At 43.0% G+C, this 576,716-nt stretch overlaps 1 protein-coding gene, 1 long non-coding RNA gene and 1 other non-coding gene across 12 annotated transcripts; 1 reads left to right on the top strand and 2 right to left on the bottom strand.

Moving 5' to 3' along the window:
- Positions 1-28,832: 28,832 nt before the first annotated feature.
- On the bottom strand, positions 28,833-28,978 carry LOC125090089 (U4 spliceosomal RNA). Its single transcript, XR_007124187.1, has one exon. It is a non-coding gene; the product is annotated as a U4 spliceosomal RNA (small nuclear RNA).
- A 30,374-nt stretch (positions 28,979-59,352) lies between these two features.
- Positions 59,353-200,042, top strand: LOC125089739 (uncharacterized). Of its 3 annotated transcripts, none has more exons than XR_007124040.1 (10): positions 59,353-59,529; positions 116,602-116,678; positions 179,543-179,689; positions 188,323-188,510; positions 188,829-189,049; positions 193,438-193,536; positions 194,955-195,104; positions 195,588-195,683; positions 196,981-197,200; positions 199,361-200,042. It is a non-coding gene; the product is annotated as an uncharacterized LOC125089739 (long non-coding RNA). The 3 variants fall into 3 exon arrangements; XR_007124041.1 differs by lacking the exon at positions 199,361-200,042 and adding an exon at positions 199,105-199,235; XR_007124042.1 differs by lacking the exons at positions 194,955-195,104; positions 195,588-195,683; positions 196,981-197,200; positions 199,361-200,042 and adding an exon at positions 193,647-194,139 and having other exon boundaries at positions 59,358-59,529.
- On the bottom strand, positions 184,151-461,101 carry ZFHX3 (zinc finger homeobox 3). Of its 8 annotated transcripts, none has more exons than XM_047712135.1 (11): positions 421,530-422,441; positions 341,468-344,226; positions 336,155-336,651; positions 284,831-285,062; positions 233,182-233,289; positions 215,600-215,733; positions 215,251-215,451; positions 200,766-200,868; positions 194,037-199,478; positions 189,716-189,999; positions 184,151-189,466 (listed from the first exon to the last, which is right to left on the bottom strand). In XM_047712135.1, exons 2-11 carry the CDS (start codon positions 344,178-344,180, stop codon positions 188,324-188,326), a joined length of 10,857 nt encoding a protein of 3,618 aa, XP_047568091.1. In that variant the 5' UTR covers positions 344,181-344,226; positions 421,530-422,441; the 3' UTR covers positions 184,151-188,323. The 8 variants fall into 8 exon arrangements, with proteins under 8 accessions (XP_047568091.1, XP_047568089.1, XP_047568090.1 ...); XM_047712133.1 differs by lacking the exon at positions 421,530-422,441 and adding exons at positions 376,939-377,062; positions 379,207-379,333 and having other exon boundaries at positions 184,151-189,999; XM_047712134.1 differs by lacking the exon at positions 421,530-422,441 and adding an exon at positions 432,210-432,332 and having other exon boundaries at positions 184,151-189,999.
- Positions 461,102-576,716: the final 115,615 nt, after the last annotated feature.

The following is a 576,716-nucleotide window of genomic DNA, read 5'->3' on the forward strand; positions in this document are numbered from 1 at the left end:
AAAAAAAAAAAAAAAACAATACCAAAGAAACCTAACAACCCTGCTCCTCTACCTTTCCACAAAATTTCCAGTCCATAACCTCTGAAGCAAAAGTCCACATTTACTATCAGACTCAACTTCTACACTTCAGTTCTTAGTTTTTCATAGTTTAAACCCAAAGAATGGTCAATATCCATAAGATTTGTAGAGAAAGAAGCAATCAAAAAAGGTACTTTAAGTCCCAATTTCAGTTGCTTCTATGAGAATATATACAGAGATGCCACAAATTATGAATTAGTACTTTCACTATCCCCAGTGCTTAAGTCATTCCTGAGTAAAAAGTGAAAGGACACAGAAAGGTGCATTAACTCTTTCAAGTCACTTGGGAACTCTTTGATGTACAGCTATTGAAAGGCACTAAGTGTGCTCCTAAGTGCATGACTTACTATCTAAGGTCACTCAAGCACTAGGGAGAAAACACTCCATTGCTGTTTAACACTATATACTAGATTTTCCTGCTTTTTAAACTGGGTCTATGAAAGTTGTAGGAGTTGAAACTCAAATGGAAATATAAATCAAAGAAGTTACGAAGTCTCAGAAAATAATAAAACTATCAGGCAACCATGAAGCTCAAAATTGTATTACCTTGATAATGAAATCTTAGATGTTTGCATGTGAAATGAGACCATTTGTTTAAATTGATTGTGACACTAACTGTTTTTAAAACTGAAGAGGAGATATATCTATCTATATCTGACATACAGTATAATGTAGGAGAAATGGAATAAGTAAATATTTCATAAAGCATTGAGTGCATGTACAAATGTGATTAGAAGACACAGACTGTGAGATCAAATATCCATCTTAGAATTTCAGGGCTTTGGTGGTTAAAACAGTAAGAGAAAAACAACATTGTTTTGCTCTTAGAACCTGTTTCTAATCAACTGAGCTACTCCTATGGGGTCAAATAAAAATGATTAGCTTATTAAAAGCATAGCTTTGCTATTTAATAAGCAAAAATGATTGAAAATTCTGCTCCAGATCCTGATAATTTTAGTGTTTCTAGTTAAGCTTGCAAAATTGCATTCATTATTAGTGTCTAGATTCATTAACAATTCAATTTATAGATATTAATGCTTATAATGCATGCTTCACTTGCCAAAACTTGAAGAGAAATTGTTTCAATTAGCTTTCATGGATCATGAATCCTACCGGCTGGGTATTTTTAGACAAAAGATACAAACACATCCCCAAGCAATGCTAATGCACAGCTGGGACTCATGTGTAAGGTCACTTGAGCTAACAGTTTAAAAGGAAAAACAGTAAATGAGTTTTACTCAGATGAGCAAGATAGGAACACTCTTCTGTTTCCAACCAAATATTTGAAAGGCACATACACACCTTAAGGAAAATGGCAACAGAATTATTTGCTTATGCAATTTCTAGAAGATAAAATCACAAGATAGAAACTGGCAATCTAAACTCAGGAAGCAGTATTCAGCATAAGACAATGTGAGGACTCTCAGTGACAGATCTTATATTGTCCCTTTGTAGAAAAGAAAGGGGATTTCTTAGAAGTCTTAAGCTTAAGAGGAATGCAAATTCTATCACTTGCATAAAGGTCATGCTGTAGTGGTAGAAGAATAAAAAATAGACTGATGTCCCAGATCATCCAGATGACCAACCAGATTTACAGACAATTATTAATCTCCATTTCATTTTCCACTGCATAGAACTAGCTCAAAGTTGCTCTTTATTGTTAGTGGCAAAGGGTACTTTTGGGTAGAAGAGCTATTCTTTGGAGGATATCCATCTCTTTCAGGTACATTTTTCTCACACAAATCTTCATATAAACTGAGGACTGTAGCTCATTCTCACACTTTTCACTTAGTGCAGTGTATTTTAGCATAGAATAGTAAAGCATAGTATAGCATTGCATTTCCTTACCCAGTGTTCATAGGTTGGAATTTAGTGGCTTATCAAGAGAATTAGGTGATTTTTACCTTAAAACTAAGACATAATTTGTCTTCAGTAAAATGCTGGCAGTGTCACATACTCAAGAACAGAATGATAATTCTTGGTTGCCACCATTTCTACTCCTTCAAGGATCCTATGAGAGAATCTTAGACAATTTTAAAGTTAGTAGTATAAAATCAAAATAAAGTTTGAGAAGACCATAAGATTCTGGAAAGACATTAATGTCATAAAGGTACAATTGAAAAAGAGAGAGCATGAAGAGCATATAAAGTCTTCAGGAACACTTTAGATGAGGAAGTATGAGAAGATGTAAAATGTTACTTCTAAAACTAAAGTTTCAATTAAATCTTAGATATTAGTCAGAGGAACAACAAATACATGCCTTAAAAAACACTCATTTCATTATTGCTTTAGTAGTGGTGGGATAGCTCCCATTGATAACTAGGAGTCTATTATAAATCATAAGTGCTAAAAAAGGTATTTAACAAAACTCAGAAATATCAAGATTATAATCTTGATTTCTAAAAAAAAAAGAAATATGAACAAATAGAAATCTGATTGCCTTTAGAAGCTTACAAAAGTGACGCATGAGAATGAATTAAAACATGATGGGAGAAAAACGGAAAAAAAGTTTAGAGAGAAAAGTGAAAAATTCTCTTTTTGATATAATAATTTGAAGAAAGGTCTAAAAGACTGACAGAAAAAGGACTAGGCTAAAAGCTATATGTACATGAGACTAAACACAAAAATTAAAGATGTAACTTATTTGTTTACTCAGTCAGTATGACTACAGAGAAATATATACAGTGCATTTCTCACATTGCCAAATTCATGATGACCAAATAACTCTGGAAAAATGATAATTTATTTTTTCAGTCTTGTATGTTATTTAAAATGAAATCATCCCAACACACACACACACACACACACACACACACACACACACACACATATCTCCCTAAAAAGGAATGACAAGGGCCATGATCGCTGATGAAATCATTAGTACCACCACATTACTATTCAGGTCCATAATTCATTCTTTAGTACTAGAGTCCATAGGGGCCCAGTTTGCTTTGCTACACTGAAAATAGAGGACAGCGGGGATCCCTGCTATAAGAAGCTCATGTCCCCATTCTTTCATAAGCTTCCTTCAGCTTCTAAGTGCTCTGATTATTCTTTTGTCTCTGTGGCCAACCTATCACTTAAGGTACTTCTCCCTCCCTGCTCCTCCCATTCCTCTATAATAGATGTAAAGGTCAGTGAACCCCTCAGGAATAGTAGAATTTTCAGCAAGGGGTGTGGTGAGGTGGTCACGGGATTCCCATTACGGTTAACAGGAGTTGAGGTTATATTCCCTCACATAAAATCTAAACCACAGTTCTTATGATTCTGAGATCCAAAATAGTTTAAGTTATAACAAAGAATGTTTGGAGGGTGACAACATATAGCAATAAAATAACAGGGCATACAGATAACCAGAAATCCAAAGTGGCATATATTAACATTACAGAGCAGTTTGTGAAGTCGGCTAAGTGTACAGATGTGGAGCTAACTAGATCTCAGAGTTTTGAGGAAATGTTGGGTGGTAGGGGGATAGTCATATTATTTTACCCATAAGATAAACATCCCAGTGATTTTCCTATAATGACTTCCTAAAGGCACAAAAAAGAGAATTAGTTTGATACGGTATTATATAGAACAAATAATATTATAATCCCATAAAGACAAGCATACTGTCATACCATTATATGCCTATAGCCACTCTAAAATAATGCTATCACATAGTATGCCCTCAAATATTTGTTCAATTAATAGGTAAGTCATTTCTCACAAGGTGGGCTAAGGTTCTTCTTATGGAAAACAAAGTAACAGTGGCTTCCTTCAAGGGTTGTTTGTGAGAATTAAAAGAAAACAAGCAGTAATTTAAGATGATAACATGAGAAGAAAGTGAAATCTGGTATGGGATATAGAGCTTTTCTGTAAATCTAAACTTATTCCAAAATAAAAAGTTCATTTTCAAAATGGTATCAAAGCACTCACATGAGAATCTGATATGTGGCTGGTATAATCAACAAGTATTTCCTGACCATCCTCTCACAACATCACTCACAAACTCAGGACCTAAGGACACTAACCAGCTAACTGTAGTAAAGATTTGCTAGCCCCATTCCTAAAACTTGTAACTGCCCTAAATTATTTGGGATATTCTCACTGGATACCACCAAAGGACTCCACCACAAATACCCCTTATTTTCTCTCTTTTTCTCTTATACTTTTTTTTTACTTTGAAGTTTGTTGTCCTTCCAAATGGCACCCATTTACAGTTACTGTCATTTCTTGGTAATGACTCCCAACTTAACATATGGTCATTGAAGCTATTGCTTTTAGAAGAGGAGAATTTGACTTTATTTAAAATTTAACTGGTTCCCAAAAGTTTTCATGTCTTATGCTTAATATTCATGAATAAGATGCCTGCTTAGTTAAACTATAAAAGTATTAATTCTCTTGAATGGAAAGAAATATTTCCACAGATATTTTTCAATTAACAATGAAATAATTGTCAAATGTCTACATCTACCTAGGAGTATTTGTGAGATATTTATTCTTGTAACTGACAAGTGTATTTTTAAAGTTTTTTCTTTTTTATTCAGAAAAAAGGAATTGGGAATTCTTCCTAGAAAGAAATCTTTTATTTTCTTAGTATCAACCACTCGAAAAAAAGATTTAACCCAAAAGATCAATTATCTATTTCACTTTTGAAGAATACACAAAACAATTCTTGAAGGCTTAGAAACAAAACAAATATAAATACAATAATTCTCCCCATGACTTCCACTAAAAACTGGAAATGTGTTACCATTTAAAATAATTATTTTTTTAATATTTTATTTATTTGATAGAGAGAGATCATAAGTAGGCAGAGCAGCAGGCAGAGAGAGGGGGGAAGCAGGCTCCCTGCTGAGCAGAGAGCCCTATATGGGGCTCAATCCCAGGACCCTGAGACCATGACCTGAGATGAAGATAGAGGCTTAACCCACTGAGCCTCCCAGGTGCCCCTAAAATAATTATTTTTAAAAAGTATAATTTTTTTTAAAGATTTTTTTAATTTTTTACTTGACAGACAGAGATCACAAGTAGGCAGAGAGGCAGGCAGAGAGAGGGGGGGAGCAGATTCCCCAATGAGCAGAGAGCCCGATACGGGGCTCAATCCCAGGACCCTGGGATCATGACCTGAGCCAAAGGCAGAGGCTTTAACCCACTGAGTCACCCAGGTGGCCCTATTTCCTTAAAAATTAACTAAATTTTTAAAAAGAAAAATAAAAGGAGGGAATTGAAGTAAGATGGTGGAGGAGTAACAGACTGAAATGATATCAGGTCTGAGGAGTTCAGCTAGATAGTTATCAAACCAAACCAAACCAAACACCTACAAACTGAACAGGTGATAGAAGAGAAGAACAGCAATTCTAGGAATTGACCACTTTCTAGTAGGTAGGATGTGTGGAGAGGTGAATCTGAAATGATGGGAACATAGACCACGGGGGGAGGGGCCAGTTCTCAAAGTGGTTGAGCAGCAGAGCACAAAATCAGAACTTTTAGAAGTCTGCTCCACTGAGGGACATTGCTCCAGAGGCTAAGTGGGGGTGGAGTCCTCCTGGGGACTGTGTGGTATCAGGTCCCGCGGGGTCATGGAAAGACCAGGGGTGTCTGACTGTGGCAGAGTTCCCAGGTATTGGAGTGGGGAAGCCAACTACAGAGAGAGGGCCAAAGAGTGAGCTCTCATGTTGGAGTTACCTTAAATCATGATCCAAGGCACAGTTGGACCACTGCTCTTTGAGCAGGGACCCCACAAGTGGCAGATCCAGAGAGACCTCCTCCGTCCCCCATCGGGATGAGCGGCATGGGGACATGTCAGGAATCTGCTGGGTTTGGAGACTCCAAACGGAGCTGTGTGCCATTGAAAGGAGACAGAAAGGCTCGGTCAAAGGCTGAGTGAGTGCAGAGTGTGGCTGGAGACCAGGGACATGGGAGGGATTGACTGCTTTTCTCTGAGGGTGCACTGAGGAGTGGGGCCTTCAGCTATTAGCTCCTCTTGGCCAGAGAATGGGAGGCCGCCATTTTCATTCCCATCCTACAAAGCTGTATGGAAAGAGTGCAGGGAACAAAAGCTAACAAGAACAAACTGGAGCAGATTACTTAGCCTGGCTCCTGGCAAGGGCGATGTAATTCCACCTCGGGCAAAAACATGAGAATCACTGCAACAGGCCCCTCCCACATAAGATCAGCAAGAACACCCAGTCGAGAACAAGTTCACCAAAGAGAACTGCGGAACTCCGGAGCTAGGAGAAAGCAATGCATAGAATTCATGCCTTTTCCCCCATGATCCTTTAGTCTTGCAAAGTTAAATTTTTTAAATTTTATTTTTATATTTATTCTATTTTTATAACTTTTCCTCTTTCCTCTTTTAATGTTTTTTAAGTAATTTATCTTAACAATACCTTTAAAAAAAACCTTTCTAAATCTTCATTATTATAGTCATATATTATCCCTTCATTGTATTTAAACTTATTTTTTGTATACATATAGGGTTTTTTTCTTTAAAATTTTGGGATACAATTTCTTCTAATAGATCAAAATATACCCTAAGTCTAGCACATAGCTTTGTACTTGTCTCCAGCCTGATCATATTCTCTCCTTTTTTTCTCTTTCCAACTAATTTATCTTCTCAAATCCTTTTTTAGAATCTTTTCAAACTTTCATCTTTAAAGTCATATTCCATCCCTTCATTGAGTTTATTCTTATTTTTCTATATATATAAGCCTTTCTTTCTTTAAAATTTTGGGAGGTAGCCTCTTCTATGAGACCAGAATACACCCAAAATCAAGTTGAAGGCTCTGTTCTATGTACCAGTCTAATATAATATATATGTAAATATTTATTTTTTTAATATTTATTTCTTTATTTTTATTTCTTTTTCCCCCCTTCCATTTCCCCCAAGTTTTGGGTCTGTTCTGATTTGGTTGGCATATATTTTCTGGGGTTTTTGCCATCTTTTTAGTATTTTATTCTCTCGTCCATATTGTCTTATCTGGATAAAATGACAAGGCAGAAAAACTCACCAAAAAAAAAAAAAAAAAAACAAAAAAACAAGAAGCAGTATTGACAGCGAGGGACCTAATCAATACAAACATTGGTAATACGTTGGAACTACAGTTCAGAAGGACGATTATCAAGGTGCTAGCTGGGCTTGAAAAAGGCATGGGAGATATCAGAGATCCCCTTTCTGGAGAAATAAAAGAAATAAAGTCTAACCAAGTTGAAATAAAAAAAAGCTATTAATGAGGTGCAATAAAAAATGGAGGCTCTTTCTGTTAGGATAAATGAGGCAGAAGAGAGAATTGGTGATATAAAAGACCAAATGACAGAGAATAAAGAAGCTGAGCAAAAGAGAGACAAACAAGTACTGGACCACGAGGGGAGAATTCGAGAGATAAGTGATACCATATGATGAAACAATATTAGAATAATTGGGATCCCAGAAAAAGAAGAAAGAGAGAAAGGGGCAGGAGGTATATTGGAGAGTATTATAATAGAGAATTTACCTAATATGGCAGAGGGAACAAGCATCAAAATCCAGGAGGCACAGAGAACCCCCTCAAAAGCAATACAAATAGGTCCACATCTCGTCATCTAATAGCAAAACTTACAAGCCTTAGTGACAAAGAGAAAATCCTGAGAGCAACTAGGGACAAGAAGTCTGTAACATACAATGGTAAAAATATTAGATTGGCAGCAAACTTATCCACAGAGACCTGGCAGGCCAGAAAGAGCTGGAATGATATATTCAGAGCACTAAATGAGAAAAACATGCAGCCAAGAATACTATAACCAGCGAGGCTGCCATCGAAGGAGAGATGAAAAGCTTCCAGGACAAACAAAAACTAAAAGAATTTGTAAACACCAAACCAGCCTTACAGGAAATATTGAAAGGGGGTCCTCTAAGCAAAGAGAGAGCCTAAAAGTAACAGACCAAAAAGGAACAGAGACAATATACAGTAACAGTCACCTTAGGGCAATACAATGGCACTAAATTCATACCTCTCAATAGTTACCCTGAATGTAAATGGGCTAAATGTCCCAATCAAAAGACACAGGGTATCAGAATGGATAAAAAAACAAAACCCATCAATATGCTGTCTACAAGAAACGTATTTTAGACCCGAAGACACCTCCAGTGAGGGGGTGGAAAACAATTTACCATGCTAATGGACATCAAAAGAAAGCTGGGGTGGCAATCCTTATATCAGATCAATTAGATTCTAAGCCAAAGACTATAATAGGAGATAAGGACACTATATCATACTCAAAGGGTCTGTCCAACAAGAAGATCTAACAATTTTAAATATCTATGCGCCTAACATGGGAGCAGCCAACTATATAAACCAATTAATAACAAAACCAAAGAAATACATCGACAATAATACAATAATAGTAAAGGACTTTAACACTCCCCTCACTGATGGACAGATCATCCAAGCAAAAGATCAACAAGGAAATAGAGGCCTTAAATGACACACTGGACCATATGGACATCACAGATATATTCAGAACATTCCATCCGAAAGCAACAGAATTCACATTCCTCTCTAGTGCACATGGGACATTCTCCAGAATAGATCACATCCTGGGTCATAAAACAGGTCTCAACTGGTACCAAAAGATTGGGATCATTCCCTGCATATTTTCAGACCACAACGCTCTGAAGCTAGAACTCAATCACTAGAGGAAAGTTGGAAGGAACTCAAATACATGGAGGCTAAAGAGCATCCTACTAAAGAATGAATGGGTCAACCAGGAAATTAAAGAAGAATTGAAAAAAATTCATGGAAACAAATGAAAATAAACACAACTGGTCAAAATCTTTGGACATAGCAAAGACAGTCCTGAGAGGAAAGTATAAAGTGATACAAGCCTTTCTCAAGTGACAAGAAAGGTCTCAAGTATACAAACTAATCCTACACCTAAAGGAGCTGGAGAAAGAACAGCAAAGAAAGCCTAAACCCAGCAGGGGAAGAGAAATCATAAAGATCAGAGCAGAAATCAATGAAATAGAAACAAACAAACAAAAACCAATAGAAGAAATCAATGAAACTAGGAGCTGGCTCTTTGAAAGAATGAATAAGATTGACAAACCCTTGGCCAGACTTATCAAAAAGGAAAGAGAAAGGACCCAAATAAATAAAATCATGAATGAAAGAGGAGAGATCACAACCAACACCAAAGAAATACAAACAGTTATAAGAACATACTATGGGCAACTATAAGCCAGCAAATTTGACAATCTGGAAGAAATGGATACATTCCTAGAGAAGTATAAACTATCAAAACTGAACCAGGAAGAAACAGAAAACCTGAAAAGACCCATAACTGGTAAGGAGATTGAAGCAATGATCAAAAATCTCCCAACAAACAACAGCCCAGGGCCAGAGAGCTTTCCAGGGGAGTTCTACCGAACATTTAAAGAAGAATTAATACCTATTCTCCTGAAACTGTTCCAAAACATAGAAATGGAAGGAAAAGTTCCAAACTCATTTTATGAGGCCAGCATTACCTTGATCCCAAAACCAGACAAAGACCCCATCAAAAAGAATTACAAACCAATATTCTTGATGAACACAGATGCAAAAATTCTCATCAAAATACTTGCTAATAGGATCCAACAGTACATTAAAAGATTATTCACCAAGACCAAGTGGGATTTATCCCTGGGCTGCAAGGTTGGTTCAACAACTGCAAATCAATCAGTGTGATGCAATACATTAATAAAAGAAAGAAGAACCATATGATACTCTCAATAGAAGCTGAAAAACATTTGACACAGTACAGCATCCTTTCTTGATCAAAACTCTTCAAAGTGTAGAGATAGAGGATACATACCTCAATATCATCAAACCCATCTATGAAAAACCCACAACGAATATCATTCTCAATGGGGAAAAACTGAAAACTTTTCCCATAAGGTCAGGAACACAGCAGGGCTGTCCACTGTCACCACTGCTAATTGACATAGTACTAGAAGTCCTAGCCTCAGGAATCTGACAAAAAAAAAAAAAAAAAAAAAAAGAAATAAAAGGCATCTGAATCGGCAAAGAAGAATTCAAAATCTCACTCTTTGCAGATGATATAATACTTTATGTGGAAAATCCAAAAGATTCCACTCCAAATCTGTTAGAACTCATACAAAAATTAATTAATGTGTCAGGATATAAAAATCAATGCACAGAAATCAGCTACATTTCTATACAGCAAGACAGAAGAAAGTAAATTTAAGGACCATAAGATACCTTACATATCTTATGGTTACATAAGGTAAACATAAGATAACCTAGGAATAAACCAAACCAAAGAGGCAAAGAATCTGTACCCAGAAAACTATAAAGTACTCATGAAAGAAACTGAGGAAGACACAAAGAAATGGAAACATGTTCCATGCTCATGGATTAGAAGAATAAATACTGTGAAAATGGCTATGCTACCTAAAGCAATCTACACATTGAATGCAATCCATATCAAAATACCACCAATATTTTTCAAAGAAATGGAACAAATAATCCTAAAATTTATATGGAACCAGAAAAGACCTGAATAGCCAGAGGTATGTTGAAAAAGAAAGCCAAAGTTGCTGGTATCACAATTATAGACTTCAAGCTCTATTACAAAGTTGTCATCATCAAGACAGTATGGTACTGGCACAAAAACAGATACATAGATCAGTGGAACAGGAGAGAGTGCCCAGAAATAGACCCTCAGCTCTATGGTCAACTAATCTTCAACAAAGCAGTAGAGAATGTCCAATGGAAAAAAGACAGTCTCTTCAACAAATGTTTTTGGGAAAATTGGACAGCCACATGCAGCAGAATGAAACTAGACCATTTCCTTACACCACACACAGAAGTAGATTTAAAATGGATGAAAGACCTCATTGTGAGACAAGAATCCATCGAAATCCTAGTGGAGAACACAGGCATCAATCTCTTTGACCTCAGTCGCAGCAACTTCTTCCTAGAAACATCACCAAAGGCAAGGGAAGCAGGGGTAAGAATGAACTATTTGGACTTCATCAAGATCAAAAGCTTTTGCACAGCAAAGGAAACAGTCAACAAAACCAAAAGACAACTGGCAGAATGGGAGAAGATAATCGCAAATGACATATCAGATAAAGGGCTGGTATCCAAAATTTATAAAGAACTTCTCAAACTCAACACCCAAAGAACAAATAATCCAATCAAGAAATGGGCAGAAGACATAAACAGATATTTCTGCAAAGAAGTCATCTATATGGCCAACAGAATATGAAAAAGTGCTCAGCATCACTTGGCATCAAGGAATTATAAATCAGAACCACAATGAGACACCACCTCACACCAGTCAGAATGGCTAAAATTAACAAGTCAGGAAATGACAGATGCTGGCGAGGATGCAGAGAAAGGGGAATCCTCCTACACTGTTGGTGGGAATGCAAGCTGGTGCAGCCACTCTGGAATGAGGCATGAAGGTTCCCCAAAAAGCTGAAAATAGAGCTACCCTACAACCCAGCAATTGCACTACTGGGTATTTACCCTAAGATACAAATGTAGTGATCTGAAGGGGCATGTGCACCCGAATGTTTATAGAAGCAATGTCCACAATAGCCAAACTATGGAAAGAACCTAGATGTCCATCAACAGATGAATTGATAAAGAAGATGTGGTATATATATACAATGGAATACTATGCAGCCATCAAAAGAAACAAAATCTTGCCATTTGCAACAACATGGATAGAACTAGAGGGTATTATGCTGAGCGAAATAAGTCAATCAGAGAGAGACAATAATCATACGATCTCTCTGATATGAGGATTTTGAGAGGCAAAATGGGGGGCTTGAGGGGGTAGGGATGGAAAAAATGAAACAAGATGGGAATGGGAGGGAGACAAAGCATAAGAGACTCTTAATCTTACAAAACAAACCGAGGGTTGCTGGGGGGAGAGGAAGTAGGGAGGGTAATTGGGTTATGGACATTGGGGAGGGTATGTGATATGGTGAGTGGTGAAATCTGTAAGCCTGATGATTCACAGACCTGTACCCCTGGGGCAAATAATACATTATATGTTAATAAAAATAATTAATAAAAAAAGAAAAAGAAAACATTGACATACTCAAAATATACTTCTTTATTATAGCTTAAAATAGATAAAAATTACTAATTTCTGTCATAGGACCAAAAGATTTTTTTGATTTTTTCCATACTTTAATTATCTCCTTATAATTTTTCTTTTTTATAATTTTCCTCCTTACTCATTTTCCATTCCCAAACCAGGTCTTTACTTTATCTGAACTCATTGCAAAATTAAAAGAAAATAACAAGTAAAAATCAAACTGAAATAAAAAGCTATAAATATTTTTCTTTTTTTTTAAAAGATTTTATTTATTTATTTGACAGAGAGAGATCACAAGTAGGCAGAGAGGCAAGCAGAGAGAGAGAGAGAGAGGAGGAACCAGGCTCCCAGCGGAGCAGAGAGCCCGATGAGGGACTTGATCCCAGGACCCTGAGATCATGACCCAAGCCAAAGGCAGAGGCTCAACCCACTGAGCCACCCGGGTGCCCAAAAGCTATAAATATTTTTCATGGACATGATTGCAAAGATATAATTAAATGCCAGCTAAGTTAGGATAAAATAGTCTTTTACTTAGTCCATTGATACTCAGACTAAGTGGTCTCAAGTCTTCCTTTATGCTCTTAAAATTATGGAGAACTTCAAAGAGTTTGTTTATGTGTTAAAACAATATGTGCAATAATGGAGGAGTGCCTACATGGCTCAGTTTGTTAAGCATCTGAGTCTTGATTTCGGCACAAGTCATGATCTCAGGGTTGTAAGATTGAGAGCTGCATCAAGGCTCCATGCTGTGTGTCAAGCCTGGTTAAGCTTCTCTCTCCAAAAGGGGAACCCTCCTACACTGTTGGTGGGAATGCAAGCTGGTACAACCACTCTGGAAAACAGCATGGAGGTTCCTTAAAAAGTTGAAAATAGAGCTACCCTATGACCCAGCAATTGCACTACTGGGTATTTACCCTAAAGATACAAACGTAAGGATTCGGAGGGGCACGTGCACCCAAATGTTTATAGCAGCAATGTCCACAATAGCCAAATTGTGGAAAGAACCTAGATGTCCATCAACAGATGAATGGATAAAGAAGAGGTGGCATATATATACAATGGAATACTATGTAGCCATCAAAAGAAATGAAATCTTGCCATTTGTGATGACGTGGATGGAACTAGAGGGTATTATGCTGAGTGAAATAAGTCAATCGGAGATAGACAACTATCATATGATCTCCCTGATATGAGGAAGTGGAGATGCAACATGGGGGGTTTGAGGGGTAGGAAAAGAATAAATGAAACAAGATGGGATCAGGAGGGAGACAAACCATAAGAGACTCTTACTGTCACAAAACAAACTGAGGGGGGCCGGGGGAAGGGGGGTAGGGAGAGGATGGTGGGGTTATGGACATTGGGGAGGGTATGCGCTATGGTGAGTGCTATGAAGTGTGTAAACCTGGCGATTCACAGACCTGTACTCCTGGGGCTAATAATACATTATATGTTTATAAAAAAAATTAAAAAATTAAAAAAAAAGATTCTCGCTCTCCTTCCACCCCAACTCCTGCCTAAATAAATAAATAAATAAATGCAATAATGGAAATTAAAACAGGGAAAATATTAGAACATTTTCTAAATCCTTTTAAAATAGTAATAACTCATTATATATTAACAATACATTTTTATGAAAATTAATTAATTCCTAGCCTTTTCCCTTAGTTCAGAATATACCCTTGTTTCCATATGAAAATTAGGTTTTATATCATGAGCATGAAGGGGAAGTACTGCTTATTTCTTCAGGAAGAAGCGCCATGTGTATTCCCAGCTCAAGGGAGTGTCGTGTGGTAAAATGTACCAGATACCGGTATGACAAACACAGGATTTGAGAAAACAATTTTCTTACAGTTGAATATGATGTTTTATTTTTGGCAGCAGGTTTTCTAGTAAAATTTTATACTCCAGGAGACAAAATTGTCTAATTTCTTATTGTGATCAGAGTAACCATAGCATAGCTCTTATTCGCATGCATCAGTCCTGACTTAGAAGAACTCCATGTCATCTGTGGCCTCATAATTAAAACATTGCTTACCTTCCAGTCAGAGTTCTTGAGGTAGGTTGACCCTTTGGTAGGATATATTTGTTATTATATGTTTGAAAATATGGACTGGGGTTTCCTTCAAATTAACTAAACCTAAAGCTAATCCACAGTGTTCTTGGAGACTCTGGAGAAAAAGTGGGCCCTACAGACAGAAAAAAATACCTTTTATCTATTATCACCAATAACCTCACACAAAGATTCAGTCTACTGGCATCTGGGTATTTGATACCAGATATTACTGAAAGTACCAGGACTTTCACTTTGTAGGATACAGCTAGCAACTGGACATCAAAATAATTTTTTTTTTAAAACTTTGCAAGATACAACTAGCATACACCTCTACATAAAAGGCAAACTTTAAAGAAAGAAAGAATGATTTCTAGTCAGGGGGTAAAAGCTTCATGTCTATCAAGTAAAGTAGTATATACCAATCATACACATATTGATACTATGTACTATTGATTAACAAACTTTGACCAGATTCTCTATGGGTGGAGCCCAGAAATAAGAATTTATAGAAAACTTCACTGGTGTTTCTATTATAGCTTTTGGGTCTAAACAGTGCTGACTAGAGTTAATAGACATTGACTATAGCATAGATTTCTATATCAAAATGAGTTTTTCTTTTAAAAAAATTCTATTACAATAGCTAAACAAACATAACTGACAACCACTATGTGCCTTTTGACTTGTTTTTAGTGATTAAGTCAAGTTCATTCTTACATACTTGGTAAATGCTGTTGTCTCTGGCTGCCAATTCTTTTTCATCATACTCTCCCCTTTCCAGAGCTCACTCTTCCTCTCAGCCTAATGGTCTCAGGTCAGTCATTTCACTTTCTTAACCTTCCTTAAGGATCCCTTTCTCCTTATCTCCAACCTCCGTGTCTGTTTCCTTCATGCCACTGAATTGAATTGTATTTTTACTCACTGTTAGTCTCTCCCCACTAGACTTTGTCTTTCTTTTTGCTGCGATAATCCTACTGTCTAGAACATTTGGTAGAGAGTGGGCTGTATTAGTCAGGGATATTGAGGGCAACCAATAGACATAACCCCATTTAATTAAGCAGATAGCCTACCCAGTCAGAAAGAAAGCCCCAAGAAGCATGCAACAGAACCAGTCCAGTGAGAAAGCTACTGTCTTTGGCTCTGGATGTTTACACAGCTGACACCACCAAAATGGAGTTTAGTGATACAAAGGCTGCTGTGTCTGCAAAGTGGACGATTCTTTACTCGCTGTTTCTGCAGCCATAAACTATCATTAAAAAAAAAAAAAAAAGATTCTACTCCACTTACCAGACAAGTCTGATTCAAAATGTTGTCTGTCTGGCAGAACTCATGTTATGAGCCTACACTCCTTGCAAGGAGGTTGGAAATATAAGCAACTTGCATTTTCAGCTTCTACAGGGGCAGCTGAGCTTGACTTTATTCAGAGGACCCCAAATATAAGAAAAAGGTTTAACTTCTAGGTGGCCAAAATGAAAGATAAATGTGTCCATTTATAAAGACTCTCAAATACTTCTTGAATGAATAAATCATAAAATATTTTGAAAGATATTATTAGAGTAATTTTTAAGTAAGTATATGTAATGATAAATTTTCTAGTATTTAACTGCTATCAATTACTCTTTCTTCTAATTCTGGTTTCCTCCTTCCAGACCTGAATTAAAAAAAAAAATCTGTGCTTCCAAGAAGCTCTTGAATTTAACCATGATGTGAGAGACAATGTCAGGTACATTGAAGATTCTCCTCAGATAAAGGACTTGTTGGGTGGCTGCTGGGAAAGTGGTAGCCAGCATCTGACTTCTGTGGGTTAGACTTCTGTGGTCTCAGCTGCAGAGAACCACATTCCCCACGGTTAGACCCCCTTCTCAGGGTAGCCTGCATCCAATGGCTTATCAAAATGAGAATATAAAGACTTGAGCCCCTTGCCCTAGCTCCAGATAACTCTATAAAGTCAATCAATACCTGAAGTTCCCCATGGGGTCACTCCAGGCTGGCATTTGGCCTTCATGCAGCTTTACTTCTTCTGCTACCCAGTCCTGTTTTTTCCCCCTGCCTTCCACAAATGTTGACCCCAAGGGCAATCCTTAATAAACACTCTGCAAGCTAAACTCTCTTTCAGTCTATATCCTGGGGGATTCAGCCGGGGACAGCTAGTACCAGCAATGATCCAAGAAAGCAGACATTCACATGAGGTTTGGAACTGAAACACTCAACTCCTGGCTGAGAAGAAAGCGGCATAAGAGAGTTTATTGATGTGATATAAATATCCTATACTTAAATTGGGTTACTTTTCACATTTGTATATACTTAAAATTTCTGTTTAATAAAATAAATAATAATACTTTTAATTTAAAAAGTAATAAAATGAGTTTTTTAATAAAATGAAATACATTTTATTGTTTATAAATTATACCTCAATAATACATATATATAGAGAGAGAGAGTGGGAAGGCAGAAAAGAGTATTCTACTGACTAAGTGGCTTCTAGTTCCTTTCACACTGGACATTGACATATGATATAAAAAGATAGCAGATAAGGGACAAATAACAGCTAATAGCCAGTCAGTGATGCCTTCTGGTCTTCAATGGAAATATGTCAGTAATTTGGAAAGAAGACCTTTTGTGAGGCAGTTTCATGAATATATAATTGAGACAAAACCATGAAAGTTAAAGATAATTAGGTTCAACCAACAAATTGTTGAAATGAGATCATGTGTTAGTTGCCATATTCTACCAAAATAAGAAAATCAGGATCAAGATAGAACAGACAGAACAGGCTGATTACTAGGACATTTTAATTTTTTCCCTCAAGCTGAATAGCTTTTCAATATAAATAAAAATAGCAGGTACTGCTAGAGAAACTATTTAGTGTTCAGTATGCTTTTAATTTTGTTTTAAAATTCCAGCGAACAGGGGCGCCTGGGTGGCTCAGTGGGTTAAAGCCTCTGCCTTCGGCTCAGGTCATGGTCCCAGGGTCCTGGGATCGAGCCCCGCATCGGGCTCTCTGCTCAGCAGGGAGTCTGCTTCCACCTCTCTCTCTCTCTCTCTGCCTGCCTCTCTGCCTACTTGTGATCTCTGCCTGTCAAATAAATAAATAAAATCTTAAAAAAAAAAAAATTCCAGCGAACATAGACCAAATAATTAAATTTGAGGGTAATACATAACTAAGCCACAAATACTCTCACGGGTCAAAATTTGAACTCTTTGGTGCCTTTTATTTAAGAAATGCAAAGAAAGTGATGGAACATTCAATTTTTTCCAACCAAAAATTATGTAGAAACCTAGAAATATCACCCAGAACCCCCTTTGGTTTTATTTTTAAATGTTGCTACATAGGAGTCTGAATTACAAAAATTTTAAATTATGTTTTTAGGGGCACATGGGTGGCTCAGTGAGTTAAAGCCTCTGCCTTTGGATCGGGTCATGATCTCAGGGTCCTGGGATCGAGCCCTGCATCAGGCTTTCCTCAGCGGGGAGCCTGCTTACCCCCCTCTCTCTGCCTGCCTCTCTGCCTACTTCTGATCTCTCTGTCAAATAAATAAATAAAATCTTTAAATAAATAAATAAATAAATAAATTGTGTTTTTATTCTTTTTTTTCCAGAACCTTCTCCTTACCTCCAATGTCCTTGATTTTATATAAGCAGGATATAACACTGAAGTTATGTCATAGCTAATTATCAATTTCAGAGTAAATGTAGGAAAATGGAATTGAGAAATAGCTTGACCCTAGAACAGTTCAGGTTGTATAACACTAATCAACAAAAGCAGGAACTGTGAACTTTACTTTCCTACTAAAAGATTCCAGGCTGTACCCTGAAGAAAAAATAAGCACTTAAGAGTCCTGTGCTGAAAAATTACTTAGTTTAGAAAATAAGTTAAAACCCCTTCAGGCAAAAGCAGTTTTTTTTTTTTTTTTGGTGTGACCTGAAGTTAGTGAGAGGAAGGCACTCCCTTATTAAGACATATGCAACTATGGAAATAATGTGGAGCTACAAAATTATTAGCAGTTTTATTATTATCACACTGTAGAAATAAATTATGTTCCTTTGCTCTGTTACTAAATCTGTTAATTATACATGTAAAGTAAAGTTATTCCTCTCAACTCCAAAGCCAAAATTCTAACTTTAATACTGTTAGGATTAGAAAAGAGAAATATCTGCTAAAGGAAAAAAAAATGACCTGCATAATACATATGTTACACTTTACTGACTCAAAGAAATGTGATCTAACAACCTCTAACACCTAACACTCTAGTTTTTTTTTTCTTTCTTTCTTTTTTTTTTTTACTTTCTCTTGCTAATCAGACAACCTACATGATATGAGGCACAATGGCTTTGATCTGTAACAATGGCAGCATTCAAAATGCTAGACCAGGGACAGAAAGAATAAATTCGTAAAGTACTCCATGTGAAGCCTCCATGAGCATCATTATATTTGGGGGGTTTACTATGGCAATGAAACACAACCAACAATTTAACAGCACAACTGTACTATTACAATGACAATTGCAGAGATATCAAGCTGGATTAAAAAGAAAGAAGAGCCAGTTATCGCTCTCTACAGGAGATACACTTTAAATAGGTTGAAAGTAAAAGGACAGAGAAAGATATATCATTCACACAGCAACCATAAGAAAGCTAGAGTTGCTATATTAATACTAGACAAAATAGGTTTTAAAGTTAAAATGTTACTAGAGATGAATAGAAACATTTAATAATGGTAGAAAAGTCAATCCACTAGGAATATTTAACAATTATAAACATACATGCTCCTAATAATAGAGCCACAAAATACATGAGAAAAAAATGACAGAACTGAAGGAAGAAACAGACGATTAAAAAATAGTGTTTGGAGGGGCACCTGGGTGGCTCAGTGGGTTAAAGCCTCTGCCTTCGGCTCAGGTCATGATCCCAGGATCCTGGGATCGAGCCCCACATTGGGCTCTCTGCTTGGCAGGGAGTCTGCTTCCCTCTCTCTCTCTCTGCCTGCCTCTCTGCCTACTTGTGATCTCTCTGTCAAATAAATAAAATATTTAAAAAAAAATAGTGTTTGGAGACTTTAATATCTCATTTCAGTAATAGAGAGAACAACTACAAAGAACATTGACAAGGAAAAAGACCTGAACAACACTCAACTCACATGGCCTAACAGACATTTATAGAATACTCCACCCAACAGGAGCAGCATATGCATTATTCCCAAGTACACATGGAATGTGCTCCAGAACAGGCCACATATTAGAGCATGAAATAAGTTTCAATAATTTAAAATGACTGAAATTGTACAGAGCAGACTGAAATTAGAAATAAATAATAGAAATCCATTTTGAGAAATCCACAAATAAGTGAAAAATAACAACATAGCTAAACAGCCAATTAATCAAAGATGAAATAACAAAGGAAATTAGAAAATACTTTTAGATGAATGAAAATAAAAACAAAACATGGCAAATATGGAAAAATTATGGGATGTAGCTAAAGCAGCGCTAACAGAGAAATTTACAGCTCTGTGGAAGCAACCAAATGTCCATCAATAGATGAATGGATAAAGAAGACGTAGTATATATACACAATGGAATATTACTCAGTCATATAAAAGAACAAAGTCTTGTCATTTGCAACAACTTAGATGGACATAGAGGGTATTAGGCTAAGCAAAACAAGTCAAATAGAGAATGGCAAATACCATACGATTTCATTTTGTATGTGGAATCTAAAGAAACAAATAAATGAACAAACAAATGAAAACAGAACAGATTTATAAATATAGAGAACTGAAGGTTACCAGAGGGGTGGGAGTATGGTAGTGGGGAATATAGGTAGAGAGGATTTAAAGGTAAAAACTTCCAGTTGGAAAGTGAGTAAGTCAGGGGATGAGAAGTGCAGCATTGGGAATATAGTCAATAACACTGTAATAACTTTGTATGGTGACAGATGGTAATTACACTTATTGTGGTAAGCACTGTGTAACACATAGACTTGTTGAATCACTACATAGTACACCAGAAATTATTAGAACATTGTATGACAACTATGCTTCAGTATAAAAAGAAATTTGTAGCTGTAATGCCTATATTAAATAAGATCTTAAATCAATAGGTCAACTTTCTATATTAAAATTCTAGAAAAAGGAAGAGGAAACTAAATCTAGAGCCTGCAGAAAAAAGATTAGAGTAGAAAATAATAAAATAGAACATAGAAAGAGAAAAATCAACAAAACCAAAAGCAGGTTCTTTTGAAAAGATTAACAAAATTGTCAAATTTTTGGTTAGAATGATGAAGACAAAAAGAGAGAAGACTTGAATTACTACAACCGGGAATGAAAGAGGAGGTATCACCATTTAATGCACAGGAAAAAAAAAAAAAAAAAACAAAACCTAGAAGGAAATATTATTAACAATTGTATGCCAACAATTTATAAAATTTGGATGAAATGGACAAATTCCTAGAAAAGACATAAACTACTTCTTGAAACTGACTCAAGAAGAAACAGAAAATTTGAATAGCACTCTATAAGAGATTGAATTAGTAATTTAAAAACTTCCCACAGTCCCAGGCCTAGATGGTTCAGTAGTATAACAAAATTAATTCTATATCTTTACAAACTCTACCAAAATTCAGGAGCAGGGAATACTTTCACACTTGAGGCCAGTATTCTATGAGGCCAGTAACACCACAGCAACAAAACCAGACAAAGACATCATAAGAAAACTACAGACTCTTAGAATACCTCTTAGTAATATAGATGCAAGAATCCTTGACAAATACTAGCAAAATGAATCCAGATAAAAAATGAATCCACATAAAAAAAATTACACATGATCATCCAGTGATCTATATCCTATCAATGTAGGAATGGCTTGACATCCAAAAATCAATTTATGCAATACAGCTTATCAATAAAATAGAAGAAGAAAGAAGAAGAAGAAAAATCAAATAATTGTCTAAATAGAGAGAAAGAATTTGTTAAAACCCAACATCCTTTCATGATTAAAAAAAAATCATTCAACAAACGTGGAACAGACGAACTTGCTTCTACAGAAAAAGAGAATCTAAGAAAAATGCATAGTTCTTTCGTTCTTTCTTTTCTTTTGAAAATTTTTGTTTATTTATTTGAGAGAGAATGAGAGAGAGACGGTGGGGGGAGCATGAGATGGGGAGGGTCAGAAGGAGAAGCAGGCTCCCTGCTGAGCAGGTGGGATTCAATCCCGGGATTCCAGGATCATGACCTGAGCTGAAGGGAGTTGCACAACCAAATGAGCTATCCAGGCACCCAGAAAAATGCATAGTTAACATCATACATAATGAAATAAGAGATTGAACACATTCTTCCTTAAAAAACGTACAAGGATATCCACTCTAACTACTTTAACACTGTACTAGAAGCTCTAGCCAGCATAATTAGTCAAGAAAATAAAATAAGCACCCAGATTGAAAGTAAAAAAGTAAATCTATTCCAATTTGCAGATGACATGATCTTGTAGATCAAAAATTCTAAGGATCCATTAAAATCTCTTAGACCTAAAAAAAACCAGTTCAGGAGGATCAATATACAAAAATCTATTGTACTTCTAATATAAATGTGAAATGAATAGTCAAAAAAATGAAATTAATAACAAGATTCCATTTATAATACCAGCAAAAAGAATAAAATCCTTTGAAATAAAAAGAATATAAAACATACAGTTAAAGCATATAACCCTGTTGAAAAAAAATTAGAGAAGGCCTAATAAATGGAAACATCCCACATTAGTGGATCGAAGAACTTAATGTGAAGATGACAATTCTTCATAAATTGATTCAACTCATTCTGTATCAAAGTAACAGCTGCTTTTTCCCAGAAAATGAAAAGCTAGTTCAAACCTTCACATGGAAATGCAACGGACATTGAATAGACAAAAATACCTTTTTTTCTTCCTGAGATTTTGATAGGAATTGAGTTTCGTGGGGGGAAGGGCGAGAGGTGGGCAAAGGGAGAGGGGGAAAGAGAATCTTAAACAGGCTCCATGCCCAGTGTGGAGTCCAATGCAGGGCTCAATCTCAGGACCATGAGATCATGACCTGAGCTGAAATCCAGACTCTGACATTTAACCAACTGAGCCACCAGGCACCCCAACCAAAAATATCTTTGAAAAGAAGAATAAAATTAGAGGATTCATACCTCCAAATTTCACAACTTAATGTAAAGCTATGGTAATAAAGATAATGTGGTATCAGCATAGGATAGATATATAGATAGATTTATTGAATATAATTGAGTCCATAAATAAATTTTGACAAAGAATCAACAGACTTTTTTTTTTTTTCAAAGGCACCAAGACAATTCAGTGGGGGGTAATACAGTGTTTTCGACAAACAGTGCTGAAACAACTGGATATCCATATGCAGAAGTTTCCCTGATAGGACACCAAAAGTACATGGAACAAAAGAAAAAAACAGATATTTAGGGATTTATCAAAATTTAAAAATTTTATGCTTCAAAAGACACTATAAAGAAAGTGAGAAGACAATTCCATGGAAGGGATTATGCAAACCATATATCCAATATGGAACTTATATGCAGAATATAAAAAACTCTATGAACTCAAAATCATAGATAATTTTAAAAACTAGATCTGAGTGGACGTTCTTCCAAAGAAGATATGTAAATGCTAACAAGCACATAAAAAGATGATAACATTCTTAACCATCAGAGAAATGCAAATCTAATTCACCATAACACTTCAAATCCATTAGTACTAATATCACGAACTAGTATCCAAAAAAAAGGGGGGGGATAACAAATGTTGGCAAGAATGTGAGGTAATTGGAACCCTTATAAGTTGCTGGTGGGAATGTAAAATGGAGCAGCTGCTTTTGCAAACAGTCTGGCAGTTCCTCAAAGGATGTATGACTCAGCAATTGTACTCCTAAGTATATATCCAAGAGAAATGAAAAATTATGTCCAAACAAGTTCACATTTTACATGAAAGCACATAGCAGCATAATTAATAGCCAAAAAGTAGAAATCACCCAAATGTCCATGAATTGATGAATGGATAAATACAATGTGATATATGCATATGAGATATTATTTGATATTTATTTCTGTGAAGGGCATGATCAGACTGTCAAGCAGAAAGCTGTAGATCAAGAGAGAAGCTTGAAATAGAGTATCAGGACATAAGAGGTACAGGAAATAACTAAAATCTTGTACACATGGACCAGATTGCCCATAAAACATATAAAGCAGAAGCAGAGCCAGATAAAAACAATCTCAGAAATCTATAATTAGGAAGAGACAGAATAACTGGAATTCACAAAAGGAGTTTGAAGAGGGATTATAGGAGAAGAAATTAGAGAAAGTGACATCAAGGAAGTGTTGGAGGAGATAATCAAGAGGATGGGACTAGGGGCTGCCCCTTTAGTGGGACCTGGGCAATCAGATGGTCATTACCTCTTCTCCTGTCCTTGGAATGTACACACTGCCCACCATTCCTGCAGTGGAAGCTGTTCCAAGAACAAAGCCTTCAAAGAATTAGGTGTTGTTGAGACCATCTGGACTGAATATGTGACTGAACTCAGTTATGGTCTCCATATAACTTTAAGACTGGTGGACAGGTGTGGAGATCTACTCATCTTGTGGCTGCTCAAGCAAACCTCATAGGTCAGTTCCCTGCTTATTAAAACTGCCACCTACTAATCTGGTGTGGTCTGCTCTTTCTTTGGTTTCTTTCTACCCTCCTCTTAAGGTGGTCAGTTACAGATTACACCAGGAAAGCTCCAGAGTTTGTGAACCAACAGAAAGGAATTTTAAAAAAGGCAAAAAGGTATTCAAGAGGAGGCGCCTGGGTGGCTCACTAGCTTGAGTGTCAGGACTCTTGATCTCCACTCAGGTCATCATCTTAGGGTCCTGAGATCAAGCCCAATTTGGGCTCCAGGCTCAGCCACAGTCCTGATTGTCCCACTCCCTCTTCTCCCCCACACCCTCCTCATCATACTTGTGCTCTCTCTCTCTCTCTCCCCCTCTCAAATAAATAAATAAATGAGCAAATAAACAAATAAATAAATATTTTAAGGGGAAAAAAGGCATTTACTAGATTTGGCAAAAGTCTCGAGTGATTTTGGCAGAAGTGGTTTCAGTGGAGAAAGAGAGGTGAAAAGCCATACTGAGGTTGAAGAAGAGCAAATGAGAGATGGAGGACATGGAAACAGAAATCAAGAAGTTTGACCACCAGGGGAAGGATAATGGTTGGGTAGTAACTAGAGGATGATACAGGGTCAAAGCTAAACTTTGTATTATCTTTTTTTTTTTTAAATCAAGAACTCTCAATCATGCATATATTACTTAGAAAAGAAAATAGAGAAAGCTAAGAAGAAAAATGGGTATAAACTGATAAAGGCAATCGCTGAGAGATAAAAGGGATGAAAGCGCAGCTTCAGACAGGAAGGATAGATAAGAATATGATTTCAAAATGCAGTGGGAGCAATGAAAGAAGTTCTCATCCCACTGCCTTCATTTCTTGTAAAGTAAGAGGGTAACATCACAATAAAAGTAATATGGAAATAGGAAGAAAGAAGCCCTGAGGATAGTGCAAAGATTAAAAATAAATGTTGAAAGAATAGAAGAGGAAAGCTGACCTGGAAATACAGAGAAAACTGCCATGTGATATTAGGGGGTCCAAATGAGGCTGAAATCCAAGAATCTTCACTAAGTATAACAGTCTTCGAGATTATATGATTTATCCCTCCAGCTATACAGGATATAAGAGTAAAAGTTAAATAAAATGGAAGTGGAGAAGAAATAAGTATAAAAATTCATTAAGCTGTATCCTTCAGATTTATTTACATAACTGTAATTTATATCTTAATATCAATGTTAATTCATAAAAGAATTGTATTATATGTCTCATTTCAAGTGCCCTACACTCCCACCCCCAAATCAAGAGACTAAATAAAAAGGAACTCTAATGTCTGTTTAAAAACAATAGATATAAAAAAAAAAAAGACTGAAAATGAAAACAAACAGAAACCTGGGAAAAAAAACCTCTTTCTCCTCCAATGCATGTTTTTTATCTGGAGTAAATTACAGACCACCAAGTACAGTCTGACTTGGTTTATTCAGCACTAGTTCCCACATGAAAATTGTTATTGTTGGCTTTAGCACTTTAATCCAAAGAGGACACAAATTCTGCTCATGTTTGAATAACCCTTGCCAACAAATTGATCCCATAGCACCAGGGCTGTAGGGAGTAGTTTCAACGATTAAAAGGAAACATAATGGGGAGAAAAAACTCAGTGAATGTATTTCCTCCTACTTAGAACCTAGGATAGTTCACTTTAAAAAGAAAACAAACAAACAAACAAACAAAACTTTTCATCTTACCTCTTTTTCCAAATGTTCTCTAATGCCCTGTTGGGCTACATCTGTAATTTACATAAACGGGAGCAATGCCAAAGAAATGCAGATTCCCAGCTGTTAACCCAGGGGACAACTCAAATCAGGCAAATCTCTAAATAAGGTCTGAAAAGCAGATCCTCTGCTAGAGGGCAGCTAACTTCCAAAACCGGGAGTATAGAATGGGCACTAGAAATACTAATGTCTGCTTTTCTGGAAAGCTATCTTTGCCTTTATATGGACAAACCAGAATAACTGATAATTCCTTTGCCAATTAAGATATACCCAAAGATGACTAGAAATTTTGCCTTGCTATCCCTAACACATGAACATATGAAGAGATTTTCCTTGTCATTTTAAATCCTTATCTTCTTCATCTACTCAATATTACATGTTGGTTAATAATATTACCAGAGTAAAAGCTCCCAAACTGTACAATATCAAAGGTTAATGTACTTTTACAAACTCTCTAACAGAATAGGGCAGAGAACAAGATCCCCTGGATTCAAACTCAGCATCTCCATTTCCTGTGTTGCTTTGGGCAAGTTATTTTACTTTTACAGACCTCAGTTTCCCGTCTGTGAAATGAAGATAAAACTACCTCCTCATTCAGCTGTGAGGATTAGATAGTCAATATATTGATGCATATAGACGCAAATATTTCAGATACACTGTAAATGTTCCATAAGTTTTAGCTCCTGCTATTAAGTTCCTACCTTACCGATTTACATCAAATCCATCTCTTTACTATGACTTCCAAAATTTGCATGGCACCCAGCATTAACTGATGTAACTTATACCCTGTGAATGCCTGACAGGCAGAAAAGGGTCTCAGGCTGCAACATGATGAATTTGCTGGCCTTTTCACCAATAAAGAGCTAGCAAATATTAATGACTCCATTGTAAAAATAGATACATTCAGACTTAGGATTTGAAGGTTAAAGGCTCAATATACCAACTCCATTTCCCTTGACTAGTAGTCTTCCACATAATATATGTGTTTACTATAATGACTGACTAACTGCCTTTTGCGGAAACTGTCGATATTCTGCATGAACAGCATCTGAAAGGATTAAGCAGGACACCAGGGAATTAAAAAATACAATTAAGTGAAAATTAAGAAGGAAATAGTGAGATGTGTTTTAAATACCTAGAACAGAGTTTCATTAAGCTTTCATAATTTTTATCCCACCTTTTTTGTTAGACCATTAGTGGAATTTTGTCCCTTTAACTGTCAAATCGTTTTCCATGTTACAAGTAATCTTTCTTCACAGAGGAGTCTTTTAAAAGTTATAAATAAAATACCCCAAATATTTTCTTTTTCCCACAGATGAGAACATTAGAACCCTGACATTTTAATCTCTTCTGTACGAGAGTGAGTTGTGTCAACACAGTGCTCCCAGCTACAACACTGAAAAAAAACAAGTTTAATTAAAGACAGAGACGAAACTCTATGTGGAGCCTAAGCCATTGAGATACACAAAGAGTTGTCGTCTTCAGAGTCAGTTCTCTATGAACAAATCTCTTTGTCAGTGTCAGGAGAAAAAAAGACATAGGAAAGTGTAATGCTATAAAGGAAAAACATGGTGGTGTCAAATGTCAGTGCTCAGACTAAGAACTAAAAAATAGTATTTATGTAGTACTTACTTCCAGAGTCTAAACACTGCTCCTAACATCATAAAACATCTTGGGATATAAATAGATGCCTATTAACCTTATATATGTTGTAGAAGATAAAGCTGAAGCACAAAAAGGGAAAGAAGCTTAGCCAAGATCATAAGGTAAAAGTTTAGCAACAACAAATACTGCCCTTACTGGGTTTATTCCACATTACTGGTATATTCCTTCCTTAAATTTTAATTTGAAGGGAAAAGTAGCATCAACACAGTGCTATTTTCCAAAACTAAGCCCAGCTCTAACTATTTTCTAGCAATAGCTTGCTTGCCTATGCCCTGCTCTTCTACTACGGCACCATATCAACAGACAAGAGCACAGCACAATAAAAGAAAACAGGGCAGATGTGAAAGGTTCCAACCTCAGCTCTGCCACTTCCTAGCTCAGTAACTCCTGGGCAAATTACTTATTTTAGATTCTTTTTCTTCATCTATAAAACAGGAATGATAGTATCTACTCAATAGTGTTATTGCAAGACTTCAATGAGACAATATATGTACTCAGTTCATTTCTTGGCACATATAGATGCTTCATAAAAAATATTCTTTAAAACTTCTGATCTTGGGGCACCTGGGTGGCTCAGTGGGTTAAAGCCTCTGCGTTCAGCTCAGGTCACGATCCTGGGGTCCTGGAATTGAGCCCCGCATCAGACTCTCTACTCAGCAGGGAGCCTGCTTCCTCCTCTAAATAAATAAAATCTTTAAATAAAAAAAAAAAAAACTTCTGATCTTTATAACATGGACCACTCGCCAATTGTGGGTTATCATATTCCTTGTAACTATAACTTCTTTTCTTAACTGTAATATAGCCTAACTCCCCTTGGTGGGAAGCCTTAGTATTAAGCCTCAGTACCTGCTGGTCTGCTCAGATATACACAACTTGTATGTTTTTTGCAGCACATTATATACAGTTCTCAATATGGGCTCTTATGTCAAAAGTGCCTGCATTAGCTGGTTACATTTCAATTCTGGCATTGATACTTAAGAGCTGTACAACTTTTTAGAGAATTTTTTTTTTAAGATTTTATTTATTTATTTGACAGACAGAGATTACAAGTAGGCAGAGAGGCAGGCAGAGAGAGAGGAGGAATCAGGCTCCCTGCTGAGCAGAGAGCCCGATGTGGGGCTCCATCCCAGGACTCTGAGAACATGACCTGAGCCGAAGGCAGAGGCTTTAACTTACTGAGCCACCCAGGCGCCCCAAGAGCTGTACAACTTTTTGCAGGTTACTTATCTATGCCTCAATTTTCTCATTTGTAAAACAGGGAAATAAACTATTTTATATTTATAGGGCTGCTGGGAAGACTAAATACATTAAATACACATAAAACTATTAAAACACCTGGTCCAAGTATGAGCTCGAGAAACATTTGCTATTACCTAACAGATACATCTGCAAATGAACATTATTTTGTTTATTGTAACAGTGTTAAATATTACTTAGAATTTATAAAGTTGTAGAGAGGAAGTGAGGTGTTTTGTTGAACAGTCATAAACATTTAAAAACAATAGGAACATTCATTAAGGGAAAAAATTGTCAAACACGAGATAAGAAGTGAATAAGAATATAAGAAGGGATAGCACCATGAAGAAGATAGTACAAAGATTTACATAGATAAGGGAAAAAAAATCAGGTCATTCAATACAGTATTGGGAAAAGTTTTCAATTAGCAATAATCGTGTCTCGGATAAACCTCATTGGCTACGATACTGTCACTGCACAAAGCTTAGGTCATTCAATACAGTAAAAGACATGAGCAAAGGTATGAGAGAAATACAGAAAGCCCACTTCAAGACTGATAATAAACAGATTTGCCTACCTGGAACTGGGGATTTCTATAGGAAATAGTTGATCTGGTGCTCTCAATTTCTTTCCCACAGAGTTTAGCATGCACACATGCTAAGGTGCTCATTAAATAGTTATATAGAAGGAAGAATTCCAATTGTATCCAATCTCAAAAGCTAGATTTAACAGAGCTTCCTAACTGGTATGCCCACGCACACTGGTGTGCCCAGATTGGGCAACAGATAACTGAGATGGTGATACTCTAAGCTCTTGGAGTCCAAACCCTCCAGGCAGGGGATGACTTGCCAAAGTCACACTTACCCAAGTGTGTCAAAGAAATACCATCATTTTCTAAGTGTACCATGCCATAAGAAGTTAGGAAAAAATGGGCTAAGAATATATTAGGCAATATTCAATGGAATGAAGATAAAAGATGACTAAATAGAGAGGATATAATGTAAAAAGTCATTGCCTAGTTTGGTGTTACTGTGGAAGACAAGTAAAGAGGGAAAAGACAAGTGGCAAAAAGAGCAGTTCAAAAACTGCTATCATAGGTGAGGCACAAACAATACAAGCCTAAATTAGGGTAGTGGAAAAGAGATGCATTCAAAACAGGTTATGAAAGAGTAACTGCTTAGAACTCAATTTAGTTCAGCTCCACAAACATTTACTGCTGCCTATTATATGTCAGCCATTTGATAGGCATTAGGGATTTAAAAATTGAAGACATAATTCCAATCAAGAATTTTTTTAATTGTAGAAAAAAAATTCCAGATTTTCCTTAATGCCTCCTATTTCACATTAGCTCCTAGAAGAAAAGAAATAATTAAAAGATGTTAGGTATTACAGTATAAGCCAAAGTTTATGGGTAAGTTTTAACTTACCTATTAAAGCTTCCAAAAGTAACCCTTTTGGTTAAAAGCTTCAGTAGTAGGGGGCAGAGGGCCATGGAGCAAATTTTGTGAAACAGCCATCTAAACACTAGGTTTTTATCTGAGGAAGTACTGGAATGCATGCTTTTGGCAAACACCTTTAGCCTTTAAGAGATGGTAATAAAAGTAATGGGTCTCACTTATACCAAACATCGTGCCATTTTCCATATATTATCTAATTTTATTCTCCAAACAGCCCCAAAGTATAGGTATTATTATTATTCTCACTTCATTCATGAAAACCAAGAATATTAAGTCACCTGTTCAAGATGTATAATGGCAAAGCCAGAATTTAAACCCAGGCCCATCTAATTCTCAAGTCTATGTTCTTTTTAAATGTATTTTAACAGATAAGGTATTTAAGAAAGAGTTTTGAGGGAGGCATCCGAGATACAGAGAGGGAAGACTCACTGAGGCAAGACTCACGTACTGTGCTAGGAGAGAAAGTATTTGCTATCCAAGGCTCAATGACTAGATCCATACCCTGAAAACCCTAGGTTTGTGTATTAGTTTTCTACTGCTGGTAACCAATTACCACAAATTTAGTGGCTTAAAACAACACAAATTTATTATTTTTACATACAGTTTATGTCAGAAGTCTGACATGAGTCTCACTGGGGGACTCAAGGTACAGATCAAGGTATCACCAAGGCTGCATTCCATTCTGAAGGTTCTAGAGCAGTATCTACTTTCTTGCTTTTTCCAGCTGCTTGAGGCCACCAGCATTCTCTGGCTCATGGCTCCTTGCCACCATCTTTAAAGCCAGCAAGGCAGGTTGACTCCTCATGCTATAGTTTCTCTAGTTTTCCACAGTTTCAATTACCTTTCACCACAGAGTTTTCCTGATTATAAGAAAACTTGTAATCAGAATGGACCCACTAGATAATCTACTATAAATCACCCCATCTCAAGGACCTTAACTTAATCACATCTGAAAAGTTCCCGCTGCTATGCAAGGTAACAAGTTGTGCAGATTAGGGCATAGACATCACCGGGGGGCCATTATTCTGCCTACAGTCTATGAGAGAGTGGTGCCACTCAGTGCTTGAACCATGTAACTAGCTTCCTTGTTCTGGTTCCACATGCACAAGGCAATTTATCATAGTATTTTGGCTTGCCCTATAACTTACTCATAGGAAGAGAATGTGCTATTTAAGAGACACAGTGCTCAATCCCCTAGTTGAATATATTTTACATTATATTGAATAATTTGTTTTCTGAGTTATACATTAGTGTCTTGTGAGTGCTGTCAGAATGAGTCAGAATTTCTTAGTCCAAAAACTCTAGGACTCAGACAAAATCAATATTCTGAATCTTCAAGTTAAGGATCAGAGGGGGAGGGGGGTATATTTAACAGGTTGGTATCTATGATAAAAACAAAACTTTGGCTATCATGTTTAAGAAACTATATATAATAAGACATCGCTAAAAATGCAGTTTTATGTCACTCCTTTAGATTTACAAGACTTGTATCAACAAAGAGAATAGTCACATTTTTCTAATTATACTGGGGACTTCAAATCAACAACTTTAAAAACTTGGATTGCATAGATTAATGTTTCCCTAGGGCTGGGGGATTGGTGGAGGAATAGAGAGAGACTGCTAATAAGTATGGAGTTTCCTTTTGGGAAATAAATATTTTCTAAAATTGTTGTGATGGTTGTACAACTTTGGGAATAACAAAAAATTGCACTGTACATTTTAAATAGGTGAATTGTATAGCATGTGGATTATATCTTAATAACGTTGTTAGAAAAAACACTTGGGTCACAAAGAGAAGACAGTGAGAGGAGTATCCGATTAAACACTAGGATTAAATGGGAAGGGAGGTCTTATTCAATTTATCATCTTAATGAAGATCCTTCCTTAGTATCTACTACTTTCCTCTTTGTTCTTTACCTTTTTATAGCTTTAGTTCTTAGAAAACTCTCAACTTCCTACATTTTCCTTTCCTCTTTTGGAAGTTTATTTATCAATAATATACACATACAACATATATAACAAACTTATTTCATAAATCTGATGTTAACTCCCAAAGCTTTCTACTACTAACGAAGTATGGAGAGAGGAGACATTCCCATCCTGATCCTGTTTTAAATGCTTATGTTTTGTCACCCTCATTCTGTGTTGTGTGCCCATGATTCTCTAGCCCTAAATATCATTCCATGTATCACAACAGCTTGTGTGAGATTCATGCCTCCTTGTGTCAAGATTCTCTATTAAATTCAAAGAATTTTTGGTGTGGTGTGAATGTGCAAAGTTCATACTTTAGTCGACATCCTCCGTTTGCTCTGTTTTATAGTTATAACTATTAGAATGGCAAACGGTGACCTCCGCTGATCTGTACAATGCTACTGAATGACCTCTCTGCATTTCATTTTACCTGCATCCTATTTCTCAAGAGCAACAATACTCCCTTTATTCAAACACCAAGGCAGAGTAAAACCTGGCTGTCAGAGGTCACTACATAGTTATGCTTACAAATTAGAACACTGGACCAATTTTGCTTGGAGCTTTCTTGTAGATAATATGAAAATAATCAACTAAATCGTTCCTAATGCCTCCTTTGAATAAGTGATCAAGCCATTTCAAAGAAAACACTTCCCTGAAACTGATACATTAAAGCTGTTCAGATAAATTAATAAAATACCATTAACCCAGCCCATAATGGTAGATCCATTATCCACCTTGAGATAGAACACTTCCCTTCTAAGCGTTTAGACAAATGGCTTGGTTACTTTTCTTTTTTGAGTTGTAAGAGATCACTCTCCACTCTCAAAATAATAGAAATTACTGAGGTTGCAACCCAAATCCTTGGGTGTAACTATGCTTATACACTGTGTTATCCACTGAATCACATTCTGTCATATGATCCCATGCAACACAATTTATTCCCATATCATGGAATATACCTAATTGTATATGCAGAAAGAACGTGATGATCTGAGAAGATCGGTATATACAATCCACACTGTAGAGTGTATATAAATTCCTTGCTCTTAAATATGAATGAACTGACTTTGTAGAACAAACAGAGCATAAATTCAGTTCTTGATATAAAAACTACCTTTGTTAAATAGTTTATATCACTCACTTTGCCAGGTGTCTGCTAAGAGTGTTGCAGTTGAAACTGCAAATGTTTGATAAGATTGTGTTGTTGCTGTTGTTGTTTTAATGCACCCAGAAACTCAAGCCCATATTCCTGGGATCCTTTCAGACAATCAAAAGAAGAATTTTCCAAGTAGACAGCTGTAGTTCATTAGATCTTTCATGGACCGTGAAAGCCACTTGCCAATAGTGTCGAAAGACTATTACTCATTTCAATCTTTCCAAAGAGGACAGATCTTTCTTTGACAAAACATTAGTGAAAACCTCTGAGGTTGGGGCTTGACTAGAAAAGCTCAGCACACATGAATGGAAATTCAGTAGAGAAACTAAAAGTGGAGATGGCAGAATGAGGTTCTAGCTTTTTACCTTCACATACCAGAGCTTCCACCTAGATTCCAAGAAAAAAAAAAGACAAAAACCTACGAATAACAATGCACTTGCTGAATGCATGATAATCATACCACCTGACCTGACAGAATTGTCAGTCTGAATGGCAAATTCTCTGCATATGATTGAGTTTTGGAAGCTTAGCAGCTCAAAACAGAGAAACTTAAGGGGCCAATCAAATCAGTTTTGAATGTCAGTGACTGTCCAAGCAATGTAGTTAATCAGAAAAATCAGGGTCACACTCAGAAATTCTCCGAGTTCTTATTCAGCAATCACAAAGACAACCATGGAGACTCCAGACATTTAAAATTCTGTGGAATTAAACTGAATATTAGTATGTCCCGTCAGGATGACAAAAAATATATATAACTATGTGGATAATTTATGCAAATATTAAGTAATTGTGCTCTTCATAAGTTTTTAAATCTAGGTAACTACTTAATACTCAATTAAAATTTAGGTGGAGAAAAAAAATTTAGGTGGATAGATAGATTCTGATGTTCAGTTAGGTATTAGCACTAACAAGGATTCCAGGGTGCAGATTATATTCTATTGGTTGATCAAGTTGCTAGCTACAGAGGTACCATTAATTATAAAAATTCATTTAGCTGCACACTTACAGTAAGAATCTTTGTGATCAAAGAAACTTTGTGATCAAAAAGATATCATGTCCTCTAGTCAACTGCCCCATGAATTAAGTCTTCGAAAAAAACTATAGTATCAAATTCCCATTTGATCAAGATCATCTCAGCTTCACATGTACTTGTTTTTCAGCTTTTCAAGCTAAACCATTTAGTGAGAGACTCAAGTTAGACATGTTAGAGCAATAGAACGTGTTTTATTATATTTGGACCTTTTATCTCGTAACATAGCTTTTCATAATGACAAGTATTTCTATTCTAAAAACCTACAAAATATTTTTTAAATAGTCCTAATAATCAGGATATTTCATTGCTAAAAAGATCTACCAAACCACAAAATAGGCACATTATTCTTTAACAGTCACCAAGTAGTTTGTGAAAAATACACAAGATTGAGTACAATGTTTCAATGGTAAAGGGCACTCAAAATATGTGCTATTGATGGCAAAGGCAAACCAAGAGATAGACTAAGACACTGCTCAAAGTATTTATGAAAGGTCATGATGAGAAAATGATTGCGGCTCAAAGATGAATTCCAGTTTTGCAAAACACTATTAAAGATATATCTAAAAGCCTAAGAGATGCAAAAGCCTTAAAGCTACGGTGATTCAAAATTTATTAACTTGTTCTTTTTATAAGGTGTTATTATTGCTAGCATCAGCTTAGTCAACTGTATTCACAACTAGGAACCTTAAAGGATTCCATTCCCTTCTTATGAGCCTTACACAAATGTGGGATTAGAATGACAAGAGACCAAACAAATATACTTTAATTCCAAAAATTCACGTGTACAATTTTATACATGCCATAAAAACCTCAAAATTCTGATAGCTAGCACATGAGGCTGAGACAAACAGTAGTTGCCTTCATTTTTTCAAAACAAATTCACAGTTATTTCCTCTGTTTGTCTAAATTATTAAGAAGGTAAACATTGGGGCACCCAGGTGAGGCAGTTGGTTAAGTAGCCAACTCGTAGTTTCATTTCAGGTTGTGAGATCAAGCCCTGCATTGGGCAGTGTGCTCAGGGCAGAGTCTGCTTGAGACTCTTTCTCTGTCTCACTTTACCCCTCCCCCTACTCTCTCTCTCTTTCTAAAATCAATAAACAAAGTTAAAAAAAAAAAAGTCAAGAAAAAAAGGAAGGCAAACTGCACCTCAGATTGTCTAAAACACACAGAAATAATCTTATCAGTTACTATTTGTTTGTTAATAACACATCAAAAATTTAAAATCTGATTCAAGTAAAGAAGCATTCTTCTTCCAACATGAACAAAGTTTGCATAAGCCACTATAGCTTACAATTAATATAATGGGTCAAAATTCTGATAAAGAAAAATGGTTAAACTTGTCTTAACATTATGCCTAATATTAGTGGCATAACTGCTCATTTTTAACCACATTTTAAGAGTTAAGACTTTCAAAATGCATTTTTTAAAGATTTTATTTATTTATTTGACAGAGAGAGACAGCGAGACAGTGAGAGAGGGAACATAAGCAGTGGGAGAGAGAGAAAGCAGGCCTCCCACTGTGCAGGAAGCCAGATGCAGAGCGCAATCCCAGGACCCCAGGATCATGACCTGAGCCAAAGGCAACCACTTAGTGACTGAGCCACCCAGGCACCCCTTAAAATGTATTTTAGCAAATGAGCAGCATAAATAATCAGCCCAAATTTCAAGAGAGCTCCTCTTTAACATTAACCAGGATTTCAAAGGAATCTTCTATAGATTTTTTTTTAAAGATTTTATTTATTTATTCATCAGAAAAAGAGCACAAGCAGGGGTAGAGATAGGCAGAGGGAGAGGCAGACTCCCTACTGAGCAAGGAACACAACACAAACTTGATCCCAGACCATGGGATCATTACCTGAGCCAAAGGCAGATGCTAAACTGACTCAGCCACCCAGGTATCCCAGGAATCTTCTTTAGATTTAAATTAGTAGCCTACAACTTCCAAATAATCAAAAGTTGAATTGTTTACTTGATAGATTTTAATTTTTGTAGTTTTTGAATTAGACATTTTATCTCAATCTTATGAATTATTTACACATTTCAGGGTATGGGCATATTTTAGCTCAGGTAGCATCAATTTTTATATAACATGTTGGCTTTGTCAATCTGTTTTACAAGTAGTTCCGTTGGTTGTTTTTATTATTCACTACACGCTTAATGGCAGAAGATTCGTATGTAATCTTGATAACACTAAAACTCTTTATATTTATTATGTGCCATCATATTCTGTGTTAAAGTTCTTCCCAGGTTCAAAGAAGTTATATAACTTGGTTAAACAACAAGGAAGTTGTGGAGTTGGGACTCCAATACAGGTACTGTGACTCCCAACATCTGAAGCTCAGATGGAGTTAAGCACTTTGCCCATTGACACAGAATAAAGATCTGACAGAGCTGGCATTTGAAACAAGCTCTGTTTGACTTCAAAGTGTATTTTTCACTACAGTATCCTATTTATTTTTCCTCGGCCTGCTCATCACACCTCTTAATTGTTGTGTATTTAAAGATGATTTTTAGTAGACATTTTAAAATAGGAATTTATCTCATGATCTTCACTTATGATTTGGAGAGAAGCATATTGAAAAGACAGAGTAGGTAGTAGGGAACGTGACTTACTGTATGATCTCTGATTCTGGTCAGATGACATTGGATAGATTAGCTTTTTTGGGTCTTATTTATAAAATGAGGGCACTGGACTAGATGATTTTAGAGGTTTACTTGAAACTTAGTTTAACTATTAACTATTAGTTAAGCTATATGAAATTGCCATTGCTATAGGTAAACAACAGTTAAATCTTCGCAATTTCATGTGGCTTAACTTAATAACAGTTTTTTAGACAGTTCCAATTCTATTCTAGAAAAAAACAATACCAAAAAAATGTTTATATCATCTGCAAATACATGCAAAAAAGTGTTACCAAAGAAACAACTAAATGCAATTGTACAAGGAGAAATAAAAATAGTGGGTTTTATGAAAATGGGGGAAAAATCAGGTAGTTCAACAGGTTACTGAAATCCTGGTGGTGATCGATAAATCGACTTCTGCTTCACCTTTTATGAAGAGACTGTACTTAGCAAATCACTGTGTAAGCTGCCTCAATAACAGTACTCCTGCTATCAAGTTTACTTGCAATGATTCCAACAAAGAAATTAATTTCTTCGATGACAAGAAAAGTTTATCTGAAACAGGGAAATCACAGGAGACTGAGCTTTCTGCTAATAAAACAGACAAATATCAGTCTAAGCACTGAACTCAGAGCTGTTTTACGCCCTGAAAGATCTGAATTCCCTGTAGCCCAACTACTACCATTACTTTAGACACACACCTACATATACACATTCCCATGCAATATATCTAAATATACATACATATATACTTGCCCCTGTTTGCCTGTTAGGCAAGGCTCCTAGTTACAGCACTGAAAATTCCATGATCCAGAAACCCAATCCTGTGCAATCTGGGATTGTTGGTTACCCTAATCTATAGCTACACTTGCATGTGCATGGGCGTCTACTTACATACACATAAACTCTCACCCATCCACATCCCAAACTCCAAAGAGTACTTTCCTAAATAATGAACTTATTAACTCTTCAGAAAATAAGTAGTGCTATAAAAATTATCTAATAGCCTTAACTTGCTTTATAACTATATCAATAAAATATACACTGGCAGTGATCAAATCTGAGAACGTGGGATCTGCCATTCATCACAAATCATCAGACCTTTTCATTCCTAAAAGGTTTTATGTTTATATCATATTTATATAGATAAGTATTACCATTGGTATCCTCTTACAATTATTCTGTGTTGTAAATATGAGGGAAATCTCTGTGGCATTCACTCATCTAAATTCCAGCTTTATCACTTACCAATGATGTAACTTTAGGAGAAACTGCTTAACCTCATTAATTCTTTATTTCCCAGTGTGTAAAATAGGGATAATTGTACTTACCGCATACGGTTTTCATGAGTACTAAATGATGTAATGTATATAAAATCTTGGTATAGTACAGTAGTATAAAATTTTTCTCAATAAATGTTACTCTTATAGTTGCTAATAGTATTATTGTACAGGTAAGAACTTACAAGTGCTTTGAAGGTAGCGGTCACTTGTTCCTGTCTTCTCTGGTGGAAACATTTTCTACTAAAAATAATTTATTTCCTTTTATAATATTTAGATTTCCAGATTTACTATTTCTGACTGTAAAAACTATGAAAATCTTGAACAATTTAAAAGAAAGAGTGCTCTTATAATAAGATTAATTACTTCTATGGAATTTCTTTCCATTATTGAATTTCAACATCAGATGTAATAGTGCAAGTAAAGAATAAAAATCAAAGCCCTTGCCCCCTAACTTTAATAAAGTGTCATATTTAATGGGCTAAAATACAGATGATAAAGTTTTATGTGTGCTAAAAAGAACAAGTGTAAATATTAAATCAAAACAGAGTCAAATTAGATTTTAGAGTTTGAGGAAACCTCTAAAATCATCTAGTCCAGTGCCCTCATTTTATAAATAAGACCCAAAAAAGCTAATCTATCCAATGTCATCTGACCAGAATCAGAGATCATACAGTAAGTCACGTTCCCTACTACCTACTCTGTCTTTTCAATATGCTTCTCTCCAAATCATAAGTGAAGATCATGAGATAAATTCCTATTTTAAAATGTCTACTAAAAATCATCTTTAAATACACAACAATTAAGAGGTGTGATGAGCAGGCCGAGGAAAATAAATAGGATACTGTAGTGAAAAATACACTTTGAAGTCAAACAGAGCTTGTTTCAAATGCCAGCTCTGTCAGATCTTTATTCTGTGTCAATGGGCAAAGTGCTTAACTCCATCTGAGCTTCAGATGTTGGGAGTCACAGTACCTGTATTGGAGTCCCAACTCCACAACTTCCTTGTTGTTTAACCAAGTTATATAACTTCTTTGAACCTGGGAAGAACTTTAACACAGAATATGATGGCACATAATAAATATAAAGAGTTTTAGTGTTATCAAGATTACATACGAATCTTCTGCCATTAAGCGTGTAGTGAATAATAAAAACAACCAACGGAACTACTTGTAAAACAGATTGACAAAGCCAACATGTTATATAAAAATTGATGCTACCTGAGCTAAAATATGCCCATACCCTGAAATGTGTAAATAATTCATAAGATTGAGATAAAATGTCTAATTCAAAAACTACAAAAATTAAAATCTATCAAGTAAACAATCATTCTGTAGTGACATATTTAAGAAAATTGTGGTTTTCAGGGTTTTAGACATTCACAAGTTAGAAAATATAGTATAAAGTCAGAAGTTAGGTAACAGCAGGTTTACAAAGTATGAAATAAAGCTAAAATTATAGCAATGACACATTAGAAAATCTATAAAACATCGTGTATCGAAGAAACTGTCAGCTTTGGAATACTGTGTTTATGACGACATGGTTTTCATACACTACTAATCAAAAATATAATAAAAGAAAAAGAAACAGAGGAAATCCACATCTAACATATTACCATTTAAGAGAACCACTTCCCAGGTGATTAGAAAAGAGCTATGTGAACTTGATAAAAAAGCATGATTCCTAAATTCAAAGGGAAATTAAAACCACAAAGTTTAAACAAAATAGCATGAAAATAAAATACCTCACAAAATGAAAAGGAAAATTCAGTTTTCAGCTTTCTCTTTACAAAAGTTCTATTTTTAGATAAGATATAGTGGTTTAATAGGCTACCATGTCTTTAAGCTCCATTTGGTAGGGAAATACCTGTGTTGGCTTTGCTATTTCTAAAGGTAAATAGGAGGTTTTGCATTTGCACAATGTGGACTACTTCAGAGTAACCTCATGCCAAAATGGCACATTTCTGAGGGATGCAAAGGTATTCAATAAAAAGCTTTTAAAGGCATATTTTTAAACTTGCAGCAGGAAAGCTTTTCTGTGTCAAGACAGTAATTCTTTTAACAGCATTGATCAAAATGTCATTCTTTTATGAGTGTACAATACCTTTTAATGGCATACAACAAGCCATTAGGGTTATACACCTCTGTATAGCAGACAGCTTACTGGAAAAAAGGGAACACTGGCCAAGATACAGTCTGTAGGTTTTTTTTGCTTCTAATAAGGGATCTTTTTCCCCCTAACTGCTTCATTCTCAAGTCCCCAACTGAAATTATCCAAAGATTAAGTGTAAGCTCTCTTCTGTAATTTAGAAGCACTTTCACAGAGGCCCAAACTGCAAAGTCTTATCTTGGTAGATACCATAGGATGGCCCTGAAAACAGTTTCTCACCCAGGGCCAGTGAGAAATTATTCATGAAGATTAGAAAAGAAGGATGGTTTTATTTACTTTGGTAGTTTTGGGGAAAGAAGCAAGTCAATTTTAAAAAATGATAGGAGAAGATCACTTTTCAAATTTATTTACAAAGCCAAATACTAAAGGAATATTAAAGTTATGTATTATTCTAACACAAAGTGTCTCTTTTCATCAAAATAGTGATTACATAATCTTTCATAGAAGGAAACTATTTAAAAATCAACCTAAAACAGGTCCTTGTCTTTGGGGTATTCCTCCTTAAAGAAAGATAAACTCTGAAACTGTTTAGAAAACAAACAAGGGGCACCTGGGTGTCTCAAGCCAATGAGCATGTGACTCTTGATTTCTGCTCAGGTCATGATCTCACGGTCCTGGGATGGAGCCCCAGGTTGGGCTCCGTGCTCAGCAGGGAGCCTGCTTGAGATTCTCTCTCTTCCTCTCCCTCTGCCCCTCCTCCTGTTGGTGCTTGCTCTTTCTCAAATAAATCTTTTTTTTTTTTTAAGTATACAAATTTTAAAAAGTTTCTAAGTATACAAACTCATGAAAACTTCCATCAATTTACCAACTACTACCCAGGAAATGGAGAGGTAAGGGATTGTGCAAAAAATAGAAAGAGGGACTAGTCCTGCTTTTCAGATAACCCTTTACTTACTTTTCACTATTAAAACAAATATGATTTAAGTACAAGTAAATTCTTGGAATTACAGAAATGTCCTAGATAAATTGATTGTAGCATAAATCTTGACCTTTGGGAAACCATTCAAGGGCTTCATAGAGTCTAAAGAATATCAGCAATAATAATTACAATCCTGCATCAAAAAGGAAAATCAACTTAATAGACAATACCAGATGCATTTAAAAATCTTTTGCCTAAAAGCAAAGTTTAAAAAGTAGAAGAAACCGTCTCCTTTTAAAAGTGTGAATGTCTAGGTAGGAAAAGAAAAAATGAAACAAGATGGGATAGGGAGGGAGACAAACCATAAGACACTCGTAATCTCACAAAACAAACTGAGGGTTGCTGGGGGTCAAGGGGTCGGGAGAGGGTGGTGGGGTTATGGACATTGGGGAGGGTATGGGCCATGGTGAGTGCTGTGAAGTGTGTAAACCTGGCGATTCACAGACCTGTACCCCTGGGGCTAATAATACATTATATGTTTATTTAAAAAAAAAAAGTCATCAAAAAAAAAAAAAGTGTGAGTGTCTGGATGTGGGTGTGTGGTATTATAGTAGGAAAAAGATGGTACCCCAAAAAAGCAAGTTTCTATTAATGGCTTTCCAAATTTCAACATTGGCTTTCCAAATTTCAACAAACAGAAAGTTTATTTCAGGCAATATGGAAAACCAGAATATATACAACTCCATCACTGAAAACAACTAAAAATGCAAAGTAATATACAAAAATACCTTCTTGGGGGGCCTGGGTGGCTCAGTGGGTTAAGCCGCTGCCTTCGGCTCAGGTCATGATCTCAGGGTCCTGGGATCGAGCCCCGCATCGGGCTCTCTGCTCAGCAGGGAGCCTGCTTCCTCCTCTCTCTCTGCCTGCCTCTCTGCCTGCTTGTGATCTCTCTCTGTCAAATAAATAAATAAAATCTTTAAAAAAAAATACCTTCTTAAAAGCATCTTAGTTGATAAGAATAGTAAGAAGTTATCAACTCAAAGTTTCAGTGAAAGTGGAACTCAGAAGTCACAAGTACTGAATATGTTTTTGCTTTTAGGAATACTTCATCAACCATTTTGACCAAAGTAAAAACTTATCTAGATCTTATTTGGGATGAGGGTTAGAAAACAAAACTGAACACCACCTAAGAGTCTAACACGAGACTCTCCTCCCATGAAGCTGGGAACTCAAATTGTTATCACCTCAATGTAAAGGTGATCAGGAGTCCCTTAAGGGACCATATGGAAAGTTGCTGTGGCAATGAGCAAAGCAGGGAAAACATAAAACCACAAGGAGATGTAACCACAACCTTGGAACTCAAGAAAATATACATGCTAAATCCTTATCACCAGAATGGATCAAAAAATAAATAAATAAGTAAATAAACATAAACTGGTACACAACTGGTAGTGTCACAGAAGCCAGATCACAACAAACAAAAATGTTATCTGGTGGAACAAACTATTAAATACATAAGTAAAGAAGGCACCATGAAAGAGAACCAGCAAAAATGAACCTATGAGGATTTCACTTCTTGGAATTGTCAAAAACAGTTTATACACATTTAATATATTTAAAATAATTTTTAGATTGTAAACACATTTTGCAGAACAAAAAATTAATGACCTAGAATCTTGGGGTGCCTGGGTGGCTCAGTGGGTTAAAGCCTCTGCCTTCGGCTTAGGTCATGGTCCCGGGGTCCTGGGATCGAGCTCCGTGTCTGGCTCTCTGCTCAGCAAGGAGCCTGCTTCCCTTCCTCTCTCTCTGCCTGCCTCTCTGCCTGATTGTGATCTCTGTATGTCAAATAAATAAATAAATAAACTCTTTAAAAAAAAAATAAATGACCTAGAATCTTCAAAAGACATCTACACAAATACACAGTAGTTAAATTTAAAACTCAGTGGAGAGGATATGGCAGATTATCTCAAATGAGACTAACATTCCAATTAAAAGAACTAGAAAAACTACGTAAAATTTGGAAAACAACTATGGAAAGGCATGAGAAAGCTACCAAAACCAACCAAGAAGTACAAAAGAGAAGTATACAGAATGAAGTTCAGCTTTCAGCATCAGTTTTCTTAAGTCATTGCCAATACTTAATTAGGAGGATGAGAAGCTAAGTAGAACTGTTAGCAGTATCACAGGCCAGAGGGGAAATTTTTGAGGTTGGATACTACTAGTGGTAAATCAAAAACATATCACAAAAATGAAATCCAGCTATACATCAGCGAAGTATTCTACCTACTGTCAGAAGCAAAACAAAAACAAAATCTTTGGGGAAAGTTAGTATCATCCAGATCTTCCAAATACATACTCAATGTCTGACATTCCATTGATGATTACTAGGCATATCAAGAGACAAAACCACAATAAAATTTAAAAGAAAAGAAACAGACCTACAAAATATACAGGTACTAGAGTTATTAGATGTGTTATTAGCTATAGTTATTAGTTACTAGAGTTATTAGACTTTGTTTTATTTTACAATTTTTTTTTAGATTTTATTTATTTATTTGACAGAAAGAGAGATCACAAGTAGGCAGAGAGGCAGGCAGAGAGGCAGGCAGAGAGAGAGAGAGAGGGGAAAGCAAGCTCCCCACAGAGCAGAGAGCCTGATGTGGGGCTTGATCTCAGGACCCTGGAATCATGACCTGAGCCAAAGGCGGAGGCTTTCACCCACTGAGCCACCCAGGCACCCCTAGATGTGGACTTTAAAATATCTTCAATTAATATGTGAAAAATTGAAGAGGACCTCAGTTTCCCATAAAATAAGAACGCCCATCTAAATTCGATATCCCGGGGCGCCTGGGTGGCTCAGTGGGTTAAGCCGCTGCCTTCGGCTCAGGTCATGATCTCAGGGTCCTGGGATCGAGTCCCGCATCGTGCTCTCTGCTCAGCAGGGAGCCTGCTTCCTCCTCTCTCTCTCTGCTTGCCTCTCTGTCTACTTGTGATCTCTCTGTGTCAAATAAATAAATAAAAATCTTAAAAAAAAAAAAAGAAAAAAAAATAAATTCGATATCCCTACATAACCTTAACAAGACTATAAAAATAAAAAGGGAGTGGGGAAAAAAACCCTCAAAACTCGTATCTACAGCATAACTAAGAGACGAAAACTAGCATAACCCAGGAACCCATGCTTTTAAAAGAGAAATAAATGAAGATTGTGTAGAAAAGAGGAGAAGGTGACAAAATACAGATAAAATAAGCACCAGGAAGTGGGGAAATCCTTATAATGGGTCTAAGACCTATTAGATCAGAGCGCTAGTTACTGTGGAATCAAAAAGAAGATGTTGGCAATCACAAGAAAAGGAAGTGACCATCTTACAGAAGCACCACTTCCATAAGAGACTTAGAAGTGGTACTTCTTGGATGCTTGGTGGTAAAGAGAAAGAAGAAAACAGTAACGGTCCTAAAGATATAAAAGAGAAGCACAAAATTAGAGAGATCTCAAACCCTGTCATTCTCCAAAACAAATGCACCATAGATTCAAGATACCTCAGTTCATTATAGTAACAGAACAGACTGCTTTTGAACTAAGAAACTCTGTATTTTCACTACTAAACTATTATCGCTGGTCAAGGAAAATTAAATTTCTTAACTGATCATTGAATAGCTGGCAACAACTGTAAGTAGGTTTATAAAAGAATACAGAAAATTAGAACCAAAACGTTTCCACTGATGAGCACCCCTCTCTAAGGAGGGAGGGAAGGAAGGAAGGAAGGAAGGAAGGCAGGCACGCACAAAGGAAGGAAGAAAAGGCCATAAGGTAGAGATAACTTCAACAATATTTCAACCTGAATTATATAAACAGTATTTACAAATATGGGGGGGGCTTCAAATCAAATATTCTATAATTGAGAACAGAAATGGGCCCCAAATCTTCACATTAGGAAGATGTGACATGAGAGATACGTGGTCTAATGAAAGAAATTTAGCAAAGTTATTTTAGAAATGAAGAATAAATTATAAATTACTCAAGAGAAGATAGAATTGAATGAGAATACAGTAAGAGGTATTGAATGAAAGGATGACAATAGCAGAACAAAATGAAGAAAGACTTTAATGAGAATCAGGAAGAAAAGTGTTAATATACAAAAAAGAGAAAGAGGATCCAATACACATAAAATTGTAGAGCGAATATTTAAAATTTGAATACAAAAAAAGATAACCAGAAATAAGAGAAGACATGAGTCTATATGTTAAAAAGACCTATGAAAGATCTGGGAAACTGATATGGGAAGTATGTAATACATAATTGGGCTTTAAAGATAAAACTACAAACTCCTCCATACCCCACAATTTAGACATATGGCTCCTAGTTACTTCTGACTATAGTCACATAGCCCTTAGTTACTGTTAAAGAAACCTGTAAAATCGCCTTACGAAATAACAAAATTGTTTCCTGAAAAGTGTGTGGGATGCTGTTCTACTGACATAACAAATATATTGTACCATGTTTGCAAGAAAAAAATAGCAGTTCGCAGCTTAATAATAGTTACAGGATATAGAACATCTGCCTTTGTACTCTTTTTATTTTTTTAAGATGTTATTTATTTGACAAATGAGATCACAAGAATGCGGAGAAGCAGGCTCCCTGTGGAGCAGAGAGCCCGATGCGGGACTCAATCCCAGAACCCCAAGATCATGACCTGAGCCGAAGGCGAGGGTTTAACCCACTGAGCCACCCAGGCGCCTGGTGTTTTAATTCTGATAACAGACATGGTAGAACTGAGACCAAAAAGCATTACATAATGATGACCTAAAGACCATATTCAAAATAAACATATTAGTTATGAATATCTACACACCAAATAACATGGCAACTGCTTTGATGATGAGTCCAGGAGAAATAAAAATGCAAGAAAGAAACCAAACAGAAGACATCAATATACCAAAACTCAGTACAAAATGTACAAAAAATAAAAAATAAAACAAAACAAAAAACAACCATGGAAGTCATAAACTAAACAAAGCTCCATCAATATCTAGATTTTTAAACTCCCATAACAAATACTTTCCAAGTGTACATGAAACATTCACAAACATTATCACAAATATTATCACAAACATCACAAATACTATAAATCTCAAAGAAAACTTCAATATGTCCATAAAGTAGAAACAATAGTATATATATAAACAATATATAAAAACAATAGAAACAGTATATAAACAATATAAATAGTATTCTCTGATCCCATATAATAATAAGTAGAAAATTATAACAAAATTAAAAAGGTCTTCCACATGGTAATTTTAGAAATATCCAGCAAAGTTCTCAATGAAAGGGGAAATATAACCTGCCACACAAAACAAAACTGTCAAAATTACAGACAATACCAAGTGTGGGGAAGATGGGGAGCAACTAAAACTCTTCTACAATCTGGTAGGACTGTAAGTTGATACAACCACTTTAGAAAACTCTTCAGCAATTTCTACTAAACCTAAACACATCTCTGCTGTATGACCCAGGAATTCTCCTAGATAGACAAACAGACACATACAGATATACATATATATACACACAAAAAAGATGTGAGTGTATATCTCTGGAATGACATGTACAAGGATATTAAAAGCTTGATAGACAACCTCAATGTGCATGAACAAGAGAACTGTATATTCTAGTATATTCATATAGCACAATATTACACACAATGAAAAATAAAAGTGGCCTTGCACAACATAAATGGCATCATGTGTTATTTTAAGTAAAAGAAACCAGACACAAAAGACCACATACTTTTAAATGAAGTTCAAAAGAAAGTAAAACTAATTGATGTTAGCCAGATCATTTAGGTAAGAAAAATAAAAGACATCCTAATTAGAAAATACATAAAATTATCTCTGTTCACAGATCATGTGATATTTTTTTTAGAAAATCTTACAGATGCCACAAAGAAATTTTAGAATAAATGAATTCAGCCAGGAAATAGGGTACTATCAACATGTAAAGATTCATTACACACTATACATACTAGTATACATGCTATATATAACAGTAGCAATTAAAAATTATATAAAATTTTAAAATATATTTTATATATGTAATACAAATATGTGTGTGTGTATATGTGTGTGTATATATATATATATATATATACACATATATATGTATGTTAAAATCAGAGCCATAAAGTAGAATGGTAGTTGCCAGGAGATGGAGGAAAGAGGAAATGAGGAGTTATTGTTTAATGGGTATAGAATTTCAGTTTTATAAGAGGAAAAAATTATGAAGCTGGGTGGTGATGATGGTTGGAGAACATTATAAAGGTATTTGATATCACTAACTGCATACTTAAAAATGGGTAAGATGATAAATTTTATGTTATGAGTATTTTACCAGAATAAAAAACCTTGGAATAAAAATTCAATTGATGCTGGTAATAATAAGAATATTGTGCTTATCTCTAGGAAGATAGGATGGTACTAATCGGGAATGAACATAAGGACTTATGAGATGCGGAGAATGTTCAATATCTTGATCTGGATGTATATATAAATGTAGAAAACGATAAAAAAATTTTTCTGAACTGTACACTTAAGATTAGTCCCCGACACTCTACTACATGTCAAAAGTACAAAAACAGTTATAAACAAACACTTCATCAAAAAAAGAAATTCAAATGGTCAGAAAACTTAAGTATGCTCAGCCTCATTAGATACCAAGGAAATGCCAATTAAACCACTACTACTGTAAGGTCCTATTTAACCAGAGGCTTCCATTAAGGTTAAACAACAACCTTGTTGTTTAACCCTTAAACTGTTCTTGCTCCACTTCCCCCAGGGGACTGACTTAAAAACAAGTCCCAGAAACCAGCCCCAGGTAACAAAGCCCAGATACAAGGGTGGGTCAGGCCAGGTGGAGACATCCAATCAGTGGGGGTTTAGATATTGTCTCCCTAGCTACCAAGGAGTATGGGCCCCGCCCTTTGGGCTTTTGGGCGCCAATTCTAATCAAGGTGTAATAGGCTAGGTCAAATGTCTACTATAGGATAAATTGTAATTCAATTGGTCACCTAGCATGACTGCAGCTTTCTCTGTGTGTTACAATCTCATTGGCCACCTGTGCGTGGCCAGGCCCAACCGCATGGCCTTTGCCCTTAAAAGCTAGTCTGTGAAACAGAGAAGGGTCGCCCTCTCTGTAAGAGGCCCTGGCTGGTCGGTTTGATTCTTGACCGTTTGATTCTTGATGCTTGGCGCTAAATAAAGCTTTGCTTGACCTTCACTTTATATCAGTCTCACTCCTTTAATCACAGACCCATTGTGGGGGGGGCATAACACTACAACTGCTACAAGATTAATACACTATTTGATCAATCATCTCGACTGATTTGTGAGAGTGCAAACTGGTTTAACCATTTTGGAAAACTGTGATGTGCCTAGGAAGTTGAAATACACGATTGTCTCAAAAAATTGTCTGGCTTATGTATTTCATTTCAGTTAGGTCCTTAGTGTCCAGTAGCCACAGCTCTTTTCTAGACATGCTTAGGTTTTTTTATGTCTTTTTCTTTGACCCTGTAGATTCCATCTCTCTTCCTACTTATGAGTATCTTAGGCTTATCAAGAATCAGAGGCAGAGACTTTTCCATAAGATTGTGTTCTATAAAATTATAAACTGACTTATGTTGATAGCAAGCGTATTACCTTTCTTGGTAAACTTAAATCTTGTCTTGTTCCACAGACAAGGAATATTTCCAGATCTCATAGCACTAACTTATAAATTTTGTGTCATTGTTCACAAAAAGGAAAGTAGACATCACTGAATATCTCAAATAAAGACTTCTAAAAATCCGGGACGCCTGGGTGGCTCAGTTGGTTGGGCAGCTGCCTTCGGCTCAGGTCATGATCCCAGGGTCCTGGGATCGAGTCCCACATTGGGCTCCTTGCTTGGCGGGGAGCCTGCTTCTCCCTCTGCCTCTGCCTGCCATTCTGTCTGGCTGTGCTCGCTCGCTCTCCTCTCTCTCTGACAAATAAATAAAATCTTTAAAAAAAAAAAGATAAAAATCCTCTCTTTCATTGAAGAAATGAGAGCATCGACAAAACCTATTAAAATAAACCTTTTCAGAATGCTAGAAATTAACCAAAAGCTTGTAGGAATGCAGGGAATGATTATTCAAGAAAAACAGACAAATTGTAAGGGCCTATTCAGCCAGAGCGGCCCCACCCCGGTTGAACTGCCATTTTGTTGTTTATGCAGTAAAACTTAAATTGACCTTGCCCTCCTCCCAGAGGAACTTCCTTAAAAGCAAGTCCCAGAACCAGTCCCAGGTAACAAAGCCCAAATACAAGGGTGGGTCAGGTCAGGTGGAGACATTCAATCAGTGGGGGCACATACTGTCTCCTAGCTACCAAGGAGTGTGGGCCCCGCCCTTGGGGTGCCTTTTGGGTGCCCATTCTGACTAAGGTGATAAACTAGTTCAAATAGCTATTATAGGGTGAACTGTAGTTCAATTGGCCACCCATGTGTGACCTAGCATGACTGTGCAGCTTTCTCTGTGTATTGCAATCTCATTGGCCACCTGTGTGTGGCCAGGCTCAACCACAGGGCCTTTGCTCTATAAAAGTTAGTCTGTGAGGCAGGGAGGGGTCACGCTCTCTTTAAGAGGTGTGACCCCGGCCAGTTGGGTTGATTCTCGATGCTTGGCGTGAAATAAAGCTTTGCTTGACCTTCACTTTGTATCCGTCTCACTCCTTTAATCATGGACCCATTACTGGGGGACCCAACATTGGGGACCCAAGACAATCTCCATAAGAACAATGAGCTTTGCAGCATTTTAATTTGCCTTATACCCATCTGTCCACCCCCAGCCCCATATGATTCTCAAAAAACAACAGCTACAATCATGTCTGGCAATCCAAGAAGCTAGAATTCTTTCAAAGTCCCATTCCCAGAGAAAGGTCATTATTGGACATGAAAGATTCTACATGTAAGACTATTGTTATTTAAACTTACCAGAGCTCATCAGTACAAAAGGGATTTTCCCTGAGACCATTTGTTAAAACCAACCAGAGACAATTGTTGAACATAACTCTTAGACATAACCCTTAAAACTCAACAATAAGAAAATAAACAACCCTCTTAAAAAAGTGTGAAGAGATACCTCACCAAAGAAGATATACAGATGGCCAAAGGAAAAAAAAAGAGAGAGAGAGAGAGATGCTCATCATATAATGCATTAGGGAATTACAAATTAAAAAAAGTACACACTTCTCAGAATGCCAAAAATTCAAAACAATTACAATACCAAATGCCGGTGAAGCTGTGGAACAACAGGTACTCTCATTTATTGCTGGGGAAATGAAAAATGGTATAACCACTTTGGAAGAGAGTTTGGCAGGGTTTTTTGTTTGTTTTTTATCAAAACTAAATATACCCTTATCACATAATCCAGCAATCTGCTCCTCACTATTTACCCAAAAGAGTTGAAATGTTTGAAATGTTTATAGCACCATTATTCATAATTGCCAAAACTTAGAAGCAACCAAGACGTCTTTCAGTAGATGAATGAATAAAGTCTATAGGTTTACTGCATCCCCCCGCCAGCACCTCAGTTGCTTCTAGACCCTAGAGATTTCCCTTTAATAGGACACAGCTTTTGTTTTTGTTTTTTCATAAGTGAGGGCATTTTAGCTTATCTTTTCTTCCATAATGCAGGAACAAGAAATCTGAAAATTTACTAAAAAATAAGAACTTGGGATTTAAGATACTTTGGGATATATTTTATATTCCATATTACCTCATTTTAATTATAATTTTAATTATAATCTTAAATATCTAAGATTTTTTTGTTTTAGATAAAATTAGACTTACTTCCTACCATAAAAGGTGAAAAAGTTTTTGTTAACAATAATTTGACTTAATCTTCTTACTTTAACAAAAAATCTATATTCTTCCAGAAAAAAATATGATAAGGGAAATCTTTATGTACTTGAGACATTTTCAAGTTCCTGATACCTATTTCCTTGAAGGGAAATAAAATACCTACTTTTTAATATAATTAGTTTCTATGTATGCTCTTAGAAGTCTCATCATGGCTGATAGTTCTAATGGTTGTCTAACCTGAAGAAGATAGAATGAATTGTATAGGGGCTCCTGGGTGCCTCAGTAAATTAAGCCTCTGCCTTTGGCTCAGGTCATGATCTCAGGGTCCTGGGATCGAGACTCACATCAGGCTTTCTGCTCAGCAGGGAGCCTACTTTCCCCTCTCTCTGCTTGCTTCTCTGCCTACTTGTGATCTCTTTTTCTCAAATAAATAAAGAAAAAATTTTTAAAAAATGAATTGTATATATTGTTCCAGATATATCTTCATAGGTAGAGAACAAAAGTACATGCTACATAAGTTAAAACAAACAAACTGTCATTAATTTTTTTAAAGATTTTATTTATTTATTTGACAGAGAGAAATCACAAGTAGGCAGAGAGGCAGGCAGAGAGAGAGGAGGAAGCAGGCTCCCTGCTGAGCAGAAAGCCCGATGTGGGGCTCGAACCCAGGACCTGGGATCATGACCTGAGCCGAAGGCAGCGGCTTAACCCACTGAGCCACCCAGGCGCCCAAGTCATTAATTTTTTTATTTTTTTATTTTTTTTTTTTTAAAGATTTTATTTATTCATTTGACAGAGAGAGATCACAAGTAGGCAGAGAGGCAGGCAGAGAGAGAGGAAGAAGCAGGCTTCTGAGCAGAGAGCCTGATGCGGGGCTCGATCCCAGGACCCTGAGATCATGACCTGAGCCGAAGGCAGCGGCTCAACCCGCTGAGCCACCCAGGCGCCCCGAGTAATTAATTTTTTTAAAAGGTGACTGTAATAGTGTTATCTTTATAAAATGCCAGTTGAGAAATCATGCCTTTATTTCTACAGCAACTACAAGATACTTGTTGTATGAGTTTAACTCCAGACCACATAATTAAAATGTTTGCATTCACCCTTCCAATCTTAAACACATCTTAAGCTTAGAATCTCAGTTGTTAACCAGTACTATTCAATGCCTGAACTCCTGTTTTCCTTACTCTCTTGGGGAGGGTGATGTCTTTTTTTGAAATGTAGATTTGTTTTTTAATCAGTCAACTTTCTAGTGACCTCACTTCCTCATCTGTGAAAGAGGGATAATTGTTATCAATAAAGAAACAAATGAGATAACCATAAGATGAAAATGTTAGGTTAGCTGTTGCTTTGCTATTACTATTATTATTCCTGTTTACTATTTTTTCCCAGCAATGGTAACTGCTTTGAGATAAGGTCAAATACCTAGATAAGTTCCTCTAAGCAATCTTGAGGATTCCTCATAGAAACAAATGAGACCCCTATAGGGTACGTCTGTCATAAGCGGTCTATACACTACTACAGAAGCAGGTCTTAGGATTTTGTTTTATTCCTTCCTTCCCTAAATCTCAATCTTCTCCCTTCTCTATATAAGGATGCCTACCACTGGATTAGGGTCTAACCTAATTGAGAATGACCTTAACTTGGGTTACATCTGCAACAACCTCATTTCCCAATAAGGTCACATTCACAAATACCCAAGGTGAGGACATGAACATAACTTCTGGGGGATATCATTTGACCCAAAATAGAGAATATCATATTTAAGAAACTGTACAGAATTCATATAATCCCTGTCCATATTCTGCAGGCCCGGGTTTCTGGAAGTCTCTTGGGACTCCTGTTTTCCTCTTTTTATCACTGTGGGTAGCACTTTTTAAATGACCCTACCCTCTGAACTCACAGCTTCTACAAAGTCCTCTCTTTATAAAAAATTATCTTCCCAGGCAAAAGTCTTGATAGTACAGTTTTAACAAATTCCTTTCCTCGTTGTGGACAAGAATTGAATTTTTACAATTCCTTGATACTAGAATGGGGTCTGATATCAAAAACCTAGAAACCACTCATGTATCCTCTTGTTCCAACTGAATAATCTGTTTCTCAGGGTGCCTTCTAAGGAGGTGATTATCTTTTAACCAAGCTCCTATTCCATGTAAGGAAGATCTCATGCATGGCATTTCCTCATATCCCACATCTTTATGTTCTTATTCTGAGATTGGCTAAAATCTCCTAGAAGGCACTGATTTGACTTCTGAGAGTAGTACCACTTTGCCAAATTTTGCATTAGTTAAATTGCTTCCAGGTCATCTTGCTCTATATTTTGCTTGGTTTCCCAAAGGAAAATATAACCTTAGAAGAAGTTATATTATAACTTCATTTATGCAAATCAGTACTCCCTCAACATCCTTTTCTCAATTGGGTCTGATCTGTTTTCGATTCTACATTTAACATTGCTGCTCTTTTGTTAAAAAAAAAAATTACCTAACTTCGCCTTTCCAGGTGCTATGGTTCCATCTCCATTTTCCTGTCCTTTTTCTTATGCAAAATTATATAAATTGTTCTAAAAATAAAAAGAATTCTGTATACCTATCATATAGCTTAAAAAATAACACATTAACAGATATAGTTCAAGCACTGTATGCGTTCTTCCTTAGTACTACTTTTTCACTCTTCCCTGCTACAAGTACATATCACAAGTTAACCTCCACAACCAATTACTCTCTGGAAGCTGATGTTTGTAACCCCATGAATTTTTCTTTTTTAAACTAAATTATATAGTGTTCTATATATTTTTAAACTTTAATTCGGTATTATACCTGTTACAGATTCTTATGCAAACTATTTTTGCTCAGATTATGATCATGAGATTCATATTGATATATGTTTTTATTCATTAAAATTTTGATGAATTCATTATTTTAATAACTTCACTTTTTCATTCAAATTTTTCTTTTTCTTTTTTTTTTTACATTCTACTATTGATGGACATGGAGTTAGTTTCCATGTTTTGCACTTATAAACAACGCTGTTTGAACAGTCCATTAGCGGATCACAACTAGTTGGTTTTTTTCCTTTTTTTTTTTTTTTTTTTACAATTTATTTATTTATTTGAAAGAGAACGTGTGGAGGGAGGGGCAGAAGGAGAGGGAGTGAGAGAATCTCAAGTAGATTCCCTGCTAAGCGCAGAGCTGGACCCTAGGCTCAATTCCAGCACTCTGAGATCATGACAGGAGCCAAAAGCAATAGCTGGACGCTTCACCAACTTAGCCACTGAGTTGTCCCTCCCTCTTTTTAAAAAAATCTTCGGGGCACCTGGGTGGCTCAGTGGGTTAAAGCCTCTGCCTTCGGCCTGGGTCCTGATTCCGGCTTGGGTCCTGATCCCGGAGTCCTGGGATCGAGCCCCGCATCTGCTCAGCGGGGAGCCTGCTTCCTCCTCTTTCTCTGCCTGCCTCTCTGCCTACTTGTGATTTCTGTCTGTCAGATAAATAAATAAAATAAAATTAAATTAAATTTAAAAATCCTCATTTATATATAGTTCACATACCATAAAATTTGTCCTTTTAAAATACTACTTAGTAGTTTTTCAGAATATTCACAGAACTAAATTCAGCCATCACAAGTTCTAATTCCAGAATATTTTATCATCCTCCCCCAAAAAACCCCACTCCCACTCCCCTCTGCTTCTCTCAGTCCCTGGCAAACACTAATCTACATTCTATTTCTACAGATTTGCCTATTAGGACATTTTATATAGAATCAAACAATGTGTAACCTTTTATGATTATCTTCTTTCACACAATATAATGTTTTCAAGGTTCATTCATGCTGTAGCATGTGTATTAATTTGATTGTAGTGATGGGTATATACATATATCAAAACTTAAAACATGATTTAAATATATGCAACTTATTATATGTCAATATTACTTCAGTGAAGCTATATTTAAAAAATAGAGATTTTAATAGATGCTTCATCCAAAGAAGTTATACATAAAGCAAATAAATACACATTTAGATCATTAGTCATCAGAGGAATGCAATTAAAATTATGAGACATCTAATACACAGGTACTGGAACAGTTAAATTTAAACTACTAACACCATCAAAGAGCTGATATGAATGTACACTAATGAAAATGATCATAAGTTCCTGATAGGAAAACAGAAGGAATAGCCACTATGAAGAAAAGATTAGTAGTATTTTATAAAGTTAAATATATTTTTACCATATGACCCAGCAGTTTCAATCCTATGTAGTCACCTAGCAAAAATAAATATTTATAATCACACAAAGACCTATCGGCCAAAATATACAGCACTTTATTGCTAAAAGCCAAAACCTGCGAACAACCCAAAATGTCTACAAACTGGCAAATGGACAAATTTTGGTACATATATGTAATGGAATACTACTCAACACACATAAAAGGATAAGCTACTGATATATGCAACAACATGGATGAACCTTAAATGCATTATACTAACTGGAAGAAGCTGGACACAAAAAGCTGCATATGATTCCATTAACAAGATGTTTTCAAAATGCAAATCTATGAGTAGCAAATCTCAGATTAGTTTTGCTAGGGGCTGGGAGTGGAGGTGGAGAACTGATGATGATGGAGCATGAGGAAATTTTGTAGATTTACAGAAATACTTCATATTTTGATTATGGTAAAAGTTCACAACTGTTTACATTTGTCAAAATTCATGGAACTGTATTTCTAATAAGAGTGAGTTTTACTCTCTGTGAATTTCGCCTCAATAAAACTGACTTTAAAAATAAGAAGCAGGTGTGGGTGGCTCAGTTGGTCAGGCATCTGCCTTTGGCTCAGGTCATAATCCCAGGGTCCTGGGATCAAGCCCCAGGTCACTGGGCTCCCTACTCAGCTGAGAGTCTGCTTCTCCTTCTCCCACTGCCAGGTCCCCCAGCTTGTGTCCTCTTCCCCTTGCTCTGCTCACTCTCTCTCTCAAATAAGTTAAAAAATCTTAAAAAAAATTTTTATAAAAAGCAGACCAAAAAAAAGGACATTACATATGAGAACAAAATACAACTTCAAATATCTAACTAAAAACAATACAAGCATGAAGACAATACAAAAGTGCTAAAAACCAGAATCATATATACAGTATAAAAATATAACTTTCAAAATCAAAGATAAATAAAAACATTTTCAAGAAAACACTAATAGAATCCATGACCAACAAGCCACACTATAAGCAATGTTCAAGGAAGTTCTTCAGACTTAAGGGAAATGATACAAACTTAGACCAACAAGAAGCAAAGAGTGCCAGAAACAGTAAGGTGTAAGGAAGTAAACTTTGTTCTCATTTTTAAAATTTCATTAAAACCTTCTCACAAAGAAAATGCCAGGCCTAGAGAGATGCACTGATGCATTCTATTTAACAAAGAAGTAATACCAATTCCATACAAACTCTTTCAAGAAATAGAGGAGACTACATCTTACCTCACTTAAAGAAACCAGACAGCCTTGCCCTAATCCTAAAACTAGGCACAAGAAAGCAAAACCAAAGACTAATCTCTCTTAAGAACTCTCTAGAAGAAACAGAAATAAAATCACATTAAAAGACATAATAACAATCAGGATATAATATGTTCATGTTCAGGTAGTGTATCACAAAGATGATAATTCTTCCCAAAATAATCTGTATATTCAAAGTAATTACCATCAAACCCCCAAAAAGATTTCTCATGGCATTTGGTAAACTTATCATAAACTTAGTATGGAGGATCTAACAGCCAAGAGTAAGGTGAAAAACAACTTGGTATGAGGAATAAGGGCAGCAATTTAACTTACTGGATACTGTTTTATTTTAGAGCCTCAAAAATGATAACATTGTGTTATACATGCAGGGCTAGACACATGAGACAGACTAGAGAACTCAAAGACAAACAAATGGAAACTACATGGGACAAACATGATATTATCCATTTAGTGGCAAAAGAATGTCCTATAACAGCAGCTGGCAAACTTGTTCTGTAAAGGGATAGACAGTAAGATAATTAGGTTTTGAAGCCCATGTAGTCTCTGTCACAACTACTAAACTCTGACATAGTGGCACAAAAGTAGCCACAGACAAGTAAAGATGTGTCTGTGTTCCAACAATTTTATTTACCAAAATGGTGGGCCAGATTTGGCCCATGAACCATAGACTTCCAAACAGCAATAAAACAATGAAAAAATTTTTAGCTAAAGCCATTCTTCACATCATACACAAAATTAAGTTTCAGGTGAACTAAAATTCTAATGTGAAAAAATAATGCTTTAAATAGTTCAGAAGACAATGTATAATAGACATTTGGCGGAATTCCACAAAAAGTATTTCAATATAAACATTAAAAAAATTAAGGCATGTAAATTATTTTAACTCTAAGTGTCTGTCAAGAATTTTCCTACTTTTTATGTTAATTCAAAAAGATTCTGGGGGGGGCGCCTGGGTGGCTCAGTGGGTTAAGCCTCTGCCTTCGGCTCAGGTCATGGTCTCAGGGTCCTGGGATCGAGTCCCGCATTGGGCTCTCTGCTCAGCCGGGAGCCTGCCTCCTCCTCCTGTCTCTCTCTGCCTGCCTCTCTGCCTACTTGTGATCTCTCAAAGATCTGTGAAATAAATAAATAAAATCTTTAAAAAAAAAAAAGATTCTGGATACAAAATCTTGTCCACTTATTTTATTTTTTTTTTTAAGATTTTACTTATTTGACACACACACACACAGAGAAAGAGAGAGAGAGAGAGAGAGGGAACACAAGCAGGGAGAAGGGAAGAGGGAGAAGCAGGCTTCCTGCTGAGCAGGGAGCCCAACATGGGGCTCGATCCAGGCTGGAATCATGACCTAAGCCAAAGGCAGATGCTTAACTGACTGAGTCACCCAGGCGCCCCTTGTCCACTTATTTTTTGTATGCCTATGTGCCCATATACTACCCTCATCTGTGGTTGACTTTCCTATGACTTTAAGAAGCATTTCAGTGACTTCTCCAAAATTCTTAAATCAGTGCTCCTTTAAAAGTTTTGTTACTAATACAATTCTTTCTCAATCCCACTTGCTTCAGAACTGTGAGTTTCAAAACAACAGAAATTAAAAGACACTTTTTTTTTAAAGTAAAACACTTACCTGTTTTTGCTGCATAACTACTACTTTTTTAAACAATAGAAATAAACTTCTAGAACTGAACAGGGGCCCTATAGATATCCATACTTCAAAGTGGACCCTAAAACTCCCTGAAATTGATACAAAATTTTTGTATGTTATATTGTATACAAGATCTCCAAGACTTATCTTGGTTCTTAGAGGGGACTATGGACGCCACACCCCACAGTTAAGAACCTCTGTTCTAGAGGCTGGACATTTAGAAAATTACATTGAATTATCCAGTTAGAAAGAAAAAGAAGATTCTCATAGTCATAGACAGGAGATGTTTGGGAAACATCCTGAATCTCTGGTCCTGAATCTCAATTTGACATTTAAATACATTGCGGAGTGGAGGGAAATCAGGTCATACCAAGTAAGTTGAAATTTAGTGAAGAGGTTTCAATCAGCCGTTGCTTTTGTTTCAGATCAAGCCTGAGTTTGGATGTACTCCAAAATACAGGTGAAACGCATACATGAATAGGTCTGAGAAGGGAAAAAATAACCATGTTTTTGATATGAATCCGTCATCATTCAGAGCCAGCAACTGCACAATAGTAACTTACATTTTCGTGGTGCTTTACACAGAGCTTCCGATCTCCACGTGACCTTCACTACATCCCACTCGGGAAGATTAGGACAGCAGCATCCTCTTTCTTGATGAGGGACGTTCTTGATTCAGATTGTGAGGTGTGGGACGCTCACCAGTTGCTGCGGAGACATCTTTCCACAGTCAAGAGCAGATGTAAAGTTTCTAATAGTGCTGGTGAGGGGGAGGAGGATATAATTGTGAAAGACAGCGGTGGGCATAAAGTGCAGCTGGTGGGACGCGGAAGCGCGTCAGAGCTCGGGAGGGTTGTTTCTGTCTCTGAATCGCAGGGGAAAAGACGTGAGGAGGTGTGTGTAGGCGGACAGAAGTCCTGCCTCAGGCGAGTGAAGCAGTCTGGCTGAAGTCCCCCATCTCGCGGCGACCTCTTTGACTCAAGGCCCCTACACCTCCGGCCGCCCTTTTTGTCATTTTCCCCTCAAAGTCGCTCACCACAAGATTACTGGCTTCAGCAAAACGCCCAGCCCCATATCGCACCTTAAGAACTCAACGCGCCACAAATTCAAATACGAAGTGTGGAGTCGCACCGCCCCAAACGTCTCCTAGAGTGAGGGAGAGATGGACCAATCAAAGCCAGAATGGCTCCAGACGCTGAAGCTGGTGGGCGTGGCAAAGGAATGGAGGCGGGTCGATACGCTGTTGCTAAGACGACGGCTTCCGGGTGGGCGGGCCGAGGTGACTTCGGACCGGAAGACGAGACTCCGCGGGAAAAGCGTCCCTGTTAGTTGGACAAGGAGCTGTTTGGCTGAGGCAGTTTCCTCAAGAGTAAAGGCGGGCCTGTGCTAGGGTCACGCCATCGACCTCCGTTTTCTTTACCCTTCTCTGTCACCAAACGATATTCCTGTCCAGTTACAAAGTGCAAGTTTTTTCCCTCAGGTAAGCGTGTGGTAACCCTACCCACTCATTAAATAGGGGTTTATGGAAAGTCTAGTCCACTTTGTCACAGGAGGAGCAGGTACTGAAAAAAGAAAAAGGTGAAAATTCAGTATCTTCTTAGAGTGCGGATTTTTTTTTACTGCACTGTACACATTTTGTAGTTTTAAAACACCGGGGGCAATTCGACTTACTGTAAAATTTAAATTTTGTTGTTCTTAAATTTAAAATTTGGTTCTTCCTGACTGCCAAATTCCATCTTAACCGGTAGTGGAGAAAGACCTAAATTTTCAAATTTTCTGTTAACAGTATCAAAGATTCTCATACTTAAACTCTCAATCTCCCACAAATCTGAAGGTAGATGGTAAAAATGGCCAGGTGTTTTGAGCCTGAACCATTCCAAGAAATCAAACTAATTCAGCTGTCTCCTCTCTTTAGGAGAATCATTTTAATCTAAAATAATTGAAGCCAGGTGCTAAATATGGCGCCTTTGTTTCAAAGTGTATCTCATTTGAAGATGTTGGTCTCACATAAGTCTTATGAAAGTAAACATTGAAATGATAGAAGAGAAATCAGGCTCTTGAAAGACATAATTCTTCTAAAAAGATTTGCTGCTTTAAAACACACTTTTAAACAAACCACAAAAGTCATTGTTAAATTCTTGTCACCAGTGTCTTTAAGAAAACTTCAGCAAAACTTACCTGCTTATCAGGAAGAATTTAGTTCTCTAGAGTTAAGGCAAGGAAGCATTTTTGAAAGCTTAGATCTATCTGTGTTTAGGTTCCTGCCAACCTCTTAATACTCCATCTTCAGAACTCCCTGCTAATGAGCACTCTTCCAGCAGCTTGGATGAAACATTTTGAATAACTTCCCCAGCCTCTAGGTTAGAAATTTCATTAAATAAAAAATTAAATACATTAGAATGCTTAGGTATGAAACATTAATGAACTGTGTAATACATTCTGTAAAAGAGGAGGCTCTTAAGAAAACATAGGCCACCTGCATTGTGGAGCCATCTAATGTGATGAGATTTGATATATAGGCAAGAGATCAAAAAAATGGCCAGAATTTCAAAAGAGAATGTTCAATGAGCTGCTTAACTGCCCTCACAGACCATTTGAAAATAAAACTAAATCTCAGCAGAGACCCAGGAGACTTTAGAGATGAACCAGAGCATCCTTTGGATGTCAGTATTGTACTGAACAAAGTCAGTTGGACTCTTATTTATCTGGCAGGAAAAAAAAAATGCCTAAATTTTATAAGGACTTCGTCATTAGTACTGTATAGTGACTTAAGTTTGAGAAAAAACTTGAACTCCTTAGATGTACCTATAACGTGGAAAAAATGTGTTTATTCAAATAGAAGATATATTTGTTTTTGTACACTATTCCTCTCACCTAGATGTCCTTTCCTCTTTGGTTAGTTGACTCTTACTTATCCTTTCACACCTAGGCTAAATTCTAAATTTTTTGAGTTGTAGCCCATAATTAACTCTCACTCCAGACCACCTATAGAATTATAACATGCTCTTTATTTGGCATTTTTGCTTTAGACCTTGTGATGTTTCTCCTTTATATTGACAAATATATCTTACATATAGTTTGCCTCAACTACTAGCTTTTAAACTGCTTAGAATGGTATTTGCCAGTGTACCTGGCAAAATGACTTGAACATAGTAAACATGATTTTGATGTAAAAATGACTAAGGTTAAGTTAAATATAATTGGTAGCTATATTAGTTTGCTAGGACGACCTTAACAAAATGCTGTGGACTGGGTGGCTTAAGCAACAGCAATTTATTTTCTTATAATTCTAGAAGGTAGAAAGTCCAAGAGCAAGTTGTTAGCAGGGTTGATTTCATTGTGAGGCCTCTCTCCTTGGCGTATATAGATGGCCATGTTCTGACTTTGTCTTTGCATCGTCCCTCCTACGTGCATGTAAACTGTGTCTTAATTTTTTCTTAAAAGCATACCATTCATACTGGATTAAGGTCTACCCTAAAGACATTTTTTTTAAGCTTAATTATCTCTTCAGAGATCTTGTCTTTAAATATGGCTGCATTCTAAGAAGCTGGGGATTAGGACTTCAACAAAGAAATGTGGAGGTTTGGTGGGGGGTACACACAGTCCAGCGCTTACCAATAAATAGCTGGTGCTCAAAAAGCAGAAAAGGTTGGAAGCTGTTGTCTGTCACCAATAGAATTGTTCTGTTTAGACCATTTATATAGACATAAATATGTAATCAGATTAGTGTAAGATAATAGGAAGTAGTAGAGCCTGTGTTAAATCACAGAGTATCTGCCTAAGCAAAACATTTAAATTAAAATTTATAAACAAAACACATACCCTAATAATACTAGGCTATCCAAACAAAACAAAAAGACTAACTGGTTTTGGCTTACAAGGGATTGGTTTGCAAAAACTACCAGCATATTATTTAATTTGGAATCTGTAACCTTTTATGATAGATACTGGACATATTAAGCATGTTTTGGCATATCCAAAGGAATTTTCCCCAGATGTCATTGGTTCACACATAACTTTGTATTGAGTACCTGCCATTGTGAAGGAACTTTACTGAGTGTTGTGCTGTGCTGTGCTTAAAATCCACAAATGTGGCCTCATATATCCAAGAGTTACAGAGACATCCTATTTTTGAGATACTTTATTAAATGCATAACTATGTGTAATTTAGGTTTGTTTTAGTACAGCTTTATCCTGTAAATAAACTAGAACTCAAAAAATTCCTTTTCAGATTATTTGCCCTCATAAGGTCAAGGCTTTGCCCTGAAGTACAACTGTGGAAGACATGAGACATAAACAGAGGTAATTATAGTGCAAGATAAAATTGACACTTTAAGAGAATTATAGATAAAGTACTGTGGGAAATTAGAGGAGGAAAAGATTTTTTCCAGCTAGGTATTTACCAAAGGTATTTAACGAAGTTAGAATTAATCTTTCCTATGGTACCTGGTACTTCTAATATAGCATGAGTCAATGTGTTATATGGTAGCTATTTATATATATTCACATCTTTTCCAATACACTCTGAAACACGCAAGAATGTCTTAGTCTTTATATGCTCCAATCTAGTGTTCCCCCAAAGTATTAAGAGTCACCTGGGGAATTTTATTTTATTTTTTTAAATTTTATTTATTTATTTGACAGAGATGACAAGTAGGCGGAAAGGTAGGCAGAGAGAGAGAGGGGGAAGCAGGCTCCCTGCTGAGCAGAGAGCCCGATGTGGGGCTCAGTCCTAGGACCCTGGGACCATGACCTGAGCCGAAGGCAGAGGCTTTAACCCACTGATCGACCCAGGTGCCCCACCTGGGGAACTTTTTAAAAAAAAACTTCTCAACTCTCTTTCTAGAGATTCTTGGGGCACCTGGGTGGCTCAGTGGGTTAAGCCTCTGCCTTCGGCTCAGGTCATGGTCCCAGGGTCCTGGGATTCGGCTCTCTGCTCAACAGGGAGTTCGCTTTCCTCTCTGTGCCTCCCTCTCTGCCCACTTGTGATCTCTCTCTCTGTCAAATAAATAAATAAAATCTTAAAAAAAATTTGTTTAACTCTATTTCTAGAGATTTTAATTTAATAGGTCTGGAATGGTGATAGAGAATCTATTTTGAAAAGGCTTCTCACTTAATGACTGTGATTATCAGTCCCATTTGGAACCTCCTGCCCTAGAGCACCTAGTATATAGTATGCTCTCAATAAATTCTTGTCACATTAAATAAGCAGAGCTGTGACTTAGTAAGATTAATAATACTCCAGTGTGTAGGATGAATTAGAGTGGAAAATATCCTAGAGGCAAGGAAGTCCTATTACATATGTCCAGCTAAGAGATTAAACAGCCCTAAACTAGGGTTAAGTCCATAGAAAAGGAGAGAACCAAAGAGAAACATTGAAAAGGTTGACCTAGCTACAGAATTAGGTGATACTTGGTATAATGCACTAGTTTCCAAGCATAGTGTGCCTAAGACTTAGATGTGTTTGTTTAAAAGGCGGGTTGCAGGAATCTTGTGTGAAATCCTCATTAATCCAGGGTGAAGCACATGAATCTGCATTTTAAACAACCCTAACTCGTGATTTTGATTTAGGTTATTTAATCTTTTAATTTAAGACCTCAGTTTAAGAACACACTGATCTGCTGACCACTGTAAGAAAGAAGATTGAAAAATCTAAAGATTAAATCTTGAGTGACAGGGAGGATGATAAGCCATTAACAGATACGCAGTATATGGTTTAGAGGAAAATAAAGTTCATGAACTATTGTGGACATTGCTGCTATAAACCTTAGGGTGCATATGCCCCTTCAGATCATGATTTTTTTTTATCCTTTAGATAAATATGTAGTAGTGGGATTTTTTTTAAAGGTCTTTCCAGGGTAGTAAAGTAGTAAAGGAAATCAATAATAAGCTTAATTAAAAAGTCCCTTAAAAGAAGTAAAACAAAAGAATAGAAGGAATTTCTGGAACAGATTTTTTTAATATAGGCCTTAAAGAAGAAATTTTTTCAAGTAACAGCCTTTCTAGATTTATCAAGAAAATGGTTTTATAAACGTTATCTTATATGCCAACCTTATAAACTATCCCTAAGTACATAAGTAGTATAATAATTTATATAACAGACTTGGATTCAAAATTCAGGTCTACCTTTTAATAGATGAATATACAACCTTGGTTAAGATCCTGTTAAATAAAATGGAAATGAAATGATACAATGTTAAATATGTGTCTGACATATAATAAAGATTAAATAATAGTGACCTAATAATTGAGTAACCTTTTTAAAGTTACTTAATTGTTCTCAGTTTTTTTTAAAAAGATTTTATTTATTTATTTGACAGACAGAATTCACAAGTAGGCAGAGAGGCAGGGAGAGAGAGGGGCGGGGGGAAACGGGCTTCCTGCTGAGCAGAGAGCCCGACATAGGGCTCGATCCCAGGACCCTGGGACCATGACCTGAGCCAAAGGCAGAGGCTTAACCCACTGAGCCACCCAGGTGCCCCTGAATTTTTAAGTGTTCTCGTAAAATAATAATAGTTATATGGACAAAGACATCCATACAGGGAGGTAGGGTTACTAAGATTAGGTTATTAGAAAATTGGAATTATCAAAGGACTTTGCAATAATGTTTAGTACATAAAAACATTCAGTAGATGGCTAATGCTATTATTCAAAATTCTAAAAGTAATATCACTTATTTATCTCTGTTTTCACAGTCCTTGGAAATACATTCTTCATATAGTCTTTTCAATAGTATTGTGAGATTGTCCCTTTTACAGATGAGAGTCAGAAAACTTGAGTAACTTAGAGCCAAAAGAAGCAGCAAAGTTTTCTCACTCCTAGGCCAGTTCTGTTTTACATGGTACAATATTTGGCATTTAAGTCACAAACCTTATTTTTTTTACCTTTTTATTTTGAAATTTTAGATTCGTATGTAATTGCTAGTAATAGTATACAGTGGTTCCTTATACACCTTCACACAGTTTCATGCAATGGTAACTATATCTTGTATAATTACAGTATAACATCACAACCAAGAAATAGATAGCTATAGCCTTACTGAGATTTTACCAGTTTTACATACACTAATTTGTGTGCATGCGTGCATTCTATGCAATTGTATCTGTAGATTCATGTAACCACCTTTACAATCGAGATATATAACTGTGTTTTCACCATAGGATTTGTTATACTACATTTTTGATAGTCACAGATCTTCCACCTAGATCCCAGTTGCTAAGCCCTGGCAACCACTAATCTGTTCTACATGTCTATAATTTACTTACTTTGAGAATGTTGTGTAAATGCAATAACAGTTGTAACTTTTTGAGATAATTGAGTCTTACTGTTAATAAAATATATGTTTCATTTGTAGCAATTAAAAGTAAAGACATTTTTTCAAGTTTTTCAATTCCAGTTAACGTCCATTGTTATATTAGTTTAAGGTGTACAATATCATCATTCAGTAATTCCATACATCACCCAGTGCTCATCACAAGAAGTGTACTCCTTAATCCTCTTCACCTATTTAACTCACCCACCCACCCTCCTGCCCTCTGGTAACCATCAGATTGTTCTCTGTAATTAAGAATCTGTTTCTTGATTTGTCTCTCCTTTTTTTCCCCTTTGCTCATTTGTTCTGTTTCTTAAATTCTCCATATGTGTGAAATCATATTATACTTATCTCTCTCTGATTAACTTACTTCATTTAGCATTCTACTCTATAGCTCAACGCATGTTGTAGTAAATGGCAATATTTCATTCTTTTTTATGGCTGAATAATAATTCTACAGCATATGCAGATATATACCTCATCTTTATTCATTTTTCAGTCATTGGACACTTGGGCTGTGTCTGTAATTTGGCTATTGTAAATAATGCTGCTATAAACATGGGAGTGCATGTATCTTTTTGGATTAGTATTCTTGTGTTCTTTGGTTAAATACTATTTTTTTTAGATTTTATTTATTTATTTACTTGACAGCCAGAGATCACAAGTAGGCAGAGAGGCAGGCAAAGAGAGGGGAAAGCAGGCTCTCTGCCAAGCAGAGAGCCCGATGCGGGGCACGATCGCAGGACCCTAAGATCATGACCTGAGCTGAAGGCAGAGGCTTTAACCCACTGAGCCACCCAGGTGCCCCAAGGTTAAATACTATTTTTAACTTTTCAGGAACCTCCATACTGTTTTTCTCTTTGACTGCATCACTTGGCATTACTGCCAGCAGTACACAAGGGTTCTTTTTTCTCTACATCCTTGCCAACACCCGTTGTTTCTTGTGTTTCTTGTATCTTTGTGTTTCTTGTGATTTTAGCCATTCTGACTGGTATGAGGTAGTATCTCATTGAAGTTTGGATTTGCATTTCCCTGGTGATAAATGATGTTGAGCATTTGTTCATGTATCTGTTGGCCATCTGTAATTCTTTGGAAAAATGTCTTTTTTGGGTCTTCTGCCATTTTTTAATTGGTGTTATTTGTATTTCAGGTGTTGAGTTGTAGAAGTTCTTTATTTTGGATACTAACCCTTTATTGGATTTGAAATTGTAAATTCAAATAATTCCTATTTTGTAGTTTACCTTTTATTTTGTTTATTGTTTTCTTTACTGTGCAGAAGCCTTTTCTTTTGATGTAGTCCCAGTAGTTTATTTTTGCTTTTGTTTCCCTTGCCTCAGGAGACAAATCTAGAAAAAATAGTGGCCATGACTGATGTCGGAGAAGTTACTGCCCATGTTCTATTCTAGGATTTATATGGTTTCAGGTCTCACATTTAGGTCTTTAGTCCATTTTAAATTTATTTTTGTGTCTGATGTAAGAAAGTGGTCCAGTTGAAATCTTTTGCATGTTGCTGTCCAGTTTTCCCAACACCATTTGTGGTTTTTTTTTAATTTAAATATTTTTCTTTTTTAAAAGATTTTATTTATTTATTTGACAGAGATCACAAGTAGGCAGAGAGGCAGGCAGAGAGAGAGAGACGAGGATACAGGCTCCCATCTGAGCAGAGAGCCCGATGCAGGGCTTGATCCCAGGACCCTGGGATCATGACCTGAGCCGAAGGCAGAGGCTTTAACCCACTGAGCCACCCAGGGGCCCCTCCAACACCATTTTTTAAAGAGACTTTTACTCATTGCATATCCTTGCTTACTTTGTTGAAAATTAACCTGTAACTGTCTGTGTATTTCTGGGTTTTCTATTCTGTTTTATTGATCTATGTTTTTGTTTTTGTGCCAATACATACTATTTTGATTACTACTGCTTTGTAATATAACTTGAAGTCTGGAATTGAAGTATGTCCAGTGTGTTCTTCTTTTTCAAGAATGCTTTGGTTATTCAGGGTCTTCGATGGTTACATATAAATTTTAGAATTGTTTGCCCTAGTTCTGTGAAAAAAGCTGTTGGTATTTTGATAGGGATTGCATTGAATACGTAGATTGCTTCTGTAGTATGGACAGTTTCAAGATCTTCCAATCTATGAGCATTAAACGTTTTTCCATTTCTTTGAGTCATCTTTACTTTCTTTCATTAATGTTTCATAATTTTTAGAGTACAAGTCTTTCATATCTATGCTTAGATTTATTCCTCAGTACTTTATTATTTTTGGTGTAATTGTAAATGGGTTTGTTTTCTTAATTTCTCTTTCTGATGCTTCATTATTGGTGTATACAAGTGCAATAAATTTCTGTATACTGATTTTGTATCCTGCCACTATACTGAATTTGCCTGTCAGTTCTAACAGTTTTTTGGTGGAGTGTTTCATGTTTTCTATGTATGGTATTATGTCACCTGCAAATAGTGAAAATTTTATTTCTTCCTTACAGTTTGGTTGCCATTTATTCATTCATTCATTCTCTGCTGTGGCTAAAAGTACTTGAGAGTGGACATCCTTACCTTGTTCCTGAACATACAGAAAAAGCTCTCCCCCGCCATTAGACGTTATGTTAGCTGTGGGATTTTCCTGTATGGACTTTATTATGTTGATGTATGTTCCCTCTAAACCTACTTTGTTGAGAGTTTTTATCATGGATCTATGTTGTATGTTCTCAGAGCTTTTTCTCCATCTACTAAAATGATCATATAGGTTTTGTCTTTTATTGATGTGATGTATCATGGTGATTGATTTGCAGATATTGAAACACCCTTGCAATCCTAGAATAAAACGCACTTGATCACAGTGAATGATTTTTTAAATGTATTGTTGGATTTGATTTGACAGTCTTTTGTTGGGAGTTCTTGCATCTGTGTTTGTTAGTTATCGGCCTGCAGTTTGAGTTGGTTCATTCGTTCTTTCTTTCCTTCTTTCGCTGTGTTGTCATTTTCTGATATTAGTATCATGGTGATACTGGTCTCTCTTTTTTTTTTCTTTTTAAATTATTTTTATTTTTTTCTTTTTAAATTATTTTTAGTAATGTATTATTAGCCCCAGGGGTACAGCTCTGTGAAGCATCAGGCTTACACATTTCACAGCACTCACCATAGCACATACCCTCCCACTGTCCATAAACCAGCCACCCTCTTCCTACCTCCCCTCAGCCCAGCAGCCCTCAGTTTGTTTTGTGAGATTAAGTCTCTTATGGTTTGTCTCCCTCCTGATCCCATCTTGTTTCATTTTTTTTCTTTCCCGACCTCCCAAACCCCCCACACTGCCACTCAAATTCCTCATATCAGAGAGATCATAGGATAGATAATTGTCTTTCTCTGATTAACTTATTTCGCTCAGCATAATACCTTCTATTTCCATCCACGTCTTCGCAAATGGCAAGATTTCATTTCTTTTGATGGCTGCATAGTATTCCATTGTATATATACACCACATCTTCTTTATCCATTCATCTGTTGATGGACATCTAGGTTCTTTCCATAGTTTGGCTATTGTGGACTTTGCTGCTATAAACATTCGGGTGCATGTGCCCCTTTGGATCACTACATTTGTATCTTTAGGGTAAATACCCAGTAGTGCAATTGCTGGGTTGTAGGGTAGCTCTATTTTCAACTTTTTAAGGAACCTCCATGCTGTTTTCCAGAGTGGTTGCACCAGCTTGCATTCCCGCCAACAGTGTAGGAGGGTTCCCCTTTCTCCGCATCCTCGCCAGCATTTGTCATTTCCTGACTTGTTAATTTTAGCTATTCTGACCGGCGTGAGGTGGTATCTCATTGTGGTTTTGATTTGTATTTCCCTGATGCCGAGTGATGTGGAGCACTTTTTCATGTGTCTGTTGGCCATCTGGATGTCTTCTTTGCAGAAATGTCTGTTCATGTCTTCTGCCCATTTCTTGATTGGATTCATTGTTCTTTGGGTGTTGAGTTTGAGAAGTTCTTATAGATTTCGGAAACTGGCCCTTTATCTGATATGTCGTTTGCAAATATCTTCTCCCATTCTGTCAGTTGTCTTTTGGTTTTGTTAATGTTTCTTTTGCTGTGCAAAAGCTTTTGATCTTGATGAAGTCCAAATAGTTCATTCTTACCCTTGCTTCCCTTGCCTTTGGTGATGTTTCTAGGAAGAAGTTGCTGCAACTGAGGTCGAAGAGGTTGATGCCTGTGTTCTCGTCAAGGATTTTGATGGATTCCTGTCTCACATTGAAGTCTTTCAACCATTTAGGGTCTATTTTTGTGCATGTGGTGTGAGGAAATGGTCCAGTTTCATTCTTCTGCATGTGGCTGTCCAATTTTCCCAAAACCATTTGTTGAAGAGACTGTCTTTTTTCCATTGGACGTTCTTTACTGCTTTGTTGAAGATGAGTTGACCATATAGTTGAGGGTCTATTTCTGGGCGCTCTCTCCTGTTCCATTCATCTATGTGTCTGTTTTTGTGCCGGTACCATACTGTCTTGATGAGGATAACTTTGTAATAGAGCTTCAAGTCTGGAATTGTGATGCCACCAGCTTTGGCTTTCTTTTTCAATATTCCTCTGGCTATTTGGGGTCTTTTCTGATTCTATATGAATTTTAGGATTATTTGTTCCATTTCTTTGAAAAAAATTGATTGTATTTTTGAAAGGGATTGCATTAAATATGTAGAATGCTTTAGGTAGCATAGACATTTTCACAGTATTTATTCTTACAATCCATGAGCATGGAACATTTTTCCATTTCTTTGTCGTCTTCCTCAGTTTCTTTCATGAGTACTTTATGGTTTTCTGGTACAGATTCTTTGCCTCTTTGGTTTGGTTTATTCCTAGGTATCTTATGGTTTTTGGTGCATTTGTAAATGTACCAAATGTAAATCCTTAAACTCTCTTTCTTCTGTCTTGCTCTTGGTGTATAGAAATGCAACTGATTTCTGTGCATTGATTTTATATCCTGACATTTTACTGAATTCCTGTATGAGTTCTAGCAGATTTGGAGTGGAGTCTTTGGTACTTTTCTACATAAAGTATCATATCATCTGCAAAGAGTGAGATTTTGACTTCTCTTTGGTGATTCGGATGCCTTTCATTTCTTTTTGTTTGCCTGCTGAGGCTAGAACTTCTGGTACTATGTCGATTAGCAGTAGTGTCAGTGGACAACCCTGCTGTGTTCCTGACCTTAGGGGAAAAGCTGTCAGTTTTTCCCCATTGAGAATATTTGTTGTGGGTTTTTCATAGATGTCTTTGATGATATTGAGGTATATGCCCTCTATCCCTACACTTTGAAGAGTTTTGATCAAGAAAGGATGCTGTACTTTGTAAAATGCATTTTCAGCATCTATTGAGAGTTTCATATGGTTCTTGTTCTTTCTTTTATTAATGTGTTGTATCACATTGATTGATTTGCGGATGTTGAACCAACCTTGCAGCCCAGGAATAAATCCCACTTGGTCATGGTGAATAATCCTTTTAATGTACTGTCAGATCCTATTGGCTAGTGTTATGGTGAGTATTTTCGCATCCGTGTTCATCAAGGATATTGGTTTGTAATTCTACTTTTTGATGGGGTCTTTGTCTTGTTTTGGGATCAAGGTAATGCTGGCCTCATAAAATGAGTTTGGGAGTTTTCCTTCCATTTCTAAGTTTTGGAACAGTTTCAGGAGAATAGGTATTAATTCTTTAAATGTTTGGTAGAATTTCCCTGGGAAGCTCTCTGGCCCTGGGCTGTTGTTTGTTGGGAGATTTTTGATGACTGCTTCAATCTCCTTACTGGTTATGGGTCTTTTCAGGTTTTCTGTTTCTTCCTGGTTCAGTTTTGGTCGTTTATACGTCTCTGGAAATCCATCCATTTCTTCCGGATTGTTAAACTTGCTGGCTTATAGTTGCCCATAGTATGTTCTTATAATTGTTTGTATTTCTTTGGTGTTGGTTGTAATCTCTCCTCTTTCATTCATGATTTTATTTACTTGGGTCCTTTCTCTTTCCTTTTTCATAAGGTTGGCCAAGGGTTTATCAATTTTATTAATTCTTTCAAAGAACCAGCTCCTAGTTTCATTGATTTGTTCTACTGGTTTTTTTATTTGTTTGTTTGTTTCTATTTCATTGATTTCTGCTCTGATCTTTATGATTTCTCTTCCCCTGTTTGGTTTAGGCTTTCTTTGATGTTCTTTCTCCAGCTCCTTTAGGTGTAGGATTAGGTTGTGTACTTGAGATCTTTCTTGTCTCTTGAGAAAGGCTCGTATTGCTATATACTTTCCTCTCAGGACTGTCTTTCTGTGTCCCACAGATTTTGACCAGTTGTGTTTATTTTCATTTGTTTCCATGAATTTTTTAAAATTCTTCTTTAATTTCCTGGTTGACCCATTCATTCTTTAGTAGGATGCCCTTTAGCCTCCATGCATTTGAGTTCCTTACAACTTTCCTCTAGTGATTGAGTTCTAGCTTCAGGGCACTGTGGTCTGCAAATGTGCAGGGAATGATCCCAGTCGTTTGGTACTGGTTGAGACCTTTGTGACCAGGATATTACCTATTCTGGAGAATGATCCATGTGCACTAGAGAAGAATGTGTTCTGTTGCTTTGGGATGGAATGTTCTGAATATATCTGTGATGTCCATCTGGCCCAGTGTGTCATTTAGAGCCTTTATTTTCTTGTTGATCTTTTGCTTGGATGATCTGTTCATTTCAGTGAGGGGGGAGGTGTTAAAGTCCCCTACTATTATTATATTATTGTCAATGTGTTTCTTTGACTTTGTTATTAATTGGTTTATATAATTGAGTGCTCCCATGTTAGGAACATAGATATTTAAAATTGTTAGATCTTCTTGTTGGACAGACCCTTTGTGTATGATATAGTGTCCTTCCTCATCTCTTATTATAGTCTTTGGCTTAAAATCTAATTGATCTAAGGAGTGCCTCCCCAGCTTTCTTTTGATGTCCATTAGCATGGTAAATTGTTTTCCATCCCCTCACTTTAAGTCTGGAGGTGTCTTTGGCTCTAAAATGAGTTTCTTGTAGATAGCATATTGGTGGGTCTTGTTTTTTTAATCCATACCCTGTTTCTTTTGATTGGGGCATTTACCCCATTTACATTCAGGATAACTATTGAAAGATATGAATTTAGTGCCATTGTATTGCCTGTAAGGTGACTGTTACTGTATATTGTCTCTGTTCTTTTCTGGTCTGTTACTTTTAGGCTCTCTCTTTGCTCAGAGGACCCCTTTCAATATTTCCTGTAGGGCTGGCTTAATGTTTGCAAATTCTTTTAATTTTTGTCTGTCCTGGAAGCTTTTTATCTCTCCTTTGATGGCAGCCTAGGTGGATATAGTATTCTTGGCTGCATATTTTTCTCATTTAGTGCTCTGAATATATCATGCCAATTTTTTCTGGCCTGCCAGGTCTCTGGATAAGTCTGCTGCCAGTCTAATATCTCTGCCATTGTATGTTGCAGACTTCTTGTCCTGTGTTGCTCTCAGGATTTTCTCTTTGTCACTAAGTCTTGTAAGTTTTACTATTAGATGACGGGGTATGGTCCTATTTATATTGATTTTGAGGTGGTATTCTCTGTGCCTCCTGGATTTTGATGCTTGTTCCCTCTGCCATATTAGGGAAATTCTCTACTATAATCCTCTCCAATATGCCTTCTGCCCCTTTCTCTCTTTCTTCTTTTTCTGGGATCCCAATTATTCTAATATTGTTTAGTCTGATGGTATCACTTATCTTGTATTCTCCCCTCGTGGTCCAGTAGTTGTTTGTCTCTCTTTTTCTCAGCTTCTTTATTCTCTGTCATTTGGTCTTTTATATCACTAATTCTCTCTTCAACCTCATTTATCCTAGCTGAAAGAGCCTCCGTTTTTTGATTGCACCTCATTAATAGCTTTTTTAAATTTCAACTTTGTTAGATTTTAGTTCTTTTATTTCTCCAGAAAGCGCTTTTATTTCCCCATAAAGGGAATCTCTGATATCTCCCATGACTTTTTCAAGCCCAGCTAGCACCTTGATAATCATCATTCTGAACTGTAGTTCTGACATATTACCAATGTTCGTATCGATTACGTCCCTTGATGTCAGAACTGCCTCTTGTTCTTTTTATGGTGTGGTTTTTCTGCCTTGTTATTTTATCCAGATAAGAAAATGTGAATGAGAGAATAAAATAGTAAAAGGATGGCAGTTACCCCTGAAAAATATACCCTAACCAAATCAGAAGAGACCGAAATCGGGGGGAAAAGTAAGGGGGAGAAAAAGAAGTAAAAATAAAGAAAGAATGATACATATCATATATATTATTATATATGTATATTATGCTGGTGAATAGAATAGAGCCACCCGACTTGATTTTGCATGTATTCTGTTCTCATAGAAGAAACTACCTTCCAAAATTTTAAAGAAAGAAAAACTTAACATATATACGAAAATAAGGGTAAACACAGTAAAGGGATGGAATATGACTGTAAAGATGAAAATTTTAAAAAGATTCTAAAAAGGGAATTGATAAGATAAATTACTTGGAAAGAGAAAATAAAAAGGGGAGAGAATGTGATCAGGCTGGAGACTAGAACAAAGCCATGTGCTAGATTTAGGGTATATTTTGATGTATTAGAAGATAGTGTATTCCAAAATTTTAAAGAAAAAAACTTAAACTCTATATATGTACAAAAAAATAAGGTTAAATACAATGAAGGGATAAAGTATGGCTATAACAATAAAGATTTAGAAACTTTTTTTTACAAAAAGTATTGTTAAAGTAAACAAGTTAAACATTAAAAGAAGAGGAAAAGTTAAAAAAGAGTAACAATAAAATTTAAAAAATTTAATTTTGCAAAATTAAAGGATCATGGTGAAAAAGGCATGAATTCTATGCGTTGCTTTCTCCTAGCTCTGGAGTTCCGCAGTTCTCCATCTGTGAACTTGTTCTTGGCTGGGTGTTCTTGCTGATCTTCTGTGGGAGGGGCATGTTGCAGTGATTCTCATCTGTCTTTTCGGGAGGTGGAGTTACACCGCCCTTGTCAGGAACAAGGCTAAATAATCTGCTTGGGTTTGCTCTTGGTAGCTTTTGTTCCCTGCTCTCTTTCCATACAGCTTTGGAGGATGGCAATGAAAATGGCAGCCTCCCAATCTCTGCTCTGGAGGAGCCGAGAGCTTAAGGCCCCACTCCTCAGTACACCATCAGAGAAAAGCAGTCAATCCCTCCCCATTTCTCTGGTCTCTGGCCGTGCTTTGTGCTCACTGGCTTGTGACTGCCTGTTTATGTCTTTGGCTCACAGCCCCCATTTGGAAGCTCCAAGCCCAGCGGATACCTATCACACACCGCTGTGGTGCTCCTTTTGGAGGAGGAAGGAGGGGGTCTCTCTGGATCTGCTACCTGTGGGTTGCCTGCTTGAAGAGCAGTGGTTCAACTGTGCCATGGATCATGGTTTAAGGTAAATCTGAGCTGAGAGCTCACTCCTCTGCTCCATCTCTGTAGCCGGTTCCCCGCTCCAATACCTGGCAGCTCTGCTACAGACAGACACCCTTGGTCTTTCTGTGACCCTGGGGGTCTGAGACCACAGGCCCCCTGCGAGGGCTTTAGCTCTGCTTAGCCTCTGGAGCGATGTCCTCAGTGGCACAGACTTCTAAAAGTTCTGATTTTGTGCTCCACCGCTTGCCGGGTGCTAGCCCCTCTACCCCCCAGTTTATGTTCAGGTCACTTTGGATTCAGTTCTCCGCATGTCCTTCCTTACAGAAAGTGTTTAATTTTCTTTGCCTAGAATTGTTGCTCTTCTTCTCTTCCATCTCCTGTTGAGTTTGTAGGTGTTCAGAATGGTTTGATAACTATCTAGCTGAACTCCTGGGACCTAATGATATTTCAGTCTGCTACTGCTCTGCCATCTTGCTTCTTCCCCTCTTTTTCTTTTTCAGTTTTTTAGTAGAATTCACATGTGAGGCCATCTGGTCCTGGGATTTGTTGGTTGGGAATTTTTTGTTTATGGATTAAATTTCATGGCTGATTATCAGTCTCTTCTACTTTTCTGTTTCTTCCTATTTGTTTTGATAGTTTATATGTTTCTTGGAACTTATCCATTTCTTCTAGATTGTCCAATTTGTTGGCACATAACTTTTCATAATATTCTCTTATCATTGTATTTCTGTGGTGTTGGTTTTCATTTCAATTCTCTCACTTGTGATTTTATTTATTTGAGTCTTTTTTTTTCCTGGATAAGTTTGGTAGAAGTTTATCAATTTTTTAAGATTTTTTTAAAAAATAATTTGAGTCAGAGAGATAGAGAGCACACACATGAGCAGGAGGGAGAGGGAGAAGGAGAAGCAGATTTTGTATTGGGCTAGGAGCCTGATGTAGGAATTGATCTCAGGACCCAGAGATCAAGACCTGAGTGGAGCACAGACACTTAACCATCTGAGATGCCCAGGCACCCTGTGGTTTTTCAGTTTTTGAATTTTTTTCCTCAAAGACCCAGCTTCTGGTGTTACTGATCTATTGGTTTTTTGGTTTCTATATCATTTAGTCTGCTCTAATCTTTATTATTTCCTTCCTTCTGCTGGCTTTAGGTTTTGTTAGTTCTTTTTAGCTTATTTTAGGTGTTATGTTGCTTGAAATTTTTCTTTTTTCATAAAGTAGGCTTGTATTAATGTATATTTCCAAGAACCACTTTTCCTGCATCTCCAAGTTTTGGATCATTGTGTTTTCATTTTCGTTGCCATGCAATTTTTCTTTATTTCCTGGTTGGCCCATTCAGTATTTGGTAGCATGTTATTTAACCTCCATGTATTGTGGTATATACAGATTTTTTCTTGTGGTTGACTTCCAGTTTCATGGCATTGTGGTCAGGGAAGGTGCATGATATGATTTTGACCATATAGAATTTGTTGAAGCTTGTTTTGTGGCCTAATATGTGATCTGTTCTTGAGACTGTCCCATGTGCACTTGAAAAGAATGTGTACTTTGCTGTTTTAGGATGGAATGGTTATGAATATAGCTGCTAAACCCATTGGGTCTACTGTGCCATTCAAAGCTATTGTTTCCTTGTTGATTTTCTATTTAGAGAATCTGTCCATTGAGAAAGTGGGGTATTAAAGTTCCCTACTAATATTGTACTTTATTGATTTGATCCTTTACGTTTGTTATTAACTGTTATATGTATTTGGATGCTCCCATTTTGGGGACGTAAGTATTTGCAATTTTTATAACTTCTTTTTCGATTCTCCCCTTTATGTAGCATCTTTGTTTGTCTCTTGCTGCAGTTTTTGTCTGAAAGTATATTTTGTCTGATATAAATATTGCCACTCTTGGTTTCTCTTGCCATCCTTTTGCATGATGTTTATCTATCTCCTTACTTTCAATCTTCATGTGTCTTTAGGCCTAATATGAATCTCTCCAAAGTAGCATAAAGATGAGTCTTGGTTTTTTATCCATTCTGTCGCCCTGTATCTTTTGATTGGAGTGTTTAGTCCACTTATATTTTATACTCAAATTATTGATAGTTATTTATTTATTATCATTTTATTACTTTTTTTGTGGTTGCTTCTGAAGATTTCCTCTCCTCCTTACTTGTCTTTTGTGATTTTCTGGGGTTTTTTTTTAGTATATATATTGATTTCCTTCTTTACTCTTTCCATATTTATTTGTGGTTTCTGACTTGTGGTTACCATTATGTTTGTATATAATATCTATGTATAGCCGTCTATATTACTTTGACGGTCATTTAAGTTTGAACCCCTTCTTTTTTTTTTTTTCTTTTTTAAAGAATTATTTTAGGAAAAGAGACTACTTGACAGTACAGGGAGGCAGGGCAGAGGGAGAGGGAGAGCGAATCTCAAGCAGGCTCCATGGAGCCCAATGTGGGGCTTGATCTCATGACCCTGAAATCACAACCTGAGCTGAAATGAAGAGTTGGATGCTTAACTGACTGTGCCACCCACGTGCCCCAAGTTTGAACCCATTCTTGATTCTTCTCTTTCTTATGTTTTAGGCATATGGTGTCATATTTTACATGCTTTTATTTTGTCAGTTCCTTGACCACTTTTCTTTACAGAAATATTCATTTTACTGTTTTGGTGTTTCCTACCTTGGTACTGTCATTTTTGGTCTTTCCTTTCCACTCAAAGAGTCACCTTTAATATTTCTTGCAGGGCTGTTTATTTATGGATCATGAACTCTTTTAGTTTTTGTTTGTCTGGGAAACTCTTCCTCTCTCCTTCTGTTCTGAATGATAGCCTTGCTGGATACAGTATTCTTGGCTGCACATTTTTTTCATTCATCACTTTAAATATATCACGTTCCTTCCTTCTGGCTTGGGAAGTTTCTACTGAAAAATACCAGTAGTCTAATGGGGTTTCCCTTGTATGTTATTTTATTTTATTACTTTTTTTAAGATTTTATATATTTGTCAGAGAGAGAGAGTGGCAGGCACAGGGATAGGCAGACTCCCTACTGAGCAAAGGAGCCTGATGCCAGGACTCAGGCCCAGGACTCTTGGATCATAACCAGAGCTGAAGGCAGATACTTAACAGACTTAGCCACCCAGGCGTCCCTTTTCTTTTCTTTTCTTTTTATCTTGCTGCTTTTACACTTTTTAAAATCACACTATATTTTACCAGTTTAACTAAAATAGGTCTTGCTGTTAATCTGCTTTCATTGATATTGCTTGGGGTTCTTTGTGTGTCCTAGATCTGGATAGCTCTTTCCTGCTCCAGATTAGGGATGTTTTCAGTTATTATTTCTTCAAATATATTTCCTGTTCCCTTTTCTCTCTTCTTCTTCTTCTGGGACTCTTATAATACAAAAATTATTATGTTCGGTTGAGTCACTGAGTTGCCTAAGTCTGTTATTGTTTTGCATAGTTTTTTCTGTCTTTTGTTCAGCTCGATTACTTCCCATTGCTCTCTCTTCTAGCTCATTAATTTTTTTTCCTGCCTTCCAGCCTCCTGTTCATTCCGTTAAGCGTGTATTTCATGTCATTGAGTGCTTTATCTGTGCTATGTTATTCATTATCTCTGTGTTAAGGGACTCACTGATGCCTTCCACTTTTCCTAGGTCCAGTGAATGTATTTACGATTATTACTTTAAATATTCTATCAGCCATTTAAATTATATCTGTTTCACTTCATTCTCTAACTATGACTTTGCCCTATTCTTTCATTTGGGACAAATTCCTGTCTTCTCATGTTGTCTAAGTCTGTATGCCCATTTCTGTGTATTAGGAAAGTCAACTGTATCCCCTGTTCTTGAGGGTAATGGCCTTATGATGAGGAGGTCTTATAATACCTAGGTCCTATACTGCTATGTAGTATCCTCTATTCCCCAGAGCCTGACACTTCAAGAACTGTCTTTAACATGTACTGCATGTGCTCTGCTGTTATGCTCTGCCATTTTATCCTTCAGACCAGCCATCTGCAGAGGCTGTCTTTGCTTGTTGTGGGCAGTCTTTGGTCCCTGGCCCGATTATGGCATGTTTTAATTAGGTATTCTCCAGTCTGCTTGTGAAATGAGACCTCTTGTCACCACCACTGGAACTGAGACTCTGTAAATCTTCTGGATAGGGAGACATAGTGTGGCATGGATTTGGGCGGTGATGGGTGCTTCTGGGGGCAAGAACATGCTATGCTCAGAGACAGACAAGCTTACTAGAAAGGGGAGTCTCACCAGAGCATGGGGAGGTGGGGATTGGTGTAAGCAAGTTAGATAGGAAGTGTCTGCTCTATGCTGGTTTATACATGTGGCCCTGTGCTTATGCTGAGCGGCAGGGGAGGGAAAGGGCATTGCTAGTTCCTTTGTTCTCAGAGGGGTCTCTCCATGAATGGTGCCTCTCTGGGCCTCACTCTGAAATGAATACATCATGTCCCTACTGTGTACTTCAGGCACTCTTCAGATCACTGTTTCTGTGCTGTATGACCACAGGCTGTTTGCCCTGCCTTACCTCCACAAACAGCCCCACTGCACTTAGGGCTCTGTTCATGCAAAGCCCATTAATTCAAGGAATTAATTTCTGCTACTTTAAAAAACATGGCTCCCTCCCCACTGCAGCAGCCACGATCACTTTCTTTCCCAAGCCACGTCTCTACACTTACTACCTTCTTCACTGTGGCCTCTTCTCTACCTTTACTTGTGGAGTTTGTTATGCCAGTCTTCAGGTGATTTCTGGGGTACTTAGGATGACTCAATATTTACCTAATTGTATTTTTGGGATGAGGGGAGCCTAGGGTCCTCCTACTCCACTGCCATCTTCCCCTCAGCCCCCCTCATAGTAAAGACATTTAAAAAATAAAACATAAGCCTTCTGTCTAGTAGAGGAGTGGATCTCTTTCCATGTTCATGGCCTGTAGATAGTAAGGGAAGAATTGTTGGAATAAAACCACATGACAGCAATTAGCAATGGTAAAAAAAAAAAAAAAAACAACTCTTAATTTCAAGTCCTGGCACACATGGTTCTGGGTTTCTAGACAGCACCACTTTTTGTCTTTAAGGATGGTTCAATGGCCATTGCCTGTCTTTCCTTTGAGAATGTTTTCTTGTGGAAATTAACCTAGTTGTACATCTTGTGTGGATTCTTACTGTCATATCAGTGAATTAGGCAAAATTTATGAAGTGTATGATTTCATGAAAAATAATGGAATAGAAAGTTTTAAGGCTTGGTCTTCCCACCGAAATACCCACTAAAAGGGAAAAATTTCTCACAGTCAACCATTTTGGAACTCTGGAACCTGATCAGAAACTTAAAGAAACCAGAGGAGTGCATAATGAAAGGAGAGACTACTGAAATTTAGTAAAAGAGTGACGTGCATGAACCAGCTATTAACCGCCTTTCTTCTGCCCTGCCATGATTGTGGTGATAGTGTGCATTTCTGGAGTGGCTGGCTGATTTCAGTGCAGGCAGTAAGGACTTCATCCTCCATAATTTGGAGACTCATTTTAATCAGTCTGGTCACCCTCGACCAGCAAAGATGCTTACTCTTGTTTCTGCAGCTTCCATAGCTGTGACTACTATCAAAAAATTTAGAGATGTTTTCTTTTCCCTCTTTTGGATCCCAGCATTTGTGTAAACTCTGTTAGAATTCTGCATGACTGGGGGGATAATGGAAAAGAAACATCTGTGACCACGGATGGATAACTGTAGACATACTTAGCAATAAACTTAACCAAGAAGGCCCAAATTTGTGCACCAAAAACTGCAAAACATTGTTGAAAGTTATTAAAGAAGACCTAAGTAAATAGAAGGACATCCCATATACATGGATTGGGAAACTTAATATCATTAAGATGACAATACTAGCTAAAGCAATCTAGAGATTATATTCAATCCCTATGAAAAAATAATCCATATATAGAAGTTCAATATTTTATAATTCTAAAAGTTGTTTGATTTGTATAGACAGTAATTAGAGGTTGTCAGGAGTTAGGTGGGAGAGGGGCAAATAGGTTATTACTTTATGGATGCATAATTTCTGTTTGGGATGATTTGAAGTTCTGGGTATAGATAGTGGTGATGGGTGCACAACACTATGAATGTACTTAATAATTTAATTAATTTATGCCACGTAAATTTAAAAATGGCTATAGTGGTTAAGTTTTATATCCTATGTATATATGAATAAAATTTAATGTGGCTATTGTTTTTGAGAATTGCTGCTCTAACTTAAAAATTAATGAGAAAACCCTTTGGTTTTCTTTCTTTTTTTTTTAAGATTTATTTATTTGACAGGATGAGAAAGTTGGGGAGAGGGGAGAGGGAGAGAGAAACCCAAGCAGACTCCATGCAGAGCTCAGAGCCCGACCTGGGGTTTAATTTCACAACCCTGAGATCAGACCTAAGCTGAAGCCAAGAGTCACTTGCCTAACCAACTGTGCCACCAAAAACCCTTTGGTTTTCTTTGTGGTGTTTCTTTTTTTTTTTTTTTTTTTTTAAGATTTTATTTATTTATTTGACAGAGAGAGATCACAAGTAGACAGAGAGGCAGGCAGAGAGAGAGAGAGAGAGAGAGGGAAGCAGGCTCCCTGCCGAGCAGAGAGCCCGATGCGGGACTCGATCCCAGGACCCCGAGATCATGACCTGAGCCGAAGGCAGCGGCTCAACCCACTGAGCCACCCAGGCGCCCCATTTTGTGGTGTTTCTTAAGTTATCCTTTAATCTTTAATCATATTTAGGTTTTCTACATGAATTATAGATACAGCTTCTTCTAAAAAACTTTTTGTTTTTAAACAAAACAATTGTTTTTTTCTGGTTTTGATAAAATAACATTAAGTCAGTAGCTAAGAGCCCAACTTTGAACTAAAAAAGTTTTGAATTATAACTGCCATTTATTAGCTATGTGACTGTGGGTTATATAATTTAATTCTGTAGGACAAAGTTTTCTCTTTAGTTTTATGGGCATCATAATAGCTATCTCATACATTTATTGTATTAAATGAAATAATCCAGGTACAACATTTAGCACAGTCCCAGATACCTACTAGTTACACGTTAAGAGTAATTCTCATTGCAATGAAATTTTTAAACCTCAAAATTACTTAAAAATTTAGAAAATATACTCCCAAAGAAATTTTAAGATAGAACAGCTTCCACATTGGTCACTTCAGCTCCTCAGTGGCATGATCAGAATTCAGATCTTCTCCTTTTGCTACTCTGTTATCCTCAAAGTGTTAACCCTTATCTTCAGATTAGGTTTCCTCATGGTCATAAGATGACCACTCAATTTTTTGTCTTCAAATCCAGTCAACACAGCATCTAGCAAAAGAAAACACCATCTCTTTGTGCATTTCTTTTTTTTTTTTCCTTTTTCTTTTCTTTCTTTTTCTTTTCAGTGTAATGTGCGTGTTTCTTTTTAAGAACAAGGGAATCTTTTTTGGGAAAACTTCCAACACCCTTCCCTTCATGACTTATTGACTAAGTCATATCCTCACTTCCTAAATGATCACAGGTAAGGAGAGAGGGATTATGGATTACCTAGGGGTAGGTGGGCTTAGAAAAATCAAGATTTAACAAGCAGAAAAGAATATCCAATGGAAAACAGTCTCTTCAACAAATGGTGTTGGGAAAAATTGGATAGGAACATGCAGAAGAATAAACTGGACCACTTTCTTACACCATACACAAAAGTAAATTCAGAATGGATGAAAGACCTAAATGTGAGGCAGGACACCACTAAAAATCCTAGAGGACAACATAAGCCGCAGCTTCTTACTAGATATGTCTCCTGAAGCAAGGGAAACAAAAGCAAAAATAAACTATCGGGAGGGGTTGCCTGGTGGCTCATTCAGTTAAGTGTCTGACTCTCAGTTTCAGCTCAAGTTGTGATCTCTGGGTCGTAAGATGGAGTGTGCATTGGGCTCCACCTTCAGCATGGAGTCTGTTTGTCCCTCTCCCTCTGCTCCTACCTCTGCTTGCTCTCTCTCTAAAGTAAATAAATAAAATCTGTAAAAAAAGTATTGGTGAGAATGAAGAGAAAATACTGTTGGTGGGAATGCAAACTGGTATAGCCACTCTGGAAAACAGTAGGGAGGGTCCTCAAAATGTTAAGAAAAGAACTGCCCTATGATCCAGCAATTACACTACTAGATATTTATCCAAAGAATACAAAAATACTGATTTAAAGGGATACATACACCTTGTTGTTCTTAGCAGCATTATCAACAGTAGCCAAATTATGGAAAGAGCCCAAATGCCCATTAACTGATGAATGAATATAGAAGATACGGTATATATATAAAAAGGAATATTACTTAGCCATATAAAGATTTAAATCTTACCATTTGCAATGACATGGATGAAGCTAGCCAAATAAGTCAGAGAAAGACAAATACCATATGATTTCACTCATATGTGGAATTTAAGAAACAAATGAATAAGAGGAAATGAGAGAGAGACTCTTAACTATAGAGACCAAACTGATGGTTACCAGAGGGGATAGGTTAAATAGGTGATGGGGATTAAGGAATATGTTTTATGGAAGTATGGAATGACTATATTGTACACCTGAAAATAATACTACACTGTATGTTAACTAACTGGAATTTAAATAAACACTTAAAAAGAAACATCAAGATTTATCCCTGAGGTTTGGGTTGTGTCACTTATTAAAGAGTGGATGCTTAAACAAAATTGGTGTTGTATAACTTGGAGAAATGGGTACATACCATAGCTGTTAGTCTGCATTATGGAATATTTGCCATTTCTTTTTAATCCTCACATAAAGGAGATTCAGTTATCTAACTGCTTAGTTCCTTGCCAGTGTCATCCATCAGTTATTACACAATAATGCCAATTTCATTCTTTTTTCACTCTTAAAAAAAGTTGTTTCTTTCTGTTGTTCCTACTACTGCAGAAGGTTACTGAAGTGTCACAGCTAAGAATGGCAAGTACCTAGGAATATTAGGTTTCCCTGAAACAGTTAAAAAATGTGAATGCCATGATAACTATAGCTGCTTTCTTAAGGCGAATTTTACCTTGGGATGGAAGCAAATAATTAGTATTAGTGTACCTGAGTTATAAATACAAAATCTTGCTTTCCAAGCTATAAAAAATTGATTAGGAAGTTATTATTCTATTTACTTTCTATCTAAATTAGGTGATCTATTAGCAACACCCTGATGAGAACTAAACACAGTATTATAATATATGTGTGCAGGAATAAAAAAGAACAGTTTTCATTGTACCAAAGAGTTTATAAAGGATAGGGGTGTATTTATATAGTAATATATGTAGGAAATCCTTTAATTTTCCGGATTCCTTCTCCATACCTCCATTTATTTTTTATTTAAATTCAATTGAATTAACATATACTGTATTATTAGTTTCAGAGGTATAATTTAGTGATTCATCAGTTGTATACAACACCCAGTGTTTATTACTCCAAGTGTTCTTTTTTTTTTTTAAAGGTTTTATTTATTTATTTGACAGACAGCAATCACAAGTAGGTGGAGAGGCAGGCAGAGAGAGAGGAGGAAGCAGGCTCCCTGCTGAGCAGAGAGCCCGATGCGGGGCTCGATCCCAGGACCTTGGGAACATGACCTGAGCTGAAGGCAAAGGCTTTAACCCCCTGAGCCACCCAGGCACCCCTCCAAGTGTTCTTCTTAATGCCTATCACCCAATTACCCCATCCCCCCTACCTCCCCTCCAGCAACCCTCAGTTTGTTTCCTGTAGTTAAGATTCTCTTATGATTTTCGTCTTACTTTATTTTTTCCCTTCCCCTATGTTTATCCATTTTGTTTCTTAAATTCTACTTAAGAGTTAAATTATATGGTATTTGTTTTTCTCTGACTGACTTATTTCACTTAGCATAATACCCTCTAGTTCCATCCATGTCGTTGCAAATGCCAAGAGTTCATTCTTTTTGATGGCTTAGTAATATTCCTGTGTGTGTGTGTGTGTGTGTGTGTGTGTGTGTGTGTGTGTGTGTGTGTGTGTGTACACCATATCTTCTTTATCCCTTCATTTCTCAGTGGACATTTGGGTTCTTTCCATAGTTTGGCTCTTATGGACATTGCTGCTATAAATACTGTGGTGCAGGTACCCCTCCTTCAAATCACGATTTTTGTATCCTTTGGATAAATACCTAGTAGTGCAATTGCGGAGCTGTAGGGTAGCTCTCTTTTTAACTTTTGAGGAACCTCCATACTGTTTTCCAGAGTGGATGTGCCAGTTTGCATTCCCACCAAGAGTATAAGAATGTTCCCCTTTCTCTGCATCCTTGCCAACATCTGTTGTTTCCTAGGTTGTTAATTTTAGCCATTCTGACCAGTGTGAGGTGGATCTTACTGTGGCTTGGATTTGCATTTACTTGATGATGAGTGATATTGAGCATCTTTTCATATGTATGTTGATCATCTGTATATCTTCTTTGGAGAAATGCCTGTTTGTGTCTTCCGCCCATCTCTTGACGGGAGTTTTTTGTTTGTTGTGTGTTGAGCTTTATAAGTCTCTTTGTATGTTTTAGATACTGACCCTTTATCAGATATGTCATTTTCAAATATCTTCTCCCATTGTGTAGGTTGTCTTTTGGTTTGTTGATTGTTCCTTTGATATGTTAGAAGTTTCGATATAGTCTTAATAGTTTATTTTTTCTTTTATTTCCCTTGCCTCAGGATACATACCTGGAAAAAAAAAATTGCTCCAGCTGATGTCAGAGAAGTTAATGATTTCCTGTCTCACATTTAGGTCTTGAATCTGTTTTGAATTTACTTTTGTGTATGGTATAAAGAAGTGATCCAGTTTCACTATTTTGCAAGTAGCTGTCTGGTTTTCCCAATACTCTTTGTTGAAGATCTTTTTCCCATTGCATATTCTTGTCTCCTTTGTCAAAGATTAACCATATCATTCTGGGATTATTTCTGGTCGAACTATTGTCGAACTATATGTCTATTTTTGTGTCCGTATCCTACTGTTTTGGTTATTACAGCTTTGTAGTATCTCTCAAGTCTGGGATTTGATACCTCCAGTTTTGTTCTTCTTTTTCAAGATTACTTTGGCTATTTGGGGTCTTGGGTGGTTCCATACAAATTTAGGATTACTTTTTAGTTCTGTGAAAAATGCTATTGGTACTTTGATAAGGGTATGGTTACTAAGAAATTGCTGCTTACTGTATTGTATGCAGCTGTTTTTAGAAAAGCAGAAAATAAGATACTTCCTAGAATATGGAAAGAAGTAGGTAATATTTCAAAAATAATTCTGGAGTTTTACTATAACTGTGTAAAAGTATGGAATGTGAGGCATGAAAACATATTGCCTAGATTTCCTGCTGCAAGGAACATAATTCACTGATGGGCCCACCCGCTGCCTTTTAGACCCACTCTCAAGTTCATGCCAAGGCCATGAATCCCAAGTGATCCTTCCAGGCAGTGACTGCACATGATGGGCGTTGTAAGGCAGGTCCTTTACAATGAGATGCAGGATTCCTTTACTGGGATATTTTGGCTCAAGGACTTCCCATTAGTTGGGCCAAAACTTTCTTAGAGCTGTGCTACAGTCTCATACTCTTCCCACCCAGGCCTCTTTTCCTTCCCTTTTCCCATCACAATCTGAAGGCTCTCTTACCTTCCTTTCTCATCACTGATTATAAGCTAATCCCCATATCTTTTGCTTGTCTAATCCTTTTTGTCATATGCTTGTTAGAAGCCTCAAACCAGCACAGAAACACAGACCTACAGTACTGACAGAAAATGGACCAAAATGATGACTTAAAGAAAAAAAAAACATTCTTACAGAAAGATTCCTGATACTATATGTAGATACTCTGTCCTTTTTAGGAGCTAGGGTTTAATTCTTCTTTCCAATGTGGGATGGGCTTAGTGACTTGCTTCCAATGAACAGAGCAGTATCTGCCAGTAACCCCCTTTAAAATACCAATCCCTGCTCCACACAAACACAGGAACCTTTTTAGACATTTTTTCATAATGTCCCCAATTGAAGTTCTAAAGATTTCTTTTTTTTTTTTTTTAATTTATTTGACAGAGTTCACAAGTAGACAGAAAGACAGGCAGAGATAGAGGAAGAAGCAGGCTCCCCACTGAGCAGAGACCCCCCAATGCCTGGCTCTATCCCAGGACCCTGGGATCACGACCCAAGCCAGAGGCAGAGGCTTTAACCCACTGAGCCACCCAGGCGCCCCCCGCCCCCCCCCGTTGAAGTTTTTAATACTGTAAATATATTGTATATCTGTTTATCTACTATTTATATACCCATGTTTTATGCATAAGAAGAACTTAAATTTTTTTGCCCCTAGGAATGAATTTTTACTCCCTTAAGGGTGTTATAATAACTCCCACTGAGAATGCACAGAACAGAGTATGGAAAGGGAAAATTTCTATCTTGTTGTGGAGAAATCTGGCAGACACCACTTTAACAAAGTGATCACAGTTAACATAACCAGTGATAAATCCTGTTAATGCCACGTATACCCAGTATGATACAGTGAGAAGGGTAGTTTGCCTTTGTAGGAGTCTTCCCCAGAACACATAACCCATGTGTCATCACAAGAAAACATCTAACCAACCCAAATTGAGGGATAGTCTATTAAATATCTGGCCAGCACCCTTCAAAAGTATCAATGGAATAAAAAACAAGGCAAGACAGAAACTGTCCTAGATCATTCAAGACTAAGGAAACATGACTACTAAATGTAATGTGTTATTCTGGATCCTTGCACAGAAAAAGATCACTAGGAGAAAAATGGGTGGAATATGGTTGAAGTCTGTTGTTTAGTTAATAGTATTTTATCAGTGTTAATTTCTTACTTTTGACAAGTGTACCATGGTTTTTCAAGACAATATTAGGGAAAGCTGGAGGAAGGGTAAAAGAGAACTCACTCTGCTGTCTTTGTAACTTCTCTGTAAATCTAAAATTATTACAAAATTAAAAGTTAAAAAGAGTATTCAAAGAATAAAGATCATCTATATTCATTACATGAAAATAATGGTGCAGGTATTAAAAGAGAAGTAAATATATATAGATGGCTAGAATTATAAATATTAATCTAATCTGAAAATGTGAGTTTTGTAGATGTATTAGTAAATGAAAAAATATAGTAGGTGTAATATTTCTCAAATTAGTGAAGCTGTGATACAGTGTCTCATGACATCTGTGCACAATTAATTCAAATTGTCCTGGATATAAGCAGAGTCACATGTATTCAAAACTGGCTAGAGAACCATAAAAAATATTGATAAACCATAAGAGGAAATGTATCAAGTTGGGGAATATGTCTAGGTGCACCAAGAATCAGTGTTATGTCCTTATATAGCTGCTGCATTAATGATGTAGAAAAGGGAGTAAAAGCCATGTTAATGAAATTCACAGATTATATTAAATTGCAAATAGCAGTAAGGGCAGTAAAGCATTATAAAGGTACCTAGAGAACTTAGAAATATGGAGTAGAGTGGCACCTGGGTGGCTCAGTCAGTTACGTATCTGCCTTTGGCTTAGGTCATGATCCAGGGCCCTAGGATCCACTCCTACATTAAGCTCCCTGCTCTGTGGGGAGTCTGCTTCCCCTTCTTCCTCTGCTGCTTGCTCGCTGGCTCTCTCTTTTGCTCTCTCAAATAAATAAATCTTGGGAAAAAAAAAAGAAGGAAAGATGGAGTAGAGACAACAAAATGAGATTCTGCCCCTCCAACATAGAAATTACTACTGCATTAGGAGAAAAACAATAAAATGGAATAGGTATTCAAAGGGAGTGCAATCTGAAAGTCATCAAATGGTCAAAAAGACCTGAGGGGGAAAATGAATAACAAAGTAGATATGAATTTATGAAACAGTGCTTTTGAAGATTATGGCTACATATACTCTATACCATAAAGGAAGAATAGCATGTCTGTTCTTCAGACCTCTAGTAAAATGACATCTGGAAGACAGAATTTGTTTTGTGTCAGGGTGGTACCTAACCACCATCGACAAAACAGAAGTAGTAATGAAAATGATTAAGCCTTAGAACACTGCTGACAAGTATATTTATCTTCAGCAAATTACACTGAGCTTTTTTACCAGTCTTTACATTCATAACTGCTGATTCTAGTTCATATCCCACATAGGTGACCCTTCGTCAAACATACAACTTAAACTAAGCCTCAGAGCACATTACGTACCTCTTTTTAACCTTCTCCTTTGTCTCCCAGATTAAGTTTACAAGTGCTTTGTAATTTCTTATTTTCATTAAGATTAGTATAGCCTCTCTTGATTACTTACTAAAACTGAATGAAACTTATGTCACATCTGTATCCCAATGATGTAAGCTTTGTTTGCAAATACATGTGTATGTTGCTACCAGCAGGTATAGAACAAAGAGCATAAACTAGAGTAACATCTGAGAAGTGTGCTGCAGTTGAGACCTAACTGAATAACAACCATTAAAAAAAAAAAAACCCACACAGATCAGAATTCTAATAGCAGTTCAATGTTCCAGTGATCACAGCATATATCAGGAAACTCCAAGACATTATCACCTATTGGCAAGGAGTCATTCAGAATAATATATGAAGAAATCTCTTTTCTGGATGACTACATATACTTATTAAGTATTACATAATAGATGCTTTTAAGAAATTTTCTCAGTACAAAAAAAAAATCTATGAATTGTTATCTTTATGGTTTAAGAATATGCCTTCCTATAACTTCTGCATGGAAAATGTGTAATCCTGAGGGCATAAATAATACTTAGGCTCAGTAGGTTACAAGGAAAATATTTATGAGAATCAGTGAGTTAGAAGAAATATTTGAGATCTTGTCTCAACCCCCTCCTCTTAAGTATAAGGTCATGGAGGGCACCAAGATGAAGGAAGGAACACCCTCCATGGTTGGGGAAAGGGTATTAAATAATAAATTGATGTTATCTTTTTAAGAAACTGAGGAGAAGCCTACATTGGATGAGAGACTGGACCGAATGAATTCTAAGGTCCCTCTCCGTGTTTTGAAGATATTTTGTGTGAATTATTTGGCTGCTTGAGTGCCTATAGTGTACAAATGTGATATGTTTGTCTTAAAATCTTTATAAAACTAAACAATATCATCTATCCCCATATTTTCAACAAACTGCCCCACTATAGAGATAAAGCTCTTCAATATAAAATTGAGCAAGTATCATATATATACAACAAAAATGTATAAAGTACATCAAGAACTGCTCCCTCAGTTCAGGCTCTAGTTGCCTAGGTGTTATACTTGATTATTGAATTATTTACTATGGAAGAACTTGGCCTTAACTCTCATAAAATACAGAACTCTGAACATCAGAAGTGTAGGGAGGTTAAAAGGCTAGATGTAAGAAGCACGGTTATCATTAATTCTTTGAAAAACTTTGTGACAATAAATAAAAGGGGGAATGGTGCTTCTGTACCTGAAATAGTTTATACAGTTCAGTATTTTCTTAAGACATTTTTATAGTAAACTCCAAAAAGTTGCCTTCTTTATGTTCTTCGAGGTGACCCTGTCATAATTTTATCCTAACCCATCTGCAGAGGCATAGCTGTCATTTCTATAGTCATTTCAACAATAGATCGTAAAACTGATCACGTCCACTGACTTAACTCACAGAAGAATCTAATTTAATATTGATATTAAATATCTAATTTCACTCATCTAGGGCTTAATATTTTTAGAAAGGCACATATTTCTCAATATCCTTGTCACCCTTGATGCTATTTGTTACCATTTTTAAAATTTTTATTTAGGTCTTAACATCTGCATCTCCCTTAGAAGCTGAGACTAGATCCTTGAGCATGAATTCTTTGCTGCCTAGGATATATTTTATCTTTAAATCTTTTGCAGTGGTATAGCTAGCATATTGAGAACTATTTTGAATATTTCTGAGAAGGGCTCTTAATCATTTGGCAAATATTCTTCCATAAAAGCAATAGACATGACTTCTGGCCCTTGCCAACTTCCTGTATTTTCATCAAATGATTATTATAATAGATCACAAAACAGAGAAATAACCTGAGCAACAACAAAAAAAGTATTTGTTATAATCAAATGCAAACTTGATTAAATGGTAATGAGATTAAATTGTCTGGGTTTTTTTGTTTGTTTGCAGTAGCAAGATTTTACTCATTTCATTTTGCAAACTTGCAGATTTCTCTGGACTTGCCTTTAATGTTTATATCAGGATGGGTGATAGATTTCTCATGTTGGCTCTACTACCTAAAACATCTCTGAATCTAAGTGCCAAGTAGACTTCCTGATTCTTCAAATTTCATTCTAAGACCTGTTAACTTAGCCTATGACTGCTGACTCTCCCATAATAAACCAGTCAAAATCCACCCTCTAAGATATCCCCAGATTTCTCTGTTTCATTCATTCTGAAGCTAGTTATCATGGTCTTGCTTTACCCCAGCTGTTATCACCTGTGATGCATGTCTTTATATAGACATGAATTGAAGTACCCCATGTAACTCTGTAAATAAACTCTGTATTGCTAAATATTTTATATTTGTAAACTACAATCTATATATAACTTTTGGTTAAATGTAGCATATATTTATTTCTAACATGCTTACTACTGCCAAGATATAATAAGAGTTCTGGATTCTTTATAAAAATGGCAAAAAAGGGGAAACATTCTTCTTTTGCTCCTATAGTAATTCTGAAGATGTTCAGCAAAGTTGTAAAACTTGGGTCCTCACCACAGTTAGTCGTGAAAAGAACACATGCACACGCACACACAGACATGCACAAATACTTACATGTACATATATAATGTATAGGGTTTCGGGAAAAAAGAGCTGGTATGACTTACCTCAGGAAATTTGCTGCTAGACGTGGATTTTTTGGATTCTAATGTTGATTTTTAATGTCGATTTTGGTAGAATATGTTATTTTGTTCCATCCTGGGTATAATCAGTGCAATCATGGTAAGAATAAATATTCTTTATGACATAAGTACAAGAAGCATAAGACTTACCATATTTTTTAAACCTACAGCTCAACCAGCATGGTATTCAGCCTCCAAAAGTAATGCCAAATCTGGTTTTGTGGGGAAGAGTGGTTGTCTACCATACTTCAAATCTTAAAAAGTTTAACTTTCTGTGGATATGTCATTTATAAAATGTATAAATTTCTTCTGATTTACCAGGCTCTACTGCTTTTTAGGGTAAAGAATTACTTGTGTTTATCAAGAACTATCATTATTACATAAATTTATATTAACTTACTGTATAGGTTGACCTTAGATTCTTAAAGGGACCACTTGGAAGATGTTGGGGGATATTTTCTTGTTATTCCTATGAAAGTTAAGATTAGAATTATTGATTGCCTTCTTTTGTGTAGTTATTTCAGGAATTCATCATTTTAAAGATAGGATTACAATTTCACTTAAACAATGGGTAATTTATTCTGACTCTGGCTCCTTCACTTCTGTCTTTATCTTTTAAATTACTCAATTGTGCTCTCTCTTCAGAGAATATTCCTAAAAATATTTTTCCTAATTTCAGATTATTGTCTCTTATATTTCATACTTTCATTTAAACTAACAATATTAAAATAATTATAGAATGATCCTAATTATGGCACTAGATTTCCATATTTCCTATTTTATTTTATTTTATTTTATTTTTAAAGATTTTATTTATTTATTTGACAGAGATCACAAGTAGGCAGAGAGGCAGGCAGAGAGAGAGAGAGGAGGAAGCAGGCTCCCTGCAGAGCAGAGAGCCCGATGCGGGGCTCGATCCCAGGACCCTGGGATCATGACCTGAGCCGAAGGCAGAGGCTTTAACCCACTGAGCCACCCAGGCGCCCCCCTATTTTATTTTTGTTATTCACATATCCTAATCATGGAATGAGAGCTCTATATTTTTATTTTTTATCATTGTAATCTACTTCCTATACTATGTAGGAAAAAAAGCAGTCTGCTAAACCATAAATACAAAATGTACAACCATTTAGATCATTTGGAAAACTTCATCTCGTGTTTATCCTCTCTCATCTTTTCATCATAATTTGAATTCGTTGTTACTGTTACTTTCCTTTGCAGTGATGTTGACATTTATAGAGGTATTTATAATAGAATTTGCAGTATGTTTTAAATTGGTGACCCCATATAGATTTCTGAAGCATGCTTGAGTACTGGAAATATCTCTAAACACCACCTTAAAATGTTTTGTTTTTTCTTCCCAATTCCTTCCTTCCCCCATAGCTACTCTATCTTTTCACAAAATTTAGATAAGAATAATTAGAAGAATCACATCTTTTTCTTGTGCATAAAACCTGGGGGTAGGATATGTATTCCATTAACTTAAAACAAATGAGTTAATGTTTATTTTAGACACTGATAAAAAGAGAAAGTAATGTGGGGTTTAATTCTATTTATTATAGCTTTTCTATTATCCAGATCACTGTTCTTTATTCAGACTTACTATCAAATTCTAACATGTATGAGGAACTTTACATTCACTTTCTTTTGCACTGAATTCATCACAACTGTGTTTAGTCAGGCAGTATGTGATCAAAATGAAATAGATTGAAGTGTCACCTTTATAGACTCTGTCATATAGAAACCATACCATAATTTATTTTCTTAGAATTTATTTAGTGTTACAAGTTTTTAAAAATAATAATTAGGTATTAAAAATGCCTGATGATATCCAAATGTTCTTTTTTTAAAATTGAAACATAGTTGACATACAATATTATGTCACTCTCAGGTGTACAACGTAGTAATGTAACAAATCTGTACATTAAGAAATGTTCACTACAGTAAGTATAGTTACCATCTGTCACCATACAAAGTTCTTACATTATTGACTATAGTCCCTATGCCATATTTTTCTTTTTTTTTTTTTTAATATTTTATTTATTTATTTGACAGAGAGAGATCACAAGCAGACAGAGGCAGGCAGAGAGAGAGGAGGAAGCAGGCTCCCTGCCGAGCAGAGAGCCCGATGCGGGGCTCGATCCCAGGACCCTGAGATCATGACCTGAGCCGAAGGCAGCGGCTTAACCCACTGAGCCACCCAGGCACCCCCCCTATGCCATATTTTTCATTCCCATGACTTACTTTATAATTGAATTTTGTGTCTCTTAGTCCCCTTCACCTATCTTGCCTGTCTGCCCACCTTTTGCCCTCTAGCAGCCGCCAGTTTGTTCTCCTTATTTATGAGTTTGTTGTTCATTTGTTTTATATCTTAGATTCCACATATAAGTAAAATTATATGGTATATGCCTTTCTCTGCCTAACTTATTTCACTTAGCATAGTACCCTCTAGGTCCAACCATATTGTCGCAAATGTCAAGTTCTCATTCTTTTCTATGCTGAGTAATACTCCATTGTGTATATATATACTACATATTCTTTACCCATTTATCTGTCAATGGACACTTGGCTTGCTTCCGTATCTTGGCTGTTGCAAGGGGTGCTGCAGTAAACATAGGGGTACATATATCTTTTCAAGCTAGTGTTTTTGTTTTCTTTGGCTAAATACTCAGTAGAGGAATTATTGATCACATGGTATTAATATTTTTTAATTTTTTTTTTTTTTTTTTTTTTTTTGACAGAGAGATCACAAGCAGGCAGAGAGGCAGGCAGAGAGAGAGGAGGAAGCAGGCTCCCCGAGAGAGCAGAGAGCCCGATGCGGGGCTCGATCCCAGGACTCCGAGACCATGACCTGAGCCGAAGGCAGCGGCTCAACCCACTGAGCCACCCAGGCGCCCCAATATTTTTTAATTTTTTGAGGAACCTTTATGCTGTTTCCACAGTGGTTGTCCAATTTTCATTCCCACCAGCAGTACATGAGGGTACCTTTTTTCCTACATCCTTGTCAACACCTGCTATTCCTTGTCTTTTTGATTGTACCCATTCTAACAGGTGTAAAGTGATATCTTATTGTGGCTTTGATTTGCATTTCTTTGATGACTAGTGACATCGAACATCTTTTCATGCCTCTGTTTACCATCTTTATGTCTTCTTTGGAGACATGCATGTTCAGTTCTTCTCTCCATTTTTTACTTGGGTTATTGTTTTGTTGTTGGGTTAATTGAGTCATATATATACATATATATATATATTTTTTTTTTTAAGATTTTATTGATTTATTTGAGAGAGAGCTAGAGAGGGAACCCAAGCAGGGCAAGTGGGAGAGGGAGAAGCAGGCTCCCCGCTAAGCAGAGAGCTCTAGGTGGGGCTCAATCCCAGGACCCTGGGATCATGACCTGAGCCAAAGGGCAGATGCTTAACTGACTGAACCACGCAGGCCCCCCCCTTTTTATATATTTTAGATATTAACTCCACATTGGATATATAATTTGCAAATATTTCTCCCATTCAGTTGGTTGCCTTTTTGTTTTGTTGATGGTTTTTTTGTTATTGTTATTGTTGTTGTTGTTGTTGTTTTGTTGTGCAGAAGCTTTTTATTTTGATGTAGTCCCAATTGTTTATTTTTGCTTTTGTTTCCCTTGCCTGGAGAGATACCAAATATTCCTGCTCTTGCCATTCTAAATCATCATTATGAAGTAAATCCTAAATTTTATGCAAAGCCTATGTGGTTTATTTGATGTGGATTATTTAGGAAAAATTAGGATTGCTGGTAATCTGTTATCTTTCTCTTAGCTCTTTATATATGAATTGGTAGTGAGTTTATAGTTTTCATGGAGCTAGTGTAAGGCTGTATTAACACAAGGGTTCAAATTCTGCTATCTTGAAAATGTGAAGGTAGCATCCTTTTGTTTGTTAGTTTGTCTTTTGATAATGGGATTAACTCTGGACTCCAGGATCAGTTATGGGTGTTGCATAGTTTTTCATTCTTGAGACTAGTTCATACAAATCTGTAGATTTATTTGTTATTTATTTATTATTAAGTAAACTCTGCGCCAAATGTGGTTCGATCTCACAACCCCGAGATCAAGAGTCATATGCTCTACCAACTGAGCTAGCCAGATAGCCCTAAATCTTTAGATTTAAATATAATTTACAGGGGTGCCTGGCTGGCTCAGTCAGTCAAGAGTCCAACTCTTTTTTTTTTTTTAAAGATTTTATTTATTTGACAGATAAATAGAGACAGAGATCTCAAGTGGGCAGAGAGGCAGGCAGAGGGGGGTGGGGGAAGCAGGCACCCTGCTGAGCAGAGAGCGGGATGCAGGGCTCTATCCCAGGACCCGAGATCATGACCTGAGCCAAAGGCAGAGGCTTTAACCTGTGGAGCCCCTCAGGCACCCCAAGCGTCCAACTTTTGATTTTGGCTCAGGTCATGATCTCAGGGTCCTGAGATCAAGCCCCAAGTGGAGCTCTGTGCTGGGCTTGGAGCCTGCTTAGGATTCTCTCTTTCCCTCTTCCTCTGCCCCTCCTCCACCTGAAATCAGGCAAGGGTCTGTCTAAATAAATAAATAAATGAATATTGTTCTTTCCAATCTCTCTATTAACCCTTTAGGTTCATAGTTTTTTCTACTATTGGATTTACTTACTGGTATCTTATATAATGGTCTTACTCTTTTTATTATTGGCTTTTTCACAGTAAGTTAAGCAAAAGGGCTATTTAACATTCTACAAACTCTCATTTGTTGTGCATTATAGTCATCCTATCCCACTTCCATCTGAATCTATTTTTTTTTAAGATTTTATTTATTTATTTGACAGATATCACAAGTAGGCAGAGAGGCAGGCAGAGACAGAGAGGGAAGCACGCCCCCTGCCGAGCAGAGAGCCCAATGTGGGACTCCATCCCAGGACCCTGGGATCATGACCTGAGCTGAAGGCAGAGACTTAACCCACTGAGCCACCCAGGTGCCCCTTTCTGAGTCTATTTTTAATTCCTTCTGATTTTCTTTAATTCCTCTATTGGGCATTATTTCATTTTGCTTTCTTTGTCTCTTTCTTCCTTGATGGTTAGCCTATTATATCATTTCATTCTCCCATTTTTTAAAATAGTTGCTATACACTTCTTTCTTTTATTCATTTCTCATTTATTCATTTCATTTTTTTTTAAAGATTTATGTATTTTAGACAGAGAGCACCAGTGGGTGAGGCTGAGGGAGAGGGAGAGAGAATCTGAAGTAGACTCTGCACTGAGCATAGAGCCCCAGGCAGGGCTCGCTTCATACCACTATCTTATGACTCGGCATCATGACCTGTGCTGAAACCAAGGGTTGGGCACTTAACCAACTATGCCACCCAGTTTCATTTCATTTCACCCCATTCATTTCATTTCATTCATAATATTTTTCATTTTAATTGTTTTTCTTTTCAAAAATACAGCATTTCACTGTGTCTAGTTTAACTGCAACCCTCCTTTACATCATAGATTTGATTCATTTGTGGTTACAAACTCCCAAGTATTTTCCCACTTTGAATATGCTTTCATTTGTTTTTATAGGTTAAACACTCAAGATGAAAGACAAGCCCATGGGCAACTTATAAAAGGGAATTTATGGGATGCCTGGGTGGCTCAGTTGGTTAAGCAGCTGCCTTCGGCTCAGGTCATGATCCTGGCGTCCTGGGATCGAGTCCCACATCGGGCTCCTTGCTCATCAGGGAGCCTGCTTCTCCCTCTGCCTCTGCCTGCCATTCTGTCTGCCTGTGCTCGCTCTCTCTCCCTCTCTCTCTCTGACAAATAAATAAATAAAATCTTTAAAAAAAATAAAATAAAAATAAAAGGGAATTTATGCTAATTTGGGAGTGGCAGAAATTGAAATAGCATTATGGGTTCATCTTAGAGCTGCTTGGAGGACTTGGTTAAACTAAACAAAGTTATTCAGTGCATTGCTTAGGCTGACACTTACTTATGCCTGTGCTTTTTTATCAGAACTCCTGCTTTTAAAACAAGGTTGCTTTGGCTTGGATGCCCATTTTATATTCCTCTATAAACACATCTCAATTCTTAAAGATTACTTAAAAGGAGAAAGGGATAGATAAACTCTAGCCATGAAAATCAGTTCAGATCTGAAAGATAGACACATTTCAAAATGCCTTACTACTTTAGTGAAACATGTCTATGATCTCATTAGAGGTGGTTTCACCGAAGCAAAAATACTTAGGTTTTCATCTCTCCATTGTTTTAAGCTAATTCTGTAGACTTGTTATCACATTGTCAGTAATATTCTGCCCTTGAACCACAGCAAATTCTGCTTCAGAGTCACCCAGAAATATGTCCAGCTTTCTAGATATTCAAGTATCCTCTTACCTAATGGTTTACCTTGGGTGGGCTATATCATTTAATAAATCTTGTTTATTCTTACTATACGGGTTCACTTTCAGGATCTATAATTTTCAAATATAGAATAAAAGTTTCCATTTACACAAAAAGTGTATTTACCCAGGTATTTAAATGTATATTGATAATTGGGGCTTATTTTTCCAACAAGTAAGGATTCTTGAATAACATTTTGAGAGAATGAAAACTCAAGTTTTAGAATTGTATTTTTATATAATACCGCTCTCATAGATAGAGAGAGAGGGGAAGCAGAGTATGGGGAAGTGACAGAAAGAAAGAAAATAGCTTTTAAAAAAGTAAATGATAGAAAGTGAAGTCTGAAGAGAAGAAAAAAATCCAGAGTAGTAATTTCCACTACAGTTAATCTGAAGCCATGTAATTAAAACTGAGGACAGTAGATAGATAAGAATAAGACCAGAAGTAATGTTTTACAGTACGATTAGTTCACTTGGAGGGTACTTAGTGCTGGTGGAAAGTGTGAAGGGGGTGGAGGAAAGAAGTCTTAGTGAAAACACTAAATTATCTCACAGCCTTTCAGATTATTTCTGCAGATCCTATTATAGTAAAGTGGGTAGAAAAGGGGCTGCAGAACAAATCATAAGAATTTTTGTACCCAGCTGTCCACTAGTCACTAAATAAAAAGTGGCAGAGGCAGTAAAAGATGCTTTCATGTCCTGTTCATCACCATGCCATCCTCAGATGCAAATATTGTTTGGCACCTTTGCAAAGCTAAAATTTGGTGCAAATAAAGACATATTCTCTGATTTCACATATTTTCCCCTTCCAGTAATTCAGAATAACTCTGCCTTTTTCTCTTAATTTTCTGTGGAAAATCCATCTAATTCATTTTCTTTTACATAACTTACCAAATCTAGGGCTGAGTTTTTATTCTTGTATCAGAATTAATAGTGTATAGTATAATTTTCAAAAGACAGAACTATTCTTCTGTTCCATTGCTTCCTCTAGCTTCAGAATAAAGTATTACAATATCTTACACATGTTCTTTAAATGGGTTTTCTCTTATTCTTAATCTTTTTTGGGGGGAGCTGAGCAGAAAACAATAAATTTACAGAATGGCAGAATTGAATGTTAGCTTCAGTATAAAATATGCAGAGAGTGTGTATGCATGTGTGGGTGTGATTTTGAAGGAGAGAGACTGAATCATAAGCAGAAATCGTTAGATAATGAATCTAAGTATCAAAGTTGAGTAAGAACCCCATATCCAAATAACAAGTTGAGTTACTAAGTAAAAATCCTTTGGCATAATTAAGTAGAACAGAAGTATCTATGTACCACTATTTCCACTGAATTCAATGATATTGCTCCTCTATTTATACAATTAAAATTGAAATAACATTTTTGTTAAATGGATTTTTTTTCACCATTCATGGAATGCTCAAATCAAAATTTTAGGATTGAAAAAAGAGATGAGAAAAATGTCATTGAAACAGCCTCCATTCAACATGTGGACAAGACAGCAATTTTATTGCCTGTACCTCAAAAATAGTTTTTATAGAGCCCCTGAATTATTTAATCATTAAATGATTTCTCTCTCATCTTTGTAGTAAGTACTATCCCAAAAGCACAAAGTAAGAAAAGTAATTTCAGTATTTTATATTAAATAACATTCTATAAGATTAGCATACCTTCTAAAAGGTGTCTGTGACCTCTTTGAAGAAAACCTGTAACAAATGTATTATTTCATGATTTTTTTTTTTCTTTCTTCATTGTTGGCTTCTTCCTCATCCCCATTTTAATCTTTCCTTTATCTGGAAGAAGTATACATGCCTGTCAAAACTATAATTTTCAAACTTTTGTCATTTCTTTTCCATTATATTTCAGTTAATCTATTTGTAGTGACAATGTATGTTAGGCTGAAGACTATTGCATCCAGTTTGATGGCAGCAGGGAATGTAGGAGTCACAGAAGAGTAAAGCATTAGTTGTATTCATTGGTTGGTGATTCCTCCTGTGGAAAAGCAGAAATGTTTAAAGGCCTGCAGATTTCTGAAATGTTTTTGTGAGCTTATTAAATACAGTGGTTTCCAGTATTTGGAATGATCCATGTAAAATCCCTTTGAAAATACCATGTCAGGCTAAATGTTTACTAAAACTATCATGAAAGTTTGATGATTTGATAATTTCATTAAACTGGCCATTTAAAGCAGTCCTTGTATTTGAAACATGGGAGTTTTTTAAAGAAGTATTAGTGTGTCATTCCTTATTCTGTCCCTAAGTATTGAACCCCACATCCAAAATACAGAAAATAGACCAAATAGAAGAAATAAGCAATTATGAGATACATATGCTACTGCAATAAATCAAGTCATTCATGAAATGTTACAAAGTTTGTAGGACAAATTTTGAGCCTTAAGTTTCCTTCCTGCTTGTACTTAATTCATATACATGAAAAGGGACATTTCTACAATAGGATTCTGATTATGAGTCCTAATAGTTTGGTGGATTTGTGAACCTGAAAATGGCTATCAAATATTTCAGGATAAGCTATTTCAAAATCTTTTTGAATTTATGACTAAGTTAACAGAAAAGTAGGGAAAATTATTTTCCAGTAGCCTAAAATTAAGATGATAAATTGGGTGTGAGTTAATAACTGTAGCTGCCTGTAGGAATTTGCTAGTCTCAGTACCCAAGGGTCAGTGGTTTTAACTGCCATGTTAAAGCTGTGAAAGGCACAGAATTGTAGGTTTGTAGGTGAGATTCCAAGTCCTCCAAAAACTACATCTGAGGTGAAAGGGCAGAACTAAAAAAAAAAAAAAAAAGAAAAAGAAATCTTCCCAATGGGATAGTAAGAACTCAAGAAAACTTGTCTCATTAGCCCTGGGCTTTAGATTAAGGGGAGAAGGGATAAAGAGAGAGACGGAGACAGACAGAGAAACAGAGAGAAATGAAATAACTAGTTTCCTCTACATATTCATAGCCAGAGGCCTGTCTCCATTCCTGTTTGGGTTCAAATTTACCTTGTTTATGCAGTTCAGAAGTTGAAATAAAAATCATCCTGGGCTGCGAAAAAAACAAAAAAAACAAAAAACAAAAATCTGGCCTAGGAAGATCCATACACACCTATAAGAAGCAAAAGCTACAATTTTGGGGAGACATGACTTCATTCAAGGATTCCTACAATTATAACCTCAGTTAAAAATGAACTTATAATCCAAAATTAGGAAATAAAGCAATCCATCCAAAGAGTTAACAGACAAAAGATAGCAGTATTGATGCCCATGAGTTTTCGGTAATAGCATTATCAGATAAAGGCTGTAAAATAACTGTTATAAAATTTTAAAGGTATAAAAGAAATGGAAAACAAGAGAACAGGAAGTATCAAATATCCAGGCAGATTTTAAAAAAGAACTTACAGAAATGAAAAGTTTGTTGAAATCAAAAGATCCATTCTCAAATATAAAGATTCTGAAATTTCCCTAGAGACGAAAAAAAAAATATTTCCTTCTGAGTTGAACAGTGAGATTCCTTACAGATACTTTCTTTACCCAAACCACATGCCATTTCACCAGTGCCTTTTGGATCTTAACATGTGACTCTTATAACCTCTAAGAGCTAATTTATTGAGTTCTAGCAAGTCCCAAGCCAGTATGCCATGTGTTAGTTACACTGAATGGCCTCTTCAAAATAAACCACACAACACTGATGTTGATCCTGTTAGATTAAGACAAATTAAAAATCTAATACATAGTTTTGCTGTCAGGTCCTAAAGTTCAAAGGTCAATATGGTATATTGCAATAAGGCTATAGGTTACCCATACCCCAATATTTTATCATAATAAACCAAATAGGGATGAAACACCCAGCAGTAGCCCATAAATCTATTAGCAGTGAACTGTCAATGTCCTATATACCAGGGTAATTTGTTAATTCAGAGCTAGGTCTCTTTTTTCACTAGACCTTGTAAACTCCTTTCTAAAACATCAATAAACCATCTGCTTTGACTTGTTAATCAAATGACTTTATTCAGTCCAAAGCAATTTTTTCCTAATAAAAACAGAGTATTTATCTCCATGGCTATAAAAGAGGATTGTTTTCAACTGTTCACTTATAGTTAAGAAGCACATTTAGTTTGGATTGATTTCCAATGCTTCGGTCATATCTTGTCACTTTCCATTTCTTACACACAGCATCTCAGTTTAGCCATTTAAGAAAAGAAAAAACAGTCAAATTCTGAATGTGGTATGGGACCAGTGCACAAAAACTGAGGAATAAGTTTGAGGAAAGAACTCACCCAAATTACTGTAGATGAACATTCAATATCCTGATTTCCCTCTGTCTGGAAGTTATCTTTCTAGATAGAATGTTCATACTAGTACTGTCTCTGAACTGAGGTTTCCAGATGTTTGCCTTTTAGTCCGTATTGCTCTGTTCTGACTCCCAGGGCAGATAATGTTTATAATAGAAACTTTTTATCCTCTCTTAGGCTTTATTGTGTTAGTGTAAAATAAAGTCAGCTTCAGTGAGATGGAATCTTAGCATGTGAAGCTCTGCAAAGCTACCCCAGAAAATTGACCCCCTTTTCTCCAACCCACCAAACTGACATAAAATGCGTATTTCTGAGGTATCCGTGGGGCTATTCTCAATGCTTTGTGAATGAGCATCTTCAGGAATCGTCACGCTTCTTGCACCCTCTGTCCTTGGAGCTTACTGCCAGCTGGCAAATGGGAGCACAGCCTATGACCTCTGACCTTGACTCAGCTCCTCTTGGACTGTTAGAAAAATGATGTCTGGGGAGAGGTCTGAGCATTTGAGTTATTACTGGATTCTGCCCTCTTAGAAAACAAAGAAGAAACTCATAGGTGTCCTTAATGAGCAGAGGCTTCAATTGCAGCACAAATCATGGTGCATTCTGGGAATTGTTTCTCCGGGCACAGCTTCCTTTTCTACTGCAAGTCCCTGAACAAAGGAAAAAATATGCAGCAAACAAAAAGTATAATGAAAATGCCTAAAGTGTTTTTGCAGACTTTTTTGGATTCTTTTTATTCAGACATTATTTGGTGAGTTACCGTTTAGATTTTTTTATGTTTGAGGTGACATCGAAGGGGAAGGATGTCAAACAGTCCTGTTTCTCTCAATGTCCTTTTATCTACTCAGTTTTACAGAGAAGGGAAAAAAATTTCTGAGCCCTTAATTCAAGTCTTAGGCTCTTTGTTGAGCCTAAGAAAGAAAATAGGAAAAACACCTGAGATTTTATTGTTACAGCAATGGGTTTCTAATATTGTGGCAAGTTTTTTCTAACATTTTACTTTTATTGATTTTAACATTATTCTCATGAGATTTTTCTCTTAATATTTCCATAAGAAGTATGAACCAAATACATTAAAACTAACTGCCCCTCAGTCATGAAATTCTGCCAAATTAAATATTATTTTTTCACTTAGTACTAATGAATTCATTTTTTGACCCCCCCCCACCTTCACCTTGGCACTGTGTCTTCACACTATCCATAACTAGAAGAGATTACCAATCATGCACTCATTAATGTTCTCCACACTGTAGCTCTCCACATTGTAGTAGGTTATTTTCCTGAGGACAAAGAGAGCCTATTACTGGAAATCTTGATGAAAACAGTCCTTCAGATATGGTTGAGTAATATGATCTTTGCGTGAGAGGAGCTGATGGACAGATTTGCAGACTATAATGTTAAGGATAAATTGGACTGGAACAAGAATGGGAGAATCAGAAAGTAGAAGAAAATTATGTACATAATTTAAAATGTGTGTTATATTAAGCAACACAAATACATATTTTTAAGCTTACATTGTCATTATCAAACTGGTTGCTGTGGATTCCCAAAAGCTTCTTATTAAGGGTTGATTTATGCACTTGAGTAATATTTTGGGGGTAGAGAACAGAGCATGATACAATTATATTTAGAATTCAGAATCAAAAAGCCAATTCATACAGTTTATGCCAAACAAAATATGCTTAGCTTGAATAACTTGAATTGACTGTCAGTATGCTCCCCAAATCCCTGAATGGGTAGGTTCTCTTTTAACCTTGTTGATTTGCCTTTCTGGCTTTGTTTTTCCCTAGTAACATACAGTTTGGATTTGGGTTTTATAAAATATTTCACAGAAAGTTTTACTAAGACAGTCAGTTATGGGACAGGAAAAAGAAAAAAAAAAACCCACTGGTTTTAAGAGGCAGACTAAGTCAATGACTCAAAATACCATGAGGATTGGACAGCACAGTTGAATGTCATTTTTTTTTTTAATCAGATGTGAAGAATCTAAGAGGGTGAATAACGTGCTGGGAAACACTATGGTTAGATTAGGTTAAAAGATCAAAGACAGTGCAGAATATTTATGAAGTTGGCTAAGCAATATGTAGAAACAAATAATAGGGAAATAAAAAATTGATTAGAATGTCCTACCTGGCAAAGCAATAATCATATAAAAGCTAGTATATAGGGACGCCTGGGTGGCTCAGTTGGTTAGGCGGCTGCCTTCGGCTCAGGTCATGATCCCAGCGTCCTGGGATCGAGTCCCACATCAGCCTCCTTGTTCAGCGGGGAGCCTGCTTCTCCCTCTGCCTCTGCCTGCCACTCTGTCTGCCTGTGCTCATGCTCGCTCCACGAATATAATTAGGTAAAAGGAAAGACAAGGGGTGCCTAGGTAGCTCAGCTGGTTAAGTGTCTGTCTTCGGCTCAGGTCACAATGCTGGGGTCCCTGGGTCAAGCCCCACATCAGGCTCCCTGCTCAGCAGGGAGTCTCCTTTCCCATCTCTCGCTCTCCCTGCTTGTGCTTGCTTTTCTCTCAAATCAACAAAATCTTGGGAAAAAGAAAAAAAAACGAAAGACAACTATGAAACAAACTTCTAGTTTCAAAGTGATCTTTTTCAAATGGATATATTGGCAATATATTGGCAATTTTGCACATAAAAAACATTTATTAACTTCCTGATCTTTTATTTAAATATAACTGGGTTTTTTTCATTTGTTTATATTTAAGTAATCTCTATACCAAACGTGGGGCTCAAACTCACAACCCTGAGATCAAGAGTTGCATGTTCTTCTGACTGAGCCAGCCAGGCACCCATGTAAACTATTATTTTAAAACATTATTAGGAGATCAATATCTATATACATAAAATATGAAATGGAAAGTACCAAATCCAGAAAATGTCATCTTACTAATAAGATGAAGATGTATTATAATAGGAAATTTTCTAGTAAGAGAAGCTATTTTATCTTTTTTGTGCGAATTTGGAAGTCTTTTTTTTAGTGAATTGTTAGATCACAGAACTGTAAGATCAAGATAAATGATAAGAGTAAACATTATATAACACATTTAAAACTTAGCCTAATGAATCTTAGCTAAAATTTCTTAATGGTGAGTTAAAAATTCATATTTAGAAGGAAATGAGAAATAATTTTATTCTCCAACATACATAACCCCTAGTGGCATGTTAGATAGCTTATATTTATTCTTCAAATTTTAAATGTTTACGGCCCTTTTTCATTTTACAAAACCCAAATCTAGTTTTTGTTTAGCCAAGCCATACATATTAACTTCCATTAAACTTGACTGAGATGTTAGTCTCTTAATCCTTTAATGCCTAAACATATAGTCTTTTAATTTCTCTTTATTAAGATCTTCAAAATGCAACACAATTTTCTTGGGTAGTCCTACTAAAAGGAACAGAAATATATCACTGTATTCCTTTCATTTATATACTAGCTTTTTTTTTTTAAAGATTTTATTTATTTATTTGTTAGAGAGAGAGAGAGAGAGCGAGAGAGCGAGCAGTCGCTGAGCCACGCAGGCATCCCGATAGCTTATTTCTTTTTAGCACTGAATTATATTCCATCGTAAGGAATTACCAAAGTTTATTTATTCACTGACCTACCGAAAAAATTTTGACAATTATTAATAAGGCTGCTCTAAATATCCATGTTACAGATTTTTGTGTGGACATGAGTTTGTAAGTCCTTTCAATAAATACCAATGAATTTGGTTGCTGGGTCATATGGTAAGAGTATATTTAGTTTTGCAGGAACCTGCTAAACTATCTTCCAAAGTGGCTGTATCATTTTGCATTCCTACATAATGTATGAGAATTCTTGTTACTCTACATCCTCATCAGCATTCAGTTTTGCCACTGTCTTGGATTTTTGCCATTCTAGTAGGTGTATAGTGGTATCCAGAAGTTTTTTTACTTCAAAATATCACAATTTCTTTTGTTCCAAACTGGCAGTGCTTCTACTGATTGATCTGTCTTAAAAATTGCTAGGGATTTCATGTTTGATTCTAATCAACTCTGCATGCCAAAAACCACACCCCTGATTCTTTTTGGGACTTAAACCCTTCTATCTACACTTAAATTACAGATACTTGGGGTGTGTCACACTTTTGTGGGACTATGCCTTTTATGTTTCTAGAACTCCTCTTTTTTCCTTCTGTGAGTTGATATACAGGGCACCACCTTAATTCTTCCTGAGGTCTTAATAAAAGGCCTAATAACCATATCCTTCCATTTGGTCTTTACCCAGTGCCCTAGGTTTGGTATTTTCCCTGAAGCTGTTTCTTAATAGCCACTAGAGCTTTTATTAGATAAGAAAGTTTTATTTCCCAGTCCTGAAATGTCTGGGCAATTTATAATCTCTTTAATTTTACCTGCAAATGGACCACTTCTTTTCTGAAGTCATCTCTTTCTCATAGAATCTTACCAAATAAAGCAGTTTGTGCATTTAACATTTTCCCTCAAAATCTACTCCCCTAGTTCTATAAGTTTATTAAATAATTTTTTGCTAGATTCCATGCAACGTTTTTACCAAATATTTGACATATGAGTCATCACTTTTCTGATCTCCTCTGTTTCCTTGCCATTTTTCCAGCTTCCTATTAGAGTTCCCTCAATACCTGCTTCCTGGTTCCAAACTATTATATATTTTAGTTTTTTGCTATTGGAACATTCTGCTTTCAGCTTACCTCTTCTCTATCTGTTCACTTTTGCCACAGTAATGATCAGTAGCTTCAAACAAAATAATTTATTATTTTTCATGCATCGTGGGATGAACTGATCTAGGCTCCAAACTGGAGTTTAGGTCTAGGGCTACTCTTTTTCCTTGGCCTACCAATGTAGTTGGGGCACATTCTTATGATAATGTCAGAAGCATGGGCAAGTTTAGCTGAGCAAACAGATTTCAAGACTCTGTTTGCAGTACAGCTACTAAAACCTCATGGCAAAAATGTATAATGCGACTTAACCCAAAGTCAAAGCTCAGGAAGGTATTCTATCTCTTGAAGAAGGAACAGCAGTCACATGGCAAAGGACATCGATATGAAGGGGTGAAGAACTGCAGTCAATAATACAATCTACCAAGTCATTTAAACACTAACCAAAACACAGTATGAGAAAGCTCTACTCATATAAAGTCATTAAAAAATATTAGAGATAAATAGTGATGTTTCTTGAAAAAATAATTAATTTAGCTGTAAGCAAAAATAATTCTGAATATATATGTACCTGACAACATAGCCCCAAAATATAGAAAATAAAAATTTATAATACAAAAAGGAGAAATATGAAAATTAATAATCTTGGGAGATTTTAACACACCATTCTCAATGCCTTTTACAACAAGCAAACAGATATTTTTTTTTAAAAGATTTTATTTATTTGACAGACAGCGATCACAAGTAGGCAGAGAGGCAGGCAGAGAGAGAAAGGAGAAAGCAGGCTCCCTGCTGAGCAGAGAGCCCAACTCGGGGCTCGATCCCAGGACTCTGGGATCATGACCTGAGCTGAAGGCAGAGGCTTTAACCCACTGAGCCACCCAGGCGCCCCTAGCAAACAGATATTAAAAGAAGGAAACTTTTAACCCAATTAACAAGCTTGATTTATTTATCTTGTATGTAAACCTTCAGAATGCATATTAAAACTACTTGATACCCTTTACTATTGAGTGCACACAGAACATTTTAAAAATTTGGTTGTTGTGCGCCTGGGTGGCTCAGTTGTTAAGTGGCTGCCTTCATCTCAGGTCATGATGCCAGGGTCCTGGGATCTAGGCCCACATAAGGGCTCTCTGCTCAGCAAGGAGCTTGCTTCTCACTCTCCTGCTCCCCCTGCTTGTGTTCCCTCTCTCTCTGTGTCTCTCTGTCAATAAATAAAATCTTTTTTAAAATATTGGCTGTAGTCTAGGCATAAAGAAATTATCAAATTTCAAAGGATTGAAATCATACAGAGTGTTTTCTCAGGTCACCATGGAATTAGATTACAAATGAATAACAAAGATAATTAGAGAAGCCCCATATATTTGTAAATTTAAAAATACACCATTAAATATCTCATGCCTCAAGCAAAAAAAAAAAATTCACAATGGAAAAATAGAAAAAAATTTAAGCAAATAATAATGAAAATACTACATATCAAAACTTGTAGGTATTTAGCTAAAGCATGCTTACAGGAAAAGTTTTGGATTTAGATGCATATGTTAGAAAAGAGGAAAAGCTGAAAACTCAGTGATGTGCATATCCATCTGAGGAAGGAAGAAAAAACAAATTGAAATGAAAAGAAACTAGAAGGAAAAGAATAAAGATAAGAATAGAAATTAGTGGGACGCCTGGGTGGCTCAGTTGGTTAAGCAGCTGCCTTCGGCTCGGGTCATGATCCCGGCGTCCTGGGATCGAGTCCCACATCGGGCTCCTTGCTCATCAGGGAGCCTGCTTCTCCCTCTGCCTCTGCCTGCCATTCTGTCTGCCTGTGCTTGCTCTCTCTCCCTCTCTCTCTCTGACAAATAAATAAATAAAATCTTTAAAAAAATAAAAATTAAAAAAAATAAAAATTAGTGAAATAGTAAACATCCAACAAATCAACAAAGCCAAAAGTTGTTTCTTCGAAAAAAGAAAATTGATACTTATTCCTAGGCAAGACTCATCATTAAAAAAAAAAAAAAAAGAAGAAGAAGAAGAAAGCATAACTAACTAAATTCAGGAATTAAAAAGTTGGGAAACATTACTATATATACAAATTCACCATTTGGCAACACATAATATTAACAATTCTACATTGTGGCATAATTTTTTAATATGTGATGCTGATGTATATAATTTAGAAAAACAGATACCAAAGTAAAATATTGTCCCAATACTTAGGAAAAAATATTGCTCAATCCTAGGTGCACACGGGAATCACCAAGGATGCGCTCTTTAAATACTGATGCCTGGGCCCCCTTGGAGAATTATTTAATTCAGAATTTCTAGTTGTGTCCTTGCATTGGTATATTTTAAAAATTGCCACATTGATTCTAATATTTAGTTGCATTTGTGAACAACTGATAGAGAAAATAACATTTTAATGTCCTTCAAGCCTTTTTTGCATGCATAAACACATACTGTATAATTTTTATATATTCTTACTAAGCACACAATTTTGGTTTTAAATTCACCAACATGTTGTAAATGTCTTTCTATACCAGTAAATACGCTTCTACCACTGCATTTTTTAATAGTTACATAGTATTCCATAATGTGAATTTATTATCATTTATGTAACTAATACACTGTTATTGTCCATTTGAATATTCGGTAGTATAAACAATGCTAAGAGAATATCTTCATAAAAGTACTCTTCCCATATCTATAAAAAACACTTGTTAAAAAATCACTTATTCCGGGACGCCTGAGTGGCTCAGTGGGTTAGGGCCGCTGCCTTCGGCTCAGGTCATGATCCCAGGGTCCTGGGATCGAGCCCCGCATCGGGCTCCCTGCTCAGCGGGGAGCCTGCTTCCTCCTCTCTCTCTGCCTACCTCTCTGCCTACTTGTGATCTCTGTCTGTCAGATGAGTAAATAAAATCTTTAAAAAAAAAAAATCACTTATTCAAATATATTCTTACTGGATTAATGCAAATAGTTTATGTGACAGTTGGTAACTGAGTTTTTATCTTAGATGCTTGCTCAGGAATCATGTAGGCTATTAAGATAGAAAGAGATATATTAATATATGTTTGGCTCACCATATTATCCCTAAGACAGCTGTGCATGATGTACAGAAGGCATACAAAAATATTTGTTGGATAAGTGAATGAATTTAATTCCTTGGAACCAACTTCAATTTCTAGAGATGTGGAGCAGTCACATTCAAAAGAAAGATAGTATAACCTTGGAAGCAAACCTAGTATGAGAAGCCAAATTTGGAATCTGTGAACTAAAATCTTTGACTTTCGAATTAATGATTAAGAACCAAGAGAATTATTGAGATTTATGTACACCTAGACTTTAAAATATGGTCATTTTGGCATGTGGATTTTAAGTTACTATTTATTGAGTGTTTTATGTCCATTATCTCATTGAACCTTCACAACAACCTCACATAGTGTATATTATTATCTCATTTGAAAGGTGAGGTTCAGAGAGGTGAGGTAATATGCTCAACGTCATAGAACCAGCAGAAGACAGGAGACAGGAATTCAACACTTGTTTGTCTGGCAGGAAAGAAAAAAAAATACCCACCTTATTAACCACTGTGCCTCCCATGTATTTTGTTTTCTGCTGCACTGGAGCAGAATAATTTTTGATAGTGCAATAAAAGATAATATTCCTATAACCAATAGATAATAATGGAAACATATTAGACAATTCAGATAAGCAAAAAAGAATACAAATTATACCTATGATTCTACTCTCCTTTGGGGGAACAGTACTTTTTATCTAACTGAAAGAAGTATTTCTTACCTCTGAAATTATTATAATCCCTGTCATTCATTTTTGTTCTTTGTGTCTAATCTTATTTTGAAATTTGGGTACTTGTACCTCATTGAAGAAGCAGTACAAAGTATATATTTTAAACTGACCATTCACTTTTTTTTTTCCATAGCATTTATTCATTCTTTTATAATTATAAATATTTGTTATGTTTATGTCCTGTTTTGTTCCATGCATTCTGCTTCTTTTGCAAATATAGCGGTTCTCAAAAACAGATATGGTCCTTGCCCTCATGGAGCTGTCAGTCAATCTGAAGAGAGTTTTATGAATAAAAAATGACAAAAAAGCCAAAAGTAATTAGCACTGTGAAAGAAAGCAATGTGAGTTTGTACAAGGAGAATTTGACCTGATCAGAAAAGGCTTTTCTGATGAAGTAATAAGTAAGCTGATATTTGAAGGAAGGTCAAACTAGGGAAAGAGAAGCCTTACAAGGAAAGGTAATAACCTGACAAAACCTGAGACAAGAGAGACCTTGAGAATGAGGGAGATAGAAATAAGGCTGGCATGGCTAAGGCTAGAGAAACTAGCTGGAGACTCTCATGCAACGTGGGGCTGGAGAAAAAGGTAGGGACCAAAGTGTGCAAAGGCCCTGAGGCAAGATCATACCAAGTACCCTCGGCAGCAAAGATTCCAACATGGCTAAAGTGGCAGAAGCAAGGCGAGAAAAGTGGAAAATGAGGTTAGGGAAGGCAACAAGGTGCCAAATAGTATTGCAGTGCTCTCCAGTAGCACTTTCTGCAGTCACGAAAATTCTTGTTTTTGTCTGCTGTTCACTATGTTAACCACTACTCACTTGAAATTGAACACTCAAAATATGACTAGTATAATTGAGGAACTGAATGTTTAGTTGTGCTTAATTTTAATTTTAATAGTCTTTAGCTTTGGTGTTCAATATGGTGGCTTTTGAACTCTTAAAGTGTGGCTGTTGTAGCTAAGGAATATAAATTTTAATTAATTGAAATTGAGGTTGCCATGTGTGGCTAGTGTTTGTTATATTAAACAGTGCAGGTATAGGTTGTGGCCTTTGGCTTTTATACTAGAGTAATTGAACTTGAATTACTTCAGGCTTATAGCCAAATTGGTGTTTTGCTTTACTTTTAAGCAAAGTAACAAGAACTTAAAAATACACATAATTTCCTGTCATTTTAAACTGATACCTTAAGACATATTTCAGAAGGTGAAATGTAGTTGGTTAGAGCACATGTATTTTTTTCTCTCCTGTCTCAGCTTAAATGTCTTTTGGTCATTAAAGCCATCCCTGATTTCCTCTAGATGAAGTAGTTCCTCCAAGTTAATGTTCTTGTAGAACACTCCATTTTCTCTTCTTGTCTCTTGTCATACACTAAGCTATGTTGATATTGTGTAATTATTTAATATTTTCACAACCCCCAGCCATATATAAGATTATTATTTAGGGAAGGGACAGCGTCTTACTAACAGTCAGTCTATAGAACATGGAATTATAGTAGGCCCTTAGTGAATATTTGACTCCTGAATAAAAGGATAAAGAACTAAATGACTATATAGCAGTCTCATTTCCACTATACTCATCTGTCTGCTTATCTATCCATTCTGATTCTCATCTACCCACCTCAGGCCATTAAGGACTTCTCTTAATCTTCTATTCAGCCCCAGTTGCTTAAAACTATTGATAAACATAAAGCTCGATACTGTCCTTAATACATTAAGCAGTCTTTATTGAGAGACCTTTTCCCACCCACAAAAAAGGGATTTAACGATCTTAAAATGAGATCTGAATGAACTAGTAAAAAGGTAGTTTGGTGACATCTGTAGCTCAGAACTGAATTACCCCACAGTGACAACATACTTTGTCCCTTAAGACTTCTCAGCTTTCATAGAAGTCATGAGTCTTACCTCATTTTAAATGAATTGCCCATTTTAAGAGAAAGTAATGATGGTGTGTGACAAATGGCAGTTGTGTCATGGCCTTTCACTTAGCTGGCTTTACACAATCCAGTCATCCTTAGGATACTTAAGGATGTATATACTTATATGTTGAGTTTGTCTTTGGGACATTCTAAGAACCCTCTGTTCTTGTGAACATGTGACAACATGTGACAGTGACTTCGATTTATTTTGGTCCAAAATGGGAGTACTTTCATCAGAGAGTTGGAGGACTGTCAGAGTATCTTCATACAATTTGTATGAAATATATAGTGGCAGAACCAAAGTGAGCATCCATTGACCTGGGCTTCAGTCTTTGCCTGGCCCCCAGCTCAGTGTGTCACCTTCAATGTACGTAACCATTTTGTACTTCAAGTTAGAGTCTGCAAAGAGAAGCTCTCTTACCCTCTACCTCTTTCAGTGATATTAGAAGTAGTAAAATAATCCACTTTTGTGAAGCATACTAAAGTCCTTCTAAAAACAAGTTCTATGCAAAGATTACTGTGTGTGTTTGTGCAGAATTGCTGATGTTTCAAGTCAGATAGAACAGTAGCACCTAGTCAAGTCACCACCACAGGGGACCTCTTAAAAGTAGGTTCACTCTCCACTATATGATAGGATCGTTGTTGGTATATATTTCTCTTTTCCTGCCTAAAAAAAAGCCTTGAGTCTAGAAGGAGGAATTAAAAGTAGTAGTATCTGAGAAAACTAGTGAACTGTGTATATGTCAATTTGTTTTTGAAGAAGGTCTGGCAGTTACCTTGAAATACTAGGCCTTCATATTTTTTCTACGTTTTTTTTCTTTATGCTTTACTACTCCTGATGAAAGAAACAAAACAGTAAAAAGAAAAGCTATAGGTTACTCTGAAAAGATGCCAAGTTTCTTAGGGGAGTGGTTGTCTTAGGTGGCGCTCTGACTATAGCACTGAGAGCCACACAGGTCCGATGAGTAAAGCCTGACCTTTTTGGATCATGATATGCTATACATTTCTATTCCTACTGCTGCTCCCAGAATTTCTTATCTCCTGCCCTAGCAAATCATAACACACACACACCCCCATCTCTGTCCAGTGCACCCAGTAGGGGGGAGGGGGCAGAAAAGACAAAGTCATTTATATAATGTGTCTCCCTGCTGAGCCCCTAATGGCCAAAGCTTTTGTTCTGCATTCAGTGGCTGCGTGTGATGGGCCGGAAGCTGCAGTCTCTCTTTGTTCCATGGCCTTATTCAGCAATTTAGATCCATCATAAAAATCAAATATGCATGTTGCAATCGCCTTGCCTACAACAGCTTCAATTTTCACCTTTCTTTAATTTGAACTCCACAGGGGAAAAAAGAGAATGAAGGGAAAAAGGGAGAATGGGGAGAGGAAAAAAATTGCTTTGTATTTTTGCTTAGTGGACTAATGAAAATAGGCAGTAATGAAAAATATATTTTTAATTTCCTAGATGCATCCTATTCAAAACAGCACATACCACCAAACCAGGCCAATAGAATCCCTTCTGGAAATGCCCTCAAACCATTCTGGTTAATTGAGGCTCCAAAACTGGATGCAAAGTGAGGGGATAAGAGGAAAGTATGAGAGCATTACAAAGGGTGGAAAGAGGAAGACTGTGTTTTGGGCTTTGAGAAGTCCTCCTTTTCAGAGAGATGATATCTACACCACTTCTAATTATGACCAAAAAAGATTATTTTCTGTTCAGCTGACTGTCATGAGTTTCTTTTGTAGAATAAATAATTTGGGAAAAGGGTTCACAGATGGAATGAAAGAGGGATTACATTTAAAAATAAATATTTCCTCTCCAAATAAAAATGAACACATTGACAGAGATGTTTTTGTCCACTTATTGATTTGTACACCATATTTAAAATTTTCCCAGAACTTCAAAGGATGTGTTCCCTGGGGTTCAAATAAATTTGCATCAGCGGCTTTGGTATTGATTATTAAGAAAAATACAGAAACCCTTTACCTAATCCATTATTAGACTTGAGCAAGGACTTTACAGAGGAGTTCATGCCCTAAATATAAACAATATGGCCAATATTTATTTGATTTATTAAAAAAATAAAAGATCTGAAGAACTTTGTCTCTTCATGCCTGGTTTTACTTACTATTATAGATTTTGAAGGCTCAAGCTAAAGTTGAAGCTGAACAGTTTGAAGATCCTTTGCCTGTTCTTATAAATGGAGCTTGGGTAATTCCAGGGAGATTTGCTGTAGACAACATTAGTTAGACACCCGCTGAACATAATGTAGGTTGGATGCAAACTGAAAGAGTGATCTTGGGGATCATTCAAGGTTGAAAAGCCTTTGATTGTCTTGAGTGGAACTTCTCCTGGAAGATGTACTGAGTGAGTCTGGGATCAAAACCAATTTCACAAGTTTGATCCAGTTGTAATATGGAAATCCACCAGATTCTGCTATGACTAATTAGAGATGTGCGAAGAGCATTTCTCTTTTCTAACATTATTGATTTTTCTTTCAAACCCCCCAGTCTCGCAGAGAAAATCTCTGGCATTTAGAAGTGTTCAATTTAGTACAGTTCACTGATGCATGTAATCTTTGCTAACTGCATCCCATTTTCTCTGAACTTGGTTTTTCAGGCCCTCATATGTTCTGGGTATATTTTAGGTTTACTTTCAGTTTTAAGTGAAATTAAGGATGCACCCAGAACATATGAGCACAGAGAGGATAAATTTAATATTTGGGGGTGGGGGTTTGGTTGCAATTTTTCCCTTCCTTCTGTTGGAAATAGAAGAAATTATGCATGCCCAGAAAAGGTATAATTTTTAAAAGTGTAGTCCACAATTTAAATTTCCATCTGAGTCAAGGGATTTGTTTATCTCTTGAATCTCAACTGGAAAATGTGAGAAAATTAAGATGGTAATAGTGCCTGGAAATTTACAACATTGGAGAACATCTGTGATTGTATAACGTAACTCAGGCAAAAGCTATGGCTGTATGCCACCTAAGTTCCTTCTTTCCACCCCTTCATTTAATACTGTCCAAGGTCTCTTGGACTCTTGTGGACAAATATCAGACCCTCTAACTTTTCGTTAAAGTCAGGGCCATATGCTGGCATTTTACGTTTTCAGCTTCTCTTCTATGAAAAAAATGCTGGACAGATGGATCAGATGGGAAATGTTGCATATGGGAGAGTGAAGCCTTTTCTCTTTGAATGTAAGATAATTTAATGTGTAAGGGTTTATCTTTGATTGAACATTTTCCTCTCCCATATCAAATGGGAACTTTTCTTTGTCTTCAGTTCTGTCTTCTCAAGAAATAAATTGTAGAAAGCGTAGAGGAAAAATTGTTCAGGTATTTTCTTGACCAGGCTTCCTTTTCAGGCCACCTGGTTTATACTTCCAGTCATTCCCCTTACTTCCATGATTGTTACTTATGATTTAAACAAAATACGGGTTTCTTTCCCTTAATATCTCAGTGTCTCTCAGAGTGCCTCTTTCTCTTCAGTATTAAATACATGTTGAGCTAATGATAAGTCTCAGTTACTGAAGCTTTTCCTTCTATACAAAATGTAGTTGTTGAGTGTAGGCTCCAGAATTAGTCTCAGTTCAAATTCTGTTTCCATCCTTAAACCAAGCTCTGTGGTCAAGTTAAGCATTAGTGTCTTCATTTGTAAAATGAGTATTTTTTTAAAGATTTTATTTACTTATTTGACAGAGGGCGATCACAGGCAAGCAGAGAGGCAAGCAGAGAGAGAGGGGAAACAGGTTCCCTGCTGAGCAGAGAGCCCGATGTGGGGCTCCATCCCAGGACCCTGAGATCATGACCTGAGCCGAAGGCAGAGGCTTACCCACTGAGCCACCCAGTCACCCCATAAAATTTATTTAAGGATAATAGCACCTAATTCATATGATGGTGAGAGTTACATGAGATTATATAACATGTAACTGCAGGTTGAGTTACTAGGGAGGCAGACTCTAAGGTGGAGATTAACATTTAGAATGTTTATCATTTTTTATTAGGGAGTGCTCTTCAGATCAATACCTCTGGAAAATGAGCTTCAGTGCATTCCCAGCAAAGACTTCAGCCAATCCCACAGGTGAGTTTTTCAACTGAGAGCTTATAAGTGAGGGCCATCTTCTTTCATGTCTCCCATCAGGTGGTAAAATAAATCCTTCATTTCTGAAGGAGGATTTCAGTGGCATATCCCAGGTTCCACCAGAAGTGTTTAGTAACTGCTCAATAAATCTTAGCTCTGGAGTATTGCCAGTGTGTATTTACCTGTGAGACTATTCTTTTTTTTTTTTTTTTAAAGATTTTATTTATTTATTTGTCAGAGAGAGAGAGATCACAAGTAGGCAGAGAGGCAGGCAGAGAGAGGAAGGGAAGCAGGCTCCCCGCTGAGCAGAGAGCCCGACGTGGGGCTCGATCCCAGGACCCTGAGATCATGACCTGAGCCAAAGGCAGAGGCTTTAACCCACTGAGCCACCCAGGCGCCCCTCCTGTGAGACTATTCTTATCAGTACTGGAAACATTTGCTCCCATTATATTTTTTAACTACAAGGGGAAGCATAATGTTGTGTTAAGAGCACAGCTCTGGAACTGGACCTCATGAGTTTGAGTCCCAGTTCCCCAGTTAACAACTAAATGAACCTAGATAAATTAGGATCATGTGCCTTGGTTTCCTCACCTGTGAAGTGGGAATAACAATGGCACCTATTTTCACAGGTTTATATTAAGGATTAAATATGTTAATACTGAACACTTTGTACAGTGCCCGGCATGTAATATGTTCTCTTATCGTGCCTATTGTTGTAATTCTCTTTCTTCTCTCAAGTTAAACACAAAGTCAAAAAGAACTTCAGGATCAGACAATTTAGAGTTCAAAATCCCAGCTCTGTCACTTAACTATTTTGATTATGTTATTTAACCTGTGATACTCAAGTTTTCTCATCTGTTAGAGACATTGATGTCCCTTATAGAATACAGCAAGAATTTGAAGGTATTATACACCCATGTTTTAGTTCCTTTTCTGAAATAGGGGAATAATCCTACCCTTAGGATGTCATGAAGATTACATGAGTCCATATATGAAAAGAATATAGAATGATACCTGATGCAAAGTACACATTAAGTGTTAGCTAATAGGATGAAGATGATGATGGCATCAACAGTGCATGTATAAAGTGCTGTACACAGTGCCTTGCGTATATTAAGCAAATCTTATTTTTTGAAGCCCATTATGGATCTGTTTTCTTTATTCTCTCTTTTTAGCCTTTATTTCCTATTTAATCTGGCCTGCTGATCCTTTATTCTTGATTATTCCTTTCCTCTTGCTTCATTGGCTTCAGGTTTTTGAATGTTAGGTGTGGATCAATGTTAAATCACATCCTCTGACATCTTTAAAAAATTTTTTTATTTCATTTTTGGAGATAATAAGGCTGATGACTGATTGATTATATATTATCTTCAAGTACAGGAAGGCTCTCGCTGTAGAAAGAATAGTTGTCAGTTCTCTATCTTTAGGACATAAGAAGAAAAATAGACTTAAGTGTAACATAAACCCAATGTGGATGACCAAAGTGGATGGTAGAATCTCCAACTCTAAGAGAGGCTAAAAAACAAAGAATGTTCTTGGGCGCCTGGGTGGCTCAGTGGGTTAATGCCTCTGCCTTCTGCTCAGGTCGTGATCCCGGGGTCCTGGGATCGAGTCCTGCGTTGGGCTCTCTGCTCAGCAGGGAGCCTGCTTCCTCCCCACCCTCTCTCTGTCTGCCTCTCTGCCTGCTTGTGATCTTTGTATGTCAAAATAAATAAATGAAAAAAAAAACAACAAAGAATGTTCTTAATTTAATTAGATTAAGTATGTACATATGTTCCCACCCAAATGGAAGAGAAAATTCTAATGAATCCCTTTTGACCCCCACAATTTTCTGATTCTGCTATCCCAAAATATCTTACCTATAAATATTATCTGCTAGCATGTATCTTGCTTGTGCTATGTTACTCTGTTGTCATGCTATCTTTCTGGGTTTTGTAATAGCTGCTGCCTTTATAAATTCATCAGAGAAGGATCTTGGTGTGGCACAATTACTTGCTATTTATAATAGCTTGTAAACTATTTCTCTCTGAATAGTATATGGTAATAATCAATGATAGCCAAAACTTTCTTTTACATTGCAGAGGAAATAAATAGCCTGCTTAAATTTACCTCATTCTCACAGAGTTTTTATATTGTTTTAGATTTAAATGTTGGCAAGTATTAACCTTAAATTGTTACTTGGACAGAAATTTGATAGTATAATCATGGCCTTTATAATTGTGTAGAAAATCATTTAATTAAACAAACAAAAACTGAAGGAAAAAGAACATTTTGATTGAGTTTATTCCATAAGAATAAGAGGAAGATTGGCTCAAAATAGAAGCAGACATCTGTGGAAATAAAGAAGAAAAATCTGTAGTTCTTAAAAACCTAGACTTCTCTTTTAAGGATATTATCATATAGAGATCTAGGAAATAGCATAGCTTCAAACATATCCCTTAATAGATAGAGTAAAGCTGCATTTTTGATGGCAGACAAAGCTATCATCTTTGTTCAGACTTTGAACTACTCCTGTAGCATCTTCTGCCCAGGAATCTCGAATTCCCACAAATTCTATACATAGTACTTATTATTACATGTTAAATATATAAAGCATGAAATTTCTCTTCCTGCAAGTCCCTGAGAGTGTATAAATTAAATCTCATTGTCTTTAGAACTTTTTCTTTGGGTTCCTCCTGATTATCCCAACTGAAGAGAGACCTGTGCCCTGTTAGTATATCTTTTTTTTTTTTTAAATATTTTATTTATTCATTTTACAGACAGAGATCACAAGTAGGCAGAGAGGCAGGCAGAGAGAGAGAGGAGGAAGCAGGCTCCCTGCTGAGCAGAGAGCCCGACGTGGGGCTCGATCCCAGGACCCTGGGACCATGACCCGAGCCGAAGGCAGAGGCTTTAACCCACTGAGCCACCCAGGCGCCCCCCTGTTAGTATATCTTTTAGAGACTTATAGCACAGGAGAATTTTCTATTATATTTTCTCTTTAAGAGATCTTGTTTCCCTAGAAAATATGAAGGGGCTAAGTGGATTTTGTGAGTGTGTGTAAAATACACTAGAAAGTTAGTTTTGTTTTGTTTTGGTTTGGTTTGTTTTTTTCATAACTCTGTGCTTGGCATGGAGTGGGTATCTAATAAGTAGTAATGGTTGAATGGGTCCATAAAATCTGTTGTTAATTTAAAAGTGATTCTTTGGGCGCCTGGGTGGCTCGGTGGGTTAAGCCTCTGCCTTCAGCTCAGGTCATGATCTCAGGGTCCTGGGATCGAGTCCCACATCGGGCTCTCTGCTCAGCAGAGAAGGAGGGAGCCTGCTTCCCCCTCCCTCTGCCTGCCTCCCTGCCTATTTGTGATCTCTCTCTCTCTGTGTCAAATAAATAAATAAATTTTTTTAAAAAAAATAAATAAATAAAAGTGATTCTTTTGTGTTGCTATGTATTTATTGTATCAATGTCCACACCAGTTCTGGAATTGCTTTCAGAGTTCGGAGCCTTTGGTATAGTCTTTTGAATATGTTGACGTTTTTATATCAGTTAACATTTACTGAATGGCTATAGTACATGTTTTTAAATATCATGATTTCACCCATCAGTAGTTCATTTCTTTTCTTTTTTTTTTTAGTTGAAGTATAGTTGACACACAATGTTGCATTAGTTTCAGGTGTACAGCATAGTGATATGACCAGTCTATATGTTATAATATGCGTACTGCAAGCATAGATACCATATGTTGCCATACTGAGCTACAACAATACCATAGACTATATGGTATTTCTCTATGCTGTATATACTGTACCTTTGATTTATTCATTCCGTAACTGGAAGCCTGTATCTCCCATTCCCTTTTGCCTTTATTGCCCATCTACCCCTCCCCCACTCCTTTCTGACAATGATAAGTTTGCTCTCTGTATTTATGGGTTTATTTCTGCTTTTTGTTTAGTTGTTCATTTGTTTTGTTTTTCAGATTCCACATATAAATGAAATAATATGGTATATTTCTATCTCAGTCTGACTTATTTCACTTAGCATAGTACCCACTAGGTCTATCTATATTGTCTCAAATGGCAATATCTCATTTTTTATGGCTGAATAATATTCCATTGTGTATATTTACCACATATTCTTTTATCTTTTTATTTATTTGTCTATTTATTTAAAGATTTTATTTATTTTAGAGCAAGAGAGAGTGAAAACACAAGTGGGGGGAGGGAGAGGCAGAGAATACCAAGTAGACTCAACACAAAGCTCGGACCCCAAACTGGAGCTTGAGCTCATGATTCTGACATCATGATGTGAGCTGAAACCAAGAGTCAGCCACTTAATCGACTGAGCTACCCGGTCGCCCCATATATACCACATTTTTTTTACCCATTTATCCATAGATGGATACTTAGGTTGTTTTCCTATTGTCTATTATAAATAGACAGTATTTGTATTTTTGTCTATTATAAATAATGCTACAGTAAATATAGGGGTGCATAAAGCTTTTTGAATCAGTGTTTTTGTTTTCTTTGGTTAAATACCCAGAAGTGGAATTACTGGATCATATGCCATTTCCATTTTTAATTTTGTGAGGAAACTCCATACTGTTTTCCAGAATGGTTGCACAGTTTATGTTCCCACCAATAGTACACAGGGTTCCTTTCTCTCCACATCCTCACCAACATTTGTTATTTCTTGTCTTCTTATTTTAGCCACTCTACAGGTATAAGGTGATAGATACCTCATCGTGGTTTTGATTTTCATTTCCCTGATGATTAGTGATATTGAGCATCTTTTCATTCATCTGATGACCATTTGTGTATCTTCTTTGGAAAAATGTCTATTTAGATCCTCTCCCCATTTTTTAACTGGATTATTTGTTGGAGGGTTTTTTTTTTTTGGTGCTGAGTCATATAAGTTTTCTGTGTATTTTGGACATTAACCCTTTATTGAATATATAATTTTCAAGTTTCTCCCATTCAGTGGACTGTATTTTGTATTGTTGATGGTTTCCTTTGCTGTGTAAAAGCTTTTTTATTCTGGTGCAGTCCCAATAGTTTATTGTTGCTTTTGTTTTCCTTGCCTGCCGAGACATGTCTAGAAAAATGTTGTTAAGACTAATAAGGAGTTTATTGTCTATGTTTTCCTTTAGGAGTGTAATGGTTTCAGGTATTACATTTAGATTTTCTTTTTTTAAGATTTTATTTATTTATTTGTCAGAGAGAGAGAGCAAGTGAGCAAGCATAGGCAGACAGAGTGGCAGGCAGAGGCAGAGGGAGAAGCAGGCTCCCTGCTGAGCAAGGATCCCGATGTGGGACTCGATCCCAGGATGCTGGGATCATGACCTGAGCCGAAGGCAGCCGCTTAACCAACTGAGCCACCCAGGCGTCCCTACATTTAGATTTTTAATCCATCTTGACTTTATTTTTCCGTATGGTATAAGAAAGTGGTCCAGTTTTATCATTTTGCATGTAGCTGTCCAGTTTTTCCAGAATTTATTGAAGAGATTATCTTTTTAAATTTTATTTTATTTTATTTTATTTATTTATTTTAAAAGATTTTATTTATTTATTTGACAGAGATCACAAGTAGGCAGAGAGGCAGGCAGAGAGAGGGGGAAGCAGGCTCCCCACCAAGCAAAGAGCCCAATGCGGGGCTTGATCCCAGGACCCTGGGATCATGACCTGAACCCAAGACAGAGGCTTTAACCCACTGAGCCACCCAAGTGCCCCTATTGAAGAGATTATCTTATCCCCATTGTATAGTCTTGCCTCTTTTGTTGTAGATTAAGTGGCCTTATAAATGTGGGTTTATTTATGGATTCTCTGTTCTGTTCCACTTATCTTTGTGTCTCTTTTTGTGCCAGTACCATACTGTTCTGATTACTATAGCTTTGTAGTATCTGGGAGTATCTGGCTTTGTTCTTTTTCAAGATTGCTTTGGATAGTAGTTCATTTATTTTCAGTTATAGCAATTGCCTGCAACTCTACCTGAATGCTGAAGAGGGACAGTGAAAAATAAGAAATTGTTTTCTTCCTCCAGAGTCAACATTTAGAAATGTATGTACAAACTAATACAGTAGAGAATACAGTGTTTTAATAGAAGCCTACAGTGATGTAGAGGAGGTATATGGGTAAGCTTCATGGAGGAGGTGGTATATCAGATGGATCTTGATGGGTATGGATAGGAAAATATGGGAGAATGTTATAGCAGGCACAAAAAAAAAAAAAAAGAAAAGAAAAGAAAAAGAAAAATTGTAAATGAAGACCCAAAAGCGGAAATGCACTTGATTTAATTAGCAAATGATGAATAATAAGTAAAGTGGGAAAAGAAACAGGGAGATAGGACTCTGGCTTGAAAGTTCTATACCAGTCAGTACTAGTATAAATCTCAGCACTGACACATATTAACTGTCCTTTGACAAGTGACTTGAACTCTGTGTCTTAGTTCCTCATCTTTAAAATGGGAATAATATTTTTATCTCCTTCCCTGGGTTGACATGAAACATAAGATACCGTATGTAATGCACCTAGAACAGCGCCCAGCACATAGCAAGCACTATGTAAGTGTTAGAAAGCAGGAGAGTGGAGAATCTTTCCTGGAAGCCACTGAAAGTTTTTGAGTAAGGGGACAAAGACATAAGAGCTGTGCTTTGATAGGATGATCCTGACAGTACTGTGCATAACTGAGCATGAGAGAGACTTTAGCTGAAAGAGATCTGGGAAGGGGAATTGAGGGATAGAATTGGGGTAGTGTCTGTGGGAATGACAAGGAAGAGATATATGTAAGAGATACTGCACAGTCCCCAAGACATGCACATATTCACTTTTAAAGTTTTTGAATGAGAATATCTTTGTTCTTGAAACAATCAGAAGTCATTTAGAAATAAGTCTAGTGACCAAGGTGGGAGATTTTTGGTTATAAAACAAAAAATAGATGGATTTAAAAAGTAATGAGGTGTTTGTTTTGTGACTTCTTAAACTGATACTAAAAAGGCAATTCCCAAAGAGATACTAGAAAGCAAAAAAATAGAATACATTTATCAGTAGTCTTGGTTGTATTAATGTTAGTGTACATATTTAATCATCAGTAATATTGCATGTACTACCTTTTTAGTGAAAAAAATCAATAAAGTTTAAAAATAAGTCCTAATTTGTAATGGTACTTCCTTGAATACTGTCTTAATAGAAGGAGGAAAAAACATACTTGAATGATAAACATGAGAGTTTGGTCTTTCATTTATTTTACTTATGATGTCCTGCTGATGAGTATAGCTTTTGGATGCTGCCGCATCTTGATTTTCTTTCTTTCTTTCTGTTACTGTTTGTTTTTATATTCTATTAAAATAGGAAGGAGGATGGGAAAGCCAGGATTTGTTAACTTTAGGTACTGCTAAACTAGGGAGGGGACTTACATTATATTTGAGTAGTCTGAAAGGCTTTGGATAGCTGTTTGAAGATGTATTTATACACTACCATTTTCTATATTCTGTTTGGTTTATTAAGGGTCTTCTTACCATATTGTAGACCTATGTGCAGTTCACTGAATATTGCCCTATATGCTAATCTGATCAGCTTTCATTTATCACCTTGTACCTGCTCTGGGATGGTGATAAAAGGCCTTTAGCACCAACTTCTCCTAGAAAAATTTATGATGCATTGAACTTAGTATTTTACTTAAAATATCCTTTTCAAGCAAATGAGCCACAATGCAAATTTGTAAGGTGGAACTGCTAGATATGTTTCCAAGATAAACATACTATTTATAGGCATAAATTGTTTTTTTTAACAGGAAACTTACTGTATTATTTTTAAAATTTTTTCTTATTTGAGTATAGTTTTCAGATACTGTTGCATTAGTTTCACATCTACAACATAGTGATTCAGCTTCTACATATGTTACGCTGTGCTCACCACAAGTGTAGCTACCATCTGTCACCATATAATGGTATTATAATATCATTGACTATATTCCTTATGCTGTGCCTTTTAGTCCCATGACTTGTTCATTCCATAACTAGAAGCTTGTATTTCTCACTCCACCCCTTTTGCCCATTCCCTAATCCCTTTTCCTTCTGGCAACCATTGGTTTGTTCTTTGTATTTATGGACTTATTTCTGCTTTTTGTTTATTTGTTCATTCATTCATTTTATTTGTTTAGATTCCCCATCTAAGTGAAATCATATGGTATTTGTCTTTCTTTGTCTGACTTATTTCAACTTGTATTATGCCCTCTAGATCCTTCCATGTTGTCTAAAATGGCAAGATCACATTCTTTTTATGGCTGGTTAATATATGTGTGTGTGTGTGTGTGTGTGTGTGTGTGTGTGTATGTATGTGTATACACTACATTTTTTTTTTAATTTTATTTTTTTTATAAACATATATTTTTATCCCCAGGGGTACAGGTCTGCGATTCGCCAGGTTTACACACTTCACAGCACTCACCATAGCACATACCCTCCCCAATATCCATAACCCCACCCCCCCTCTCCCACCCCCCCCTCCCCCCATCAACCCTCAGTTTGTTTTGTGAGATTACACTACATATTTTAAAAAGACTTTATTTATTACTTGAGAGAGAGCAAGAGCACAAGCAAGGGGGAGGAGTAGAAAGAGAAGCAGACTCCTTGTTGAGCAGGGAGCCTGATGTGGGACTCAATCCCAGGACCCTGGGATCATGACCTGACCTGAAGGCAGATGTTTAACAACTGAGCCACTCAGGCGCTCTACAGTACTTTTTTTTTTTTTTGTCTACTTGTCTATCAGTTGACTGGTTGCTTCTAGATCGTGTCTATTTTATTTTATTTTATTTTATTTTTTTAAAGATTTTATTTATTTATTTGACAGAGAGAGATCACAAGTAGACAGAGAGGCAGGCAGAGAGAGAGAGAGAGGGAAGCAGGCTCCCCACCGAGCAGAGAGCCCGATGCGGGACTCGATCCCAGGACCCTGAGATCATGACCTGAGCCAAAGGCAGCGGCTTAACCCACTGAGCCACCTAGGCGCCCCTAGATCGTGTCTATTTTAAATAATGCTGGGGTAAACATAAGGCTACATTTATGTTTTTGAATTACTGTTTTTGTTTTCTTTGGGTAAATACAGTAGTGGAATTGATGGATCATACGGTATTTCTATTTTTAATTTTTTTTAGGAGCCTCTATACTATTTTCCACAGTGGCTGCACCAGTTTACATTCCACCCAACAGTACATTAGTTCCTTTTTTCTCCACATCCTCACCAACACTTGTTTTTTCTTGAAGACATAAATCTTTAAAAATTATCAATTAATGAATATATAACAGGATATACATTTGTACAATAATAACACCACAAAAATAGGATGAGTACTATTTTCATTCTGTGAAGAGGGACTCGGGGGCTCTTTTCTGCAAGGTATGTCCAAGGAACCAGACATCTGTTTTCACTTCCCATATGGAAAGAAGGTTTGAAACTTTTTGTGATATCCCGAAAATGAAATAGAACTCCATGATGAATTAAGGGCAAAACCTGAATGGAAGTCATTATGAAAGTAGTCTCTGCCTCTTGTTGAAAAGACAAGACTCAGTAGGAAAAACCTTTAGTCATCAGTTTAGTAAAAGTCAAGACTTAGACTGTAGATATGGGAAGAAACTGGGATCTCTCTGTTAATTCCAATATAGGGTTTTGTATTGATACATGTTTTCAGAGCCTCATTTTGCAAATGAAAGCGAACAATCATTTGGCAATGAGGATGTCAGTAATTTAGTGTTTTTGAAATGCAATTAGTGCCCAGGTTAGAATCTGCTACCTGTACCTTCTACCAAATTCAAGTATCTTGGTTCCTAACAACCTCTCTAGTGGACTGAGTGGCAGGAAATAGATTCAGTCTGTTGATTCTTCAGTGTAACATCAACCCAATGGACTAGCAATAGGATGGAACTCATTAGGGGCATTTCGTAATTCCTAATAAACCAGCAAAGGCAATGTATGAACATTCAAGAGTATGAGATTAAATTCTCAGCTCTAGATGCTATTCTTCCGCTAACACCCAGAAAATTTCAAAATAGCTCACGATTATAAACAAAAAGTTACCTGCTTTGATTTGCAGTTTTTCATTTGTTAACTGTGGTGTCTTCATCTGTTCAGGCTGCTATAACAAAATACCAGACGAGGTGGCTTACAAACACCAGAAATTTCTTGAAATTTTGGAGGCTAGGAAGTCCAAAATCAAGATACCAGCAGATTTATTATCTGGCGAGAGCCTGCTTCCTGGCTCATAGATAACCATCTTCTCTGTCTTCACAATGTAGGGTGGGTAGGGATCTCTCTGGGGTCTCTTTTATAAGTACACTATCCCATTCATGAGGGCTCGGCTCCCATGACCTAATCACCTTGAAAGGCACACCTCCAAATACCACCCCACTAAGGAAACAGATTTCAGCATGTGAATTTTGGGGAGACATAGATACTTAGTCTATAATGTTGATTCTAGCTATTCAGAGCAGCATAATTTGTACTAGTAAGAGAAGCAGAAATAAAAATCTGTGTTTATAGGGACATTTACAGCAAATGAAAGCAAGAATTACTGTTTGTTGGGAATAGCAATAAAATCTTCAAAACTCATCAAAATAACACATTTTGTTGTGTGTGGGTTGGTTTTTTTTTTTTTTTTTTTTTTTTTTTTTTTTTTTTTTTTTGCCACTATCAATGCTGTGAAAGGAGTTTGGAGAATAACTGGGTCATGCAGCTATGCCAATAATTTAAATCAACCCGAGAGCCTTCATGCAGATAAGACTCCTATTAGCAAACAGAATTCTCTAATTTGTCAGTGTTTTTGTTTGTTTGTTTTTGTTTTTTCAAGATTTTATTTATTTGACAAGTAGGCAGAGCAGCAGACAGAGAGAGATGGGGATGCAGGCTCCCTGCTGAGCAGAGAGGGTGATGCAGGGCTCTATCCCGGGACCCTGAGGTCATGACCACAGCCAAAGGCAGAGGTTTAACCCACTGAGCCACTCAGGAGCCCCTGATTTGTCAGTGTTTTTGATGTGATGAATTGATAGGCAGATCAACCACCAGTGGGATATTGACTATTGAAGTATACATTACCACCTTATAAATTGTGAAGCATTATGAAATGTATCTCTTAAGATTGTCCTATTCCTATTGCCTGGTAACAGTCATTCTGCAAGTATTTACCAAGTGCATACTATCTACCAACTACTCATCTAAGTACCAGAAAAATAATAATGAGTAAAACATGACATTTCACTTATAAACATATAAATGAAACAAAAATACATAAAATAAAACAAAATTAATAAAGAACTTAAGATAGTGACAAGTACAGTGAAGAGGGAAAAAACAGGCTATTGAGATAGAGGGTGAAGAAGAGAGTGGATCGTAGGCAGGGAAGAAGGAGAAATATTTTAAATAGGTTAGTCCAGAAGGTCAGTTTGAAGGTCTGACAGCTGACGAGAGACATGGCTACTGAGAATAAGTCAGCTATAAATTCTAGGTAGGGGGACAAGAATTGCAAAGACACCCTGTGATAGGAATAAGTTTGGCTTATTCAAGGAATGGCAAGAAGGCCAGGTTGATATAAATAAAGCTGAGTGGGACTTGTAATCTTAGAGGCACAAACAGCAAATGAGTGATGGAAGAGACACAATAAAATATCTGTACTCGCAAATTTTTCTTTTTGCATGGGTTTGTTCTTAGCTAAAGAGACAAGATGAACAATTTTAAAGAACAGAATTTGTTGACTGTTTTACCCTTTTTCCCCTAGTGTCCTAAGAAAGCTTTACCTTTGAATACCATGTCCCTGTTCTTCCTCCTCTGAGTATCCAGAAATATTCTCTCCATTTATTAACTTCTTGATAAAATTTATGGAGGAAATCAAGATCAGATGTATCTGCCTTTTAATCACAACTCTTATCAAAGGAAATGGAGGAAAGGAAAATGCTGAATAAATATGTATTACAGTAATTCTTTTGATGCAAAGTCTGCCTTTGTCATTATAGATTCACATCATTGTGTTCCATTAGGTCCATACCACTTAATAGGTAAATTTGGACAGGTTAATTAGCCTCTTTTCAAACTCCATTTTTTCATCTGTAATATGTGGAGGTGACTACTCTTTATCTTAGAGGTTTGTGAGGATCACATGAGATCATGCATATGAAGTGTTCAGCACAGTGCTTGGCATACAGTCAGAATAGAAAATGTTTATGGAGCACTTCCTGTTAGGTTATGAATGTCTTCATTCCTTCCAGTCACCTTCCAGTAAACCTTTCTGCAAACTTTTTCAGTAGCCCTAATAAACTTTTATTTTGGCTTTTCCCCCAGGTTGTGTCACTGATCAAATATCTTTTTCTCCAATGTCCAGCTGAAAGAAACTGTATATTTATGAGACCATCTTTTGGTAACAAAAATGCCACGAGTCAGTGGTCTCTTAAAAACCTAGTATTAATTTAGGCTCCTCTCAAGCTCCTGACAAAGCCTGGATGTACTATGTAGCTATACCAAGGCTTCCAGAGCATAGGTGAAAATATGTGAGTATGTAGCCCTTGATCTCCTGAGCTGCATTTGGCAAGTATCCAGTCACTCATTTTTATCTAATTAATGACATTCCTGGCACATGGGGATCATATAACACAGAATCTGTTCATACTCTATGTGCAAAAACCACTTTGTTCTCCTACCTGGAAAAAAAAAAAAAAATTGGCCACCTCTGCTATTCATTTCTTTCTTTTCTTTTTTTTTTTTTTTTGCTATTCATTTCTTTATTGTGTCATTTTGAATGTATATTTTGAATTCTCCCTCCGTCCCCTTGCCTCCCTCCTCCTTCCCTCCCCTTCCCTTCCCTCCCTCCTTACTTTTTCTTCCCTCTCCTCTCCCACTCCCTCCTGCCTTCCCCTATGTCCCATTCTCCTCCCTCCCTTCATGTCTGTCTCTCTTTTCTACTGAAGGGAAGAGAAGCATCTTGGGGGAGGGGTAAAATAGGAAACTAACATCATCAACTGAACTGATTGTAGAAGTTTTCTTGAAACTCAAGGATGGTTTACTTGAGTATTGCTAACAATATCATGGTCCTCAGAGAAGACCATGACCATTCACACTGCCCCATTTTAGCTTCTACTATTTTACTTGCTTAGAATATTTTTTCCTTTTCTTCCATCTTTCAAGACTAATCTTAAATCTCTCTTCTTTCAGTAATGTTACTAACTCTGGTATTAATGGATCTTTTTTCTTCCCCTCACTATACTTTTTATTTATAAAAAAGTATATACTTTTTATTTATAAAAAAGTATATACTTTTTATTTATAAAAAAGTATATACTTTTTATTTATAAAAAAGTATATACTTTTTATTTATAAAAAAGTTTTTTTTATTTATAAAAAGTATATACTTTTATATACTTTTTTATTTATAAAAAGTATATACTTTTTATTTATAAAAAGTATATACTTTTTATTTATAAAAAAGGATATATTTTTTATACTTTTGTTTTTTACTTTTATACTTTTGTTATTTTTTGTTTTATACTTTTGTTATTTAATTCATATTATTGAACCCTTTGTACATAACTTTAAAGGTTTATTTTCCCACTTAGATTTTTTTTTTCAGAACAATGACCAGGTCATATACATTTTTAGTTTCTTACTGTTACCATCGCTCCCCACCCTAGCCCTCATCATGCTTTTAAACACCTGGGCATTACATCTTCTTTCAGGGAAGAGAGCATGTTGGCAAATTTTATATCTTTTGAACAGAATCTAAGACCACTGTGTATTTTATAACATTATAGATACTGCCCAGGGCAACCCTTAGCTCTTATTGTGAGAAGCCTACCTACAGTAACAGATAGGCCAATTTGAATGCCTCATGGCCTACCTCCATATCTTGTTTCATCCCAAATTTTTAAGAGATTTTAGAATGTCTGAGTCTCACCATCCAAGTCAAATCTGGAGAAGTCAGGCCAACCCCCAAATAAATTAAAAATCCCCGAGGAAAAATTAGGCTTTTTGTTTCTCCTTTTATATACTTTTGGTTCATTTAGCCTCTCATATGTATCACCACCAGAAAGAAGATTAAGAATGGATGCCCATCATTCAAGTGTTTAAATTTTTGTTGATAGCTTCAGTAATTTGCTTAGAGAAGTTAAGGAAAAGTCTGGACTAAGAAGAAATTTAGAGACTGTGGTTTTCATTTACCCACTCCTTCATTTTGTCAGTTAATGACAAACCATAAAAACAGATTAACATATAAAGGGAAGATCACTATATATCCGCAGAAGAAAACAATGCATGTTGAAGTTAAAAAATTTTAGATATTTGAAAGTAGGGAGGATGGTAGCTAATGAGCTCTGTTATATAAATTAAAGAATATCACTGAGATCCTGGATAAACAGGTCATCTAGCAGAGGAAGATATCTGTACTTGGTAACTACATCCTGCTATGTAAGTTTAAAAGGGAGGAAGAGAAGACAGTGCTAAGCAAGGAGCCATGTATACCTCGATGTGCTCTATTAAAAGAGGTGCTTGATTGCTCAGTAATTGCAGAGCTAGGCTCTTGGGGAGGCCTTTGTCATCCCTCCTTGGCTGACACCAGACGATAGTGTGGCTCTGTGATAAGAAACAGAGGACCAGTGTCTCCATGGTAACTCACTGAGCTCTATATATTACACTCATTACAAATGAAGATAGATAGTAAAAAAAACATAATGTATTAACACAGAGAGGGAATATATATATGTGAGTGTATATATGTATCTTGTCTTCCATCTAGAAAGTGAATAAAATAAAATAAAAATGTGATTGCGCTGAATGGGCAAGGTTGATAGGCCTTTTTCCCCATTGGTGCAGGTAAATATTTCATTTTTCAGCTCCTCTGATGGTTTTTGTTCTGAACCCACCCAGCTGTAGCTTGAAAGATTAATAATGGGCAGCAAAAGAACCTGAGAAGAGGCAATGAATGAATAGAAACCAGCACAAGAGAAGAAAGAGTTCTGCCTGGCCTTTGGGACAAATAAATAAGGATTTACTAAGTCTGCTAGTTTCATCCCCATAGCAGGAAAGCCTGGAACCTATTAGAATGGAAACCTGGACATTTTTATAATGTAATAATTCCCAGAGTTCCAAACTCATGCAGACTAGTGACAGGAAAAAGAAGAAAGATGGAAGGAAAATCAGTTTCCTTTCTAATTTTCCCTTCTGTAGGTATTGATTGTACTTTAACACAACTAACTTTACAATGTCTCTCCTCACATAAGACCATTACACCTATGTGTAGATCTTTATAAGGTTAAACACATTTTCTGAAAGCTCAGTCTGCCTATGTCATGCATTTTAAAGAAAAAGACCAAATTAACGAAGTCATCAGTGAAGAAACCATTAACACTAGAAATTAAAAGTTTTGATTCAAGACACAGAATGCAAATATTTGGTCAGAGAACAAAGACCCAGGAGCTTTTTGCAACTGTTACATTAGTTTTGACATATTAGTCTATCTGCTCTTAAATGAAAGACTTTACACTCTGAAAGAAGGACCCTTGGTACCCCAGCAGGGATTTTTGCTGATCCTTCAGGTTGGTTTCTGTGTTTCTTTCTCAGTCACTCCAATTTCTAAGCAAGTATTTGGGTCATTGCTAGGAAGGGTATATAAATGTATTTTTAAAACAAAATAGCTATTTCAGCTAATCTGAGAAACATAATTGTCTGCCTTTCATTTTTTCTTATTGAAGTCTTGCTCTTCTACAAGTCTTGTGAAAACTCTTATTAGAATCTTCCAAGGTAGGGATGAAAAAAAAAAGGAGGAATATTGTAGCTATATACCGAAGAGGAATGAAAATATGTGTCCCACACAAAAACTTGTACACAAATTTCATAGCAGCATTATTAATAATAGTCATAAAGTAGAAACAACACAAATGTCCATGAGCTGATGAATGAATAAAATCATGTGGTATAAGCATACAGTGTAATGTTATTTGGCAATAAAAAGGAATGGAGCACTGCTACATGCTACAACATGGATGAACCTCGCAATCATTATGCTAAGTGAAAGAAGCAAATCTTAAAAGACCAGATATTGCATGAGTCCATTTATAAGAAATTAGAAGAAAGGGACATGGGGAGATGAGGGTAACTGCTAAAGAATATAGGGTTTCTTTTGGGGATAATGAAAATATTTTAAAATTGATTGTGATGATGGTTGCAAAACTTTATGAATATGCTAAAGAACATTGAATTGGACATTTTATTTTATTTTTTTAAGATTTTTATATTTATTTATTTGACCACTAGAGAGAGAGAGAGAGACAGAGCACAAGCAGGGGAAGTGGCAGGCAGAAGGAGAGGGAGAAGCAGACTCCCCACTGAGCAAGGAGCCTCATGTGGGGCTTGATCCCAGGACCCTGGGATCATGACCTGAGAGCTAAAGGCAGACACTTAATTGACTGAGACACTCAGGCTTAATTGACTGAGCCACACTGAGCCACTTAATCGAGTGAGCCACTCAAATGAATTGGACATTTTTCTTTGAAATGGATGAATTACATGGTGTGAAAATTATATCTCCATAAAGTGGTTACAATAATAAATAAAGAACTTAGGTAGAGATGAACACGATAGTCTATAAGAGAACCATATGTCCTGATTTGGTCAGAATTTTGCCAGTTTTTGCCAGTTGGGCCAATCAATTATTAATAGCTCTGCTTTCACTTTCAAAAGTGTCCTATTTGGACAATAAACTATATGGTTGCCATGTATATAATCAGGAGTACTATGACTTTCTGAAGTGTATTCTAAAGTTACCTAATGAAAATACCACTTGGGATTCCTATTGATAGTGAAAATTCCGTGTCCCTCCCTTGGATTCTAATTTAGTAGGTAAGAAGTAGAAACTGGTGTTTCATTTTTTTGATAATTATTTAGTGAATACTCTGAATGCCAAAATGAATGTAATGAACACCAAAAATTCGATGTTTTACTTGTTTATAAAAAAGAGGTGACTTAATGACCTTTTGGGGCAAAGAGAATTCCAGGGAGGTATGAGAAGACTACAGGAAATGACCAGTCATGGGAGGCCAGAAAACAAATTCTGAATGTGATGAGGATCGAAAGAACAATGGAAATAACATTCAGCACAAGGGATGCTGGTGCTGTTTTTTCTTTGTTTTTTAGGTTGTCTGATTTATTCTTTTAGTCTTCGTATTTTTATTTAAATTCTAGTTAGCTAACATACAGTACAATATTAGCTTCAGGGGCAGAATTCAGTGGTTGATCGCTTACACATGGCACCCAGTGCTCATCTCAACAAGTGTCCTCCTTAATGCCCATCACCCATCCAGCCCATTGCCCACCCACCTCCCTCTATCAGTCCTCAGTTTGTTCTCTATCATTAAGAGTCTCTTATGGTTTGTTTCCCTCTCTCTCTCTCTTTTTTTTTAAATCCCCCCCTCCTATGTTTATCTGTTTTGTTTCTTAAATTCCACATATAAATGAAATCATATGATATTTATCTTTCTCTGATTGACTGTTTTGCTTAGCATAATACACTCTAGCTCTGTCCACATTGTTGCAGATGGCAAGATTTCATTTCTTTTTGATGACCAAGTAATACTCCATTGTATGTGTGTATGCGTGCACATGTGTGTGTATATATGTATGTATGTATACACACATACATACACACCTACACTACATCATCCTTATCTATTCATCAGTTGTTCGACACTTCAGTTCTTTCCATGGTTGGCTATTGTTGATAATGCTGCTATAAATTGTCAGGGGGCATGTACCTTTTGAATCTGTATTTTTGGGTAAATACCTAGTAGTGCAATTGCTGGATCATAGGGTAGTTATATTGTTAACTTTTTGAGGAACCTCCGTACTGTTTTACAGAGTGGCTGTACCAGTTTGCATTCCCAGCAGCACTGCAAGAGGGGTCCCCTTTCTCTGCATCACCAACATATGTTGTTTCCTGGGTTGTTAATTTTTGCCATTCTGACATGTGTGAGGTGGTATCTCATCATGGTTTTGATTTGTATTTCCCTGATGAGGAGTGATGTTGAGCAACTTTTCATGTGTCTGTTAGCCATCTGGATGTCTTCTTTGGAAAAATATCTATTCATGTCTTCTGTCCATTTCTTAACTGGATTATTTGTTTTTTGGCTGTTGAGTTTGGTAAGTTCTTTCTGGAATTTGGATACTAACTCTTTATCAAATATGTTGTTTACCAGTGTTTTCTCCCATTCTGTAAGCTGCTTTTTAGTTTTGTTATTTTCTTCACTGTGCAGAAGCTTTTAATCTTGATGAAGTCCCAGTAGTTCATTTTTGCTTTTGTTTCCCTTGCTTCCAGGAACGTGTGTGGTAAGAAGTTGCTATGGCCAAGGCCAAAGAGGTTGCTGCTTGTGTTCTCTAGGATATTGATGGTTCCTGTCTCACATTTAGGCCTTACATCGATTTTGAATTTATTTTTGTGTATGGTGTAAGAAAGTGGTCCAGTTTCATTCTTCTACATGTTGCTGTCCAGTTTTCCTAACACCGTTTTTTGAAGACACTGTCTTTTTTCCATTGGATATTCTTCCCTGCTTTGTTAAAGATTAGTTGACCATATAGTTGTGGGTGCTTCTAAAAATATATTTTTCTTCTTCCTTTCTAGAAGAAAACAGATCTATTAACTATTATTTTGTAAGAATGAGTGGGGGCAAAACTGGTAATTGTCCAGCTGGAAGTTTTTTTCTCCAGAGTGGCTCAAAGTAGAGGAAGGAGTGTTCTGGGATATCCCTGGCTATTACAGTCCTACCTCAGAGCCTGATATCCATTGCATTCACCCAGATTTTTCTGGCTGGTTCCATCCCACAGCCCCTGAATCAGACTTTTATTATTGAGAACTTAACAACACCCATGTTTGGAAACAAGTAGAACCCTCTGCTGAGGTAGAGTAGTCTCATAAATATGAGAAAATGCGAGAAGCTTGAGCATAAGGACAATTTTTTTTTAACAACAGCCATAGACTGAAGGTTTGTGTCTCCCAAGATTTATATTTTGAAACATAATCTCCAGCGTGATGCTGTTTGAAGGTGGAACCTTTGAGATGCGGTAAGGTATGAGGCCTCTGGAATGGAATTAGTGCTTTTAAAAATGAGACCCCAGAGAGATCCTTCACCACTTCTGTCATGTGAGAACACAATGAAAATATTGCTGCTTATCAGTCAGGAACTGGGTCCTCACCCAGACACTATATCAGCCTGTGCCTTCATCGTGGACTTCCTAGCTTTCAGAATTTTTAGAAATAAATTTCTAGGGCACATTGGTGGCTCAGTTAAGCGTCTGCTTTTGGCTCAGGTCACATGAGTCCCACATTGGACTCCCTGCTCAGTGGGGAGTGTGCTTCTCTCTCTCCCTCTATCCCACCCCCTTGCTTGTGCTCTCTCTCTCTCTCTCTCTCTCTCAAATAAATAAAATCTTAAAAAAAAAAAAAGAAATTTCTATAGTTTATAAGCTCTCCTGTCTATGGCATTTATTATAGCAGCCTGAGCAAACTGAGACAACTACAAAAAGGAGCAAAGGAAATTGGGCCATAGTTTCTTAAAATGAATTATGAGCAATGGGGCATATACCACAATATGAGCAAAACTTTGATAAGAAACAATCCTTCATAATCTTCATATGTAAAAATATGTATGTTATTAAATATTTGAAATTATTTGTGACTTACTTGAAGCAACATTCTGTTTAAAATATTTAGTCTTCGTTGCTCGTTGCTCATATTGAATAGCTCTTCACAGTCTCAGAGTCTGAATCTGAAATGAGAATTGTGGTGAAGAAGCCTATATTTTCCCACATGTGCAGAATTGTCATAAAACGATTTGAGGAGGAAAAAGTCATTACAAACCTGTTCTCTCATTTGGCCAGATTGCTTTAATTCTCAGCACCCCTCCTTTTTTTTTGCTTCTTTAATCAATCAAGAAAATGCTCTCCTGCAGATTCATGGCTCAGAAGTATACTCTTCCTTGCTCTTGTCCATGCCCAAGCCTCTTGATCTCCAGGGAAAAAGTTGACATCTGGGGAGATTTCCTCGTTTCACTTTGTTCCAGCAAACTGTTTGAAATATTCTGGCTTTTTATTGAAATTTGAGTCGTCTTTCTTTTAGGTATTGTCTAAAAGTTTTCAGTGTCTTAAAAAGGATTCCTAAAATGTTTTTAAAGGGATTCCCAATTAGTTGAGGGAATGCCGCCCAGGGGTGACTATTACTATTACTAAATAATAGTACAGATTGAGCTTTTATGGTATCTAAGCTGCCAATTTTTAATGGAGCATTTCACATATGCCTTTTAGGTTCCAATACGATAGTAGTAAGACAGGTTAACTCAACAAGTCAGTGTGGCGATATTAATTATCTCAAGAATATTTAGATCTCCAGATTTGGTGCTTCTGGCAATTGCACTGGCAATGAAAGCAGTTTAACATTGCCTAAAAGACAAAGATTTGGCAAAGCTTTAAAAAATTTTGATTGCAAGGATTACAAATTTTAGTGTCATGATTCAGATTTACTGGATTCTAGTAAACAACAGGAGTAAAAAACATTTTCTAGAAGAAAAACCCTGGGATGAATTCCAGGTAACTGATTTCAGATGAGATTCTTTTATTTTTATTTTTATTTTTTTAATTTTTTTTTAAATTTCTTTTCAGTGCTCAGAATTCATCATTTTAGGGGCGCCTGGGTGGCTCAGTGGGTTAAAGCCTCTGCCTTTGGCTCAGGTCATGATCCCAGGGTCCTGGGATCGAGCCCCACATTGGGCTCTCTGCTCAGCAGGGAGCCTGCTTCCCCCTCTCTCTCTGCCTACTTCTCTGCCTACTTGTGATCTCTCTCTCTGTCAAATAAATAAATAAAATCTTAAAAAAAAAAAAGAATTCATCGTTTATATACCACACCCAGTGCTCCATGCAGTACGTGCCCGCCATAATACCCACCACCCTGTTCACCCAACCTCCCACCTTCCTCCCCTCCAAAATCCTCAGTTTCTCAGAGTCCACAGTCTCTCATGGTTCTTCTCCCCCTCCAATTTTCCCTAACTCACTTCTCCACTCCATCTCCCCATGTCCTCTGTGTTATTTATTATGCTCCGCAAATAAGCAAAACCATATGATAATTGACTCCCTCTGCTTGACTTATTTTGTTCAGCATAATCTCTTCCAGTCCTGTCCATGTTGATATAAAAGTTAAGCATTCATCCTTTCTGATGGAGGCATAATACTCCATAGTGTATATGGACCATATATTCTTTATCCATTCATCCATTGAAGGGCATCTTAGTTCTTTCCACAGTTTGGCGACTGTGGCCATTGCTGCTATGAACATTGGGGTACAGATGGCCCTTCTTTTTACTACATCTGTATCTTTGGAGTAAACACCCAGTAGTGCAATTGCAGGGTCATAGGGAAGATGAGATTCTTAAGTAACAGAATATCAGTAGATTTAGTAGACTCACAAACATGAGGCTGCACAGGACTCTAAGATAATAGACCAAAGACACCAGAAACTAAATACTGGGCAAGACCACGGCTTTGATTTTTGATAATAGGCAGGAAGTGAGGACATTCTGAACAATGAGGATACAATCCAAAGAAATGGTAGCAAAGCAAACCAATTTAAAAAAGAATAACTCTGAAGTATATTGGGAGGGACTTATTGAACTTGAAATCAAAAAATAATAGCCTCTAAGATCTTATTTGTTGCTTCTCCTGATCCTGATCCAGTATTTCAGTTCTAGGCTTCCTTTAAGATGGAAATAGGCCCCAACAATTAACCAAAGGCCAGGTTATGATAGGGTTTCCATTTTGAACAAATTCAAATATATTTAAAGTATTGGTGTGTTTGTGGACTAGGTGGGTTATACTGTTAGAGCAGGGTAGCAGTAAAGAGCAAAGGCTGACCGTGGACAGACTACCTTCCTACACTTCCTTTCTATATGACTTTGGGAGGGGCTATGATTTAAACTGTATGACCTTTGATAGGCTTAAGTGAGCTTTGGCAGATACTGCCTGTCTTCTAATGTGGTTTTACTTACACCCCACCAGCAGTGTATTAGAGTTCCAGTTTCTCCACATCCTCACCAACATTCTGGCGAATAAATGAAGACTTATCATTGTGATTTTTATTTGCATTTCTTTGTTGACTAATGATATTTAGCACATTTTCATATGTTTACGGGACTCTTGGATATCCTAATTTGTGAAATGCCTGTTCCAGTCTCTTGCCTGTTTCTTAAAACTGAATTTTTGTTTTGTTTTGTTTTACTCATCTGTAATTAAAAAAAATTCATTCTGGTTATGAGTCCATTATTGGATATGCATATTGCAAATATATTCTCCCATTCTATGGCTTGCCATTTTACTCTTAATGGGGTCTTTGTCGAGCAATAGTTTTTCATTTTAATGTGAAATTTATCCATTTTTTTCCCTTTATGTTTACCACTTTCTGTGTTCTTTGTAAGAAATCTTTCTAATACTTAGTGGCTTCATTTTAAAGTTTAAAACTTTAATTCAGCAAGAATTTATTTTAGTAAAGATATGAGGTAGGGATCCAAATTATTTCTTTTCCAGATGTTCTTTCAGTTACCCAAAAACTTTTAAAAATAATTCATATCTTAAATGCCACCTTTAGGGAATTTCCATCACAGTGACTTCACGATTTTATGATATGAAACACTCTAACACTAAGCAATGTTCAATAAAATATTAAAACACCGAAAGACACAGGTAAACTGAGACGCAGATAAATGTCTCTGTGGACCAAGTATAGAACTTTTAGAAAAGCAAAATAGTGGAGCTCAAGTCAGTGGCATTCCTTGTTGTGAGTTTGAAAAAAAAAAATGGCAGGGGAACCTGTGGGGGGCAGTCAGTTAAGCATCCAACTCTTAGTTTCAGCTCAGGTGAGGATCTGACGGGTCATGAGATCCATCCCCATATTGGGCTCACACTGAGATTCTCTCTTCCTCTCCCTCTGCCCCTCATGCTTTGTGCTCGCATGCTCTCTTTCCTTCTCAAATAAATAAATCTTTAAAAACAAAAACAAAAAAACCCCAAAGGGCAATATTATTTAGCTTCTGTGAGATAAGGAGTACTTTAAGTGCTACCTTATGAATCAGGAATATACATACCTCATTACCACATGAATTCAAGGGGTGTGGTAAGGGACCATCTCATGAAAGAAGACTGGTGAAAAAAAGAGTTTCTGGTCACCATGTTGGTCTGAGACTTCCAGAAAACTTCAGGATACATTTGAAGGAAGATAAATTCTCACAACCAAAGTAGAACTAAGCTGCTTGTGAACTTTGTGACACCATCAGGGATATCCCCCATGTCTACTTGGGACAGGAATCCTAAAATGCCATTATCAGACCTCATTCTGGATTGGGGAATCATGATTTGGATGGAGATTAACATAAAACTACCTGACTAGGGGTTGGGTTGAACACTGGAGAACAGAAAGAGGCAGGGGGGAAATAAGCCTCAAAATAGGTCAAAATTCCAGAGAAACAAGTTTAATTATCTGAGAGAAACCAACCAAATTAACAATCAGAGTATGAATTTACTCCAGACAGAATCAATTTCCTGGAAGTTTCAAGTAAATAAATTTAGATTGTTAAAGGAGATAAATAAGGAATGCCTTCAATTAAAAAAAAAAAGAATGAAGAAGTTACTTCTAGAATGAAGACCACAAAGAATGCAAGAATACAATGAAGTGATGGTAGAATGGCAGGAGGAAATCAAGCATTAGCTGTAATTATTTGGAAAGAGGTAGAAGAAACTAATAGGATGAAGAGAACCTTGAACACAGAGTAAGTATTCAAAAAAGCCAACAGAAGATAGAAATGAGAAAATTGAACAACATTAAATAAAAATGAATAATTAGTTGAAAAGCATTTTTGGGAGGAAAAAAATACTCAAGACAAACAAGTTCTAAAACATGCATAACTATAGTCTAAGAAGAGAGCAAAAAGAAAATAGAACAAATATTTGGAGATACAATTCAAGAAACACTCCCAAAGTGAAAGCTCTGGATTTATACATACCGAAAAGGCTACACACTGAATGTTGAACAAAACTGACCCCAAATAGTCAAAACAAATTTTATAGTTAAGTTACAAAATTCCAAAAAATAATGAATTCTTCATTCAGGCAAAAAGATTGTGTCACTTATAATGAAACAAAGTATCAGGCTTACCTCAGTAACTTTTGGTTGAGTTCTCTAGGAAGTGGTCAGTGAGGTAGATTTAGGAGTGCAAATAACATCTTTGAAAGAAAAGGAAGAAGCTCAGTTGTGCTAGAAGAGGGATTAGTCCATAATTCCAGCCTAAATCAATCTTTGTCAGCCCAATGAGCTCCAGAGCAAAGATCCCCTATAAGAAGAGTCCTGCATTTGTCAAGCATTAGCTAGGCCCTAGTATTGCCACCTGGTTTGGTCATTGCTGGGACTGTCCTAAGAAGAAAGTGCTTTCAGCTACTGCTCCTTGGCTCAGTCATCCCCCAGCTTCTGCACTGATAAAATCATGACCTTGATTCAAAAGCTGAATCAGACCCTGCTGACACTAATAGCTGGGGGTTGTCAGCTTTCCATACTGCTCAGACCTGGGCAGCAAATCCTTTCCTAAAGGGGGATCTGAGCAGTATATCTTCATGTCTGCCACAGTTCAGCCCTCACAGGATGCAGATCTACTCCATACCCATGAGGGTAGCAGCTCCTCTAGGACTCTGGTGGGTCTCTATTCCAGAGGGCAAACTTAGAATAAGGAAAATTCACAGGATGAACTACAACTTCACTCTTCCAGGTTTGTCTCAGACCACAGCAGTTACTCATTGTCTCTACATCTTCCATTTTATTCTAAATTCTTCTCACTCTTAGCTACCACTTTGTTTGTCTCAGTTAGACTCTCATTGCTGAGGGCAGTCACAATTCAGTGACAATTGGCCAAGAAACTACTAAGAGACGTCCAGTTCTGTCATCTCAATTTCACACATATTCCTTTCTGCCCCACTATGTAGCAGAAACCCTAGTTTCTTCTGCTATCTGTGGTTTTATCCCTTGATAAGGTGGTGACTCCTCTTAGAAGTAGCCCAGAGTACTCAAGTGGCAGCTATCTCCTATAGTTCAAAAATACCAGTTTGAAGGACTTACTGCTTTATCTCCTTGTGAGTGTATTCCCTCTTTGAGGACCAGGACCTCTAACTTTGTAGAGCCCAGTATTGTGGGAAACAAGAAATACCTTGATAAGTCATTGGAAGTGATGGTAAGTGGAACCCTGTCCTACTTTTATGTGGTTTCCTTCTGAGGAGACTAGCACCACATAAAGGTCTTGGATTCATTGTGCATACCATGAGCTGGGGATGGCTCCCCATCCTTGAGGGGTTTTGCCTCTGAGCCAATACTTTAGCTCTACCTTCAGCAGTCTATTCCAGTGCTCAACATGTTAGATCAGCAATTTCTAGATGATTCAATAGGTGAACCCCATGGGCCCATGTCTACACTCTCTTTATTGTAAAGTGACTGGATGCTATGTTGTGTGGAATTCCTTACCTCTGGATCAGGTATTCCTTAACCCCCTAGAGAGTAGTCCTGGCTGAGGCCCTGAGACAAAGAAGGGCAAATCCATCTCTGCAATCGACATCAATTCCTGTAATAAAAAACTGCTGGCCTTTCTGTGATGAAAGGAATTGTATATCAACTTTGAATCCCATGGTTTGTTGCCATATTCAAAGTTTAGCACTGGTGTCTTTTGGAGGCAAACTGGATGCTTACAGATAATGGGAGCGAGATCAGCCTTGGTTAGTCGGAGTCTGTGGTGCTGGGCTCGTGTATCCCCTTTGTCTGCAACTCTGGTCACTTCATTTAGATATCCATTGTTTTGCATGGCAATGACAGAATAGGCTAATAGTAATCATCAAATCATTTTGTTTAATTGCTTATTTAACACCCCTTCCATGATAGATGTTTCCTGGAATGCATAAATGTGTGATATAAAGATCTTCACACTTGATGCTTTCATTCTCACAGACCTTTCCACTTACCTTTGCCCCAGATCTTCTTATCTCCAATCTTTCAACCTTTTTGCTTTTTTTTTTTTTTAAACCTTTCAGGTCCCTGACGAGTAGGCTAAGCCTACTGTCCATGAGTCCAGGCATATTTTTTACCACAAGCCACTTCAATACAGAAGGGATAACCACTGCTTGAAGCTCTGACTGTTGGGAAGATTTTCTGTTACTACCGTCTTTCAAGGCCACTCCTGAGTAAGGCTGTAACCCAGTTACCATCCACTTTTGGCTTGAGTCTAACCCATTCATTCCATCAAAATTTAAAATGTATTTACTTCCTTCGTATGATCTACATAAGGTATATTATATATGGATATACTGTATATAGGTGTATTGTACATATCTCACAGGTATGAGCTGAAGGATAAGCTCATGTTAACAATAGTGGATGATATAATGCTCTGGTCTACCTGTTCATAACAGCTTCTGTGTACCCTCTGGTCCTCCTCATGATTATCCTATATGTACTATTTCTATCTTATAATGGATTACTGGTAGGCCTACTTAATTTTATGACTTGAGTTCAGTAGTTCTGAACATACAGTCACTAGGTGTCCTGTGGTCAAATGTTTGATCTGTCATGTCCCAGTGTTATCCCAGAAGCTGGTTGATTGGTTGGTTGGTTGGTTGGTTGGTTTTAGAATTATATCATTTATTAAAATTTATTATCATATATTATCATTTATTAAAATTTTAATTCAAATATAATGGACGTACAATATTTTATTAGTTCTAGGTATACAACATGGTGATTCAAGGTTTATATACATTACAAAACACCACAATAAGTACAGTTACCATCTGTCACCCTACAAAGTCATTACAGTATTATTGACTATATTTCCTATGCCATACTTTTCATTCCTGTGACTTAATTATTCTGTAGTGGTTGTTTGTTCCTCTTAATCCTTTTAACCCATTTCACCTGTCCCCCAAAACCTCTCTGGGAACTATGAGTTTGTTCTCTGTATTTATGAGTCTGTTCTCTGTATTTATGAATCTGTTTTTGTTTTTTGTTGTTTTGTTTTCTTTTAATTCCACATATAAGAGAAATCATTGTATTTATCTTTCCTTGATAAATAGCTTAATGTCCTCTAGGTCCATCCATGTTGTTGCAAATGGCAAGATCTCTTTTTTTTAATGGCTGATTAATATTCCATTATGTGTGTGTATCACATTTTCTATATCCATTCACCTCTTTTTTTTTTTTTAAGATTTTATTTATTTATTTGAGAGAGAGACAGTGAGAGAGAGCATGAGCTAGGAGAAGGTCAGAGAGAGAAGCAGACTCCCCGTGGAGCTGGGAGCCCGATGCGGGACTCGATCCCGGGACTCCAGGATCATGACCTGAGCCGAAGGCAGTCGTCCAACCAACTGAGCCACCCAGGTGTCCCTCCATTCACCTCTTGATGGACACTTATGTTGCTTCCATATTTTGGTTATGGTAAATAGTACTGCAGTAAACATAAAGGTGTGGGTATCTTTTTGAATTCGTGTTTCCATTTTCTTAGGAAAATACCCAAAATTGGAATTATAGATTGTACAGTATTTATATTTTTAATTTTTTGAGAACCCTTCATACTGTTTTCCATAGTGGCTGCACCAATTTACATTCCCACCAACAATGCTCAAGGGTTCACTTTTCTCTATGTTCTTGGCAATACTTCTTATTTCATTTCCTTGTTGATAGTAATATTGAGCATCTTATGTGTCTTTTAGCTGTCTTTATGCCTTTCTTGGAAAAATGTCTATTTAGGTTCTCTCCCCACTTTTAAATTGAGTTTTTTAATTTGTTTGTTTTTTCTTTTTGGTGTTGAGTTGTAGGAGTTTTTCTTTTTTTTTTTTTAAGATGTTATTTATTTTAGAGCAAGAGTGTGTGTGAGTGGCGGTGGGGCAGAGGGAGAGGGAGAGAAAGAATCTCAAGCAGACTCTATGCTGAGTGTGGAGCCTGATGCAGGGGTCAATCCCATGACCCTGAGATCATGACCTGAGCCAAAATCAAGAGTCAGACACTTAACAACTGATCCACCAAGGTGCCCCTATGAGTTCTTTATATATTTTGAATATTAACCCTGTATTGGATATATCATTTGCAAATACCTTCTCCTATTCAGTGGATTGCCTTTTTGTTTCGTTGGTTTCCTTTACTGTGCAAAAGCTCTTTATTTTGGTGTAGTTTCAATAGTTTAGTTTTGCTTTGGTTTAATGTGCCTGAGGAGACGTCCTTAGAAAAATTTTGCTATAACTGATGTCTGAGTTTACTGCCTATGTTTTCCTTTACGAATTTTATGGTTTCAGAGCTCACATTTAGGTCTTTTTGTTGTTGTTGTTGTTATTTTATTTATTTATTTATTTGTCAGAGAGAGAGAGAGAGAGGGCATGCACACACAAGCAGGCAGAGGCAGAGAGAGAAGCAGGCTCCCTGCCGAGCAAGGAGCCTGATGCGGGACTCGATCCCAGGACCCTGGGATCATGACCTGAGCCGAAGGCAGTGGCTTAACCAACTGAGCCACCCAGGCATCCCCATTTAGGTCTTTAATACATTTTGAGTTTATTTTTGTGTATAGTCTAAGAAAGTGGCCCAGTTTTATTCTTTTGCAATTAGCTCTCCAGTTTTCCCGGAACCATTTATTGAAGAGATTGAAGAGATACCACATTGTGTATTCTTGCCTTCCATGTCATAGATTAACTAACCATTTAAACATGTTTTTTTTTTTTTCTGGACTCTCTATTCTATTACATTGATCTATGTGTCTGTTTATCTATATTTATCTATATTATCTATGTGTCTATTTATGCTTCATTTGTCTGAGAAACTCTTTATCTGTCCTTCAAATCTGAATGGTAACCTTGCTGGGAAGAGTATTCTTGGTTTAGGTTTTTTAACTTTTAGCACTCTGAATATATCATGTCACTCCTATCTGGCCTAAAAAGTTTGTGCTGAAAAATCAGCTGATAGTTTTTGCAGTTTCCATTGTCTGTAACTAGTTACTTTTCTCTTGCTGCTGTTAAGATTATCTCTTTATGGTGTGCTCGATGCAGGGCTTGATCCTCTCACTCCTGTGATATTCCTCATGTTTGTGAGTCACCACTAACAGGAATTTGGTTCCCAACTCCATCTCTCTCCTCCCTGTCCTACTTTATGTGGCTTTTTCTTTATATATTTAGCTATGGAAGAGCTGTGTTGCTGCTTTTCAGGTTGTCTCAGTTATGAAAAGTGAACTACTATAAACTTCTGGCTGTTTTTCCAGTTTTCAGGTTGTTTCAGTTATGGAAAGTGAACTACTCAAAACATTTTGAATTGGGGAAAGGAAGCTCTTTGGCAGTTAAGAAAAAAGAGGTGGGTAGGGGGGTGGGGTAACTTGGTGATGGGCAATAGGGAGGGCACATGAAGTGATGAGCACCAGGTGTTATATGCATTGAACATTATAGCAAAAACTAATGATGTACTGTACATTGACTAGTTGAATTTAAATTAAAAAAAAAGAAAATGCTTTTATCTACATAGAAAAATTGTTTTTTTCTGTGGCACTTAGTTAATATTTGCTCTCTGCTCTTTTTTTTAATTTATAAATTGAGAAGTTATTTTTTTACTTTTTAAATTTTTTTATAAACATATAATGTATTATTAGCCCCAGGGGTACAGGTCTATGAATCACCAGGTTTACACACTTCACAGCACTCACCATAGCACATACCCTCCCCAATGTCCATAACCCCACCACCCTCTCCCTACCCCCCTCCCCTCAGCCGCCCTCAGTTTGTTTTGTGACAGTAAGAGTATCTTATGGTTTGTCTTCCTCCCGATCCCATCTTGTTTCATTTATTCTTTTCCTATCCCCCAGACCCCCCATGTTGCATCTCCACTTCCTCATATCAGGGAGATCATATGATAGTTGTCTTTCTCCGATTGACTTATTTCACTCAGCATAATACCCTCTGGTTCCATCCATGTCATCACAAATGGCAAGATTTCATTTCTTTTGATGGCTGCATAGTATCCCATTGTGTATATATACCACCTCTTCTTTATCCATTCATCTTGTTGATGGACATCTAGGTTCTTTCCATAGTTTGGCTATTGTGGACATTGCTGCTATGAACATTTGGGTGCACGTACCCCTTCAGATCACTACGTTTGTATCTTTAGGGTAAATACCGAGTAGTGCAATTGCTGGGTCGTAGGGCAGCTCTATTTTCAACTTTTTGAGGAACCTCCATGCTGTTTTCCAGAGTGGTAGCACCAGCTCGCATTCCCACCAACAGTGTAGGAGGGTTCCCCTTTCTCCGCATCCTCGCCAGCATCTGTCATTTCCTCACTTGTTAATTTTTTGCTCTCTCCTCTTAAAGCACATTTTTATGATTTATATTTTCCTAAAACACTATTCATTTCAATAATATTCTCAATACATAGAATTAAACACAGTAATCTGTTACAATTTTATATGTCCCCATTTCTTTCAGTTTTATTGTTATAACTGATGTACAACACTGTATAAGTTCAAGGTGCACAGTGTATTGACCATTACAAAATGTTATTTCCTCATTTTTTTTTATATTTATATTTTCTACCTTTTTGTTGTTGTTGTTGTTTAGACTAACTTGTTAGCTAAATGGTATGTTGGCACTCCAGTTTCTTGAACTGGGAACTTAAACTTTTATGTGAAGAAATTATTAAGTTTATGTATTTTTGTCTGAGCACTGTGGTTATCCTGTATGGTCATACATATGCTCTTCTGTTGTCTTTTTTTTTTTTTTTTTTAAAGAATCGTGTAAACTTGGTTTTGATTTCCTTTTTTTGTTACAAAAGTTGTTAAGAAAGTTGTAAAAAAAAATTTCTAGGGTGCTTTTCCCTATTTAATCAGAATTTCATCGGTACTGCTTCTACATCTTGGAATTGATTGATTGTTTTAGAGGGGTACTATATGATTAACTTTTGTGAATGTTCCCAAATTCTTAAAAAGATGACACATTATGTACATATTTATGTGAATATAAAATGTATATTAGATACATATAAATATTACTAATTGTCAGGTCTTCATTATGTGTTTATTAGTTACCTATTGCAATAACCAATTACCACTGAATTTAGCAGCATTAAGCATCATTTATTATTTCATAGTTTCTGTGTATCAGGAATCCAGACACAGTATATACGTGTTCTCCAGGTTTCTTGCAAGGTGGCAGTTAAGGTGTCAGCCAGGATTGGAGTTACCTTAAGGCTCAAGGGGAGGATCTGTTTGTAGCTTACTTACCTGGCTCTGAGGAGGCCTCAAGTTCTCACTGCCTTTTGGCTAGACATATCGTCTCCTTCTCAGGTGTGCCTCTCCATGGGGCACCTTACAACATGGTAGTTGGTGTCCCTCAGAGTGAGTGAGGGAGAAAGCAAGAGAGCAATCAAGATGGAAGCTACAGTCCTTTTGTAACTTAATCTCAGAAATGACATGTCTTAACTTTGGTACAGTCTTTTTGGTTAGAAGAGAGTCACTAGGGACAGCCTACACTCAAGGAGAGGATTTTAAAAGGATATAAACACAAGAAAGCAGGGATCAGGGCACCTGGGTGACTCATTTGTTAAGTGTCTGCTTTCAGCCTAGGTCACGATCCCAGAGTCCTGGGATTGAGGCTCACATCGGGCTCCCTGCTCAGCGAGGAGTTTGCCTCTCCCTCTACAGCTCCCCCCACTCATATGTATGCTCGCTTGCTCTCTCTCTCCCTTTCTCTCTCTCACACAAAAATAAATAAATAAAATTTTTTAAAAAAGAAAAAAGCAGGGATCGTTTGGGACTCTTTTAGAGGCTCTTTATTATAGTCTTCATTATGTCCTCAATAACTCCTGTCCCTGGTATATACAAAATACACTCATCTCCCCTCCCAAATCCTCCGAAGTCTCACCCAGTGTACAGCATCAGGTCACAGTTCACAACCTCATCATATAAAATCACATTCAGTCGTAGATGAGGGTCCTCAGGTATAGTTTCTTCAATACAACTCTTAGCAGTGCTTTTCCTTCTATAAAACTTTTCTCTACCCACACAAATGTAGAATAGTGAGGAAGGCATAGGATAACTACTACAGACACCTTTGTTCAAAAAGAGGGTATATGGGAGACACAAACAAGTCCTTGTTCCATTGCAATCCTGAAATCCAGTTGGGCCAAAGTTAGAAGTTCCTTAACTAGGTCTCAGGAACTAGGAATGATTCTTCATGAGTTTTGGGTCTGCTCTCTGGGCCTCTGGTTTTACCCTCAGAGTTGTTCTTTCCTTTTTAAGAAAAGTTATCACGTTAGTGTCCAGAAGGTGTTTCAGCCTGCCTTTTTTGTCAGTAGAATTTGAGCGAGTCTCTCGGCTTAAAAATTTTTTTTAAATATTTTATTATTTTTTTTTTACTGTACTTTTCATTTGGTCCCTTTCAGTTCAAGCTGGCAGAGTTCTTGCTGATAAAATTCTTGAAAAAATCTGTGGGCCCCCTGTGAATCTCATTAGGGTCCACTCCATTATATAAAAGTCACAACCAGCCCGCCCGCCCTCCCTCTCCAGAAAAAAAGAAAAAAAAAAAAAGTCACAACCAGAAAACTATTCTAGATGAGTCCTTCTTTATCTTAGGCTCCTAGAAGTCAGTAGGATAAAGCTCTTGAGCTTCTTAGAGACCCTATTGTTTGAGAGAATCTGTAAGGCACACCCTTAATCTTTTAAAAAAGGCCCTTTGTGTGATTTAGCAGTACTTTGAAGGTAGCACCTTTTATCTTTCATAGTGTAACAAGTTTTTAGTCATATCCTTGGTTTCACCTTTAGATCAGGGTTCCCCTGGCAGTGCTACTATATGAACTTTCCTTAGAAGTTATTTCTTAATGTTAGCATCTTTTAAATTTGGAGAGGCTGCATATTTTCAAAAATTACCAAGTTCTGAATTCCTTCAAAAAAAATTTTTTTTAGTTCTAAAATACACTTTCTAAAATACACTTAGCAAAATACCATAGACTGGGTGGCTTAAACAGAAGAGATTTTTCTTCTCACAATTCTAGAAGCTGGAAATCCCAGATCAGGGTGCCTGCATAGTTGGCTTCTAGTGAGAGTTGTCTTCCCTGGCTTGCAAACTTCCTGCCTCCTTGCTACATCCTAACACCGCAGAGAAAGAGCTCTGGTCTCTCTTCCTTTTCTTTTAAGAGTGCAAATTCTAACTAATCAGGGCTCATGACCTCGTTTAACCTTAATCACATCCTTAAAGGATTGACAATATGATTTATTTACAATAAAATCATATGGACAGTTAGGGCTTCAACATTGAATGGAGGGGGAATGACACAGTTAAGTCCCTGGTGACCATGCATCTGGGGGTTTCCTTCTGGACTCTTCATTCCATTGGTCTATATGCCTGTCTTCATGCCATTACCATACTGTTTTGTAGTAGCTTTATAGTAAATTCTGAAATGGTTAGTGTGTATAATTGGTTATACAGCAATAGGTAACTAATACCATAATATTCTACTTTTCCAAAATATTTTTGGCTATTCTCGGCCCTATGAGGTTCCATATTGTAGGATTTTCCATACTTTTAGGATTGATTTTTTAAAAAATTTATGCAAAAAGTCATTGGGTTTTTGCTAGGGATTGCATTGGATCTGAAGATCGTTTTGGGTAGTATAACATCTTAACAGTGTCTTTTGATCCATGAGCATGGGTTATGTTTCCATTTTTTTAATGTCTTCTTTGATTTCTCAGGCTTTTTTAGAGGTAGTTGACATATAACATCGTGTAAGTTTACAGTATACAGTGATGTGTGTATATGTTGTGTAGTGATAACCACAATAAGGTGGTAAACACACCCATCATCCTACATGTTTACCATTTTGAGTGTGTGTGTGTGTGTGTGTTTAATAAGAACTTTTAAGATGTACGCTCTTAGCAACCTCTAAGGATACAGTACAGTACTGTGAACTATGTTCACCATGCTGTATTTAATCCCCAGGACTTATTCATCTCATAACTGGAAGTTTATTCCCTTTGACCACCTTCACCCATTTACCCTGCTCCTGGCAACCACCAATCTGCTCTGTTTCTATGAGTTTGATTTTCTTAGATTCCACATACAAGTGAGATCATACAGTATTTGTCTTTCTCTCTCTGACTTACTTCACTTAGCATAATATCCTCAAAGTTCCTGTGTGTTGTATGCCAGGATTTTCTTCTTTTCAATGTATCAATGAATGAGTAATATTCTATAGTGCGTGTGTGTGTGTGTGTGCGCGTGCATATACTTATACCACATTTTCTTTATTCTTTCATTTGTTCCTAGACACTTAGGTTGTTTCCATGTCTTGGCTACTGTAAATAATGCTGCAGTAAGCATTGGGGTGCATATATCTCTTCAAGATAGTGATTTCATTTCCTTCAGATAAATACCCAGAAGTAGGATTGCAGGATCATATGGTAGTTCTATTTTTAATTTTTTGAGGAACCTCCTTACTATGATTTCCATAATAGCTGTACCAATTTACATTCCCAACAATGTGTGAGGGTTCACTTGTCTCACAGCCTTGCCAACATTTGCTATCTCTTGTCTTTTTGATAACAGCCATTCAACGGTGTGAAGTTTGTATTAACTTGATGGTTACTTAAGTACTGAAGTTCAAATCATTCTTAAAAAGACACACACAGAAAAAAAAAAAACCTTTTCCCCCTTCTCTTCCCTTTTTAATCCTTCCTCCATGTGTGAGATATATGTTGTTATATATCTTTTTATTAATAATTTTCTTATTTCTAATCATGGCCATTTTCTTTACACTAAAAGAAGTCCCTTTAACATTTATTGTAAGGCTGGTTTAGTGTGCTAAACTCCTTTATCTTTTGTTGGGGAAACTCCTTATCTTTCCTTCATATCTGAATGATAGCCTTGCTAGGTAGAGTATTCTTGTTTGTAGGTTTTTTACTTTTAGCACTTTGAATATATCATGCCACTCTATTCTGACCTGAAGAGTTGCTGCTGAAAATCAGTTCATAGTTTTATGGGCTTTCCCTTGTAGGTAACTTTTTCTTTGTCTCTTGTTTGTAATTCTGTGCTTCTTGGACTTGGGTGTCTTTTTCCTCCTCAAGGTTAGGAAAATTTCAGCTATTACTCCTTCAAATAAGTTTTCTCTACCTTTCTCTCTCTTCCTCATTCTGGGACCATTATAATTATAATGAATGTTTGTTGACTTGGTATTTTCCAAGATGTCTCTTAATCATTCTCATTTTTTAAAAATTCTGTTTTCTTTTTGCTGTTCAGCTTGTGTGCTTTCCATTACCTTGTGTTCCAGATCACTTATTCCCTCTTTTTTTAAGTTTAATACATTCATTTGAGAGAGGGAGAGCACATGATAGGGGAGGGGAGAATGGGGAGAGGGAGAAGCAGACTCCCCACTGAGCATGGAGCCTGACGTGGGACTCAATCCCAGGACCCTAGATCATGACCTGAGCCTAAGTCAGACACTTAATATACTGAGCCACCCAGGCACCCCAAATACCTTCTTCTTTATTGAAGAGGATTCTTCTCATTATTGAAGGTCTCACCGAGTTCTTCCACTCTTTTAGTGGATAGTTACCATCCAGGTAACTATCTTTATTATCATTACTTAAGTTCTTTTCTCTGTTTCATTTAGTTCTTTTTCTGATGTTTTTGCTGTTCTTTCTTTTGAAGCATATTCCTCTATTTTGCTTGACTTTCTATGTTTCTATGGATTAGTGGAATGATTACTCCTCCTAAACTTAAAGGAATAGTCTTGTGTATGGTGTCCTCTATGTAGGTTGTGTATGCTTGGTGACTTTTGCTGGCTGACTAGAGTTGTGGCTCTATATGCTAATTACTCTTTTAAACTGTGGCATGTCTTCATCTCTCTTGTTGTTCTCTGTCTTTAGTTCAGAAGCTCTTTAGTCAGCCCTCAGTTCTTCAGGAAGAAGTGTTCTATAAATAGGTATAATTTGGTGTGTTCCATGGATGAAGTGAGTTCAGGGTCTTTCTGTCTGTGTCCTGATGTTGGACCGGAACTTTGTCTTTGGATTTTGACAGTTTGATTATAGTATTTCTTGGTTTTGGCTTCTTTGAGTTCATCCGACTTGGATATTAATTGCTTTCATCAAATTTTAGTCATTGTTTCTTCAGTGAATCTTCTCATAACTTTCTTCCCCTTTCTCTGTATTTTCTCCTTCTGGAACTTCTGTGATGTTTATGTTTTTCCACTTGATGGTGTCTCAAATGTACCTTAAGCCCAGTTCACTTTTCTTTAGTCTCTTTTCTTTCTGTTCATCAGAGTTGATAATTTCAATTATCCTTTCTTCAAGTTCACTAATTCTTTGTTCCGCCAGTTCTAATCTGCTTTCAAATCTCTCTAGTGGATTTTTTTCATTTCTGTTGATGTACTTTCCAGCCCACAATTTATTTTTGTTTGTTTTTATGTTATCTATTTGTTCACTGGTATTTCCACTATGTTCATAGATCATTTCCTTGACTTTCACTATATCTTCCTATAGATCTTTTAGCATCTTTAAGACAATTGTTATAAAATCTTTGGTTAGTCTGCCATCTGATCTTTATCAGAGATAGTTTCTGTTGATTCAATAGATAGTTCTATTGATTCAATTAAATAGATTTTCTTTGTTTCCTAAGGTTTGCTTTTTTAAAAAAAAAATTTCCATTATAGGCTCTCTCTGTGCCAACAGTCAGCCTGGGGTATAAACTTAAGGTCAACTCAGGTCTTTTCTGAGCCTGTACCTTTCATTGTGTATTGTATAGTGACTTTCTAAATTCCCCTGTATATGTGGTTGCTTTTGCATATCATCATCTTAAATGATGGGGAAACAAGGGGAAAAAGAGAAAAATGAAGTGGGGGGGATGTACACAAACTTTAAATCTCCTACAGATGGCTTCAGTTGGAGGGAGTGAGCTTTCAGCAGTGGCAGTGAGGATTCCAACGCTGGCTGCCTATCCTTATGTCTGTATCTTGTCTGAAACACCAATCAGTATAATTTCACTCATATGGAATTTAAGAAACAAAAATGAGCAAAGGTGGGGAAAGAGAAGAGAGAAGCAAACCAAGAAACAGACTCTTAACTACAGAGAATCAACTGATGATTATTAGGGGAAGTGGGTGGTGGGGATGGGTTAAATTGGTGGAGGGGATTAAGGAAGACACTTGTTGTGTTGAGCTCCTGATGATATATGAAGTATTGAATCACTATACTGTACCCTGATACTAATATAACACTGTGTATGATACTAATATAACACTGTGTATTAACTAACTGGAATTCAAATAAAAACTTAAAAAAAAAAAGAAGAAGCAGCAATCAGTGATCATAGAGCCTCAGTATTTGGAGGACAGACACTAACCCTGGTGTCAAGCTGCATGTAAGCTGCTCCTGGAACTGTACATGGATGCCTGTCACCCACCTAGGGAGTGGACAATGGGTAATTGCTACCGAGCTAACAGTTGACATTGACCTAAATTAATTTATTGTCCAAGATTTCCCTGAGAAGTTGCAAACTTTTGAATAGACTTCAGAGTTCCAAAATTATTAGATTTTGCCTAACAAATAGGGAAATAAATTCCTGGTGCTTTCTGCTCCACCATCTTAATTCCTTAAATACTGATTCCTTTTTATTTAAACATTCTTCCTTTTACTTTATTATAAACAACAAGAAGAAAACAGTAACTCTAGCACTTTGTTTGGGAATCTTCAGCTAGATCACCCAGTTCTTTCAACATATATTCTGCTTTCTATGTTACTCAAGTCAGTAAATAGTGTTGCTAAACTTTCTGCCACTGTGTAACTAGGGTCTCCCTTCTACTTTCCACTAACATCTTCACTTCCTTTTGTGCCTTTAATGGCAGTGTCCTCAAAGTCCAGATTTCCATTTATTACTCTGTTCAGGGAGTTTAAAATGACCATTTTCTAAAATGCCCTTCAAAGTCCTTTCAGCTTCTGTCTGCTGCCTGGTTCAAAGCCAAGGCAGAACCCCACTTCTGGATATGAAAATCTGTATTAGTTGTCTATTGTTCTGTAACAAATTGTCCCGGATCTTAGTGCCTTCAAACAACAAACATATATCACAGTTTTTGTGGGTCAGGAATCAGGCATGGCTGAACTGGTCCTTAGGCTCTGAGTCTGACAAGGCTGCAGATTGTTGGCTGGCTTTAGACATCTTAAGGCTCAACTGTGGGAAAATCCACTTCCAAGCTCACTCACTCCGTGTTGGTCAGCCTCAGGTCTTCACTAGGTAATTGGCTAGAGATACCAGCTCTTGCCAAATGGGCCTCTCCCAAGATAGCTTACAGTGCAGCAGTTGGTGTCTCTCAGAGTTAGTAAGAGAAAAAGCAAGGAAGAGAGCAAGATGGAAGCTAGAGTCCTTTTTAAACTAAATCTTGAAAATAACATCTCATCACTTTTGCCATATTTTGTTGGTTAGAAGAGAGTCAGTAGGTCCAGCTCACATTCAAGGGGAGAGGATTACATAAAGCCATCAATACCAGGAAGCAGGGATTATTGGGAGCTATTTTAGAGCCTGTTTACCACAGTGGGGTATACCTTTTATTATTATTATTATTATTATACAGTACTTATTTTACTTTGGACTACTGCTTTTTTGCCCTGAATGTCTGTTTCCTGCAGTCTTTACTAATAAGGTATATTAGCAAGCTATAGATGTAATATGTCAAGTTTTTAATTTCTTTTAAGAGATTTTGAATGTGTTTCCTATATTTGAAAGTCATTAGTAACTTATTTTCTGTGAAGGCTCTTTCATATTTTGGGGCACTTTTCTCTTGTATTACTGGTTTTTAAATTTATTATTTTAGGGGGTTTTTTTGTATTATATGAGGAAATTAGCCCCTTGTCTGTCATATGTGTGGTTGATATTTCTCTCATTCTTTTATCTTTTGATGGTTTTCACAATGTTTATGCCAACTAGACTTTTAAAAGTTTTCATGTTGTTACAGAAATCAAATCTGCATATTAACTGACATATACCCTTTGGTATCATTACACTGGTGAAATCATTCTTTGCTAATCCTTTGTTAGAAGTCAGTATCAGGCAGTTAGGGAATTAGAAGACTAGAAGGTTTGGATCAAGGAAATGATAACACTATCATAAAATTGAAGGAGGAAGAGGAGAAGAGCTAGAACAAGAGATTAATGTTAGCTGAGATTATCATTGAAAAGCCACTTGTGATGAGCTAAGTCTGCTCTCTATGACTATGATATAGAGTCAGTCAAGAACCTTTTCAGGACCAGACAGGGATACGTGGCAAATGAACATCCCAGAAGAAGAAAATGAAAAGAGAATGGTATGAAATAAGGAAACACAGAAAAAGAGCAGGCTGGGCTGTAGTTTGTGGCAGAAATTTAATGAGGCTTAAAGCCTGTGATTGTTAAAATAAAACAGTCAAATACCAATGCAGGGGGTAAAGGGCAAAAGATACAGTCCTGGCAAAATGGACCCTGGGCTCCTATTTCAGGCACCTGGTTCCCATTAATCTCTCATCCTTATAGACTCTTACAGAGCCTCCTGCATCCCTAACCTCGTCTTGAGATGGTATGTAAATTAAACCAGTAGCTTTAGTCTTTATAACATTATAGCAGAAGAAACAAAGATAGTAAAAGTTGTAGATGGAGCCAGAGTCCATAGGATGCAAATATGTAGTAGCAGAATGCCCCAAGTGGAGAACAGGGACAAGAGAAAGAACTACCATAAAACCAGATTATATTTCCTTCTTTGAACCCCTATCTTTCCTTTACCCCTTTATAAAATATGCATACATAGGTTGGGTTAAGAAAACCCTTTCCAGTTGGCCTTTTTCCAAGACAAGGGTACAGCTGGGCCGAAGGGCCACATGTTGAAGTTATTAATATGCCTATGCCCTTCTCCCCCACTGAGTTCACTGATCAAAGGCCCTGCCAGAGCAGCAATGGATAGCCTCGCATAATGGGAACTGAAATTCTACTTAAGAAACCAGCTTTGCCAAAACACACTACCTTTTTAAGTGAAACATTCCATGCACATATTAACCTGATTACAAAAAGGAAGGGAGATCTTTTTTCCTTCTGTACCCTGCTAATAATTTTCTGTCAAGTCTGATTTGGCTTTAGCTGTGCTCCCAAGTTCTTGTGATGTGCCCCGATCACCAGTAAACTAAAAACAGAAGGTGTAGCACAAACTCTGACAGGATACTCTGTCCATGGATATAGACACTGCAGAATTCAGTTCCTAGCCAGCAGGGAAGTCCAGTGAATTTTCCAGTCTCTGACAACCAGCAGCCTGCCTCTGATTCACACAATCAGTGAGGGAAACACATGGAGAAAATGGTGGAAATAATTAAGGGTTCTTAGAGTTAGCAGAAGCATTGACTCTTCACAAGGCCCCTGCCTCAGAAGGGAGTAAATCAGTGCGCTTATTAGAAAACTTAAACAGTAACAAAGCATTTTGAAGTCCCAGTCAGTTCTAGACCCAAGTTGGAGAGCTAGGTTGAAGACTTGGTTAGGTAAGAGGAAAAGGAAATAAACCAGACTTAAAAAAACAGTATCATTTTGCTCACAAAGAAAATTTTATGGTATATTTCACTGTATTCCAGGATAACTTGGTTCCTATATAGCTGACAAAATTTTGTCATCAGACAGGGTATCAAGATCTAGATAGTATGCAGTTATCCAAATAGAATACCAGTTTATGAAGAGTCTGAATATGATTGTCAGCTTTCCTCCTAGACACATCAGAGGGCAGTTTTTGTTGGAGTATAGTCAGATGTGCTATGTCTTCTTTGAGAGCCTCATGCACTGGGCTGTAGCACATTGCAAACTCTTTTTTTTTTTTTTTTAAAGATTTTATTTATTTATTTGAGAGAGAGACAGTGAGAGAGAGCATGAGCGAGGAGAAGGTCACAGAGAGAAGCAGACTCCCCGTGGAGCCAGGAGCCCGATGCGGGACTCGATCCCGGGACTCCAGGATCATGACCTGAGCCGAAGGCAGTCGTCCAACCAACTGAGCCACCCAGGCGTCCCTGCAAACTCTTTGTTAAGTTTTATAGTCTCTCTAATTCAAAGCCCCTTTGCCTATGATTATAAACAGAGCTGAGCAGTTGATATATCCCAGAAAAAGTCCAAAATGCCCCAAACAAAAAGTAAACAAAAGTCAGCAAGGTCTAAATAAGCCTTTTTCTGTTCGTATTTGACAGTTATTAAAACTGCTTGTTGGGGCGCCTGGGTGGCTCAGTGGGTCAGGCCTCTGCCTTCGGCTTGGGTCATGATCTCAAGGTCCTGGGATCGAGTCCCGCGTCAGGCTCTCTGCTTGGCGGGAAGCCTGCTTCCCCTTTCTCTCTCTCTCTCTGCCTCTCTACCTACTTGTGATCTCTGGCTGTCAAATAAATAAAATCTTTAAAAAAGGCAAAACAAAAACTGCTTGTTAACAAGGACCAGGAAAGATTTTTTTTTCAAGTGATGTCCTGCAAGACTTCAGATAAGTGTCCTGTCAAAACACATTAAGAACTCAAAGAAGTTTTTACCTGAAGAAGGTAGGCAACTAGATACCGCTAGCAAAGCTACCACGTAATTAGACACAATATTCCATTATCCTTAGTATATCTGCTGGCTTGTTTTTTTTTTCTCTTTTTAAAAATACTTCAATTATGAGAGCTATCAGATTAACCCAGAGTGGATGTCCTAGATGTCCTGGACTAGATGCCCTGCATGGTACTCCTATTGACATCCCTCCAGCTGTCTTTCCTAGACTAATCAAAGACTCATTGCTTTGCAGATTAGAATATCTTATTGACACCGGGGTTTACATTCTTGTCATCTTGGGTAATCAGAGAAGGTTATATTCTAGATTGACACTGTTTACAGTTTCTCATAGTTATGGTAAAGAAGATAAGGAAAGGTGGTTATTTACAAAAATACACTTGGCCTTTCAATCTTTCTTGTCACTAAATGAGGAATGACCATTGCTGGATTTACAACTGTATCAGCCAAGAATCTTCAATGATTCACTTCTTGGCATTCAGTAAAGAAGACTGTGGCTTTAAAGTGCTGAGTCCAAACCTAAAACTGAATAAACTAGGATGCTTTGCTCTTGAGTGATTACCTTTATAAATTTTAGTTGTAATGGCTGCGTTTAGATATCAAAATGTAGGAAATAGTTTGTAAACTCTTGCCAGAGAATCATAATTTCTTGTGTATTAATATAGCCAGTCTTTATATCCAATGGACCTTTAAATTTAAAAAAAATCTATGACATAAGTTATTCTTTAAAGTGAGGTTGCAGAAAATATTTCGTTCCCTGTAGTAAATGTCTTTTCATTATCTTTTCTGTACTGTTTATACTATGTTTTACCAAAAGAATGTTTCAGCAAGGTAAAAGAGGGTTAAGCAACGTGACTATTTTATGTGAACATTCTGACTGTGAAAATACGTAGAAGAGGAAAAGATGTCCTGTAATTTCCTCAGTCTACTGTATGGAAGGGCATTTATAATCAGTCTGTGGAAATGGGATCCCAAACCACATACATGAGGGAAGAAAGGAAGGAGTGAAGAAAGGGAGCGGGAGGGGAGAGAAGGAGAAGGAAAGCAAAAAGCAACCAAATAAGCTGAAGAGTATGTACATGTATCCTCATTCTAAAAAGGATTTGAGACAGCAAGCTGAAGAGTAAGTAGGTAGGCAAGACACTAGAACCTAGTGATGACCTAGTGATCAAAACAAAAGATACACAAATGGGCCTTAGGAAAGAGGATTCAGTGAAATATTCTTTGCTGAATGAGATTTAACTATTGCATAGAATTTTCTTTTTGTGTTCTATTCCTAGCACTGAAATATTGCTGAAATTACCAAAATTTTGCAAAATTACAAAACACATTACTGAATAAAAGCTCTCTTTTCATTGTCTCGTTTTTTCCTCCTTGTGAGTATTATCATCAAGAAGGGGTTTTTTTTTTTTTTTTGAGTGTTTAAGAAGCACATGGTCATTTATTTACAGCCTCTCAAAAGAACAGAACATTTCTAGAAAAATCTTAACACTGTTTATTATGTGCTAGCCACCTCATGATTCTGGGCATTTGTTTTAGTAGGTTTGTTTTGCCATTATATTCAAGTCATGTGGATAGGAGTAAATCTTCAGGTTGATGAGAGAGAAATGTCTTCATTCACAAGTGACACACATTTAAACCTTGTCAAGTTACCTGTTTCTCTTATTCCTAGAACAAAAGTGACTTTTTAATCACTAGTGTCTAAAACTGTACTGTGGTGGTACTATATAAAAACACTTAAAACTAGGGATGTTTCTTCGTTCCAAACGTAACCCAAAGAGGTAAGCTGTGGGTATAGTAAGCAGCATTTGTTTTCTGGGGTTTTGTTGTTGTTGTTGTTGTTGTTGTTGTTGTTATTTCTTTTAGACTTTTTTTTAATTAACATATAATGTATTATTTGCCCCAGAGGTACAGGTCTGTGAATTGTCAGGCTTACACACTTCATAGCACTCACCATAGCACATACCCTCCCCAATGTCCATAAACCAACCACCTTCTCCCTACTCCCCTCCCCCTGACTACCCTCAGTTTGTTTTGTAAGACTAAGAGTCTCTTATGGTTTGTCTCCTTCCTGATGCCATTTTGTTTCACTTTTTCCTTCCCTACTCCCCAACCCCTCAACTTTGCCTCTCAGTTCCTCATATCAGGGAGATCATATGATAATTGTCTTTCTCTGATGGACTTATTTCACTCAGCATAATACCCTCTAGTTCCATCCAAGTCGTTGCAAATGGCAAGATCTCATTTCTTTTGATGGCTACATAGTATTCCATTGTGTGTGTGTGTGTGTGTGTGTGTGTATATATATATATATATATATTATATATATATATATATAATATATATATATATAGTGTGTATATATATATCACATCTTCTTTATCCTTTCATCTGCTGATGGACATCTAGGTACTTTCCATAATTTGGCTATTGTGGACATTGCTGCTATAAACATTTGAGTGCACGTGCCCCTTCAGATCACTACATTTGTATCTTTAGGGTAAATACCCAGTAGTGCGATTGCTGGGTTGTAGGGTAGCTCTATTTTCAACTTTTTGAGGAACCTCCATGCTGTTTTCCAGAGTTGCTGCACCAGTTTGCATTCCCACCAACAGCGTAGGAGGGTTCCCCTTTCTCCACATCCTTGCCAGCATCTGTCGTTTCCTGACTTGTTAATTTTAGCCATTCTGACTGGCATGAGGTGGTATCTCATTGTAGTTTTGACTTGTGTTTCTCTGATGCCAAGTGATGTGGAGCACTTTTTCATGTGTCTGTTGGCCATCTGGATGTCTTCTTTGCAGAAATGTCTGTTCATGTTTTCTGCCCATTTCTTGATTGGATTATTTGTTCTTTGGGTGTTGAGTTTGCTAAGTTCTTTATAGATTTCGGATACTAGCCCTTTATCTGATATGTTGTTTGCAAATATCTTCTCCCATTCTGTCAGTTGTCTTTTGGTTTTGTTGACTGTTTCCTTTGCTGTGCAAAAGCTTTTGATCTTGATGAAGTCCAAATAGTTCATTTTTGCCCTTGCTTCCCTTGCCTTTGACGATGTTTCTAGGAAGAAGTTGCTGCGGCTGAGGTCGAAGAGGTTGCTGCCTGTGTTCTCCTCAAGGATTTTGATGGATTCCTGTCTCACATTGAGGTCTTTCATCCACTTTGAGTCTATTTTGTGTGTGGTGTAAGAAAATGGTCCAGTTTCATTTTTCTGCATGTGGCTGTCCAATTTTCCCAACACCATTTTTGAAGAGACTGTCTCTTTTCCATTGGACATTCTTTCCTGCTTTGTTAAAGATTAGTTGGCCATAGAGTTGAGGGTCTATTTCTGAGTTCTCTATTCTGTTCCATTGATCTATGTGTCTGTTTTTGTGCCAGTACCATACTGTCTTGATGATGACAGCTTTGTAATAGAGCTTGAAATCTGGAATTGTGATGCCAGCAACTTTGGCTTTCTTTTTCAACATTCCTCTGGCTATTCAAGGTCTTTTCTGGTTCCATATAAATTTTTGGATTATTTGTTCCATTTATTTGAAAAAAGTTGAGAGTATTTTGATAGAGATTGCATTAAACATGTAGATTGCTTTAGGTAGCACAGACATTTTCACAATATTCGTTCTTCCAATCCATGAGCATGGAACATTTTTCCATTTCTTTATCATCTTCCTCAATTTCTTTCATGAGTACTTTATAGTTTTCTGAGTACAGATTCTTTGCCTCTTTGGTTAGGTTTATTCCTAGGTATCTTATAGTTTTGGGTGCAGTTGTAAATGGGATCAACTCCTTAATTTCTCTTTCTTCTATCTTGTTGTTGGTGTATAGAAATGCAACTGATTTCTGTGCACTGATTTTATATCCTGACACTTTACTGAATTCCTGTACAAGTTCTAGCAGATTTGGAGTAGAGTCTTTTGGATTTTCCAAATAAAGTATCATATCATCTACAAAGAGTGATAGTTTGACGACTTCTTTGCTGATTTGGATGCCTTTAATATTTTTTGTTGTTGTTGTCTGATTGCTGAGGCTGGGACTTCTAGCACTATATTGAATAGCAGTGGTGATAATGGACATCCCTGCCATGTTCCTGACCTTAGTGGACAGGCTCTCAGTTTTTCTCCATTAAGAATGGAAACTGTGTTTTCTTCATAGATGGGTTTGATGATATTGAGGTATGTACCATCTATCCGTACATTTTGAAGAGTTTTGATCATGAAAGCATGCTGTACTTTGTCAAATGCTTTTTCATCTTCTATTGAGAGTATCATATGGTGCTTGTTCTTTCTTTTATTAATGTATTGCATCACAGTGATTGATTTGCAGATGTTGAACCAACCTTACAGCCCTGGAATAAATCCTACTCAGTCGTGGTGAATAATCTTTTAATGTACTGTCGGGTCCTATCAGCTAGTATTTTGGTGAGAATTTTCATATCTGTGTTCATCAAGGATATTGGTTTGTAATTCTCCTTTTTGATGGGGTCTTTGTCTGGTTTTAGGATCAAGGTAATGCTGGTTTCATAAAATGAGTTTGGAAGTTTTCCCTCCATTTCTATGTTTTGGAACAGTTTCAGGAGAATAGGTATTAATTTGTCCTTAAAAGGTAGAATTTCCTGGGAAGTTCTCTGGCCCTGGGCTGCTGTTTGTTGGGAGACTTTTGATGACTGGTTCAATCTCCTTACTGGTTATGGGTCTGTTCAGGTTTTCTGTTTCTTCCTGGTGCAGTTTTGGTAGTTTATACATCTCTAGGAATGCATCCATTTCTTCCAGATTGTCAAATTTGCTGGCAAATAGTTGCTTGTAATATGTTCTTATAATTGTTTGTATTTCTTTGGTGTTGGTTGTGATCTCTCTTCTTTCATTCATGATTTTATTTGAGTCCTTTCTCTTTTCTTTTTGATAAGTCTGGCCAGTGGTTTATCAATCTTATTAATTCTTTCAAAGAACCAGCTCCTAGTTTCATTGATTTGTTCTACTATTTTTGTTTGTTTGTTTCTATTACATTTATTTCTGCTCTGATCTTTATTATTTGTCTTTTCCTGCTGGGTTTAGGCTTTCTTTGCTGTTCTTTCTCCATCTCCTTTAGGTGTATGGTTAGATTGTATACTTGAGACCTTTCTTGTTTTTTGAGAAAGGCTTTAATTGCTATATACTTTCCTCTTAGGACCGCCTTTGCTGTGTTCTACAGATTTTGAGCAATTGTGTTTTCATTATCATTTGTTTCCATGAATTTTTTCAATTCTTCTTTAATATCCTGGTTGACCCATTCATTCTTTAGTAGGATGCTCTTTAGCCTCCATGTATTTGAGTTCTTTCCAACTTTCCTCTTGTGATAGAATTCTAGCTTCAGAGCTCTGTGGTCTGAAAATAGGGAAGCAGTATTTGTATCTAAATCTTTTCTTCTTTTGACAAATCTGAGATAGACACTCTTTTTTTTTTTTTTTTTTTGTCCCACTGTAATGTTAGGCTCATGTGGTATGACATGTAATTTTTGTTTACATCTTGTAAAAGTAATATACTTGGTATAAAGTTCAAACAGCAGAAAGGGAATATAATGAAAATTAAGTCTCACTTCCACCCTTGGCCCCCAGGTCTTCAAAAGGAACCACTGTTACTAGTGCCTTGTGAATCCATCAGACAAACACACACACATACATGTACACTTCTTTATAAATAAAACATGTTTGTTATATATTTCTATATACAAATGCTAGCATACTATGCAACCTGTTCTACCTCTTATTATTTTTTATTGTGGCAATATTATTTTATTGTGGCAAACCCACATATACAGAAAAGAGCTTAAAAGTATAGTTTAACTAAGTTATATAAAGGAAATACAATCACCTATGTTAATAAATAGAACCCCGCATCTCCAGAAGCACCTTCCTATATCCACATGCCCCTTTCTAATCACCATCCTTAGAGCAGAGGTAACCACTGTCCTGGCTTTTATGGAAATTAAATTCTTTTCTTTAAAGCTTCATTATGTAAGTATTTATTAATAAATATAGAAGTTTTCGGTTTGGGGCTTTTACAAAAAGTGCTGGTAGGAAGGGCATTTTTATATTGCATGCAAGTACCTGTTGCTGAATTTCTCTAGGGTATATAAGTAAGGGTAGTATTGCTGGGACATACAGCTTCACTGTATATTGCCCGAGTGTAGTTCTCATTTACATTCCCACCATTGGTTTACAAGAGTGCTTGCTGCTCTAAATCTATGGTAACACTTGGTATCATCAGATTTTTTAGCTAATCTGGTATATATGTAATAGTGTCACATTGAGCTTTTAATTTGTATTTCGTAATTTCTGATAAGATTGAGCATCTTTTCACATGTTAATTGGCATTTTGAATGTCTTCTTTTGTGACGTGCCTGTTCAAGTTTTTGCCCATTTATCTGCTTGCCTCTTGTTTTCTTAATGACTTGTAGGAGTTCTTTGAATACCCTGAACACTAGTGCTTTGCTTAGGTACATATGTTGCAAATGCTTTCTCCTACTCTGTGGCTTTCATTTCATATTCTTTCATTTTATTCTTCATATTCTGCTTTTGATGTGTTGAAATTCTTAATATAGTCACAGTTATCAGCATTTTCCTTTCTCAAAATGACTTTTTGTTTTAAAGATTTTATGTATTTGACAGAAAGAGAGAAAGCACATGCAGGGGGAGTGACAGAGGGAAAGGGAGAAGCAGACTCCCTACTGTGTGGGGAGCCCCACACAGGGCTCAATCCCAGGACCCTAGGATTATGACCTGAACTGAAGGCAGATGTTTAACTGACTGAGCCACCCAGGTGCCCCCAAAGTAGCTTTTTAAGAATGAATTTCTTGTGTCTTCTAAAATACTTATTGTTTTGCTAAGAGATTTTAGGTCTATAATCCACGTGAGACTGATGCTACATAAGGGTCCAGTTTCATACTTTTTCATATCTAGTTTCTCAGTTTTTCTAATACCTTTTACTGAAAGGACCGTTCTTTCTGCTCTGAATTGCAATCTTTATCATAAAGTAATTATCCATATATATGTCGCATGCATTTTAGGGCTGTCTGTTGTGTCTCTATTCTATTTGTCCATCTCTGTATCTATTCACACTGTTTTAATTACTGTAGCCTTATATTGAGTCTTGATATCTGGTAGAATGTGATATTCCACCTTCTTTCTTTCTCAAGAACACTGTGGTTCTTCTTGATCTTTTGTATTTCCGTATGTCTTAGTCAGTTAGGGCTGCTATCACAATATACTACAGACAGGGTAGCTTACAAACAGCTGGAATTTATCCCACTTCTGGATTCTAAAAATCTGAGATTAGGGTGCCAACATAGTTGTATGAGGGCTCTCTTCTGGATTTCAGACTTCTCACTGTACCCTCACATGGTGTGGGAGTGAGCTAGCTCTCTGGGGCCTCTTTTATAAGAACACAAGTCCCTAAGGGCTCTGCCCTTAAGACCTAATCACTTCCCAAAGGCCCCATCTCCTAATACCATCACCTTAGATATTAGGTTTTCAACACATGAATTGGGGGGTGGGCACAAACTTTTAGACCATAGCAACATACAAATTTTAGAATTAGCTTGTTGAGTGCTGCAGTAAAGCCTAATGAGTTTTTGGTTGTTAAGACACTGAATCTTCTACATCAAATTATAAGGAGGTGACAGTTTGGAAAAAAGAAGAACAAAGCTTAGGGGACTAGTAGTACCTGATTTCAACACTTACTCTGAAGCTACAGTAATCAAGGCAGTGTGGTGTTGATTTGGATAGATATAGAAATCAATGTTACAGAATAGAGTGTCCAAAAATAGTACCACACACGTATGGTCAATTGATTTTCAACAAAGATGCCAAGGTAATTCAATGGAGAAATGATAGTCTTTTCAATAAATGGTACTGGAACAATTGGACACCTATATGCCAAAAAATGAACCCTAGTCCCTGCTTCACATACTATACCAAAAAAAAAAAAAGAATCTCAAAATGAATCATAGACTTAACTGTGAAACCTGAAATTATAATACTTCTACAAGAAAAGATAGGAGAAAGTCTTTGTGACTTTAGATTAGCATAGATTTCCTAAGTCACAGAAAGTATATAACACAGAAGAATTCACAAATTTGACTTAAAATTTAAAGCTTCTGCTCTTCAATATAAAATCTTTTTTTAAAAATCTTCAAGTGTTTTTTATCTTTTTTTTAAAGAGTTTATTTATTTATTCGACAGGCAGAGATCACAAGTAGTCAGAGAGGCAGGCGGGGCGGAGGGGGTGGGGAGCAGGCTCCCTGTTGAGCAGAGAGCCCAACATGGGGCTTCATACCAGGATCCTGAGATTATGACCTGAGCCGAAGGCAGAGGCTTAATCTACTGAGCCACTCAGGTGCCCCAATATAAAATCTTTTGTTTTTAAAGATTATACTTATTAGAGCACAAGGGTGGGTAGAAGATAGAGGAAGAGGAAGAAGCAGACCCCCAACTGAGCAGGGAGCCCAACGTGGGATTTGATCCCAGGACTCTGGGATCATGATCAGAGCTGAAGACAAATGCTTAACTGACAGAGCCTCCCAGGGGCCCTCTTCAATATAAAATCTTAATGAAATGAAAATAGGCATGGCAAATAAGCACATGAATATATAGTCCAATTTATCAGTCACACGGGAAAACACAAAATCACAATGAAGTACCAGTAGACATATATTTTGATATTGTTAAAATTTATAAAAACTGACACTACCAAGTACAGTGGGTGCTCAAAGTAGCTGGAACTTTCATTATGCTGCTGGAAATGTAAAATGGTATAATCATTTTAGAAAACAGTGTATTAGTTATCAAATGCTACAAACAAATTATATACATTTAACAGCTGAAAACAGTACACATATATTATCTCAGTTTCTATGAGTCAGGATTCTGGGCAGGGCTTTCCTGGGTCCTTTTCTGTTCAGAGTCTGCAACAAAGTCTGCAGTCAATGTGTCAGTCATGATTGGAGTTGCATATGAGGCTTAAATGGAGACAGATCTGTTTTTAAGCTCATGTCATTGTTGACAGAATGACAACGTTCCTTGTGGGCTATGAGATTGAGAGCCTCAGTTCATTGCTGGCTATTGTTTGTTCTCACTTTCTTGCTAATGGACCATTCCATATAGCCATTTATTTTATCAAAATCAAGGAGGAAGAGAATATATAGAGAAAGTCTGCTAGCAAGACAAAAATTAAAATTTTATGTAACATTATCATGGAAGTGACATCCTTATCACCTTTGCTATTTAGTAAAAAATTACTAAATAATACTTCAATTACTTTTAATTACTTTAAAGTAATAAATTCTTTACTATTTAGAGGCAGATTCTGCCCATACTTGAGGGAAGGAATATTATAAGATGGCATAGATACCAGGAGGCTGGGATAATTGAGGGCCACCTTAGAGTCTCTCCACCACAGTCATCTTTTTAACTAAGTTATATGTTAAATTTACCATATGACCCAGAAATCCCATGCCTAGATATTTGCTCAAGAGAAAAAATATGTGTCCACACTAAGATCTGTACACAGAAATTTATAGCAGCTTTATTAAAAATTGTCCCAAACTGGAAACAACCTAAATATGTATCAACTGGTGAATGGATAACTAAATTATGGTATATCCAGGCAATGGAACAGTATTCCAAAATAAAAAAGAACTACTGATAAAATAACTAATACTGATTAAAATAATTAATACTGATAAAATACTAATAACATGGATGAATCTCCAAAGCCTTAAGCTTAGTGGAAGAAGCCAGACATAAAGGACTGGCACAAAAGGAAAGTTACATACTGTATAATTCTATTTATATTATATTCTATAAAAGGCATAGCTATAAGGGAAAGAAAACAAATCAGTGGTGCCTTGGCTGGAGATTGGGAGAGGACTGACAACAAAGAAGGGGGAGATTTTAGAAGGTAATAATATATAATTATGTATATTGATTTTGGTGTTGTTTATACAATATATACATTTGTCAAAACTCATAAGACTGTACACCTAAAAGGATGATTTTTTTTCTGGGTGTATGATTACACCTCAGTAGGTCTGACTTAAAGATAAGTCTTTAGTACTCAAGAAATTTTTTTTTTTTAAGATTTTTTTTTTTTTAATTTATTTGACAGATCACAAGTAGGCAGAGAGGCAGGCAGAGAGAGACAGGAGGAGGAGGCAGGCTCCCGGCTGAGCAGAGAGCCCAATGCGGGACTCGATCCCAGGACCCTGAGATCATGACCTGAGCCGAAGGCAGAGGCTTTAACCACTGAGCCACCCAGGCGCCCCCTCAAGAATTTTTTTTAAAGGTAGTAGAGTTTGCGGTTTAGATAGTAGATAAATTCTGTTTTGCTAATCTTGAAAGTTAAAAACTTAAATGTTTGTCTTTTTTATGGAATGCTGATTTCTTCTCTATAGCAGAAATGTCTCCTCAATTAATAGAACACGTACTGAACTGAGAGAATATTGAACTCAACATTTGCCTTCTAATTTTGAGTATTGAATACAAATGTATAAATGCATAAAACTTTAAAAAAGACGTTTAAACCGTCATTCTTAACATATAAAACCTAAATGGTAATCAGTACTTCTATTTCCTTCCTGGATAATACAAGATCTTTAAAAGCTTTTAACTCTGTTTACTCTCTTCTAATCTAAATGCTAATGTTGAATATTTTAATTCCATATATTTTTTAAAACTTCACAATTATTGGGGCGCCTGGGTGGCTCAGTGGGTTAAAGCCTCTGCTTTCGGCTCAGGTCATGATCCCAAGGTTTTGGGATCGAGCCCCACATCAGGCTCTCTGCTCAGCGGGGAGCCTGCTTTCCTTCCTCTTTCTCTGCCTGCCTCTCTGCCTACTTGTGATCTGTCAAATAAATAAACAAAATCTTTAAAAAAAAAAACTTCACAATTATTATTTTATATATTTATGTACTTCTTATTTCTATTATTATTTCTATTTTATATATTTTTATTATTGAAATGTATTTGGCATGTAACACTATATTAGTTTTAGGTGTTCAACTTAGTGATTGGGCATGTGATCTATTGCAAAATGTTTACCACAATAAATTTAGTTAAAACATTAATCACCACACAAGGTTATAATTTTTTTTCTTGTGAGGAGAACTTTTAGTATTTACTGTTTTGGCAACTTTCAAAAATACTTTGTTAACTATAACTGGAAGTTTGTATCTTTTGATCACTTTCCCCCATTTCACCCATATCCCAATCTGGCAGTCACAAGTCTGTTCTTTTTAAGCTTTTTGTTTGTTTTGTTTTGGAGTCCACATATAAGTGAGATCATATAGTATTTGTCTTTCTCTGTCTTATTTCACTTAGCATAATGCCTTCAAGTTTCATTCATGTTGTCACAAATGGCCAGTTTTCCTTCATTTTAGGAATGAATACCTTTCCAGTGTGTGTGTATGTGTCCTTACACCAAAATAAATACTAAGTGATGAACATTTAGGTTGTTTCCATGTCTTGGCTCTTGTAAATATAGAATGCTTTGGGTAGTATGGACATTTTAAAAATAATAATTCTTACAATCCGTGAGCATGGCTGCTGTGAATATGGGGATGCATGTATCTCTTCAAGATAGTGGTTTTATTTCATTCAGATAAATACCCCAAAATGGAATTGCTGGACTAAATGGTTGTTCTGTTCTTAATTTTTTGGAGAAAACTTGATACTCTTTTTCATGGTGGCTACATCAGTTTACATTCCTTCCGACAGTACACAAGCTTTCCCTTTTCTCCACATCTTCTTATTTGTTGTCTTTTTTGATATTAGCCATTCTAACAGATAAGAGGTGACATCTCATTGTGATTTCAGTTTGCATTTCTTGGATGATCACTGATGTTGAGCATGTTTTCTTGTACCTGTTTGCCATCTTTGTCTTTGGAAAAATGTTTAGTTTCTCTGTCCACTTAAATCTGATTTTTTTTTCGTGAGTTTTATGTGTTCTTTATATATTTTAGATGTTAATCCTTTATCAGACATGCAGTTTGTAAATATTTTTTCCCATTTAGTGGGTTGCCTTTTTATTTTGTTGGTTTCCTTTGCACCTTTTTAGTTTCATGTAATCCCACCTGTTTATTTTTGCTTTTTTGCCTTTGGTTTTTTGGAGTCCCATTAAGTCAGATGGGATTTGGTGTCCCATTAAATCAAATGGGATTTTAAAAAGATCATTGCTAAGGCTGATGTCAAGGAGAGGAAGCTTACACCCTATATTTTCTTGTAGGAGTTTTATGGTTTAAGGCCTTACACACAACTCTTTAATCCATTTTGAGTTCATTTTTGTAAATGATGTGAAATAGTGGTCTAGTTTCATTCCTTTACATGTAGCTGTCTAGTTTTCCCAGCACCATTTTAAAAAAATACTATTCTTTCTCCATTCTATATTCTTGCCTCCTTTATTGTAAATTAGTTGACGATTATAAGCATGGGTTTATTTCTGGGCTCTCTATTCTGTTCCATTGATCTGTGTGTCTCTTTTTCTGCCAATACCATATAGTTTTAATTAGTATATATTTGTAATATAGTTTGAAATTAGGGAGCATAGTGCCTCTAGCTTTCTTCTTTCTCAGGATTATTTTGACTCTTTGGGGGTTTTTTTGGTGATTCTATACAAAGTTTAGGATTGTTTGTGAAAATGCAATTGAAATTTTGATAGGGATTGCATTGAATCTATAGAATGCTTTGAGTAGTATGGACATTTTAACAATATTAATTCTTCTAATCCATGAGCATGGCATAGTTTCCATTTATTTGTGTCTTCTTTGAGTCTTTCATCAGTATCTTATAGTTACCAGTGTACAGGTATTTCACCTTCTTGGTTCAATTTGTTCCTAGGTATTTTATTCTTTTTGGTAAGTTAAAAAATGGAATTTAAAAAATTTCTCCGATAGCTCATTATTAGCATATAGAAATGCAGAAGAGTTTTGTGTATTGATTTTGTGTCCTGCAACTTCACTGAATTGATTTATTCTAACAGTTTTTAGGTGGAGTCTTAAGGGTATTCCATATATAACATGATACCATCTGCAATAGTTACAGTTTTATATCTTTTTTGTCTTTCCAATTTGCTTTTTATTTTTTCTTCTTCTTCTTCTTTTTCTTCTTCTTCTTCTATTGTTGAATAAAAAAATCCTTGTTTTGTTTCTGATATTAGAGGAAAAGCTTTGTTTTTCACCATTCAATATAATAGCTGTGGACTTGTCATATATGACCCTTATTATGTTGAGGTACACTCCCTCTCTACCGACTTTGTTGAGAATTTTTATTGTGAATGGATGTTGACTTCTGTTAAATGCTTTTTCTCTGTCTACTGAGCTGGTCATGTAATTTTTTTTCCCTTTATTTTGTTAATAAGGTATATCATATTGACTGACTTGATGTTGAACCGTCCTTGCATCCCTGAATACATTTCATTTCTCATGGTATATGATCCTTTTAATGTATTGTTGAGTTTAGTTTGCTAATATTTTGTTGAGCATTTTGCATCTGTGTTCATCAGCAGTATTGGCCTATAATTTTCTTTTCTGTGGTGTCTTTGTCTAAGACAGACAATGCTGGCCTTGTAAAATGAGTTTGGAAGTGTTCCTTCCTCCACTGTTTTTTTGGCAGAATTTGAGAAGGCTTGGTATTATTTCTTCTTTGAATGTTTGGTAGAATTCACCAGTGAAGCCATCTGGTCTTGGACTTTTGTTTGTTGAGAAGTTTTGGTTATTGATTCAATCTCTTAATTAGTAGTGTATCTGTTCATATTTTATATTTTCATGATTCAGTCTTAGTAGGCTGTATATTTTTAAGAATTTATCCATTTTTTTAGGTTGTCCAATTTTTGGTATATAATTGTTTGTAGTAGTCTCATGATTCTTTATATTTTTGTGGTATCAGTAATATCTCCTCTTCATTTCTCATTTTATTTATTTTAGTCTTCTCTTTTCTTGGTGAGTCCAGCTAAAGGTTTGTCTTTTTAAAAAAACATACCTTATTTCATATATCTTTTTTGTTGCCTTTTTAGTCTCTATTTATTTACACTCTGATCTTTGTTAGAATCTTTCCTCTACTAAGTTTAGGTGTCATTTGTTCTTTTTCTAATTCATTGAGGCATAAAGTTAGGTTGTTTGAGATTTTTTTTATAAGATTTTTTATTTATTTGACAGAGAGATCACAAGTAGGCAGAGAGGCAAGCAGAGAGAGAGGGAGAAGCAGGCTCCCTGCTGCACAGAGAGCCCAATGTGGGGCTCAATCCCAGGACCCTGAGACCGGGACCTGAGCCAAAGGCAGAGGCTTAACCCACTGAGCCACCCATGTGCCTGTTTGAGATTTTTTTAAACACTTTTTTAAAGATTTATTAATTTGAGAGAAAGTGTGTGTGTGCAAGCATGGAGAGAGGGAGAAGGAGAGGGAGACAGACAGACCTGCTGAGTGGGGAGCCTGATGCAGGGCATGATCCCAGGACCCTGAGATCATGACTTGAGCCAAAATTGAGAGCAGGACACTCAACTGACTGAGCCACACGGGAGCCCTAGATTGTTTGAGATTTTTCTTGTTTCTTCAAGTAGGCATATATTGCTGACAACTTCTCTCTTAGAACCACTTTTGCTGCATAAGTTTCATAATTTTTTATATATTGCACTTCCATTTTCATGTGTCTCTAAGTATATTTTGATTTCTTCTTTGGCTGTGTGGGGTAACTGTGGCTCTTACCAATCCAGAAAACCAAGTTTAAAGTTTTCGTGGGCTTCTTAGGGAATTTGAACCTAGACTGTAAGTCTGTGAGAGGTCTGTTCCACCTCTGGATTACCCAAACCCTAAGGCTGTAGTCTCTTGTGGTCTTAGTTTATTATAAACAGTGTCTCCCATTAGAATCTTCTTTTGGGAAGTCCTGATCTTTAATTTCTATACAACTTTCCCGTTAATGATGGTTTCTTAATATTATGAAATTTGTAGTCATGAACAAATTTCTAATTCTCTCAAATATCATAATTTAAAAAATAATATGGGGGCGCCTGGATGGTTCAGTGGGCTGAGCCTCTGCCTTCGGCTCAGGTCGTGATCTCAGGGTCCTGGGATCGAGCCCCGCATCTGGCTTTCTCCTCAGCGGGGAGCCTGCTTCCCACCCACGCCCCCGCCTGCCTCTCTGCCTGCTTGTGATCTCTCTCTCTCTCTCTCTTTCTGTCAAATAAATAAATAAAATCTTTAAAAAATAATAATAATAATATGAATGAGGGTCCACATAAATCCATGTTGCCACTTTGTTTTTAATGTATCTTTAGGTATCTTTAAATGCATAGATACTTTTGTTTCCAACTCCTTCACTCTCCGTGCAATTTATTTGATAAGGAACTATTTGATCTAGAGAGATTCCCATAGTCTACTTTTTGTTTATTGCATCTCTGTGCTATAGTTTAGTGTGTACCTCTCTTCTCCGCATACCTTGTGCATTAGTTTGTGCAGGCTGTACCAAACACCACAGACTGGGGGACTTAAACAACAAATTTGTTTCTTCACAGTTATGGAGGCTAGAAGTCCAAGATCAAGATACTTGCAGGATTGGTTTCTTCTAGGGTCTCTCTTCCTGACATGTAGATGGCCCTCATTGTCCATTGTCTTTACCTGGTGTTCCTTCTGTATGTTTGTGTGTCCTAATCTTCTATTCTTATAAGGACACCAGTCATATTGGAATACGGCCCACTCCTATGACCTCATTTATCTTCAGTTTGGACTTCATCTCCAAATACAGTCACATTCTGAGGTGCTGGAGGTTAGGACTTCAATATAAGAATTGTAGGGGCACATGAGTAAGAATTAACACTGGGAGAACTGGTTGCATCTAGAGACTTGATCATTTCTTTTCATTTTTTAATCAAAGTAACTTCACGAATGATGTTATACTCTTCCACTTATAAGTCATCACAAAATGTTTGTTTTCTTGGTGGTATAGAATAGTAGGGAGTAAGGTAAGTTGTATTTTTATCTAGAAATGGGCATGCCTTTTCTCTCTTGGGGATTGAGTGGAACGAAGAGTTGACTGGTTCACCCTGAAGTTCAAATTCCTTTAATTGTATGCTGCTGTTGCCCTGTGTTTAGGTCAGTGCTGTGGGTTTCAGAGAGTTTTTACCAGTGTTTTATCTCTTCCCTTAGACTTTTAGCTGCTCCTTTATGTCTGCACCAGAAAGAGAGTCTTTCTAAAGAAAGACTCCGAATGTTGATCATCACTTGATGATAGGTTCATGGTGGGAGCAGTGAGGGATTTTCTGTTGTCTATGTTCAGCCTCAGTTTTAGGGAGTCCTTGCATATCTTGGAAGGGGCTTTTTCAGCAGTTTTACTCTTTCTTCTTTTTCCTTTTGGCAGACAAACTCTGCCTTATCTTATATATTTGGCTCTGGGCAATTTTCTGCTCCCTCCTCAGTGATAGCATATATCTGCTTAATGTAGGATTCTAGGCCCAAGATATTTTCCTGCCCTCGCCCCAGGGATGTAGGGTTTTTTCCTTTATACCTCCTTCTCCAGCCACCAAGTGTCTTTTACCAGTGACTTGGAGCAGAAGTCCTCTTTGATGCTTTTACTTGGAGAAGAGAAGGGTTCGGGGAAGCAGGCAATGCTTAGTGCTTATTTCCCAGCAGCCCCTGATTACCTCCCACAGGTCTGTACTAGTTTCTTCAGAGCACCTGGTAGAGCCCTGTGTTAAGAGTTACAAGTGAATGCTGTCACTTGGCCATTAACATTCTGTTAAATTTGTAGTTGGTTTCTTTCTCCTGTGCTCTGCTTAATGTGAGAAACTCATGAGTCCTCTCTGTCCTTGGAAGGGCTTGTTCTCTTTGGAACCCAGATTACTTCATTATTATCTAACCTCAGCTCTCTAGTGTATTCAAGAAAAATAATTATATATATATATATATATATATATACACACATATATATACATATGTATATATACACACATATATATACATATGTATATATATATATTTTTTTTTTAAGTGGGAATGGGAATCTGCAGCTTTCTACATTTTAGTGAGAAGCAGAGGAAAAACCCCTCTTTATATCTTTTTAAATCTTAAAATTTTCTTTTTCAGTTTCTACTTTTCTTGAAGGATTTTTTTTTTAAAAGATTTTATTTATTTATTTGACAGAGATCACAAGTAGGCAGAGAGGCAGGCAGAGAGAGGAGGAAGCAGGCTCCCTGCTGAGCAGAGAGCCCGATGCAGGACTCGATCCCAGGACCCTGGGATCATGACCTGAGCCGAAAGCAGAGGCTTTAACCCACTGAGTGACCCAGGCGCCCGAAGGATTTTTTTTTTTACTATCCATTTTTAAGAATTTTATTTCTAATCTTATCCCAAGTTATCTGAATTCTGATTATTCTAATTCTAAACTTTTTAAAAAAGATTTTATTTATTTGACAGAGAGGGGGAAGCAGTTTCCCTGCTGATCAGAGAGCCCAATGCAGGGCTTGATCCCAGGACCCCGAGATCATGACCTGAGCCGAAGGCAGAGGCTTAACCCATTGAGCCACCCAGGCACCCTGATTATTCGAATTCTAATGTTTTATAGCTAATATCTTTTCAAAAGTTCCCTTTTGGCTCGTTTTGAAACATTAAGCTACATAATGTTCATCTATTAATGGGTGTGTCCTTTTTTTTTTTTAATTACTTTTTATGGGATTCAACCACCATCCTATCCTGTTAATAATTTTTATGTGAAATTAGTTTTTCTGAACTTGTAGGAATAGATGAATTGGGATAACATTTTTAGTTTCCTGGATCTAGCGATCCCATTACATTATTTTCATGAAGTGTTCAAAAATATGGTCTCATACTAGGAGAATTCTTGGCGTCTTCTCCCTCCTCAATTTTATCTTGTGCTCCTGTTTGCTTGCATACTAGCTCTCTCACATGTCCTTTCTTTCTCCTTCTTCCCCTCCCCATCCTTTCCCCCTTCCTATTATCCCTGCCTTGCTAAATTTGAAATATCTTTATCATCATCATTGTGGTATTTTGTTTATCATCATTGGGGTATTTTGTCTAAAAGGGAACTGAAATTCTAATCGTTTCAGATCTTACCTTGCCTTGCTCCCCATAATCACAGCATGCAGAACCTATCCAAGTTTCAGCTATTCTCATGAGCACCTATTGGCTATTTTAAGGTTTCTCTTTACTCAAGCTCATCTGACACTTCTCAGACACTTGTTAATGCCATGCAGCACATGTAGCTTTGGTGGTTTTTTCCTTTCTACTCATATTTTGGGGTTTGTGAAGGTATCTTAACACCAATTTTTTTCTTTGATCTTGTTTGTGGATTTTGGTTTTGTTACTCTGGTCATTCTATTTTCCTGGGGACAATTATGAAAGATATTAAATGTTAACTTCTATTATAATTTCCCCAGAATGTCCTTAACCTCTCTTGAATGATAGTTTACCTGGATATAGAAATCTACATTGCTATTTCTTTTCTCTCTGCACCTCATGGCTCTTAGTCTGTAGTCTCCCACCTCTGTTCTTGCTGATTAAAAAAAAAAAAAAAAAACCTGCTCACTGGCTAATTTCTTTATCTTTGCCAAATATTAAATGTAAAAATTGTTAAAGCCACCAAGGAGAAAAATAGCTAACCCATTTCCTATAATGTTACTGGAGTGTGTCTCAGTGTGGAATTACTTAACTCATCCTCAATACTCAAATATTATATGTACTTTAAATCTGAAAAGTATTTTTCCATTCTGGAAAAATGACTATGTCATTTTTTTTCTCTCTGATTATAACTTATTATTCAGTTTCTATATTTTCTTATATAGTACTTTTATTTTCTTTAGTTACACCTGTTTGCTTTTGTTTCATAATTAGTAGTTGTTAATGGATCACAGGCCATTAGATTTTAAGTAAATCCATCTACTGACTATTAAGTTCTTGGTTATCTTGGTAACATTTTTTCATGTGATTTGGAATTTCTATTTGGGGACTTAAGTAAAAGTTTCCCGCCCCCCCTCATATCTCCCAATATTTACCTATCCCTCAGTAGTGGCTTTGCAGTTGCCTCAGCATTGGGCCTTAAAAGGTTTGGTGAAAGTTACTCATGAAATATTATGGGCATGCTGCTTTTGGGGGGACAGAAGGGGCTATTACTTACATAGCTCTTTGACAGCAACAAATTTTTTTATTTTTATTTTTTTAAAGATTTTATTTATTTATTTGACAGGCAGAGATCACAAGTAGGCGGAGAGGCAGGCAGAGAGAGAGGAGGTGACCAGAGAGCCCGACACGGGGCTCGATCCCAGGACCCTGGGATCATGACCCGAGCCGAAGGCAGAGGCTTTAACCCACTGAGCCACCCAGGCGCCCCAGCAACAAATGTTTTAAAGTTATAGGGTATGCCCTGTAAGTCCGACCCATTTAAGCTGAGCTCTGAAAGTCTGCATCTTTTTTTCTGTACTTCATTCTATTGCATTTTTAGATAACCTATGGAAATATCTTCATTGGTATGAGATTTTACAGATAGAAAATCATAAAAATATTCCACATATATTTTTTTCTAATGAGGCAACCAAAGAAACCAAGTGGTAAAAACTGAAGGCAAATTTCAGACTTAATAATTACTTAATTATCTCTATTAGGAGTTATATTCTGATGTTCATTCTAGGTTTGTCGTGAGGCCTGGCTTTCAAATGTTCTACAAACATTTCCATTTTGATTAGAAAAACATATCCATGTAGCTCTTTTCAAATAACTTATTAATATGGTCCTTCAATTTGGTGAAAGCTACAAAGTGTTTCAACTGATAACTTCTAAATTCCTAAGCTGTTTTTTATTGCAATTATTTTTTATCCTAAAAAGCAGACTTTTGGCTTCTATAGTTTTTAATCCTGTCCCATTTGATTTTTTTTTCATTGATTTCTATTTTCCTTTACTATCTGCTGAAAAACATTTTCCCTTACTTAGAGGTTTGGGACTGAAAATTTTTAATGTGTTTTAGCCAAATTGTATATAATTTGATCTATACTCACTCATTTAAGACCTCTGTTCCTATTAAAAAGCATAAAAATGAATGTGACTGCCCTTTATTTATTCTTTGATTTACTCATTCAAACATTAAATATAAATGTAGGGGGGCGCCTGGGTGGCTCAGTGGGTTAAAGCCTCTGCCTTCGGCTCAGGTCATGATCTCAGGGTCCTGGGATCAAGCCCCACGTCGGGCTCTCTGCTCAGCGGGGAGCCTGCTTCCCTATCTCTCTCTGCCTGCCTCTCTGCCTACTTATGAGCTGTCTGTCAAATAAATAAATAAAATCTTTAAAAATATATATATAAATGTAGGATAGCAGGTGATCTAAGGATAAAACACAAACATGTATTATTGCCAAAAAGACATTATGTGTACTACAGTAAGGGGTCAGAAAAGGGCCTGGGAAAATGTGATGAGAGGTCATAGAATAAATGACATTTCTAAACCTTTAAATGTAGAGGGTAAAGTACAGGGTGTGTTTGGAAGGTAGGCTAGTTTTAGTGGAATAGATAATTTGCAGATTAAGTAGAGTGGGAAAGGTACCCTGGAACAAATCTTGAGTCTTGAAAGCAAGTAATTAGTTAACACCTTAAGAATGTCATGTATTATGGATGTATTATATGCCCAGTTTAATTAGAAGTAAATGTTTGCCAAAATAATAAACATACAAAAACAAACAAACAAACAAAAAAACCCAAAGCCCATGATTTGAGTTTAGCCAGAATAACTAGTTCAGTGTTGGGGCCTGATTTTTATTATTCCTCTGTATTAGTGCAGTAAGTTCATCTCTGAGTGTGAGGCACACTTCCAAATTAATGGATCTCCTTGAGCCACATGTAGGAGTCCTAGAAACTGATCTGAGTGAAGCAAGACAGTGAAATGGAAGTATTTTGTTTTGTTTTTATATTTAAGACTTAAATAACTTGATGAATAGTGATAGCCCTTATAGTTAAGGGGAAAGACCTAATACAGTGTTTTACCATCAGAAATACCTCTGATGCCATGAAATGGTTTTTGCATTTACCTACCCTTCTTCCACCTGATTATTATGACTAAGCAAAAGGATCAGTTAGTTACAATCTTTATCCAAAGAGTGAATCAGTACCATGTCATGTTCAGAGAAGTCTGCTCAGAAAAGACTTCTGTGTTAATTCAGACCTTTTGGGAAATTTCCTCAGTGAAGGTAGCACTGTAGAAAGGTATATAAGACTTAACTTGCATATATCTAAAAACTAAATTTGACTTTTGCTTCCAGCTGAGGTGGAGTAACAGAGGCCAGACTTAACCTTCCCAGCTGAAACAACTAAAAAAACAAGAAAAAATACATGAAAGAATGGTTCTCCAGCCACTGAACATCACACAGTGAAAGACCGTGATTGCTGAGAGATGAGAAACAAGCAAGGTAAGCCCTACAACTATTCCATCTTACTTGTTGAGAGAGTTTCCAGGCCACAGGAACCTATGTGGAACCCAGCAGACTCTGTGATGTAAGGAGACAAAGCTGAGTCTGGGGAAATCGAGGCAGCTGGAATTTGTAGGACACAGTACCAGAAAAGAGAGACCTCTGGAGATCTTTACAGAGTCCCCCCACAAGTAGTCATAAAAGTGCTGACTAGTGCTTGCATGTTAGGAAACTATGTGAGGCTGGGAAAGAACTAGCCCAAAGGATAAGAGGGAGCAGCATCTGATGTTCACACAGATTGGTAAAGTTCATGGGACATTTTTTTTTCCCATGAGACATTTGAGTAGAGTTCTCAGAAGGGTCCTTTGAAGTAGTAGGGGATAATTAGCCCTTAACTAATTTAGTGTTTTCATCCTACCCAACAAAATTTAAAAACAAGACCCACAGGGGGACGCCTGGGTGGCTCAGTTGGTTAAGCAGCTGCCTTCGGCTCAGGTCATGATCCCAGCGTCCTGGGATCGAGTCCCACATCGGGCTCCTTGCTCATCAGGGAGCCTGCTTCTCCCTCTGCCTGCCATTCTGTCTGCCTGTGCTTGCTCTCTCTCCCTCTCTCTCTCTGACAAATAAATAAATAAAATCTTTAAAAAAAAAAAAAAAAAAAAGACCCACAGGGATCAAACTGTTTTCAGATCACTTAATAAGTTCATCACATAACAAATGGGGCATTTATGGGGAATACAAAACTATCTATCCAACAAAGCAAATTCACAATTACTAGGATTTAATCAAAGATCACCAGACATCCAAAGAGGCAGGAAAACACAACTCATAATGAGAAAAATCACTTAATCGAACCACTGCAAAACTTATGTAGATATTAGAAGAGGCAGTAGGCAATTATTGTAACTATTTTTATGTTCAAAAGTTACAGAGACAGGGAAGATATAAAAAACTCTCAAACTTCTAGAGGTGAAAAATATATGAGACGAAAAAATACACTCGATGAGATTCACAGCACATAAGAAGAAAAGATAAGTGGTCTTAAAGGCACAGCATTGGAAACTATGGAAAATGAAGCCCACAGAGAAAGGATTAACTCCCTGCCCTCTCCCCAGCTCCCTCCTCCAATGAAACCAGAGCATCAGCAAGCTACAGGTTAACCTCAGATGGCCTAACACATATATAATTGGGAGTCCCTGCAAAGGGGGGCGGCGGGAAGGAGGGGAGAGAGAAAAATATATTTGAAGAAACAATGGCTGAAGAATTTCCATTTTTGATGAAAAGTAATATCCCAGAGATCTAAGATGTTCAGCAAACCCCAAGCATAAGAAACAGAAGTAAAACTACTGCAAGGTATATTATAATCAAAACATGATGTGATAAAACTAGTGATAAAGGACTGAATCTTAAAAGCAACTAGAGGGCAAAAAAATTAAAAAATAAAGATGACAGCAAATTTCTTGTTGCAAACAATTCAGATGAGGCATCAGTGCAGCAACAGCTTTACAGTTTTGAAAAAAACAAATCAGCTGAATACAAATCAGATTTTGGAAATTATTCACTGTCAAACTTAGAACCATATAACCAAATGTAGACACCCCATGATGAAATCCTATCTATAGGCAATATGTCAAACTACATTTTTATTGGTTATTATCTTCAGAGAAAAGGAAAAATCACCCACTAGTCATCCTCCATAGCTTTTACTAGTCCTCTCACACCAGTGTCTGCACTCTTATTTCCAGTACCATCACTGTTTTTAAAATGGGGAAAATTCACACTATAGCCACCTAAAGCTTATATTACAGATGCATTCTAATATGCTGAGGCAATCATGGAAACATTCTATTCAAACCTTTTCTCTGTGCTAATTTTTTTCACTTGTTCCCATGCTTCTTCCAGATGTTTACTTAGTAGGTTACGAGAATAATAGTAAAAGAAATATTTGGCATTACACAGAGGCAGAGAATATTCACTGATGCCTTCTTCAGTTGCTACTCTCAGCTGCTGCTTTGTACTCATTTCTTAGCCTGAAGAATTTGGCCCAAGAGTAAAACTGTTGATCTGAAAGTTCTTATTCCCATGTTAAGGGATTCATAAATTGGATTACATAGTCTTTTTGTTCCATATAGGATAAGAAATGAAACAGTCATAAGGGATCAAGAACAAATTTATTTTTGCACCTATAATTTAAACACTCAAGAAGATAGACTGAGAGGAATCTAAACTAATTGGCTAAGACATCTTAAAAATATGTGCCTTTAATTTTAAAAAGGGATTAAAGAAAGAGGAAGGGAGGAAAGAAGGGAGAAAGGAAAAAAGGAAAGAAAATACCCACCTTTGCTGTGAAGTAAAAAGTAATGGAAAGCTGCCTCTACTTTAATGGCCTTGAGAGCACTAATTTCTTTACAAGTTTTGCCACAGCCTTGGCTGGTCCACCCCCAGCAGTAATGTACAGAGACTGAGTGAGCACATGTGTCCTGCTGTAATTAAGGCTGCAGAGCAGAGCAGCAGGTGCAAACTTCTCATCCTTCAACTTGACTCTTAAACTGCTTGTGTTGTTGTAACTTAAAGTCTAAACTTGTTAAAAGCGAGGTTTGGAAGATCATTAGTCTATAACAGGAGCTAGGCACTACAGACATTTCTTTAAAGCAAAATTAGAAACAGCTACCTAAAACGTATCAGCTGTTTTAAGATGTTGCCATTTCACATTTTCCAGGGGGGAAAAACTATTAATTCCAAGGAGATTAGTATCCACATGAGCATGATATTGAAGCCAGATTGGAAGCTGCCTTTTCCCCCCAAAAAAAAGCTTTTCTAGTAACAGAGTCCCTTGCCCAACCCTCTTTCAGTGTAATTCAGGCGCTTAGAGATTTTCTGATACAAAGGGCTCAACCATCACTGAGGTTTGGTCTTATTTTCTTGTTAAAAATTTATCTGTAGAAGAATTTGAATTGTAGTCACCTTCCTCTAAAGAGCTGAGGCAGCAAAACCTCTCTGCAAAATAGTTCCATTTAAAATGTTTCAGTGTGATCCTGCCATATCCTAAAATAATTATAGCTTAGAAAGGCAGACATGGCTTTGGGTCTGAACAATTTCTATCCTGTACCTTTTCGTGGGATCAGAAGAAAGATCAGTGACCTAACTCTTTGCCAAGAAAACATACTGACATAGAACCCATGTGCTTCTGTGTGAACACCCAAAAGAAAGGTACAGTGTCTGCAGAAAACAAGGGTTTTATTAGGGTTAGTATTAAGAACACTACTTGTTTGGCATAGAGGTTCTAGTATTGGCAAGGGAACCAGTGTTTCCTTTCTAAGCACTAGCGGTTCCTGTGCCGGCTGTAGAATTCTTTGAAATTTTTAGCTAATAGGGTCACTGCTTCTTCTTGAATGCCTGGTCCAGGAACTAAGAAGACTTAGTTGACAATGGCTGTCAGAACCAATAGAAGAGGATTTCATAGCTTAACTCTGAGTAGTAAAGACCCCTGTTGGCCAAGGGCAGATCTCACAGACCTTGCAGGGACACAGCTAGCCTGCAATGCTGTCCAAGCCCATCTCCTAGAGTTTTGTAAATTATTTATCAGCTGTGGCTATAAATTAGAGATGAATGGAAGGCCTTTGGGCCTGATCTTGGATGTACTCCTTATTAATGAATTTCAGGGATTTTGTGCTGTAAGACTTTTTTTATGAGGACTGAGTATTCTCTTATATGTAGTCATGCCTGATGCTATTACTATTTTGCAGACTGTTCTTATCTCAAATTCTGCTCTTAAAGGGGTTTAGAAAAGTCCTTTGGTAGGAAAGGTAAATGTAGCGAATCACCCACTTAATTCAACTTACCTTTTATATCCTTCTGCCATAAAGAGTGGATCCAATTCCCATCTCAGGAAGGTTTAACTTACCTCTCTTCCGGCTATCAGCAAAACTTACTTGCTCATGGTTGTGCCAAGTGTCCACAATTCTCATGGAAACATTTGGAGGAAAAAAAAAAAATACAGGTACTATTAGGGCTCTTGAGGGTCAAATATTATCCAAGTTGTCAGGCTTACCCTTCTAAAAGAAATAAGCTAGTCAGCACCATAACCAAAACTTGTTGCATTTCCATGAACGCCAAGAGATGGGAAATACATGGACACTTAGAAATACTGTAAGAGCCGTGTACCCGGAATAAGTACATGCAACCTCAAGATATTGTTCAAATTTAAACTTTGCCAGGCATCAGTCTTTTTCTCTCTCACACATGCACACACACAAAATCTGATGGCGTAAGACAAGAACTTTTGCTCATATTTTTTTAATGTATCACAATGAGCAGGAAACATACTTGATGAAATATTTTCAAAGGAGTATATTCAATTACCATCTACAATCAACTTAACTATGACAACAAAGTTTTGTGACAAATTTTTTTTTTTCAGTTTGAAAGTTCCATGTGGTTCTGTTTGTTAGTCTCCATGTATTTTGGTACAGTTCGAGATCAGCATTGTTACAGTAACAAAAAAGCTAACAAGACTACATTATAGAAAAACACCAAGAACATCATTTTTGGTTTCACTTGCTCTATTTTTTTTTTTGTTTTTTTTGTTGTTTTTTTGTTTTGTTTTTTGTTTTTTGTACATTGCAAAGGCTGTTCATATACCTCTTCACCTCAGGGTCACGTTCATTTATGCTTTCTTTCCTACCCAAACTTGCCCCCCTCCCCCCAGCCCAAGAAAGTAAACAAACCAAAAAAAAACTAGTCAAAGCTTTGTTTCACAGTGGGCAGTATCTCAGCGCCAACAACCAACCAACTCAATTTATGCTTCTATTTAAAATGTTTTAATTTAATTTATTTAAAAAAAATATATGTCCATGAACATCAAGTGCACTGGCTTGGGTCACTGCCTCTCTCTCCTGCAACTTCCTGCCATGCCTGATAAACTCAGGTTTAAACACATGCCGTCTGTTTTACTTTATTTTCAATCATGTAAAACTTTGGCCACATTCATCTCTTTAAATAGCTTTTAATTAAAAAAAAAAAAAACAACTTCCTAGATTTATTAAACTTTTCCGTGTGAGTGTGTGTGTTTTTCCTTCTTAAGTTTTTGTTTGGAAGGATGGAAGAATGATGGTTGAAATAAGTTCCATTTGGTGGGTTCATATGGTGCCATGACTGACCGGTGTCAAGCGCCAACCCATACTTTGGAGTATTTGAAAAAAGAAAAACAAAAAAACCAACAACAACCAATCAAAATATGAAGTGTCAATAGAGGTGAAGAACTAATTTAAAAAGTGAGTTGAGATATCCTACTCAGCTTCTTACTATGCAAGACAGGAGTTAAATTCTAGTGAGACCAATCTAAACAGTTGAGCACTGTAGTGAATTCATGCTTTGTAAAGGATACCAGTCATAGCCATAGTGGATGTCAACCCACAACCATCTAACTAGCTCATGTTTGACCTCTAATTGTCACCATCACTGACTGCTTTGCTACTTCTGAGTTAATGCTGAGAATTATTTTTTCTTTTTTGAATGAACATATATGTGGGTGGTAGAGCTGTAGAGGAAAGCATCAAATGTGCAACCCACTCCAGGATGAAACAATCACATAACCCCTCTGAGAAACACAGGTGGGTGGAAGCATGCTTAGCCAATCTACCCAGCCACCTTGCTGTTGCCAAATACACCCACAGGTCAAGGCATGGCATAACAAAACACTGACAGTCACTCTGCCTCACAGAGGGAGGATGGCATAGTAGCTCAAAACCAACCAACAAACAAAAAACACCATTGTGGAGGGGGTGGCTAAATTACAAGGAAATGAACTTAAAGTTGAGGGAGGGAGGGAAAGGGATAGAAATTGCACTATTACCAAGCAATATCATTTTTTAAAACAAAGTTTTCAGAAAAAACCTAGTAGAATTTGATAGGTAAAGCTAGTGTTAAATTGTTAATTGGTATCACATAGAGAACCAAAAACAAAAACATTTTTTTTCTATATGGTACAGACACAGAGTAACATACAACAGTTAAATGGCAAAAAATATATATATATTTCATAGAGTTACAAACAAGATAAAATAATGGAAAACAAAAAAAAACTGTACAACTTTAAAATTTAAAAATGTTCATCTCAAACACAGGGAGAAATACAAGAATTCTTGTTAAAAGAAAATAGCTTGTTAAAACAGCAAATGTTTTTGTGTACTCGTTTTTGACACCTTATGCTACAACTGGATACTGGTATGAATAGTTAGATGGTACTCTTTAGTATTTCTACTTAAAAAAATTTAAAAAAGGAATTTGCACTGTGCATCAGCCTAGTTAGAAATATATACAACAGTTCAGGGTCTACTCTTTCATTAAACCAAAAACAAATTCATAAAAATAAAACAGTCCCGGCTAAAAAAGAAGAGGAAAAAAAAAAAGAAATCCATTTTCAGATCTTGGAATGCTCCAGTCTTTTGCAAAGTCGTTGAGTGGCTTCAGCACTGGGGAAAGAAGCCCGAAAGATGACCAATGGAACCTGCATTCACAGTCTTCAAAGTTCCCTTTTGAAACATAAAGAAGAGAATGAAAGGGAGAAGGATTTCACACTTTGGGGGCAAGGGGAGATTGTTTCTGTTGATGTTTGGCTATGAAAAGTGAAACAGCAAAGCATCTACTTGTCTCCAAAATCTACGTTTTAGCAGCACAAAGTTTTCCTTTCAAAGTTCAGACCGTTGTTTTAAGATGAGAAAGGGAGTATGTTGCATTGTGTTACGTGGTACAGGAATACAGATATTAACATAAATACAAGTGCCTCACATACGGTTCCTTTTTTGCTCTCTGTCCATTGCTACCTGCTTCTCTGTTGGCCGCGCTCTGGATCACTCGCCGCTCAGACTGCCTAACACAAGGACAAAACTTTGAAGTAAAAAATGTGTCTTTTGGTATATGGAATTGTCATTAACAGTTGCCTCTCTGCTTGCAGAAGAAGCACATAACAACCTGGGAATCTTTTGTTTATTCTTTCTTTTATTAAACTAAGTCTTGTTTGTTTAAATCAGAAACAAATTCTCAAGTAACAAGAACCCTTTCCCTTTTTTCTGCATCAGCAGTGAAAGGGTGTGTCTTTGGATTTTATTTAAAGCATGAAATTTCTTTTTCTGAGAGGAAAGAAAACAAAAACAAAACCCCTAACCAAAAACTTTTTTAGAAAGAAAAGCACACAGTCCAATTACACAAACCGAAACAAATGCTTTAGTTTAGGAAAAGAATATTTGAAGCATCCACCAAACAAGGAAGAAAAGAAGGGAAAAAAAAGTTAAAGGAAAGATAAATAAAAATTAAATGGCACAAGGCTTACAGACATAGGTAACTAGAATTATATGCCTTTAAAAAGTTTCAACTCCCCAACCAAAAATAATCTGTGAGGATCCTAATGACCCCTAGAACCTTTTGAAATTCTTTCTTTAGTTTTATAAAATAATTCTGCAGCTACCCTCTAAGAAATGAAGGCAGCTACCTTAAGTGGGAGATTATAGGGTGGGAGGAGGAAGGAGAAAGTGGAATTAAGGGACAAAGGGGAGAAAAGCTTAGGCGAATCAACGGATTGCAATCTATTTGCTAGGAATGAACAAGACAACATCAAATGAGGAGCTGTCAGCTGGACCATACAAAAAGCTAAATGTACACAAAAGGTTTTTTTTTTTTCCTTTAAATCTACCATACTGCTTCAGTTCATTTCCAATGCAACAATCTACTCAACACCAAAAATGGTCATATCTATCATAAATACAGAAAGTCAGTTTTTAAAACTTATTTTTTTTTAAGCTACAAGTCCTCAACACTCTGTGTGTGGGTTTTTCTTTTTTTCTTTTTTTTTCTGAAAATGGGAGTGCTTAACTTTTCCCCTTGAAATTGGCTTCAGCAGAAAAGCTATCCCTTAAATCCCCAGAAAGCTAAAGCAGTTCACATTGTTTTTCTCGAATACTTTCTGCCCGTTTTTTAAATTAACGAAATAAAAAATCTTTTCTGGAACAAAACAAAAAAACAAAACAAAACAAAAAAAAAAACAAAACTGAAAATATATTATAAAACAATGATTCTGAAAACAGAACAAAGTGTGAGCGATTGACCTGAGAATAAAAAGACATTACATTTCTTTTTTTCTTTTAGCAAGCCATTGGTATCTGAATGCTAAGATAGCAAGAAATTTAAAACTGTAACAAGGTGGACTGCTTTCCCATACAGTGCATGCCGGGCTCCTCTGTGCTATCAACGTGGGGGTGTTTATTGAAAAGGGGCAAATATACAAGGGGTTTAAGCTCCAAAGACATTAGGGAGGCCCTGCGGACTTCTGTTTCCCAGACCAATAGTACCTTCAAAAGGACACGATGTAACAGGGTTAAGGTTTTTTTTTTTTTCTTTTTTAATATTAAAAGAAAAAAAGAAAAGACGAGAATGTAAAATCACCGGCATAGATAGGTATATGGGAAAACAACCCACGCTTTTTCTTTTTTTTCCTTTTTTTCTTTTTTTTTCTTTTTTTTCTTTTTTTTTTTTTTTTTGGTTAGAAGCTTTGGAATTGCAGTTAGTCTATTTGTGAAATTGGTTTGTTATTAATCTTTTTATTTAAATTCATTTGTTTGTATTGTTCATCTTCAAAGCTTACAATCTGAAGGTGTCCGTTCCTACACTGGTCAGACCACTGTCCTTGGGGCAGCTGGGGTCTTTGGGACCCTCCACCGGGCTCGCCGGTCCGTCGGACTTTTGGCTGAGATCCGTGTCAGACTCCTCCGAATAGTCGTCTGTTGGCATCGAGGGCTGAACCCCTGAGGTGCTGCATGAACTTGAGGTAACCGTTGAAGATGAGGAGAGAGGAGGAAAAGAAGGGGGCTTCGCGGCTGAAGCCCGGGAGACCACTTGCGGCCAAGACTTCCTGGAGGCGTGGGGGGAAGCGGAGGACGAGGAGGGGGCGGCGGCCGACGGGGGAGGGGGGCTGTCGTTTGAGTGAGCGGCAGACTGCGAGGTAGATGCGGTGCTAGGATCGGGGAAGCAGGCAGAGTGAGGTAATAAACTAGGGTGCTCTTTGGCGTTTCTTGCTGCTCTCGTGATTGTTCTGTGTTTGTGCAAGGCCGACTCGAGATGTTGACTCAGAGCTTCCTCCCCACAGAGCGCGCTCTCGCACGCCAGGCAGTGGTACGAGCCGCCGCCACTACCGCCGCTGCCGCCGCCGCCGCCGCCGCCGCCACTGCCGCCGCCGCCCGTGGGGACGTGAAGCACCATCTCTTGCAGGTTCACCACAGACTGGCCGAAGAAGCAGAGGGACTTCAGGTGGCTCCTCGCCGCCTCCTCGTCACCGAAGCCCGCCTGGCACTTGCGGCAGACCAACTTGTACTGCACCTTTGGAACAATGAAGGGGTCATAGAGGGAGTCCGCACTTTTGCTTTCCGCTTCTGGCTCTTCGGGGGGTTTCGGCAGGAGGGGGGACACCTCACGGGGTGCGTTTTTCTGCTCTTCTGGTTTGGGGGATTCTTTGGCAGGGTCTTTGTCTGGGGAAGCAGCCCCCTGGGGGACTGGGGTTTGGCTTACTTTGGGCTGCTGCTGCACTTTTTGCTGCTGCTGCTGTAGTTGCCGCTGCTGCTGCTGCTGGATCGCCTCCTGCAGACTCTGCTGGTATTGCTGGTACTGCTGCAGTAGGGAGCCCGGGGACAGCCCCATCAGGGCCTGCGACAGCGCTGGGCTGTAGGGGAACAGGCCTTCCATGCCATACATAGGCTGCAGGTACCCGCTCTGCAGGGCGCCAGGGATCTGGGGGGCATAATAAGGAGAGAAGCCTGGTACAAAGTAAGGAAGGAACTGGCTCGTGAGCAACGCCGTGGGGTCTGAAGTCAAGGCTGCCTGCAGGGCCTGCAGCTGTGCAGGGTCCACTGCGTACTCCATGGCGGGCAGTGGGGCCGAGATCGTGGCTGTGGCCGCTGCGGGGGCCTCTCCTTTCTCCTTCTTGGGGACAGGGAGGGGCTCCCCTTTCCCTTTGTGTGCCTTTTCCTTCTCCTTTACCTTCTCGCTGTCTTTGTCCTTGCGTTGCTGTTGCTGCTGTTGTGGTGGGAGCTGTGGCGTCGGGGGTGGCTGAGTTGTGGGCGGCGGCGGCTGCACCTGTGGCTGCTGCTGCTGCTGGGGTTGGGGGGGTTGCTGAGGGGCCATCGCCATGGTGGCTTGTGCTGGGGTCGGGGAGCTCAGCGATGCTGAGGACGGTTTATTTGGTAACCCAGATGTGGGGAGGCCAGGGGAAGGAACTGTTGTGCTGGGCAGACCCATCAAGTTCGCTTTAGGAGATGTTAAAGCTGAAAGAAATGAAGACAGAGAGAAAAAAACATAGGTCAGTCTGGGGTGGTGAGGCCGAAGCTCAAGATGTTTGACTTGTGTCACTGGCATTTAGTCTGAGATCTCAAGGTTTCAAGTTCAAAGACCCTCTCAAAACCACCATTTTCAATAGCAGGTTCTCACCAGGCTCAGGGTTGGATAGCCTTGTATTCTAATCAGTGCCCAATCCTGGGGCAGCTCCCCTACTTCTCCTTTCAGTTAAACAACTGTTAACCTTCCTGCCACACATGCCACACCCACTGATTCATATGTTCTTTGCCCAGTTCCCTAACCTAGCTGTTCCAGCTGGGACATTTGAACCAAAGGCCTTCATCAAAGCTCCACAGAAAGAGTGTAGCTAAGGGGCCCCACCAGAAGTTGTAGAAGAGTGAGGTAACAGGAGACAAGAGCAAAAATGCAAGAAACCTGGCCCAGCCCCAAGATTGTGTGAACAAGGGGCGCCTGGGTGGCTCAGTGGGTTAAGCCGCTGCTTTCAGCTCAGGTCATGATCTCAGGGTCCTGGGATCGAGTCCCGCATCGGGCTCTCTGCTCAGCAGGGAGCCTGCTTCCCTCTCTCTCTCTCTCTCTGCCTGCCTTTCTGTCTACTTGTGATCTCTCTCTGTCAAATAAATAAATAAAATCTTTAAAAAAAAAAAAAAAAAGATTGTGTGAACAAACAAATGTGCCTCTCTGGCCTCCACTGCTACGACTGAATGGATGTGTTAAGAGGGCAGAGAGGAGGAGGAGCAATGGGAAGAAACCCAAACAATCCATTCAGGGAAAACTGTCCCATTGCTTGGCTCAGCCGATCTGTTTTAACCAATCTGCTGAAAACTGTAACCATCTAGGAAGACGACTGTGAACTTTACTGGCGAAATGAGCATTTTCTCTTCCTACACATTTGAATGACATACAGAAAGGCTGCAGATGCTTGATAAAGCACCCCCAGGAAGAGGAGAAGAGCGGTATCAGAAGTGTTGGTACCACCGCTTTCTAAGACTTCGCAATCTACTCATACTTATGGGTAGCAACTGTCTTTGACCAAGTTACTGGGTCCACATGGGGTACAACCCCATCTGCAGTCACACTCTGCCTATAAGGCCTTCACCCAGTCCAGAGCCCAACATCCTATTTCTTTCCTGGTTTGAGTCTTTTGTTCCAGGGTGATGGAAGACAGCATTGCTCCTTATACAGCAAGCTGCAGGTGCATTAAGACTAGCAAGGTGGTGGTGGTGGCGGTGGAGGAGAGCAAAGTGGGGCAGGGAGAAAAGATGTGCTAAATGATGAGATGCTGAGAATTCCACAGGCAGCAGACCTCGGATCATTCCATTCACCACACTTAAGACACTAGACCATATTCATCCCTTCTCTTCAAAGGGCACCAAAATGTAAAATAAAAAATCCCACAGCTCACTATTTCATCTGGACCACCTTGTGCCAGAAAGCTGGGGATGAGGGGGTTCTATAACATTGATGCTGTCCTTGTGAGGAAAAAACGGAGAAGCCCAGACCTGGGGGAAGACAATGCTGGCTTCATACTGGTGCAGCATGTAAAAACCTTCAACCTTCAGATGAAGAGAATAAGGCTGCCTCGAGGTGCCAATCCCAGAAAAATATCCACTAATGTTTGGAAAGCCAAGGAGAATGCTTTCCTTGGCTTTATATAGCAGCATTAATTTGCTCTTTCAAAACAGCACAGGGACCACTGAGATGAAGTCATCCAATTTCCTCAGTGCACAGAAGGAACTGAAACCAGAAAGAAGTATCTGACTCTGAAAAATGCCAGTAAAGGTTCACTGGTTAAACTGGCATGTACAAGATGGAGGGTGAATGGATGAGGAATTTGACAACTTAGGACATGGTTCTTTCTGTCTACTTCTACACAGCAGGCCTGTTCCAAGTTGCAGGTTGGAGCCAGAGCCAAAAGATCAGCGAGGCAAGGGAAAAACATCTAGTGATTTCTCCATCTCTGTGGCATCAGGCTTTCAGGAGAAAGATCTGGGTCAGGAGGTCTTAAACTGACTTCTGTATCTTGAAGAGAAAGAAATTTTAAGGATCATTTACAGAATCCTAGCTGTATTTACCAAGCTCTGTACTAACCATGTTTGACGTAGTAGCTCAGTATATTCTCAAAATAATTCTGTGGCCTCAGTTTTCTCATCAGCAAGATTAGAACCAAGTAAGGCATTTCATCGCCCTGATACCGGTCATGCACCTCTGGAGTCAGACTGAGGCAGTGTGGACTGCGTGCTGCTATGTGGCCTTAGGGCCACTGACTGCTTGGAACCTCAACTTTCTACGATACATGGTTGTAGTGAATAAATGAAAGGTCATATGGAAAGAGCTTACCATTGGACCTAACATACTTAATACAAGTTCCTTCCCCCATTCCAGATCCAGTGTTCCTGTGAGCTGTGGTATAGTCAGGTGGTGGTAACTGGGACACACTGGTAACCCTGGTTGCCTCTAATAATTAAGAGCATACCTTTCTATCTTGAGTCCACTCTTAGTGGTCAGAACCTGAGTAGCTCTAAACATATACCTGTTGACTGACTGGCTCATATTGGGTGTTGTGGAAGGAGCACATAGCACTGGGAGCCTGGAGGCCTGGGTGGGAGCTCTGGCTCCTACCCTAGCTTGCTGAATGGTCTTGACCTCTCTGGCCCTCAGTTTTCTCATCTGTAAAACAAGGGGAATAGATCAGACATTCTGGTTTATTTTTTTTTCCCACATTATTATGAAATTTGGGGCCATCCCAAGCCCTTCTGTCAAGGTCCTGGGCTGCAAGGGTAATTCAGGGCCTAGACACTTTCCATAGCTTGATTCTTGGCTTTTGTCTAGTTGGCTTTATCGTGATTCTGTGACCTTACTTGCCAACAACTATAAGCAATGACTTATATATCTCAATGCCTTTACCACTTCAATCCCTGGGAACAGAGACCCATTTTGAAGGCAAGGAAGCACTCTGAAGGGCTCTCCTTTGGTAAAGGTGCACTGGTCAGTGCAGGCCTGGGGTGGGACTGGGTTGGTTGGGGGGATCTTGCTGACTTGCACCTCAACTTCACAGGATCCTGGAGGTTCAATTTAGGAAAGACAGCTGGCTGTGGAGAAGACAGGTGAGGGCAGAGGAGGAGGAACAAGAACGGGACACAGGAAGAACTATCAAACTCCCTATTAATAATAGAAAAATAAGAGTACCAAGTATATGACTGAATTAGGGGACTGGGGGGATCAGAGAGAGAGAGAGACGGGTGAAAGGAAATGAAGGGGTGATGAAGACTCCTAAAAATGAGCATTAATGTTTTTTGTCTGCAGATTCAGTACTGTACTGCTCAACACAAGAGTCCTGGTCAGTGCATTCAAGTACAAAGGTAGTCTCAATATAATGGAATTAGTATAACCACTGTTGTTCTGTCTAGGTAAGAAGCCCAGGAGTAAGGATCCATTTATGAGAGCTTCTTCTCGATAGCAGTTCTGCCAGAACAGCTCTCTAAAAAAAATACAGGCGGGGACCACAGGTAAGGACAAAGACTGACTTGATTTAAGTTCTCTGGAACCAGTTTCCATAAAGCACAATCCAGAATTAGCTACAGTAATCAAAGGTCTTCTATTTTCAACAACTATCTAGATGGGACTGGCAATTTCACAAAGACTGACTGGAAGGATCTATGCTGGAAACCTTGTTCCTGAAAATAATCCAGGACTTAGGATGCCAGGACCCTCAAGTTCTTCCTGTAGCATACACCCTGGTAGTGTTACTGCACACAGGGCAAGAGAATCATTTCAGAGCAGACTGTTCAAACCAGAGGGCCCTATCCCTGAGACTGGGAAGTCATAGAACCACAGCACTAGGGAGACTTAGTGGAAGGCACCGGAAGTTCTGTTGCTATTAGAAAGCTAGAAAGGGAAGCTTCTGCTTATCTGTCCAACATTCAGAGGGCCTGGGTAGTAGCCCCAGAACAAAGTACTGTTTGGGCAACTATTTAATGCTGTAAGCATCACCTCGAGCAGAACCCACCTGTGTTGGATGGAGTAAAGCCCGGCAAGGAAGGGCTGTTGAGGCCGGGGAGCAACACAGGAGGAATGCCCTGGAGCGCTGGATATGCTGTAGGAAGGTTAAGAGCCTGAAGAGGGGCATTGTCAAACATCCCTTGCTGCTGAGCTGCCAGTCCGAGGACCTCATTGGCCTTTTTAATCCGGTCCAACTCTTGTTGAGCCATCAACTGACGTACAGTGGCTGGGTCAAAGTATTCTTTCTCCTTGTCCAACTGGCTTCCAATGGTGTCCTTAACTTTGGAGATATGCTGCTGGGAAAAGATATGGTCACGTACAGACAGCCGAGCGCTGTACTTGATGCCACACAAAGTGCACTCTGTTTTCGGTCCCTCGTAACTTGTTTGGTTTATACCAAAATGCTTGGCCATGCTTAACTTGGACTTCTTTTCTTTTGCCCGGGCATTCTGGAACCAGACCTGAACAACTCTCTTTGGCAGTCCAATATCATTGCCCAGGACCTCACACTCTAGCATGGTGGGCGTCCTATAGTCATTAAAGCACGACTTGAGGACTTTCAGCTGCAGATTGGTCATTTGAGTGCGAAAACGTTTCTGCCCTGGCCGATCCCCACTGTCTCCAGATTTGCCTGCTGACCCACTTGCACCAGGACTCGGGGAGCAGGGGTCTGCAAGGCTCGAGGTTTCACTGTAGTCCACTGTACCTTCATTGTCATATTCCTTGCTGTAAAAGCTTGGGGCTGGGCTGACCAGACCAGATGACAACCGATCTTCATACTCAGACATTGCCATCATGGCTGCTTTGGTCAACCCTTCACTGGGTGCAGAAGAGGATTTGGTTTCAGTTGCTATTCCCGTCGCACTGTCATTATCTGCATTGCCCTCATCTCCAGTAGTGGTATCTGTGATTGCTGTGTTGACAGAGGAACAGTCATCATTGTCCAGCTTAGTTTGGTCAAAGTTCAGATTAACTGAGGACATGGAGGGGCTTTCAAAGTCTTCAATCCCTTCCACCTTGATGGAAGAAGGACTAAGAAGAGTTCGGGGAGACAACTCCATGGTTTTACTCACAGGTGAGAGGGGGACACCTTGGCCATCACTACTGCTTGGGGTTAGGTGGGAAAAGCTGGCTCCATCAAAAATGTCCCCTTTCATCTGGAGTCCCCCATCGCAGTCTAAGAGCATTGCAGACAGAGTTAGGTTGTAGCCTGCTCTCTTGGCTTCATGCCAATGACGGGACCGGATATGAGCCTCGAGGGCAGTCTTGGCTTTGAAGAGTGCTCTGCAAAAAGGGCATCTTCTGTGGGCCTGCGCTGGGCCCACAGCCCGGAACTGTCCTTTCCGTTCCCGGGCTCGGGTATTCTGAAACCAGACTTGTACCACACGTTTCTTCAAGCCCACCTCGTGCGCAATATGATCCAACATCTTTCGAGTTGGATTGGAGTCTAATAGATACTTTTGGTACAGAATCTCTAGCTGTTCTGGTGTAATGGTTGTCCTCAAACGCTTGTCTCTCTGAGGTTCTTCTCCTCCCGTGCCACTGTCATTTTCTCCAGGGCTTGCACTGGCCTTTTCCTCCAGCTTCCTCTTCAGAGTGTTCATTGTGGAGGTTGGAGTCGAAGGAGACGTGGCCGAGCTGGCTGGAATCTGAGGTATAGCCCCAGAGAGCAGCTGGCTCGCCAGGAGTGGGTTACTAGGGTCAAAGAGCATGAAAGGCATATCCAGTGACCTGTCCAAAAACTGGGGGTGGATGAACTGGTTCTGTGCACTCAGGAAATGAAGCTGCTGATGCTCCTGCCAGTGCTCAAACGACGGAAATGCCAACTTACACTGATCACACTGGTAGGGGATTAACTGAGGAGGTAGGTTTGCCAACTGTTGAGGAGTTGACGTGTGGAGGGGCTTGAGGGGCAGGTGGGAGAGCTGGGAAGGACTGGGGCTCGACTGGGGTAAGGGGCACTGAGGCGGGGGTGCTTGTGGAGGAGGCTGTGGTAACGAAGTGGGGGAAGTGAGCTGTGGCAGCTTTTGCTGGGCCGCGTTTGTCTTCTGCTCAGGCTGGTCTTGCTGCAGCTCTGCCTTTGGTTGTCCTTGCTTTTCTTGGGTTTGGTTTGGCTGTGCACTGGGAGGTTCAGCCTGCTTTGGCTTCTCATCATTTGCCTCTGTTTTTGAACTGAAAGTGGCCAGTTCGTCGGCCTCCGCTGTGAGCTGTAAGAAGGCGGAGGAAGCTGTGTTGGCTGATGGTGCTGGGGCGCTGTAAGCCTGTGCGGGCATTGGGGTGCTGCAGGAGGAGCTGGTGGGTGTCAGGATTTCCATGGCATCCATAGAATCCTCATTTTGGCTGTCATCCTGCCCCTCCTCATCCTCATCCTTATAACACAGCTTCTTCTGATGCTTGATGAGATCAAAGATGCGCTGAAACACCAGGCTACATTTTTTGCACTGGTAGTTCAGGTTGCTTGTTCGAATATACCTATCATTTGTAAGCTCACGCCGCTCTCCATCTTTACCCTCCCCCTGATTCTCATAATTTTTCCTGGCCTTTTGTCGGGCATTTTGAAACCACACCACTATGACTCGGGTTGGAAGGTTGAGTAAATTAGAGAGTTGCTCAAATTCGTCATCCTTTGGATAAGCATTGGCATCAAAGAAGTCCTGTAGGACCCTCAGCTGGTAGTCAGTAAACCTTGTTCTCGAAGACCTCTTGCTTCCCCAGTACTCCTGCTTCTGAGGTTCCGGCGAAGGGGGCCGGGAGTCGAGCTTGAGCTCCTCCAGGCTGGTGATAGGAGGATTGCTAAAGTTGTAAGGGGAATCCTTGTTCCGCTGACGCTCTTTGAAGAGGGTGTTTCTGAACCAGTGCTTGATCACTTTCTGGGGCAACCCAGACTTGTCTGCCATTTCTTTGATCTGCTCTTCACTGGGGGAGTTGTTAATGTCAAAATACTGGCGCAGGACCCGGAGCTGGTCGTCGGTGATCCTGGTGCGAGGCCTCTTGTTCTGCTGTTGGAGCAGGCTGGGATTGAGCTGATGCTGGTACAGCTGAGCCAGGTCCGCAGGCAGAGGCTCCACAGGTCCAAGCTGAGGGGGCAGCTGAGCCGGCAAGGTCTGCAGTGGCATCGTCTGCATCATCAGTGGTGAGAAGATGGGCAGCTCCATGGGCATGGAGAGTTGGGTGAGTGGCACGGATGGCTGGGTGGGTGCAATCGTGGGTGAGGTGATGGGTGGTGCTGACGCAGGGATGGCTGGTGTGGAAGCGGGCTGAGGCGGTGCTGCAGGAAGAGGGGGTGGAGGAGGTGGGGGGGGAGGTGGTGGCGGTGGCTCTGGGGTCTGGGGCCTCAGGGGGTACAGTTTGTCGTAGTGCTCTCGGTACTGTTTAGCAAATCTCTCTAGCTGTTTAAAGGGAAAATAGTTTTGATGAACATGCTCTTGATGACTCTTTAAAATCAAGATGTTAGAAAACAACTTGCCACAGGAGTCACACTCAAGCTTTTCCAGATTCTCTCCCTGCTCAGTCTTCCCATTCTTCTTCTGCACCTTCTGCTTGTTCTCATTGTACTGAATGACCAGCTCAAAGCCAAAGTTCTCCAGCAGGGCCTTGGTGGCGTTCCCTCTTGCATCTGAGGCAATGCGTGGAGGGAGCATGGAAGGCTCAGAACTAGCTGCTGGTGCCAGCTCTTTCTTCTCTTTAGCCTTCAAGGCATCTGGCAGCGATTCCTTGGGTCCCGGGTTGCCCTCTCCCACCTCGGCACTGTCCCTCTCTCTCTGGCTTTCTTTTTCCTTTTCTTTGATGATCGGTTTGTTTTTCTTTTCGGAGTGCTGGCTGGGTTGTAGCAGGGCAGAGTGAGTCTGGGACAGAGAGAGCTGGCTTTGCTGTTGCTGCTGCAGGATCTGCTGGTGGCTCTGTGGTGGGATCTGAACCTGAGCCTTCAGATCGTCTAGCAGGCCCGCGCCTGTCCCCGTCAGTGTCAGCGCCCCGCTGGTCACTGGCAAGCTCACCTCGGGGTTGAGCTGGAACTCGGCGCTGGGGATATAGAAGGGGAAGAGGAGATGCTGCTGTTGCTGCAGTTGCAGCAGGGTCTCTGTGGTCATGGGGAAGTGAGGAAGCAGGGTGGGGTTAAACAGCTGGGACTGGATCAGGGCAGCCTGCTGCTGCAGCTCCTGCTGCAAGTGAGCTTGAACTTGGGCCTGGGCCTGGGCCAGTGTCTGTGCTTGCTGCTGCTGCTGCTGCTGCTGCTGCTGCTGCTGCTGCTGCCTGGATGCAATCATATCCGCCAGCTTCTTCCGATTGGCCTCCTTGGGCTCTGAAGGGGAAGTGATGGTGGCACTGATGGGATTCCCCAGGGGCGGCATCCCTACACTTTCAGTGGTCACTTGGCTCAGTAAATTGGCGCTCGGAGTGATGCCAGCGCTGCTTGGATTGGTGGTGGTAAAGGTGTTACTGCCACTGGTGCTCACAGGACTTGGGGTGGAAGAGCTCAGGGAGACACTGCTGTTGTTCCCCGTCCCGTTGCTACCGCCACTTGCAGCTTCCAGCTTGGCTGCTCGGGCCTTGGTTTGATGCAACACAGACCGCATGTGGATCTCCAAAGTGGAACTCTGGCTATAGGCCACGTTACAAGTGTTACACTTGAAAGGTTTGTTGTCTGGGCTGCTGGTGGGTTCTGGCTGACCAGTTGCCGATTCCTGAAGGGCTCTCTTTAACTTATGCAGGTGGGAGACAGAATTGTAGTGCACTAGTAGGATGTTCTTTTGAGTGAAAGATTCCTTGCAGACTGTACACTTGTAAGGGCGAGAAGGGTCTAGAAATTTTTCCATGGTGAAGTTGGGGCCTTTTCTGAAAGGTAGAGCTCTCTTTGGCTCTGAGCCTGAATCTTCTTGTACTGACCCAGAGTCGCTGCCCGTTGGGCTCTGTTTGTCTTCTAAGTCACTCTCTTCCTCCTTGTCTTCCTCAACAATTATGGTGTGGTCCTCTGCCAGGGTAGGGTCTCCCATAGCCAGGAGGTCCCCATTGGCCAGAAGACCTCCATAAAGCTGTTGGATGTCAGCCTCACTCAGCTCCAGGTGGCTTGTCTCAAGGTGTTTTTTCAGAGCCTGAAAAGTTCGGAAACTACGCTGACAAAGACAGCACATTGTGGCAGCTCTGATCACGTGGTACTGAGAATGGAGCTGCAGCTTTTCAATGGTCTTGAAAGCCAGGCTGCACTGATTACAGCGATACTTGTACACATGGCGATCTGACACAGGCAGCTGAGGCCTCTTGGCATGAACCTCATTGAAGTGCGTCTGAAGAGTGGCAGAAGTTTTGAAAACCTGATTGCACCCCTTCTTCCAGCATAGGAAGCCGGAATCTTCTCTCACAGAGCCTGGGTCAGCAGAAGAGGGCTTCAGATCTCCACTGTGCTCTGCGCTTACAGAGGGCAAGATGTTCTTTCCCAGATCCTCTGAGGTTTCTGTAATTAAAAAAGAAAAAGAAAAAAAAAGAAAAAAAAAGCCAAGCCCAGTGATAAAGAAGGCTTTGTTTCAAGGATGGCACCCACAGCTATCTACCTAGCGAGTCCTTGTGAACACTGAATCTTATAGTAAGGGAAATACCCAATTGGAACACAGAGTCTTTCCACACAGCCCCTGAAAAGAGTATATACTATAAGCAAGTGCACATGAACAGAGGGGACTAAAAGGAAATAAAGTTGCATGCATAATAGGTCTGTATCCTATCTTGGATCTGTTTTTACATGCCATTCAGTTGCTTGACTCGGAATCTTGAGTTTCTCAAGAACTGGTTTGAAGGTTACTGGTCTTAGACTGGATTCCCCTTTTGCGTGGACCTGAACTAAAAAATATGTGAATTAATGCTATCCTAAATTGTGTTTTAAATTAATTAAGATAACTGTTGTCCATTGCAATATAAGAAATTTTGGAATATGTTTTTTAGCATAATTTGTTAAAACTTTTGACTGACCTCTCTGTTCCATAAGAAATGAACATTCAACTGGCCATTAAATTATATAAAAATTTTCTACAGTGATGTCATCACACCCATATTCTGACCCTTTTAAAGTCAGCTGTTTACCTTCTAATATGGAAAAATTACAGGGTGGGGGAGTTGGGGCAGTAGTGGGGCTGAAGTCTTCCCAACTGAAATCTTAGCTGCTGACAAAAGGTCAAAGATGGAGGGCAGCCTCCTCTAAGTGGAGGTCTAATGACCCATCTAGCTAGGAACCACTGTGGGGCACCAGCACATGTCTAAAACAATGTTCTTTCTAAATGTACCTCTCTGTAAAGTCCTAAGGCGATCCCAGAAGACTCAAGGAAGAACTCTGTGCAGAGGAAAGTTAGAGAGACAGCTAACCCAGTGCTCTGAATTCCTTCGCACGCTCCAAACGTCCCTAATAATTAAGTCCTAAGAGATTGTTTAACAGCTGAGAATGGGGAGTCACGGGTCTACTGACAATCTCTGGTTCTTCACTCCCTAAAAGTATAATCTAAGGGGAAATGTGTCCACCAAAATCCCGCTGGTTCTCACCGTATTTTCTTTCCACTTTAAACCATATGAATGGTATATAAATACATGCCAAGAGCCAGAGTATAAGGCAGGTGACAAAAGTGCCCCCACATCTCTTGATCAGTTACATTCACCTTAGGAGGACTGTAAGAATTCTTGGCACTACTGCTCAGTGAAAATTTTGGCCCAATATTTCACTTCATTCCCATGTGTAGGGATCAAGAATGACACTAACCAGGCTGCTTTCCTGCCTCCTCCAAAGTGGAGTTCCCATCTCGGTCTGGAACAGCTGCTGGCAGGAACATACTGCTGGGCATCACCATCTCAGGGGTGGTCACCTGAGGAGTAAGAGGCAGAGAAATGAGGAGGGTCAAATGGACAGGAAAGAGACACGAAATAGGGAAGTGTGTAAAAATTATTTAATAAGCAAAATTAGCCTTCACCAGTGTAAAGCTGGAAGTGTCACTTTTCATAGCTCAGTGAAGATTCATGTTTATTAGACAAAGCTCACATCAGTCAAAAGTGTTTCTACGGTTACATTCTGGACATAATTAGCAGTGCACACTTGAAGAATAATCTTATTATTAATATTTTTCCTTTATGCAGAATTTTGACTTTGATCACTGACAATGTTTTGTCATGGGCTGTGAAACTTCTTGTGCAACCAATTAGGTAGATAAGTTGAAAGGCCCACCTTAAGCTGCTGAAAACATAATAAGGGCCCTAATTAAATCATACCTAGTAAAGTACACTGTAATCTTGAAGCAGGGAGCATTGTAGTACTGTTTTCAAAATGTATTCAGGCAAGAAGAGGAGGGGAATAAGAGCGAAGGAAAGGGTAAGAAGAAAAGAAGAGAACAAAGAGAAGGCCTTAGCCTTCACAGACACACTGCAGACACACTGGCAGATTCTCCAGGAAACAACATTTTGTAACCCTTTAGAAGCTAGATCAAGTGCAAACGAGCATTTCTTACGACTCACTTCAGCCAGGATTTCTGCTAGAGTCTTTGCTTCAGATGCCCACCATCAGAGGGAGCATCTGGCCAGTGTCCCAACCACACAGGGTAGGTACCCTACACAGCATTCTACACCAGGGTAGCCTCACCTTGACCATGGCTATTTTTGCTAATATAGCAATTATAGCAATTCCAGAATCAGCCTGGATCAAGTTAGATCCTCAGACATTTTTCTCCAGGCTTCTGACATCTGGCCAGAAGTTTGCCTGAAGAAGTTATCATTTGCCCCACATTAACATGATAAACAGCCCTCAAATTCAACAGAACGATAAAAGGTTGTTCATTTAAAAAGAAATAACATTCCGGGGCACCTGGGTGGCTCAGTGGGTTAAAGCCTCTGCCTTCGGCTCAGGTCATGATCCCAGGGTCCTGGGATCGAGCCCCGCATCGGGCTCTCTGCTCAGCGGGGAGCCTGCCTCCTCCTCTCTCTGCCTGCCTCTCTGCCTACTTGTGATCTCTGTCTGTCAAATAAATAAATAAAATCTTTAAAAAAAAAAAAAAAAAGAAGTAACATTCCTTTGCCTGCTATAGGGTAGAAAGGCAGTAGGCATGATCTTGCGAAATGAATTAGAAATGGTCTCCTGTTTGATGACAGCCTGAGAAATGAACTGAAGAGGAAGTACAGTCACAACACTAACCTTTCTACATGGCTTCCAGCCGTACCCGAAGGAATTTTTTCCCATGAAACTCAGGTATAATATCTGTACTTGCTGGTACGGAGACTGGAACACCTACTTTACTATTCAAAAATTAAATAGTTTAAATAAATTACTATTAATTTTTAATGTTTTTAAGATCCTGGACTTGCTTAGAATAGCTGAGGACATGGTCCCTAGAAACACTGGTTGGCAGGCTGCATTGCTAGGGGAAACCCAGACAACGGTCTCTGTAAACACCAAAGCGATAACTCCTCAATACTTTTAGGGGTATTCGAATCATCTCAGCAACTCACACGCTTATAGGTGTAAAAATTAAGCAACAGGCACTACGGAGAAGGATTCTGCGAAAGCTAGTGTTTATGAAGAGCAGGTGCAGGGCAGGTGAATGTACGTGACACAGAATTGCCGCTCAGAGACATCTGCACCCTCACACAAAGCTCGTCAGCAGCTGGTTAAGGCTAGCTGTTGATGAATCGTTAGGAATGGAGCAGAGATTGCCAAACTCATTCCATCCATTTTCTTTTTAATAGAAAGCATTTCTGACCAGTATGGTTGGGGAGTCCAGCGGGAATCCAAGAAGTGAAAGGTCACCGATTAATTTATAGTCCTCAGCCAAGGGGGAGCACGAGGTTGGGGGCAAGAGGGGGAGAAAGGGAAAGGAAAAAAGACTCCCCCCCACCTCCTTTCTCGGTTGTAGCTGCAGGATCAGTCCTTTCCAGGGATCTTTAGGAATTATGAAAAATGAATCATGAAAAATAAAAAAAAAAACCCTACAGAGTAAAAAAGAATAAAATTATCTAACACCTCAGCTGCACATCATTATAGAAAACTGTGGGCTTTTTATACGCATTACAGTAAGGCAGACATCCCCTCTAACAGACTCAGTACGACGGATCAGTAATTGTTTTCATACACTTTAATTAGAAAAACTCAGATGGCTATGAATAATAATGGAAAAGAGAGACTTTTGCACTTGAAAGGTTGAAGTCAATCAAGTGTGAATGACGGCAAAAAAGAAAAAAAAAAGACACCAATTCATCAGCCCTCTGTTGTCTCACCGCGACTTTAATCATAATTCCTGATTGGGATTCAAGAAGGCAGTAAGCAGAGGTTCTTTGTCTGCCTTCACCTTCCATCAATTAACTCTTCCCGAAATATAATCATCAACCTCACATGCTCCTCTGCATCTTAATCTGGGCCTCCAAACCTGTAAGTCTTGCCCCATATGTGTTTAAGTAATTACTTTTATCTACCTGCATCCTCTCATCTGTAGTGTACCCAAATTCTCTCTGGAGGGAAAGAAAAGGTTTGGTATATAAAATTTTGATGTGCATGAAACTCTAAGGAGGCAAAGAGGAAGATCTGGAAAGGGCATCGTGAGGATCTAGATATTCTGGCGGGGCCGACCTGCGCTGGCTCTCAACAGAGAGGGGTTGAGAACGGAAGCCTCCTTCCTGCACAGGGCCCCACAGCGGCTCTCAAGACACTGAAGTTCTCGTGCCCGTGTCCATTCCTTCCTCTCCTACTAGCTTTCACGGGTTCTCACTCAAACTTTGGATGTTTTGTAAAGAGCCATATAGTCCTTCCAACAGCTCGTGAAGGGGGGGTCCCTCGTGAGGAAAAGGAGAGTTGGCCAGCATTCCTTCAACACTGGCCTTGGCATCCCCCTTGTTTTCCAGTCCTATCTGGCTACCAGATGGTGTGGAAGGTTCAGACTGTTTTAGCCACAGCATCTGATGGATAGCTCAAAGTCATGGGAGCGGCAGTCACTCCCGTATGCTGAGCACAAGTTCTATGAAGACCTTCCCTTTCCCTAGGTGCACTGCAGCGTCCAGGCTATGAAAGGACACGGCCTGACTGCGGCGTAACCAGCGCCATCCCAGATGCGTCCAGACCTCAGCAGCCCTCAAACACCTGGATGGCACCGCATCCCCTGCAGAGAAAAACACGCATGCAAACAGTCTTTCCTCCCTCCCGCCTCTCTCCCTCTTCCCACTTCTCCATCCCAGGCTCAGAAACCAAAGAGAAAGTTACAGGTTTGGAGAGGTGACAGTACACAGTCAATAAAACAGGTACACTTTCTACATTTCACTATACCACCCTATAGATTTCTTCTAATAATCTGTACACCCACGGACATTCAGTATGTTAAATTTATGTCCCCAGTACTCGGTGTATCGAGGGGACCCAAGACTGTTAAAACAGACTTTTGGGGCACCTGCCTGGCACAGCCAGTTGTGCAACAGACTTTTGGTTTGGGCTCAGGTCACGATTTCAGGGTCATGGGATTGAGTCTCGCGTTGGGCTCAGTGCACAGTCTGCTTGGGATTCTCTCTCCCTCTCCCATGTCCCCACCCCGCCTACGTGCACACACACTCTCTCTCTCAAATCTTTAAAAACAAAAATAGACTTTTAACCTAACGTATAACAAAGCTTGCTCTAGTAAGAAAATTCAATTGATTAGAGCCGTTGTTTCCTCGGAATTTGGGTCTTCCAAGATTGGCCTTGGCAGTCAAAGGGCAATTCTGTGATAATCTTCTAGATACCATATATGATTCCCCCCCGAGTATGCAGGGCTGATGGGCATGTAGGAAAAAACATTCATCTGATCTGGGGTGCTGAGAGTCAGGGAACAGTAGCTCTGCTATCTTCCTAACAAGTAAAGAGATCTCGTATATACAAGAAAAATGTGAAGTTCTGTTCTGATGCTAGAAATCTTCAAGTTTAAGCAGTTCTCATAAATAACAATAGAAATAAAACGTTCCACACTGCTACTGAAGGTCTTAAAGCTTAAGCAATTTCAAAATATCTTCGTGCTGAGAAGGGTGGGCCTCAAGTGACTCTGCTCACCCATCCATTTGACCACCATTCACTATATATCGTACAGGATCCCTGTACTGCACACTTGCAAGATACAGTGAGACACAGTCCTTCTGCCCAAGAAGCTCACAAGACAGAATATTAACCTTTCAGAGATTATAGCCTCAGAAAATCTGATGAAGGCTACAGATGCCTAAAGAAATAGTTTCACACAGAGACTACTGCAGAGAATTTCAGGAAATCACAAGCTCCCCTGGGGGAAAATCCATGGACTCAAGTTAACTATCTTTAGATAGTCACCCAGAGGTGACCTGGGTTCATAAACACTTAGGTTCCTACCTCTGTTGGGTTCACCATTGTTCTGGATTATGATTTGATGCCTTTAAAGCGTCTATCAGGTGAGCTGGGCCCGAAAGCCCTAAGGACACGCCTTATGAACCCAGAGGCTTGGATGTGGGTCTGGTCCCTATTACGGTATTTGGGAGCGGATGCTGGTATTTATTCTTTCTTGGTGAAAGAGGCGGGAGTTATCAGGGCCTTCCTCACTTCTTGTTTGCCGCAGGCCACAGATGTGGAGTGGTCAAACACAGCGCCTCGAGCAGCCAAGGGGTATAGCCTGTTAAGTTCTCATGGGACTGTCCGTGCAAATTCACCTCTCAAAGCCACCTTGTCTGAGGTTAGACTGATACAACCAATGTGTTCCACATGCTGGAAAGCAAAGACATTTTCTTAGAATATGAGTTGAATCTAGTTTCCCTGAGACCCTCATCCCTACAGCCTTAGTTGGCACCGCTCACCTAACTAGGGTATCTTTCTGAAAGGCTCCTTATTACAAGTGAAAAAATACATTCACCCAAAACCTAGACTCCCAAGGAAGGCTCAAATCCTTCACTTTTCAATGAAAATCAATAGAATGAAGAACCTCAAGTGGAAGGAAAAAGAGGAAAAGCCTCAGACACAGGTCTTCCTGATGCAGATCTGGCCAGTCTCTACCTCCTTGTGAATAAGGAATTGGTTAGGTTCAAAAAATGAAGTTAAAACCCACTGCTTCCAAAGCTAAGCATTTGAGCTAGTGGTGCATCTGAAGGCTACAGCGGAAGTCGGGTTGCTCCCTTCTGCACCTAGTCAGCCACTAGGCCTGCCAGCGGGTCTCTGGACTTCTGCAGCCAGCAAACCAGACGACCTCTTGGCAGCAGGGCCTCGGCCATTTTCTCTTGCTTTACTACCTTGCAAATGTGCCAGCCTGGGCACTGGACCACAAGAGGTTAGATGGCCTAGTTCCTCGCTCTTGTTTCCTTCCTAACATCCTTTTTTCTTTCTTTCTTTCTCTTTTAAATGTAAAACTCATGAGGAAAAACTTCAGGGCCACGTTCACATTCTTGTGGGCCAGAAACCAACATATTCCTAACCTGAGTTTAAAAACTAAGAATGAGAAAGACCCAAGAAAGGAGGTGAGTGAGAGAATGGGAAACACAAGAACAGTTAACACACACACACACACACACACACACACACACACACACACAGGGCAACAGCAAAGAGAGTGGGGAAGTAGAATGGATTGGAGAGAAAAGCTTCATTAGACTCAGAGAGGCAAGCAGTGGCAGTATACCAAGGTCACTTCTAATTTAGACCATCTAATTGGCAAACAGGCTCCAAATGGCTATCATCTCACAGGGTTTGGAATTAATGAAGCCCGATTATTTTCATTACCTTCCTCTGAGATAGAGACAAAGTGAGAGAGCTGGTACTCACGCAGGTGCAAAAGCCCCAGGGCTGGTGGTCACCCGCTGCCCCAGTTAGGGGGGGCCAGCCAGCCAGCCTGTCCCAGAAACTCAGAGACGCAGAGGCACAGGAGCACAGGGAGACACAGACAATGACAGAAAGAAATCACAGGAGACAAACTATTGCTTCTGAGTGGGGGCAGGGCAAGGGAGAGAGATGGATGGAGAGAGGGAGAAGAAAGCCGCAGCCAGTGCAGGGTGCAGGGCCAAGAGCAGAGAAGGGAAATCTGTGCATGTACAACAAATAAGGGATAATTAAGAACTAACAAAGGGAGAAAAGATGAAGGGCTAGAGAAAAAGGTGTTCCTGGGCTGCTGAGGACCCCACCTCCATCTCCAGTATGAGGTTATATTTTGTTAAGTGACCGAGGAACAAAAACAATTTCCTCCTATTAATGCTCCAAGAGCCCAGTGGTGTGTCCTGTCACTTAGAAGGACAGTGATCAATTAGAATAATTTAAGAGTATTGAAATGCTTGGTAGGTGGCCCTTCCCATTCTCATGTAGAGGCCAGAAACCAGCCCCCCCCCCACCGCTACCCACCCTCACCCCTTCTTCCCCACAAGAATGGGAATATGAAGGCACAGAAAAGCAGCTCCTACATCCCTACCACCAGCTTAAAATCTGTTAACTTCTCTGTAAGTAGGCAAGAGTTCTATGGAGCCGACACTGGGGGCAGCCTGCTCGGGCAGGTCTGGAGGGGCACTTGTCTTAGGCTTTATAGATTTCCTTCTTTCATATGACGTGTATAAAGACACTCTTTGGAGGTCTGTTTCCAATAGGCCAAGCAGAATGAAGTGCTGTGGGTGCAGTTTCCACAGTGGAGGACCAGAGCTGCAACTGTTCCCAGTGGAGAGTATTTTTCAAGCCCCTTCATCGGTAAAGAGAAGGGGGCCCATGGAAGACACAGATATGAGATGCAGAGCATAAGCAAGCAGCTGTTACCATAGCAACAGACATATTAGACACTGCAGGTTCCTGAAAGCTGTCTGATAAGGTATTATTAAATGAAGCCTCCTCAAAACACTCTCCATTTACAACTGAACGGAAAGACATTGTGTAGAAAGTAATCTATTTCCATTTATCAGGGCGAAATTTACTTTTAGAAGGACTGAAACCCAATTCAAGCCAAATCCTGCGACCTTGGACCCAGACAGCAGCAAATGTTTATCAGAATTTATAGCTTTCAATACCCTGGACATATCCGACGTCTACCAAGAATTGTCTATTGGGTGGATTTTGCTGGCTTTTCCGATTCTGCAGCCGACCGCAGCTGACAGTCAAACCATTTGGCAAGGAAGGAGAGTCACTCCTCTCACTGCCATTCATCCTGGCCACTCAGGGATGAAGCAGATGCAACTTTCTCCTCTTGGAGGATGAATGACCGTACACTGGCTATTCCTTAATGATATGTTTTTAAAAATGGAGCTCTGATTTGAGGGGCATTTTGCATCATGCAGTTTTCAGAGTTTCCTGCTCCAGTTAACCAGGAACAAACAGATATATAGTCAGAAAGCCCAACCAATACTTTCCTATGGCCAATTTTCTAATAAAATTACAGTTAAAATACCCTCCAGAGGCATGATTTTTAACCACAGGATTACTATAATCACTTAGTTGTAAAACAGTTGGAAATTCCACTTTAATACCAAACTTTCCAAAAGAACATTGGCAAATGTTTTGATTCACAGGGCAAATGCCAACCCTAAGCTACAGCCACAAATTCCCCTCCAAACCTGGTTGCTCATCTTTTCCCACAGAACTAAAGGATCAAGGTGGAAATGTTTCATCATCTCAAGGAAAACCGTCCTCATAGCTTGAAAAACCAATTCAATACTGACAGCCATGCAGTAACTCCCATCTTCTCACGTACAAAGTACCAAATCATCCTTACATATACTTTTAAGTAAAGAGTGAAACCCTTATATGATTACATTTCTCATAACTTTCAACTTTGTTTCTGAATCCATTAACTTCCTCTTGTTGCTAGCAAAGTGACTTCCAATACTCAATACATTTCCCACAATTTGCTCACTTTTCAGAAACACCTACATTTCTAATTACGAAAGCAATCCCATTTACAATTGCACCAAAAATAATTAAGTACCCCAGAAATAAACTTAACCACAGAGGTGAAAGGCCTGTACTCAGAAAACTATAAAACACTGATAGGATGCCTGGGTGGCTCAGTCGATTAAGCATCTGCCTTTGGCTTGAGTCATGATTCCAGGGTCCCAGGATCATGGTCCCGGGGAGCCCCACATTGGGCTCCTTGCTCAGCAGGAAGCCTGCTTTTTCCTGTGTCTGCTGCTCTCCCTGCTTGTATTCTCTAACAAATAAATTAAAAAAAAAAAATCTTAAAAAAAAAAACCAAAAACCAATGATAAAAGAATTGAAGACAACACAAAGAAATGAAAAGACATTCCATGCTCATGAAATGGAAGAACAAAACTTTTAAAATATCTACATGACTCAAAGTTACCTACACATTTAATGCAATCCCTATCAACATACCAACAGAATTTTCCACAAAACTAGAAACAAAAAATCCTAAAATTTGTATGGAACCATAGAAAACCCTGAATTGTCAAAGCAATTTTGAAAAATAAGTACTGGAGGTATCTTAATTCCAGACTTCAAGTTATACAACAAAGTTGTAGTAATCAAAACGGTATGGTACTGGCACACACACAAAAAGACACATCAATGAGAAAGAACAGAAAACCCAGAAATGAACCCATGATTATATGGTCAATTAATCTTTGACAAAGCAAGGAAGAATACATAAAGGGAAAAAGACAGTCTTCAACAAATGGTGTTGGGAAAACTGGAGAGCAATATGCAAAAGAATGAACCTAGACCACTTCCTTATATCATACACAAAAATAAAGTCAAAAGAGATGAAAATAAATAAGTCTGAGACCCGAAACCATAAAAATCCTATAAAACAGGGGCATCTGGGTGGCTAAGCTGATTAAGTGTCCAACACTGATTTTGGCTTGGGTCTTGATCTCAGAGTCATGGCTCAAGCCCCATGCTCAGTGGGGAGTCTGCTTGAGATTCTCTCCCTCCATCTCTCTCTGCCCCTCCCCACCTGTGCTCTCTCTCACTCTAAAATCAATCTTTTTTTCTTTTTTTTTTTTTAAATCCTGTAAGAGAGCACAGGCAGTAATTTCTCTGACATTGGGTATAGCAACATTTTTCTAGATATGTCTCTTGAGGCAAGGGAAATAAAAGAAAAAATAAACTATTAGGATTACATCAAAATAAAAAGCTTCTAACATAGCAAACAATCAGCAAAAGACAACCTACTGAATGGGAGAAGATATCTGCAAATGATATATCCAATAAAGGGTTAGTACCCAAAATATATAAAGAACAACTCAAATCCCCTCCCCCCCCCCAAAAAATAAGTCAGTTAAAAAATGGGCAGTTCATGTCTTCTGCCCATTTTTTGACTTGATTGTTTTTTGGGTATTGAGTTTGAGTTCTTTATAGATCTTGGATACCAGCTCTTTATATGTAGGGTCATTTGCAATTATCTTCTCCCATTCTGTGGGTTGCCTCTTTGTTTTGTTGACTGTTTCCTTTGCTGTGCAGAAGCTTTTTATCTTGAGAAAGACCCAAAAGTTCATTTTTGCTTTTCTTTCCTTTGCCTTTGGAGACGTGTCTTGAAAGAAGTTGCTGTGGCCAGGTTACTGCCTATGTTCTCCTCTAGGATTTTGATGGATTCCTGTCTCACACTGAGGTCTTTCATCCATTTAGAGTTTATTTTTTTGTATGGTGTTAAGAGAATGGTCGAGTTTCATTCTTCTGTATATTAGGTGTCCAGTTTTCCCAGCACCATTTATTGAAGAGACTGTCTTTTTTTTCCACTGGATATTTTTTCCTGATTTGTTGAAGATTAGTTGACCACAGAGTTGAGGGTCCATATCTGGGCTCTCTATTCTGTTCCATTGATCTATGTGTTTTTGTGCCAACACCATGCTGTCTTGGTGATCACAGCTTTGTAATATAGCTTGAAATCAGGAAACGTGAAGCCCTCAGCTTTTTCTTTTTCAACATTTCCTTGGCGATTTGGGGTCTTTTCTGGTTCCATACAAATTTTGGGACTGTCTGCTCCAGCACTTTGAAAAATGCCATTGGTACTTTGATCAGGATGGCGCTGAAAGTATAGATTGCTCTGGGCAGCAGAGACATCTTAACAATATTTATTCTTCTGATCCGTAAGCATGGAATGTTTTTCCATCTTTTTGTGTCTTCTTCAATTTCTTTCTTAAGTGTTCTGTAGTTTCTAGAGTATAGATCCTTTACCTCTTTGGTTAGGTTTATTCAAAAGTATCTTAAGGTTTTGGGTGCTATTTTAAATTAAATTGATTTCCTAATTTCTCTTTCTACAGTTACATTGTTAGTGTAGAGGAAAGCAATTGATTTTGTATCCCGCCACATTACTGAATTGTTGTATAATTTCTAGTAATTTGGGGGTGGAGTCTTGTGGGTTTTCCACATAAAGTATCATGTCATCTGTGAAGAGAGTTTGACCTCTTCTTTGCCAATTTGAATACTTTTTATTTCTTTTTCTTGTCTGATTGCTGTTGCTAGGACTTCTAGTACTATGCTGAACAATAGTGGCGAGAGTGGGCATCCTTGCTGTGTTCCAGACACTTCTCCAAAGAAGACATACAAATAAATGGCTAATAGACACATGAAAAAATGTTCATCATTAGCCATCAGGGAAATTCAAATCAAAACCACACTGAGATACCATACCTTATACCAGTTAGAATGGCAAAAATTGACAAGGCAAGAAACAACAAATGTTGGAGAGGTTGTGGAGAAAGGGGGACTCTCTTACACTGGTGGTAGGAATGCAAGTTGGTACAGCCACTTTGGAAAACAGCGTAGATTCCTCAAAAAGTTAAAAATAGAGCTACCCTATGACCCAGCAATTGCACCACTGGGTATTTACCACAAAGATACAGAGGTAGTGAAAAGAAGGGCCACACACACCCAAATGTTCATACCAGCGGTGTCCATGTCAGCCAAACTGTGGAAGGAGCCAAGATGCCCTTCAACAGACAAATGGATAAAGAGGTGGTTCATATATACAATGGAATATTACTCAGCCATCAGAAAGGACAGATACCCAACATTTGCTTCAATATGGATGAAAATGGAGGAGATTATGCTGAGTGAAATAAGTAAGCAGAGAAAGACAATTATCATATGGTTTCACTTATTTGTGGAACATAAGGAATAGCAGGGAGGACATTAGGAGAAGGAAGGGAAAAATGAAGGGGGAAAGATCAAGAGTGGGAGACAAACCATGAAAGACTAGGGACTCTGGGAAACACACTGGGGTTTTAGAGGTGAGAGTGGTGGGGGTTTGTGTTACCCTGGTGATGGGTATTAAGGAGGGCATGTATTGCATGGAGCACTGGGTGTTATAAGCAAACAATGAATCATGGAACGCTGCATCAAAAACTAATGATGTACTGTATGGTGACTAACATAATAAAAAATTTTGTTTCAATCTTTAAAAATAAAAAGTGGGCAGAAGGCCTACACAGACATTTCTCCAAAGACATACAGATGGCCAACAGACATATGAAAAGATGCTCAACGTCACTCATCATCAGGAAAACGTGAATCAGAACCACAATGAGATACCATCTCACACTTGTCAGTCACCAAAAACATAAGAAAAAGCAAGGGTTTGTGAGGATGTGAAGAAAAGGAACCCTTGTGCACTGTTGGTGGGAATGCAAACTGGTACAGCCAAAGTGGAAAACAGTACGGAGGTTCCTCAAAAAGTTAAAAATACAACTACCCTCTGATCCAGCAATCCCACTGCTAGGTGTTTGCCCAAAGAGTACAAAAACGCCAATTTGAAAGGCTACATATACGCACCCCTCTGTTTACTGAAGCATTATTCAGAATAGTCAGACTATGGAAGCAGCCCAAGCGTCCATCAATAGACGAATGGATAAAGATGATGTGGTAGGGCATAGATACACAACGGAGTGTTATTCAGCCAAAAAAAAAAAAAAAAAAGGATGAAATCTTGCCACTTGCAGCAACATGGATGGATCTGGACAGTGTAATGCTTAAGTGAAATAAGTCAGAGAAAGACAAAATACCATATGATTTCACACATATGTGGAATTTAAGAAACAGAACAGATGAACAAAGGCGGGAAAAAGAGAGGGATGCAATCCAAGAAAAAGACCCTTAACTATAGAGACCAAAATAATGGTTACCAGAGGGGAGGTGGTGGAGGGATGGGGGAAATAGGTGGAGGGGACCAGGAATACACTTCTCATGATGAGCACCGAGTAACTTATAGAATTGTTGGACCGCTGTATTGTACACCTGAAACTAATATAACACTGTTAACTCTACCGGAATTAAAATTAAAAACTTTTCAAAAAAAGATCTCCATTTCTGTAGACAACATCTCCATTATCTGCTGTGGGTATATCGGGGGCACAGGATTTTCAGTACAAGATGCCAAGTGCAACCCCTTTAGGGATCTCATTCCCCCTGCATAATTATGTTGTCAGGAAGAGGGTTTATTACCCTGGTTTCATTTATGAATTTTCCAGTCTTCTTATGCTCCCTGGCATTGTACACAGTTTTGTATGCGCAGAATCCTCTGGTAATCTTAACAGTGGGTGTCCTACTGTGCATAGAATAACCCAGTAAGGCTATGGAATCACTTTCATCTGAGTCTGCAAAAAGGTTAAGAATCACTACTTGAAAAGATGCTAGTGAGTGACATCCAGAAAACCTAGGGATTGGTTCCCCAGAAGCACAGTAGTACCATCTTGTCCTTTAAGACTCTGTTGGTAAATGAAGATTCATAATGACCACCTGATTCACTACTTGAAATGTACCTTACTTTTGCTGCTCTAAAAACATGACAAACAATGGATATTTGAAATATAATTTATATTCGAGTCCCTAGTGATATATAAATGAAACCTACTGTTTAATGTAAACTGGTCATACAGATTACTATAGCTCACATTTCGTAAACCAGATTCGTCTTAAACAGGAGAAATAACCAGCTGAACAAAAGAAAATGTCATTAAGTCTTAAAAATGTTTTCCCACATCTCCTTCTGTTCCTTCAGGCTCCTATGGTTCCACGCCATCAGTGGGAAGGGTGATGAGGCCTGAGAAATTCCCCTTGTTATTTCCAAGGTTGGTAAGAATGCCAATATCTGTAACACAGAAACCCACCCATTCCAAGAAGATGGGTCTTTTCACAATGTTCACCAGTTTATCTGAAAATACCCATGGAAAGTGAATTTATACTTGAAAGATCTCTGAAATGAAACTTATGCTAGGTCACCTTCAGGTTCCCTATTGCCTGCTAAAGTTCTCTTGATGCATTATCAATTATACGTTCCTCACGACTAAACATCACTTAGAACGTTATGCATCCACCTTGCATAACCAAATGGGATAGGAAATGCCGAGAGGTTATATGCCTGTGACCTGCACATTATAACGTCAAATTCTCTAGGAAGAATACCTCTCTGGGACTCTTCAGACAGAAAGGCAATCAAATTAACTTCTTGTTACTCCACTACTGAAATATGTTAGAGGTGAGAATAATTCTCTTTGGTTTTTCCTCTAGCGATCGGGAAAGGGCTCGCACAGCAGTCCCACCACAGAGAGAAAAGCAGGATATTAGTATGATCTGTAGTATTTTGAAAAATTTTCACATTACAATTGGATTTAAATCTTTACACTGAACTTTTGGGCCATGTTACAGTAGGTCACTCAGAGCCAGGCTTTTAACCCTGTAGCTGCAGCAACACCACGTTCAAAATGCAAAGCTCTCGTCCATGAATCAACACGTGGCCATCTTCCTGTTCTGAGCATCAAAGCAGCCACTTGAGAAACTCCATCACAGGGTCACATTTGTAGCGTTGGAAAATACGGGCTCAAGTTCCAACTCTGCCACTTACAAGTGGCATCAAGTCGGCTAACTTTTCTGAGTGTCCTGTGCTGTTAACGTAAACACGTCAGACTCTTACTCTTTGGAACAAGGCTGCTGTGAGGGTGAAATGAGCCTAAGAGCAACCTAGAACGTGACCGACTTACTAAAGGTTTGGAGAGTCGTAAGAACAATTTCTTCATGGGAACGGTTAATTCACCTAGACCTCTGCACCAGCCCGGGAGGGGTGCTGACAAGGGAAGGCGGAGAACACAAACACCTTCAGTGCTCTGGGCCACAGTCACCCCGTGGTCACGCCAAGCCGCAGGCAGGGACAGGAGAACCAAGGTCGGAGAACTAGGGTCATTTTTGACATTTCCAACGCTACGCTGGCTTTCTCATCCAACAACATCTCATCCAATCTTGTCCAAGTTCCTACATCACCTTTGCCCTCTGGGGAAAGCGACGCCCCAGGTCTCGCTGCCTTCTGCCTTACCGTCATGATGAGCTTCTCCACGCAGTCAGGCGCCACGCTGTGGAGGTGGGTGAGGTGCAGCTGGAGGTGGATCTTGTTGTTGAGCATGTCCTGGCACAGGGGGCAGCGCAGCATGGGCTGCACGGAGTGCTGCGTCATGGCGTGCACCCGGAGCCGGTTGACGTCGGCGTTGCTGTACTTGCAGTAGGGGCACTGGTACATCTGTGGGGGAACACGCCCACCCCTCTGGCTGAATATCCGGTTCCCACCAGTGCCTGGGTCTGCCCCAAGCCCGCCCACCCGAGAGTGTGCTCCCCCGCTGGTGTCTAAAACGCCCCCCCCCTCCCCGCAGAGCCCCTTCCAGTCTCACCTGCTCTGGTTTGGTCTCCTCTGACGTTTTAGGTCGCTTTGAAGAGAGAGGAGATTCCGAGCTACCTGTGAAGGAGATGCGTTTGGAGGTTGCAGGAGAATCTGTCAGCTCCTTCTCTGCTTGGCTGGACGACGCTGGAAGAAAAAGCAGAAGACACGATATAGCAGCCAGACCAGGCCAGCTCCCAGAGGGTTGGTGCTGGGTGAAAATCAACATTCATTTATAGCACAGGATTTTCTCGAAACACCAAAATTCAAGTAGGATGAGCATCCGGACTGACTTATCAAGCACGCTGGAAAAGAAGCAAGTGTTCCTTTTCCCCCATGAATTTCTGTCACTACTTTAACAACTGAACACTAAGGAAAAAAGATAAAGAAATGGACTGAAATGCTCGGAAGTGGATTAAGCTAAATTCAGAGTACTGACTTCCCCCAATCAGGACACACTCAGCTGGCCGATGGGGGGCCTAAGTGGCGGGGAGAGTCTGACCAGTTGCTTTGCCAACTACCACACAACTCCAGAACCGACACATTCTGCTTCCACAGATGTAATCAACTCTGTGCTCCCAACCTGACTGTCCCAGGGCTTGGAATCACGGCACAGCATGTCATAGGAGACAAAATAAGTGTGACCTGAGAAAGGTTCACGTGGATCTACATACAAATACTTGGGGAAAAAGTCAAGTTTGGGTTTAGCAACCTGCTTTCAGGGGAAAAAGTAATTGAAGAATGGAGTTAGGGCATGAATCCAACTTAAAATCTAGCCAATGCTCCAGGCATAAGCATTTATTCAGAGTGGGCGGTAAGGAGGAAAGTCCCCTATCTGCTTGCCCAAACCACACCCCATTCTACCAAAAAAACCTCAACAAAAACAAAAACCAACCAACCAACAAACAAAAAAGAAACGTAATGAGGAGAGTCACATGAGACTTAAGTAGTGAAGAGTGTGGGTAGGAGGAGTCCTCTGAAGCATGGAAAAGGATCTGGAAGATTTTGTCAAGAAAACCACTGGGTAAAGGGTTTAACGGAGGGTGGCGGGCGGAGGGGGGGGGGGTCTCTCCATTGTAAACACAAATCCCAACATGGTTGGATTTGGTCATTCCAAAACCTAGTCAGTATTCAAAGGTTGGTTCTCTCGTGTGTTTTGGACACACAACTTCATTTTTCATAATTTTGCTAAAAATGATTACTAAAATCCGGAAGATGGTAGTGAGAAATCCATGCCCATCCCCTCGATGAAAAATAATTTGACAAGGTACTGAGGTCACTGGTTTAGAAAGCTTTAGAAAGCCTAATTTTTGCTCTTTCATAAAACTGCTGCCTGTCTCAGCCGGTCTAGTTACCTAGACTGTGTTTCCACTTTATGCTCAGCTTTGAAATCTGTTCTGACATGGATACCAAGATGCTGTCATTATAGATGTGTGCTTTAATAAACAATTTTAGAAAATCAATTTTATTCATTAAAATCATAAGGCCACAAATAATTTTGAAAAAAAAATTGCTAAATGCAGGAAATATTCCAGGAAGTTGATGCTCTTCCCAGAATGCACATATTGTGACCTTTACACCCCAGTATCTTGGTAACCTGGTCTACATAAGTTTGAAGGGCATCTATTATTTAAAAAGTACAAGGACAAGCATTTTATACACAGACCCCTCCTCCTCCCAACACACACATTCATAACAGTACTTTAATCTGTCTCGAATCGACTTCAAACCCATTTTGCTCTTAATGGGAGTTATTCATTTTCACTTGAAAGGTAATACATGACGGCTGGATATTTAATGTGATGGACTCGCCGCCGATTAACTTGGTGCTGTAGCGTTCCAGACCGGTTCCCCCACGGCCCACTTCCCATCTCCCGGCCCCTCAAGGAACCCCGTATCACAGGTTTCCGACCGCCCAGTGTGACGGGCTCCTACCTGAACACTCCCAACAGGAGTCCTCAACTAATGGCTCAGGGTCTCAAGTGCCTCCCGACTCTTTATTCTCCATCATTTTCCATTTCTGCTTCCTGGTTACCCTCTCTGTATTAACAGTTCACATGCGTTCTGCAGATGGGGTGAGTGGAGGCGCGACGTGATACTTACAGATGCTTACTTGGTATGGCCATCCCTTCCCCATTCCCACCTCCGACCCGCAGCCACTGGCCGGGTTCTGTGCTTAGTTAGGAAAGAGCCGCTCTCTGCTCCACCTTCCGCTAGAGGCAAACCAAGACGCAGATGCCGCTGCAAACACCCATTCCCCGTCTTTTTGTTAGTCCGCCTGACCTGAAAACAACACTCTCTTCTCCACGACCACGCACTCTCTTGGAAATGCTCTCAGTCTGCCACTAACCCCCTTGTAGAAAGGTTGTCAGTTGCGCCACTGCACGGCCGCGTGAGGGGATGAGCACACAGGGCAAGGCCACCCGACTCGTCTCTCTCACTGGGAACCGAGAGGCAAACACAGAGTGGCCCATGAGGCGTTAGCGTCCTCGTCTGACCACAGTCCTCCCTCTCCCTTCAGTGCGGAACACATGGTGAATTGTAACGAGGTTGCAGAGGTGACAACTCTGGTTTCAGAAGCCACTATTCTCTCCCTTTGCGTGGAGCAGGGAACTTTTATTACTCCCCCCCCCCCAAACAAACTGCTCTGGAATTCTAAAACTTCCTTTGTGAGCTCAAGCTAAGGAGTCCTATAAAGTGTTTTGTTTTGTTTTTCAAATAAAATCAGCATGTTCCCCCTTGTTCCTCTTTCTCCCCAGTGACACAGCAGCCCTGCTCGAATATGAAATAGTGCACCCGCTGCTGTAAAAAAAACTTCGGGAGCTCATCTCCCTTCTATCCCGGTCAGCCTGCATGTTTATTAGACCTGATCTGGTTAGAAGTGGACATTAGCCACCTGCAGCTCGCGAGCTCGTTCCCTGAAGATAAAGCTGTGCCATTCTCATAACAGATTCTATTAACACCCAGTTACAATCCCATTGTGTTTCCCCGGGTGATGTGGGGACGGCTCCTGAGAGAGAGGTTCAGTAGGCCGACAGCCCCCTCCTAGCTTGACCCCAGTCATTACAATGTCAATCTCTATCAAGACATGGCATCGAGGTCTTTATATAATTTCTGTGGACATGCAAACAGTTTCGCAAGTTCTCTGTCAGCATGCTGGAAGAGGGCTGACTACAGGCCACAGACAGTCTGAGGTTTCCTCAAGCTGCTTCTCTCTGAATGACGTCAAAAGGGCCAGAGTCTCAAAATCAATTTCTATTTCAGTTCTGTCCCAGCACACATTGGAGGCCTAAGTAAATGAGGCTGTACGAATACAAAGAGAAAGTACCTTGAGTTTCTGCTTTGAAGACTTTTCTAAACTTTAAGGAGAGATGTCACAGTCTAGGAAACATTATTTAAAAAATCAATTACTGGTCACTTTAAGGCCACTATGACATCACAGTAATTAATTGGAAATACATGCACTTCAGAGACGAGCCTTAGTTTAAACAGTGCCTGGAACCTTTGGTTTATGCTGGCAACAAAAAGCCAAACAACTTGAAGGGTTACTACCTGTAGTGGCTTTTATACTAATGACAAAATGAACTGGAAACAATCTAGGTCTCTTATAACAGGGGATGGTCAAGTAAAGAATGGTATTAAAGGACATTACAAATGAAAGCTGTGAATCAATGTAGAAAGTTCTTGAGAATGCTAAGAAGAAAAATATGTACTACACCATGATACTACTACGGAAAAAAATAGGTACTAGAAAAGAAGAGTAGGGTGCCTGGGTGGTTCACTCAGTTGAGCATCTGCCTTTGGCTCAGGTCATGATCCCAGGGCCCTCAGATCAAGTCCTGCATCAGGCTCCCTGCTCAGTGGGAAACCTGTTTCTCCCTCTTTGCCTCTCTCTGTGTCTCTCATGAATAAATAAATAAAAATCTTTTAAAAAAAGAAAAAAGAAAACTAGAAGAAAATGTTGTATTTTGGTAATGGAATCATGGACCACTTTCCCATTTTCTAAGATTATCAAGTAGTTGTATTATTTTTAATATTACAATTTAAATAGCTCAGCATTTAAATTCAACTGTCCATAAAAATGTTGATATTTGGATCTATACTGTGCAAAACATCAGGTGTTTTTTTTTTTGTCTTTTTTTTTTTTTTTACTTTGCTGGTTAAAGCCATTTTCTCTTTTTGGCAGCTATGTCATATAAAAATATGTGTTAAATCTCAGCGAATCTTCCACAGGCAACATGCTGGGCTCCTGGCACTTGGAAGGGGATAGAAATGTGGCAAGCACCCACGTGAGTGCGTGCGCTACAGATTACATACTCTCTCGAGCTAGGCAGATGGTATAGTGACAATGGGATGGTGGGTCCCAAGCCCTACCACAGACTGACCGGATGTAAGCTGTGCATTCCTTGCCACACAGACTTTCCAAGGAGTGAAAAAGCACTTGCCCGTCAGGAGTTAAGGTTGTCCTACCCAACTTGTCCCTGTCCTTCTTATAGGGTATGAAAAATTCCAAGTTGCCTTTCTGGGCCAAAAGCCATGCCACCGTTTCCTCCCTTAAACTGTGATGGGTTGGTCACCACCACCAAAAAAGACAAATACTAAGAGAGGCAGACCTGATTCATGACTCTCTGTCTTATTCTCTACCCAGAAGGCAAAATAATTTTATCCCAAAAGGAAACCTAGCAGTCAACACATGGCTTCCATACGGGGGGGCAAATAATTTCTGCACCGAGACATCAACTTCCATTAACTGTGCTTTTAACCTATTGGGGAAGTATTTAACTTCTAAAAATAATTAATTCAAAAGGTACCCCTCTTGTCATACTTAATTAGAGGGGATGGGAGAAAAGGGGCACTAACCTCAAATCATGCAAGTTTTGCTTGTGATTTTCAAGAAATAGTCTTAGTTTCTAGGCACAAAAAATAATTAAAACAAGCCATGTAAAGTTTCATGTAGGAAGTGACTGACTTTAAAAAAGAGGGAAGAAGAGTACAAACTTAGGGGGCTTATAGAATGACCAAGTATGGTTGAAAACAGCCTCTGGAACTTCACCTGTTAGAACCAGTCTTCCAATTCCAGTCCTCACTAATGAATTAAAACCTGAGTCACTGAAATTTTGGCCACAGGAAACTTAAAAGATGTACTCGCAATGCCACAGACCACCCATGGAGTTAAGGCCCCATGTGTCACCTGCTGCTGTGCTCTGTACTACTCTGAAACCTGGCAAGGCATGGAGTTGCTGCCTCATGAAGAAGAAAGCTTAAGAAAAATTGGAAATGAAGTTTTTTGCTTCCTCCAACTACCAGCCAAGACATCAAAAAAAATCCAAAGTACGTAAAAGTAGTTTCTCTATTTCACGAGCAAAATTCATCTCGTGACTCAACACACCAATGGAGTTGCTGGCATGGCGGATACTCTGTGCCAAAGGCTAGCCTCCCTTTGGCCTGGGACCTCCCTCAGGGAGATCTGGCCATGCACTGCACTGTTCACGTTGCTGGGAAGTTTCTTCTGCGTTTCTTCTCCTCATGGTGGGGTGGCAAGGGATCCTCTTCCTTATGGGGGCTCCAAGGTGAGCCCACTGAGGGCCTAGGCTGCTGCCCAGGAGAAGCCAAAGGCAGCCGCCACCTCCACGTCTCAACCGTCAGACTCTTAGCTAAAGTACCACTGACAGCCCCTCCATCTCCCAAACCAGCGACATAATGGAGGAGCCAATTAGATGATTATTAATTCATGCTACTTTCCGTAAGCCAGGGGTTCTCATCGCCTTGCGTTCCGTAAACCAGCTTGCCACCTGCCCCAGAAATTTACAGCAATCTTTCATCTATCTCCATCGACGAGGGGGAAAAAACCTCACACGACTCCGTCTAACGTTGGAGTTGGGGTAACTACCCCAGCACACTAGACTCAGAAGCATCACTAGATCTGCAAATGGTCATTTCAGCTCATAATTACGACGAAATGGAAGGTACGGTGTGCTCTTTCCATAGCTCTTCTCCTTCAGCGTCAGACTTCCTCTAGACAGCAGAAATGCAGCGTTATCACAGGGTAATCTGTGCTTCTGGACTTTGTGACCTTAGACTGTCGCTCAAAGTGCAGCTGCTCTTGGTGTTTGCTTGCGATTCCTTTCCCGGAGGACAGGCTAGGATTTCATACTCCCATCTTCTATGCAACGACTGCTCTTGACAAGTGGCCAGAGATCTGGCTAAATTCTCTTCCTCCCCTAATGCAGACAACAGCAATTCCTCTAAAGGATTTGCTTTGCTGCCAACTTGGTCTTTTAAATGCACAGGCTCATTCTGCCTTACAGCACTCAAAGATGTTTCCAAGAGAAATCCGAGGCATGCACTGGTCATACACACCACACACACCGAGGGGGTGGTCTCCGGGCTGCGGCTGAGGAAGAGCAGGGCGGGGGGGCTCCTCTCCCATTGCTGCCCAGAGGTGTGGGACAGGTCTCAAACTCCAGCCTGGTGGGGTTAAGAACCTTCTCTTCAGACACAGTCTCATTCTCTGTAGGTGCAAGCTACACGGCTTGTGTTCGTCCCTAGAAAGCATTTTAGAGACGTTTAGCCACCTACTCAAGAGGTACGAGAATATGCCTAGATGGAGAGAGTACGACATCCTGGTATCCTTGACTTCTCAGACACATCTTTCTCTTTCTATAAAGGGTTTCAAAGAAAATCTGAGTAATAATACTACAGATGGGTGTAACTTGTACTCAGGGAACCGCTGATTATTTTTCTCTTCCAAGTCAGATGTGAACTAGATGGGCCAACACTTTGGAAATGCAGAAGATCTTAGGTATTGCTGTTACTATTATTATTATTATTTTGCTTTTTATTTGGAAAGAACTACAGATTCCCAGGAGGTTGCACCCACTGTGCAGAGAGGCCCAGTGTCCCTATCCCTTGTGTTACCTGTAGCCAGTGTTCAGGCAAAAATTTCTAGGCCTTCATTCACTCTTCATGGTGACACCCTGTCTCTCCGACCAGACCGCTCTCTCACTTCCAACCCTGCCATCTGAGAGGATACCTGCCAAGACTCAGGGCTTGGCCTTTTCTAGGCACTACTGCCTTTCGGGAAAGCTCAGTATCTACTGCACCCAGCGGGGGCTCAGGACGTGCCATTCAGTTGAAGGAGAAATAGTTCTCGAAACCCCATGCATGTCACGAGATCACATCCCCAAGGTTCTCAGACTCAAGTGTGAGTCAGAAATCCCTGGGAGGTCTTGTTAAAATGCAGATAGCAGGCCACGCCCCCCCAAATCGGTCTGATTCAGAGAATTTGCATTTCTAGGGAGTTCTTGAGTGATGCCCTGAACTTTCAGAACTGCCCTCAGTCAGTCAGTGCATCCCGGAGCTGGTGGGGACCACAGTTACAAGCAGGGGCCTGGCAGGTGTAGGTGGATCTGCCCGTCCACCTCCAAATGACCGCTGCCAAAGAGACACTCATCTCTCCGCTCCCGGAGGGCAGCTAGGCCTGGTCTCCAAGCTACGTGTTTTCCCCCTCAGGCCAAAGGTCAAGACTAAATGTGGCCACCCCTCAGGGACCCTGCCTGCTCTAGAACAAATGGAGACACATTTCCCAAGCCAGAAATTCGGAGGACTAGCCTCCATGTGCTCTGTTATCCTGTTGTATAACCCAAAATAACCACAGACCACCTTGCCTATGAAGTCTTGTTCTTTCTTTGTGTCCTGGAGAACCTCTGTGAAAGGAGGGCAGACAGCCGTGGGCTCTTCCCGCTCTGCAGAAGGAGGAAGCACCTTTTCAATGCTGGGTTGCCTGGTCCTGGCACCAGCAGGCCTCACTGACCCCAGGTCCCCTCTGCTTTGGCGCTGAGGCGGATGCAGAGATCCACACGGGCTCCTGCGCGCCCACGTCAGCAGGCTGGGAGAGGAGGATCACGCTGTTTGCTGCAGGGCCTCTGTTTCCCCAGTAAGCAGCCTCACGGTGGACTGGTGGGCCTGGGCAGACTGGTGGCTGCTTGCTCTGCTCTTGCTCTGCATCTCTGGGAGGAAACAGGGCTGAGCCCTACATCAGAGGCGTCAATCTGCTACACTAATGCCTTGCTGAGATATGCCTCAGGCTGCTTAACTATACTGACTTGAGCTCGCGAAAGGCCACCCCACAATTCAGTCTGGAGACACCTTGCTCCCTGTGCAGCAGGTATGAGAAGGGAACACCTTTACAGAACAGAGCCACCAGCTACCACCTTTTAGACCAACAGTGGCTGTCAGTTTATTTAATAATTTCAAGCACTGGGCTGCCATCATGTGTTTGGCTTGTGTGCTGGAGGCTGGGGGGTCCGGGGGCCAAGCCATGTCTCTTCACTTTGAGGTCTTTGTCAGCCTGTCAGCTCCCCCCTCCCCCAGGTATCCTGGCTTCCTCTGGCATAGCCTCCTGAGGTGCCCACAGGTGCCGTCTGCAGCCCTGGTCACTATGTCTCTGAGGATGGAGGGCCACAGCGGGGGGTGAGGGAGGGGCTGCCCTATCACTGTGTCCCCTGGATGAAGTACAGGGATTTGGAGAAAACCTGGGCAGAAAGGACCTCAGAGACCCTTGCACTGACAGAACACAAGTCCAGAAGTGTAAGATGTAGGTCAAAACAAGGGGGCAATGTGGGTCATTCAGAGACTAGGCCAAAGTTAATTAACAGAGGTTCACCGAGTCCCCATCAAATCCAACATTAATTAGGCGAGTTAGGGTCCCTGGGCCCCAGCACAGCACAGAGTCCCAGAGATGGGAATAAAACAATACTTTTCCAGTTTTTCCTCTGTCTCAAACCTATCTTCCTAAAATACTCATGAAATTTTCAGAATGAAAGCGAACTTGTGAAAATGAACACATCAAATCCATGTCCAAGCATAGTGACAGGCACCAAGAGCTCTGAAGTGAACTTCCCAGCACCCTTTCAAATCAACTTCCCCCATGATCCGCCCAGGGATGTTTTTTGTTGTTGTTGTTGTTTGGTTTTTGTTTTTGTTTTGTTTTGTTTTGTTCTGTTTTGTTTGGCTAATTCAGGTTCGGCAGGATGGTATGAGAATCTGTACTTGGGGAAGAAAGACAACATCACTCATGCCCCCTGCAAGGGGGGGAAAATGGCAACGATTCTCTCTTCCCATGTGGGTTTAAAGGACCAAGAGACTGGAAAGGTCTCATCTTGGTATTTGGCACGGTACAGAGAAAGGGGAACCCCAGCCGTATTTGCATCCCTACTTTTCTCCATACCCGCTGAGTCCCAGGTGTGGTTGGCTCAGAGCATTCCGAAGGGCTGGGAAAGCCACCTGTGGGGTGGGGCTGGGGCTTCAGTACACCTTCGGGGACTCCCCCAGAACTGATGTTTCCCACCTGCTGTTTTCCTAGGACCGAGCTCCCTTTATACAAAGGCCTCAGGCCCCCTCGCTGGGTGACAAAGCGCAGCGGTTCGCAGCACTGACCACGCACTGGCTCCCAGCCTGGCTGTGTGACCTCCAGCACGGGGCCCGACTACGCTGAGCTCACAGTTCCCTCATCTGTCAGTGGGATCCCGGTGTCTGCTCCTAGGGTTTCTGTGACGCTGGCGAGACAGCGGGCATACAAAGCCTACCACAGAGTCCAGCACAGAGCGAGGGCTTGAACACCGCTTGCTGTGTGATCATTTTTAGCAATATCTCGGGAAAGGATACCGGTCCATGAGACGCCTGGTTTTTAAAGAAGCACAGATACCCTACATTTGTCATTTCCCCATATTAACATGGAGCAATCGTACTGACCCACAGGTTTGCCATCTAAAAAGCAGAAAGCAGAATGCCTTGGATTTGAAAATGTTAATGGTCACGTTATTTCACCAAACTGGTTGTTAATGAAACATTCAAACGGTATCAAGCACTCTCTAAGTGCTAGAGATTACAGAAAAGAACGGATGCCACGTTGAGGGGAGATGAAGAGGCAGATCTCAGAAGACTCTGAGGGCAGTGGAAATATGTAACGTGATATAATGATGGATATATGTCAGTATATTTTTGTTCAAACCCACAGCACATACAATACTAAGACTGAATCCTAAGATAAACTATGACTTTGGGTGATTTCTAAGGTGTTAGTGGTTCATCACTGGTTTAAAAAAAAGTTCCCCTTTCTCTGTACTGTGCCGAATACCAAGATGAGACCTGGTGAGCGATGTTGATTATTGGGGGGGGGGGGGGGGGGAACTATGTATGTATGACTATGTGGGCGCAAAGGGTACATGGGAAATCTCTCTACCTCCCTGTCAGTTCTATTGTAAACTTAAAACTGCTCTAAAAAAGGGAAGTCTTATTAAGCAAACAAACAAAAATGATGGAATGCCACAAAGTTCAAATCATAAAGTCACAATCCTCTCTGACAGCTAGAGAAACAGGATTGTCAAGTCTTCTCCTCCAATCTTCACATAATAAGAGAAAGCTACCACGTTCTGTGTTTTTTAGCTTTATGATGTGGGGAGGATCTATCCCTTATGACCCACAAAGCAAACTGAGGTTTGAGCACCAATCTGGCACCCAGGTGTTCACTATCTATGGGTCATACTTCTCTAGTCTGCAAAACAGAGAGAATGCTGGGTCAGGAAGAATGTTACAGCCTAATGAAAATTGCTCCAATATCCCTGAGAACGTCACTATGGTGCGTTTTGTTGTTGTTGTTGTTGTTGTTGTTGTTTTAAATCATGATCATGATTCTAATAACAGAAGTGCTTCTCCCGTCAGCACGAAAGCTCGGACTGAAACAAAGGCAAGATTCACTTGGCCCCTTTGCAGGAGTGCTATGCAAATCTGTAAGGTATCTTCTACAGCAATGAAAAATGATTTGCTCCTTAATCTACATTTCCACTGCCCTCTATCTATACCTTGATGAGCAGCTCATCACACTACCACAGTTACGTGATTACATCTGCTGTGCCTTCTAGAAAGTGAGTTCCTTACTTTTTTGCATATCCTGAATCTGTCTTAGATTATCTCCGCTAATTTTGTTACTGCATGCAAAAATATTTGCTCAACTGATGTGGTCCCTTTCCCTCTCTTCCAATTTACAATATAAATTCTCAAAGCCAAGACCTCTGAATTACTGGAATTCAGGCGAGTGCAGATATACACCACACCCTATGTCTATTTTTGCTTCCCAACATAAAAATAGTTTCAATGGTTTGTTTCCAATTGTGAGGCAGAATTCTGCCTGCAGTCACTTTAAACAGCCAAGTTCTACTGAAAGAGGCCTGGAAAAAAAGGAGGGTGGGGAATGGAGGTGGGGGAGGGGAACAGAGGACTCTGGAAAAGCCCACAGAGCTGCACAATTCCCATCCGTGTGTGAAACGTAAAACCGAAAACGGTTTCCGTTGGCAGGAATGCGAACCACAAAGGAGCCATGCGAGCCAGGCTCCCAGCATTCCCTCGCACACACCCTACTGCAAAGACAAATCTACTTTTGGGTGAGGTAGAAAAATGGAACCAAATGCCAGAAGGACACAGACTTGGGCTGAAGTGATTTCTACAGAGGTATGGTGGTGGTGGTGGTGGTGGAGAGCCTGGTTTCTAGCCAGAAACAGAGCCGGGATGGGCAGCAACTCAAAGGCAGCCCCATCAATCTCCAGGGGCTCCTCCCCCGCTATCCTCAGGACATGGGTCTCTGACAACAGCGCAAAGCACCCAGTCACATAGGACCAAGTGAGAGTGTGTGGGGCTCTGATGCCCCACCAAGAAAGGCGGCCTGGGACTGTCCCACTGTCCCGGAGAAAGCCGAAGGGACCTATCTGAACCCTTGGTGCAGCTCCTGACCCACGCCATCTCAGCTGGTGGGAGACTAGGGAGATCCTGGCAAGCGACCAGCATTCCAACCTTAGAGATTCTTCTTCTCCGAGATGCTCCTGTACAGCTCTTCCTCCCCCAATCACACTTTTTTAAGGAATTCCAGAACTGCCAGAACCTCCTTAGTCCAAACCTGCCATTCTACAGATTTTCAAACTGAGGACCCCAGACCTAAGGCCACGCGGCTCATCTCAGCCGCAGAACCAGGCCTCGAGCCCAGGGGCTTCTGACTCCTAGCAGGCCAATGCTTCTGCGAACCCAGAATGCGCCTTCTCCATCGACACTGTCTTTTGCCTTAATGGACTCAATTTGGGGGGCGGGGGGGGTATTCTTGCCGCCCCTTTCCGTTCTCTGTCCACAGATCACACCGTAGGCACGAAGTTCCCACCCGACGGCACCCTTATTTATACGAAGCTGTAAACAACAGGGAGAAGGGGGGGGGGGCTGGTAATAGATTTCCACCAGGATGTGCCTGACCTGCTTTTTTTCAAGCTCGGTAATTAGAAAGGCAGTGGGTCTGCAGGAATTATTCATATGCCGCAAGAGCCGAACACTATACATTTATGTTAAACATGTCAAACCCGATTGAAATCATGCCTGCCAGCACCATATTCCATAAACACACTTTTCCCCACACAGCCGCCCAGACCTTGCCGGCCCGTTAATACCTCCTCTAATAGCAGTCTTCCATAGATTCAAATCAGGGACGCTCCATTGCACTAATTGCTTGGTGTTAGGTGAGCACCGTGGGTTTAAAAAAAAAAATTAATAAAATAAAACCCCTTTGGACCATTCCCCTAGAAAAACAACACTCAAACTATAATTGTGACTCAAAATTTTCCAAAAATACAGGCACGGACATCAGTGAGGGACCTCTGAAGCATTATCATGTTGGTACGGCCCCATCTTTGTGTTTGAAAGCACCAACACCCCCTGGTCATCTTGTCTCAAATTAGGTTAACTAGACCCGGTTTAGTGCTCTGTGGCTGGAAACCATGGCGGCTACAGGATTTAAATAACCATCTTGCTATGATTCTTTGCCAAGAGTTCAATTTTTCCCCCTAATTATTGGTGATAAAGCATCACATTAATTGTATATCACTTAATTTATAGCAATTAACGGTTGATTGGATAATCACTGCATTAATTATTGTTCAGTTGCCGACACTGGGGCCTCTTCAATCTAGAACACACACTTTTAAATCCACACTGCTAAAAGAGAACAAGGGATCATTTTCATGTTTCACAAGAGAAAAACCACAGAGTTGGATGGTGGAAACTGCTGTGCATTAGGAAAGAGACTTAGCTTCAAAGAACCTTCCTGCACCCTCTGTTGGCCCACAAGAGTACATCAAGCTCTCCCCGAATAGATGGGATCTCTGAAGGGTTTACCACGGGCCACCCCCTGCCATCATGGAGCCCTCAAGAGCCCTCATGATGGAACCCGGGGGGTGGTGGTGGGAGTCACCCGTCCATGTATAACAGATGAGATGCCCAAGGCTCCAAGAGGCCGACGCCATTCACTGAGTGGTCCACTTCACCAACCTGCTTCCAGATGGAGCAAGGCATGGACTTTCTACGAGGGACAATCCCCTCATCTGTGTACGTCTAGCTGGCTGTCATGTTACTGTCACTGCTGTACAACTTTGGGAGAATGCTAGTCTCCACACTCTGAATGGAGACGAAAGCCAGACTGAATGATTCTGTGGAAAAAAAAATCCCATTCCTGGAGAGACACTGGCCCGGTATGAGCGCGGGCTCCGTCCTAAGCAGCAGGGCTGGTGTGCAAATCTGAACCTCGCTGAGTGCCTTTTGGCAACCTACACAAGCTCAGCTGTCCCAGGCTCAGTTTACTTCTCTGCACAATGGCGGGGGCCCAGGGGTGAGGGGTGCTGTTACAGCATCTGTCTCACAGAGGGGCGGGAACCCAATGAAATAACATGGGTCAAGCAGAGCTTCCCAACTCTCTTTCCCATCGTGGCGCTCACAGAATACGATGGCAAGATGAAGCCAACCGACCCCAGCTTTGGCAGCTCCTAGCACCCCTGCCCCCCTCCTCCTGCCCCACGGGCCAACTCAAGGGCTATAGAGTTGCACCTGTGCACCTGTGCACCATTCCTGGCACGCCTGCTGGGAAGGACCGGGCACGGTGCACGAGAGCAGTGCCTGGCCCCCAGGTAGAGCCGAGCACAGCCTTAGGAAGAACTGGGAAGGCAGCAGAGCTGGGATGCATCCTTTCAGGAGCAGCGCTGCTCCCCCTGAGTATCCAGAGCTACACTGTCCAGATTTAAAGAGCCACATTTCAACAAATTACAATGAAATAAAATAGGAAATTCTGTTCTTCAGGGGTACTGGCCACACATCAAGGGCTTAAGAGCCACCGTGGCTAGTGGCTACTGGATAACTGCACAGGGTAGCGGCGAAACCTCTCCATCAGCCCAGGGAGGCCTGTGGGACGGCACTGATCTATAGCCACGCTGTCCTGAGGATGACAGCTCTTCCCGAAAGCTCAGGGGACTGCTACATCCCCCAAAAGCAAGGCCTATCACCTCATGGAACCTGTGATTGGGGGAACTGTGCCCAGCGCCCTGCACGAGGTAGCGACCCAGTCTCTGACCATGGGGCGGACACTGCTGGGATTCAAACCATGGTCCTGCCCGCCCTGCTGTCGCTTGAGGTCAAAGACCTGACACCTACAATAAAAGAAGCCCAGAGAGGGTGGCCCACAGACACCAGAAAGGACACCCGGAGTCCCCTTCCAACATAAAAATAAACGACTAAAAATTTTTTAGTGACGATTATCCATTCCAGCACAAACCCCAAACTACATAATCAATAGCTGAGAAAATGCCAATTATCCAGGCTCATTTGAAATATTATTAATCTGCACCATGAGCGGCCACTAATCAACAGTACAAATTGTGAAATCACTATTTATTTATTTGCTGGGAGGAAGCACTCCCCATCACATTTAATCAGATAGGAACAGCTCAATTTAGGGCATAAATGGAACAAACGTAATTTTTTTGTTTGTTGTTGCTGTTTTTTATAAAAGAGTAAGGATCCCAAAGAAAACTGCGAAGAGGCTGCTGCTACCCATATCGATTCCAAGATCAAAACGTCTCAAGTACCTTAATAAAGCCTGTCATTACACACTCAGACAACATAGACAAAATTATGCTTCAGGTCAAAAGAGGACGGTTCGCAGGAGTCAGGGAAGAATTTTCCCTTCTCTCTTTACTACTATGGGACTGGTAAGGGGCACCTCTGAGTCACTCTTCCATGGTCTCTGTCTCATCTCTGTCTTCTGGAGAGGAGGTACAGCCTGCTGCTTGAACGAACGAACGAATGAATGGACGAATGAGAAAGTGGGGCTTTATTAAAGACGCTCGTTTTCATGGGGCTCCTGGTGGCCTGGCACGTCCGCCAGCTCTTGCGAGGACACACGCCCACTGAATTTGAAACACCCGGAAGGCTGTTTAGTTGAACCACCCTCAGCAAAGCTTGCCCTGAACTGATTCAAGAACGAGAGGAGCCCAGGAGAGGGGCCTGGTACAGGGCCTGGCGCACAGGAGGAATTTCGCAAACGGCAGTCCCGTCGTGTCACTGACTCGGTGTCCTTAGCGCACACAGCGCGGGCCACGCCCCGCACAAGCTGCAAGCACGATCCAGTAGGTTCTGACGGGCTGCTCCCCCTCCACTTCTCAAAATTCCTTGAAGCCACAGGTTGCCCTGAGACAGTTTCACCTTCACAGGAAAGGACCCAAAGAAAAACTGCTACTAGTTGTCCTCATCTTATTTAACCAAATTATTGAAACAACACAACAAAAACCTTGCTAATACAGAGCCTCCTGTAGGCCAGGCACTGTTCTAAGAGTCTCATATTCAAATAATCGTCACAGGGATCCTCTGAAAGTAGGTACTATTTTTTAATCCCCACCTCTGGTGAGAAACAGAGGCCCGGAGACGTGAAGTCACATAACTAGGAAGTGGCAGGGCCGGGATCGGCACCTGAGGACCCAAACTCTGAAAACAAAGGACAGACGGCCTAGAAGGTTGCTTGGCCTTCTAATGGTGCGTGTGAAATCCTCTTGCCCGTGTCACCTCTGTCTGCAGTTCTGCATCCACGTCGCCTTGACAGTAGGGCAGAAAGCAGGATCTCGGTCAGTGTCAAGCAACAACAGCGTGATCCTCCCCATGATGAAGGGCTCTGAGGAGAGACATCTGCTTCCTACCTCCCGGCCTGCCCTTGCTTCCCTTCCCGGGGTGCTTGGCACCCCCATCCCTGAGTGTCTCTCAAGTGTGGGCCTCTGGCCACCACAGTTAGAAAGGGAACAGTTTTGTTCACCCGGCTGCGGGGACACCCTGTCTCTGTGTCCCAGGAAACACCGAACAGACGCCTTGCCTACTCCGCCCCATCCCTCCTGAAATTTGGAAGCTGTTAAGCTGCCTCTCAAATTTCTCTTTTACAGACTGAATAGCCTCAATCTCTTCAGCCTCTTTTCAGAGGCAATATTTCTCAGCCTTCAGTGATTTTCATTGCTCTCCCCTGGCCTCTCTCCAAGATTCTGTATCTTGTTTAAATAGTGAAGGCCAACACTGAACATGATTTAAGAACAGTCGTGCCTGGAAAAGTAACAAAGGCCCAACCAATACAGACTCTAGAAGGTAAATATTTTCTTGAAAAAACACAAAGTATTACAATATTAATAATGGGAAGGCAGTAAGAATTAGGTTGACCAAATAAAATAATTTCTGTTGCTTGTCATATCATTTCCTCTAATAACTGTGGTGGTTTCTGGGAGACTTCCCTGTCCCGAGAAGTCTTCTCAGAAACAACTTTGCTCCTCCTCAACACAACCTCAACTTTTCTTCTCAGCCTTGGCTCTTCTTTCCTCAGATACAGCAATCCTATCATCACGAGAGGTGGCTATTCCCCTTCTCACGACACCAAGTTTTCCAGAAGCAGCACTTCCTTCCCTGACTTCAACGACTTCTGCTTTTGTTAACACGTCCTGCTGCGCTGCCTGCCCCTCTCTGGACGCGCTTCGGGGTGTGGGCACTCGCCCTGGGGGCCAGGTAGGACACACAACGTGTGGCATGAAGCCCACCCTTCACTGCGGACGCCTTGGAGATGCCGGGGTGACCCCAATCGACGTGTACAGGGCAAGCCCCTCCACTGGGCCTGGGGGCGGGGGGTGGGGGCAGACGACTGGACTGTCACTGGAGGAAGAGTCGCATCAAGGGCGACGCACGCAAGGAGGAGCCACGGAACAAATGTGGAGAACACGGAAGCCCTTGACACAGAGCTAGACACTTGGATGCTCCATAAACAAGCTGGTCTGGCGGCCATTTTAGGAAACGCTTTAAAAATTCTTGACTATAACCTAAGAGATGGAGAATGAAGCAGACCACTCAAAAAACCCAAATTCGGGCATCTGAGTGGCACAGTCGGTTAAGCGGCTGCCTTCGGCTCAGGTCATGATCCCAGGGTCCTGGGATCGAGTCCCACATCGGGCTCCCTGCTCAGCATGGAGCCTGCTTCTCCCTCTCCCTCCGCCGGCTGCTCTGCCTACTTGTCTTCTCTCTCCATCTCTCTAATAAAGTCTTTAAAAAAAATTTTAAAAAACAACAACAAAAAAAACCCAAATCCTTCTCCCTGCTGCACAGAACTGACAGTCTTTCTGGGTACATGAAGGACGCATGTGCTCCCTGACCAGCCGGCCTCAGGGTCCCAGGGGAGACATGCCGGGGGTCTGGGGGCCGCACGCACGCTACCTGTCCACTTGCTCTGGTCCTTCTCGACTCCCCCCTCCTGGTCTTTAGCGAGCTCCTCTGGGTCAGCAGCCGTGTCACTGGGGCCTTCAACATCTTCCACGGCTTCTTCTGAAAGAGAAGAAAAACAAAACGTCAAAGATCAGAAGTGGGACAGAAGATGAAGGACTCTTGGCTCTTGGCTCCTGCTCCAAAGAATTATCCACGACCACAGCACACAGATGCCAGTGACTGCCCCCCCCCAACGTGGTCCCCGAAAGGCTGACTGTACTTCGGCTATGCCGAGGTCTAGATAAGCCGCGGGGCCTTCCCGTCCCTGCTAACTGGGATGAGACTGACTCGCTTGAGACGTGTGGACGTGAGGTATTTCCAGATGGATTCTGAATGCCTCATTGGAGCTTTTAATATTGGAAAGCCAATCTTGCTGAAGAAATAACTCCATCTAAATTCCTGAAGTTGGGGCACCTGGGTGGCTCAGTGGGTTAAGCCGCTGCCTTCGGCTCAGGTCATGATCTCAGGGTCCTGGGATCGAGTCCCGCATCGGGCTCTCTGCTCAGCAGGGAGCCTGCTTCCCTCTCTCTCTCTCTCTCTCTGCCTGCCTCTCTGTCTGCTTGTGATCTCTCTCTGTCAAATAAATAAATAAAATCTTTAAAAAAAAAAGAATAAATAAATAAATAAATAAGTAAATAAATTCCTGAAGTTGCATGCAAGTGTTTTGCACTTGAAAAATGCAAAAAAGGAGCCCCAAGTCGGCTCCTGCCTAGCCCCAACCGCAGCACGTCCTGGACCGGGCCCAGACCAGACCCTGTCGCTGACCCTTCAGAGGCCTGGCAGTGCGGGTACACGTGGCAGACGGTGACAGGAGGTGTTGTTGGTTTTTTGTGTGTTTTTTTTTTAACAGTCGCTCACAGTCTCAAGGATCACAGAATATCAGTGATAGGATTTCATTAATGTGAAGAGTTCTAGAAAACAAACAACATCTGTATAAACAACATCTGTAGGCATGCCAGGTGTCAGTGGCGAGAAGCTAGATTTGTAGAAAAGGGAAAAAATGTGCAAGAGAACCATGTATTTTCCTTTTGAAGTCAGTCCACTCTTTACCGACCCCTGGTTTAAAACTAGTCATGGAAATTCTCTCCAGCTCAACACATAATGCTTTGGGTGAAGACAGAAGAATGGTCACTTCCAACACGAGCCTACTCCTGAAGTAAAACACGACCTGCCCAAGCGGAAAGGCAGAGGCTAAGATACGCTACAGATGCTGAGGGAAAGGAGGTGAGACATTTCTCTCCTGCTCTCTGGCCCTCTGGATCATCATCCAAAACACTCATTAAGGATGGATTAAATAAATGAGTAAGACAGGCTAACCGAGGTGGCTTCATGACGACATTATCCGCAGACTTTGAAGAGCACAGCTTCCTGGGATGAGAACCTGGATGCCCACATCCATTGCCTGGGGCTGCCACCAGCCCGGATGCACAGGGACCAGTGCTGGCCTTGGGGCTCTGACCAATGTCACCCTAGGTCTCTGGAGCCACCACCCTGCCTTTCAATGTTTCAAGGTGTTATCCTTCCCAACCCTGCAGAAAATAGCTTCTAAATGTCATCACACAAAGGAAGTAAAAGCAGTTCAGAGTAAAATGACCTCAGAGGGTTTATAAAACACTTGAGGAAGAAAGTATCTATTTAGAGTCTGATTTTCCTAAATTTTTCCCAGAAAGACAATGCAAGTCCAAGGACTAGAAAATCAAACTTGGGGTCGGGGAACATTCTTACTTCATTCCCACCAAGAGAGGATTTGTGAGGCAGTCACAGGAACCAGATGAAATCAAAGAGTGCTTATTTTCATCCCCAAGTAAGAGGCCTCCACATCTACTCTGTGTATTTCCCTTTTGTCTTACTGCGTAGTAAAGTTAACAGCAAGTCTCCCATACCCACCTCAGTTCAGAGAAAACTCAGGCAACCACGGTTTGAAGTCAATCTGATATACAGTGCCATATTAATACTATACATCGTCAAGTAGAGAAAAAAACGTTCTATTCAAGTGTCAGTCAAGAATAACAACCAAGACACATGGTGTGACACATATGCGGTCTTCGTTATGTCCGGGCAGGGTGTTCAATGCACATTTCTAACACTTTTGATAAAACTGTTCAACGCTATAACTACAAAATCCATCTCTGAACGGTGATACCAGAATTCAGTCCATCAGTATTAAACTGGGTCTACCCAAAGGAGCTAGAACTCTTAAAATACAGTCCTTTGTCCCAGTCCATCGTGCGACTCAAACTCTCCATAGCAAGGTAGGTATTAATCGTATTTGATTATACAGAGATGGCTGAAACGGCCCCTCCTCTCCACCTCACTCACACACACACTCACACACACACACAGAGTCACCTTAGATGGAGACAATCCTACACCTACAAAACAGACAAGACCCTGATGTGCTACACGGCATCTGAGGGGCTGCTCTGCAGAGGAGGGAAGGGACTGACCCACGGGGAGGCCTCCTCTAAGGCCAGCACCGCTCTCCTCCACAGCATGTGGGCCGCAGCCTTCGGAGCACAGAGTGAAGAGCTCACGGTCGCTCTGGCACAGACCCCAGTCCTCTGAGCCTTTCCAAACAAACCTTATTCAGAAGATACAGAGAGTGAAGAATAAGCACATTATGGATACGACAAGCAAGGAAACCGCACAGTGCTTTGTGAATATTCCCGGAGCCCTCACCCGACAAGCCTCATGGGTTCTCTGCTTTCTTCCCTCCCTGCCCTACTACAGGCAGAAAAGTGAAGGCAGCTCAGTTCCAAGGAGAGGATAGAGGACAGGGGTGAATTCAGGAACTTTTTTGTTTCTCCCCTTTCTTATTTTTAAGACTTAAATATCAAATCCTCTTCTTTTTCAGTTCCTAGGTCTAACGTTATCATTTGTCACTCATTCACCGAAAGGCTGTTATATGGCTGGTGGGAGGAGAAATGATCAAGAAACTCCTGGACAGCTTTCTTTACAAGGGGGTCAGAGTCCTCACCCCCAACTAAAAGCCAGGTCCAATCAGCTGAGCAGGCACTTCCCTGCAGTTCCACCTTTGACCTACAGGTGTCGCCCTCTGCATGGCGAGGCCTGGAAGGGCAGCTAGCGGCAGGAAGCAGACACTGTCTGGGCCGCCCAACCTGAGCATGTGGAAATAATATACGTCTTCAAGTGAACTGTCTGGTCCTGGGGAAATAAAATAGGACATTCATAAGCAGTTACACCATCTGTCTTTATACCATCATCATCAACAGCAAGAGGAAAAATCGCTCTTTAAAATGGATGAAAGCCCAGGCTGACAGTAACCAGAAAACTGAGCTCTGAATACCATAAACGTAGAGAAATGATGAAAAAACAGAGATACAAACTATGAATTTGTCTGGACGGCTCAGATCCACAATGCTTTGCGGGCAGGGTATGTTTTGTTGGTCCCCCAAACCTAAAGAAATGCCCACTCACTAAGACCCAGGCTTCGGGCACCCAAGGAAGGGCCTGGTCTCCCCACACTGGAACCACGTGGGGACCCGGGGAGCAAAGCCATCCACACTCCGACCTCCTGGGGCTGGTTATCTAGGCCTTCTTCCCTTTAGGAATGTATATTTGACACCCATGAGCTGATCAAGCAAGGAGGGGGTTGGATAATTTCTCCCAGATCACGGATTGCATTTTCTACCCGTGAAGTCAGTGGCAACTGGCTGGGGGTCATTGTGGAAGTCGATTCTTCCCCCCTAAATAATACCGGCTATTGACAGTGGGAACAAGTAAAGACTTGATGGACCGACGATCCGGTTCTATGTGGAAAATCCTGTCTTTCCCTCAGTTGACGAAGTCGCTTCCCTTCCCTAAGATACACAGCAGCAACTGCGCCACTTTTAAGGCTGGAATAGACAAACCAAAACCATCTTTTCCCCAGGAGTTTAATACTATCTCAGAACCAAGCAAAACACACCAGGATTGTTTTCTCAAGGGCAAAGCCAGGACCGGGATGAGGCAGTCATCTCTGCTCCCTAGGCCCTGCCTGTGCCTGGCAGGGGGCAGCAGGCCTAGCACAAGCAGGTAAGAAGGTCAGCTTTTTAGAAGACTCCAGAGACCACTACCCACCCCTACAGCAAAAGGCGACTTTGATGGGTACACCCCACAGTGGCCCTCAAGTGAGGGCACCCCTTCTATTTGAATGTATTTTCCTGTTGAAGGGCTAGAGAACCAGCAGCAAATCTTGAGTAACTGTGAGGTCTTCCTGATATCCCTTCTGCCTTCGACCTCCACATGAAACAGTGGCTGCAGGTATTTAAAAAAATCTCTTTCCATCCCTGTCTCCTTTTTACAACTGCTTCTCCCAGACAGCACTTACTAGCTCTCGGGCCAAACCCAGCCTCCTCACGCCTGTCTCCTGGCTGAGCGCACAGCTCTCGGGTGGAAGGATTGTGGCAGACAAATATATTCTAAAAGGGCAGGGTTCCTGGGGCACCTTAGGTTTTTGAGGTGATGGTACCACAGCTACGGAAAATTTCCCTTCGGTCAGGGTGGTTTTGTTCACCACAAATGCAAACTGTTCTCTGAACCTACCTTATGCTTAGCATGCTGGCGAGGGGGACTGCCTAAATCCCCAGCGTGTGGTGAGATCTGCTCCCGAAGGAGGTGTGTGTGCCAACTGGCAGCCCTGTGGTGATTAGCAACAATTTCATGACCAACCTGGAAACCGGTGTATGAGCGGAGCCCCGGGCAGTAGCGAGAACAGAGGTGGTATCATGGTCAAGTCGGTGCTCACCACCACCGCACTCATCCCGCCCCCCACCAGTGTGTTCCCCAAGAGACCTGCGGAGTGGGGGACCCAGTCCTGCTCCCCGAGTACCTGGGGCCCAGGGCCACGCCCATCGGGGGTCCTTCACAAACCACTTTCAGACTTGTAGGAAGGGGAGTCAGTCAATGACTACGATGAGTCCCTCTGTTCCTAACTCTTAACAGGATGACGCGAATCAATTCAAACCTTCCCCCAAACCCGACAAAGCCCCAGGAGTGCCTCGATGTGACAGAAATTTGGAAATTCTCCTAAGAATCAGGGTGTCTGTACCCCAGGCTCACAGGCGATCATGTTACTTAAATACTACAACGATCCGGGATCCCTGAAGAATGAAATTATTCTTTCCTTTTCCTTTGGGGTGAGCCATGTTTGAGGGTGGGGGCGGAATAAAGTACGTTCGCCTGTCGGCAGGCTCAAGAGCTGAGAAACATTAGCTGTCATGAACCACAATCAAATCAGGTTTGAAATATTTAGCAGTGGCTTGGAAAATGCGGTGGTGCAGCTCTGACAGGCGAGATGTGCACAGACACCCACTTTCCATTATAATGGAAATATCAGGCCTGTTCTGAATATGTATAACCCAGAAAAATGTATTGATTTTTCATTCGGCATTAAAAAAAATGAAATAGCCTGCAGCTGTCAAAAGCCTTTTGTTAAAAGCTCATCTTTCCTGGAATGAGGTTTACCAGAAACAAGTTTTAATTGTATGTAGGACCTCTTCTTTGAAAAACAAAATAACCAATCTGCCTACTTTGAAGATAGGGTTAAAGCTTTTCCGTTCTCCATTTTCAACCTAATTAACCAAGGACAACCACAGAAGCGAAAGAAAAAGGCCTACAACAGGAGGACCATCAGGAGTACCACGGAGGGTGGCGGCCAGTGACGCCGGGGTCTCAGGGTGGGTAGCAGGTGGGACGCTAGGATGTTCCTGTAAGTCATGGGCAGGGGCTGCGCTCTGTAGCTATAGATTCAGCAGAGGACACTGTGGCCAGTGTGCCGTCCTTTTGAAATGGTGGTTGGCACAACTGGAAAACAAGGGCAGAACGTGTGCTCGATCCTGTGGGCCTTGAGTTATCCACAGGAAACCTCTCAGAGCTGTACTTCTTCTACGGAATACGCATGCTTTATTTTGCAAATACAGGTCAAATCAAATGCTACCCTATAAAAAATGACTGTTAAGGTTGAGACCACTTGCTTCTAATAAGATCCAGTGTTTTAACTCTGCTACAACAGAAACTTGTAGCGGGATATGAGCGACAATGCTGATGGACAGGCAACACTACTGCTCCCAGCTCTTCAACCCTAGTCTTGTCCTCCCTCTCCAAGCCAGGGAGGAAAAGGAAGACGGTAGGATACTTGTGACCAACTATGTGACCGACTATGTTCTCCCTCCAAGACATTTTGGTAAGCATGATCTCACTGAATGGTGACCACGGGGCCAACAGTGGGAGACTCTCCATGTGCCCTGGGCTTCTTCCCAACTGCACAGTAACCCCCAGATCCACGATGTGACAATCCACTCCACGACATCCCCAAACACATTTTCTCAAACATTCCCTCCAGGGTTTTATTCCAATGGGGTCTCTTGTCAGTCCTGGCCATGTGGCTGGAGACTGTGTAAGACATAGTTTCAAGCAATTAGGTTTTCTGGTTGACGATACTGCAGTCCCAGAAATTGTCCCTTAAGTGAAGGTGGGCTGACTTACCACAAATGTGTTAAGCATTCTCTTAACACACCTTATCCTTTGCATCTTGGTGAAGGTGACCATATGTTTTCATGCTGACACATGTAACAGGAAACTTAAACTCTCCCCCCAAAAGTTCCTTGTGCGTAATCACCTGAATATTACTTTTAATTGCAGGCAAAACTGGTCCATTCTACTTTCTACATCTTAACAGGGTAGAGATTAATTGTGGGAAATGCCAAATCACAAGACGAAAGGCCCGGGAATCCCAACTAACACTGGCCAGGGGAACATTCTGGAATCCAGCTATCCCAGTCCATGCTGGAAACCTTAAGAAGCAAAGGATGAGGGCTGGGGGGGCAGGGGGGGGTGCTGGGGGGTAGGCGGCGTGAAGCAGGCAGGGGCTCCAAGGCTTTAAGCCTGGAGCACTCATTTAATTCACTGTAAGTGTAATATTCTCCCACCTTCTCGGGATAAGATACCATCTCTTTTCCAACAGACATGAGGACACACAGAGACGACAGACAAGCTGGCCCCGCAATCCTGCTTGTCTAGGCCTCTCTCTCCGAAGTCCCTCTCTTGCTTGGGATCTAGGGGACAGAGCAAGGGGGAGGCAGAGGGAGGCCTCCCCTTCAGATGGGCCCTGGTCGTCGGCCCTGTTCATTTTCTTACCAACCTAAGCTCTGCCAGGCCAGGCCAGCCAGCCGAGGCCCCTTCTCTGTCAGCTGCGGAGAACAGCCCAGGGGGTCTGGCCCGGGGCCGCGGCGGATAATTTTCCCACCCTGGTCACTTTTCAAAAAATAATGTGGCCAAGGTGATAACTAGTCGTTTTAAACAAAACCGCCTTGTCGAAGGTGATGTTTCTACATCAGTCCTCTGAGAGAAAAGGGGACGAGATCAGGAGAGGAAGTGGGGGTCGCGCTTGGATGGAGACACACACTCTTCCTCCAGGATGAGCTCTCCTGCACGCGGATCCTTTAAGGGATCATTTTACCACAAGACGTCTTCTGACCAAGAGGTGTTCATTTACCAAATACACCTGGGGCCACAGTGCCTGGCATTTCTGAATGCCAGCCTGAAAAGGTGAGTGGAGAGCCTGAAAGGTGGTAGAGGCCTGCCAGCCCTCGGAGACGGCCTTCGGGAAAAGCTCTGCAGGAAAACCCAGAGCTGAAGGACCTCGGCCTCCTCGCTCCTCCACCCTGACCTTGTTTCCTGGCCCTCACCCCAGTGATCCTGCCTTTTGGCACCAGACTTCGAGAATCAACACGCCGAAGGCAACTCCGGGTATTATTAAAATGAATAATTGGAGAATAGAAACCATTTATGCTTTTGTATATTTGAAGATCGTGCCACTGTTTATAGAAACAAGAAAAATGGGGCTCATGTGGCAGGAGGGAGCCTGAGAAGGCCGGGCGTGCTGCAGCCTGTGTTCGTAGCCCCTCCTGGGTGAGGCAAGGTCTGCCCCAACCACAACACGAGCCTGGGGCGGGGGTGGGGTGGGAGATGGCGGGGGTGTAGGGTGGTGTGCTGGGGCGGGGTGGGGGGGGGGAGTCTCTCCCTTTGCTTTGTGCTTAGCTTCACCTCTGCCTTGAGCATTGACGAGAGGGAGCATCTTACAGGTTGATCCAAAGTGGCCACGGCCTATGGAAGCCCCCAGAGAAAACGTCCCCTCCTGGGGCTGCCCTCCCAAGTGAACAGCACAGAAGGCCGCAGCTCCCAGTGCGAACTGCTGCTGTTGGGCAGGGAGGGTGGGTCCTGCCACCTTCTCTCTTCCGGGCAAGGCCACTTGGTCCATCTGAACAGTCTGTCAAAACCCCGCTAAAATTAAGGGGGTGGGTGGGGGTCAGGGGAGGAGAGAAAGGGAGGAACCGCCTAGAGCCAGGATCGCAACAAGTTCCATTTATCTGTGTTCTCAGCAAAAGCACCTGGGCTGCCCCCTGCAGAAACGCAGAAAGGATGAAAGCAAATGTGCAGTGACAAAGCACAGGGAACTAAATATGTCCGCAGACTCGCCTGGTGGCTGTTCGCAGGGAGAGTTGGTGCTCGCTCACTCTTTTTTTTTTTTTTTTTAAATAACTGAAAGATGTGAGTTCCAGTGTGTAAAACACACACCTAGCCCTGAGACGGCTGTTGGAATCCACCCCGAGCCAGAAACCCAGCTCTGTCCCAGAACGTGGAAAGAAGCTGGATGCAGCACGGATTAGCTCCCTTGGATTTCCACAGGGCCAGGACTGCGGCTCTGCTTTCACACATGATATGGAAAAAGGCAAATTCCCCGAGCATGTTTGTAGCGGAGCGTGATGTGATTGTGTTGTCATTTATGGGAAATAATCGCAGACCCATCTCTCCCCGTTTCCCCCCCCTCCATTTTCCAGTCCAAATAACCATGAAAAATTACACTTCAATGTCAGGGCGACGACAAAGGAGGCGCGCTCTCTGGGAGCTCGGCGGATTTGCAGGGGTTTTTCCTTTCTTTGGACAAAAACTACCTTCAATTGTACTTCATTTAAAACGTGATCTAACAAATGCATTTTGACAAGTTCCTTTCTCTTTTGCTCCTTTCTTTCAAACAGTATTTTGCACAGTTTAACCTCACACCAAAGTGGAATGTTCTGGAAAGAAGAGGCATGCAAAATAGAAGGCCCCTGAAACCAAGAAGGGTGTTTTATTTCCCTCTCTGGTAAAAACAAAGTAGTGGAGGAAAATAACGATTCTAACTCAGTATGCTGCTGAGAATGCACGGACAAGGGGAAGAAGTCAGTCACAGGGCCTTCACAACAGAGTGTCTGATGGACAAAGGTGAGAAAAGCCAAGGTTAGAAGACAGACAGCCTCGATGGAGGAAGAAGGGGCTTCATATGCTTGCTCAGTACAACAGACCATTCCATGGCTTTGGAAGCACAGACTAAGGTGTCTGGGAGTACAGTCAGAATTGGGGGCTCATGCCCACATGGGATGAGGAAGGGAAGCCTCTTGGTGGGGTCCCATTTCCCTGCTAGTCTCCCTCCTCCACAGAAAAGGAGATCTTTCACCCAAACAGATCTGCCTGAAAGCTTTTTAATGTTCCAGGTGTGAGGCCTAAGCAGTCCCTACAGTCATCTGTCTTTCAGTAACGCTCTGCTTGAAATAAACACTGCCAGGCTTCCCTGGTTGGAGGGGAGAAGACAGGACAGATAAACACACATGAGTGATAGAAAGAGTGTAAATAAAAAAAAAAAATTACAGTTTCCATTAAAAAGGTATCGTCCTTCTGGGTCAAAACAGACTTGGCGTGTCAGGGAGAGAGCTTATGCTTAATGCAAAAATAAATAAATAAATAAATAAAATAAATCCCATTTATTTTTAATTTGAAAATGTTGGAAACACATGGGTGAAAAGAGTCGAGGAAAGCCTGTAAGTGTACTTAAGCATCTATATACAAATGAAGGTGTTTGGGAAATGAGCAGGATGTACCAGAAGTGATATTAGATGGTGGTGATTAGAACCTAATGGGTCTAAGTGAGACCTTGCGGGATGGCTCTTGTAACGGGACTGTCCAACACTGATGGATGCAATCTATACAGGAATGACAGCATGGGGACAAAAGGTGGAAGGGAGGCTGGACAACCCAAGGCCTTTACAACACCGGGGAGACAGGAGGTGACGACGCCCAAGGGAATGATGGACTGTGTGGGCTGAGGGTATGCAAAAAAGCAAGCTGAAAGAGAAACAGGTGAGCATTTGGTTGCTGACTATCAAAACAAACAGCACCCAACCCAGAAAAATAAAGCCAGAGACTCCAGAAGTCTAAGTCACAGGTTGGCACAAACGAGGGGCTGGAATTCCCAGCCTGTTTGTGGCCTGTCTTATGCCCACAGTGTCCGAAGGGTCTGGACCCTAATAAGAAATCAGCTTGTCCCCGGGAAGCGCAGGGCACGTGGAGAAATCCGGGACTACTCCCACCAGTGGGCAGCAGCACTGACGGCCTGCCTGTCAGCGAGGCTCCTTCTGCACTCATCAGCCACTTACCGGCCAAATGTGGGCCAACAGTGGGCCCAGAAAAGCACCAGCTAAACCTGTTCTCTGGCCAGACACGCATAGGCAAGACGACCGAGGACCCCCGCAGATGTGATGGCACCGGGAACTGCAGACACCCACGCTAGAGATACATGTGAACCCTGGAGACGGCCCAGGACGGGGTCTGACGCCTCCAGGGGTGCGGGCCTACCACGCGTTCACTGCCTGGTGCAGGCGGAGAAGAGCCCGCCTCCGCCAGAAGCATTTACGGTCACACCAGAGATATTTAAGGACGAGTCTACACGGGGAAAGTAAAAACCTGGGCCATTCTCCAAAACCATCAAGTCCCCCAGCACACTTCAGCCTGGAAACCCAGGCGGCGGCAGCAGCGGCGTGTTTCAGCTGACATTTCCTAGGAAATTGTGAAAAAAGCGAAGCAGGAAGCCGAGGGACTGAGAAAATCCAAAGGTTTATGTTCCAGGGCTTTCCTGCATCCACATGAGGAAAAGCAGATGGGGCTGCGAAGTTGCTGTCATTTTTAACATGCACCTTGTATAGCTCTTTGGTGCCCAAAGGGAAAAAAGAAAATTCTTGGGTCTTCTTCCTCCCTTTGAGAAACTTCCAAAGTTATGCCCGTGGTCAAATACAAAGCCTCTAGATTTTTAAAATTTGGATCCCGTTCCATGAAACGTTCTTTTTCTGGGGTTTGACAAAAGACCACCACCACCACCACACCTGCCCTTTCACGATGATTTTCGCTCAAGTGACCCGTCCCCACATCTCCCGCAGCTACTAACTGTATTTTATGCTCAGCCTCAGGACTGGGTGCCACCTGCTGTGCCTCTCCTCCCATGAGAGCTTTCTTCCACCTAAGCACAGGCTAGAATCCCTAGAAAGGTAATGCAGTCCATCACAGGTCCCCAAAGTGACACTGTAATGCATCTTAAAGCACAAAACACAATCACAACCCTCAAGGCGGACAACTCAAAAAAGAACTTAAATTCTAGACTCTTACCCACACTCATCCACGGAAGGTACATTTGACAACAACTAACACACAAAACCAAAGGGAAAGAAGATGTCGTCAAGACACGAGAAGGTCACCGAAGATCTGGGCAGAAAGTGCAAATTCGGCGACGAAGAGTCGGACAGTTAGGAGTAAGGGAACCTGTGGCCATTGACAGCACACGGTCCTACTTTCCAGAAGGGAACAGTGGGCGCTGACGCTCTCCCGTGCGCATGCGGCACCAGGAGAAAGGACCAGGAGCTGCCGGCAGGGAATGCCTTAAGTCAGGTTGCTCCCTAAACTTGCGAAAGCAGACAACTCTTCTGACGGGAATACAGATCCTGGCGCAGAAAGAGAAGATGGAAATGAAACCTGCAACACGTCAGCGGTTTTGCTTCGCTCTGGAGGCGAACAGTTATGGCAAGGAAGGGAGGGGATAAAGCAAGCCATGGTGTGAGTGAAAAGCAGACAAAATGCAATGCCGTCTTGAAGAGGAGATCGTCCAATGACTGGGAAGAAAAAAGTGAATGATTTCTCACTTCCCAAGCAACGATTTTAAATATCATAAGGAGGAAGAGGAGGTGGACTAAGAGGACTTAGACAGTAACCGACAAGCAACTTTCCCAAAAAAACCCCACTGTATCTTTAAACTCAATATAAACAATGGCGGGGGGGGGGGGGGGAAGGTCCATTTCTGTGTGAAAAGTCTACGAATTGACCCAATTCCTGGAAGATGCTGGTGACAAGTCGGATGAAGAGAAAACTGGGCTTTCAAGAGAAAGGCAGGAGTAAAGAGATTTAGGAGGAAGAGCTACCGGCTGTTTGCAGAAATGTGGTCATCACAGGAATCTGCCTTTGTTTGGAGGGGTTTGGGGGAGCTGATGGAAAGCGCCTCCATTTTCCAGACCCGGAGACTGGGACATGGAGGGGGTGGGGCTCGAAGCCCAAGGGTCACGAAATCCAAAGGAGGACGAAGGGAACAGGTGGTCAGAGGAGCAAAGGAAGAAGCAAAGGCCCGTGGACGAGCTGGAAGGCTCTGGCAGGTGGATCCCGAGAGCGGTACCAGAGGCGTTCCAAGCAGCAGCTAGCTGTTCCTTACATTCTGAGACAAAAGGCATAATATTAATGATAAAAATGGGTTCGCCAAGACCAAAAGCCATCCCCTAAGAACCAGATATCCTTGTGTTTAGGCAAAGAGTAGCCTGTTAACTTCCCACCCTGTGGCAACGTGGTACCCAGAATAAAACCATCACGTTTAAAGACAGAACAAACCAGGGGCACCTGGGTGGCTCAGTGGGTTGAGCCTCTGCCTTTGGCTCAGGTCATGATCCCAGGGTCCTGGGATCAAGTCCCACATCGGGCTCTCTGCTCATCAGGGAGCCTGCTTCCCTCTCTCTCTTTCTCTGCCTGCCTCTCTGCCTACTTGTGATCTCTGTCAAATAAATGAATAAAATCTTCAAAAAATTTTGGAAAAAAAAAAAAAAGAAAGAACAAGCCATAGTTCTCACCCCCCTCCCCCGCCACCTTGCTCTTTCCTACTTTCTCTCTCTCTTCCTGTCTCTCTCGTTCCTGCTTTGTCCCTCTCTCCCCCCTTCATGCTCTTTCTGGAAGGGGGCTGTCCCAGAACTACTGCTCCCAAACGGCTCAGGGCAGAGCCTGTCAGAGACCTTCTGGACCCAGGGTGAGGTCCAAGGGGCTGGTGCGGCCCCCAATCCCTGCTGCGGAGAACTAGCCGAAGCCAAGTAATTGCTTTTTCCCCTTCCACTAATAAGCTTTTCAGCAGAGGAAGAATTCAGCTTCCTGTAGTCAACAGACCCTTTTTTCCCTGCCTCTCCTCGCTCCAAATAATCTAAAGTGACTGCAATTTCAGTCCTGGCTGTCTAGCATTCAGCTGCACCGGCCGAGGTCAGAGGGTGTCAAGTGAGGGCTCTCCATTTCCTTTCGGCTCTGCCTTTGCGCCACCCATGCGTCTTTGTAACTGAGGCAACGCACCTCCCCAGCCCAGCCGTTCCGTGTATCACCAGCCCACGGCACACACGGACTTCAGTCAGGATTCCAGGAAATGTTTTTAAGGCTTAGAAAACACTGGGGGAGAGGGAAACAAACAAAAAAAAAATCTCTTTGCTGTAAACAACTGATTAGTAATGACCAACTTCAGACGCGAGGGTGACCTGAGCCTTTCGTTTCCTGGTCTGGAGCAAATACATCGCGCTACGACATTTCTGTGTGTTGGTGGTTAAACCATGTGGCTGGTTGTGTGGTTTTCGGTTTAGCTGAATGCAAATGACTTCGGTTGCTGAATTTGCTTCTTACGACGTTGCGACGCACTCATGGTGCTGGTATCTTCGAGACGGGCTTCGTGTCTGTGGGCCCAGCTGCAAGGGGGGCTGCTTGGGGAAAAGTGCCCCATCCCCTCCCCTGCCTCCTTTCCCAGATGAATGAAATGGGATTTCAATTAAGAAGGGCAGCACCAGCACCTCCCCCTCCTCTGTCCTCATGGAGATCTAAGGAGGAGCACAGAGTGCCGAGCGAACAAACAAATGGACAAAGGGAGATAGATTGCGTGAGAGGAAGAACAGGTGTGTGTAGGGACAGAGGGAGGCCCCGCAGGTGTCTGTCCCACGGGGAGCGTGAACAGAGGGTCAGATCCAAGTGCACAAGGCCTGTTATTGGAAAAGCAGCTCCAAGCAGGGGAAACAGAGGCAGGTCTGCAAAGAGGGTGCTCACTGGGCCTGCAGCCAATGCCCGTGGGCTTCTGGAAGGGAAGGAGAGAAGGGGAGATGTATCTAGGGAAGACGTGAACACCTGCACACACAGCCCCACCGCCACCACACACCCAGAGGAGGTGGACGCTTACTCCTGGCTGCAGCCAGGCCTGTGATGGGAATTTATTTCCCTCAATTATGTGCTCTTGTCCCCAGTCTCAGTTCATCAGCACAGTGCAGCCAAGTCAATGAAAGGCTCCATAATGAAGTAATCACATGCACGGGGATGGCCCCACACCTGCCCGCTGGGCCCTGAATCAGGCTGACATCAGCTCTCCAGTCCCCCCAACCCCATGTGCTCCCACGCTCCTTGTCAGGTCACCCCCATCCTGCCCCAGGAGGCTCCGGCCCGGCTGCCATTTTCTTGGCCCCATCACAAATGCCCTGGTTGCAAAGAGAAGAGGAAGGGACTAGCAAAGGGGGACTGATGAGTACAAAAGGTTTCATACTTCCCTTTTCTCCTACCTGGGAAATCCTTCACTGCGAAGACCCTGGTCCTAAAAAGCCAGTACCATGTGCCAAGAAAGACTCTCTTTGTTCAAGTCATTAGTATCTAATGACAATAGGAATGGGGGACTACAACTGTCACACAGCTGAAATAGATACTATCATTACTCCCATTTCACAGGGGGAGAAACTGAGGCTCGTGGAGGTTAGATTAGCGGCAAAGGTCATACAGTTCAGAGGTAACGGACTGAAGCGAAGGCCCACGCTCTTCATGACGACCTTGAGAGCTGCTACGGGGCCTTCCCAAGAGAACTTAAACTTCTGCTCGTGCTCATGCTGTGTCCATCCATCCATCCATCCACCCACCCACCGCATGTTCATGGAGCACCTCTTCTAGGCACGGACAACACAGCTGGGAACAAGACAGGAAGACTCCCTGCGCTTGAAGGGCAAGGGGCAGAAAAGAAGGTGGGGGAGTAAGACAGACAAGAAGCTGCCCAGCACACTTCAAGTCAGCTGCTGATGGGGGGCGACGGAAAAGTAGGAACACGGGACAAAAGCAATCCCAGGGGTCACTTCCTACTGGCAGCTCAGAAAGGGCGACATTGGAACACAGACCTGAAGGACACAAGGGTGCCAGCCACAAGGGCCATCCAGGCAGAGAGGAACCGCAGGTGCGAAGGCCCAAAGTGGGAGCAGAGAGGGAGAGGAGGACCAGGAGAGGAGTCAGACAGGTCGTGGGGGTGACTTCCTGTAGGCCTTGTTGGCTGTGGTCAGGCCAGAGGTACCACCACGCAAGGGACTTCTACGAAAACGAGAACAAGGGGCTCCTCTTCAGCATCCCCTCCTCTGCGCAGACGCGGCCCCAGACTCTCCACCCTGCTTGGTAAGTAGAACCGGGGATGGTTTCCTCCCCTTAGCCGAGAGCTGCATGGGCGAGATCCTGCCCAGCCTCACACAGCCGCACCGGTAGGGCTTTCCAGTACACAGACTAAAGGTATTTCCCCAAATACATGTATGCGTAATATACACGATCTCCGTGAGCCTTTCCCTTTCCTGGGGGGTGGGGGGATGGGCAGGGGCTGACTGTGAGTGGAACAAATGCTAAGAGGGGATGTGGGAGCCGGACTATCCTCTGCCACAGGCCACATTGCAGCAGGTAGGCAGTGTGGACACCCACTCACCAAAGCACCTTCCTGAGAAGCTGACGAGTCAGCACCGGGACTGGGCCGACAGGCTTGAGGCTCCTGAGAGCTGTAGCTCCAAGCTAGGAAGGCCGACCACTCCGCACGTCCCTTCTCTGAAACCGGACTGCCCTTTCACATACGTGAATTTCAACGCACTTTGCAAACTTAATAATCCTACAGAGCTTCGCGAGTCCGGCAGAGCTTCTCAATGTCGGCCCTCCCTCGCACAAGATCCATGTGGAGCGCAGGGGAGAGGCCGCTGTGGGGAAAATGTCTGCTCTGCTCACCACAACGTAAGAGGTGTCTCCCCCTAGTGAGACACACACACACACACACACACACACACACACACACGCACGGGGCAGCGGCAGCAACAGCAGCAGCAACAGCAGCAGCAACAGCAGCACACCCTCCTCTGCTGTCTTGGGGCTAGATGGGCAGCTAGGTCAAGGTCGACAGGCATCACCTATCTCCTCCGGCTGCACGTGGCCATGATCCTCAAACCAGCCATCTCTAAGCACTCTGGGACCTCCAAGACAGAAAAGTTGGAAAGCCCTCAAGTGTTCTGGGTGCTGCTGTTAAACATGTTGAACCCGGAGTACCTATGGGGCAGCTGGTCTGTGCGCTGTTTCTCCGGCCCGGAGACCAGAGGGGCTGGATCTTAGCCGGAAGGGAGAGAGGGAGAGGCCTCCAGAAAACACAAGAAGTTGGGATGGGAAAGGATGGGGGGGGAACCAGCCAGAGGAGCCCCTTCTGGGCTTGCTGGGGATCCATGGGGGCAGCCAGGACTGCCCAGGAAGCCGAGGCCAAAAGCCAGAGAGAAACAAGAAGACACCAAGTGGGGGAGTGGAGGTGTTACACGAAGAGACAAATCCACAAAACTGGGTGCCGTGTGGAACACGATGCCTCGTGGGCCAGACCCATCGCAGCTTAAGGCGCACATTAATTTGGGTTTCTGCTGTGACCAGAAGCCTGAGGAGCCATAGCCCCTTCTCCAGTTCATTCCATTCCAGTCGTCAGAAGAACTGTGTTTTGGGGAAGGGGCCAGAACAATTACTGCAGCCTTAACTTGGATGCTGCTGCCTTTTACAGTCCGCTTCCCAGAACAAATGGCCCCAAGACTTCATCCATCACCAAAAAAGGCAACTGTGAAAACACTCCTGCCGGCCCCTTCCCTCACACCAGCAGTTACCCTCCCCTCCACTGGTGGGGGTGGGGGCAGCTGGGTTGGGGGAGCCCGGGGGGGGGGGGGGGAGTCGAGGGGGAGGCAGCTCGGCCCGTACTAATTGCTCTTGCGGATGCTGTGTGGTGTGGGGGCCGTTCCCAGCGATGAGCAGTTAGGAACTTCCCAAATCATTAACCTTTCTCGGAGTGCATTGTACTGGGAGGTGCTCCCTCTGCAGCCTATTCAGGAGCCCTATTGATCTGCCGCACACTCGGTGCCTTCAAAGTTGTTTATGATCAATATGCAAATTGCCCATGGCATTGATCTAGTATTAATTTTCAATTAGGGAATCCACAAGGGGTCTCTGAGGGTCAATACCTAACAATGCGAAGGAAACTCTGCTGAGGAGTATCGGCCTGATGCTGATAAAAGCTTCCCTAAGCCTCCTTCTCAATAGTTCCAGGCCCTCCGGGCTGTCACCTTCACTTTGGCTCATCTGGTTCCCTCCTAAGTCAGACCCCTTCGGTCAGCAGCCTCCCAGGGCTGGATCGGGGCCGCTGCCCTGAACTCCCCCCGCACAACAACCACCACCCCACCCCACCCCCGCCCGGTGCCACAGGGACACTCCCTGGCCTGCCAGTGCCTTCCCCGACACCCGACCTCTTGATCGGATGCCCCAGGACATGCCTCTACATCTCCCCATGCCACACCCAGCCCCGGGACCACTCTCTCCCCCAGCTCCCCAACCAAACATACCTTCTTCCTCCCTCTCTCCCTCTCCCTCGTTTCTGCTTAGTCATGGAACGTCACCTTGGCACGCTGCCACGGCTGGAGCTGGCGAGCTGCACGGTCCCCAGAAATCTCAGGCAGTCAGGCCGAGCCGCCAGGCTGCCAGGTTATGCTTGGCAAACAACCCACTGATGTCATTTCAAAAAAAACAGCAGGGGGAAGGAAAAAGGCACAGCTTCAAATCATCTGTTTCTCCTTCTTTCTTTCTTCTAACAAAATGTTTCTTCCTAAATGAAACATGGGGCAGGGGGCTGGAGGGATATTAATGACTTTACCACTCGTTCACGGTTCCCAGAAGAGGCCTCGGCCCGCCCTCCAGGAGTGCACAGGGCAGTGCGTGTGAGCCAAGGAAGGGGGTGTCCCCGGGGAGAGCGTGCCCAGCTGGGACTGGAGTGACCCGGGGACTCAGTCATTCCATTACAGCCCCTAACAGCCCCTGAGAGACATGCGTGGGAAAGCTGGGCGGGCAGGAGTTGGAAAAGTGTCCCGCTCCCCTCCCAGCAGGTGTGGGGGACGAGCAGGGCACAGCTGCGCTCCCGCCTGGGGCCCAGCAAGGACTCCGTTTGCCTTCTCTGTCTGCCAGGGGCTCTGCGTGCTCCACGTTTTCTGCACATTCTCCAGTTGGAACAAACCCTCCAGAGTTTCAGGCTCTGTCATACCCCATGAAACCGCCTGAACACCCAACTCCACGCCATATGGGTGAGCGCCTGCCCACTTTCGGCAATGCCACTCACCATGCAAACGGGTGCGTTAGCTAGCCAGGCTAATTGGTTTATGGATAACATTAATTACCATGTTGCTCATTAATGGATGAAATCTTTATTGGTGCCATTGATCAGCAGACTTGTTAGCTGGCCTCCTAACCAATGGCGGATCTAACAAGCTCTCTTATTGGCATATCAATTAATGCAATCAATTCCTGGCCAGAGGCTGCCATTCGCTTCCCTGGTTGTTCAGGGGTAGGAGACAGAACCATGTCAAGCATGCCTTTCCTTAGAGTTCCCACTTCTCAACTGACTTCCAGGTGGTTCCTCGGCCACTTGGGGCTCCCCTATCCAAAAAAAAAAAAAAAAAAAAAAAAAAAAAAATCACACCTACCCTTCCATGTGAAAAATCACCTTCCATCTTCCACTAGTGACAAAGTTGCTACTCTGTCAGGATACGTAAGCTAGAAAGAAAATGGGAAGGACCTGGGACTGTTAAAGTAAACAGGAGGGCTGGAGGAATCTGGAGAGGTTTCTAGATTAGACACTAATGGAAATGATTTAGTCCCCAGACCAGCCTCTGGACAACGATCACATAAGCTTGAAAACACAAACCATAGGCATCAACCCTCTGCCCACCCAGGGAAGCCTTCCCAGACCTCCCAACCTCCTCCACACACCATCACGTCTGCTGACCGCACCTGACGGCACCCGTCTCACTCAGAGCCTCCGACTGATGGATCCTGCAGGAAAACTTCACCCGCTCACCTCGAATCCCAAGCTTTGGTACCGAAAAGGACTTTTCCCATCAGGGACCACCACATCATGCCTGGTAAATCTGTGCATACAGGGGCACTCTAATGTTTGTTGAAATGCACAGAATAAATCTCTTCGATAGCATTTATACCCCTATAAAGTCACAGCTGGGGAAAAACTTCTCTAGGCGGCAACACGTCTTTAGTTGTTTTAGAAAAGGCTCAGGGTCTGGGTGTGGGTGGATTCCAGGCCCAGGGATTTACAGCTGGACTTTACTGAGGACCAGCGAACACCAGGGCATTGGTGCCATAGCAAAGGGCCATGGCCGACAGACCATGGCTTTGGGAAGGTAAGTGGGGAACGCCTGACCCCCCAAGGTGGGCTTTAAAAGGATCACCTGCAGTTTGCCCCCAAAGGGAGAAGCTTGAAATATTATTCTAGATTTGTTTCTAAAAGCCAAAAATAAATTACATGTAAAAAGGGAAGAAAATCACTACTCTACTTGGCGGTGCCAATGCTATTAATAAACTTTGCAAGCACAAACATTTAATTCAAGGCGAGAGGGTAGAAGCAGCAAGAATTGGTAAAAAGCAGACAGGGTGGGAAAGCAAGCTGCTTTGGGCAGAGCGGCGACAGAGAGCGCGGGAGGGTGGCCGAGGCCACAGCTCAGGGACACCATCCTTAGCATTTGGGAGCACAGCTCAAGGTTTCTAGGATAAACAGTAGAAATACTTCCTCTGATTTATAAATAGAAAGTGACCTCTCTCCCCATGGACCATCAGTACCTTCCACATTCACGGGGCAGAGGCAAGTCCTGAACAGACCAAGGCACGGGCCTCAGGGAGATGATCCAGCCAGGGGTCACCCTCTGTACCCGGGTGCAGACTGACAGCAGAGAGGGGAGGGGCAAGAGGCCTCAGAGAAGAGAGCAACACCTCCTTAACCTGCAAAGTCCTTCTCCATGGAGCAGAAGGCTGCACAATCTGCGCCATGGTCACCCGACACAGGTGACGGGGAGACACCCATGGCCAACCACTCAACACCACAGTGATCCTTGCCGTAAGAGCAGCCCTGGGGTTTTCCAACACCAGGAGTCTCCAAGCGCCTTTAAGGCGGAGCTTGCAGAGTTCGAAGGTATCCGAAGAGCTCGCTGGGGACCCCCGGAATGCTAGCAGGAGTTCTGCAAAGTTTGGCCCAATTTTAAGTTGTTTATTGAATGACTGGCTCTTACTAAATGTTGTGATAAGAAAACCTACTCAAATATGGTGTTTGCCAAAATCTAACACACTGGAGGACAGGCCATGAACTCTGGCCAAGCTAGAGTTTGTGTGGACCTCAGGGTAATATGTCTGCCCTCCCTACTTAATTGGAGAGTCTCCTGAGGTGACAAGACACGATGCTTAAAAAAAAAAAAAAAGTTAATGTTTGGAACTACTTCCCCATGAGCAAGGATCTGCACAAAAATGAAACCAAAATGAAAGCCATGAACAAAATAGAAGCTTAATTGATCCTATTAAACTATACCTTCCATAGTGCTTAATTTTGATCAAAATGTTGATCACTTTCTGCTTTATTCCCATTTTATAAAGCTTTCCTAGAAACATTATTTATACGCTGGGTGAAAATCAGATTTCATTGTTTAGAGAAAAGAGCTCTACTTAATGAAAGTTTACAAAGCACTGTTTTGTCTGAGGAATTGCTCTAGATGCAACTTAGTGTACTCTTCAGGGAGCCTCTCTTCGAAGCGACATGGATCATTTATTCATTTATCTAGAACAGTGATAATTTAAAGTTTCGAGAAAGAATGTAAAAACTCAAAGTCTTAGGCTGACTAAAGCATGCTCACACACACCCCTCATTCACGCTCAACACTATGCGGGCACATCAGAGAGCATGTGCCCAAATGGAGAGAGGTATGAATGCCATGGGATGATGAAAGCGGACTTCCAAGTTATGCCGCATATTTGCTTTACAGTAAAAAGTCAAGAGGGAACATGATCTCTTCATGATCTACAATGGAAGCAAAACTCAAGTCCCCTTAAGAAAGAGTTGCCCGATTGCTCTGTAAAGGTGGGCGCGGAAAACAGCAGTTGTCCTCGTCTTTATACTCTAACGACACAGAAACCCTCCATGGTTGTCTTCTCTCCCAAAGACAGGAGCTTAGAAGTTCTCTCTTCAAGACAGAAGAGAGGGGTTGTCTAATTTGCTCACTGATTTATTCACCAAGTCATTAAACATCTCTCTGAGTGTACACCGACTAGGTTCTAGGCACTGTGGATCCAATGGGACCACAGCGGATCCCACTTTGGGGGACAGAAAATGGCTGAGTTACATCCAGTCTCACCACTGAACCATCATGTCGACACGCACTTGGACAAGAACGTCACCTTTTTTTTTTTTTTACTAGGTCTCTGCTCCCCTGACGGACAGATAGCAAAGTTGGCCTTTGCTGTTCTAAGAGAGCTACCATGCTAGGGTTCTATGTTGGCCATATTGAATACTATCCAGGAACAGCAGGAATCATTATGGAATTAAACCCCATCTACTCTAAAAAGGCTCTTCATTCCCAAGATGCTGGCCCATGCTTCCCTGAATCGTCACCTGGGTGATTACATATAAGGTTGTTCCACACCAAACATGATAATAAATCAAATTTATCAGAATTGAGCTATAAATCTGTGAAGACTCCAATAATTTCTAGCCAAGGGAATAACACCACAAAAGTACTTTTTAAACTAATTACTCGGATTCCGAAGCACGGCCCTAATGAGCCTTCTTTCTGCCCAGAACTTACTAAGAGGAAAGGACTACGTTCTGGTGCAGTAATTACCGCTTTCCCCTTCAAACTTCTAACTGGAGATCGATGCTGCATTTTAAGACCCATTGATTTACAATTAGCCTGGCTTTCCTGCTAAAGTGTTTTTTAAGCAGAGTTTACTTTTATTTTATTTTGAAATCTCTGAGATCTGGTTCTTGGATTTTATACCCTCATGAGAGGGGACTGGAAATCTCCAAGAGGAAGATACTCATCAGAGCAGAGAGGCAGAGAGCCATGAAAATCAGAATCAGGAGGGTGGGTAACGGGGAAAGGGAACTTAGTTTCTTCACAGGATCCACGAGGAAACAAAATTTGAAAAAAAAAAAAAAAATTAAAGCCAAGACTTGTGCCGAAAGGGGAAGGAATGAGGAAATCTAAAGAGAGGAAGCAGGAGGCAGGGTGGTGAGGCGAGAGCACTGGGCTGGCGGCCTCATTGAGTGTAGCTGCTGTCCTGGCCGGCGGGAGTAGCTCTTTATTGCCTCGGATCTTTATTAGCATCCACGGGAAGGGGGAAAAAAAGAAAAGAAAAGAAAAGGAAAAGCTTTGTGCATCTTTGCAAAACAAAGCACTAGTTAAAAATAGTGTGTGCAGCAGGGACAGTGTGCTAACATGAGGGTCCTGGCAGCTCCAGCATCTTGCACAATCTGTCCCATGAGGAGAGCAGAAGTAAGCGAAGCAATTAAGAATTTCATGCTGATTGCTTCGAGCATGTTTTTCTATGCCATAAAGATAATAGCATAAAGGATACAGCCTTGCCTCCCTCCCCCTCCCCTGCCTGGCAACTTCTGTTTCTGTCTTTGGGACTCTTTCTCTTCTTTGCCTCCCCTGGTTGAGGACTGAGGTGCTGGGTAGCTGGCCTGGCACCACCTGATGGAATCACTCCCCTGCCTGGAGGAAGAGACAGGGCTCGCTCTCGGGAGCCGGGCCCTCCCTGGCCCAGGGCAAACCCAGGAAAGGAGCCAAATAAGCTGGGCTGCGTTATCGAAGCCCCAGAGATGGAAGGACCTGAAAACGGGGAGATGGCCTCTGAGGCCAGTGGCCCCTCCTGCCACTGCTGCTCTGGGCCTGTCCCGAGTGCCAGCTCCCGAGAGGGATGGGAGAAAAATGGACCTGGAGAGTGAAAAATAAAATCTCCCCAATGACTCGAAAGGGGGGAGGGGACAAAAGCCACTAACTTTCTGTTTTTTTTTTTTAATGTTATTTTATAGCAAGATCGTATAGGCCAATTTCAAAGACTAATACAAAAAAAGTGCAATTAAATCCTTGAAAAACTGACAGATCAGCAAAACAAAACCACCCGGAGGAGAGCCCGATTGAGCCTCATTAAGAAGGAGTTCAGCCTGTTTTTAAAACCCTTCTTAACCCTTATCTGGGTACCTCCCAGCAGTGAGGGCTCCCAATGTGGCTGGCATAATTAGTGTCAGAATGGAAAGGGGGGAAAAAATCAACCTAGGAAATAGAAATTAAAACACAAATTTAAGGGGGGGGGTTGGTGTTTCAAATGGAAAAACCATTCCAAATTCAAACAAACTCCCGTCAGTCCATCGGAGAGCAATGGGGCAACAATAAAACGCTCCACCATACCCAGAGACAAATATGTTCCAATTAAACAGAGGGCTGGGGCCGAGCGACAAGATTTACGCCGCAATGCGCCATTGCCAACCTCTCCCCCTTCCCCCCAAAATATATTCCACATTGTGGTCACATCAACTCCAGGAGACTGAGTAAATGGCAGACGGACGGCAAATTGCACTGACCTCTACATCAATTATAACCATCACGTCTGACAATGGGGAAAATGAGATCTGGTGACAAATTTCCGCACCTCCAGCCCCCAGGATCCCCCAAAGCCGGCATGTATGCACATGTGTGAAACAGCATGTGCGTGAGGGCCAGCGAGCACATCGCATGTGAAGCCACTGGCGTGTAATAAGGAGATGCGGTGCTGGGCTCTATTATAGGAGAGCCCGCTGCTACGGAGGGAATACTCTGGAGATAGGGAAGATGGCAGAGAGATGAAGCCATTTTATTAAATCAGGCAAATTCTAATTTATTCTGCAGAGACTGAGGAAAGAAAATGGATTCATTCCCAGTCTATCTCCTGAGGCCGCTCCGATCACCTCAGCAGAGGAAGGAGGGGAACCAAAGGTGTCAATGGCTCACCTGGAAATCACAGGACGGTTTCCCCCCTTTAAAAGGCAGACATGAAAATAGGTCTATTTCAACTCTTGCACCAGGAATTTGGGAGAAACTTGGGGGTTCTCCTCTGGCTTCCGTTTTACTCCAGCAGGTGAAGGAGCTTACGAATTTGATTCACTGCAATATGAAATCAGAAAGCTGACCGCAGCCAAGAGAAGAAGCTGGCAAGGAGGGACAACAGGAATCGGGGGACATTTCCCCCACCGGCAAGAAACACCCCCTGCCCAACAGCGGGCACGGAAATGGTGGTTTCCAGGAAGGTTGGAAAAAACGGAAAAAAAGAGCACCATGCACAGACACTGCCCTTCATCGACAAAAGGCACTGGTGTCTAGACTGCAATGAGAAAACCAAGGTTTTAATTAAACATTCCATGAGGGTAGTTTGGCTCCCTACATGGGCCAACATTTCACTTGCGTCTCAGGATTAGCTTGGCCATGAGCTCCAGCTGGTATGAAGGGAAGGGAACTGTGACAGAGGATGTGTTAACTGCAAAGCTGGCCACTCTACCTGTCTGTGGATCCTCCGCCACCTTCAAGAATGGAGGAGAAGCCAGTGAGACTGCCACAAGCACCGGCGCCGTGGTCAGACCGTAAGCTGCCAGTGACACTGGACTACTCGTGGCTGGGAACATAAGATGCTATTCTACTGTTCTGTCAAACTGTGGGGGGCGGGGGGCAGCACAGGGAGCTTCCTGTGGCCCCAAGTGAAGAACTGCTTCTCTATCAAAGCATCGGCCAGGGGTTGCCAGCTCCCGGAGAGCCCCTTCTCACTAAGAGGAATTCACAGCAGCTGGGATATCTTCAAGCTCCCAAAACTATGGGAGGGGGAAAAAGCAATCTCCTTCTTCACCTGCTTTTACAATGCCCAGGCAGTGGGCAGACGAGAGACACCCATGGATTCCCAGGGAAGAATTACAGAGCAACGCTTCCGAGGCACAGAAGAAACTCTTCTGAGACTAGGCACCATCAACCCTCTCCCTTCTCAAGAGCTGTGAACGGAAACGAAACTCGTCATATCGGCAACCGTGTCAGCCGTGATGGAAAGAAGGCAGCCACCTTCTGCTGGACCCTGTGGAACCGACAGCTCGGGCCATCGTCACCCCCAGGTCAAGTCGACTTTGCCAAGTGCATGGGGTGTGGCTTATAGGAACAGACAGGCAGGGTGACCACTTTTCATTCCAAGTGTCCCAAGGGCAATCCACCCCCGGGACAGTCAACCTGGAGATCTCCCCACGGATACCTGCAGGCTCTGCTTCCGACTGTACTTCCTCCCCAGGAGCTAAGTGCAGCTTTGGCCACCATAACCCCACACCCCCCTACATGGTTTTCAAACGCTTCCGACTCCGAAAACAGCCATGTCAAATGCCAAGGAATCCAAGATGGCCAGTCAGCTAATACACATGCCTAGCACTGAGCTCTCTTCCAAGGCATTTCTAATCAAATCTCTGAAAAGAAAGCCTGTAACAGAGCACATTAGTTGGCAAGATGCTCTATTCTGTGTAAGACCCAAGGCTTACCAAATTACAGGGTAATCAATATACTTTCGGTTTTATAGGGCACCCACACCATTTTGGTTTTTCAAGAACAGGAAAATCTTCAGAATATGTGACAACGGAAAAATCAGAACAACAACACAGACTAAATAAAACTTCATTTGAGGTTTAAAAATGCAGTGGAGTCCTCTTGCCCCATCTTCACGCTGCTGCCCTGCTAGGTCTGTAACGAACTGGGAAGTCTCTTGATGGCCCTGAAGACTGAGTAACTCATTCATTCCATCAGAGGGGAAAGGCCAAGTTGCCTTCCCCACCAGAACCCTTCATCTCCCAGACAAAGAAATGTTTTTCTTGCCCTTTCCACCACTTGATCGTGTGAACTGCCTACAAGAGCAAGGAAAGGGGATGGCAGCTCCTCAGCCTGAATGCGAGGCAGCCAATCAGAACTAATCTCTGCGCTGGAAGTAAATTCAGTCTGTTCTATGATCTGGTACCCAGGAGGGCTCAGGCGGCGGAGAGTGGGGTGGGCTCGCTTCCCTGGGTATCCCCCACTCCAGACCCCAAAAACTAACCAGGGACTTTCTGGGCAATGCCTTTCCACCACAGTCCAGCCATGGAAGAAATTATTTGACATCAAGCCCAAAACTAAGTCCATAGCAACGAGTTTGACTTTATGACTTATTTATTTATTTCTTCCTTCGCGGACAGAAGGTTAATATAAGAGCAACTCCTTGCCAAACCTTTAAGGGTAATTCAAGCGACACTGATGTGAATCAATGTTCTCTTTGTGAACACATTACTTGGCAGAAACTGGCTTTTTGTAACCCCCTTAAACCTAGCCGGCAAAACAAAAAGAAGGGGGAAAATGTCCTTCAAACAAAAGGATGAGGTGAAAATAAAGAGAGGGTCGACTGCACTTTATTCTCTTTCATAGAAGCAAATGGATCTAGTGCTTTTATACATTAATCAATCAATATCACTGACTGTACATCAGCAGGGTAGCCAAGTTATGAATGACCTTTCTGGCAAAGAGGACACTTTTAATGCTCATAAGACTGCTCATAGCTTAGCAACTTTCCGAATTTATGCCTGCATGATTACCCCTTAGAGGCGAGTGGCCGTTAGCGCTGCACTAAATATGGCAAGGTTAGTCATTTCCAATTTGTGCAGAGGGAAGGAGGGATGTGGACATGCTGCCCCATTTCTGCATGGGCTGCCACAACCTGGATGAGGTAGGAGGGCAGAGGGCCTGGGAGGCACAGTCTCCGCCCCACCAGCAGACTGGTTTCCCTTCGGAAAGCTGGCCGGGCCTCTTGTTTAGCTCCAGGCCAATCCAAACAGGGAAGTTTCAGGGAGCTAATCTCGAAAGCTATGCCCAGCTCGGACTTCAGCTCCTGCTGCTTCTCACACTGCACTGCTGTGGCCGCCGAGCTGGCAGGCGGGCCGGGCTGGCCTCAGCAGGGGCATTCCCAGGCTGCCTCCGCATCCTCTCCCTGCCGGCTCCTGTCCATGTCTGCAAGCCCTCCCCATGTAGATTGGACTTCTCCAACTGGGCAACACAGCTCCACGTTTCCAAAAAGAGAACAGAGCTTCCATCTTTCGGTTGTTTTTCTTTTTTGAAGAAATCCACAGAAGGGCATTTCTACCAAAAAGATGATGTTGACTTACTCTTTCTAGAAATAACCAGCTCAGATAAATAAACAGTTAAGACAATTCTCTTTCTTTCCCCCCTCTTACCAGCTCAGCCATTCTCTTCATGTCCAGAAGGCAGGAAAGTTCTCTGGATTCCATTTTTTGTGGGTGGAAAGGGGTCAAAGGGCTGTCTGTGGGTGTGGATTTCTGTAACAACCATTATCATCTCAGTGAGGTTGAAGAGAGGCAAGAGACAAAACCCTATTCCCCATCACCACCTCAGCTTTCTTCTCCAGCTTCCTTGTCCTAAAAAGCTCTGGAAAAATCTGTTGGTTCATCCACAAGATCCCACTTATTTCTGTTTCCCACAGAGGGAGAAAAAAATACATCTGGGAACTTAAAACATGGCTTTAAATTCCTCCACATTACAACAGAAGAAACCCTAGGCTCAAGCTCATGGTCTTCACTAGGATTCAGGTGGAGATCAGGGCAGACAGGAGCTATGCCAGCACCATCGTCTGATCTGCAAACACTTGCCCATGATGCAAGATCACGGCAGGGCGCCGGTTAAGCGAAATCCAACAGTTTGGTTGTGGCCACTTCTGGTTATGGACATAAGGACACCTCTGTCTGGCTGCTCCCGGTTCATATTCCTGAAGTCCGTGGAGTTTGTTTAGGGAGGACCCAACTCCAACAGTATTCTCAACAGAAAGAGAGCCGCCAGGCTACAAGATCCTGAGTCCAGTTCCCAGAAACGGGTGATCAACAACAACAAAATCAGGGAGAAGAGGAGCTTGTTTCCAGGGCTATGGCTGGGACATCTCTGAAGGGGTGGAAAGTTCTTCCCGCGGTGCTTGTCGGGGTGATGGATGTTTGCGGCTCCTGGCATGGCAGGGAGGCAATGCCCCCCAGCAGCTGCAGCCCCACATTCCCTTCCCTGTGGGCGGAGGCCACCCTCCCAGGGGCCGTCCTCAAATACCTAACGCTGCTCTCATCGCCAGTTTTTTTCAATACATTTGGATTCCCATCCAGGAAATCTACTTTCTGTTTAGGGCAGGGAGGAAAACACAGAGCCCGTTCTAGTAGGTCACCCCTGAAGGAGTGGGTCTGGGCCGGGGCAGAGACATCCTCTTTCCTGTTTCATCAGGAATCATCCCGAGCCTCTCCATTTTCCCGTGGGAAGCTGCCAATCCGCATACTTTAACAGCTATTAAAAAACAGACCTGCTAACATACAGTGTTTTCCTCTTTTCATCATTTAACAAATATTGAAAACTTGTCCCTCTCTGCCTCTTTCATAATTTACAGACTTCTAGGTCACCTTTGGAACTGCCGTCCTGTGTCCATCCCTCCTGTGGAGGGCAAGGATTTGGTGAAACCCTCCATCACCCGTCCTTTCCAGATTTTGACCCAAGCCTGGCTGTAGCCCTGCCATCTCTTGAAAATTCACCCCGTATCTCACAACTAAAGATTGTGGAATTTTTTTAGAGGGGGATCAAACTGACTTTATAGGCTCTCAGAGTTTCCCCATATTACAAACATGATTTTCACCACTTTCCCTCTTCTTGCTGTCCTCCCTGGCCGACAGCAACTAGTCCGCTGATGCCTTCCCCTTGTACCTTCTCCTTCACCATCCTACCCGCTGGCCGGCAGGCAGGCAGACATGTCCTCTTCCGTAGGCCTAGACTTCTCTTCTGGAAGCCCCTTGGTACCTAAGATTCCCTACAGCCACAGGGCTGTCTTGTTTCAGATGTCACACAGTGTGTCCCCCTTCTGTATAGTGAAATTTCTCTATGAAGAATAATATCAGCAAGGATAAAGGGGCATTAGATCTTTCCTCCAGGCATTTGCTGGAAACTCTCACAGTAGTCATGGCGCAGAGTAAACCTAACCCCTAGGATGAGGGGAGACAGCAACTCGGATCAGGACAGGCCACCCCATTTTACGCGAGCACCACACGGGCATCCCTGTGGCCCCAGATGTGTGAGAACTAGTTCCACCTTGGATCTTAGACGAGTCCTCAAAATCCGTAGAAAGAAAATATTTTCCCACTTGCACACATATTTCACTACACCAAGGACTCCGTTACCCTCAGGAATTTCAGTCCTTTGAGATCAAGAGAACAATCCAGCACCCCTAAGGAAGCTCCAAAGGTTTCCCTGCAAACCAGAGTCCGGGACTGGAAGAAGATATCATAGAAGATTCTATCGGAAAAACTGAAATCAGCAAGATGCCAAAGATTCAAGAACATGAAGTACTTATGATTGAAAGACTTCACACAAGGAACAGATTTTCTGTCTCATTTTCGATGTCCCCCACTTCCTGAGACAGAAGTCTCTATGTGCACAGGAATGTGTGACAGATGTAAACTATGTCACCTACAGCTGAGTCCAACTATGTCAGGCCTCTCTTAAACTTCTCGTCTTAGAGCATTCAAGCCCCCAGCTCTGGGCCCCACTTACAGAGGTGTGGCTAGTGATCTATGTTACCTGCCTCCTCTTCTCCAGGACACACCAACCCCACTGGCCTTCCTACTGCCCCAGGGCCTTTGCACCAGCGAAGCCCTCAGTCTGTCACCCATGTTTACTACCATGCCTGCAAGGTTTTGAAGATGCCTGACACAGAGGAAGCTTCATGAAATACAAATTAGAAAACATACAGGCACATGTACACACACAACTCCATCAATTATTTAGTAGAAACTCAAAGTACTATGTGCCCATGTATTTGTACATGGTTGTGAGGGGGTGCTTACCCCACATCTTAGGAAGATAAAGAGTATTCCCATGCCACTTCAACAATTTAAACATTCGATTTTAGAAACAGGTTGTCATGTATCAAAAGACACACACATACAACTTTGAAAGCTTCCTATAAACTTGTGAATGAAGTGCCAAGCCTCTCAAGGTGGCCCATGTTCCCCTGAGCCTCTCCTCACAGCCACCCATGCTCCCAAGTCACACTGGGGATGCACACCATGGCTACCCATTCCAGCTCCTACTGTGGCCTCAGTCAGAATCTGTATCAAGAATGAAAGCCATCAATCATCCCCACGGCAAGCTGTTTGGAAACATCCAGATGTTACAGTTTGAAGATGGAGTCTATGGCCATCTAATGGAAGTCGTTCAGCTTCTGAGTCATGATGATGCGGACTGAAAGTGGACAGTGGTATCCTGGAGGACATGAGGGAAGTTGGGGGTGGGGGTGGTCAGTATATCTCCAGCCAGGAGAGCCTGAGCAGGTGCTAGGTGAGAAGAACATCTGCCGGTTACCTACCAGAATGTTCCAAAAAGTGGATCTACATTCTTTCCTACCCTCAAGCTAGTGATGGACAGCTCAACTATCTCTATGAACTATTTTACATAGAAAATGGAACAATATCCTAAGAGCCTAAAAAGAGTTTTTTACATTCTCAAAATGAACCGGTGACTTAAGGACTACAGCCACCATGTGTCCAGGGACTGCCATGTAGCCAGACGGAGCTGGAATTAAATGACAAGACCAAGGACCAGGCTGTGGACCAGGTGGGCCACAAGGGAAGGAGGGAGGCCAATGGGAGAAGGCGTTTATGCAAGACCTCACCACAGTCCATCACTGTCATCCAGGCGGGCGGGTTCCCACTTCACAAACAAGCAAACTGGGTCCTGAGTTAGGTGATGGGTGTGTCATATGAACCTTCCCCCTTGAAGGTAGCTCCATCCTGGGTCATGTCAGGCACCTGGGCTGTGACAAACCTTTATTATTAGCACTAGTGCTCCGAATGTTCTCTAGTGAGCGTCAAAAATGAACTCAAACCTTGTCTCCACCCAATGTGTCAACCTAAGGGCAGGAGTCAAGACCCACAGTCTACAGAGTGAGGTACAGGAAACAGAAAGAGAGACAGGCTTCTTGTGGCTGAGATGGAAGGGGCCTCTCATTGCCTACGACTGGCCAAGGAGGCAAGTCACCATTGCGCTCAGGGTTACCTCCAACCCACAACGAAGTCCTCCATCATTGAGGCCGGTTCCTCCCAAAGCCACCACTGATGAAGGCCCTGGTATCTTACAGGAAGGCCCTCCGTGGGACTGTGTGTCCTGTGGGCCAAGGACATGCTTATGCTATGTGTACTTGTCTGAAGCATGAAATGTGGAGCAGGGCTTCCCGTGCCCCCAAGGATAGAGGAAATGCCACCTTGAAGATTCCACACAACTCCCGGGCAGTCCTAAGTGGGAGAAGAGGACCCAGGTCTCCCCCAAGCTCCACCAACACTAGACCCCTCCCACAGGAAGGAAATGGGTGTACTGGAGCTCAGACCAGAAAGATAATGCGAGGCTTCCGGCCATGAGGAGCCCCAAGTGGAGGGAGGAAAAAAAGGAACAAAGAAATCATTGTGGGGCAGATAAAATGAAAATCTGGCAGGGCTCTGTCCTAACCAATGATCCAAGAATGAAATGAGACTAACTTTTCTCCCTTGGCAAATGTACTGTAGGTCAAGGCGCTGTGCTTGGAAAAGAGATCAGGAGAGGGAGAGATATGGGACAAACTGAGGATCAGAAAGAATGTGCCAGGCTTCATGCTAAGTAAGGCACTCTGATGTACATTCTCTCACTTAATGGTCATATGGGAATTAATGAGACAGACCCCCAAATGCACACGGCCATCCCCTTTTACAGATAAAAGAACTGATGTTTTAGAGATGTGCAGTTGGGAGCCTCAAGTAAACATGAGAAATTTTTGTTTGCCTTCATTTTTCTTGAGTGAAGGATCATTTCATTCATCAGATCACCTGAAAAGGTCACAAATCTCTGGGTTAGGTAACTTGACCAAGGTTGGCCAGTTCAGAAAAGCAGGGATCAAAACTCCCATGTAACTTTGAAAAGCTCTTCCCACCCAGGTCTGATGTGAGAGTCTCCAAAGTTCGCTGTATAAGAAAGGAAGGAAAAGAACCACAGAAGGGTTTCCTCAGAGTTGAGGAACTACAGAGGGAAATAGGGTGGCCTCTGGGTCATAGAAGAATGAAGACATTCACAGCCCCTTCCAGCCTATGCTAGAGGGTCTTCCAAGCAGTGTCACCTTTTGAACACATTCAGTGTCGCCAGAGTGCCATTTTTTCATGGAACCCAACCAGAATGCCCTATCCATCATGGACCCAGGCCAAATCCACTACCCAACAGCGGCTGCTTTACCTGATTTCAAAAAATGACCTGGCAATGAGAGAAAAAGCAATAAAAAGCCACATGCCCTAAATTATAGGCTTCCTGGAAGGAAGTTCTGCAAAATATGAAAGTTCATTATCTTTGAAGAGATGGAAGTCTTATCCTCATGGGCTCTGTGTTTTTCGAACCCCTCATACACACATGGCACTTGAAGACATAATAACCACATACTGCTTTCTCTGTTTTGGGGGGGAGCTGCATACACAGTAATTAAAAATGCATCTCAGTGACATGAATGTTTCCCAGCAATGGGCTGATCAAAAATGACCTGCAGGGTCCAGTGCTGAGTCTCACTAACCCAGCATGAAACCATCCATTGGCCTTCTCACCACCAGCCTCGAACATACCAGAAACCTCCCATCTGTGACCTTGCTGAGAGAACACTCCCTTAATTCTGCTCCACAAAGTGAAAGATGGTGGAGGGAGTGTATAATGTGATTATCCTGACTAGTCACACAAAATTCAGAAAAACCAGCACTTTATAAGCCAGGTCCCGAATGGCATCATGCAGTAACAGAACCCTGGAAATGCGCACCTTATCCAGTGAAGAGATGTACCTTGTACCACTCAGAGTAGGAAGATAAGTACTGTTTCTTAATTGTGCCCCCCCCAACCTCACAACCCTGCTCTGACCTCTTCTATCCAGAGGAGAGAAAGAGACATAAAACACCTTTTGGAACATAAAACAAGCCCAAATCTGGAGCAACACCATGATCCTTCGAGCTAGTGCCCTCTGGGGTCAACGAGCAGCTGGACTCTTCTTCCCTTTACTGTGGACGGCAGCTCACACCTCAAATCCACATGTATTTGCTTGGATTATCTGGTTTTTGCTCATGTAGTCATTTACTGTCAATTTTCTGGCCAAGGTAAAAAGTAACACACCCAGGAAGAGGATGAGCTTTTGCAGAAACAGAAGAGAAGTGATGCTGTATAGGATTTGGCACGCTCTTCGCAAGGCAGCAGCCTTCCTCTCATAATGATAATCCTGGTCCATGCACCAACTTTTCAGGTGGTTTTTCTGGGCTGGTTCTCACTGATCATCAAAAGGGCTGAACATGGAGCAGGACAAAGACAACAAGAGCAAAGAGGACACGACAGAGTGAGTGTGTTGGACAGGGCATCAGCGTGTGCTCAGAGCCCATTGCAGGACCCACAGGAATCTAGCAAGATGGCACCCAAAGAAGCATGGCCTTGGCTGAGCTATGAATCAATGGGATAGATCCTGGATCGGGGGCTACTGACCAAAGCAACACAAGAAACAGTCCCTGCTCCACAAAGGTTTAAGATTTTAGGGATTAACAGTAAGAAGATATTACATAGCCAAAGTTGTCAAACCTTTCTGGAACAATAGGAGATAAACAGCACATAATTATAATTATGGGTAAGACTCTGTGGTACTGATTAAGAGATACAGTTCCTTGGAAAAGTGGGAATGAGGGGAGAATATGTGGTTTCAAAGATAACATCCTTTCCATGCTTCTTTCTTCCCCATATGGGCTTCTCAATTTACTCTCTCCCAATGAGAGCATCAGGACCCACCTTGGTATCCATGTCAGACACCTTGCAATCATCCTTGGCTACTTTCTCCCTATTTCTTCCTGATGGGACCACCTAAACAGCAGGAAGTATCTCCTTTTTTTTTTTTTTTTTTTTTTAAGATTTTACATATTTATTTGACACAGAGAGAGAGCGCATGAGTGCACAAGCAGGGGGAGCAGCAGAGGGAGAGGGAGAAGCAGCCTCACTGATGAGCAGGGAGCCCGATGTGGGACTCGATCCCAGGTCCCTGGGACCCCAGGAACACGACCTGAACTGAAGGCAGACACTTAACTGACTAAGCTACCAAGGGGCCCCAAAGTGTCTAACTCTTAAATCCCCATTCCACTAGTCCAGATCCTTCCTCATCTTTTACCTTATAGGAGCATCACTGTCAACTATCAAATATCACCATAACTAAGTAATTGACAGAGAGAGAAATCAGTATCATGTCCCTCAATCACAGGATCCTCGAGAAAGAACGCAATGTCCTTTTTTTGGAATTTCTACCAAAACACAAATGCTGATTCTAATCAGAAGGAAACACCGGACAAACCCAAACTGTAGGACATTCTACAAAATAATGTACCTGTACTCATCAAATATTTTGAGATTATAAAAGAAAAAGGAAAGACTGAGATTCCATTCCAGATTAAAGGGCATTAGAGAGGACAGCTGAATACAACAAGTGATCTAGGATTTTCTTTTCATGGAAAGAAAGGGCATTACTGGGAAAAGCTGACCAAGATCTGTAGATTACCAAGAAGTTTTGTCTCAATGCTATTTTCGATCTGAGTAATCTCTGAGTAATCTCTATGTGGTTATTTCAGATTGTGTCCCTGTTCTTGGGAAACATACCCTAACATATGTGGAGATCAAAAGGAACAATGGCTGAAACGTACCCTGAAATGGTACAGAACAGTAACAATGCATGACCGTATACATATTTTACATGTGATGTAGTGGGTGAGAGGTTGTGAAACAGAGAGCTCGGTAAAGCAAATGAAGTAAAAGTTTAAGATATGGGGAATCTGGATAAAGGTATATAAGAATTCTTTTGATTCTTTACTTTTCTGTAAGTCTAAAACTACAACAAAATCAAGTTTTTAAATAAGTATAAGTTTAAAATGAAAAACTTTGAGATTCCTAACACCTCTAGTGCAATTATATAATTTTTCTATTGTTAAGTATTCATAATTATGCACATTACCGCATAAACATTGCAGATTGTTTAGAAATTTCATTTACTGTTTATTGTTTTCAAGTTACTAATGAAAAAGTTAAATAAAAACAGAGCTCTCACCAGCACTTGGAGTTCCCCCACACACACAAAGAGCCCAGAAATCAATACAGTATTCCTATTTATTAGTATTTTAGTCAGGGTTCAATACAGGTAAAGGTTTAACACATGTGAAAATTTCTCTTTAGGCTCTGAATTTGATTAGATTATGGGAAACAGAGGCGTTTCCATGTGTTTGTTTTTAATAAATCTATGATACGCTTGTAATCGTATTTGTCTTTCAAAAAAGCAGATTGTGTGGTGGAGGGGAAAAGAGAGGAAGCTAGACACAAAAGATGGAAGAAAATGTGACTGCAATTGTTGATCCTGGCTCAATATCCTCTTTCTAGCTAGAATGACCTGCTCACCAGCCCCTGAACTCCTCATCCAAACTCCTGAACTTCCTCCCACACCCCTGTGTCCTCTTCCTCCGCCTGCTCCTACCCATCCATTCTGCCTGTAACAGATTAGCCTGCTCCTTGGAGCTTCCCCAGTCATTCAGCTCAAGAATTCCTCACACCTTGGAAAGTCCAGGATATTTATCGTCCCACCTTACTAGACGGTAATTACAGTGGGTCATCCTGAACCCTGTTACTCGTGTGTGTCTCATGTCCCCCCAAAAGATCATAGGCAGGGATCATTTCTTCTACTCTTTTATAATCTCTCAGAGAAACTAGCATTTATAACTAACAGGTGCATGAGAAACAGCTGCAAAACTCCATATATCCCAGAGTTTCCAGTGCAAGAATGGGGGAAAGAGTTACCACTGAGTAACCTTGAGAAACAATTGCTTAGAGAAAGGGGTGAATGTTTCTGAAGTACATTTAGAGTCCCCAGAATGTAAGTTTGCCTTTGTATAATACAACTTCCCTTTTCAATGAGAATTCACGTACATTATTTCATTTCATCTTATTAGTATGATGGGATTTGTTCTTGATGAGTCCACAGCACTACGGTTACTCATCATCATCCCATTATCATTACATGTTTATAGATTTTCCCCTTTATTACTCATTTTATTTTTTCCATCAAGTATATTTCAAATACGAAGTAGTAATTACCAAGTTCTCTACTGCTTACACTTAGTTTGTCATCCCCCCCCCTCATAAAAACAGTAAATGCCTATTGTTGATAATCTTGAAAATTTAAAAAAAGGTATGAAGGAAATAAAAATCACCTATAATCATCTCAATATATTTATATATGTTTTAAAGGAAACTAGGACAATTACACGGGTTTTTGTGTCTTGCGTTGTCTATTGAGCTTCTTCTATATTCTTAAATATTAATCAAGAACATTCCTAATGGCTATCCAGATTTCCACCACATAATCATAACAGTTTACTTAATCCCCTCCTTATCCTTTAAAAGATGCATGGCAGAGATTCCTAATTGCCTTCATAAAACTGCTCCTCCTCGTGAACAGAACACTCATTCTATCCGGGACAGCAGTACCCCGCGGTTAAGAACGGCATCTCCTGGTCTCTACTGGACCGCAAGATTCACGTGACCAACTTCCAGCCAATGAAATGGAAGAGGAAGCAAGTGGGTGTGGCTTTGCGGCAAGCTCTTTACAGAGCAGGCTGGAGCAGCCCAAGGCTGTCTGGGGAGACCGAAGGAAGGTGGGTCCCTACTGATCCTGGGGGGGGCCTTCACACCTGCGCCTGACTGCCCTCCTCTCGAGTCAGTTTTGTCAAAGAAAATGAAAATTCTAATTCATTTTAATCCACTGTTGGAGTGTTTCTGTAAGTCACAGCTGAAGGCTATGATAAAATAATATTTTTGTCTGCTTGCCCCCCCCACCTTCTATTATCTTCATAGTCTATATAACTTCAAAAACTACAGGACCAAGCCCTCCTGTACAAACCAGATGTTCTGTGATCAACCTGGGACAGAAGTCCAGCACAGGGCACTGGCACTGAGCGTTGCCTAACCTGTGGATAACAAGCCCGAATCAAGAAGCCCGCAGGGAATAATATGGGCGTTTATTCATTTCTACTGTTCCTGTAACTCCAGCTGAGAGTGACCAAGAAAGCTGCCCTTCTACTGGTTCAAGTAACTCCCATAAAAAAATTCCAAAGTTGCTGGCTGCTAGACTGCTTGGCACAGTCTTCCATCTGGAACACAGCCAGCTGGGCGTGGCAGATGCCTGTAAGCCTGGAACGGTGTCTGGGCTCTGTGTCTCTTGAGAGGAGAAACCCAGCTGGGTCTGAACACAGCCCTGCAGGGAAGCCTTCCACCCAATACAGCTCCTCATGGAAGCCCCAGCACTGCCAGGCATAGCCCAGAAGCCCGGTGGGTCTCCAGACCCCAAGGGAACTTTGATGGACCACATGACTGATGGCCCCACCTGCCAGGGGCCAGGACGCTCACCCAGCAGCTGGGCTGAAGCCCCCAATGCAGTTTCTACTTGGTTCAAGGAACTGGAATCATAGCTGCTGTCCCTACAAAAAGCTGCTTCTCTGCTGATGAACAAACCACTTCCCCCATAAAAAATAGCAGACAAAGTACTGAAAAGCCCAAAGTAGACCAAACTTCAAGACTGGTATATATTAGGGCTCAGTGAACTACCTGCTTAAGTCAGGTTTAAAGAGATGACAAGGCTTTAATCCTGCTGCTTTAAAAAACGGCTGAAGCGTGCGAATCAAGCTTCCAGCCTTCATGAGAACAGAACAGCGAATGCGATTTCATCATTCTCAGGAGACGCCATGGCCTGGCGGGTCTCGGCACCAGGATTCCAAACACTCGTGCTCCTGCCGAGTTTCAGAGCCTCGGAGGACAGGAAGACGGCGCTGGGCCCGTGGTGCCTCCAGTCCACACCCAGGTGATGCCAGACAAATGCATTCACTTTGAAACAAGCCTACTTTACTGCCCGAAAGGGAAAATGAGCCGGGAGGCCTGCAAAACTAGGGTCCTACGTATGCTGTTGTACCATAATTTATGGGACAGTTTCCTACTCAGAAAGTCAAGACTACAAATGTTTCATAAAACACAGGCACACAACGTCAGAGGTTTGGGCCGAAAGCAAGTCTTCAGATGATCTGGGTGCAGATATTTCATTGTTATGGGAAGGGCTTAGAAGAGTCTGACAGAAGCAAATTCTCTAGTTCTCTGTGAATTTAGACTTCTTCAGCTAGAAATGGCTTAGGGATCCGGGCACTTGAGAACGAAAGGAGAATAAAACAATAGTGGGCGCTTGCTTTCTGTTTAATGAAAGCCCTGAGCTCCCCGCAGTAAGCATGTGCTGGAGGTGGACGGGGAGCTTCTGAGCTGCCAGCCACATTTCCGTGTTGTCACAGCACGCCCTGGTCAGCCTGCTGTCGTCCCCAGCCTTCCAGCCACTTCCTCCCCACGTGGTGCCGCCCATTAGAGTTTTATTAACCAAATGCTTGAGGGTTTGTGTATATTTATGTTACCTCCTCTTCTCTCCCTTCTGTTCTACCCAGGCACGTCGGGGAAAGAAAAAAAGTTATGATAAACTTTAATAAAAACAAAATTAAAATGATTAAACCTTTCATATCCTTTAGAGATAATCTGTCTTCTGCTGGCTGGTCAAATCTGGAAGAAAACAAATGCAAACCAGGGGTTGCTGCTGCTCTTCCCAGCCACTCCCCCCCCCCACAAAGAAACAAACAGAAAAGGTTGCCTGTGGCCAGATTTTTAAAATAAATTTGTCCTCACACACGGCAGCCAGGTGTGGCTAAAAAATTCTTTCCAAATATCCGTGATATATACCAACATCCTTCCTTCCCTCCAGGGGTCTTTCAACATAAGCCTGACAATCCCAAGGGGAGAGGGACCCTAAAACAGTTACTAAAAAAGAGTCACTATTTCCCAATTAGCCATGTAAAACTTGTCTTACAAAAGGGACCCAAAGCCCTGTGTCTGCATACCATGTACTAGAAACACATACACACGCAGACCAGTCTACATTCCTGATTAAAGCAAAGCCCAGAGAAAACAGTACAGTATGGCACAAATCTCCGAGGTCTTATGTGTTCTAAGGAAGCCTTCAGATCCGCCTGGGGTCAGGGCACATGTCCGTGGAGAATAAAATGGCTGCGGAATTAGATCAGGCCTGTCTGTCAAAGGCTGGCTAGACACGCACATCAGAGCTGGGTCACTGGCCCTTCCAGAGTGGGATAATGACCTCTGGGCACGCAGCAGCGGGGACACTAAGAGAACAAAGGTGCTGGGGCACTGAGCCCTTTTTGGATTACAGTAGCAGGCAGTGAAATGAAATTCCTAGAAACGCACATCGCAATCTGATACACCAAGTTCTGTGGAATAGCACGCCCATCGGAAAGAAGGTGGAGGGGAAGAGAAGATGAAAGGTTGCACCTTGGTCATCCTCACACCTACCCTGCCCAGAGACAGTGTCTCATTCTTGTGCGTGGTGTTTACATTGTAGTAGAGACAACGCATCCTCAAGTCAAAAGGAGGAGTCTTTCCTGTGCTTCACACTTAGGCGATGAGTCACCAGTTAAGGATTTTGTTTTTGGAGAAAAAAACTGCTGACCCCTGGGCTAAAGCAGAGGATTCCAAAGTGCTCGGCTGAGCCGTGGCAGCAGCCTCTAAACATTCAGGGTCAGTGGCGCCCTTTCTACTTGCAGTCACCCCTCTCCTCTCGGCCCGGCGGGGTGATGGGGAGGAACACGACTCCCTTCTGAACTATGGGACACATAGATTTCCATAGCAACCCGACTAGTGACGGTCACACCGTCACCCTCGCCTTGCTCAGACCTTGCCAAGGACTCCCCATGTTGATGCGAGCAGACTTCAAATCCCCACACCCTGCCAGGGCCCAAGGGATTGGGCTGCCCAAACGGCAGCTCCCAGCCCTCGGCCACCCAGCCAGCCTTCTGCCCTGCCCGCCCCCCTGCTCTGACCCCAGCCACCCCAGCCGAGGGGCTCTGTGCTTGCTGGGCCCCTGCCAGGACCACTCTCACGTGTATCCTCCCACGCAGCTCCAACGTGACCTCCCCAGAGAGACTTCTTCCGGGGTACCTTCTATTAGACAACTCCACCGTCTCACTCGGCCCTGCCTGGCTCGATTTTTATAGCACCTCGTACACCTGACATTCTGAATTTGTTTATTTGGTGTCTGTCTCCCTCCTGTACCCTACTCTCCTCGATGAGAGGGAGAAGTCAGACTCTACACTATCTTCCTGCTGGCAGACTCCCCAGAGCCTGGCCATACTAAGGACACGTCCCTGTTTGCAGGGCTAGCGAACTCCACTTCCGGACTCAAATCAGTCCCCTCTTCACCGGCTATAGTTCTTCTCTAAAACCAAGAAAGGTCAAATCTTGTCTTTTCCCCACCTGTGCCTTATCTTTGCCTCTTCATTTCCCAAGTCTTCAGCACTCGCCCATCCCTCCTGTACCTTTCCTTTCCCACCCTTTTTCAAGAACTGTGGCCCAGTTTTTATTCTGTTCTGAGTTTTACTGCCAACATAGCCTTTGCTGTTGTTTTGTTAAACATTCAAGACCCACCAAGCCAAATTCCAGCTAATGTCTATTGCAAAATTCCAGTTATGGCCATAAAAATGCCCAGGGTGGACACAGGTCTGCATGGCCAAGGGCGGGGCCACCTCCTCCTCACATCAGGGCCTCACAAGGCTCCTGTACCGGTGTCAGGCTGGAACCACTTGAGCAAAGACCCCTGCCCCAGCTGCCAGGATCAGAGCTGCCCTCTCCACTCCTTGGGGTTTCTCAATGCTTTGGGAGCTGACTCACACAAGAAAAGCACAAAGGACTCTGAAAGTTAGGAAAAGGACATAAATCAGGGCCAAGCATCCGAGAAGACCCAGGCTTGCACTCCAATGAACGCAGAGTCACAAAGAACTGAGCAATGGACCACATTCCTTTCTAGGTATGAAAAACCCTGTCCCTGGGGCAAAGCGCTTGACTTATTCCTTGGATGAGTCAGTCAGCCCACAGCAAGGAGGGAAGACAGAGCGGGCAGAGCATTGCCCTGCGCCTCGGCTCCGACGCCCAGCTTAGCTGCTGTCTGGAGCCACGCTGTCCATGAGAACTTTCTGCAGGGAAAGAAATGTCCGCTCTCTGCAGTGTCCAATATGGCAGTCACTAGTCACAGGAGGCACTGAGCACAGACAGCCCGGAACACAGGGCCTCTAGAGACTTGAGGCAGCCACACTGGGCTGTGAAGGGGTGAACAGCTGCTGCTTTATACCGCTGCAGGAAAGGAAGGCCCTTCCGGAGGCCGGCTTTGAAGCCTGCATCCCTGGTTCACATTTGCAAAGATCAGAACTGGGAATGAGGATGTGCCCACCCTGCGGACAAATGGGGACAGGCCCTGAATGAAAGTTATTAAGGGTGAAAACCTCTGCACTGGGATCATTATATAATGTCAAGCATGGAGTACTTAATGTGGAGTAAGGTAAAAGCAAAGAATAACGAGCCCTTCAGGTACTTCCAGCACTCCAAATCCTTTGGATGGAAGCCCAACCAATTCACACCATACAGAATTGTCTGCTCTACAGGTCAGAGAATATGGCAAGGCCCCGGGGACATTTACCCCAACCAGAGCAAAACAAAACAAAAAAAGTACCAGGGCAACACTATCCACAAATCCCATGAGCTCTGCTTGCCCCTGGAAGCACCAGGGGGCAACAGTAAGGAGTCGACGTGGGTGTAAATCCCTCCCGCACCAACCTTCCACACAAGCAGCTTGCTGGAGTGCCCAACAAGGGCGAGTTCTGTTGATACTGAGACTGTCAGGTTTCCCAGGCAAGAGAATATCGCTGCACAAGACTGACTGGGGGCTCCCCGGGGTCCTCCCCCCCAGGAGGAGGTCTGAGTGGAGGCTGTGTCAGGACTCAGCCTCAGTGGGAACCGTGCTCCGAGCACACCCCAGACCTGACAAGTCTCCTCTAGCACCTCTGCTTCCCTCTGGTGTCCCCTTCGGAGGAGCTGGCTCTGTTTCTTCACATGCCAGGGGCCTCAACGAGGATGGAGGCTGGACGCTGTGGGGTTGCTGGCGGGGCCTGACGCCCAGCATCTCTCCGACTTCCCTTCCACCCCCACATCCACCTCCATTCCCACCCTCCCTCCACATCGAAAACGACCATTGAAAAAGGAACATGAAACAGGCCTTGGATGTCCTCAGAAAGCCCAAGTTACAGACTGAGCTGTGTCCTCCCCCCAAATTCTTATGTTGAACCCTTAGCCCTCCAGTTGCTCAGATCGGAGTGTCTTTGGAGCGGAGGCCTTTGCAAGGGTGATCAAGTCAAAGAAGGCTGTTCAGGTGGGCCCTGAAGCAGTCGGACTGGTGTCCCTATAAGACACACAGACACCAGGAAGAGGCACGTGGAGGAAAGGCCATGTGAGAACAGGAGGTGGCCGCCTACAAGCCGAGGACAGAGGCCTCGAGGGGAACCAAACCTGCCAATAACTAGATCTTGGACTTCCAGCCTCCAGAACTTCAAGAAAACAACTTTCTCTTAGTGAAGCCACTCAGTCCGTGGTATTTTGTTGAGGCAGCCTGAAGCAGACGAAGGCAGTCCAGAAGGAAAAACTCTGTCCTAAGCTTAGGATTTTAAACCAATGAAAACAGTGGAAGAAAAGAGCACAGATTCCTTTTTTGACTTCATGAGAAGATGACAGTTTGGGATATAATTTTAAGTTAAAACAACAGGTCTGTTCCAAGAAAAATCACATACTGTCCAATTTTTAATATTCTAATTGGAGCAAAGGTCAAGGATCTTTTAAAAGCAATCAATAGCTCCTTTTGTTAACATAATACACCAAAGGTCTCAAGACAGTCTTGAGGTACGGACTATAAAAAGCCCTTCAACATGCACTCTGAAAGACACATCTTTAGAAAGCCCAGTCAAACTCCCTCAACCCTGCTAAGAGGCTTAGATGTCTCTGTGAAACATACTGCTCCCATACTGGGAAAAGGAAGCAGAGAGAGAGAGACGGAAAAGCAATAAAGAATATGCCCATTCAGGCTGGCAGAAAGCAGGTAGCCGATGGGCACCATGTTCTTTAAAATGGAAGCCAAAGAACGTTCTAGAAAATGCAGCTCAAAGCCAGCCTGGGCCTGCCTGAAGTCTGGGGGATCCCAGGGAGGTTCCCAGCACTGTTCAAAAGAAATTTCTCAACTATTCTATAAATCTGTACTGTCCACCAAGGTAGCCATGAGCCACATTAAGCACTTGAAATCTGGCTAGTATGACAGAGAAAGTGAATTTTAAGTTTTTTATTTGACTTCAATTAATGTAAGCCTAAACAGCCCCAGGTGGCCATAGCTGCCATATTGGACAAGCAAGCAACGTATCTGGAGAAGTTCCCTTGCTGCTCTCAAGGGACCCAGAGACCCCACAAACAGGGAACTATGGGCAGTGCTTACACTGATTTGGAAGGACATAAAACTTTTTCACTTCTAGTCAGTGTTTAAAAAAAAAAGCATATGTGGCTATAATTCTCATAATTGGGTCACAGTTTGAAGGGGGTTCCTTAACATCTCTAAGTCTGAGAAGCCTTTGAGCTATTTCTGTAAGCAAAGGGATGCATGTTCTATTTTCCTCCCTGGCCCCCAACCAAGGTCAGGAACAAGTTTAATATAGAACCTAAGTAGCTCAAGAAATGGATTTTTTTTGCACATTTCTAAAGGCAAAACAAATACAAGTCATTATTTCTCTTGAAAAATACATTGGGGCGACACAAGAGGTATGAAGGGCAGAGGCTGGGACAAGGGCTCTGCACACAGGACAGGGCTGCTGGTTCCTGAGACAGTGGTCATCGCAAGGCCCCTCCCCTCAATCCAGGCACAGAAATCCAGCCCCCAACCCAGCAAAAACACCCACCCACTGGCTAACCATCCTTGCTCACCTAAAGGACAAGGTGCACACTTTCAAGTTCCTTGGATGCCCCTTTTCAGAGGTGAGATGGCATAAAGCTTTCACTAAAGTAACACTTGGTGTGATGACATGACTAAGTCTCCCCTGTGTGTGTGCAGGGCGGGGGGTTCCTGTGTTTTGGGGCTCTTTGGCATGCCCTTCGAAAGGGCACTGGCCAATGCTGATCTCAAAATGCACACACACACGTACTCTCTCCTAACTCCAATAACCACCAGCAAGTGCCTTTTCTCTTTCCCTTTTTTTTTTTTTTTTTTGCAGCGCCCAGGGAGTGGCCGTGATGTTGCTGCCTCTCAGAGTGGGCCATACTGGGTGGCCATAAGGGCACACACTACTACCTATCCAAGAGGAGAGGATGGAGGACAACCGAAAGCCACCGACCAGGAGCAAGGCTAACTGGCCCAGCAGTGTGTAGCCATATGGACAGCCCCTGTACAGGGCAATGTATGCTCCAGTGTTATTTACTGAAATAAAACAAACAAACAAATCCCTAGCAGCTCTGATCATTCCATAAAAAGAAATCAACTAGTGAATACCCAATCCAGAATATGAAAGGGAAAATGATTAAGAATCACTGAATTTGACCTACTGCAGCCAGGTTTTGAATAATTTCTAAAAGGTCAACATCTTGGTGTGGATGTTGGTGTCTCCTGGAGAACACAGAGAGGAAACAGATTATATAGGAGGTCGGAGACTCCAGACCCACTGCCCAAGGGATGACTATGGTGATGTCCCATCCTCTTTGGAGAGACCCTTCCAGAACAGGAACACAGGGCAGCAGTGAAACTGTGCTTTGCACGTGTCCACCTTCCAACAGACCAGATCGTTAGCATATTTTGCAGAGAGCAAACAGAAAAGTTTAATTGCCCTTAATTACCCAGTTCAAGAAGGCTCCTAGATAATGGCTCTCAGATTTCTTGCCTGGTATCAATGTAATTTCCCTGACTCTGGCTTCATTATATTTCTAACTTAGAAGCAACAGCCTCTTGAAGATGCCTTTCCCTAACAGACGCTGAAGTTCGAAAGCAGGCTGGGCCGTCACCGCAAAGGTTTCTTGTCTCAAGAGTCAGATCCTCAGCTTCCACACTGGTCTGGCGGGTTTGGGGGTGGTGGGGCTTGGGGGAAGGGGGAGGGGAGGACACACTAGCATATACTTAGAAGAAGGACTAAGACAAGGAATATGTAATCAGAAGCCATCACAATTACAAATGTAAATGAACAGGCAATTGGCGCTGACCTTTGTAGATTGTTAGAGGACTAATTAAGGCAAATCAGGAACTCTGTTCCAACAGAAAAACAAGACAGTGTACACCCTAAGAACTACTACTCCTGTCCTCTCCATATAGATGCAAAATGTGAGAGAATCAGATAGTAATCAAACTATGGACGCCTTCCAGTGACAAATACCAAACCATCTCCATGAACAAAAGACAACCACGACTCATTCCTTGGTGTACTGTTAGCAACTGCACGGGTGTCTCTATCTACAAGCACCAGGAAAATGTGAGCTCTTGCCATGTGCCTGATGCTCTATCAGACTCCACGCAAGCAGATTCCACCCAGGAGGCAGCCACAGACCTCAATTATAAACTTCTGGTTATTTTAAAGCTTTAAAAGCTTTAAGAAAAATACTTTTCAAAAACAGAGTTGAAGTAATCAAACCAACAGAACCCAATCACGTTCCATAAACTCCATTTTTCCCTTTAACGATAGCATACTCTCTTTCGTGCTGATCTGTAGTGATCTCTCTTCATCTGTGCATTGTAAAGCATCTTTCCCAAAAGCACACTGAAGTTTACAATCCTATTGTCCATATAGTCCTTATCAGGGAATGTATTTAAGACAGATAAAGTCACATTTCCTGCACTCCTCCACGAGTGCTTTAAATTTCACTCACTCCAATGTGTTTGATGTGCTTTTACATGCAATGTCTTTAGTTAGAAATATGCTGTCCCTATGCCTTCCTTAAGTCCCATGAATAAGACGTAGTAAAAAGGAAGAAACAATGTTGCTATTTGGTTTACAAAAACAATGCCTCAGAATTTTGGACATGGCTACAGCAAATGTCAGTGCTATGTGAAAAATCACACTGAAATTGCATATAATTTAGCTACTTATGAAAAAAAAGATGTACTTCATACTTTGTATGAAGGGCAGCCTTATGCGAATTCTGAAAAATAAAAACAGAACAAAGTGAGAAAGCTGAAGAGAGAACGTTTTCTTATTCTCTCAAGCTGCAGGAGTTCAGCAAAACTCCCTGAAAGTTGGTTTGAAAAAATAATCCATCAAGCAAACCCAGTGAGTGTTTCAGTACGGGTCGTCACCGAATCCACATCATCACTTGGCCGGCCCCTGCCTCCCGACCCCAGGAATTCACTACCTCGAGCGCCAAAGATGTGTCAGTAAAGGGGGATGCCAGCTTCCGCTCCAAGCAAAATATGCTCTTAGACTCCAAACAGTTGTGTCCTTTGTAAACTGAGTCATCATCTGATTGCCTCGAATGCCTGGGCTGGCGTATGGACCAGGGAATCCACATGAAGAGATGAGAGGAGACGTCAGCAGTGTCCCCCAACTCACACAAAGCCTTGAATGCAGTCGGGACGCGATCGAGAACTGTTCGATTTTATCTGTGCGAAGTTTGGAGATCTAGGACTATGTGAAAGAAAAAGTAGTGAAGGCAAGGGTAAGATAGAAAAAAAAAAAGAGGAGGAAGAGAAGGCAGGCAGACAGGAGGAGTACAAAGGGCCTCTTGTCTCCTCCAAGCTCAGGGCACTGATAGAGTGAAATTAACTACAGTTTCGCCTGGGAGCCAGAAATGCCTTTTTAATAAGCAAAGAGGAAAGCTGATCCTACACATGACCCACCTACGAGAGCTTTCCATCTTTCAGGAGCTTCTGGTCAACTAAGGGGAAGTAAACAGCCAGTGCCAACAACTGAGAGACATAACCCAGCGTGTCAGCATATAGCAATGGGCTTTCTCTACCTCTACCTGGTTGTAAGCATGAAATGAAAAGACCAAATCCCAACAAAGTCCAGAGATCACTTGGTCTTGCAGAACATACACTCAAGTCAATAACCAAACCAGGCCAGGGGAGACTGGGAGGTGGGGGGAGATCTCACCTGTTTAAGTTACTCCCCTTTCTCTGAGCTGTGTATTTCCACAATTTCCTTAAAAGCGAAGGCTCACTGTGTGTGTGTGTCTGTCTGTCTGCTTGTCTATTATAGGGGTAAGGGCAGCAAGCGTAAGCACAAAACTTTCACACTGGGTTAGAGATGATATGATACAGGACATGGCTTGCCCACTGACGTAAGGGTAAAGCTTGACCCCAGGCAGGACCACATGGGGGACAGTAGCCTAATTGCTAGAGCGCCTCCAAACAACAGAGACTTGGCCCGTTGGCAGGGCAGGAACTAAATGGTTTACGTCTGGCCAGGAGGCCTCTCCGGAGGGGGGTTACATGATGGATGACAGAGTTGAACCCTGACCAGGACGACAAAGTGGTGGAGGGCAGTGGAGACCTTCAGTGTTTCCTTCTCTGTATTTCCAAATTCACCTGGGTTGGCAGACTACGTGGTAAGCTGGACTGACCAGAAAACATACTGACTTAAGGGAACAGGTAAAATCTGAAAGGCTATGTTCGTCCACCACAGGGAAGAAACTCTTCGAGAGTTCTCTCCACCAGCGGCTAAAAGGGAAGTCTGGGTACCTGCAGAAGGGGACAGGAGACTGAGCTCAGAGAAGAAAAGAAAGGGATTTCTCCTATAAAACTTTCTGGTGCATGGACAGCAGAGGAGAAAAGGAGGGAAGAAAGACCACCGTCCTTTAAGGAGATGTTGACAGGAGGCCAGTATAGAAAACCCAAGACAGCACACCAATTACATGGAGCTCACAGTCAGAACAAGCAGAGTTCCCAAAAGGTGCTCACAGATTCCCTGAGGCTTCCTCACGCTACATGAATGACGTTTCCGGCTGAAGACTGATGTCCTGACCCTTATGTGAGAGAAAAGAAAATTGGGAATATAGGATCAAGTCTCTGTTGATAAATTCGAAGCTGATGACCTTCGGGGTCTTCGTTCTGAGAGGTCTATAATGTCCCTTTTTTGACCTTTCTTTTTAAAAGATTTTAATTATTCATTTAAGAGAGAGAGAGAGAGAGCACATGCAGGGGGAGATGCAGAGGGAGAGGGAGAAGCAGGCTCTCCACTGAGCCAGGAGCCCAATGCGGGCTCGATCCCAGAACCCTGAGATGATGACCCGAGTCAAAGGCAGACGCTTAACCATCTGAGCCACCCAGGTGCCCCCAACAATGTCCCTTTTCTTAAAAAGCATTATTTCAAGAAGTTAAAAGCCAATCCCTGGGGGGAGGGAGGATATATTTAAGATGAGTTGTCATAAAGGGGTTTCTGAAAAGGCACCCAGTTACTTTTAATGTCAGTGTGAATATTACCTAATAATTTGTCCTTTTGTCATGAGTGAGGAGTAGGGACGTAGCCAGGCGTGAGTGGGAGGAGGGCACAGGGCGGGGAGGGAGGAGGGTGGAGAGCAAAAACATGACTTCAAGCCAAAGACAATACAAAAGGATTTTGAAATACAGAAAGGAAGTCTATCATCTAGACTAAAGTTGCTCATACACTTCAGGGGGAAAAATAACTCCTAATACGCATTAAATGAGAGAAACCCAGAAGGCAATGGTGTAAGAAAGCAATTCCAGAGCGGACTGCATAAATAGAAGTATTACATTATAAAACAGGGAACTGTTTGTTCCAGTCCATAGACCCCGGGTGAAATGGCAGCTGTACACTATTTAGTTTGGGGCACCTCATTAATAAAAAGGGAATTCTGAGTAGAGTGAAAGAATGGAAAGGCGAAAGGGACCAGCTTTTAATGGAAGATTAAAACAATGACGTGTGCAGAGCTGGCCCCCCCAACCCAAAAACAGAAAGAAAAAGAAAAAAAAATTAAACAACAACAACAACAAAAACAAACCCTGAAATAAATAGGTCTACACTTATGGATGGAGGAAGGAGAATCCTGTAAAGTGACTTCACAGCAAAATAATAGGAATGATAGGATCACAGAGAGGCCAAAATGTGGAGGACAGGGACCCCCACAGCCAGATGGCAGGAGGGGACAGATGGGTCTTGTGGGCGCCGGCCTCGTCCCTCGCTCCCGAGTGCACACACCAAGCAGAGCAGAAGCCCTGGAGATTACGGCGTGTGAACTTTAACCAGAAGAGGCATTTGAAAAACATGCAGGAAAGGACAGTTTTGCAGTGACCCAGAGGTGACCAAAATTATCCTGGTACCCAAGAAATGATCCTGGTTCCCAAAGAAGTGATTCACCCAGCCTGCCAGGAGGATTGGCCTTTCCACAGTGATAATGAAACCTCAGCTACTCCGGCAGAGAGGACACATTCTCCCACTTCAGGATATCTGGTCATTTCATTTATGTGGGAAAAAAAGAGCAAAGGAACAGCTGGGGGATAGGGGCAGGGCACGGGGTACTCGGAGGGGTCTGCGAGGGCTCAGGAGGGACACCTCCAGGAGAGAACGAAACAGAGAGCAACTGATCTGGCGGGGCTTTCGGAGATTAGGAAATGTCTACTCTGGCAGAGGGCTAGCCATGAATTAATCATAGGTACCTAGAAAACCAGGGAAAATAAAAAGTTGTACAAGAAGGTAGATGAAATTATAAAACTCTACATGGCTCAGCTGTGATTAATATTTATAGAGTAGAATAACGAAAACACTGAATATTAATATAACCCCAAATTATTATTTAATCATCATGGAAGATGGAGGGAGGGAAGACTGGGTATGCAGGGGGCTGGGGAGGGTGGTGTAGGGGGTAGAGAGATGGCGTGTATGTGTGTGTGGAGTTTGAGGTTTCTGCGTGTCAGTCTGTGGGTGTGTGTGAGGAGGAGTGTGTGGTTTGCAGGATGGTGGACTAGTGAAATCGTCATCTTTCAGAGTAGGAAGCCAATAGAGAACATCTGAAATAGAAAAAACATCAAGAAACAGTAGTAGAAGCACATTGAGAAATATGGAAATAATAAGAGTAACCAAAGAAACAACTGAAAGTTGAAAGATACTGCTCTGGGCAATGGGATGGGGGAGAGGGATTGTCATGCCATTTTTTCATTAGGTTTCTATAACTTGTTGCCCTTAAAAACTACAAAAATGTGAAATTTGGTAAAATTAAGATTAAGAACCCCACTGGGCCACTACAGCTTCAGTGGCGAAGAGTGCTGCGGGTGATGGCCTGATCAAGGACGGTCCTGAGTCTCCAGTGTGGCCAGCTGGTGTGACGGCGTGCCACCAAGACAGGGAACAGTTGTGAGCTCAGAGTCTACGATGTGGCACCAGCAAGAAATCCAGAGAGCTGTTTGATGTGCATGTGGGAATGCCAGGAGAGCAAAGCTTTCAAAGGCCGGGAGCCAAGGGCCAGGGCCTAATGCCTGGCAGATGTCAGCATGGGAGTGAGGGGGAGGGCAGACTGCGGGACCATGAGCCAGGGACAGGCATGGAAGGATGCTCATGAAAAGCAGGAGGACATGAGAGAAACACATGCTGGGAGCCCAGGATGAGACTGTGCAATACTTCCAGAAACTTCCAGAGACCACAGGAGGAAAAGGCAGCCTGGCAGATAGCTATTGGATTGGGTAAATCCAAGGTCAGTGGTGACCTCTCAAGGGTAGGTTGATGATGCGAGAGACCGGCTACGGTAAGCTGAGGCATGGACTGGACCGAGGTGCCTGAGATAGGAGCACAGGACAGTAATGGGGGCAGAAAGCAGCAAGGTCCCCTGGAAGGTCCCAACTCTTTGAGGAGAAGCAGACGGCGTGGGGCCCCGACTTGCAGAACCACCCTCAGACCCAGTGAAAACGTTTACAGCAAGCCCTGTTTGGATCCTCTCTGAAGTTCATTCTTCCAAACCGCACTTGAGGCCACAAACCGCCCGCTCTTACCACGGAGCAAGACATCCTTATGCCTTTGCTTTATGTCCCTCTGAAGCAACAAACTGCATGTGGAGTCTAGAACCGGAGGAATCTGGGGACAGGAGACAAAACATCTCCAGGTGTCCGGCTCCCTGGGCAGTGGTCCGTGACACCTGAAGAAAAGCGGTGCTGAGTTCCTTTAGCTTAACACCAACAACAAAAAAGACAAGAATGCTCACCACGTTCCCTGCAGAACACAAGGGTCCCCCGTGAGGTCGGTGACAGACGCGCGAGCCGGCAGCAGCCAGCCACAGCCCCCAGAGAGGTCCTCCCGGCCCGCGAGACCACTCACCTGGCTCGGTGGAGGGGCACCTGCGGATGGTGAAGATCTGCCCCAGGTCCTCGTCCTCCTCCGGGAGGCCCTTCTGCAGCCGCTGCAGCTTCCGCAGGCTCTCGCTGCGCTGGTGCTTCATGGAGCGCACGTGCTGGATGAGGTTGAGCTTGGCCTTGGTGGAATAGCTGCACAGGACGCAGTGGTAGTAGCAGCTCTCGCCCTCCACTCCGCTCTCGTGCTGCTGCAGGTGCTGTGAGGGCAGAGGACAGGGACACGCTGTGGGTAAGCTACTCGGAGCCCGCCACCGCCACGCGCCCACTCCCGACCAGCCGCAGCCCCGTGCGGAGACCCCTCAGAGGGGTGGTTCTGTCTCCTCCGATGGACCTTCCTCCAGCAGCTCTTCGAGGACCAGCAGCCGGCGGACTCTCATTCCCATCTCCCCTGAACGTCCCCTCCCCTGTGACTTTTCAAAGGGTTGCCGCTGTGGGATCAGACCCTCCCCATGTCAGCCGGGTCTTCCTGGCACGATAATCAAAGGATCCCCCTCTCACACTCCAGAGTGTCCTGCTTTATTTAGATCGGGGCTGGCAAACAACAGCCCGCAGGCCAAATTCAACCTGCTGCCTTTCTGTAAATAAAGTTCCAACAGAACACAGCCCCAGCCATGGAGCTGCGTTGTCTTGATGGCTGCTTTCAAAGCACCAGAGTCTGGGGTCACTGCAACAGAGGAAACATGGCCCACAAAGCTTCAACGGTTACTATCGGGCCCTTCCCCGAAAAAGTTAGCCACACCCTGCTTTAGGTGGACGCCAAAGGGTCACCCTCCCTGTACCGAATCCGAGGTCACTAACACAAAGCCAAAGCTGCTGTCTGGCTTTTTCACAGGAATGACAGGTCAAGTTTTTATATTTAGAACCACAGTCTATTAAGAGAACCTAAAATTAGATTTTCCTTTGGATTAAAAAAATGACAAAAAAATAAACTTCTCCAGACTGGTTCCCTGTCAACATCTGAAGGTCATTTGGCTTAGTGCATCAGATGGTCAAAATTATACTCTTCGTTGTGTTTGTGTAGACACAGTACTGATTCCAGAACCAGGAGGTCCTACAGCTGGCAGAGAATAGGGCAGACACGGGATTAAAATGAGGGGAGCAAGAACAGGAGAGGTCACAGAAACAGCGGACCCCAGACTTCCGTGTGTAGGAAAAGACTCAGAGATTATCCAAGGACAAAATTCACAAACGTCTTGTGCCTCTCTGAGAATATGATGAAAGCCATGGGCCCGTTTCACTAACTGCTGGGGAAGTGACATGCTCCTGGTACAGAAAGGCTATCCCTTCCTTACAAATGACCCATTTGAGGAGAAGAGGGTATTTTTCTATTGGCTGCATATAAAGCAGGGGAAACAATTCCAAAAAACTTGAGTCAATGACCCTAAGTAACCCAGCTTATTAGTAGGAGAGAGAGAGAACAAGAACCAGGGTCTCCTATCCCCCAGGATCCTTGTGAAGGAAGAAACTCACATCATGTACCTTCTGTGTTTATGGTATTACCCTCTTTCTCTGTACCCACATCCCCGGACCCCAGAGCCGGGCCCCAGGAGCTACACACAAGACACAACAGGTGCCTTGGAAATAATTTGTGTTGTTCTTCTCCTTTCTGACCTGCACTTGTCCCATTCAGGGCCCATGCTTTGAAAACTGCTGTTCACCCTGCTTGGAAAGCCTTCTTGTCCAGATTATAATTTGAGACCCGGAGAAGGCAGAGGAGTTAGAATGCCCTGTACTCCACCTAATATTAAAAATACCGAGTGGCCCTACCAGCACTTCCTATCAAATGACACAGCTCTGAGGCTCAGGTGCTCACAGGTACACATTTTGTTCACTGGAAAAGTATGAAAATTCTAGAAGCACGTTTGAGCCTTACTGGAGGAGGAGAAATGAATGCATCAATGGAGTGTTGCAGAAAAATCACTGAGGGGGAGGCCCAGGTTCTCAATCATGTAGACTGTCTAAACCAGTCCATAATAACCCGTGCTTTGAGGCCAAGGTATAGGTAAAAATGTGAAGGGCTTCACGGGCACCAACATGAGAACAATCCCTTCTTTCACCCAAAATGGGTGATGTGACACACACAGGAGCAGAACTTTGCAACAATGTGATACCCCAACCAGAAACAGCCCTCCTACAGCAACGTCACAACTGGAAGGGATCTGAAGAACCAGTGAGCTCAGTGTTAACTGGTAAGGCAACTCCAATGACTGGTGATAAAAAGCTACCTTTCCTGAAATAAATTTGAGTTGATTTTTTAAAAAATGGTTTATCCTCAGTTTGCCTGGTCTGAGACAAGGGTCCTCGCAGAGGATTTCAAGGGGATGGAATACACCAAAGCCCTGTTTTCCGAAGGCTCCAACCCTGGGGAGAAGGACGGTGTAGTGGGCTAGATTTGAAGGAGAAGGATGAGCTTCCCCACGTTCATTCTCCCTGACTTCTCCACAAGGTTCTCCCCTAAAAAGCCAAAAAGTCGACTAAGATATTCCTGGGAGCAAGGGTTTGGCTTGCGATTAAGAAGCAGGAAACTTTACAAGAGCCCATACAAGGAAATGTATACCATTGTGTTGGGTCACTGAGACCAAAAAAATTACATTTATTAGAGTTTCAACAACAACTGATGAAATAAAAGATAAGAGAGAAAACAGCCATGGAATCCAAAGCAATAAGTATTATCAAGGGATTTCAGTAATACTATCAACTATGAAATCAGAACAGGAATCACTAAAGCCTTACCCCCAAATTCCCATTACCTTCCTGTGAGACAGGATTTCCTTGCAATAAGGCACTGAATCTTAAACATAAAATTTTAATAGGGATATGAAGGTTCCTTTCCAAATGGCTGGAATTTCCAATCTCTGAGCCAGAAGAGAAGATAACATGGCCAAGAAGAGTTGGATGGGAGATGAAATGTCAAATGTCTTTTGTCCTCAAAACCATGGGGTCTTGGGTAAGAGAACTATATAAATCCTGAATTGACATGAACATCATACTGGGGACTCCTGATTTAAAAATAGGATGAAAACGTTCCAAAACCACCCTAAACCTGAACTCATAGTTGTCAGTGGCAATCTCTCGAGCCATGAAGAGTTCTTCTGTCCGCCATCTGAGAGCCACTCTGGAAGGGAAGTGGACACATGCTACAAATGGTATAGGGAAAGGAGGTGGACAGAGCCAAGGCCTCCCCCCAGATCAGATCCTGGTCTAGGGAATATTTAGTGTCTTCTCTTAGAGGTTTGCACCAAAGCTCAATTCAAAATTCCAAGCTGGCTTTTGAACTCCAGGCTACCACACTTGAAAGAAAGAAAGAAAGAAAGAAAGAAAGAAAGAAAGAAAGAAAGAGGAAAAAATCCAGAATAAACTATTTCTGGGTTGTGTCAGGAAACACCTGCTCATAGAGATTACACTCCAACCCAAACTTGGGCTCACAACCTGAGTCTATCCACATGTCAAAGATCCTGTTCTTAACCAAATTTTACAAGTTCTCACTCAGTCCTTCTCAAGCTGTCCAACCTAGAGTAAACAGGGACCCAAAGCTAGCAGATAGGGTCCTGCCCTCTGTGACCTTCTCCACACCATCTGGTCATTTCCCGGGTCTTGAGAGGGTCAATGCCCCAACCTGCTGGACAGACACCCTCTCCCTCCCAAGTGGCACTGGCTCTATCCCCAGGATTTCACCCCTGGAACCTGCCTCATCAGAAGCAGCAGGAGGGGTGAGGCTGGAGAGACCAGTGAGGGCTCCACCAGGACAGGTCAGTCAGCTTAGGACATGCTTTCCCTGCAGGAGAGAGGAGAGGTTTTCATTTGGAGAAGGAGAGAGTATAATTTGTTCCTGACCCAGCTAATTAGAATACCCTCAATTGGGATCCCCATGTATTTAATTAAATTCACTGTAATATATGAAGAATCCACCAAGGCACAAGTCCCAGGGGAACACTCAATAAAGGAGCTGCCTCCTTTCAGAGTTCTTGCTCTGCTCGCCAGGCAGGAAATTTTTCTCCTACACAAATCTTCAACTCTCCAACCCTCTCCCCATCTACCATGGAGCGCCCCCCCCCATCCTTGGGGAGGGGGACCCAGTTACTTTACTTTTTTCACTTCTCTTTACTCTGCATTCAAGATTCTTAGCTGCTTACCTCGATCAGGCTGGGTGTACAGTTTAAAAACGGAAGCAAAGCAACAACTTCAACTGTGCCCTAGTGTGCTGTCAGGCGTGCATGGCTCACACGGACCCCAAGAAAACCGGCTGCTATGCCCACTGGGCAAGGTTTGGTTCTGATCCCTTTCTAAGTGTCTGCAACATGTCCCACGCTGTCCTAACACACACACAGAACACGCCCTACCCCAGGGCCTTAACCTGCAGATGATTAAGACTGTGACACTGGTGGCTTGGAGGACATGCCATGGGGATATGAGGAGGGCATCCCTTTGGCTTCAAAATCCTTGTTCAGACTATGCCAGCTAGACCCGTGAAAATCACTGGCTTGCTCAAGAAAAACTGCCATCTATCCACAAACTAATAATGACGAAGAAGCATGACCAACTAATAAATCAAGAAAGAAAAATCGACTTAGCTAAAGAATAGTGGCAACTGAGGTCTACCCCAACACACTGGGGCCATTGACCTATGACCCTTGAACCTGCCCAAGGGTTCCCCTGATTTTCCTCAATATCACAGGCTGGTTTAAAAACTACTTGCAAAACACTGGGGGATATGAAGGCAAACGTGTGGTCCTTTCCAAAGAAAGAAGACTTCCACACTTGGCAAAATGATTTACTTTCTGAAGGCGCAAAGAAGTACACTGACCTCTAAGAAGGAAGTAAGTATCCAGTTTGACTCATTCATAGAAGGAGAAGAGCCCAACCATCTCCAACTTCTCCAAATTACCACTGGGCAGCAGGTCTCAGACTGTCCTCATTGCGAGCAATTCGGAACTTGACTTACACACACTGGTGCCCAGTACTTTATACCGAAAACAAGGGAGTGTGGGCTCACTGGTACTGCTCAGGGACCTTGTCCCAAACCTCTTTCTGATCTTGCTGGAGTATTTTTTTTTACACTTGATCTTAGCCAAAAGGCCGAGAAGGGATTGGAGTATTTTTTTTTTTTAAAGATTTTATTTATTTGACAGACAGAGATCACAAGTAGGCAGAGAAGCAGGCAGAGAGAGAGGAGGAAGCAAGCTCCCTGGTGAGCAGAGAGCCCGATGTGGGGCTCGATCCCAGGACCCTGGGATCATGACCTGAGCCGAAGGCAGAGGCTTTAACCCACTGAGCCACCCAGGCACCCCTTGCTGGAGTATTTTTAAAATGCTCGTTCCATCTCGGTTTAGCTGGAAGGTGACACTGCTGTACTCAGACATGGAAACATCTAATGCTGCCAATCATCACTTCTGGGTCTAGCATGCTGGGGGTGGGGGAGAAGATCTCAGAAAGGGAAAGCCCGCACTGTTTTAAGAAGCACCTCTGATAATGAGCCTGGCACATAAATCCAAGCGCAAAAAGCAAATTAATAATTAAAAAAGAAAGGAGAGCAGAGAAGCCAGCCTACGTTACTTTGTGGGATTCGACCCCATTAATATGTTGCGCTCGTTCACCCTGGCCAACAACTGGAAGTCAAAGGGAGGAAAAGAGGGCTCTTGTTAGAAAATAATTCATCGTGAAAATCAAAAAAATGTGTTCCTGTTACTTGTTTCCCAGGAAAACTAACCAACTTCTGTCAGAGAACATTGATTTCTGTAAATCTGGCGGGGCCCCGCTCCTTCCCCCTCCCCAGTGATAGAAACTTCTAACATCTGGTTCTTCATGCATGGAATGCAAAATATTGATTAGGTTTTGTCAAAGCTTTCCCTTTAAAGTAGAAATGGACAAAGTACATTCACACACACACACATACACATTCACCAATGAAAACACACCGGACGCATAATGAAGCTTCCTCAGGGGAGGAACACCTGTTACTACAAACACACCCTCACCCACCCTCACACGCTTTCCCAGGCGCGCAACGCAGCTCGACTCCCTGGGCAAAGGAAGCTCTGTGATGCGTGGGGCGAAGCGGCTCTCAGGCACCCCACAGAGCAAAGGGGCTGCCCTAGGGGTACCAGCTGCCTCCTGTTGAGCAGAGAATCCCCACAGCGGGCATGCAGAACGAGCCCCAAGGCACCTGCTGACGGGCACGTGAAGTGCACCCAGGCAAGGAAGGGCAGGTGGAAGGGGTCCCCCGATCTATAAAACGGAGGTCCCGGATGGAGCCGGCCACTGTTAAATCGGGCCTCTGGAGGGGAAACTACGGAACCGCAACCTGCCGGGGCTCCAGCTTCTGCCCTCTGGGCAAGGACTCTGACAATCACTAGCACCTGCCGTGAGAAGTAACAAGAAGATGACGGTCCCGAGTTAGTTAACGAATTCCCCACATCGTAAGATGAAATAAGGAAGGTCTAAGTGGGTGCTGTGCCCGTTCACAACATTCACCGCTGAGAAGACACCCACAGCAACTTGTGACCTTCTCCCTGTAGCCCACCCCATAAGGTGGGTAGCCTTTGGCTCCTGTCCTTGGAGAAACCCACAACTCAGAGAGATCATGTGACTCCCCTCAAGGTCTCACAGAGTATGGAAGAAACAGGACTGGAAGGTAGGGCTTGATGCCAAGTCCACAGCCGTCTCGCTACACGGCACTGACCGCAGGGGCATTCTGGAACATGAGATCCCCCATGCCTGGGTATTGACCTTGACTGCTTAAAAAAATAAATCGCTGCAGGTGCGAAGTGACTGGGAATGGGGGCAGTTAATTTTTTAATCACTGGTTGTGTTACAGTTTCAAACTTAACGTCACATTCTTAGGAAAGCTTCCAGAAGGTCAACCTAAATATATATGTATTTTCTGTTTAATGTTGGCTTTTCACCCACTCATGCCCTCATCCTTGGCACATGCTAATTTAGTCCTATTTCACTGTCGGAGCCCTGCAGACACCATAAGATACAAGCCCCAACCATGATTTATAAGAGAAAGTGAAAGGAAGTAAAAATGTTCCCTTAGATCAATCCATTTAACGTTACTCTGACCTATTTTCTGGTTTCTAGGCCAGACTCCTTTTGCCCTGGACGAGCCATGAGTGTTCATTCTCTGTATCTGAGCTCCAAGGCCGAAGGCGAGACTTCCCATCCCTGCGTCTTCCCCGCTTCCTGAATGACATCTCCTGATTCAGAAGTCTCAGTGCCAGCATTTCCTTGAGAGACATAGAGCACATTCCCAAAGGAAACTGAAGACAAGAAACCCCAATATGGTCTCTTGCAGGATGCTGATGCCTTCACATACTAGATTTCATTTCCCTCTGTTAGGGAAACTCCAGAAAGGAGAGGAAACTTATCAGGTATGTAGGGGTTCTCCCAAAGGAAGGAGCCCATCAGAGCATGAGGTCATAAACCAAATGAGGGCTAGTTTCCCCGAGGGTCAAATGAGCATCTATACACAGAGCTCGGAAGCTGAAAGAGGTATGTGGTGGGTGAAATCACAGTGTGGGTCCCACAAAGCTAACATCAAACTGACCATCCTCCAGAATCTACCAAAAACTCCTAGGATCTGAAAATTACCCCTTTACTAGGATAATACACCGGTTACAGTAACCTTCCCTATTCATTAAGCTGCTCTTCTTTGCTAGCACTACTTCCCAGCTTTCAAAGATGTCAACTCCCAAACAAAAATAAAGGCCGCCATCTGCACGCTACTCTAGCGTGTCGTCCTTCAACTCCGTGCCAAAACGTTGCTAATAGGTTTAAGGTGCACTCTGGACTGAGGCAGCCTGGGGGAAAACCTTAACTCTGCGCTACCTTGGGCAAGTTATATACACTGTGGGGTCGCAGTTTACTCCCATGCAATACTGGGACAGTAAACTTCTGCAGAGCACTTCAGGGGGGATTCAATGGGATAACTCACAGGAAGTGCTTAATTCAGCACCTGATGCATGGTTAGCCTTTACCATAAAGCTATTATTATCATTACTTTTCAAATGAGTTAAGGTTTGCAATTAGTAATAGAAATGAAGGTCTACTGAATTTACCTATTTGACATTTCTCTCCTTAAAACCAACCCTGCCTGCCGCACACTCCGTGGGACCACGCCCCCCCAACCCCAAAAAGAAATCCCTAGCGGACAGTAAAGAAAACTGTGACATCTAGAAATTACAACATGGAGGGGATACTGAACACACACAGGACCAACTTCTTCCTTGTAAGAGCTGCTTCATTTTTATCTTAAGTCACTTGCCCAAAGTCACGATGCTGCTGCAGGCACAGCCAGGACCTACAGCTCAACCTCATGTCCTTGCCCCAGAACCCTATCTGTTGCCTGGGCCTCTTTGCCCATCAGGGTGCCAGCGGAATGAAAATCCAGAACCATGTTCTTTATCATGTCTGCCAACATCCCCGGGGAAGGCCAGCTGAAGGAAGGAGAGCCCAGCTGGAATGGCTGACAGACACCTCCCTGCTGCCCTCAATCTGCTCCAAAGGATTTGTTTCTTTTGATGTCCAAATCCCAGGACAGTCAACACAGCAGAGACAACATGTGCCCAAGGGGTGGTCAAAACAGGTGCATTACTTCATCTGTAAAATGGAGATGTTTGTACTTCCCCGTCTTTCTCGGGGATGATTTTCAAAATCACATGAGAAAACAAATGTGCAAATCCTTCGGAGGACGTGAAGGACTTCCCAAGTATTCGGCCCAGCCATCACTGTTCTACCCTGGGCCCCGGTTCTGCGTCCTCACTCCTGATTGGCAGGTACAACGCTGCAGGCGTGGTTGTTAATGATGCGGACAGTGTTCTACCTCAGTGGTTCTCTAACTGGAGCGCACACCAGAAGCACCTGAGGGTGCGTTATGCCAGGATGGGGGTGGCATAAACCCAGGGGTTTCTGATTCACCTGGTCTGGGGGGGAGACCAAGAATTTGCATTTCTAACAATCTCCAGGGAGACGCTGAGGCTGCTCACTGGGACCACACTCCGAGAGCCGCTGTTCTGGACAGCAACGGCCACAGAACAGGGACCCTGTAAGAAGAAAAATTTCCAGAGTCTCAACGCCTTTCCCCAAAGAGTCCTTCAGAGTCTAGCAAACCGCACGAGCGAGATCACGCGATTCTGGCACACAAGAAGTCGCCTCTTTAATGAAAAAGTCACACGGAAGCAGCTGCCCGCTACTGGCCTGCTCCAGATACTTCATAAAAGTAGGAATTGGCCCTATTCATCTCTCGCGCGCCTTCTGCACCTGCACTCTGAAATTTCCTGGGGCTGTGGCTGAAAGCGCAACTCTTGATGGCGAAGCATGAGGCATCACTTTTTCCTCGTGAGCTCTACGTCCTGCTGAGTGCACCTGTCCAGATGTCATGCTGGAACGGAGCCCACAAAAGAATTGCAACCAAGTATGAGAAAAATAAAAAGGTCTTTAAAATTCCTCCCACGCTCTTGAACTTTCTAGCTGTTGCTGCTGAGAGCATGAATCTGGCACTCAAGCCAGGAGGCTTGTCTTGAGCTCCCATGATTTGCTGACAAGTACCCTCATCACCTTCATCACGAGAGAAGACAACAGGCAGCCCGCATGACGTGGAGCTGGGGGTTGCGGGGGACAGTGAGCACACATGGGCTGACTTCCGTGTAAGAGGTGCTTCATTTCTTACTTCATTTTCCCTTTAAAAGAGAAAATGGGAAGGTGACAAGGCAGGGGACACAAATTCCCTCTAAACAAATGCTTCTGACGTTGATCATCGTGGCTGCTAAGGCATCTGACCCTTTCTCCTTAAGTTCCATGGATTCTGCTGAAGGCTAAAGAAGATGGTGACCCTGGCACAAGGGGGACAAGGGACCAAGAAAGGGAAAAGAGAAAAATGGTTCTGTGAGGAAGTCGAGCTGAGTCTGAGTCGAGAGGCCGGGAGATGACTGGCTGCAGAGGGGACAGCCACGTGGCCAAACGGGATAGAGTTTTGCGAACGATGACATGGCTAGTTTCTCTGCCCTGCTTTTGGGTTCCCCCCATAAATAACCCAGACAAACACCCGGTGCACGGGGTTTTGCTCGCCTTCCCCCCCTTTTTAGGTCTCATTAAAAGCCGATATTGTTCGGCCTCAAGATGGAGAGCTCAGCATGGATTTTACTGAACGTTAAATCAACCAGCAAGCGTAGCCAGCAAACTCTGTGGCACTTTAACTTTAAATAATGCAATAATTATTGAATTTCCTTTTTATAACTGAAGTGCTGGAATGTAAACAATGGGGCTGTAATTGCAGGAAGGGGGGATCAATAGAGGCAATCGTTTTCAGCCATGTTAATTGTAAATACAATTGCTCCAAGATGTCAGCCTTGTTCTTCTTGCTCCCAGAATCATCCTAACAGATGACAGAGTCCAACTTTCCCATTACAGCTGTTCGTTCCTTTAAGAGGTTCTCAATCAGGTCTGATCAATCTGTCAAGATAATGCATGGAGTAAGTAAGACTCTTCCAAACACAGGCTCCCAATCAATAGCCTGGACCAGCTTAATGAGGTGGGGCTAAAGCCCAGAGGGAGGTAACAGCCCCCAGCTTGTGCCTAGGTTTGGCAGACCGGCTTCCTCGCATGGCCCTGATACACAGATCGGCCCTTAACGAGGACATTAGTTATGCATGCTTCAGCAAGCAGCAAGGCATCCGTCCCTTGGGACAGACGGACAGAAAACAAAATAGATTAACAGAAAACAATATGGTGCCAAATTAGGTCTAACTGAAGACTTTTCCCTCCTTCTTCTGCTTTCCTTAATTGTCCAGCAGAGTGGAGGACATCAATTAATCATTCCAATGGGCTGGGAGCACTCCTTGGGCTAGAGTACCTCTGGGTATCTGCTGGCCTCCCTTAGTTGTCATTGAGTATTAGCACCCTCATCTCCTCAATTTCCAGAACACAAGGTGGGGGTTCTCTCACAGAAGGGCCCCAACACCAACCAGCTGGAGAGAATGAAGACATGGCTGAATCCTGAAGTCTGACAATCATACTGGAGAGGCCAGGAACTGAAGACAGACAAGAACAAAGCCGCTATTCCTCTCAGGTGACATTCGTGTCTGAGATCAAGTCTTGGTCTTCAGAATGGTTGTTCCCTCACAGAAGAAGGGGTGGGAAGTCAAGAGTCTGGAATCCCATTTCACATGGCCCAGCACCCTCTGCGAATAGCACAGGCACTGTGGGAGTTTGAGTTCTGAAAAGGATCATCTGGAGGGCTCCACAGGGTGCTGAAAAGCTGTCTTCCCTCCCTCAGAAGCCACCTTGCGGCCCCACATTTGTTCTGACTAGTTGTGAAGAGTGTCCCCTGCGGAAGTCCTTGAGAAAGGCCACACTATGGGAATGTCTCACCCAGAATACAGCAGTTCCTTTTCCCAGTGGCTGGCTTTCCCAGAAGGGGTTCTCAAAAGTGTAGCCCCTGGACCAAGAGCATCAGTACTACCCTAAAAAACCCCTTCAGATCCCATCTAGACCTATAGGAGTCTGGGTGGGCCCAGAAATCTGGGTTTTAGTAAGCTCTCCAGATGATTCCCACACAAGCCCATTTGAGGGTCACTCTCTTAGAGGGTAAGTTAGGCAAGGTAGCTTCAAGCAGGGATGACCTACAAAATTGCAGAGAACTAACAAGCTGGTCTTTTCTGGATCAGTAACAGTTCAGTGTCTAAGATGTAGCTAGAAACCTACACTTTCCCTGAGGTTTGGCTCAGAGCCCACCACCCACCTGCTCCAGAATGCAATGCCCCTGGGACTAATGACACCAAAGGAATGAGGCCCTTGTGAAAAGTCCATTTTATTAGTGCGGAAAGATTGTGGAGTGGGTCTTACCACTGAACTGCAAAAGTCAACAGTCTCATAGTATGAATGACGTAAAATGGGAATAAACCAGGTCTTTATAAAGATACCAGGATGAGCAGTAGAAAAGAAAATACATAGCTGGAGAAATCTAAGCCCTCTCTTTCATGCAAAGGCCCAGGTCACAGGCCACTCCCTCTCTGAAGCCTTCCCTAATGCCCCAATTCCACTTCTCCCAGTCTGGGCCCCCAGCCCACTGATAGCAACTTCCATGTTCTTCTTATCTTACTGGGTTACAAACCACCCCTTGCTTCTCTGTTGCCCCATGAGCAGCAACTCACAGGCTGGGAGACCAAGCTACATCTTTCTGTCGCAGCCGACCTCCTGATCTGAAAATTATTGGCTGAAAGTCGAACAAATGAGAAAAATCCTCTAATGCTTCATGGTTACTCCTGCTCTTGAGCTTGCTGACCTTTCTAATCTAGTCCAGACTCCCTCCCTCCACTTCAGCCTTTCAATCCTCCACTCCATTCCACACCTGACATAAAATTAGCCTCCTGGCACTTCCCACCTTACCCGCCCCCCCAAACTTACTCTTTCAGGTCTCTGGTTTCGGTGGCTTTTCCTGACTGGAAACCCTTCCAAACCACCCCTTCTGCCTGCTGAAATCTGCCCAGCTGTGCAGGTGAGATGAGGGCACCCCTACCTGGACATCTTTCCCCATCACACTCAAGCTAGAACTCTTGTCTCCACACCTCCAGGGTCCTATAGCAGGAGGGGACTGGTACCCACGTGTACCTCTAATCACTTCCGGGCACGGAGTTTACATGGTTTCTATTCCTTGATGACGGAGACGGGAGGTTGGGACTGAAATGAATAAGCATGTTTGCTAATACTTACCGCTTGCTTGAGTAAGACTTTATGGCAGGATATAATTACTGTAAATGGTTGTACTCAGTGACTTAATTTTTCAGTGTATGAATGGAAGTGCTTCTACTCCCTCGCTCAGAATCCACCAAAATGTCCCCAGCCGGAGGACAACTTAGCTGGTCACCATCATCCTATCCCTCCACTGTGTCTCCGTATTTACACGGCATTAATACCAACAGGCTCTTTCACGAGAGGTCGCTTGCAATTGAACTGACAGCGGCCGGACTTGGGGCTGCTGAGGATTGTCTAGAAGCAGATCACAGAGAACAGGGACAGAGAGCCAACTCCACGGATGCCTCCTAGGGCTGGGGAGGAACTCAAGCTGTCGGGACCCCACAGATGAGTTGGCCTCATCCGCCACACCTCTGCACATAAAAACAAATTAGCAAGTATTTGAGTTCGGAATGTGCAATGTCTCCGAGAGTCGGCGGCGCGGTGGGACTGTGTGCAGACCCCTGAAAGGAGACGGCTGCCTGGGCTGAATGGGCGCTCCTGGGACACACGCCGAGCAGCTGGACTGTCTCCAGCTTGGGAAAGTCGGGACGAGGACTTTTGTTTTTTTTTTTTAAACACAGACACACGGGCTCGTCTTTAATTTCTTCCCCAACTCCCCGTCCTCGTCTCCAACTGACTGTGCTGAGAACGGCTCCCGCATGGCCCCTCGATCCTCGCCACTCCCTCAAAGAACCGGTTACACCTACTTCCACGTATTTCTGAATTCCGAGACCTGGGACGAAGGGAACGTTCTCTGTCTGGGCTTAGATGGGCTGCTTTCCTCTTCTGGTTTAGGCCCAAACTCCGGGCTCCCCAGCCTGCTCACGGCTGCCAGCCCAGCTGACCAAAGACCCTCCCCAGAGACATTCCGAGCAAATCATGTTTTGGTGGCGGAAGACGCCCCCTCCCGGTTCTGCTCTCAAGCTCCCACTGGAATGTGGCTTTGAGGCCAGTGAGTTTTTGTTTTTTTGTTTTTTTTTTTTTTAAGCTTATTTTAAATGGTAAAATATGGGAGGTTTTTCATCAGCCAGTCCACATTGACCAAAACATCCTCCCCTTAGAGTCACCAGCTTCATTCTGTTTCAGGAGGCCCGACAACCAGTGAGGAGATGGGAAAGACCCCAATAAAAGACTTGCTGGGGACGACAATTTTATTTCAGGGGGACGATGGTTTACAAATCCTGCTAGAGAACCAGGTGGTATTAAAATTCAAGTTCCAGAAAACTGTGTTTAAAACACCAGCAACTGGGAACATTTCTTTGAGCAAAATGGCAGGGTTTAGAGAAGGCTGGAGGTTAAGGTAAGCAAGAAGACTGCTAAGATTCCCAGCTCGGGGCACTGGGATGCTACGTCGGGCATTACGCACATCAGTGCTCTCTGTGCTTCTCGGGCATGCTGACGTCTGGACCCAAGCCTGCCAGTGCTTTCTTCCTGGGGAGATGGTATTCAGAGGAAGCCAACTGACCACCCCAACTGGCAGGTGACGTCTTTGGAATCTCAAACCCAGTAACTGGCTCTGCAAGTATGAATACAGACTACGATACTTTTTAGAGGGTATTTTAAAGGCTTAAGTCTTAAAACATCAATTTCTTGATGACCTTTCCAGATTACGTTATAATGGCATAAAGCCAAAGGAACCAACAGTCAGTCCCAGTTTCTGGTAAAACCTGTATTTTTATGGTCGTTAGTGGTCTTTCTTTCAGCTTTGGATTCATTCATTCCCCATCTGTCTGTCCACGTTCCTGTTTCTGGTTTCCTCAAATAACGATGATTGGTCTCTAAACATTATTTTCATCGTCCTCCGTAGATAAGAACAGTCATCCACTGCAGTGCTTTTCACCCCCCACTCCCTTGTATCACCCTTGTCTCCTCCGTCCCTCAGTGGTCTCTCTCGTGTGTGTGTGTGTGTGTGTGTGTGTGTGTGTGTGTGTGTATGGGGGAGGGTTGGTTCCTGCCATTCCATCCTGTTCATACTTCCATTCCAGCTCAGCCAAATCCTGCTCCCCTTTCTGAATATCCCATCTCCCACTCTGTTTCTGTCTACAGTGATCCTTTCTCCTCTGAACTCAGACTTAATCTCTCAGCACATCTTTTCCCACGGACACCTCAGACACGGGTTATCAGCATAATGCACGTGGCCTATTCTCCAATGAGACTGGAAGGTTCCTGAAGACAGAGACTACGTACCCTCCTACCGGACATGTAAGAGTCAGGTTATTCCATAGCAAGGACATAGGCGTAAGGCAGGAGCCTTACAGAGAAGGGGGCTCTGACACTAAGTTCTCTCTTCGATTGTGAAATGGAGTAAGACCACCTCACAATGAGGGGCTGTGAGACTCCAGGGAGTGAATCACTGCGAATGGACTTCAAAAGAGGCCAAGCAAGAGAAAAAAATGTTTTTTAAAAAGTGGTCAGGAGAGAGAAAGAACTGGTGGGAAGGGGCACCTGAAGACTTCAGCAAGCCTTTCTCACCAGCTGATTTCATTGGGGTCCGAAGTCTACACAAAGATGAATTAATTACTTGATGGCCCGTTCACTTACCTCGCTAATGAAATCATGGGATTTTCAGGGGAAGAACGTGTTAGGAGGACTGGCTTGCCTCTGGGTGTGAGTGCTGCTGGTGCCAGCTGCATTCCCCAGCGCCAACATGACTCATGAGATGACACAAATTGCTGGTGGGCTTTGTTATTATGTGACCTTCAGCAAGTCACCCTTCCTTCCTGCTTCAGTGATAAAATCTGGATGGCAATACTAAGAAACTACTTCATGGCATTATCGTGAGGAATGACGACGGAGCACAGCTAATAATGACCAGGAAGCACTTTGTCTTTGTAGAGAGCTATATTACTTAACATTTAGAATAATACCCACTGTTTCAGGTTGAGAAAGCATTCAGATTTTAGCTAAACTGAAGGCTGAACATAACCACTAATGAGCAGTGTCCTTCCCATAGAAACGTTGAAAGCTACTCAGTCTACTGAATAAAATGACTAGGAGTACATTAGCGAGAAGCTGAGGCAGGTTTAGTTACCATGAAACCAGGGTCACTGCATTCAACATCTAATAAGCAAATTCTTAGGATCACAGAAATAAACCAGAGCCAAGAGAGCTGACAACAACTACATTGGGAGAGAATGATTTCTTAGTCCATGGCTTCCCCTGATTTTGGAAACATACACGCTCTTAAAAGACAAGTTTCTATCATCTAGACCAGCAGGCTGTAAGTATCTGGATGGTAACTATTTTAGGCCTGAAGGGCCATATGGCCTCTGCTGCAACTGCTGAACCCCACTCTCACAGCACAAAAGTGGTGATGGGCAACAGGACAAAAGACATGTACGGCTGTGTTCCAATAAAACTTTATTTATAAAAATCAGTGGCTGGCTGGATTCCCTCCTCTGGCAGTAATGTGCTGACCCCTGATGAAAAACACTATGAAAAATTTACTCATTTGGAACATGAAAGAAGAGGGGAGAGGATACACACACACACTCACACACACACACTTGGTTGAGCAAAATAAGTTCCTTGCAACTTTGTCAAAACACAGTAAGAGCAAGGCTTGCAAACTTGATATTAAAATAAGCAATTCCAAACCAAAGATCAACAGTAACTCAAGTACCATTTAACTGGGAATTATGAAATGGCTCCAGAACAATTAAACTTCACCCCTTGTTTTCACGCTTTCGAACGTAAGAACTTGCGTGTAAGTATGTTCTCTATCCGCGGCACTCCTTCTCAAATTCTGCATCTCATTCTATAAACACAGTGAATAATGCCGCATGAGTAAGTGAGGGTTATCCATTTATTCAGAACTCAACAATACCTGTAATTGAGTCAACTTTTAACTAACCTAATGATGGAGTTACTAACCACAACAAAAGGGTAGTAGCCTTCTTCTTTGTACCCTCTAGTAGCTGAAAATAAGGCAGGTTTGAAAAGCCAGGGAGCGAAACGGAAGGGGGAGAAAAATTAGGTCACTCTCATCCCTGTGTACGTTCCTGCACATCCTGCCCTTACTTCCTGAGCATCTCTGGAAAGGAGAACGCTAGCAATGATCTTGACATTCAACAGTGAGCGGTCAGGAAGTCTGGATTAAGAAAAATAAAATATTTAAGTGTTTTCTCAATAACACCATCTCCACGTATCTAGCCCTGCACAGATTTCAAAGGGTCCGGCCTTTCGTCAGCTCAAGTGCTTCTCACCACTGCCCTGTGAGATTCAGGGAAGACAGATGCCTTTCTTTGCCTTGGACGGAGAACAGAGTTAAATCAGAGAAAGCAAACGGTAACTGGGGGAGCCCGAAGGTACGGGCTATGTAACTCTAAGAGTTTTTAAAAAATTCTTCATTAACAGTTAACACTTTAAAAATCTGTGCATTTCCCATACAACTGAGGGGTTTTTTTTTAGCTCTTTAAAAAAAAAAAAAAAAAAAAAGACAAAGGAGTATCTGGCTGTACTGGTTCCACATTCCCTCGACTTGACAATTATCTGGTTAAGATGGGACAGGCACTTTGCAAGCCGGCACTGGCCCCCGTTTACAACACACGCCTGGCCCCTGCAGGCACCTGGGCTGTGCCACACGGACCAGAGAGGGTGACTTGGGCAGGAGGGCCAGGGAAGCCGGCCCCAGGCCTTCTGGTCCTGGTTCGGTGCCGGTTGCACTGTACTTGCTACCCTCTGACCAACTGAGTACAAAGATGGCCCTGAAGAATGGTGCCTGCTCGAGAGGCGTGCGCCCAGGACACCCCGTGAGAGCTGGGCTGCGCCAGGCCTGCGCCGTGAGGGAGTTCAGGATGAATGTGGCTTCAAAAGGGAAGCCAACTTAATTCTGCCAAGGAGTTAATATTTGCTAATTGGTAGGAAAAGGTAAAATTAATGAGGACATTAACATAGCTATTTAAAAACAGCTCCATGTTTCTCCCATTGTAACACATGGAACTATCAGGAAGTAATTGAGGGAAAAGGACACTGTCAATTCTCAATTATCTGCATGAATGAAGCGCTCAGTGACACGGATAATCCAAGTCATTTACATTTGGATTTAGAAAGTAACATCTTCTTCCTTCGGAAAACTCACCTTCCTAATTACAGCTTGCCGAATGTGAGGGTGCAATCAGTTTACCTTCTCTGCTGAAGAGGAAAAGTTGCTACAGAAGGTACGGACACCGGCAGGGGTTCCACACCTGCCACGGACCACCCACTGCAGGTAAGAGACCACCAATGGTGGTGGTCCAGCGTGGGAGCCCTCTGCCACGGGTGACTCTATTTAAATGAAAGAGGATTAAATAAAAGGAGAAGTTCAGGGACACCTGGGTGGCTCAGTTGGTTAAGCAGCTGCCTTCAGCTCAGGTCATGATCCCAGCGTCCTGGGATCGAGTCCCACATCGGGCTCCTTGTTTGGCGGAGAGCCTGCTTCTCCCTCTGCCTCTGCCTGCCATTCTGTCTGCCTGTGCTCGCTCGCTCTCCTCTCTCTCTGACAAATAAATAAAATCTTTAAAAAAAAAAAAAAAAGGAGAAGTTCAGGGACACAAGCCCCGTTTCAGGGGTTCCATGAACTCAAGCGACTCAGTGGCTGTCATGTAGGCCGGCAGACACAGAACGTTTCCATCATCATAGAGAGTTCTAGTGGGCGGCAGTGACTTTGAGGTCCAGGATCACTGCTAGTTCCCCGGACTGAGGAGACAGTGGTGTGCAGGGTCGGGGACAGGGGAATGCAGAAGAAGCTCTGCTGTCACTTTCCCAGAGGCGAAAGGGAATGGGAACACCTGACTGTCTCTGCTCGTTTAATTTTTTTTTTTTAAGATTTTTATTTATTTATTTGACAGAGAGATCACAAGTAGGCAGAGAGGCAGGCAGAGAGAAAGGAGGAAGCAGGCTCCCTGCCGAGCAGAGAGCCCAATGCGGGGCTCGATCCCAGGACTCTGAGATCATGACCTGAGCCGAAGGCAGCGGCTTAACCCACTGAGCCACCCAGGCGCCCCTGCTCATTTAATTTCTGGCCCTGCAATGTCGTCTCTGTCTAGGGAATAGCACCAGAAATAAGCATTCCATTCTAAGTAAAATGAGGCTTTTTTAATTAACAAAACAGAAAACGAGCGGATAAAAGGCAAGGCAGGAAAGCTGGATCCTAAGCAAACATTGGCCATGGTGCCCCTGCCTTGTGTGGCCGTGCAGCCCGGGGCTGCAGGTAAACAAGGGGGAGAAGGCAGCCTCGAGGGGCCCGTGCACCAGGGGCCCGCTCAGGTGCCATTGGGAGCCGTGTCAGGCTCAGCGCCACTTCACATCCTCATTAATTATCTTGAAAGGAGAGGGCTAGTAAACAGCAAGTTAATTAAATTCTCAGATGATGCTAATTTGGGAGGCTTTAGAAAGATTGGGAGGCTTTAGAAAGACTGGCAAGGGCAGAGGCAATATAAATGGGACCTGGATGGGTTAGAAGCAGGAGCGGAAAATAAAATTAAGCACGGGCTAAACAAACAGCACTTTCAGTCAGTCTTATGGAAGAGCCAAAATATGCCCCAAAAGGAGTTTATTTGGAAAATAGTTGTACTAAAATGAGAAGTTTTGCAATGTCTGAGCACATAATCAGAAGGGGAGTTTTGTTGTTGTTTTTTTAACGGCTTTTTAAGATTTTTAATGAAAGTACTTATATGCACTTAGAAAAAGGTCTGGAAGGTACACCAACTGTCAGAAGTCGTTGCCTTGGAGAGGCAGGATCACAGACAAGGGGACCCATCTCTGTCCGTGGGAACCTTCATCACTCAGGGAAGGAGGGCCCCTTCCTGCCAGGCTCCTCCACCAGCAAGTTACCGCGCCTGCCATTCCGGACTGTTTTCGTTAGAAGCGGATCACTAAGGCCGGCCCACACTCAAGAGGAGGGGAATGAAGTTCCCGCTTCTCTTACTACGGCCTTCAATAAAATGAAAATATCTCTAAGCACAGATAAGTTTCTCCAGGCCAAAAAGAAGTATCTAGTGAAAATGTCTACCAAGAAAGTCAGAGAACTGCCGTCACTGTTTTGAATCCTTGGGTTTTCAGTGACAGAGAAGAATATAGGGCCACAGCTGCAGAGTCCTCGCCATGGGCCAGGCACGGTTCAGCCTGCTTACATCTATCATTTCATTTAATCCTTACAGGAGGATAGCTGCAACATTACAACGATCAACTCCGAATCACAGATGGGGGAAATGTGGCACAAAAGGTTTAATTTACCTGCTGTTAACACAGTTACCACGTGATGGGGGCGGGATTCAAACTCAGGCTTCCTGGCTCTGGAGATGATGCTGTCTAGAAAGCTCTGTGCTCTCCTGCTTCTCCACATATAATTCCAAAATTTCAAGCTACTCAAATGGAGCAGTAAAACATAACTGAGAGAGGAGGGACGTGCGGTAAGATGTCAAGAACCAAACGGGACAGAGGCTTCTCCGGAGAGAAGCGTATTCATCGTGGTGTTCGGGGGTAAACAAAACTGACACGCTCTGAGGGGGTCTCCAACAGAAGGCAGCGGTCCTATTCCTTCATAGTGTGACAAGGAATACAGAGCACCTGAGCTGGTCGAAGGGACTCCCCCCCACCCCCACACCAATCAACAGGCATGCAAGATGCTCCACATCAAAGGGCACGATGCTCACGGATACCCCGGCCCCTGTCTGTCATAGACACAAAGCCAGGAACGTCTCCTCCAGTAACATTTACTGCTGCTACTCTTCTGAGGTGCACTGAGACAGAGAGGCAATAAAGCAGAGGTCAGGGTTGGAGCAAGTCTGGTTGTGGAGAGAGAGGATGCCAAGACAGAAAGAAACAACAGCCCAGACAGAAGGGAGAAACTTAGCCCGGGACTCCCCAGATCTAAAACATGGGCTTGTTTAATCCCAACTGTTAACGATTTCATATTCCGACATCGAAAAGAAACAAAGAAATGAGCTGCTTCTAGGAAAATAGGGAAGTGTGGATAAAAGTCACTACTTTCTCCCAAGTACCCACATTATTCAATTCCCACATTGATCTTGACTGTTATCCTTCGCCACACGGAAAAAAACGATGAAGAAACAAGGAGGAAGCAACAAATGCCCCCTTCGTGGATGTCCACCCCACACTGTCTTCTCCAAATATCTGGCATTCATTTCTCCTCCACCTGCTCCTTGCTTCATTCTCTGTTTCAACTGCAAAAACCTGCCTGTAAAAATGGCACCAACAAAGGAGCGTATCATACCAATTACTCTCACAACACACTGGTCCCACCTCACGAGGGGGCAGAGAGCAGGTCACCCATGAACACCTGATGTCACAGAACAGGAGGAAATCAGGAATGGCCCATGGCTCTCATCTCGATGGGAGCGTCCCAGTCAGCACGCCCGGCCTCTGGTTAAACACGCCCACCGAGCTAGATCCTAAGGAAGACAGAACTGCCTCCTCTCCAGACAGAGTCTCAGAATTTTACAAGCCTTATACTCATTTTATTAAATGCAGAGGAGAGTTGCTATCAGCAGCTGATATCTGAGTGCTTACTACGTGCCAGGCACGGTTCTGTCCAAGGGCTGTTCGAAAAAAAAAAAACAGACACATTACCCACCACCCTAGAGGGAACTCCTTGACCCGTCAGTGGATTCTCCACCAGGCACGACTTCAGTGTTTTACATCATCCAGACAAAATACAATAGCATTCAAGAGGGACGCATTTCCTGATTTTCAGTGGCGCCAAAACCTGAGAATTATGGCCTGGAGCATTATCTGTGGCAAAAATCTGAAGTCTTTGAGCAGGCATTTGTAAGCACCTCGAAAAGCAATGAATCACTAGAAGTAAACACGAGTTCACCAAGTACAGAACAAGAAACTAACTTCTTTCCTCAACACTCTCCCCCTGACTTTCCCCCCAAAATAATATCCCTACTGCTGTTATTACTAATACTGAACTGGTCGATCAGGGGACTGTCAGAGGGGGGCCTCCTGACATAGAACGCTGTCCCTCGTGGTATCCCTGCGAACAATCTGTAAACAGGAGGATGGGATTCCAGGATGCCAAGGTGTCTCTCCACTTCAGGATGCTGACCCAAAGAACAGTGATCATGTGTCAAAGTCAACCTGAAGGGAAAGGTCTATCAGGGAGCATCATTACCAACTGGATTTCTCTTATTTAACATTTCTTTTTTTTTTTTTTTTTTAAAGATTATTTATTTATTTATTTGAGAGAGAGACAGTGAGAGAGAGCATGAGAGAGGAGAAGGTCAGAGAGAGAAGCAGACTCCCCATGGAGCTGGAAGACTGATGTGGACTCGATCCTGGGACTCTGGGACCATGACCTGAGCTGAAGGCTGTCGCCCAACCAACTGAGCCACCCAGATGCCCTCTTGTCTAACATTTCTAATGAGATGTGCATAGAGACAGGAGTCATGCCCAATAACAACCAAAAAGACTCTAAAAGCCACAAAAAGGAACGGGTAAATTAGGAAACATTTTAAAAAGGAAACTGAGGAGAATTATTATACTTTAACACCAGGCAGTACAAAGCTAAAATAACTAAGTTCCGTATGGTCCCAAGTCAAGGCAAATTAATGGAACAAGAGAAAGTCTAGGACCAGATCCAAATACGAATTTAGCATGTGATATGGTGGCATTTTCTAAACACTGCAGGAAAGGATGGGTGGATTGCTTAGTAAATGGGATTGGGATGGACAACTAATTGAGGGAAAAAAATAAACATGGGAGAATCCTTGCCTCACAATATATACCAAACAAACTCCAGATGGATTACGGAGTTTAGTGTCAAAACATTACACCATAAAATAACTAAATGGGGATATAAGTGAACCTGATCTTGGCAGGGTAAATGGATTTCTTAGCTTAACAAAAAGTGAAGGAAGCAGAAATGAAAAGATCCAATGAGATAAACATTTTAAACTCTGGAATCTCAAAACCTAGGATGAACAGTCAAATGTAATAATGAGTGGGAGAGGCCTTGAAACTCACAGGGAACACACACATTTCACATCTTTGGTATCAAAAGAGCACTTTTAACTTATTTGTTTATATTATTTACTAAAAGTTTCTTTTTAATAGCGGAAAATTGGGGGGAAAAAAAACCCTGAAAACCAAATGCGGGAGCTAAAGAAATCAGAGCAACTTCACACAAGAGTGTACAGTGTGGCTAGTGAAAACTCATGTGGTAGGAAAATATTAAGTGATATCCAAAAAACTCCAACACTGTGAAGTTCCTAAGAGCCATTTACAGGATATACACATAGCATCACTTACATTCTCCTAAATAATACCACATCTATACAGAAAGTGTTTAAAATTAGAACCATCTTTGCAGAGTGAGATTAGGGATGATTCTCTCTTTTGTGGTTCTCCACATTTCCGTGAGTTGTTTTTTTTGTTTTGTTTTGTTTTACAAGGGACAAGGAATATCTTTGAACTCAAAAATTAAAAAATAAAAATAAATGGATAAATATACATAAATAGGACATCTTTTCAGTCATATTTCCAGATAGGATACATTTGAATGGGCAGTCAGCTAATGCACTGAAACAGTGCAGTCAACAGGATGAACGAAACCAGCAATTTACATTCAGTCCTGTTCTTTGGTCTAGGGGACAGTGAGACCTGGTTTAATTGTCAGTTCTACGAAAATGAAGAAATGAACCAAACCTTGACCATTTCAGGGGACCACAAGTTCTACTGGATCCCAGGGTCTGATTTGGCTTCTTAGTAAAAGAATAAAAACTTAATGATTGTCTTTATCAAGGAAGAAGAAAGATCCTCTGTAATTAAACAGTGAGGTCTCACGAAGAACACCACACATCCTGTAATGAGCATTGTCACCCAGGAGATATGCAATTCAGGGTTAGGTGATAGGAATGGTTAAGGAGTTTGGAAGCTACTTCGTGCCAAGAATCTGGTATAGATGCTAGGGATATGTACTCAGTAGAATGGAGAAGGTGTCTACACAGGAATCACTGACAGACGAAGGGTACCTCGTGAAATGAGCTATGGGATCTTCACCCCTGGGGACACAGTGCAACTGTTAAAAATCATGTGGTATAGGTGTAAAAACATTTACCAACATCCAGAAAAGCACACACAGCAAAGTTTAAAGAAGCTAGTTGCAAAAGCAAAGGGTACATACGGTATCATTTACATTCTACCAAATAATACCATCATCAGGAAGACTGTGTTCCCAGAGAGGAAAGACCATCTCTACCTCTGCGGGGAAAGAAACAGACTGCAACTCAACAGAAAGGATTTTTACCAATTAGAAGTATCCCTAGATTCACTAATGTAAAGAAAGTAGAAACATTCAAAGAAAGCTAAAGTTCATTGTTTCAAAGTATTTCTACAGGACAGTCCTTCATCAGGGCCAAAATTTCCTAAGTGCCCTTCAAGAACCAGGTGAGTCAGGAGCTTGCTAGAAACACAGATCCCTTGTATGTCCCCAGCCCAGATTCATAGAATCAAATCACGGGCAGAACCCCAGAATCTGTACCTGATTCTGATGCACAATCAGATTTGGAAACCCTTGGGAAAGTGATGTATTTTTATAGATTTTAAGAAATGGTATCTGAGTTTCTTTTTTTTTTTTTAAGGCAATACAGAAAGGAATAAAAAAGGTAACAAATCAAATTCTATCACTGAGATAAATGTTCTTGGCCAATACCCATCTTGGCATCTTTAATGTATGCATACAATATATCACTATTTTACATAAATGGAATAATCTGTATATATAACATTTTTATACTACATTAAAGCCATCTTTCCAACTAAAAAATACATATGCACCATCATTTTTAATCACTGCAGAGTAATCCACGGCAAGGACATGCTATGATTTTACCCCATCCAACTGACCACTTGACCAACTTAAAATAATAATAACAAAACAGAAATAACACTCTGATAAAGAGCATTTCAGACACATTAATGCCTGGAAGTCAGAGACAGCCTCATCAAAGAGCAAGCCCATTCTACATCTGGATAGGCACTGGCAAAACCTGACACTAAGCTCCGTGTTCACCAACGGGACACATGAACGAGCCTCTGGATTCCCCTGTGATTAGGAATATAATCATGTAACATAAGCATCTCGGGAGGAACATGCTGGTCTATGTGTAAGCTGCAGAGCAGTTTCCCTGAAGGAAGAGGACAACTCACTTATGTTGGAAAGCAAATCCAAGAGAATTCAGAGAAAAGTCCTTGCAGAACACCCCAGCCTTCTTTTGCCTCTTAACGGCAGAGCGCAGCTGTGAATTCTAGTCCTTGCTATCCCTCTCCTGTCACACACCCCCGCCCACTGTCCTCAGACAGCAAGAAGGCAACAGGACAAGAGAGGAGCAAAGCTTCTGGGAGACGCGGCTGCTAGAGACCTCGACCAAGTTTTTCATGGAAATGAGACCGTGGTAACTTCCTTCCAGAACCCCATGGCCAAAAATACATCCAGCTTTTCCCCTCTTTTTAAAAGGCATGAGGCACTGCTTGGGAAGCCAGAGACCCCCGGGGCTCTGGCAGGAGACCACGCAGGTAGTTGAGAGGACAGAAAACTGAAAAGGACTCTGGTCTGCTCAGGGGGAGACCTGACAAAGGCCCTAGGGAAAAACAAAATTAGAGGGGATCTACTTATCAACTGGATTATGGGCTACCCCCAGCCCCTAATAAAGCTGTCTGACCACCAAGAGGATAGGCAAGACCGAGACGGTGGACACCACAGGGCTTCCCCGGAATGCTTCCATGTGGCCAACGGCCCCTGACCATGCAGAAAGGAGTCCAGGTGTCCGGAGGGAGAGGCCCGGGGCAGAGAGCAAAAAGGGAGGTGGCCGGAGCATTTGGCTCCGCTCTTGTGTGCGTGTGACGCTGGCTGGTTCCAGGCCCCAGGAAGCTGGCTGGGGCCTTGTCCTGAGCAAGAGGACAGGCCTCTGCCAGTCTCCTAGCAACCCCCACAGGCAGTATCCGAGGCAAGGCCATCTAGGGAAAATTTTAAACAGCCACATGCACAGAGGCCAACATTACAGCAGGCCTGACTCCCACTTGGGAAGCAGCTCCAAAGCCAAGCTCCACTGAAAAGGCATTTTGGGGGACGGACGACCAAGGTTCTTGTACCTGCTTCTCCGCAGCTCTGCAGCCCTCACAGAGCATGGCCACACTTGTGAACCTGTGCCCTGCACCCCGGGAGAGACACAGCACACTGGTTCTCACACTTCAAGGGCTCCATAACCCCAAGGACACGCCTGATGGTCCTTCTTGTGAGAACTCCGAGCCGGGCAGTGATGCCAAGCACTCGATCTGAACTACTCTCTCCACACCCAAATTCTTCTCTCCGCGGTTCCTTCAACCAGCCCTCTCCTGCCCGTATCCCCTGCTTCTCAACGGGTGTTAGGTCTCCATCATCTCCCAACTAGTCCAGTAGGACAGCGAGGCCCACCCCATGTTGCCAGCTCAGCCCCACCTGTTCCAGACACATGACCTTCCCTTTGGCCACCGTCACTTGTTCCTTCTCAGACTCAGTTCATCCCATTCTATTCAATCCACGATGCCAATGATGCCACGTGGGAGGTGACAAGTGAGAAGAGAACCCTGCCTTACCCCACAGCACACAGCGAAAAGGAGCAACATCGAGGCCGGCCTTAGAGTCACAGCAAGGAGATCCATGGGATTGGCTGCCTTCAACACAGGGAGGGGAGTAAAACCGAGCACCAGACACATTGGTGTGTGGCCAAGCACATTTTCTGTCCACACCAGGCACTCTCCCACTACCTGGATTTCATCTATGAGATTGTCTTATGGGATCAGATATTCCTCATAGGATATTTACTTTTGATGACTGTGCTGGACAGACAGGGTTCCTAGCTCCTTCACCTCCGTCGGGATACCCAATGCTCTTCACTCCGGGAGCCAGAGCTCCGTTTTACAGATGACATTAAGGCACGTGTTCAGGGTCTGGGGCTGGTATGTGTCAGAGCTCAGAACACAACAGAACCCCGCCCTCCAATCTGTCTTCCTGCTCGGTCCAAACCAGGGTCCTTAGTGCATTACCTGTGGGAGATAAAGCCACTAAGAGGGCTGATGACACTAGCAGTATCTTACGGTCTAAGACACTGCACCGTATATAAAATGACAGCTGATACACATACACACATCTACGGATATGTATGTGTATTTATATGTATATGTGTGTTTATGAAAGGCACAGATACTGTTTACACATACATGAGCTGGCATCTATCCATCTGAATGTCAAAGATAAAAGCTCTAGAGAGATAGAGGTACTCATATCTTCGATACATCACAACTCCTCACTTCATTTATAAAACTAAAATATTATGTTACTGATTTTCCAGGATCCCAATTTCTAGGGCCCCGATTTAGGCCAGGCAGGTGGTCTCCACGGCCGCTGCAGACACACCACAAAAAAAAAGCCCAGGCACACCCCAGAATTAAAATGATTGCACAGCCAGCAACACCACTTCCCAGGTCTCTGTCCTGACCTCATCAATCTCAAGTCTCATCTCCTCGGTAGAAGATGAAGTGGGAGCTAATGAAAAAGCTAAGGAAATCAGCACCACTAAGAAAATGCCAATACTCATTCGAAATCAACATAAACAGTTGACTGTTTTTTATCCTACTCTGAATTGCTTTCGTCCTTCCTGAAGGGCCTTCTGGGCAGGATCACGTCTCCACGTTCTGTGTAACACCTGCCTCACAACGCTGGGTCCTCGTGAAGTGTCAAAATAATAATTATCCCAGATGGAGAATGCACAAGGGGGTCAGTCATCGGCCATAACGGGGCTCGCTCACACTTGCCCCGGGCACGAAAGTTCAGCCATCAAAATATCCTAAAACAGACTATTCTTTTTTCCGGTTATTTATTTTTCTAGCATCAAGGGGAGGTGCCCGCTTTCTCTCTCAGAGCGAGCTTCTAGAGGTTAAGCCTCTTGGAGGTCACATAAAACAATTTTCACTTTGTAGTTCCTCACGAAAGCGAGAAGGACTTTAGATGTGACCAAGCTATACTCCACACTCCTTCTTCCCTCCGACCCGCTGCACCTCTTCAGGATGGCCCCTCGGGAGCAAACACTGTGGTAGCTTCCCAGGAATGCTTCGGGACCCCCCGCTTACCTGTAAGGAAAACTATGGCGGAGGTAAGCATGTAAGAGAGCCCAAGGGTTCCTAACCAATGCTTCTTATCCCTGACTCTGTGCCACGGCTTAGAGATTTTGACCCAAGTGGTTTCGAGCCAGCCAAGGGATGTCGCTCCGTTCCTCGGGCACAAAGAGGGTGGGGTGACACTGATGCGGCAGCCTGTGGGCTGGGGGTGTAAAGACAACGCCAGCCTGAAAAAGCCAACAGGCTGTTGAATGCCAAGCCAGCACTATTAATTTGCATATGACATTAATTTTGCTGTCAGTGTGTTAATGTGTGATTAATTCTGTCATGGGTTGGAGCAAGGAGAATTAGTTAATTGTCAGAAACCCTTCTCATTCACTCTCTCATTCATTCCCCCTCCTCCACCTGCCTCTAACTTCGCTCGGTTTTTCTTTTCTTATTAAATGAACCTCCTGGGTCTTCTTCCTCAGGGTACTTCTCTCCTGTGAGATTTTAATCCCATCTCCTCCGACCCTTTATACAAATCCATTTTCAGACCCCAGAAGTGAGAACACAGATAGGTCAGGCCCCACCCCCCCAACACACACAGACACACACACACACACACGCACACACACCAGCAAGACTGAACTCCAGGCAGTCACAGGGTGGTTTGGGAAGGTCTTACAACAAGGACACACAGGTCCCATTCAGATCCGTGGTCCACTGCCAATGCCGGCGATACCTGCGTGCATTGTACAATCCGCTGTTTGTGTGCTATGCAAATAGCTGTGCGGCTGGGACAAGCTGGAATGTGTGGTTAACACAAAGCCATTGCTGTGCTATAGAAATGGGGCAGTCGGCTGCCCATTTCCCCCCGCTGCCCATAATCTAGCTGCCTTCGTCCTTCTGAACAGGCCTTGGCCACCAGTGATGCAGTTTCGTGTTCAGCCCGGCCACCGCGAGTCCGGTGCGCTTTTACTGTGACATTATTTCCCCACCTAGCTGGCTAGCTCTGCTGATTTTAATAAAGTCCAACAGAAGAATCTCAGGACCCCTAATTCTATAAAGGGCAAGCGAATTCCAAAGCCCCCTGAGTGTCAGAAAGCTTCAGGGAGGATGAACATGTCATAGATCAGAGTAAACACCAGATCAGAGTAAACACCCCCAAACAAGGCAGCCGACTTCAGATACACACGCCACTGGTGGAGGACGGGTGATTCTGAGGATGACATCCCCCCCGCTGGGCCAAAACACAGACCATGCCAGTAGCACCCACCCCATTCCTGTGTCTCTTCATTACCTTTCATTACACACTGAGTTGCCTTTATTTTTATTTTTAATGTTTTATTTCTTTAATCTCTACACCCAACACTCATGACCTCCAGATCGAGAGTTGTGTGCTCTACCGACTGAGCCAGCCAGGTGCCCCTGAGCTGCCTTTCTTTTTGAAGGAATAAGGTTGAAGAAGAAGGAAGAAAGGAATGAAAGCAAATTCACTGATTCCCCCCCCCCACCTTCAACGCTACCATCATCCAGAATTCTTCTCATTTATGGGGCTGAGAAACCAAGTGTCACCCTCTGACCACGTGCCCAGGGGGGCTGGAATGGGGGCCAGCCAAGCGCAGCAGTGACCACAAGTTTTACAGCCTCTGGTAGACACGAATGAAAAGCACACAGCCTGCTCGTGCCCACTCCTTAGCAAGTTATAGAAATACATTTCAATTTATTGAAAGGGACCCTAAATTTGTCTGAAAGCATGTTTCCAACAGTTAACTTATATTTACTACAGAAACGAGGAATTAGGTAACTGAGGTCTACATTCATGTTGTAAAAACATTTTATGATTTTTTTTTTTTTAACAAAGCACAGGCCTCCTTTTCTATAGGCAGCCAATGCTTGTTTTAATTTGGAAAGACATACATATCAATTGGAACTTTTTTTTTAGTTAACAAAGAGTAACGTTCTTATGAGCCTCAACTGTTTTAATGTCTCATCATTTTATTTCATGTGTCCTCTAGCAACCAAATTCGAACTAGATGCTGAAGAGAAACCAAGTGCAATTTCTCATAGTAGCCAACTAAGCAGCCTCCTGAGCTGGGTGTGTTCTCTCTCTCCTTCTCTCTCTGTCCCTCTGTCTCTGTCTCATTTGGTCCCACTGTCCCGCTCACTTCCTTTCCCCCAAGAACTAAAAGCCAGATAAATCCACAGAAGAGACAAAGAAGAGTCTTCCGCAGCAACCCCACTTTTCACACATACTTGTCTGGATCACCGCTTTTCGGAGAACTTTTTCAAGCTTTCATGGAAGTACCGGAGAGATCAATGAGCTAGAAGCGTCTCTGACCAACAGGAATCTGGGTCCCTTCCTCCTTTTCAGATGATGTGTCACTCCAATTGCTTTAATCTGGGCATTATTCACACATGAAACTGGAATTACTCAGCACATGGGAAAGAGGTCTTGACCACCCATGGCCATTAGAGATCCCATGACATTTTTCTAAGTCAGCCAAATTCCAACACAGACAGTAGGCCCAGCAGTTGCTGTACTCCGAAGGGGGAAGAGTGTGGACCCCTTTTGTACAAAGCAGAAACCAACCTTCCTACATCTGGTCCATTCTTAAAAAGTGTCTACTGATGATGTCGTTCTGGCCAAGCTCGTCTGGGCACAACACATCAAGTCTCAAACTGGGTAATTCTAACTTTTTAGACAACTGACATTCTGCACACAAAGGATCACCAGGAAGTTGGCTCCTCCACGGTTATTCATTTTAAAGGAAAGTTTTAAATGAGGAGAGCAGAAGCCAGGAAATAGGGTCCTGGGGACAGGGAGCTAGAGGAGGGTCCTAGGACAGGGGTTTCTCCATTTTCACCGGAGAACTGCCTCCTAAAATCTACTTTGAAATCTCCTCCCTTGAATTTCACTTTGAGAACTGGAACATGCAACAACTTCAAGGTTCCACTCTTTCTCTCCTGCACAAATACCAAACCGTCCTTTCTCCTCCATATATTTTACCCATCCTTACTCTGCACCGTTGTCCTTCCTCAACTTCACAATCTGCACCCATCCATCACAGCCTACAGAATCCTTTCCCATCCATTCTCCCAAGGGGATGGCCAACCCCTGGGGAAGGAAACACCTGCTCCAAGGTAATGCTCCCTTGGCCTCCAGGCTTGCTTTGGAATCTAGAAGCAGTGGATTGTGCTCCAGCTGCTGGTGAAGGGAGAGGTGACATCATGCCCGACAGCAGGAGGAACAGAGCTGCACAGCGACTTTGGGGAAACGCTCCGCTGTCCATGCATCCAGTAAAAATATCCGGTGACTTGGTCCCAAAGGTGGTGGACTGGCCAGGGCCCCAGGGTGGGACAGGAAGGTGAACAGCTCAGCGCTGGGGCTCGCAGCAGGCCCCTTGCAAGGCCGGCTCGCCCTCGCAGCCACACTGGGTAACTGTAAGAGGCTTTCCACGCCAGGCACACTCCCAGCATTGTGTGCTCTCCAGCGCTCTCTTCCCCACCAAAAACCCCGAGGCCTCCGGAGTGTACGCTAACCACAAGCCTTTGAGTGGCTCATGTATTTACAAACTGAGGCATGTCGAAATCAAAGGGGATACCACATGACATAATTCGCATTAAAATGTCAACAGGCTGACAATTTATAGAGTCAATCCACGGAAGGTGGGGAGGACTAAGACTTAGTAATTGTTTAATTCCTGCTGAAACCCACGGCCGCTGTGCCTTCGGGAAGCTGGGATGCGCTAGGGGCCTCCAGCCTGCACAGCGCCCCACGGGGCTGGCACTGTGCCAAAGCCAGGCACTAGGTTTAACCGTTTAGGGCACTCCATGTTGAGAGAGAGAAGGAAGAAAAAGAAAGAGCTTAACTGAACATGGCAGGAGAGGGGGACAGGGCGTGTAAGAGTGTGTCTGTCCACAAGTCTGGATGTGGCTGACAAAATGGCTCAGGTGGGCCCAGAGAAGGAAAGGTCTCCTTTGTTGTACCTCTGCTATTCCCTTTCTTGTTCACACATCCAGAGGCTAGAGATTTGAATACATGCAAAAGGCCTGCCCAGCCCTGGTTTCCTGGCTACCCTAAGGAGGTCTAAGAAGAGGGGGCAGGATCTGCACCTCAATTTTGATGGCCTCTAACCCCAAAGGAGCAAGAGCAAAGTCAGGACCCAAAACAGAATCCCCTTCATGCAAATCTACCCCAGAAGTTTCTTCTAGCTCTTCAACTATCCCTAACAACAGCACTGCTCTAACCCATGTTATATGGGCAATATGTTTTTCTTAGTGCCTATTTCAGACTCCCGGTATTACCCACACCGGGCTATGGCTCCTCTTGGACTTCCACAACTGGATTCTCTCACACTGCTTAAAATGCTCTGAAGCTTCCTCTGGAGGGCTCCCCCTAGGGGTTGTGCTGGTGGAAGGCGGGCAGAACCAAGAAAAGCTTCTGGTGGAAGGTGGGCCAAGTCCCTCAGCTGCACCCCCAGCTCTGAGCCATGTTAGAGTCTCTTACTGACAGCACAGGACAGATGCATCGAGGAAAGAGAAATGGTATTAATAAGACTATTTGGCAAAGCTTATGGGTAATAACCATTATCTGCATTAGCCCTGAAAAACCCATGTTCCGAAAAGGTGGCTTCGCTCTGTGGGACTTGCCCCTGAGGACACCCAGGGCCACGTGGGCTGTGGCAGGGCTCTCTGCACAAGCTCACTGTCTGTGTGTAAACAGTAACACCTCGTTCTCCCTTCTACCTCATTAACTGAAACACATTAAAACAAGTGTGCACTGGGAGCAGAAAATGAGACTGTTAAACCAAGCTGATATAATCCTCATCAGCTGTGGGAAATGAGACCACATCAATTATGCCGAATCAAGAGCAATCACAGGGATGCTGGGCTCCCAGGCCCCTGACACGAGAAGGGGGAAGAAGAAAGGAAACCTGCACTGTAAAAAGTAGACATAGAGCCTACTCCACCCATACGCCCCACTCCTGCTAAAAACAGCTTCCTGCCCATTCTTTCTATCACCCCAAGGTAACAGAGGAGAGGCGTCTGAGAAAAACTTCAAGATTCTTCTGCATATAAAGAGTCTCTGACCCTCTATTTGGAGTTAGAGGGGGGAAAGGAAAAATGAAAGTAAACTTCTAAAAAATAAAATGTGGAGAGGGTAGGGGCAGAAGATATGACATTTGTGTGATCTACTCTGACAGGTTTTCTAAGTCCGGAGTGCGCTGGGGCCAATAAAAGTCCTTTATCCTAGTGCCCACAATGACCGGGACACAAGGTGCACAGGGACTAGCACGAACAGCGTGGAACCTAGACAGCCGCGAAGACACCAGGAATTCAAGCTACATGACAATGAAACCAGACGACCCCCGCCTTCACCTGTCACTGCCCAATATACGCAGCAGCGCAAAATCGACATGTTTAGAAATACCCATAAAACTGACTACGGAAGAAAATAAATATCATGTCAGTACCTTGCTAAAATAAGGAATATTAGGATACTGACAGAAAATGGCAGAATCATTACCTTCATCTGAATTATGAGGAATGCAAAAGACATGCATATGAGAATTGTAAAATTTTGCCCATGGAGTAGTCGCAATGGTAGGACATAAGGATGTCCCAGATCCTGGACATTAAAATATCCTATTTGGTAGTAATAATTACCGCATGTGAAATGAGTGTTGCCATGCAAAGCTTTCTTTTTTGCATTTTCTCATTTGGGTTCAAATTTGCAATCTTAGCATGTTATTGCCATTGATTTGCATCGCATTTCATAGGTGTTTCCAAACATAAGCCATGGACGCCATCCTTACATACCCCTTGACACCAGCATGAAACTCACGTTGCCAAAACTCAGTCCTTAGAGTGGCCTTTAAATTCACCATTCAAACGACAAAGAGCGGCTCTGTTTCTCAAGAATACTTTCCAGATCCGCTCATGCTGATCTAATCATCAGGCAGGCAATGAACTTGGTGAGATTTTTCTGTTGCACATACTTTGCACATCATTTCAGATGTTAAAGATTGTTTCGCATTAAGTTTTGCTTCTCTCAAATCAAGGAGGGAGGCATCTCCTCCCACTTATTGACTCAGAGCTGTAATCAGAGAGCCTGGATTTAGCCATTTATTTCATTAAAGAAAAAAAAAGGGGAAGGAAAAATGGAAAAAAAAATATCAGCTTTCAAAAGAGATGGGGTAGGGAGAAAACATACAGAACTTGAGTAGCCAAGGAGATTAACTTGCTGCATACAAAATAAGGGAAGAAGAGGAATGAATGCACAGTTTAAAGAAAAAAAAAAAAACACAACAAAACTTTCAGCTGAAGAAAAATTTTGGAATATTTTAAATTAATGGATAACAAAGGGTTGCCATGGAAACAGCTTTGCATACTTGACTGCAGGTGTTTGCTACAGTGAATGGGGACTGGGACAGGACAGCCACGAGCAGGGACACAAATGTCAACACTAAAGGAGGACTCCTAAGGCAATGTTAAGTCAACCACATCACCAACACTGTGGTTCTCAATTGGAATGAACTAACTTGGGGAAGTGGGTATGGGAGATCTGCGGCGCTAGTTAACACCTCCTTTGTGTTCAGAGGCTGCTCCCCCTTCATCATCCTCTGTGGTATTGCCAAAGTGACAAAACGGAAACAGACACAAACACAAAACATAAAGAGACACCGGAGCCAAATGCACTCTAGGTTAACTTGAATGTAACTTTCACTTTTCAGTCGTTGCCCTCCATGCTGTGCATTTTTGGATTATAATTTCTTTGGGGGAGGTGAATATGCATTAGCTTTAATCAGAAATAAATACTTCTGAAATATAAGAAAATATTTTTTAAAAGTTCTCTGAGTGTGCTGTGTACTTTGCTCCAGCTTCCAAGCCTACATTCTTACCTAAATACAGCTTATTTTCATCACATAAGGGAAAGATATGTGTGCTGGTGGCTTGCAGGGAAGTCCTGCTTTTAAAATAAATAAAAAAAATATATATATATATCTCAAATAGTGAAGTCCCTAGGTTCGGCAGGGAAATATTATAAACTTATGTCAGTAAAAGTAACTTCATGGCTCTCTCTTCTCACAACTGAAGACCACTTAGGCTCGGAAAAAGGGTCAAAGAAGTAGTAGCAAAAATAAAGCTAGACTTGGGTTACTTTCTAGCTCTCCCAAGAACTTCACTAGACCGGCTCCAGCTCCATTATTTAAGAGAAGAGACTGAAGTATTCCCTTAAAAACAAAACATTAAAGTCCTATGAATACACTCAGGGCTTGAAGGCAACTCAGTGATCACTACAAGCCCCCCATTCTTGAGATCAGACCATGACTGACTGGCCCAGGTTAATGACCTTCCTAAGCTCAGTTTCCCACACATTGGTCATGTTTCTCTCAATGGTATTCCTTTCTCCCTCCTCCAGATCAAAAAACCCAACCAATCGACCAACCAATACTAGCCTTGCTGTCTTCCAAACCCAAAGTGTGTCAAGTTCAAAGCTAAAGAAAACCAAATTATAAAATGACTTTGATTACGTGGTCTGCTTAAGACGATGAGAAAACTAATGCAGAAAAACAGTATTCATAAAGACATACATTGTGTGGCACCATATGCTGACTACACTGTAGACACAGTCCATGTATTATCTCATTTAACTCACTCAACAGCATGCTCAGGCATGTGGTTTTAGTAGCTCATCTTACAGTGAAGGACACCAAGGAAATAAGCTACGTGTCCAAGCCACTCGATTCAAACCCAGGCAGCCTGACATCAGAAAGACTTTCTCTCCTTGAAACTCCAAAAACCACCCGGCTTCTCTTAACACATCTGGACATCTTGTCTTGAAGTTTTCAAGTTTTCAGTGCCTGGCATCTGGTGGGCATCTGAAATTTCTGGAATAACCAAGAACCTGGTGGGATGCCCACCACCTCTCCTGCAGTGGTTTGAGGGCTCTCAACCGGCCATGATCCTGCCTCCAGTGAAATGCATGCCCTGGCCTGGAAAAAAACAGAAATAACTCGCCTGAGCCCTGTCTTCAGAGATACAACAGCACCCCAGTATTATTCTCCCTATGGCCAGGGAAGGCGAAGAAGAAGACAGTGAGAGTGGAGAAGAGGACTCACATCAAACACAAAGCTTCTACATGGTTGATCATGGCTGAGCCAAAGACCATATTAAAAATTTTGCCCCCACACTGTATTATGAACACTGACAGTTACAGAGAAGTACTGGAAAAAAGTCACTAGACACCTATATGTCCACCACCCGGATGCTAAAACTAATCTCTTGCTGCATGGCTATCCATTCTTTTATCCGTCCATCAATGCAGCTTCCCTCTGTAAGGCATTGTGAAGTAAACCGCGGACTGTAGATACTTCAGTGAGGAAAGGCTTAACTGGAGTTCAGTATTTGTGTATGGGGTATTTTTTTTTCAAATTTTTATTATTGCAACAGATCATGTGAAGCAGAGAACACTAAAAAGGCCCCAATTCCAGTGAGTTTTTAGTATGAAATATTCAGCCCATAGCTGATTTTCTTTGAAGAGGTATAGTAACCACAAGAGAGTGAGAGGAAACACTAGTTCCTAAAATCAGGTTAGTAATATGGCCTCAGGTTTGATGGGGAGAAAAGAATCTGCCCTTGTCCAGCTTGCCTATCTCTGTAAGTGCTCTCTTTTCAAATCTTGCCCAAAGTCCAGCAGCCCTCTCTTTGAGGTCGTCTCCTCTGATCTAACCAAGTGGAAGCGATTTCTCCCTCCCCGAACCTCCCTGCAGGCAGGGAGAACTCCGTGTCCACGTTTGACTCTTCTTACTGAACTCCAGCTCCCCTTTCTACCTGACGTGGCACTATTTTCCAAATCGTGGTTTGCGAGCCATCGCTGCAATGGTTTTCAACCCAGGGCTACACAGGAGAAGCCCGCAGAGCACAAAATCAGAACCTCCATGGGCTGGGTCGCGCCAGGCCTGCCCATCTGTTTTTTTAAAACTAGCTGGGCTGAGTGCCACTGCCTGGGCGGGTCTTCAAACCCATGCAGGGGGTAGAACCAGGACTTGGGTAAAACAACAGGAAAGAACAGTAAATAGCAATATGAGGTCCATGTTTAAAGGATAAAATTGAATTACAAAACTTTTATTTCAGTGATATACACAAAATCTCTCTCTATTATGTATGAGCTGAGTTACCGAAGTAAAATGTGTCTCTTTTTGAATCACAGTTAACCCAATGGACACAGTTTAGGACCACAGCCCCGAAGAAGCTGGAACACAGTTCTGCTCAGAGAACGTGCTCAAAGCTGTGTGGTGTGAACATGGGAGCAGAGGACAGAAGCCGACTGGGGGCCTCTCTTACTGGGAATGTATTCTGCTACCAGACTCATGGATCTCTTGGGGACAACCAGATCCGGGACTAATTAGCATCATTCGGACATGGATATTTGCCCAGGGAGAGCGGGAGTCAACAGAGCAGGGGAGATTCTGAAGAAGAGCAGGCTCTTCAGGGCTGGACCTGATCTTCATATTTCTATGTTTAAGATTCCATCCTTGCATACTAAATCTTCAGCTGACACTTAGTCTATCTAACATCGTTAAGACACGGGGAAGGACACAAAGGTGGATGAAAATCAACAGATCCTGCTGTTGAGGGTCTTATAACTGAGTGGAGGAGGAAGACTACTATAAAAATGGACCACAATATGAAGTAAAAGGGACAAAGCACCATTAATTCTTCTACCGTGACATCAATCTCTAGGACCCCTGAGTAGAAAGAGTTGTGATATGGATTGGCAGAATTCTGGAATACCAGGCCAAATCCAGCGGCACGTGGGAATTTTCGCAATACTTGAATACAGGCTGCACAACGGGACCAGAACCCGTTTCTCAGTGGGTCAGTATGGAGGTAGAGCTCTGCACAAAGCTGACGGGAAGTGACATGGCTATGAACAGCTTTGCAATGCCCTCGGTTTACTCCAACACATGCTTCTGGACTCTCAACTGCAGGCGCCAAGCTGCTCACACAGGGCTGCTATACCGCCTTCTGGGGTTAGGGAGAAACCACAGGTGCGTTCTGCTAGTACTTCTGTCACTCCAATAAACGCTTCCTAGGCTGGTGATCGATACTCTTCAAAAAACCAAGGGTAAAGCCATGAAGATGACAACCACAGTCCTTGATCTTTTGGGAGACAAATACATGAACAAGCAAGAAAATGGGTAATAACTGCCTATGCAAACAAGTAAACTTGGGTAAAGTGAAGAGATGGTAACTTGAGAGCAGGCAGTCAGGAAAACCCTCTCAGAGGACCACACATTTAAATGAGAGCTGAATGCCAAGGTCAGAAGAGCACATTCTGGGCAGTGGAGCCACAGGTGCAAAGGCCCCGTGGCACACTGAATGGAGAGAAAGGAGGCCAGTGTGGCTGTAGTGTAGTGGGCAAAGGGAAGGATGTTCCAAGATGAAGTTGGAATGGAGCAGGGATTAGAGAGGAGTTTCTAAGCCAGAGTCATGAGTCTGGCTTTTATTTTATGTGGGATGGAGAGCCACTGCTGGGTCAATGCAGGGGACTGCTCTGACCTGATTTTCCTCTTCATAAAATTGCCATATACTGTGGGTTGCGAGGGCCAAAAGCAGAAGCGGGGGGAAGAACTGACACTGTGAGTGGCAATGGGGTGGGTGGTAAAAACACAGAAGGTAGAGCCAATAGGACTTACTGATGGTTGGGCTGGAGGGAGTGAAAGGAAAGGGGGCCCACACACCAGGACTAGTTTGAGCTTACTGGTTTGAGCTAATGGTAGACTGTCAGTGGCCCTCGGCAAAATGCGGGAGCCTAAAGGAGAAAGGTTATTTGGGGGTTATAGTCATCAAGCCCTGTCTCTAGGCCATGCTGAGTTTGAGGAGTTGATGCTCAGATACTCAGATGGAAACATCCTACAGGGAAGGAAATAAAGAGAGAACTCAGGGCTCACGATGCACACTCACGTGCCACCAGAAGGTAGAGCTGTAAGGGCGCTGGAGTAAGACACTAGGGAAGAGCTACACACAGAAAAAAGGAGGGCACCTGGGCCAAGCCCTGGAAGCCAAGTATTTACCATTAGTGACAGAAGAGAAGCCAAGATCGGGACCATGGGGAAGGCAAAGACAAACCACTGGCCTGGCATCACAGAAGGCATAGGGGGAAGGGAAAGGGTGACAGGGCTGCTGAAAAGTCACATGGGGATCAAACATGGCCATCGGGTTTGGCCACATGGGAGCCATTGGTGACGTGTCACAGCAGTGGTGAAATAGGTCACTTCCAGATCCAGGGACTGAGAGGGGACACTATGAGTTCACTCAGAGGATGGGCATGCCACAGCACAAGGGGTTGTTGGCACCAGGACGTAGTCAGCGTGGCCCTGGGCGGGCACCACCACCCCCACTAGGAACCAGTCAGCTTCTGCTGGCACAGGCTGCTGGCTGGAGCCCCATGGCCACCAGTGACACCCCCCAGCCTCTCCGAAGCCACCTGCATTCTGTCATCCTGTCTGTTCCATGCCTAACGCTGAAGGGGGCGGGAATGAAGACACCGCCTCCCTCTTGCTTCCTGACACCCCTCCTTCACCTCCAAGAACCCTCTTTGTGTCCCGCATAGGCGCTGTATGATTCGCCAACGAAATCATGGGTGCTCTGTACTATTTAACCATCTGACAGCACCAGGGCTCCTTTCAAATACTCTTTGGCTATTCTCACTGCAAACAAACCTGCTTTCAGGAAAGACAATGAGGTGAAGGGAAAGAAATCCGTCCCCTCTCCCGGTGTCTACTTGTCTTGCCTCGTGCTGCCTTCCTGAGAGATACCCGCGACGGCAGAGGCAGCTCCTGTGTTGTGGAGCCTTACAGACTATTGGGGAAACAAACTAACACGTGGTCAAACTAACACACAGATCAGCTCGGTGCCAAATGGCATGACACCATCTGTGGCTGGAGGAGCAGGAGAGAGCTTTCTGGAAAAGCAGGGCCATGTCACTAGAGCACAAAGGTAGGGCAGGAAAGATACTCATCCTTAAAAGTCCAAGTCCGATTAAAAAAAAAAAAAAAAAAAAAGACATTTTGCAACAGGCCAAAGCCCAGGTCAGCCTTGTGGAATGTATGCATCCACATTCTAAAGAAAGGAGCACTTGCCATGACATCTGTTGGATTAATTAGCTGTGTAATTAGTCACCCCTCGGTGGAGTTGGGCTTTGTCGCTGCTGAGACGTCTTCAGGTAAAATTTTGTTCCAAATGCCACACTTCAAGAGGAATAAAGAAGAGGCCTGGCAAAGAAGACAAGCACACAACTGTGTTTGTGGAAGGCACTGAGAAGGCAGAAGGAGCATCAAGGGGACTTTTGGGGCCCTCTGGGAGCTACAACGCCAGAGAGGGAGAAGTCTGAACTCTGGATAAACTCCAAGCACCAAAGGCTCAGACGTGCACATTAGGGGAGAGATCGTGGAGATGAAGGGAGCGGCATGTGGATATGACGCAGGACACATTAGTGGACAAAGTACAGATTTCTTGTCCCCAGAGAAGCCATGAGACCTTGCTATCCTGGCAGCTGTGGCCATCACTAATGGGAACCAGTCTGGGCAAAAATAATAACAATGTTGAGACCCTAATCTGAGAACCAGAAAGCCAACAAACACGGAGGCAGATGCATCCCGCCACTGGGCTCCCCACAGCACTTCTTCAACCACAGCTGGCCGCAGTCACACTTGCTGACTAACATCTAGGGCGCCAAGGAAATGGCAGTCCCAGGACCCATGCCTCTTGGCTTGGCTGACTGGAAGAGCCTCAGAAAGTTCCCCCAGCTTCTTTAGTCTTCAAGCATTTTCAAAAATAAGAGACGTGGTAGGAGAAGGCAATACAGAAAAATGAAGGCCCAGCAGAGACGGGAAGATGATGCTGAAAACCACCTTGGTGAGGGGGACACCAGAGCAGAAGGGGAACCTCTGGGGGTGGTCCTGTCTCCCCTCACAAGTACACACAAAGTACCCTAAATGCAGGAAAAGCACATGCCACTGCTCAGAGAACCTTCCTGGCCCATGGTAGTCGCTGGTTCATTGAGAGTCTGGGGCGTGAAGCATTGAGCTCATAGGAGTCCTAGTTTAAATCAGCAATATGAGTTCTAAGACTAGACAGGGTCATCCTACTAGGGCAGTGTCAGCCATAGATGAAATCAGAGCCCTTCCTAGATCTTCAGGAGCCCAGACATTTTGTCTGTGCCATGCACTCCCTCCCATGGCCCTTGCAAGGGCCACAGGGAACCAAGGAACCAACACAAAACCCCAACATTATCGTTCCCACTGTCCCAAAGTCCCCAAAGATGCATGTACGTAAGAGCCAGGAATGAGCTGGGTGACCTTTACGTGTGTGCACCAACACCACTCAGTCAACGACCAGCCTGGTGATGCTGGCGCTCCCCTGACAGGAACGGGCCACAGAATTCTGTGAGAAAAGCCGTGAGGTCATTCTGGGTTCTGTCTTCCTCAGTTGTCAAAGCAGCACAGGTATCACCAGGCTGTGGTGGGTTGTATCATCTGTCCTGCTTTGGGGGGTTGAAGAAGACAGAAAGGAATAAGAATGTATCAGGAAAACATTCCGGCCCCACACAGACTGGACTTGTCTGCCCCAAGTTTCCAGAAGAATAATCTTCTCCTAGTTCAGAACTATGCGTGGTCTCTGCTCACATCCCCCTGGCTTAGCCCAAGGACAAAATGCAGACTGGGAAGCCAGAGCAACAATAATGGCTCACCGAAATGAGGAGAGACCATGGCGGTCGCCACCACAGAGCGCAGACACTGGCACAAGACACGCTCCAGGCACACGCCACTCACAAAGAGCTCCCCACACAAAACAGATTTTTCAGGGGGAAAACAACGTGTTAAAGATTCATTAGCCTGAGTCCACACAAAATCCTCTCCAGAGCTCAGCACGAAATTGGCACTCAACAATGTGTTGACCCAGAGGGAGAATTTCTCTTCCCGTTCATCTGTGTCCCAGAGACCGCACAGGGGAATGCCGGAGTCTGACCCAGCAAGAGGAAAGCCAGTGAACACGACAGGTACGGGGACACCCGCCATCAGAGAACTACCGGGGCCTGTGCCCAGTCTTTGGCCTCGTTCCAAGGGACAAGGAAACGAGGACAGCCTGCTACAATATGTCGGCTCAGGTGTGGTTACAAAGGCCCAACGATCCTCAAGAAGGAGCTTGTCACCAGAGAGCAAGACTCAACAGGCACAGCAAGTGGAGGAGAAATTCTTTCCGCAAGCCCGATGCACAGGCCGTCCCGGGCCGACGAGAGGACGGTTACAACTGTTGACCTAAGAGACCAGAAATGCTTTGGAGGCCCTCGTTCTGGGTCTGAGAACCTGCCCTGCTAATTAACAGGTTACAAACCAAACACTCTCTGTAGATAAACATTTCTAACCTTCTAACTAGTTTGCCTTTTAGAGGATGAGGACGTGGACCCTAGAGAAAGTTCCCTGATTATTCTTGATGATTAATCCCAGTTCAAATCTACTCTCGGCAATTCCTATTAGCATCCTATATATGATAAGCACTCGGGGTCTTCTGTGTACAACAGCCAGGGCTCAAGCACTGGGAATTTCTCTTACCTACATGTAAATAACAGGTGCACACGGAGGCCAGAGGGGCCTGAGCATGAGCAGGGAGAGCTGAATCATCTGGCACAGTGGCGGGGGGATTTGACGGGGCACCGTCTCACTGCGTGACATGAAAGCACTTCAGGACAAGGAAATAATGAAAACATTGTTGAAAAGCAAATTTTAACAAATAGCTCTGAAGAAAATTTCAGATTTCGTTATAGGAAAAGCACTTTATTTAATGCAGAAAATGTGAAAATCTAATATGACAGTTTTCTATAAATAACAAAAATTGGAAATCATCATTAGGGGCCTTTGTAATTTTCCTCTTTTGTTGAGAATCACTGGGAAAAAAAGAAAAAAGGAGGTTTACCAACAAGGAAGCCGCTTATCTCTCTTTAAGCTCCTGTAGAGCCTGTTGGCAGGCGCTATGAAAGAGTTTCTTCACCATCCAGAGGAAGGGTCGCCAGATAAAACACAGGATGCCCAGATAACATGTGAATTTCACTAAGTATATGAAATGACAGCGTATGGGATATGCTTATAGCTAAGACATTATTTGTTGTTTGCAATTCACATGTAACTAGGTAGTCTGCATTTTTCTTTGCTGAATTTGGGGACTCTGCCTGGAGGTTTCTGCTGTGGTGGGTTCGGTTCTCCTCGGGGTCACCACCCTTAAGTCCCTCCCTAGTTTCAATAACCTCCAACATTTCTGTGAGCAATAGATTTTCTGTCCAACATTTTTACATTTCACCCTATAGGCTGATTACTTTTTTTTTTTTTGAACAAGTGCAGGAAACCTAATTTTATTAAATATTAAAGTAAAAAAATGACTCACTGCTAAGTGTTCGTGGTAACAGCCTTGCCCACCCCACACTTAAAGGGCATTTGTAGTTTCAAGTTATGTCCAAAACAGAATTAAGACTATGGTTGAGTGCTTAATTGTTCCTTTACCATTTCCCTTTCAAAACAACAAACAAACAAAACTCCAGAGACACCTGTTGGGAGTAAATGGATTCAAATCTGCCCTTTTGGTCCAGGTCCTCAGCAAATTAGAAGGACTGGAAATTGGGTTTGCATCTTTGTCCCATTCCATGGTGCTGCTTTTCTGCTAGACTAGGCTTACCTCGAACGATGGAAACACATGGAATTATCCTGGAATGTGGAGGCCATGGAATACTCGCAGAAAATTCCCCTCAGGGCTACAGAGCACCCCTAGGGCAGCAGATGGCATTCCTACAAAGCATTGCCCAAGTGTGACTTTTTCCTCTACATAGCTGGAGGGAACCGACAGAGATTTTCCTCTCAAGGAAGATCTAGGGCTTTCGGCTTAAGGACTGGGAGGGTGGAGGCTTTCAAGTATTTTGACAATGTGGTAGTTATGAGATTATCTGAAGGGAGACCTCCATGCTCCTCTGCCTGAATCAGGAGCTCAGCACACCTCTGGAATCCAAAAGGAGACTTATCACCAGTAGCTGAAAACAGTTTATACTGGAACTATGTGGTCGGAGTCAGGCTGTCTCCTAGTTATCTGAATACGAACTTCAGAAAAGAGATCTTCAGTTTCAGTATTTGTTCTCTCTCTCTCTCTCTCTCTCTCTCTCTCTCTCTCTGATACTTGGTGAGCGCAGTTTCCGTGAAGGAACAATAAGCAACTCAGCCCCTCTCCCAAACCCTGGTCGCTCCTGGAGAGTCCTTGGTTCTAGTGAATTTGATAAAGGTAATTAATCCAAGAAATTTCACCCTGGGGAAGAAGCTGGAGAGAAAAAAGGAAAGGTCGGAGGACGAAATTTCATCCACAGGACTTCACATATCTTGAAAAGAGAACTGTCTCTGTCTGTTCCCCCTTCTCCTTCCACAGCACTTTGGACAAACAATACTCTGTAAATATGTTCAGACTGATCTAAATTGGCTCTGTAAGACTTAGAGAGAAGGGAACGATAAATACGGCTTTTTACATCAGCTAGGAAAGGATGGTTATTTAAGGAATTGTTGGACAATCAACCATCCACTTTGAAAGAAAATACAGTCTAAATCACACAATACAGAAAAAGAGTCATTACAGTGCACCATACACAGAATAGATTCCTCAGGGATTAAAGACTGAAGCGGAGGGAGAACGTATGGAAGAAAATATCGGTCAAGTTAGTGCCAACCTGCATGGGTTTGAACCCTCATTCCAACAGCCCTCACTAGCTTTGACTTGTAACCTCTCTCTGCCTTGGTTTCCCCACTTGGAAACAGGCTCATCGACAGTCGATGAATTGATCAGTATATGTAAAGCTTGTGTGACAGGACCTGGGTCGTAATGAATGTTCTAGGGGGTGGCTGTTCTTTTATATTATTTCCTAAGACTGCCAAGGGAGAGCCTCCTTGGGAAAAGAGAAAAGCTAGAAACAGAGAGAAAAGGATGCACAGATCGGACATCATACAAACGAAAGTTTTTGATATGTTAAAATGCGTCATAAACCAAGGCAAAGATGAACAAAGGACCAGGAGAAACTACGGCAATGTCCACGGCACAGCACAGCGGAGACTGTTAGCCCCATATGCCAGGAGCTCTTGCTGATCAACCAGAAAAAAAAAAACCCAGAAAAACAAAGGGCAAAGGCTATGAACAGGAAGACTGCCACAGAACTGCAAACAGCCAACAAACCCGTGAAAGAGTGTTCACCCTATGTAAGAATTAAGGAAATCCACGTTTTAGCCATTTTGCCAACCTGAGGAAAGCAGAAAAGGAACAGTATGCTGGTCACTGCGTGAGGCTTCGAGCATCACCCAACAGGGAGGGGAAAAAAATGTTCACCTTCTTTCGGAAGAGGCAGTAAAAAATACCTGCTGGCATTACATCCCGGGATCCAGCAACCTCACTTCTTGGGACAGCATAGGTCTAGACAGATGTATGCACACACCTGTTCCCTACCTCACTGTCTACAGCATCGGAACACGGCAGATAACCTCCCTGTACATCTGTGAGACTGTTAGTCTTTTATTGTTTCTCTTCTTTTTTGTACAACATCAACTCTGTACTGAATTTTTCCAAAATGTTGGGGTTTTTTCTCTTTTTTTTTAATGATTCCTAAACTGTAGAGATCTGATGATTTCTGGGAAACCTGTAGCAAAGGAACTGAAGAGTATCATGCTGGTAAGCCTTCATGCCAGCCTATGCATGGAATACTATGTAGCCTTAAAAAAAGAGGGAACTAAGAAAAAAAAAAAAAAAGGAGGGAACTAGGGGCGTCTGGATGGCTCAGTGGGTTAAAGCCTCTGCCTTCAGCTCAGGTCATGGTCTCAGGGTCCTGGGATTGAGCCCTGCACCGGTTTCTCTGCTTAGCGGGGATCCTGCTTCCCCCTCTCTCTCTGCCTGCCTTTCTGCCTACTTGTGATCTGTCAAATAAATAAAATCTTAAAAAAAAAAAAAAAAAAAAAAAAGAGGGAACTAGATCTCTATGTACTGACCTGAAATGATTTTCAGGATCAAAAGTCACATGAAAAAAAAAGCTGAGAGCACAACCTGTGTCTATAAAGGTTTTTTAATGGAATAGTATGTATGTGTATGCATTTCTACCAGTGTAAGCATAGGAAAAAAGCTTAAAAGGATATAATCTAAACCTACTAGCTAACTGGTGGTCAGAAATACCACCAGAGCCAACTCAGGCTCTCTGGGAATGACCACAGGGCCCGTGTGCAGTCTCCCAGCCCTGCTCCAGGAGACCCATATCTATGAGCCCAGGAATCAAGGGAGGGGCATGAACTTCAGACGCTGAGCTGCTCTTAGAGACGGAGGGCATGGAGAATAACTGGGCTAAAATTTACCAGAACATCTGGCTTTTCACACCTTCTAAATAAACCACGAAAACAGTCCCCTCCTTTCATTTTTGAATGAAGGCACCAAGGTATGGGAAGAAGAAGGCAAAAATATAAACTTTTTTAAAAAAAGTTAACCTAATGAGAAAGCAAGGCTTTAGGAAACTGATTCTAGAATGACAATGTAAACCAGATGATACTTGCACTGGTGCCTTAAACATGTCACAGCACCAGGGAGGAGAGGATGGGGATGGAGGCAAGGGTCACCAGTGGATTTATGCTTTCTTTGCCAAGCAAGATAAAGGCTCCCAGGCACCACCTGTAGGCATGGAACATGCAGCTGTCTTCCTAAGCCAGCCCACCCCGCAAGTGTAACCATAAAGGAGCACGCAGAATGCAGACTGTCAATGAAATCTTTGTCATATTTGTTCTCTGTCTTCTGATCGGCCCTGCTGGGAGAGAGCCCCAATGAGTTCATGAGTCAGGGAAAAAACGGAGAAGATGGGATCTCAAGTCATGCTGAGTCTGATGGAGGGTTTCCTACTACCTCTCACTTTGCAGAATCCCAGTAGGGTGGCAAGTGTTCAAGTCCACTATGTGGAGAGTGTAGGTGTGTGTTTTGAGCCAAGTGGTGCCATGGTCTACCTCCTACCTTACAGCAAGCAGAGCTGCTGCCTCACGCTCTGGTGGCTGGCCCAAGGCAGCTCACGCAGGGCCCAGACACAACTCCATGGGAGATGACCCCCTTTGTGTATAATTTAAGATAACTAGGAAACCTTCAGGCTTGGCCTGATCATGGGGAATGACCTCCTTTGTATATAATTTAACATGAATATGAAAGCTTCAGTATCGGCCCAATCAAAGGCATCTCAGTTGGGAACTTTTTGAGTAACAGATTCTGGTGGGGTCTTTATTAAATTTCCAGTCCAATGACTCTCAGGTGAAGAAAAATATCAAAGGGAAAACCAGATTCTAACAGTTGGCAGGTGTGCACTGATCTCCAACTGTCCCTTCTGTACTCTTTCCCCAAGCAAAAGACACTACGAATTTCAGAGTTCACCATGGACATCACATAACGGGGAGGTCGAGAGAGACAGACACCTAAGGGCCCAGGCTAGCTCTCAATCCACACACCAGGGACTCAGAACCTGCAGGAGAATGGAGAAGAACACAGGGCAGGCATCTGTCAGGACCTGTTGCTCCCCTGCTGGAGGTAAGCAAGTGCACCTCACGTCTCTATGGCTGGAGGGAGAGGGAGAGTAGGCAGGTCCTCCAAGAGGGGAGAGATCCATTTACATGGGGAAGGAGAAAGGTATGGAATTCACATTCTGGACCTCAAGCCCCAAGGGGAGAGAGGTACCTTTCTCTCCCACAACATGCTTCCATTCTGACCCAGAAGGATCACTGCAGACACAAACCAAGAACCCAGCCTCTAAGCTAGACTGGGGCTACTGGCCTTCCCACAGGACCGATCAGTCACAGTGCCCAACAGCAGCAGGTATGAGGATATGGGCAGAGGACCACTAAGAGCTGGACCAGAGCCCACCACTCTTGAAGTCACACAAATAAACCACTTAAGGAATTCGATCATGAATGTTTCACAGAGCAACCTGGAAGCCCGGAGAAAAGTAAACAGCTTCCATCTGATGCCTGGGGCTCTCCAGCCCACCCTATACACACACACACACACACACACACACACACACACTCCCCTCCACTTCCAGGAAACAGGCAGGAAGAATTCACTGAAGGAGAATCTTGATTGAAAAACTGCTCTCACACAATCAAAACTTGACAATTCCATGCAAGGGAGAGAATATCACCAGCGTTCTTTGTTTCTGTTCTCTGGGGAGGTGGGATGGGGTAGTGGATTAACAAAACCCTTTCTCAGTCCGGATTAGAAATTAGCTCGTGCTTTCAGACAGCTCAGTCTTAATACAGCAACGTCTGTCCCAGCATTTACGACACCAAGAGAAGGGACTCTGGACTGGTGAGGTCAAATGTCACACCAGAGAGCTACGCCTCTGCTTGCATCTCCTGAGACGGCTGTTCTGTCTCCTCCAGCATGAAAAAGGAAGAGGAGGGAATAAAGACCTCAGTTGAAAGCGAGGGTTGGGAGACCCATTAGGAAGTCCCCTCCATCGTGGCTCCTGGAGCAGGTGCAGCAGAAAGCAAATTTGGAAGTTTCCCTGACCAATAATGAATACTTTGCCAAGGAACCAGGATAGGGCAGGGTGGGGACCAGGATGGGTTTGTGGGGGTGGGCAGTGAGGACGGGACTTGGGGAAGGGGTGAGTAAGGAGGGCTGTGTGTGGGAAGCCTGGTGCCCTCCCCAGGTCAGCAGCATCTGGAGTGGTTTCTCTAGCAGACAGTAAAGAACTCGATTACATCCAGTTAACTGTGCTCTAAACTGATTATGCATGTGCTGGGCTAATGGATTACATTAGCAAGAGGAAAAATAACATGCAATCAATCTCCATTTACTACAGGCCACACCAGGGCCTAGAGAAAAACTGACTCAACCACCTCCAGTCCCCACCCCAAATCTACAGACTCATGACACCCTAGGACAGGGAGCCCCCTCAGTGGCAGGAGAAGTCTGTCTTAGTCACACCGCTGGACCGGAAGGCTTGGCACGCGCACTGGAAGAAACCCATCTCTGTGTCATTCAGGAGTGGCTGAGAGCTCCCTGCCCCCACAGCAGAGCCACAGCAAGCCAAGGGACATTCATTACCCAAGGACTAATGAGACCAGACTAATGACCCACGGCTCCTGACACAGGGAATTCTGCTCTGAATGTGGGCAGGGGCGTGTTCACCCCTGGGGTTGTGCCAGCCAAGTGCACATTTTGGGGACTTCTCCTTCGGGCGCTGGTTCCCAAATTCTATCCTGCACCCCAATATCGACGGCCCCCCCACCATCACTGCCTTTTTTAAGTCGGAGTTTTCTCCATCTTTTGAATTAAAGAGAGAGAGAGAGAGAAATAAGGCCAGGGAGTTAAAGTGTCCATAGTTCAGCAAAACCTAGATGGAAACTCCCGTCTCCTCCCTGACATCCCCCCTGGAAACTGCCTCAACCTGACTCGCTAGGTGTGACCAGTGAAGGTGGTTTGGAGACCTGCGATCATCTCAGGGAATCAATCCTCCAGGTTCCAGGCCCTTCAGAAGCAAAGCCAAGGGTGTGGTATACTCTCACTGGAGGGTGTAGCGTGGAGAGCGAATCACCACCATGCACATTTTATCATCCAAAGGGTGTTTTTCCCCCCCTCAGATGGAAAAGGCTGGCTTCTTGCCACTTCTAAACAACCCTCATCAAAGTTGCATATAATCTTCCTTGGCCACGCGCAGTACTTTGAACTAATCTTGCTCAGTCAGGTCCTTTGAAAAGTTTCTTTCTATAGGTTTTCCGTCAGGTTTTCTGACCACATCAGCACCACCACCCCTTATGGCTGCCTGAGACCTCTAACTTAAACTGACCCCAAAGAGCCTTTTCTTTCAATGGTGGTCTAAAACTAAACCATCCAGTGAGGTTCCTGCTCACTTAGAATAAGGGGGCTGGCTGCTTGGTGTTCAGACCTTCCCCACTGCACCATGCCAGCCCATCCATGCTGGGGTCGGCAGTCAATTCCAGAACCTTCTAGTCCCACCACCTCATTTCTGTCTTCTCCTCCTTCCCCTAAAGTGGCTTCTTATCCACACTACACAGGCTCCTGCCAAGCTGAAGACGAGCAATTATAAAATGAATCACAGTTACAGATCTCGGCAGAGACTGACACAGGGAAAGGACCAGAAGCCTTACTTGGAGTCTCCCTTTAAAATCACCTGGGGTAGTGAGGGGATTAAACTCCCTCGGGGTCAACAGAAAGGCTCCCTCGCCCAAAGACTGCCCAAAGACGCCCAAAGACAAGAGAGAACGGGTGTGAAAGCCAAGGGGGGCGTGGGGGGGGGGAGAGGCTGATGATAAAAGGGAGAAAATGCAAAGAGAAGAGGGTGTGGAAGGCATGTGGGAGGAGGCTGGGCAGATTTATGGCGATTTGTACCTGATTGTTCATACTAAAGCCATTATGGGATGATTAGAGAAAAAGGTGAGGCTTTAAGTCCAGTGAAAATCAATAGAAACGTCTGGAGCAATTCTGCCTAGCAAGTGAAAGGACTATTTACAGTATGTGAGCACCTCCTCCTCACCGTTAAGGTCTATGGACTGAGAGAGAGACTGGAGGGGGTGGGGAGGGGCAGGGAGGGCCAGGGAGGAAGGAAGGAAGAGAAGACAGAGGGAGAGGAGGAGGAGGATGGGAGAAGCCCAGGGGAAGAGAGGGGAAATGTAAATACGAGGAAGAGAAAGGGGGCACGGGATAAGGAAGCAAAGGGAGAAAGAACAAAGGAGCCCCCCCTTCATGGACCCTAAAATTTCCCCATAGCATGTGCCACCTTGTAGTCAACTATGTAAGTTATTCATTGTGTTTATCACCCATCTCCCTGCAAGAGAATGGAAGCACTATGAGGGCAGGGACTTTTTTTGTTTTCGTCTATTTTGTACATGGAGGGAGGCGTGTGTCCAGAACAGGACCTGGTATACAGTAGGTGCTCAATATCTATCTGTGAATGAATGAACAAATCAATGAATCCATGAACAAATGAACTATGTACTCCAGGGATCTCCAGGAGAGAAGAGATCAAAGGGGGAGAAGGGTGGGACGAGACGGAGAAGGAGAGAGTGATGAATGCAGAGGAATGGAGCAACACAGGAACACAAAGGTATGTAAAAGCCGTAACAAACAACTATAAGGGAGAAAAGGCCAGTTGTCCAGAGTCGAGAGTAAGTATCGGGCTGCTGTCCATAAAACCTGCCCTCTAAAATGGGGCAGCCTCAAAGAGAACCTTTGGTTACCAGAAGCCACCAGCATGCAGCAGCTTCACGAGGAAGCAGATGCCAACACCCCCTCCAACACCAACTGGTTACCGACCCCATTGTGACACAGACTGTCACCAGTCCGCAGCCATCAGGCCCCAACCCCCAGTGATCCCATGCACGCCTTCCAGAAGGAGTCCGGGTCCTACCTTATACAGCTTCAGGCTGGCCTCGTGCCTGGAGTTGACCGTGTGCAGCCGCAGCTTCTCCAAGCTGTTGGTGTAGTAGTCACACGCGTTGCACTTGAGGTGGACGGGGTTGCCAATGGCCACGCACTTGAGCCGCCACTCGTTGGCTTTGCCGCCCTCTTTGATGTGGGCCACCAGTTGGTACTTCTGCACGTGCTTGTCCGTCTTGCAGTGCAGCTGGAAGTTGGCCTTGAGCTGGGTGTTGTAGCGGCAGAGCTTGCACTGGTACGAGTCCCCCATCACGGCCTTCCACTCATCCTCCGGGAGGCTGCGCTCCACGTTCATGTGCAGCCCCAGCATGTCCAGGTTATCCGTGGTGAACTTGTTGCAGACGGCACATTGGAAGAGCTTCAGTGACGGGTCGTTGGTCTGGATGAAGCTCTCGCCCAGGTTCATCAGCTCCTCGGACACCAGCTGCCCACCCCCGAGGCGCATGTCTAGGGGGATCTCACCGCCCACTGCAGAGAAGGAGAGGGGAGAGCATCAGAGGCCAGTTTCGCATCTACGGCCCCAGTGGAGGCACCCCCAGACTCCTCCACCCTCAACCCAGGGTGGCGGAGAAAAAAAAAAAAAAAATCACATTGAAAGTGTTGCAAGGCACTATTAACTGGGAATGCCCACCCCCTCAAAAAATCAACTTTATCTGTTTGGATCTTTCCCACGGACGTTCTGAAATTTGCAGAAGGTTTTATTTTTATTTTATTTTTTGCTTTTGGGAAAGAAGATCTAGAACCATAACATCTTGAATATTTCGATTCAGTTCTTTATGTAGATCTAAGAAAAGATAGGAATAAACATCATTCGCTGGACATAACAGAATCTGAAACTCCAGACCCTTAAAAGCTGGAAGTTAGTTACAGCTGCATTCTAAGATACGCAGCCTTCGCGGTAAATCAGAACTGGGCCCAGAATTTATCTACAGCAGCATGGCCCCAACAGAACTTCCTGCACTGTCCGACGGGCTAGTCACCAGCCACGGCTAAGCTGCAACCAAGGAACTGAATTTTTAGTTTTATTTCTTTTTAATTCATTTAAGTTTAGATCGCCACATGTGGCTGGTGGCTACTGCAGCGGTGGGTGCAGCTCTCCATCTGAGATTTGGGCAACGGTCTTCCTAATTCCTCAGCACACCCCACAGGTCAATATTCTGCCTGCCTGTCAGTGGTGCCAGCTCCTCCCACATGTCCCCAAGAATACAGTCACTCCCCTTTTCTGAGCCCCCACTAAGCATGAAATGTAGGTGTGCTACAGGACACGTCACATTCTCCATTTTCATCAGCCACACGCAGAGGCCTGTGTCCCCATCCCTCTGTAGGGCAGAGGTCCAGACTTCTCACTGAACCTCTAGAGAGTGCCCAGCCCCCCACACAGATGTTGTGCAGGACAAGTTTAAAAGGGAACCAAAATGTTACAGGTTCAGGAAGTGGATCAAGATGGGTAATGGCACGCAAAGGTCAGCTCGCAGTTCCCAAAAAGAGTCTGCTCCTCCCTCTCCACCCCTGTTATTTCTCAGCTCATCACTGCCCTACATAAACCGGGGATGGGCTCTCATTCACTGGGATATTAGAACTGCAAACTCTTATTTCTATCATGAAAAGGCCCTCCATTCCCGAGCAGCATACAGTCGAGCAGAACACTGAGCACTGGCTTCTGTGATTTACCTCTCCCCCAAACACATGCACATGGGAGCTACCATGTCCTCCCCTGCCCCTCCCCAAATAATACTCAGATCTGACCTTTTACTTATGGCTGGGCTGAGGTTACTTTTTTTTTTTTTAATGACTGATTACAATCCAAGTTAGCGGCTAATCAAGTAAAAGATTTCTTTTTTAATGATTTTCTTATTTACGCTACATGAGGCAACTCTAATGAGAAGATCAGTTACAGGTTCTACCGAGCAGTCTGGCTGTGTTTGAAGCCTGTGGACAATGTACCAAGCCACAGAAATCTTTTGCAACGTGCATTCCAGAAGGCTCAAGAAGCTTTTTGCTTGTCTCCTCCCTTGCCATCTCTGCTGGTGAGAGGAGCCATAACTAAGACATTCTTTTTAGGACAAGAAAAAAAAAAAAAAGAGGAGAAAAAAAGCCTAAAAGCTCCATCCCTTAATGGGGACGAAGGCCAGATAGCATCCATGAAACACAAGCGGCGTTCAGTCAAAGCAGAAACTGCCCAGAGGATAAGACAAGGAGCAAACATATATTTGTTTCTGATGCCAACCACCTGAAGCATCAGATTTTCCCCACTTTTTAAATTTAACCTCAGCACATCAATACTGCTCTAAGGAGAAATTCAGCTGTCACTTGCTGGATGCCTGAGTAAAAATGAGAAATCCTCCAAACGCACAGAGGACGTAAGTCCCTATTCCCATTCCAAGCTCTTGAAATGCAAATCAAAGACAGACACTGAGAAGCAGTGAAATGAAGGCGACAGGCAAGCCAAAACTCCAAAGGAGAACCGTACTTTGGAGGAACAAACCCAAGGCTTAGAATCCTACAAATCTGTAGAACAAGATAGAACCAGTTCAGCCCAGGCAAGAAGTACAGGAACCTCACCCAGGGCGGAAAGAAGTTAGGAAGAGCGCCCCCTGGAAGTGAAAACTCAGCAGGGGTTTTACTCTTGAGCAAGGGGGCACCCATGTCTAACGCTAGAATTTATACTCTGCTATACTCTGCGTCTGAGAGGCACATGGATTAAAGACAGCTTCTAGACTCAAAGACAGAAGCAGAGGATCTACTAAAATCTCAGCCAGGTGTCCTATAGCCAGTCGGCTCCCTGGGGAAAACACAGACACCTCGGCAAGCTACCTGATTCTCGGGGCTGGGCTAAACTTTATCATCTAAGGGGATGCCTGGAAGGATCTCTGCAGATGGCCTCCAGCCTAGTATCTTATCTACAAATGGCAGCACACCCTACCAGACCAGACCCAAGGGTGCCCACCCTCTCCTCCCAGCCCTCCAGGAAGAAAGCACCCCTGGAATCAGCATCTGCTTGGTATCACAAAAGAGAAGGTTCTGTCAAAGGAAGGAATAACTTGGTAAGTAAGAGTGGATTTCACAAAAATGTTTCTCCCCCTGCAGAATCCAGGAATACCTAGTAACACCTACAGCCTTCTCACAAGTGGCCTCGTGAAGGATCCGAGGGCTGCAGACAGAACTGAACGTTATGGCCCTTTCACATTTGCATGTGTTGGCCTCTGCCGAGGTCATAGCACTTACACCTAAGTCCTTCACGCATGCGCTCTCGTACCCACACCCCCATTCAGGCTGCCAGGATAAAGCACTTGTGACTCTCACTCTATCTCAGCAGCTCTTGGGGCCTAAGGCGGGCATAGGAGGTTTCCAGAGACACACCTTGGCTGATAAGCAGTAACCCTGAAAATTCAAGGGCCTATGCTTGGCTGACCTGGAGAAGGTCCTTAGAAGGAAAATCTCTGTTCTCTTTTAAAAAAATAAATGAAGTATGGGTCTGCTATGTACATCCAGAACACAGGGATCCATTCTTCTGTCTCTTTTGCACCTGCCGTATGCCCATAATGCATGGTGCCCCTCGGACTCACAGAGAGCTTGTATAAAAAGCACAGTATTTTTCTACTGCTTCATTCAAGCCTTAGTCAGAATTACTGGTTTTCGAGGTAATTAAAAAGATCTCACTTTGACCCAGTATGAACCCATCCATTTTCTGTGCCTTCATTCCATTTACATCAGATTTGATTTACTCCAAGATCTGCCTCCCCAAGATTTTAAATCTCCAGATGAGAAAACCCCAATTCCCACAGGCTTTAAAAAAAAAAAAAAAAAAAAAAAAAGAAGTCTTATAGTACGAGGCCATCCCTTGGTGTGTATCCCCTATGGTTCACTCGGGGGACAAATAAGATGATTGATCCCTATGCATCCATTATTAACCAGTTGGTGAAACATTCTTCAAATCGTTTGGTAATAAAGGATCCACAGGTCAATATTCCAAAATAGAAAACAAGATTAAAGTAGCAAGGATCCAAATTTAAGTGCATAGCAGGAAAAACAAATTAAATGCTATGAAATATAACTCATCAGCAGCAATTAGGACTAAAACACCACACAAAGACATGCCAACTGGGATTAACCTAAACCACCAGAATAAAGGTACTTGCTCACACTCTGTTGCAGAGAACAACTTATTCTCATGTCAGGAAGGGACTACTACTTCAGTCAGGCCACCACCACTTGTCCCAGGAGATTAGCAGGGTCGGGGGATGGAGACCAGGCAGTGCCCATCTGAGGCAAAGGTAGGTGGGGGAGGAACGGCCCAACCATCACACTGGTCCTCGTGGAACTGATTCGCACGTTTTCTTGCTACAGAGACTCTCCCCCAAAGGTGCTCATGATCCTTTTCATGGAAAGACTCATGGTTTTTGGCATCCCAATCCTATCCTCTTGACTCCATTCTAGAGCTATGCAGCCGGTTGGTAAGACGGGCTGTCCGGACACAGCCAGCTCACGTTCTCTAACATGGGTTGTTTTTTCATGGTAACAAAGGCTCTTCCAACAGATATTAAAACTTTGCTCTTTCTGATGTACGATTTTAGAATTTATTCATTGTTCATCTAGCACACCACTCTTTACGGTTGCCCCAGGGCAACTGAATTCCCAACTATACTTATCCCTGACAACTCACGCAAGACAGTAAAGAAAGGCAACGGGTCTCTTGCATCGAGATCCTCCTCATGAATACACTGGAGAAGTTTGCAGAACATTTCTGGAAGGCTCCCCGCTCCGCACAGAACCAGCCTTTGGTTATGTGAATAAGGTACGTTATGGTTTCGAGCTGCTCTTAATGGAGAGGACTGTCCCTATTTAAAACCTGAGCTGCAAGTTTCCCCTAAGTCACAGCAAACATTTAACAGACCCCGAAAGTTTCGGATGAATTGTGGCGATTTTTCAAACTGCGAAAGGGTCGAAGAAAGAGAAGACGGGAAGAGAGAGAGGGAAGTCGACCAGAAGCCCAACACTAGAGGCAACACTGAAATTTTCATCCCGGCCCACGGAGCCAGAACCGAGTCGTGTGGCTGCTGAACGGATACGATCCTCCATACGCACACCAGAAGGGTCCTCGAGAGAAACAGCTGATCGTCAGACACTCAGGTGCACACAAAACCAAGTCTTGCAAAAAGAACCATCAGAGCCGAATCCGCAGGATGTGACAGAACGAACCAAATCCACGGGACCTCGGTCTATCCTCACTGCTCCCCCGTTCACCTCAAGTCACGAGAACACACGCGCGCGCGCTCAGCCTCACCTAGAGCAGGCGTCATGGCGGCCATGGGCCCGGCGGGGTCCAGCTGGAATCCGCTCATCATGAACTGCGCGTCCGAGGCGGTGCTGTCCATCTTCAGGTTGGGCAGGTTCATGTTCTGGGCCAGGTAGTACTGGTAGAGCTCGGCCTCGGCGGGCGACGGCAGGCTGCCGAGGCCCAGGTGGCGGTTGTGCTGGATCTGGGTCATGTTCTGCTGCAGGAGCATCATGTTGTGCATGTGCTTCTCGCTGGTCATGTGGATGCGCAGGTTTCTGGCCACGTTGGTCTCGTAGTCGCACACCTCGCACCGCCAGGTGGGCTTGGTTTTTGGTTTGGTGGGCGAGGGGGCCCCACAGGAGCTGCCAATGTTGGCCGCTGCGGCCGCCGCCGCGGCCGCCGCAGCTGCCGCCCCGGCCGAGTGGCTGAACACCTGCTCCCCCCCTCCGTTCTGCAGGTTCTGCATGTTGTTGAGATGCTTGTCGGACTGCATATGAATACTGAGGTTGCCTTTGGTAGTTGTGGAGTAGTTACACACCTCACAGCGGAAGGGCTTGTAACCACAAGTGTAGCTCTCGCCTCGAGCCAACCGAGGGTGGGGCTGCCCGCTTTTGCAGTAGACACAGGAGCCCCCCGGCTCCGGGTGCTTCTCCTTCATGTGTGCCTCCAGGGTCTGCTGGTACTTATAGTGCCAGTTGCACTTGGGGCACTTAAGTGTCTTACATGAGTTACGAGAATGCATCATGGTCATGTGGCCGCCCAGCGAGCGGGAGGAGCCCAGGACCGTGTCGCATTTGGGACACTCCACGCCGCTCCCCGAGGGGCATTCCCCAACCCCAAGCTCGCAGAGGGAGCCAGCGTGCTGGTGATGGGGGACAAAGCCCCCATCGTCGCCCTCTGTGCTTTCATTTGGTTCTGGTGCTGTGGCATTGTCTTTATTGGCACTTTCGTCAGCAAAGTCCAGCCTCCTGCCGCCCTCTGCCACATTGGCCCTGACGCCCTCACTGTTAAAGCTTAAACGATTCCTCCTGTTCGCACCATCAAAGACAACAAAGGAAGAAGCAGAATTAGAACTAGTAGAAGCTGCGCCCCTCGACAGGGTCTGGAGCACATTAGGCATTAAGGGGGAGTTAGAAATGCTTTGGTTTGAGAGAGCAAGGTCCTTTTTGCTGCTGCTACCTGCCGCGGCCCCAGACTCCTCATGGGGCCTGTCCTCCAGTTCGTCGTCCAACTCGCTTGGAAAGAGTCCTTTGCAACCCTCGTCTTCCTCCTCCTCCTCTTCCTCCTCCTCCTCTTCCTCCTCCTCCTCCGCCTCTTCTTCCTCCTCTTCCTCCTCCGCCTCCTCCTCGGCTGGCTCTGCTTTCTCAGAGAAGCAATCAGGATCGCCCACTTCTTGCTTCTCTCCTTCTGCTGCCCCAGAGTCCTTGCCCTCTGAGGATTTGGTAGGACTGGAGGCCAGAGGCCCCAGGGGGACTGAGGTAATGGGGGTCTTCAGGACCGAGCTGGTGAGCCCGCCAAGGTTCAAGAGGGTGCTGGGGGTCAAGATACCAGCCTGGGGCTGCTCGGGGCCCGCAGCAGAGCCGGCTGGGAGAGCCTCCTCCCCTTCCATTCGAATGCCACTAAATTTCCCATAAAAACTGTGTCCGGGGCCTATGAGGTTAGCTGTGGAAACTAAAGGGTGTTGAAAGTTTTTGTTTTTTGGTTCCAAAAAACTTACAAGGGGTTCCTTGTCTTTGCCAATCCCTTGGATGATAGCGGAGATGTTCTTATTGCTAAGAATTTTCCGCTCGTCTTCACTCAGGGTCATTCGATGGTCGTGCACCGCGTGGGTCACAAACGAACGGACGTACCCGAAGGACAGTTTGCACAAGAAACACATCAGGATGGGCTTCCTCTTGCCGTAGAGCACAAAGCCATCGAATTTGGACAGGTCCACATTGTTGGGAACATCTTTGGATACGCAGGAGCTTTTGGCAGAGCCGTCGCTGTTCAGGTAATCCTTGTTGCTTTTGTGTCGCACGTCAAAAACGCGGAAGCTGTGCAGGACGGGGCTGAGCCCCGTCAGGGCTGAGGTATTCGGGAAAGCCTGGTCTGGGCCCTCAAACCATTTCCCGAAGGATGAGGCTATGTGGAAAGTGTTGATGATCTGTGGGTAGACTGGTGCAGCACAAGAAGGGTCCCCTTGTTTGCCCCCCGCCCCGGGGAGAGAGTTCAGGAAGAGCGAAGGGAGAGGCCCGCTGCCGCTGCCACAGGCGCCACCGCTTTGGGTCAGCTGGCTCAGGCTCTCGACAATGTAGGCTGAGCCATCCGGCTGGTAGACGATCTCCCCAGCCAGGTTCTCCACATCACTCTCCTCGTCCCCCTCCTCACTGGTGTCGCTCCCGCTCTCCTCTCTCAGGGGGAGCGGGGGGCGCGCGCTGGGGCAGTGGTGCTCCATGTAGGTCTGTAGGCTGGCGAAGGAGGCCGAGCACTCGTTGCAGCTGACCTCCTTGCCGGCGGGCTCGGCAGCGGGGCCAGCCGGGGCAGTGCTCTCCGCGAGGCGTTCATTGAAGGGGGCCCTCAGGCTCTCCAGGGGCCCGTGGTTCTCGCTTGCGGACTGCTCCATGCTACTGGGTTTGTCGGGGAGGTGGGTGCTGTTGAGTTCAGTCCATTGCTGGTGCTGAGGGATACTGCACCCATTGTCCTTCCCCGAGACGACAGGCGAGTCACAGCCTTCCATGGTAAGGCCTGCGTGGAGCTTTCATTGCACCCAGTACGGATCGGACCTGAAGAGCAGAGGCAAGGGGGGAGAGGAGGGAGAGAGGGGGAAGAGAGAGAGAAAGGAAAGAGGTTAGGAGGGCCGAGGCTAGGTCCCGCACTGAGCACTCTAACAGGCTTCTGTCCACACCCACAACAGAGACCGCAAGGGCAGCAGGGACCCCAGCGATCGCCCCACGCCGTCCAACGAACGTGCAGAAGGCAGCTGGCACCGGGTCTTTATGGCCAGGGTCTGTGGCAAGAGTGGGGAGCATAGGGAAGGGGGCACACAGGAGACCCCCTCTTTGTCTTCAGACTGTTGGCTGCTCTACCCCCTGGAAACCAGTTCGAATTTCCGTTCTTTGCAAGCACCGCGTTAGAGTCGGGGCCAGGCTACGGCCACAGAAGAGGACAGTCGCATCACCTCGCCGGGTCCCACCGAGGACGCACAATGGCGGCCCTACTGCATACAGATGGCCGACGCCAAGTCCTTGTTGGCTGACCGCATTGTCTGTGGGCCAAGGGAACACCAGGGAGGGACTGACGAGAGGACGAAGATTTTGTACCCCCAGACAAAGGACGGTAAACCTGTGGGGACACGCTCGCTGATTTGGAGGTGAAGTTGCTGCCGTTGCTCTTACTGGCCAAATGTCTAGTTCGGAGCTCAAAGGAAAATGACTGAAGGATGCACAGCTCAGAGAGCAAGTCTGCGGGGCCCGGACGTGCTCTGTCAGCCCTTGACAGGGCCCGTGGCTACGTTCATCCTCTCCGGCTCTGGGAAGCACCATCCCATTTGACAAGCAGTACAACTGAGGCGCTAAATGTAAAAACAGGCCCAGTGCCACCCTGACACTGTGAACCAGACGGCAGATCTCCCAGATCCCACCTCCTCCCCCCAACCCACAGAACACCCTTGCTTGTGAGTGAGCTGGCTTCAGACCACGACTGTGAGGGCACGAAATCTCAGCTCAACATGGCTGGGAAGCCTCTCGACTGGCCGGCTCCCCGTCCAGCAGCATCGACCTTGCCCTTGTCTGGACAGGGCCCAGTCACCCCTGGTGTGGTGGTTTCTGTTGTCAGGGATCTTAGTGGCAAGCCGAGACAGGAGCTGGGCTCGGCTGGCCCCCCATTCCACACCTGCCTCGGAGTTACTAGTAGCTACGCAAGCAGCTGCCCTTCAGCCCTGGGGCTTTTCCGTTTTGGACTCCAAAGTGCCATTGAGCTGAATCTGCCCTCTGAGACTTGGCCTCCCTGGGGAGGGAGGCATCGGGCCACCCACCACCTCTCTTGCACCTGTGGTCACATCATCACAGGGGCGTCTCTTCCGTCCCTGCATGGATCCTACAGGCAACTCAGCCTCTTGCACAGCCCTGATGGTTCGCCTGCAAATCCCAGGCCACCCTCCCCCCTACGCCTCCTTCCTGGAGAGCACTTGGCTGCTTCTCTACCCGTCTCATTCATACACATCGGATGAAGGTTTTGGCTAGGTTCGGTCCCTCTCGTCCCCCACCCCACCCCCATCTTCCCATTCTTTTTTCATTTTCTTGACTGCACAGTGAGCCAACAGCTCCCCCTCGGGAAAAATTGGGAAAGGCAGGTTTACCAGAAGTCTCTGGAGAAGTAACTTTTTGGAAGAATGTGTCCTCTATTTTGTTCAAAAAACACATGCACGCTTGCACGCACGCACACGCGCGCACACACACACACACACACACACACACCCCACCTCTCAAGCATGTAACCTCAAACTCCATTACAACCAAGTTCTGTGTGCCTTAGAAAAGACACAGTGATTTTAAACAACGATGACTACACTAAGCCAAACCAAACAGTAAATGCAATGGGACTTCAGAAGGCTTAGCTGGCACACAGGTGAGAATCCAGGGGGCTCTTCTTATGGAGGTGCCTGATTGGCTGGATGACATCTGATTGACAGCTCGGGCCAAAAAGGTTGGCAGGCCTGAAGGGGCGGGAGGGTTAACAGCCCGATTGTAAAATCAATGTCATAAATGCTTGGTAAGTTACAGGAACATGCTGGAAGGGGAGGCCACGATTGATAAAGGAGAACAGCTTTGATGCTTCACTAGGGACTTGAGTATCGACAGCAAAGCCAATCTCCTCTCCAGCCTGGGCTAGGCCAGAGAAACCTGCAAGCGTTTACCAATTAATTGGTGGGCTTTTCTTGCTCTGCTCTCTCCTACCTCCTCCTCCACAAGCCATTCGGCTAAATGACTGGGACTTTTAGAAACTCACCTAACTTTGTTTTCTATAGCCAAGCAAAAGGTGTCAAGAAAGGATAATGCTGTGGCCACCTCTGAAAGACAGATGGCGCCCATGGTGGTGACACGTCTCCCCTGAGAGAGGCCACGTGGGATACCACTTATTCACAAGGAGTGACGAAAGCCCATGAAGACACCAGTGGCCAAGAAGGATCCCACGTCACGATCTATGCACTAGGCTTCCTTTCAATCCACACTGGCCACAACAAGCAGAACCATTTATAACCTTGCTAAACAAAGTGTGACTCAGGGACAAGTAGCACCGTTTTTCACCAGGGAGCCTGTATAATGCAGAACCACAGGCCCCACTCCAGATCAGAATCTGCATTTTAACATGATCCTCTGGATACAGGCCCTAAAGCTTGAACCACTCTCTGCTTCATGATGTCTTCACCAGATTGCCATCTTTTCCAGGCTCCGTGCCTGGACTGCCAGGTAACCAGGTGGGGTCAGTCTTGGATTCCCCCACAGGTCCCAGAGAGGTGTAGGGACGGGGTGGACGAGAAAGGACCTAAGGACAGAGATGAAGCAATCTCTTAAACCTGCCTGATCCTTCAGCTCAAGGACCTCAGGCTCTCCAGAACTCTCCCACCCAGCCGGCTGTCCCTCTCACTCTGTTTATCAGCCAGTCAATAAGAAAAAGGTAGTTCTTACTTAAGGAGGCAGAAGTCAACTCGGCAGGTCGATCAGCACTCTGTCTGTAAACATGGTTTCCCGTAAAATCAATGATCTTCAGTTATAGAGGGCAGCCTGGGAACCCAGCGGGTCCCCACGCTCTCACACACAGCCCCACCAGCAGCTCTGCTCAGACCCCACCCCCTACCCCTGGCTCTGCACCCCTTTCCTCGTCCTTCACTCACGCCAGGGCCAGCTCACACATCACAAACCCACAACTTCTGCAGCCTGCTTCTCTTCTGCAGCTTATGACCCCAAATTCCCTTATAAACACAGACACATTCTATTCATGACCACCCCCCCCCAACCCCCGGGCAACATTGTGCTCAACATGGTTTTTGCAGTTATGTGCAGGGTTTGGAAAATTCAGTTAAATTTCAGAAGAACACATCTTCCCAGTACGACCGTCAAAGGGAAGATACAGGAGTGATCCAGTTCTCTCCAATTCATGCTCTCTGCTTGGAGTTTAAATCTGCCGTTTGAGAACTCATCTTGTACAGAAAAGTTCCAGTACCTTCCTCAAGAGCCCCCACCCTTGCTCCTCACAAGTAACAATTCCTTTGGAACCTACCTCTAAAGCCCCCTGCACCTTTCTAACAGCAGTCTTTATTTTCCAAAGATTGTTTAAAATGATAAAACTCCATATTAAGCTGGGCCACTAACAAAGTCATTTATCTCCCTCTTTCAACTAAGAAGATGTGAAAGGACAGTTTTGTTACATTCCGTTAAGGAGACGGGACTGGGTCTAATGCAACAGTTACTGGGAAGCTGGTGGGGCGGCGGGGGTGGGGGGCAGTGGTGGAAGGCAGGATATAGTTATTAGGGAGGGGAGGGGGTTCCTGCTCTTCTCCAGCTTCCAGAGAATTAAACACGAACAGTCACACTGTGTAATTTTAAATTGTTAATTAGCACAGGGTTAATTAGGCGGTCCTTTCACAAGAGGCTGTTTGGCAGAAAACCAAGAAAAGAAACAAAGGGAAAGAAAAGAAAAACAGAGAATCCAGACTGGGAGAAACTGTTGCCTCCGCAAGTAACCCACGTGGCATCGCCAGAGAGAGGAGACCCAGCAGGCGGGCCATTCTCCAGAAGCAGCCTGCTTTGCTGGAGCGGAAGCCAGGCGAGCACCATCTCCCTGAGCCCATCCAGCAAGAGCCTCAAAAAACGCACATGCCCTTTGACTCAGCAATTCCCCTACTCGAGGAAATCACCCAAGATACGCACAGAGATACAGTACTATTCATTATGACATTTTAACAGGAAAAAAAAAAGATGGAAATAATCTGGCAAAACAAGGGAGTCTCCAAATAAATTATAGCGCACAGACATTATAAAACATCACTGTTTAAACAAACCACTTGTAGGCGTGGGAAAACGGTCGTGCGGGATGCTAAGTGAGTGAAGCATATACAGGTCTGCATATGGAGATACACAAGATTTGTATCAGAACTTTTATAGTGGTAATTGCTAGGGGATGAGGTTATGAGCGACTTCGTTTCCTAAATGCCAAAATCCTAATTTGACTGTGCAGCCTGTGGTCTGAGCCGCTCTAAGACATTCTTTTTTTTTCCCTTTTTTAAAGATCTTATTTTTTTATTTGACACACACAGAGAGAAAGTGAGCACAAGCAGGGGGAACGGCAGGCAGAGGCAGAGCGAGAAGCAGGCTCCCCACTGAGCAGAGAGCCCAACATGGGACTCAACCCCAGGACCCAGAGATCATGACCTGAGCCGAAGGCAGACAGTTAACCAACTGAGCCATTCAGGCACCTGACATTTTTCTTTAATGTCTATTTCTCTAAGAGAACTCCAGAATGTCCTTATATCCAACATTCAGATTCAATCTTAATGGACCTGGGGACCATTCTAAGATCCTGGGAATCCAGGACTGCTATGTAAAAACCACGTGCCCATTTACAAACACTACCCTTTTTTGGAATAGTCCGAGGAGGAGAGTTACCTGGAGGTCTTCACACAGAGAAGGGGTAATGAGAGTGGTGGGAGGCGTTCAAGGAGTTGAATGGCAAGCGCATTATCCTTTTTTCTTTATCTTTTTTTTTTTTTTAAAGAAAACGAGGTAGATTCCAGAGGCCATAAACCAAAAAATGTATTCATTCACTCATCCATTCCATATTTACTGTGTACCTACTATGTGTCCGATGCTACGGAATCAACGATAAACAGATCTCAGTGTGTATTCCTGCCAGGCAGAGACCACAAAGAGAATGTTAAGTGATGAAAAGCACTCAGAAATAATATAAAGCAAAAGAAAGGGGAAGAATTATGTGTGTGTACATCCTTTTGGATAAAGTAATGATACTAGATTTTAAAAGGTGTGTTGGTAGATTGTACAGTGCAAGTTCCCCCACAGTTTTAGAAAAGAGCTGATGGCTACTGAACAGCATCCAGGGAAAAATTAGAAAGAAAATTTTTAAAAAAGGAGGTCCTGGGGCGCCTGGGTGGCTCAGTGGGTTAAAGCCTCTGCCTTCGGCTCGGGTCATGATCCCAGGGTTCTGGGATCGAGCCCCGCATCGGACTCTCTGCTCAGCAGGGAGCCTGCTTCCTCCTCTCTCTCTCTCTGCCTGCTTCTCTGCCTACTTGTGATCTCTGTCTGTCAAATAAATAAATAAAATCTAAAAAAAAAAAAAAAGGAAGTCCTGAGAAATTAGCAATTAGCTGTAGATTCAGTAAGAACATTCACATAAAATAAACTGAAAAATAGCTTCACTTAGATTCAATGATCTGAGAAATGCATGAGAGAGGACTTTTTGATTTTAATAAGGTATCCCAAAGTTTATCATCTCCTCGTATCCAGGATGGCAAAATGTCTTTGAGATAATAAAGTTTAGCTGATTTTGTGGCTAGATAATAAAGTTTAGCTGATTTAATTGCCTAAATTACCCACTCAAATGTCAGTGTGTCTAGTGGCATGCCTTGACCTTCTGTCTGGTCCTGGGTTCCCTTCATTTGCACCAACAATTTAAGGGACAAGACCAAGCACACACAACAGTATGTCATGTACAGAAAGCTAAGAGGGCTGACCAATTCCTGGGCCAGATGGTGGCATGGAGAGACAAGATAAGATCTCAGCTGGTGGGAACGACAGGCCCAACCAAACACAGTAAGTTCTGAAAGACTGGGTATGAACCCCTATATTTAAAGCTCAAGCAATTGGTAAACCGACAGAGAATGGAAGAGACTTGGGATAACAGGAGTTCACACAAAGACTCCCTGGGGGTGCTACTTTACTACCAGGCACAATGTTGATGTGGTAGCCAAAAAGAGAAAGGGGACCTCCGGCTACAGGGACACACCAGAGCTGTGAAACTCAGCAGGGTTCATATCCCTATCCTTTTCTCTGTATGAGGAATGTCATGATTCACCCAGGAAAGACCTGTAAGAGCCTGGTCTCACAGAGCAGAGCATGGTCCAATGGCTGCCCAAGAGCAGCCTGGGAGACAGAAGAGACAACTCCCAGCGTAGGGCAAGGCAAGCACACGACCCCCAAGCACACCCGCACGGACACAGGGGACTAGTCACAGGCGGTTGCCCAAGCTTCAGGGCTTAACCATGAGTCATGGGGGGAACTGAAGAGGAAATTCGAGTTCGGTTTCAAAGAAAGGAAAGCCTCTCTCAAGATTATCAAAGCTCTCAGACGGAATGTGGACTCAATGAGATACTGCACTCCCCAGTTTCAGGAATGGAGGAGGGGATTTTGCCAGAAGGTTCCATCAGGCAGCCTCTCAATCCCGTGAAAGGTGAAGACGCCTGGGTTATCAAGTGGGTTCCTTAGTCAACTTTAACCTCCTTCTCTGTGATCCCATGGTAGCACTTTGCATACGGAAACACACTGCGATTCTGCGGTTATCACACTGCTGTAATTATCCATTGGCTGGTCTATCTCTGCCACTAAGTTGTTCCATGTCCCTTTCATCTCTGTCTTCTCCATCTCCAAAATGTAATAAGTGCTTAATAAAACTGTAGGGAAAAGGTACGGGGAGGAATGAGAATACTTGAGGAGGGGGTAAAAAAAGATGATCTCTGAAGATGTTCTGTGTTTGTTTGTTTCCTCTCTTGAAGAAACGGCCTTCTCCACTAAATGGAACTAGGATCCCTTGAAGAAATGGCCAGTTCTTGGGCTGGGAGGCAGAGAGAGTGCAAGAGGAGCCTGAAGCATCTCTCTGAGCCAGAACATAAGGAAATGCTCGAAGCATGAAGAGAGTGTGCCAAAAAGACACCGGAACTGGCTGCAGTGGCCCCGCACTTGCTCAAACTGGGACAATGCAAGCAAGAAAATGACATGAGAGTAAAAGTTTACAACCCAACGTATAAAATAAGAATCCACAATTGCATACTTTTCAAAAATTTAGGGGGGAAAATGTGGGATTGGGGAAAGTTCTTCCTTCGAATAGAAATCCACCTAATAAATGCAGAGGGAATTATGGAGTTAGAAAATTACCATTTGGGAACCATCATCCCATTCAGGCAAGAATCAATGGATACTAAAACTGGTGGATGAAAGTTCGAATAGTAACAGGATATTTATACAGCCTCAAAGTATCTCCCCACAAGACGCTTATTAATTACAGAGGGAAAAACAATAACTTTACAGTGGAGGAACCTGGCAGACCCTACCTGCACCACATGATCAAAGCTAACATCACCAGGAATAGACAAACGGACATCATGTGCCTCCTGAGAGGATACACTGAGAAGAACACAACATCCCTTCCCTGACAGTCCTGCCAAAAATGCAAAACCTGAATCTAATCAGGAGGGAACATCAGACAAAGCCAAATCGAGGACAGTCTACAAAATGTCCTCTGCTCTTCAGATATGTCAGTGTCATCCAACAGAAAGACTGAAGGATGGTTTCAGATTAAAGGAGATTAAAGAGACATGACAAATGAACACAACACGTAATTTGGGTTGTTTTTCCCCCCCATCAAGAGCATAATTAGGGCAACTGGCAAAATCTGAATCAGGTCCGTAGGTCAGATAATTGTCCTAGCTGACTGTTAATTTTCTAGTTTTGATAACGGTGGTGTGATACACAAAAATGTCTTTTTTCAGGAAAAATACACTGATTTATTTAGAGATGATGTTTCAATTTTCAAGTGGCTTAGGAAAAATCAGAGCGTATGTGTGTATAAGCACATATGCATACATATGGATAGAATATGAGATAACGATAACATGAGATCTGACTGAAGGGTATATACGAGAATCCTCTGTTCTATTATTACAACTCCCTTATACATCTAAACTTATGTCAAAACAAGGAGAAAAAAAGTAACTGTCCAGGGCAAGACTCCATATAGAACCATCCAAAGTACACGTGAACAGCCAACCCACCCTGATCCCCATATCATTATTTTCTTGTGAAATTCATTGTTGGCACAGCTTCCGGAAAGAAACAGGCTGTAATGCTGGACAGGGAGGTGTAGACAGACAGACACAGAAAACTGGGCCTCTCTGCCCCTAAATGAGAGGTTCTAGACAGAGCTCTCTAGTTGAAGACAAATGAGCATTCTAACTTGGGCAGAATTTCAAGTAACACAATTATCAAAAGACATTTACCCAAGATATCCACACGATCCTGGATCAGGGCAGATTTCCCTAACTTGGTGAATACAGTTCTAAATAAGGACAGGGGCAGGAACCATAAAAAAGAACCCCAGCACCCTATGGACGGTGAGCACTGCTACCTCTAGACTAAAACATATTACAGAGAAAAACATATGGCAATGAATAAACCATCCCCACATCTCCCAGCCCCCTCCAAACCCCCAAAGGCAACCCAGATTCTGAGATATGTAGGAAATTCATCCAAGGAGCAAAGACACCACACCCTCATCTGTTTAGCTTAGAATCCACTGAAGAACCATATCCAATCCCATCCTATGCTTTCTACAAGAACTACATTTATATATTACTACTGCGTTCAAGTCAGTAAGTGTGAAACCACAGAAAGGGGAGATCCCATTGGCTTGGTAGCAACTCCCCAGTAGTCTTAAGAATTATGCTGTAACTATATCGAGGTCAGAGAACACACACATGCTTGAACAGGTCCCTCCTGTTGCAGGGGGCCCACTGCCTGGAAGGCCCTGAGAGCTGTCCAGGCCCTGGGCTTCGTGTCTTGCTAATGAGTGCATCTGTGCTCTCTCCAGAGTGAACATAAATCAACCTGGAAGTGAAAACTGCTAGCTCAGTCTATTCTGCAGGGAATCCACAACTACCGCGATATTCTGGTTACTGTGAGTCGTGGAGGGGAGGAAGAAGGCGTCACAAGATCCGGAGCAAAGCCGGGCGTGGAACCCAGTCTGTGTGTGTCGGAAAAAATGAGCTGATATATGAGGAACACAATTTCTTACCAACCATGTGAATACACGCACAGTTCGGCAAGGACCAAAGCCATGAACACAGTAAAATAAGGCAAAACTACCCAACTATTACCCTGGCTTGTTCTGTTCAGAAGTATCTGGGGGCAGTTCAACCAGTTCTTCACTAACAGTATCCCAGCACTGAGCTACCAATCTAAGTGCCCACCCAGCCTGCAGCTTTCCGCCACATCCTGAAGACAGACGACCAGCATCTTTGGCCACCACTGGCCTGCATGGATCTCTCCTGATCTAGATTTAAACCATGAAACACTGAGCCTCCTCCCAGACGTAAAGCAGCACGTCCTTTCACCCAACACAGCAGCTACCCTACTCTCCTACACCATCAGCCGTCCCTCCTACCTGGCAGGTGCTCAGCTCACCCTGCCCTCCCTTCCCCACCCCCTGCCATCTTCCCAACTAAATGGGCTACCTTCCCACAATGACAGCAACCAAGCACCCAGAACTTCCCATCTCCTCCCCATTTCCTCAAAATCCCTCTCAAAAGATCCTATTTCTGATCTCTCCATTCCTGCTGCTGGGCTGCTAAGTAAAATCTAGCAGAGGATGTAAAAATGTGCCATCTGGGCCCGTTACGGTTTCAATCTGGCATCTCATGATGTTAAATTTATTTTCAATAATTTCTCCTGATTAAAGTAGTAGGAGTTCATTATCAAAAAAAAAAAAATGGGTATGTGCAGGAAGACTCACTAGCTAAAATAAAAGTCACTCACTAGCTAAAATAAAAGTCACCTATAAGTCCACCAGCCAGAGTGACTGGCAGGCAAGATGGTTTTCAGGGATATTTTTTTTCTCGTTCTGCATGTCTAGAGACACAGATCTTCTTCACCAACCTCAGATCACACCACTCCTTAGGTAAGCTGCCCTTTTAACTTCATCTAGCATGGAAGTTTTCCACGACATTAAATATTCTTCATAAGTCAGAATTAATGGCTACACAGATACTGCATCCTTCGGACATAGCATAATTCCACTAAATTCTATCACTGGACCCTTAGGCAATTCCTAATATTATTCCTAATAATATAATTCCTAATATTTTCCTAATAATTCCTAATATTCCTAATGCTGTAATATACTCTTGAAAATCTTTGTATCTACGTTAACAAAATAACTAACACAAATAAGTAGAGCTCCAATGCTACCTGCTTAGTAGGGATAGGCATGGTTCTAAGCACATTTTAAAATATGGATCATTTCGGGACACCTGGGTGGCTCAGTTGGTTAAGCCGCTGCCTTCGGCTCAGGTCATGATCCCAGGGTACTGGAATCGAATCCCACATCGGGCTCTCTGCTCAGCAGGGAGCTTGCTTCTCTCTCTGCCTCTGCCTGCCACTCTGCCTGCTTGTGCACTCACTCGCTCTCTCTCTCGCTCTCTGACAAATAAATAAATAAATAAAATCTTTAAAACATGTATCATTTCATTTGATCCTTGTAACAATCCATTTTACAGATGAGGGAGCTGAGGCTTAGGTTAAGTAGTTTGTGTAAGTCAAATATTAGCTAATAATTAACTAGGTAATAAGCCTTCCTTCCTGCCATAAAATCTGGCATCTTACCCCAGACCTTACATCTCTCTTTCCTTAGGATGTACTTCTGGAAGTGGAATTGCTGGCCTAAAAGGTAACAAATCATGGGTAAGGCTCTCTGGCATATGCCAATCTAACCTCTAGGAAAGCCCTTCCAACTCATGCTCAATGACATGTGAGCATCGACTGCCCTGCCCCTTCATCAATAGCGGGTATTATCTTGTTTAAACAAAAATAAAAACAAAAACAAACAAAAACCAGTGAATCTGACAGGCAAGAAATGACACCTCATTTTAACTTAGATTTTTTTCTTGCTAATAAGACAGAGGCCATATGTAAAAACTTATTGGCAATTTGTATTCCTTTTGTGAAATGCCTGTTAGGTCTACCACAGGGGTGTACTGTCCTTTCCTTGATGATGAGTAAGAGGGCTCTGTAGGATTTTACTGATGATATCTCCTGCTCGACCCTCTGCCACATTGCACGACCCACAAGCTCCTGGATCAGAGTCTGACCCACTTGCATTGCCAGTTCAGACAACACTCTGCCCTTCCTTCCACAGTCTCTCCTTGGCTCCTTCAAAGAACTGGGCTCTGCCCTCTGCTTCACCTGCCCAGCACCCATCTTCTAGAGCCAGGTGAGTTTCTCCTCCTCTGTGAGTTTACAGAGAGGCAGACTGCATTTCTCCAGTTCCGAGGTGCAGCTGAAGCAACTGTGGGGCTTAGTGATGATCCACGCATATGCCAGGGCCCCTCCCAGAAGGCAGCATCACAGGCTCCCTGGTGGGTCAGATGGCCCTTATGGCTCCAAGATTCCACCCCTCTCTCCAAGGTCACCAATGCCTTCCTCAGAGCAGCCCGTGGCTGCTTCTACTTTCAACGTCTTCAATCTCTCCTGCATTCAGAACTGCCAACCACCACACCTTGAGACGTCCCCTTCATTTCCCTGGCAAGCTTCTCGGGCTCTCCTCCTACCTCTCTGATCTCTTCCTTGCCTGCTCCTCTTTCTGTTCCCACAGCTCTCCACGGATGCCCTTTCGCACTTATTTGGTAAGACTCCCTAAGACTTTAACCCACAGAAACCTCTCCTCCCTCGTGTCCTCCAGTACTTAACCATCATACTCCCCAACCCCTGCCACCTCCACCCCACCCCCGCTGACTCTCTGCTCTTATCTCTGTACATGAGCTACCTTAACTACTTCTACGGTTTCAATTACTGAAATTATGTGTTGACTCCCAAAACAAGAATATCCATTCCTGACTTATCGCTTGTATATGGGCCTCATACTTTCAGCAGACCACAAGATGTCTGTAAGTGGCCAGCCGTCCATCACTCAACACTCAGCAGGGTTCAACACCATGAATGGAAGTTCCCCTCACCAACCAGTCTGGTCTCTCTGGATGGAACGCCTGGTACCATCTTTGATTCCACAAAGCGAAAGGAAAGATTGCTCTAGCCTTCCCAATGTCATATTCATGCAGTGCCTTTCCTCTGCAAGAGCCAAATGCCAAAATAATCAAACCTTACACTCTCCACACTGGTTTTAAAATGGTCTAGAATCTACCCCCTTGCAAATACTCAATCATCACTCTTGCTTCCCTCCAAGAGAAGGGTCTCTCCCCATCATCTCCACAGTTTTATGCATTCTTAACACTGTCCCTACAGTCCCAAGCCCTTTGGAGGTCCCTTCTCTTCCGCAACACTTACCCAAACCTTGGACGTCCTTTAAGAAGCTCAAGTTCCACCACATGGGCTACAAAACCCCCTCCGATCACTCAAGCCCATGAAGATCTGTCTCCTCTCTGTACTACCACAGTAATCACCACACCGCCTCTAAACTGTTGCTTCTTGGGTCACGTGGGTCGCTTTTAGCTCTACAACTTGACAATAAGCTGCTTGAGGGCAAAAATCAGCTTGTACTTCCCCTCATCTCTTAGCGCAATGCTGAGCGGGCGGTATGGACGAAAAGCTGATGAGCAGCATACCTTCTTCTCTTTCCAGGAAACACCGCAGGTAACAGCGGGAGTATGTTGATGTCAACATTACGGGGAATTAATCACCAAAGACCCAATCATCCTAATTCTGAGGCTCAAGTATGATACTCGGAGCACTTCGGTGTTTTGTGTTTTATAGTGTCGATTTCGTTTTCCAAAATTACAGAAGGTCTGAGATCTACGGACGCAGCCTCTTATTTGCCACCTTAAACAGAGGGTCAGGGAAACAGAGATCCGGGAAGCCAAGCAAATCCCGAAGTACAATTCTGTTTGGGGCACGGGGGCTGGGGGGAGTCAGGCATCTACTGTATACAAGGTTTGCGACCTTGTGTGCAACTGCGCACAAGGTTTCGGCCTCATGGACAGTGTTACCATTTAACAGGATGAGGAATCTACTAGGGTTCTTGAATTCTTACTAGGGAATTTCTGTAGAACATTTAATGTGAACAGCAGGAGTACCTATTGTAGTTCAAGGCGGCACAGACCCGAGAGAACCCAAACTTGGGCAGATTCTCTATTGCACTTGCTGTTTCCCAAAGGAATACAGGTAGAAGCGGCCCCAGGCCTTGAGCCTTTTACACAGATCTGATCTACGTGGGAACAGATGAGTACCATAGCACAGCTGCTTTTCTCTGGTCTGTGGCAGCACCTGGAAAACCCCATCCGACTTTCCTGGAGAGAGGAATCCATGCTCTCCAATAACTCCGCCACCTGTCATACCAGGGATAACCAGGAAGGCCGGCACAAGTGAGGCAAGCGATGGCCTTGGGGAAGCAAAGTCTCCCTCAACTGGCATCTCTGGAATGACTCTCAGAAAGGAGTGTCTTTCCCTCTTGGCAGGAAGAAGGCCACACGGTGGGCTCACCAGTGGCAGTGCACTCTGGCCCAAGGTTCTGGAATTGGCGCCACGACAAAACAAACAAGGCCTGCCCTTTGAAGGCTCATGAATGGGGACACACACACACACACAGCCTCTCACCAAGGCCAGCACGGCAAGTTCTTCAGATCTTCCCTGGCTCATCAGCATAAACAGCCTTTTCAGCAGCAGGGAGCAAGACCCACCACTAACCAGAGCAGGAATGGAAGCTGGAAAGTTCAGCACCTGCCGGAGGCATGAAGACGGGTCTCCACACAAAGGTGAAACCACCGCAAAGGATGCCTCGGGAAGGGTGTGTCTTGGCTGGATGCCCTCCGATTCCCCTCCGGGTTGTGTTCACCCAGCGCTCCCCCAATTCGCATTCGGAAGACACACATGGACAGTGATTCTGCCACAGAACTCCCCCTCAACGGCTTCATCTCACAACTGAAGATAGCGGACGCGCACATTTCCTGACGGGTAGTCCTTAAATCCTGATGGCCTCAGGAGTGATTTCAAATTTCACTTCCCTTCCTCTGGCTTAGTTCAAGAACGGCAGGAATGGTCATCGGGGCCTTGGAGGACTTCAAGATAGACTGAAGAGGGGTACAGTTTGTTTGCCCTTTGAGTATGCTTGAAGCACTTCCAAATTCCAAAGCTTAAAACACAGTTGGGTGGGGATGAAACCAACTGACATGTCCTAGTCTCCACAGCCCCTTCTCCATCCCACGTGGTATTTAGGAAATCCATTATGCGCACTGTTACTTTTAATCAAGAAAAACAGATTGAGACATATTTACCAGTGGCCACTTCAAAGAGCGGCCCTGGGAATTCGGCAAAACAACAAAGGAAAATTTCTTCTTCAAGTCCAAGGGTCCACGAGTTCACACTTCCTTAACCCTCCGGAAACCACCCCAAGAACTAAGAGACTGTGGGTAATAATTACACCCTCTCAAACTCAGAGGGAAAAAAAAATTATCAAAGGCCAGATGGTCTTTCTCCTCTCGCTGCTCCAAATGCAAACGCTGCTTCTGGGTCAGTAGCTGCTGCGAAGCCTCACCGAGGTCCACATTAAATAGGCCTCGGATTAATTATGCTTGAAAGTCTCTTCTCCAAGCACTGCTAAGACTGAACAATTGAGTTTGGGAACGAGTGTGGTTACATATTTTTCCTTAATGGCTTCCTGAACACCCTGGTTAGGTCTGATCCCTGGGGGCGAATTGCCAGTTCAAGTCATAAAATGTGATCAATGTAGATCAAGACCCCGTGCTAAGTGTGTCTGAGATGAGAGAAGAGAAACGTATTTGTACGAACACACAAACATGAAAACTGCATGTTAGCATAAAGAACTTCAGCTTCCGTTCTGACCAGGCATCAACTCTTCTTTTGTCCCCAGAGCTCTGCTCATCCCACCAAAACTTGCAGAAGGCAGTGCTAATCTTGCACAGCTCCAGGACAAGAGAAAGTTCTGGAAACTGTTCTTGCCTCTCCAGAAGATCCCCATATGAAGCCAGGCTGAGATCAAGGAAATCCAACCTGGCCAGTCCACAGACTACAGTAATACAGAGGCTGCTGGGGTTCTGGCACTAGAGGTCTTTGTTTCAAGCTCCTGTGCCGAATATGTAGCCCCAAACTCACTAACTGCTCCAATGATCTTTATTCATCCACACAACAAATACTTATGACGCGCCTACAATATTCACAGCATCCCTCCTAGCAATAGAGAGTCCTACCGGTTTGCTCTCATTAGGATCCAGACGTGTGAAATAAGAACATGGACAGTGACAGTTAGGATGCTGGTAGGGATGGAGTGAGTACTTCCTGTGGCCACTGGATTCATTGTACCAACACAATTATCTAGGTTACTGCTCCCTGCCATTCCAGAATCTTCCTGCTCTACTGCCAGAAACTGCTCTTCTACTGACCGCATGTACTCAGTGAAGACCTCTGATGTCCACTACACGGAAAACCACGGTTTGACTATTGCAACACATGGTTTGGCAAGTTGTGCAACTGCCCTGAGACCCTGAGGTGCTGGGGACATAGCCGCCCCTACACTCTGATGTATCCCTACTATGCCCCCTAGTACTCCTGGGGGTCTCACTGTCAACCCACATAGAAGTCAGCAATTTAAGGAAGAGCAGGGATGTCTGAGATCAGCCATTTCCCAAAAGCCCAGAATTTTCCCCATCCTGGGCTGAACGGTATGCGAAACTGCTAGCACCAAGGAAATGGGCTTCATATGAGCATTTACTTTCCTCTGATGCTGTCAAGTTGACAAGAGATGAGATGGTCCCATTTCTGCTGGCTCCTCTCAGATGATCCAACAGGTTTCCCACATCCTCACATGCCCTTTGTATTTCCCCATCCTGGTTTCTTTGGCCTTGGTTCCTCCTTACGCTGGACTCTGACTCTCCAGGCTCCCCACACTGAAGTGGCAGAATATTCTGGAGGCAGTGTTCAATCTCCCCTGCTGTTATCAAGAGGTGCTGGGGTTGGCCTGTGCCCATGTTCACTGCAATCCACAGGGAGTGGCCCAGCCCAGCCGCCATGTGACCACGGGGCGTTTCAGAGACTAACGTGAGGCGGGTTGGCTGGGCAGTGCGGGGAGCGCCGGGCAAGTCTTGTTCTCAGTGGACTGACGTACGAAAGCATCGAGTCTACGAATTCAAATGAAGCAGCTCGACAAAGCCTACTTACCAACTTTACCTTGGCTTCCAGCTACCCACCCACCCCCCACCATCTGGTTCCTGGTCGCAGGCCGGTGGGAGAAGCTGTAGCGTCTAGAATTCCTCTGGGGTCTATCTGCGGGTGACTCGGGAGAGAGAAAAGCAAGTGCCACCCCAGAACATGCCCAGCACACAGCAATTCTACTGGCTTCAGAAGTAGGGCAGGAAAAACCCTTGCCTAATTTTAAATTCTCCACCTGTAAAGGCTGGAGAGACTGTTCATGGGATGTGAGGGGGAAAAAAAAAGAAGGAGAAAGAAAAAGGACTAGGGGATTTTTTTCTTTTCTTTTTCTTTCTTTCTTTCTCCTTCTTCTTCTTCTTCTTTTTTTTTTTTTTTTTTTTTTTTAAGGGGATCTTTCCTAAGCATTCACAACCCAGCCCTTTCTGCCTCCGGGATGGAAAGTGTTACTCAGCTGCAAGGCCTCCTGCTAATTGTGGGTTTTTATTTTTATTTCCTATTACCCTCTCGCACGCCTGATGAGATTATTTTACCGGAACTGACACAGCTGGAAGCAGCAGGCATACGTGGGGCCTCTAAGGAGGTGATGCAATTTCATTTTCATTGATCAGAAATCAGCAGGGCAGTAAGTGATGGGAAATTCCATTAGAAGAAAACTTGCAAGCCATGGGCCTCAACTTCCTCGCCACACCCAGGACCCCCTCCCCACGTCCTCCCCCGGGGGTCTCGCCTTCCTCTGGACTAAGTCCACACGGAGCAGAGGATCGGAAGTGCTCTCTCCAACATGGCAATGAGAAGATAAAGGCCCTACAGCTGGCTTGGGAGAACAACAGAACTCCTTCAACCAATGAGGGTATCTCAGTTTTCTGTCCATTACAGAGTTTTCCAGGGACCCAGAAGAGGAGCGCTCACAGTCAAGCCCCAGAGCCCCTCAAAACCAATGCTTAAAGGATCTCTTTGCAAGCATCAGCCAGTAAGAAAAGAGAAGGCCACTGCGCAATAGTTAAATATATCCCCCTACCACTCAGAGACATTTTCCAGGAGGCAACTGCCATTTCTGAGTGCCTACTGTGTGCCAGGCACTATGCTCAGTGCCCAGCATGTGCAAACTCTGATCCTCCCCTAACACTCCAGGACCAACATCCAACCCTCCTCTCTCTTGGACCGTCGAGGAGGCAGAGCTCCAGGGAGGGAGGTGATGGAGAGAGCCAGCTGGGACCAACGTCTTCCTGAGGCTTCTTCGCCAGGCTCTTAGTTGCAAAGGAAAGCAGAGCGACAGTCAATGAGAAAACGTGCTCCCTCACACTTGAGTCTTAAGACGCAGCACATCTGAGGGTCTAGTCTACTTTCTTGTAGACATGGCAATTGACACATTCTGATTCGCCCATCTCCATCATCCCCGGCTTCCCCACACCAGCCTGTGTCCATGGCTAGGATGAGAAGTGAACTTCGGAATGCGCAGAATGGCCACTGTTTTAGCCTTTGAGATCCCCCCGCCCCTAACTGCTGGCCCAGCAAAGATTGCTTCACTCACCAAAGATTCATGGAGAAAAAAACAAAAGCAAACAAACAAAATGAAAAAAACAAAAAACAAAAAAAAAAAAACCACCAAAAAACCATCGAGGAGCCACTCAGGAAGACAAGTCCTACAACAAACAGAAACAACAAAAAAACATCCGCCGGCTGAGTGGCTTAACCAGACTTCCTTCGTTGTTGTGCCATATGAAACGTGAATCAGAGCAGAACCAGGCCACCATCAACAAAATTAACGCTGCTCCAAACAAGTCTTCCCACTAAAATAGGAGACTTTAAAATGCAAAAAAACGATGACAATAGGTCAAACCAAAATCTGTCAGTAAGCTTTTTCTGAGCATCTAACCTGTGGCTCAACAGAGCAAACAGTACATAAGGAAGGGGCCCCTGGGCTCCATGAGCTCGCAAACTAAGTCAGAGTCACGTAAGAACACCCCGCATGCAGTCCTTTATTTGTACTGCTTATAAGAACGTACAATACAACATCACAGCCTAAATTGAGGCCAGGGCAAAAAGAGGAAAGGAAAAAAAAAAACAAGAGGGGAGGAAAATTTGAGCCAAAAATGAAGCTTGTATGTATGTACACAGTAATAACCAACACACTAAGCAGGAAATTTGACTCCCAACTTTCTAAGTTGAGAAAGGGGGGAAAAACCAACACCACAATAACCTTGTTTTAGGTATAGCACTCATAGTGGCCAAGAGGAAAAGAACAAGCCAACTGCTCAGTATTCAGTACCAATAAGTTCTCAATTACAGAAACTAGGATAAGGACTGGTAGCAAGAGGCGCCTCCACCCCGGGTCTGCCTGCAGCAGTGAGAGCGAGAACGCTGGAGCCGGAGACCATTCTGGCTTACGGCCCCCTCTGATGGACAAGAATAATGACCCCAGAGGGTGTTGGTGGTTTGCCCAAGGTCAGAGAGCTTGTCAGTGGCAGAGCTAGGAAGAGGACCTGGCTGTATCTTCACACCATATGAACAGTGCTCTTTCTAACACAAATAGCTATTCCCCCATTATCCCTCAAAATCCAGAGGCTGGTGCGCGGGGGAGGGGGAGAAGTGGGGACACATAGTAGGCTGGTGTTGCAGGGGCAGGGGGATTTGTTGTCCCAGGTAAAGAGACCTAAGAAACCAAATACGCTACACAGACCTCCCATGGGGAGCTCCTCTGGGACCAGTGCTAATGGACCAACTGTAAAAAGCCATTCTAGGGATAGTCAGATCATTTTGAAAAGTGATTCAGGATTGGATGATGTTAAGAATGTGTTAACTTTGTTATGTAAACGCAATATTATCACCTAGCAAAATGATAAAAGTCTTGTGATATCTTTAATTGGACTTAAAAATCAAAGTCAATGAACAAAATGATTAAACAAATCTAACAAAAAGTGAACTGCTGGGGCGCCTGGGTGGCTCAGCAGGTTAGGCGTCAGCCTTTGGCTCAGGCCATAATGCTGCAGTCCCAAGATGGTGCCCAGCATCGGGCTCCCTGCTCAATGGGGAGTCTGCTTCTCCTTCTACCCCTCACCCTGCTCATGTTCTCGCTCTCTCTCTCTCTCTCTCTCTCTCTCACCCTGTCTCTATCAAATAAATAGAAATCTTTAAAAAAAATATTTTTTAAAAAGTGAACTGTTAAGTCCAGATGATGAGTTCATCCTATCATTCCATTTTTATATAGTGCATTTTTTTCTTTAAAAGAAGCAGGCTCTGTCTTTACCCAGTTCAGGAACAACTTCTGAAAAGAGCACAGCACTGGCCTGACCCAAGCTTCTCAGTCTTGAGTTGACAAGTTCACCACCAGCTAAGCCTTTTTCCAAAGAAATATGAGTTCTCCTTTCTTTAGAAGAGCTGATCTCTACATCTTGCTTTCAAAACTCACTATCTGCTGACCCCACCCACCCCTACTCTTAACCCTTGGAAGGTACCAAGCACTCACTACCAAGCTGCTACCAGAAGAGGCAGCTCGCATCGCACTCTGGGCTTAGTCTCCGACACGCTTATATGCGGTAACTTTCACTATCATCACTGAGCAAAATGGGTCCCATTTCAGAGCCTCAGAGGACATATGAGCTCAGAGCCAAACTCTAAGAAAACCACATCCACTGATAGTTAAAAGCCTCCACTTACTGATTTAATGGGTTAAAAAATAATTTTAAACACTTTCAGTAAGTTTACAAAATAAGGCAATATTTGCCAACCACTGTTTTTGAGTTCATCGTTTTTCATCTCAGTATGAATGTTTTATAAGTCACCTTAATTGCTTTGTAAAGTCTGAATTGAGTTGCTTCCCACTGGGCTGGTTCTCTCGGGCTCTGCTGCAAGTAAGATGGCCCCATGACAAGTGGGCTTCTTGCCACGTGTGGGCCCATACACACCCATCACTGTGCTGTGGCTTCTGGGAAATGCTCTTCGCAATGGACTTTTCCACAGTAGCATTAGTATTTGACCAAGAAAACAATCACACCCAGCACCAACCTTCCTGGGCACAAGTAACAATGCTCCGTCAATTTACACGGTCTTTTATACATTTTCAAACACTCTTATATCCATTTCTCATTCTATCTCCGGCAATCTTGTCTTATTAAGTAGACAGAAAGGGAATCACAATTTAGATCTTACGGGTTTAAAGAGATTCATCAGACATAAGAGTAACTACTGTTAAGTCGTTCTTTCCCCAGATTACCAGATGCTTAGTAGCAATCAGGGACCAGGATTTGGTCTCCAGACTCTACTCCAGTGTTTCTTCTCTATGAAGGTATCACTTCCTGAAAGAGAGTGATCTTTCCAAACCCTTCAAAAATGACATTTCATCTTCTAAATTAGAAAAAAAAATCTGAGTACACCAAAAATCCCCCCCCCCCCCCGCCAAATACAGTTCACTGCTCACACCTAAAAAGCAGAGTTATACATAACACCAAACACGGGCTTCTGCCACACAGCCAAGATCCTTGATGGAAGACATTAAGTCTCAAAATTTTACATAGATCAGAGGGTGATAGGGCTTGGAAAAGCACCTATTAAAGCGCCAAATGCTGAAGCAAGGATCTCTGGCCACAACAAAATGTAAGACTTCAGCAGGCGGAGTGTAAGTCCCTCTAAAATGCTCTTGACCACACCACCCATACTCCTTTGTGAGACGGTCTGACCGCTTGGCTCAAAAAACTATTTGTGAAAAGAAGAAAATAAAATGCTGTCAATGTCCAGGAGATCCTCGCGAATGAGGTCAGATTTAGAGGTGCTAGTACCAACACAGAGTTCAAGTTAAGACCCAGTGGGGAAGGTAAAGAGTGAGGCCAGCCACAGTATGACTTCTTCGTGACCATCTTCCTGAGTTACAAGTGCGCAAATCTACATGAAACCAAAAGCTGGGGTACTGGCCTCATTCCTAACACAAATGTTGCATATTTTATGGTTAGAAGTGGTCTAGTCCACCCTCCGCCATCATGCTGGAGCCCTCTGAGCTGCAGATCCTGTCATGAGGGAAAGCAATCGGATGTTTAGCCAACTTCGTAAGCACCACCTACCCTCTGAGCCCAAAAGATCTAAGGGACATTTTTAGGAAGAGCATTAGGCTTCAAATAAAACTTTCCAATTTGTAGAATCAGCGTCGTCTGGGCAGAAGGAGAATGAAGACAGAAATGGGTGGGTCCAGAATACAAGACAGTGGGGACAGGGACCCCCTGACATCCTAGTCACAGGGAGGGTGACCTGGTAAGGTACGATCAGAAGAGAAGGCTGAAAGCCATGACCCTGTGCAGACTCTCCAACCATGTGTGAAGAACCACTCCCACCAGCTTCCCTCCGGACAGAAAAGACCCCCCATTACTCCTTGGGACCCTCTCCTCACCTGGCACAGGTCTAACTGTCGTGCCATTTGCGAGCTCAGCCCTGCCCATCTAGCCTGTGGCTTGATACTGAAGTCAAGTCTTGTGATTACCACCCTGGGCCTTACCAGGTAAAGCCTGTGTAGCCTTACATTCTTGCTGCCCATACTCTGTGGCCTGACACTTTCTTATAGGGACTCCTAGCCCTTGGCTGGGAATTCCATACACCTCTGACCCCCTTGCCTGTACCTCCCTGGACTTCCCCAAGCTCAGCCCATAGCCCTCCCCTTCATCACATACACACAGGCCTCAGCCCCATCTGAAGAATTTCCACCCCTGGCTTTCCTTGGGCAGCCACGAAGGACAAGGAAGCCACCGGCTGAAGCCCGGCACCGAAAGGGCAGGAAGGTGGCAGGTGCTGACACAATTCACTCTCCTCCGCGGCCAAGCGCCGCCGCCGCTGCTTTTTACTCCTGCTCTACTCCCCGGAGACACCATGAAACTCAACGACATGACAGACGGACTCCTAGATGTGGCAGCTGGCTTCTCATGAGAGGTCAGTGTCACCCAGGTTCAAGAGCGCCTGCGCTTTTGCCTATGGGATGTGGACGACCCCTAGGGTAGTCTTTACTAACATCACATCAAAGCGGTTGAGCGACTGGATACGGCATGCAAGCTCACCCCAGCTTCATACCTGCTTACGTATATATGCATAGGCACACGTATATACATATTTAAAATAAAACAGAGAAGTTAAAAGAAAAAAAAAATGGAAAATCAACACAATCACACACACCGCCACCTCTACTGCTGGCAAGATCCTGTCCCCAAAGTTTCTGTGTGACTGTCACTTGGTCATTACCTGGTCCCTAACTACCGGCTTGATCCAGGGAGTCAATCCCACGTGCTCCTAGGGTAAAGCGTCCCTATTGTCTTTGCTTCATCAGGAGAAAAGGGGAGCATCAACATTAACCAGACCAGACACGGGGGAAGCCAGCGGAGGGCTATAATCTCCAGGGGCATCAAAATCTATCTCCAGCATTCTGTCATCTTCCGGCTGGGCAACACACCTCAGACACTCGACTGAATCCTATGAGATGTCCCCAGATAGGTGTTTTTCTAGGAGTAAAATGTGGATCACAAAAAAATTCTCAAAGTCCTAGGAATGCCTGTTCCATGAGGACGTAAGCACTGCAGCTCCCAGTTCAATTCCACACTTGTCCTCCTCGGCTGAGGAGAGTGGAGGAGGAGGTGAGGGGAGCAGCGGACAGAGTCCCTGCAGAGAAGAATCAGAATCATCACTCTTAACATTCAGAGGCCCGAGCCACGGCTGAAAACCCACTACTGTAACTGTTCTACACACCTCCTCCTAAAAAATAAAAATAAAGGAAAGAAAGAAAGATGCCTTTAAGAAGATGCCCTAGCCTCAGGATTCCCTGGTTAAAACCCTTCCTTCTGTTGGGTGCGTTGTGATGAAAAGCTTTATCTGACTCTCTGGCGAGCTGTCAAATTCGGACACTTGCCTGGGCTGGCACCAGAGCAGTCTCCCCTCCCACGGTGGAAGGCACGGGCCCTGCCGGCAGAGCAAGGGTTAATGGAAGCTGACCGCAGCACAGTTGTTAAGGTAATCAATACCACTGAGATACTAAAGCAGCATAAGCCACAATATTGATTGCCAAGCAGATGATAAAACTGTTTATTATGATAATTGCAGGGTCCCTGCAAGATGCTCCCAGCGCTTCCTCAAGCTGTTTAGAAAACTAATAAAGATTGGCCATTTCAAGGTCTTCCATTTTAACCACCTCCCTCCCCTACACCTACCCCTGGCCCACCACCAAAAAAAGCAGGCCTCGCCCCCGGGGCTATTAACACATTCCACCCTGGGACAGCATCCGAGCCTGTCCCGGCTGTGTCATCACTCTCTCGGAGCCTCTGAGGAGAGGCCTCTCCTTCAGCACCTCGCCCTGCCCCCAACTTAAGGAAAGGGAGGCCGGAAGCACAGCCGACTAGACACTCAGGGCGTTGAGATTTCCTCCTAGGAGCCCACCATGTGATAATTACGGGGTTTTATTGATGCAGGGGGCTGCTCAGGGCTACTTGGACAAACATCCATTTGTTATAACACATTTAAGAAACCACATCACCTTGGATTGTAATTAAAACTTCTCTGGAGAACTTGGTGGCCGTGGAACTAACGGAACACGGCCAAAAGCCGAGTTCAGAAGGCACATCCACAGACACAACCCAAGGGTGACTTTGGCTGCTACCCTAGACTCGTGTCTCAGGTTCTGTGAGGCCTGACATAAAAGCTTAGTTTTATTAATAGTGGAAATTAACTCCTTCTTGATCGCAGACATAGCCATCTGTTTAAGACCCAAGTTTTCCCATTTAAAACACTGTTCACGGGGCGCCTGGGTGGCTCAGTGGGTTAAGCCGCTGCCTTCGGCTCAGGTCATGATCCCAGGTCCTAGGTTCGAGCCCCACATCGGGCTTTCTGCTCAGCGGGGAGCCTGCTTCCTCCTCTCTCTCTGCCTGCCTCTCTGCCTACTTGTGATTTCTCTCTGTCAAATAAATAAATAAAATCTTTAAAAAAAAATAAAAAAATAAAATAAAACACTGTTCACGATGATTATGATGCTATTTTCCAGATAAACTAGATGAACATGGAGATTTTTTTTCTCAGTAGAAGTAGACCTCTCCCAGGTGCCATGATATTCTTCGAAGTGTTCAAGGGAAAACCCATTCCATCTTGTCTCGAGAATAAGTGAGATAGCAAAGCTTGCAGATACACTGAAAGTGTGTTTTCAGAGTATGCAAGAGGGAAAAAGGAACCCAAATGTTGAGAAGAACCCGGTAGCCATTCCGTTAGCAATTAGAAGGCAAAACCCCCATCCCTCAAATTCAAACTCCAGTAACAGCTCTGGCTCAGTCCATACCAGCCAATAGGATTTTACCCACAACAGAATCTGACTGGACTTGACCTTCGAAGCCACATCTGCAACTTAGAGGACACTACTCTAAGAGTTCATGGGCCAAAGACGATCGGAAGGAACTTGTTCGCCCTCCCCAATCAAAGCATGGAGAAATCTTTAACCACTGCTCCTGCCTCTACCTTGTTCCACCACCTCAGCTTAGGAAGTGAAACCTCCAGCCTCTGGATTCTCTCCCCTTTCAGCTATACCTCACAGCCCTGCAAGATCACTGCTCACGGAGCCTGCCTATGCATACATATGCACGATTTAATACTGTGGGCCAGCAGAGACTCATACCTCCTCTGCAGACACCTGTCTGCTCCACCTACTCCCAATCACACAGAAATCAGGGGACAGCAGCCAGTTTTAAAATCCTCTTGCCAAAGACCTTGCCATGAACTTACAGATATCACAGCATGGCTGGAAGGGATGCACCAAGATTAGTTTAACCTAGTTACCTGCTCTTACAAGAGCCGACTTGGCAACCAGGAAGAGTCGAAGAAAATCTAAGGCTTCCCCATTACCGCATTTCATCAACAACATACTCCTAGGCAAAGGGGCAGAGCACAATCGCCAACGACTGAGCCCTCACTGGACGCCATGCTCGCTCACCAGATGCCCCCATGGCCCACGTGAACAAACACGTTCCCGTGTTTGATACCAAGAGAAAGTTGACTATTAAGTGTTACTAATTCTGCTGTTACCTTTTAACCTCGCTTACACATAGAAGTTGTACTCGCAACAATAACTTGAACAAAAAAACATACCTTCAGAATGATATGGTCCACACTTGGAAACCCGCCCAAAATGGCCAGCCAAGCCTGCCTAAGTGCTAAGGCCCATTTAGGAGCACTGTAAACCATTAGGGCCATTAGCTCTAATTTGACCTCAACAAAATAAATCAACTCACTAGGAACAAATTTAGAAGCTTTCCAGAGTCAAGTTCTCAAACCCTGAAGACCCACGAGCACAGTCAGTCCATCGAAGTGAACAAACGTGCAACCTCTGAGCTACTCTCCTGGGCTGCACCTTCCCTGCAGCCGACCGATGACAGCACGCTCAGGGGGGGGACCAGGAACCAAGCTCCTCCTCAACCCACTGGATCAGGAAGTCGCGACCCGGGAGAAGGGAGAGTCAGCCTTGTCCTCCAAGTCAGAACCCACTTACCATTGTGGTTTAAGGGATTCACTCTTACCTCTGCGTTTACATCACAGACAACTTTCCATCTGCACTGCTCTAAGTGCCCTCTTTCAAAGCATGGGGACATTCAGATTTATTTTCACGATATGCTCATGGGCTTTCAACTATGCTGATTCTCAGCTCCAGGTCAGAGTTCCCCTAGTCTTTATATCTTTAAATGGGCAGGCATCATATACATTGAGAACCACGATCCCCCCACATTAATACGTGTGTCAGCAAAGTAAATAATCTCTCCAACAAAACTCATAACCATCAGCATATACTCTAAATAAATTTAAATTACAAAACCATCCTAATTTTTCATCTTTATTCTTCCCTGATAATTACTTACTGCATTTTTTAATACTGATGGCACCGCCTTGACGAAGTAGCAGCAAGTGGAATAAACTACAGCACCATCCAATTCCACCAGCCAGTGAGAGAAGAGAGCTGAGGACACACATGCTGGAGAAGCAGGCAGTCCACGTAGAGGAGTCAACAACCCTTCAGTTGTTTAAACGCAAAAACATACCGTATCATCATTTCACTATCTGCACAGGACAGAAGGAAGAAACAAGTAGGAAGGATATTGGCAAAAGAAGTTAGCAGTAATAGGAGAGCTGGGACACAGCACACGGAGTTCTAGAACCCAAGAGTCTAAATTGCTTAAAGCTGAGTAATCCTTTCCAGCTCCACCCAGCATGAATTTCTAGGTATCAAATTATATGTTAATTACAAGAACGTGAAGCTATATGGGGGGGAGCGGTGTTCGTCAGCATGCGGGGCGGGGCGGGGGGTGGGGAGGCGTTCAGTAAAATAGTTTTGTAAAGCATCTTTCATGCACAGGCCTGGGACTCCTTGGCCCAGGAAAAGAGGAGGAACCAGAGGCCCACATTCTGGCCTCAAACCTTCCCCTACTTCCCATGGCACGTTCGCTAGACCCCTCCAGCCAAACCTTCCTAACTTACAAAGTAACACAGGGTCCTTTTCCTTTCTGAACATTTGTTACACCGATCAAAAAGTCTTAGGTCTGGGCCCATCCATTTCAGACTGTCCAAAGAGGGGCGCACACCCCTCACGACAGTGCCGTGGGGAACAGCGCTAAACCTCCTGGTGCTGTGCCTCGGCCATTTCGGAGGGTCAGGAGGGTACAGCATCCTTCTGGGGCCAGGGAGACGCGCCGTACCTGTGACAAGACCCAACAAGGAGTTCCCGAGCAGCTCTGAAGCTGTGGCTCAGACTGCAAGAACATTATCAACATAACACATTGTCACCCTGCCTCCGAGGCCCCCACTGACCACATACTGATCTCTCCTTGATGGGAAGGGCAAACACTGTGGGAAGTCCGGGCCTGTCCCAACCAGGGCCGGGCCAGACAGACAACTGGAACTGTGCCCTCAGGGACAGTGCCCCAGCTGCTTAACAGAGTTTAAAGATCCACCTGTGAGAAGCTGAGCCTTCCCTTTCCAGTCCTTCCCACTGCAGTCCACTTTTTCTAACACTGCAACCAACAGGCAGATACAGGACTCCGGGATGGGTCAGTAATTTTTTTAAAAAAGACATAATACAGGGGCGCCTGGGTGGCTCAGTGGGTTAAAGCCTCTGCCTTCAGCTCAGGTCATGATTCCAGGGTCCTGGGATCGAGCCCCGCATCGGGCTCTCTGCTCGGCAGGGAGCCCGCTTCCTCCTCTCTCTCTCTGCCTGCCTCGATGCCTACCTGTGATCTCTATCTGTCAAATAAAAAAAAAAAAAATCTAAAAAAAAAGACATCGGGGCGCCTGGGTGGCTCAGTGGGTTAAGCTGCTGCCTTCGGCTCAGGTCATGATCTCAGAGTCCTGGGATCGAGCCCCGCATCGGGCTCTCTGCTCGGCAGGGAGCCTGCTTCCTCCTCTCTCTCTGCCTGCCTCTCTGCCTACTTGTGATCTCTCTGTCAAATAAATAAATAAAATCTTTAAAAAAAATAAAAAAAAAGACATAATACAAAACAGAACAGGTCACAGCCATGTGCCTTCAGCTGACATCCCAGCACAGAGGCCGTTTAAAAGCTATACATTCTCAATCTACTTTGGGCGCCCAGACATATAGCAGGTGTAGAGACTGCATTTGCCCCGCGTGGCTGTAAGGGTTAATAAGACAGTGAAGCATGTGGCACAGGAGACGCTGGGTCAGCCTCACTGTCCAGGCTCAGAGCAGCAGGAAGGCTCACCCACGGCCCCACGTGTCATGAGAAAGCAACAGAGGACCTGAGAACAAGCTCTCGCAATTCCAGGCTAGTGTCTTTCCCACCGCTGTTCTCCACTAGCCACGGGGTGACGGCAGGCAGTATGTGGATGAACGGTTTAAATTCGAATCATTATCTATGTAATACAGAAACCAATACAACCAGCCCCAAGCTCATCGGGCATCACTGCTTAGGGATGATGCTAGAGCAGGTATTCAGGGTTTTTAATGGGAGAGCCGATGGAAAGGAAAAATAAGCCAACAACACAGTACAGGTGGTAAGAAGACAGAATGGGGGCTCTCTCCTAGGCCCTGCTCCGCCCTCCACCATCACCCCTGCCGCTGAGGGGATGAACTGCCCCTTCTAACAGTCAACCAGGAAAAGTCACCAGCTGGTACCTCCTGGCTTCCTCCATGTACCCATCTCTGAAAGGAAGGGCTTCAGCCCCCTCCAGGCTTTCTGAGAAAGGTCGTAAGAAGGGTTCCTGGCCTCCCTGACCCCTTTATAGTCATCCATGGCTCCCTTCTCCCTCTCCCATCCCCCCAGCAAGGACCGTGAAGCCCAGAGCTGGCCCCCCAGCCTTCCCTGCTAATGCCTTCTTCCTTGTACAGCGATCACAAGAGGCCTGGTTAGTGGGAGGACCTCAGGCTGACCTTTGCTGACAGGCTCCCAGCTCCCTCTGTAAACTGATCTAATGTTAGGCTGGGTAATTAGCGACCAAGTAGTAATTGCAGCTTCTAACTATGTGGGACCAAGACAGCAAAAATTCCCTGCGGGGGGGGGGGGGGGTGGACCAGAGGCCCTGCCACACAGAGGCATCTGCGAACAGCCAAAAGGAGGGACTCGGCACCACTTCTGAGGGAGGCCAGCATTTTCCAGGTTTCAGTTAAAGTGGGACCTGGGTAAGGAGACAGCTAAAAAGGAAACCGGTAAATAAAGGAAGGTAACTAAGAAAGAAATCCATGGCTTGCCTGGAAGAGCCCATGCTGGAAAGCAAAAGCTCTCAAGGCAGACAGTCATGCTCAAGGAACTTCCACTGCAGCCACAGAAGGAACATGGCGAGTGGCCTTCAAGAAACAGCAAAAGAGAAATGTGAGCAGGCAGGACGTGCGACAGCAGCTCCACGGCTGCCCAGCCTGCACCCCCTGCCCAGGCCACCCTCCCTCACCCACTCAACTCACAGTCCCCTGCCTCCCCCAACAGCATGGCCACCCTGTACTGGGAAAATCCCAGATGGGGCTATGTGGTTCCCCCGAGCGATCTGTAGGATCACCTGCTGGGAACACACAGGTCATGTGTTTCAGAGTGGTATGCTCAGTCCCCACAGAGAAACACAGAGACAGGTATTTCCAGGTACAGCAGACTGCCCTCCTCGTGACTTGAAAAGAAATAAGGCTGCACAAAAAAGAACATGGCCAGAAAGACTCGAGAACTGTCCGCCTTCCCTACACTGGGACCGAAAGAATCCGAGGGCACAAGAGCACGTTCCCTTCTCCCTAGGGAAACCCTCGGGTCTGGGATCCCACCCCATCCCGAACTGCTGTCCTGCAAAAGCCATTGCACCGAACGGTCATTGCCCATGAGGACTGCTGAGCCGCTCCCCTCAGGGGCTGACGTAGCTTTTCCGCAGGGACTAGAGTCTCTGCCCCTGTGAATTACCCTCGAGACTTCCTCAAACTTCCTCTCCTCGGCCCCTGCACCGCCCAAGCCCCCCGGCGAAGGCGTTGAATCCAGTGACAAAAACCAGGGGAAGAGCAGCCACAGCACTAACAGACCCTCCACTTCCTTCCCCAAACAATTAATACACTTAATCACTACAGCCCCCACCGCAGGCTCCTCAGACACCCCTCTAGTAACCCATCCCCACCACGAGCAACAGCTCTCCGCCAGGATCCTTCTGTTCCCCGTCACTTTCTCATTTTTTAATCCACAACGAGGACTTTACACCACACTGGGGTTTTGTTCTCTCTTAATCTTTTATGAGGGACCTTATCAAAAGCTTTTAGAAAATACAAGTGAATTGATGCCTACCAGGTCATCTTTATCATTTGAGAATTCTTTATGAAGAAATTACAGACTTGAACGTTGTATATGAATATTTAAGACTCAGCATTCACTTGGACACGCAAGTCTGACTCTTCCACGTCTAAGTCACCGTGTTGGCTCCGTCTTTGGAAAGACTCTCGTCTGCCTGCTAGGAAGGAATGAGGCCCTTCCCAACTTCCTGGTGTGGGATCCCCGTGAGACTTTCTGGACCTACTGAGTACCAGAGGGACATACGGTGTGTCAAAGAACCTTAAGCCAAGGAATGAAAGTCACTGAGGCAAGGAAGGCCCGGAGGCAGGAGCCCGTCCGATTCCGACCGTCCCCCAGGTGGATGGCAGGTAAGCAGCACGGCTTCTGTGCATCACAGCTGGCGCGCACATCCACAGGGAGCCAGCGACAGCTTCTCCAGGTTGACACCACTTATGCTCTCCCTCCCAACACCTGCTTGTTGTTGCTATTTCTAATTAGCACTCTGCAACAAATTCAGGCCCGAGTGCAGGGACAGATTTCCCCCTGATGGATCAATTATAGATGCGCATGGGGTGGGGTACTTCCTGGTCACCTAAAATCATTTTGTCAGCAAGTTCAAAGGTAAACCATCCAGTCAAACACTTCTCTCTTCAAGAGCTGCCTCTGGGTACCATTCAAAAGCTGCAGTGCGATTCTGAAATCCCCATCTGAAAGCCTTCCTGTCGAGTCAAAGACAGGGTGAAGGTAATCCACGCTTATATTAACACTCGGCCTCATTACTGGGGAAATCCTCCATCTTCAGAGCACACACATCCACTTCCAGAGCCCCATCTCATCCAAGGCTGTGCTCCCATCGCCAGAAATGGAAGCAGAGTGCCTGGGCCTATGGCTGGAGGAGCTGTGCCTGCCCCATCCCATGACATACTGGCGAAATTCACAAGTCCAGAAAATTGTGTCCAGAGTCCAGAACGCTGGGAAATTTTGTCCTTGAGGAAGACCATCAATGTCCAGTCCCAAATGGACTTCTGTGAAAAGGGTCACCATAAATGAGTTTATCAAACTCTCCTTTTGCAGCACAGACCTCTCCAACCTGGGTGTCCTAGCGGCTGAAATGGGAACTGCAGGCCTAGCAGCTCCATTATGGCAATGGGCCTTTCAGCCCCAACTTAATGAGCTCTTGCAAGGAAACAGGAAGTCTATAAAGTAATTTAAATAACTTCCAGTCCTGAAGTAAAGGAAATTAAGCCGCTGGCACAGACCTCTCTGATAGACACCTTTTCTGTCCCTCCAATCACGTTCACAACTATAGCTGCCATATTCCTCTCCCCAAAGCCAGCCCCTAACTTCCTCGAAGATGAATCCTACAAAGGCTATCAGTCACTCTCAAAGCACTCCAGGCTGCTGCAGAAATTGCAGGTGAGGGACGTGGCACGGTGTGTAGGAAGCACACAAGAATCAGGCCCCCAAACCCCATGTTGAGTCCTGACCCTCCCTAACTACACGACCTTGGGTGAATCATGTAAGTTCACCGGGCCTTGGCAATTTACCACGAACCCAGGAGAGGTCCTGGTCTGGGCAAATGACCTCTGAGATTGTGAAGAGGGTCAGAGGAGCCATATGAGAAAAGTGCAAACTGAAAATGCAAATAAACGTTTGTATTATTCCGGCCACCAAAGCCCTTAAACTCCAGAATTTTTCAATTTTCTGTTCAAGAGGCACTGTGCTATCCTTGTCCTCCACTTAACTGTGACTATTTATTCATAGGTCCTCCTACTTTTCCTAAGCTCCTAAATGTAGGTAATTATTTGTGTGGGTAATTACTAGTCCAGCTACACGTGGCTTCCTTACATGTGGCTTTTTATCTTTGGTGACCCCATGTGTATAGGCCACCAATCACCGTCCAGTAGGTTCCCAAACAAAGGGTCAGAATCTACAGCCCATGCAGTTACCCATTTATTGTCAAGTACCAATATGCTAACAACAGTCCATCAACTCTTTGTGGAAAGAGACCAAGCTCGTAACAACATTCATAACCCGCTATGAGTATGCAAGATGGGGTGGGCGCTCCGTTCCTCTCCCTACCCTCACCACCTCCTCCATGCAGAAATGGTCCCAATTTCTCCCATGAAGAGGCACCGTCCTCCACAAAAAGCAAACCCCAGTCACTATGGCAGTTTCGCCTGGTAACCCTAGGCTGCTGGCTGCTAGAAACTGTTTCTGGCCACAGAGTTAAGTTGACTTTATTGATAATAATCAGCCAGATACAGACTGGTTTAACCAGTACTCTGGACGCAGGATCACAGAAAAGACACTGAAAAGCAGCTCAGAGTCGATCTCGTTTTGCTAGCCCTCTAGTTATTACTACTGACAACTGGTACGGTGAACCCTTGACCCTCTGACTCGTAAAAACCATTCCTTGTTGCCAAGACAGCCTCCCCACCGCTCTCTGTGCATGAGGGCAAGATCTGGTGCTCTTGAAAGAGAACAGGAAGGCCCTGGTCAAAAAGGGATGCTCCCAAACCAACTGGGAAAGGAAATCACCAACATAAATCTAACTTTGCTTTTTAAAAAGGCATACCTTCTTCACCAAAAGTTTCCCTTGGAAACTGCTCCTCAGCGCCCATCGATGATGGTGGGATAAAGTCGTAACACTGCTGAAGAATGGTGTGGCCTTGCCGGTGGGCCTGGAACGACTGACTGGACTGAGAGGGTCCAGAGGTCCATTTGAGCAAGAGCAGTCTTCCCCTAAAGGTCCCTCCATTGGGTAAGAGTTCTTTACCCAGGAGGGCTATTCTAGCACTTGAGCAATAATGCTCAAGCCCCCTGGGCTTGCCATGGTGAGGCCCCCCCAGCCCCTGCATATCTAATGGCGCTCGTGCCTCCCCAAGAATGTGGGGCAACTTGTTCTCCTAGCTGTGGCAAATGTCCCATCACTTCGCAGTCAAAACCTGGCTGGAGGGACGCAGTCTGACAAATTTCTGTCCAGGGTGGGTGAATGTGAAACCCAAACAGAGATGGTCTCCCAAAGCATTTATCACAGGACTCCTGGCCAGGAATGACAACAAGCACATGTTGGGGTCTCCCTTGTTCAGCCATCCTTCATCTAAGATGGGAGCCACATAGTCGACGGCACGCGCGACTCTTTGTCTCAAGATTGAGTTCCAGTTCCGCATCGGGTGTAGAGATAACTTAAAAAATAAAATCTTTAAAATGGGAGTCACATATATAATCCTAAAACTTCTTAGCAGCCTGTAGGTTAACTAAGTTGAATTTAAATAAAACATTTTTTTTTAACTTAGGCAAGAAAAAAAAAATGTCTTGGTAGCCACATTAAAATGGGGGGGCTTAACAGGTGAAATTATAATTTTTTAAATGTAATCCAATACAGCTAAAATCTTCTTTTAAATGTAATCCATGTCCAATGTCTCAAAAAAGGATATTTCCCCGTTGTTTTCATACTAAGCCCTGGATACCTGGTGTGTATTCCCCCTACCACACAGCTCAATGTACACCAGCCACATTTTAGGTGCTCGGCAGCCACACGTGGCTGGTGGCTACCCAGTGACAGCGACCTAAGGCCCTGGCCTCCTCTGCTGGTGAGAACCTAAAACAGAACTCTACTCTGGCCTCGCTGTAATAATTTGGGCTTGTTTTTCCCACTCACAGACTTTGCAGAACCCACCCCTACTTCAAGATTCTTTCCCACGGCATTTGCAATTATATTTGGGTGACATGTCAAGAAGTTAAGCTGGCTGGGCCTGGAACGAACAGATTTTCAAGGAATCCTGTATAACTTATCTAGTCAATCAGATCTTCTCTCCAGGGCGCGTCCACTACTCAACTAGACCCCTGGGGTTTCTTAATTTAAAATCCTCGCAACCCTCTAAGTTGAACATTCACGATGGTATGTAGTTAACTCTGTGGCGGCCACATGACGTCTCTGTGTTGGTGTGTCCTCAACTGTGACAGACTCCTTTGTGAACTCAAGATCACACTGAATGATTTCTGCCCTGGGTGCACAAGATACCCATGTCCCCAGACACAAAGTTACAGAGCATCACCCACGGAGGCTGTGTCTGCGGGATCCTAAGACACAAAAAGACTTGGGACCCAAAAAAAATAAATAAATAAAATAAAAAGACTTGGGACTAACCCACCACTTTGGGAGCTGCTATAAACAGAAGGAAAATGTTTCCATGGAAGATAAAATACAGGGACAAGGTTCTCAGCTAAGCCCACCTGACACATCATCGGCCCCGTCCAGAGGACCACACGATTTGCTCTAGAAAGCGACACTCGACTACCAGACACTGCTGTAGGCAGATTTAGTTCAAAGAGCAGTATAGCCAAGGGGAAACTAAGATGCACAGAAAGCAGTCCCGAGTCCTGGCTTAGGCAAGAGAAAGTGCGTGCAACGCCTGCAAGGCAGAACTGAACCGGCTGAGGCCAGGATTTTGCTCTTGGAGCCCCCAGGGCCCAGGCCTGGCTCCTGAGCCTGGAAATGAAGAGGGCCACGTTCCAACAGGTGGACGACTGCCCGCAAGACGTATCGAGGGCAGGAGAAAAGAGGAAACCACCCTCTGTCCATGCTGTCTGCTGGCATCCTCCCATCCCCGAGGGTCCCTTGACCTGTCCCCAAGGCAACAGGGAGAGGAGCAGGAGGCACAGAGCACGTGGAGAGAGGAAGGAAGGAGGCGGCTCTTCTTGGCGAGCTGATGGGTGTGAGTGGTGAGCATTAATTAAAAAGCCATCCGGGAACAATGGTCTTTTCATATTTGGAGCCTGTTCTGCACAAAGCTCGGCTTGTTCTAGGGGGAGGTCGCTGCTTTTCAATTTTTTTTCTTACTCATTTCCGAGGGTTGTGGCAATGTCTGGCACCCGGCTCTCTCTCCAGTGGAGTGTCCCCAACCAGAGGCTGTACCAGGCAGGCCTCCTCAACTTCACAGGTGGCGGCATTCGGAGACCTAAAGGCGAGCAACTTCGGGGAGGCTGGGCCGTTTCAACCCGCGGGCTCCCAAAGAGCTCCCGGGCGTTTCCCTAAATAGCTGTCTAACCCACGGAAACACACACTGGACGTTTTCACCCGCCAAACGCCCATTTCCCTCTCAAATTACCCTAGACACGCCACACCCAGCAGACACGGGCAAGGAGCTGGGAGTCTAGCAGGCCGGCCAACGCACCCCACGACCGAGGCTTCCCTGGAGCCACTGCAGGCGCACTGCATGGTGGAATGAGACCCTCACCACTCTCCAGCCCACTCCTGCCGGCTCTGCTCCGCCCTGCAGACTGTCCTTAAACCAGGGACAGGGAAGGGGCAGGAGCTAACACTGAGCTCCTAAGAGGTTCCCGACCCTTCGACAAACCACCAGCTCTCCCAGTCCTTACACACCCTGGCGGGCCGGCCCCTCGGGTAGTCGCAGAGTGCTGTAACTCCCTCCCCGGCAGTGTGGGCTGTGCACAGTGACTCACTTCTAACTGCGAACAGAGCCAGTCACTTCCGAGATGAGGTTACAAAGAGACTGGAAGTTTCTGTCTTCTGCACCACCTTGCCGTCTCCCTGATGGAGCCTACGTGCCACACCGGGTGCTGCTCTAAGGAGAGGCCCACGTGGCCACAAACGGAAGGCAGCCTCCCGCCAAGGAGGAGTGCAGGCCCTCCACCCCCTGGCCCCGGAGGAACCGCATCTTGCCCACGACCATGTGAGCGAGCGAGCTCAGAGGAGGCCCTTCCCCAGCCGAGCCCTCAGGTCAGAGTGCAGCCCCCGCCGTTGCCGTCACTGTGCACCCATGACAGATCCTGAGAACAGAAAGCCCAGCTCAGTCCCCTCCAGATTCCCGACCCACAGAAACCGCAAGATAATAAATGTTTCTTGTTTAGGGGTAATTTGCTCTGTAGCAAGAGAAAGCTAACACTTGCCCCTCGGGTTCACAAATGAAAAGGAGAAGGTCTGGGCGAGCAAGCGGCAGGGCTGGAATTCTCACTGAGGCCAGACACGCCGGTCACAGCTGCCCTTCCCCTTACCATGGGATTTGAGCAAGGCAGCCTATGTCTCCATCCCCGGAGCTATGAAGTGACAGCACTCACTGGGCCTCTCCATCACCACAGATAACACAGACACCTAAAACGCATGCCTGGCTCGAGTGTTCAGCTGGGATGCCCGGCCGGCTCAGCTGGAAAAGCATGCAACTCTAGATCTTAGGGTCATGAGTTCGAGCCCCATATTGGGCATAGAGATTATTTAAAAATACATAAGTAAACTTTTAAAATAAAAAAGAGAAACACATGCCTTAAAATAAGACATCAGATTCCTTTAGAAGGTCAGATCTAAAAGGAGAGCTGGGAGACAATCTAGTCTAACTTCCTCCTTTTACGGAAAAAGAAACTGAGACCCACAGTCATAAAGTAGCACAGACAGAATTCAAATACTGGCGGAGATGCCACATGACTCCAGGGATCTGGGAAATTTCAGCCCAAACATGCCCAACATACTTCTCATTTGCTGGCCAAAAAATCCCCTCAGTAACTCTGACCTTCTCTTTCGGCACGCCGCTGTTCATTAATATCCTGTGGCGGCCCATCAGCCCCTTGACATATGACCCTCTAACTTGGCAGCTTCTCCTACACCTGTCCCCCTAAGTCCTTCTGCACAGCGATGGGTTACAATAGGTAGACAGTGGGCCTCTTGGTTAATGCGAGAACAGAAAATCCTCATTCCCAGCTTGTGCTGAGGCACAAACTGAGTTTACTTTGAAATTCTAGAACACTCAGGAAGAGGACAGACCACTTCCTTCAAGAAACCTCAACTGGCCAGAGGTGTTCTCGAAACTCCAGATTCCACAAGCTTGCCCATCACCGACTAAGATTTCCATTATTTTTACGAATACACACTCTGGACACTTACAGTCAAGGTCAGAAATATTTAAGACTAAGGAGTCTACGGACATTTTATGAAGCATTCTTGCTAATTTTTTTTAAATTAGGCTCTTGTTAATTCTCCAGATCGAATAATCTCCGGAAGTCTTCTAGATGTGGCCACAGACCAGTGTTATTCAAGTAATTCTACAGTCTCATCAACTTTTATACATATGTGTATCTTATTACAGAAGTAACAGATGTTCACTATTCAGAGTTCAGAACACAAAATATTAAAAAGTAGCCTGCACTTCTACTACCTGGAAATAGTCAATAATATTGGCTTAATATTATTATTAATATTCTGTTATATATTCTGTTAATATTCTGTTATATATATTCTTTAGACTCTTCGTAGTTTAAGAATTAAATTGAAGTTCTAGGGTATACACAGCCTCCTTTAATTTAACATCACTGTTTTCCCACATCCATAACCAGGGGACAGGAGTTTTAAATAGCCACAAAGGAATCTGCCATATGGATGCGCCAAAGTTTAAATCAATCCCCTGTGAGAGATTTACATTGTTTCCATTTTTCACTCTTATAAATGTCTATAATCAAATCTTTATTTATAAATTTCTTTCATGCAACTGGTGATTTCTTTTTTATAAATGAAGGGGCTGGGTTACCAGTCCTATTCTAGAAACTAAGGAACAATTAGCAAAAAAACAAAAACAAAAACAAAAACAAGAAAAAACCACACACACACACACATACACACACACAGATCCCCACCCTTGTGAGGCTAATACTCTAGCAGGGGAGGCAACTGAAGTTACCAAAGGTAAAAGTTGTATTTTAAGGGCGCCTGGGTGTCTCTGTTAAGCATTCAACTCTTGATTTCATCTCAGGTCATGATCTCAGGGTCGTGAGATTGAGCCCCACATGGGGCTCCCTGATCAGTGCAGAGTCTGCCTGTCCCCTCCCTTCCCCTCTGCCTCCCCCCAACACACACTGGTGACTCTCTACTAATATGACTAACACAAGCTTTTAAAAAACTATATAGTATTTTATTAGGTAACATAGGCTATGGTAAAAAAGGAAAGTCAGGACAGAGTAAAGAGAATCAGAAATTTATGGTGAGAAAACTACAAATTTAAATAGACCTCATTTTAAAGTTCAACACACACTGCCAAACTACTTTTCAGGAAGTGTGTACCAACTTCTCTACCTCCTTACCATAACAGAGTATTTTGCTTTCTAATAAATTCTTTGTTTGGGGAAAAAAACAAAAACAAAAACCTCACTGGTAATCAACTAAGTTAAAACAAGGAGCTTTATCTATTTGACTTTTCAAATGGAATGGGCAGCCTGAATTTATCCTTCATACGAGTTATTTACCCATTCATACTGTTCTTACCCATTCATATTCTTTGCTCGCTTTCATTTTTAAGATTTTAAATTTAAAAAATTTTTTAAAGATTTTATTTACTTCTTTGACACAGAGAGAGAGAGAGAGAGCACACAAGCAGTGGGAGCAGCAGGCAGAGGGAGAAGCAGGCTTCCCTCTGAGCAGGAAGCCCAACACAGAGCTTGGTCCCAGGATCCTGGGATCATGACCTGAGCCGAAGGTAGACACTTAACAACTGAGCCACCCAGGCACCCTAAGATTTTTATTTTTGAGTAATATCAACCCTCAACATGGGGCTTGAACTCCTCACCCTGAGATTAAGAGTCACATGCTCCACCGATTAAGACGCCAGCCAGGCACCCCACTTTGCTCATTTTTCTACTTTGTGTATCACTGTGTATCACTGATTTTAAGAGTTCTTTATATGTTAAGGATATTTAGGACAAACTGTCAACTATATAGGTTTTCAACATTTTTTCCCCAGTCTATCCTATGTCTTTAAATTTTACTGTTAGTGCCCAGCATACAGAATTTTTTTTTAATGTAGTAAATCGGACTTTTCTACTATGGTTTCTTCACTGCAAGAGTTAGGTCTAATATATCTCCCTGTCCCACATTAAGATTAATATTAACCTATCCTTTCTCATAGCTCTTTCACAATTTCAGTTTTCCTTTTACCTCTCTAATATATCTGGAATTTATGGTAATATAAGCTGTGAGGAATGGCTCTATCTTAATTTTTTCCCTATTTGGTTATCTAAGTATGCTACAACAATTTATTGCACAATATACAAGATTGTGTAATGTTACAGGCAGTAAAGCACGGTGTCAGAGACCAACGGTTTTGCTGTCAATCAGATCAGCGTTCAAGTCTGAGTGACTCTAGGCAAGTCACTTAAACTCTCTGAACACAAGTGAATGGAGCTATTCATAGTGTCTACTTCACACATTTCTTGCATAGATCAAATGACCTAAGTTCCTATGAGAGTGTTTAGCATAATGCCTGGCACTTAGAAGTACTGAAAATGTGAGCTTTTGTTATTTTAATTCCTCTCACTTATTTGAAATGCTACCTTTACCAAACACGTTTCTATTTGATTCCACCGTATTGAATGGCTCTATAATATTTTCTTTTTTTTTTTTTTTTTTTTTTTTTTTTAAAGATTTTTTATTTATTTATTTGACAGAGAGATCACAAGCAGGCAGAGAGGCAGGCAGAGAGAGATGAGGAAGCAGGCTCCCTGCTGAGCAGAGAGCCCGATGCGGGGCTCGATCCCAGGACTCCGAAACCATGACCTGAGCCGAAGGCAGCGGCTTAACCCACTGAGCCACCCAGGCGCCCCTCTATAATATTTTCTAACTGAGTTTTCCTGGTACATGAGAAAGCTAATGATTTTTGAAATTTTGCTTTGTAACTGAATTCTTATGCTTAATTCAGTTTAAATGTGTAATGGGTGTTCTAAGAAGACAACAACATGTGCAAATGATTTTTGTTTCTTGTTAACCATTATTTGACTTTGGTTTGTACATTCTGGCCAATTCAATAAGGCAGGAAAAAAGAAATGAGCACCGTGGGCAATGTGTATTTTGTTCCCAGTTTCATTCTGCTGCCGCTCACCGTTTATCGGTGAGTTTCCAGTTGGGAGCATGGGGGCTACTGGTTTCTTCATCAAATTAATACAATCTCTTCATAAGTTTATTTTTTTAAATTCTAAGCAAATGAGGAATAAGAATATAAAATGATCAAATGTTTTTTAATATATATATTATGTTTTTCTTCTTTGTTCTACTTAGGTGATGGATTGATGAACAGACATTCTAATGTTAAGCCCTTCTTACAATTCTGGGATAAACTGTATATGGTTATGATTCTTTCAAAACACCACTGAATTCAACCTGCAACTGTTTTATATGGTGTTTTTGCATCTATACTCATGCCTGAGCTCAGTCCTCAGACCTCTTTTTGTGTCATCTTTATAATGATGTTGGGTTCCCAGAGTTATGCTAGCTTTGTTAAAAAAAAAAAAAAAATCAACTGGAATGCTTTATCTCTTTTTCTATGCTCTGAAACAGTTTATTTAGCAGGCAATTATTTTGTCCCCCAAAGTTTAAAAGAACTCATCCATTAAACTGCTTGCATTCAGAGTTCTTTTTGAAACAATTTTTTTTTATAAATGTTCAGTTTCTTCTCTAGTTCCTTGTTTCAAGTTTCAGACTTCTGAGTCATTTCCCTAGAATAGCCATGTCAACTGAGATTTTCAAAACTGCTGTATTTTAAGTTACTTTATTTTTGTTATAAAATAATTACTTCAAATATAACTTATAATTTGCTACTCTTTTTCCATCCCATAAACTCATTTTTAGTTTTGTGTTATTTGGGTTTTCTCTTTTTTAATGAGGCATGATAGTGGTTTGCTCTATTTCCTTGAGTTTTTTTTCTCCTAAATACATAGCACTCAGATTTCCAACTTCAGTATTTTTGCCTGTTTTCTAACTCGTTAATATTACTTACATCTCATTAGGTTTGTTTTATTCTTTCCAACTTTGACTTGAATACTTAATTCACTTATTTTCACTTTCTCTTACGTAGTAACAGAAGGATTTAAAGCTATGAATGTGCCCCTGAGTATAACTTTGGCAATAACCCAGACACTCAGGTATTGAGAGTTCTCAGTATTTCCCAATGATTCTGTGGCAGTAACTTCATCTCCTATTTGACTCAAGTGATTCAGGAGCATATTTTTACATTTCCAAGTAACTGGATTTCCCTAATGGTTTTCATACTAAGTATTCTACAGAGGACAAAAACATCTCTGAAAGAAGATGAAGAAACTCTGACAAAGGGGAAAGAAATCTTTTAGGCAGAAAACACTATTTAAGTAGTGAAAAAAGTATTTTATAATGCTGTGACAGCCCTCTCCAAATACATACCTCCTAGAAGGGATGCAACAGCAGGTGATCCTGGGTGACTGAGTGATTGTGGGGCTGACTGCACAGGAAGGGAGGGAGAGGAAGTCTCCTCTGTACCTTCTGAAAATTTTATTATGGGCATGTATTGCCTCTTTAAAGATTAATTTAAAAAGCAATGCCATCTCTCAAAAAATGGAATTAAACCATCCCAGACAGACTTTGTAAGTATATAACCAAGTACATCTCCATACTTTCTTTGATGAAATTTAGAGATTGGGTTCATTGAGCAAGACTTGGCTCCAAAATGATAAACATCTGTGGCTAGAGAAGGGAGGAAGAAAAAATAATTTCTAATTCTGGAGCCTCCAAGTTCAGAAGAATTAAGAGCTTCAAGGAAAAGGAAGTATCCCAAAAAAAAGGAAAGAAAGAAAGAAAAAAAATTTTCATCAGGTTTCACCTGGTCTACCATTTTGAAACCTGAATTCAAGAATGTTCAGCTGAGAATGTGGTCGAATTCCCAGTTTCAGCCTCAACGAGCCTTTCCCATCTTAGGAACACTCCGCATGTGCTCTTGGTAGCTGCAGACTTCTCCACTGTTATTATTTAAAATGAGCTGTAGGGGGACGCCTGGGTGGCTCAGTTGGTTAAGCAGCTGCCTTCGGCTCAGGTCATGATCCCAGCGTCCTGGGATCGAGTCCCACATCGGGCTCCTTGCTTGGCGGGGAGCCTGCTTCTCCCTCTGCCTCTGCCTGCCATTCTGTCTGCCTGTGCTCGCTCTCTCTCCCTCTCTCTCTGACAAATAAATAAAATCTTAAAAAAAAAAAAAAATGAGCTGTAGGGCGCCTGGGTGGTTCAGTGGATTGAGCTGCTGCCTTTGGCTCAGGTCATGATCTCAGGGTCCTGGGATCGAGTCCTACATCAGGCTCTCTGCTCAGCGGGGAGCCTGCTTCCCTCTCTCTCTCTCTGCCTGCCTCTCTGTCTACTTGTGATCTCTGTCTGTCAAATAAATAAATAAAATCTTTAAAATACAAAATTAAAAAATTAAAGAAAAATGAGCTGTAATCCCAAATTAATACAATTAACTTCTCATTATAAACATTATGCCACTGTCCTTCCCACCAATTTTGCAATGTCGGGTTTCTTAAAAAAGAAAAAAAAAAACCCATTCATCTGTTTTCCAATTTATGTTGAAGAAATCTCGGTTTCCCACTTTCTAGTTTCGGCAACAGGGAAATCGTGTATATTCTGCTACCGTATAATGAGGATGCCAGTAAACAGCCACCTGCCTGCACACACAACAGTCTGCGCTGTATATGTAACAGCAAACAGTACCAAGTTATGTACTCCTAGGAGTATTACTAGAGAAATGTTATTTAAGGCCTCATCTACTTAAAAAAAATATTCCATATGGATGTAAAATTAGTCTACTAGCCTGAATTCGGAGAAGATACAAGCAGTGGTCATTAATACAACATGTAATATATATTATATAATACGTAACATAAAATGTAATTGCTTAAGATCTAGACCATCTTATATATGCAAGGATAAGGTAATAGCAGAGTTTAGGAACTCAGAATGTCTGCAATTACAAGGAATTAACTCAGGGCTGGCTACCAAAACTTTACCCTGGCCCTGGGGCTGGAGGTGACTAGCAGCAGAAATCAGAGCTGTCCTCTGCACCTCACTGGATCATTTAAGAAACTCTTAATGGGACATAGCACCTTGGGACTTGGCTTGAAAGCACCGATTGGAAGGAAGCACAGCCCCTTGAGAAAGGAGTACTTAGTGAGGGCATTCTGAGAGCTAAGAGGCTACAGGGCAACTCTCCCTGCTGGGGAGAGCCATCCAGACACCCTCAGAGCCTGGCGAGGAATGCCCAACTCTGGGGAAGGAAACAGCCCCACTTGCACTGATTGCCCACGTGCCAGAGATCCACACTCAGCACTGTGCCCCATTCATTCCCTTGCCTTGGTGAGCCCCAGAAGGTTTAGCAGCCAGTGCTGCTAAAACAAAGGACAGATGACAGGAAAAACTCCTGCCCTTTGGCCATTCCCTAGCAAAGGGGAAGTGTAAAAGTGCACAGGGGAAGGGAGGCCAGCTGCACTAATCCCTTTTTGTCCAGCAGTAATTAATAGCATAATCCACATTTAAGATGCATTAAAGCAAAAATGCTGCATTATCAGAGCAGTCGGCACACCGCCCCGAGGCAGAACCTCCCCTGCTGACCTGCAGAACCAGGTCACCTCATCTTGGCCTCCTCCTCTCAGGGGAGCAGACTCTAGACACCTCATCAAAGGACTGAGCTGGCAGCCAGAAGTCTTGGGCCGGCCAACGTGCTCCAGGTCCATCTTCGGAAACCACCCCGTCGTCCGGGCTGTCTGGCACCCGGGCTCTACTCTGAACAAGGGGCTAGGACGGAACATTTTAATATCACAAGTGCCCTGATGGGTTGTTAAAAGTGAAGCTAAACCCCGAAATAATGCTGGGATAGTGTAAAAGAGGCACCCTTTAAACTTAGTCCAGCGGGCTGCTATTTTATGGTGTTCCTTGGGTGTTCCGCATGAATCCCAGGAGCACCAGGTGGGTTTCTATCACAGAGGAGACGCCAAAGGCTGCCTCGCAGGCCCATGGAGACGGGACGGGAACACTGCCTTCACGGAAAGGAGTGCTAGGAGCTCTTGGTGATGGTGCACAAGGCACAGGCAAGGTACAAACCCAAAGCCGGAGCCGCTTAAAAACGATGCACATGAAGCAGCAGAGTCTTCTCAACTGTGCTTTGTGGTCATGGCTGACTGAGAACTTGATCTCAGTTCTACACCACCACCCCGTCTCGTGGAATAGGTACAACTAAGAGTAGGCGAGCGTCTCACAGTCCTGTTCAACCCCATCTCAGCTCCACCTCTGCACCGTGACAGGGCCCGGTGCCCGTGGCCAGCATCTGACAGGGGCCGGGAGCTCCAGCAGCAACCGACCTCCGTCCATTCCAAAGTGCTTCTGGGACCTCTTTTTTTTTTTTTTTTTCCATAATCTTGACAACTGGATATTAAAAAAGAGGAATGTGATAAAAATCACTTTCTCTCGAGTTTTGAGATCCTGGCATGTAGGATGGCAACCAACTACCTATACTTGTTCCAAAAATGTGCCTTTATGATCCTTACCTAGACCCAAACACATTCCTCCAGAATGTTGTTTAATTGCTCCCACCCAAAAGGGGAGATTCCAGAGTTCAAAATAATGCTTCCAGGGGCTGGCCAAAGAATGAAGTATCATTTGCAATTGCACTTCTGGTAGAAAACGTCTCCATGATGGTTCTAGAAACATATCCCCGCAGTATGCACATGCTCTCCTCTGAGGCTGCCAAAAAAAGTCATCATCCAGTGACTGGACATACCACCTGAGCACACACAGACCATTCCTGACAACACGTCACAGACCTGCCACTCAGGTAGGGGAGGCACCTGGCCGAGAGGTCATACAAGGAGCACAGAGCGAAGGCCGCCATCCCACCCACCATCATGGGTTGCCTGTTTGTACCCTGCAGCTGACCTCTCAAGTGCCCTCAGACTCCCCCAAAACTTTGCTCTCACTCTTACAATGCCTGGATTCTTCCTCAGGAAACCTTCATGAACACTTTCTCCCTCAAAGACTACTCTTGGTGCCTCACCACATTACAATTTAACAAAACAGTGTTGCATTATTTGTGGAGGAGAGAGGCTACCAAATTTCCTCTCAAAGTCCTCCCCTCCCTTCCTAAGGAAAAATCCTTTGCCAGAACAGGTACACTGCTTCAAGCTTTCACAGGAACACTCAGTGTAGTTTTAGCTCCCCTTGCCACCCAACTCCAGGCTACGTGGGGCTTTCCTTCTCTGTCAAGTGCACTAATTCCTCCACAGGACCCCTGTGCTGACGGCCCCCCCCCAAAGATGTCCATGTCCTAAAAATCGGAAACTTGTGAATATGTCACCTCACATGGCAAATGGGACTCTGCAGATGGGATCAGGCAAAGGATCTCGGGAAGGAGTATCAGGTGGGCCTGATGTCATCACAGGGGTCCCTACAGCTCAAGAGAACTAGGTTAAAAAAAAAAAAAAAAAAGGGAGGATGCAAGAGAAGAGTCAGACAAAAGTAGACATGATGATGGAAGCAAGAGGTGGTATAATGGAGAAACGGATTGTGAGCCAAGGAATATGGGTGGGTGTCAGAATCTAGGAAATGCAAGAGAACAGATTCTCCCTTCCAAGCTTCCAGAAGGAAGGAGCCTTGGCAACACCATGACTTCAGCCCAGTGAAAGTGATTTCCAACTGCTGGGCTCCAGAACCGTTAGACAATTACTCTATGTTGCTTTAAGCCACCAAGTTCATGGTAATTTGTTATAGCATCAATAGGAAATGAGTACGACCCTTTTGGAGAAGGGGGGGGGGGACAATGAGCACACAGAAGCGGGAATGTCCCTGAAAGTCAGATGAGTTGTCCTCCTTAGGGTCCACACAGCCTCCCCTCTCGGCTCTGTGAGTCGGCTGAATCCTCTCTTTCGCCATCATCAAAAAATTAGAGCCGAAGGTCCTTGATGCCATAAGAACTCGTGTCTTGTGGATAGTGCTCAGTGGGACATGTTAGCAGTAGACAGAAAAAAACTCCCACACTAGTGTATTGCATTTGAGAGTTCACAGATATCCAAAATAAGCCATAGGAACAACAGAGAAACAGCAGTTAAAGAATATATGTGTATAACACTTTTATTTTATCTAACAGGAGATACTGGACAAATAATACTGAACACACACACACAGACATATATATGCACACTTAGAAATGTTAGATAGATATAGATATAGAAATTGCCAGATCCATAGCTCCTTTCATCAAATGAACAGAGCCAGGCTAAGCCAACCTCACCCAACCTCACCCAACGGATCCCACAGGTGGGCCAGCCTGAAGCCTCACTGTGATGGCAGGTCGCTGGCCTAAGGAACTGGAAAACCAGAGCCTGTGCCCACTGGGCTCCTGAGACAAAGAGAAGAGAAAGCTCTGGAAGGTGGTGGCATCTTGCCCGCCTCCATGGTAGCCTGGGGCCATTCGATCTTGCCATCTCGCCAGCACCTAAGAGGTGTGAGCCAGGCAGCCAACCACATCAGAAGCTGGCGGCCGGCCGGCCCCAATTGCCCAACACCTCCATGGGAGCCAGCTTTCCAGGACTAGGTGTTACAAACCACACAGGTACAGGCCACTGTGGACCCAACTGAGGCCTGGACCTTGAAGAACATCCCACGTGAAGACTGGCTGGACGGCAAGGGGACGACGTCCTGTTGCAGAGCAATTAAATGCATTAGTGCTTCACACCGGCCTCTAGGTAAAGAATATTCTTTTCACTTGCTATGCAGACGAGGATCCCACCATGGTCCTCCTCCTCCTCCACCTCCTCCAGTTTCCCGCAGCTTTCTTTCCACCACGAGGTCAGAGCCTCCCCCACCACCCGCCCGCCCCAACCCACCATAACCATATGCTCTTCATTCTCAGGTGCCTACCAACCCTCCACATCTGTCTACACACTCCCAGTCTGGTCCATTTCCTTTACAATAACCATCAGCATGAGGTATCACGTCAGAATGTTCTAGGTAGGGGTAACCAGGACTGTTCAACGAGATCCAAACATGCCATTTCAGTGTGCACATACAAAGCGCGACTCGCAATGGGGCAAAGTAGTTAATAAGTAAATAACCCAACTTCCACTATGGGCTCTCGTTCAGCCTCCTACTTGACAAACGTGTAACTTGGAATATTCAAAGTCCAAGAGGAGGTGAATTCTGGCAATACAGGCAGCTAACCTGCCCAGGAGTCCAAATCTTTCTGTGACTTGACCAGTTTCTCTTTACCTATGGATTCTCCTGATGCCCTCCTCAAAATAAACCAGCCCTAGAAATAGAATCCCATCTTCCTTAGCGCTTATGACTAATTTATGGCCTTCTTTTAAAGCCCTTGCACCAGAGCCCTGACTACAGTAATTTCCTCTTCTTCTATATGAATGTCCATTTACAGCCACTCTGTAACCTCTGCGTGAACCAAGAATATCCCCCATGCCTCCCACGGATGTGGGAACACGCCCCGGTGAGAGCGGGGTGGCTCTGGAGCAGAGGCTCTCCATTACAGCACACGCTCACTTGGGACCCTACCCAAGTGCAGCGATATACCCCTAGGAACTTATGTGAATACTCCCCTTTTGCTTTAATGAGCTTTTCTCTTAAGGCAAAGGAATACCCGTGGCTAGGCAGGCAATCAGCATGATCTTAAGACATGATTTGGGTTAACTTAACACACTCAGATTAAGGGGAGTAGGGGTCTTATTTTTGTTTTTGTTCAGGGAAGAGGTCCCCAGAAAACATCCTCCATTGGCCATAGGAGGAACACTTTAAAAGGGGCATCTGAGAGCACTCCAGGTTTTTTTCCAACCCTCCCCCGCCCATCCCCAAGGTTCTTGTGGCCCAGCCATCAAAGCCTAACCGATCCCATTCTCTTGTGCCGCTCTTTCCCAGGCTCCCTGCCCTCACATCTGAATACTGCCTTTTCTTCTACAAGGCTAACCCTAGCTTTTCTGGTCGGTAGCACAACCCAGCTGCTGACTTCTCCAATCCCAGAGTCCTAGAAGACACAGTCCTACACCAAGAGCCTTTCTGTCTAAGCAGCCCCACAGTCAGAGCCTGTCCGGAGACTTGCCCATCCATGCATTCAAATATCTGAGTGGCTATGACGTGATGGGGATTATACTATGGCTACGGATGGTGATGGGCAGTGAACCAAAGAGGCCAAGATGCCTACTGCCGACACAGAGCTCGTGCCCCGACAGGCACTCATGCCACAGGCCCTGCCCCCATCACCAGTTCCGCACATCCTCCTCCTGCCCCTACTTTTACTCTCTTCTGGGAAGGACTTCTCCATTTGAGCTGGAAAATTCTGGGGGTTTTGGTCCGGGGAGGTGGGAAGACCTACATTTTCATAGGTTTTTATCTTATTAAAAACAAATACAAAAAACAAAACTAAACAAAACTGTGGGCAATAAATGGCCAGAATTTTCTTTAATTGACATTTTCAGGAGCCCCTGAACTAAATCAACCCATGCCTGGTATATGCTGCCACAGGCTCTTCATCTTGAGCATCTGAAAAAACTCTTTCACTTGGAGACTGAAGCCCATCTCTGTCCATTCTACATGCCCAACTCCGTTGGGCAAACCATCTCCCCGATCCCTGTCTGCCATGACTTTATCCCCAGGACTATAATTCTTCTCATTCGAAGGGTATCTGCCCTCAAGCCAATCCTCAAGAACTCCATATCCAATTTTGCTGGTGCCCTAGGATCGATGCCAATTTCCAGGCACACAAAGACGGTGACCCAGCTTTCTTAGAACAGGTGCCCAAGAGACACAGTGGCATTCCGTCGCATCGTGTTCCCATAACTTCATTTCCTTCAATGCATCCTGCAGGAGTCCTGAGAGCTGCCGGTGGACCTGAGAGTAAACAGCAAGACATCTGGGCACTTTCTCATCCGGTCTCCAGTGATAGAGTCCTTTGAGACAAAGACCCTGTGGCCCGTTCATATTGGGAAGCTGCAGAAGTTGCCAACAGCAAGTAAACGCCTGCTCGCTCCACTGCATCCTCAAGACCCAGGAAAATGGCCCTCAGGCACAACACTAAGCCCTAGAGGGACCTTCCAATCTTCTATCAGCAGCAGCATGTGCGCATGTGCGTACAGAGGTCTCAGATGGTGTACAGGCCACTGCCCCCTCCCACTGCATCTGCACACACACCCACCCTTCCTGACCCAGCAGCTCAGGCTGCTCCCAGCCATGCTGCGATGAGAGGAAGCAACACTTTCCTGTCCAAACCTGTGCTGCCCTGGGCAGCTGCTGCACACGGCTGGCACCGGTACCCTCGTGTGACCATTCTCTCTCATGGAGACCTTCCTGCTCTAAAGGGCTCGAACCTAGAGGGCATGAGGCATCCATCCCCGCAGGAAGCAACACCTCCATCCAGAACAAGAGTCAGTTCCTAGAGATATTTCTCTGGTCTCTCTTCCCCACACTTCCCCACTCCCCATTACATAATGTGCTCGGGTGACCCACCCCCGTGACCTTTCTCTATGGCCTTTTCAAGACCTCGTCTTCATCTACCCGCAATGAGGACTGTTTATTTGTTTAGCCCACTGGTAAGAAAAATGAGAGAGCTGTCTGCCATTCCAGCAGGGCATAAACAACAACAAAAAAAAAGTGTTCTGACTTCGCATAGGTCCTGTACAGAGCCCTTTAACCTTTCAAAAGAACAGCAGACATTCCATGTGAATTGACTATCTCCCTATCATTGCTGAAAGACAAAATCCACTTCATCCTGCAAGATCTCACATGAATCCTCCACATTCTTGGTCTGGGAGCTGAGTGTGTAAGGAGGGGAGGGGGCTTACCAAGAACGTGGGAAAGGCCACCGTTACCAGTACACGAGGCACCAGCACCCAACCCTCTACCAAGATACCAGGATACTGCATTTCAAGTTTTTCCAAAACAAATTGAATAAACCACGTCCCTAAAACTGCACACTGGAAGAACACTTTCCTAAGCAATCGAGATCAAATTCCAGATCAGATCAAAGGGAGATTGCCCAGAGAGACTGCGAAGCGAGCGAACACTGCTATCATTCTATCGAAATGTAAAGATACCGTTCTGACTTCTTACGGGAAGTTTCAAAACGGAAAGGTCTGCTTCTTAAATTCTGAAAGCAGAACAACCCCCACACAGCCTGGCAGGGCCAAGAAGGGCCTCACCATATGGGACAGCTTCTGAAATACACAGAAAATGGGAAATGCAGGACACATGGGACAAACTGCCGTGAAACCAGCTGCCCCGGCTGGACCCGTCGTATTGACTTTGGCAGGCACTTGTCAGCGATGACTCAGCAGTGAAGTGATCGAGACTGAACTCAAGTGGAACGGATCAGTTCAGACCTCTGGAGCTGGGTTCGACTCCACGATTCTCCAACACTCTACGTGTTCTGGGTATGCTTCCATTCAAATACTCACTGGTTTACGGGAAGGCCAGAGAATTACAAGCATGGTCACTAGTCCTGGTGTGTGTTACTCTATTCAAATCGAGCTGATAGGGGCAGGGGATTATAAACCATTAAGTGCAACTGCATAATTGGCACCTGTATCAATTATGCACCAGGCAGGAAATGTTCTACCTGCACACTCCTGATGACCTGGGAGACGAGTACCAGGAGCAATTCTGTTTTGCCCACAAGGAAAATGGAATCCAAGTAATTTTCCCAAGGTCCCACAGCTAGGAAGTATCAGGGCAAGAATCCAGTCCCTTGTTCTTCTGTGACCAGGTCCTTTGGTGGCACAGGCACCTGTAGAAGTTCTTCTTAGTCTCCTGATCCGTATACCTACCAGCCAACAAACTAAGTATGCACACTAACCACAGACGCCATACATGAAGTAGTTCCTGCCAGGGAGGTTTGGGGGGGCAGGGACAGGGATGGGGTAACTGGGTGATGGGCACTGAGGAGGCCACTTGATGGAATGAGCACTGGGTGTTATGTGCAACTGATGAATCCCTGAATTCTACCCCTGGAACTCATAATACAGTATATGTCACCTAAATTGATCTAAATAAAAAAATTTTTTTAAAGGAAAAGAAATAGTTCCTGCCAAGGAGCTCAACTTATCCCTCTTCTCTACACACTCTGAAAACTATCAGGAGATACCTGCCCACATCAGGAGGAGGCCTGCAGCCCATCCCCTCCCTCTGCACAGGCCCTCAAACGTCAAGCCCCCAACACGCATGCAGGTGGTCCTGGGGCCGCCCTTGATCTGGACCCTCAGCCATCCCATGGCGGCGGCGGTGGCGGGGGAGGGGGGCTAGAGAGTATCTTCCCACAATCTACGCCCCTCCCACTGGCTAACACCTGTCTAAGGCAGGGCCCTGCCTGCCCACTGGAGTTCAAATTCAGATTTAAACCAACCTGTAGGCCATTCCTCGTTAAGACACTTAGCCTCTGAGTTCTTTTCGTCCAGACAGTGACCAGTCCCCACCCTGTACACCTCACCAAACTGTGAGCGAACCTGAAAAGGACACAGGCTCCAGGGCTTTGAAGACAAAGTCTCTTAAATTTCCTGGTACCAGATAGGGTACCTCCCTTTTCTACTGAGAATTAAAGAGTTAAATGCTGGAGTGGCCCAATCAGTAATAGTAGACAAGCCGTAGCTTGTCAAAGAACGATGGGCTCACTTGGGTGAGGAAGTCATAACAGAAGAGGCAGGACTGGTAGCGCTGGGACAAGGGAGGGAGGGCCTCTGAGGGACCCCATCCTTCGGTCACCCCAGGCATCCTGGACTCTTCCTTCCCTTCCACCCCATACATTACCTTCAAAATATATCCAGAAGGTGACCACTTGTAGTGGGATTAGAAGTGTCCCCCCAAATTTCTCATCTACCCACAACTTCAGAATGTGAGCTTATCTGGAAATGGGGTCTTTGCAGATATAATTAAGTGAAGGGGGGGGGTTGTGCTGGATTTAGGTGGGCCCTAGCCCCAATGACCGGTGCCTTTCAAAGAGGAGAGGGCACCTAAAAGTACAGGCAGGGAAGAGGCCACATGAAGACAGGCAGAAACTAGAGAGATTCAGCCATAAACCAAGGAATGCTGAGGATCACCAGCAGCCCCGGGAAGCTAGAGCCTTCAGGAGCATGGCCCTGCTGACACGGACTTCTAGCCTCCAGAAAGGAGAGAAAAATGAATGTCTGCTGTTTTAAGCCGCTATTTGCAATACCCCCGCACGGCAAGGGCCCTGGATGGAGCTGCCTCTGGCCTGGCAGGTGTCATCATCTCTCTCAGTCCCCTCGCTTCTACCCCTAGCCTGGCACAGCTGCCAGACGGAGCCTGCCAACCCTGGTCTGGTCACACCATGCCTGCAGATGAACCCCTCTCACCGTCAGGGCCACCACACTCAGGGGGGGCACTAGCTCTTTCCCCCTCACCTTGCAGCCAGTGCTCTGGCCAAGCGGGCCTCCCTACTCAGCATTTCTGAAGGGCTCTTCCCTCTGTCCAGAGCCCTCCACCATCACTTACTCCCTCCTATCCTTGCTCAAATGTTGCCCTTCTCACATGGCCTTCACAGCCCCACTTAACCTGCAAACCACATCCTCCGCGGCACTCCTTCTTCCTTTCCTGAGCTTCCCCCCACCCACAGCACTGAACATGTTTTAAAATAGGGTAGTTTACTGAGTATGTAGATGGAGGGAGAGCGGGAGCATAAGTTCCTTGCAGGCAAGGATTTTTCTCTTTTTTTTTCCCCTCCCCGCACTGAGGCATACTGGCACCTAAAACAGGGCCTAGCACACAGGAAGTTCTCTTGATGAAGGAGCAGACAAAAGGTCAAGGGCAGGAAAGGAGGCTGACACCCAGAGGAAGCAGAAGCAGCGAGCGCAGCCTGCCGAAGCACCAATAATGGCAACATTAGTGGGGCAAACCAGGTGAGTGGGAAGAGCCGGCCTCCTGGCAGGAAGCTTGTAGGTCCTTGCAGGCAGGTGGAAAATGTTAGGCTTCAGGGAGCCACCACAGGCCCCTGATCAGGAGAACAAGAAGAAAATAAAGCAGGATCTCCTGACCTCAGTATTACTGACGTGCGGAGCAGGACAGTTATGGTGGGGCCGGGGTGGAGAGCTATCCTGTGCACTCTCCAAGGTTTAGCAGCATCCCCAGCCTCCACCTACCAGATGTCAGCAGTATCTCCCTCCTGCCCCCAGCCCAGCTGTGACAACCACAAATGTCTCCAGACATTGCCAAATGTCCCTGGTGCAGGAGGGAGGTAAAATCACCTCCCCCGAGAACCGCTGAAATATGGAGCTCCGGTGGCAGTATCCACGGAGTGACCACAGACCACACATACCCACAAGGGCCAGGCAGGTGACAAACACAAGTGACTGGCCAGGTGCAAGGTAACAGAAAGACAGGGACCCACCCTGGTGATCTAAAAAGTACATGCTCCTTCTAAGAGGGGCAGCCACTGTCCTGTTCTGGCCAGCCTCTGCTCTTGAGGCCCAAAGGGGCCAAATCTCCCCCATTTTTTTTCAAGTGAAGGCACCAATTCAGATTTTTAGGCTAAAACATGCCAAATTTTTAAAATATAGTATGTACTGAACAAAACACACCCGTAGGCCATTTTTTGCCAGGCCACAACTTTGCGATCTCTGGCACAGAAGGTCTTGCAGGTCAGCCATGAAGGGACAGGGGCCCAGACTAGGCCTGTGAGCGTGGGGATAGAGAGAGGGCCCAGTCCCAGAAACTTCAGAGGACATCAGATAAACACAGCATGACAACTTCTCAAATTTTACTAACAGGCAGGCCTTTCCCACAAGTGCCAAACTAATAGCCACAGACTTTGGAGAGTCTCTTGAAGATGAAAAGAAATCCAGGAAGTCCCTTCCTTAAATCTAGAAGGCAGAGGAGCCTGTACACAAGTGATCCCAAGCCCACAACCTGTCCTGGACAAAGCCGAGGCCTTTATCTCTTTACATGCATGGGCAACCAGCCCGGCCACCCAGGGAGAACTTTCCTTGTCAATCAATCCACTCAAACCACCAGCCAAGGAGCAGCCAGATCGTGATCAACCTCTCTAGGAACTCGGCAACGTCACTGTGCTGAATGAGAGTAATTCCTGCTGCTCCGAAAGGTTCAGCCAACCCCAGAGTCCTACTCGTGATCATCTGGAGGTAGAAGGACTCCTACGGCATCCTTCAGGTGGCTCTCTCTAAGACACAGACACCTAGGGCTCAGAAAGAGTTGACGTGAGCTTCCTGAGGCCTGCGGGAACCAGAACTCATGTAGGTGCACAACCTCAAACCCACCACATGTGTTCTGTGTCGACTAGACACCACCCACGATCCCAGAGCCGCAGTGACCAGGAAAAGGTCACTGCCACCACCCCACCACGGTGCCGGTCTCAAGGCAACATGCCCCCATCGAATGTTTGTGACAAAAAGCAACAAAGCTCTGAGTGATATCTCCATTTCTGGACAGGTTTACTGGAAGGACACCCGCTTTCATGACCCCATCTATAAACCAAGGAGAGTGACTTCCTTCCAGCACCGTCATCTTCCCAGAAAAAGTTCTCCTATAAACAAAGCATGTGCATTATCGTAATTAAGTAACACCGTCTCCAGTGTGGTGCTCCATCGACAACGGACACAAACGATGCTGCCCACACGTTTGCATTGAATTCTGCACCCGGTCAAGGTCAAAGGATAAAAGGTCAAACAATCAGAGCCCCCTAACCTCACTGCCACACCTTTTGCTGGACAACAACCGAGGCTTTGGCAGAGGAAGGAAGGCGCTGCGGTGAGCAGGAAAAGGTGGGGGAGGGAGAGAAGGAGGCGTAAGGTAGACACTGGAGGCAGCAGACTCCAGGGAACTGATGGCCAGTCCCCAAGGAGCCTCACAGAATCCCACAGGCAAAGGCTTCCTCCTCTGGCTCTTCCCTTCCCCACCCACAGGCAAGAAGTACCATCCGGGGGCGCCTGGGTGGCTCAGTGGGTTAAGCCGCTGCCTTCGGCTCAGGTCATGATCCCAGGTCCTGGGATCGAGCCCCACATCGGGCTTTCTGCTCAGCGGGGAGCCTGCTTCCTCCTCTCTCTCTGCCTGCCTCTCTGCCTACTTGTGATTTCTCTCTGTCAAATAAATAAATAAAAATCTTAAAAAAAAAAAAAATTAAAAAAAAAAAAAGAAGTACCATCCGTCGTGACCAGGTTGGAGACCATCCAGCCGGATTCTCGTGTCACCCAGGCTCCAAGTAGTGGTTGCAAAGACACCCACATGAGACACACTAAGAAACGGTCTGGACTGAGTCCCAAGGAACAGGAACACAGAGACAAAACTCAAATGGCGCCCACATTCAGAGAAGCCAAGGAACCAGTGGGAACCACGGACTAGTCTTCAGAGAAGAACCCAGGGTCTGAAGGCATCTAATTCACTCAGCCATGTGAAAACACTGCGAATCAAGTGGCCAGACACTTTGCAGACAGACTCCACATGAGTAGCTACAGAAGGAACAGAGTGCTGGCTGTGTCCATTCCCAGTGCCCCGGACTCACATACACCCCTGGCGCATGGGCCCAGGAGTCCCTGCTCCCCTGCCCTGGGTTCCACGGTGGGGGTGCGGGGGCAGCACATTCCCAGCCTCCACTGCTCCCTCAGACACCCACCCATCTCCTAGAGATGAGACATTCCTCGCCTCTCTCCCACATATGATTTCCTCATGTATCCCTTTTAAGGAACAAACTTTTTTATGGAAAGAGGAGGAGAAAGTTCCCACATGCAGAAAATTCACACCCCGGGGAGGAATGAAGAGAGGGTCACTTAGCACTTGTTGAAAGAAGACAAGTACAAGAGCGCTTAGGAAGAGAAGAAAACGCCTTGTTGGCTATGAAGGTTAAACAGGACCATCTCCCCCATTACTACCCCATTTCGCATCTTCCCCCAGCCAGGAGGCAGCCACTGGCCCTGCAGGCCACACGCTGGCAGACCCCCAAGGTAGGGGAGGGCCCTGGGAAAGGGAGAGAGCTCCCCTGGTAGTTTGCAGGAGCTCCACCTCTGGGAATGGATTTGATGTCAAGTGTCAGCAAGTAAATTGCTATCGGCTTCTCAATAAGCAGCAGTAGTGAGCTAAGTGTTTCCCTGTACTGTGCGGGCTCTCGCGGACTCAATACGGCAGTATTGACAGCACAATCACACAGTAATCCAGGCCCCACTAATACCTACACTTCCTCAATGAAAATACACTTTCCAGTTGGACATCAGCCCATTAGCTTTGGGCTGGAATCTCCGGCCTCCCTCCTCCCCCCAGACACCCCTGGGCCCTGCGACTGGCATCTCGCCCCCAAACACCCTGGCCAACGCGAAGATCCCAGCCAGCACATTGTCAGGGCCCAACCAAAAAGATAAACAGTCCGAGACCTCCAGGAAAAGGCCTGGACTCTCCATCTATAAATCACCAGTTGGGAAGGAAAGAAAAGTGATCCAACTCTTTAAGGATAAAAATCTCAGCGGTCACAGAAGAAAATTGATGGTCCCTTCCAAAGCAAAAGATGCTCGCTCCAGGAAGATGCATGCCTTCGAGTTTGCAGACTCCAAGAGACTCAAACTTCACCCAACCCGACCCAGGAAGGAGACAAGGTACACAACCCCCGGTCCCTCTCTCTCACGATCACACTGGGTCCTAGGCCTGCATGAGCAAGAGCCCCACAGCCTGGCAGCCTAAGGTACGGCTCACATTCCGGAGGGTCTGATGACCCTCCTTATTTCCTAATAAGCGCTGTGCCATTTTTACCCATTTCCACTTGATTTCCAGAACACTTGGGGCAGACAAAGGACAGAATTCTTTTCTTTTTTTTTTTTTTAAGATTTTATTTATTTGACACAGAGAGAGAGAACACAAGCAGGGGAAGTGGGAGAAGTAGGCTTCCCGCTGAGCAAGGAGCCTAGCGTGGGTGCTAGGATCATGAACTGAGCCAAAGGCAGGGGTTTAATGGACTGAGCCACCCAGGAGCCACAAGGGACAAGATTCTATTACACAGATCAGTGAAACAGAGAAAGGGACTTACCCAAGGTCACACAACTAGTTGGCTATCAGTTTGAGATCAGAAGCTAGACCAGGGATTGGCAAACCTTCCCTGTAAAGAGGCAGGTAAACGTTCTCGGTTTTGCAGGCCAACGGCTCAGCTCTGCCCACTGTTGCAGGAAAGCCGCCGGAGACAACACGGAAATGGACAAGCCTGGCTGTTTCCCAGTAAAACCAGATTTTCACCTATTTTTGTATGTCACAAAATATCATTCTTCTTCTGATTCCCCCGCTCCCAAACCTCCACCACAGATTAAAAAAGTAAAAACCATTCTGAGCTCACAGACCATACAAAAACAGGCCTACAGGCAGTGGTTTGCCAATCCCCAATCACTGGGGGACTGGTCAATGTCTAGAGGTCCACAATGCCAAAAAAAGACAGATCAGGGCCGTTCTCTGGCTTACTGCAATTTTAAAAATCGGTCCAGCCCTATCGCTTGCCATCAAACCCCAGACAGAAACCCCAGCCCCCAGGTGTCCCAACAGCAATACTGTCGCACACCTGTAACATTCGGACATAGTCTTATGACTTCAGTAGAAATGCTGACTTTTTATAGAATGTCTGCACACATTTCAAAGTTAAAAAACTTTCCACAAACATATAGTGCATGCCCAAGCCCCGTGCTGGGTTACTAAGCTAACTGCACAAGGCATTTCCAAAACCAGCACAGGGAGATTCCTTAAATCCAGTGTTGGGGCTGTTGGGGGAGGGGGGGCAGCACTGAAACCTCACCCTTCCCTCACCAAGAGGGAGGTGAGGTGTTCAGTTTAAAAAAAAAAAAAAAATCTGGCCAGAAAGGGGTTAATGCCCTTCCAGGGCTGTGATCTGATAAATGGCTGTGCAGAGAGCAGGTTCCCTCACTTTGAGATATGATGTCACTAACCTTTATTGATCCACTATCAGAGAACTTTGCTTATCTCTCTCCTGTGATATACTGCCCCTCCTGTGCTCAACTAGTGTTTAATACACTGCCGGGTGCCCTGCACTCCTCATCGCTCAACACTATGGAGCGAGGCTGCCACGGGGGGCAATATTTTATAGCCGGGCCTTGCCAGGACAGAAGACTCCCTGCGACCGCCGAGAGGGGAGGACCCACTTGCCACTGCTTCTGGCCACAGGTCCCAGAAGCGCCTTGCCTGTGGGCCAGGGGAGAGCAGATGGGGCCGGGCCTGAGCTTCTCCTTCTGTTTCTTTTTTAAAGCAGCAAGGGCTCCAATTCCCCCTTCTTCTACTGTGACAAGACAACTGTCAGCCCGACCCATTCCTGCGGCAGAACGCAAGCACCTCCAAGCCAAACCTCCTGCTGGAGAAATGAGCTTCCTGTGTTCCTTGCCCACAGTCACAAGGCCTCCGTCCGCCAGGAGGTGGAAAATACCGTCCATCCAGGTACCAGACAGTCATTCAAGAAGATTCGTGTCCCAGAAAGAAGACCAGAGAATATATGCAGATGTAGCCAGTCAGACTCAGATTCCCAAAGATAACAGGGTTCTAGGGCTGGCAGGGAGTGGGGGGGGGGGAAGCGGGGGCAGCAGATACTGACGCTGCCCCTCACTGGGTTTGGGGTCCTCCCCATCCCCCGCCCAACCCATATGCAAACTGCGAGACACAGACCGCATCCCACCCATGGTCGGGACAGTTAGCAAGTGTCCACACACAGGGCAAGACTATCACAACCGAAGGCACGGAGCTGGCCTCAGAGCAGCCGTCTGCACCCTGTCCCACATCCAACTCCTCGGAGGGGCTCTCTCCCCTCCATAGAGACCCCACCTGCCCCTGGAGGAGCCCTGGGTCAGATTTGCTCCTCCCCATGCCATCCCTGAGAACAGCGGCAGGGGCAGCCAGGAAAAGGCAGCAGCCCTTCCACTGCCCCAGGGCACCCAGAATTTGCCTAATTGAACATTAACAAGTTGCTACAATAAAGTTCCTCTGTTGTGAGCTAGAAACCTTTTCGGCAACAACAACAGAAGTCTTGTTACAAACTGCTCTCAAAGCCAGGCCTCAGCCTCGACAGGTGTGAACAAGATTTAAACACCTCCTACAACACAATGCAATCCAAACAAAGGGGAAAGTCAATCCCAACCTCCTGGGGTTTCTCCTTGTCTAACATCTCCTTCACTCACTCAGCCCAAAGGAGCCAAGGGAAGCGTGGAAAGGCAGTCTCCTCCAGCCCCCATGCAAGGAGACCTAACCCACCCTTAAGCAGCTTTCAATCACCGCCTCAGGCAGGCAGCCATCTCAGCCGGCCTCTCTGGCAGCTCTGAAGGCCAGGGCTAAGAAGGGGAGGCCATTCTTGGGCCCCCATACACTCTCCATTCTCCCCCCAACTCAGCCAGCTGATGAACCCCCTGGCAAGCTTCCCACATTACCCAACCTAAGCTCACCATCAACCTCGCCCACTTGAGAGGTGAAGAGAGAGAGAGAAGAGAGAGGAAGACCAGAAATACTCCCAGGGAACAGGGTCTACATTGTTCTTTCTACTAACTGGGACATAGGCACTTCCCAACTGTGCTTCCTTCCTCACAGTGCTGGAGAATGGGGCTCCAGGGCTGAACGTTTTGTTAAAAGGAAAACAAAAAACACAACTTTGAGGTGTGCCTCCATAGCTCAGTAGAGAACATGATTCTTGATCTCAGGGTTGTGAGTTCAAGCTCCATACTGGGTGTGGAGCCTACTTTGAAAAAAAAAAGAATAACGCTCATGGTAGAAACACATTGAAGTGCGTGTTGGACAAGGGAAAGAATTATCCCTGCCATTGATTTTTTTTTTTTTTTTTTTTTTTTTTTTTTTTTTTGCTCTGGAGTATCAGAGAGAACAGAGCATTTATCTGGAGATTTCTTCTCAAAGCCAACCACATAAACGGGACTTCAAAGGAGCTTATCAGATGAACGATCTGCCCTAACCACCATGGTGTAAAGTGGGCATCCCAGTAGAGAACTCTATGAGCCCCATTGTTCCTGCAGGAACATCTTTAAGCTGTTGTTATTGTTACTCAACTTCAAACCAGTGAGCAAGGGGCAGAGCGGGGAGTGACAGTAGGGGCACCATGGGCAAAAGTTAAGACGGAGAAAGAAACAGATTCTCTCCCCTGCTTTCCTCTGCTCCAATGAGAATGGGGCATGCCTCCAGCCATTCCTATCTTGGGCAGCCCCTCCAATCTCTTCTTTTCCACAAACTCTCAAACATTTATTTCTTTTTAAGTGACAAACACAAATAACCCAGCTTTTAATATAAAAAAAAATCTTCCATTTTCTTCTAGTTCAAGAGAAAGACTGTCAAAAATATTTAAAAGTGAGACGCAGTTGGGGCACCTCGCTGGCTGAGTCAGAAGAGCATGTCTCTCTTGATCTCAGGGTTGTGAGTTCGAGCCCCACATGGAGTGTAGAGATTAGGTGAGAAAAATGAAACGTTTCTTTCAAACGTGAGAGACAGGCATAAAAGACACCAGAGTATCTCCAATAGTAGCAACTCTCAACTTTATCTCCAAACCTGGAGCAAATCCAAGGGTAGGAGTGGCGTTGCAGACTTGCTGTAAGAGGTAGTAACCACCTTGATGGGATTTGTTTTCCAGGATTTTTTTTTTTTTAGTAATGATCCCATACAAGGAGTTAAGCTGGTTCATTTTCTTCTACACTCCCCTTTCTAAAAAATACAAGTGCCCATCCCCAACCCCATGGAAGAACAGCAGCCCCTAGTAAAACAACAACAACAAAAAGGTCCTAAGGCTCAAGTCCCCTTTCCAGGTAGCTGGGAGGATGTAATTGGTGAGGCAGGAGATTAGAAATATCGGCAGCCTCTAAGTAAGACTTTAATTTACTGGCAGATCAATAGAGCCGGGGTTATATTGGCAAAGTGTCTACAGCTCTATTGACTCACGCAATGCCTCTTATCAATTTATCAGAAATCTGGAAGTCAGAAGATATTGTTTGAAGGGAAAAGAGAGAAAGGAAAAAAAAAAAAAAGGAAGAAGAAGAAGAGACAGGGAGCATGAGACAAGAGCCTGAGCAGTGAGAAACCGGGGTCCCCATGACGAACTTGGTGAGAAGAGTTTTATTACCAACGTGTCTCCTGGAAAGAAGGACGACATGATATAATTCAGAGTTCACTCGCCTGCCACCCCCTCTGCCCCGCCTTACACAGTTCCCTCAGCCTTCTCCTTGGATCGCATTGTCCATAAGCCTTGCGTTCCGGGGGATGCGAACCCCACCAAAGCAGCTGGCTGTTTCTTTCGACAAGGAGCAGCTCCTTCCTCTGGGTTCCCGTCCAAGCTGTGGGCAATGCACATGCGCATCCCCTAGACCTTTTTTTTGAGGGGGGAGCATTCTAGTGCCTCTCCAGCTCTGCCCTAGCCTTAGCCCTTCTTCCACGAATCCATACAAGATTTTAAGTAAAAAGAAGATCTATCCCAGTGCCTCAACACTCAGGAGGTCAAGAAGGGTTTATTAGATTAACAGTGGCACCTGATCTAGAAAACTATGAAGAAAATATGTTCAAGTTCTCTAAATGGAAGCCATGCATGAGTTTTCACAAATAATTCATCTTCATTCGAAATGGGTTTTTGAAATATCCCAGGTAGCAGACCAAACAAAACAAAACAAAACAAAAACCCAAACAGGGGGAAAAAGTAAACATTAACACTTCACCAAACCTAAATGTCCACACCAATGAACGAAGGACACAGGAAGATATAAAGTTCCTGAGTATATAAAGATATATAAAGATATATAGTTATAGATAGACAGACATATATAGATATATAGTATAGTTTATATAAAGATATAAAGTTCCTTCTATCAGACAACTCTAGGGAGTAGGTCATGAAGACAGGTTCTGGAACAATCCAGTTATCAGGAGGCCAAAGGAGAAACAACTTTTGTGGGAGGAACCACAACCTGCTTTTGACAATCCATTTTGGTTCCTGCCTCATACAACAAATTTCTGCTTAATTGCTGTTTTGCATTTCGTTGAGACATCGAGTAAACAGTACTTAAGTGTTTCCAGACAAAAACAATAACTCACTAATGACTAAGGCACTGCTAATTAAAATGCCCCTGTGATGGCATAACTGGACTCCGAGCCATCACAGCCAACAGAACGAACTGTCCGGGACTTGAACGCACGAACCAGAAGGCAAATGGACCAAGGGATGATGTTCCCCTCCTTCCCCTGCAGGTCACAGTGGTCCTCTAGCTGCAAAGAAGGGTGCCCGAGAGAAGCGTGGAGGAAGAGGTGCGCATGGGGAAGTGAGGGCATTGGGATTTCAGAGGGAATGCCGGCTCCCTAACAGAATGTACATTCTGGAACCTTGTGGGAAAAGGGACCCCGTGTGGCCCTCAAGACGTTGAATTCCCATGTTTCCCATAGGAAAAGAACAAATAGGAATGTCCCACGCTGGTAAAAGCAAAAGCAACGAGATGTGGCACAAAAACCAAACAGATCCTTCACCACACTTCTTGTGTGGGGGGGGGGGGGGCATCCAAAACCTTAAGTTCCTAAGTATCCTTTAAACAAGAAGAAGGAGTCAGGCAAAATGAAACAAAGGTATACTATGCCACCTTGTCAGTGCTAAGGTCTTACTTTAGCCTTTTAAGAGTCAAAATCCATGAGTACATTTGACAAACTAAGGGGGAACATAGGAAACTTCTCTTTTCCTCCCCAAACAAGAGATCAGAATTAACAGACTTCTCCCTTCAAAGAAGCATTCCTCTCCTCGATCTTCAACTTCCAGTCCTACAGATAGGGGCCTCCCAACCTCGCTTTCTAAATCTCAGTATTCAGAACCAAAGGAAAACAAGGAGATGGCCCCTGGTCCTGGGGCTTGCAGAGGACTCTATCTGCCTCCTCCAGGAAGGTTAAAGACCTGCCTGTTAGCACTGGGAGGGGGTGGGGGAAGTCAGAGACACCGCAGGGGCCCAATGCCCAACTGCATTCAGACTCAGACCCTTTAGGGATATAAAATCGGAGAAGCTGAACTGTTTACAGTCACCTAAACATTGGCATAAACTAATCAGAGACCGAGTGGAGGGGTTTCCCGGCAGGGCAATGGCCAGGGGGGAAGCTGGCACAGGATGGAGAAAGGGGAAGAGGGCAGACGGACCCTGTCGCTTCTCTGTCCCTTCTCGGGGCTGAATGCAAGTAGCAGACCAGGCTCCCCTTTCCACCCCACCCCCTTGGTTTCCCCTCTCCCCAAGCCTGAGCCCTTCTTGACCCCTCGAAGCCCATCTTGATTCCTACCCCAAGGCCATGGAAGGCTGGAGGAAAACTCAGGACAGCGGGATGGCACAGAGGGGAAGGGGACTTACACACTCAGCGCAAACAAGTCCAGGACAGACTTTTAAACCACAAGCTCAAGCCAAAGGAGGATCCCCTCTGTGGAAAGGGAACCTCGGTCACCAGACATCACTTTGCCACCCCCCCCCAAGCAGGGTCCCCTCCAGCCCTGCCAGCACCTCCACGCAGCCCACAGCGGCCTTAGCGGAAGGAGGACGCTGGAAAAGGAAGACCCCCTTCTCAGGAGGGTGTGGAGAAAGGGGTTAAACTCCCCTCATCTGGCGGAAGAAGAAACTTCCCTCTCCTTCCAGGCGGGGTGGGGGCCGCCTGGTGCGCAGCAACTGTTGCTGTGGGAGAAGCGCGTCCCGGGGCGCCCGCCACCACCCCCCCCCTCCGACTTCCAGCACCCCCGGGTCATGGCCGACGGGCACCCGGAACGGCTGGATATCCCGGCGCAAGGCCTGGCTGGAGCCTCCACAAGGCGCAGGGTTTCAACTTGACTGGGGGAGGGGTGGGGTGGCTCCTGGCACTCTTTTTAAATGCAGATTTGAACTTTTCACCCGGGGTCAGACAGCTGCGCTACTTCGTCCCCAGCCGAGGCCGGCGCCGGGGGCCACTCAACCTCACACTTCCACAGTTTTTCCCTGCCTGATGAAGGAATCAGATACCTCCCCCCGTAAAACCCCAAACCCACACCCGCCTCTCGGCTTACCGGGGGCACAAATCCCACCGTCCACCACCCCCGCCCCCGGGAGGCCCCGGAATCAGCAGAGCCTGGCTGTGTGCCCTGGACACGGCGCGGCTGACGGGAAGCTGGGCTGATCCCATGCATTGACTAAGGAAGGCGAATATCACTAGGGAGAAAAGCCCAGTCCTTCACCGATGCTCTGAAAGAAGATGATCTTCCGTGGGCCTCGCTTTCCCACCATTCCCTCTATTAGCAGAAGCCAGGGGACAGCTTTCCCTGCTGCTACTTTACCCATAAGAGCTGTAAGGGGAGCAGGACCTAAGTCACCTAGTTCTGAGAAGAAGCCACTTCATAACTGAACAGGAGAAAAATATTAGCAGCCTATTAAATTAAAAAAAAAAAAAAGTCTGGGGGCCCTTGGCTGGCTCCGTCAGTAGAGCATACAACTCCTGATCTTAGCTAATTAATTAATAATTTTAAAACATTCTGTTCTCAGTTAAAACTAAAACAAAACAAAACAAAAAGAAGTCTAGACTGGGGCTTAGCGTCTCTATCACATCCCCTATCCTCCCATGCAAGGTGGTTTCTGATTTTTCCTTACCCTCTGTCCCTCCCTTTCACCTCCTGCAGCTAGAGACGCCCACCCGCCCCAGACTAGAGAAAAGAGTGTTCTGCGCATGGCATTAAGATATGTGAGAAATCAGGAATCCGAAAGAAACACTAGGGGTAGAGAAGGAGAAGGGCATTCTGGCTGGGACTGGTGACCTGGACAACCACAGCAGCTCCGGCACCTCACACCTGGGCAGCGCCCCAGACTCCAGAAGGAAGGCCCCAGCAGGCGACAAACCACACCTGTCAACCACACCTGCCCCAACACTAGGCCAGCAGCCTGCGAGACCGGAGAGAGAGTGCGTGAATGATCCATACATATGGGTCCCAGATATACACCCAATCCTGCCGCCATACAAAGCAGCAAGGGTGTTGTCCTGAACACCTCAGAACTCACACAGACAACAGCGGCTCCACTCTGCCATATCCCCCTCTCCCACCAGGGTCTGGCGCACCTTGCTGCCACCGAAGGGATTCTTTGTTTGGAAAGCCCTCCAAAGCGGACGGATACCTCTCTGCCTTCCACCCCTAGGTACAAGCAGCGGAAGGCAATTTACAAGACGTTTGCACAGCAGCATCATATTTTTGCTTCCTGACAATCCCGTGAGGGTGTGACGGGAGCTGCACCGTTTTCATAAAAGAACCTGTGTGCAGTTGAGGCCTGTACCCCTGAACTCCAGTAAATGAAAGCAGCTGGTCACAAGAGACAATGGGCGACTCCACTCCATCAGCAGAATGCATCAGAGGAGCCCAGGGCAGCATCCTTCCCCCACTCCCAAAGATTTTTTAATTAATTAATTTATTTATTTATTTATTTATTTATTTACAGACGGACAGAGATCACAAGTAGGCAGAGAGGCAGGCGGGGTGGGGGGGCAGGCTCCCCACTGAGCAGAGAGCCCGATGCGGGACTCCATCCCAGGACCCCCAAATCACGACCTGAGCAGAAGGCAGAGGCTTTAACCACTGAGCCACCCAGGCGCCCCAGCATCCTTTTAAGTGAGCCCTGCCTGGTCCAAGAGGGAGCCGCTAGCACCTGGGGCCACCAAGCCTGTGAGCCTGTGACATGGGCTGGACGTATGAAACACACAGGATTTTTTCTTAAGTATGAAAATGTCTCATTAACAGTCTTCTTTACCTTGATAATATGTTAAAACAACACCATTTCTGGTATACCGGTCTAAATAAAGTATCGAAATTAATTCCACCACTTTCTAATTGTTTGAATGTGGCTCCTGGAACTTTCAGTTACACATGTGACTTGTACTGTGTTTCCATCTAAAACGGTGCTGTCCTGGAACCTCAGGCTGCCTTTCAACTTCTGATTCAGCCAGGAGCTAGGTATCATTCAACAGGAATCAGACAGGATTTTTTCAGGTCTATTCTGAACATCCCCCTAAAGTTACAGTGTACCGACTCCCCAGTGATACTTCTAATTCTTAGTATCCAAATAACCCACTTGCCAAACTGCAAGTATAAGTTAAGAAGGGGGGAAAAAAGGTGGAAGGTCAGTCCAGGAATCTGTCAGAAGCTAGACAAGGTCAGGGGCATGGTGCACCTCTCCAAAACGTCATCAATTACTTCTGAGACCGAAAGTTTGCTTTGAAATAATAGTAAGTTGTTTGTTGTAGTTTAACGCAAGGATTGCCTACGACAAGCCTTGTCTAATAATACTTCAGCTTGACTTCCTACTGTCAAAAGCAGAGTGCCCCCCCTGCTTTTAATTGCCCTCCCCATCCCATAAAATATGCCCAGCAGGAGCCTGGTACCTACCCCCCCCCCCCCCCCAGTATACAGACACTTTAAAATGGGGAGAGAACAGGGAGGAGGAGCAGACACCACAGACAAGGCCCCTTTCCTATTAGAAAGTGCCCATCCTACCACTAGGGATCACAGGCCAGTCTCATTTCTCCATGTAAATGAACTTTTTAGCCACCTCCTCAAAGAAGAAAAGCTGCACAGATGCGGAAGGCTTGGTCCTGGGGCACACAATTACAGCCATTTGCATTCCTCCAGCAGCAGGATTAACACAGGAATGTGCTTTGCAGCTTTGTGGGGGGAAAAGGAGTTTAGGAAGAAAGGAGTGGGGGGGTGGTATTGCTCCCTGGTCTGTCCATCCGAAGCTCTAGGATACACTTCCACCTCTGAGAGTCAGAAAGTGGAAATAACTCCTGCTCAGGCTTTCTAAAGAGGGGCAGGTTGAAAAGGCCGGGGACGGGGAGCAGGCGGCAGGAGACAGGAGGGAGGGGAGCCCTGTGTATTAGGGGAACTGCCCCTCCTGGTGCTTTGATCCCCCGGTCGCTAGGAGAAACCAACTTTTCTCCTTGGGTTAATCAAAACCAAATTACTCAGGAATGTGGCAGGACAGGTCTGAGCTTCCAGGTCCCTTTGTCTTTGAGGATTTAAAATGAAAAAATAAATTTTTTAAAGCAGATGGCAGTGGCTTAGCCGATAGGTAAACTGAAAAGTCTGAAGGAACCTTAAACCACATGCCCCACCCTCAAAAAAAAAAAAGGGGGGTATCCACAAACATATTCCACTCTATCCATAAATAAGTTATTTTTGTAATTAAGTCCAAAACTCAGAAGAATTTCCCATTTTATGCTTTACTGCCCCTCAAGAAATAGACCCCCCCACACACACACACAAGCCCCTACCCCAACCAAAGTATACCTTGTCAAACTGCAAATAAGAAACCAGGCAGGATTTAACAACACCCAAGTGCCATGACCCGGTTATAAAATGTATTTTTAAAAGCCAAGTCCCTAGTAGCTGAAGAACACACTTTTTTCAAGCACAAAGCTTGGGACTATTCTGTGGTGCAAGGTGCTTCCTAGGGAATCCTGGGGTAGGAAGGTGAGGCAGCCAGTCACTGTTCCAATGCCTCCGTCAAATCAATGGCGGTTTTGTAAACTTCTTTTAAGCCAGAAGAATGGCAGTGCTTCGGGACTGGCTCCACGTAGGGGTGAGAGGGCACATGGGTGACACAAGATCCCACGAGGCATCTGCTGTCCAGAGAAAGAGGCTCTCGCCACCCGAAGCAGTCCCGTCTGGAAGGAATATGTGCCCTGTGTCCTGTGCAGCCCAGAGACACCGCTTCAGGAACTGGAGAGGGAACAGGAAAAGGCTGACCTCAGAGATGAAAGGAACCTCGGCCTGAGCTATATTAAGGCCGCCACACCTCCTCCCTAGCTCACACCTTTGGCAGGCTTGTGGCACTGTGGGAGGTGTGGCCCTACAGGCCAGGCTTCTGGAGACTCTACAGTGCACCACCCCAGCTTACGTTATTATTAGGGACAGCTAGGAGTGAGGTGTCCCAAGGCACTCAGCAGCAGGAATAGGAACAGCTCTTTGTGCCTTATAAAATGTCGCTCAGCGTCCCTGAAAAACCTGATGAGCCCCCACCGCCCAGCTCCCAAAAATGCTAAAATAAACAAACAGAGCAGCGACCAGTTAAGCTACAGAGCCTGGACTGCAAAGATAAAATGAGGCCAACGCACAGGCCTGACTACCAGCTCACCATAAATTGTAACTGGCCCCAGGCCTGCGATTATCTGGGAGGTTGCACTAAAGTAACTTTTAAAATACTCTTCACCTTATCTTTAGGCCCAGTCAAACACACACATACATCACCCGTCTCAGATCTCTGCTATTAGTGTTCCATTTAGACTTTCCAAAACAAGGTCATCCCAGTAGGCCCTTGCCCTGTTTCCGGTCACAGCTGCGGACTTTCACCCCCTTCTCCAACAAAAGGGGCCTTGTACACAAAATTAACCCAAACCATTAGTCTGTGCGGAGTGAGAGAGTACATTGAGCCCTCGGAATATTTACCCTCCTTCCAGGCTAGGCCCAGGGTACTGCCCAGAGGGCCTCCCCCGAGGAGGCCGGGGGAGCTTCCCCAGAGATTAGATGCCCAGCTCCCTCTGCCTCACTCCACGCTCCTCTCCTTGGCTGCAGCTGTGCTGTCAAGGCCCCACTTTTCAGAGAATAAATATAAAGCCTTCATTTTTTTTTTCTTTAAGCAAGAAGGAAAAAAACTTTTTCCCAGACTCAATAGAACAGGGCTTGATTTGAGGGATGACAGGGGCTGGAATCATCCTAGATCTTGCTGAGCTGTCCCATGGGGAAGACACTAGCCACATATGGCTCCCGAGCTTTGGAAAGGCAGCTGGTCCCAACTGCTGAAACAGGAGTGTCATGGCGATACTGTGGGTGCATCAAATGTATGTGTATGTTATATATTTAAGATTTTTTATTTCTAAGTAATCTCTATACCCAACGTGGGGCTCGAACTTACAACCCCGAGATCAAGACTGAGGCTGCCAGGCGCCCCTATTTTAGACTTCATTCCACCTGCTTTTTACTGTTAACATGACCACTAGAAAACGTACGCTTACATATAGGGCTTGGGTTCTATTTCTATGCGACAGCCCTCCAGAGGCCAAAAATGATAAAGCCTCAAACACCAGCGTTATCACCATGCCCTGAAAGGAAAGGGTCTTAATTTTCAAATGCTAAAAAGACCATAAAATTAAGCAAATGGCAACATCTGAGATCCGTGGGGTCACAGCGCAAGCTCAGAGGCTGGTCAACATGTCTAGATTAGAGAATGAAGCAGGAATCTACCATCTTTTTATCCAAGAGAAATAAATGTAATCTCTGTCCCAGTGATTCTCAAGCTGGGGTGATTCTGCCTCCCTAGGAGATAGTGGGCATTTCCTCAGGACATTTTCGCTGGGTGGGGGGGCATGTGCGTGCTACTAAGTGGGGAGAAGTCAGGGATGCCCCCCACATCCTCCAACAAAGAATTATCCAACCCCAAATGTCAACAGTGCTCACACACAAGCAGGAAGCAACTAGAACTGAGGTCCACTCAAGCACATTTCAACACTGAGGTTTACAGGGGGCGGGAGCTGAAGGGGGCACCCCCTTTGCAAAATGGTTTCTCTGCACGCTCAGAAGTGGTAACAAGATTTAGTGGTATAAACAATGTGGGCACATGAAAATGATGATGATGATGATGATGTTAAAACAACAGTCACTCTTTCACCAGACTGAGGACTGAGTGTCAAGGGTTCATAGGTCTGGGTAGCTCGGTTTCTCAAACTAGTAGGTAAAACCTGGGGTTTTAACTCAGAGCCACGTGACCTAGATCGCCCTGCAAGCAAAGGGACACCACTCACAGGGGATTTCAACTGGACCAGACACTTGCATGCCCATCCCTGACGACGGAGTCCAGAGGTGGGAGACAGAGCAGCACGGAGCTGTGATTGGACCTGCAGAGACAGGAAGGGGACCAGGCAAGGGACGGAGGAGGGCAAGACATGAAGAGCGCAGGGCTGAATGAGAACAGTCGCCTTCGCAGAGCCAGGCTGGGAGGCACAGCAGGAAGAGGGGGGGTGGGGGGAGGCACATGATAATTAACTCAACAAGTTGATAGTATTTGCATATAAATGCCTCCACAAATCACTACAAACAAGCCAGGACAAGTCAGGCCTATTAGCATATACAAGCCAGCCCCGGAAGGCCGCTCTAGGTGGGTCACTGAGTGGGCTGCTCACTTAGAAGGCCGCCTGCCAGCTTTCAGGGGGCAGGGTGGCGGGCACATGAGGGGAGGGCTAGGGAGGATGAGGACGCTCTATTTCACTCCTGAACACATTTAGTTGCAGGATATTAAAAAGAGTGGGTCTTATTCCCAGCCCATAAGGGGAGAGCTGAAGAAATGCTGGACCTTTGAGTTTATTTCTTCCACTGTGCCGGGAAACAAAAGCTAGTGGAGGCCAGCAACAGCCACAAAAGGCACACAGGGGAAAAGCATATGGGGACTATCATTTGTGGGGAGGGTACTCAACATGCCAAGTGCTGTGAAGACAGTTTTCTCCTCAACTGAACTCCCCTTAGAGATGTGAAGCGTGTACAGTGCCCATTTTACGGATGAAGGAAGTAAGGCTCAGAGAGGTTCAAGGATTGGTCCACAGTCACACAGCTATGTCAGACCAGAGGTAGGCCTCAAGTCTGGGACCCAGGCAGATGGGCTAAAGCAGAGTGAAGAACAGGAGCCGGCTCCCCCCAAAAGCAGGCTCATCGGAGTCACCTCTGCTTCTCCCACAAAACTGAGTATGAACAAAAGAACCCCCATTTTAAGGGCTGGTTTATAAGCCGCACTCTGATACTGAACTGACCTCTCCCCAGTTTTACTGTGTTATTATCTCATTCCTCCAACCAGTGAGGAAGACTGCACCTCCCTCCCATTAGACACTGGGGAGTCTACACCAGGATTTCTTCTAAACGCCAATTTCTCCCATGCAGACCATTGTTAATAGCTTTCCCAGCAAGGGCAAGATAAAGCAATGGTCCTTTCCCCGAGATGGAGGCGTTCTCTACTTTCCCTAAAGACACCTCCACCTCTGGGTTTCATACCTGTTGCAGGAAAAAACAGCCTCAACTTCTTTGAAAATGTCAGTGGTGGTGATAGTGTGGGGTGGCGGGGGTGAGGGTGGGGGGCTATCATTTTCCCTACTGCCATCCTTGACCTGGAACCAAGTTTTCAAAGTCGGCCAGGTGGGTCCAGGTACAAGTGTGTATACAGCCCGGTATAAGACTGACAGTCTTTATCAAAGCCTGTTCCTTGATAATAATTATAATGTAATAATAATAATTATGTAATTATATAAACGTGACACCATTCAGGAACTTGGTAGAACACAGGTGTATCTTAAAATAGTCACTTCAGGGGAAGTGTGGGTGGCTTGGTCTGTTGGGAGTCTGCCTTCAGCTCCCATTGTGATCTTGGGGTCCTGGGACTGGATCCCGCATCAGATTCCCTGCTCAGTGCGGAGTCTGCTTCTCCCTCTCCCTCAGCTCCCGCTCTTGCTGTCTCTCTCAAATAAATAAAATCTTAAAAAAAATAAATACAAATAAAAACAGTCACTTCAGCAATGATCCACAGGCTCCTTAAGTGTCCAGAAGTTGACTTGATGCTTGAGCAAAGATGCAGATGTTCCATGGAGAAATACAGAGCTGTTACAAGGAAAGCAAAAACCACTCCTCCGACAAGCCAAGTGTACATTAAGAACCAAGGCCCTGAGCCAAAGAGCATTTTAGGAAGCAGGGCCTGAAATGGTGGAAGAGGCTTGCATTGTTTCTTGAGCAGTTAAGAAAAATTGTTTAAGAAGGAAAAGTTGCTAAAAAGGAGAAGAAAAGCACACATGTGTTTTTCAGCACATTTTCACTAGACAGAAAGATGTCAGGAAGAGAAAAGTTGTCCAAAACAGGCCACTCGGAGACCATAAGTGTGGGAAGCAAATAAGTTCATGCATGTCCACACATATGTACTTTTTATAGACTTACAAGAGTTAAAATTCTTTCGAAAAGAGCTTTTTATACACTGAAGGGAGACCGCCATATTTGAACAGGCACTTATATGACTTTGGCGGGGGCGCCGGGTTGAAATCACATATCGAATTAAACCCCTTCGTCTTTTCTTCCTTCAGCTCATCTGACTCCAGCCTCTCCGCTAAGGAGATCCAAGCAAGAAGTCACACAGCTGCCTGGGACCCGGCGGTTCAAGACCGAAACGCAGAGCCCACAACGGAGATGTGCATTCAAGTGCAGCTCAACCAGCAGCCTCAGAAAGAAACACTTTCCTCCAGTCACATTCCGGGATGAAACTGGGCACAACCAAGACACCAGCAAAGTTGTTTTTTTGCCACCTCCCCCACCCCACAGTCTCCAAGAAGCTTAGCCCTTCTTACCCCTGAGGAAGTCTACACACTGCGCTCTCCCGGTCTACAAGCCGCCATCATGCCTTGGCCCCAGTCACCCAAACACCCAGCTCTTCTCTTCAGCTATTACTCCCCCTCAACACACACACACACTCCCACACACCCACACACATAACACCAACACACACTCTCTCACATACACAAACAATGTAGGGAGGCCTGAGCAGTCACCAATTCCTGCCTCCAGAAGCATGGGGGGTGAGGGGGATGTCTCACTCCCAGATCAAAGGTTTGTGGCCAAAATCACTTTCAGGACAGCCCGTGAAATCAGCAGCAGATGAAAATTCCACTGTCTTTTCACACAGCCCAACGGAGCCAGTTTTCCCAGTTCAGAGTCTTCCTACAGATGACTGAAGATATCCTGTAAACTCCCCAATGTTGCCCCCAAAAGACCTACTTAAAAAAATTAAAGACAAGATAATCATTTAAGAAAGCCTTTAAGGCCATTATGTGATTAGCAGAAGAGAAGGGGAAAGGGCTGTTGGCGCTTCCCCACCTTCACAAAGAGTGGTCTGCAAAGGGGTTTTCATGGCTTCAGTCCCAAACCAGCAATAGCCAGAGGGAGCAGGGGGTGGGAAGGGAGGGCATGCTCTGCCCTCCCCACTCCTCCCTCTAAGGAAGCCTGAGAGGCACTTCATGGAGGAAAGAGGATGGGAAAATGTTGGAGGAGGCACAAAACTCAAAAAGCATGAGCAGGTGAACCACCCCAGACCCCCATGCCACCCAGCCCGGCCCCCAGGACAAAGGAGGGTAGCTAAGGCTTGGGAGGGGGGCAGCACCAAAAACCCCCGGGGCCTTAACCCTCCTGTGGACAAGGCTCTGTGATGGCTACCCGGTGCGAAGGAAGAAGGGCTCACCCAAAAGGCAGAGTAAGCCCAGGCATTTTACTCAGAGGCCCTGTCAGGGGTTAAAACCAACAAAACAGAACTCTTACTCTGAAATGAAGCCAAATTTGTCACCTAGCAAACTTTCTCTGTCTTGTTTCCCATTTTCATTCACACCCCCATCCTTGCAAAAGCAAGAAACTCCAGCGATTAAGGGTAAAAGAAGGGACGAAACATCACAGGGAAAAAAAAAAATCACCTTTAAAAGTTACAAATGAGAAACAAAGTCACCTTTCTTGGGCAAAGAACTCTCTGGAAACACACCCATTACTGCTAAACTACTCACTGCCTTGTACTTACCACTCAGTCCCCTGCCCCAAAGAATGGAAACAAAACAAAACAAACAAACAAAAATCCAAAAAAACATCTAAGCGTCTCACTGCTGTGGTATCCGCACAAAGGAGTTGGTTGTCAATTCCCAGTTTCTGTCCATAAAAGAGACACTGACCACATTCGGGGGAGGGGACCCGCTAATACCTCTTTGAACATGTGCAAAGTGACAATCTGGAAGCCAACTTTACATCACATAGAAAGGAAATCTGACAGTTGTTGATTTTGTATTTTTTCTCCTTAATCTGGATTTTGAGAGTGACTTGCCAATGAGCTAAGATTTTTGCCAGAGTTCCTCCCTCGGGGCAATTTGACTCAATCTTAGCTTCTGTATGTTTCTCCATTTGAGTAGCCTAAGGACTCAGGACACCGTGCTTTAGAAAGAAAAGGCACCCTTTCAAGTCTGATGGAGACTAGCTCCTGCAAACGCATTCTTTTGCCTGGATTCTATTAAAACCGGGTCCCCATTTCCCTTGACCACGGTCTCTAACTCAGGCAGAGGATGGTGGTTCTGGGGTGTGCTGTGATTTCTAACAATTACAATTATGACCAAGTTCTCGTACCACAGCATTTGGACCCCCCTGCGAAGTACACAGTAATGGAATCTGCCTTCCTGTTCTGTTTTTAGGGTAACGCTCCCATCCTGGTTAATTACACCAGCCCTGGGAACCAGAGTAGCCCACCAGGCCCCAGCATTACAGAAATGGGCCAGGCTAAGAGCAGGCAACCATTTTAATAACCAAGGAAAACATAAATCACAGCAAGTACCATCCTTGTTGACATTACAGAGTCAGACGTGTTATCCCTGTAAGGCCGGCAAGTGTCAGACACTTGCAGCTTGCAAGTTTCTTCAGGCCAGAATCACTATCACTGTTGTCTCCCCTGTAAGACGAGGCTTAAACCTCTCCAGTTAGGAAGCAAAACAGATATGCTCAAAAGTGGGTGGAACAAGTCATTCCCCTCCTAGTGATAAGAGTGCTTCCCTATACTTTTATAAATGTTGCTTAGTCACTTAAATATTTACGTTTTAACATAAGGCTGTTACAAGTCTACAGTACAAATCATTTCTTAGGTTAGGATCTGCTCTGGGCCCTCTAGCATTTATTTCCAGGCTCTCACAGTAACACTTCAGAAGCGCGCGCGCGCACACACACACACACACACACACACACAAAAGCTCCAATGCCCAACACCACACAGTGACAATAAGGACATAAGGACACACTCTCTGGATACAACTTGTGACCAGAACTGAGGGACCAAGCTAAATCACCACCAGCCCCAGATGATACTTTGCTAGGATTCTGCAATCACAGATTTATTCTAATGAACTAACCACCTGTGGGTCACCCAAGGTGAGCTAGGCCTGCCCTGGAAGTGTCTAGTAATCGTCATTTAAAGTCATAATGATGAAAACTGAAATCTCGCTTATTTTAGCTCCTTGCCACTGGGCAGTCCAATTGGCACTGAGTTTAACACAGCAGTTAGAGCCAATCCCAAAGCAGCAAGAAGGAAGGCACTTCACTGTCCTGTTGGAATGAGCCAAATGGAGGCCTGCGGAGAGCACTGTTTTATTTGGGTCCTTTCCACCCTCCCTGAGTATTCATTTGTGCAAATAAAAGATGGAAGGGAAGAAACCAAAATTAAAGTTTCAGGTGGTTGGGGAAGCAGCTCAGATTTTTTTTTTTTTTTTTTTTTTTTTTTGGAAGAGTTACCAAGTGTTTCTCAATAGTTCCCTGTCAATCAAAGCTGTTTTCAGGAGAACTGGAAAACAGCAGCTCTATCCCAGAGTAAGTGCAGCCGCTTCAAAAGAAAGCTAGGAGAGGGAGATGACCCATGTCAGGAAGACAGAAGGTCTCCAAGTCATTTAATTCCCTGTGATTCCAAAAGGGCTGATTTTAAAGTGTAAAAGTGCTTGCTTCTGCATCTGCCCCATGTTGTTAAATAACACTTGGGCAATTAAATAAAAGAGCAAAGTGTGACCCCAGCCCATTCTGAGAGGCACTTACACGCTCTCTGAAAACATGCTGGAAACGAAATGCAGACAATCTCCTTAGTCCTGTAATTTAAGGACGGGGGAGAGGAAAAGTTTCTCTTGGCCTTCAGAGCCACACACACCCTCTGAAAGGGGGCCTTCGGGGTCTCTGCAAAAGAGAATGAACAAAAATGCAGGTGTGCAAACATCCAGGTGTAGGCCTCTCTCCAATGACTCCATTCTTGAAACCCTTCATTATTTAGAACTGTGGACTCTTGACTTCCCACACATCCCACCTCTGTTCCTTAATTGCTTGCCGTGTTGGGGTTGGGTAAAGAGAAGGATTCAGAATCTCCGGCTGCCAGTGGCTGTTGTGATAACAAGGAACAGGCCACGCTCCAGTCCTGGCCTCTCTGGATCAGTTACCTTGGAAGGTGTCTTTCCTCTCACATGCAGGTCTCTGCCCCAGCACTCGGGCTTCCTGCTCCAGCCTGGCCTCCTGGAACTCGTGATTTTTAGGGTTTCCCCTTGAAACCTATCCAGAAACCACAGCCATTAAAAGAACATGAAGGTTTGACACCTCCTGAATTTAGGAATGAGCGGACTCGAGGGGCCAACTCTGCAAACTCCCACCTGCTGCTTGATGGCAAAGAAACAAAGTTCCCCAGCTAGTGGGCACAAGCTTTAAATTATACTCTATTTATTTAGTGACTTGTCTCCAAGGATCTCAAAGCATGGGGTGAAATAAGACGACGTGTAACTTTCTCACTATCTACCTTCATGGCTTAAGTTTGTTTTCCTTGCTTTGCCTTCCTACATTCCACCAAGCAGGCCTGGGCCCTAGGGAAAGGCCTTCTCCCTGTGCCCAAGTGGGGGCCCTCTGATCTCTCTGAGCTTGTCTGTCAGTGGCTTTTAGAGTCTTCCAGGCCTGTTAAATGAGACAAAAGAGTGTAGAGGCAGTGACGACCCTCCTGGATTCACCTGCTGATGGGTTTCATTTATACCAGTTTACGTCCTGTGCACCACTAAGCCAGGCAATGCCCTCTTCTAATACACCAGGCACCAGTGATGGTCTTTGCCCTCCAGGTGTTTTGCCATTCTTATAACACAGGTATGTCCAAAGCAGAAAAGACCATTTTCCAGAAAGTTCTTTCCCCTAAGTCTGCAATGATTACTTTTTTCCTTTTTTTTTTTTCCTGCTGTTGACCCAACTTGGGCAATCTTTCTCCTTTAACAGGGCAAACATCACAGCTCTCCCTCTCCTCCACCCCTCCCCACGGAAATGTTTCTCCAGAGTGCCAACAAACTAAAATTAGAGGGTGGGCAAATGGATCTCCAAAGGTGCCTTCCAGCTCCAAACCTCTGATTCTCCCTTTCATTAGTCTACAATAAGCACATTCTTCACATTGTTTCCAACTGGCCAGTGACTTCTCTTGCGCTGAACAGGGCGCATTTTTGGGCAGAGGAACCCAAACTTTTAAATGGCACTAGCGCTGCAATTACTCAGGAGGCAGGAACTAATCCAAAAGCAAGATAAGAAAGGAAGGAGGGAGGGAGGAGGGAGAGGAGGAAAGATGGAAGGAAAGGCTTTACTCCGTGCCCGGGAGAATTTAGACATTCTCACCCCAGGTAGGTTCCAATTGGAATCTACTAGTTCAAGTGCATCCAGCCTGCCCTTCCCCCACATGCCCCAAGAGAATGGGAAGTTCAGCCAAGACTTGCAGCACCTGCCCGCCGTTCTAGGCCGGCTGTGCGAACCGGGCGGGCTGGCCGGCGAGGGGGAGGGAGGCTCCACTCACCTGGCACACAAAGGCTCCGCACACCTCCGGAGGGAGGAGGCACTCGCAGGTCCGGGGGCCGCGCCGCGCGCGACAATGGGAAATTCCAGCGGCACCCGAGCCCCAAACTTAAGCACCCCAGGCGGCATTCTCCCCACCTCCCGCCGCCCCCGGGACTCCGAGGTGGCTCTCGCTAGGTGCAGGGGGGCTGCAAGCTGGGGAGGGGGGCTCATGGTGGCGGCCGGGGGCTGGCGGTCGCCCCTCCCCGGGGAGGGAGGGTCCCCGGGCGCGCGGCGGGGATTCACCCACGGGGCGCGGCGCTCGCGTCCGGGTCCCCGGCCTGCCCGCCGCCGGCTCGCCGCCCGCCCGGAATCGCTTTATGTAAATGAAGCTCAACTCGCAGTTTGCAGGCTCACCGCCCGGGGAAGGGGGGCGGGCAGGGCGGGGGGCCTTCGGGGATCCACATTACACAGCAACAAAGCGGAAGGTTAATTTGAAACTCACAGCCCCGCCGCCGCTCGGCTCCCCGGGCAAAGCCTGACATCTACAGTCGTGCCGGGCGCAGGCCGGGTACTCGGCGGCGCCCGCGCCCGCGGGAACACGGGGACACACGGCCGCGCTCCGGGCACCGGCTTCTGGGCAGGCCGGGCCGCGCGCCCGGGGACGGGAGTCCTGGGCGGCTGGGCCTGCGCTGCCCCGGGAACCGGCCCGGCGGGAACAAAGCCCGGTCCTTCCCAGGCGCTGACCCCTCTCTCATCAAAAGTCAGGGGCTGGCCTAGAATCGGGAGAGAAGAAAAGGGCGCGCCCTCGGCCACAAAAAGGAGCCTGGGGCCTCAGAACCGGAGCCATGGGTCTCTGGGCCCCATCCACGTCACAGCCAGGCCACTCTAGCATGGGGACATTAGCCAATGTGGACAGGAATTTATTTGAAACACACACCCATCCTATTAACTGCTTTACAGAGCACTTCTGTTTTTCAGCTGCACAAACTTAGGAAAACATCCCCGGCTCTCCATTGAGAGTTTAAGGATAGGGTTTTTCAAGGGAGAGAAGGAAATGAAAGAGAGGAAGAAAAGCAGTTGCAGCTTGCAATCAAGCTTACAGTCTCTTTACAAGACTTGCCTTAAAAAGCCGCCTCATCTCAGATAAGGCAAACGTCACGCCCTTCACAGGGAGATTCCACGTCCAGGTCAAATTTAATAGGGCCACCCCAGTTGGTCAAGGCAATTGATGCACACCTTAATATCCTCCCAGGTTCACCTTTCCCATGCTGCTATGCAAAGCCAGCTCCACAGAAATCTCACCGGAAGTCCCTTGTCCTCCCAGTCAGAGTCCCACGCTCAGTCTGATTTTACTCCCGATTGTCTCAGCACAGAAAGGCACCTGCTTTTCCCTTTCTGAAAGCCACCCACCCAGGCTGGCCCCACAGCCCTGAGAGTCCTTTCCGACTGCACAATAATGAACCATGCAAGTGTGAGAAATATAATAAGCTCACGAGGCAAAAAGCTCTATGTATGGAATCGTATTAGCATTAAGCACACACTGGGGTCAGAGAAACCAGGATGCCTGGCTGATGAAAACTATCATGTCTCCATGTAGAAGGCATTCTGCACAGTGTCATTTGCGTTCACATTCACGTAAATATCCAAACTGTTGGGGACAGACAACCCCTCTCTACAGTTTACACTTTTAGTCCAGAAAAGAGACTCCCAATTTTTTTTTCCCTCCTTCAGCAAGGACCCTGGGAGAAAAGACTACCTCTAGGGAATCATGTCCGATTAGGGACAAAGGAGAGCACAAGCCAAATTCTGTCACACATGAGAGAGTGTGTGGGGAGGGGGACTGGAGAGCAAAAAAGGAAAGTGGAGGATGATTCTGCAAACCAGACTGTGATCAGTGCGGAGCGGATTCCAGACCACCTGACTTCAGACCCAAGAACAGGTGGTGTTTTCAAAACATACTGTTATTTATATTAGCCACATGAGTCGAGAACACCTTAAAGAAAACCAATTAATAATTTAATTGAAAAAGTGACTATGAATAATGCATGCAGATGATGATGCTAGCAATAAGGCAAGTAATGAGGCGCACACAACACAGAGATATCTCTGGAAAGGTCTTCAGGAACATTAGGACCCCCAATCTCCTGTGTCTTACCTGGGAGCAACCCATAGCCTGCTAGATAAAGACACTAAGAAAACGTTTATACTCCCCAGAAAATCTAATTTCGCTGCTTTATCTTAACTTTTATTAGCAGGGGACGACCTCATAATCTGGTGACATCATGAACCTGGTGGGCTGACAGATAAATACCTTTAATAAAATCAAAGCCAGAATGCCAAAGAGAAAGTTATAAAGTAATCTGGGAGGATGTGGAGGTGCTGGGCAGAAGGCCCTAGGGGGGATCCGCAGGATACCGCTGGTGTCCCCAGCGGCGGACACACCAACCAGCCTCTCTGAACCTCAGAGGCCTGACAAGTGGAACCGAGAGTGACCCTGGGTCCCTCCCCTTTATCTTAATCCAGCACCAGCTATATACATACTGAGAGCTGGTCAAGCCTGCCTGTGTGACAGGCAACATTTTAACAGGTGACTCCACAGGCAGGTCATCCATGACCTCTGTATCATGACAAATACAAAGGAATACCAAAAAGCTGGGGCATGACCTCTCCCAAAACTTATTTCCATCATTTGCAAAACAACACGTCTTCGGAGGGATTCCGAAACGTCTGCACTTAGGATGGAATCAACAGTTTCCCTGAAATCCAAGATACAAATTCTGTCCTCCAGCTCTGCAAGGCCCTGGGTCTTCTGGGGGCAAGACACCTGTGGGGAAACCCATGGCCTCCCCAGCAGGGACAGCCCGGCACTTTCATGGCCCCTGAACACTGCTGACAAGTAAACCCACTCTGGGGAAAGGCAGGTGTCCATAACTAGTCTCATCTCATCTGTAAACCGTAACTGGCAACAGCCAAAAGGAAAAATATTTAAAAATAAATCAGGGGATGCTCACCTCTTCCCTACTCCTCCTCTTAACCACTCTCCAAGCCAGAGGCCAGCACCCCCTCCCCCCCACCAAACACTTAGCGGTAAATTATAGTTATCCCAACTGAGCCAAACTGGCTTGTCTCTCTCTCCACACGCACATTCACTCTCTAATGTGGTCTTCCTTTCCTTCAGCAAAGGTAAATATGATCTCTGAGCTAAGGTACAGTGAATGTCAGCATTCTGACTTGTAGCTAAACCTGGACTCTCTATTTCCACAGCACAATGGGGTTTAGGGAGATGAGTGTGTTCCTCCAGATCCTGGTATTTTTAGGGAAATATACATACACGTGGATTTTAAAATTAGTGCTTCAATAAACTTGAGGTTTTAACAAAGAAAAAGCCAGGGAAGGGCATGAGCAAAAACAAAAGTCCCTGAAACAAACAATAAACCATTTGGAGCTAAATTGCATGTCATGCCCTGAATTCAACCCTTCATTTCTAGGCAGTTATATTTAAGGACTTGGTCCCTGCCGGGTGACTAGGCCCTCCTGGGTAGGACAGAGAATGCAGGCTCTCCTCAGAACAGCCCACACTCACCTTCATAACCATGGGAGGCTGGTGCGCCAAGGCCTACACAGATGTTTTGATTCACATTTCTCTGACACATACCTCAAGGCCTCCATCTATTGCTACAATGCTTATTCCAGAGATCAATTTTTACCCCCAAATCGTAGCTGGGAAAGTATCTAGTTTACTTAACCACCCTCCCCAACTCAGACCCTAAATCTGTCATGTCACACATACGAAAGACACAAACAAGTAACCATTTTCTAAAAACCGTGACTGGAAGGAGCTTTTCCAAATTAATTGTAAGTTACAGAGCCCAAGTTTTAAGACAGCAAAAAATAAAGAACTTGCCTTAAAACAGCTTTAAAGCATTAGGTAAAGAGCTTGCTCTCTTTCTCTCTCTCTCTCTCTTTTTAACAAAAATATTATTTCTGAAAGGGCAAAGAGAATTTGCCATGCAAGACTTTTATACCCAGGGGGATTCTTACATTTGTGTTCCTAAACCTTGAAATTGAGAATTTTAATGAAAAGGCAGACGGATGCTTAAGGACAGCATCGCAATTGGGGTCCAGACATTACAGGAGAGAAACGCTTTGTTTGGGGCCAGGGAAAAGAGGTGGACTCTTGTTTTGTTCATGGGTTATCCCCACTGTCTGACACACCCCTTCAAGCTCAGCCTGATGCAAACCACTGAATTCTTGGAGGAAAGCAGGTTGGAAGGAGACGAAAGGAAAAAGGAAACAGGAGAGGAAAGAGAAAGGGGGAGGAAATATGGCCTCTTTATATGAATCGTAGTTTGGAAAAAAAAAAAAAACTCAACACAGCATCAATTCCATAGGAGGTACCCACAGCTCCCATACACATGTGTTAAAACAATCAATTAAACAATATGCCAGGAGCACAATAACCAGGATCATTTTTTTTTTTCTTTAAGTGAAGAATTTCATTTAGCTTTGCAATTCCTTCCTCTCAAGCAACCACTTCTTGGGGCAGGACACCAAGAGATAAACAAAAGATGACCTTGTTCACACTTCCCAAATGAGAATCCCATTTTCTTATCTTTCCATTTGAGTGCATTTTTGTTTGAGATCTGTGCTAATCTGACTTAAGAGCCAGAGCTGAAATTTCACATATCCTCCAAGTCAGCCAGTGTTTTAGAATTTGGATTTCTATTGAGGCTGTTCCAATCGTCAGTGAGGCCTACGGTAAAATGTGCTTCATGCTGTTTCGTTTGTCTCTCTGCAGACAAATAGAAACTGTGAAATTTAAAGAATGGATTAAAAAAAAAAAACCTAAAACAAAGAGGTTAAAAAAATAGGACAAATGTTTTTGCTTTTGTGTCTCCCTCGAGCAATTGTTTGGGGGAGTCTGCATTGACAATAACCATGAGAAGGCCATCTAAAGGCGATGAGCACACAAGGGGACTCCTTGCCTGCTGCCTTTGGTCTGGGAGAAAAAGCACCTTAGCTCCGTTCTCCAGGAACAAAAGGCCAGGGCCACGGAAGGGGGGAGAGGTTACTGGGGCTTTCACAGAGAGCCAAGTGTCAATGCAGGTTCATTTTTCACCCGTCTTAGTTGGAAAGCAGCTCAGTGAACTTCCTAATGACTGCTTTTCCCTCTCCCCCTATTATTTCTAAACCTAAAAGAACAAAACAATAATATTTTTTTAAACCTAAAACCCATCATCCTATTAGAGGAAAGCCTTGGGGACCTACAAAGTTTTCCCTCCTTCCTTTCCCCACCTTTTTTTTTTTTTTTTTTTTTTTTTTGGAGGAGGGGGGGATCCCAATTGTAGATCACATGGAAATAAGAGACACTGGACATTGTGGTCATTTTTAGTAACGCCAGAGAACTGCCTTTATGTCTACAACAAGGCAGGGAGCAGAAAAATAAACGCGAAGGGGAAAAAAAAAAACTGAATAGGGACAGAAGGTGATAGTCCAGAGGAAGGGAGGACATGGGGCAAAGCCTGAAAACATTTTCTTTTTTCACAGCATGAAGTCACTAATGCCAGCTTCCGATTTGCGAGTGAATCAAAGTCATCATCACTACAAGGCTGGGTTTTTTTTTGGGGGGGGGGGCTGCATGGAGAAGTGGACAATAAAGCTGTATTACAGACATAGGTGTGTGGGTGTGTGGGGGGTGTCGCTTCAAAGAAAGAAAGCTGAGATGAATCACTGCATGCCATGGAAATGCCAGGGCAAGTGGATGTCAGAGTGTTTAACCAGATTCTAAGCTGGAAACATCTTCCCCAGCGGGCGAACCCTAGGATGAGGCAGTGACACGCAACCCTCAGCCTTTGAACCCAGACCTGGCAGCTTAGGAACGCGTCCCCCCTTCCCCAGGCAGTCCCAGGCTCCGGCTGAAAAGCGAGGTGGGGGTAGGGATAAGAGGGCCCTGAGAAGAAGCACAATAAACAACTCAAATATGAACGGAAATGACATCAGCAAAGTGGAGGACCTGTTTATTGCAGATCAAAACAAAACAAACTTCCAAACCTTTTGTGTATACAAGATAACTCTATAAAAAGCCTTCCTAAAATGTCACCAGGGTCGACACATCAGCATCCCCAGAAAACGGATGACAGCTACCAAAGGGGGAGGGGGCCTAGGGGGGAGGAAAAGGAATGAAGGGAAGAAGATGGAAGGAGATAGAAAACCAGAAGGGGCCAAAAACCCAGCTGACTAGTTCCCCCCTCTGCTGATCCTTAATATTTATTGGTGTTTATAATCTAAAAGCCATGCTCTGTGTTTCACTTAATACAAGGCCAGACAGTGCTGTCTAATGAGGCAGCATTACAATCAGCTTGTAATACTGAATTTTTAATGCTGCCAAGGATTCTGTTACATAATAATATGAAAAACAGAAGCTGAAAGTGGGCTCGCGGTGACAGGACACTGGAGGCTCCAGGCAGGCAAGCGCTCCACGCCCGCCTTCCCTTCCCTTCCCTCTCTCTGCCCACCCCCATCTCCCGATTTGCAATCGGCCCACCATCCTATACAAGAGGTCGGTATGGAAACCGAGAGGATTTCGCAGGAAACCCACTCTTTTTATTATTATTGTTGTTATGATTATCATCTCTGATCCAAAGTTCTATTTCAAGAGTTTGAATTCTAGCCTATCTGGGGTTAGAAGTCTGCGATGAAAATTGGGGGAGGCTGAAGAGACAAGGAGTACAGGAGTAGGGGAGGTTTATTTTGAGAAAGCAAAACAATGCGGAAAAAAAATCACAGAGGGGGAAAAAGAACTAAGATGCTGGGAGGGGGGACTGAAGTCGGCCGACCGACCATATTCACAGCTGCTGCGCTCAGTTTATGTTGGCGTAATTCAAAAACATATATAGAGCCGCCGTTGCTCCTCTCTAATACCCCAAGACTGTAAATCTATAACCACTGCAATGATTTAGTGATTAAAAACATGATAACATATTGTGTAACTGCAAACCACAGAACCCCTGCCAACTCTCCTCTAAGATAAAGAGGAAAAAAAAATACAGAAAATGTGTTGCTTGCAGCGATCTTCCTAAACCCAAAAGATTTTAATAAAAGAACCTATATCGGAAAAGGGTGAGTGAATTCTATGTGAAGCCAGCAAAGGGGGGGGGGGGAAGGGCAGCTTTATGTGGGATTCTTTTCCTTGTACTAACAAATTACGACCTAAACATGCCTTTTCTTTTCTCTCTCTCTCTCTCTCTTTTTTTAATAGTTTGTTGTAACTGGAATAACTGGTCTTGTGTGCTGTCTTGCATATTCAAAGCAGCTTTGTAATCGGATCTGGAGACCCAACCTTATTTGCCTGAACTCAATAGGGTTTTTCTTCTCCCCCTCCTCTCTTGTTTTGTTTTGGATTCGGTATTGTGGGTTTTCTGTTCTCGCTGGGAGCAGACAACTATGCAGGAAGAGGCTCTGGTGCCTTTAAGCTACAGAGCAAACACCTGAGAGGGGGAGGCACAATTTGTAACATGGCAGGAGGAGCCTAAAATATACACACAAAAAATAAAATCAAAGCAGCTGTAGGGGTTTTGGCCTCTGAGCAGCTGACCTGACCCCATTCTGTATATTCTTTTATTTCCCCATTGCAGGATTCCTGCACCTTGGGTCAGATTCGAACTCAATGTGACCCTGAGGAGAAGGCAGTCACCGAGCCCTAGAAAACTGCTCCATATGTAGTGTGTGGGGTCGGGGGGGGGGGGGAGATAGGGGGGAGTGTAAGTGCATATGCATTCAGACTACCCCAGTGGAGACACCCACCATGTCCTTACACACACACACACACACACACACACACACGCACACGCACACGCACACATGTCTGTCAGGAATGCCAGGCCATGGGGCCAGCTCCAGGCCAGCTTTCACAGTTCACACTGCCAAGAGCCTGAACTCTCCCTAACGCCCCCCAAAATCTTCATATCTACAACTCTACCCATAAACACATGCATGCACAGATGAACACTCCTCCAGAGATTTATATGTTTAAAAAGTCCACAGATCTGAATTGCCTCCTCTCTGGACCTAAGCAGGGCAGTTTATTCAGAGAAATCAATAGGAAAGAGCATTTGCAAATATTTATATAAGCCCTGTGCGTTTCAGCATTAAGTAATTAAAAACTAAAACTCAGGGAGGGGGAAGGGACCAGACACACAGACAGAAGAAGGCTGCAGGCCTAGAGTGGGTTTTCCTGCCCACACCTCATCTCCCCAAACCACAATCCCTTCAAAACCGACTCCACGTACACTTTTTACGAAATCCTGTTCGTGCACCATTTGCTAGACTATTTCAAAATCATCTCCAAATATGGATTCACCTACCACCAAGCTTTCAAGCCTGACTATAAGTGTCTGTATTTCCTTTTTCTCTCTCTCTCTCTCAAATGCACACACAGCAATCCTTACTTTTGACATTGCTTCAATCTCTGGTGTATTACTCTCTACTGTATTTGTATTTCTAAATTATTTGCACTAAAGATATCTAACATTCTAAGATGAGAGGAGGGCCCCCAAGGGTGGCAATTCAATGAGTGAACACACACCCCTTAACACCCCCCAATACTTTCCACTCCCCCCAACCTAGAGGATACCCACACCTTGGGGGTTCAGTACCTGAAATCCACATATGGAAACAGATTTGCCCACCCCCCCAAAATGTACAGTAAAATGAAGGAGTTTTTAAATGAGCCACTGTCGAGTGGATTGCCTCTATATTGTTGCAGAGAGCTGGGCAGCAAAGTCTGCTTATCCTGCCTCTAAATCCGCTCTAAGAAACCAACCAAGGCACTGGAGCACCCACACTGCAGATATTGTAGAAATTTACAGTAAATGTAGGTACACGATTGCAGCACGCTGCCCTATTGATTATGCAGATTGTGATCAATCTTCTCCCCTCTCCCATTTCCCAAGCCTCTTTCTGACGACCTCCAAGTAAGTTGCTCTATAACAAGCCATTCTCCCAAAGTAGGAAGAAAAAAGTAATTTTTTAAAAAACATAATAAATCCTCTAGTGTCCCCACAGAAAGGGCTTGAGTCTTTTTTTAATTCAAAGTGAATTTATGCTCGCCAATTTGCATTACAGTCAAGCGATCACCGTATGTCATATTCTTCAAAGGTGCTTAACAAACCCCCTTTTAAAAAGTCACTAGAACTGGAGGCCAGAAAAAGACAATCAGCCTCCTTCTTCCATACAGTCCTTATCAAGTTTCAATAATTGAGACCAATAAAAATTGTCATATTTACCTTAAGTTGGAAGCAACAAGAGGGAAAAGTTAAAGAGTGGGTGATTTTCGAAAGCACTTGTAATTAAAGAATTTGCCACAGCCCAAGGAATTGCACATTTTGCAAAAGTCAGCTTCTGAGCAACAGATTAATTTGTAAAGTAAAATGTATTTTTTAATGTAAGAGCTCCACAAGAAACCTACGACTATTAAGTCCTTTCACAATTTAAATACACTGCATAAAATGCACTCACATCTACTCTCCAACAGATATGCAGAAAGAGGTACAGGAAAATGCACAACAGAAAAGAGTGAAGCAGGACGAGGGGTGAGTGCAGAATGGAACGTAAACAATCCCAGATTCGTGTGAGCAAGAAAAAAAAAAAAAAGAAAAAGAAAGAAAAAAAAAGAGAAAAAAAAGAAGAAAAGAAGAACGAAAGAAAAAAGAAGAAGGAAAAAAGAAAAAAGGAACACTTCGTTGTCTCTCAACTCAGCTGGTCAAAGAGAGGCCGGCCAGGCTAGGTCTAGTCCTGGCCGGCGGCGCAGCCCGGAGCCCCCGGGAGCCCCTAGTGTCCAGGGCAGAGCCCCCTCTGGGCGCTCGCGGCGCTGCCAGTGGGGCAGGGGGGACAGCGCGCAGGTACATGGTCGGGCGGCCACCTCGCCCCCTCGTCTCCTCGCCCCCTCTCGGACCCCCGGCTCCTGTCGGGCGGCCGCGTCCCCCTCAAGTCGAGCCCCGGCCCGGAAGGCGCCCGCCCGGCCGGCCAGCGGTGGTGGTGGCGGTGCTGGTGGCCGCGGCAGCGGCGGCGGCGGCCGCGGCGACTGTTCCGGGCCGGGTGCGCGCCCCGCTCGGAGGCTCAGTCCGGGGCCCCGGCGCCTCTCGGGGTGGGGCAAAGTTGGGGGCCGGGGGTGGCGGGGGCGGGGGCGCTCGGCACCACGGACACCCCCCCCCCCGCCGCTGGTCGCCGCCTTTGTCTCGGCGCCCGGACCCCGGCCGCCCTCCCGCCCTCGGCCCGCGCCCTGGCCGGCCCTGCCCCGCGGCGCCTCCAAACTCGGCGCGCGGGCCTCGCCCCGGGCGCCTCCACCCTCCCGGGGGTCGCTGGCGGCCGGCTGCGGCGGCGCGGGGGCCGGGGAGGAGGGGGCGGCCCGGGCTCGGCGGCGGCGGCGGCGGCGGGAGGAGGAGGAAGAAGAAGAGAAAGAGAAAGTTTGGCGCAGGGGGAAGGCGAGCGGGACGCAGCGAGCGAGCAGGGCGCGGGCGCGGGGAGCGCGGGCGGCGGCGGCCGGGCGCGGGAGCCGGGAGGGGGCAGGACGAGCCCCATGCAAAGCAGCCCGGGCGCCCCGAGGAGCCCCGCGTCCGGGCGGTGGCGGCGGGAGGAGGAGGAGGAGCAGGCGGCGGCGGCGGCGGCGGGAAAAAAAAAAGAGGGAAAAGTTGCCACTTACGCGGTTGCTTCTCCGGCGGCGGCGGCTGCAGCGGCGCTGCTGGCGGCGGCGGCGGCGGCGGGAGCTGGCGGCGCTTTTAATCCCGAAAAGAGGCGCTCGGGCCGCGGAGCCCATCAAGGCAGCAGCGGCGGCTGACGGGGGTCGGCGGCGGCGGAGGACGCGCTGCTGGCGGCGGCGGCGGCGGCGGCGGAGCTGGAGCGCGCTCGGCGGAGCCCGGGGCGGGAGGCGGCCGCAGCCGGGGAGCCGGAGCCGCCGCCGCCGCTGCCGCCGAGCAGCATGGTTGGCGGGGAGTTTACAGCCCCCGGAGCGGGCAGGGGCCACGGAGGAGAAGCGGCGGCGGCGGCGGCAGCGGCTCTAGGCTGTAATTGGGATGCAAAGCAGGCGGTGGCGGCGGCGGCTGCGGCCGGGAGGAGGAGGAGGAGGAGGCGGCGGCGGCGGCGGCGGCTGCAGCGGTCGGAGGGGACGCGCTGGAAGTGGGAGCTGATGAGTGAAAAGAAAAAAAAGTCTTTGGATCTTTATTCTGCTAATTAGTTTCCTGCAAAAAATGGCTGTGATTAATTCAGTGCGCATGTGCTTCATTACCCAGGCACGACGGGAAGGGCTAATTAGCCACCTTCTGGATCAATAAGATTCAGCAAAAAAGAAAAGGGGGAGGTGGAGGGAGGCAGAGGGGAGGAAGGGAGGAAAAAAAAAAAAAAACCGGGGGAAAGTGATGAGCAGGGCAAGGAGAGCAGGAAGAGAGGATGGGAGAAGAGCCCAGGAAGAGGGAGAGAGGCACCAAAAGTTTATGCATGTATTAAAAACACACACATACACACACACACACACACACACACACACGACACACACATGCACACACACATACACACCGAGAAGTGAAATGCAGAGAAGCAACAATAGGAACCTGGCTAAGATTTTTTTTAAAGATTTTTTTCTTTCCCTTTTTTTTCATTCTCTTTTCTTTCTTGCTTATTTTCCTTCTTTTCCCCTTTCTTTTTCTTTCTTTCTTTTTTTTTGGCAAATGCAACAATGTTTAAATTAAATAGGAAGAGAGCATCTTCAAAGAAGAGGGGAGCAAGGGGGGGCAATAATGGACTGGGACAGCTTAAAGCAAAGATTTAAGTGAAAGGCGGAGAAGCAGCAGAGACAAAATAGAGGCCACTTTAAATTGCAAATCTGAGATTTTTTTTTAAAGGAGGAAAATTACCTACCCCCCCATCAGAGGACAAATAAAGAAAATATGGAGAAAACTTTAGCACGTACCATAGACTAGACAAAAAATATATATATGATATGTTAATTTTGTCTTCTGAAATAAGATGCAATCAATCTTCTCTGGTTCTTTAGAAGGAGAGGGGAAGCAGGAGTGATGATTAGAAGGAATAAAAGGGGGAAAGTGAAACAGAACTGAAAGGGGGGGTAACTTAAGGAAAGACAAGAAAAGGGAAAGTTGCACTTGGAAACAAGTCCAACTTTCTACCTTTCTGGACCTAAGAGAAAAGTAAAATCAATTTTCTTGTGTAAAACCTGGAAAGCAGATGTTTTCAAAACACAGGAAGCTATTTTGCCATCAAAAGCAGGGATGTAATAAAGGCAGTGAAAAATAATTTCAGACTAAATTCGTAAGAAAGAAAGCCAATATATTTAAATAGCGAGGAAAGGTCTAGAGTGGAGCAAGGGGGAAATTACGTACCCCTTCCCTAATGCAAAAAAAAAAAAAAAAAGTCTTACAGCTTCCTCCAAGAGTTTGGAGCAGTCTCGAAGTCAAAGGGCTTGAAATGAGAGGATGGATTTCAGATAAAGAGTAGGAGCAGTACATCCCACCAGAGCCCAGAGGAGATCCCTGGAATCAAAGACAGCAACCAGGGACCCTGCTACTGTACCGATTCCCAGTACATCAAAGCCATCACTTAGGCGGGTGTAGGGTACCTCCAAAAAGCAAGCAAACAAATGCAGGAAGAACAAGAGTCTCTGTCTGTCTGTCTCTCTCTCTTTCTCTACCCGCTCTTTCAAATCCTAGCCTTAGCGTCACTGCTAATGCAATAGATTTTTTTTTTTAATGACAAATGTGTATTTATGTAAGTTCTAAATATGAACTAGTACCACTGAAATTACAATGTCTGGAATAAAATAAAATGCAATTTGCACTTTAAGTGATCTGCAAACAAATGCAAAAACAACATTTATGTTTCTGGAGGCATTTTTAGTAAACCCTGTAACATCAGGTAGACAGAGAGCCTTCACCAAAACTTATTTGTCTCAGGAAAAAGATTTTTTCGTCAGCCTCGTTGGATTATTTATTCTAGAAGGAATCTGGGAATTAATCGGGAAATCTATTTGATTAGAAAGGAATTCTTCATTTTGAGAGATTTTCCAAGGCTCTTAAGAGCGTGCAGCTTCTTAGTCAAGACCAGGGGGAGAGAACCGGTTTGGGATTTTGCAGGGTTACCTCATCTAATCCTTGTGAATTCACTCTGGGAATAATGCTGTTTTATTTAGAGAGAAAAAAAGAAAATACATTTAGAAAAATCGGGGGTTTCCTCTCTCTGAGCCAAATCTGGATTGCCATTCAAACTTTTCCTGGCTGCTTTTCCATGCGGGACAGTTGATCAATAAAGCCAAGTCCAGGCTGGCTTGCTACAGGTTTCACCAGTCAGTGCTTGCAAAACCTTTGTCATTTTCTAAAAATAAAAAAGCTAAAAGTTATTGTAGAAGAAGGGGCTTTTTTTTGTCCCCTGCACAATGTGTCTTTTGTGAGGTTAATGCCATTCTGGGCTCTCGATAGCCCTGGACAATGGGAACTCTCCAGGAGCCTGCAAAGACTCTGGCTTTTTTCTTTCTTGATTTTTTTTTTTTTAAGGGAAGGATGAAACATTCCTACAGTCCAAACACAACTTCTACTTTGATTAAATAAATATTTATCTTTATTGTAACCATTGTATATTTTTACCTTCAGTTTGTCCGGTTTCTGATTATTATTTTAAATTTTTCACTGGCAACAGTTAATCTTTTTTTTTTCCCTTTCAGTCCAAAGTGCAGGTCAGTGTAAAATGTAGCTGACTGAAAGAAGACTGGTAAATTCTGAATTTTTCCATAATACATCAGGTAAGGAAAATTGTTCAGACCTTCAGGAGTATATTTGCCTCTTATTTATCTATCTTCTCGAATCTTCATAATTCTATTGGTTTATTTTTTTAAGGTGCAGCAGAATTAAATTTCTCCCTGTAGATCTTGGAAGCTCACTTAAATGCTATGTATTTATTTTCTTTTAAAAATGTAAATAGTACTAGGAGCGAACTTGTAGCTTGTTATACAAAACAGCGCGGAGGAAGTCAGTATCTCCACTGGTATAAGCTATTTGGGGGAAATTCTGGATATAAATGTATTTCATGTTGCAATATAGGAAAATGTCAGCTTAATCTGGTAAATACTTATGCTAATTTTACTCAGTGAATTCGTTATAAGGAGGAGAGGTACCAAGCTTGTATGATTGAATAATGCTTAGGCGATAATCCAGCATCTATATGGATTATTTTATGTACAAAATGAAAAAAGGAACCAAGAAATTCAGAATCTAAATCCTTCATTTAGCTGGCAAGAGGGCAGAAAATTTTAGACCAATCTGTTTTTAAGACATTTACAGTAGGGAGAGAAAGTAGAATGTAGGCTAAATATTGCATTGATGTGTATATTTCTCTGCCTCTCGCTCAAATGAATGGATACAAATACAAAGATATATGCATAAATAGGTACATAAATATACATTTCAATGACTTTAGATGTCTTTGAGTCTCCGTGTGTTCCTGAATATATGTGCACACAAATATACAAGGTATACATAAATGCAGGTACTGAACAGTGCTATGCGTGTGTGCTCTCTCGTTGGGGGTTTTTGTTTCCAGATCTGTTTGAAGCTACTTTTTTGCAAATATAACATACAAGTATTGCTTTAATGATGAAGATATGGAGGGTGAATTTGAGTAAGAATCTGCTTCCCTGCAATTTTCAGAATCTGAGGTTGCGATGTGAGCAGCTATTATTTGGTCCAAGGGCTAAAGATGCCGTGGGCCAGTCTTAAGGGGAAAGAGAGGTGAAGGGGATCTTAGGAGATCTCACTTCCAAAGAGCCTATCTTCTGGGCCCTGGGTTTTCTTCTGCTGGGGACTTGGGGGACACAAAAACAATAAAAAGAACGGGGGGGGGGAGTGGGAGGAGGAGGAAGAAAAAAGAAAACCCGTGAGGAGCCAGGGGAGGTTGAAAGGACGTCTCTGCGCACAACTCTAGAGCTAGATCTAAGAGCAGGGTTGCAGGGTGAAGAATGTGCGGGTCTCTCTTTGAATGTGTATTGTTATTCTAAGTCTATTGTATGTATGTGTTACTGTCCTTTCATTTGCCACGACAACATATGGATTCCATAAATGCAGACATGCTGAAGTGCATCTGTCTGGGTAGTTAACACGATCCAAACATCCCTCTCCGTTCTGCTAACTCTGGCTCTTCTTCGGGTTCCCTGGCAGTGCTCAGGGCTGGCTGGCCCTTGCCCCAGGCTCTCAGCACCCAGCAGTCTCGCCCTTTTGTAGTCTCCTGGTGGGATCCAAGGTGCCGCGCCGAGGAGGCGGGCTGCTCCGGGTTCCGGGGTCAGAGGCGCCGCTGCCGCGAGCCCCAGAGCACCAGGGAACGAAAGGGTTAAGCTGCCCGAGCTCTGGGAAGGGGCTGCGCTCATCCCGGAGCGAGGTGCAGCCACCAGCAGCTGTGATTTAGGGGTCAAGTCCGAGATCACCTTTCTCCTGCCTCTGGAAATGGCAGAAGATGAGGTAGGGAGGGAGAAACAGGAGAGAGAGAGGCAGCCAGGCGCAGCACTTGGCGCTCCATCCATCCGTTCCCTCCCCCGACCTCCCAGCCCACCTTCTGACCCCCAGACAAATCGAACAGTTCCCCTTTCTCCTCAGGGTGCAGGGTGAGGTTCTTCTGAGAGTCCAGAATTCTTCCATCCCCCAGCTCTATCCGAGGGCTAAACCACTGTGATCCAAGCCCCAACCACCAAATCACAAAGTTTGCTCTTAATGCACCAGGGGGTGAGCAGATGGGTCTGGGTAAAAAAAAATGCTCCCCGTTTGTGGAAGACAGGGGTACCCCTGGCAGGGTGGGGGAGTTTGGATGTTGGCGCCAGCCCCACAGACTCGGGTCATGCTCCTCATGGTCCTGAGCGGATGCACACAGTGGTGTCCATTACATGCAGCTTCTTGCTTTGTGCCAGCAATCTCAGTCCAAAGCTTGCTTTCCCCCAACTTGGGCAGCCTGGACAATACTTTTGTCAAAATATTTTTCACGCCTGGAAGATAACCAAAATCCAAATTCACATTTGTTTCTGAGGCGTTTCACTGAAAAAGAGCAAAGCATCTGAAGTCCCCTTTTGTTTTGGTGCTGCATGGAAGCACCTGGTTGTGGGGCTTAGTGCCCAGGTGGTGTCCTATGGACCCTGGGCCGTGTACGCAGTGCCCACAAAAGGGGCTTTAATTTCGAAAGAGCTTCCCAGATCCACCCCACCAGGTTGGACTTTAGGACCGCGACAGCTCTTTTGGAAAGTTACTGCAAGAAAAAGAGGAGTTTTTGGTGGGAAAAGAATGATGACAGAAAATGAGAGAGAAAGGGGAACTAGATCCCTGGTGGGGGACACAAGGCAGGTGGGGGATGCTAAGAGTAGTTAGGGAGATGAGCGCACAAGGAGGTCCACATACAAGGCGTGTAGGGCACGGCAGCGCAGAGGCTCGGTGACGCGCTCCCCAGACGCTCCCTCCAGCTGTCAGAACGAGGGCAAATCACCCCGATTTCCGCTTCTGCTTCCAGGGACAAGAGTGGACCAGCTGGTCCAGTAGGCAGCTGAGGTCTGTCTTCCTAGACCCAGCACCCCTAACCCCGCCAGAGCCTCCAAACCACAGAAATCAAACCAAATTGGCTGCTCGAATCTAGAGAGGTTTCATCCCTGGGGCAAGGGGGAGGGAACGAACCTTTTTTTTTTTTCCTTTTGAACTCCCGATTCAAAAGAGACCACAACCTACTCTTGAGTGCCATCCCCAATACAGGATTGCGGGTATGTTTCATTCTTTCATTCTTTCTTCCCTATTTCTCAGAAGTAAAATGTTTAAAGAATTAGCCCCAAACTTAGAGCGCCTGGGTCACCGAAAGAGTTTCAAATGATAAAGCCTGCCCTTCATTTCCAATACTTGGCGCACTGTGAAAATGCAGGGCAATTATTCAATTCCAGGGTTTGAGTCAGATTTCCAGTTTCCTCAGCAACTTTGCAATGGAAATCTGAGATCCAACCTTGGGGCAGGAGTCGCCTCCGAGTTGGTGGCTCTCTTGGGCTCCGCATACCCTGCACCGCGGGCAAGCGCTGGCTTCCCTTTTGGTGACCTGGTACCAGAAGTTTGCACTAACGTCTAAAGCCTGGGGCGGGAGAAGAAGAGAACTTCATATCTATGCAACAAAGTGAACAACTTGAGGGCAAGAGACCCTTGGTCGGGCTCTATTCGCTTTGGGGATTTCCAAGGGCATAACTTGGGGGAGAATGATCGAGGTTTCTGACTTGCCAGCCTGAGGCAGGAAAAGAGGATCCTTGAGAGGCAGGGGCAGCGGGCTTGGGAGCATGGCTGAGAGTGGGCAACTGAGACCTGGCGCCCATTTGCACAGAGCCCGTTAGGGCTGGCGTGGGGAATCGGTGTCCGTGATAGCACGTGCTTTGTTGACAGACAGACGCGCAGGCGTGCGCTAATGGACGGATGCGTGGCTGAGCAATCCCCCATGCCCACATTTCTTGCAGGCATGGCTTGTTTAATAGCCAGGGAATTGAGTGCCTTCCCCCCAGCTTACCCCCCCGCCTTTTTTTTTTTTTTTTTTTTTTTTTTTTTGCTGAGAAATGTAAAAAGGGACCTATACTGTGTACATATTCTGAAGAAACATGTGCATTTTTTTTCCCTGAGAAATACCTAGCACCATAATATTTCTGATTTAAGGGGCAAGGGAAATCTTTGAACTGAAGAAAATCAGTGGGGGACAAACTATCTTTTCCTGATGTGTATGTGTGTGTGTGTGTGTGTGTGTGTGTGCGCGCGCGCGCGCGCGCCTCTCCTTAAAGCCAGTAATGGGATTTAAAATCAGAGATTCCCAGTCTTCATCCTCCCTCCCATTCCATTTGGCTCTCTTCGCCCCAGAAAACATCTGCAGTAACCGACTGCACGTCTAAGGGGACGGTTTAAAGAGAAACAAGGTTTGGGGCGCGTGTTAACTTTCCCTTTCTTTTTCGAATGAAGCTGAAAAAAATTCCAAGGACAATTTAAGCACCAAACACCATCGAACAGATATTTTCCCAAAGCAAAAATTTTTCAATTCGTTTGTTTCCAATTCTTAGAAATAGAGAAGAAGGCAAACCCGGTCTTCCCGTGACTTAAAATTTCGGGCCAGTGCTTGGTTAGGGCTGGGAGGGGCCGGGAGGGGCTGGGCAGGGCACCGCCCCATGGTCCTGGAGAAGTCCGGTGCATGCCCACCCTTGGGCTTATGGGCTGGGGCTCTGGCTAGCTGGGCTCCCCACAGATGTCCTGCGGGCCCACCGTGTGCCCGGGCATCATGCAGGGCAGTGGTCCCCTATGGGCATGGCCACCTCCTTGTTTAATGACAGGGCTCAGCGGGACAGCAGGAACATTCCACGACACTTTCCTCTAGTCCTGGAATAGGGCACACCCTTTTTGCATCTAGTCTCCTGCCCTCCCCCGCCCCCCGCCTGGGTCAGCGTCCTGACGACCAGGCACTGTTCTACCTCCCCAAGAACCATAACCTCAAGGATCCCGACAGTTTCCTGAGACACTGACCACAGTTCACTGAGCTAGGCAATGCATCCTTAAAGTCTGGCGTACCCAGCCCCATTTCGGGACACCTTCCTTCTCCTGCCGGCTCCGGGCTCCTGAGAGGAAGTCCGGGAGAGCTCATGTCCCTGGAGAAGCCCGCTGGGAAGCTGAAGCCAGGGCAGAGCCACAGCCCTGGAGCCCAGGCGCCCCTCACAGGTGCGTGCTTAGCAAGGCTCATCACTGCCTCAACTGGATGGGTAAATATCCTCCCTGGGAACAATTTGAGCACCCTATTATGCCCAAGCAGGGCACCCCCAGAAAACCAGCAGGCCTGGGGCCTGGCCTCAATAGCCATCTGGGAAGGAGAGGGCAAGTCATAGGTATACTTCAGGCCTGAGCTGAGCTGCCCAAGCCCAGTGCTGGCCTCTAGCTCCCCACAGAGGGCAGCTGATGGTTCGATTCCCTCCCCACTGTCCTCACCAGGCTTCCCAGCTTCTTTCAGGACACAGGTGCCCTGAGCAGCAACCATAGGAGGCAGTTAGGGGCCCTGAACCCACCTGCAGGAAAACATGGCTGCTTCCGGCTCGGGCCGGCCCAGAGAGGTTGTGCACCCTACAGCCCACGGACACCTGGAAGCAGAGAGCCCCCCTGGGGTCCTGCTCATCACTTTGGCTGACCAGAAACGAGATTGGTCAAGGAGGTGGGACTGGATGTGTAGGATTAGCAAGGGCCTGACTTGTAGAATGTTTGGTTCTATGTATCTCCCTCGCTCTTGTTTTGTCTGGGAGGGGGCGGGTAAGGAAAGCAGACAGATTGGTGCCTACCCTCCTTCCAGTCTGGGAACGCTGCAGCAGGAAGAAGTGCCCTGACACTTGAATGCTAAAGGTTAAACTCACAGTCTTCGGGGAAGGGCTTCCTGCCAACTGGAACAACTGCACACTGCCACAGGCCCTCCAGGTATAGCCAATATCAGAGCCTCCTACTCTCTGGCCACTTCAGTGAGAGGCGCCCCTGGGGACTGGCTCTTCCCACCTAAACCTCCTCCAGGGAATCTCTCCTTCCCTGTCACCACCACTATTTTGCCTGTGTACCTTACTGTACTCTCTCGGGATCCCTGGCCTATGGGTTCCAACTAGTTTCTGCTGTGGAGTTGGAATGAACTCCCCATGGCAACAAGGATGCAAGGCTCCATAAGTGGGCATTTTGGGAGAAGCCACACTTGTCCCCTGTCCCTTTGTTCTGGGTATGTGGTGGCCCCTGCAAATTGGTGCCAGCAAACCCAGAGCTAATACATGAACTTAGTGCCCAGCCCTGGAAGGGTCCGTGGGGAGACCCTGACTCTAAGGGGGCATGTAGAGGCCAGATTTGCAGATGGGGAAGGGTCTCCAGGAGGAACAGCCATGGGGGTCTCTATCCCAGGAATCCTGTTCTTGGTGCCCATGACCAAGAACACCTCTTACTTTTCCCTCCTGACCCCATCCCCCCAATGATGGTGAGACTCAATTCTGCACCCTTAAAAAGAACATTCCAGCAGGAGATCAGTGATGTAGCAAAGGGGATGAGGTTAGTTCCTGAGAGCCTCGCAAACCAGTCTTTTCCCCTTCTTCCTTACCTCCCTGAAAACACCTACTATATGTCAGTCCCTCAGTAGGAAATTTACATGAATTGCATTCCATTCTCTCAGTAGCCTTGGGAAAGTGGTATTATTAGTCCCATTTTATAGACAAGGAATATCAGACTCAGAGATTAAGATCATACAGCTATTTAGTGGCTCAGCTTGAATTTGAACCCAGCTCCATCTGGCTTTAAAGCTATTTTTATTACACTGTCTGCCTCTAGTCAAGGTCAGGAGAACCAGGGATTCAGGGGGAAATAAAAGAGAGCTATGCAGTGTACATGGGTTGAGTGGAGGGAAAGAAAAATATTTAGGGAAGGGTTCTCTGGTTTTAATATGGATTCAGGGCTGGGAGACCCATGACAGAAAGTCACAGAAGAGATTCCCGGAAGGCCAGAGACAGAAAGAACAACAAAATGTAAGGCAAACAAGCCCCCAGCCCCGGATGACAGCAACATAGTGTCACCCTGAAACAACCATCAGTGTACCCCTGGATGTGTGCGCCTGCACCCAGCCACACCAAGCCAAGACCATACCAGGCCTTTTTCATTTTCCTTTGTAAATGTTCTTACTGTGTCTGAGGCTCAGGCAAGTTCCTAACTTCTGTGAGTCAGCAGGCTGACAGGAAGGGGTGATCAGATGACCAATTACTCATGAACAAATGTGAGGAAATTCAGAAAGTGGGAAGAAGAGTGGGCAGTGACATCCAAATGGCAGGCCCCTGGAGGGTCTCCTGGTCACTGCACTCAGCTTTTCACTGCTGGGGGAGAGAGGAGGCGGGAAGGGTACTGCAGCTGCAGCCCCCTCAGAACAAAAATGCTTGCTTTGTGGCTACTGGGGTTTGGCTGTTTGGCTACGGGACAGGCTTCCTCCAGCTCTGGCCTCCATGGGTGCCACTGGGTACTGAAGCACTCCTTTGGTGGCAGGCGGGGTGAGGGGCTTCTGCAGTGAGGGGAGGAGGTAATTAGGTCAGTGGCATAGGCTGACATCTCTTCGCTGTGTTTCGGTGGGCTGTCTTGGGCTGAAGTGAATGTGTCGAACTGGGCAGGACTGGCCAGGCCCACACAGAGGGGTTGCTGAAAGCCTTGTTAAGGAAGTCCTTCTGACCAGGCAATCCAATTACATAATGCCACAAAAATAACTCTGGGCTGGGAGTCTTGTCAGAGTGACGTATTTAGTTAGCAGAGAGGGGTATCAAATATCTATCTTTCAATCCAAGGGCTGAAAGTACACTTGTGGCACCAATGGACCCCTCCTCCCCCACTGAACAAGGAAGGGTGGGGTGCGGTGGGGAGGGTCCAGCAGCAAGGATGCACATTTCTTTCTCCCCTCCCTTTTTCCCCAGGTGCAACCAAAGCCAGCTGCTCAACTGAGCCACATTCTGCCAGCTCCTAAGTCCATATACAGAGTCAGATACTCAAATGGGTCAGGGACAGCTGAGAGAAAGAAAAGAGGGGGGAGGCAGTGGGAGAAATGAGAAGAAATGGAATGAAAGGGTTTTTTTGTTTTGTTTGTTGGTAGAATAGGGTGGGTGTGAGGTGTCTTATTATTTCCATGGGGACTAGACTAGGCCTCCCACCACAGTTGACCAACCAGTCCTACTTTGTCCAAGACTGTTCTAGATGTAAAACTGCCTCCCAGGAACCCCCTCAACTCGTGAAACTGGGATAGTAGGTCATTCTCCCTCCCACAGTTTTGGCCAAATTTCCACAAAGGACATAGAAAATTATGACCAACATAAGGTAGTTCATTCCAATTCAAAATTATTCAAAGAATGACCTAAATAAGCTATTTCATCATTGATGCAAAGGCCCTATTTCCTTGAATTTGAAGAGAGAGGCATACACTGTCCTGCCCCCCCCCCCCGCCCCCCACACACACCATTTTGGACTCTAGAGCTTTCCAGGTGGAAAAATCACCTGTTTGATCTGCTCTGCTTTTCAGATAAAGTTTCCAGACATTCTTCTGCCATTCCAAAATGCCCTGAACTCCTGCCACGGTTTGGCTGGAGGCGGTGTTACATCAGTTTGGAAAAAACTGTGCTTGAAACTCTGCTTGTAACATCTTTTGGTCACCTAATCTCTTTCTTGGTCCTCAGTTCCTCCTTGGGGCACCACGGTCACATTCTGAGCTGTACCCAGAGCCTGTTAGTCTTTTCTTTTTCCTAATACCGATACTCACGGCATCTGATCCTTTTATTCTAAACTGCGCCCTTCCAACCCATCCTTCATCTAGACCCATCTGCCACCCGCCCCCCACCACCTTGGAAGGAAAAAACAAGGATAAGCAATCCCTGGCCCAAGACACTCTTGGAGCATCTGAGCTTCCACGTGCTGTCATCCCCATCTCCATTCTTTTTTTAAAATCAAAACGTCCCTAAACTCCTCGAGCTAGTTATAAAAGCAAATAGCTTTCCCTCCCTGAGTCCTATTCCCTGGCTGGGCCACAGGCAATTCCATTCGGAGACCACCTTGTCGCCAGCCTGAAAGCCAGCTGGTGTAGGACGCAGCAGAGAGGAAAGGGTGAGTGGCATTGCCTCCGCCCTCCCCCAGCCGGCTCTGCCTTTATGGAGTCTATTTCCAGTCTGTTTACCTGGCAAGGGCCACGTGACCAATCCAGAAGGAAATGCTGACATCACTGTCTCTCTCTCTCACACATGTGCGCCTCCCTCCCTCCAGCCCGCTCTGCCTGCATTCCGGCATCCATCCTCTCCGCCTCTCCAGGCGCCGGCCCCTCCCCCCCGCACTCGCGCCTTCTCCCACTTATTTCTCTGTCTTTCTCTGTCACACTTTCCTTTGTTTTCTTTCTCCTTGTAGGCTGTCTCAGAGACGCGCGCGGGCGCGCGCGGGCGCACACACGTACACTCTTCTGGGAATCCTTTTCCCCCCTCTCTTCAACAAGCCTTTCTTCCTCTTTCAATCTCTTTCAGATCTGGGGCCGTTGAATCTTCACTGTTCTAAATACACACTTCCTCTTTATAAATTGGAGATTTAAAAAAAAAAAAAAGTAAGTCTGGAAGGCCTGGAGAACCTTCCAGGCCCAGGATGGAGTGGGGGTGGAGAGGAGGGCAGATCAAGGCTGCTTGGTCCAGCCACTCAATTTCCTGCTCCAGTGGGCTTGGAGATTTAGGTGTTCGGGGTTTGGTCAAACATGCCTTCTTTATTTATTTGTTTTCAGCCTTTCTTCTTCCAGCTTCCCTCCCAACGCTTCCTCATTGCTACAGGATGGGGTGCCTTCCCTTGCCCACAGCCAGACCACAGGACCCAGCAGCTCTTGGCCTTGTGTGGAGGGAGCACATGCACCTTCCTCCTGGTCTTTGCTGCTGCTGCTCCTCTTTCTGTCAGGGGCTGAGGGGGCTGTTCAGCATCCTTCCAGCCCAGGGAGCTGGAAAGACCCTGGAGGCAGCAAGGAGGGGCAGTGGTCAGCACAGGTACCTCCTGCCTGGTCAAAGGGCTATTTATACGAGGAACCCAGTGGCAGGGCCCTGGGGTCCAACTGCTCCCGGAAAGTTTGCTTGGTGCATGTGGGCTCAGAGCCAAAGCATGCAGTTTCGAGGAAATGTTTAATAAGGACACAGGAGTCTCAAACTGTTTATTTATCCTTACGGAAAGGTGGAGATACGATGTCCCTGGAAATTGCCTCAGAAGTGGACTGCAAGGTTGTGAGGCCAGAGGGTAAAACAATTGGGGCTTTCAAAGGGAACGGGCTAGCCTGGGCAAAGGGGTGGAAAGCAGACTCGCAAGGCCCTTTCTCTCCCACCTCCCACCCCAGGCTGTCATCTCCTGGGTTCAAACACTTTTTACTTTGGGGTGGGGCAGGAAGGAGGCATATGAAGTCATGCAAGAGCAAGACCATTAATATATACAGTGGAATATTACTCAGCCATAAAAAGGATGTCATTTCGCCATTTGCAACAATACGGAGCTGGAGAGTATAATGCTGAGCGAAATAAGTCAGAGAAAGACAACTACCATGATTTCACTCACGTGGAACTGAAGAAACAAACAAGCAAGGGGAAAAATGAGAATAAGGGAATGGGAATCAAGAAACACTCTTTTTAAAGTATTTTATTTATCTGACAGAGAGCACGCATGCACAAGCGGAAGGAGAGGGAGAAGCAGGCTCCCTACTGAGTAAGGAGCCTGATGCAGGGGTTGGGAGGGCTCGATGACAGGACCCTGGGATCATGATCTAAGCCAATGGCAGATGCCTAACCGACTGAGCCTCCCAGGTGTGCCAAGAAACGCTCTTAATTATAGAGAACAAACTGATGGTCACCCGAATGGAGGAGGGACGGGTGGAGGAATAGGTGAAACAGGTGATGGGAATTAAGGAGTACATGTGTCGTCATGAACACTGAGTGATGTATGGAAGTGTTGAAGCACTATATTGTACACCTGAAACTAATATAACACTTTATGTTAACTAACTGGAATGAAAAACTTAAAAAAAAAAAAAAGAGTGAGACCATTAAGTAATCATTACTTAGGTGTGAACTCATAATCTCAACACTCATAAAGATGGAACCCTACCAGGAGGACATGAGTGTTTTAATGGGAATGTCTGCCATTGGGGTATATTGAAAATCAGGAATATAGCATCCAGCAGTGCCTAGGGTGGCTCAGCTGGTTAAGTGTCTGCCTTTGGCTCAGGTCATGATCCCAGAATCCCGGGATGGAGCCCAGATCCTTGCTCAGCAGGGAACCTGCTTCTCCCCCTCCCTCTGCCTGCTGATCCCCCTGTTTGTGCCTGCACTCTCGCTCTCTGTCAAATAAATAAATAAAATCTTAAAAAAAAAAAAAAAGGAATATAGTATCCAGTTTGAAGACCCTAGTAAAATCCAGGGGTAGGACCTTCAACATTAAAATAGTACTGTTCTGGGCACCCAGGTGGCTCAGTGGGTTAAAGCCTCTGCCTTCGGCTCAGGTCATGATCCCAGGGTCCTAGGATCGAGTGCCGCATTGGGCTCTCTGCTTAGCAGGGCGCCTGCTTCCTCCTCTCTCTCTGCCTGCTTCTTCCCTACTTGTGATCTGTCTGTCCAATAAATAAATAAAATCTTTAAAAATAAATAAATAAAATAGACTATTCTTCAGTGTTCAGATGCATTCCTACTTCTTGAAAAAATATTTTCGGCACACATTTAAATAGGCCTGGCAGCCGGTAAGGAGATAATTCAGATGTTATAAGGTCATCTTCTGGAGAGACCTTCTCATAGGTTGATGTACAAAGCCAGCAGTGGGGGCGTCTTTTGAGGAGGTCCAGTCATAGGTCTCTTCAATCATGTTAAGATCTAAATGCTCTTTAGACATGCTGGGAATCCAGAACTTTCTACAGGATTTCTTTAAATATTTTGTGCAAGTTCTAATTTTAAACTTCCAAATGTTAGAGGCCAAGGACTCGCTGTTTTGAGTTGTCAATTAGGTAGATAGCTCTGTTGGTCAATTAAAAGATTTTTGTGGTTTCAGAACCCAAATAAAGTGGTATGCAGAGCCTCAATGTCATTCTTACCATCTCCATGCATATTTATGGGGCCCTGGCTGAAGTAAAAGCACATATGATACCCCTGAAACTAATAATACATTTTCTTTTAAAACAAACAAACAAACAAACAAACAAAAGAATAGGATAGAGCCCAGGTTCCAAAATCCCTATGGGCTTGAGATGACTCTGTTACATATTCTACACTACCTAGTCAATTATCAGTGTTTCTCAAACTAAAGCCCAGAGTGGTGGAGAGCAGTGATAGAGCGTGGTGGGAATTATGCAAAAAATACAGAGGGAGTTTAGGTTTTTTAATATGTTGTCTTTCAACTTTGGAGGGGATCTGGGAAAGGACGTCCAGGAAGTTCTCCTCCCATCCTTGAGTTTAGCTCAGGCTCACCTCCTCCTATAGAGGCCCAAACTGGAGGTGACTTCACCTAGTTTCTCAATATTCATATTCTCGGGAGGTTTCCCAGATTAGTTGGCAGGCACCAAAAAAAAAAAAAAAGAAAAGAAAAGTCAACAAGATCTGTTTGTTTCACTACTCAATACCTGTGATGCTGTGGAAATGCACACACACTTATGAATAGATTTGTATTCATGCTATGTTACCCCACCTGCTTCCCCAAGGATAGGCACCATATGGAGTATACTCTGTATGCATCTCCATAAATGCCCACAGTGCTAATTGGTACTCTGATGTGCCCGTGGCGAAGTGGAGGATAATGATAATGTTGATGATGATGAGGAGGATGACAACGATGATGACACTAAATTGCTAATAATGATTCAAGGAGGAAAACAGTTCTGGGCATAGAGAGATGCTCAAAAAACACAGAATGAATGAATAAAGTTTAAGACTTTCACGAATTATTTTCTGAGATCTGGGTTTTTTTTTTTGTAAATACTTACTTACTTCATTATTACTTATTAAAAGAAGCCATCTCGGGACGCCTGGGTGGCTCACTTGGTTAAGCGGCTGCCTTTGGCTCAGGTCCTGATCCCAGCACCCTGGGATCCAGTCCCACATGGGGCTCCTTGCTCAGCGGGGAGCCTGCTTCTCCCTCTGCCTCTGCCTGCCACTCTGTCTGCCTGTGCTCGCTTGCTCTCTCTCTCCCTCTCTCTCTGGCAAATAAATAAATAAAAATCTTTGAAAAAAAAAAAAAGAAGCCATCTCAACTGCTAAGCCTGTGGGTTGGGCTAAAATGGCATAATAATAACACAAGGCAGATGGACAATCCCTTTTCATCACCAGTGTATTTTTAAAAATATGATTGAGATACCTAATACTTCCCTCTCTCATGGCAAATCACCATAGAACATACAGTTTTTTTGGCTGACACCTAGAGCATAGAATCGTTCTCCTGACCTGCTCAGGGAAGGACATCAGAGAGATGAGGCTGCTAACACAAGAAAGACATGCCTTACAGTCAAGCATGAAGGCCTGCAGGCTAGAGGGAGTCATACCTTGCAGAGATATACAATACAAAAAGCAGCCAGCAGTTTTTAAAACATGCAGAAAAGTAAATAATACCAGAAAAGAGTTTCATAACTACCTGGAAGAATCAAAGTCTTTTCTTAAAACTTAGAGTGCAAAGATCTCCCGAGACTTGGGTTCTGGTCCCAGCTCTGCCAATGAGAGTTGATGGGCTCCAGTACGTTAATTATAGCTGGACTGTGTTTTCTCCTGGTAAAATGGAGACAACAGTACATACCCTACAGAGCTGTTGGAAGATCAAGTGAGATGCTTAATATAAAGTGTCTGTCACAATGGCTGGCACCTGGCAGGTGTTCAACACGAGGTAGAAATGGTTAAAATTGTCCTGATGCCGCTCACCTGTGTGCACCTGCGAGGCTGGAGTGTGACGAGCAAACGACTTTGAGCGTGCTGTACAAAACTAGATAGCCTCGCACAGATCCAAGACATTTCTTTCCAGGCACTACTGGGTTCCAGGCTCGCTCTGTTAGCACAGGTATTCCTCGCCTCTCAAAACTTCACATTACTCTACATTGCTTTTACAAAAGACCTACTACCTATTTTTACTAGCCGAAAGACACACGAAAACAATTTTCACTTTTGCGGAAAAAGGTGAAAAGCAAAAATAGCGTTGACCATTTGTTTTGCAGTAAGCCATTAACAGAGGCAACACGCACCCCAAGCAGCCAGAGCAGCCCCGCCAAGCTCCTTCCAGATCTGTTCTCAGCATCTTGGCCCCAGCTGCCAGAGCTTTGAACTGTGTCTGTGAGCATCTGTGCTTTGTCTCGATTTATTTTGTGCATCCATTAGCCTGATGTGTCCTAAGGTAACAGAAAAGCCTAAGAGAGGTTATTTTTGGGGTCTGGAAACATTCAAAGATTTTTCCATATAAATTAATGGTAACTGCTGCTTCTCTTTACGCCATTTTGGCTTATGAAAGTTTTCGCAGGAACGCTCTACTTTCAGAAAGGGGGGGAACCAATATTGGGAAAAAGACAGAGATAAAAGACATATTATCAAGGACAAGTTTTCTCCATATACAGGCATCTGATATACCTAATTCTGGGCATACGGTTACTGAAATGAGGAATGCAAGCAACCACTTGCAGACTTCCTCAGGGAGGGTTTTGTGAAGATTAATAGTTAAAAATGACACAAGTTATCGAGGTGCGTGGGCTCCCTGCAGCACAGGAGATATGTAAATCCAAAGAATAATCATCAACACAATATCATCACCATTTCTAGAAACAGATTCTTTCCTAGGCCAGAAGAGAATTTCCAGAAGTATCTTTCCCTTTTGGAATTACAGAGTATGACAGATTTATTTCCACACAACTCACTTGCTTTCAGAGTTATTGTTTCCTCTTATTTTTCCCCCTTCTTTGGTGATAGAGGGGCCTGAGAACTGATTCTGTCAGGAAGTTCTTGGGGAATTTTCAGGAGGATGTACAAGTAGGTTATATGAATGACTGTGAGCGGCATCTTTTTTTTTCTTATTTTATAAAAAATAGATATTCATAACCAATCTTTTGAGCATATCTAATCAAAACCATGAATGACAAACATATCAGATAATTTTTTTCAGAGCATGAAGGATGCTTTTGGGGTAAGTTACTATCATTTCTATGTCTCCCTCTTAAAGCAAATCAGGTAACGTTTCCCCCATTACAAAAAGGATGTGCTATTAAATCCAGACCCCATGATAGGATCTCAATTGCCCCCAAGACATCTAATGCCAATGCCCCAATTTTTTGAATTTATCGACTGAAATGTTAGATGGAGCAGGTTCAAGCATCTTGCTAAATAAAATATAGATTACATTTATCATTTCCCCTCAATCTACTAAAATCTTGTTACTTTTTCATGGAAGGAAATGAATCAGTTTGACAGGACTTTTTCTGTCAAGTGATATAAGTTCCCAACACTGTATTCACTGCAGATTATTCTAGAAGTGATTTGGCAATCATTTTTTTCCAGGTAAAGTTCCAGATTAGGACATTACAAACTTCCTCTTTGCTTTTTTAAAAATAGAGGCATTAATCTTGTTTCTTTTCAGTCTTTCCAAGTTCTTAAAAATGAAGTTACTCTCCCATGATTTTAGCCAACAACAACAGATTCCCTTATTTAAATAAAACTTCACCCTCCAAAAAATCTACTTAAAAAAGAGGTGTTTCTACCAGCATTTAAGTCATATTTAAAAGTTGATCATGTGAAAACAATGAGGAAGCAAACAGTCAAAGCTTAAGACCTCTACTTTGATAGGCCTGTTTCTAGATCTCGCCCATGGATTTAGATATGATCTGAATGGATTTCTGAACTGAATGGGCTCAAGCTCAAAGACAGGTATGGTAAATCTTCAGATTGTGTCCATCTCCTAGGTCTCATGCAAGTCAAAGCCATTATTTTCCAGAAATATATTGAAAATCCACTGGGAAGTAAATGAGAAAAATGAGAAAAACGATGTGAAAAACTTCTAAGTTTATACCTTCTAACATAAATTACAGCAGCCATGGGGTCTGCACACTTCCTAAAATCTCAGAGTTTAATAAAAACTCAGTGTTTCTAGAAAGCACACTGTATGCATGCAACCTTAAAGTCACCACAGACCCAACTCTGTAAAAACCAAGATGGGAACACAAAGGCCACATCCTTGAGATGAAATTCAGATATCTTGGGTGCTTCTGGGTATCTCTAGGACTTGGGGTTTCTAAGTTTAATGGAGACAGATGCTTTTCTAAAGCCTCTGAAGAGGCTCTTGACAGGTCAAAGCCTGGTATTTACCAATCTTTGTGAGCCTGAAATTTTAAGCTCCTGTGTTCTTACTTGGGTGCACCAGGCTGATTCCCAGTCCAGGTTATCCCAGCTACCTGCCTCTCACTTTAGCCTCCAGATTGCTCAACACTGCTGAGGACATAAAGACCTTGAGTTGACTATACCTTCTGTGGTGTTCTAGAATGTGCTAGCCAATCACAGATGGTTGCTGACTCCTGAACAAATTCCCCAAACCTGCTACTTCATACCTTTTCCATACTCCTCCAGCTCCCACCAACTGTATTCTTTCTTAATTCACAGCAGAAGATTTCAAACCCTTATTTCTTGAAACTGAGATTGGAATGAATTTCATCAACTGGTCCATGGCATTACCTTAAAGTATCTTGCTCTGCACCCTCTTCTCTACCATAAAATGCCTTCGTATCCTTACCCATTACCTCCTTTCTCTTATTCTACCTTGCTTCTACCACATATCTTTCCTGGGCTCTAAAGCCTGATCTTTATAGGTCCCTCCGTTCCCCCACTTCTTATTTCTCTCTCCCTACTCCTGTCTCCATGGCATGCCTATCCCCACCACTCTCCTATCTTTCTTTAATCAATCCACTTATATTTGGAAAACTATACATGCTCTATTCTCTCCTACTAAAACAAAACAAAAAACAAAACTTTCCCTGATTCTACCACCTACCCTTCTATTTACTACCCGACTTATTTTTTTTTAAAGATTTTATTCATTTATTTGAGAGAGAGAGAGAGAGAGAGATCACAAGTAGGCAGAGAGGCAGGCAGAGAGAGGGGGGGAAGCAGGCTCCCTGCTGAGCAGAGAGCCCGATGTGGGGCTCGATCCCAGGACCCTGGGATCATGACCCGAGCCGAAGGCAGAGGCTTTAACCCACTGAGCCACCCAGGCGCCTCAACTACCTGACTTCTTAAAAGACATGTTCTCCGGTCCATGATGGAACACCCCCAGCCCTGTGGACAGCTCTGACTACTGGAGAAAGATGGCCATTATTTTGAGCATGGAGCGATTTTCCTGTAGCTCTTGCCCACTGGTCCCTTGTGTCACCTTTTGAGACCACCCAGATCAAGTCTAATTCCCTGACACAGTCTTTCTTCTGTCCTGTCCTCTTCTTTCCAATCTTTCTGAGCTAGGCACTACCAGTTCCTTCAACTGGTCTTTACAAGACCTGATTCTGAGTTCTTTTGCTTCCTTGTTTTCAGTTTGACTCAAAGGGTAGTGTCTGAGCTTCCTCTGCTCCTCCACCTCTAATAGTAGAGCTGGGTTATCCCCTCCTCTGTTCTCCTAATTACACTTTGCTCAATACAATTGTTGAATCCTCCCACTATCAACTTAAACCTCTAAGATAGTGGTTCACAGAGTGTGGGCCCTAAGCTTCTATTTCTGAATGACCCAGGAAGCCTTAATAATTGCTGATTCTTGGCACCTCAGTCTTATTGAATCTAACAATAGGGGCGGGGATGCAGTGACACCTGGGAAATTTATTTTATTTTTATTATTTTGGGGGGTGGAATACACATTTTATTTTATTTTATTTTATTTAAGATTTTATTTATTTATTTGACAGAGAGAGATCACAAGTAGACGGAGAGGCAGGCAGAGAGAGAGAGAGAGAGAGAGAGGGAAGCAGGCACCCTGCTGAGCAGAGAGCCCGATGCGGGACTCGATCCCAGGACCCTGAGATCATGACCTGAGCCAAAGGCAGCGGCTTAATCCACTGAGCCACCCAGGCGCCCTGGAATACACATTTTAAACAAGAGTGCCAGATGATTCTTAATGCACACAAAACCTGGTGCAGGGGGGATGCTCTCTCAACATCTGTTGTCAACCCTGCACCTAGCCCCCATGTTTCGCAGATGGATTTTTGGATCCAAGACAAGAATTTCCATTTTCATGCATTATATTTTGTCTTGTTAGATTTGGTTCATTGCCTTGGCCTATCAAAATCTGTTGGACTTTTTCTTCTGCAACATAGGACTTCATGACAACCACACATGGATAAAGATGAAAAACCTAAATGTCACAGCACTCAGAATCTCCCTTCACGCTGACACCAACCATGGTCAACCAGTTCTACCAAACTCCTCCCCCTCCCCCCAACCCAGAGAGAGAGCGCAACCAGGCAGAATGGCAGGCGGTGGGAGAGGGAGAAGCAAGCTCTCCACTGAGCAGGGAGCCCAGCACAGGGCCGGTTACCAGGACCCTGGAATCACTACCAATCTCCTACTTCATCTTTTCTGCATAAGATAAGTGGACAAACTGTCCTTTGCCAAGTTGCCAAATGCCTTGGTAAACCCCACCTGTTCTTTGTCTTCTATATTTCCCTGATCTGTTGTCATGTCAAAGAAGAAAATGAAGTATTCTTAAGGGTCATTTACATATGCCTCCTAGAATCTGTGGCCAGGCGATGGAGTATCATGTGCAGAATCCTCCTTTTCCTGTGATCTTGTTCTGAATGCCTATGGCACTGAGGCATTACAAATGTTCTTGTCCACATTTTGACTCAACTACTAGAAAAGAGCTCTTGGACCCTTCGACTTGGAAGTTGTATCTTATGTGTCTCTAAATACCTCATGGTAACTAGCACAATGTCCTACTTTTCTTTGAAAACTTTTCTTTGAATGAATGAATGAATTTTACGTTTTATTCCCACTAACTTACTTTACCTTTTTTTTTTTTTAAAGATTTATTTATTTATTTATTTGTCAGAGAGAGAGAGGGAGAGAGAGCAAGCACAGGCAGACAGAATGGCAGGCAGAGGCAGAGGGAGAAGCAGGCTCCCTGATGAGCAAGGAGCCTGATGTGGGACTCGATCCCAGGATGCTGGGATCATGACCTGAGCCGAAGGCAGCTGCTTAACCAACTGAGCCACCCAGGCGTCCCACTTTACCTCTTCGTACAAGATGAAAGCAGACTCTGTAGTGAATATTAGGAGACTATGCTTCTTAGGCATGAAGGAAGTGGACAGATCTCCACAGGCCCAATTATTTCTTTTAGTTACTGCCCATTCAAATGAGCTTGTCAGAATAAAGGCATTCTTTGAGATGCAGTGTGATGAAAACACTGAGAAATGATGACACGGTTTCTAAAACATTACAACTTTACTAGAATCTGTGGCAATGACCAAATGAGACATGGGAAAGTGCATTTCAGAAAAACCTTGGCGCTGTGCCCGAGTGGCTTTGTTGGTGAAGCAGCCAACTCTTGATTTCGGCTCAGGTCATGATCTCAGGGTCCTGGGATTTATCCTCACACTGGGCTCTGCGCTCAGCAGGGAGTCTGCTTGAGGATTCTCTTTCTCCCTCTGTCCCTCCCCCACCTAAAGTAAATAAATAAATTTTTTTTTTAAAAAAGAGAAAATCCTTGGCTTCTTGGAGCCACCTAAGTCAGCATAACATGCAAACATATTATGGGCTTCATTCTAACAAAACCTCTTGTGATGACACAGACAAAGTGGATCAATAGGACATGAGATGCTGGACAAGGAAATCTAGCTTCCCTCTATATCACAACTGCTAACACATCTGAGTAATCCTCTGATTCATAAGAACAACTGTAAATGAAATGATGGCAAGTCTTGTGTTTTCTATGGCTCATGTGACCTTCTTCATGGTTGTATTTTGTCTTTCCTATTTTTTGTAGATCAGAGAATAGTCCATAAATACTCCAGAACATTGGAAAATGTTCTCCTTTGGGAAAGCCAGATAGATGCAGGTCTACTTACTTGTTCTGCATGAGACACAGGGCAGTGATTCTCAACTAGGGGGGTGACTTTGCCTCTTTGCCCCAGGGATATCTGTCAATGTCTGGAGACGTTCTTACTTGTTACAACTCAGGAACACGGACCACTGGCATTTAGTGGGTAGAAGCCAGGGATGCTGCTAACTACCAAAGCACAGGACAGCCTTTCTCAACCAATAAAGAATTATCTGGCTCAACATGCCAATCATAATTATATCAATGAAGTTTTTTCAATAAAAAATATCCAGTGCCACTACTGAGAATCCCTGGTCTAGGACTATGGTTCTAGTGCAAAACCTGCAAAGACTGATACGTCTCAAAGGGAGCTACCTGATGGGGATCTGTGAAGTAACCCATAGGTCACAAACACTGTAAGATATTTTGCAGTTCTATAGTGAGACTGGAAGACCTATCTAGTGGGCTAGAGAGGTAGTAGAGAGGTTCTGGAAAACTCCTAATAGCTATACGTTTTACTTCAGAGTAGTTTACTGGAAAGGCTCTTAGTGAACTTTGCTCAGAAGGCAGACTCTTTGTCGACAGATGAAGGAATGCAGGCTTGGTAGAATCGTGCAAGGAGCATCAGTGAGCCATGTTCATGGTCATAAAAAAGCCCTGAACCACAGCTGCTAATGATGTAACTGGAGACTTAAGGCTCAAGGAATGTGAGGTGGACATGAAGCAAATGTACCAACTGGAAAGGGTGCTTTTTGGTGCTGACTGCAGAAAAGTCAGTCTTAGTTCTATAAAATGAAAGGGGAATTCACTTTACCTGAACCTCCTAGAGGACAGATACCTTTTTCCCAACTTCCTGCTATTTTTTATTTGACCAGGATTTTAAACACCACCAGTTTTATAGATCATAGGGAAACTGGTAGATTTAATGAAGTCTCCAGATGCCCCTTGAGAGATGATTACAACTCTAATTAAAAATGGAGGATGACAGACGAGAATCCCATGGGTCTCTATAAGCAAGTGGCATTCATATGTCTTCTTTCATGGAAAAGATCACTTTGTTCATATCAGTCTGGGCTCTTTCCAGTAGTAAAAGATAGCGTTCCCAAATGCTAATACATTAGGACATTTAATGCGGTTCAAAGATCAGGGAATATTTCAAGCTGTAGGGGACAAAAAGTTTATCAGCTAAGCTGGACTTTCATTTATTTCATATGCCTGCCTTCACCATCTCTAAGATTACACATCGCCTAGAATACAAAAGGAATCATCTAAATGAAGTCTGACTTAGTATCACATTGAAGCATGGAGAACAAGGGAGGTATTAGTAGGGCAAATGAGGCTTAGGGCTTTATACCCAGGGCTTTAGGGACCGGGTAGGTATGGTAAGTCAGAGTAGATGGTGGGGTCACAAATCCAGATAATCAAATGAAGTTTAAAACATTCCAAAGTAGGTCTTGAAGGTCAGGGCAGTCAAATATATAGACAAAGAGTTATCAGTTTCGGATGACAGAAACACTCATAAGAGGTCATCTTATCACAAGAAGCTGATCTTCTAACCCCTACAGTGCTGGTCATGTTGGCTAGTCATTGGAGAGTCTTGGTTCTGAAAGTGAAGTCATACTACTTAATCTCCATGGTCAGAGTGTAGGGGTGGGAAGTAGCCAGAGAGAGCCAGAAGCAGAAAGGTAAGGCTCATTGGAAGGCTTTGAATTAGGTGGCATTTCTACATATAGATATTAATGCAGCCCTGGGGCTGGATTTCAGTAGCCTCCCTAGTCTTATGCCTACTTCCAAAGGCAAAGGGGGTATTACATTTTCACAAAATGTACTTGCATCTCTTGACTCAATGCACATCTTTACCAAAGGGAAAGCAAACAGGAGAGAGTTGGGCCAACATGAAACCAACTGTATCACTGAACAAAGGGTCTAATATAAGAAACATCGAGGACTCTACTGTGATGAAATCATGGAGGCATTGACCGTACTACCCATTGACACTCCTCTGGCTGTCATAAATCAGGTCTGGTCTCTGACAACAGAAGCCCAGTGAATCAAGATTCATTTCTCGATAGGATGAATGCACCAGGCAGGGCTTTCCTCCTTGCAGTCACAGAATATGAAGTAGGATGTCACTCTGGGAGACTGACCTGCAGGTCTTAATAATGATCATCATGTCTTTTATTAATGACCAGCAAGATTTGGAGACTCCTCCTACCAATGTCCAGGCCTGGGGAATTGTCTGCAGGGTATAGGGATGAAAAGTGTTTCTAAGCCCAAGCTGTGGTTGCTTTGAGGCTGGAGGTCCTCAAACTCATCTTCAGCCTCGATTCCTTCCCCCATCCTAAATGTGATTCATAAAACTTCTACCCACGATTTCCAATTAGGCTGTGTTTCCTCTGCTGGGAATGCCTTCCCTCTTCTCCTTCAGTATCTACCAGAAACATCTTCTCCAGGACCCCCTCACCAGGCTGCATTGCTTTCTTTCTACTCTGTGCTCTCCAAGTTTGGTGTATACAACTTTATTTAACTATCTTGGTGATTTTTTTGTCTACCTGATTATCTCTTTCCCATGGCTGAAAACTTTGAGCTCGGGGACCATTTGTTCTAGTTTATGAGTACTGTGCACCCTGCACAGTGTCTGCCACATAGTATATAGTCAATAAGCGTTTGTGGAAGGAAAGAAAGTTGGTAGGAAGGCTTAAAAAGCAGTTAAGTACTACTGACTCAGGCAGATTCCAGCGTGAGGCTCTTCCAAAAAGGACAGTGACCAGCCAGCCTGGGAGAGACCACCTCCTGGAAATTTCCAAGGAATTGCCAATGGCCTTCAGGGGCTGTAGGGGCTGTGATTCCCATTTCACTTATTGGTAGAACCCCAGGGAATCCCTCTCTCTCTCCGCCAAGCTACGGACTTACCTTCCTGGAAGGCAGGCACACGGTTCTGTGTTGGCGACATTTCTGTAGAGCCAGCCTGGTGCTGGCTGGCTATGCCAGAGGGTTCCTTGCATCCTAGAGGCTGGGCCTTGCTAAGTCTTGTCACTACCCTACTGCTTCCTCCAAGGCCTCTGGAATTTGGTATTATGATGTTTGATCATTATGAGTAATGGTCAAAAATAGTCAATCTTAGTTTTGGTGAATTCCTTTAATCTTTTAGCTGATCTCATCAGATGAAAGAGTCTGCAGAGCTGGAAAGGGGAGTGGGTCTCATTGAGAAATTCCCAATGTATAGTTTTTTTTTTTTAAGATTATGTATGTATTTATTTGACAGAGATCAAAAGCAGGCAAAGAGGCAGGCAGAGAGAGAGAGGAGGAAGCAGGCTCCCTGCTGAGCAGAGAGCCCTACACGGGGCTGGATCCCAGGACCCTGAGATCATGACACGAGCTGAAGGCAGAGGTTTAACCCACTGAGCCACCCGGGCACTCCTAAATCTCTTTTTTTTTTTTAATTAAATTTTTTTTATTTTTTATAAACATATAATGTATGTTTAGCCCCAGGGTACAGGTCTGTGAATCGCCAGGTTTACACACTTCACAGCACTCACCATAGCACATACCCTCCCCAATGTCCATAACCCCACCACCCTCTCCCAACCCCCCTCCCCCCAGCAACCTTCAGTTTGTTTTGTGAGATTGTCTCTTATGGTTTGTCTCCCTCCCAATCCCATCTTGTTTCATTTATTCTTTTCCTACCCCCAAACCCCCAACGTTGCATCTCCACTTCCTCATATCAGGGAGATCATATGATAGTTGTCTTTCTCCGACTGACTTATTTCGCTAAGCATAACACCCTCTAGTTCCATCCATGTCATCGCAAATGGCAAGATTTCATTTCTTTTGATGGCTGCATAGTATTCCATTGTGTATATATATATATATATATATATATATGTATATACAAAGATATACGTAAAGATATATATACGTATATATATACGTATATATGTATATATATATTTATATATATACATACATATATACATACATATATACACTACATCTTCTTTATCCATTCATCTGTTGATGGACATCTAGGTTCTTTCCATAGTGTGGCTATTGTGGACATTGCTGCTATAAACATTCGGGTGCATGTGCCCCTTCGGATCACTACGTTTGTATCTTTGTATCTTTAGGGTAAATACCCAGTAGTGCAATTGCAATGTATAGTTTTTGAAAGTACTTCTTCATTCTCAGAACATTATCCACTGGAGACAAAGATTATTACAGATGACAACCCTGAGTACATCAATAAAGATTTTTCAAGATGCGAGGACTTGCAACACAGATCTCTTCTACTTTCCATTCACCTTTGCAAACCAATAAATTCAGTATTCAGGAGACCCAGTGGAACACTCTGCACATATCCTTGACGGCTCTTAGAAATCAGTTCTGTTGGTGTGTAAGTTATTCCAAAAAGGGGTTTTAGGCTCATTGTCAAACATGGTAGTACAGTATCACACAACAACAGGGTCAAAGAATGAACTAGAAGGTACCTTAGAGATAGATTAGTCTGAACTGAAGCTGCTAATGCCCAGCAGGAGAGGGAAGTAATTCAACCACGGACACACAGCTGGTGAGTGGCTAAAGCTGGCTTGAAACCAAACGTGATGATCTTAAACCCTTCTGCTGTTCAAAAGTATTATATATGTGTGTGTGCGTATGTATATATACACACATATATACGTATACGCATATATGTATATACATGTGCCCCTTTGGATCACGTTTTTATCTTTGTATCTTTAGGGTAAATACCCAGTAGTGCAATTGCAATGTATAGTTTTTGAAAGTACTTCTTCATTCTCAGAACATGTATATACACACACACACATATACATACATGTGTGTGTGTGTGTACACACACATACGTATATATGTGTGTATATATATACACATATATATACGCATATACATACGTATGTGTGTGTACACACACACACACACGAAAGGATAAAGTCCTGCACCACATAGACTGAGTTGTCTGCAGAGACCAAAAGGCCTACTGAAACAATAACCCATTTCAATTGAAGGCAGCCTTGTCGGGAATAGGCCCAGAGCCTCACCAGCCCCCCCCAGAAACAGAGCATTGTTTCCATCCAAACCTTGCACTGAAAGGAAGCCTGTCAGCTGGCAATGACCTCGTGAGACAACTTTGGGGAGAGCAAAGGGCTGAGAAGAGAAAGGCCTCATTCTCACTGCAAACAGGAAAAGGGAAGAGAAAAAGAAAGCTCTGTCTCCACACAAGGTTTGCTGGGCTGGCTATGAACTGTTCCAGTACGTTCCATCAAATAGATGCCTTCATAGAATCAAGCCAAGCGCGAACACTGGCTCTGGGACTCCCACTCCCGGGACACACACGGGCCCGCTCACACATGCTCTTGCTCTCTCACACCCTGGGAGAGCACTTATATGGGTTTCATGAGGCTAAGTAATAAACACTTTGTCTTCACCCTGCTATTTATGGGTTGCTTGGGGCATCCTGTTCTCTCCGCTGCCCTTACCTGAACAGACGGCTCCCGCAGACCCCACACTTAACAGGGACAGCAGTAAATGTGAAAGGCTCTGTGCTCCCCACACTCTCCTGTTTTCCCGGCCACCAGTGCTTAATTGCAGAGAAAGGTCAGTCTGCATCCATTTACCTATTCTCTGTGCTCCCTTCCTTGAGGTTAAATCTGTTCTCCTTTATTCCTGGGTCCTCATTTTCTTCCTTCCTTTCAGACATCTCTCTAAGACATCTCTCAGAGATCCCCTTTTCTATACTACCACGGCCAGGGACTCTTCCATTCTTCCATGATGGCTCAACCATCTAGGAAAACAAGACTGACTCTGAAAACAGCAAACCACCAGCCGTGGCCTCCAGCAGAGGTTCTGGGGGCTCCCCGGGCGACGGTGAACATGCAGAGTTAAAAAGCTGATCTGGTCCTACCTGTGGCCGACTTCAGGTTCACTCAGCAGCCTTGTGCTTCCCTTGCACCCACTGTGTTTGGGATGTCAAGGGGAGAGATGCACGTTTGGAAGCCAAAAAGCCTGGCCGGGCCAACAGATGCCTGAAAGCTGCAGGGGCCGACTCCAGAAGCGTTCGCGGTGCACAAGGTTGATCACTTTGGTCAGGTGTGGGGCCCTTTCCCTTAGCTCTTTTGGGGGTTTCAGGGCTCTCAGAGCAGACGGGGCCTGCGTGAAGACGATGAGTCACGGCCGCATTCTGTGCACCCGGGGGCCTTCACGCAAGCCTGGAGCCCTGCCACCTGTCAATCTCGTCTTCATCTCGGGCTGGACCGACGCATCCTGAAAGACGGGACGGAGGAGGATGCGTTAACTCGGCCTCTCCCCATGGAACACAGTTCGCCATGGCCACACTGATTAAATACAGGACATTATCTCACCATAATGCCCTCCTGGCCGCGTTCCCAGGAAAATTCTAACTAATCACAAAAATAGAAAGAAAAACGCACCCTGGATTCCATTCCTCGTCTTAAATGAGTGATGTGTTCACTTTTATTTATTTTTCTGGAAGCAAGGCGGGAAAAGAAAATGAATTTTAGGGCTTAGAAAAACAAGCTACTAATAGTACGAAGTCGAGCCGGGCTGGGGTGCAGACAGCCCGGGTGTAGCCGGCATGGCGTTGTGGGTGAGTCCCGGCCCGCTCCTGGCTCTAAACTCCTGAGTTTCAAACCAGAACACCTGGCAAGTCAAGGGCCGTGCAAGGGTTGGAGGTGGGGGCAGGTAGTGCAGCCAGGTGTGGACACTCAGGCACCCAAGCAGGCTGGGCGCTCAGTAGCATTGTCATAGCCCCAGCAGGCAGATGTCCTTCGGACACTCCTTTTCAGCAATGCCTGCAACTTTTTCTAGCATCTTTCTTTCTGGATACTCAAGCACGGTTCAGAATATCCCCTGCCTGGAAGTTTTTCCTGGAGATTCGCCTCCCTAATTCCTACTTACCCTTTAGAGACCAGAGCAAATGGCACTGCTTTCAGGAAACCTTCTTCAAGAACCTCTCCCCTAACTCTGGTCCCTGTGCTGGCGTTCTCAACCTTCCCTTCATGTCAATCATGGGGCCGTAATTGATTGCATTGTGGGTGGTCTAAGGGCTGTCTCCTCTCTGAGATCTCTTAGATCTCATCTTGTTAACCACTTCATACCAGCCTGGTACGTAGTAACTGTTTAATAAATGTCTCTGCTGGACAGAGTGCTGCAGATGGACCAGCCCAGCCCGCGAATGGTACCTTATGTTACATGTAGGTCCCCTGCTAAGAAGCACCAAGCAGATGTGGACGCAGATCATGGTCGGGTTGGGGGGGGTGGTCCTGTGACCCCAAGGACCATGCCTTATCCAAATAATTCCTGCTCTTTCTTTCTATCTTTCTTTTTTTTTTTTTTTTTTTTCCATTCGGGGACGTCTTCACAGAGAAACTATGGAAGAGTTCAAAATCCTGAAGACCAGCTGCTGAGATGCTTCTCATAGTGTTAGACTGAATGAAGTGAGAATAAAGGACACACCTCGCACCCCTCCTACCTCTCCACCTGCCCCCACTTCTGGCATTAGAATCCCAACACTGCCATCCCTCATCATTGCTACAGCTGCAGTAATGGGTACTGCTACTTGATGGCAAAGTTCTAGCTGAGCTAATTAAGCATACTGAGCTAATAACCTTCCATTTTGGGACCAGTATTATTCATAATTTAATGTATTGCTGCTGAAACATTAACCTTTCGACAACTGGCATGTTGCCCACAGCAGCCCAAGTGCTGACCATCTTTCAGTAAAATGAGTATTATTGTTAAAACAGGTATAAATCATTCATGGCTGCAGCTTTTGTGTCAGACCCTATGTGAAAATAAGCAGTAAGCTGGATAATTTATTTACCTTTTGGTGATTATTTTTTATGATTTTATGATCATATTCAATGATTCATAAACATTGGCCTGGTGCCATTTTGTAATCATTTCACATTTTAAATATTGTGTGGCTGTTCTGCTTTTCATCTTTAAAAATTTCAGGATTGATACCGGGCAACTTAATCCAGACACAAATGCAATTTCATTTGAAAGCAAGGCTTGGGGGTGGGGGGTGGGGGTGGGGGTGCTGAGTCCCAACACCATTCATTTTAACCAAACCATTTTCAACTGAGCTGTTTGGTGCTTCCCCTTGCTCCAGCATTGCACTTACAGGAGCAAACTTTCTTTGAAGTTTAACACACAGAGGGTGCCTTGAAATCTGAATAAAAGCACAGGAAAACAGTTAACAAGCTTCTGGTGGGGAAGATGATGGGAAGGAGCCCAAGGGTGGAGGGAGGCCTGGAAACTCTGGCCTCGGGCCAAGAAGGTTGGAAGCCACAAGCCTTATTCCCAGCACCTGGTTGGAGAATGTGATTCTATGCCCCGGGGGGTGGGGGTGTTTCAAGACTTTGCTCTCGCCTGCTCGCCTGCTGGCTCCTGCTGCTGGCACTGGGTCTGGGCTCCCATAACGGTTCCGGAAAGTAGCATTTTCTTCTCATGACAGCAAGTTCAAGAGCTGGAGGCTGAGAGGTGGGCCGGTCTCTCACGGCCTGTCTGCGAGCTTAAGAGACCTCCCCACATTCCACAGACTCTCTTACGGGTTTCCCTTTGTGTTTCTTCAACCAGTGAAAACAAACATTTCCTCCTACGTGGTAGGGATGATGGTCTGATGGGGGCGGGGAGACAGGGCAGGAGAAGGCAGGTAGTGTGGGATGGGGTGTTCAGACTCCTCCTTAAAGCAGCTTGCTTCTGGAGACCATCTCATGTCAGGACCAGAGGGGAACTCAGCCAGATGAGACAGGTGCCATCACCCCAGATGTGGGAGGTGAGGTCTTGAAATGCAGCCACAAGTATGTGCTGTAAGCAAACACCCACATCCGTAGGGGAAGCCCAGGCAAGAGGAAGATCATAGATGTATTTCACTCTGGGACAGTTTGGATAGAATAGCTCTGAGATAGCTCCTTACTGTCTTTTCTACCTTCCATTTATTTAATTTCCTATTTATAGCTTTCATTTTTTTAAAATTGATTGTCTGGTTTTAGGATTTATCTGGGGTGTCTATCATCCACCTGTCTATCTACATATATATACCTACATATATATATATATATATATATATGTCTGAAAATTATTTTAATAGCTATCATTTTTTAATTTTTCAGTGTACAATTCATTGGCATCAATCACTTTTACAGACTGGATAATTCTCACTACTATTTCCAAATTTTTTATTACTCCAAACAAAAACTCCGTGTCCATTCTGCTTAACTCCCCACTCCCTCCTATCCCATCTCCTGGAAACCTCTAATCTACTTTCTATCTTCATGGATTTCACTGCTCTGGATATTTGACATAAGTAGAACCTATAATGGCTGTCGTTTTGTGGCTGGCTTCTTTCACTTAACATAATGTTTCTAAGGTTCGTCTATGTTGTGGCATGTATCAGAACTCCATTCCCTTTTTAGGGCTGAATAACATTCCATTGTATGGATATACCACATTTTGTCTAACCACTCAACTCTTCAGGGACAGTTGCGTTGTTTCTACCCTTCGGCCACTGGGTATGTTGCTATGAACATTACTGTACAAGAATCTGAGCCCCTAAAATACAGAAACTAGTATTTCTTGACCGTTTCATTATTTTTCTCATAAAAGGTCACTGCACCTTACTTACACACACTGATCTACTTTTGTATTGAGTGCTCTACTCGCTAGCTTGGCAGAGCTGGCCTGGGTACAAGGAACAAAGCCACTCAGGCCTGGGAATTACTTTCTAGCCATCCGGTCAACACTTCTGCCCCAGAGGACTTCTTGCAATCACTTTCCAGCATCTCTGAGGCTGGTGCAGGTTGTGAATTCTGTGCTAGGAGCTTCCGTTCTCTATTTTGGACTTGCTAAAACAGGCTTGCGTCTCAGGTATGATAAAGAAAAAAATTAAGAAACCGAATAACCTGGCATGAGTGAAATTTCCTTTCAATCATGTCAGCCAGAGCAGATGTTGTCATGAAATTTGATGTTATGGATTTATTTCCTAATATAAAGTCTAAAAAGGAAAACAGCATAAGAGCTGAAATGTGAATTGGACATGTCTATAGAGTGTGAATTGGATTCAAGACAAAATATTGTGAATGGTTAATAGGGTCAGTCTAAGTATACTTGCTAAAATAATCTCTTGGATATGCAAATATTCTGAGAACTACACTGTCAAATATCTATTGTATCCTCTTATCTATGTGTTCACAGAGCTGCTACATGTTATAACAAATGAAAAATGTGAATTTAAAAAATAATGTCACCCTAAAATAATACTTTACTTTGAATAGTAATTTTTGTTGTCGGGTTTTTTAAAATTTATGTCACACACCAGGCAGCCAGGTTCTTAAAACAGCATTATTTGGAAATATTAAGAGGTGAGTTTTGTGTGTCCCGAGGAGAAACGGAAGCGGGGTGGGGGTAGGGAGGGAGCAGGAACAGGTCACATGTTCCTCTCGATCTGGGTCCCTCGGTCTGCTCTTAGGACCTGCCATGCCTTGTTATTATCCCAGAGGAACTTCCACTTCTTGTTCTCCGGGGCCCTGTTGGGGGAATTCCCTTTCCTGGGAACACTGTCTCCAGGACACGACATGCCACTTGCATGTTCACCATCTCACCATAGCCATGGGTCCGTTACACATGAGCAAAGGGGCAAGGGGAATTCAGATAAGGAGCCCTCACAGAGAAGGCTTAGGTTTGATTGTTGACCATTTCCAAAACGCCACCATAAAACTGCTCATTAAAACTGTAAGCAAGGAGACAAACAGACTGAGTTTCGTTTAGTTTCTTTTCCTCTCCTTTACCTAATTTCTGTGAGTTGGGCTAATGAGCAGAGAAAGAATGAAAAGGTGGACAACAAAGGGATGACCCTACATTACTTCTCATATTCTGGAACAGTCTCTAGCCCGTGGGAGGCAGTCAAGAAAATATTTATCAAATGAGCAAATAAACATTGGTCAGTAGATCCTCACGAGTTGACCGGTGGGTGTGCCTTGTTTCCTCTTTGGTGTGGCCAAACAGGGTTGGCTGGGTTTGATTAACTTTGCGAATCCTTGGTAAAATTTGGGTCTCAGGAATACGAGGAAGCAGCAGAACTCAAGAGAGCACCTTCACCCCACTTCAACCGGAACATCTCCCAGTTTGGTTGTTGTTCTTGGCTTCATTTATTTAGGTTTTTAGGTTAGAATTCCCAGGATTTTCTTTAAAAAGGATTCTGAGGGCAAAACATTGGAGAACAACGGATTCCCAGCACTTCTCTGGTGTCCTTCTCTTTACCCATTAAAAGAGACCACCATGTCCTTTCTCTTGTGCTCCAGACTCTTCTCATCTTTCCTTCTGTACCCTTTGAAGCCCATCGGGTCTGTACACCATCAGCTCCGAGTCCTGCTTGGTTTTGCCCTATCGGTCTGATGTGAATGCCTATCCATCCCCCACCCCATTTGCACCCTTATACCAAGGGTTTCTCAATTGTGGCCATGGCCCATATTATCAGAGTTTCTGGGGGTACTAATTAAATACACACATTACTGAGCCCCATCCAAGGTCTACCAAAGCAGAATTTCTAAGGTCAGTTTGGACCCCTCAGAATTATTTGTAAAATTGAGAATACTGTCTTTTGGCATGGGTAAGATGATTACCATATTAATAAAATATTGTGCTACTGCAGACCTATCATGATTGGGATTCTGTAAGGCTACTCCTTTCCTGCTTGTATGTGGAGGAAAGGCACAGGATTGAGGTTTGGTTTGAAGTTGACGTCTGCCATTTGTTGACTGGAGAAAAAAGGAATCCGGATGAAGTGATATTAGCTCTTTGGGGGCCTAAAATGTAGTCATTAGAGGCAAGCATTCTGGAACCTTTTACAAAGCTCTCTGCTCCCCCCTTCCTTTGATTTTTATAACTAGAAGGGTGTACTTGGAAAAGCAATCCATTTTTTCCTTTGAATTATCCTAATTTCTTCATTTTTTCGTAGGATTCTGGAGCCACAGTTCTAGAGAGATGGTCTAACAATGAACTTCTCAATCTTGGCACTATTGACATTTTGGGCCAGATACCTCTTTGCTGTGGGGGTTCTTCTGTGCATGTCCATCCCTACTCAGTAGATGCCAGTAGTACTCCCCCTCTCCGAGTTGTGACAACCAAAGGAGTCTCCAGAGACACCCAAAAATGTGATGGGGGAGGGGGATGCTAAACTGCCCCTGGTTGAGAACGCTGCTCTAAGGGAAATCCAGCTCAGTGCCAAAAAGTATAGCATCTCTTCTGAATTCAATTTCATTTTGAGATCAGCTTCTTCCTGACTTCCTTATTTTTGTTGACACCACTGCTTCCACAGGCCACAAGCACCAAAACTCAACCCTCCAGTCATCCTCTCCCTGTTCTCCACCCCTCCCAGTGTGTCCCTCATGAATCTGGGGCTACATCCTCAGCACCGTTTCTACCACAATCACTTCTGCACCTCTAGATGAAGAATTGGGAGGCATTCTTGTACACTGGCCACAAAATGCCTCTCAAATGCAGGGTACATGTCCCCTCTTTCCCCCAACATTTATTTTCTGTCCACTTTTGGGGGATGTATCTCTGCATGCTTACCGGTTTCTTCCACTGTACTTGAAGCTCCCAGGACCAAGTTTCTTTCCTGTAAGTCATCTTTGCTTTTCTATAGCATAGGACCTCCCATGATGTTGGTGCTTCGAAAACTGTTGAACTGAACAGGTGAATTTCTCAATCACAGGCCCCCTGCTGATGTGTAGCGATATTTGCATAGATTTTTCAACCTTCCAAAGCACTTTTGCGATCATTATCATAGCTGGCCTTTCTTTCCTTGGTATTTGCATCTTTCAGTATATCCGCATTTGCAAAGATGGAAATTAAGACAACAACAACCACTTGGACTTGAGCTTAGAACCTCACTTTGTCACCCACTGGGGGATCTTGGGCAAGTTCCTAACCTCTCTTAGCCTCAGTTTCACCTACTGTAAAAGGGGAGTAATAATAGCACTTAACTCATAGGTTATTATAAAGGTTGAAAGAAAACAAAAACATGTGAGTGCTTAATGTAGTTCCTAGCACATATCGGGTGCTCAAACATGGTAGCCATTGGGTCCTGGTGTCCTCCATTTACATCTTTGTAAAGGCCTCCACTGGCTTCCAGTTCTATTGAATGAGGTTTAAAATCCTGGTCCAAGAGCATCGTGGAGCTCCAAGAACTGCCCCATATACCTCCACACTCAATCATCCCAACCCAGACTCTCTCTCTCGTCCTCCAACAAGACGTGCGTGCCCCCATTCCCTCTAGGTCTTTCTGGAGTAGCTCCCCACACCTGCAGCGTCTGTCCTCCCCTTGGCTACCCATTTGCAGATATTGCCGAGAATTAATTACTTCCTCATCTGTGTTTCCACGGTACTTTGAACCTCCCTCTATTATGGCACTTTTCATATTGAATTACAGTTAATTTGTTTTTGTATCTGAACTCCTCTGTGAGTCCATGAACTCCTCAGGGTGGGGATTAGGTCTCATGCCTCTTTCTGTCCCAATCACAGTGCCTAGAAAATCCTAAGAGTTTGATGAATGTTTTCTGGGTTTAATAAAATAACAACACCTTTTTATGTGGGGACCTCTTCATAGAGATATTTTACATAGATTATTTTCCCGGATCTTTAAATCAAACCAGGATTGTTCAGGCAGATACTGAGAAAGACCTAAAATAAAGACAAGGAGTTTGGTAATTTGGCCTAAGTTCCAAGTTACCTGGGGGTATTCTGATGCCTCTTGACATCTGTGTTAGATGTGCCTCTTAGATCCCTGAGCTTCTGTTCCTCCTGACCTTTGTCATCATGTTCTGCTTATTTCTGTTTCCTTCAATTAGAGGGGCAAGCTCTCCAAGGGCAAAGATCTTGTCTTGTTCTTCATTTCCATACCTTCTACCAGGTGCCAGGTGGCTGGATGAATGTTTACAAAGTAAGAATCTGTGTAATTTTACATTTCCTTTTTATTTAATAAAGTTGAAGTTCTTTACCAGCTCTGAGAAGACTTTAAATGTACGCTGGTTTTAGTCTGGTGCCAGTTTTTGGTTTCCAGGACTCTGGTTTTAGCAGAATGAACACCGAGGATTAAACAAGCAGCATACGTAGAAACTCCTTCTCCAACGATGATGCTCTTCAAAGGCTATAAAAGACAGAGCAGTGAGATAACTGCCGTGCCACTGTCCACTTTTGTTATCTTTATTGTGCGCTTGGGCCTGGTCAAATCTGCCAACCAAGCTGACGTGACCCCTGCAGCTAGTTTTATGAAAATGGGAATTTTTGTGCAACAACAAGAGAAGCTTTTGTAATTCTGTGCAAGTTGGAAAAGACTGGGGGCCAATTTGGCCTTTGAAGATGTGACTTCGCCTCCTTGTCTCCATCATTCATCACAGAGGCCCTGCTTTGGAAACTTTAAGTAATCAAAATATTTATCAACTATCCATCGGCAATGATGATGATATGCCTGTGTGCAGTGAGTCGGTCCAGTTCCAAGGGTGCTCTCATGTGATAATTACGCCACAGTGCACTTGGTCGCTATGTGGGGGATGAGAAGTGGGTCATGACGTTGCTTTCTTAACAGGCATTATGAAGTCATGCTAAAGGATGGGACTAACTTTCCATCTAACTCAATGGCAGGTGAGTCACTTGCAACACTATTTAAGTATGTATTTTAAAAAATTACTATTTGGTTTTGTTTATTTCCAACCGTATTAAGGAAGAAAAATATCTAAAACAGCTTCAAAGGCACAGGGAGATACAAGCAAGCCCTCTATGCTCAACCAACAGATGCTGTCACATCTGCCTACTACAAGATAGCATGTGTCTTCCCTGACTCACACAATAAGGTTGATAATTCCCCACTCTGTACCACCCCTGCACCCCAAGTAAACCTATTCTGTTGTGTGGCTACTGTTGTACGGCAAGTGTTTATTCCCATGTCTGTGAGCATCTTGAGGGCAAGATAGTGGCTTATTTATTTCTGTACCCCACCTACCTAGCACAGCTCTTCAATTAAGGATGATGATGATGATAGTGACGATGGTGTATATTACTGGATAGACTCAATTTTGGATATGCCCTGCTCACCACTCACCGCCCCCATTCCTTTCTCAACTCATCTCTAAACATAACCACCAGGACCTCTCTGGCTGTCCCCACGAGCCCCACTCCATCTCCTCACCACCAGGCCCTGTAGAGGTAGGGGCACAGTACTGCGGGGAATCTAGCTTTTTCTACTGTGGTTAGAAGAGGGTTAAAGTTGAGGTTTCTAATTGCTCCCGTGAGGTCTTATTACCTGTTGATTAGGTCCTTTTGGGATCAGCATCAAACCGACAACAATAATAAACACTCCCTTCTTTGGAACTCAGTAATGACTCTGCCTGCCCTGCAGGCCTGCTGGCTGCGGGGAGGGGCTTTGTGAGGGCCTAGAACGGGCAGGCCAGGTTAGGGGACGCTTCCCCGAGATTTGGTGGTACAGGCTGAGAGGCAGCTAATAAGCTGATGCGGACCAGCTTGAGATTTTTGGCTGGCCAGAGGCGCCTCTGTTGTTATAGCACAAGGCGCCTCAGAGAGGACCCTCCACAGCCAGCCCGAGGACTTGAGAGAGGTTTCTGTGTGGTCTTTCCATAGGACTTGAGGAACTTCTGGAGAATGGCCTGGGAACTGTTTCATGTGTATTTCTCCAAATGTTTGCCTATGTATATTTAAATGTGAAGGAGTGAAAGTGTATGTGTGTGAATGCATGTGTTTATGTGCATGCATACAGTGGTTACTTTTTAAAGATTTATTTATTTGAGAGAGAGAGAGAGAGAGAGCGCGAGAGAGCATGAGCAAGTGTGGGAGAGGGGCAGAGAGAATCCTAAGCAGACTCTGCCCTGCGCGCGAAGCCTGACGTGGGGCTCGATCCCATGACCCTAAGATCATGACCTGAGCTGAAACCAAGAGTGGGGTCCTTAACCGACTACCCCACCCAGGCATCCCAGTTTAGTGTTTTTATTACAAAAATGCAATCATACTAAGCATTTTGTTTTTTGTTTGTTTGCTTATTTTTGTCCCCCTAACTCGACCATCTATCTTGGGCAACTTTCCATGTCAGGGGACAAAGATTTGCCTCAGTCTGGTGAACAGTTTATAGTAATCCAGAATAGAATCAAAGGAAAATACATCTAACTATTATCTAGTTGAACATTTGTTTTTTTAGTTGAACATTTCGACTGTCTCCAGTTTCTTGGTGTTAGAAATAAAACTGCAGTGAACATCTTTACATGTTTTCTCATGTACTTGAACAAGGACTTCTGTAGGATACCTAAAAAAACTTGTGCCTGTTTGCATACCCAATAGTAATGTCTGACTGTGTCCTTTCCATGTCCTCCAGATAGTATCATTTTATTTATTTATGACAACTTAATTATAATAAAATATATTTCAGTGATATTTTAATTTGAATTTCTCTGATATGACATTGCATTTGTTGTGTAATTTAAAAATATCTGGTTCGAACCTAAAAAAAATTGTAAGAATAATCCAAAGAGTTTCCACATACTCTTTATGAAGGTCCAATTCTTTATATTTTGTCCCATTTGTTTTTTACTTCCCCTCTCCGTTTATATTACTGCTGTCTAATATGGTAGCCACTAGCCACATGTGGTTATTTAAACTTAAACTGAATAAAGTTAATAATTCAGTTCCTTAGTTGCAATAGCCATATTTCAAGTGCTTGCTGGTCATATGTAGCTCGTGGCTCCCATACTGTCCGAGCACATATAGAACACTTCCATCATCATGAAAAGTTCCAGGGGGAAGCTCTGTATTATATAAATTCATATTTTTTGAGCCATTTAAGAGTTAGTTGGAAAAATACCCCTAAACACTTCAATGCGTACTTCCTAAGAAAAAGAACTTTTTCTTAAATAGAATTTTTAAAAGATTTTATTTACTTATTTGAGAGAGAGAGAGAGTACGAGCCAGGGGGTGGGCTAGAGGGAGAAGCAGACTCCCCACCGAGAAGGGAGCCTGATGCAGGTCTCTATCCCAGGACTCTGGGATCAGGACCTGAACCGAAGACAGCTGCTTAATGGACTGAGCCACTCAGGTGCCCTAAGAATATTTTCCTTTTTTTTTTTTTTTTTAAGATTTTATTTATTTATTTGACAGAGAGAGACACAGCGAGAGAGAGAACACAAGCAGAGGGAGTGGGAGAGGGAGAAGCAGGCTCCCCGTGAAGCAGGGAGCCCGATGCAGGGCTGGATCCCAGGACCCTAGGATCATGACTTGAGCCAAAGGCAGATGTTTAATGACTGATCCACCCTGGTGCCCGAGAATATTTTCTTATATATATGATCATATAAATTGAGAAATTTAACATCAATATGATATTGTCTAACCCACTGATTACATTTGAACTTAACCAAATGTCCCTTTATTTTTCTCCATGAATATTGTTTTTCTTGATCCAGGATCAAATCTAGGATTAGACCTCGAATTTTAGTTGTCATGTCTCTTTATGCCATTGCATTTTAAGAATTGAGTAAGTCCTAAGTCCAGACTACGGTATCCTCTAGAGTATGGAGCAGGTCTCATTTATCTTTATGTGCCCGGTATTAGAATAGGACCTAGAATGGAATCAATGGTTAGGGGAAAAAAATGAATGAATGAACGAATGAATACATTTCTAGGTCCCCCCCCCTTATTTATTTTTTTTTAAAGATTTTATTTATTTATTTGACAGAGAGAGATCACAAGTAGACAGTGAGGCAGGCAGAGAGAGAGAGAGAGAGGGAAGCAGGCTCCTTGCTGAGCAGAGAGCCCGACGTGGGACTCGATCCCAGGACCCTGAGATCATGACCTGAGCCGAAGGCAGCGGCTTAACCCACTGAGCCACCCAGGCGCCCCCCCCCCCCCTTATTTCTAACTGGCATCATTTTTCTACCTTTTCTGGAATCAAAACAGAAAAGGACTACATAAGATTACTTTGGAAACATGTCAAAAAGACACCTAAGAAAAGGCATTATTAGTAGGTTTATAAACCTGGTACCACAGTCTTTGGAAGACATTTTGGAATTGGAAGGCAAGTGTTGATCAATAGTTATAAAAAGAAGTCTTCTTTGACCCAGCAATTCCACGTTTTAGGGCCTATGGTAGAGTAAACTGTGCATATGTGCACAAAAAGGCAGGCATAAGGATATTGACTGTAGTGTTATTTGTAATAGGGAAAAAAAAAAGGAAAGTCCATCAGTAGGGGAATGGTTAAAAATGCATGTGGTGATCTGAAAGGGCAATGCACCCCACTGTTTGTAGCAGCACTATCAACCAAATTATGGAAAGAGCCCAAATGTCCACTGACTGATGAATGGATAAGGAAGATGTAGTATAGATACATAATGGAATATTACTCAGCCATCAAAAGGAATGAAATCTTCCCATTTGCAATGACGTGGATGGAACTAGAGTATGTTGTGTTAAACAAAATAAGTCAGAGAAAGACAAAACACTGCACAACTTCACTCATATGTGGAATTTAAGAAACAAAACACCTGAACATAGGGAAAGGGAAGGAAAAATAAAGTAAGACAAAAATAGAGGGGGAGACAAACCATAAGAAATCTCAGCTATAGAGAACAAACTGAAGGTTGCTGAAGGGGAGGAGCATTGGGGGATGGCCTAATGGGTGATGGGCATTTGGAAGGGCATCTGTGATGAGCAGCAGGTGTTGTATGTAAGTGATGAATCACTAAATTCTACTACTGAAACTAATAATACATATGTTAACTAACTTAAATTTAAGTAAATTCTCGAAGGAAAAAAAACATTCTAGGTGATTCTGATGCAGGTAGATCAAGGGACCACCTCTGAGGAAAAACAAAATGCATTTGGTACATCCATATTAATTCACTTAATCATTTAAGAAATATTTGTAATTGTTAACATAGTGGCAAAACACCTATTATGTGACAGGTACTGTTAAAGGTTTAAGGATGTTAAAGGTTTAAGGTTTCAAAGACTTGAAAAAGACATCTCTTTCTTAAATTTATATTCTAGTCAGAGGATTGTGGAATACACTGCAGCAGGTAGAAAAAATGAGGTGGGGCTCTTACACAATGACAAGAAAAGATCTCCAGAGCATTTCGCCTAATAAAGAAGCAAAGAGCCAAGTTGCAAAATAATAACAGCAAGGATACATTTTATGTTTAAAAATCCCAAAATAAATCTAGACATTTCTAAATGTACACATATGCATATGAATGAAAGTTTATCCTTTTGGTCTGAATGGACACACATCAAGCCATTATCACCTCTGGGACAGGGTTAAGATTTCTGGAGGTGGCCAGAGGACATTTTTGTTTTATCTTACCTTGTTTGATTTGCTTTTTTCCCCATGAGAATGCTTTCACACATTGCTAGTGAAATTAAAAATAAATAAATAAGCACACTATGGGAGGTCTAACCATCATGCCAACTAAAGGAAAACAGTCTCTATTTAAACACTAAAGAATCTAATGCAGTTACTACAGCATACCCAGAATAAAAATTGACCTGTAGGCTCTTGCTATCCACAGGAAACAGTACCAACCAATACATGAAATGCTGTGCTCTTACCAGCTTCAACTGCTAGGCTTTATTATTTATCCTAAGTTCCTACAGATTCAATATTCTCAGGGAGGAAAGAAGGAAATTAATATTCACTGTGTGCTTAACACATTCCAGACACTTGTCATATGTGTTATTTCATTCTGTGCTAGAAACTCCAAGAAGTATTACTGTCCCTCCATTTTACAGATGGAAAAACCAAGACTCAGAGGGTTTAACACATTTGTGCAAGATCTCACACACACAGAGAGGCAGGTGATAGAGCCTGGATTTAGACCCAGTTCAATGCCCACCAACTCTCCCCACTTAAGAGTCACTTAAGAGAGGTTGAAGAATGAGTTTGAGGTTGTAGAATTTTAGACTCATGGGTCTGGGTGTCTCATTGTCCTTTCCCTCCATTTTTACAGTTGCTCTAGAGATAACTTTGGACAATGCCCTGGATACGTTTGACAAACTTTTCTCCAGAGTTTCCCATTTTTCTTTACTCCTATCTGCTCATGGTACCCCACAGCATGGGAGATGAGGAACAGCATCAACAAAGGAGAAAAGGTAACCAAAGAAAGAGGCAGGAGACCAAGAGGAGTCAATAAAAATGAGAAGACGGGAAAGTGGACAGAAGGAAAGGGGAGGGACCTGTGAAATAATAAGCTATGGGGATCTTGGTCTCATAAATTAAAAGAATGACAACAAAGCCACACAGGAAGGACTTTCTATTTAAATAGATACTTTTCCTCATAGGTGGGAAGGGAGAGGTTAGTGAAAAGTGGAGAGGAGAAAAGCATGCCAGATACCACACTTTCCTTCTATATCAAGGGGAGCTAGTCGAGGGTCCCCAGCTGCTGACCTGGGGACCTGGCTGATGACGTAAGGAGGTCTGCAGCCCCTTTGGATTTGGGCATGTCCATTCTCTCCTCTACACTGTGGGGACTTCGCATATGCTTCAGGACCAGGCACCACAGAAGCCTTGCACCTTAGATATTACTGTCTTACGGATTTTCAAGTTCTCCCTCTGCCTGAACATCTCTGGGCACACATTCAGAGCAACCTAGCAAACTGAACAGTGCAGCAGGGAACCAGTTAAAATAGTCATGGGAGAGAGGGCAGGGGGACGAGAGAGAAGTTAAGAAGAGAGAAATAAAAGAGGGAGCAGAAGAGTGAGAAAGGAGAAAAAGAGAGAGCGCTAGGGAAAGAGAAGGACCAAAAGAAGGAGGACAACGGGAAGGGAGAAGACAGGTAGGAGGTGGCATTTTGTATTCCTAGGAACTAATAACATAAGACTCTTTACCTTATCCTGAAGGTCAGTAAACCTGGCTGGGAAATCAAGAACAAGTTCTGGTTGAAGGTTAGCAAATCCCCTTCGGAAGTACAAAAACGTCTGCCAGCAGGCCATGATATGCATGGTCCATATCTATCCACGTCCAAGTCCATGTTACAGGCTGGAGAGCCCAGGTGTTGTTTTCATGTAATTATAGTTCAGCCAGAATTCCCAGAGGCTCTTCCATGCACTCTCTAGGGGAACTACTGGGATGGGGCAAGGAGGTAAGTGCCACAAATGCACAGGAAGGAATGCTCTAGAAGAGATAACAGGAAGTGGAATAAAACACATATGGGAAGTCTTGAGTCCTGCAAGACGGGGTAGAATGGTGTCAAGTTCTATATTTGCAGGGTAAAAAATTTACATTAAGTGGTCATCCTCATGACTGGGCCTGTTTTCAGAAACTTTAGGGGGTATGGATTTTGCATATGTTACTTATTTTCTGAGGCTATTTGGTGACAAAACATGATGGTTGAAGGTAAGTTGGAATTTTATTAACTAAAGTAGTATTTTTACTATTCTTTATCAATCCTCCCTTAAATTGTTATAAAACATTGGGCAGACTCATTGGATGATTTTCTGCAAGGATCTAGGCTTCGCCACTTCATGAGGTGGATGGTTGGCCATTCATCACAGGGGCAGCTTATAGGAAACAGGTGGGCTCTCTTTCCATCCTGGGATCCTAGGCCTCAGCTGTAACTATTACAGGCGTGTTTTAAGTCACAGAAGGACCTGTCTTCAATCCCTCTCTCCAGATCTCTTTGCTGGCCACCAACTCTGAGCATGGCTCTTCCGACACCTGGAGGGTCAGGACCAACTGCTGAAGAAAGGGAACTTTAACCCTGGCTGTCTCATCTCCATGTGTCAGCAGACACTGTTAAGTTGGTGCCTTCAGGGGGACCATGGAATCTGATTCTAGGGATCCAAGGGTAATCCTGGCCCCAACAATATAGGCTCCTAGAACCTGTTATCCATACTTCGCTTCCTTCAGCATCTCCCACCACATTTGCTTCTAGAATGGGATGCCAACGTTTCTTGGCACCGACTCTATGGCCGGCATAGTGCTATATGCTTTATATCTCCAATTCAGCCTTCATAATTATAGGCGGTATTACTGTTCACAATTTCACAGCCAAGGAGACCAAGTTTTAGAGAGGTAACTGGTTCAGATTCACACAGTTCATGGTGAAGCCAATGTTCAAATCCCAGTTGCCTGGTTCCAAAGGTCTCACTCTCCCCACTCCATCATCCTGCTTTCTGTCCTATGCCTAAGGTTCCACAATTAGATTCAGCTCTTGGGATGCTAAGGACTGTTTCTACCTTCAAGAGTTTCTCTGCAGAAGTCCTGACACCCCAGAAGTGGTGGGAAGGGGCTCTTATAAAAATTCTAACACATTAACAGGTATTTGCTGAAGGTTACTCACTTTATGGCCTTTTCCTTAGGACAAGGAGGGCTTGGAAAAGCTAATTTTCAAGGAGACATAATGAGAGTTTGGACCAGAAACTGTTGTAAGAAATACCCCTCAAATTAGGGAATTGCAACTGAAGGAGGCCAGGAGAGGACTATGAGGGTGCCAGACCCCAGGCTGGGAAGTTGGAGGTCTTCATTAAGTAGTAGGTGAAAACGTTGCTTTTTGTACTTAGGGACCAGGTTGACTACATATTAAAGCTTAATTTGGTAGAAAAAATTCAGGATGTTGTAGTGGTTGGTTACTTCTGGCAGCCTTCAATAAAGTACTATAAGAGACAGGCTGAAGGTGGCTTGTTTTCAAGGAGAAAGTGAAGGGAAAATGGCTTTACTAAGAGAAGTCCTTTCTGCCTATGGCATGTAATTCAATATGGCTGAAAGTCTTTACCCTGGGGCCCATGGGGTTGGCAAAGCCACATTTTCTATCTCAAACCAAGGTTAATATACACAGATGAAGGGAGACCAGAGGATTCTCAGAAGGTGAGACTGCGACACAGAAAAATCCTGACCCACCTCATCCTAGGCTGTCCCAGCATATCCATTAAACATTCTCTAAGAAAGGGGAGACTCACATGCTTTGTGAAGTTGTATCTAGGAGCAGTCTGAAGGCTGGAAGAAATCATTAGAATCTCTCTATCCGAGGCTATTTTTTTTTAAATTTAAAATCAATTAATTGACATACAGTGTGTTACTAGTTTCAGAGGTAGATTTAGTGATCCATCAGTTGTATATAACACTCAGTATTCATTATATCAAGTGCCCTCCTTAATGCCCATCACCCAGTTACCCCATCTCCCCACCCACCTCCCCTCCAGTAACCCTTTAAAGCAGAATGAGGAGGCCTATTAAAATGGGCCTCAACTAAGGGTAATGCTTTCAAACTCCGAGTGTGACCCATTAGTTTGTTGTAAAATCAGTTTAGTGCATTGTGACCAGCTTTTCTTTTCTCTTTTCTTTATCTTTTTCTTTTAATGGAATGTAATAGGAAATATCAGCATGCATGTCATGCAGTGAGGGTAAACATTGCTGTATAAAACTTTTGATTTGATTATACATAATACATGTTAATATACACACATGCATAATTATATACTAGGTCATGAAGCAAAATGAATTTCTTAACATGATTCATGGCCAAAGAGTTTGGAAGTTAGTCTAGGCAGACAAATAAAGCATAGATGTTTCTGGTTAGAAAATACATATTTCCAGGTTTGAAACACATGACCAAACTAAACCTCTGGCTATGGATGCTGGTCAATGGAGTTGACTAGAAGCAAAAGATAAAAGGCCTATAACTTTCCATAAGCTGTGTTGCCACACAAACTGCATGAAATGGTGACAGTTATTTTTAGTTGCTCAAATCTTAGGATAAACTTTAGGACAATCTCTAACACCCAAACTTGCACCAAATGTTTGTGAAAGGCTAAAGCAATAAAATTCTCGGAGAGCACATCCTCCCAGAGCCTTTCTCAGATATGCTCATGAAGGATAAATGGACAAAGATGATCTTCCTTGGTCTATACTGGATGCCAAGAAATTTTCCTGTTGCCAGGAGTCTTCATTACATATGTTCTATAGGATATAATAAGCTCTTTTCCCCATTTTCCCAGAGATTTTATTATATACATTCTGTTTTTTTATCTACTGTGTAAATAACTTACCATTAGCCAAAGGTCACTGAACCACAAGGAATTATGTCTGGATTTCAAGAAGAGGGATTCATAAGAGGTACTTATACAAACCTTGGAGTCCTTTCCGTTTGAGGTGAATGGATGTTTATGTGGATGTGGGCACTTGTGAAAGTATCTCTGTGGCAGATGGGCATGCACAGACATTGAGTGGTCAAAGGGGTGGACTGTAGTTGACATTTATTATTGCTACTCACTACTCATTTCTCCTTCTCCCATATTAATAGCATCTAGATTTTCTTTCATGCAACTATAGCTTCATGCAGCCCATGGACTTTGTGGGCTGTTGTAGCTGTGAGGTATGAATGACTTGAGACAGTCAGTACCTTTTTTGTTCCTGATTCTAGTTATTCCTCCATGTATTGTGTCCTGGGATGGTCTCATCAGGTACATTTCAGGAATCTTACTTGGAATGATGGAACACTCTACCACTGAATGTGAATGAGGAAACATGGGGCTCCAAATTCTGCTGGCAGTCATCTTAGGGCTCCAAGGGGAGCAGGGCTTAGGATGAGGTCAGCTGTGTGAATGACAGGGTAGAGAGGAAGAAGGGTGGTGGACCCTTCGTTACACTCTTAAGCACCTGAGCCAACCAGCCACATGGTCTGCCTTACTCCTGGACTGTCCCCTATGAGCCAGTCAACCCCCTTATAGAAATCCATTTGAGTTGATTTCTGTTACTTATAGAGAATATACATTTCATCTACTCTATACTTTGTTTTGCAAAGCATTGTCATCTCAGAGGTAGACTCACTGAGCCTTTGTCTTAGGCCACCAGAAGTGTGGATTCTTTCACATTAGGTTTTAGTGGCCCCAGCTGGGGTATATACCTGAGACTTCTTCCTGTGCTCAATTTCCCACATATCAAGTATATATTTATGAAATATATAATTCATTTGGAGCACTCAGGGCTCATTATGACTGTCTCTTGCCTATCCATTCACCTTTGGCTCACGTCCCATCACTAGTCTTATCCATTGTATCACAGTAATTTCAAACTGCAGAGTTCCATACTCCATACTAAATAACTTAGATGCCTTTGCCACACTATTTTTTATCCTGCCAAGAATGTCCTATCTTCTCTACTTTTTTTGCTTCACATCTATTTATCCTTTTAGACCTGTGCTCTCCAATATGGTAGCCACTAGTCACACATAGTTTATTGAGCTCTTAAGATGTGGCTAGTGGAAATTAGAAATTGAATTATTTTATTTTACTCTACTTAAATTAATTTATATAAAACATTTTAAATTGGAGCAATATAAAATATGTTTCTATTAATCACAACTTTAGGGGGCACCTTGGTGGCTCAGTTGGTTAAGCCTCTGCCTTCAGCTCAGGTCATGACCCCAGGGTCCTGGATCGAGCCCCGAGTCACGTTCCTTTCCCCTCTCCCTCTGCCTGCTGTTCCCCCTGCTTGTGCTCTCTCTCTGTAATAAATAAATAAAATATTTTAAAAATAAATAAAAATAAACAACTTTGTTGCTTTGATTGGATTGCATTTTTAGCAATTTACTCTGCTAAAAAGCTGGTGTCCAAATTGAGGTTGTTGTAAGTATAAGTTCCAAATTGAGGTTGTTGTAAGTATAAGTATAAGTTCAAAGACTTAGTACAATAAAAAGAATGTAAAGTATCTCATTCATAATTTTTATGTTGATTGGGTAGTACAATGGTGATACCTTGGATATTTTGGATTGAATGAAATATGTTACTAAGATTGTTTTCTCCTGGGTGCCTGGGTGGCTCAGTCTCTTAAGCATCTGCTTTGGCTCAGGTCATGATCCCAGCATCCTGGGATCAAGTCCCACATGGGGCTCCCTGGTCAGCAAGGAGTCTGCTTCTCCCTCTAACCCCTTCTCCCTGCTTGTGATCTCTCTCTCTCACTCTCTCAAATAAATAAATAAAATCTAAAAAAAAGAGATTGTTTTCTTTGTTTTTAGTTTACTTTTTTTAAAGTAGGCTCCATGCCCCAATGGGAGCCCCAATGTAGGTCTTGAACTAACGACCCTGAGATCAAGACCTGAGCTGGGATCAAGAGTCAAATGCTTAACCAACTGAGCCACCCAGGTGCTTCTTATTTTTACTTTTCTAATGTGGCTACTGGAAAACTTAAAATTACATACATGATTCATAGTATATTTCTACTGGACAGCACTGAACCAGACCTTATCAGATGTCATCTCCTTGAAAAAGCCTTCCTCAATCACCAAGGCTAGGTACAGTGGCCTCCTGCCTTCTAGTGACCTCCTTTTACATAGCACCTACCTCATCAATTGATATTATTTCTTCATGTGTCTATCTTTTCCCAGCTGCCCCCAAACTATAAGTTCCTCAAGGGCAGTGATCATGTTTTATGTCTCCAGGGCCTCCACAGTGCCTAGCACATAGTAGGTACTCAATAAATACTTGTGAAATGAATTCATGAATGGTTAACCATATTGAGTTCATAATCTCCTAGGTATTTTAAAGTATAATTTCACATACAACTACTTTTTACATTAATATTCTGTCTTAGGGCTTCCTGATGGTCCAGTCTTCTGGCTAAGTCTCTTGGCCACTATGTGTAGTACCCAACCTGAGGGACTATACAGAACATCCCTTCCCACTTTTTCCTAGAATCTTGCTCATAGGAGGGCACCAGATGGGTACCGAGCAGAGATGAGCAGACAAGAATAAGCACCAAGAGGACTGGGGGAAAAAGAAGAGGAAGTGAGGAAAGCAGGAAGCAAGACTTCTCCCTCTGCCTTTTGTGGCAATGTGAGCTAAGCGCTGCTGCCAAGCAAACTGTGGTGTGGAAGACCGGGAAGGAGAAGCCAGGCTGACTGTGGTATGCCACGGGGTGGAGTTAAAATTTATAACAAGGGAGAGGCAACTGAAGAAAAGAAAGATTCTTTTAAAAATTCTGCTGAAGCCTAATTAAAAAAAAAATTCCACCCCCTCATGGTAAATTTTAAGAGACTTTGCTTTCAGAATTATTTTCAGTCTGGTGGTAACAGACAGGAAGAGTGTCAGATGTTCATAGAATGGATAGTCCCTACACCCTAAAACATAGGACCCGCCTGCATTGCTTTTCTGACTTGGGTTATGAGGATATAGGATAGGAAGTTGTCAAGGCATAGATCTTGCCGGAAAGGAGTGTCTCGTGTGGTAGGTTGAAAGAAAAAAAAAAAGAGAGAGAGAGAGAGAAAGAAAAGCTGAAGTATTTTGCAGGTCCTCCTAACAAAGAGGTGAAATGGATTTTGTGGGCTCTTGGATCTGGGTTGGACTCATGGGATGGGAGACAACCTGATGCAAGCACAGGCTTGAAAAGGGCTTGCCCACTGGGGCTTGCTCTGTTTGGAACCCAAGCACCACATAAAGATGTCTAGGCTAGCTTGCTAGATCCTGAAGACATGTGGCGTGGTCACCTCTGTGGCTTCCCATGAGATGCCAGACACATATGTGACACCGTCAGGGACCACCAGGTCTCAGAAAGGTCTTCCAGAGAACGGCAGCCATATGAGTGAATCCAGGTGAATCCAGCAGGAAGAACTGCCCAGTTGAATCAGCCCCAACTGCTGGCCCCCTGTGTGGTGAGATCATGAATGATCCTTGCTTGAAGCCTCTAAGTTCTGGGGTGTTTTCTATGTAGCAAAAGCAAACTAATATTCTGACTAAGAAGTGTGGAAAGAAGTAGAGAAATAGCTACCTTACACCCTACTATGATAGAGTGATTCAGAGTATGGGTTTCGGAGCCGGGTAGATGTGCTTCCATCACTTGCTTGGTATGGTCTTTGGTAACAATGACAGTACCTACTTTGTGGGCTTGTAATGAGAACTGCGTCAGCCAGGGTGGCACATAGGAAGGAGGATAATTTGGGAAGAGTTTATATAGTGACACTTAGATCTCTAAAGGTATGGCTGGGGTTCAGGGAACCACAGGAGAGAGTGCAGTGCCTTGCGGCCATGTTATCATCCCAGGTGTGAACAGGCAAGGAGAGCACGTGGTGACTGGAAGCTGGAGACAGAGCAGGCTGGTCCAAGAGGGCCACCTGCTAGGAGCCATGACTTTGGGTTGAGACATGAGGCTGTTCTGCAGTGATACCTCTGGGAAGGAGCTGGAGGAATAAAACTCCGATGTATACTTCCTCCTCCTGTTGACTTCTTGCCAGCACTCCTCATTGGCCAAACCTAGTTAGAAGATGCTGGACACACAGATTAGCCTCTAGAGGCCAAAAGCAAGATGGAGTAGGAGGGAGAATGGATTTGGGGCAAATAGAAGGTGTCCAGTCCAAGAATTTAAAAAGCAATAATGCACATAAAAGTACTGAGTATATACCTAACACCCAATAATCATTATTACATTATCAGTATAAATGAGGGGCTCTGGGTGGTAGAAAAGGAAATGAGTACTTTTTGCTAGGGTAACCTGGAGATATTCATGGAAAAGGTATGCTTTGGGTTGTGGCTTGGAGAAGTGGCAAAATAAAGACAATAGTGATAAGAAGAAGCTTGGATGTTACTATATGTAGGTACCATTCCGAATGTCTTACATATGTTAATTTATTTAACATATTTTTAAATTTATTTAAAAAATTAATTTATTTAACATTTATTTAACATTAATCCTCATGACCATCTTACGTGGTAGGTAACATTATTATCCCTATTTCACAGATAAGAAATTGAGGCAGAAAGAAGTTAGATAACTCAACTGAGGTCACCCAGCTAATAAGTAGGGAAGTCAGGATTCGAACCAATCTCAAAGGTAGTGCGGGGCACAACATTTGTGTTTTAGGTACTGATCTAGAAAACTCTTGCAGAAGCAGGGAGTCGTCTAGATGGAGTAGAGGATAGGGTTTCTGCTGAAGGACATCAAGAAACAGTGTGGAGAGAAAGGTAAGGACCAGATCTCTGAAGGCAGGAATGATAAGCTAAGGAATTTGACCACCACTCTGATAGATGATAGGAATTCACTGAGGATTTCTGAGAAGAGAAAGGTAGTTACAACAGAGGACCAGGAAGATTAATCTGTGTACAGAATGAAACTAACAAAGCAGGGAACAACCAGAAGCCAGGCAAGCAGCAAGCAGATACTGCAACAGTCCAAGCACCAGGAAATGAGGGCTGGAATAGAATGCTACTGACAGAGATGGGAGGGCAGGGACATTAAGACTGCACTGCAAGGGAAGGCTCAAGAGGCTTGGGGACTGATGAAGTGGGTATGTGAGGGGGTCCGAAAAAAGAGAAATACGACAGGAGGTCTGAGACATCCTGGGACAGGGTCATGGTGTCATTAGATGTACCATTCAGCCACGCTTAGTGTACACGTGTGTGTGGGGGGAAGTGTGTATTGTCCAGTCCTGCATGTATTCTGGTTATAGCACAAATGCCATGAAGTTGTATCAATCCCCAGTCCATTTCAAAATAACAAATGGTTTTTGTAACACCAGCTCCCGGCAAAATCACTTGTGAGCCTGGAATAAGGACGGGTGTGGATTCAAGAACTTCCCCCCACCCTGGAGGGTGTAAGAGAGCCAGGGTTGCAGGATATTGTGAGATTAGTTCTGGGGAAGTTGGAAGGATGCTTGGTTGCCCGGCGACAATGTACCTTCATAGTAGCCCTCGGTTTCCTGCAGTCCCGGATGCATCTCATTAAAAGGAAAGAGGGACAGCTGGCTGACACATTTTCTGAAGTGGCATTTTCAATGTCCCAAGTCTTGGTATCTTGTTTGTAAGTGGCACTTACAACATACAAGGGAAGGGGGAAAAGGGGGAGCGGAAGAAAGGTCTCCTAGGATCTCGAGCACGTGAGGAGCTGATCTTGACTCTATGATTTCAGCTTGTCTAACAGAGACGGGGTGCAGAGCCTCCTTGAAATCCACCTGAAATGAATTAGCCTGAAGTAAAAGTAGGTGTTTATCTCAAGCCATTGCCTCAAATAGCTGACTACCTGTTGGAAGAAGGGTCTGATCGATGCAAACCAGAGCAGCCGTGCGTGAGCTGTTACACAGAGGTTAATATTGATCACAGCTAAAGGCTGCTGATAGGAATGTGGAGTGAACTGACAGGCAGAGAAGAGGGAAGGAGGAAACAGCCTTCGTTGGTGGCAGCTGTACAGAGGAAAGCCGATAAAAAGTCAATTCCACTTAACTGAATGGCTGCTAACTAAATATTTTTGGGGCCAGAGCCTTCCCAGGTAGCAGCTGGAGCATCTCTGGTCCGGAACTGAGACATCAAGTGAGAGCTGGGCATCGACAGGCAGGATTGCAGGGCTCTGGTGATGGATGGGGGAAGAGGAGAGGGCCTCGGATGGAGGGCTGGGTGGCCCTGGCCTTGGCTGAGCTGACTGGGTGCGCCGGACAACAGCCACTGCCCATGGAGGGCTGCTGACACGCACGAAAGGGACAGGAGCCAGGCTGGAATTTACAAAACAGTCACTGATTAATTAGTCCATTTAAAATGCTGATGCTGGGGCACCTGGGTGGCTCAGTGGGTTAAAGCCTCTGCCTTCGGCTCAGGTCATGATCCCAGGGTCCTGGGATTGAGCCCCACATCGGGCTTCTCTGCTCAGCGGGAAGCCTGCTTCTTCCTCTCTCTCTCTCTGCCTGCCTCTCCGCCTACTTGTGATCTCTCTCTGTCAAATAAATAAATAAATAAAATTTAAAATGCTGATGCTTTTCTCTGAACTTAAGTAAGGGGTGTTGAAACTAACTGCTGCAGTAAGGGAAAGTCGGACAATGGATGGACCTATCACCGAGAGAGGCAGAACAGTCCAATCTAGTGTAGTTAGGAGGCTGGCTTTGGAGGATATGGTGTTCACTTGTAACTTATTTTCCCATACTTCCATGTGCTCAGAATGGTTGCATGTCCCTTTTTGAATTCGGTGTGACAGTGTAACCTTATTTTGGCCAATAACGGGTGAGTAGAAGAGTCATGTGTCCCTTCAGGTGGAAGCATTTAACGGCTAGTGCCCAGCTTTCCTGTTCTTCGCTTGCCACTGGGATCACAGAGCATTGGTATGGATAAGAGCAAGCCCATTAGGAATGTTAAGCCTACACATGCATAGTTGTCCAGAACTGCATTGGGTTTTGCGTAAGTAAGGAATAAGCTTCTATTGTGTCGTACCCCTGAACTTTTGGACTTGCTTGTTATACAGCATAACCAAACCTTTCCGACTGCTACATGTAGATCGGGTTTTGGAATCCTATGCCTATCAGTTGCTAGTAGTTGGGTGATTTGACCATTGTCTAATCCACCCAAATCTTGGATTATATATATAAAGCCTATAAAAACAGCAGCAACAATAAAAATTATGATGCATGGAATGCTTCCAAGGTATAAGCATGGCACAGGTTCTACCTATATTAACTTGGGTAATTCTCAAGGCATCCCTGCAAAGGATCTATTATTATCCCCATTTTGCAGTTGTGGAACTCAAAGTTCAGAGAGGGCAGAAGACTTTCCATGGTCACACAGCTTAAAAATGACAGGCAGGATTTCAAACCCTGGCAGACCACTCTAGAGTACCCTTTTTAAAAGATTCATTTATTTGTTTATTTGGGAGAGAGAGTGAGCAGAGCCTGTGACAAGAACATGAGTGAAGAGGAGGGGCAGAGGTAGAAGCAGGCTCCCCACTGAGCAGAGAGCCTGACATGGGTCTCAATCCCAAGACCCTGGGATCATGACATGAGCCGAAGGCAGACACTTAACCAACTGAGCCACCCAGGTGCCCCTACAGCACCTTTTCTTAACTATTTTCCTATCTTCATTCTCAGCTTAGGTGCTTAATAAATATCAGGTCCCCTAGAATAGGCTTGGGAATAAATTCACCAATTATCTCACACCAAGCATTCTACGTAGGAGGAGAGGAAGAAATTTGACTAGTACTTCTTTCAATTGTTCACTGTCTCCTTCCCTCATCCCTATAGCCTCCGTAGGGTTTGGGCCTGTCTGGGATATTCTACTCCACCTATTACCCCAATCCTGGGTATTTGTGAAGCTCCACATCAATTTCATACTCATTTGTGATACAACAAGGGAATTTCTTATCAGTGGAAGAGGCTAAATGGACTTTTGTCAGAGGACCCCATTCTGAGGAGTTTCTCATCTGTGAAATGGGGATAATAACACCCATCTTACTGTGTTATACTATTTTTCACTTGTTTTTTTTTAACATCATATTCTAGGTTCTAGACACTGAGTCCACACATATAAGAGTTCTATGATCTACTTATCTATCTATCTATCTATCTATCTATCCACCTAGCCATCTATTTTGAAATCTTCACAGCAACCCTAGGAGGTAGATATGACATTATATCTATTGTTGAAGATAAGGACACTGAAGCTCAAAGAATTTAAATACTTTCCCAGAGGTCGCCGAGCTAGAATGGAGGATGGGGGGCTAGTTCAAATCACGACTGTGAAGTCTATTCTTGTTTCTATTAAACTCTTGTGCCTCCTTCCTACTGGCGGAATTAAAATGAAATAACACAGTTAAGATTTTCTTGAAATACAGTGCCTGGCACACAGTAGCAGCCCAGTAATGGGCAGCGCTTATTATGATTCCTTCATAAACATTTATTAGCAGCTCCCCAAAGGCTCCTCACCCTTATGTCCAGCCTGCGGGGGATCTGGGTGGCTATGCAGGTGGGAGAGGAGCCCCTGGAGAGCAGAGCAGCCCAGAGCAGTCAGAACCTACTCTGTACCGAGCACCTGTCATTCAGGTTCACATTCATTCTTCACGATGACCTTCAGGATGGTGACATGAGTTGTCCCATGTCCAAAGCTGGTATTTGAACCCGGGACTCAACTTTTAGCCACTACCCCATGCTGCCCTTTCCTTATGACTGTAGGTGTAGGAGAGAAGGATGGTGACTAACTATTCCTTGATGATAGTTGAAATTTCCCTGGACTGACCTGTAGAGTCCATCCAGCCCTGTGGGGAGGAGGAAGAATGCTCATCTCTTGTCAGTTGGATGGTCATGAGACCCTGTAGGATTAGGGGACCTTACACTAAGTACCTTCTTACTTTGTGCCAGTTGTCATGCTGGGTATCTCCTTATGACTCCCCCATAGCCTTCCCAAATGGATATTACTGACCCCATATGACTGATGAGAAAACTCAGCCCCTAAGAGGTAAACTGGTATCTGTGATTGGTCCCTGTTTTCTCTGGGCTCTTATGAGACCATTTCATAATTTTGCTGACTAACAGTCCTTCTAAATACCTTAATTAGGGGTTCATCTTTGCTCTCTGCTTGTCAAATTCTAGTTACTTGACAAATGTAGTCCATTTAGTGATACATCAATGTATTGATGTGGGGTGTGTATGTGTGTGTGTGTATACACATGTGTGTGTCATCTTTATGCTCAGGTTCCTTTCAACCAATATTTTGGTTATATGCTGAGGGGAGTGTGTTCAGGCTATTTTGAGTTTCTGTACTGAACACTTAGCAACTTCTATAAACTTCATTCCTTTAGGTAGTAGACTTAATATTTTAAGTGTGGTTTTAATTACCATCCTCCTCATGTTGAAGTCAAAACCAGGAAAAGGGAGGAAAAAAAAACCTAACCTATGAGTGTTGCCAACGATTCCACTCTTTGTAAGAACGAAGCTCAGGATTCCAGAATGTAGAGGTTAGAGCTCTTTCTAAATTGTTTCTTCGGGCATGGGTACATAATGTTTAAATCACTTTGAATCTCGCTGGGTTCTATTCTCTCAGCACAGGCTGTAAACATTTATCTTTGGGCTTTCCCAGAAATGTGTCTTATGGAAGGGATTAGCTGTTTGCGCATTTCAAGTTCCGAAGGTGAACTTCTCTAACCTAACCCACATAATTAAAGTGGAAAATTTCTGGTGGGGGAAGAAAAACCATCAGGGAAAATACCATGTTTGGGAAGGGAGCTGTACTCTTAAGATCTCAAGAGATGGTTCTGCATTCTCGGGCAACTTAATTATATCCCGCCTTGCTGGGTGCTCCCACTTCTCTGCCTGTCCTGTCTCATCTCTGAGTTGAGATATAAGCAGCTTGAGGGTGTGACATTGGAGTAGAGAAGGTTTGTGGTATAATTTTTAAATTTGACATTCATTAATTTTTTCATGTGAAGTGTATCAGGAAAAAAATAACACATAAAAGAAAACAAAAGTTGTGTAGCTCCGATAAATCCTGTTGGTATAAAACAAAACCCACATGTGGAGGTAGATTTGGAACATTCAAATACTACAGGAAAGTACAAAATGAAAATGAAAAGCCCTGCTCTCCTCACCGGGGCTCGGTCCTGCTCTACAAAAACCATCACTGTTAACATGCTCTTGTGAGTTCTTCCTTCAATTTAAAAACATATTCAGAGTATAACTTTCGCAGGACCTAGAAAGCCCTCTTTCCTACTTATTGTCTGTCTGTCCTCCTGGCTATAACGGCTGACACTTCACTATCGTAGACTCACTCCTTTCCACGTGAGTACTATACGCCTAAGCTATTTCTTTTCTTCAGTGATATTCTTAGTTACAAATGCAAAGGGCAGGACGCAATGTTAAATGTTTGCGATCCCCCCACCTCCCACAGCTGGAGCTCGTGGCTGAAGTAAGGGCTGGTTCAGGAGTTACACCACTTAGGCCAAATCCAGGGTCTCTCTCTTGCTGCCTCTATTTAATCTCTTAGTTTCTTCCTCTGTCGGGGGGGCTCATCACTGTGCTTGCTTCATGGAGTTGTCTTGAGGGAAGAATAGTACAGGATAAGTACTGAGAACAATTCGATACATAGCATTACACAGTAGGTCTTGAAAAATGCAGGCTATTATATATCATTAACGACTACCCAGGACGATTTCTGCAACAACTGTCCTTTTGGAGTGCTTAATAAATGCCAGACCTGGTCTGGAGTACTTTATGTTCAGGACTCCTACAATCATCCATACAGCCACAAGAAGTAGGTACCAGGAATAATCCATTCTGCAGAGGGGAACGCAAAAGCATTATGTAACTTGCCCAAGGTCGTGCAGCTAGGTCTCAGGGGTGAACTGGGCTTTGAGGTCACATCTGTCTTTCCACTGGGCCAGCTAAAGACCAGGGCAGTTTCAAGGCAGCGTGGAGCAGCGGGGGGCACATAGAAGGACCCCTAGCCCGGGAGTGCTATGACATTGTGAGCTGACACAGTGGGAGGGCAGGAGGTGGGAGGACACCTGGAGGAGAGGAAGAAGGCTGGTGAAGGGAAAGAGGAAAGGCTTCCAAGGAGCTTTGCCTGTAATGTGATTTTGCCTGGGGCAGACGCAAGATCTTATTTCCTCTGTGGTCTCCTGTGCTGCCTGGAAGTTGCTGGAAGACACGGGATCCGAGTCCTAAATCCAGGTGTTCCAGTTCTACCGCGCGTTCCCTGACCCCGCAACTCACTAAAGCAAATTTCCTCTTCTGTAAAATGCGGATCATAAATCCTGGCTCACCTAACTCCCTTATGGGGCTGCCGTGAGACTCAAATGGGCCTGGGGACTTTTCAGGGTTGGCTAGCTGGAACCGCAGAGATGCTAGATAGTTTTACTGACTTGATGTGCACCTGTGGGTTAAAAAGGGGGATGCATTTGTCGTTAAACTTAAGATTTAGAGAGGACCTCAAAAAGGTGCCTGCCTCCATGGGGAAGAGTTTATGTACTAAGGATGCTGGTATTGTCTGTGCTCTATTCAAGAATAGGTAGGGAGACTGGGAGACTTGTCGACGAATGGCATCATCTCTATCTAGGCTCAGTGATAACAGCTTTGAGGAATATATCATAATTGGCCCTCTCCCCTCTGTACCCCCACTCCCAGCAATGTGGGGCAAGGTAGGGGGGACTGGTCATGATGGCCTCTCTGATGTGTCAAAATCTGTCCTGCTGTATAATCTGCTCAGCTTCAGGTCCACATATTGTGTGGAGATGCAAAGTGATATAGATGACATCCTGGCCATTTCTTATGAATCTAGTATGCTGGGTCTAGGTTCTATTTCAGGCCAACTTTCAGTGAAGTAGATCAATGCTTGAAGCACATAATGTAACATGATTCTTCAAGAGTTTGATTAATTGTGTCACAGTCACAGCCTCAGTTCAGGTTCAACCTTTTAAAAGTTTTATTATTGTATAAAGTGATCCATCAGGAGGAGAGGAAAGACAAATGCTTGACTTGGACCATATCTCTCCCTTGTCTTTGTCAGCAAGTGTTCCTCTCCTGGTCAGTTCATCTGGACCATGCTGGAGAAATGGGGTTAATTCAGACTCATGGTGGAGCAAAGTTCAGACCAAGAAGGAGGAAGTCAGGTGCTCTGAGTGGAAGATAGACCGCTCCAATGCACAGACCTTGGTTTTTTTTTTTTTTTTAAAGATTTTATTTATTTATTTGACAGACAGAGATCACAAGTAGGCAGAGAGGCAGGCAGAGAGAGAGAGGAGGAAGCAGGCTCCCCGCAGAGCAGAGAGCCCGATGTGGGGCTCGATCCCAGGACCCTGGGATCATGACCTGAGCCGAAGGCAGAGGCTTTAACCCACTGAGCCACCCAGGCGCCCCACAGACCTTGGTTTTACATAGGAAGAATATAGGGAGTTTTAAGATGTTGAGTCCTGTATCCTACCCACAGAAATTCTGATGTCGTTGGCCTAGGGTGTGGTCTTGGCATCCCCTGCGATTCTAATGTGCAGCCATGAAGGAGAATTATTGGCCTAGCCAGAGTAGCTCTTGGTAAAACCATCAGGTGTGTACACTTTATTTTAGGCATCCTTGTACCCCAACTTCTCTTTCCTGTCTCACTGTCTCTAGGACACTTTCTTACATCTCATCCTTCTGGAACCTGCTCTCAACGTAATCCCCACAAAGTATTAGTCGATAAAGACTTAAGGGTTTAGCCCTTCCAGAAACACATGCATTTTAATATAGGATTTTTAAGTTGAAAAGACCTGGAGGAATCTATCTATAACAGGAATCTTGACCTTTATGGAAAAGGTGACTGAGATGTATTTGAGCTGATGGCTTTCCAGTCATCATCACTGTAGTAATGGTCAATCCTTATTATGTGCCAAACACTGTTCTAAATATTCTCTTTCTCTCTCTCTTTCTCTCTTTCTCTCAACAGATAGCCTCATTCACTGAATCCTCTGAACAGCCTTATGAGGTAAGTGTGTTTGCATGAAGAAAATGAGACACGACAGCATTGAGTAATATCTCCAAGGCCTCACTGCCAAGAAATGGTAGAGCCAGGATTCAAACCCAGGAAATCTGACTCAAGGTGCCATGATTTTAACCACGCACCACTTAAATTGCCAAAGTAGTCCCCACCAAGGTCAGAATGGAGCCTGAGGGTTAGCTTTGTTTCTCCAACATAAGATGTTGGGGGAGCTTCCCCATTATTTTTCTCTTTCAAAGCCCCCAAGGCAGTATCCTTGGGAGACTGTTTTACTGTTCCTAATTATTGCCCTTCCCTATGAGAGGGTAATAAGTCTCCTGCCTCATCATCAGACATGGCCATGTGACTTGCTTTGGCCACTAATAAAATGTGAGGAATAGTGATGTATGCTACTTTTGAGCAGAAGCTTTAAAAGCCATCATGTGGTTTCTCTTCTCCCTTCTAGCATCATATTATTTTGAAGCCAGGGAGGAGCTGCTCCTTTGGCCCAGGGCTCAGAATAAAGATGAACTAGAGGAGAGATACAACCAACCTATACATGAAAAATACATCTTGGTTGTAAGTCCCTGAGACTTGAGGGTTATCTGTTACTGTAGCATTATTTAATTAAAACTGACTAATATAATCTCTGAATACCAATATTTCTAAGGTGAAATTCTAGGAATGTTATAAGGATAGTATCTTTAAGTAACTAATAAGCTATATTATAATTTATCCAAGAAATTTTGCAAATAGGCTCAGAACAGATTTCCACCTTCTACAAATCTTTTCTATGCATCAATCCAACCCCATCTCAGAAGGCTAAGAGATCATAAGCATTTGTCCAGCTCAGTATATCCATAGTTCATTCAGCAGACCAATACTTACAAAGAGAATCAGAAAGAAAGGATAATGCAGATTAAAAGTTATTTTAGATTTGAGGGCACTGGATAGAAGGGAGAGAAAAAAATATATTTTCCTTTATAGATGAGAATTAGTACTAAGGGTTGATAAGACTCTCCCTTATCTGAGACAAAGGATGAAAGAACTCTTTAATATAAATTATCCAATTCACGCTTCAAAACCTGTTGCTATTTTTAGTTTCCAACTGCTTCTATCTCATACAATTTACAAACGTATAGCCCATGAGCTAAACATGGCATGTAGAAGGCTTTGATTTGATTCATATTTTCTGTGGGTATTTGAATAAAATTGATGATCCACATTCAAAATTTAAGATATTCCAAGTGAAAAAAAAATCTACATTTTTAGCTTCTCTTGAAAAACTGAAAGCTCTGGTTATACTGGGTCTGGGAACCTTCATCTGGATTTGAGCAGCAGATGCCCATTAGGTTGGGCATTTTTCCACAGTCCCTACCACTCCCTATTGCCCACCTCACCTATTTATATTTTTTGCTGAGTCATTGCAGCCATTCAAGTTTGCCACCCTGGGGATCAACTTCTTTGCTTTTTTCTTTTTTCCTCTTCTCTTCTGTTCTGCTCTCTTCTCACTTCTCATTCTTATTTCTTTCACAGTAAGAAAGGAGATCTCTGGGAGTCTGTTCTTTGCCACTCCGAGGACACCACTCTCTGCCTTAATCTCAGAAATTTCAGTGACCTAAATTTGATGGTACAACTCTCTGGGCCCTAAAGAGAGTCACTCTAAACTATCTAAGACCATTCTGGGAGTGGAGGGATAGATGCTTCCCTCTGGAAATCTTGACTATGCTTGTTCAACAGATTCCATAATGCTTAGTGATTTGCATGCTTACGTAGCTAGAAGGTCTTGGAGCAGCATAAACCTCCTTCCCACTAGATAATTCTGTTGCTTAACAAACCAGAACAGCTCTGATTACATGGAGAATACTAGCAGTAAATGGTTTGAAAATGATTTTACTGTTTTCTGTTATGGAAACTCACATGTAGAAACATTATGGAACTGTTTTGAAATTTCTTTAGCCTTCCAAATGTAAAATCACTAGACTTTGATATTTCAGTAATTTTACATTTAAAATAGAGTTAATGAGACCCGAATTTGCCTATAGATACCTACACTGTAGATGGCCATCCAAAGCCATCTGGATAAAATGGGTAGGCATTTCCAAGCCTCCAGTATGTCCTTTTCTTTTACTGCAACAAGTGTGTTGCTAGACTAATCTCTCATTGACTAAGACTTCACACTGAGTCTCGAGGGTTATAAATCTTAGACTAGGACTATACAGATTGCGATATGGAGTGTGGGTGTGAAGACATAGAGTGGGGTTCCCAAACTCGGTAATAAAATCATTCTGAGAGTTCTCATGCCTGCGTTCAGCTAGCTTGCAACCTTCTCCTGCTTGCCTTCTAAGGAGATTAGCGCCGGACATTTTATTTTGTTTCCGTTTTAGTTTATTTGAAGGTTTTATGAAGTCTTAGTTGAGTTGCTTGTGAGATTTCCAAATGAACATGCTGCTTTTAAAAATGGCAAGTTGTTTTTATTTATTTCTTTTAGGTGCCCGGTGACCTTTGGGTATATTAGGCAGCTTTAAATTATAATTAAAATAATAACCATGGTCCTAAAACAATAATAGATGTTGAATTATACCAACTCCAAATTAAGATGTCCAAAAAATCTGTTTGAAGGAAACCAGAGTAAGCACGGAATTTAAAAAGTTATCTTTGTGGTAATGTGACCAAAGGAAACTTCTCTCCAACAGCAGCCTTGTTATTATTTCTTGCTTTGTTTTGCCTTCCTATGAGGCTACTTGGGGTGTGTGTGTGTGTGGGGGGGTATCTCTTTCCTTAGTTGAACTTGTTATGATTTTATAGACAAAAAAATAATAAAACTTGCTTGTCATATGAGCAAATCCCTGTATTTTAATGACTTCTTGAAAATTGCTCAAGTCCACGGACACAAGCAGTAAAAGCAGACATTGTGCTTCACTAGATGCCAAATCCTCAGAGTGCTTCTGAGTCCCTCTAAGACTGTACACATCTGCATTCCTCCATCTGTCATCTTAGCTCATCTTCTTCTCCCAACCGTTCTTAAATTAAATGACTACATCTAATGGGAGATTTTCTCAGGAAAGCTTATGAGAATTTGTCCAAAGACAAATTAAAACATTGCAATGTAATCACGCAACTCAACTCACTGCTTGGCAGGCCTCCGTGCTGACTCTGACCCAAAGGAGTTAATCAACCGTAGGGCCCCATATGGAGAAAAACCACCAGAAAGAAAACCCAATAAAGAGAAAATGGAATCCACTCTGTCGGAGTGTCTGGGGATGGAGAGTACAGCAGAGTGGGTCGCACGGTGTGCAACGGACCCCAAGGATAGGGCAAGGAGAATAGTTCAAAAAAACAATCACAACACAGAATAAGACAAGCTTCTAGAACCTCATGGCATGACACTTCATCTCAGGGAAATGAAAATTCACCTCTGTCATGCTTATTTCCCCACGGATGAATGGGTAAGGATCACTAGGATACACGGCACTCTTCAGCTTGGCTGGTCCTTTGCCCTTCTATTCCCTCATTGCTTCACGCGAATCCTTCTTAACAGTGGTAGAAAGGGGGCACCTTCCCTAGAATTCCAGCTTGTAGGAATTTATCCTCAGGAGACAACTGGATAGATTCACTAAGGATAGGAATATTCATTAGAGTATTATTTATAGTAACATTATTGCCTGTCCGTAGGGCATTAGTTAAGTTACTGATGGTATATCCAACAGTGTCATTGAAAAGGAACAAGCAAATCTGTAATTTAATAATATGGTATATTGTTTTGGACAGCATGTGTAATATGATGTCAGTAACATAAAATAAGATATGTGTATGCATATGTGTACAGAAAAGATGTCTGAAAGGAGGTAGCCCAAGTTAACAGTTTGCTTCTGGGTAGTGGAATTTTGGGTGGTTTTAATTTTCTTTATGCTTTAATAAATTGCTTGCATTTTACAGAGATTATATATTATTTCCATAATCAGAAAAAAAGGCTTAAAGCTAGGTCCATAATTGAAAGAAAAAAGAGATTAGCTTTGGTGGATGGTATATAAGCATTTGTGCTTTCTACTAGAGTCTCCAAACCCAGAAAAGTCCCAAGGAACTGAGTCCTGAGAAAGACGTCTGTCTAGGTCATGACTGCCATAGGGGTTGGTGGCCCTGGTGATGCTCCAAGTCTTTATTCCCAGGCTCCTGCAGCCTAATTTGATAATCAGTTCCACTAGAACTTGATGTTCCCTACTAAACACTCAAAATGCTTCCTCAGATCAATCCTTTCGGTTTATCCTCCTGTCATCTTTGCAAGGTAGAGGTGGACAGGAATATAAACGTCCTAATCTAAGGACCTGAGACACCAGTGGCTGTGGGAAGTGAAGGAAGCCAGGGCACTGCTGAGACCAGCATGTTGGTCCTCGGCCTATCCATTCAGCGCTTCTTCCCCTAAACTAGAGAGCACTTTACTTTTAGAAGTAAGAGGGTAAAGCTTTGCAACAATCTTTTTACTAACTCAGAAATGGAACTGAAGCCTTCCGCATCTTTGTGCATTGGGATTCAAGAGTTGGATTATAATCCGGCTACGGTGACAGTGCCAGTTACAAGAAATGTTTATGGATCTCACATGGCCCTCAGTGGGCATAATTCATCCTGATGTTGCTGGGCAATCTCCCTTCTGGAAGCCTGGAGGCTGAGGTAACAGTCTCGGTTCTACTATGAACTGTTGCAAACAAAAGCAAGGGTAACCTGCCTGGGTTTCAACTTTTTCATACATAAAATGAATGGAGAGAGTGACACCAGCCTTACTTGCCCCAAGGCATCATGTGAAGGCCCAAGTGGTAAAAGAAAAATAAATGTCCTTTTCTCTTTGACTTCTCTCTGATCCAAAGAGGAGTGGGTTGTCCCCACTCCATGCTATATTCTTGAAATATGCTACCACTTGGTCTCTAAGGCTTCATGTTCCTGTCTCCCCAACAGGGTGGTGAAGACCAAAGTCAATTCAGCATCACCCAGGACCTAGCACTGTGCTCAGCACTCAGGAGTTGTCAATAAAAGTTCATTGACCAGATGAGTGGTTCAGAAGTTTGAAGTGCTTCTCCAATGGGAAACATTAGAATTCTCACATGAAGCTGGTGGAGCCATCTTCTGTAACACACCACTTACTAGCCAGTGTTTAACCTCCAGTGCTTTCTGTCTAAGACTGTTAGGGTCGGTGGAGTAACAGTAGTCCCTGCTGACACCTGAATGATGACAGAGTCATCACAATGCTATGCCCTTGATACAAATTTTTTCCTGTAATTCTATGAACCTCCCTTTGAGGTAGGGACCATTTTCAGTTTTCCAGGCAGTCATGTTGAAGCTCAGTGGGTCATGTGCCCAGAACACAGAGAGAAGAGGTCTGGAATACATCTCTAAGCTCATGTTCTTGACCACCTTTCCTTACTGTATGCCTGGGGCCAGTATGAACCAAAGAGTAGGTTGGCTTAGTACCTACTCATTTTCATTCTAACTTGGGATTTGTACAGAATTAGCTTCTTCCAAATTGTTCTTTCAACTAGCCTGTGTTCAGAAGGTAAAACTAAGCAAGGCTATAATGAAGGCTCAGATGGGCTGCATTTCATCATCCTGCATTCTGACAACATCTGCTCACTTTTGGAGCGTCAGCTCAAACATGGTCCTTCTCTTTGTTTCTTAGATGCCCCCATTTTCTTTTACTTCCCTCTCGGTTTCCTCTTAACCAGCTGAGTGACAGAAACTCAATGCTGACCACTTCATTAGCTGATGACCTTGTCCCTCTGGCCTTCTGCCCCACTTGCTCTCCTGAGCAGGTTGCCTTACGTCATACGTTCTTGTTAAAGGTCAGGACCTTGGAGCCATCAGCACTGGGCATGTTGTTTTAATATATATCTGGACAAATCAGGCCTGTCAGATCACATTAGGCCCTATTTGTGGAGTGCATGCCAATCCCCACGGTGGAGATGAACTGTTACCTTTGAAATACAAACACGGATAGTTACTAGTGAGTACAGAGGGGGACAATATTCCATCAATGACGCCCTTCTAATAGGTCTATCCCCTCATTGGCAGGGCTGCCCTTCTTCCTGTACAGAGAAAAATCCTCATAAACACTAGTCTTGGAAAGGAGCGAGGCTAGGGATACAGTATGTTTCTAAAGCTAGATGTGTTGATAAGCACATGAGGTCGGTATTGTATGTGATATAAGTCAGAGCTGCAGGAACCCATGGCAATCTGGCACATAGCTTCTGTTAGTCATTGGTGTGGTAATAAAATTATAAAGTTCTCAGCTACAGTTTGTTGAATGATTACCCTGTGGCAGGCATAAAACTAAACATTTTGTACAAAATAGCCCATTTGTTCCTCATAATATCCCTGTGATGTTGCTACTACCAGTAAACCCATTTTATGGATGGAAAAATTGAGGTTCAGGAAAGTCCAGTGATTTTCCCAAACTCACAATACAAGCAAATGATGGACTAGGACTGATTCCAAAACTGCTTCCCACCACCAGGCCACCATGATTCTGCCATGATACTACTCGGTCTCTTCTTTGGGGTGGGAATTAGATGGTTTTTCAAGAGATCCATACTGCAATTCCTCTCCTAAGAAGGGGCTACAAATACATCACTTGACCCAATAGACTTGTTTAAAAACAGAGTCTGGGACTAAGCCAACCCTTCCCTTTCTTTTTCCTTCAGGATTGGTTTTAAACTCATTCCTACATCCCGTGGGAGTCTGGCTGGACAGATCCCTTGACAGCAGACAGAAATAGCTCTCATAGCCTATTTTTAAGGAAAATGTGATGTTAGAAAATGAGGCAGGAATGGATACCAAGAGGAGAAAAGAACACACCAAACTTCCAGAGTGCTTACCCAAAAAATGCTTAGAGAAGGAGTGGAGATACTGACAGAGTAAAGTTGGCAAAGATAAGCCAGGGTGTGTGGAACAGCTTTTCACCTGGCTGGCAGGTTTCTGTCACACTCCCTGTGCTTGCTCCATAGCAAGCTCGGCCAGGGAAGGTAAGTGCTGTTGTCCTGCAGCAAACCCTTTTTTCTGTCTAGAGAAACAGAGCCTGACAAAAATGCATACAGAAATGCCTGCTTGCCTCTTTCCTGGAACCACAAGGCACAATGCACAGGTGTCTAGTAACACTGCAATTTCCTTTGAACTGTTTGGTTTCGTTTGGTGCCCTTGTCTGGCAGGTTAGTCTTTTCGACTAGTTAACTCACCTGGTATAACATTTTCTTTCATTGAGAAATAGGAAGGCTGGAACTCACCTCTCTGATTCCGGCAGAGCTGGACACCATCCAGTTGTGCTCGGCTAGACTTCTGGAGGCGGTAAATTATATCTTCTGAGCTAAGGAAGAGGAGAAAGAACAAAAACACCGTTGGGAAGACAGTCAGCGAACCTTTGTAGGCCAAGCAGTTAATGAGTGAGATGATGCTCCCATTCCTCTCCACTTATTTTTCTTGGGTAAGATTTCTATCTAGGGTGAGGGTTTATGAAACTCATCCCCACCTAGGCCAGCGTCACAAGCAAACAACATCGCTACCGTAGTCATCCATATTGATGAGGCTAGAGATCCTTTAACTGCAAAAGCAGCCTTTGAAAATGGAACTCAGAGCAGCCAACCTCGAGATAGCATCTGATATTAATTAGAAACTATACAACGCTCTCTGAGTTGAACTGAAGAAATATTGGTAGAGGGATCAGGACAAGAATGAGGAAAATCGAAAGTGAAATCCTGTGCTGATTAAAAGTGACTTTGGCCCCCACATTTCTCCCTGGCCTGTCCATCCCAGAAAAAGCATTCCGATGGTGTTAACTACTGAACGCTCGCCTTGCTTCCCATTCCCCTTTCCCTGGGTAGCTGCGGTGCATTGGCTGCCGAGATGTAGCCCTGAACCTATCCATCAAGTCTAGGGAAGAGAGAGTTAGAAAAGCAAACATTATCCGGGATCAATATCTTTACAAATCCAAAGGAAACCCCAGATCCCGAAGGGTTAAGCCAGGGAAGGAAAAGCCATCAGGCTGTTTAGTGAGCTAATGTTTTTATTGATGGGGGAGGCTTGTAAGTCCCTAACAGGAAAAGTGGGGAAAGTGGCAGGTTGTTTGGCTGGGAGAAAGGAGAAGGGAAGGAACATTATATATTTCATGCTCTCATTCCCCTGCATTCAAACCCCTAAAATCCAAGTAATGCAGACGACGTTCCATAACCTTGAATAATATTCAACACAAGGTGTTTTCCTTGCTCTTATCCCCTCCCAAAGTGGAATCCACATCTTCCCCTAACAATTTTGCTATAATGCACATCTCGGGCTAATGCCTGCACTGAAGAGCACATCTTAATTTAACAGCTGTGTTATAAAGCACATCTCAAGCTAACATTCCTAGGATAATCCATATTTCAACCTAACTACCCTGGCATAACACTTCAATCTAATTCCCCCACTGTAAAGTACATTGCAATCTAACACCCTCATATAATGTACATCTCGGTCCATTATTTTGTATTTTGTAAGCCATATTTTGATATGTCTTTTCCATTAAGGAGCAGAACTGTCTGGAGACAATGGCTACCCCTGCGCTGAAAGCCTCCATAGTTCTTACATCGTCCTTTGGTGACAGGCTGCTGATGGATATGCTTCTGAACGTTCACCTTTGCCATGTTGGGTTCAACAGTGGCTTGTTTCTGTACTCTAAGCCTTAAGCCTCCTGTTGGGAGCAGGGGTGACCAGGGAGCCCTGCTTGGTCCTGATGGGCCCTCTCTTATGCTAACCAGCAGGGCAGGCATCAGAGTCTACCTCAGGAGAAGGCTGTCTGAGGTCAATGTCAGGGTCAGGGGTCAGGGTGTAGCTGCTGGCTAATAGAGTGTAAGCTAACACTGTTGTCAAATTGCTTGGTTAAACGACAATGCCTGCCTCCTGCTGATGACCTTACCCTGGGGGAGGGGGCTATTGGCTTTATTGGAAACCTGCCAGTCTCAGAGGTGATGGAAGTGGCTGATCACAGCTAAAGACTGTTTGATTGTTGATGGAGAGCCAGTTCTGTGGTTGGTCCCCAACTGAAAGGCCTGCAGAGCTGCTTATTGATGGCTAAGTTTTCCATGTGTGATGGATTTCTCTTCTGCTTCACATGCAGCTGGGTTACAGTTCGTTTGTAGAAGTGGGCTGCCGTGGCTCATGGACCCAGATTTTTCTGGATCTGAGAGCCACTAGAGGCAATGCTATCTTGACTTCTGGCACCAACCTCCTATTGCCAGGTGAATGGGGCCGATGGTTCAAGAAACCGATCCAGAGTGAATTGAAAATAGACATAAAGGGTCCTTCAATTCCAAGGAATTTTGGTGCACAAGAAAGAAGACAACAAATGTGTGTTCCGGGAGAGATTCAGTACTCCAACCATCAATATCTCAGCCTCAAAATTTCAACCAATCTCTGCAGGAGGAAGAAACTATATTTCTTTATCTACTGGTGGCATATAACCAAGCTAGTAGCACCAGTAAATACTGGTAAATACTGGAAGAAAAGGAGTTCACTGAAGATTTAGAATTCCAAAACTTCCCAGCATAGTATGAATTCGGGAGAGACAAGTACAAGCGGTAGAGAACAAAAGTATGGAGGTGAAAAATGATCTTTATGAAAGACGTACAGCGTGAAGGATCACCACCTAATACACACCTGCAATGCCTGTGTAAGATACACAGTACATGACTAAAAGCATAATTGGGAGAACAGCTTATTGAAATGGTGAAACATCTGGGGGGTGGCAAAGTGAGGTTATGAAGTGAACTTGACTGCTTTTTCCTGGGGAAGAATCGCTAGTGAGTGACTCATAAATGGCCTTCCAATCTGTTATAAGGCAAGACAAGCAATGTGACTTTGAGCCATGTCAATATGGTGTGATGCTGAACAGGGAGACAGCAGCCTGACTCTAGTTTAGTTACCCTTTCCATCTCTGTAAGCCTCAGTTTCCTTCTTTGTTAAAGGGGGTCCTGTTGTTTGCCACACACATTTTCAATAAGGATCAATTCAGAAGGAGAGCCATTAGTAGATTACCTAACACAAAGTCCACATTCAGTACCCATTAGTTTCCTTTCCCTTAAAGAGTGGTGGGACTTTCTGACAGATGACAGGTGTTAATAAATATGGGGGTCTTGAACAGCGTACCTTCTCTTCGTGGGCAAACAAGACAACCCTATTTATAAAGTTTGGGCAAACTCCACCTGACCACAGGGGATGGCCTAGACCAGAGGTCAGCAGATTATGCTACTTTTATAAATGAGGTGTCACTGGGATGCAGCCACATTCACTCACGTACATACTGTCCATGGCTGCTTTTGTAATACAACAGTAGAGCTGGGTTGCCATGACACAGTGTGGCCAGCAAAGCCTAAAATATTTACTATCTGGCCCTTTACAGAAAATGTTTGTCTGCCTGACACGTATACCAATGGAATACTCTTTCTCTCTTTTATTTGAGAACAAAATGTTAGGTGGAAATCCAATAACCAAAGCAGGTTCAAGCAGCAAATGCTGAACTCATCCCTGTTTGGCACACACACTTTATAGTGGGTAGGACAGACTTCTAAAGCAAATGCCAAGGTTCAGTGGAGCAGTTGGAAGACTATGGACTGGATAATCTCTGGATATTTCTTTAAAGTCTTGGAAACTTGTTGATCTTTTAAGAGACTGGAAAGTGGCACAGTGAATATACTTTTTCTTGGCCAAACCTGGGTGCTTTTCGTTTATTTATTTTATACTACTAACTGTGTGACATTGGGAAGGTTACTTAACTTCTCTGGGCCTCCATTATCTAATTTTAAAAATGAGGATGATATTTGCTACACAACTTGTTACACAGATTAAATGAGATACTACATTTAAAGCATTTGAAAGAAGACCTGGCTCATACCTGTGCTCAATGAATGTTAATTCTGATCATAATTGTGGTTATTAAAATTCTGGGCCTTCCTTTCTGTTGGAGATCATCTCCACATTGTTCTAAATATCTCTAAGGACGTTTTCTGCGTATGGGTTAGCTTGGGTGGTCACTCACTCAACACGTCGTTTGTGCGCTGAAGTAATTGGGAAATGAACAGAAAGAAGTCTGCTCTGCACCAGCAGTGCATCTAGTCTCCTGCTCAGTCACTTTCGGCAGTTTGCGTTGGTGTTTATTACTGCACATCTTACGCAGAGTTTCAGACTGACATCACTGCTCAAAACAACTTCCTACTGCTCCATCTCCGACGGCTCCACAATTAATTTCTCAACTAGCAGTTTGGTTTCAATGCCAACAAAGTAATTAGACCTTTAAGGTTCTTCCCTGGGATTTTATCCTGTCAGTGAATGTGAAAGAAACAATAATTATTATTTAATATTTATTGAGTGTCTTCATTGTGATATGTAGATTCACGAATGTAACCTGCCCTATTGTGGAAGATGACAGCACAGTACAGTCAAGTATGTCTCAGGAAGGGAGTCGGACAGTTCTAGAAAGTCCTGAACTGGAAATTGGAGTTTTCCCATCCTGCCGTTCATCACGCTGCTCTACCAAATGGTACACGTGAGAAGTTGAGAGGATCCTCATGTGTTATGCCTAAGCACATCTTAGTGTGATTCCAAAGTGGTCTGATTCCAAAATGGTAAATTCCAAAGATAACAAGATAACATCCAGGGATTTCTTGTACCACACAGAGGGAGCTCTGTGGAGAGCTATGTTCTAGGTCAAGAGAATAATGGAATGGACAATGGCCAATGCCAGAGGATGAAGACTTGGGACACTCTGACTTTATCCTTCACCCCTAGAGACTCCTTCAGGTTGCCAAACACCAAGGCGCAGAGCTGCCTGCCAGAAGAGCAGCAGACGGTATCATCTCCTGGATGCTGAGGGTGCCTTTCATGCAGCAGTGAGCTAATGTGGTCCAGTGACCACCCTTACCAGGTCAGTGACCTGCAGCAAGTTACTTTATCATCCCCAGCCTCAGTTTCCCCATCAGCAAATGAAAATAACAACAGCTACCTCACAGGATCGTTTTGCAGATCAAATAAAAGAAATACATAGTAAATAATAGCTAACGTAATTGTAATCCATACTACTATTATTATAATAGCAGAGAAATAAGAGTGCATACTTCCTGTCTTGGGGTGGCTTATATAACAGCATTGTATAAACATAAAGACACATGAAATAAAATGGAAAAACATTTATGCTTCTATATCAAAACAATGCAAATTCACATAGTAGTTAGCGGTGCCTGGCTGGCTCGGTCGGTAGAGCATAAGACTCTTGATTTCAGGGTTGTGATTTTGAGCCCCATGTTGGGTGTGGAGCCTACTTAGAAACATATCCGTGAAAAGCTAATGGTCTCAGAGTGACCCATGGACATGATCTGCTCCCATGATTTGATGTAAATAGATTGTAAACCCTGAGTGACAGTGTCCTTCATCTTTGTATCCCCAGCATTTTCTAGCAAAGAACCCTGCATATTTCAACACTCAATATGTATCTGGTGAACTGACTAGAACTGGATTTCTTTGTAAATTCAGTAGACTCCTACAAAAAGAATCAGCAGAACAACTAAAGGGTGCACAGATGGGAGACGCAATGGCCACTCGATTCAGTTAAGTGCTGAAAGCGACATTATGAAGACAAAAACAAAACAGAAGCTCTTATAAAGAACGGGCAAATAGAACGGAATATTATTTGGCAATAAAAAGGAATGAAGGAACGCTGTAACAGATGGGTTATGCTAAGCGAAAGAAGTCAAATATGGAATGATTCCACTTATATGAAATGTCCACAACAAGGTAATTCAGAGAGACAGGAAGTAGATTAGCAGTTCACTAGGGCTGACGGGGTTTGGAGGGGAAAATGGAGTGGGTAGGGTTTCTTTTTGGGGTGATGAAAATGTTTTAAAATGGAATGTGATGGTGGTTGCACAACCTTGTGAATATACCCTTTGCCACGAAATTGTGCCCTTAGGGTAAATTGCTTGGTATGTAAATTATATCTCAATAAAATTATTAAGAAATTTTAAAAAGAATGGACAAACATATGGATATATCCTTGGAATACTGGAAATGTAGGTATATGCCCTATGATTGTTCAACAATATATTTTAGGATCTAAAAACTTACAGATAATAAAGTTTACAGACTTTTCAATAAACGCATACATATGAAACCCATATTTTTATTTAAAATGCATGCAAAGTTCAGCTATACAACATATACTCTTTTTTCTGTATAATATATTCATCAGTTTATGAAGGCATAATTTACACGGAAGAAATTGTAGAATTACCTGCTTTTTCAGTATATGCATACTTTTTTACAATAAAAAAGAAATATCTTACAAAAAAGAGAAGCATGTACATCTATATATATACTCTAATAGAATTATAATTCATTTTAAATGTCCACTTTTTTGTATGTCTTCATTTTCTAAAATTTGTGCAATGATTTTACATGCCCTCACATTGGACTTTATAATCTTTCTGGAATTGCTCCTAATACCATGGGCCCGTATTCTCAAGAATGGGAAGAGAACCAGCATCGGTGCACAAGGTAGGCTGAAGGGGAATGCTAAAAGCCTGGAGATCTGCTCAGAGTATCCTGAAGTACTGTAGGGCCCAGCAGGAGGGACAAGGAGACTTCAACGTTTGTCCCCAAACAGAACCACTGCGGGCAGTTCCCCAGGCATCATGTTGAGAAGGATACAGGGGCTGCCTCCCGCTCAGTGGAAAAGAACGCTGGGATTGATTAGTGAGACCAGCCATGGGCCGTAGGAAAGAGCCACTATCTTCCATCCTTGGGAAAGGGGCGCTTCTTGGAGTTAGCCTAGCCTCCTTCTCCAGGTCCCCAAGAAATCAAAAACACTTTTAAGGTCTGCCTTACGTGCTGAGATCTGACAAAGCAGACTTGGAAGTCTGATCTGAATTCCTTTAAATTCCTATGAAAATAGTCCAATCCCAGCTTGCTCCTTGAGTCAAATCCAGGATGAATTCCCTTGTTAACAGTGTCCACGCTAGGGGCCTCCCCAAAGAAATAGGAAGTTTCTATTTCCAGCATTGGACTGATCAATAAACTGAAAAATGCAAGACCGGAAAGGATGGTGGATGGGGCAGTGGAACCTGTTCGTTCCCGAGCAGCCCTTCTGTGAGTGATGGATGCAGGCTGCTACCTCTGAGACACAGCTTTCTTTCACGCCAACGGAAGGTATTTTTAGTATATCCTGGGCACCAAGTAACTGTTCCTATGTTCTGGGTGATGATGAATTCATTCAAACAACAAGTCAAGACCCTGGATATCACTCAACTCCAGTCCAGTCATAACAGCTGACAAATATAAAATATAACATACGCCCTGTTAGACTTGCTTTTCCTTTTCTTCCATATGCATATTCAAGAATCTCATTCTATTCCTGGCTGTCAGAGATACTGACAGTTGTGGGGGTTTTCTAGCTTTATCAAGGGAGATTATTTTTTTAACCCAAATTATTTTCCATTGTAAATGTTTAAATCCATATTAAGTCCAGATTAATGCAGGAAGCAGCTTCAAAGGATATTGACTTGGGAGGGGGGTGGATAATAATAAATGAAATTGTTAAGGATGGGACCCATCTCAAGAAATATTTTCAAACTAGAAAGGAAACTTGTTTGGATTTAAAAGATAGCTAAAGGAAATGTGTTTCTTGGGGATTGCTGGCCCCTTTCACAAACACCCAAACTTTGTATACAAACCAGGGCCCTGAGCATTTTTTTTTCTTTTTTTCGTGATTGGAATTAATAATGCAGATAAACCCTAAATAAATCAGGATTAGTGTTAACTACAACTTGAGGTTTAGGATGCTATAGGAAAATGAAAACAGAAAAAAAAATGGGTTGCTTAAAAAAAAAAAAAAAACAACTGCCTGGGCTACTGGACAAGGTGAAGGGGGTTGAGGGAGGGAAGAAGGGAATTACAGAGAAGGGTGGACCGGCTGAGCTGAGTAATCAAAGACCTTCTAATCGCAGCAGCTCTGGAGATGTATTCAAAGGCTCCTTCCCCGACCACAGGCTGTACAAGGTCACAAGTGAAATGTGGTGTTCTGGAATGGGGAGGGGTGTCTGGGATTTTTGGATGGTGTTGCTATCAGGCTTTGTTAGCGGGAGGTCAACTGGATTGTCAGATTTCAGCATCTCCTCAGGAAGAAGGTTCAACTTGCTGGTTGTTCAGGAGTGACCGCTTCCCTCCCCACAGCACCCCTCCTGCCAAACCAGCAAAGTAAAGGAAACTTCCAGCCTGGATGTTCATTGCAACCTGGGGAAACAATCACTATGGCAGTTTCTCCCAGAGCCTGGGACTCAGGCATAGGAATCATTTTTGGACAAATAATTGTACCTTGGGATGAATTTTAATGACATCATTTAGATTCTTTGATGTCTCTGTCTTGGGGGGGGGTCCCTGAAAATGATCCCAACCCGTTTATTCCGGATTCTCCTCCCTCCTTTTCCTGGCATGAGCCCTAAAGGCTGCAGATATGGAAGACTGAGTCCCTTTCCTCTGGCCACCATTACACAGGCTTATTTTTTAATTTAATTTTTAATTTTTTAAAGTTTATTTACTTATTTATTTTTAGTAACCTCTATACCCAGTGTGGGGCCCGAACCCACAGTCCCGAGATCAAAGAGTCACATGCTCTTCTGACTGAGCCAGCCATGCACTTCTATATGCTCACTTTTTAGTAAATAAATACCTCTTAATTCTTGGTAAAGAGAGAAGTGTTCTTAACCCCGAAGCACATGATTACAGAGGTTTCAGTTGTCAACATGAAGCTAGGGTGCAAGGGTGTAAGGCTCCTCCCCACCCCGTGGCCGAAATTAACTCATAGTGGCGGAGCTTCCTCACTTCCCCTTGGCACGCTGAACTGCAGCCTGTTGGATTTGGGGTCCATGTGACAGGACTCCCTGCTGTGCCTGCTTCTGCTGGTCTCTCTTTGGTAAATGCACAGATCCCACTTTTGTCCTAATCTTCAAGCAACCAGGCTGGTCTGAGGTTTTTCAGAATTTGGGGAGCTTGGAGAGATCACATCTCCCATCTGTTTCCTGTTCCGTTTTTCAACATTTCCTCTTCTCTGTCCTGCACCACTGGACAATCAGTGGCTCCCTGTCTGTGAAATGAGAAGAGTATGTACTGACAATTTTATTATCCTCCTAGGTCTGCCATTCGATCTCCCCCAAGGCACACTAAAATGGAAAGAAATGATGTGAGGGTGGGTGGCTCTTTCTCAGCCTTGGAGGGCATTCTTATGTCTGTGGCCATTTCCCTGACTCTGCCCTAGGTTGAGTACAGAAAAGGCAACAGACATTTTAGGGACTCCTGATAGTTTCCACAGTAATCTGAGATTTTGGTAAACAGAAATACATTCTGGGGAAAAAGCATGAGTCAGATCTGAAATGCTCAACCTTCAGAAAACCTCATAATACTAAAGGTGGGTGAAGAATGGGGGAGATGTGTGTAGTGAAGTCTGTTAAAAAAAGGAGACACTGGGGCGCCTGGGTGGCTTAGTTGGTTAAGCAACTGCCTTTGGCTCAGGTCATGATCCTGGAGTACCAGGATCGAGTCCCGCATGGGCTCCCAACTCCACAGGGAGTCTGCTTCTCCCCCCTCTGACCTTCTCCTCTCTCATGCTCTCTCTCAAATAAATAAAAAAAATCTTAAAAAAAAAAAAGGAGACACTGAAATGTAAGATTATGGAAATAAAGAAGCAGGAATACAATTTCAGCATAAAGTAGGATTTTTTTCAGTTGGTGTGTATACCCCCCTTAAAAAAGTACTGGGGTTGTTCCACAGCAAAAATAGCACACAGTTAAGGGAAAATAATCTTTAGAGCTTTAGGGTTTTTTTTTTTTTTTAAGATTTTTATTTATTTATTTGACAGACAGAGATCACAATAGGCAGAGAGGCAGGCAGAGAGAGAGGAGGAAGCAGGCTCCCTGCTGAGCAGAGAGCCTGATGCGGGGCCGGATCCCAGGACCCTGGGATCATAACCTGAGCCGAAGGCAGAGGCTTTAACCCACTGAGCCATCCAGGCACACGAAGAGCTTTAGGTTTTAATTGTTAATGGAAGGGACGTTATTCCTGCGTGAAACTGGGAGCGTCTCCCAGACATAAGGACTCTTGTTTCCAAAGAGAAAGCTGAGTGGAAAGAGAGTCCTCCCCCCACCCCACAATCTTCCATGTAAAGAGAACCACCTGTGGTGACAACACTTCAAAGGGATGCTAGTGATAGAACAACACACACATACACACACACCCCTTAGATATATTTATTCACATGCACATTTATGGACATGTATACACACATATATATGAAACTCTTTTTTGGTTATGAGACAGTCAGGCTCAGGATATGAACTACTTGATAGGTGGGTAGTTCCCCTTTAAAGAAGTCATTTGGGGTACTAAAACTGGGGGGTATTTTTAAAAGATGATCATTAGAGACAATGGACTTGACAGCAAAGTACACTGACATGGGTTACAGAGAACTGCTACCGGGAAGCCATCCTTACTTCAAGGAGACAGTCCCCCATACATACGGCTGTTGCAACGCAAGCTTTTGCTTCTTAGCCCTGCCTTCTCAGAGGCCACGCTTCTGAAGCATGGCCAGAAATGTCTGACTCTGAAGTCTAGCCTTTGGTGAGAAGGAGGACAAGTCATAAGTGGGATCATTCAGAAGCCCTAAATGTGCTATGCGGTCCCCTTCACTACCCATCCAATTTCATTGCCTCACCCAACAGATGGTTCAGAGTAGCTCCAAGGTTGTTTGGGCTAATAGTGACTGTTACATCCTGGGTTTCCATGACAGTTCTTACTTAAAATGCCCTCTGCCATTGTCAAAACTTGCATTGGCCCAGCTGTCAGACTTGGGCTTTTGTTCTGGAAACTACGGTCTCTATGGCCAACTCAGACATCAGGGCTCATCACAGTTTTCATTTGTGGTTGATAATAAATGTGGAGAAACTGGCCTGGGGGATTTAGGGAAGTTTGGTAAAGAAATGGCCAGTCAACAAGAAAAATTTTATCAGGAAGAGATAACAATTATGCCATTTTCCTGCTCCCCCTTAAAAAAAAAAGGAGTTGAATCACCATCTTTTAGCGGTAGTTCATTATTTCCAATTATACATAATTGAAAATGAGAAAGTTCTTAAAGTTTGAACACTGGTAATTAAATTTGAATTGGATGGGATATTTGTAATTTTAAATGCTTGAATTCTGAGAGGAAAAAACTGTGTAATGTTGTTGGCCAAATAACCCTAGTCATTAAGATTCCTATGGCATTATTTAGTGAGTTGGCTTTTTATAACACCATGAGGTTTGCTGTGGGACGCAGAGGAAGCCACCGGCCTCACAAGGGGGAGAAGTGCCTTGGAGAAGAGCTCTGAGTGAGGGGAGCAGCTCTTGAACAATTTCTACTGAGAACTGGCTTTAGCATGTCTGCAGCCTTAAGATCAAGGAACTGAGACAAGTTGAGGAAAGTGAACAGAAATGACTGTTTTCGGGAGGCCAATGGAAACCACGTTCAGATCCAGGAAAAGAAAAATGAGACAGGAAAGGGAGGGTCACATTTTTGAAGGAAACCATGCGGTATTTTGGTAATCCTTTGTTGATGAAAAAAAATTAACAGCGCATTAATTATGTCCTCAGAATGGGCCGTTGCTGGTCTGCACCTTCGGTCTTTCTGAGGCAGTGCCAGCCCCCGAAGCCCTACTGCTCTCTGGAATTGAGATGTGGGCTTCTGTTCCCTGAGAGGGTCCTGGACCCACATGGCTCAGGGTGCTTCCGTAGCAGCTGACACCTGACCCTGTGCACAAGTGCGGGAGATAAGAGGCTATTTTCCAAGACAAGTAATGACAGCCAGAGAGTTTAGGATCTTTATGGGATTGCTAGTGTTTTCTCCCCATGTAGAGTAATGCAATTGGATAGCCTAAGAAAGATATCTTCCTCTCTCTTTCCCCCTTTCTTCATTCCCTCCTTCCTCCCTCCCTCCCTTCCTTCATTCCTTCCTACCTTCCTTCTCTATCCTTCCCTCCCTCTCCCTCTCTCCTTCTCTTTAAAACTTTGTAAAAATCAGTTTTATATATTCATGAATTTCTTTCATAATCTTTCAAGTATTACATTCAGACAAGGACAGTGTAAGCCCACACTGACGCTTATCCTTCCAGATCCTTCAGGCAAGATTAAGTGGACAGTTGCCACTTCCTTTAGAGGAGCCTGATCTACCAGACATACATTGCTATGGGAGTAAAAACGGCCAGCCATTCCCCCTTCCTTTTCTCTATGCTCTTGGACAGTGCCTTCCCAGACTGTGGTCTAGCTGCGTGACTTTCTTCGGCCAACACAGCAACAGCAAATGAGCCTTCAGAAATGCTGCCCTCTGAAAGCACGAGGCCACCATGCAAAGAAGCCCGCGTTACTCTGTGGTAGGGTGAGAGTTGCTTCAGCTGACCCTGAGCCCAGCACCAGGAGTCCGAGGCCACTCTTGCTTCTCCCTTGTAGTCAAACCAGCTCAAACCAGGTGTACTGTCCTGCCTACCCACAGAACTGTGAGAAATGATTTCCTGTTTTAAAACAACTAAGTTCTGGGGTCATTTGTTACATGGCGAAAGCTGACTAACAGACCAGAACCAAGTACTTTGTTAGTTTTCTCCTTTAAACTGTATTAGGAGGGACACAGTTCCTTAAACATAAGGCATTGTTTGGACTTACGATTATTAACTATTACACAATGACAGCTCTCCCTTTCTGATTAAGAGTCTTAGCAAATTTTCCTGAGGAGTCGTTGTGGTCATTTGCAAAGGCTGCTTCCCATGTGTTTGTGGACTGGTTTCTTGGAAAGCAATGCTGTCCCTCCCAGCTCTCAGGAGCAGGGTCCCAAGGATGAGAGCTCCAAGTAGAGCTTGGCAGATGTGGCTTTGCATGTCCTTCTCTCCCTCACCTTCCAGGCATTGTTTTCTTTCTCTGAGGCTGGTTAAACACCTTCTCCATCTTTGTGTCCCTTCCTCCTGTTGTTCTCATCTCACTCCCTAATTGTCTCTTTCCAGTTAGCATCTCTCTCATTGTGACAGCAAGAAAGAAATAATGTCAGTATTCCTTTTCCCTTTTAAGTATAGTAGGAATTCTGGCTGTTTTAGGGGAAAGGCTGTTTTGGGAGGTGCTAATCCAAATGGTTTTCTCATCTCTGTCTTCTCTGGTTCCAGTCCCTTCTGGATTCTACTTCTGTCCCACTATTGCTTCATTATTTATGCATCATTTCATTTTGAAAATGCTCACAGCAACTTATGATTGGACTAATCCTTTTATAGCACTGATCTCAGCTTGCTAATCTCCTGTTCGAAAGTGGGTCCCCACCCTCTTACGGGTAAAATCCCAGTCCCTCGGCAAAGCATTTAGGGCCTTCCAGAGTTTGACCTCACTCGGCTTGACCACTAGGGCTCTTCTCATTCTTCATGTTAACATGAAGCCAACTTCTCTGAGACAAATTTCCCTCATTGTCTGCATAAGATTCTTCCACATATCTCTTTACAATCACGGTCACCTTTTAAGGTTAGGCCTAAGTAACCTCTCTCCTCCATGAGCTCTCCAGCCACCTGGGCCCATGAAACTACTGTGCTCTTCTGAGCTCTTGCACCCCTCAGGGTCTCAGTCACTCCTTTGTTATCGATCACATCCCACATGCATTCAGTTATCATGCTTGTGTCCTTCAGGTCTTCCAGACTTGATGGTGTGCTCCCTGTGGAAGACTGTACGTTTTCCTGTCACCCAAAGTGCCTAGACAGTGTGTGTGTAAGGTCGATGTGCAAGAAACATCTGGCAATGCATTGGTTTCCAACCTTTGGGTGTAGAATTCCTCGAAGTGCAGTTCATGCATTCTTGCATCAGAGGGACTTGGGTGCTTGTTAAATATTCTGTCTCCTGGGCTCCTCCTCAAACCTACTCAATTTGCCTTTCTGCAGCTGAGGCCCAGGAATCTGCATGGCATACAAGCTTTCTGGGGATTCTTAAGTTCTTAAGTCTGAGAACTTCTCTTTTACTACAGGTTCTCAAGTGAAAAAATTCAATCCACACATGGCCTGGTAGACTCCTTACTTCTTTCTGTAAAACTTAGGGATCCTGGACTTTTGAAACTTCTAGAATCCAGAATGATGATTTTCAATTGGGGATGGGGGAGGTTTGTCCCAGAAGAGAAGAGTTTGAAAAGGCAGTTAAGATGATGATATGATTGAGAATTAGAGAAAATACAATTGCTCTTATGATACAAACTACAGAAAGGTGGAGTGAGATGAAATCACCTCACTTGACGTGATATGCAAAGAACTACTGAACCATAAGCTTCATGATCCTAGGATCTTATTGTCTCCTATGTCCCTATGCCCAAGTTCATGTGCAGCACATAATAGGTCCTCAACACATAGTTACAGGCTCTGAGAGATTTTTTTTTTTTAAAGATTTTATTTATTTATTTGACAGAGAGATCACAAGCAGGCTTGCAGAGAGGCAGGCAGAGAGAAAGGAGGAAGCAGGCTCCCTGCTGAGCAGAGAGCCGGATGCGGGGCTCGATCCCAGGACTCTGAGATCATGACCTGAGCCGAAGGCAGCGGCTTAACCCACTGAGCCACCCAGGCGCCCCAGAGAGATTTTTTTTTTAAATTTTGTTTATTTATTAGAGAGAGAATTAAAGAGAGAGAGAGACAGACAGATAGTATGGGGTGGTGTGGGGAGGGGAGCAGAGGGAGAAGGTGAAGCAGAGGCCTCACTGAGCAGGGAACCTAATGTGAGGCTCTATCCCAGGACTCCTGAGATCATGACCCAAGTGAGGCAGATGCTTAACCAACTGAGCCACCCAGGTGCCCCAACTGAGTGATTCTTAAAATTAACTGGAGTTTATAAATGAATATTATATATATACATCCTTGATAAGTACATTTAAATACCATGGATGTACAAACTTAACTAATAACTAATCTGCTTTTAGTTTTTTAAAAGATTTATTTTAGAGAGAGAGAGAGTGAGAGAGAGCACACAAGTGGGGGAAGGGGCGGAAGGAGAGAAACTCAAGAAGACTCTGTGCCAAGTATGGAGCCCTATGCAGGGCTCGATCTTACCACCCCGAGGGCATGACTTGAGCTGAAACCAAGAATTGGACACTCAAACGACTGTGCCAGCCAGGCGCCCCATAACTAATCTGCTTTTAAAATATATCTGTACATGACACATTATTTTTTTATGACACATTATTTTGTGTGTGTAGAATTTTTAAACTATAAACCTCTAGCTCATATCAAGGGAAAAAAAGTTACATATCACAGATTAATTTTTGATGAGGATAGCTAAGTTAGTTCATTTTTTAAAAAGTCTGAAAAATAGCTTCATTGAGATACAATTTACATACCATAAAATTTACCCTGTTAAAGTGGTTTTCGTATTTCACAGAGTTGTGCAACAATAACCATTATTTATTTTTAGAACATTTTCATCATCCCCAAAGAAACTCCATTCCTAATAGCAGTCATGCCTCATTCTTCCCTACACCACACCCCTCCCATCCCCTGGCGACCACCGATCTACTTCCTGTCTCTATGTATTTGCCTATTCCAGGCACTTCACATAAATGGACTCATACAATATGTGGTCTTTTTTTTTTTTTTTAAAGATTTTATTTATTTATTCGACAGACAGAGATCACAAGTAGGCAGAGAGGCAGGCAGAGAGAGGAGGAAGCAGGCTCCCCGCTGAGCAGAGAGCCGGATGCGGGGCTCGATCCCAGGACCCCGGGATCATGACCCGAGCCGAAGGCAGCGGCTTAACCCACTGAGCCACCCAGGCGCCCCCAATATGTGGTCTTTTGTGACTTGCTTCTTTCACTTAGCATGATGTTTTCCTGGCTCATCCGCATTGTGGGGTACATCAGTATCCCACTGTTTTTTAATGGCCAAATAATATTTCATTGTATGGATATACCACATTCTGTTTATCCGTTTGACAGTTGTTGCACATTTGGGTTATTTCCATTCCTTGGCTATTGTGAATAATGCTGCTATGAACATTCACATGTTTCTCTGTGTAGAGATTTTTCGCTGTTTTGGATCTAGGTTTTTATTTCCCTTGAGTATACTCAGGAGCTGAATTCCTAGGCCATATGTTTATGTTTAAAGAAATGTCTTTTACTTCTGTGATTTTGACTGCTACTACTACTGCTATTACTAGAGGCTAATAATTATTGAGTATTTACTCTGTCCTGAGCCCTATACTAAGTTCTTCATATACGTGGTCTCATTTAACCTCCCCAAACTCCCATTTTACAGAAGGGAACAACAAAGCTTAGAGAGGTTAAGTGACTTACTCAAAGCCTCATAGATTTGAGTTAGGTGTGACTCCAGGCCCTGATCTTCTTAACCACTATTCTACCCGCCCCTGGAGTATCATATTTCCACAAATAAAAATACTTATTTTTTTTCTAATTTTTTCTAATTTTCTAAGTTAGAAAAACAGTGAAATTATTCTAAGTTCACGGATAATAATAAAAGAGTTACCTCTAAAGAACGGTGGTTGTCTGTGAATGCAGAGTTATAACTACGTCCTTAGGAAAGAGGCAGCCTACCAATATTCTGGGTCTTCTATGGCATTATTCATGCACAGAGCTCAAATTCCAGAAACATGTGGTTGTCAGGTGTTTTCCATAGCTTTTCCCTCAGGATTTGACAGTGATCAGTGGGCAACGTTTCTCTTCCACTCATGTGTTTGACATGCAGACGGTTGTCTCTCATTCCACAGGGACACCACTTCTCTTTTCCCTGATTTAACTCTTCAGGGCATTCGGCATGGCTTGGTTCCCTGAGTTAATGTACTCACAATAAATACACAATTTTCCCATGAGATAGTTTAACCCAACAAGTATGCACTGAATCAGGTGAAGTGGGAAGTAGGGCGTTACGAACACCTAATAAAGACTCCTGTCCTTGCGGTCCTGACAATCCAGTGAGGTAGCCTAAAAAGGCACAAGTAAAGGTGTTCAACAACAAGCTCAAGCTATTACTAAGGAGTTGCAAACTAGGGTTCATGGGTTACAGCTGTTTTTGTAAATAAAGTTTTATTGGGACACAGCCATGCCCATTCATTTACATATTGTCTACAGTGCTGTTGTTCTACAAGGGCAGAGCTGAGCGGTTGTGACAGAGTCGGTATGGAGCCTAAAATATTCACTATCTGGCTCTTAACAGAGAAGACTGCTGAATTTCTCCTGGAATAGATAAAAGTACTAAAGCAAGTGAAAAGGATGGTAGTGAGCTAAGAGCTCAAAAGAGTGAAAATTTCATGTTGTATTCATGGGCCTATGTGCAGGGTGACTTTTTAGTGGAAGTGAGGCTTAATTTGGGCATTGGAAAAGGGCAGTGAGATGGGAGAAATGGAGCAGACCAAGGATATGTTGCAATATTCTGTATAAATAGAAATAAATAAGTTTTAAAAAGTGTTATTATTGATCTTAAGATAGATTATTTAATAGAAACCATGTGTCCCACGGTAACGATGATTATATTTCCCATTGTTTTTACTCTCTTGCTTGCAACAGTCTTGTGAGGGAGGCATGGCCGTGAATCACCCCAGTTTGGCAGCTGAGGGTCAAGAGGATGGTTGAAGGTCTTGCTGGAGGTTGCAGAGCTGCCGGTTCTCCCTGAAACTCTACCAAGGTATTGGCTTTTACGGAGAACCCACGTGAGAACTCTACAGTTTGTATCTCTATGCAGCAGAGGGAACAATAAGAATTTTGAAATGAAATTCTTGTATTAATTTTTGCATCAATGTTCCCATTTCCTGAGTCCCCATGTCCTTAAATAATACTAGGCTGTGAAAGGTTGAGTCATGAGCTGACCGTTAGTTTGATGTAAGGTCCGCCAAGTAAAGTACAACCTGAAGATAGGGACGTGCTCATCATCGACCCCTTGAGAGTGCGAGCATCTTCGGTCTTTGAAGGACCAGTTCATCTCAAACCAAAAACCAATGTAGCTGATACTCCTTAGAATATTTGGAAGACAGCCAGCTGAAGGCTTGCCATGGACCAAGCTCTCTCATTAACCCTTCATGTGCTTAATCCTCACAAAGACCCCAAGAGGAACGTTCTATTACTCCCTATGATACGCATAAGGCAAATGAGTCTTGAGGGTTAAGTTAACATGCCTGAGATCAGACAGCTAATAGATGTCAGAGCTGGGATGTGACCCCAGGTGGTTGGGCTTCCAAACTTGCATTCTTATTCACTGCACCGTTACATTCTGCCACTCCTTGACAGGCGTGGGGGATGTAATTTAGAATTCTACTCAAGAAGATGAACCAAAAAAACACTATGCATAAACCGCAGGGAAGATGACCATCCCCTTCAATGGAGCAAGGGTCAGATTCAGAAGGCTGTGAGCACAGCCTCGAAAATTCCTAACAGGTTCTCAGTCCCATGGGTCTGTCAGAGGGAGGACAGGGAGTGCAGGAGGAATACACAGTTCATGCTGGAGGCAAGATGTAATAGCACCTGAGAGGAAAAATGGAGATAGATTCTTATTTGGGGACAAAGATAAGAAAAGCTCAAGTGCAGAAGGTTTTCAACAGGCCACTGAGAAGAACCGCATGGCTCTGCTGGGGCTCCTGGATTCTTAACGTACCACACATGTCCTACTCGAGTCAGCTACATGCAACCCCAGGCACACTCCGCCTGGTGCCTCATCTTGCATCCTCGCCTGGCTTTCCCTTCTTTTTGGAGTTGTTATGGAGGAATAAGACACTGACAGAAGAAAATGGCAGACCTGGGTCCATGGAAAATGCAGCCAGACAGTGAGAAGAAGGAACACACCCACCTCTCTCAGAGTGCCCTGGGTCCGTCCCATTAATTTCAAGTCACTGGGCCAGACTCAGGGAGTAGCAGTCCACTATGTCTTTCCTCCTCAGCCCTCAGGACCAAAGCAGCCCAGCTCTGGCACATGGGTGTGCATTTCATCAGCCCTCCCAGACAAGTCTTGTGAACCAGCTCCTCTAGACAGTAAGGTTTGAGAATAAAAAGAACTACCTCAGATACCAAAGAAAAAGTGAAAGCCATTTAAGAGAACCAGACAATTTCCAACAATAACATGGATAGTAGAGTCGAAGGTAATTCTATTTTGTACCAGATCGGGGGATAATACAGAAGAGTACAGGACAATTCAGAATGCCTGGAATACATTAGGGCTATGGACCTAGTAACAGGCTTGTGTAATTCGATGAGCAGAAATATATGTTATAAAACGAGGAAGATAAACTAAGAAACAAGAACAACCCTGAAGGGCTTGGGATGGGCTTTTGAATGACGCAGTAGATATTCCTTCAAATTAAAGGGAATACAGAGGGTTGTATTGAACCTAAGTAAATTATTCTCACTCCTGTGTAGCAAAAATCGAGGCTTTATCTCAACACTGTTCTCAGTTTGGGCCACATTATATTTCCATATAGTATATCCTATTATAAAATAAAAATGGACATGCGAACATGGTCGCAAGCCCTCTCTAGAAGTGAGCACAACGTGGGGATTAATGGAGCGTCCAATGTCATGAGCAGCTTAGACTGTGGCCCTCTGTAAGGAAAAGATCCAGGGCTGACTGATGGAGACAGAGCGGAAGGTAACTGGGAACAGTGACAATGAGCATTTTCAGAGTGATGGCCAGTATAAAGAACTTGAGCATGGCAACGAGTTGGATAATGTTTTGTCGCTTTAAAGGTGTTATAGCAGGACAAAGCCACCAAGACCCTAGCGAACGGGGTTAAACCAAGAAGGGAGAGATCGAGCAGTGGGCAAGAGCCCTGGGGCGAGTCCAATGGGAGGGAAGGTGGGAGGTAGCCTGCCTCTAACTTCCTTTTTAGGGTTAATCTCCTATGTGCTCCCTCCGATTTGGGGGAAACTGAAGGAGGATATTTTCTCTTTCAAACATTTGAAAAAGCTATTTTCAGCTGTTTTTACGAAAGGAGGCACAAGAGCATTCCTCTCTCAAACCACAAGAAACCTTCATGAATATGGCCAGAAATTGAAAGTAAATTTGTTATTATGCTGCTTAAGTGATTCAGGCCTTTTCAGAGTCACCTGAGGACCCTTCAGACAGGGCAACTCTGGCCATGATAAAAATCCCCTTAGAATGAAGTACATCCAAATGTCGCCCACCTTTCCATAATTGACAAAGCAATGTGATATGTAGCACCGTCATGGTAGTCTCAGCATTTAAAATATATCCCTGAATTAGATCAGTCCGATAAATTAGCTCCAAACTCCAGCCACAGTGGCTTGACAACTGGAAGGGTTTTGAGGATCTGTTCTGCTGTCTACCTTACCAAGACTCTATCTACTATGAGGGCTGGGGGCTGTTTTAAGAATACTATCGTGTTGTTCCTATTGCTAAATCAGGGAAAAGAAAAACTGGTTTTGTAAGTGCGCTGGCCTGGTGACTTACCTGATAAACAACAGTGAGTAATAAGATTGGAAATTCTCTTAAAAATTTTTGCACGTTATTTGGTTACAGTTTCCATATGGCAAGACGACGAGGGGAGAAAACCTTCCATTCCTCGCCCCCCGCCCCAACCACATATTTAATCCATGCGCTTATGTCAAACTTAATTACAGGACTTTTGGCATAAAATAACAGCCCACATCCTCAGAGAGAAGAACTTAAGCAGTTAATATGTGCGATTGAGTGAAATTGCTTTGCTGAATGTTTATGAGTAACCCAAGACCAGTGAAATGTGCTGATATTTTAACCATTTCAGTGCTGAACTTGGGCCAAGACGCTGCGAAATAAGAAAAGAAAATATTAATTTCCTCTGATCTGCTGTGTATCATATTTCCTGAAACTGAGAGCTTTGGGTAGGACGACTTTATGGCACTTTCACAAATAGATTTGTGGAGGAATAACAATAAAGCTGGGACAATTACGGAACTTGTCACCATCTCGGAGAACCGTAGGGATTCAGCCAAACAGAGCACCAAGTTTAAACCCGAGTCCATTTCTGCAGAAAATCCTCTGGAAAAGCAGAGCTCCCTATGAGGGGCAATCATTTCTGCCTTTGGGTTTTTCATTCTCAGACATTTCCTTTTTCCATTCATCTCCAATTTAATGTGGATGGTTTTTAAATGCAGGGATTTCTGAGCCTAAGATGACTCTATGCTTCCCATTGCCATCTTTGATAACACAAACTCCTACCTCTGTTTAAACCTTCTTTTGTCTAAATCATTCACAGTAACACTTGCCTCTTTGAGACTAGAGGAACCCCTTGAAATATCAAATTCTCAGTTTAATTTTCTTCTTTATCCACATCCTTTCTTAAACCAGTAAGATTCAGAGCTACTTTTGACTTCACACTTCCCTTCATTACATTTGTTTCAGAAAACAGCCCTATTATCACCTACCCCATAACTCCCAGCCTTGTAACATTATTTTTTCTGAAGTTTCTCTATGCTTAAATGTTCCACTGAGCCCAAATTTGTTTCTTGCCATTCTCTACCAACACAGTCCCCCGCCCAGACTTTAGGGGGCATATATACTGTTTGTTCCATGGACGACACCCTCCTTGTGACTGCATCATCTCTACTGAGAAAACATGCCATGGACTGTTCAGGGGCTCAGATTGTTCTATGGGTTTTGGTATAGCTGCCCATCCTGGCTCCCATCCTTTCATGAGTGCCTTCTCATCTTCCTTCTGTGACTCTTTGGAGCATTTATGCCTTTTCATTTCACTGACTTGCTATTTCCAAATGCTTCTGAAAAGCATTTTTTCTCCCTCATCTGCTTCTCCAAACTACATTAGGGTCAGAGTTTATCATTATTTTCAGAGCTATTGTTTAGTTCAGCATGTTAGAATCCTAGCCTCGAGAAAGGTACAATCATGTTATGGTGTTGAGATTAAAGAATATTTGTGAAAATATCTGGCCCAGTGCCTGGTCCACAGAAGACATCCTATAAAAGTTAATTCATTTGTTCATGGATTCCTGCCTTCCTTCAACGTACATTGAGCACTTACTACATAAATCTACTTTGAATCGTGCTAGGTGTTGGGGATTCAGATATGAGAGACCCTAACATTGGCTGAAATAGTTACAGACAGAGGAATGCCATGCTCTGAGCACTTTCGACATTTCAAATACTGTACTGGTAGCTTTACAAACAATTAACTAATAACCTAGAAGTGAGCTATTATTACCTCCTTGTCTTATTTGTGATGCAGGTTTTAAATCTGTAGGTTTGAAAGACATATTTGCAAAAACTCTTCTGATCCTTTTTTGTTTTTTTAAGATTTATCTTACTTAGAGAGAGAGAGAGAGAGCACATGTGAGCTGTGGGGAGGGGCTAAAGGAGAGGGAGACAAGCAGACTCTCCACTGAGTGGGGGGAGCCTGAGGTGGGGGGGGCTCAATCCCAGGAGCCTGAGATCATGGCCTGAGCCGAAATCAAGAGTCAGATACTCAACCGACTGAGCACCCAGGCGCCCCGAAGCTCTTCTGATCTTGAAGTGACATATTTCAGTAAAATATGAAGGTTAAGCTCAATACTGTGGTGACTCATGGGCTCTTGAAATAAGTGGACTTCCTTGCCTACGTCCTATTCATCATTCAGATCCTAGATTAAAGTTGCCTTATTAGAGGGGCTTTCCCTGATTCACTCATATGTAGGCTGGGTCCCCTTGTACTTTCTCTTATACTCTGTATTTGTCCTTTGTTGTCCTTACTACAATCTGTAGTTAGCATTTATTGTGGGATTATCCCTTTCATGTCCGTCTCCCTTGAGACACCATAAGCTCCATGATGGCAGGGATCATGCCCATTTTGGTCAACACCCTACACCCAATCTCTAGCTCAAGGCCTGGCACACAATAGGTGCCCAATAACACGAATTAAATGATTATTATATTTTATTATATTATATAATTATTTATTATATAATATAATATAATATATTATAATATATTTATATATAATATAATAATATTATATATAAATATATTATAATATATTATATATAATGTATTTATATATAATAATATAATATATAATATAATATATAATATAATATATAATATAATATATAACATTATATATTATATTAATGCCGATTGCAAAAGTGCGGTTTGTCTATACATGTTTTATTTTTTTACTTTGGAATCAGCTGTGTAGCTTTCTGAAGCATCTAGTTACTTCTATATAGCTTATTATTGAACAATTTGGGAGTTTCCACTGGCTGGTGGTGAAGAAAGGGACAGAAGCAGTGGCTGCCTTCAGCCCCAGGATAACTTCTCTGATGGGAATGGGAGACGAAAGACTGAGCTAAAAAAGGTCAAGTATCAGACAAGTCTGGGAGGTGGGAGTGCTGGACATGGGAAGAGAGTGACCTCGGTGTCTTCCTGTCCTTACTTCCTGTCTCCCCAGGAAGTGTCAGTCAGAGATTTTCAGGAAAGAGTGTTGTCATGGTAACCTGAATGGCTCTTCCTTTCTGGGCTGTACAGGGACAAGTGCCCTCATGTGCCCCAGTTGTCCCCATGTGCAGTGGCAGTCCTTTTGAGGTTTCAGATGCAACATGGAAAATCCAGAGCAGACAACGTTTGTAAGGACAGAACCAACCTCAGCATGTGGCAAGGATTCAAGCCCAGAACGCGAGGAGGCTGTTCTTGAACTAATTAAAATTTAATCTGCTAAAGCCATTTTCTTGATAATTTGGGAACCCTCTCTTGACTTTTGCAAGTTCCAAAGAGCCTCAAAAATAGAGGATGCTGTATTTTTGTACTTTTTCTCTCTGCGTATTAGATTTCATACCAAAAAAAGCACTTTTTAAAAAGGGACTGTAGATAGAGTAATGGTATGATTTATCATCCAAACTGGGACACTTGGGAGAGTGAAAAGCAGCACTATTAATAATTACACAGGGACAACAGACATACACTGGGCTGTCCTGGGCAAAGGAGGATGTGCAGGTAGAAAAACTAGGGTCGGGGCCAGATCAGACACAACCACCAGGCTGTGTGAGCCCATGCCTCTGCCAGTGCTTGGTGTACAGCAGGTGCTCAATCTTATTAAATCAACCAGAAAAATCTAAAGTTGTCCTGGGTGTGCTTTCTTAACAGAAACAGATATGGGTCCACTAAAATAAGGAAAGTACAGCAGACCAAGCAGTGGGATGGCAAGGCGAGGGAGCCATGTTCCCCAAAAGTGGGCAGGGACACAATGCAGAAATATATGTGTATTCTGTGTTTACTCATTCCGAACTGTTAGCAGTTAATTGCCATCTGTTGACACACCCGAAGGGAAATGTGAAGCAGCTCTGGATGTTTGCATATGCATTCTCTGCCTGCATATTTTGCTAACACTCATGTGTGGGTCTCTAATTCCTAAAATCCACACAACTCTGCCCTAATTTCATAATGTACATGTACTGGGTGCCACACTTTGGGGTCCAATCTGCAAAAAATGGCCTGCTCAGGATTCCCTCATGGTCAGCCAGAGATGCTGGCTACAGCCTGGGGCCTGCCCAGACTAGCTAGGCTGCTCTCGTTCCCACCCCTCCTCCTCTCGCCTGCCCAGTCTTTCAGGAAGAGTGAAATGGTCCATTGACCTCTGAGGAGCAAAAGGGCATGTTCAGCTTTTTTAGAGGTTATGGACACTCTGAGTGACACCAGAGCCCAAACCTCCAATGGCAAGGCCAGCAGGGCTGGAGAACGGGGGCGAGGCCTGGCCGTGTCTCCTCGTCCACCGCTAACCTTGCCCTGGAACTGACCAGAGCCGATGCCCTCCTTCCTCCGGGTCTGCTGAGTGCTTCGTCTTCTTCCCATGTCTTGGGAGAGATCCGTCTCCTCTGACAAACTCAAGATTCCAGGCGGAACTTTCCCATGCCACCATCCCTCAAAATAGCCCGAGCCGAGCTGTATTTATAGCCGTGTGAGACTCTAATGGGCCAATTTGTTTGAATTTCCACTGCTTTTGTGTTGAACGTACCCCTCACCCGTGGGTAGTCTCTTCAGGCCTTTATGATGGGGTGTGTTAGGGTAGAGGGGGCCATGTTCAAGATGGTAGCTGTATAGAGCGTGGGGGCTGTTTTGCATATTTACTGTTCTTTAAAGCCGGTTTTTTGAGAGAGAGAAAGAGACAGAGAAAGAGGTTTCTGTAAGTAGCCCGGACAATGAGAACAAGACCGGCTGTATGCCAAGCACGGGATCCCGGCCAAAACACATATCATTAGCTTGGACCAGCTATAAGCAAGGAAATGAGAAACATATGTTGGAGAGCAAGGTTAGGAGTGAGAGACTATGGGTCAGTGACAGTCACCCTAAAACTTTTCCCTTGTTCTTCAGCTGTGGCCTGGCGGTGTCAAATGTCATTTCAACTGCCTTGATTTCTCATGGTGGGGCTGCCTATGTGTTTTCTGGTTTTTTTTTTTTTTTCTTCCTCCCCCTGCTGTTTCCTGATGGGAGCTTTTTGGGGAGGGGAGTAAAGGGGCAGGGAAAGGTTTGTGCGATAGTTTTTCTCAGTTCTGGGAAAATCACAACCTTGTTTCCCGTGATGCTCTCGGAAATTCCTCACTTTCTCTGAAATAACGGTGTCTCTCCGTTTGGGATTTGGACTTGTTCGTGAGGGAAGAAAGAGGGGGAAGGCTTTGAAAGCATTTCTTGCTGTTTCTTTTCTTAAATATAATTAGACACGCCTCATTACCTCACACTGAAGGACTTTTGTACTTTTTCCGAGCTGTGTTTCCTGAGATCTTCGATGGGCCACGGCCTGTCATATCCACTCACATTTTATCATATTAGCAGTTATTTTTCCCGACACCTTTGTCCTCTCCTCCCGCTTTTCCTGAGGTATCCAGAGCTGATTTTCTGGTCTGGAGCCATACCCAGGGAGCTGGCTGGAGACAAGCGCTTGCTGAAGGGCCTGCACTCCTTCAGCCTGTCCGGCTCCCCCCGTCCTCCCCACATTTGTCCTTCAAGTTCTCCCTGGACAGTTTGCTAACAAGGCTGTGCTCTCTGCCATTCTGGGGTCGAGACCCCTGTTCTCTATAAAACCCAGATGAAGAACTGTATCACATGAAACTCAGAGGAGGCCCCTGGAGGACCGACTGTGGCTACTGTTCTGAGGCTGAGGACTGTTCCAGATAGCCGCCCAGAAAACTGACCAGGCTACGACACCCGGCTTTGGCCGAAGTCACAGACTGACCACCAGGTATCCCCAGCCATTGCTGGTCAAAAAACATCGAGACAGGGAAAGCGTGGAGGCTGCTGCAGCTGGCACGGAGAGAGCTGAAGGGAAGTGGTCCCCAGTGGTCCTCCCCAACCTTTGTTCTTTTAAGATTTGGGGAACGGTGTTGGGGTGGAAACCATTTCAAATAATTAAAACATTTGGTCTCTGTTTATCCTTTGCTTCCTTCTTCAGGCCTTGTTCTGAAAATAAACTTTGCTCTTAGTTTCCAGGCTCCTAAAATTCCCCGGCGTGTAAGTGTCCTGACAGCCTTGGGCAGGGTTAATGATTGGCTTGAGGTTAGTGCGACCTGTTTCCCGCAGGTGAGCTGTCTATACAGTTTAGTCTTCATTTTTTTTTTTCTTCCTTGTCTTTTTTTTTTTTTTACACTGCAGTTTCGGATAGCAGGTCTCGCTTTCCTGCATGGAGACTTCTATGGTCCCAGAAGGAACCCTCACTTGCTGAGTCTTTCTCAGTGCTCAGTGGATCAGGAAGGCTGTGCGTGTGCATGTGTGTGTGCGTGTGTGTATCCATTTAACAAAAAAACATGAGAGAAATTAGGGCAGCCAAACCACAACATGCAGGCGATGGGTATTTAAGTCTTACACTGACAGTGAGGCAGGATCCTGGTTCGGGGCCTGAACATCTTCCAATTTCAAGGAGTCTATTTCTCAACACTCTCTTGGTTCCCTCTCTTTCAGAGTAGAAGGCAGCTGGAATTAGGTTGGAGTCCATGTGTTTTCTTTCTGTGTCCTCATTGTTTGGCTGCCTCTCAAATCTCAATGTGGCCAAAATATGCCTCGAATGCACCGCTTCCCGCCATCTCCTCTGCCATCCTCCTGTGCAGCCACATCGACTCTAGCCTGGGGCCCCAGATGCCTTCCAAGCAGGCCCTTCGTGTCCTGTCTCTCCCTCTTTCAGTCCACTCATCAATGAGAGGCCAGAGGGGTGGTTTAAAAACCTAAATTAGAGGACTCACACGTCTCTGCGGGATACCCTCCTGATCCCGGCCTCCTTCTCTGACTTGCTATTGAGCCATCCCTCGGTTCTTTCTGCGGCAGAAACTCTAGCCTCATCTTCCTCCCCCGTACAGTGGGGGTTACAACAACGCCTACAGATGGGACTGGGAGGAGGAGACCCTTTCACACACTTAAAGCACCTAGACCAGGGTCTGACTGCCATAGGTGCAGTAAATGGAAGGGCCATTTACGGTTTGCTTCCTTGAATTTGCCAAGGACTTCCCTTCACAGAAGCCTCTGTCACTCACCTTTTTCTGTGAGTGACAGAGGCTTCTTCCTTATCCCTTCAAATTTGAGTTTAAATGTGAACTCCTTAAAGATCTTTTCTAACCAGTCTGTTCAAATAGGGTCCTGTTTCTTCTACCCCACTTCCATTATTTTGTACTGTAACATTCTATTTGTTTCCTTCCTACCACTTTTTCCAACTGGCAATGACATGTTATTTGTTTACCTGAGGGCAAGGTTATGACTGCATGTCCTTATCTAGCATGAATAACATTTGTGGAATGAATGTGTAAATGAACTAATCAAGCTCCTCTCCTTTCTTCTGTATCAGAACCACTCCCAGCTCACCGCATCTCCTAGGTCACCCTCTCCCCTCCAAATCCTGTATTTATTTATTTATGTATCCTCTCACCCTCTTGCCACTCTTGGCCCTGGTCTCTTGGCATTGGAAGTTCTCTGAATCATCCAGGGGCTGCCCCATCCTTGCTCCCCTGCTCAACTCTTTTCTCTTACTTTTAAGGCACGTTCTCCTGTGAAAGGCTCATGCTTTCATTTATATGTAAATGATAAATAATAGAATGTATAATGCCCAGAGTGAGTGTTATGACTAAAAACTCCTTATCTGTCAAGTAAGAAGGGTTTGGGATGAATTAACTCATCATCTACCATTAAGAGATCAATGTCTGTGCAATTACTGCACAAATATCCAAGATCAGGTATATTACAGCCCTACCTGAAAGCCTAGAATGATGGTAGGAAACCAGGCGGAGGTGAAATTATAGTCCCTATTTTTGATCCTTATCACCACTCATTATGTGTCTACACTGTATTATATGGAAGCTATGGAACATGAGCTAGGAAGAGGTAACCTGACCTGTCCTCATGAATCTCTCTCTCTCTCTCTCTCTCACTCTCTCTTATAATCAAGAACACCAAGATGGAAAATGCCCTCGACTGAATTTTTTATTATTTATTGATTGATAGCTTGTCCTTTTTTCCACCCCCACCCCCCTCTTAAGCTTCTGTGCACTTTGCTAATTACTTCTCTGGAAATCATTTTACTTTACCATTCACCAGAATGCTGCCACCTTTGGGAAAGAATGTGGCAGTGTGATGGACTGTAGGATTGATAAGGGCTAAGTTTCAAGAAAGGTCTTCTCATTGACGTGCTGGTCCAGCTGCACGGGGGAAGCTAATACAATATGAAGGCAATGATGTAATCATGAGAAATAGCCCAGGGCTTGCATCAGAGCCTTTCTTGTCAACCAACAGAAGAAGCATAAGCATAACTGCCGTCATCATTTCACTCTTGGCCCCACCTGGATCTGTACCATCACTGTGACTCAGTGATAAAAGCAAGTCTATCAGCACATTTGAGGCACTCTGGTCCATTAATATGATCTGAAGGTGAAATCTGCATATCCCCCAGACCACAGCATTCAGTGATTTGAGTTATTAGGAAAAGACTGGGTAGCTATTAACTGCTTTAAGAAGAAGAAAGTAAAGATCTCTTCCATTATATGCAGAAGACTTTACTGGTTTATATATGTTTGGGTGGGTGGTAGATAAATGGGTTTGACTGAAATGAGTTTTCTAGAATTTACGGGTCTCCTTACTTTAAAGATGGGAAAAGTAGATTCACAGATGAGCTCTCCCCCCCAAATACACAGAACCTTGGAGGAGAGCCAACATTGCTCTATTACCATTCCAGAGTCCCTGTGCTTCCACATATCTCAGACTAAACCAAACGAATTTTTTGGTATTAGTCTTGAATCAAAGAGGCTGCCAAGTTCTATTTAACTCAACAAATGAAGCAAATGTTGATTGAGTGTCTATTACGTATAAAGAACGTGAAAGGCAACAGCCTTGTTCTCAAGGAATTTATAACTTAGTGGAGGAGACAGACATATAAACTAAATTTAATACAAAGCACTAGTAAATAAAGCATTGAGAAAGGACTATTGACAATGAGTTGTGGAGGCATCTTAGCATAGAAGCTGCTCCAGGCAGGGGCTGTGTATGACAGTCAGCCCCAAGTGAGAAAGAGAAAGACCCATCAGTAGAATCAGACCATTTCTCTGTGGGTACCCAAAGCCCTTCTAACTGGGAAAGATTTCTTCCTTGTTCTAAGCTGAAATCTGCCTCTCTACAGTTCCCACCATGTGCTGCTAGCTTTATTATATGAGGTAATATATATTATTTTAATCCCTCTCATACACATCAGCTTTCAAAATTCTAAATCTGGTTGATTTTTCTCTCCCTTTCCCAGTGCTCCTTCCCTCAAAGATTCCTTTGCCTTTTCCTATTTCAGATTAGATGTACCAGTTTATTCAACTCTTTCACCTATGTCACGATTCTCAAATCCTTCACTATCTGGACCTTCTTCTTTTGACATATTCCATTTTATTCATGTCCATCCTTAAACATGGTATTGAGAACTGGACACAATTTTAAGACAGGTTTTGACCAGTGGGTAAATTTCTTCCCTTGTTACCCACCCATCCATCTGCCCATCTATCCAAATGATACTTAAGTAAACTTCTGTGATATGGGGCACTGTTCTAGTTATTATGGGGAATAAAACGATGAAAAACTTCAATGAAAGTCAAGTCTAATGAGACGAGGATTAGAGGGAACCATTCTCATACCAACATGACCTAAGATTTCATTGGTACTTTTGGCACCCATGGGACATAGAGTACTTAGTGAGCTTGTGGACCCCAAGATTTGCAACATAGTTTCACAAAACTTATGCTTAAACAGATTGCCCTTGTTTGGTCCACTAGCATTTGATTTTTGGAACCATATTTCAAATCTCTACATTGATTCTTTCAAATATCAGCCCATCAGTTCAATTCATGGAGATCTTTTGGAAACCTAGACCCTATTCTCCAATATCAAGCCCCTTTTTTTTGTAGTTCTGGGCCACCTGCAAACACAAGCAGCTTAGTATGGAACCTTGGAGTGTATCAAGCCAGTTCTGAATCCATCTAGCTCTAAAAGTATCAAGTCCTCATTTCTTTATCCTGGCCATCAAGAGATCATTTTTGGTCAAGTGTGATACTGAAGTCAGGATACAGGTGCCCAAAGAATTTTACCACTTCACCGGGATAAATACTGAGTAAATAAACACTTTAAAAAATAGTAGAAGTTAAGTACCAGGCCTTACCCAACACCATGTTTACAGAGGGATCAGTCTGCTAATGTGGAAACTGGCAGCTCCAAAAGTTTTGGGGAGGAGGATCTCCCTGCTCAACTCGGAGATACTAAATCAGAGGATTAAGTCTCCAAACTGTCTGTGGAGCTCGGGAGAATAACAGCGCTCTTTATAAGCATCTTGGATTTCTACTTTTCCAGTGAAATCCACTGGGTCCTATCAGTCTGTGGTTTGTCTGCTCAGGTTTTAGCAAACTCAAGATGGGGCTGTATCGTGATTGGCTAGAACATTCTGCTCTTCAGAAGGGGGAGCCCACTGACCCCTGACCACAGCCGGTCAGACAGAGAGTGTCAGAGGCGGACCAATTACCTAAGAGGACTGAGAAAAAATCAAACAGAGGCCGGGCACAATGAGGGGAAAAAACACACAGCAGGCCCAGCTTTAGTTCCACTGCTTGAATTACCACTATGTCAATAGAAGGTGATAAATCAAGGGAGATATTTACTGATTAAAATTACAGACTCCTACGGGAAACTGTATAAACAGATTGAAGAACAAAGCCTTCAGGGACTGAGCCCAGCTGAATCCATCCAGGCTTTGGCCAGTCATTTCTATTTCTAGCCAACTCTTGGACCCAGGGTCACCGAGAGAGCAAGTTTCTCTACGAAATCAGACTTGCTCTGCACAGATCCAAATATTTGTAGGGAAAATTTAAAGGCATGTTGGGAAGAGATTCAGGACTTAGATCCATTCACAAAGGATCCTCTTATTTCATTCTTATTTCTTCTTCTTCTTCTTTGCTTTTGCTCTCAAGTCTGGTCTAGACTCACTAGAAAGATCCAGAACACCTGGTCTGAGTGCCCTGCCTGCCAGAGGAGGTCCTAAGGTCACAGATGCTGAAGAGAGGACACAGGAGACATGAGTGAGCATGAAGGCTCACCTCCACAGGGAGGTTAGGGGCTGGTAACTGTTGCCAGGAAGCTCTCTATGCCAACCCACCTTGCCTACCCTTTCTGGTGTGCCAGTGCTGGTGTTCTCAGGGGGAAACCAAAGCTTTGCTCTGCCGTCCTGGTCTCTCCAGGTGTATGGCGTGGTCCAGGTCCCTGTGCTTCTTGATCTGGTGACCTTCTTGAGTAAGAGAAATATCTCTGGGGATGCCTGGAACAATTTGTATAAGGAGGGCTTTGCAGCAAGGTTACAGTATAGTTTCCAGAGCCCTGCGAGTTTCTTTTTGCCAGTTCTGCCTGTGGGAGTGGGACCATCTCCCCAAACCACTCTTCTCGGTAAGTGGCAGCACAAGTCTGCGGATGATGGATGGGGGGCACCTGTGTGAACGCTCTTTAACAACACCGCTGGCTCCGTTATCTACGAATGGTCTTGCAGTGAAACTTTGCCCTTCGAATCCAATTTCCATTTCTTTCCTTTTGTGCCCTTGGCTGTGAATATGCAGTCATCACTCAAAGGGAATTGGGCAAAACATGCTCTGGGATAAAAAGACTGATGATCGGGAGGAGGGACATGATCATCTCTGCAATGTCAATAAACGATGAAAGCCTGTTGGGGGTATAATTTCCATTCAGGCCAGAGTGTGTTGTTGGGTGTTTGGGGTTTTGTCAAGGTGCCCCACTGAGGGACAACTGTGGGCTACAATAGCTGACATTCTACCTGCCAACCTGCTGAGCCATGTGTCCTTGGGTTGGAGGGCGGGTGTCCACCTGGAGGGAGATGGAGTTTTTTCTTCATACACAGGAGAAGTTGGTCGCTCAAGCATGCAGCCATGGACTTTTGTCTATCAAGTGGGATGTTCTTTTCTAATGGTCCCTACAGAGGGAGTAGCTTTTTCTAAATGGTGCAAGGGCCCAGAACAGGCTGGACAAGGCCCTGATTCTTCTGGCCTTTTCCCTGGAGCTGGGAGGAAAAAAGGTGGAGAAGATCCCAGCAGAGCATTTAGAAGTTCATGCTTTGCCTTTTAAAAGGCAGCAGTGGATAATAAAATGCCTGTATAATTATCCTGGCTCGCTCTCCCGTTCTTTCGCAACTGGGTTACTGTAAAGTGAGGTGAGTGTTCCTTTGTTTTTTCCTCCCTGAAGGGATTTGTTAAGTATTCCCTGACTGAGTGAACTCCTTGTCCGGGGGTGTCACTGAGCCCATCTCTTTCCATCAGCCTCCAGAGATGGTTGATGTTACAGTTCAGACGTCACACACTGTCTTAAGTTCTGGAAGACTCTGAGACGTCCTTCTTATTTTTTTTTTCCTTAAAGGAAGTTATGTTTATAGCTGCTGCGCTTGACTACGCTGCCCCTGTGAGCCTCCTCTGAATGGTTTCCAGCATGCGTGCTTATCTCCAAATGGAAGTACATTTTGGAAACGGAGAGAAATTAACTCGGATTTCCCAAGCTGGAGGAGGTGAAGTCGGCTGTCGCAAACCGTGGGGGCGCTCTGATCTCGTTCTTCTGCTCTGCTTGCCGAAAAATCTCTCTTTGCCTTGGAATATCATGGCCTGGAGGCCTTTAAATTAAAAACAGTTGTGAAACTGGCAGCAATTTCGAACTTATGCCAGTGCGTGAATCCGTAAAGAGCAGGGCCTCAGGGATGCAGGTCATGTGTCTATAAAGAGGCCTGTTTTGTATCCTTGGTTTTCACTAAGGCAAGCCTTTGGCCTACTGCTTCTTTCTCTTGCAGGGGAAGGTCGGCTCTTTCGGGTTGTTTTCTACCCTCCTTTCTGACATAACCTCCCACCTGATCCCACGTCCTAGGGCTTGAGGGTTTGCCTTGGGCACAGTGGGGCCACAAGGGACTAGGTGCTTCTTGGCATCCCCCAGGTCAGCAAAGGAAGTGGCCAGACAGTGGCTGACACCTCCTGTTTCAGAGTGACAAGAACACGGCGGGGAGTTGGTGGGGGTTACCAGGAGACACCACCACAAGGGACAGAGGAGACAATGCCGCTACATAGGAAGCCTTCACAGACAACGCAAATCTGAGCCTGGAAAGCGGAATGCAGGTTTTGTAAAAGATACTTTTGTCAATTTCAAGAGAAGGCAGAGGAAATGCCAGACAATAAAAGAGCAAGCTGGGGATGGGCCAGTAAAATTCCTTCTTGGTGTTTATGGCCTGGTTACTTCCAAGCCAGGAGGCGAAGTGACTCAAGTAGGGATTCATCTCAAATGGGCTTGGTCAGAGGGAGGGGCTGGGGGTGAGCCTGGAGGCTGCTGGAGAGCAAAACCTGGAGTCTGTTCCTGACAAAAGTCTTCCTACCGGCACCTTCTCTAGCATTCTGGCCACTCCAGGGGGGGCCTTCTTGTTCAGAGTAGAATATTCTAAGTCATCCGGCATCTTTAATTCAAAGCTGAAATCCACCGATATGGACAAAGAGACCCGAGGATTCGGTGCGTTGAATCCTCTTTGGCAGGAAAAGAATTCACACTTAAACCTGAAAACATAGTTGTCTCCTTAAACAAATTCAGAGTTATGTTGGACAAGTTATCCTGACAAACACTGACTTTCTCCTATGTGTGGAAATTGGAAATAGGACCAGCAAGTCTGGTGGGGCCAGTACATGTGAAATTATATTACAAAGTTAAGGCATCTATACTGTCTGTATGAGTGAATGTTTTAAAGCAAGGGCATGAATAGAGCTCTGCTCTGGAAGGGCCGTGGTAGAAGGACTTTGAGGGCACAGGTGATAGCTAATATTTCTTGAGCGCCTACCATGTGCCAAGAACTGAGTTAATTATCTTATGACATGCATTCTCTTTTTAAATCACACAACCTCATGAGGTTGGCCCTATTCTTTTCCTCCTTTTGCCCATAGGCAACCTGAGGTTCAGGGAGGTTGAGAAACAAGGTCACACAGCCTGCAAGTGGCAGAGCAAGGATTTGAACCTAGTCTGCCTGACTCAAGAATCCACAGTTAAACGACTCTCCGGCAAACTCACTGTCTGTATTTTCTGGACATCAAGTGTCCAGAAAAACAAAAAACAAAAACATTTCTTTTGTGTGAAAGAAGGGGCAGACCTCTGGATTTGGGATCGTGAGACCCGGATGTTAGGGGTGACAGATTTAGCAAATAAAACTACAGAACACGCAGTGAAATTAGAAAAATTGCTCTAATGAATGTTTGAAACTTATTAAAAATAGCTGAACACAGGACACGTAAGGCATCCTCACAAAATGAAAAAAGACACAGGACAAACTCGGTAAATAGAGGACCCACCCCGTCTGTAGATATGCACCTTAAGTGTGTCACACCATTTCTGTGTGACCTTGGGCAAACCACTCTCACCTAGTCTCATTCTCCTCAAATGGAAAGTACAGACAGTAATGTCTCCCTCATAGAATTATTACAGGATTAGCTGAGATGATACAAAACACCCAGGACAATGCCAGGCATAGAGTAAGGTACTCAATAAATGCTTTGTTGGTAAACTAGGCAACTCCTTGGTTTCCAGAACACTTTTCTTTTTTTCATTCACAAGAACACTTAGCTCCTACTGAGTGTTTTATTCATCAAAGACTTGGCCTTTTCTTCATGAAAAATATCTCTTTTAATGGGGGTCACTTCTTGATGTTTCATGTAGCCTGTATTTAAAAACACCCGCCATTTCCTCTCATAATAAAGTTACTACACAAGTTAAAAAGGGGGGGGGCATCAGAAACAATGCCCATTATATTATCTTCAAGCCTTTATTATGTAGGTATTAAATTTGAACTCAGAGGTCGTCACACTTGGAAAGTGTTTCCATCTGTAGCACTCCACTCTGCTTTCTGTCGGTTCAATTAAGCTTGAGAATTTAAATTATCTCTCTAACTCTAAAAATATGTATGGATACTTCTGAAAGTGGAAACTATCCCAGGGCTTAGAAGAAATTCTGTGGGAGTGAATGTGCTCACAGCTTTCAGGCCAGAAAGGTTGACCCTTCCAGATCTTTGAAAGGTTGTGGAAAGACCGTAAAAATCAAATCAAATCAAGTCAGAATGGACAGCCTTTCTCTCCAGAAGAGTATTTGGAAAAGAGGTGGAGAGATGGAAGAGTTGTGTGTGAAACACACACACACACACACACACACACACACACACTCAGCGGGGAACATATTTGTCTAAAAACATTAAATTAAAAACTTCTTAGAGTGACAGCATTTCTTCCATTCTTACTCTCATTTCCAGTTCATTCTTATCAGGATTCTGTTAGCTCTCAAACTGACATTTTCCTGTTCTGATCTTTTCTCAGATAGTAAAGAGGGATTTTTTTCTTTCTCTTTTCTTTCCTTCTTTTTTTTTTTTTTAAATTGGGCTGATGCAAACAGCAGATCAGTCTACAGAGAAACGTCAAGGACAGTTCCTAGTCCTAAGCCCTGACCCGCCTGCCCTCTCCTAACTAGCTATTGACATTGAACTTAAAAAAGCTGCAATGCTGAGATGAGATAATGTTTTAGAGGGAAAAGGGCTGTGGGGGGAAGGATGAGGGGGTGGGGCATTCCAGAAGTGAATGGGCTGCTGGTCTATGAGTCAAACTTCAGGCTTGTAAAAGCTCAGTTTTGCTTCAAATATCCGGTAAAGAAAATGGAGCTCTTTCTTTAGAGCAGAAATGGGGCAGGAGAGTCTCTTTGGATGATCCTGTTCCCAGAAATGTGAAGTGGTAACAATTTTATGATCTTTGGGTATAGAAGAACTGTCGCAGGCTTTCTGCACCGGGCCAGTGAATGACTCAGTGTTCATTTCACTCATGTCACAGGACAGAGGTGGACTTGACAAGGCACAGATTTAGAATTTTTAATATGAATATCTAAAGGGATTTTCTCCCTCATTTTAAAACTGAGAAGTAAAAAGAACATTGTTGGTATTTGGTTTTGATCCCTTTGTTCTCCAGATTCTATTAGCTTTGGCTTCTGTTTACCGCCGTTTAAAGATGCTCCCACCTGAAACTGTGAATTTCACTTGCTTCCTCTCAGGCTGGGAACAGAGACAAAGAGAGAAATGGTTTTCTCAGAAAACCTTTGACTGTGCTATTGTGGAACCATCTACTCTTATTTTCATAGCACTTGGTCCTAAATGTTCTAGAATAAAGTTCTGGCATCTCTGAAAATACTTCCTCCATGCTGCCACCAGTTGGAGAGGTGGTTTAGTTGACTGTTGGCCAACCTAGAATAAAACTTGTGAGAGGGAAGCTTGGATTCCTTAAGGGTAGGATTTATTTCTTTTTTCTTTCTTTTTTTTTTTTAATGTCTCCTGGTCCACCTGGATTCTCTGTTCTTCCTTTGTGGGAATTTATTTACAGAGAGGCACCGTGTTACTCTGCTTATATATAAAGAGGTAGAGAAGTTCTCTAAATGCCTCTACTTTCTAGAAGCTGCTGCTTTCTTCTGGTCTAAGCCCTGGGGAATCCAAACCCTTTCCGGGCATGCTAAAGGCCAGTGAGCAGCTGGGAGAACTCTAATCACATGATCATTGTTCACTGCGGTGGGCAGACACCTCTGTCTCTGCCTCCTTCATGTTCATTGCTTGAGACACTTGAAATTAGGCCTGACACAGCACTAACAAATATACTACAGGGAATGAGCCTGCACTGGGCCCTAGGGAATGATCTAGAAGACTTAATAGGTCTTTTCCATCTTTAATTTCCATGGTTCTAAATATGCTGGCTGCTTATAAAGTGGCAGATTGATTTTCAGGCAGACTGGTTAGTTTTGAAAGCACTTAGTGGAGAGGATTTGGCTTCATGTAGCCATACCCCTTGACCCTCACTTTAGTAGGTACCTGGTTTCTGAAGGAAGCCCTCACATACATCCTTTTGCCTCCCTCTGGCAGAGAGCAAAGGGGCCTGGGGTGTTCTCAGGCCCCCCTGACTGAGCTCCCTAACCAGCTACTATTGTCTCTGTGCACTAGGGACTTATTCTTATCTAGCTGGTAACGTGTAAAAACAAGCAATCGGGCATGAAAGTGATGTTAGTTTGGCTTACCACTCTCTTACATCCCTTCTGAAATAAGCCAAGTGTTCCGACTCTGTAGTGAGCCTTGCTAGGAAGAAGGCTTTTCCTTACTTCTGAAGATGTGGTAAGCGCCACGATCAACTCTTACCGTGAGGTCCGGAGACTCACCGGCACGTTTGAAAGCACGAAGTGGTGCGATTTCATACTATGCAGCTGGTGAATTCATTTTGGAAATGGCAGTTTGGGGGAAAACTTGCTATTTTTCTTTTGGTAATTGTTCCCTTTGGCTTACCGCATCCCCCATTCCTCAACAAGATGCAAGGAAGCAATTATAGGCAATAAAATAGACACAGCTAAGTTTGGGGAGAGGGAAGGGCCCTAGGAGTTTGCATATTTTCTTTGAGCTCATACACAGGTTGCTTTTTTTTTCTGGACATGGGAAATATGAACAATCTCAGTTTTTCCATCCATAAAACAGGAATCTAAATGATTGCTTACATACCAGGAAATGTTTTAAGGACTATATAGCTAACATTTGCTTACATACCAGGAAATGTTTTAAGGACTATATAGCTAACAGGCGCCCCAGTTCAAAGTGCTCTTAAGAAGGGGACCGAGGGGGTGCCTGGGTGGCTCAGTGGGTTAAGCCTCTGCCTCCCACTCAGGTAATGATCTCAGGGTCCTGGGATCGAGTCCCGCATTGGGCTCTCTGCTCAGCAGGGAGCCTGCTTCTCCCCTCTCTGCCTGCTTGTGATCTCTCTCTGTCAAATAAATAAACAAAATCTTAAAAAAAAAAAAAAGAAGGGGACCCAGGCGTTTGCTCACTTTGCATTCCATTTCCAGGGTGAAATTCAACCCAGAAAAGCTACTCGCGGCTGATAAAATGCCAGGACTGATACTGAGCTTTGAACTATTTTATCTGGAGTTGAGGAGCCAGTTCCCAATTATTCAAACTTCAAGGTCACTCTCTGACCCAGTACTTCAGGTAGGGGAGGACTCCACGTGGATAAGAGAGGACAGGAGGTATGAGGACTTCAGGGCAAAGGAAGCACAGGGAGAAATATACAGACCAGAAGAGCAAAGAGAGCTGTGGTTATTTTCCCTGTCAGCTGCCCAAATTTGAAAGAATCACCTGTTAGCCTTGGCCGTGTGGAAATGTGCCAACTTCTAGAGGCCCCTTTTCCGTTGGCCACCCCCTATGAAGGACGCAAATCCACACCTGGCAAGGACCTTGCCTTCCTTGTGTCTGCTTGGTGGCTCTGCCTGGCCTGAGTGTCATTTTCAGAGGTGTGGAAGAGCGGTGCCTCCTCCTCCTAGAGCTGTTTTAACAGAATTCTGTAAGCTTCCTATGTAACCCCTCTTAAAAATCTGAAAATGAAACAAGACATATTTCTGAGGTTGTCAGCAGGTAGATCCACTGGCTTGTGGTAAGTAATCTCTCTGGGAGGAAGTCTTGGCTGTGATGTCTGTGTTGAACGTTCCGTGGCTCCCCCCGGCCGCCCCAGCACAGGTCTGTTCGCTGGGCAAGGAGGCGGTGATGATATTGCTTCTAACAACCAGACTGAAGCGTAGCCTCAGGCTGTCTTGCAAAGCCCCCTCCAAACAGCCTCTAATTAATTTTTATCCTGCCATCCCAATGAGTCCCGGGAGTGCAGCAACCCACCAGCAAAACACCCTCATCAAGTCATTTGGAGAGAGCTTTGACGTAACACTTGCAGATTTTAGATCTCCAAAAGAGACACTGCTGCAGGAGGAAAAAAATGAAAAAAAGAAAAAAAGAAAAAAAGAAAGGAAAAAACCCATAAAAAACCCTTCCCTTCACTCCCCCCGCTCCACCTGTTTTTTTGTTGCCTTCCCCCCCCCCCCCCCCACTCTTCCCCTGGTTTCTCGCCTTTTCTTCTACAGTGGCTATAAGTCAGTCTATGCTCTGGCTCTAACCTGCCCATAGTTCTTTCGGAGAGAACCCTGGAGATACACATTTTTTTTACTACTGGAGGCCAAATCCAAATTCTTTGTGGGCCGGAGCCAGGTACCTGAGCTGTGCTGCCCCGGGGACCCCAGCCGCTGTTGGAGGGAGCCTTCTGGCCTCTCTGGCTCATGGTCGTGGTCGAGCCAGGCCTCCTTAGCACTGTGAGAACACTCTCTGGTGGACATAATGCTGGAAGCTGAGGGAAGGTTCCACAAAGAGGAGTTTTACCCACTGAGCACATCACAGATGAAGCCTTCTGGGTCTCCCCTTTGGAAGCTTTGCTGGCAGCCGCCCAGTCACACTGGCAGGCCGTCCTTGACAGGGGGCCCATGCAAACTCCTGAGAGCCCCTGTTTGGGACATTCTCCTTAATTCTCAGGGGATCCGGAGACAGAAGGGCCCCTTCTGCCCTCACAACTGGTAGGGAAGCCTCACTTGCTGCTTTTCCCACCAGCTCAGGGGCTGGCCCCCGACACGTTGCCCCACAGGCCTTTCAAAGACTTGCCCACCCCTCGGTGTCCATTCAGGTTGCTTCTCCTGGGACCTCGAGTGAATTCACATTTCGGAAGAGCGGCCGTTTGAAATGATGCCTTCAGAAGGGCTGACACCCAAGCCGCTGGCTGCCTGGGCTTCCTGGGTTTTCAGAACAAAAAGGTTGAGTGACTGCTCCCTTCCTGAGGTCTCCGCAGAGGAGAGAGATCCAGTGCCAGCGCCTCTGGTGTGAATTTCATGATCCCTGGGTGCCAAAGAAATTTCCGCAGGACCAGCTTGACTCGACAGCCCCTGAGAAATGGGGCCATTGTTTCTAACGAGCTTCAGCAGTCTGGCTCCTTTAAAAGAGTTAATCACAGAATCACAGCCTAGAAAAGACTTCTCTGACTGCTTCTCTGTGCCAGGTCCAAGGGAGGGAGGCTGATCCTATTTTTGAAGACGCCCATGGAGCCCCACTCCAGTGACTAATCGCTCGTAATTGTCCTCTTTAATTTTAACCTCATGTGCTAGTGCTTGAAACAGATTTCCGTTTGCGCCGTCCTCAGAGAAGGTAGAAAGCATTGCTCATCATACAAAATAGGCTGTTCATTTCCTCCTCCTCTGCTTTTTCCTGTCTCTTTGGACAGTAGCATGGCCCAGCGGTGAAGAGCCAACGATGGGGAATGGGCTCCACCTGGGTCTGAAGTCCAGGTTCTGTAATTTCCTAGCTGGGCTAACATGCCTCAGTTTCCTTGCCTGCGAATCTGGGGAAATAACAGCTCACTGGGTTATTTTGGGGATTAAATGAGATAAATTGGAAGTAATGTGCTTTGCCTTGGTTCAGGGCCTACTGCGTGCCCACAAATAAAGCGGCGTCCACTATAAAAACTTAAAAAAATGAAAAAAAGGTGTCCACTGCGTGGAGTTGGGTGCACATGGAATTCTTGACCGTTGGGGTGTTTCATTCTCCAATGCCAAGGGACACTGACAGGCCAGTGGAAAGAGAACTGGACTGAAGGTCCAGAGACCCAGGTCCTAGGGAAGGTGTAACCTTTTTGGGCCTTTGTTTTCTGGTCTGTTAAAAATCTCCACCCTGTCTTCCTTGAAGGGGACAGGGAGGATTAAAAGAGAGGAGAGAAGGGGTTGTGAATTGGAGAATGAGAGCCATTATGGATCCTGAAATTTGAGGACCAACTAACCCCCCTGGGCCCCTAGAACCTGCCCACTACCCGGGAGTCCTCTCTAGCACAGACGGGTACCTTGCATTTTGCTGGTATTCCCCTGAATTGCTAATATCCAGGGAATGAGGAGTGGGGCGAGGCGAGTTATTTTCTCGCTTATTTTTTTAGTGGTCGCATTTCCTTTAACTCTCAGTTCAATTTTGTCTTGAAAGGGACAGCCCCTGGCTGGGAGTGTCCCTCAGCCAAGGAGCTCTAGAGCACAGTGGTTAAAGCACTCCGTTAAGCCCATGTACTGTGGGGCCAGTCCCCGGTTATGTCTTAACTCTGCCACTTTCCCACCTTGTATCCTTGGGCCAGCTGCCTACCTCTCTGTATTTCAGAATTCTCAACTATAAAATGGGGATCATAATAGTTCCCTTGTGAAAAAGATTAAATGCACATATATAATATCCTTGGAACAGTGCTCTGGCACAGGATAAACACTCAGCAAATAAGAAGAGCGTTATTATTATTGAGAACTTCACTTATGGGGAAGATGGTGGAGAAGGAGGATACGAAGTTCATGTTGTCCCATGGATACAACTAGACAACACCCAGATCATTGTCAAGAGCAGTATTATTACTACTTGAATTTTCTTCTTTCATGCATTGATAAACCCTGACCAGGAGATTCCTGACTCAGTTATGGAAGACTTCTTTGAGTCGAAACACTCGTGTCCAAAGGGTTCTTAAGGTTCTGGGAGGGGCATAGCTCGATTAAGAAAATGATAAACGTGAAAGCGCCTGGGTGGCTCAGTGGGTTAAGCCGCTGCCTTCGGCTCAGGTCATGATCTCGGAGTCCTGGGATCGAGTCCCGCATCGGGCTCTCTGCTCAGCAGGGAGCCTGCTTCCTCCTGTCTCTCTGCCTGCCTCTCTGCCTGCTTGTGATCTCTCTCTGTCAAATAAATAAATAAAATCTTTAAAAAAAAAAAAAAGAAAGAAAATGATAAACGTTATAGATTCTCTGAAGAGAAGTTAATGCATGGCCCAAATTTCCCATATGTTTTTCTGGGGGCTTCAACCCATCCATGGAATTACTGGGGCCTGTAGACCTCTGGTTAGGAACCTCCATATTCATGCCTTCTCATCTATTGTATTATCAGGACCAGCCAGGTAGAGCTTTGGATGTAGTGAAGAATAAGAATCCCTGATCAGAACGTTATATTATGGTTACCAGCAATAAGAGATCCCAAAAGAAAACAAAATGTATGATATAACTGAACCCGAACTAGAATTTACACAATCTCTCTCCTGTCTACTATGCCTGCCCTTGAAGCATACCATTGCAATTTTTATCTAAGCCCAACACGCACTGCTCGGAAAGAGAGTCTTGGAGAAATTCTCTCTCTCCCTCTATTCCCACTATTTGGCAGCTTCAAATAACCAAGGGTCACTTTATTAAGAATCTCCAATTCTGGAGAAATGGAAGGTTAAAGTCATAAACCTCTGAGTTAACAATGAAAGCTTCCTTATTTCTAGTTAAAGAACTCTCTTATGTATAGTGTTTATAGGCTAGAATTTGGAAAGACTTAAATTAAAAAACAAATAATGGCAAATACACCCTTTGATATGATTATACCCTGGACAACTCCATTGTCATTGCATAGGAATTATGGGTTGGACCCACAAGAGTTTAATTTTCAGGTTAGACAGAAGCATATTTCAAGTCTCCCCAAATACCTACTTAACAAATACCTTTTGTATGCTTTTGATTTATTTCTCTACTTCTGTACCATTGGCTTTGCAAAATTTGCTACATAGACGTATCTGAAACCGCTTTCTCACTAAACCGTGGTTGTTCTAGGGGAAGAGAGGGGGTACCCCTTGTTTTTTCTACCAAGGACTAATAACCAACAGAAAGGAACTGGGTGAAGTCTACATGCAAAAATCAAAGTAACATCAATATTTTCTTTTCTCAGAGAAAGAAATGCCTGCCGTAAAAATGAAGTCTGAGGAAGGTAAGTGCATAGTACAAAATATATTTCCATTTCTCTACAATTATGTCCAATCAAATGGGCTAGAGAGAAAAAAGGAAGGGTGAAGATAGGTGATGGGGAGTCCAGAAGAGTAGGGAACCCGGAAGAAAGCAAGAGACCATGACCAAATGGGGTAGGGACAAATGGCGGGTACAGAAGGGATATATCTGGGTAAGGCATTTGCACAAATGGTGAGGACAAGGAAAAGGAAACAGTAACCACTAGTTACCTTCTCTGCACATGTATATATTTGTGTCTCTCCTACTGCCTCACACATGCCTCCACCTGTTAGGTACTCAGTAAGTAAATGAAAGAGAAACAAAGAGAACGTGTAAAAATCCAGAAGCTTTGAAATTAATTTTGACTTTGAAAGTGCACTTTAGCTGGGCTATGATCTTACCATTATTATCACCTGCCATCTGCTTCCCTTGCGATACTATTTTTGTGGTTTAAATGCTGTTCACAGATCTTCAACTGCTTTAATCCTAGCCTTCAGAAGCATTACCCCAAATGAGATAACTACAGCTTCCTGCTTATGGTGGTGGGGTGGGTAGGATTATCCTTAAAACTGAAATAGGAGTAAGTAGAATCATGTCACTAGGAGGTTGGGGTCCCCATGGACCTGGGCCTCCAGTTCCCATTCTGGGCCGTGGCAGAGCCTGGAGGTTGCCTAGGTGTAGCTGGTAGACAACTACAGAAATTTCTTCTTTGGAAAATAATTTCTGAATTGGGAATTGAAAGCATCAAGAGATGTGGAACAGAGGAAGAGAGAGACATTCATTTTTTTTAGTCAACATACAACAGAAGCCCCAATCCTGGCAAGTGAAAACGTGTCGTCTTGATTTGAGAGACTCAGGCTTTAGCAGAACATTTGAATTGGCATACTGTGTAGCTCTTGAATGAAAATGTTCTATATTTGGTTAATTGGCCTGCACACCTCTCATAATTACATCTAGCCCAAAATAATGGATTGACGCTCTTAGGTGGCCCTTAAAAAATTGTCATTCACCAGAAAGAGGCTTAGGAGGACTTTACCCCATTATTTTAGTGGAACTTGAAATAACTGCAAATGGTCACATGTCATGAAGATAGGCACTGAGCAACATGCCTTGAATAAACAGGGAGCCTACTGCTCAGGGTGGTAGGCTCTCTGGAGGGCAATGGAGCCCAGACACTGGTATTAATATGGCGACCCCTAGTGTTTTGTGGTGGTAGCACGGCTTGGAATCACACCAGCACCCTGGTCTACGTAGGGCTTTTTCACAATCTTCCAATTGAAGGCGTTATTGCCCATCATAATTGTTTACGTCTTTAAAATCATCATGTTAAACAAAACCCTCTTCAACTTTAATGCATTTTCCTGCACAATATCCATTTCCAACCCCTGCCGAATAGAGTTGTCATGACATTGTTTTTTCTTATAATGTGTGGCCTCCTGTCTGAGCATTTCAAAGATCAAGACATATCAATTCATTACTGCGGTTGCAATGTCATAAACAATGAATAATGGCATCAACAGATGAATTGTCGGAGGAGATGGGTATTGCTGTGTCCATGGTATGGAAGCATGACAAGCAGGGATTTACTAGGAGTACTTCAAGTAGAGGACGGGCAAGCACAATGGTTATGGTGAGGGACACAAATAGTTGTCTGTTGTCTATTGGATTGGTCATCTTGGCTACCTCACATTGAAGTGGTAGTAGATGATGGCTACAAAGAATGCAATTTGATTCTATATGTTCATGTAAGTGGACAGGGGCAATCAAATCACTAGATACCCCAAGCTATGCAAACCACTTATTCACTATCTGGATATTTCAGAAAGTGGCTTTCTGGGTTCTGCATTTTATATAGTTCTATTAAATGTGATGTACATCTTCATTTCCAATGCTACATAATAAAGGCAGACACAGCCTTAGGATAAAAAATAATAATTAAAACCAGCTCACTACTTACTAGGAAATATACTCAACATATCGCAAAAGGGCTGGGAATAGACTGGCAGTTGGTTCCCATCTCAATGCTTTTCACTTTATGGTTATTGACTTGCTTTATCAGATGTAAAAGAGTCTGCTTGTCAGTGGTCAGATATATTTGGGAAAATAAATAAGTAGAATATTTTATTCAGCATTTTAAGACTCTAGTCACAGTATCACCAAGACTACACATCTTTTAATTATTCAAACACGATAGCTATTCTCTTCCATACTAGTTATCTTTATCTTTTTTTTTAAAGTTTCAACTCCTATTGCTGGAATGACGTCAACTGACCCAAAAGTGAGCTTGGGGACATTTTTCAGTTTTCATTGGCTTATTGATAAATGAAGGCCAGAAGCTACGTGTATATAAAAAGGAAAGACAAAAAGCAAGGGTAATCTCATCATTTCAACCAGTTCTTGGGTGACATGTTTGTGGTTCCCCTTTCCTTAACTAGACCTCCAGATTCAATTGGTGACTGGTTGGTCCTTCTCTGTAGATAGCTTCATTTATATGCCAGATGGACATGTAAAGGGTGAAAGGCATTATCACTACCGGGAAGGGCAGAGACAAAAGAGAACCTTCAACCAGAAGCAGGAGAGAAGCAGGGTCTCCCAAACAAACTCGATTGAATTAGATCACTCTCTCTGACCTACTTCCTTCTTATATTCAAACACCCCATGATCTTCTTTTTTTGTAAAAAATCAGTTCTATGATCTCAAAACAGATCATCAACACAAAAGACACGGACACATGTCATTTCAAATTAAAAAAAAAAAAAGAAAAGAGAAAGAAACCAAGAGATTTAAATATCAGCTCAGGGTAACAACTATACGAATGTTTTATTCAAAACAAAGCCCTTTGGCTACCAGGCTTAGAAGAGACTTTCAGTCTCTAGGCTGTACATATCTAGAGCTGTCTGTGAACAGGTGGGCAACAACAATATCATATTCCGAGGGAACACTGCTAACACAGAATCAGAAAGGATGAAGGTGATTTGTGAAGACAATATGGATGGTTCCTTGTAGAGCAGAAGAAATGGGGGTACACTTGAGTATCAAGGGGGCAGAAGACCTGTGACAGGGCAAACACCCCAAAGTGATCAAGAAAATGCTGTATTTATTGCCTTACTAGACTAAAATGCATGGTTGTCTAAAATCAAACTGCTTTTCCAAGAAGTCCACAGTCCACTGTGTTTTGTGCACACTGGAGTGACTCTCCTGCCATCTATGCCAGTAGCCTCTCATTTCCAAGGAAGCCTGTTTTATCGAAACACATCAGAACATCTTCTTTTGCCTTTTGACAAAATGAAACTGCATCCTCGGGAGTTTCCCACCCATTGCTCTCTTGGCTACTTCACTCCAGTACTATTTCATTACTTATTGATTTTTCAACACCTCTCTGCATGGCTGTAATTTACACAAGTCCTTATAGCCCTTAGCGATTCTTAACACCTCAAGGTAAGATCACCGAGTCCACTAGAGACAGTCGGCTACTATCTTTTCTGGAATAATGGGAGATTGGTGAATCTCATCGCTAAAACAAGTACTTCTGGAGGCCAGGTGGACAGAAAGATAGTCTCACGATAGTTCAAATGCTACAGTGACAGGATGAACAATGCTAACTCCACAATGAACGTTGTTGCCTTCCTGATGCACTACTGAATTCCATGCAACTTTTATTTCGGAAATGAAATAGTGTTTTGTAGATTGGCAGTACTTAGTTAAAAAAAAAAAAGGCTTATGAAATAACTGTAAAGCTGATAAAGCTGGGTTTATTATGATCTTTTTTTAAAACGAGTCACCACTCTTGTCAATTTATGAAATACATTTTTGCCTTTTATTGTGACCAAGTTTCCACATGGAAAATATGCAAGAGTTGTCATGACATTGTTTTTTCTTATAATGTGTGGCCTCCTGTCTGAGTATTTCAAGTAAAGGAAAATGTGAACATGATGGAAAATATAGAATAAAATGGTAAGTATCTTCTGGAGAGTTTTTGTTTGGGCAAGACACATCAGTGTCATAAAGAGGGAAATAAACCAAAAAGTGTACTTTTTTTTTTCCAGCAAAGTATCATTTTGATCCATAGTAAGTAGTAAATCAAATCAAGTTGGTAGAATTTCTAGTCTCAGTGTTGGACCTTATTATTTTGCCTTTAAAAGTTTATCATTAAAAAATTATTCAGCGGGACACCTGGGTGGCTCAGTTGGTTAAGTGGCTGCCTTCGGCTCAGGTCATGATCCCAGCATCCTGGAATCGAGTCCCGCATCGGGCTCCTTGCTCAGCAGGAAGCCTGCTTTTCCCTCTGCCTCTGCCTGCCACTCTGTCTGCCTGTGCTCATTCTCTCTGACAAAAAAAAAAAAAAAATCAGCTATTTTATTATATATTTCTAGGGAATACTTTCCATTTCACCCATAAGGTTCCTTCATGAATTTCTATTTTATATATTTAGGGTCATGGTGAGAATGTTATATATTTGAAAAACATATATAATATTATTAAATAATCATATAAAAATGACACTGTTTCATCAGAATATAGGGCTGAATTCTGTCTTTGCTTCTTCTATGAAGTGATATTAAATAAAGAAACCCCTGAAGGAGTGTATCTTAGACTGGCCTTGTGGGGAAACCACAGCCTGAAAAAACCTGATGAGCGTCAGACTGTTTACACAGTATCATGTAGTTTACTTAACTTTATGACCAAAAACCCTTCCCTAGATGGTTCCAAAAGAGTGAACTAATCAACCTAACCATTTCATAGAACTGTGAGGGTTTTTTTTTGTTTGTTTGTTTGTTTGTTTTTAAGATTTTATTTTTTAGTAGTCTCTACCTCCAACTTGAGGCTTGAACTCATGACCTGAGATCAAGAGTCACACACTCCACTGACTGAGCCAGCCAGGCACCCCCCAACCCCCTCCCATCCCTACCTTTTTTTAGGTTAACATGAGTTTAGGAATCATCTAGGCCAATGACAGTGTAATTTGTTTAAATCAGTGAAGATAATCCAATCAAAAAATAAAATCAAAGACATTTGAAGAAGATTGAAAAAAAGTTTTGAGGGTTTATTTCACTTTTTAATTGCCTATCACCAATTACATTGTTATTATATCTTTTCTTTTTGTTGAACGTCCTTCACCTGACTTGTACCACCTGATTTTCCAATATGCTACGACATAGTGATGTGATTGAGTGGACAAGGGTTATTGCTTGCTCTGTCTCTCTCTCTTCCTTTTCTTTTGGAGCATTCACTCTAAATTTCGTTGTCAGAGAGACACCTTACTCTGCTCTCAGCCTGTTTCATTAAGTAGGGCTGATCCAACCCCCTGACTCTAGGCTGAGCCAAGTCTGCCAGTTGGACCCCACACCACCCCGTCCAAGTCATGGACCCACGCTGAGACAATGAGAGCCAAAACCAGGATTTTGGCTAGAACCATCAGCCGTTGGGGTGGTTAAATGAGTAGGGTGTGAACCTGAAGTTGCAACAGGCTATCACATGCAAACAGCCTGCTTGGAAATAAGGCAAACAGAACCAAAGCGGATGTGAAGAGAGTGGGGGCATAAGATGGGTGTTACTGGTTGAGCCATTGAATTCAGCTAAGCCTGAAGCCACCTACCCCAGGCATTTTAGTATATGAAGTAACAAAATCCCATTTTTACTTAAGCTAATATGATTTGGTTCCAGTTAGTTTCAACCAAAAGAGCTTGAATAATCAGAATGATTTTGTCTATGGAAGACATACATGTTCCAAATGGATTTCTTTTCGTTCTGAAATAAACTTGGAATGTTTAGGCAGGTTCACTAATTCAAAGGAATTTAATGATTTTGTTGTCCAACTGAAAAGAAAACGCTACTAAAGATCTTAGACTTGGCATCCTGCTGCTTGGTCAGAGAACGGCTCTTCTAGAGCAAGAAGAGAGATGCTGAAAGACCCTTAAATATAATAAAAATGATGATGATTTACCATTTTTCTTTTGTTTTGTTTTAGGTAATCCTGAGTTATATGAAATCTCTTTGAGGAAAGGCACAGAGTTTCATTGGCATCTACAATACCAAACAAAGACCTGGGGGGCATAGTTTGCATTTATTGGACTAAATTTATTAGGAAAAAAACTGCCATCAACTATTAATACTGACGATATATTAAAAAAAGGAAAAGTACTTTGGGCATGCCTGTATTTTTGAGGAAGTCAGTGCAATCCAAAAATGATCAGACTCTTCTCTACAGATTGACAAAACTCCCAGAAAACAACGAGAGCATACATTAGTGGGAGGAGCCTTCTTTTTCTGTGGCTCATACAATTATCTTCTAAAAAAAGACATTTGAATGCAAAGATTTACATTTACTATTAGTCATTCCATAGCTGCTGCAGCCCAACACCCACTCTTCACCTTAGGCCAATGGGTAAGAATACCAGACTTGTTAGAAGTCATAGATGTGGCCAAAATCTGGGCTAGATCCAACACTGCTAAGCCCTTGAGAATCTCTAGAATGAACACTGTTAAAAGAATGCATTCATTTTGAACCAGCTATCTCTTAGGTATTTATTGCTTAACCATCTTTTTCTGACACTAACTTTTGGCCAAAATGTGAGGCCAATCAAAAGCCACATGGAAGAGAAATCTGAAGCCTGAGAAGAAAATATGAATGGTGCCCAGCGCACATGGCTCAAAGAGTTTCTGTACTAAGGCAGCTCAGTCATATGGCCAGTTTGGCCCAGAATCAAAATCAAAGTCATGAAACCATCAGTAAGGCAGGGGAAGATGTTCAAGTTTCTGGAGGCAGAATGACTACACTGAATCACTGAGAACTAGACTGACCAGATGGTGCCGAGAGAGCCAGACAGGAATTCCACAGGAGGAAGGTGGACTTTGCCCCATTTTACCTTTCCAGACTCATCTCTCTTACAGCCATGCTACACCACTTGTTGTCTTTCCCGTAGTTCATTCTTACCTCTCGGTGCCTTTGATTATGCTGGTCCCTCTCCCTCCTTTGCTCTTCACTGGCTCCATCAGAGTCCTGGCCATCCTGTCTACCTTACTCTGCTTTCATTCTCTACCCCTGACCTAGCTCATTTTTTCTTTCTCCCTCGTCTTCTACTCTCTTATTGATCTCCCCAAGCTATTCTAAATTTGGCTCAACCATCACCTTCTCCTGAAAGCCTTTTCTGATCTCTCATTCAATTTAGAAGACCCTTCTCTGGGTTCCTGTAGTCCCTTTGTGCCTACTTTACGAGCATCCACCCCACTGTCCAGTAGCCACTGATCTACAATATATATCTTTTCCTTAGGCCTAGAATGGCCTTGACGATGGAGATCATACATGCATTGATCTTGTATTCCTATCACTTAGTGCCTGGTGTTGGGTAGGAAGGGTGGATAGATGGCTGGAAGGAAGGAAGGGAGTCTTAAGCCCTCAGGTCTCTGCTCTCATGCCACTTCCTTATATGATCTCTCCCATCCTATTGTACTTTACTTATATACATTATTTTTTTAAAGTTCCCACAGTTTGGCTTGCATTATGTACAGGCTCCCTACTTCTCCTTCAACAGAGTGTAAGCTCTTTGAGGTTAAGATTCATGTCTTCTTTATCCTTCTATCTCTGAAGATGCCTTGCCCATAGAGTGTGCATGTGTATTACTGTCCCATAAATATCTATGGAAAGTTATATGGTATCATTAGGCTATAAGAAAGTAAAAGTCAGTCAAAGAAATCTCAAACTGGGTAGGAGAATCTACCTAGCTTTGGATTAAAAAAAAAAAAAAAAGCTGATCCATCAAACCTAACTGTTGGGGTGGGATAGGGGTAGGGAGATGCTCAGTGATAATACCAGCTAACACTAACTGAACTCTCACTGTAGGACACACCCTGTTCTAAGAGCCTTATGTGTATCAACCCACCATACAATGCTGCTTCATAGTCATGAGTTTGACTCACATTGGAGGCAGTGACAACTCTGAAGCTGTAAGTCGGGAGAGAGAGTTGGATCTGCTGAGTTTCATGCTTGTATGTGAAAGCTGAGATTATATGGATTTGTTCTGAGAGTTAGCAGAGAGCTTCATCAATTGCTCTCGGCTCACACTTGAGTATTTTAAGCCAAAATTATTTTAAATTCCATTAACCTGTGATTTTGCAACTTGAATTAAAAAAATTCCTCTCCAGATTCCAAGATGTTTTCAGTAAATAAACAGTAGGTTTTCAGACAGGATAGAAAGACAACCAAGGTGGTGTTCTTTACCATATAGTATCCTAGTAACAGGGAGTATAGATCCTATATCTGGAGCTCTTTGCAGAGACACCCTTTCATGACTTGCAAGGCTGGGGTGTAGATGAAACACAGTAGGAAATATAAATAACCTAGCCTGGAAATACTCAGATGGGGGAGCTGTTACTACTTCGACTCTCACAATAACCCCTATAGGATAGGCACTGTTTTCCTCATTTTATGTATGTATGTATGAAGATTTATTAATTTATTTGTGTGTGTGAGACAGAGAGAGTATGTGGTGGAGAGGGGCAGAGGGAAAGGGAGAGGGAAAATCTCAAGCAGACGGTCCGCTGAGCGCGGAGCCCAGTGTGGGGCTGGATCTCATGACCTTGAGATCATGGCCTGAGCTGAAACCAAGAATTGGATGTTCAAGTGACTAAGCCATGTCGGCATCCCAGTTTCCTCATTAAAAAAAAAGCTGATTGTGTTGCAAGAGAAGCTAGGCAACCCATCCAAAGTTATACTATTGGTAAGTCGCTGAGAAGTCAGGATTCAAAGCTAGATCTGTCTGAGCTTGTGTTAATCATTAACTTACAAGGGAGCCTAATCTTACTATTATTAAATTATTTTATGACCCTGGGAAAGTGACTTCCTCTCTGGCCAGCAGTATTTATTGTAGGGGAAGAAATGAATAAGCAGAATAATGAATTTGGACCTGGCAGAGATTCTGAGTCCTAGAACTAAAGGTTACCCTGATCACAGGTCTGGACCATATTCCTGACTTGAGGACTGAGTCTCAAGATGAGGGCATCTAATGCAATTTCAGGGGCCTCTTAAGAAAGGGTGTATCTAACCTATCTTGTGATCTCACTGGGCTGTTACCAGGAATAACTAATAAAAAAGCCTAAGACGTGTCCAAGTGCCACAGTGACAGATGTGACTATACATAAATTAGTCTTGCAGAAAGCTACTTGCCTGGGGTCATCATAAATTTCTGATGGTGCAACACAAGACTGATTGTATTTACTTTTGCTCTCTGTCAGGTTGAGAAGTGTGATAGGCCAGTAAAACGATTTAGTTGGCTGGTAAATTATCTGCAAGATTGATTAAAAATAGGAAGGAAGCAATTGGCAAATTGTCAATGCACAGAAAAGAATACTCAATAACTAGATCCAGAGATTAAATTAATTTAACACAGGGGTATCATTTGAGGAGGATGTTTCATTGAACTCTTGTGATATTATTTGGACTGAAATTGCTGTGTGTGTGTGTGTGTGTGTGTGTGTGTGTGTGTGTGAATGAAGCAGACATGTAACATGGTGCTCATCTTGGCTCTCAATTCAAGATTAGGAAAGCAGTAAAGATAATACACAAGGGACAGCCATCCTTAGTGCTCATCATTCTAAAAGAGATCATTTGGTGGAAATTAGAAAGAAAACATCAGCCATGTAATAAATTACTCTGAGTATCCTAAGAATTGGAAGCTGGCTGCTATTGTTCCCTCTTCCCGTAAATGATGTGCCCAGATTATACCATCACTCTAACATGATTATGTATGCAAATGATGCAGACAGTTATACAATTTACAATTTGGCTGAAATTGTTAAAGAACTGGCAAATGGACTTTGACAAATTGCAATTTGGGGTTTTAAAAATGAACTTTTATCACAGGGCAAGAAAACAACTGATATTCAGCTGTGCTCATGTAAATTCCTTGAGCAATGTACAATAGAGATGCAACTGATTTGTGCTCAGCTCCATCTCAAAAACCAGCATCAACTCTTCACTGTTGTGGGGAAATGGATTACTCAAATTGCACTCGGGTTAAATAGAACATTAATATGGAATTATCATATACACCGCACATGGATTACCAATTTTGAAAGAATTAGACCACAACAAAATATGTTTAATTTAGTATTTCTTTGGTGAGTCAGAGAGCACTTCAAGAATACTTCTTGGTCTTTCCACCAGGTCATCATTGTTACAAACCATTATTCATAACTGGTCAGGCCTGGGGGATAATTAATAAAGAGATCTGGTCAACAGAACTCAGGAAAACAGGGACTCTGCTGTTTTCAGACATTTATTTTAGGGTGTTTCCCCTTCAATTTTGATTTCCTTCTATCCCTAGGGCAGCTTATAGCTCACAACTACCTTCTTATCTAGAGCACAATTAAGATTATACCTTAGTAGGATTTCTCAAGGTTACCATTCAAAGATTTGTACTGGCATCTGGGGTTTCTCTCACAACATCGTGTATTCAGTATTTTTTCTATTAAGTATATTTATAACAATTCTCCCACCTTTCTTTTTAACCCCTACACAAGGCCACCACCTCAATATACAACCAAACAGAATGCTTAGAAAGGATCTATTAGTACAAAATTGTAAAAAGAGACTTAGACATGCCTCTGTCTTGTCAGACTTACTATCTCAAACGTGTTGATCCATAGATACAGAGAAAGACTCTTGAGATGATTTGAGAAACTTCAACCCCAAAGAAGAGGCAGGGAGGTATTAGATGAGATGCAGGGCTTCCTAACCACTTGTTTCCCAGTTAAATAAGGCCAGTTACAGGTTTATTCTTCTGTTACTGCTCTTTTTTTGAAGTATAAGTTATTCACTTTCCTCTTAAATTACAGGGTCCTAAATTAGACTGCAGTGGGATGTTGACCAGTGTAGGGTATAATGAGAAGGTTACTTGTGGTTTCAACATTTTGTATTTCTAGCCAGGAATATTTCTAACAGTGGCTGGTTGGTTCGTTTGGTTAGCAACTAGGTAGTAATGAAGCCAAAAGAATGAGTTCAGCGCCCGGTGGGCCAGTTGGCTTCACTCATTTTATAACTATAGACTAGAGCTATTAAGGTTTGACTCCAGTGCTAGTTAGCCATCTTGAAAACAAAAGTGACTCGCTAGAGAGAGAGAGGCAAAGTTAGTGGACAGCAAATAATATCTGGGAAAACAATTTCTACATCACTGAAGATCAAAGTCATGCAAATTAAAATAAGATAACATTTTTTCCTGTTAATTTCCTTTGGAAGACAGAGGAGAGGGGAGAGCAGAGGAGCAGACAGGAGAGGACGAAAAGAGTGGGGAGGGCAAAGAGACACAGAGAAAACCCACTTCTGACATGGATCAGTAAAACAGCCACTCCAACATGGCTGATGGAAATGTAAATCGGGACAACTTCTTAGAAAGCTATTCAGCAAGAAAAGAGCCAAATGTATGTTCATGCCCTCTGGCTCAACAGTCCAACTTCGAGGAATCTTTCCTACAGAATTGGGAAACTGGTTATTTTCCTCTAGAACTCTGTCTCCCCTATGTCCTGTGCTTTAATACCATCAGTGGGGTTGCTGGTGTGACAGAAACCTCCAAGCTGGGATGATTCCATTTTTGAGAAACCAGGTGAAAAAATCTCCAGTAGAGAAAAAGATTTATGTCTGCCCAAAAATGTTCAGAGCAGCCTTATTTATGTCTGTGAAAGAGTGCCAACAATATAAAAAACAGAGGGATAGGTAACAGATGTTACATCACATGTTAAAATTTATCCCATAAACAAACTGTTTATGACGAGTTTTCCACTAACACAAAAACTGTTCATCATATGAAAAACAGAATATAAAATCATGTAAACAATAGGATATAAAGAGTGTATAACAATATGTGTAGACAGAGAGAAAACTACAACAAAATCATAAGCATGATTATTCTGGATGGTGATATTTAGAGTTATTTAATTCTTCACAAATTTCTATACTTTCAAAGATGACAAAGATGAATGTGTTCATTTTTATAATCAGAAAAATATCACACATTTTTTAGTGATGAGATTTAAACAAAATGGAGACTGTTAAAAATAATAGTGTTAGATGATAAACATAGGATTCACAATTGAAAAAATACAATATGCTCTTACTTAGGTGAAATATGCCTTGATAACTAAGTGAACGTAATATATTGGTAAGAATGCTCCACAGGAGACTATTTCTAGATGGTGGATTAGAGATGAGCCTTCTGGCATGTTCCTCTACTTCTCCTAAGTCATATACTACTCTCATAATCAAAGTTTGAAGAAAGTACTTAGAAAAGAAAATGTTCGCTTACAAAAGGAACCTGGATAAGGGTGTGCAGACAAAGCAGCAAAACTTACTGCATTGCCCAGACAAATCCGAAAAGCTCAAGTCATAATAAATAATAGTATCATCTTTTCATTAGGCTTACCAAATGAAATAACCATTTTTTTAAAAGCAAATAATGGTCGAACACTGGCAATTTCATGTGGTTCAACCCAATATTTCAGGAACAGTACACACTGTCTGCTTGTAAAATTAATTCTCAGACTGTATGGTTATTTTTACTTTGCCCTGTTAGTTGCTCAGAGAAAGCCCCAAATCTTCTAAAGCAGTGATTCTCAAACTTCTTTGGCCTCAGGGCCTATTTATAATCTGAGAAGTTATTAAGGATGCCAAAGAGCTTTGGTTTGTCTGGATATAGGAAAGATGGAAATGGAAACCGTTTTTAAACAATTGAGTCATTTAGAAATAAAATAACACACCCATTACATGTTAACACAAATGACATACTTTCATAAAAACATTACATTTCCCAAACCAAAATAATTTGGTGAGAAGAGCGGGATCGCATCACATTTTGTAAATCTCTAGCATCTAGTCTTAAGACAGCTAGATTCTCAGATCTGCTTCTGAGTCTAATCTGTTGCAATATATTATGTTAGGTAGTTTCTGGAAAGCTCCAAGGTACATTTGTGAGAGAATGAGTGAAAAAGACAATGTCTTTTTATTAATATGTAAATAATTTGACTTCAGAGACCACAGGAAACCCAGAGATTCCCTGACCGCACTTTGAGAACTGCTGTTCTAAAGCAATGACTCACGGCCATTTCAGGGTCACGGTTCCCCCAGGAACCATGCAGGTTCTCCCTTCTCCAAGAAAGGAGCATGCGCATGCACGCACGTACACACACTCGCACATACACGTTTGTGACTAACTTTGCAAGTTCACCAACGCTGTGATGTCTATGGACACCCAGATTAAAAATACTTAGCCTGGGAAAAAAAAAAAGAAAAAAAAATACTTAGCCTGGAAAGAAAGAAAGAAATGTTCTAGCTACATATGCTTTTTGAAGTGCCCCAGGACAAGACCATGCCTGGTTAAGCTGCTTCATAAATACTGGTGCATGAGAAGAAATGAAATTTTCTCAGCAAAATTCAAGAAATATCTAAAATTGCCAAAAGACTGAATGAAATTAAATGGTAAACAGCTGTTGGATCTGGTGAGTTGTGCTCTAACACTGAGTCAGCGAAATGCCTCTCTGTACAAATGGGAAGGAATAAATGCAAACTCCATCTTTCATGTCTCTCCCAAACTTATCCTTTTCAAAGAACCTAACTGGCTGCAATTCAAAGGCATGTTGAAAAATATATAAATATATATTTAGGGGGGTAAAAAAAAATCCATTAGATTTTTTGATTGCATTGAGTTGCTTATCAAGAGTGTGTGAATAATGCCAGGAAAAGATACTTTTCTAAAAATCAATAAGTTGAAAGTGCTGTTTTAGGGTTGCTGTAGTTGTTGGTTGTGTTTCAGAGTTATTCCTATTGACCTGAATTCAAAAACAAGGTATTGATTTATAAAGTACCTTCAGTAAATAAATGCACATTCTTTCAGCTAACCCTAATAACCTGTAGCATACAGAACAAGATTTCAACTCAGCTCAGTAGAGTTGAGCTTATAGTGTCACAATTAATCCTTTCTAAGCATCACGAGGCTGCTCTTATGTTGAGGGACAACACAGATGGCAGACAAGAAAACCATGGAAAGAGAAGAGGTAGGAACATCCAGCTTTTTATTTTCAGAAAGATTTTTTTCGAGTGTTATTTTGTTTTCCTGAACAGTTGGGAGGCAAAGTTAACAAGACTAGAGCTCTCCAATGATGGGATGATCATGGACCCAATTCTTCTACATTATGGATCTATTTAGTTTTCTTCTTGAGAATGAATAATAAGCATAAGCAGGAAGTTATCTCTTTGGTTGACCATTGAGTCCTCTCTAGAGAAATACAAGATGAGGTCAACAGCTATGGATTTAGATTCAAAGTCTACATCAGGGCAGTGTTGTGGCTCAGTTCCGTTCTGTCACACCCTGGTTGGTTGTTGGGGACCATACTGTATTAAAAAAAACAACAACCTGGTTTTCTTTAGAATTAATTTCTACCAACTGCAGTAGATTTGCCCCCTGAAGAGGCAGGTAAACATTATGGAAGCAAGCTTAAATGAGGTGTGAGAAAGTAGAGTTTCTGGGCATTGGGTTTCTTTCTGGACTCTTCTTGAGGTTCAGGGACACTTAAGGACAATACAGAAAGGAAGAGAGAACAATAACAAGCTGTAGAAGTGAAAATACAAAGCAGGGCAAGTTTACCTGTCCTCACGATGGAGGCATTGTGCTAGATGCAAGGAAGCTGCCATGTGGACAAACTACTTGGTTGTCCCTAATTAGTACCTGTACAGCAGGGTTTGGCAACAGCCTATGCATTTAAATGTAAGTCCCAAAGAATCTTCCTTTTTCATAATAGAGTTTTCTATTATTTCTCTGTTATAATGATTTTGAGGCTCGAGATAGACTTATTCTTTCCAAACATGTCTTCTGGGCTACCAGGATTCTCCTGTACCAGGACCAGGCCCAGCTGGAAATGGGGTGGTGGGGAAGGAGGGTGGTAAGTAGGCAGTGGGCTTTGGGCCTCACACCTGGCTTCAATCAGAGAAGCTCTGTTCGGTCTGTTTTTATATATAGGGGCTGCCAGTAAGATTTTATTAGAAAAAGAATTCTGCTGCTAGAAACGACGACAATGAAAGGTTGAAAGTCACTGGTCTGGGGTAAGTACATTTAGACTGAAGTGGAATCTACACATTAATAATTCGTCTGTAGGAATTAAGCAGGTGAGTTCTTTTCAAAGAAAAAACTTTCAAGTTACCCGTGTTCATTATGGAAAAAGGATGGGGTAAACAGATATAGGGATATAGATATTTATACAGATGTATGTCCTGTTTTAGAAAATGAAAATGAGATCAAATTTTACTTACTATTTTGTCACTTGATTTTCTTTTTACCATAAGGTATTACGAACATCTCTCCTCTGTGCCAACACATATACCTCGACATCTAACTTTATGAGGTCTCCCTAGCATGTTAACATATGGACTTTACCCATTTCCAAGAGGGAGCAAGTCTATCGAACGCTTTGTTGGGAGGCATTTGTCTGCTGCTAGAAATAATCCTGCTGTGAGCATCCCAGGTAACTGTATAGTGCAGAACTTCCTAACTGGCATGCCATGGCACATGGGTATAGTGCAAGAGGGTTCTGGTGTGGGAGATGGAGCCACTTGGCCCACTTACTGTTCTGGCCCAACCCTACACCTGGGGCTGTGAGTGGTCTATCTGCAGCATTTATTTCAGTATACTCTACAGAAGGTCTTTTCTATGTGACCCATGACTCAAAAACTCTTGGAAAGTGCTGTTACAGAGTAGGAATGACAAATATGCCCTCTCTAGCCAAAGCAGCTGACTTAGATCACCCCTGTCCCCTCATGCCACCACTTACCAGCTGGGAGATCTTAGGGAAGGGACTTTCTTTTTGTGCCCCTCAGTTTCCTCACTTCTTAAATGGAGGTAATGATAATAACCAGCTCATAGTTATTGTGTTGTTTGAGTTAGTAATATAAACACTCAGAACAATGTCAAATACATGGGAAGCAATATAAATGTTAATTATTGCTATATAACTATATATACATCTGCACACTTTCTGACTGCTTCAAATCTGGGGTGGCTTCTGATCCGAAAGACAGACAGTTACACTTGGCATCTGGAAGCTCTGGTCTCTATATGGTCTAGGACAAGGCTTCCCAATTGTGTTGAGAAAATGATTCATGTTGCCCTCGAGATGGCATGGCAAGACCTGAGGGATCAGAGCCCCTGAGCTGAGAGCACCCAACCTTGGATTATTCCAGTCTGCTGAACAAAAAGAATAGTTTTTGTTGTGGGCGAAGACTTGAGAAGGATTGGGAAGCGTGGCCCTAGTTTTGTGTTTATTTCAGAATCCACTCTAAGATACCCAGCCTCTGCAAATTTTGCTGTCCCCCTCTTTTCCCTCCACCAATTATTTGGCAAACAATCACGCTCAAACAGGCTCTTAGCCTGACCCGTGTATGCCAGGAGAAAGAGATCGGTTTTCAATAGTAGTTTGCTGATGTAACTTCAATAGCATATTGCAATATAATATGATAATTACCACTTTTTAAAGAAAGAAAAACAAGTTAATAATCCTTTACCTACATATCGTGTGACTCCTTTGTTTTCTAATACTTGGCGAGGCCCTGCAGTCTGGGGACATTCAGGGGTGACTGTGATATTGAGAATTGTGTACTGCTAAAACCTGAGGGTGTATTTCAAACATTGGTGACATATTTGTGAGCAACCATTTCTCTGTCTTTAATTTTAGCCGCTATTTCTCCTAGTCTTTAGGTTTCAAAGTTGATAGTCTCCTCCTTAATGGGCCTGCGTCCCATTTTTTGCTCTAGCTGAGCACAGATACATGTATCAAATTCTGGCTGAAAATCAGCTGTCTTCTCAGTTTTCAGAAGATGGCTCTCCTATTCCTTCCATAAGCTCCTTTAGTCTTTGTTCTTTGGTCCAATCTGTAAGCCATCTGCACCCTTTATTATTAAGAACATATTTACGGAGATTTCACAACTGTTTAATAGATATGTATCTTATTACATGTTTGATACACCTCATTAAACATACGATTCAATTGGTATTTATTTAACATTCAGTAAACACTGAGACCCCGCTGCCTAGATGAGAGTGGGGGCAGGGGGAGGACCCCAGCTCAGCATCAATGCCTCCTTTGTCCTGTAGGAGCTGCTCCTGCTGCGATCTGCTTCTTCATCTTTAACCCTTCAACACTCCAGCCCAAATGGGCTTGGGCAAAGGATCAAAGTCGGGATTGAAGCCTAAACTATAGCTTACAGCTCAGGCTACCATGGGGGCTACCGTCTGGCAACAGTCCATGTCTCCCCAGTGCCATCTCACCAACCATGCTAAGTGTGAGGTACGGCGGATCTGGTCTTTTCAGATCTGTAAGTGTGACTGTGATTTTTTCTTTTTTAAGTGACTTATGGTGTGGACATCAATACAACTCAACAGGAGGAAGATGGCAAAACCTCCCAGCTGCTCTTCCGAACCAGATCAGAGATACTCAGAGCCCTAGTAAACGAACCAGAGGAAGATCAGGACCCTTTCTGAGTCTACCAGGCTGCTCTGTCCTTCACTTGCCTAAGTCTCCAAGACCCTTGGCTAATGGCACAGATTTCTTCCCATATCCCCAGCTCTTTGAGTTTGCTTATTAGAGGCTCAGCGTACCTTCGTGGTTTCAGAAAGATCATGATAAACCTGAGGGCTGCATAGGGGGCAGCCAAAGACAGAAAATGTGACCAAACACAAGAGCTTTTCTTTCAATGGAACTTTTCTGGCATGAATTTCTCAACCCTGCCAGCTTCATTTTCTCCTAAAGCAGCGCTTTAGAGAAACATTATTCCATTTAAACATTCGAGGCTCCCCCCCCACCCCCGCCCCCAGGGTTTCCAGAACTCCAACATGAAGAAATGCAAAGAAGCCACAGCAACTGCTCTGTGAGAGAAGTTTTCCTCTAAGGAGGCCACATGTCTTCGCCAAACAACTGATACTAAACTGTGGGATTGAAATGTTTTCTGTGAGGGGGGCAGGAGGCAATTTAGTTCTTAGTTCTTTGCCATAAATAACGGATTAAAAAGCTTAGCTGATGCTATAAATTAAAAATGTGAAACTAATTATACCAGCCCCATAAAAGCGAAACAATCAATTCATAACCCAAGTATGTGATGTGACAGCATCTACTGGGTATGACAGCTCTAGAACTACAGAAGGGACCCACTAATCCTACAAGAATCTGCCTTCCAGTCCAGAACCACAGGCCCACTTCCCTGCTGCTGAGCAGAACAGTAGTAGCTGTTGTTCTCTCTACCCATTTTTCATGACAACAGCCTCATCCTACTCTTCCCTTTCTCCACCCCTTCCATGCAGGCCCATTACTCAAAAGAAAGGCCTACCCACACCAACAAGCACAGCTGCAGTCCCGCCAATTCAAACCAGATGGGTCTGGAAGGCAGCTGCTGCCAGGACTATAATTCAACCGCGAATTCCTAAATGTTTCAACCAGCCATTTAATAATGTTCTAGCTAGAGTTTTCTCCCTGTTCTAAATATATGGGTGAGGCCAACTTGGTTAGACTCTATAGTTTCAGAAAAGTTCTCTGTGTCACTCCGTGAATTGCTTCCGTCTGTTTTACATGGACCATACTCAACATATCCTAAGCCGCTGATGATTCTCCACCCCCAGCTTGTCCTCTTCATGGTGTGGTGGAATGAATCACTGTTTGCCATTCTTCCTGACCTCGGTGTATTAGAACTGGTACATCTCTACCCTTTGCCTTGTGACTTTGCAGTTCCTCCCACAAAAAGTGGAGGATATTTCCTCATTGCATTGCTGGGCGACTCAACCGCGTGATTTGATTGGGCTCAAGAGGAACTGTGTCTTTCTGTTCCTGCTCTCCAGCTCTGTTAGTCTGCGTGAGAATAATATGGTCTGGATAACACGTGGTCTCAGAAGAACGACAAGACCCTTGGAGCTGACTTGAACCCATCTCACACCCTCGAGCCAAGCTCCGCTGATCCCATACAAGCATAGCAGAGCCAAAGCCAGCTCACACGAGGGGGGGAAAAAGAACGTTTGGTGTTTTAAGATGTTTTGGGAAGGTTTGTTATACAGCAGTGTGTGGCCATAGCTGACTGATACAATTGCCCCCCTGAATTATCTTTCCAAAACTGTCATATGATTATATTAGCCCCTTGCTTCATGGCTCTTTGCTGCTTATAGGCCAAGTCAAATTCTCTACCATGGCACTCAAAGCTTCTCCCAGTCAAACTCTACCCTGAGTGTCAATTTCTCTGCAAAACCTTCCCAACCTGATTGGTTCCCCTCCTTTGGGTTTCTAGAGCACTTCCATGATTGGCTACAATAGTACTCATCCTACTGGATACCATCAGTATTGTATCTCTCTCTCTGAGAAGACAGAACTCCAGAGTCAAGAGTCAGTCCGTTCATCTTCATAGTGCCAGCCCTAGCCTATAATAAACAAATTGGATTTACTTAGTAATGATTACAACCTGCTTGGTTTTGACCAGAAACATCAATAGACCATTTGCATACAACAGACTCAGATGTTGTCTGAACATTTTTAAGAATGTTAACTTAGATTCCTCAGTTTCCCAGTTCAGGAGTCTAGATTTATACAGTGATCTGGGTTTCAGTAGGAGACGCACAGTAGTGCAAATATCGTCTAAGGTCATAAAGATATGTTCTGAAAGCAAGGCCATGGCCCACTTAAGTTCTCCTTTGGGATTTCAGCCTGATCCTTGCTCTAATGTTGACCCATGGCCACTGCCCAAATAGAGGGAGCCAAAAGGAGGCCGGAGTTTGATTTTCACAGTTGATTTGGTCACAGTTTTGCCCGTAATAATGTTGCTGTTTTCCTTGGACTGACTGTCGCAGACGAGTCAGATGGAACAGAGCTGTAGCCCTGGGATAGATCGATGCTATCGATCCTCAAGGCTCTGTGTCATTTCCAGGGGATTTGCTAAAGAAGCTACTTATGTTCCTTTTTCATTTTCACCAATTCATTACCAGCTGCTGCTGCCTTCCTATGTCTCAGCAACACCTGGAAGAGTGGAACATGACCATCCAGTTGGGGTTTGGACACATTCCTTCAAAATTAAACACAAAACAACGTGCAACCCACCAAAACCTGAGCCACATGAGGAAGGCAGGTCACACTGGCCCACAGGGGTTTGGTATTTTTTGTTTTGTTTTAAAAAGGGCAGCCTGGCCCTACACTAAGCAATTGATCCCCTGGCTTAACTTTTAAATTAAGACCATTGTAAATTTGGGAACTTGAGAGGACATAGAGAGGACACCCATAATACTTTGCAAATGTCAAGTGCCTCTCGATGTTGGTTACTTTTCAAAGGTAGCTAGGTTACAATGTACCGTAGTAATGAAAAAACCCTGTCAGGCCCACTCTACAGGGTTTTAGTCAATATACATAATATTATTGGGCTTTGCAAGGATTAAAGGTTGTTTCTCTCACAGTCTCACAATAGGGCTATTTTTTTCCACTGAAGGCACAAAAGAAACCCCCCTATTTACAGAGGAGCCCAGGATATTTTGGGGCCCCAAGGCAGTCCTGACATCCCTTTGTGTACTTCCCCCTGCTGGTGGCTTTGTAGTTAACCTAAAAAAAAAAAAATCCAATTTCTTTTAACCTATAGATGCCAAGACTAAATAAATAAATAAATAAATAAATAAATAAATAAATAGATTGGTGATTTATATTTATATTGTAGGATTTATATTGTCCATGAGCCTTTTCTAGAGTACAAAAGTTATGGTTTCCTTCAGTTTGATTCTGAGAGAAAAAGCTTTTATGTCACTCCATCCTTCCCCTGGAAGGCCTCCACCCCCACTCTTGCATCTCCTCAGTTCAGCCATCTTTAGCACAGTTTAAGAATCACTCATCCTGCAGAATGGGGTACCCAAAATGGAGCCTAATACAGCACAATCTTATCTAGATTCATACACATTAGGAGGCTAGAGACAGCACACCAGAAAATTCTGTAATGTGTCATAGCCATGCCTAAATAAGAAACAGGAAACTACTCAGTATGCTTTGGCCTACACAACTAAAAGGAATTCTAATCCGAAAATCTCACAATAGAGAAGCAGTGATTAACCTGTCCAAAGAAACTTTAGTGAAGGTTATGGAAAAGAGTCCTGAGCCGCCTCCAGGGAACGACAAACTAATTCTTGTAAGCATCTTTACAGTATTTGATTGTGGTAAAGACACATAACATAAGTTATTATCCTAACCATTCTAAAGTATACAATGGAGTAGCATTAGGTCACTCACAAGCTTGTGCAACCATCACTACTCTCTAGTTCCAGAACCTCTTCCTGACCCCATATCAAGCCCTGTACCTATTAGCAGTCTCTTTCTATTTCCTCTCCCCAACTAGCTCCAGGAACCACAAGTCTGCTTTCTATATTTATAGATTTGCCTTTTCTGGCTATTTCATAAAAAAATGGAATCACATATGTGGCCCTTTGTGTCTGGCTTCTTTTATCTAACCTAATAATGTCTTCAAGGTTCCATCCATGTTGCAGCACACATTGGTATTCCATTCTTTTTATCATTGAATAATATTCCATTGCATAGGTGTACCATTTTTTGTTGATGCATTCCTCTGTTGATGGACATTTGGTTTCTTGGATCTGATCTGAGTTTCTGTTCTTTTTCTCTTTCTTTCTCTTTCTATTTGTTTTAGAGAGAGAGTGAGAGAGAACACGAGCAGGAGGGATAGACGGAGAGGAAGAGAGAATCTCTAGCAGACTCCGTGCTGAGCATGGAGCCCAACGCGGGGCTCAATCTCATGACCCTGAGATCATGACCTGAGCTGAAACAAAAATCCAATGCTTAACTGATTGCACCACCCAGGTGTCCCTGAGTTTCTTTTCATAAAACAGAAATTCATATGAATGATGTACAACTCTAATGTTGTTGCAGTTTTTGATGAGTCATGTTATTAACATATTTTACTTTCAGTAGACTGTCAACATGTACTGATACTAGAGGCACTCAATCAATATTGCTTGATAAGTTCGTGTCCTTGCCTCTAAGTGCTCTGTGTGGGTAGACTAGAAATGATGAAAGAATTATATGAAATAATTAGGGGGTAATGTAGGTGGTCCATGGATAGGGCATACTGTGGAACCAAGAGGGAGTTAGACCTGGGTGAAATCTGTTGACTGGAACAGAACGGGCACCTAACGCATGCCTAGTTGATAGCTAGGACCCTGTTGGACCCATGAGGTCATTTGTGTGAAGGATATTACAATTTTCTATCACTGTTTTGACAAATGGTTAGTGAGAAGAGAGCCTGAAATGAAGGGAATAGCCCAGAAGACACAGAGTAGGGAGTACTGTGATCGCTCCTTCTGGACTGACCCTATCCAAGAGTCCAGATTGGTGAGAGTTTGAAGGCTGCTTTCTTTGGTTAGTAGGGTTCCAAGAAAATGAGTCAGGATTTCCTTTGGAAAATATATTTGGGGGAAAGCTAGGTGAATTGTAAACCATAAAAAAAAAAAAGGTGTGGGTTTCACTGACAGTTAAGTCCGAGAGATGCAGTCAAAGGTCAGGTTCAAGGAAGTTAAATAGGTCTTGGTTTTCAGGTCTTTGCAGAGCTTTTTAATATAACCACGTGCATCTTGAATCTCCCAAAGGCCAGACACTCTATACAATATTTTCTGAAATTCTTTGACTGTGGAATTCCTTATTGCTACTGTTTACTGTGTAGTGTTTGTGCTACACAAAGTTACCTACCTGTGGGAATGGCTGCAAGCTGAAATGTATGTGCCTTATGCTCTGCTTCCCACATGAAGGAACTGTGCAGCTGTGTTTACCCAGAGGGGTTTGGTTTTGTCTGTCTTCTAAGAATGGTTTCTATCTTCTAATTTTCATAAGGATGCTCTGTAGATAGCAAATTCCCTGGACCCTTTTTGATGGAACACTGTGAATGAATGTGTTTGTGTGTGAGAAGGAGGATGTATGTACAGAATAAGAATGTTCTAGGGAATTGCTGGGCATGTCCTAAATGAGGTAAGGCTGTAGTCCAGAAGCATTGTTCCAATAGCAAGGTAATCACTATGGACTAAATGTTTGTGTCTCCCCCAAATTTATATGTTGAAACCTAATCCCCAAAGTGATGATATTAGAGCCTTTGGAAGGTGTTAGGTCATGAGGATAGAATACTCCGGAGTGGGATTAGTGCCCTTATTATAAAAGAGATCTCAGAATGAGGACCATCTGTGAACCAGGAGGCAGGCCCCAATCAGATGCTGAATCTACTGATGTCTTGATCTTAGACTTCCCAGCCTCCAGAACTATGAAAAATAAGTCATTCATTCAGTCTATGTTATTTTTTTAGAGCCACCCAAGTGGACTAAGATAGGAATCCAAAGGTTGATCCTGGAGCTACTATACGTTGGAATTCATTAGGGACAAGGAAGCATACCAGAACCCCATTGTTGTAATTGAGCCACCATATCTGAGGTCTGGATATGACTTAATTTTGACCTTCCTAGAAGATTGACCTTGAGGCTATGCTGGACAGAGGCTTGGACAGAGGCAGGCAAAGAGCTGACAGAATGTCACAGGATGAGGTGTATGCTAAAAACCCAAGACGTCAGAGAGAGTTGGGATGACATCACCTCAGTGTGACGGACGGGCCAGGAGGTCTTTAGGGAGATGCTGAGCTGGGCACTGAACTGGACATTAACTTCCACCTCTGTGCCTCCTCTGCTCAGAGGTCACTGATGTTCCAAATGAAAAGAATATTGGAGCACTAAGGGATTACAAGATTCCTTCTGAATCAACGCAAAATGATTAAATTATTTTTGATATTGCCTAGTTTCATCGTATTTATATTTGAATTCTCTGAAAACTGGTACTTCATGTGGGCTACTTCTAAGAAGATTTGACTAATCATAACATCCCAACCGATGACCATGATCATAATGGAAAACTGGGTTTACTAGATAAACATGCCTCTAGGATTACAAAATTGGTGACATTAAAACCAAGTGCCTCATAAATAAAAGTAATTCTGTATGTCAGGTTGCTATCTGTGTCTTGTCTTATAATATATATTTATATATATTATCATAGACAATTTGGAAAATACAAAAAAAAAAGAAAAGAAAAGAAATAAAGAATCCTGTAATACTTTTGTTCATAGTTACAATCTTGATGTCTATTTTATATGCTTTTATATATAAGTATTTATTTTCTTTTTACAGATTATTTACATATAAGTATTCATTTTAAATATTTTACTTTTTGGGTTGCATCTTTTTATAGACTGAAAAATAAAATTGGGATCTCCTATGTTGTTTTTTAACTTTTTTTCTTAAAATCACTTATTCATGTGTTGTATATATTTTCCATGTCTTTAAATATCACTTCACAACATGGCTGTGTGTCATTATATGGACAGATTACATTTTATTTAATAGAACTCTTTTTGGATTTTCAGGTTGTTCTAAATTTTTCTCTCTTAAACAGAACTCAGTGATAGATCTTTTTCTCCCCCACATGTCTGATTGTCTCCCAGAAACCTTTCACATCTTTTTCTTATGCTCCTCAATACCAAACATACTGAAGTCATCACTGATGGTTATAATTATTTCCTAAAGATGAACAAGATACTTACCAGGTGTGGATAATCTCTCCTCATAGGAGTGTCATACACTAAGATTGACAATACAAAAAGGCATGTTGAAAATACATGGCTTTAAAGTATTACTTTCCCTTACACTGTAAGAAAGTGCAAACTAAAAGGTGGATTTAGCAGCACAACAAGTATACAAAATGCTCAGAAATTTTTCTTGCTCAAATCAGCTACGTATGGAGCTTTGAGGTTGCTTCTCTAGTTATATCAATTTTCTTGACATGGAAATTTCCAAGGACAGACTCACGGAGAGCAGGTCAACCTCACCTAAGCAAGACAAGTCAACTCAAATAAGCAATATTTCCTCAAGTGTTGTTTCTAAGTGCCTTGCATTGTATCTCTAGGTGTAGCCTGTGAAGAAAGAGCAGCTGTTGTAGAACTGCGACCAACAGAGTCTTGTTTGTAAGGAAAAGGACTCCATATTGGCAGACTGATGAAAGGCTGCACCAACCACCCAGAATTTTTTGCTAAAAAGAGGTCTCTTGGGTGTTTTTAAAATGCAAGCCTGTGAGTACAAGCCCCAGTGTTTCAATCAGATGGATACAGATTGTAAGGCATGGAAAATAGGAATGAAACCAAAAAGGTGAGTTGCATTGCATGAATCCAGACTATGTATGGCTTCCAGAGCCTTCTGCTGGAGAGGTCTGAATGGTGGAAGGGCTGAATTGTAGAACACTTGAACTTAGAGATTTCTCTTAAACCTTCAGTTTGCTTTCCTAAACTTTAATCATTTGACTATCACCTTCATGATTCTGTCCTATTCCTGTACCACCTTCACTGTGACTTCATACTTTTCTTTCAATAGACTCATAATTTTACTGAAGTGGATATAGCCTCATCCTGAGACACTATCCATGAAAACATGAGATTATGTGGTTAAAATTTATATGTGTGCATAAATGTTTAAATGTTGTTAGTGTACTTCCAAATGTGGTCTTTCAAATCACTGTAGTTATGTATTCGGTACTTGAAGAAGTACTGGCTTAAAGAAAGCTCCTTTAGGACAAATATAGAAAATATGACTGTTTTCAACAGAGAGTAAACATTTAAGACTTGTTTTTCTGAGTATCCTTATAGGCTAAATGAAGTCAGGTTTAAGGAGATTTGAATACATGACTGGAGGTCAGAGTCACAACGAGCTCTTCAACTGTGGGTATTTGGGATACTAACTTGGCCCCCTGATGTCAGATGGACCCATTAACACTGTGTTATACATCATACAACCCTAGTAAAGGTTGACTATTGGCCATGTGGATCTGTATTCTCACCCAATATTACATAGTCTCTGGGCTCACCTTTCTGTTGATGGAGTAAGACTCTTAAAGCAACATCCACTTCACTGACTACTTAAACTCACAGTCACTCTCCACTCCCTTGGGAAGCCCCACTGACAGATGCCCACAGTGTTCCATGTGGTCCCAGACAATCATCTACTTCCTGGAGCACCTGAGCAGTCCTGGCACCACCAGCTGAGTTGTATCCTTCCTGAGAGTCAGTTGGATGAGTCCCCAGCCATTTAATGGAAGTCATTCTTGCTAATGAAATCATAATGAAAGAAAATATAAACCAGAGATAGATGGGTGCAAAAAAATATTGTTTCTATGATAGCTAAACTAACTGTGAAAACACTGAGGTGAGTTGTGAAAAACTGCCGTATAGGTAGGACAACTGTAACAGAAGGAATCCACACTCTGACTGCCTCTTGGATGCCTTAAATTCTCCCTTCACTTCAAAGACTGAAAACTATAGATGAGCAATATGACAGTGGTTTGTGCAAAAAGATGTATGTTGTCTTAAGTTTAAAATGCTTAAGTTTAGGGGCACCTGGGTGGCTCAGTGGGTTAAAGCCTCTGCCTTCGGCTCGGGTCATGATCTCAGGGTCCTGGGATCGAGCCCCGCATGGGGCTCTCTGCTCAGCGGGGAGCCTGCTTCCTCCTCTCTCTCTCTCTCTCTGCCTGCCTTTCTGCCTACTTGTGATCTCTCTCTGTTAAATAAATAAATAAAATCTTTAAAACAAATGCTTAAGTTTAAAGATATCTAGATATCTATATCTATCTATATCTATATCTATATCTATATATCTATATATATATCTATATATATCTCCCTGCTTTAGCCAACTTTTACAATTTACAAACCAACTAGTGGTTCATTGGAGCCTTCCTACGGGCATGCATGATAGTTGTTTTCACAGCTGGGCCTGAAATACTGTTGTGTTGTGTGTGTCTTGGCCTTGGTCTGTCTCATGAGATGTGAGCTCCTCAAGGACAGGGCTTCTATCTTAGCTATCTTTGCTGATTACATGGAGCTAAGGCCTTGCAGCTGCTGATCAATATTCTTAGAATTGAACTGAAATGTCTTTGTTCTCATTAATTTGAATTCCTTCAAGTCGACTGTACTTCCCACCCTGGTCTGGAGTCATTTTTCCTGATGGCCAAATAACTCAGCATGTCTGGGATAAAGAAATGCCTGTCACTGAGCTGTCCATTCTGCCAGGATTGGCTAGTAAGAGGAAAGGCAGAGGAGGGGACTTCTGGCGGCCTTAGCGTGACTGAGGTATGGCATGGCCAATTAAGTACTTCACACTAGAATATTCCACGAATGCTATAGGATGGAGAAGTAATTCATCACATATATTTAAAGTTGAATTTACCGATATTTTATGGTATTGGATATTATTTCTATTAACATTTTATGCTGAAATTACAGAATGATTCGTGAGTACTGAATTTTTGATTGCTTTTACACTTTCTGGGACACTATTATACTTGATTTACGTTAATAGCACTGTAAGAAGATATTAACAATGAAATTTCCAAAAGCACTTAGCATCTCATAATTGGAGTTAAATGACAAAAAAAATGAGGGGATAATAAAGTAAAGAGAAAAAAGGAGAGAGAAAGTTTTGACAATATTCTTTTTAACCTGTGGTTCTTAATAAGATTTTTGCAGGAATTGTTTTAGGTTAGGAAAGAATCAAATCTCCGATCAAGAGAGATGACGCTGATTTATTAGAGGAGTTTTATAATACAGAATAAAGATCTGGCTCCAGGTAGAGAGTATAGAATTTACTACTTCTAAGAGAGAAAATTTCCTGATTTCCAGAGTAGGGAGGAAACTTCAATTACCACCTTTTTCTTCTGTTCACAGTGACTAGAAGATAACTTTTTTTTTTTTTAAAGAAAAGGAACTGATTTAGTCATAGTTGCTACATTGTAGAGAGGCAGACAATGAAAGCAAAGACAACAGAGCTAGAACAATAACAATAAAGCAATCATTATAACAAATTTTGTTGAGCCCTTACTATGTGCAGGCTCTGTGCTAAGCAATTTACACATACAATCTCATTCATTCTTCCTAGCTTCCCTATGCATTAGGTATTATCATTGTCCCCATGTCACAGTTAAGGAAAGATTCAGAGAAGTTGAATGACTCTAGCAAAGCGACGACACCAGAATTTGAACCCAGGCAATCTGGCTCCTGAGCAGGTCCTTAACCACACTAGCTTGAGCGTATATAAATTAAAAGTAATCTGCTGAATGTCAAAGCCACATCATGCATACGTTTTGGTAGCCCAGGGTGTTTTTGCCTTCATGGACTCCTTTCTGGCTAAAGATTATTCAAACTTTTATTTTATGACTGTATTGATAAGCATATTAACATTAGATATCAAAGCATTTTCTTTGAGCGGGGTACCTTGCTGGCTCAGTCAGTAGAGCATGTGGCTCTTGATCTCAGGGTTGTAAGTTCGAGCCCCATGTTGGGTGTAGAGATCATTTAAAAATAAAAAAATCACTTGGAAAAAAACCATTTTCTTTGAGCAAAAATTCTACCATTTTAATGATTTTAAAAGGAATTGAAACACTTCTATGGGCCCCTAAAAGTGTTGCAGATCCTAGGTACTGAGTCTCCTGAGCCTAATGGAGAAGTTGGCCCTGGTTGGCCTAAGAGGACCAGACTCAAACATGAGATCAGGTAACTTCATTTCTGATTACAATGGAATCCAGAAAGCTATGGTGGTGGGACACGTGGAAATAAAATGATAAGAAGAATTGTTTCCATCCCCCTCATTTTTTTCACCATCTTGCCCCTCCTCCTCCCCCATCCCCCTTGTTTTTTCAGAGGACACATGACTTGGGTCCTTGCCTGCTCTTTGGGGAGTGGAACTTCAGAAGTATTGAGATCTTTATTGGCTTTATCTTTAAATAGAAGTGACTAAGCACTAATTTTTTTTTAAGCTTTTAAAAATTTATTTATTTGACAGACAGAAATCACAAGTAGGCAGAGAGGCAGGCAAAGAGAGAGAGGAGGAAGCAGGCTCCCCGCTGAGCAGAGCATGTGGGGCTCTATCCCAGGACCCTGGGATCATGACCTGAGCTAAAGGCAGAGGCTTAAACCCTTACCCAATGAGCCACCCAGGCGCCTGGCTTTATCTTTATTAATACACTTCCATTTAGTTAAACACACACACAAACAAACAGCCAAACTTGGATCCTCAACTGATCATACTGGCTACAAACTAACAGAATATTAGAGATGGCTAGTGTCAGAGACATTAAGATTGACTACTCTTAGGATTCTAGCCTGGCCTGTTGTTTGGGAAGTGATTCTCTGGAAACACAGAGAAAAGCCCACCAAATACCTCAGTCCTCACTCACAGCAACAAATGGTAGTTTCTGTCCCAAACAGAAATGAAGTTCATCCGTTAACGTTTTTCCTTAACCCAATAATGCCTCATTGACCCATTTTCTTGGGTACTAACAAACTAGAGGTCATCTTGAGAAGATGGTGAATCTTAGATTTTGGTCCAGACCTGAATGTATTCTGAATAAAAGTAATGAGGGAAAAAAAAATCTATTTTTAGTTCCCAAATTGCTACTCCACTGCCAACCTGGGTACAAGATAAACCCAAACAAGTATGATCACATTACCATGCTAGGGTTTAGTATCTGCTTTGCTTTACAATAAAAATAATCTCATGTTAACTCTGGTTTGAATTGGATCTCTTGCATGAAGTTCTCTTAGTGGTAGACACAGCATCCTGAATGAGATTTGTGTGTAAGACATTACCTGAAATTTCCCTTCTTTTAAAGCCATGGTTTAAAAGGGAGTAAGGGAGTAGAGGGCGCCTGGGTGGCTCAGTTGGTTAAGCAACTGCCTTCAGCTCAGGTCATGGTCCTGGAATCCCAGAATGGGATCGAGTCCCACATCAGGCTCCCAGCTCCACAGGGAGTCTGTTTCTCCCTCTGACATTCTTCCCTCTCGTGTTCTCACTCTCTCTCATTCTCTCTCTCTCTCTCAAATAAATAAATAAAATCTTGAAAAAAAACTAAAAAAAAAAAAGGGAGTAGAAATGCATACTTCTATTAAACAAAGAAAATATCCCAGGAATCCAGGATAAAACATTTCCTTGTGATTTTTAACTCATTTAAAAATCATGTGATTTTACTGACTTCTTTAGTTTATAAGACTTTCAAACCAGAGAACAGATAATGAAGTGGATGGCATTTACAGACTTCATTAGAAAACTGGGCATTATTTACCTTAAAAATGATTGAGAATGTGAATGTGGGACTCCGTTAAGATCATAACCAACAAAAGGCACAAAGTAAAAGATAACTGATAAGCAAATGATAGATGATTGAACGGATAGATACATGGATAGATTAATGAATAGATAGAAAACAGATGGGTAACACAGATGAATGAATTAATAGAGACACAGAGGATAGGCAAGTAGATGACAGATAATAGAAAGATATTCATAGATCAATACCTGGTTAGAAAATGGATAGCTAGACGCACATGGATGAACAGATGACTGGGAAGCAGAATAAAGAGTTGATACATAAATGAACATAGTTAAATGAATGGAGAGATAGATGTTTGAGATTGATGAATGCAGGGATAAATTTGGAATGAAGTTGCAGATAGATAAAAAAGTACAACAATATCACGATTGTACCCAACTGGAATGGAATACCAATGGAGATAATGGCATTTCTCTTCATGGAGCCATTTTAAATAATTTAACTATTTGGGGGGGAAGGATAGGCTGGAAGCAGGAAATCAGTCGGTCTCTACGAGCCCTGAAGTTTCACAATAAATGTCTCAAAGAAAGGAAGAAAATACATGGGTTTGGCATGATTGAGCCACTCCTGCACAATGCTCCACTCTGGCCCACTTGGCCTCTTTGATACACACTAGAACAACAAGAGATGCACAGAGCAGAGGGTGTACAGGGCAGCCTTCACGCCTCCTTGGTGATGCACAAAAGTCCTGCCTTTTTGCCTCTTTTTCAATTCTGATATTCACATATACCTTCACTGGTTGACCTACTCAGGAAGGTCTAATATTGTAATTAATCCGTGTCACAGGAGGATGTAGTACCCGCAGAATTTATGAGTGGGTTTGGGCTGCTGGGATGAGTAGGGGCACCTCGGCCTGTGTGATATAAATTCCTCTGCTAATTGGATTGCTGGAGCTAATCAGAAGCCAGGAGGGGGATAAAAGAAAAAAAAAAAATCTGTATTCCTCCTCTTGCTGCTGCTGCTGCCTCCTGATAAAGCGCACAGCTCCTCTCTCAGGACAGGGGGTGCTGGAATTGAATCCTCTTGCGGAGGTCTCACTGGAGATGGCTATTTTAAAGGTGACACAGCCCTTCTGTCACCAGGCCAGCAGGAGATAGAGCAATGGGAGAAAAGAGTAGAAATGATCCCAAAGAGATGTTATTACCAAACCACAAAAACAGAGTGAATGGGGGAGAGATGAAATAGGAGGAAATCAAAGGGGGACATCCAATGGCCTAAGAGAGCTAGAAGCTTTTTCTGCAAGGAAGTGCCCCTCCCTGGGACACGTGAGCATCCCAGGCACCCACTTGGTGGTATAAGTTCAGGAGGCCTCATCTCCACGGCCAAAGCCAAGGGGAGGGTGCAAATTCCATTCAGTACTAGGGCTAGCTCAATCCAGGGAGCTCAGCTGAACTGATGAAGCTGTAGGGAAGGCAAGGGTAAATAAAAGCACAAGGTCCAAAACTCCTCGCCTGCTGGAAAACCATCCGCGTAGACCAGTGAGAGGGAACGTTTCCTCTGCTCCCACTCTTTCTTGGTTTTGGATGAGGGCAGGGAAAAGCAAGATTGTGTTCAATGGTCTGTGTACCTTACTCACCAAGAATAAATAGTTCGTTCCAGATGACAGGGTGCAGCGTGGGTACTGCAGGGCACTGGTTAGACCTTGGCGATCTTTCTTCTTTGCTAGTCTAAGGCTCTACCCCTGCTCCACAGAGGAAAACATATCCCTCATATTTGGTTCCACCAAGCTGAGTTCTCTTTAAAGTCCTCTATCTGTCTCTCCTGCAATCTTTTTTCTCTGTGATTTCTACTTCTTTGGCCGCATTTCTTCTGGAGCCTTCTACATACACTAAATCCTTAGCCATGATGAGTAGGCAGCAAGCCCCTCTTGCACACAACAAAGACTTCTATTTTTTTTTCCTATCTTTTGGGCGACACGATAAAAAATAACCCTGTATTTATGCAAATTGCAAAGTAGCGTGTGATAATGAAAACAAAACAGTGCTGGCCCGCAGCCAAGACATGGCACTGACGGGGGCTCCCGACCATTTGGCTCTTGATTCTTCGGGGAAAGCAGCTGTAGAGAAAGGAGAATGCACAACACCCTCGTCACACGCGCACTCACACGCGCACACCCTCGTTCGCACGCATTCTGGTACCGTCACCTCGGAGCCGGCAAGACTTGGGATCCAAATGAAGTTCTGCTTCCTACCGCCACGAGCACTTCAGCGTCGTCCCCCACGAGCCTCCCTGCCCCCTGCTCCTGATTCCCTTTCAGGAATTTACAAACATTTTCCACAGATCAATATCTGTATTGATTATTCATTGTGAGTGAGTCGTGTGTCTTTGGTGATCCAGCTCGCAGAGGTAGCAGCCAAAGCCTGCTGCAGGGGAAAAAAAAAATAACAGAAGGCGAGAGGGACCCAGCTCTTGCTGGGTCTGCGGCTGTCGGCGACACAGAAAGGAAGAGAAAAAGAGGAAGGCACTTGAAAAAACGAAGGAATGGACCAGGGTGGAAGAGAAAGAGGGAGCAATAGCAAGAAAGACCAAGTGATGATGGACATCTGGTTCCAGGGATCTTGGTGTCTTGGAGGAAACCCCCATCTTGGTCTGCTGCTCCGTGTAACACGCAGCGGACTCACTCCGCTCTGGGAGTGAGAAGTGACTCACAGTTTTGGTATCTCCTACGTAAGAGCTTTGGGGGGATTCCTTGGCTTGCTGACAAGGGAAGGAAGAAAGCAGCAGCAGTGAGGTAAAACACGATTACTTCCAACTGCCTTGCGGAGGATATGCAGTCGCTTGGTTTGACTGGAACAGCTTGCTGCTCTCTGATGGCACGCGGAGGGAGAATAATTAAAAAGGCCAGCATCACTTCCTAAGTGAGTAAACACAAAGCCGTTCCAAACGTGCTCTCCAGCTAATGAGAAGCTGTAATTTCTTATACTTCAAGGCAAAACAAGACAGTGATGGGGCTTAGTGGAGTGTGTTTGCGTGAATATGGAGGTGGGGGGTGGTGGTGGTGGAGATAAATCGACTAATTGTTGGCAATGTTTAAAAAAGGGATTACTGGAAAAGACAGTGAAATGATGACAGGAAAACATCTTGGACCAGAGCCAAAAAAAAAAAAAAATCGAGGCAAATCAAGTCTGCAGCTCAGAGGAAACACCCCTTTACTCCTGTCGGAGCCTCCGACAGGAATTGCCCGGTGTTCCTCAGCCAAATATGGAATATTGTGTGGGTACCAGGGGACGGGATCAGGGACCACCAGAGCGTCCAGAGGAAGGAACCACGGCATGCCAGGTTACACAGTTATGCCATACTTGAAGGAAACAAAACAGTAAAAACCAACCTGTCCTTTCCTTTTAATTGGAGCTCCTGCTTGCTCAAAATTGCTTCAGTTTATTAAAAGCAACCCCTAAACGAGCCTTCCGATAAGAGGAGCTGCTGATTCTCGGTTTGTCTCCAGGAAGCTGCTGCAAGGTTACAAAAATATCCTGGAAAAAGGAGGTTGAGGAAATTCAGTTTTCCATAGACTGGGCTTGTGGCCATCACGCCAGGGACTGTCTTTGCCATTTGAACCGCCATTTGAATGCGGGAGATGGTTCGGGATTCCTCTTCTGTTGTCACCCAGCCGTGGCTTGGTGAGTCCAAAACCAGTGAATAGAACTCTTTTAATACAGGGTTCCAAACACACATGACAAGGTGGGGACCCCAAGGAATAAAATGAGCTGGATCTTCTTTCTTTCTGGGTGTTCAGTTAACTGAGCTATCTGGTTCTTTTTCACATGAATGGAGTTGGGGCTTTTTTTTTTTTTTTTTTTTTTAAGGATTTCTGGAACTGGAAGGTCAATAGATAAGATGTCCTCTTCTGACTGGAGTTTTATTCTTCATGTTGCTCTTTAAATGCAGACTCCCCAATACATTGCAAGTTTCTTGAGCAGGAGAAATATATCCTGCAGCAG

Source organism: Lutra lutra, chromosome 17, assembly GCF_902655055.1.
Source record: "Lutra lutra chromosome 17, mLutLut1.2, whole genome shotgun sequence".
NCBI classification, from domain to species: Eukaryota; Metazoa; Chordata; class Mammalia; order Carnivora; family Mustelidae; genus Lutra; species Lutra lutra.

Coding starts and splice junctions, on each gene's coding strand:
- ZFHX3 (XM_047712134.1), bottom strand. CDS start 344,180: ATGGAAGGCTGTGACTCGCCTGTCGTCTCGGGGAAGGACAATGGGTGC. Junction 336,652..341,467: donor CGCCATGACGCCTGCTCTAG/GTGAGGCTGAGC, acceptor CCTTCTCTGCAG/TGGGCGGTGAGATCCCCCTA. Junction 215,734..233,181: donor GGACCAGAGCAAGTGGACAG/GTAGCGTGCGTG, acceptor TTTTTCTTCCAG/CGTCGTCCAGCCAAGCAGAG.